At 45.0% G+C, this 576,716-nt stretch overlaps 2 protein-coding genes across 4 annotated transcripts in view; both read left to right on the top strand.

The window, feature by feature from the left end:
- The first annotated feature begins 146,326 nt into the window (after nucleotides 1-146,326).
- On the top strand, nucleotides 146,327-388,519 carry SHISA6 (shisa family member 6). 3 transcript variants are annotated; one of them, XM_065897714.1, is made up of 6 exons: nucleotides 146,327-146,970; nucleotides 169,291-169,451; nucleotides 263,586-263,681; nucleotides 382,355-382,411; nucleotides 386,161-386,313; nucleotides 387,969-388,519. In XM_065897714.1, the coding sequence occupies exons 1-6, from the start codon at nucleotides 146,327-146,329 to the stop codon at nucleotides 388,517-388,519; spliced, it is 1,662 nt and encodes a 553-aa protein (XP_065753786.1). The 3 variants fall into 3 exon arrangements, with proteins under 3 accessions (XP_065753786.1, XP_065753787.1, XP_065753788.1); XM_065897715.1 differs by lacking the exon at nucleotides 382,355-382,411; XM_065897716.1 differs by lacking the exons at nucleotides 263,586-263,681; nucleotides 382,355-382,411.
- A 25,606-nt stretch (nucleotides 388,520-414,125) lies between these two features.
- Nucleotides 414,126-576,716, top strand: part of DNAH9 (dynein axonemal heavy chain 9) — a 300,462-nt gene continuing 137,871 nt past the window's right edge. The window contains 38 exon segments of the mRNA XM_065896659.1: nucleotides 414,126-414,542; nucleotides 423,166-423,362; nucleotides 425,557-425,715; nucleotides 426,758-426,888; nucleotides 431,155-431,366; nucleotides 432,833-433,066; nucleotides 443,128-443,295; nucleotides 445,292-445,408; nucleotides 447,997-448,147; nucleotides 450,876-450,990; nucleotides 455,092-455,160; nucleotides 456,877-457,003; nucleotides 459,780-460,035; nucleotides 460,732-460,973; nucleotides 466,681-466,816; nucleotides 470,389-470,585; nucleotides 470,680-471,104; nucleotides 485,159-485,381; nucleotides 485,976-486,142; nucleotides 493,197-494,067; nucleotides 496,568-496,698; nucleotides 497,007-497,133; nucleotides 504,609-504,761; nucleotides 505,909-506,034; nucleotides 508,317-508,556; nucleotides 508,907-509,067; nucleotides 522,282-522,438; nucleotides 529,552-529,656; nucleotides 538,084-538,241; nucleotides 540,731-540,869; nucleotides 543,461-543,748; nucleotides 551,871-552,081; nucleotides 556,659-556,786; nucleotides 558,394-558,502; nucleotides 559,231-559,378; nucleotides 563,576-563,750; nucleotides 568,162-568,335; nucleotides 568,810-569,017. Coding sequence (XP_065752731.1) covers nucleotides 414,126-414,542; nucleotides 423,166-423,362; nucleotides 425,557-425,715; nucleotides 426,758-426,888; nucleotides 431,155-431,366; nucleotides 432,833-433,066; nucleotides 443,128-443,295; nucleotides 445,292-445,408; nucleotides 447,997-448,147; nucleotides 450,876-450,990; nucleotides 455,092-455,160; nucleotides 456,877-457,003; nucleotides 459,780-460,035; nucleotides 460,732-460,973; nucleotides 466,681-466,816; nucleotides 470,389-470,585; nucleotides 470,680-471,104; nucleotides 485,159-485,381; nucleotides 485,976-486,142; nucleotides 493,197-494,067; nucleotides 496,568-496,698; nucleotides 497,007-497,133; nucleotides 504,609-504,761; nucleotides 505,909-506,034; nucleotides 508,317-508,556; nucleotides 508,907-509,067; nucleotides 522,282-522,438; nucleotides 529,552-529,656; nucleotides 538,084-538,241; nucleotides 540,731-540,869; nucleotides 543,461-543,748; nucleotides 551,871-552,081; nucleotides 556,659-556,786; nucleotides 558,394-558,502; nucleotides 559,231-559,378; nucleotides 563,576-563,750; nucleotides 568,162-568,335; nucleotides 568,810-569,017 — 7,552 coding nt within the window.

Raw genomic sequence — 576,716 nt, forward strand, 5'->3', positions numbered from 1 at the left:
ATATGCTACTTGAAAAAGGGATTTTTGTCCTAGGGCCTTGTAGTCTGCTAACTGGCACTTCCCTTAGTCCAGGGCAGGTAGAATATTATAGGGATCCCTGAACAAAAAACAGCCTATCATAAATTCCCTGAAGCATAAAACTGAGAATCAGTAACAGGAGATGATCTCAATAGCCAAAAGAACATATTCAGAGACTGATGATTTTCTGATGTAACCAGGTCTTCAAATATACTCATTTGCCCTAAGGATTTTATTAAGTGGCTTCTAGGATGAGTTCTGTTTTGTATGTCTGAAATAGACTCATATGTCAGAATATTGTGGGGTTTTAAAAAAAATGTAATGGATAAATGACAAGCTACAGTTCTCAGTGTTAACAATTTCTCTGTAAAGCAACTGCTATTTTTAGACTGAAGTATAGACATGTTGATAAATGTAAATGATGAGTAAGTAATAAGCATGATTACCCCTAGTATTTGAAAAAGTAATTATTAAAGCAATGCTAACATACCAGAAAGTCTGTTATATTTAATGTGTGTAGATACAAATGAAAGTACCTGTAATAGTCAGTCGGTATGTATTTATTGAGTTAATGAATCTAATGCTGATAGATAAGTGGATTTTTAAAGTAAATAACTGTTAATACAGCAGACCCCAATCCCACAATACCATTTTTGTGTATATATATTCTTTTTCAGATTCTTTTCCATGATACTTTATTACAAGATGCTGAATATAGTTCCCTGTGCTCTACAGTAGGACCTTGTTGGTTATCTAGTTTATATATAGTAGTGTGTATCTGCTAATCCCATGCTCCTAATTTATCCCTGCCCCCTTCCCCTTTGGTAACCATAAGTTTGTTTTTGTCTCTCTATATCTTCTTGCATCAGACAAGATTAACCTGCCACCCTAAACCCCTTCTGAGAAGTCCTTTCCCATAGCTGCTTGTCGAGGCATATGGCTCCAGCAAGTTACTGGCAGGTGTCCACGTTCTCTACCACATGTGTCCAATTTGACCAGTACTGGAAACATGGTCAAAGTCTGATTGGTAACCGGTATCTGTCATCAAGGCTAATGAGGTTCACCTTTGTGAGGATTTCAGCTGGACGCGTAGGTAGGAAGTCATTCATTGCCGCGGGGAGCCAAAGTGAGAAAAAAAAAATGCAGAGAGAGAGGACAATACACAGCTTTCATGAGGCAGATGTGAGGACGCAGAAGCCATGCGTACGCTGAAATCGTGAGGGTGACGGGTAGTCAGCTGAAGCTCGGCGTCCCAGGGAAGGATCCAGAGGCAGAGGAGAGCTGAGTCAATTCACAGCCAAGCACTAGGGTGGAGATCAGAAAACATCCCCCCCGAAGGAGCTGCAAGGAAACTCGATCACTAAGCTGCTTTGTGCCCTGAAACACGTCTGCCTCCTGAGCCTGGGGAGTCCCAGGTCCCTGCAAGATTCCCGGTCCCATGTGAGCCCTGCCAGTAAGCAGGATGGGGCGTCCATTCCTTGGCACCGAAAGAGTAGAGCACACCCTCAATGGACAGAACATTCCAGCCTCACTCACGTGTTGAGTCTTCCCTTAACACCCTGCTGTTTCTCTGTTCAGGCTGATCGCTCCTCCCTTCCCCTCCTCCGTGCACCTGAATCTTATTCTTCAAGACCTCCCTTAAAGGGAATCTTCCCAACTAAGTGCTCCTTGATCCTCTTGCACTTCCTCCCTGCCTGGTTAATCCTTCTTTCCCCCAGAGCCAGCATCCTGTTACCAGCAGCCCTCTGCATTTCGTTCTGCCATTTTTAAAGTTACCCACTGCAGGTCTGCTCAAGCGACTTGAAGACTTGTGTCGTTGCCGTTTCCAGCTCAGGACTTGCACATGGTCAAGGTTTAACCAGAGTTGGGGGAGATCAGAGAAGGTCTGATCGTCCCTCTGTCTCTGGCATGACCTCTGCATCCTCAGCTCCCACAGCCAGAGGACCACAGTCCAGAGAAGTGACGAGATTTGACAACACTGACATGAACAGCACTTGAGGACAGGAAGGACCAGATGTCCCTGGTGGGTCCCCTTTCCAAACCCCGGTCTCCTTCACACTTCTAAATCCCTTCTCCACACTTCAGCTGAGGGGACTGAGGGGATTTCAAGGGCTTTCAATGACCATTTGCAATTAACCATATGGGAAATATCTCCAGTCAGCTAGTGCTGGCACGTTTCCAGGGCTGTCACCCACCTGCTCTGGAGCAATCGGGCTTAATTATCTTGTCTTTTCTTTCTTTTTTAAATGTTAATCTCATTTTCGAGGGTTTCCATAAACAAGTAGGTAAGCAGAGATTTCAGTTTGAATGTAGCAACTGTATTTTACAAACAACTCAAAGGTTTTAAAAACCTCAGCTGAGTCCCATAGTTAGTAGTTCGTATAGGTCCTGCATCTCCTTCTAAAATGACTAGAATCACTCCCAGGGAGCAGGCACGTGGATCACCAGAGAGGGAAGCTCACTTTTTCGCTTGTTTTGACCACCATGGAGCACAAAAGAGGAGCTGGGGAGGGGACAGTCGGTGTTTTGTTTGGGTTCAACCTCTCCAGACCCAACAATAAACTCACTGAACTAAACAGCCGTTTAATAGTAACTCAGGGCTGCTTAGGGAGGGAGCAAGATGCAGCACAGAGTTTCACAGTCTAGTTCTACGGATGGTTAGCAGGTGTTGGGAGTGAACGGCTGGTGTTTCTGCCTGCCTCCCCGTCTGTTTTCCCTCTGGGAATGGGCAGCCTTATTTTTTTCAGGAATCAGTCCTCTGCCATCCAGGGAGGCTGAGCCCTCAACACCCAGCTCCAGATTCAGGTGGCTGATCAACTGTCCTGCATTGTCTGACTACAGTTGTTGGCTTGGGATGGACAAAGGTCCAAGGCCGGGCCAAGGAGAGGCAACCATGCGATGTTTTCTGGAACCTTAGGCTAAGGGCAGCTCTCTCTCTGCGGCGGTGTTAGGTTCTAAGCATGAGTATCCTGTCCTGTCAGCAGCTCTGTTGTTGCTTCAAGAGAATGAAGGAAAAACAAAGGAAAGCAGAGGAGAGAGAGGGAGAGGTTGAGAGAGACAGAGAAGGGGAGAGAAATAGTCCTAATTGAGTTGATACCTTCATCAAGCTATGTCATTGACTTTTCAGTTATTTGGCCAGTAATTCACTTTTTCCCTCCCTGATCCTATTCAACTTATGTGTATCACAACTCAAAGAGTTCTATAATATAATACTGTATAAATATAGTATTACAGGTAAAGGTTTTCAAGGTCAAAACTTGGGACTTAACTATTTATTGTCAACCATATGTGGGCAGTCAAACCCCATTTCAATGGAAGCTCCCTTGAGAGCCTGAATGAGAAATCAAAATAGGATTAATCTTACGGAGGGAACAGCTTCATGTTACCTTTGTTCCTTCCCTGCCCTGGGGCACCTGTAACCTTTTTCTTCAGCATCCTCTAGAATTTGAGCAGGGACATATATAAACTAATATGTATAAAATAGAGAACTAATAAGAACCTGCTGTATAAAAATAAAATAAAATGCAAAAATTCAGTAAATAAATAAAATAAAAAGAATTTGAGCAGTGACCTCGGAGCTGCTAGCCTCTCAGGCACTTCCCTGAGCCCAGAGATGACGTGGCTGCATCTTGGCTGCCTGGGGTCCACAGCATCCCGCTCCCACTTGTCAGCAGTGCAAAGGGTGCTATTCTGCCCATATTCTGCCCATAACCGGCTGGCTGCGTGAACTTGGGAAAGGTACACTGCTACCCTCTATCTGCGCTTCCCCACTGCGAGGTGCAAGGCTGGCTTTGGTATGGTTCCTGGGGTCTGACCTGTGATGCCAGGTGATCTGTGTGTGACCCCTTTGGGTCCTTGTGTTGCTCTTGCCCGGTTCCAGCCTCTTTGCCCAGGGGCCTCACGCCGACTCACAAGAGATCTCAATTGCCCCTTCCCTCTCAGCTTTGGTTCTGCGGAGCTCCTGGTGCTTCCCTCCCCAAACCAGCCTGGCTTCAGGATTCCACACTCCACTGTACCTTTTTTTTTTTTTTTTTTTGCCGTACGCGGGCCTCTCACTGTTGTGGCCTCTCCCGCTGCAGAGCACAGGCTCTGGACGCGCAGGCTCAGCGGCCATGGCTCACGGGCCCAGCCGCTCTGCGGCATGTGGGATCCTCCAGGACCGGGGCACAAACCCGTGTCCCCTGCGTCGGCAGGCGGACTCTCAACCACTGCGCCACCAGGGAAGCCCCACTGTACCTATTTAACTTTTACGTTAAGGTTTGGGCTTCCTTCGGTCCTTGGCGCCACTTAGAAAGAAGAGAGAATTTGCTGGAAGTGAGATCCTGGTTTCCGGAGGTCAGGAGGAGCATGGAGGGAGACTGGGGTCAGCACGTGCTCCCAGCCTTGGGAAAGGGGCCGGGGAGGAGCTGGATAGAAGGCATTGCCCCTGTTACCACTGACATTATTGCACAATTGAAAAGTGAGCAAGAAAAGAAACGCTTGGTGTATATTTGAAGCAAGACAAGAGAAAAGCTCGTCACAGGACTCGTCTTTCCGGGCCGATGCAGCCTGGCCTTTATGCGGGGAGAACTGAACTTTAAGTCTTCACATGAGTCCGCAGGGGTGAGGAAGATGTTGTGCCCTTAGCGGGCTGGATTCTGGGGCATCTGTCCACCCCACGTGATACGGTGCAGCTGGCCATCCTGGCTGTGTGCTCGGTTCGGAGCGTCTCCTGGGTACTGTCCAGTGTGCTGTGGGATCGATAAACATTTAAATGTCATGTTTCAGGAGTGATCCGTCATAGTAAGTGTTGTTCAGTAAATGTCACCAGAGGGTAACAAAATCTTTCCTACAGAAGGCCCTCTGGCCACCACTTCCCCTCTTGACCGTCCCACTAGGATCATTACAGGGCCTCTCCTGGCTTCAAATTTAATAGCAAAAGATGAGCGCCTGCTTCTGGGCTTGGAACCAAGCAGGGTCTTTTTCCTGGAGTGCCAGCACCCAGAAGCTGGCTTCCTAATGCTGTGTACTTTGTGGTCACCATTAGTGCTGTTTGCCATTTCTGGTTCTTTACTTCCAGAGCTGGGTAGGACTGTATCTCCTGACCCCCTGTGATTGGATGCATCTAAGTAAATAATTCTGGCCAATGCACTGTGAACAGAAGTGACATGTGTCACTTTTAGACCAGAGCATTTAACTGCTGACACAAGACCCTCTCCAGATCTCTTTTCCTTCTGACATGATAAAGCAGGACGCTTAATATACTGGCTCCTCATTAGCCTGGTTCCTAAGTGACTCCAGTGAGCTGAGCCCTCTTCAGTGGACACACAGCGTGAACAAGCAATATATGTTATTGTTTGAACCTAATGAAATTTGAGGTGTTTTTGTTACTGCAGCATAACCTAACCTATTCCGACTGATAGAGGCTCCAAATTCCTGAGATATTTGAGAGAAAGGAGCAGTTGCCAACCTGATCCTTCCTCTTGCCTGCCCCAGGCATCTAAAAGGACTATATAAACTTTGCAGCAGGAATGAAATCTGCCCTTTTAGTCTAAAAATGGCTGTTTTTGCAGCACTGGAGAGATTTCTGGCATGTCTCCAGGAGAGTCCTAGCACACGGGGAAAGAAAGCACCTTCCTGGGTCCATCAGTTTTCATTCCCAAGCAGAGCTGGGGGGAAGCTTCTTCTCTTGGGCTGGAAAGTTGGACTGAGGAAGCTGTCAGTGTTGTCTCAGGACCCGAGTGGAGGTATGACTGCTCTTTCATTTGCTCTTCCTGGAAACGTGTCCAGAAAACGTGTCGGGCTTGGGAAAGTGACATATGGTAGGGTTGTGCCTGTAACGTTGGCCCAGAGAGTTTGAATGAGGACACGAGGTCACCCAGCGTTCCTCCAGAAGGCAGCTTCGGTCTCCAGGTCCCAGCCTCCGCTGGCAGCTAGGAGGCTGGGCCTGCCAGAGCTGCGGGGGGGATGTAGGCGTGTGCATCAGGATGTGGGAGGGGACGCTGAGGAGGCAGGCATCACCCCGTGTCGGGCCAGAGAGGCTTCCCCAGGGCGCTGTTTGCAAGATGCAAGGGGAAGGAAAATGCCGACTAAGGGCAGAGGCTGGGCCTTCTCTGGCTGTCCCAGCCCTGCTCCTAGGCAGGGAGTGTCCTCTGATGGGTAAAGGGTGGTCCCTTCCCTCCAGCATGGAGGGCACCAAGACTGGTACTTCTAGCTCAGCTCTGCCTCCAGATCACTGTAAAGATGCACAGGATGGACAAGGGATGGACGGTGGATGCTGGCATTGCAGGATTTCAGAGCTGGCCTCCAAGAGCCCTTCTGTGAAGTGCCTTCGCCGCTGCTACAAAGCCTTCGGCGACATTTCCAGCAGGGCTGCAGCCTGTGCCTTTCAGAGTTCAATGCCAAAACTTGAGGCAGAAGGCAGGAAGGACAGCTCTCTCCTAGTACCTAGGAGGAGGGCGTTCAGATGAAGGACGGAAGCCGTCCTTCTGGCAGGAGCTGTCACTGTCACCTGCTGGTCGCTCAGGAACACTGTCTGCCTGTTAGACACTGCCTGAGTCACATCCCTGAGTGCACCTGTCTGCATCTGTTTACCTGTGTGGTTCACAACCAGTACTGCCAAAGGGGTGCCTCTGCACAGGTGAGATGGCACAGAAGATGTATTGATATTTTAAGCTAGATTAGCTGTGAGCATTCTGAAGGGCCAAGCGTTCTCCAGGGGGCGTCTCTCTCTCTTCCTTGCCCACCTCCCACTAGCAGCAACTACATCGGAAAGTCATCACTGGCTACCTCACTTATCCAGCAACAGGAGTTCTGGGTTTGCTCGTGGCCCTGGATCCTGGGCTACTTGGAATTCGAAGCAGGCTCTCCCAAGCTAACTCTCACATCCTAGCAGTGTCGCTTTTTATTCTTTTCATGACAATACCTTTCATTTGCAGAACGCTTTATACTTTCACATCTGTTATTGCATTCACTTCTCACAGGCTTTTCAAAAATTGCAAGATGAATTTCCATAGTGTACATACATACAGTATTTGCAGTTCCTTTCCCACCACCAGGAAAACCAAAACCATTCACACAAGCATCCAGTTACAGATATCACGGCTCTTTGTAAACACAATAGAGTGATAGTTTTATTCTTTTCCATCTCCTCTTTCTTCCCCTGCTTTTCCATGATGTGTTTTACCCTTTTAAAATGTCCTCCTGATTATATTATATCCATTCCCACTTCTGGGTTCCTGTTGTCTCAAGAAGTATTTTAGCCCAATATCTTTATTCTTTGTTTTTGTTTTACCCTCTTTCCTTTCAACAGGGCACTGTAAACCCTTTTCTAAAAAATTGCAGCTTGCTTTTATTCTCCCCAGCCTGCCCTCCCCCCAATATTTCTCAACTTGTTCCAAAACTCATGTAACATTTTCAGATGGCCAGTGTTTTCCTGTGTACTCTCTTTGGGTCCCATGGGTTTTTCTTTCCTCAACCCTCTTAAAATAGAACTAGGCATTCATTCATTCAGTCAGTCAACTATTCAGCCAGTGTTTATTGAACATCTACTTTGTGCTAGACATGGTGCCAGGCACTGGGGATACAGCAGCGAGTGAGGCAGGCATAGTCGCTGCCCTCATGATGTCTTATTTTTATAGGAGAGACTAAAAAAGATTTAAATAACTGAAAATCATTATGTCAGATAGTGATATATGCTCTGAAGAAAAATAAAGCAGAGTAAGGTTATAAAGATTAATGGGGGCTGGGTATTTTTTTTTTTTTTTAACGGTTAAGGAGGCTGCTTTGAGGCAGTGAGGTTGAAGCAGAGACCTGAAGGAAGCAGTGGAAGGCCCTCCCTGCAGGTGGAAGAAGCACCATATGTGAAAGCCTGAAGGTGAGAGGGCGCAAGGAACACAGAGGAGGCCAGTATGGCAAGGAACACAGAGGAGCCCCGTGAGTGACGGGGAAGGGGGAGGAGGTAAGACTGGACAGGTGGGCTGAGGGACTTTTAGGTCACAGTCAGACTCTGGAGTTGATCTAAGTAGGTCGAGACTCACTGGATGGTGAAAAGCAAGGAGTGACATAGTCTGGTTCATGTTCTACGTGGATCACTCTGACTCCTGGGTGAAGAATTGAGAACATGCAGAATTGGAAACAGAGAGTTCAGGCAGGAGGCCATGGCAGAGGTCCAAGAAAGATAATGGTACACTGGACAGGATGGTACTGGTAGAGGTCTCTAGAGAAGTGATTGCATTCAAGCTGAACCTTGAAGGTAGAGCTGATGGTAATTGCTCACGGGCCACACTTAGATGATGAGGATGTTCTTGGTGTCAGTAAAACTGGATGAATGGCGTTACCGTGAACTGAGGTGAGGAGATCGGTGGAGGAAAAATGCATGGGGGACGACAGGAAATCAAAAATTCACGTTTAAACCTATTAGGCTTCATACAAAAATGGAGATGTGGGAAGAAGGCAACTGGATAACTAAGGGAGATATTGAGGCCAGGAATACGGACCAGGGGATCATCAGGTTATAAATAAAGTTTAAAGCCATAGGAGCAGATGGGATCACCAGGGAGTGGGATAAGTGAGGAGGGAGGAGAAGGGCGGTCCAAGGACTTAGCCTTAGGGAACTTCAAATCGTAAAGGTTAAGAAGAAAAATGGGAACCAGCAGAGAGGATATAAAAGTAGCCAGTGATGTGGGAGGAAAATCAGCAGAGTGACGGCTCCCAGAAGCCAAGTGAGAAAAATATTTCAAGAAGGAGGACATGATTAGTAGGGTCAACTATTTTGCACCTCATGACACCACAAATCTTCTCATCTGCATCACCAAGTTGAAGGGAGTCCTGGGAAATATTAGGGAGCACAGCAAACACAATTTCTTCTCCTCAGGGCTTGTATTTTTTTTTTTTTTTTTGATGTGGCCTTTTTTTTTTTAATTCTTTATTGCATTTACTACAATATTGCTTCTGTTTTTTATGTTTTGGCTCTTTGGCCATGGGGCATGTGGGATCTTAGCTCCCCGACCAGGGATTGAACCCACACTCCCTGCATTGGAAGGCGAAGTCTCAACCACTGGACCACCAGGGAAGTCCCAGGGCTTCTGTCTCTTGTAATAAGAAGCATCTTAACTAAAACTGGTGCATAGAGAATATTTTGGTCTTGCCCCTTCTCCACCATAACTTTGCTATTACTGTTGGCATTAATGTTTCAATGCGTAATTTTGAAGTTAGTGTGATTTTAGAAAATAGGAAGTTAGGTCACCTGTGACATCTATCTTTTTTCACCCTTAAGTTCACGATGCATCTGTATCTGGTGGGAACACTAATATCCATTGAAGCCTTCTGCTCTACAGCTCAGGTCTTCAGTTTAAGGAGATTTTTCTTTTATTTAATCATTGGTATTTGCTTCTGCTCTATTTGTCTTATTTCCTCCACTGAATACACCATTAACTGTATTTAGGATCTCTCTTTTATCTATTTGTAGCATCAACCCTTTTATAATTTTTATTTTTTCCTTTTCCTTTTGATTCTGAGTTCCTCAGAATTGTCCTCCACATTGCTAATGTGATTTTTTTTGCACTGAGTCTTTTTAAAAATTTTTATGCAATTACAAATATCTATTTTCACATGTCTAAAAGTTCTGTGCTTATCTCATCGAGTTCCCTTTTTATAACTCCCTCTTAGCAGCTGCCTTTTGATCTCACTGTGTTGTCTTTTGTTTTAACATTGTTGATAATACAAGATAAATGTTTAAAATTTACATCTGTTTCCTGCAGTAAATCTTTTTAAAAACTGTTCTTCTATTGCTTTGTAAGTATTATACTATCCATCTGGGTTTAGGATCTTTTCATAGGTCCCATATTATTTAGTTTCTATTTTTCATCTTTGAACAACAAAGCTTCTGTCTGTGTCTAGAACTTTTTTACCAAACTACATGAGTACTGAAATCATCTCATCTCAATGTCTTAAGCTTGAGGGTAGCCTGAGGACTTGACACCTGCAGCTATGGACAGTAGCAGAAGGGCAATTTCATGAATAGGCAGTGTCTTTTCTGGATAGAGCCACCGAGCTGCGTATTTAGTTGTCAGATGATCCCATTCCTGGTCCATCATGTCTGGATGAGCTGTATTGTTCTGTGGGGTAACGGGGTGTTTGTTGCAGTCTCCAGCCCACTGTTTGGTGTAACTGCCCACACCTTGGTCTATCCATGTGGCTGCCCTTGAAGTTCTCCATTGTTCTTTCAGGTACTGCTACCCTCCACATCAAGAAGAAACTTCTCACTCAGCAACACTGTGACCACTTGTGTTATATTCGACAAACAGAACTCCCTAGGGTTCATCACATTTTCATTTGTTTTGTGTTAACCCACACATAATACATACCTCACACATAAGCCTCCATATGTTAACTCAGTGCTCTTTCCTATGCTGGGAATATATCTTTTTTTTTTTAACATCTTTATTGGAGTATAATTGCTTTACAATGTTGTGCTAGTTTCTGCTGTATAACAAAGTGAATGAGCTATACATATACATATATCCCCATATCCCCTCCCTCTTGCGCCTCCCTCCCAGCCTCCCTATCCCACCTCTCTAGGTGGTCACAGAGCACCAAGCTGATCTCCCTGTGCTATGCAGCTGCTTCCCACTAATTATCTGTTTTACATTTGGTAGTGTATATATGTCAATGCTACTCTTTCACTTTGTCCCAGCTTACCCTTCCCCCTCCTTGTGTCCTCAATTCCATTCTCTACCTCTGCGTCTCTATGCCTGTCCTGCCCCTAGGTTCTTCAGAACCTTTTTTTTTTTTTTTAGATTCCTCATATATGTGTTAGCATATGGTATTTGTTTTTCTTTTTCTGACTTACTTCACTCTGTATGACCAACTCTAGGTCCATCCACCTCATTACAAATAACTCAATTTCGTTTCCTTTTATGGCTGAGTAATATTCCATTGTGTATACGTGCCACATCTTCTTTATCCATTCATCTGTTGATGGACACTTAGGTTGCTTCCGTGTCCTGACTATTACAAATAGAGCTGCAATGAACATTGTGGTACATATCCCTTTTTGAATTATGGTTTTCTCAGGATATATGCCCAGGAGTGGGATTGCTGGGTCATATGGTAGTTCTATTTGTAGTTTTTTAAGGAACCTCCGTAGTGTTCTCCATAGTGGCTGTATCAATTTACATTCCCACCAACAGTGCAAGAGGGTTCCCTTTTCTCCACACCCTCTTCAGCATTTATTGTTTGTAGATTTTTGATGATGGCCATTCTGACTGGTGTGAGGTGACACCTCATTGTACTTTTGATTTGCATTTCTCTAACGATTAATGATGTTGAGCATTCTTTCATGTGTTTGTTGGCAATCTATATATCTTCTTTGGAGAAATGTCTATTTAGGTCTTCTGCCCATTTTTGGATGGGGTTGTTTGTTTTTTTGATATTGAGCTGCATGAGCTGCTTGTAGATTTTGGAGATTAATCCTTTGTCAGTTGCTTCATTTGCAAATATTATCTCCCATTCTGAGGGTTTCTTTCCGTCTTGTTTATGGTTTCCTTTGCTGTGCAAAAGCTTTTAAGTTTCATTAAGTCCCATTTGTTTATTTTTGTTTTTATTTCCATTTCTCTAGGAGGTGGGTCAAAAAGGATCTGGATGTGATTTATGTCATGGAGTGTTCTGCCTAGGTTTTCCTCTAAGAGTTTTATAGTGTCTGGCCTTACATTTAGGTCTTTAATCCATTTTGAGTTTATTTTTGTGTACGGTGTTAGGGAGTATTCTAATTTCATTCTTTTACATGTAGCTGTCCAGTTTTCATTTTCATTCTTTTCTCCATTGTATATTCTTGCCTCCTTTGTCAAAGATAAGGTGACCATATGTGCGTGGGTTTATCTCTGGGCTTTCTATCCTGTTCCATTGATCTATATTTCTGTTTTTGTGCCTGTACCACACTGTCTTGATTACTGTAGCTTTGTAGTATAGTCTGAAGTCAGAGAACCTGATTCCTCCAGCTTCGTTTTACTTTCTCAAGATCGCTTTGGCTATTCGGGGTCGTTTGTGTCTCCATACAACTTGTAAAATTTTTTGTTCCAGTTCTGTGGAAAATGCCATTGGTAGCTTGATAGGGATTGCATTGAATCTGTAGATTGCTTTGGGTAGTATAGTCATTTTCACAATGTTGATTCTTCCAATCCAAGAACATGGTATGTCTCTCTATCTGTTTGTATCATCTCTAATTTCTTTCATCAGTATCTTATAGTTTTCTGCATACAGGAAGGTTTATTCCTAGGTATTTTATTTTTGTTGCAGTGGTAAATGGGAGTGTTTCCTTAAATTCTCTTTCAGATTTTTCATCTTTAGTGTATAGGAATGCAAGAGATTTCTGTGCATTAGTTTTGTATCCTGCTACTTTACCAAATTCATTGATTAGCTCTAGTAGTTTTCTGGTGGCATCTTTAGGATTCTCTATGTATAGTATCATGTCACCTGAAAACAGTGACAGTTTTACTTCTTCTTTTCTGATTTGGATTCATTTTATTTCTTTTTCTTCTCTGACTGCTGTGGCTAAAACTTCCAAAGCTATGTTGAATAATAGTGGTGTGAGTGGGCAACCTTGTCTTGTTCCTGATCTTAGAGGAAATGGTTTCAGTTTTTCACCATTGAGAACGATGTTGGCTGTGGGTCTGTCATATATGGCCTTTATTATGTTGAGGTAGGTTCCCTCTATGCCCACTTTCTGGAGAGTTTTTGTCATAAATGGGTGTTGAATTTTGTTGAAAGCTTCTTCTGCATCTGTTGAGATTATCATATGGTTTTTATCCTTCAGTTTGTTAATATGGTGTATCACATTGATTGACTTGTGTATATTGCAGAATCCTTGTATTCCTGGGATAAACCCCACTTGATCATGTTGTATGATCCTTTTAATGTGCTGTTGGATTCTGTTTCCTAGTATTGTGTTGAGGATTTTTGAATCTATGTTCATCAGTGATACTGGCCTGTAGTTTTCTTTTTTGTGTGACATCTTTGTGTGGTTTTGGTATCCGGGTGATGGTGGCCTGAAGGATTCCTCCAGCGATCTTGCATTTCACTACACTCCTGAGTGAATCTCAGTATATCTCACTAGGTAAGTACTGAATAAATAAATGAGGGAGTTCATGTTACGGAGCTTGCAACTTCCAGGTAAAATAATGCTAAAGTGTTGGGAGAAACTGAATGTCAAGGTGGTAAAGTTATAGAAAAATTCAACACATTCTGCAAGAGAGAAATAAAAGGTCAAGAAGGACAGTGTACAACATATTCATTTTTTCCCATGAGAATGTGAACCCCATGAAGATTGAGGCAGAGACTGTTTTTCTCATCTCTAGCTAAACCTTCCATAGTGCTTGGCATGTAGGAAGCACTCAGTAAATATTGTTGGATTGATGAAAAACTTAGCTTTAGTTTTAAGTTTATCCCCAAAGCCCTATGAGCTCAGGAACAGCTGAGGTGAAGTCCTATAGTCCCAGTTGAGATGAAGACATAACCAGAGGTGATAAACCTAGAAAAGAGACTGATGTGTCTGTGGGAGGACATGACAGCTGCTGTCGGTTATTGAAACAACTTCTAAGCAGCAGAGGGTAAAGACTTGATCCGTGATGTTGCAAAGGGGAGAACCAGGACCAATGGGGAGGTGGATTTGGGGTTCACTTTGGGAAAAGCTATTCAGCCATAGACTGGACTGTGAACTCTCCCTCAGTGTTTAAGCATGGTCTGAGTCAGATTCAAAATATTCAAAGGGAGAAAAGACAGTGGTTCAGTCCTAACTGAAGTTGACCCTTAAAACGAACAAGTCAGTGTTTAAAGCAATCTAGAAACCTTGTCAATTTTGGCTCAACTCAATAGGAAATTTTAGGAACCAAACCATGGAAAATAAACCTTTGTAGGAAATGTGCTAATAAAAATTACTCTTTATTATTCATATTCCAATGGGTGGTTCTTTATAAACCTTCCAAGGGTTTAAGGCCAGACTGTAAAAGCTAGAGTAGCAGCTGGAACGTTCATAATCTCAATTTGAGGCACTTGGGTACAGGTGTGGAGCCTCCTCTGAGCCTGGTGGTACTTAAAGTATGACCCCTGAACCAGCAGTATCGGCAATCATGTGGGAATTTGTTAGAATGAAAATTCTTGCGCTACTGCAGATCTACTTCGTCAGTAACTCAAGGGTAGGGCCCAGAGATCTGTGTTTTAGCAGGATGTCCAGGTGATTCTGATGCAGTCTAAAGTTTGAGAAGCACTGATTTAGACCATTTCTCTAATTCCCCTTCTAAATCTAAGAGCCTGTTTCATCAATACAAATTCCATGATCATAAGCTCCTTGCAGACAGAAACTATGCCTCATATTTTTCTTGGTTACTTACAAAGACCTACAGTTCTAGCACATATTAGATGAACAAGAAGAAACCAGATGTTGATGTAATTCCAGATGTTGGACCATCTCAAAAGACTTGAAATCCCATCTTCAAATTACAGAGACAGGCATCTCTTTTATATCTTGCCCTTCCTGGGCCTTCCTTGAGGTTCAAGAATTAATCAGATAGGATTTTACTCAGTTGTCCATCCAAAAGATCTTGCAAGATCTCCTAGTGGGGGGGCAGTCCTTAGAAGATCAGGTCCATGTGAAGAGTTAGTACTCTTATCACTTTAGGATTAGATTTACATATGACCAATTTGTTTTTATTTGATTTTCACATACTTCCTGGAAGGAACATATGTTATAAAACTTTAAGTTCTCATTTGATTGTCCTGTACCTGGATGGCAAATGCAATGATCAGCCAAGTTGGAAGATGTTACAAAGAGTCAGAAAGGACCCTGGATGTAATTTAGAGACCTTCCTTTCATAGATGTACCACCCGAAGCCCAGAGAAGGGGAATGCTTTGCCCAGGGTTGCACAGCTATTAATGGTACATCCAGGATTAGACCTGAGATCTTCTGAGTCCAGGTCAGAGCAGTTACCCTGACATTAGAAATTCCCATAGTAGGATAAGTGAGGTACATCTCCATTGAAAAATCCTAAATAAAAGTAAATGTAAAGTTGTTTTTTAGAGTTTAGCAACATTGGTATATGCAAATTGCATGCCTCTATTCAAAAGATACGGCATGTCTGGATTAATCTTCTCTATTGTTACTTTAAGTAGAAATGACTAGTCTTGTATTTCACTAACTGAAGCACACTGAATGGAAAATAAAATCACTGCCCCAGAGACCTTTCTGACACTAATGTATGCATGTTTATCTTTGCCTCCACATTCTACTAGACAGCTGTGTCTGTGGGGATGCTTCTAAAAGTGTTTTCAAAGAGGAGAAAGCCATGCTTATGGCTCTGGCTAGATCTGACTGGTAATTGTTTAATCATAGATGGGATTGAAAGGGCCCATGGTGATAGTTCATAAACTAGATTCTAGAGCCGCTGGTTTACCCACTGCCAGGACCAGGTTCTCTGGGCACCAAGGAGGTACTCGAGAAAGGAAATGACTTATTGACTTTGAAGCTCCTACCATTTCAGATGCTTTATTTATTTGAATTCATTCACTTAGTGAATTTTTATTAGAAAGGCCCTGTAGCCTAACGAGTGAGAACAGAAGTGCTGGAGTCAGACTGAATTCTAACCCTGGCTCCCCCTGTCACTTGCTTTGTGGTCCCACACAAGTTACTTATGCTCCCTGAGCCTGACTTTCCTCGTCTGTAAAATGGGGTCTATCAGTTAGTTAGGACTCAGAGAAGAAGAACCACTCTATCTATCATCTATCTATCTATTTATCTACCTACATACCTACCTATCTATCCAGGATTTGGTGTTTTCCATTGTGGGATCTGGCTAAACAGTTTCTGCAAAGTCCTTACCTTTTTTTCCAACGCTGGTACTTGAGATCTGCAGAGCAGGCAGACAGATGTAAGCAGAGAAGAACAGGGTCGAGTTGGAAGCCATGGACATGAAGAGGAACCCGCTAAAACCAACCTGAACCTGTGTTCGCGCTGCCTCCAACTTCAGTGAAGTGGGTGTCCTGCAAGAGAAGCTGTCCCCCTTCATCACACAGCTAAACACACACCTGACACCAGGAAATGCAGAGCCGAAGGAGGGTCCAGGGGAACGTGGAGCAGGTGCAAGACCCACAGCTGCCCCATGCCAACGTGCCATGTGAAAGAGTAAAAACAAAATGGCGGCCCCACTCGCACCCCCCTCCACCCCCCACCCGGTTCACTTCTGCCCTCAAATCCCATGGCCCATCCCAACCGGAAACACTCGGTGAGGGGACTCTGGGAAATGTAGTCCAGCCTGGCCAGGTGGGCGCTCACAGAACCACACGGTGGGGCTAAACACAGGACCACTCCGCAGGTTTGTTCCAAGGACTCACAAGTGTGGAACCTGGGCCAGTACAGTGTGATTATGATGATGACATGTGGTTCCCACTATGAATGACAGGCTATTTTAGGTATCAAAGATGCCAGAAATATATCCCCAGTCCCTGTTCTCAAGTTCCTTACGTTCTAACACGAGAGAGCATGTGCAGGTGAGACATTATTATTTTAACAGTCCTCCACAATTATGATGTCTCGGGAGCTGGTCCGTTCTGAATGGGCCAGTTTAGGGAGCTTGCCCTTCATGTCGAAACCCTTTCTTACTTCCGTCGTTTCCACTGAACATCCTCTACAAATGCATTTTACATTTTCTGACATCTTATGTAGAGTGAAGGGAACCATTTAAGCTTTCCTTTATGACTCAGAGTCATCACTGGGGTGTCAGTTATTCTGTTGTTTTATAATGGGACCGGTTGTATTTGGGGCATTTTGGGCTGACGCTAACTGGCCCCACGATTGATATTGTTCTTTCTTGCCTTCAGCAGGCATTTCTTACTGTTTTCACTCTTCTTGCCTATGGCGGTATTTCTCCCTTCTTTTAATTTGCTGCTTCCATTCTGCTATAGACTGAGAAGCCAACTAAGTTTGTTAAAACTGGGTGCCAAACACAATAAAATGAACCCTGATGAGGACCCAAGAAAAACTCATTTTGTTGCATTAGTTTTCCCTTTCTTAGGAAAAATGCAATTTCAGTGTCCGCATAAGTAGTGTTTCTTTCGTTGTGTAAGTTACTACATAAAGAACAAGGGTTTACTTCCATACAAAATGGAGGCACTCCCAGCAAGTGAGGCCATGTGGTGCCCTGGCTCTCTGTGTGAACAAAGGTTTTGCCAGAGCCCTAGGGCAGAAGGTGGGTGGGAGGACTGAGCAGTCACATAGCACAAGGTAGCCTAGGTGTGTGTGTTCAGAGGGCCCTTCCTGTGGCACTTGGGACCAGTGTCAAACTGGATATGGCAGTTTAGTTTCAGCAAGGCATCACCTTGCTGAAATGCTAAATGCTAAATGCCCATGGGCTAAATGCCCATGACATTTATGTAAGTAATTTGAGATCAATTCTTTATTTTGTTCTTATTTGATTTCTAAATTTTATCATTGTAAAAGGCTTATAAACCCGGAAACTTTATACGTACGTTTGTGTATTCTGTTTAATTGCAATAAGCATACGCAGGGCCAGAGGGAGGTATTTTCTTTTGACGAGCAAGAGTAACTTCTCACTAAGCTTCAGCCCTATCTGTCTAATTAGTATAATTTCGGTTTTCTGCTCGCATTAGGCGGAAATCTTTTCACTTCTGCCTGTCTGGGGGCTACTTTACTAAACTTCAGTCTTTCCATTTTCCATTTCCAGAAGTGTTGACTTTTGCTTTGTGATGCAGTGTAGCATTGTAACCAAGAAGTGGGCTCTTGGGGCCAGGCAGTGTGCACTTGAATCTCAGCTCTGCCCAATTGCTAGTTGTATGGCCTCGAGCAAGTTAACCCCTCTGTGCCTCAGTTTCCTCATCCATTAAACAGAGGTAATACAGTGTATAGCGCTAGGTTTATACTATACAGCAGTAAGGACTAGATGAAGCAATACATGAAAAGTGTTTAGAGCAGTGCCTGGCAGAAAATGAAGTGCTTCTTAAATATTGGCCATCGATATTCTGGCTTTTCTGTCACCTCAGGACTTCAAAGCATAATACAATGCTGAAATAAAAGGAAAGGGAAAAAAGCCAAACCATGAAAGTTGATCCTGGCATTAGAAGAAGCATTGCTACAAATAAAGTTTATTATAAGTGTTTTTAATTAATTTCAAAGGAGGAGGGCCATCCCCATCAGTGTCTGGCAGAATGCCTATGTTTGGTGATGAAGAAAACATAGGTGTGTGTGTGTGTAATGCTTTTATGATTAAAAAAAAAAAGTTCAGTCATCAATTTAAAATCCTGTTCACATTAAATTTTTCTTTCAATGACATTGACCACTCTGTTTCACCACCCAGTCACCTTTAGAAATTAAGACCCGGTGACACAAAACACAGTGCTGTGGTCAAGTTACTTAACCTCTCTGAACCTGCATTCTTACTGCCCCAGTCTCGTCTTTTCCAGGGTTATTAGGAAGATCAAAAGGGATGACACACAGGATCCTCCCAACACTGTGCCCGGCACGTGAAAAAGATGCTTAATAATTGCGAGTTCAGTCCCTGCCTTTCCTCTGGAGCCATGCTCGCCCTACTTTTTCCACACATGGATCCCAGAGAAATAACTCTATTATAGCACCTGGGATGAAGAGGTGAGGCTGTTCAAGCCAGAGTTGCCAATGGCCCCAGACTTCAGCTTGCCCATATACCTGCCACCACCTGAAGCCACAATGCACCTGCTCAGGGGTGGCTCCTTTGGGGAAGAGCGTGGTCTTCGAGGCAGGACTGCCTGCTTCCGAATCTTGAGTCTCAGCGGGTCCCTGCAGTGATCTCAAGGCAGGGTCCACATCAAAGCTAGGTGACAATCTCTGTGCTTGGCACAGCCCCAGGCACACAGCACTCTGTAAATATGAATGGTCATTATCTCTATTAGTACACTAATTTGAGCCAAGTTTTAGCTGGGAGTGGGATCAACGCAAATTTGTTTTTCTGTCCAATCACTTCCTTCAAAAAACTGTGCCAAATATCCCCTTTGTGTCCCTTACGAGCGTCTCTGTCAGATCCCTTAGTCTCTGGTCACTGTCTGATAGTAAAGAAGCACCAGGACTTCAATCTCATCCCAGCCTGTGCTCACCTCCTCTCTCCTCTGGAGCTGGTCAGGCTTCAGCCGGGGCCTCAATGTGGGCAGGGTCAGTAGACTTTTCTCTTCGTTCCTCTTCTTCCTCCCCTGGTGTGTTGAGATTTGCATGCAGGGTGAGAAGAGGAGGAAACACAATTTTTAAGGTGGTTGCTGCTGCGTAGCTGTATCTCAGCTGTCTCGGTGGCTCCTGGTGGCTCTCTCCTAGGTCTGGGAGAGGAGGGGGCTGGGGAGAGAGTTCTTTGAGAAGCCATGAGGCAGGGATTTTCTCTGGCTGACCATTTTGGGCTCCCTGAGCTTCTGCTCCTTTGGGGATATCTAAAAGTTTTTGTTTAGGTCAAGTAGCTGTCTGGGGCAGAGTAACAGTGTTACCAAATGCAAGTTCATGTGCCCCGTGCCAACAATACTGAAATGTCAGAGTTTGGAGCAGAGAAAGGTTTACGGCAGGGCCATGCAAGGAGACAGGTGGTTCATGCCCCCCAGACCCAGAACTCAAGTTTTTAAAAGCAAGGGGAGGGGAGGGGTGTGGTTGTTTGTGGCAGACTTTCTGGTGTAGAAATCCTTTGTTCTTGATGTTCCTGTAAACCTCCAGCAAGACAAATGTTATTCTCTGTTCTGCAACTTTTTATCTCTGTATGAATGGAAAACTGTGATACCCTTAGTCAGAGCCTTGAGATTTGTATATTTCAGACGCTAGGCAACATGCTTAACAGGAAGCAAAAGCAATAGGTTACAAAGCTTAAAATAAAGGAAACAGATCTAAGATGCAGGCAGATGTGTTCTTCCGTATCACAACAAGACCACTTAAGCCCAGGCGCTGGGAAACCAGCACTTTCTTGCCACCACCGATGGCTGAGTCGACCGCTCCACTGCTGACTGCTCTCTGCACCCCGCCATCCGCCGTTGAGCTCCAATTGTCTCCCCCCTCCCCAGTCCCACACCTTTTTTCATGGGAACAGAGCATATCTGTAATGAGATCTTAATCTTTATCTTACTATCTGTGAACACCTCAGTCTCTGCCAATAGTTCCTTTGGTGCAGTCCCTCTGCTGATTTAGGGTGAGGTGAAGCATGGCAGGGAGAGAGAGGAAAGTCATAGTATTCTTATCCCCAGCTTCCCCCCTGGATGCCTTCTGGCCTGTTGGTGGGTGATGATGGGCCAGGTCCAGCTCTTGAGAATCTCTTGAGGGAGCTTCTACCCAACTGGGATGTTCTCTCTAGAAGATGAGAACCTATCATTGCCAGCCTTGGAAATTTACTCACAGCTTTTCAACAACAGCAACTGTCCTACTCACTGAGATTCCTTGTGTACATTTCAGGAGATATGAGAGGCCCACGTGATGCCTATGACTGTCACAGGGGCACACACAGGTGCCCATGTCTTCTTCCTCTCACCCTCCAAGTCTTCCCACCTGTGCTCTTCTCATACCATCTGACTCCCTTCTTCCTCTTTCTCTGGAATAAGTAAAAAAGGTCACTTATGGATGCCTTAAGTAAATAAAGATTATAAGCCAGCAGGAGAAAATAAACAAAAGCAGGGACAGGGTAGAGGGGAAATGGGAACCAAAAAGCCACCAGAGAGAATAAGAAAGGAGGAGAGAGAGAAAGGGAAAGACATTCCTGCAGGGAAATCAGTGTGAGTTGTTCCAGAAGTGAAACGAAAGCTGATTAACACAAATGGTATAATATCATACTCTATCCTCTGATATTATCCACCCAGGTGATGTATTAGCTCAAGCTAGATGCTTTAACAACAGTGAGCCTTCCACTGTGAGAACACGGGATGTCTTTCCATTTGTCTGTGTCTTCTTTAATTTCTTGCATCAGTGTTACGTAGTTTTCAGGGTACATGTCTTTTGCCTCCTTGGTTAAGTTTATCCGTAAGCCTTTTATTCTTTTGAAGTTATTGCAAATGAGATTCTTTTCTTAATTTCCTTTTTTGATAATGTATTGTTAGTGTGTAGAAATGCAACTGATTTTTCTATGTTGAATTTTTATCCTGCCAATTTTAGTGAATTCATTGATTGGTTCTAACGGTTTGTGTGTGTGTGAACCACTGGGTTAAAGGAAGAAAAATAGTTCAGGTCGAAGTTGAGGGGATGGTTTTGCCACTGTGCCAAGCCTCCCTTCTCTTCTCACAGAGGAAGCAAGACTTTAGCACCCACTTCATACTTACCCTTCTGACAATCGCCTTTGTGGTTTTCCCCTCTACCTTCCATAGACCTTTCCTCACACACAGATGATAGCATCCCTAATCTGGTTGAACAACCCCTGGAGATACCTTTTGGTCCACAGATATTAGTGGGAATGGTCACTGTGTTAACATTCTTCATGCCTTCAAGGTCATTCTCTCCCTGCTCCCTCCCTCTGATGGATAAACAACCCACTGAAAGATCTGCCTTCATGGGGCAGACCTGTCTAGGTATCTCCCATTCTACTTCTCTGTGCCCAAACTTCATGAAGCATACCAATTAAATCAACCATGATTTCCCCCCAGTAAATTAAAGTACTACATTCATCACTATATATGTAAATATATATTACGTACATATAATTCAGTCTCAATTCTGTTTTGCTTACCTACTTGTATGTTTCTGTAAAAACCAATGTTGATTTGATTACATTGACTGTTAAGACAGCTCTCCTCACTAGGCTTCTTTTGCGTGTTTGTTGTCTGTTCTCGGGAATTTATTCTGCCGAATGAAAATTTAAAGTAGTTTATACAATTTAAAAATGCCTGTGGGGATCCTGATTAGATTACAGTAAATTTAAACATTAATTTAGAGAAAATGGACATTGGGTGACATTTAAGTATTCCCATCCAAAACCACGATAAGTAAAGCATTTACTATAATATTTGCCATATAAGTGTTGTATTAGTGCTAGTTGTTGTCATTATTATTATCATGGTTATTTCTATATATTTGGATCTTGTTTTATGTTTTTCAATAAGATTTGATAAATTTTAAGATGTAAGTTATGTGCCTTTCTTCTTAAATTTATTCCGAAGCATCTCATAGTGAATGGTGTTTTTTAGAAAAATTAATTCCTAGGTGTTTATTACCAGTGTTTTAAAGCAGTTCTTCTGGGACTTCCCTGGTGGTCCAGTGGTTAAGAATCCGCCTTCCAATGCAGGGGACGTGGGTTCGACCCCTGGTTGGAGAACTAAGATTCCACATGCCACGGAGCAACTAAGCCCACGTGCCTCAACTAGACAGAAGCCCAAGCACTGCAATGATTCCACAACTAAGACCTGATGCAGCCAAAAATAAAATAAATAAAGCAGTTCTTTTTATGTCCAATTGGACGTTTGCCACCACCAGGGAATCTGGATATATCCTTTTCTCAGGCCACTGCTCTCTGATGGCCTGGTGTACTGCTCTAAGCTCTGCCCCCCCGGGAGGTTTTTCCCCTACCAGTATTTTATAACCACCCCTGTGTTGGGTTTAGTGTGTCAACTCTCTAATTTCTGTCCACACCAACATCCCTTTATGCAATACGGTACAATACAATACGATATGATACAATACAGTACGATACCATACGATACGATACAGTACAATACGATACGATATGATAGCTACACACCAAGAGCCTCCCTTTGTGTAGGTCTGTTCCAGTAAGGATACAAAGCAGCTATAACTGGATCTACTGTTTAGTGAGTTATATTTATACAGGTTTACCTTCCTCCTTTATGATCCATCTGGTTTTTACAGAAGTCATACCAGAAAATCAAACAGAGATATGGGGACAACCACCTCTGCAACCTTTCAGTCTCTTAGTGTAGCCCTAGTTTCTGCCATTTCAGCTGGGATGAGTTATTGCTTCTAATTTACCATCTTGGCTGGAATGGTGAGCAGTTTCAGGGCATCCACTTGGCCCTTTCTACTGTAATAGCTTTCACTCTGCAGGTCAGGAACCAATGTGAGGGTTCTTCCAGCTGCTAAGTATATCCAACACAATTAAGCGCTCAGAACCCATAAATATTACCACAGTGTGGGTTGGCAAACTCGTTGGGCATTTATGGAGTGGACTTGGGCCAAGACTCCATTTATCACCTAGTTTTTACTCACCCACCCTTAACAAGGTCATCAAGATGGTGCTTTGGTTTCTCTGGTATTAGTGTCAGCTCAAACCCTGGATCCAAGAGCTCTTGAAATGTGTGGGTACACTGCAGTGTTTGCTGTATGGGTATTTCCCCTTTCTGCCGTGTAGATCCCTTTGGAGAAGGAGTGGGGCAATTAGTGCTATGTATACTTCCTGAGTCTTTGTAGGATTTTCTGCAAGAGAATCTAGTATCTCTCTCAATCACAGGATTCTGGATCTGAGAACTGGCTCAGATCTGGAAACTGGATGAGGGATTATTATATTTCACTGGGCAGCCAACTTCAGCCTTCAGATCATCTGCCCTTCGTCTAGTTTGGGTCTGTAAACCAAGCAATACCCTTGTTGGCCCCCCAGCAAGCTGCCCCTAGTAATACCACGGTCTATTACTCTCTGCCTCAGAGCCCTGCAGTCTGAGGCCTCCTAGTTGGTATTCCAGCATTAGTGTCCGTTATGATCACAAATCCACCATGCCTCTGATGGTTACAAGCCACGACCTTGCATCCGCTATGCTGGAATCCTGTCATTTCCATGGGTCCTAAGGAGCCTAGTTCTACAGCAGCACCTCCAACTATCAACCCTGGGCTATGCAGGAAGCTACCACTGAGCTCCTTACCAAGGATGGAGTCCCTTACGCTAGCACATTCCTTATTTCTTTACTGAAAGTCCTCTTCCTTGGATCCTCCCAGGGAATACAGTCAGCTGGTGAGTTGTCTGGTCTTCCTTAAAAATCCGTTCTAGCATGCGTGCCTCCAAGCCTATTGATATCTTCCTCAAAAATATGCCAAGGCAATTCCAGTATCTCTGCTTCATCTTCCGTAAAACATCACTGTTTCCAAACTTCAAGAAGGAGCCATTCCAACATTTTTTTCCCCAGTTCCTAGGATCATCACCAGAATGTTAAGTCTACAGTCAATGGAGAGTATATGTCTATATCAATAAACTTTCCACTCTTACCTTTAGATGGCAGCTTCTTTGGTCCAACACCCTCTGGAACCCACCTATGTTCCGTCAGATCATTCCAGTACACGTGAGCCATGCCCTGCAGCTCTTCTGGAAAACAGTCACTTCCTTCAAGCAGCAGGAAGAGCACTTTCTTGCTTGAGTCATGCTGAACCTTGATTCTTCTTATTGGGCTTGAAACAACGAGAGGAAGCAGAGGCAGATCTTGAGAAGGACAAGCTTACTCTTTTAAGGCATGTTCTTTATGAGTCCCCGTTGGTGATCTCCAGGTAATAAGGTCAATCACCTCTAGCAAGAGGAGAAGGCCACTTCTGTTGACCTATGGAATTCAGAGGACTACAGTGGTTCAGAGTTCTCAATAATCAGCACAGGAGACATCCCGGGTTGTGCATTCAGCCTCTTTATAATTTTGCCGCTCTTCTAATGAAGTCTTGGGTATGATTTTTAGCGTGGACTGCCCTCTGCTTGCAGGAGATGAGAGTCCCTTTACATATTGCTGTGGATAATTTCTGGCATTCCCCCCATGCTCTAAGTTGATAATTGTTTGACCTGATTCTGTTATTTTCTTCCCGTAGAGCTTCTATGGCAGTAAACGCCACCCAACTCTATAATCCTTATCATTACTACCGTGCCCATATTTTTCAAGCACCCCTTCCACCTATCATTCTATCCCAAAAAAGCATACCTGAGAATCTTAGTAAAGGTGATTCTACCGCGTGATGGTGCTTTTGACCATACCTCCTTAACATCAGAAGTAGAAATAGGACCCTTGTTATCGTATGGTTGGAGAGGGATCCAACCTCAGAAACCCATCCTGAGCGTCTGCTTCCTAGGACCACTTCTTTTATCCACCATTTTGGGCTGGGTTTCCCCTTGAAACAAATTCTGAGACAAAAATTTGAGTTCAAGTGGTTCATTGAGGAGACGATCTCAGAAAGTTCCCTCAGGGAGTGAGGACGGAGGCAGGGAAAGGAGAAAAGCCAATCGAAGTTATGTTAATGGACAAGTTGCTGCTGTAGGCAACTCAGACTCAATCCTCACAGGAATCTCAAGTTGCTTCCCCTCCAAAAGGCGAGGAACCTGGAGTGTTTATCCTCCAAATCCTCTGGATCATTGGATGGTGGTTGTGCCTGGTAGCATTAACCGACAGACACTTTGGCCTGCCCTACCTGCGGGGGCTGAACGAAGACCCTTACATCAGGGGTCAGCAAACTGCAGCCTACAGGTAAACTCCAGTCCACCCCTTTTTATTAGAACACAGCCAAGCCCATTCGTGTACGTTTCATCTGTGGCTGCCTTTACACTACAAGTGCAGAACGGAGTAGCTGTGAGAAAAACTGCCCTGCAGAGCCGAAAACATCTACTACCCGGCCTTCAACAGGAAAATTTTGCTTGACTCCTATCCGTTCGGGGTAGTTACTTAGACTGTTGCCCATTTTGCACTTCTGTAGGAAATCCTGCAAAAAATAATCTTAAACGTACATCTCTGCACACTCTTGTGCATATTTTTCCAGGTGTTTTTAGAACAGCTTTCTTAGGGTATAATTGATACACAAAAAAACTGCACGTATTTAATGGACACAATCTGGTTAATTTGGATATGTGCAGACACCCATGATACCATCACAAGAACCATGGTACTAAACATCTCTATCACCACCAAACGTTTTCTTGTCCCTTTGTTTTGTTTTTATTTGTGTGTGTGGTAAGAACACAACGCAAGATCTAACTTCTTAAGAAATTTTTGCTTGCATGGTACCATATTGGTGACTATAGGCATGATGTCATACAGCAGATCTCTAGAACTTACTCCTCTTGCGTAACAGTAACTCGATGCTCATTGAGCAACACCTCCCCTCCCCCAATCCCTTGGAAACCACCATTTTATTTTCTGCTTCAATAAGTTTATTTTTAAATTTTTAAAATTGAAGTATAGTTGACTCACAATACTGTATTAGTTTCTGGTGTACAGCATAGTGATTCAGTTATATATATTCCTTTTCATATTCTTTTCCATTATGGTTTATTACAGGATATTGAATACAGTTCCCTGTGCTATACAGTAGGACCTTGTTGTTCATCTGTTTTATATACAGTAGTTTGTACCTGCTAATCCCAAACTCCTAATTTATCCCTCCCCCACCCCCACTTTGATTACTTTAGTTGTGTCATGTAAATGGAATATTCTATAGAATAGATACCTGTAAGTGGAAAGTTAGGTTCAAATATTATGCCTAATTTTAGATTTGGTAGTATGGCCAGATTAACCTCCAAAATTATGCATGTTTACATTCCCTGTGTAAAAGGATTCCTGTGACATCATCGTTACTGGGTTTAACTTTTGCTCACAGGGTAGAAATTTGGGTATTTGAGTTTGTGGTTCAGGAGAGAAAGCTGGGCTAAAGACAGAAATTTGAAAGCTGTCAGCATACAGATGGTAAATAAAGTAATAGGAGTATTTGAGGCCATTCGGGGAAAAAAAATATGTAAATCGAGAAGTAAAATGTCCAGACAACATATGTAGGAGCATATGTTCGTTCCATGACCCTGTGCTCCTCCGTAGATCCTGCCTTAGTTCCCTGTGAGTCCCAGCATGGCCTTTGGGCCCATTGAAGCATCCTGAGGATGAAGAGCAGTGAGCACCACACTCCCTGGGCCCCAGGGAAACTGAGGGTGGGGGTGGCACTGTGTCAGGAGATGGAAGACACGACCACCTGCTTCCTTGATCAGGTGAAAACAAAGTCTGCATAGACCGCTCTGGATGTGGATATTCTAATCTCCCCACCTCCACCCTGCCCCCAGTATTTATTTACTCCCCTTGTATTACCAACCTTGCTTTTTCCTTGATGGGACTACAGCATCGATCCAGTTATGAGGTGGTCCCGCCAGACCTCGTGATGTCACTCCAGCCCCCTACAAACACTGCCTCTCTGTTGACCCCAGAAGCCCTCCTGGGGAGCTCCAAGGAGACCCTCACCCCCACCACAGCTCCTCCACCAATTCTGGCACGAGATGGACACCTCGATTTGTCTGAGCTCCGGTACAACTTGCAGAAGGCTGTGATTTTGTAGAAGTTGAGACTATGAGGCAGCCATTGTTTACTGGATTAGAGCCTTGACATTCCTAATCACACCCAGCATAAGGCTTCAGGAGCATGAAGAAACCCTGGTTACTAGCATTCAGTGGGCTTCTGGGTGTTATTTCAGATGTGGAATAATTAGCAATATGCCCAAGAAGCAGCAAAGCCTTGAACGGTATTTAGTGACAATTATTCAGCCAAACCATTGCTTACTATTATAGGGGCTTATTAGCACCAAATTGTTTCAATAGGAAGTGGCATCAGCAATAAAAATAATGGCTGCAGCTTGCTGTACAATCCCAGAGTCAGCAGAAAGGGGCTGGAATGTATGCACGTCTCTTACATCCCCCAGAAATTCGGGGGACCCTCTGGGATGTGTTGGCAGCAGCAGGAACTGACTCAGGTGGCTCAGGGTAGAGAGCAGGTGGGGCTGTTTGCTGCAAAATCACTCTCTCCTTTCTTAGTTATTCATGCATCGAAAAGGCTCCTTTGTACACCTTTGTCCTGCTCCCCTTTGGAACATGCTGGCATCTCCAATCCCATCTCTCTTTACATTTATACACCAGAAAGGGCTGGAAGGGACTTTGGAGCAAAGTTCTGCATTATACAGATCAAAATAATCCGTGCTCAGAGATATTGTATAAGTTACACAAGGTCACACAGCAGGGCTGAGATGAGAATCTGAGTAGGCTAGGTGTGTCTTTTTTCTACACCCTTCATGCAGCCTGGATCACACGTTATACTCTCCTTCACTACAACAGAGAACATATAGTCAGACGGGCAAGTCAGCTCTTTAGGCTGCAAATCAGTAGGTGAAGATATGCAGAACCAGGAACTTAGAAGTTTCTCAATGAACCTGGTTTATCCGATCTGTCTTATCCAATCTGCATTTCATCCCCCGTGTTTGGGCTGTTAGGCAAATTTTTGTTTTCCAGCCCAGTCTAAGACTGAGGCCCCTCCCTCAGCTCTCTAACTTACAAGACTCACCTTGGGAACAATGAAAAAGTTATAATAAAAAGATTTAAGATTTATGTAAATGAAAAGATTAAATAAGGGTAAGAAATGTAAAAAGAGATAAATATAAATCTTGCACATTTTAGTTTTTAAAATATCAGTGCAGAGAGAGAGAGAGAGAGAGAGAGAGAGGGAGAGAGAGAGAGAGAAAGGTGTCTTTCTCTTCTTATGAGGGCACTAATCCCACCATTAGGGCCCTACCTCCATGACCTCATCTAAACCTAATCATCTCCCAAAGGCTGCACATCCTAATACCCTCCCATTGGGGGTTAGGGCTTTAACATATGAATTTTGCAGAGACACAAACATTTATTCCATACAGTCGGCATTGTCATATAACGTTTTTAAAATGGCCCAACATAAGCTTTTGTTAAATTCAAATAATATGGTATAGAAAAAAAAGGAAGTGGTCAGCCCTCAACTTTTATGGTTCAGGTTATGATTGGACTCAATGGCTCCCTCATTTACAAAACCTTTGCTGAAATAATATTTGTGGTGCCGAACAGCCGCCCCCCCCCAAATTAATTACCCAAGTAAATTTATGTGGGATGTAATGAGTTTTAGGGAAAAAAAAACACATCATTTTTATTGAAGAGGAAAAATTTTGCATTAGAAAGTTAATGCTAAAGGAGATTCCAAATTTTATCCCAGACTAGTGATTTGTCTATGGAGGAGTAATAGTTTAACTCTGGAAGCTGCACCACGTTAAACCTCTGGTAGAGCAGACTCTGGGAAAACTCATGCGGGAAGCTATCCTTACAAAGCTACAATGACGACCCTTGACTTCAGATGCCGTGTGCATCCATCCAGGCCCTAAACCTGGAGACAGCTCAAGGAAAACTTAGATCATCTCCCTGGACCTGACAGCCAGGTTTCAATCAAACAGTACTTTTCAAATATTGAGTTGCCAAGACACAGTTACTATCTTGAATCAATTCAAGTTCTATTTCTATTTATTTAGCCTCCACCTTAACTTTCTTAGTTCTGCATGTTTTAAGTCACAATGGGAAGCATTTTCATGTTTCAACAGATTGATAATAAAGAGTTATCTTTATAGGAAAGAAGTTTTCCTTCTAAGAGAGAGTACAACTGACTGATAAGTTACCTAAATGGGCACCATGAACCCCTGGTGGCAGCTACCACCATCACAGGTCTGATGCCAAACTCAGCAAACAGACCTAGGACACACCTATCAACTTCACCCCACTGTTTCTTCCAAAGGACATTCATTTTCTTCCAGGGTAAAAGAGCAACATTATGGGGAAATTATAAATTCTATCTCCACCAAACAATACAATAGATAAAAAATTAAAATAAAAAACTTTCCCGTCAGCAATAAAAGGAAACTCTAAGCCATAAGGAAACTCTAAGCCACTGGCACTTTGAAAAGTGCCAGTCAGAGAACTAAGATGGAAGATCCCAAGATTCTGCATAGCTTGGTGCATTATGACGGGATTGGAACACCCTCCACTCATGTCCTTTTTTCCAGAAATACTACCTGAGGTTGGGAGGGGGCAAAAGAAAGGACAAATGAAACAATCCTACAAAATTTACTCATTGCCCTCAGTGTGGGGAGAGGCAGATTGAGAGCTATGCTGTCATTCCAGGGTGTAGGTGCGTAAGGATGGAGGTACAAGACTCCCCACCAGAGACTGGGAAGAAACAGACAGAACAGTGGAATGATGCTAATCGCTGGGACCTAATTATCCCCAGGAATGAGCAAGAATTTATAAAAACAGAAGACAAATACATAAGAGAAAGTACACATGCCAAGACCCTCTGAGAAAACTGGAGGATGTAAGGGAACAAAGGTACACGCAGGGACCATAGAAAGACTAATTATAAACCCTCTAAAACCAGAAGGATGGCACCCACCCTCGAAACAAAGAAACAAGAGCTTATGTAGGAAAACAGAAAAAAGAGTAGACTTTTTTTAAAAAATAAATTTATTTATTTATCGTTGCGTTGGATGTTCGTTGCTGCATGCGGGCTTTCTCTAGCTGCAGCGAGCGGGGGCTACTCTTTGTTGCGATGCGCGGGCTTCTCATTGTGGTGGCTTCTCTTGTTGCAGAGCACGGGCTCTAGGCACACAGGCTTCAGTTGTTGTGGCACATGGGCTCAGTAGTTGTGGCTCACAGGCTCTAGAGCGCAGGCTCAGTAGTTGTGGCGCACGGGCTTAGTTGCTCCGCGGCCTGTGGGATCTTCCTGGACCAGGGCTCAAACCTGTGTCCCCTGCACTGGCAGACAGATTCTTAACCACTGCACCACCAAGGGAAGTCCCGAAAAAAGAGAAGACTTTAAGGAAAAAAAAAAAAGTAACAAGGTAGAATTAAGATCCTATAAATCTTTTATATAAATAAAAGCTAATGGTATAAATTTATGTATTAAAATAAAAAATATTTAGATTGTGGGGATCCAAAACCCCAACGTGATGTAAGAAACTCATCTTAAAAATGTGAGTTTTCAATAAAGATCTAGAAGTGAAGGTGTAAGCCATTTGTACATGTGGGCAAAGGGCAGGGGTGGAGACTCTGAGACACCAGGCGGCCAGGTGTGTTCCGGAAATAGCCTGGAGGACACTGCTGCTGAATTGGAGTAAATGAGGGGGAAAATCGTGGGGGATGACCTCAGAGAGGTGATGGAGAGTTAAATCATCATACATCATACGTGCATAGTAAAGATTCAGGGTTTTATGATGACATGGCAAGCCCCTGGAGGCTTTTTGATGAAGAAATGCCACGCTATAATTGAATTTTGACAGCATCATGTTGTCTGCTGCATTGAGAATAAGCTCTGAGTGATAAGGAAGAAACCATGAACTGAAAGGGGGGAGTCTTGAAATAAACCATGATGGTGGCTTGGACCGGGATGGTAGCAGTGGGGGTGGTGAGAAGTAGTCAGATTCTAAATATATAGTGACATTAGCACCAACAGGATTTTCACAAGTGGAAGAGTTGGCCTTAGCTGATGAATAGATAGCTCATCCACAATAACTGGAGAAAAGGAGTCAAGGGCATAGGAACCCATAGGTATGTAGAAGTAATGTTGGGGGAAGCATATGAACATTCTATTGAGTGCTGCCCTTTTCTCAGTGAAACAGGAAACAAGATCACCAGCCAACAGTAAGATGAGGAAGGAGGTCTTAGAGGCTTGAGAAGGGAGGGAAATAGTTGAAATAGTCATCTAAGAGAATGGATGGACTAGAAAAATATGGTTTCTCAGCTGCTCACCCTATAGCAGCCTGCTCACTTACAAGCTTCACCCACTGCATACTCCCAGTTAGCCTTCCCATTCATGGAACAGACCCAGTGGGAAATTGTCCAATATAGATAGCAGCAATAGACAGCTCTTTAGAAACATTGACCCTGTCCCTCGTCTACTGAACATACGATCAAAACAGCGGCACTGAAGAGAAAGGCCAAAACGAGCAAATAGAACAGTCAGTGTCAAAAACAAGATAACTTAAAAAAAAAAAAGCTCCAATTAGTAACCTCATAGCCCTTTGGGAAGATACTGTAATTGTAAGACAACAAAAGTGTATCATAAAAAATAGTATTTTTAAAGATATGAAAGCTCTTGGAAAGTAAACACCTGGTGGCTAAAATTAAAAATCCAATAAAAGGCTGGAAGAAACTATTAATAATATCTCCCAGACCACAGAGCAAAACATCAAAGACATGGAAAATCTGAGTGAGAGGTTAAGGAGCATGAGAATAAAGTGGATTCAAGAGACACACCTTCCAAGCGGAGCTCCGGAAAGAACCTACGGAGAAAAGGAAGGAGGGCAAGGCAATAATATTGATACATAGAAGTAACAGCATTTCCAAGGCTATAAAGAGATGTGTTTGGGGATTCTAAGGGCCTTTCTAGTGCAGACTAGCCTAAATGAAGAAAGACCTAGGCTGTCACAAATCATGTAAAGTTCCAGAAAGAACCACACTGACACATCATGTTAATTTCCAGAAAGATCCATATCAACCCATGTGACATTCCAGAGAAACGAAGGTAAAGATGGGACTTCCCTGGTGGGTCCAGTGGTTAAGACTCCACGCTCCCATTGCAGGGTGCCCAGGTTAGATCCCTGGTCGGGGAACTAGATCCTGCATGCCGCAACTAAGACCCGATGCAGCCCAATAAATAAAAATAAATAAATAAATATTAAAAACGAAACAAAACATAACAAAAAGGTAAAGAGACAATTCTCAAAGACTTCAAAGAAAAAAAAAAAAGTCATAGGTAGAGACCAAAACTAGCCAGTCAGCAGACTTCTTAATGGCAACACTGAATGTTAGAAGGCAGAGGTTTTGGGAGAAATTATTTTGAACCTAAATTCTAGAATCAGTTATACTATCGGTCAAATGGAGATGGAGAGGAAAAGGCCTTCTGAAATGTTCTGAAACTTAAAATTTACCTCCTATGGTCCCTTTCTGAGGAGGCTGAGTATTTACTCCAGAAAAACTTGAGTAGAAGCCAAGAAAGAAGATGTAAGTAAGGAGAGCTGGAGAAATGTAAATAAAAGAAATTCCAGTGTGACAGCTGTGCAGCAGGCCAAAATTAAGCAGAAATATGCAAAAAACATCCAAAAAGAATGTCTTCATGAAAGAAAATGGAAATGCATCAAGCAATAGAATGATTAAGTGGCTGGATGATTATAACAACATGGTAAAGAAAGTATGTATTTCTTTTGTCAGCAAGAGAAAAGAAAGTCAATTAGAGACTTTAGGAAAAGCAAACATATTAAAAAAATCATAATCCAGATAGGAAGTAAAATAAAATGAAGCATAGATTTAAGCTATTGACGAAGTATAAGAAAAGAGAATCCACTTGATCTGGGTACTTGAAATAAGCCTATGTTGAGTGCTGTAAGATTTGTGACATTGGGCCTGTGTATCTGTCAGGGTTCAACGAGAGAAACAAAACCAGTAAGAGATATATATTAAGAGATTTTTTGCCAGGGATTGGGATATGCACGTATGGTGGCTAGCTAGGCAAGTCCAAAATCCAAAGGGCAAGCCATCAGGCAGGGTGGCTGGGCCCCCTGGCTGTGAACTGAAACTTCTGTCCACAGGTGGTATTTCTTCTTCAGGGAAGCTTCAGTTATGCTCTCGACCTTTCAATTGATTGATTCAGACCCACCCAGATTATCTACACAACCTCTACTTAAAGTCAACTGATTATGTACTTTAATCACATCTACAAAATACCTTCACAGTAACACCTAGATTTGTGTTTGATTGAATAACTGGGGGCGGGCTGTAGCCTAACCAAGGTGACACGTCAGACTGTCATCGTGTGTAAAGAAGGAACTATAACCCTAGACGGCTGTCTGGCTCTGCAGTAAACAAGACTTGCACAATAATAATGCTGTTACCTACGCTGGGTTGTTTTTCAGCTTCCAGAACAAGCTTTTAGACAAAAGATCGTTGATATTTTTGTAGGGCGTAATTTAAGCGTCATCAACATTGTCAATGCCAAGATATGGCTAGGGATACAAAAGGATATCAAGGTGCTTGGAGAAGGGTGGTTTTTGTAGAAGTCACTGGGGTGTTGGGGTGGAGCTGCCAGCAACCTAATCATTCAGTAGTTGAAGGCTGGTTAAATGAAGTGTGGAATATTCGTATCATGAAATACTTTGGTATGCATAGGCTGAACACATGATGTAGCTCTCTCTCACCTGGTATGAGAATTCCAAATTATACTATTAAGTGAAAAAGCAAAGTACAGATCAATGTATTTAGCCTGCTAAATGCATGTCTGTATATACTTTTTTCTAGACCATGCATATACTAAGAGTACACACTCACACACACATACAGATGGATGGATGTATGTTTATACGTGTATGCATGTATATACATTGTTTAGAAAGATATCCAAGAAAGGGAACTTTTATTTTTAGTCTGACTCCTTTATGGAAAGCAATTGGGGTTTATGGAGGAAGAGAAAATTTTATTTTCCATTTTGGGTACTATTTGGATTTTTAAAAATAATGTACATGTAATACCTTTATTATTATTTGAAGGTTACTAGTGTAATCTGAGTGATAGGATTAAGAATCATTTAAATTTTCTTCCTATTTTTCCAGGCTAAAAAGATACACACATAACCTAACAAATGTTACTTTATCTCTTTTTAATTTTTAAGTTTTATTTGTTTATTTTTCATTGAAGTAGAGTTGATTTACAATGTTGTGTTAGTTTCAGGTGTACCGCAAAGTGACTCAGTTATACATATATATGTATATATATATTCTTTTTCAAATTCTTTTCCCTTATAGGTTATTACAAGATACTGAGTATGGTTCCCTGTGCTATACAGTAGGTCCTTCTTGGTTATGTATTTTATATGTAGTAGTGTGTATATGTTAGTCTCAAGCTCCTAATTTATCTCTCCCCCTCTTTTCTCTTTGGTTTGTTTAGGTTTGTTTTCTATGTCTGTGAGTCTCTTTCTGTTTTGTAAATAAGTTCATTTGTATCATTGTTTTTAGATTCCATACATAAGCGATATCATATGGTATTTGTCTTTCTCTTTCTGGTTCATTTCACTTAGTATGGTAATCTCTAGGTCTATCCATGTTGCTGCAAGTGGCATTATTTCATTGATTTTTATGGATAATATTCCATTGTATATATATACAGCACATCTTCTTTATCCATTCATCTATCAGTGAACAATTAGGTTGCTTCCATGTCTTGGCTATTGTAAATAGTGCTGCAGTGAAACAAATGTTACTTTAAAATGTTTACTGAACACTTACTATATGCTTGGCAGTACAAAACCTGGTCATGCAAAGGTAATTAAGAGCATCTGCCCTGAAGGAGTAGGAGACACATGTATTCAACCAGAATATTACAGAATGTTGTGATGTAATGACAGAAATAAGCACAGGTATTATGGGAGCACTAAAGTACCAGAGTATGAAAAGCCCCAAATAGGCACCTGGAGAGTGGCAAGTGCTGTTGTCTCGGGTGGTCAGAGAGGATGTGAGTGTGCCATCTGGAGAGGGGGAAACAGGTGACTGGACTCTGCACTTCACTTTCTCATCTATGAAATAGTGACTAAACAGTTATCTCACAGATTTGCATCTAGATGAAATGAAATTGTATCTATAAAAACCTGGCACGTAGTGGCATTTAAATCTGAGGGATTTTCTCCTTCCTCTGACTCAGACTAGAAGCTGAGAAATTGCACCAGGTAGAGGTTTCCATTTTTTTCTACGTTAAAACACTAACAAAAACCCAGAGGTAAATGACTGGCTGGTTAGAGACAGAGGAAAGACGAGAGCACAGATCTCCTGACACCAGGAGATGACACGGTAGATGCTCCTACAAGCACAGAGGCATTTCATTATCTCCAGGTTTCCACATGTTGTGACGGGACAGTAAGAGGTGGAGCGGAGAGTAGGTGGTTCACAGAGCCCCAAAGCACAGGCTGTGTTAGGCTTCTTGAAGGTCAGCCTCCCTCTCTGCAATGAGCTGTCCACCTCTGTGACCCAAGAACCTTCGGGCTTTACTTACCTCTTCCGCACCTCCTGTCCCCCTCAGCATCACTGTAGTTAGTCAGTGGCGAGCGGAAGCCTCTGATCTTCACTTCTGGAGGAGCTACTTATGAATGTGTAGCATAATGTGTATTATCAGAACATGTGCATAAAACCAAGTGTGTTCGAATTGTGTATGTATCTTAGTGAGTTAAAATTGGATGGGATGGGGGCATTTGAGCAATATGGAGGGGGTCCTCAGATGCTCGGTTTGTAATAGAGATGAAGGTGGGAAGTCCACTTCTCCATGTTGTAGCACTAATCCACACAGAGCAGGTGAGGTGGGAGCTTCAGCAGCCAAACATATCTTAGGAGCCTTTAAATTCTTAAGGAATTCTGAGGGTAGGAGCTAATGAAATAATTAGCACCGCACTTCTGAAGGGCAGCCACAGACACACTGCATCTAGAAGCCAGCTGGGTATCTGCACAAGTTAAGTTGACAAAGGGGGTTCTTTAAACACTTCTTAGTAATCAGCTAAATTACAACTTACCCTGTAAAGTGGAGTTCCAAATGAATGCTGGTTAAGTGTTGTGGGGACTTCCCTGGTGGTACAGTGGTTAAGAACCCGCCTGCCAATGCCAGGAACAAGGGTTCGAGCCCTGGTCCGGGAAGATCCCACATGCCGCGGAGCAACTAAGCCTGTGCACCACAGCTACTGAGCCTGCGCTCTAGAGCCCGTGAGCCACAACTACTGCGCCCGCGTGCCACAACTACTGAAGCCCCCACGCCTAGAGCCCGTGCTCCACAACGAAAGAAGCCGCCGCAGTGAGAAGCCCATGCACCGCGATGAAGAGTAGCCCCCGCTCACCGCAGCTAGAGAAAGCCTGCGCGCAGCAATGAAGACCCAGTGCAAGCAAAAGTAAATAAATAAAAAGTAAATAAGTTATTTTAAAAAAACAGTATTTTTTAAAAAATGTGATTTCCGGTTTGCTCCGTATAGAAGCCTAGAGTTAAAATTTTAGCTATGCCCATTATTAAACCAAAACACTATCTTTTTTATTAAAAAGTGAGTGAAGATTTGTGGGGTATTTCTGCTCTCTACAGTTCTTTAATCCTAAAGGAAATTTAACTCCTTGGCTGGGCTGCCACAGACTTTTATCTGGTAGAATACATAGGGGATTAATTTACCATCACAGGGCTTCAGCTACACCTGTTATCTAAACAAGTACCCACTATACAAGTACATTAACAAGACAAAGAACAAAGAACAACTGAGCATTTTGCCTCTTACATTACATCTTCTCAGAGTTCCTTGGTCCAGGATCATTGGAACCCAGATTATTCCTGAATCAGCTAGTGGCAGGTCTTTTGTGATGAATGTTCCTTCTGTTGTAGACAAAATTTGCTATAAACAAGAGGTCAGTTTCTTAGTGTACTTCAAGAGCCAGGGCCATAAGCACAATAGGATCAGGAAATATTTATCATCAATAATAGTACTACTGTATATATACATATATCCCCATATCCCCTCCCTCCTGAGCCTCCCAGAAACTAACACAACATCATAAAGCAGTTATACTCCAATAACGATAAAAAAATAATAGTACTACTGCTTACTGAGCACTCCTGTGTGCAAGAGACTTTTGTAATTGTTATGCATGTAGTAGCTCATGGCATCCCCTTAACACACTGGAGTAAGTGCCACTATTATTCTTATTTTGCAAATAAGGAAATTAAGGCTTATAAACAACTCCCCCAAACTACCAACGTAAGTAGTTTGTTAACTATCTGTTATTCCAAAACAAATTATCCCAAAGCTTAGAGTTGTAAAATAATAATAAACATGTATCATCTGACACAATTCCTAGGTCAGGAATTCACGAGTAGCTTAATGGTTACTTCTGGCTCAGGACCTCTTACGAGGTCACAGTCAGGATGTCAGTTGGGGCTACATCATCTGAAGGTCTGACCGAGGCTGGAGGATTTGTGTCCAAGATGGCGCAGTCATATGGATGGCAGGCTAGTGCTGGCTTTTGGAAAGAGGCCTCAGTTTATCACTATGGGATCTTCTTCAGGGGATACTTTAATGTTTTACAACATTGCAGCTGATTTTCTCCAGAGTGAATAATCTAAGAGAGAGAGAGAAGATGGGGTCGTCACTGTCTTTATAATCTAGTCCCAGAAGTCACCCACTGGCACTCCTATTATCTTCTGTTGGACACATAAACCTGCCATGTTTCAGTGGAGGGAACCCCTATACAAGGGCATGACTACAAGGAGGAGAGAATCACTGGGGGACATCTCAGAGACTGTCAGAATTCTGATTGGAGCCTGGGGTCTCCTCTCTGCAAAGCTGTACTGTTGACCACTCTATAATACTGCCTTCCTTAAAAAATTGTCCCTGATGTGTTCAAGACATTTGGATATTCTTGAAAGGGTAACCAATGATAAAATTTAAAAAACTCTGTATTGAGTGTTTACTATGTCCCAGGCATTGTACGAAGTTATCTGCATCATTTCCTCATCAAACCTAAGGATGAGTCTCAGGATAGAAGTTCAAGGATTTGCCCAGAGCCTCAGAGGTGAAATAAAAATGGTCTTTATGAACATGAAGCCTGTGTGAGATCAGTGACCGAGTATGAATGGGGTCACTTATGTGAGGGGAAGAAGGAAGCCAACATAGCTTGAGTCTGTGATTGAGAGGACTGACAGCAGAAACCAGAGTTGAAGTTGAAAATTAGGCGGATGCAGGCAAAAGAATATCATCATTCAACTGGAACACAACTGAGCTAAACTGGGGGTAAAAAACCTAAGAAATAGGTACGGTAAGAATTCTCAGGGCACTAACTGTACATTGCAGTTAGTCAAAGATTATATCGATCTCAGAATCTAGCTCTGTTCAGCTGAATGGACTTACTTTATTCAGAGACGTCATTTTGTATTCTTAACGACAGGGCAACAAGAGATAAAGAAAACTTGGTTTCTGAACATCTTTCTAGACTAGATATATCCATGTGAGTAAGTAGGAAATTCCTTAAAGCCAAATTATTTCCCACCTTAAATTAGATTTTTCCCCATTATTATCCATTGGTTTAACTAATACACAACTTTACAAATCTAATCCATGAACTAGTCATAGAGTGTCAGTGGCCATTTGCTCAGAACTGTGCTAACTGGTAGGAGATATTTAGAAGTATTAAGCGATCATCCATGTCCTAGAGAAGCTTAGATTCATTTGGAGAGAAAATACCTATGTGGGCAACTCTACACAGTGACTGAGAGGTCAACTTTTTGAGTTATTTTATTGGAGTATAGTTGATTTACAATGTTGTGTTAATTTCACATGTACAGCAAAGTGATTCAGTTATACATACACATGGATTCGTTCTTTTTTAGATTCTTTTCTCATATAGACCATTACAGAGTACTGGGTAGAGTTCCCTGTGCTATAGATTAGGTCCTTGTTGGTTATCTATCTTATATATAGTAGCGTGTGTGTTCATCCCAAGCTCCTGATTTATGCCTCCCCCCCACATTTCCCCTTTGGTAACCGTAAGTTTGTTTTCGATAGCTGTAAGTCTGTTTCTTTTGTAAATAAGTTCATTTCTATCTTTTTTAAAAATTAGATTCCACATATGAGTGATATCATATGATATTTGTCTTTCTCTGACTTACTTCACTTAGTATGATAATCCCTAGGTCCATCCATGTTGCTGCAAATGGCATTATTTTGTTTTTTTTATGGCTGAGTAATATTCCATTGTATATATGTACCACATCTTCTTTATCCATTCCTCTGTCAAGGACATTTAGGTTGCTTCCATGTCTTAGCTATTGTAAATAGAGCTGCAATGAACATTGCATGTATGCTTTCGGATTATGGTTTTCTTCAGATATATGCCCAGGAGCGGGATTGCTGAATCACATGGTAGTTCTATTTTTAGTTTTTTAAGGAATGTCCATACTGTTCTCCATAGTGGCTGTACCAGTTTACATTCCCACCAACAGTGTAAGAGGGTTCCTTTTTCTCCACACTGAGAGGTCAACTGCTGTTCGTAGACACTAAGCTTAGAGGGAGGGCAGAGGGATGTTACCTGTGAAGACAAAGGTAGTAGGGGAAGAATGGGTGGAGGAGGAGAGATTTGAGTCCTGCTTTGATGATGGTCAGGTTTTGGTTGTATCTCCATGTATTTGTTTGGGTTTCTGCAAAAGCAAAGCCTGAGATAAAGACTTGGGTGCATGCAGGTAATGCCATGAAACAAGAGTAAGGTTGGGGGCTTCCCTGGTGGCGCAGTGGGTGAGAATCCACCTGCCGATGCAGAGGACACGGGTTTGTGCCCCAGTCCGGGAAGATCCCACATGCCGCGGAGCGGCTGGGCCCGTGAGCCATGGCCGCTGAGCCTGCGCGTCCGCAGCCTGTGCTCTGCAACGGGAGAGGCCACAGCAGTGAGAGGCCCGCGTACTGCAAAAAAAAGAGTAAGGTTGAGTATAGTAAGAGTGAGACAGGGAGGGAGGAGCCAGTAAAGGGTGCTCTACCGCTGTTAAGGAGCTCAGCTCCTTGGGGACGTGGGAAAAGCATACAGAATGCTTCCTAGACTTTTCTATCTGAAGGACAGGCGGCTGCGGCATCAATCCATGGGCTGCCATCCCTCATTGTTTGCGGGTTAACCCCAGAGGCATTAAGCTCCCTGATCTTCCTGCCTGTGCCAGGATGAGAGCTGAGTAGATGTCTGTGGCTTCAAAGAAATCCCTAAATCACAGAAATTAAGAAATGTCATAGCATGCCCTTGAGATGGCAGCGAGCCTGGAGCTGCCCATCGCAGCTGTGGCTGAAATCAGAGGTGGGTGGAGGAGATGTGGTGGAAGGCACAAAAATCATCTGCTACAATCAGGAAAGTAAAAGCCATTTTCCCATGTACCCTTTGATTGTCACCAGCCAGAAATGTGTCACATCGCCGCCCCTAGCTGGAAGGGAACGTGAGGGGTGAGCAGTCTTGGTGGAGCGGTCTGTGAGTAAGGGTAGAATGGGAATGGATATCGAGCAGGCAATCAGCACAGCCTGCGCAGTGTCAAGTCTACCAAAGTAGCCACTGTCTTCCCTTTCCCCATGTAGAGCTCCCCGCTCCCCCTAAATATCTATGAGTCATGCAACATGGGGGCAGTTATGTTGGGATCTACCAGCTAACTTCCCACCAGCAACTTGTCAACATTTCACTTTGGTGATTCCTATACCCTCGTGCCCCATGCAGCGTGTGGAAGCGGTAGCCGCCATATAATCTGCCCTTTAAATAAATGCTACCCACCCTCTTCCACAAATTTAGTTTCATGTGGTAATCCTTGAGAAGAGCACAAGGAATGGGATGGCCCGTCATGTTGGCAAGCCGTGGGCTAAGCTCTTGCCCTTCACTTTTGCTACTTGACCGCTTGACACGTGGCAATATTCCCGGGTCGAATTGCTCCAGGAAGATGAGAGTCTGTAAGAGTTTTCTTGGAACAAATGAAAACCAGAAGACAGACATGGCCTCCCTCCTGGCTTTCCGTTCTTTGCCTGGCTTTCCTCTGGGAAGGAATCCTCAAGACTCTCCCAACTTGATTTACTCCTTTCCAGAAACCTCCAACACAGGAAAAGGTTGTCAGTGGGAAATTCAGTCCGGTCTCTTACCATTTTCTCCTGTTCCTTTCTCTGTGGGGAAACAATCGTGCTGAGGCTGTAACCGCAGGTGGCCATGGAAACAGAATAATTGACATAACAGTGTGAAAGTCATAAACTTAATGAAACTATAGTTTTTATTGCACTCCACCCTCATCTCTGATTAAATCAGATCTGCATAATGTGAAGATATTAAATTTCCATGATTCTCATTTTCTCTCCCCTGCCAATAGGAAGAAGGCTCTGTTGTGAGGGAGCCCTGCCGGTGGGCTGGGAATATCATGGCTCTAGATTTTGCTGAAAAATGTTTTTTAATCATTGGTGCCGGCTGGCCCACAAAGCAAAGCCAACTTTTGAGAAGTGGTGGGATTCTGGCTCCAGGGACATACAGCTGCTTTCCTCTGGCAGATGGAGACTTTGTGAAGGTTTGGAGATACCAGACATCAGTGGGTCAGAGCATCAAGGAGACACATTGATTCAAGAACCAGGTCCAGAGCACTGCATCTGGGCCAGGACTGTGAGAGAGCCGGAGACTCAGAGAGGAAGGAGATAGAGCACCGCTTGCAACAAAAACCAACAAAAATGGGGACTGGGAATGGAATCCGTGCTGGCCAAACAGTAAACCACTGTGTGACTGCCTTTCAAGCACCGTGCTAGGTTCTCCAGAGATTTGAAGATTAATGATATTGATGATGATGCTATCAGAGCTTTCACTCCCACAAGTGCAATATGAAAGGTAATTTGACAAAAGGACAAAGTGCTCTAAAAATTTTCAGGAAGGAGTGCTTACTTCTAATAGGGGTCTTCAAGAAAACATCACAGAGGTGTTGCCTTTAGCCGGCGCTTATGTGTTAGATGTCCTGCAAAGTGCTTTACTGGCTGGAGACTTCAGCTTCTTGGATTTTAATCTAGCCCAGAAGAAAACAGAAAAAACAAAAAACAGAAATGAGAGTATAATAAGGCAGTGGTTCTCAACTGGACATGCTTTTGCCCCTCATCTCCTCCTCCCGGAGGTCATTTGACAATGTCTAGTGACATTTTTGGTTGTCACCACTCTGGGAGGTGCTAGTGGCACCTAGTGGGTAGAGGCCAGGGATGCCGCTAAACATCCGACAATGCACAAAATAGTCCCCCATAACAAAGAATTATGTGGTCCAAAACGTCAAGAGCTATGAGGTTGGGAAACCCTGGAATAAGGGGAAATGCAGTGCTATTAACATGCTACTGATGCCCTCAGACCAGGAGAGAGCCAGCTGGACAGATTCCTACACTAAGTCCTGCCCCTGCAGGACAGATGAGGGATGTTGGGGAAGTGACAGGTGAGGAGGACCAACCCTCTGTGTCCAAAGGTGTATCGTCCATGAGGCTGGAGCAGAAGGGGAGCTGGACAGAGCCACACCTGGGTTTGCTTTTGAGTCTCGCTAATTTTCCTTCCTTGACTTTGCTTACGTGCCAAGGGCCCTTGGGACCTTCCTTGTGTCCACCCCTTTTCTCTTGTTTTCCTCTTCCTCTCCTTGACAACTTTTCCCTATCCTCTGTTTTTCCATAGTTTAAGCAGCAGGTGGGTAAGGATGATGTGTTCAATGTCAGGGTTAAAGAGGTGAGATGGGGGAACAGGTTCAATTTCAGGGCCCCATTCCTCTCATTTTAAGACTTTCTAGAAAAGAAGACCTGACATTCACTTGCTCAAGTGAAAAGAAAATGGCCACAAACAAACAAACACCAAACAAAAATGACTAGCTATGAAGTTGCTTTAAATTCTTGGGCTTGGATCCTTGATTTTAATTTTCAGTAAATATTCGAGGTAGTTGCCACCCATTAATGGATGAAGAAACCATGCCTCAAAGACATTAAGGAAATCTTCCAAAGTTGACACAGCCAGGAAATGATCGTCTTGGCATTCTGTGATAATAAATCAGCCAAAGATGACCTCTGTCTATTGGTCGCTAGGTTATTTCTTCACTGTAGGCTGAGTTCCATTTGCTCAAAAGCCCACTGACACCAAACTCAAATTTTTACACATCCATTGTTTTTTTTTTTCTGTGTAAATGAAATTTAATAATAAATGAGATGTGCTCCCAGATAAAGAAGTTAATAACAGGCAGAGAAAGCAGAGGTTCAGATGACATAGGCGGGAAGGGGATTGCGGCCAACCTGGCATATTGGGAGACATGACCTGTGTTGAGAGGGGAAGACGGGCTCTGGGCAAGAGTAAAGTGAAGGCGACAGAGAAATAAGAAAGCAGACAGTGAACTGGATATGAGATTATGGGGTTGGTCTCAGGAGAGGCGATTACATATACTGTTGGGGGCAGTGTACCAGAAGGCTTCTGTGTGCGGAGAGAAAAATGTGGCCTAAGAAGAAGGACCCCACAGTGAAGCAGAGAAAGACTGCAAGATGGGAGACAGCATCCCTGTGAAAACTGCCCCACTGCAAGCTGCATAGGAAAGCAGGGGGCAGGCTCAGAGTCCGCTCTGCCCCAGCATGTTAGGGAAGAACCAAGGCAGCCCAGTGGTAGTACTGACTGGGCACCAGACTCCAGTGGTGGCCATGCCGTCACCTAAAGACACTGACAACGTGTGCACCCTACAGGCAACACAGCCAATTGTTTTAAAAGTAGCCCAGACAAGCAAATTTTTAGCCATTTAGAGCTTGCCTCTTTGCATACTCCAGGAAACCTCACCCCACATCTATTGGCAATTGACAAGATAAGCCCCCAGCCGTGAAGACCCCACGCTGCCCTGGCCCTTCAGAGCTCTCTGGCCCAGAGACTCCCCACTTTGCTGCTAGTGACAACCCTTAGATACAAGCCCCCTCTTTGACTGCCCCCTACCCTGGAGTTCCTTGCCCTCCTCCCCTTCTGGATGGCAGCCCCTGTCTCCTAAGCCTCTGAGCTCTCTCCCTATGAAAAGTTTCCCCTTCCTGCAACTGCCCAGTACAGCTTGTTGTATGTTACTGCCCCTTGTGTGTCACCTCCCCTTGATCTGCCCCAAATCCCTCAAACTCCCTACACATTCCAAGTCACCTTCAGGCTCTGAACCCAATGGTGTTTCCCTCTACCCCATAGCTTCCGACTTTTCAACAGATGTAATTATGCAAGAGGTATAGCTCTAAGCAGTATTCCCAGAGGAGGGCCTGGGGTTCCTCTGAAACCTAATACATTTTGCTCAGTACCCCCAAACCTGGGAAAAGCTAGTGTCACCTAGAGAGAGCAGAAAGTTCTCATGGAGATGCTTAATAATAATCACTATTACAATTTCCACATTCATCCTCTGAAGGGAATAGTACTCTAAGAGTTGATGATAATAATCACATAATTAATAACTTCCGTTTGTGGAGCATTTACTCTGTTACAGGCACTTACTGTCTCACCCATAGCTCTATGAGGTTAGTTGATGTAGCCAACATCTTCGACAGAACCATTCAGGGACAAGTTCACGTCTTCCAGTTCTTGGGCTGTGGAGTTATTTGTGTAGCTGGTAGGGACCCCCTCTCCTCCCCAGTTTCCACATGCATCTTGTCAATTTACCGCCTCGCTTAAAGTTCCGTAGAAACCTAACACAGGGGACTCACCCACCCAAAAGCATGTGTGCCACTCCTGACTCGGGGTTCTGTCCTGGTTCACCAGCTGCCTGGCCGCTGAGCTACTTCTGTTCTTTCTGGGACCATCCCAGCCATTCTGCAGCCAAAAGGGATCCCTACACTGAAGGGAAACAATGCCTTTTAGCTGGTAGAGACACAGGCATGAAAGCACGCCTGTGGATCCTGCAGTTACTGGGTACCCTGAGGGGAGTGCGGGAGAGCTGTTATTTCCCAAACTTCAGCTCTAATATATCTGTTACATCTTCCTAAAAAAACATGAAGGTGGCAAGTCCAGAGGCCGGGCATACAACTTCAGTGACATGAAAGAAAATGTAGGTCTCAACCTGGGGATCAATTTCAAAGTGGGAGGTGTGGGGAATATGGACAAACCACAGGTACCATTCATCAAAAGTCTGAGCTCAGCCTCAGAATTAGGGTCGATAACATGTAGGGAGACAGGGCATGTGGCAGGGGAGGTCCAGGATTGTCTAGTTGCAGGACGCAAAGAGCCAGTGGTGGGCATCTAAGCCAATGATGGGCATCTAGGTCCAATTACAAGAAACTCAGACCCTCCAAGTGGGTAACAGCCAGTGACTCCATCACAGGGAGAGAGGCAGGGCCTGGAGGGATAAGCAGATGTAACGTGGATGGGATTTAAAGAAATACTGATAAAGGAATTTCTCTATTTGGTCTCTTTAAGGATAAGGTTGATTCCAGAATCTATGGAGTGGAAGAAAGTACTTTCACAACAGATCACAGGGTAGAGGAGATTCTGGTTAGAAATTTAGAGATCTCTAAAAACACGGGCCAAACAATTTTCTGTCGTCTGCCTGTTAATCTCAAGACGCTGTCCCTGGCCTCCCTGCCAAAGGTTGATCACTACATCTTGCTCCCTGTTTGACCGTGGGAGATGTAAAGAGAAAGCTCCTCTGTGTTCTGTCTGCTCGCAGAAGACTCTCAATACCTCTGGTTACCAAAGGTGTGTAGGTTTTTCCCACGCTGGGCAGTTCTCCAATCCTCTGCCACCAATTTAACTCAATTCAGAAGCTGCCTATCTGGAGTTAGCACAGACCTCACAGGCTCAGTCCCAAAAGACTGCTCTTACTTCAGACGCCTTCGCAAGTCGAGGTTGTCACCAACTGGCTCTAAATCAGAGGTTTCCACAACCGTCTCCTAAAGCACCATCCTTGGCTAGAATGGCTCACAGATCTCAGGAAAACAGTTTGCCTACTAGATTACTGGTTTATTTCAAAGAATATAAGTCAGGAACAGCCAGATGGAAGAGATGCAGAGAGCAAGGTGTGTGGGAAGGGGCGTGGAGATTCCACACCCTCTCTGGGCTCGCCATCCTCCCCAGATCTCCACACCCTCATCAGCCTGGAAGCTCTTCAAACCCCTCAGTTTGGATTTTTTTATGGAGACTTCATTACACGGGGATGGTTGATTAAATCACTGGCTGTTTGGTGACTGGACTAAATCTCCAGCCCCTCTTCTCTCCCTGGAGGTCAAGATGGGGAAGGTACAGGAGGCTGAAAGTTCCAACCCTCTGATCATATGGTTGGTTCCCCTGGCAACCAGCCCCATCCCTAGGGGCTTACCCAAAAAGTCACCTCATTAACATAAACTCTGGTTTGGCTGAAAGGGGGCTTGTTATAAATAACAAAAGACACTTTTATGGCTCTTATCCCTTAGGAAATTCCAAGGGTATTATTAGGAGCCCTGTGCCAGGAATTCTTTGGGTGAAGACTAAAATATATGTTTCTTATTATAAATCACAATATCACAGGAGGCTGAGTGTGGGAAGGGTCTTTCCAGGCTGCATCCAGTGTGCGCTCACCCATGTGTCAAATCCCCACATGCCCCACTCCTTCCCTAACTCTGATGTCCTGCTTCTGTCTGGTCTGGATCATACCTTGAGGTCTACCTGATTCCAGGTCCAGGCCCAGCTCACTCAGATTGATTTGACAGCTGCCCGGAAGGACAGCATTCTCAATGCCAATGTCTTCATTTCTCCAAGTGCCATTCACGTGGCCCTGTTTTCCGACGTGAGCCTCTAGTATCAGGAATGATGGCCTCTGTAAAAGATGCCTCACAGCCTACGATGGTGACTCATCACAGTGACACAAGGAGACACTTTGCTCGTGAAATACAGCAAAGCCCTTTGGAGAGAAATGATCTTCCTGAAGCATATTCAAGAAAACCAACGAGACAGACGTTGCAATTCGCCCGGCCTCAGACACATCCTGAACCTGTCTCTTTCCGTGTTCTTGGGTTTGTTCCACGTGCCGCGTCTCACCAAGTACCTTCTGGTCTCCTCCACGTGTGGCGAGGGCTTCTCCCCGGGGAGCCCCAGCACACACTCTCAGAGCCCCAGGAGGACTCCGGTGTGTGTGCAAGGTCTAATGACGCCTCCTGTGCAGAACTGAGCACAAGGGCAGATTGTATGTGGGAGGAGATGTTCTCTTGGTGTCTGCTCTAAATGTTGTTGCTGAGTTCCTCTTTCCAACAGAGGGAAATGAATGGGGATTGCCTGAACTACACTTGAGCTGAAACAAATGAGATAACTGGGATTATGGGGACTCTGCAGAGAGACTTTTCCTTTTTCTCTTTTTATCCCTAACTAAGATCTATGAGTAAGTTAGTGGACAGTTTGCTGGCAGACCTTTTCCCACCCTTCCCTCTACTCTGCTTCTACTGGACGGCCCCCACTATGGCCCCAGCTTCTGAGCTCTGGAAACATCTTCTGTGGTCCCGCCCCTACAGTAGCGGTGACCTCCACTGTCACTAATCTTGACTTCCCATCTCTTCTAACACCTGTGTAACCAATTCCCTGAATACAAGTCCTTCTGTTTTAAAGACCTCTAGTTCTTCCTCTTTTTTGGCTGATCAAGTTCTTAAATAATAGCTAACACTTTTATGGCATTAGTGCATGCTTTAATTCATTTGATCCTCATAACTTTCCTCATGAAGTGGGTACTGTCATTCTCCTCATTTTACAGATGTGGAGACTAAGGAATAGACAGGTTCTATGGTAAATTAGTGGTGGAGCTGGGGTTCAAGATGGGTTCTGAAATCCATGCTCTAAAAACGCAACATGCAACACACACACACATACACACTCACAAATTATCTTCAATCACAGAATTTTTGAGCAAGGGCACATCAGGGCAATGGTTCTCAAAGTGCAGCTCCCAGACCAGCAGCCTCACCATCACCTAGGAACTTGTTAGAAATGCAGATCTTAGGCTCCACCTCTGACCTACCGAGCCAGAAATGGAGAGAGGGAGAAACACTCTGTGTTTTAACACGCCCTGCAGCTGATTTGGATGCTTGTAAAGTTTGAGAACCAGTGCTTTACAGCATGGTTCCATCCTTGGATGCTGAGGTCTTGGAACAGTTCCTGGGCCACTGTGATTCTCTCCCTGGAAACCAAGCAGCAGTTGATTCACCTCCCTCTCACCTCCCCTGCTTCCATCACTTCTTGTTCTGCTTGGCATGGCTCCTTTAAGTGGCTACACATATCCTTTCATCCTGGACAAGATACTGTGGTAGGCAGAATCATGGGCCCTCAAAGATGTCCACATCCTCGCAGTGGTTAAGAATCCACCTGCCAGTGCAGGTTTGAGCCCTGTTCCGGGAAGATCCCACATGCTGTGGAGCGACTAAGCCCATGCACCACAACTACTGAGCTTGCACTCTAGAGCCCGCGAGCCACAACTTCTGAAGCCGGTGCGCCTAGAGCCTGTGCTACGCGACAAGAGAAGCCGCCGCAATGAGAAGCCCGCGCGCTGCAATGAAGAGTAGCCCCCTCTTGCCACGACTAGAGAAAGCCCGCCTGCAGCAGTGAAGACCCAATGCAGCCAAAAATAAATAAATAATTTTTTAAAAAAGAGAGACATCTTTAAAAAAAAAAAAAGTTGTCCATCTGCTAGTCCTGGGGCCCTTTGAATATGTTATGTTCCAGACCAGGGGGACTTAAGATTGCTAATCAGATGACCTTAAAATAAAGAGATTATCCTGGATCATCAAGGTGGGTCCAGTGTAATTACAAGAGTCCTTAAAAGGAGAAGAGAGAGGCAGAAGAATCAGAACAGGAGAGATGGCTGATTTTGATGATGGAGGAAAAGGACGCAAGCCAAGGAATGCAAGCTGTGTCTAGAAGCTGGAAAAGGCATGAAAATGGATTGTCTCGTAAAGCTTCTAGAAGGAACTCAGTCCTGCTTACCCCTTGATTTTAGTTTATTGAAACCCATTTTGTACTTCTGACCTCCAGAACTATAAGGTAATAAATTGTGTTGATTTAATCTCTGAGTTTGTGGTAAATTGTTATAGCAGCAGTAGAAAACTAATAACGCTCCATAAAAGGCATTCTAGGGCGTATCTGACAGCTGTGGTCCTAACCACCCTTTTCAACTCATCTCTCACACCTCTTCCTTTCCCAGTCTTGTCCTAGCTTTTTGCACTTGCAAATCTAGGTCGATATTCCCCCCCTGTGCTTTGCCTAAATCCTGTCGCTGTGTCCTCTGGCACACCCACTCTAAGACCAGCTATCTCCCCTCTAACTTCAGTCTTCTCTTGAAACGTTCCTTATCTGGTGCTGGACACCCTCTGAAAGCCCTGGTGTCTCTGAAGGCCACGCTGGCAGGAGTTGAGTTTTCTTTCACAGCCTGAGACCTTCAGGGTCAGGAAGTAATTTCAGTGTCTTCCTAATTCGCCATTGCCACCTCCAGACCATTGGCTCTTCTCCCTCCTACAAAAACTCTTTCTTATTTCAAGTTCATGCTACACAGCTCTCTTACTCTCTCTCGCTTCTCATTCCTGCCATCTATTAGCCTGCCAGTCACTGCCCATCACCCACTGAAGATGTCAGGTCTTACGGTCTTCCTGTCCGCTCTACTCCTGCCAACATTCTTGATGAGAGGAACATCTATGGCCATGACCCAAACAGCACCCTGGCCTCTCAGTCCCTTGATTCATCACCTCCAAAGGTATCTTCTAACTGTACATCATCTGCTGTCTTCTGTGGTCACACCTAATCCTTCTCACCCCCCGTAACCGTATCTCCCTCAAAACTCGAACTTTGAGTTCAACCCTATAATCAACATTTCTGGGTCTTTTACTCTGGTTTCCCCCAATGCTACAATCCTTTGATTTCATGGGGACTTTCAAATCTTATCCTCACTTTTCTAATCGCCCAGCTACTAAACCATGGTTCATTAGTTTAATAATCACGTCTTTGCAAATATTCCCAGTCCCTTGACCTCTCCCCTCATCTCACTGTCCGGCTCACATGGTAAATTCCAGCCATGGTGGAACCCCACATTCCTGCCTTCTCCATGCCATCACGTGAGCAGCTGAGCTTTGTGTAGAAAATCACAGATCCGGGTTAACTTCTTTGCTTTAAAAATCACAGCTGTTATCCCCATGGCAGCCCTCCATTCTGCCTAATGCATGCCTTCACTGCTATATTCTCTTCTCCACACCCTGAGATGACTATTTCAATAGTTTCCTTTCTGCTCATACTTTCCCCACCTTCTCCTCTCCCACACACTCTTGGTGGGTGATCTCCCCTCATGCTTACTGAGAAAATGTAAGTCATCAGGCAAAAATGCTCTCAACTTCCCATCAGCAAATCTGTAAGTATTCATTTTTACCCACCTTCTCCTTTTCCCCTCCTTTTGTAATGAAGAAAGCATTTCACCACTAGCCCAAACTGCATCCTTCCACTGCTGTCCTGAGTGCCGGTCCCTTTTGCTCACCCAAGGAATTTACTACTTTGGCTTTCCTTTCTCTTTCTCTTATCATAGGCCTTTCTGGAAGGAAATCTATTGCTGTAAATGCTTATATTAGACACAAAGAAAGGTCTAAAATCAGTTGTCTGTGTCCACTTTCAGAAATTATATAAAGACTTGGAAAATAAACTGAAAATAAGTAGAAAGAAAGGAATAATTGAGATAAGAGCAGAAAACAATGAAATTGGAAAACAATCAACAAAGCCAAAAGTTAGTTCTTTTGATCAAAAGATTAGCAAAACTGATAAGCCCCAAACAAGACTGATTAAGGAAGAAAGGGAATGAACACAATTGATCGTCTCAGAAATGAAAGTGGGATTACTGTTACAGATTGTATAATTATCAAAAGGATTAAAAGGGGATGCTGTGAATAGCTTTATGTCAACAAAATTGACAGTGTAGATGAAATGGCCAGTTCCTTGAAAAACTCAAATTATCAAAATGGACACAAAACAGCCGTCTGATCTACCAAAAACACCTAATCTGGTTATGAAAAACCTCAACATGGAGACAACTCCAGTCCCAAGTGGTTTCACTACAGAATTTCGTCAAATATTTGAGGAAAGAATAAGACCAAGTTTACACAACCTATTTCAGAAAAGAGTGATGAACTAATTTTGGAGGCACCAAAGAAGCAAAAGAAGTCAGACACAAAAAAGTGTGGTTTTTATAATTTTATTTAGATGAAGTTCTAGAATAATTAAGACGAATTTATTGTGGAAAACTTCAAAACAGTGGTTTCCTCTGCTGGGGTAAGATTAACTAGAAGGGGATGCTAGGGAAATTTCTGGAATCATAGGAATGGCTTACGTGGATGTCAAAATCGTGCATTATGCATTTCAACATACGTAAATTGAACGAATAAATGCTCAAGAAGAGTGGAGAATAGGTGGAGACAGGGATGAAACAGACTGGCAGAAGTCGGTTGTTGAAGTTGGGTGGTGGGTGAATGGGGGTTTGTTACCTTATTCTGTTTGTGTTGTGTATGTTTTAGATTTTCCATAATAGTTTAAAATGGAGTAATCATGAAGTTTGATTTTGTAAAGTGAGATATTATATTTGTATATCACACCATTTCAAATCTGCATACTTCAGATTTATACAAAATAGAGTACATTTTTAATTTCCTTCCAGTCTTCTTTTGAGAATTGTTCTGACCAGCACTGAATGTAAAATTTTCCACCCACCTTTCCTCCTCACCTCATACTGTCAGCATCTTTGCAGTGTTACAGTCTTTGTGATCATCACTTTTAATGGCTAACCCTCTGACTTCTTAATGCTGAAACTCAAATTTTATCTCATTATTTTACTTACATTGAATGTTAGTGCTACCCAGAATAATATAGCTTGAGTACATCCCTCAGGAATACACATTTAACTATTTATGTTCTGTAGACACACCTTATAAAGAAAGATTGAAGGTAGCCTGAAATACAAGATAGAATACATTCAAAACAGAATACAAAAAGAAAGAGAAAGTCAAAGATGGAGTTGAATCAAGGATATTTAAGGAAGGACAAATCAGACACCCTCCTTTGCTAAAGTAACTCTCAACAAAACATCCCCAGAACATCTAACTTTGAGCAACGGTGTTTAGCGTGTGTATTGGTTGGGGTGGGGTTATAGAAGACCAACAAACTCTCTTAGAAGAGATAGTTATTTTGAACCATTAAGAAGTTAGGGAATATCTACACAATTGATAACTTTAGAATAGTTGAATAACTTGAGCTGTTGTTCAGAATAGCTTTTCATCTTAGAGTGGCTGAGAGGCAAGAGGCAGGAAGGGGTTCAGACTCCAGCTCCGTGGCTTTACAGCCGATTATCTTGAGAAAGTGACTTCATCTGTCTGATTCCTCAGATCTTTGTAAAACTGAGGGCAAAAAACTGCCACCTTCTAGTATTGTTGTGAAGACTTATCACAGATTCAACAAATATTTATTCAGACACAGTCGGTGGTGGGCAGCGTTCCTGTCCCATAAGAAGGAATGGCAATTAAGTCTCTGTCCTTCTGAAGCTTACCTTCTAGTGGGGTTGGAGACTTAGGACAAGGAAATGAGTGATGTCATTTCAGACAGTGACGCTTCTATTCAGGAAAAGAAAGCATGTGATGGGGCTACAGTAAGAGGGATGTGTGCCCTTTCTATGTTGATCAGGGAATTCCTCTTGAAAAGAGCCTATTCCTTTTTTTTTTTTTTTTTTTGGCGGTACGCGGGGCTCTCACTGTTGTGGCCTCTCCCGTTGCGGAGCACAGGCTCCGGACGTGCAGGCTCAGTGGCCATGGCTCACGGGCTCAGCCGCTCCGCAGCATATGGGATCTTCCCGGACCGGGGTACGAACCCATGTCCCTTGCATTGGCAGGTGGACTCTCAACTTCTGTGCCATCGGGAAAGCCCAAGAGCCTATTCTTAAAGGGATCTGAAAGATGAAAAGAAAGGTAACAGGGAAGAACCATCTAAGCAAATGAAACATTAGCAGTGAGCCTCGTGTTCTGAGACACAGGGAGAACCCGATGAGGCTGGTTGGAGGGGGTTTCCACGGAAAGAGATGAGGTTGCAGAAGGAGACAGGGCCAGAGCTCCTGGCACCAGGGGAAACGGCCTGGACTTTGTCTCAGGCGTAAAGGGAGGCCATCGGAGGATTTTAGCAGTGGAGTTACATGATCCGATTGATGTTTTAAAACCACTGTGTGGAGGATGGGTTGTAGAGGCCTGAGAGTGGAGGCAGGGAGGCCAGCGAAGAGGCTGTTACATAGGAGATGCTCAGCCCAGTGCCTGGCACATAACAAGCACTCACGAAATGTTAGCTAATTTTAATTGGAGTCTGTAGCCCTTCGTTTTTGAAAAAAGACATGAGCTGGAAGGGCCAATTATCTGATTAGAACATCCTCTACCTGCAAAAATCAGGTCTTCCCGTTCTCTGTCACAGAGATACGTCTCTGTAGCTCACGAAGCCTGGAGGCTCGGGGACGTGGCAGCTTGGTGAGGCTGCACGGTATTCCCCAGAACTCCTCTTCCCGGGTGTTTCTGAGGATGGGCTCACAGAGCCCACACAGGGCGGAGGAGGAACGGCAGCCACGTGGAGGCTCCCACCTGCTGTCGCTGCTCTGCCCTCTTGCCTCATCCGCGGGAGGCCACAGCTACTCCTCCCTCCCTGGCCCCTCCGGCAGCGTCTCCGGCTCCTGGGCTAAGGGTGGGTGCTCAGCCCCCTGATCTGGGTCCGGCTTCTGCAGACGCCCACCCCTCCCAGCTCAGAGGCCGCAAGAACTGCTGTGGGTTTCTGTTCATCCTCGTGGGCCCAACTCATGCTTGTATTTGACCAGATTCATGCCGTGCCTCTGGTGTGGGTATATCTATAGAGACAGACAGACCAGAGAGAGAGTTATGGAGTTATATAGAGAGAAAGCTATCTATCTTCTATATTCTATCTGTCTATCTACCTATCATCTATCTATACTAGTGTATTAGTGGTGATGCTTCTCCAAACAATCCCTCATTGATCCACCAAGAGTGGTATCAGATCAAAGAGAAAAAAAAATTTTTTAAAGACCCCCAAAATCCCCGAATTACACCTGAAAGTCTCCAGGTGTCCTTCAGAGGACCCTTTACAACCAGCAGAGCTCCGGGCACGAAACAGGCCTGTAATAAATATTCCCGAAAGAGGGGGGCGGTGGGAGAGGCGGGGTTCAGCTCTAATGCCCTTGGCAGGTTACAGTTCAGGTAGGGCTGAACTGTGGGATCTGATGCCATCTCCAGGTAGACAGTGTCAGAACTGGGCTGGATTGCAGAACACACAACTGGGGTTGGAGAACTGCTTGTTGCAGGAACCCCGCTTCCCGGCACACATACTGGCATTGGTGACCCGAATCTTAAGTGGCCTCGAGGGTTGCCTCAGGCACTGTTACCAGGAATCTAATAAGTCACTTAAAACTTGCCTGATCCACAGTCTATTGGAAGGTTGCTGAGACCAAGGAAGAAAGCTGTGGTCTTAATGGTTTGGGCAGTTATGCAAAATGTGGATTATCAGGCATTAGGGAACCAAGGGTGTCACATAGGCCAAGCAGCATCTCTGCTTAACTCTACTAACCAAAGTGTGTTTTGAAGACAGACTTCTCTATGGCAGCTTCCTCAATATAAGATGTGCAGGTGGTTTCATTGTGCAAAGACAGGCACCATGAAAAACAAATCAAAAAAATAAGGCGAACAGGGGGCTTCCCTGGTGGCACAGTGGTTGAGAATCCGCCTGCCAATGTAGGGGACATGGGTTCGAGCCCTGGTCTGGGAAGATCCCACATGCCGCAGAGCAACTGGGCCCGTGAGCCACAACTACTGAGCCTGTGCATCTGGAGTCTGTGCTCCGCAACAAGAGAGGCCGCGACAGTGAGAGGCCCGCGCACCGCTATGAGAGTGGCCCCCGCTCGCCGCAACTAGAGAAAGCCCTTGCACAGAAACAAAGACCCAACACAGCCAAAAATAAATAAATAAATAAAGTTTTAAAAAATAATTTTAAAAAATAAGGAGACAGGATTTGTGGGATACTTACAGATACTTTCGAGTTTCTGTAAAGTTTTATTTTTCAAACACCCAAAGTAAATGGCAAAATGTTAACATTTGTCATATCAGCAGTGAGTACATGGATGTATGTTATATTATTTTCTGCACTCTTCTCTGGATTTGAAATATTCTATAATAAATGATTTTTTTAAATCAAAAATTTAAAAAGTATGTGCCCCATGGAGTTAGTCTCGGCAGTTGAAATCGGCGGGATCATGTAATGACCACAGATGGAAACGACCTCCTCCCTCCTATTCAGAGTTTTAAATCTTTATTATGTCAGCTGTCAGAAAAACGAACCGTGGAACTTTTATTGCAAAGAGTTAGTATAAATTGGCAAGCCTTATCTTTGTCAACCTTGAGGGTTTACTTGGTTTGTATGATGTATTTTTTTCTTGTTTGGGTCTGTTCTGACTTAAGTTATATCCCACTTTTAAAGAATCATCTTTACATGTACATTCCCCTGCCAATGCACATGTGGTATGGCTGGACCTGTGATTTCATTTCATACCTTTAAACATTATGGATTCCAGTTATTCCATGGAAGAACTGATTATTTGTTGGGAACTGCTTGTTACATTAAGTAGCCTGTCTGATGATACCTTCCCTGGTATCACTATGGAGTGATTTCTTCCCAGTATGATAAATATGTGCAATTTGTACAGCAAATATCTTAATAAATGCATAGGTCAGATATAGAATATGAAATAGCCTTATTATTGACAAAAGAAAACAAACAACAAACAGCCTTGAGGAAGGAGTGAGTTAAGCTTTTAGATCTGGTGAGGTCAAATTCTGCACTGCAGTTACTTGAGGCATGGGTCTAGAAGTAAGGATAAGGGGGCTTTGTAAGCTAGGAGTAGTTTTGGCTGCAAGTAACAGGATGCCTGGTTTACAGAGGCTGATGCTTAAAACACTTGGTTATCTCACAGAGCACAGAGTCTACAGGTGGGAAGCCCAGGACTGGCTCAGCTGCTCAACCATCTTGACAAGGCCCAGGCTCTTTCCACCTTTCTGTTCTGCCAACCCCAGTATGTGGCTTGTTGTTTTTACGGTTGATGCAGCTACAAGCAGCAAGACTGCTTTAAAGGCAGGAGGCAGAGGCTGGGAGAAATGGAGAAAGCCAGGGTGGGAGAAAAACAAAGAAAACCTTTCCTCCAATGGTTCACTTCTTTTATCAACAAAGGAATAACTTTTACAAAGTCTTCCAAGCAGACCTGATCCATGATTTGCCTGGGCTTGGTATATTACAACCCTAAGAAAATCAGGGTTGTTTTAGCAAAAACTAACTGTAGAGGAAGAGCTATTAAATTGATAATAAAGCTTAATGCCTTAAATTTTGTATATCCCAGGTCAATTTTGGACTGGGGAATGGTAATAGCTCTCTAAAGTTGTTTTGAAACCTATGGTGAATAAAGCAAACAGCTTTTTTTTCTTTTCCCCTAACAAAGCTTATTTAAGGAACTCACAAAATAATCTTTGCAAATCTCTGCAAAAAAAACAATTTTTGCAGACTTATTAACCTTTACTGTTTTTTTTTTGCGGTATGTGGGCCTCTCACTGTTGTGGCCTTTCCCGTTGCGGAGCACAGGCTCCGGACGCGCAGGCTCAGCGGCCACGGCTCACGGGCCCAGCCACTCCGCGGCACGTGGGAGCTTCCTGGACCGGGGCACGAACCCACGTTCCCTTCATTGGCAGGCGAACCCTCAACCACTGCGCCACCAGGGAAGCCCCCTTTACTGGTTTTTTAAAACAGCAAATGAAGAGGCAAGGATTCCTCAGGTTAGGGTGACAAATTCACCCCAATTCACCCAGGACTTCCTCAGTGTTAGCACTGCCAGTCCGTCATCCTGGTAAACCCACCGGTCCTAAGAAAAGAGAATCTGAAGAAGTGATGAAAGGTGTTTGATAAAGAAACGGAATCTTGCGAAGGTTTTGCAAAACCCGGAGGTTCTAGACATTGCATAATGCGATGAAAGCATATGAATGGGGGGGGGGGCTTCAGCAATCGCGGGGAGGGTCACAGTCAGAGAGTTAATATTTAAGCAAGAACTAACGGATGACTTGAAGTTGTAAAAGCAAAGGCCAGGAGTGGGCCGTGGGAGGCCACCTTACAACATGCCTCCGAAAATTCACCATTCGGTATGTGCTCAACAGAAATGGGTAAGAAACAGAGCCCCGTGATATGTTCCTGGAGACTTTTGATATTGCTCCTTGACCAGCAGTGCATTTGGTTGAGTTTATCAGCCCCTGAAATCTAATCAAATCTACGCTACATCTTTTCCCGAGATAACAGATATTTGATCTTTTAGTTCCTTGATTTTCCAGACCAGGGATTCTACTCAAAGGAAAAGGAGGTTTGTGTTGCCTAATTCTAAAGGGATCCTATTCTGATTCTCAGTTATTTTCAATTTCTTTAACCGCAGCTCACAAATAATTGTAATGTAAGGAATGAATTACATGTAGATAATCCATTATGGGATTTTGTTGGGGAGCAGATGTCTATTTTAAAGATTTCAGTTTCTCCCATTTCCAAAAATCAACCAGGTCAGTGTTTACACATTCTCGGCATTCTGTCACCTACCTCATCCGTCATAATTGTTCAGAGAAAGTATTGATTCTTCGGTAACATCTGCACATGCCTTTGGTTTCGAGGCTGCAGTTTCTAAGGCGTGAGTCCCTTGGATCCATTGAGTCTGATGATGAGTCCTCTAGGTGGCTTTCTTCCTGTTTGGGACTTTAGCCATCTCATACTCATGGTTAGTCTAGCCTTCCTGATTTGAAGATAATTTCCCTAATGGAGAAGAGAAAAGAACAAAATAGAGGTTGAAGAGTCTTCTCCCCTGTCATCAGTTGATGTAATAGCATCCGTCCCCAAGTAGTCTGACTAAATGTAATGAAAATAAACTCTGGATTCATTTGAATGACTTTCATATCTTGGGCTATATGTTTTCATTTTTCAGCTCTTTTTAAATATAGGCTTAGATTTGCCCCAGAAACTGAGGACAGAGAAAAATGAAAATGTGTTAGTAAGGGAATAGAAGAAATACCTCATAAATTTTAAGGAAGTTGATTCTTTGTGGACGGATATTTATTGTGTATATATATAATCAAGCCAAACAAATGGTTTCAAGATGGGGAAATCAGTCAGTCAGCAGAATGCTCCTCCCCCCCCCCACCCCCGACATTCTGCATATCGGCGGGTCCAGGGACTGGTTGGCACGCAGGACAAACTGTCTGCTTTTATCAGTTGGCTGTAGATTTACCACCTTAACTAGCCAATTCTCCTGAGAGACCTCAGGGGCAATAATAGATCAAGTAGCCAAAAAAGTTATCACTGGAGAAGGCACTTCAAGTTTTTCCTGCTTCCATATACTTCTCGCCAATGCCTTCAGTCTTTCTCAATTAACTTAATTCAACTAACGATGTAGAACATTACATATTAATGAAGCCCTGTATTTGGTATTATGAGTGAACAGTGTTGAAGATTACAGAACTCCTACCTTGAAATACTTACATTCCTGAGCAAACTAGGACAGATTTGTGCACAGACAGCTTGAGATGTGGTAGAACGTGGGCAGTTCCGTAAGGCAAGGTTCTAGTGAAAGAAGGGATCAGTTAGCTTAGGGGGTCAGGGAGGCTTTATGGGCAAGTATGAATTGAATAGACCTTGCCCTGGGTCACTTGGTAGAATTCTGACAGTGGAGGCGGTACCCAGAAAGTCATTCCCAATAGGAGACCCAGTGTGACCCAAGGCGTAGAGGTAGGAAACTGCAGGGTGCGTCTGGGGACTCAAGAGAAGTCTAGTGCATCGAGCAGGGTTTGCAGAGATTGCGGGTGTGTGATCTCACTGTCGTCATCAGTGTCTTCCCACAAGTGTGGCTGCAGGTCAGCCACAGCAGCATCGCCTGAAGTTAGTTAGAAATGCAGAGTCTCAGGCCCTGCCCCAGACTTACTGAGTCAGAATCTGTGTTTAAAAAGATCCCAGGTGATTGGCATGCGCACTGCAGTTTGAACAAGGTGATCTTTAGAGAGCATCTCTGTTGTCTTTAATTTGCTGTCCTTCGCCTTATGTGGAAGCCATACTATTTCCTTCTACCAGTAGCCACTTCTAAGTCTTTTGAGAATCCCTTAAAACCTGGATTTCCTGAAGTTTCAACTTGAATAATGCAACAGTTACTACTGACTCCTTGTCAGAGAGGAATTTAGCCCCTTTCCTTTCTTTCGATCTCCTCCTGCCCACTGCCTCCTTCTTTTCTCACTCTTTTGTGTCTCCCAAGGCTACTCGCTAAAAAGCCTGCATACAACTCTCTGTCTCAGAGTCTCCATCCAGGAAACCCGATCTAAGACAAGAGGTAAATCTTCAGCAGAGGGAAGTTACTCTGCTTTAGGAAGGGCAATCGTGAGCCTCTGGGGAGAAATCGGGAGGAAGAAGTTATACAGAAGAAAGAAGATGAATGAGGGGCAGAATGTGGGCACAATGGGATGCTACTGCTTTCTGTGACTCCCTGAAACTTTAGTTGAGTCTGTAAGAATCATGGCATGTTAGGGCTGATGAAACTTCTTGTGGAAGCTGGTTAGGGTCTGATTTCTATACCCCGTTGACACAAGCAAGACAGACACCTCAGTCATTTGCTCAGGCAGGGCGTTCCCAGTCGGGATCTGAGTTCCATTTGGGGACACTCTTCTGAATAGCTCAGGTTAGGGTGCAACCTCCCAGTTCATCTCAGACTAAATCTTCACCTTAGAAGAGACCAGAACTGCATCATCGCCACGGATGTTAAACTTTTCGACACGTGGTAGAGGAAAATAAAGATGTGGCTTGAGAGGGGACTGGGGAGTCCATCTCAGATTCAAAAGGGAAATTATGAAGACCTCTCTGAGGCCAGTCCTTTTAGCCAAGAAATGATGCAAAACCGCCGAGGAATCGCCAAGTATGCATGTGTGTATTTTTAAGGGATTAGGACAAACCTTTATAGGTGGACGCCCAGAAGAAAGCATGTGAATCCCAACATGAGTTGGAGTACTAAGCCGTAGTTTCCACGCTGCCCAAGTTCAACAGGACGGGAAGCAGCACGGACTCTGCGGGTGACAAGCATGGTTCACTGTAACCGTACTCTGTCAGAGTCTCTGCAGGAAATCGAATTCACTGCAGATGGCTCAGATGAAGAGAAATACATGAAGAGGCCACTCCCAGAGAGCTAGCCTGGGTTTGGGAGACAAAAAGGGATGCGGAGATACGCAGACACCAGCAGCAGAGAGAAGCCGTGACCATCCCTGGGGCTGAAGCCAACATGGGGAGGAAGTTTGTTCACAGAGCCCATAGGAGTTGGAACAGTAGAGGAGGGACCACCTGGGGGGCTGCAGTCGTGGAGGGAAGCTGAAGTTGAAGTGCCCGAGATGGGAGGCTGAAGGGAAGAAGTATCCTGACCTCCCTTTCCTCTGGTTTCTAACCTCTTGCCCAAATTTCCTATCAGTTGAACCCAATCAGAAACCATATGGAAAGAGAGCCTGGGGTGATATGGGACACAGAGCAGAGCAGAGAAAGGTGAAGGGAGCCTGGGACGATATGTGATACAGAGCAGAGCAGAGGAAGATGGAGAAGAATCTGTTGGAGGTTGGTGGAGAAGAGTTGGCAGATGGAGAATAGTCGCATAGGGCTGCTGTCTGGTATGAAGTTCCGCTCTTAAAAAGAAAACAACTCAGTAGCCTCCAGCGTGTGGGTTTGGGACAAATTATTCCAGCAGGCACATGCTAGGAAAGACTGGTTGGCAGAAAATCACAGCTCAGACGGAGATCTGTGCAAGGTCCCGGGTCTGGCCCTGGAGAAGAATGGGCTTGTGTGATGGTTCTGGAGGAGGTGCCATGGTGGGCTTGCAGCCAGGCTTCTGATAGCACAGTGACCTGTCTGCATCTAACGTTTTGTCATCTCAAAGTTGGTCCACTGCTTTGCTTGGCAGGATGCTAAAGGATTCTCCTGGCATCCATCTCTCCCTGGCTTACTGCCCTCATTACTACGGTTGAGGAAAATTGGTGAGAACAAGGTTTACTGAATAGGTTTGGAAAACTCCACTTTCTGTCTCCTGCTGGAAAGCTCTTTTAATAGGTCATGGTCCTGAGGGGACCACACAGGCCTGTCCACATCATCAGAACCTAAGGAGAACCTATTCTCTGCTCATCTTATCTGCAGAGAGTAGACCTTAGTGCCCTGAGAAAGTTCTTAGAATTTGCAGAGGTAACTAAAGATCTAAAGCTATAATTCTCGTAAGCCAGAAAGAGAAAATAAATATCATATATTAATGCATATATGTGGAATCTAGAAAAATGGTATAGATGATCTTATTTGCAAAGCAGAAATAGAGACACAGACGTAGAGAACAAACATATGGACACCAAGGGGGGAAGGGGTGGTGGTGGGAGGAATGGTGAGATTGGGATTGACACATATACACTACTGTGTATAAAGTAGATAACTAATGAGAACCTATGATACAGCACAGGGAGCTCTACTCAGTGCTCTGTGGGTGACCTAACTGGGAAGGAAATCCAAAAAGGAGGGGATGTATGTGTACCTATAGCCGATTCACTTTGCTGTACAGTAGAAACTAACACAACATTGTAAAGCAACTATACTCCAATAAAAATTGTTTAAAAAATCTTGAAACAAAGATGTAATTTCACTAGCTAACCAGTCAAAAAATAAATAAATAAAGCTGTAATTCTCCATCTTCTGCATATCTCTCCAAGGGAGGCCAATGTGCTACTATTCGGAGGTTGGAATCCTTTCAAATGTTTTTCTGCACCTTGGAATTCCAGGATATGAAGTCATTTCTACCACTTTAATATATGTCTTTCTGTCCTCATTGCTGCCTTTATGTCTCCCCTGAAATACCATGGCCTTGTCACTGGTTTTGATGTCTCTGGTGTGGCCCTCTATCTCCACGCTGCAACTGGAGGGATCTTCCCAAAATGCAAGTTTCATTAAAGCATGTCCTTGCTTAAAATCCTTCAACAGTTCACCATTGAAGATTCTAGTAGATGCTTTACTGCCTGGCCACCGCCCACCCTCATTCTCACCTTTCCCCAACATCAGCTCTCCACCCAACACACACATGCACACACACACACACACACACACACTACCATCCGCCACACACCATTCATTACTATGTTCCAACTCCACTGGACATCGCTCATTCTGTTCTAAGATGTCAACATATGGTCTCTTGAATTTTCTGACTCAGGGTATCAAGATGTAGAGACCCATTTCACTCCCCTGGGTTTCTTTTATAAACATCTTGGAAGAAAACTGCCTGAAATGTTTGCTACAAATGAAGTGTGTGATCTTCTCATTAGTTTCTTTCTTTCTTTTAATCACCCTAAAAGGAGTCTCATAAGTCATGCTTAGGATTTACTGGGGATGCATAATAATGAAGGCAGTCTCCTGATTTAGCAACACTCCTGGGATTTCTCCATCTCCCACTGCAGGGCACAGATGCTGTGCCTGAGAACAGATCAAGGTAGAGGCTTGGAAACCAGGGCTGTCCTGTTGATGACTTCAAGTGGGAAGAACGAGCAAAGTGATGTACTCAGGGAGATTTTCCAACTATTAACAGAGAAAGGAGTTTAGAATGTCAGGACGCTGGGCTTAGACTGACATTTTGTATGATAATTATTGAATATGTAACCAGAAAGTAAAAGCTCTGCATTCAACAAAAAGAGGGAAAGCTTTTATTAATACTGATTCCTAGAGAAATTTACTTGGGAGCCTCAAATCTTTTCTTTCTTTCTTTTTAAATTTTATATTTATTTATTTATTTGGCCGTGCCACACGGCTTGCGGGATCTTAGTTCCCCAACCAGGGACTGAACCCGGGCTACAGCAGTGAAAGCGCCGATTCCTAACCACTGGACAACCAGGGAATTCCCTTTAGTTTTTAAAAAGATAATATAAAATCTTCAGGGACTAAGTAAGCACTATTCTAGGTGCTGGAGAATAGAGAAATAAACAGAAAAGACAATGTCTGTGCGCTCATGGGATAAGACTGGGAGAAAACAGACACATAGTTATACAGTGTCGGGTCAGATAATGATAAGAGCTGGGATGGAAGATAAAGCAGAAGTAAAATGATAGTGTAGGATGGGACAGGGTGACTATTTATAAGGGCTAATCAGGAAAAGCCTCTCTGGGGAAATGAAGTGTGTTCAGAGACCAGACTGAAGTGATGGAGGGGGCTCTGCAAATATCTAGGGAAACAGCGTGCCAGGAACGGGAACAGCAGGGGCCAAGGCCTTGATACGTTCAAGGAAGGACAAGGAGGCCAGTGTGGCCACACGCCATGAGCAGGAATGCTGAGAAACAAGACCAGACAAGCAGCCAGAGCTGAGATCCTGTAGGGCCTTGAGGGCCGTGGTAAGGATTTTGGATGCTCTTGGGCCAAGGGAAGCCATTGGAGGATTGAGAGCAGGGGGAATGTGGTTGGTCAGTGTTTTCAAAGGATTGCGCTGGCTTCTGTGTGGGGAGTTCTCCCCGTAGCGGGGGAAGAGAGGAGAGGAGCAGCAGGGACACCAGTAGGAGGATGTTACAGGTCTGTGTGGCATGTTAACATGGCATGCACTGAGATGCCAGTGGTGCAGAATGTGAGATGTGGTTGGATTCAGGATGTGTTTGAAGTAGGTTAGAAGGATTTTCTGTTGAATGGGATGAGGATCTGAGTAAAAGACAATCCAAGATATGTGTCCTGAGCAAATGGGTAAATGATGTTGCCCTTTACTGCGGGGGCGCCCAGCAGAATTGGGGCGAAAATTAAGAATATGCTTCGGATATCTCAGCTCTCAGCAGCTTATTAGGGGTGAAAGTAGAAGTGTTGTTCGGGTAGCTGTATATTCACATTTAGAATTTGGGGTGAAGATTGGGACTGGAGAGTTTGTCACGTAAATTCAGGATGTGTTCATAATTAAAATTATGGGTTTTAATTTATTTTATTGAAGTATAGTTGCTGTACAATATTACATAAGTTACAGGTGTACAATATAATGATTCACAACGCTTAAAGGTTATACTCCATTTATAGTTATTATAAAACATTGGCTGTATTCCCCATGTGGTGCAATATATCCTCGTAGCTTATTTTATACCTAATAGTTTGTACCTCTTACTTCCCTACCCCTATGTTGCCCCTCCCCCCTTCCCTCTCCCCACTGGTAACCACTAGTTTGTTCTCTAAACATGTGAGTCTGCTTCTTTTATATTATATTCACTAGTTTAGATTAGATTCCATATATAAGTGATACAGTATTTATGGGTTTTGATTTTTAAGATTCTTTAGGGTGTAAGGATGGAGCATAGAGGAAGTCTAAAGTGCTAGGTCAGGGGGAAGAGGGGAATACGTCCAAAGAGACTAAGAAGGATGGCCAGCAGGTAGTAAGAAATATAGCCGTTTGGACTTCTCAAAGCCACGTGAAAAAGTGTTCTAAAAAAGAGGGAGTCAAAAATAATGTTTTTAAAATCAGGTCCGTCAGGATGACCTGATTATTTAAAAAAGAGTGGAAAATAACAAGTGGTGAGGATGCTGCTGATGGGAATGTAAAATGATGTAGCTGCGATGGAAAACAATATAATGGTGCCTCAAAAACATAAAAATAGAATTACCAGATGATCTAACAATTTCGTTTCTGGGTATATACTCAAAAGAATTGAAAGCAGGGACTCAGGTATTTGTACACCTATGTTCATAGCAGCATTATTCACAATAACCTCAGATTGGAAGCAACCCAAGTGTCCATCAACAGATGAATAGATAAACAAAGTATGTGCTATACATACAATGAAATATTATTCAGCCATAAAAAGGAAGGAAATTCTGACACATGCTACCACATGGATGAACCTTGAAGATATTATGCTAAGTGAAACAAGTCAGTCGCAAAAGGACAAATATTGCATGGTCTCACTAATATGAGGTACCTATAATAGTCAAATTCATAGAGGCAGAAAGTAGAATGGTGGTTGCCAGGGGTTGGAGGAGAGGGGAAATGGGGAGTTATTGTTTTTAATGAGTACAGAGTTGCAGTTTTGGAGGATGAAAATAGCTCTGGAGGCGGATGGTGGTGATGGTTGCACAATGTGAATGCACTTTTTTTGTTTTTAATTTATTTTTTGGCTGCACTGTACAGCTTGTGGGATCTTAGTTCCCTGACCAGGGCTCAAACCCAGGCCCATGGCAGTGAAAGCACTGAGCCCTAACCACTGGGCCACCAGGGAACTCCCAGTGTGAATGCACTTAATGCCAATGAACCACGCTAAAAAAAAAAAAAAAAAGCTATACTAAAACTACACTAAGGAAATTTTGCACTCAAAATTTTAGCCAAAATTGTAAATTTTCTGCTATGTATATTTTACCCCAATGTTTTGTGTTTTCTTTTCGTTGTTTTTTTTTTTGCAGTACGCGGGCCTCTCACTGTTGTGGCCTCTCCCGTTGCGGAGCACAGGCTCCGGACGCGCAGGCTCAGCGGCCATGGCTCACAGGCCCAGCCGCTCCGCAGCATGTGGGATCTTCCCGGACCGGGGCACGAACCCGTGTCCCCTGCATCGGCAGGCGGACTCTCAACCACTGCGCCACCAGGGAAGCCCTGTGTTTTCTTTTTGAGGATGGTTTTTTCAATAAATATGTTGGGACAATTGGATATCAATATATTTTTTTAAAAGCTAAACTTAGATCCTTATCTCACATAATAAACAAAAATCAATTCAAAATGGATTATAATCTTACATTTAAGAGCTAAATCTATAAAAGCCTTTGAAGAAAAAACAGGAGAAATCATAACTTTGGTTAAGCAAAGATTTCTTAAATAGGACATCAAAAGCATAATTCATAAGATAAAAATTAATAAATTGGATTTCACTAAACATTAAAAAGTCTTCTCTGAAAAGACATTGTTTAGAAAGTTAGAAAAAATCACAGAATGAGAGAAAATATTGGCAAATTACATATCTGAAAAAATGGTTTATCTCCAGAATATAAAGAACTCCCATAATTCAATCAGGAGACAAACAACCCAATTAAAAATGGGTAATTAAATAGACAATTCATCAGAGGAACTATATGAATGGTTAATAAACACATGAAAGGTTGCTCGACACAATTAGTCATTAGGGAAATGCATATTAAAACTACAATGAGATACAACTATACACCTACTAAAATAGCTAAAATCCAAAAGACTGAACATACCAAGTGTTGGAGAGATTGTGGAGAAACTGAAATCTTAAAGCACTACTGGTGGGAATGCATAATGATATAACCACTTGGAAAGGAGTTCGGCAGTTTCTTTAAAAGTTAAATTTAAACTTCCTAAAAGATCTGTCAGTTCAGTTCCTAACTATCCACTCAAGAGAAACAAAACGATATATCTGTACAAAGACTTGTAAGCATATGTTCATAGAAGCATTACTCATAAAAGCCCCAAAGTAGAAACAGTCCAAATGTCCATCAGCTGGTGCATGGAGAAACACAATATTATGTCGTCATACACTGGAATACTATTTGGCAATCAAAAGGAAGAAACTACCGACACAAGTCACAACATGGCTGAACCTCAAAAGCACTATGGTAAGTGAAAGATGTCAGATACAAAGGACCACATATTGCATGATTCAGTTTACATGAAATACCCAGAAAAAGCAAATCTACATAGAATGAAGATCGATGATTACCTGGGCTGCGGTGGGAGTGAGGGTTGACTGCAAATGGGCAGGCAGGAACCTTTTCAGGTGATGGAAATGTTCTACATCTGAATTAGGTTATGGTTGCACAGCTTTATAAATGTGTTAAAAAGTGGCGACTTACAAGGGGCATATTTTATGGAGTGCAAATTATACCTCAATAAAGCTGCTAAAATTGTTTTACGGATTTTTTTTAAAAAGAGAGAGTACTGTGTACTAGTTGACACTAGTACTGTGTCAAGTTAGTGCCTTGACAAGGAAGGTCCATCCATTAACTTTAACAAATTAGCCTCTCCTCTTCCTATTTATACAAATAACACATGTTCATATCAGACAACTTAGAAAGTACAAAGAGAAAGAAAAAGGAAATCACCCATAATCCAAAGACAACCACCATTAACATTTTGGCCAGTGCAACTTTTGAAAACTTTTGACACGTTCTGGCTGACATTATTTCCAAACTTTCATGGAAAAAGGGAATTTCCTGGAGGTGGCGCCAGGAATGTGCATTTTTAACAAGCCTCTCCAGGCAATTCCAATGCATTTCAAGGTTTAAGGACAAGCGGCCTAAAAGCAGAACATGGCTACTCCAATGGAAATGCTCCTTTACATAAAAAGGAAAGAAGAACTATCACAGATTGGTCACCAATTTAGAACATGTACCACATACCGCAGGATGGAGAAAATAGTGAGGCAGAGACTGATGAGATGCTCACGAACCCACTTCTTCCTTCTGTCAATAAGTTAAATGATATTTCCCAGCCTTCCTGACAGTGGTCAGAGGACGCGCTATTGAGTTCTGCCCAGTGAAGTGTGGGCAGAAGGAGTACTGGCCACATCCGGGCTTGGCTCTAAATCTCCTGTGGGATCCTTCACTTTTATCCTCCTTGCTCTTCAGCCATCAGAACACAGAACATCCAGATGGGTTCTTAGGGTTAAGAGATGGTGGTATAATCAAATGGGAGAGGATTTTGAGTAACTGGGAAGAGAGAAAGCCCTGTTCGCAGAGAGCTCTGGCTTAGGAAAAGCAAGGGAAAGATGCTTCCAAAATGGGAAAACCACTGGAGATGTGCCTGGCCACACCCCTCTCTATTCTGCCAGTAGAGGCATCTGCCCCCTCCGGAAGTGTACTGGCTCAAGAGACTTGCATAGTAAATCAAACTGGGAAAATTATTATCAGGCAGACATGTCAGAGAAGGCAAGGACAACCATACAATAAATTCAAAGGGATAAAGGAGGGAAAAATTAAGAGAGACTATAACACCTCAAACAAAATGAAGTTTGGGGGAAATGCTCCTGGGAGAATTGTAGGAGGACTGTCTCTGGTACAGAAAAAGCTGATGTTCACCTACTATGCACAGGTCTGGCTGGTTAATTACACCTAGTTTCTAGACTGATGGATATTCCATCATTCATGGTGCCAATGACACAATTAAAGTTGATAAATATTTTGCACATCCCTTCTGGATGGGGGGAGAGGGCATGCAGAAAGAAGGCAGGCTCTCTGGAAGGCCTTTTCAAAGCTGCGAGCATTCAGAAGGCAGTGGAATAGCTGGAGGAGCCCCACGAGAGTCCTCAGACAGCATTAGAGGGCTTTATGATGGCTTGACAATAGACAGCTACCTTTGCTCAGTAATGTGGAATTCCCAACCTTCTCAGCCCATGCGCTGGCCCCCTCCAAACTCATGGTGGAAGACTCCAACGTGCCGTTCCATGCTATCAAATGCATGCAAGGCAATCACCTAAGAGGGGCAAAGTATGAAGGACCTCTTGGCTTTCAAAATAGCACAGCCATTTAAGTCACCAGAGGAAATCAAATGGCTTAATTCTGATTATTCTTTGGAATGCCTAGAAAGTACCCTATAGTGGCGTGCAGAAGACCAGGGAACGAGGACTCTTTGGGGAAAGCCCCAGTAGTCAAACCGCCTGCCAAGAATTGGCAGCAATAACTAAAAGACCAAAGTCATTAGTCTCTTTCTCTTTATTTCCAGATCATTTGCCAGTTTTCCCAGCACCATTTGTTGAATAATCTACCCCTTATTTACTGATCTGAAATGCCAACTTCATCATGAAACACATTCTCATGTGGTCGTGGATCCATCACTGAGGTTTGTATTTTGTTTCTTGTTATTCTCTGTGAAGTACAGAGTTTGAAACAGAACTTTTATTCATTTATTTATTTACTGTATAGCACAGGGAACTATATTCAATATCTTCCATTAACCTATAATTGAAAAGAATCTGAAAAATTATAGATACATATGTATAACTGAATCACCCTGCCGTACACCGGAAACTAACACAACATTGCAAATCAACCACACCTCAACAAAAAATAATTCATCAAGCTTAAGATTTTAAAATTGCACTGTGTGTAACTAATACCCCAATTTTTTAAAACACAGACTAATATATGTATACATACCATATGCACATTATATAAACACACATATATATGTATGCACTTTATATATATAATATATATGCCTGTAGGTAGATATTTTATAAATATATGCATTATATATTACATACATGTTACCATTTCCAAATCTAATCAAGAAATTATTCTTTTGGTTACTTTTTTTAAAGATATTTTTGATGTGGACCATTTTTAAAGTCTTTATTGAATTTGTTACAATATTGCTTCTATTTTATGTTTTGGTTTTTTTTTTTTTTTTGGCTGTGAGGCATGTGGGATCCTAGTTCCCCAACCAGGGATCGAACCCACACCCCCTGCATTGGAAGGTGAAGTCTTAAACACTGGACCACCAGGGAAGTCCCTTGGCTACTTTTCTTTTACTCCTGGCAGTTTTGATTTTTTTTTTCTACCATCTTTATTGGAGTATAATTGCTTCACAATGGTGTGTTAGCCTCTGTCCTACAACAAAGTGAATCAGCTATACACATACATACTTCCCCATATCTCCTCCCTCTTGCGTCTCCCTCCCGCCCTCCCTATCCCACTCCTCTAGGTGGTCACAAAGCACCGAGCTGATCTCCCTGTGCTATGCAGCTGCTTCCCACTAGCTATCTATTTTACGTTTGGTAGTGTATATATGTCCATGCCACTCTCTCACTTCGTCCCAGCTTACCCTTCCCCCTCCCTGTGTCCTCAAGTCCATTCCCTACCTCTGCGTCTTTATTCCTGTCCTGCCCCTAGGTTCTTCAGAACCATTTTTTTTTTTTTTAGATTCCATATATATGTGTTAGCATACGGTATTTGTTTTTCTCTTTCTGACTTACTTCACTCTGTACGACAGACTCTAGGTCCATCCACCTCACTACAAATAACTCAATTTCGTTTCTTTTTATGGCTGAGTAATGTTCCATTGTATATATGTGCCACATCTTCTTTATCCATTCATCTGTCGATGGACACTTAGGTTGCTTCCATGTCCTGGCTATTGTAAATAGAGCTGCAATGAACATTGTGGGTACATATCCCTTTTTGAATTATGGTTTTCTCAGGGTATATGCCCAGGAGTGGGATTGCTGGGTCATATGGTAGTTCTATTTGTAGTTTTTTAAGGAACCTCCATACTGTTCTCCATAGTGGCTGTATCAATTTACATTCCCACCAACAGTGTAGGAGGGTTCCCTTTGCTCCACACCCTCTCCAGCATTTATTGTTTGTAGATTTTTTGATGATGGCCATTCTGACTGGTGTGAGGTGAAACCTCATTGTAGTTTTGATTTGCATTTCTCTAATGATTAGTGATGTTGAGCATTCTTTCATGTGTTTGTTGGCGATCTGTATATCTTCTTTGGAGAAATGTCTGTTTAGGTCTTCTGCCCATTTTTGGATTGGGTTGTTTGTTTTTTGATATTGAGTTGCATGAGCTGCTTGTAAATTCTGCAGGTTAATCCTTTGTCAGTTGCTTCACTTGCAAATATTTTCTCCCATTCTGAGGGTTGTCTTTTTGTCTTGTTTATGATTTCCTTTGCTATGCAAAAGCTTTTAAGTTTCATTAGGTGCCACTTTTTATTTTTGTTTTTATTTCCATTTCTCTAGGAGGTGGGTCAAAAAGGACTTGCTGTGGTTTATGTCATAGAGTGTTCTGCCTATGTTTTCCTCTATGAGTGTTATAGTGTCTAGCCTTACATTTAGGTCTTTCATCCATTTTGAGCTTATTTTTGTGTATGGTGTTAGGGAGTGTTCTAATTTCATTCTTTTACAAGTAGCTCTCCAGTTTTCCCAGCACCACTTATTGAAGAGGCTGTCTTTTCTTGTCTCCTTTATCAAAGATAAGGTGACCATATGTGCGTGAGTTTATCTCTGGGCTTTCTACTCTGTTCCATTGATCTATATTTCTGTTTTTGTGCCAGTACCATAGCTTTAGCTTTTGTGCCAGTACCATAGCTGTAGCTTTGTAGTATAGTCTGAAGTGTGGGAGCCTGATTCCTCCAGCTCCGTTTTTCTTTCTCAAGATTGCTTTGGCTATTCAGGATCTTTCGTGAAACATATCTTTTAAATAAAATGAATTAATTACATTATTCAGATCTTCAACCTCCCTATTTTTGCCTTTTGATCTGCTGAAGATTTAAAGAAGTATAATACCTTCCTCACCACCATTCTAATTCTGTCAATTTCTCCATGAATAGCATATATTTTGTTTTTATGTATTTTGATGCAGCATTATTGCCCAGATAAAAGTTTGCTATCAGCGACACATTCTCTGTGAGTTGTAACTTTTGTCAAAACAAAATAAGGCTTCCAGTTTTAAAATCATAGAGAAAAGGTGGCTTCGTTTTCATTTCTTTTCAAAATCATTCCAAACAACAAGGAGAAACTGAAACCCAAACTCCATCTTTGATGAAAGCAGAAGACTTGTACAACCCCAAACAATATTGTTACATGAAAAGGGAGCATGAATGGATGACTTGTAAATGGCTTAGCAATGAGAGAAAGGTTTATCCCACTTATGGCAGAGGGGAAACTGGTGAGAAGCAGGAAATATTGCCTGGCTGAGAGCTGGAAAACCTTCGGAATTAGAGAAGGCAAGTACCAAAGAAACCAAGGGTGAGGTAGCATTGACAACCAGAGGGTTATTTGAAAGTCTTTACAAGAAGCAATTAGATCCAATGTCCCCTACCCTGCCTACCACTATCCTATATAGTCAGCAATTATCCCCAGTATAAAGCAAGAGAAAAATACTTTTTCAAAAATTGCACCTGAGAGCCTTTAAACTCAGATACATTGACCATAGAGTAGGGCCAGGTGAGATGGAGGTCCGAACATAGGGGAATAAGGTTTCAAAGTCTGTTCATAGAATGATGAGAACATTTCCTATCAGCCACAGAATTCTGGGAGGGAGGCTGGAGAAACCAAATCCTTCTACACACAGCCAAAGAAAAGACCTACCCACATTGACATTCGATTCCCAAAGGAAAAGCTAGGTGGCCACTTGTTTCCCATACAGTGAAATCAATAACTTCCATGGGTGTAGCTTTCAATTAGTTTTTCAGTGCTTCACTCTTAAATATGAACAGCAGAGAATCATGAGACCTCCGAAGACGGCTCCTGATACAAAAGAGAGGAATCAAAACAAAATCAGCAGAAGTGAAAATAATGCAGAGAGTTTTAAAGTTTAATTTCTTTAAACTTTAAAGAAACTGTAATTAGTATCCTCAGAAATAGTAAAATATTGTGCATCTATGAAACAAACCTGTTTATAAAGGGGACAGGGAGCAGCGATCAGCGAAGAAGCAGCCGCCTTTGGAAATTAAAAACGTGAAAACCATGATGAAAAGTTCAGTAGCGTTTGGAAAACAAAGCAGAAAATTCTTCAAGAACTTAGATTAAAATTATAAAGAAATAGACAAAAGGAAAGAATCCAATTCCTAATTTTGTCACAATTTCTGAAAACAAAAATCAAGAAAATGTAGGGGAAGATATTATTAAAGGAACAATAAAACTAACTGTCCCAGAACTGAAGGATAAACGGTTCCAGATTACTTCCTACCAGATGCTCAGCACAGTGGGTGATAAAATACATCAGTACACACAATAGTGAAATTTCAGAATACTGAGATAAAGAGAAGAACCTAAAAACATGAAAGGTGGGGTGGGAAACAGGGCACAAGCAAAAATCACTGATCAGAATGGCACTGGACTTCAAAAGAGCAATGCGGCAAAGACTTTAAAAATTGGATAGAAACGAAATCCAACCTAGAATTCTAGACTGGCAAGATTTGCAATTAAGTGTCAGGGTAGGAATGCAAAAGTCTAAAACAATATATATATATAAACTAGCATACGTCTTTTTCTCTTTTTTTCCTTCCAGAAAGCAACTAAGGGATATACTCCAACAAAATTAGATAGTAATACAAGAAAATGAAAGACCGAGGACTCAGAAAAGTGGGGAAAGGGGATGGAGGGATGTCCCAGCTGACAGTGTGGCTTCAAACCTAGAGATGGAGCAGAAGGATGGAGGTCTCAAGTAGTGATGTCTCCTGAAAGAGGTTCGAAATGATAGATTATCTGATGGCTGTAAGCACATGAAGATAATGTTGAGAGATATCTTACAGAGCTTTTGGTATTTATGGGAAAAGTTAGCCACAAGTTGAAGGGAAAAAAAAAAACCTTAAGCAAATGAAAAATAATGAGGCAAGCTCTGACTCCAGGCAAAACAAAAAGATGTACAAGAAAGAAAATACGACAATTACTGGTTAAACCGTTAGCACTATTTACATAGAGATAATAATAAAAACACCTGTGATGCACACTGTTGGTTACCTTGCCAGTGTCTACACTCCTTTCTTCCTTGATTCCAAACCTCAATTTTGTTCAGGCAGCAATGTGCCTATCTAAAAACTCTTGCAATGTTAGATTACCTGCAGTTGGAGGTGTGTGACACAGAGCCTGCTAATGAGACATGAGCTAAGTGTTCCTAGGAAACTTTTTCTTTTTTTTTCTCCTCTGGCTTCCCTTCTTCCTTCCTTTTTTTTTTCCCTCCCTGAAACATGGGTGCAACATTGGAGGTGTAGCAGCTGTCTTGTGACCATGAGGACAAAAACTATGAGCCTAAAACAGGAGAACAGAAAAATTTAAAAAGCCTGGGTCCCTAAGGACATCTTAAAACCACCACATCAGCTTTTGACTGTCTGAAAGCCATTGCTAGGTGTGTTTTCTGTTACTTGCAGCCAAGCACATTCCTAACTGATACAATAGTGGATATGGACAAACCTCCAAATTGTGATATAACTACAACAGAAGAATGAGAGCAGAGTAAAATGGGTATAAAAAAATCCTTTGCTGGCAATATAAGAAGCTAATATCATCGATCAACTGAGGTCTGTTTATGTCCATTAATTTTAACACGTTTCTTACATATAAGAAACAGCCAAAAGAACTGAAAAATGTTGCCTTTAGAATGTTGGATGGGGATGAGGGATAAGGACCTGACATATTTGTTATATCCTTTTAGAAGTAAAAAAAAAATTTTAGACTGTGCCCATGCTTAACTTTTTTTGATTAAAACATTAAATTAATTAAAAAGTAAAACAAAAAACTTTGTCTCCCATAATGTCTTTTACCTTAGATTTTTTTACTTTGTCTTCTATTAATATGGTAACTTCCATTTTCCATATTTTTCCTTTTTAATATTTCAGCCATGTCTTTTCCCATGCTTTTATCTTAGTCTGTTTGGATCACTTTATTTTAGGTGTGTAAATTGTAGACAGTACATACTCAGGTTTGGGGTTTTGACCCCATCGGTTTTGTCTTTTAATAGAAAGGCTTGATCCATTTGCTTTTATTGATACAACTCCTATGTTTGATCTTTGTTCTGTCATCTTTTTCTGTGCTTTCCACCTTTTTATGTTTTCTTTGCTTTCTGGCTTGACAAGTAGATTTAGCGTTTTGAAAGACATATTTCGTTTTAAGCTCTCCTGATTCTTATCTTTAAGGTTTTTCAAAAAGGCATTTCTTAAACTGTATTTCCTTAACAGTCTGAACCAGGACTGAAATGTTAATTCCTCCAATTATTATGTTTAAAACAGTACATAGAACTTTCCTGCCTACTTTCTTTTCTGCTTTGCTTTTCTTCTTTTTCTTTTCTTCTCCCTCATGATCCACATTCACCTTCTTTTCACAACATATTTTTGAGAGTTTTACATTCTGTCAACTATTTCATACTTTTATTCATGTAACAAACCGTGTTCCATATATTGTACTAGATAATAAGCTTAGAGAAAGGGACACAATTCTTGCCCCCCAGGCACTTGAAGGTGACTAGGAAAGCGAAGGTAGTCCAGGGAAGTGGCATAGCAGAGGTCTGCCTGTGATATGGGGGAGAAACTAGGAGAGGCATGAAACCTGGACTGGCTTCTCAGGGAAGACTTCCTGGTGGAGGGGGCACTTGAGCTGAATCTTAGAGCATGTAGTCCAAGAGTGGGGAGAAATCTTTCTATCAGAGGGAGCAGCATACGTAAGGACAAGGAAGTAAAATGCCTTGGGTTGTGATAACTACAAACAGCTCAGTGTTGCACGAACATGGTGCCTGGTGAGAAAGGAGAAGGTCAGGGGGGTGCAACGAGAGATCCACTCACTAGGTCATAGATGGCTTTGAATGTCCCTCTCAAGAAGAATGCTACTGAAGAATCCTAAGTAGGATGCAGATGGGACTGGGGGAGGGTAGCAACGAGGATGGAAGGTGGCAGGCCTTTTATGAGGACATTTATAATGAAGGTGATTAAAATAAAGAGAAAGTGATGGAACAGGAGAAATCAGTATAGTCAGCAGACCTCAAGCCTGTGACCTTGAAGTGACAGCAAGGAAGTTACCTCTCCACATGCTACTCCAAACTCTCTGGTCCAATTTTTCTCCAGCTCCAGACAAAGCTCCACTGGAAACGGGATATGACTTTCCAGTTGATACCATGAAGAAATATCAGCTCACCGGTCACAATCCAGTGACCAGTCCAGTCGCCTGGTCACAGTCCAGTGGTTTGAACGAGCTGCCTTTTGAGGAGTAGGAGATTCGGGCAGAAGATGGGAGAAGACGGAAGTCACTTCAAGCCCAGTTTAATGAGTCCAAAGAGGTGACCGAGAAACCAGGTAAGCCCCTTTCCGCTGCCTCAAATTCTCACACATCCCTCGGGAAGTCTTTCATTGTTTAAACAGAGATGATTTAATAAGGTATGGCAATGTTAGGAGTTACAAGCAAAAACATGGTTTCTTAGTTCAGCTCTGGGTTTTGCAGGGTAGAGTGACATGGCTATGTAAGTGATGTGGTTATGAATAGATGAGAGAGGAAGTCTTTAATTTGGTAATCCTAATACACGTACATAACACCTTCTGTTACTGTCCTACAGCCCTTCGGTATTTTGTTCTATCTTTTTCATTCTTTTTCCTCTTTGAACGTCAGTTTTTGAAGTTTCTATTGATGCCTTCAAGCTCATTGATTCTTTCCTCGGCTGAGTCCAGTTTATTGATGAGTCCATCAAAGGCGTTCTTCATTCCTGTCATGGTGTTTTGATCTCTAGCCTTTCCTTTTGATTCTTTCTTGGAGTTTCCATCTCACTGCTTCCATTCCCAATCTGCCAATCTGTTCTTGCATGTTGTCTACTTTTTCCATTAGAGCCCTTGGAATACTAATCATAGTGATTTTAAATTCCCAGTCTGCTAATTCCAACATCTCTGCCACATATGAGTTTGGTTCTGATGTTTGCCCTGTCTCTTCAACCCGTGTTATTTTTTGTTTTGTTCCATTTTTTGTCTCTTAGTATGCTTTGTCATTTTTTGTTGCAAGTTTGACATGATAAACTAGGTAAAAGGAACCCAGTACTGGTTCCTGCAGAGTTTTCGTCTCCTGATCTTCAGCTCCAGTAAAGTGTGATTCTTTGTCTACCTGTCTGTCTCTTCCATTTGGGGAGGAGGGGGGTAGCAGTTTGCCCTAGGATGTCAGTTTTCTGATTGATCTAAGAAGAGTTGTTGATTTTCAGTTTGTTCATATTTTCTCCTGTTGTGTGGGTGGAAGAATTGAAGTCCAAGTTCCTTATATGTTGGCCTGGAAACCAAAGAAGTCCTTAATTTGAAATTTTATTCATCAGGAGTTGATAAAGAATACTAAGGAAGCAGGTTTTAGAATTTTAGAAGGAGAGGTTTTCGGCATGACAGGAAAGAACGAGGCTTTTGCCTTCAAAGCAGGATGCTTAACTGTATCCGGTCTTTTTCTCAGAAACACAGAGAACTTTAGAGGACTCTCCCTCCCATTTTGCAGATAAGCACACAGAGGTTCAGAGAGGTGAAGTGATTTTCTCAAGATCACACAGCCAATGACAGATCTGGGGCTTGAGTCCAGGTCTCCTGATGATAATTTCAGTGTTTTTTCCGGGACCCGTAGGTCTCCCTGGTCTATGCTCCTGGGGGGTCCTTCAACCTTCATCCACAGAGATGATGGTCACGACAACAAGGAATCTGGAGGAAGGGGGTGTGTAGCCTCGTAGAAGGGTAGGCGAGGAGGAAATACTCGGATGATTCAGACCCGGAAAGAAACATCCTGAGTGTAGGAAGAGGTGTTTTGAAAAGGAGAGGGACTCGGTGGCTATGAGAATGTAAGAGTCACCTTCCCTCTTGTTCCGTGGAGCTCGGCACCCCTCCCAAACCTGACAATTGTCTGCACACTGGTGCCCTCTAGTGGCCTGAAGAAAGATAATTTCCCCCAAATTTGACTACATTGGAATCTTGAAGCTTGAGCCCCCGGCAGGGAAAGAAAAATGTCCCTCCTCCGTCCCTCACTTTGGTTCAGAGATTTGTCTAAGCAGGTGTTTACTCTTTTACCCTTTAACTTCTTTTTGTTAAACAATCCAAAGACATTTAAAAACATGTGTGAAGGAGAACATTACCCCATCTGGAGAACCATATGCACCCAAGTGTGAGGATGGGGGGAAGGAAGCCATAGGAATACACACAAACACAGCCAGGATGTGCAGACACAAATACACATTCCTGGCGTGGATGAAGGCGTCGTGGATCCTAAAAGTTATAGAATTTGGGAATCTCCCCTTGAAAATAAAAAGAATATAAAAGTACAAATTCAAAACTAAGCACAGAGCTTTGGAAGAGTCCATTCATCAGCTTCATGGTGAATAATTCCCGCACATACCCTTCTGTCCGTGCACACACAGAGAAGAAATGAAGGTATAAAGCAGAGCTATTTTGAATTTTCACTATTGTCCCCCAAATCCTGTATATGCTAAGAATGGTCCACCTCAGTGAAGTCACCTTGGAAGTCAGTACAGTTATTCTTACCATGTTACCGTTGTTCCAAAGGTGTGTGGAATTGTTCCTTTTAATTCAGATACTGCCTTCAGATCCTGTGGCATATTCCTTGGGATGTCGTTAATGATGACTTTTATCATTTAAGAGCAGATTCTTTGTGTGTGTGTGTGTGTGTGTGTGTGTGTGTGTGTGTGTGTGTAATAGCCAAATCCACACAGATAAGTACTAAGAGGGGTACTCTAGCTGGCCGATGCTGGTTTTGGTCAAGAGTAAAGGGTCTTTTTAAAAGCTATGAAACTCTCTGCCCTTTCATTGCTTCTATACTCTCCTGTGAAGACATCTCCCTGAAAAGGAGCTGCAAAATGATTTTAGCGATGGAACAATCATTGGACTAGGTGTCTGTATGGGGTGGCCATGAGGCTGCCTCCCAGGCTTCCACCTATAGGAAGGTCAATTGACAGGGGCCCAGCTGCAGAGCCGGGGAAGCCACCTGTGCACACGAAGGCCAGGGCTCCTGCCAGCTCAGACCGCATGCAGCCGGGGCACAAAGGCAGACCCCTTCCTGGCGTGGACTCCTGGGATGGCCGACCTCAGCACAGAAACATCCCCAGACTTTGCTGATCCTTTTGCAGATGACATGGCAGCCTAGGACATTTCCGTCAAAGCTTCTCTCTTTCTGTCCTTCACTCAAGGTCAGACTTCTGTGTCACAGTCTGCTGGCTCTTCCAGCTTGTCTGGTCTGCTCCCTGTTTTTTTCCCTGGCAGACATTTTTCCTAAAAACACTTGCACAGTTAATCCTGTCTTGGTTTCTGCTCCTTGGAGGACCAGACTAGCTTTCCGCAGCGATGACTTTGAAGAGCAGTACCGTCTGAGTTTTGTCTAATGTCTACGTAACTGTAAGAAAGAATCTGGCCCCATTCTTTTTAAACGTCTTTAATTGAAGTATAGTTGATGTACAATATTGTGTTAGTTGCAGGCGTACAGCAAAGTGATTCCGTTTTTGGTTTGTTTATTTTTTGGCCGCGCAGTGCATCTTGTGGGATCCTAGTTCCACGACCAGGTATTAAAGCTGGGCCCCCAGCATTGGAAGCTCAGAGTCTTAACCACTGGACCACCAGGGAATTCCCCCAAAGTGATTCATATATATTTGTGTGTGTATATATATATATATATATATATATATATATATATATAATTTTTCAGATTATTTTCTATTACAGTTTATTACAATATATTGAATATAGTTCCCTGTGCTATATAGTAGGTCCTTGTTGTTTATCTATTTTATATATAGTAGTGTGTATGTGTTAATCCCAAACTCCTAATTTATCCCTCCCCCCTTTTCTCTTTGGTAACCATAAGATTATTTTCTATGTCTGTGAGTCTGTTTCTGTTTTGTATATAAGTTCATTTGTATCATATTTTAGATTCCACATATAAGCGATATCATATGTTATTTGTCTTTCTCTGCCTGACTCACTTCACTTAGTAGGATAATCTCTAGGTCCACCCATGTTGCTGCAAATGGCAGTATTTCATTCTTTTTTTATGGCTGAGTAGTACTTCATTGTGGATATATACCACATCTTTATCCATTCATCTGTCGATGGACATTTAAGTCACTTCCATGTCTTGGCTATTGTAAATAGTGCTGCCACGAACATTGGGATGCATGTAGCTTTTCGAATTAGAGTTTTCTCTGGATGTATGCCCAGGAGTGGCATTGCTGAATCATATGGCAACTCTGTTTTTAGTTTTTTGAGGAACCTCCATACTGTTCTCCATAGTGGCTGCACCAATTTACATTCCCACCAGCAGTGGAGGAGGGTTCCCTTTTCTCCACACACTCTCTGGCATTTATTATTCATAGACTTTTTGATGATGGCCATTCTGACCAGAGTGAAGTGATCCCTCATTTCTCTAATAATTAGTGATGTTGAGCATCTTTTCACGTGCTTGTGGGCCCCATTTTTTATGTTCAACAACTGACAATTTTTAAGCTCCACCCCTCCCTCTACCCCTTGTACCCCACATCTGGGGAAACTGATAAGAAAGCCTCCTTGGTGCCAGCAGGAGAGTGAAACCCAGCTAGCCCCAGCCCCTGCCTGAGAACTCTCACCCTGGCCCCATTCCTTAACTGCCCTAAAAACCCAGGCCTGGCACCCTTCCTCCATCTCTGAAGTTATTTGGGGTCTACTTAAGAGTACCGCTCTGCTCTCCCCCAGAGACCTCAAATCCCTAAGTAATAAAACTTTTCATACCTTCTTGGTGAATGTGTGGCATCATCAGTTCTGACATCCGAACCAAATTGTGGGAGGGGATACGCGTATCTCTGAAGGGTGGTCATAACAGTGACACGGTGTTGTCAGTTGCCACCTATTGCAATTGGCTACTCAGGTCCACGGCTGAAAACAGCTGTTACGAGGTACCCCACCTTCTCACTTGCTAGGACCACCGGTTCTGTGTTCAGCCCCATTCCTTCAGGGCGTGTAGAAGGATGCCATTCAGTAAAGAGAGTACCACCCACCCACTCCTCACACACAACGGCAACAGGAAAGGAGGCGACAGGGAGAGAAGGTGGCATTTTGAAGGAGTGTCAGTTCGTGAAAACGGGCTCTAGCCTGTTCTCCACAACGCTAAGAGGGAGAACAACTAGGAGAGTCCAGGGGGTTCAGGGAAGTGCCTGAGCCTTCTTTCCCTCCACTAAGTTGGGGACTGGAGATCATCTTGGTCGAAAGGGGACAAGAAGATGCCTCCTGTCAGCGCTGTAGAGGGCAGAAGGGTATATGCCAGTAGGGAACCAGTGACCCTCCTCATTTCACGTGGCAAACCTGTGTGTTTCCTGACCAGGCGTGAAGGAGAGAGCTCCAGACAGCTTGAAACCTGGTATGGCGGCCCCATAGACAAGATGGGATGGCTAGACAGTCTGGAGTGGCTACTGGGGGGAAGATGAGGGACACATCACAACTAGGAGTTGAACCCAGGGAAACGTGCAGGGGGCGGGGCTGCCAAGGGCTCTCTGAAACACCAACAGGTACCCTCCCTCAAGTAACCAACATTCCTTTGGAAACTTGACACTCAGGCAGAACCAATGGCTTCTGGCTACTGAGTGTTAGAGAGGAAACAGCAGCCAACAGAAAGAAGCAACTTCCCCACTGGACAGCCAGGAAGGAGATGCTCCAACCCTCTCCCTCCCCAGGGCCCCAACAGCAGCTTGGTGTGTACCACCCTCCCTGTTCTAAGCCGCTGTTGTTGAGTTTGGCCCCTGTAGTTGGGGGAAGAGCTGGGGGATGGTGGAAGAGGACTTTGGAATGACCGTGAAATTAACAATTTCAAAAACAACACAGTCTGAGAAAGGAAACCAGACTGACAGAATAACCCAAAGGGACCAAAAAGTTATGGAATTCAACTATGATGTCCTGAAGGGAATCTACTATCAAGTGGGGCGGGGGGGAGGAGTTAACCCAAGTAGCAGCAGAAACTGGAAAAACAAATGGATTTTTGTGATTCTATTCCAGTGAGTTAATATCCTTCTCTAAATCAGCAGCATGTAATTTTTTAAAATACAAAATCAATCTTTAAAGGAAATAATTAAACATCACCTATAATCTGGTGCCTACTAGGTATACACCCACAGTTCATTGCTTTCACATTTCTAACCAATGTTCGTTTAAACAATAGGTTATGTGCATTATTTACAACCTCTGTGCTTACCATGTTCTTTCCACCTCGAATATCAGATATGCTCCAGCTCTCATCTCTCAGTGTAAAATCTTATGTTACTAGAAAAACAAAACCATCCTTTTTCTCTCCATTCAGAGTCTGGGGAAGAGAATGCTCTTGGCTGGCTAGGAATTTAATCTCGCCTTGTAATTAAGAACTAATTACAAAGCCCCTGTTAGGTCTTCGTGTAGTCATGAGGGCAGTTCTTAAGAGGCATAAAGCTGGAAAATGGGCCCACTTCTTATTTCCAGCAGGCTCTAGGGGGTCCTAGTTTGAAAGGGTGGGCGCGCTTACACTGTTCAAAAGTAAATGATACGAGGTGTTCATTACACATAGAGAGGAGGCTTTGAAAGCATTGGGGATGTAAGAAAAATACTTCTCTTCCACCTTCTGGGTTTAGAGTGTAATATCTCTGATAATTAATATTTATCCTTGGGAAAGGCAGATGTGCCCATTGTGGAGGCCGAATTGGAAAGAAACCCCATGGCTTTCCAATGAGTTATCAATAGAACAAAGAGGATGGTCAGCAACTCACTACATACAGAGGCCGCTAGGGGAAGAGGAGTGGCCCCTGGTGGTCCCATGGTTACGGCTTCTTGCTCCCAGTGAAGGGGAGCCGGGTTCAATCCCTGGTCAGTGGACTAGATCCCACATGCATGCCGCAACTAAAAAGGTCCTGCGTGCCGCAGCTAAGACCCGGTGCAGCCAAATAAATAAAATAAAATAAATATATTTTTAAAAATACTCATAGGAGGGAGAGTAGAAGAGGATCCACAATGAGGAACAGACCCCCAAACGGGAGAGCATGGCTAGGAGCTGGAGGAGCGCAGGAGGGCGTTCCCTGTGTGGGTTTCATTTGGTGAGCGTTTTTCCCTTGTACTAGGGTGAAAGGCATATTAAGGTTTTAAATATCTGTGCTCCTCTATTATGTAAATGTCCTTTGGGTACTGCAATCCTACGTAACAGTTGATATATATATACACACATACACACATATATATATGAAAGTAGTATATACATATATATGCTTATATATATGTAAAATAGTGGTGTTACGAAGAACAAAGAAACAGGCTAATGGAGAGAAGCAGGGCCTGCCCAGTCCCCCTGTGAGCATGGCCAGGCCCAGGGAGAAGTGTCCTAGCTGGGAGATGCTTTCCAGCAGCATGTTCCAGGAACAGCGGCAGGGCTGGGATCCGTGGGCAGGAGAGGAGGCTGGTGAGGCCTGCAGCCGAAGCCCCCCCACCTCCCTGCGTGTACGAGACGAAGGTGCCCTTTCAAAGTGGGAAAAGGCTGACATGCTGGTTACTCTAGTCACTTCCCAAGGCTGCCTTTCAAATGCCGCATCCTTTACTGAGGCCTCCCTGAGCTCATCCAAGCTAGAAAGAACCCCTCACGCCTCCGAAAGCTGAGAGCCCTTGATTTGGTGGCTCTTACCAGTATCTGCTTTCAGTGAGAGCCCTTTACAAAGTAAGTCCTTGCCCAGATACCTTCGTTCGCCTTCATGTTCCCTGGTGCCCGCCCCCCTCCCTCACTGTTCTCCATCCGGCTTCCTGTTGGGCTGAGCTGTAAGCCCAGCTTGTTCTCTGGCTTGTTCTCTGGCTTCTGTTGGCCCATGGGGGGCCCTTACCGTAGGTGGGAGGGAGGTGGGGGTAATTGCTCCGCTAGTTCTTTCCCTTGGAGGTCACCTCAGGGTGAACTCTCTCAACTGAAGCTCGCTCCCTTCAAGGTGGCTGCACTAGAAGACTCCATCCCCTTCCAGGTTCCAGTATCCACTCCACACCTTAGCTCTGTAGGTCCCACGGAGGATAACACCTTGGTGGCTACTAGCCCAGGCCACCACACTCTCCCTTATGCTCTCCCTATATTCGTTCCTTTGTAACTAGTTCTTCAACTTATCTTAATCTGTGCATACCAAGTGTTTCCAGTTGAGACCCTGCCTGATACACTCCCTTACTAAATACATGGGGGGCGTACCAATAGATGTTTGCATTACGCTTATTTCTGAACCAAGGCTAAAACAGAGTCTTGAATATTATAGGTGCCCAGTAAACTTTTGTTCAGTACTATGTGTCTAGAACTGAGTTTCTCAACCTTGGCACTATTGACACTTTAGGACAAATAACTCTTTGTCATGGGCAGGGGGCAGGGGGCTGCCCCGTGCACTGTAGGATATTTAGCAGCATCCCTGGCCTCTGTGTTCTAGATGCCAGGAGCACCCTAACCCCATTTTTGGCAGCCAGAAATGTCTGCGGACAGTACTAAATGCCCCTCCCACACGCACCAGGGAGCAGAATTGCCCGCTGTTGAGATTCACTGCCCTAGATGTTCGCTCCTTTTGTCGTTTCAGCATTCATATTACAAAAACCAATGTCATTACTTCATAGCAACAGTTCATAATGTACATGTATGTGTATACACACATACATGAATGAATGCACACATTGGGACCCACAAACACTTCAAAGTCACATAATCTGACATGTATAAACATACTTGCACACGTGAAAATGTATTTGGAAGGAATTCTCAAAGTTAGGATATCAAAGACATTTTTTCTTATTTTTAAAAACAAAATCTTTATTATCAAGTGGAAAAAAAATCACCCACAGCGTGGAGATAACATTAAATGAGATTTCTTTGAACATTACAGAGATTCATGAGCTTAGATCTTCAAAAGATCACAGGCGTAAGCATAAACGTGGTGTGCTAAACGGTACATGAAATAGAAAATGATAAAGAGGAACAAGGTGCTTCCAGGTACAATACTGAGAGCATGCGGGTCTCATGATCTTCCTCCCTCCCCGCCCACACCTAGATATTCGTTGAAAGGACCGCGGCTTGCAAGCCCGGAGACACACCTTACGAAGTCTTATTTTGCTGCTTGCAAGAGAAGTGTGTTAGGGCCCTCAAAACCCTTAAAGCTGCTGTGTTGGTCTCCGTGTATGATCTCAGGTTCCCCCGACCTTCCTTCTGTTATAACCACTTGCTTCCCTTCCAGTTCTTTCTCTCTCCCACCAGTGGATACTGTGTCAGTATCTCCATGTTGCACAAATCCAGGGGACGGTATTCTCTTTATTCGGGAGCCTTCCTATGCTAGCACACTCTCTCTTATTAATAACAACAACAATAATAGTACAGTATCTCCGCCTCCCCCTGTCAGAGGGGTGGAGGATAGTGTGGGGCTGTCTGGAGAAGTATTTCAAAGTCCTGGGTGGGTCCTGGATGCTGGAGGAAACTTTCCCAGAGTTTTGGTGCATGGAACTGAGCCACAATCCCTGGAAACTGTGTCCTAAGACTCAACTAGGCAGTTTAAAATAAGGCCACTGATTCAAACAGAGCTGGACAGAGAGGGAGAGTCAATGTATGAAGCCATTGAGATCAGCCATGATGGGAGCCAACAAAAGAAAGGTCTGGAGTCCGTAAGAAGAAGCCTAAGATCGTTCGTAAGCCCCGGGAAGTTCTAGAGGCAAGTGCAAGCCTCTGTGGTGGCTTTCTGTGTTGATCCCCAAGTAGCTGATAAGAATGTGCTGGATTTAAAGGGATAATGATGTAAAATCAACCATGATAACAGCAAGCAACTTAACTGAATTTCCACCAATCAGATGCACCCAAGTGACACTTTGATTTGAAACAAAGTTAAGAGGAAAGTGTGGATCATACATTTTACAGAGAAAAACAAAGGTAAACAGCTTTTGAAACATGGCAGAGGTAATTGCTTCTGCTCTGTTTCTCACCCATAATTGTTCCTGAACTTAACCTGAAGCCTGTTGTATCAGCCTTTCCAAAGATTTTCTAAGTTACTAAATACCATTTAATAAATTCCTCCCTACTTAAAGTAGCTAGAGAAGATGGTATGGTCTACAACTACAAGTGTAGCAATCCTTGGATTTTAATTCAAGCTGTGTGTGTGTGTGTCCTAAAATACCACATTAGACAATAACATGAATTTGGAAAAAACACGATTGGTGTTTGGCTTGTCTCATCCTCTGGCCAACCCCATTTGGAGAGGGATGGCTAACTTTATTACCTTTTATTGGAGGAAGGATACAGTAATAGGTGAAAGCCTTAATCATTTGGGACTTTCTTATTTCAGTGCACAATCAGTATTGTACAGTATATGACAAGACAGTATAGTGGCGATATAGATCGAAAAAAATACTGATTTCCATTAACCTACATTTTATGCCATTGAATTTTTGGTCCATATATATATATTTTTTTTTTTTTTTTTTTTTTTTTTTTCTTTTGGCCATACCACATGGCTTCTGGGATCTTAGTTCCCTGACCAAGGACTGAACCTGGGCCACTGCAATGAAAGTGCTGAGCCCTAACCACTGGACCACCAGGGAATTACTAGTCCCCTCTTATTGAATGATTCCCTTTATATTAAATATCCAGAATAGGCAAATCCATGCAGACAGAAAGCAGATCAGTGGTTACTAGGGACTGGGAGGAGAGGGGACTAGTCAGAGATTGTTTAATAAGTGCAGAGCTTTCTTTTGGGGTGATGAAAACATTCTGGAACTACATGATGATGAAGGATGTGCAACACTGTGAATGTACTAAATGTCACTAAAGGTAAATTTTATATTATGTGTATTTTACCACAAAACCCCAGAAAACTAGTGGGATGCATACATTTCAAGAAATTTGAAAAAAGAATAGGTTAAAAGCATATATGACATTTGCAGATAACATGATACTATACATAGAGAATCCTAAAGATGCTACCAGAAAACTACTAGAGCTAATCAATGAATTTGGTAAAGTAGCAGGATACAAAATTAATGCACAGAAATATCTCACATTCCTATACACTAATGATGAAAAATCTGAAAGAGAAATTAAGGAAATACTCTCATTTACCATTGCAACAAAAAGAATAAAATACCTAGGAATAAACCACCTAAGGAGACAAAAGACCTGTATGCAGAAAACTATAAGACACTGATGAGAGAAATTAAAGGTGATACAAACAGATGGAGAGATATACCATGTTCTTGGATTGCAAGAATGCACATTGTGAAAATGGCTATACTACCCAAAGCAATCTACAGATTCAGTGCAATCCCTATCAAACTACCAATGGCATTTTTCACAGAACTAGAACAAAAAATTTCACAATTTGTATGGAAACACAGAAGACCCCGAATAGCCAAAGAAATCTTGAGAAAGAAAAACGGAGCTGGAGGAATCAGGCTCCCTGACTTCAGACTATACTACAAAGCTACAGTAATCCGGACAGTATGGTACTGGCACAAAACCAAAAATATTGATCAATGGAACAGGATAGAAAGCCCAGAGATAAAACCATGCACATATGGTCACCTTATCTTTGATAAAGGAGGCAAGAATATACAGTGGAGAAAAGCCAGCCCTTCAGTAAGTGGAGCTGGGAAAACTGGACAGCTACATGTAAAAGAATGAAATTAGAACACTCCCTAACACCATACACAAAAATAAACTCAAAATGGATGAAATACCTACATGTAAGGCCAGACACTATAACACTCTTAGAGAAAAACATAGGCAGAATACTCTATGACATACATCACAGCAAGATCCTTTTTGATCCACCTCCTAGAGAAAGGGAAATAAAAACAAAAATAAACAAATGGCACCTAATTAAACTTAAAAGCTTTTGTACAGCAAAGGAAACCATAAACAAGACTAAAAGACACCCCTCAGAATGGGAGAAAATATTTGCAAATGAAGCAACTGACAAAGGATTAATCTCCAAAATCTACAAGCAGCTCATGCAACTCAATATCAAAAAAACAACCTAATCCAAAAATGGGCAGAAGACCTAAATAGACATTTCTCCAAAGAAGATGTACAGATTGCCAACAAACACATGAAAGAACGCTCAATATCACTAATCATTAGAGAAGTGCAAATCAAAACCACCATGAGGTATCACCTCACACTGGTCAGAATGGCCATCATCAAAAAAATCTACAAACAATAAATGCTGGAGAGGGTGTGGAGAAAAGGGGACCCTCTTGCACTGTTGCTGGGAATGTAAATTGATACAGCCACCATGGAGAACAGTATGGAGGTTCCTTAAAAAACTAAACTAGAACTACCATATGACCCAGCAATCTGGCTACTCGGCATATACCCTGAGAAAACCATAATTCAAAAAGAGTCATGTACCACAGTGTTCACTGCCGCACTATTTACAATAGCCAGGACATGGAAGCAACCTAAGTGTCCATCAACAGATGAATGGATAAAGAAGATGTAGCACATACACACAATGGAATATTACTCAGCCATAAAAAGAAACGAAATTGAGTTATTTGTAGTGAGGTGGGTGGACCTAGAGTCTGTCATACAGCGTGAAGTAAGTCAGAAAGAGAAAAACAGGTACCATGTGCTAACACATATACATGGAATCTAAAAAAAAAAAAAAAAGGTTCTGAAGAACCTAGGGGCAGGACAGGAATAAAGACGCAGACGTAGAGAATGGACTTGAGGACACAGGAAGGGGGAAGGGGAAGCTGGGACGAAGTGAGAGAGTGGCATGGACATATATACACTACCAAATGTAAAATAGATAGCTAATGGGAAGCAGCCGCATAGCACAGGGGGATCAGCTTTGTGACCACCTAGCTGGGTGGGATAGGGAGGGTGGGAGGGAGATGCAAGAGGGAGGGGATATGGGGATATATGTATACGTATAGCTGATTCACTTTGTTATACAGCAGCGACTAACACAACAATGTAAAGCAATTATACTCCAATAAAGATGTTTAAAAAAAAGCATATATGGCAAATGTTAAAGAAACGTAGAAGAAAGAAAAATAAATATAAAAGCAAAAATTTATGACAGAGATAGCCTACAAAAGAGGATCAGTAAAGCTATACTTTGGACAGAAAGGGGAGCCTAATAAAATTGACACATGTCTAGTAAGATTGATCACGAGAAAAAGAAGGAAGGCACGAATATCTAATGTCAGGAACAAAATAGGGCACATCACCAAAGATCATGCAGAGAAAGGAAATAAGAGAATATTATCAACAGCCTTATGTCAACACATACTAAGTTTTAGATGAGATGAATCCAGAAACATATAATTTATTAAAAGTGACCCAAGAGGCAGCACAGGGAACTATATTCAATATCTTGTAATTGCTGTATGTCTGAAACATTATAAGTCAACTGTACTTCAGTTTTAAAAATATAAGACAATAGAATGCAAAAAAGTGACACAGGAGGAAATAGAAAATCTGAATATTTTAGTAACTTAAAGAAAATGAAACCAGAATTTTAAATGTTCTACAAGTGCAATTGTAGGAGCAAATAGCTTTACTGGCAATGACAGTCTTGCACAAAGATTAAGAGAGACTACTCCCCAGTTTGTTTTATGATGTCAGAATACCTTAACAAATGCCTGACAAGGTCATTATGAGAAAAGAAAATACTCATTTGTGAGCAGAGAGGCAAAAATCCTAAAGAAAATGTTAGCAAGCTGAATCTGGCAATATATACATATATATGTATATATGTATATATATTTAGCATATATATGATAAGTATTTGAGTTTATTTCAGGAATACATGGTTTAAGTAAACATTTAAAAATCAACATAATATATCACATTAACAGAATAAAGGGAAAAATAACAGATGTAGAAATGTCATCTGGAAAATTTAAACATTTGTTCATTAAATTGAAAAAACAAAAATCTTAGTAAGCTAGGAGTGGAAAGAATTCTGTAAGCTGACTAAAGATATATAGATATAATCTTTTAAATTTATATATATTTATATTTAATGGCAAATTATTGTGAGTTTTCCCTCTGAAATTAGAAATAATACCTGCCATAAAATGAAAAAAAAAATTAAAATATACACCTTACATTAGCATGAAAAATATCAAATACCAAGGATTCAGTCTAACAAAAGTCATATAAAGACTTCATTGCAGAAAATACAAAAAGAGAAATTAAAGAAGACCCAAATAAATGAAGGGATTTGCCATGCAAATTTGAAACTCAGTATTTTTAAGATGTCAGTTCTTACTAGATCAATTGATAGATTCAATACAATCTCAAGGTTTTATTTTGGGGGGAAAATTGGGAACTGATCCTAAGCTTTACCTGGAAAAGCAAATGGCAAAGAAGGTTAAGACACTTTCAGAGATGAAGGGTGGGAGCCTGACTCTACTTGATATTAAGAATTATTATAAGAGGTTAATTAAGACAAGGATAGACAAATAGATCAATGGAATAATTAAGAGCCTAGAAATAGAATCATGCATGAATGGACAGATGACAGATGTGGCGCCACAAAGAAGGAAGCAAGGGTGGGCGTTTCAGCCAATTGTGCTGGAACAATTGGATATTCATGTGCAAATGTAAGGGAAAGGACAGAAAATTTTGGTGTTTACCACACATACCATACCCCAAACCAACTCCAGTTGGATTTAGGATATGTTAGGTGTTCAAAGTAAAACAATGGAACATCTAAAAGATGGCTCTTCATAATCTTGGGGTAGGTGACGTAAAACATCACACACACACACTGCTAACCAAAAGGAAAAGGTTAACCTGACTATCTTCAAAAATTAAGAACTTCTGGTCATTGAAAGATGCCAGTAAGAAAACAAATAAAAAGGCAACCCAAAGACTGGAAGAATATATTTGCTGCATAAAGTCAAAAAAGGGCTTCCATCCAGAATATTAAAAAAAAAAAAAAAAAAAAAACTATTATAAGTCAAAGAAAAGACAGACAGTCTAACAGAAAAATGGGCAAGAGACTTCAACATGCTCTTAACCAGGTACAAAAGAAGGTTTCCAAGTGGCCAATAAACACAGAATGCTCAGCCTCATTAGAAATCATAGAAATGTGAATTAGAGCAGCAGTGCAAAGCCGCTGCATACTTACGAGAACTGTGGCTGAAATTTGAAAGGCTGACGTTACCAAGTAGACGAGAACAGGGAGCAACTAGTTTCTAAATTTATAAGGGATATAAATCGGTACAACCACTTGTGAAACCTGGCATTTTCTGCTAAAGTTGAGGATTTGCATTCCCTGTAACTCAGCAATTCCATTTCTAACTATATACTTAACAGGAATGCAGCAGGAATCATGCACAGGAATGTTTGCTGCACCACTATTTGTAAGAGCCCCCAAACTGGAAACAACCCGACGTGCATCAACTGCAAAAACGGATAAACCACTTGCGGTATATCCATCTATTGAAATACCACCGAGCAATGAAAGGAAAGCAAAGCACCAGCTACGTGAATCTCTCAGTGAAAACACATTTCAAGCTATCTGACAACACACTGTTGAATAGCAAAAGGCAGACACAACAACAAAAACTGCATATTGTATAATTCATTTATACAAAGTTTAGGAAGTGGCTAAAACTAAAATGTAGAGTTTAGATAGACATATGTGATGTAAGAGACATATATATCATACATACACACACACACACACACACACACACACACACACACACACGGGATAACCGCAAACATCAGGAGAATGGTTCCCTTTCAGGAGGGAGGGGTGGGCACCACTTGGGCTTAGGCATGAATGGGGCTTCTAAGGTGCTAATGATGTGTTATTTTCTTACCTGGGTGTTGGGTCCACCGGTGTTTGGGTACCAGCTTTGTGATAAAATTTTGAGCTATCTTTTCTTTTTGCACAATTTTTCCTGTGTGCTATATATTTCATAGTTTAAAAAAGTTTTTAACACCTTCACTGCCTTCTCAAAGTCAGGGAAAAGAAACCAGATTTGTTGGGCCCCTACACGTATTAGGCTGTGTACCAGGCACCTGACGTGCTTTATCTTATTGAATTCTCATAAAGAGCCTACAACAGCAATATTATTCCTGTTTTACAGCTTAAGAAACAGAGGTGCAGAGAGGTGACTAAATACCAGACACTCGGGTAGCGAGTTGTAGAGCTGGAAAGCAATCTAAGCGTGTCTCACCCAGCCAGGTTGCATCAGAGAGTCTGTCTTGAAAGGACTGAGAGCAAAGGATACTGAGACCAGCGGTTCAGGGAGGAGCGTAGTGGGATTTAAGCCACGTCCTTTGGAGGACTTCTCACTTCTTGTTAGCAGTTCAGCAGTCTGGCCAATGGATAAGAGACTGCTGTTCACAGACCTTGAGTCCACACCCTGCAGCCAGTGCCGCTGGCCTCCATCTCTATCCACACACTCCCTGGGCTGCCCTTTGGTGACCTCAGTCTCCTTCAGGTCACCAGTGATGTTCTGTGATGGCTCAAGACTGTCTTTACTCTTTGGACCTCTGCCTTCTTATTAGCTTTGATCCCTTTGGGAACTTTTAGGCTATGGAACTAGGATACAAGGTTGTTCAACGGTTAACCATTATAATAAAACTGTATGACACCTTGTAGAAGCATGCGTTTTTATTCTAACCCTTTGGCATCTGGGGTCTTGCTGACAGCGGAGAGATTGCCCCTCCCAGGGCTGGCCAATTCCTAGCGATAGCAAACAACTCACCTGAGTGCACCTTTCATAGGCAAAGTAACCAATCCAGGGCCCATTCTCTCCAACCACCTCCTTTTTGGAGCTCTTAACACTCCAGACCACCATCCACCTACCCTAATCACCCCACTGGGGGGCCGGGTACCAGACAACTAGAACAGCCCCTATGCCCTAGAGTCCACGGAAATTATTCAAACCAGCCAATCCTTATACCCCACTAGGGGCTCAGGAAGCAAACTCAGAGTATCAGTGGGCTCAGACAAATATGAGATAAATTAACTGAATTGAATTTTGTTTTTTGTTAAGAAACAACTTTCAACTTCAGTAAAATGTAAAGATCTTATTGGCTTTATTCAGTGATTCATGAATCAGGCAGCATCCCATCTATCAGATAGGAAGGAGCTCTGAAGGGCTGCACAAGATGAGAGACTTTTATAGGCAGAGGGACGCAGGACAAGGAAGTTTCCAGCAAAGAGTGGATCGTATCAGGCAAGGTCACCTTCCTTTGGGGGAAGGTAGGGGTCCACCAGGCAGGTTACCTCACTAGTTCTGACCAGGTGATCCCAGACAGACTGGTTAAGATTACATTCCTCGGGGAAGCTGAAACTGCAACTACTTAGGTATTAAGTCTAGGTTTGGTGACATAGGCTTGGCACAAGAGACTTGATTTGGGGCCTGTGGTCTCTTTTTCACTAATGCTGAATGAGGCCAGAGCATGCGTTAGGGGTGTTACACTCTGTGGTACCCACGGGCGCACCTTGAAGAGGAGGGTAATGACGATTGGTTTGATGGTGATTGTGATGCAATGTCTTACATCTCATTCAGCACCTATATTTGGAGGAAGGACTGAGTTTAGAAAACTTGAAGGCATACAGAGGGGGATTACGGCTAAGAATCAAGCATTCTGGGTGTGGGGTGGGTGATATTTACACATCTTAGCATAAACTGCTTGGAAAGTGCCTTCGAGGCAAGAAGACCTTCTTGGGAGGGAAGGATGTGACAGAAAGTGTACTATGGACCTGTCCAGGAGTCTGTTCCCTCGCCCTGCTCCGTGATCCATGCCTAAGCCCCAAAAAAGAGATTGAAGGTGAAAATAGAGGCAGTTGCTCTTCTAGATTATTCCAGGCACACACAAGGCTGCTTGGAGGCTCAAATGACGAAGGAGAGCAGAGAGTTCGGTGGGCATGCTCCCCGCTTCTGTGCAGAAGCCAGCCGGGCTCTCATGCTGAGGGTCAGTGCAGTGGAGCAGGGGCTCGGAGCGGATGTACTCGCCTTGAGGGCCCCGCAGCTCTGCTGAGCCCGTGGGCAGCCTGCTGTGTAGGTCAGCAACACTCTGGAAATCCCTGGCAGCCTCAGCAGGCCCCTTGGTCATGATGTCAACAAGAAGCTCAGGGCGGAGGAACTTACGAAGGCTAATCATGAGCACCCCGGGGGACCTGGGCACTAACGGTGGGGCTTTGGGGAAGTTACGGGAAGCAGATGGAGAGCAGAAGCCAGCAACTTGGGGTGTCTAGTTCCCACGAATGCAGCGTCATGTCTAATCCCTGGTTGGGACGTCGGGGGACAGAAGCAAGGATCTGAGACCGCCCTGACAATTCTTCCTTTCAAGTTGTTCTTGGATTCGTGAGCCAGGAAAACGAAGGCAGCCCCAGTGCTTGAGACCACTTGAATTTCCATGTGCTTCCACCCTTCAGGACACCTTTCCCAGGTTGCTCTCTGTAAGAGAAATGAGAGTGCCTCACAGCCTGAGCTGGCCCATAATTCACTTGCAGATGAGCTGCTTGGATCTGGAGGGCGGCTGGGATACTGGGGCTCTTGCTGGATGCCATGGACCGGGGCATGGGATGTGAGAAGAGGGAAGCATCTCCACGCCCCTGTTGACCAGTTTGGGGCCAATTAGCGTAAAATGAAAACAGCTTAGTTGGTTGCTGGATAGGCAGCTCCCCACTCCCCAGTTTTTCTGGAAAAAAGTGGTGCAGGGTAAACGTTGCCGGACAAAGGGTGTGACTGCTGCTAAAACCGCCAGAGCAGAGATGGTTGACTCTGGTCACGTCCTCTCAGCCCCTCAAACACCCTCCCACCAAGGCTCACACACCAAACACCTTCCACTCGAGTCCCAAAGCCCCTCTTTCTCCTGCACCTCCCAGGTAGAAAGGACTTCCTAAGACTCTGGTGTCTCTTTCACTAAGTCAAGGAGCGAGTTGCTTGCCTGAGTTTGTGGCTGTCTGGCATATTCCATCAAAACAGTCCTGGTTTCTGGTCTAGTGGTGCTGTCTGAGCACAGCTGTTCAACAGACAAAAAACTCAACTGCAGAAACCCTAGCATACAAACAGACTGCCCTCACAGTCTCAAGTCTATGACAAGGTTGTTTTTCTGGCTAGGAACACTCATCTTCCCAGCCCCCATTGCTTTCCAAATGGTATTGTATTGATAACAAGAACAAAAAATCCCAAAGGAAATGGAAATGAAAAAGAAAATTCACCCCGTATTGCACCACAAAAAACACATCCTTTGTTTTTATCTTCCAGCTTTCTTTCCATCGCACACTCATAAGCGTGGAGTTTACCGAGTTGTGATCATAGCAGAAAGTTTGATTCTGCCGTGCTCACTTACTAGTATACCGTTTTTTCAAGTTCTTACACAGTTTTTCTAATTATAATGTTAATGATCCCGTAATATTCCATGGAGTTGATGTTCTATAATCCACTTCATATCTCCTAAATAAAATGGAGTCATTCTTCAAGGTGCATCTCCCACATCTTTGGGAAGCCGTACATGGACACCCCAGGCCTGGGAGACCGTTTCCCCCTCTGAACATGAGAGCATTCTCTCTGTTTTGCAGTTAAATTCCAGTTTGGTTCCCAAGTCCATAATGTTTATTTGTGGTCTGCAAAATCACCCTCATGCTTGCCCTATACAATGAAAGAGCAAAAGGTAGGTGAGGGCCCTTTCCTGGTGCTCGACCCTATAGTGTGCCCAGCACTAGGTCTTGGACAGGTCTCAGTCCTGCTCTGTAGGGTGATGGGAGAATGGGAGACCAATGAAGCTGCTGACCCTTTTGCCCTTGAATCTCAGCCTAGCATCTGAGAGCTGTGATTACAAGCACAGGCAGCCCAGAAGAATATGGCTGTTCCCATCAATAGCATAGAGACAAGAATAAGTATTGTAGTAAAAAAAAATCGGGGTGGAAAGACAAAACTCTATCTATAAAATGATTTGGTTTAGGTCTCAAACTCTCATCCCCCCTTGGTGGTAAAAAATGTAATCTTACTGATTTAAGGCAATTCATTCACTGCTGTTTAAAATTTAATCTCACTTACATAAATGCTCAGTTAATTTTAAGGTTATCCCTCATCCCTCCTTATCTTTCTGGACATGAGGGTGATTTCACGGGAGGGGACGGAGGGGATGGAGAATGGGGCATGTAACCTCCTGGTGTGAGCAGATGCCCACAGTAGGGGTGGCTGAGGTGTAGTTGGCAATCCCTAGCCTTGGACCTCCGCCCCTGACCCTCCGAAACTCAGCGCTGTAGCCTCCGGGTTATTGTCACTCCTCCCCAAGCCTTGTGCTGTGCAGACTTTTCTGCATCTAGGATGCTTGTACACTTCTGCCTCCTCTCCTGTAGCTCAGTTGCTCTCACTCCTTTTCGGGCAGGGTTTAGCGATTCTCCAGGCTCCTCTTTGTCATCTCTTGTTGATGAATAAAATTTGCCCTCTTTCTCCAGGCTTCACCTCTTGATCTTTCTAGAAACCAAGCTTTCTAGAATTCAAAACATCTTTTTTTTTTTCTTTTCAAGCACCCGGTTCTTGAAATAAAGATGTATGATACTCAAGGTTATTATATCTGCTATAGATTAATTAGAAGTTCCAAAGCCCTGAATTTGACTCTTCTGTTCACTTTGTACATCGCTACCCTACAAACAGTATATATGGAAAACTTTTTCTTCAGTGTGAAGAGAAAGGTAGAGGATAAGAGAAATCAAACTAAATCACACACATAAATATCAAAATATTACTCCCTGCAGATAAAATTACTTCTCCTCATACCTTCTGCCTGTAGCGCAGAGCTAGCCCAGAAACTAGCCCCTTGGGCATCCCCATGTACTTTGTGGATGTTTCGCTCAAAAAGCCAGGGACCAGATGAAAGTCACAGAGTGTCTAAAGTGGAATCTGGATGTGCATGAGAGGAGGAGAGGTTATCTGCCAGGCTTGTTTCTGATCTAAGATGATGGGCTAGGAATGCCTGTGATGGGAAAACAGAAGCCTTTGTTACCCAGGTAGGGCAAGAAGATGTGGATAAAGGATTAGGAAATCTTCCAAAAGTTAGAGGCCACTCTGCTGCACTTGGCTAATAGTAGACCTGCTCCCTTCTACGTCTGGCAAGAGGTTGGGGGATTAGAGTCTGCCAGACTCGAAACAGATGATCAAGTGAGTGGTGGCCTTGGACTCGGAAGGTGTTCATTTGAACTTCTCTTCCCAACTTTCCTTGTTGATCGTAAGAAACTCTGCTGCAGATATAGTGCCCCATGTTATTCGGGCAGAATCAAAATCAATAGGAAATTATTTTTTAAGCTTTATTATAAAGAATAATAAAAATTGCTCATGCAATTATGGAGGCTAAGTCCACAATCTGCAGAGCCGGTGTCCCAGTTCAACTCTGAAGGCCGTCAGGCTGCTGCAGGACCAGGAAGAGCAGATGACCCAGTTCAACGTATCAAGCAGGAGAATTCTCTCTCCCTCGGGGAAGGCTCAGCTTTTTGTTCTATTTAGACATTCAACTGATTGGACGAGGCCCACCAACATTAGGGAGGGCAATCTGCTTTATTCTGTCTACTTATTTAAATGTTAATTTCATCCAAAAACACCCTCACAGAAACACCCAGAATAAATTCGACCAAATGTCTGGTCACTCTGTGACCCAGTCAAGTTGACACATAAAATTAACCATTGCAGGTCTTTTCTTCCCAGTTATGTTGCCATGCCCAACACCGGCAGCTTCCTGCAATTCTCAGTGACCCCTAACTTACAGGCTCAAACCTTTTCTCTAAGTCAGGAGAATCGCTGTGTGCAGAGCCATTGTGCCATTTGAGCCTCTGTCAACTTTGCCCACCCTAAGTAGCACCCCACTCTCCACAACCCCAAACTTCTCTCCATCTCTCTTCCATCACAAAGTCTTCAGGAAACCAGTACACGAAAGTGTCAAGTTCAAGTGGAAAAGTCCTTGGGAAGGAGAATCTCCGGGGCTCTGTGGTAGAGCCACAGTTTGAAGACAGAGGTCCTGACTTCAAGTCCAGTGTCCTTTCTGTTTTGTCCGCCTATAGCTCCCAAGATTGAAATCTAGCCCATTGCCTCAGCCCCAAGAGCAACAAAGACAAAAGCCATCAGCTGGACCCTCTACTGGAGGCCCTGCAGCAATTGTGCTCACAGCCTTATAACAAGGAATTGGCAGTTATGCTGGGAGCAATTACCAGAGCTTGGTAACATCAGCTCAGATACAATTAGATTTGACCTGAGAGATTGTTCTAAACACCAACTCAACTGCCTTTGATGTTCTGAATCCCATCAAGTTGCACATAGTTCTCTCCTCCTGGCTTTAAAGTCAGTCTCTTCATCAGAGAAATGAAAAAGATCTGTTTTTTTGTGAAAACCTTTAAAGCTCTTTCCCTGGAGGTGTTGTAACAGGCTGGTAGATGTGGCATCTGCCAGTTGTATGAAATACCCCAGCACTGGAGGCGGGGATATTAGCTGACTTAGCCCAGAGACAGAGAATGGTGAAAAGGACAGTAGTTGCCCCTTAGAGATGGAGAGACGGAGAAGTCACGTGATCTGCCCAAGGTCAAAATACCAGCGCCAAGACCTCAGCCTAGATCTCCAGTCCTCTGCTTTCCTCCTCTTTTATGCTTTCCTAATGACTTCTTATACCTGGGGCAAGGTTTGACAGAGTGATTTCAAAACTGGGGGGAGAGAGCAATTACTAATCGGCACAGTCAGAATTTGAACTCTAAAACTTTGATTTCAGAATCTGTTGCCTTTTCTTACTACAATAAATAAAGGAAGCATGCAAGGGAGAAAGGCAGGTTAGGAGGGGGCAGGGAGGCAGTGAGGCAGGAGGGAGAAGGGAAAGAAATTCCCTGAGAACAGGGACACGTCTGTCATGTTTACTGCTTTTGCCCCAGCAGCACCTCCGTGTTGGACAGTTGATAGGTGCTCGGTAAATATTTGGGGAAGAAGGTGAGAGGAAAGAAGGAAGAAAAGGAAATAAATAAACTTGCCTGAAGTCACTCTCGCTCTGAGGTCTTGGGTTTTATGATTACTTCTTTGGGCTAAGATGGTTTTCCTTTAACTTCTATTTTGAGTTTTTTGTTTATTGGGTTTTGTTTTCATTTTGGGTTTTTGTCTTGTGTTGTCCACATTAAAGAGATTAGGGTGTCAGAAGTCTACCTTCCGGATAGGTGGAGCGTGGTGGTTTTCACTGAGTAATTTTTGTTGAGTAATTTCCCAAGCTCACACAATAAGAGCGAGAGTTAGAACTGAGGAAAACAGGTATGGCCTCTATCGAAGTACGCAGAGTCCCATTACAAGCCTCCTCCCTTCTGCGTCCTCTCATTCTTCCTGTCGTTTTCAGGGTCTCTTTTTGCTCCAGGTGAAATCTACCTGAGCTATAGATTGTTCCTTTTGGGTCCAGATTTGCAATTAGCAAATCCGACTAAAGGACCCAAGCTGATACCATTCATCCTCTCAGTCATCCAAAGCATATTTATTTGTGCCACGCACTTTGATAGGTGATTCTGAAGTGATTGGGACTCCATCCCTGACCTCAGGCACTCAAAATGAATATAGGAGACAAACATGTACACAACGAATAGGACGATCGAAGTGCCAGGGAGGAACTGATTTTTCTGGTGGGTATGGGACTTTCTAGAAAACATGACATTAGAACAGAGTTTGAAAGATGAAGAGGATCTCAGTACGTTCTCTTTCGAAAATGTGGTGCCAGGTGAGGAGAAATCAGTCCAGGCAGAGGTTAAAGCCTAATTAATTAGAATAAAATCCAAAGTTCTCAACGTGGCCTATGAATCATCATGATCTGGTTCCTGCCTCCTTGCCAGATCCCATCTCTTATCACTTCTACGCTTTCTCAGTATATGCCAGACACACAGGCCTTCCTTTAGTAACGAGAATCCTTTAAGCTTGTTTGTTTCCATCACAGGACATTTGTACTTGCTGTTCCCACTGACCAAATTGTTCCGTGCCGTCTCCATGTGGCTGCCTCCTGGGGAGCATTTAAGTCTCAACTCCGATGCATCATAGCAGAGGGATCCTATAAGAATCCCCATTTCACAAATCAGGACCCATTCTGTAATGGTTAAGTAACTGACCCAGGTCACCCAGCTAACAGGTGAACTTGCCAGGAATTGAACCTCAGCAGTCATAGCCTAGAGCCCCAGCTTGTATCCACGGCTCCACACCGCCCCTCTCACCATCCAAACTGATCTGAGTCATACACTGACATGTTTCATTCTCCTTGCTCTAGAATATATGGTCCATGAGAGCAGGGGCCCCGTCTGTCTTGGTCACCACCTTATCTTCAGCATCTGGCATATGGGATACACTCAGAAAATATATTTTGAATGACTAAATGATCAAGAGCTTGGGGAAAGAGAGAGAGTGCATAAAGGAAGAAGCTTAGAGGTACACTACTCCTAGATAAGGAAATAGCAAGGAAGCTAATTTAACTGTGACCTCTGAGAAGTAAGTCCCTATTTTTATCCTTTCACTCAAAGTAATGACAGACTTGTTGGAAATATAGAACAGGTAGGAGCAGGTACAGTGGCTAGATGGTAAGGAATTGGGGGAAATTAAAGGCTTTAAGGGGTGGGGAATTCTTGCAGTATACCCCAGACTGCAACACATAAATGACTGCCTCCTTCTAACCACGGAAGACAGTGGCTATCACTTCATGGAGGTCCTTTCCATAGAGCGGTGACCACTGTATAGCAGGAAAATAACTTTCTAAAAGGTCCCCGTGGTGTCAGTAACCTAGGAGTCCTCTCCAGCTGACCAAGAGGAGATGGCCATAGCAGATGGTGTTAACAAGCCTGAAATTATTCAGGCTATATTTCTGCAGTCTGCTGCCTGTCAGAAGCTCACTCCCAGCCGCAGGTCACTCATCTCTTCCCAGGGAAGTGCCAGGATGCTCACCGGCCTACGTCACCTCCTCTGTAGGCTTTCCAAGATGGCGGTGGTTCCAGCACAGCGGCTGCTTCTCCTGTCCAGAGCCACTTGGCCATGGCCCAGACTTGCTGTAATTTCCTCTAAAGAGAGGAGGCTGGACTTGCACTTTTAGATTTTGATTCACAGGGTAGTCTTCCAACTGCTCACCACACCTTCCTTCTTCCTAGCCTCTGCAAGGAAGTCCCGCCACCCAGTGGTTCATGGTTCTAGCTTTCCGGCCAGATAACCTTCACTGCTTCAGTTGGATAAACGATGATGGTTTAGGTTTTGAAAGTTATAGTGTGGCTCAACTCTCCAGAATTATAACCACCATATATTGATTATTTTTTCTGTGCTACAGACTTTTCTAAGCCCTTTACAGACACCATCTCATTGAATTTCAGAACAACTCTTTGTGATAGAAACTTTATCATCCCCATTGCACAAATGACAAAAACTGAGGGATAGAGAAGTTAATGAATTATTCAATGTCTTATAGGTAAAAAGTGTCAAACTTCAAAGTCAGAGTTCTTAATCACTTAACTATGTGCTGTGTTTCGTTTTCTCCACATATGCCCTAATCTGGGCGTTGAGGGCACATATCACTACCAATCACTACTGCTGTGTTTGGGGAGGATTTCTAAAGTTTGGTTTCTTCATTTAAAAAAGTAATTATGTTTCTTAACATGGAAACCTCAGTACCCGAAACCAAAGATACAGAGACATCTGTTGCTTCTAGCCTGGCCAGAGTTGATTTAGGAGCTAAGTATCAGAGCATAATCAGTAATGATCACGCGGCCCATTGATTCGATAGGCAGAGCGCCGTTAAATTTCAAACATATGCTCTTAAGCCCAACAAAAATATATTCTATCGAGGGTCATCTAAATCCACAGTTCCTTGGATTGGACGATCCAAGCGATATGAAGAAGTCCAAGAAGATGTGATGAGTATTTTATTCCTGGGAAGAGTAGGGATGAATCTTAGATTGGTCCAAATTCAGCCCCACTTTAACTAAGAATATAGGGTTTGGCTTCTAAACCACCATCATTCCTTTATTTGTCTAAACCACCATCATCTTCATCTTAAAGAGCTTCCAAGGGTCCTGGGTCATTCTAAGAGGACTGTCCACATAGCAAAGTGGAGGAAGACGGTACAGAGTGTCAGAATGCAGCCGGACATCACTCCTAGTCAGCAGGCAATGTTCTGGCAGCTGTCTGTGGAAATTACTCACAGGATGGCAAAGAGATGGAAATTGTCACAGTTCCGTGACACACGGGTGTTTGGTTCTCACAGGAATGGGAAGGGAAGATCTTCAGGTGATGACTCAGCTCTCACACGCCACTCTGGTACTGGGGACAGATGGGGCTCCCTCAGGCATAGGAGGGACAGTCCCTTCTGAGTGGCTCAGCTCCTGTCTGTTTGGTCCAGACCCATGGTATCTTTTTCTAGTCTGGGACTGGGAAACCTGTTTTGCATATTCTTCTAAGTCTATTGATCTTTTTACTTTTTAATATAAATTTATTTATTTTTATTTATGGCTATTTGGGGTCTTCGTTGCTGTGCACGGGCTTTCTCTAGTTGCGGCGAGTGGGGGCTACTCTTTGTTGCGGTGCGTGGGCTTCTCATTGTGGTGGCTTCTCTTGTTGCGGACCATGGGCTCAGTAGTTGTGGCGCACGGGCTTAGTTGCTCCGTGGCATGTGGGATCTTCCCGGATCAGGGCTCGAACCCACGTCCCCTGCGTTGGCAGGCAGATTCTTAACCACTGCGCCACCAGGGAAGCCCCAAGTCTATTGGTCTTATACCCTGAGTCCTGGCTTTAGAAATCCAAAAGTCAAAACTCTGTTTCCATTGTCTGTTTCTGTTTTGACCACCCCCACTTTAAGATAAGAGTACCCCAGTTGCCTGGGCTGGAAGGAAATGCTTCTATGTTTGTCTGCAATGGTCATCTTAATATGTCCCTCTTTATGGGATACAAGTGCCCCCAGTCACGGGCACAGATTTCCAACCACAGGCTCCCCACAGGACAGTGTCTCTTAAGCTTAAAGCATGGAAAGGCAGAGAATGTGTGTTCTGGCTGGCTGACCGACTCTCAGAGGAGCAGAGAGAAGGGACTGAGCTAAGCATGCTAGGGGTCTTCTTCCAAACTCACCAACCAGACAGTTATTCCTCTTCCTCTCACAATGAAGACCGACAGGGTGGAGAAGTGCTATAAGCATTCCTCCAGTCGGGGAGGGGATAATTTCCCCAGCGGCCAAAATTTTTGTTTTTAGTTTTGTCAGTTTTATTCATTATGAGGGAAATGTGAGTTGAAGCCACCCTGAGATACTACCACACACCCACCAGAATTGCTCCCATAAAAAAGACAAAACATACCAAGGCTTGGTGAAGGTGGGGAGCAACTGGAACTCTCCTACACGGCTGGTGGGAATGCAGTGCACCACTTTGGAAAATTCTTTGCCATTACCTCGTAAAGATGAATATGTGCGTAGTCTATGACCCAGTAATTCCACTTCTGTGCGTACATATTTTCATCAAAAGACATGTAGCAGAATGCTTATAGCAGCACTATTCATAATTGAAAAGTCACCAAATGCCCAACATCAATAGAATGGATAAATAGTAGCACATTCAAAAGACACAGACGTAGAGAATGGACTTGAGGACACAGGGAGGGGGAAGGGGAAGCTGGGACGAAGTGAGAGAGTGGCATGGACATATATACACTACCACATGTAAAATAGATAGCTAGTGGGAAGTAGCCACATAGCACGGGGAGATCAGCTCAGTGCTTTGTGACCACCTAGAGGGGTGGGATAGAGAGGGTGGCGGGGAGACGCAAGAGGGAGGGGATATGGGGATATACGTATGCATATAGCTGATTCACTTTGCTATACAGCAGAAACTAACACAACACTGTAAAGCAGTTATACTCTAATAAAAATGTTTAAAAAAAATAGTAGTAGTACATTCACACAATGGAATACTATACAGTGATAAGAATGCGCAAATTACCACTATGTGCACAATAGAGATGGATCTCACAGACTTAATGTTGAGTGAAAGCCAAACCTATATATAGAGATATATATAATTTTATTTATATGAAAGTCAAAAACAGGCAAAACACGTTAATGGTGTTAGCAGTCAGGAAGTGAGACTGCTGGGGTGCTGGTGATATTCTGTTTCCTGATTTGAGTGCTCACACATTGCTGTGTGAAGTTTGTGAAATTAATTGATCTCTATCGTTGTGTGCTTTTCTGAATATTTTTTATGCTTTAATTGCAAGTTCACACAGACACCTCCCTACATAGAAACATGGACACATAATGCAAGCTTCATTCTCCCCGCCTGTCAAAAAATTAAATGGCTCTGGGTGGCAGCCCTGAACAATCGCTCTAGCTTCCTCACTGAAATGCCTATGAAGACAGCAAAAAAAGCCGTCCAAGTTTGGCAGTCAACCCTGTTGACACCACAGGAGAAAACTTCCCTGTGCCTCAGGGCTTCTCGTAAGGGATTGCGAGTGTGATGCCGTGGCTGAGTCTGTCTACTTGAAAATAGTAGAAATGGCTTTCTTCCATCTTCAATATCTTTACTCTGGGTTAGAAACTCAAGTTCTGCATCTAAGGGAACACTGAGTTTTCGTCCTTGCCCCAGTGCGTGTGTGTGTGTGCGCGTGTGTGTGTGTGCGTGCACGCGTACCTAGGGGGTTAGGGTCTGTTCCTTCCCCCCACCGCTAATCCTGTTACAGTATAAAAGGGGCTTGAAAGTGTTTCCTTACTCAATCTAGTTCCTGAATTAGGAATTCGAGTCTTTACGTTCAGGTGAATTCTGAATCCTGTGGGGAAAATTTGTCTCTACAGAGCTTTCTTTAGAAAGTACTCTCATTCTTGGAGATGTACTTTTCCAGAAAGGATGTTTTCTCTTTTGCCATATTTTCCACCTCACAATTCTTGACAAGTCTGTGGATCATTTACAGTGGTATCTGGTATTGTTTTGTCATGCCATTCGTTCGTTAAATTATTTACTCATTTAGCACATCACGCCAGAACTACTAAATCAAAAATCTCTACTTTTCACTACCCAAAACCAAATTATCCGTAAAGCAATATGCTGATATTTTCATTGTCCAGGAACTTGAGTGGAAATTTTATGTTTATTTAAAACTTAATGTTGAGGTTGACATCTGTAGAGTGTTTGTACACGTAAATAAGACAACAGGAAACAGTACAAAAGAAAGTGGGAAAAGAGTAAGAATAGCAATTACAGAATAAGTGAAAATGACCATAAACATAAGATACGCTTCCTCACCAGTCATGAAATCAATGCAAATTAAAATAACACTAAGATTCTTCAGTGATCCTATTTTCAAATATTAAAAATACTTAAAAATATTCATTATTGTGCGAACAGGCAATCTCATACATTGTTGGTGAGAGTGGGGCTGGAACGCTCGCTTTGAAGGCAATATATTTGCAGATTACAAATGTACATTTTATCAACATTTAAAAATTGTGAGCCTTTTGACCTTATGGTTTCTACACAGGTACTTCAGCAAGTGTGAAAAGACACAGGTAAAACCTTGCAGGTTTGTTGGTAACAGAAATATGGGAAGAAACCTAAATATGAATCGATTGGAACAGGTCTTTGTAAAATAAATAATAGTATTGCCATATCATGGTGCTAAATACAAAGAGAAGATGGGAGAAGTGAATATATACTATAATCCAATTTTATAAAAAATTAGTAAAGAGGGCCTTCCCTGGTGGCGCAGTGGTTGAGAGTCCACCTGCCGATGCAGGGGACACGGGTTCGTGCCCCGGTCCGGGAAGATCCCACATGCCGCGGAGCGGCTGGGCCCGTGAGCCATGGCCACTGAGCCTGCGCGTCCGGAGCCTGTGCTCCGCAATGGGAGAGGCCACAACAGTGAGAGGCCCGTGTACCGCAAAAAAAAAAAAAAAAAAAAAAAAAAAAGTAAAGAAACATACACATATGTCTATGCTTAGGAAAAATTCCAGGAGAATAGACAGAAAACTTTTACCAGTGGTCATTCTGGGGAGGGTGTATAGCAAGGGACTTCACTTTCTACTTTATATATTTCTGTTGTTTGAATTGTTACAATATGATTATAAACCTGTTATGATCAAGAAAGACAATAAAGATTTTTAATGCTATAGGATATTCACCCAATGCTAGCAATGTTATGTGTAAGTGATGGACATTCAGATTGTTTTAAAATTTTCTTCATTGTATTTTTGTACTTTCCAAAACTGTCTACAGTGTGTATCTACTTTTCATTTCAGAAAACAGGGGGCATTTCAAATAATAAGTCTATACAATTTAAACTATAGCATATGATCAAAATCATGTTGAACATATGGACAGCATAAAGCTTCAAAGGACATACACTTGAAAGTTAATGGTAGTTAAATGGGTGGTAGGATTATAGCAGATTTTTTCCTTCCTTCTGCTCGTTTGCAAAATCAACAGCTGTGTGACGTGAAGATCAATAGTTGGAATGACAGTAAGTTTATCATTATTGTAATTGTGCTCATTAGTATCTGAGTTCTCTCTCCCCTGGTTTCCCACATGCTTGTTATTTCCACACAGCAATGTTAATTATGGTGATGTAACACTAGAATGAATGGCTAGAAGTGGATGCAGTGGCACTATGGAGACACAAGCTAATAGAACAGAGAGGGGTCTTTAGACTTCTCTCCAGGCTGCCTCCTACCTTAAGACAAGTAGATTTGTGAACCACTCCACACGTGGAGCTGTCAGTGCTTTTCCTAAAGATAGCCAGGGAGACGCATCATCAAGACACTGACATTCCAACAAATAATTACAAATCATTCAATCCTACAACTGGCCAAGTAACCCACGATGTTGTGGTTTTCTTCTCTTTTATAAACAGAACTGATCAATGGTTGTGGGTCCATACTTTCTAGAACAAGATCCAAAATTTCTAAGTTTCTTTTGGAAGGAAACACCCAAAGAGAGGAGGAGTAGTTGATCAAGGGCCCCAGCCCTGAGACCCCTCATTTTCAAGTATCTTTCATTCTAATTCCCCTAGTCACCACCCCTCCCATGCTGGTCCCCAAGAAAACACTGATTCTTTTTTAGTGGTCTGAGTAGAGACATAAGTCTTTATTTTTATCTCTTTCACATAATAGAATTTTCAAAAACTCTCTCAAAATGCTAATGTAGCCAAATAGGCTATGAAATGGACAAAGGCCAGAAGGATACACCAAAATGTTAACAATGGTTACATCTAAGAAGTTGGACTATATGTTATTATTTTGACTAATTATTTTTTCTGGGTATTTAAAACAAGACATAAACATTTTCACTGTGCAGTGAAGCTTTCACTATGTGTACACAGGTCTTTCTTCATCTCAAGAAGAGTTTCTTCTACTGTATCTTTAGTTATTGCTTCTAGTTAAATTGTACTATTTTCTACTTCAAGAATAATAATTATCTGTATGCTGATTTTACACCCTCCTTTCTCATTATTATCTCACTAATTGGAATTTCCCCCCAATTTCCTCTCCATTCTTGAGGAACTTCTCCATTGATCTCTAAGTCACTTAGATGATTTTCTGCAGGATCAGTTTACTTTTTTCTTTGACTGCTGTTAAAATATTACCTTCATTGCCATATTTGTCCATCTCCTTTTTCGTCTTATCCTGCTCTCTTTTCACTTAGTCCATTCTCTCCTTAAGGATATCTTAATTACGTGTCAGAGAAATCATGACTTCTTATACTCTATTGAAAATGCCTAATTATTTCTTAATAATTTGTCCTTGATTCTGAAATACATCATTTTCAGGTATAGGTTCTTATTTGTCTTTGGTTTGACATTCTCTTCTTCAGCAGTATTTTTCACAAATAGGGACTTAAATGTCCCTTGATGTGGCATCCTGTCCCCCTGGGGGGTGGCTAAGTCCCCTGCTCAGACCGATGGCTACAGCATGAGTTAACACGTGCAGCCACTAATCCAACCCTCGTTTGGATGAAATGAGGCAGTGGCGAGCAGAATCTGGTGGTTTGATGTTGAAAGAGAGAACGAAGACTCTGACCCTGGGAGATGAGAGGGGTCCAGACAGTGAGATAGGAGTGCATTTTAAGCAAACTTTATCTTCTTTCCAGATTAGCCACTGGGCCAGCCTTGGCCATTTCCCTTCCTGTAGGGTCTCAGTGTCTCCCATAAAGGGGTGACAAGGAAGAGTTTTGTGAGCTGTGAATAAGGGTGATGAGCAAAAAGAGGCTTCGGTGATCAAATATATTATGAAAACAGGATTAAATAAAGATTAAGAGATTTATTTACTGTGTCAGTACTCAGACACTCAAATAGGCTGGGGATATGGCAAATTTCCAGGAAGTGACTCTGGTAGGCTGCATTTCCCAGACATCATTGACAATGGTAACCATTTGATGGAGTCTCTTATTGGGCAAACATTTCCTGGAAGACACTTTTAGAAGCAATGTTCCAACTTTTGTACGATTCCCATTCTCACTCACTCCAGCCTTTCTTTGTCTGTACAGATAAGGTAAGGGGGTCAGAAGGGCAAGCTAGTTACAATACATCAACTCCATCAGGCTCCCTAGAAAAACCTGGAAGAGTCTGAGGGGTGGGTGAGGCAGGACCACCTGTGCATGGCAAACATGATGTAGGGTGTGAGCACTTCCTGTCCCCCATGGCAATGGATGAGGACTGAGGGAAGGAACACATCCAATTACAAAAAGTCAATGGCAAGGGCTTCCCTGGTGGCACAGTGGTTGAGAGTCCGCCTGCTGATGCAGGAGACACGGGTTCGTGCCCCGGTCCGGGAAGATCCCACATGCCGCGGAGCGGCTGGGCCCGTGAGCCATGGCCGCTGAGCCTGCGCGTCCGGAGCCTGTGGGGAGAGGCCACAACAGTGAGAGGCCCACGTACCGCAAAAAAAAAAAAAAAAAAAAAAAAAAAAGTCAATGGCAAGAACTCAGTCATAAGCAAGGCCCTGAGTTCTTCTTCCTTTTCACAGGAAGTGCAGTGCAGTCTAGAAGCAAAACGTATTACTGTTATGTCTGAGAAAGTGTATGGCATCCATTCTCTTGATCTAACATGGTCACAGCTTCATATAAAATTCAGAGTATTAGACTAGAAAAGAATAAGGAGCTCTTGGACTCCAACACCCTTGACTTACAAATGGATAAACTGTGGGCCTGGGAGGTGAAGAACCTTGTAAAACGCCCCCAAAACAGCATCTCGGCGTCTGTACCCTGATCTCCAGTGCCTTTTCCACTAAACTATGATGCCATGTATATAACTTGAAAAAATACGAGTGTAAAATTGAAGACCAAATAGCTAAATGAGGGCACTTTTTAAAGCATTTTATTCCTCATTCTAAAACAATTGCAAAATGTACAGTTTTCTCATCTTCCCATTTTGACAGATGAAAAATAAATTATTATTACTTCATTCATTCACTCATTTGTCTGTCCAATCATTCAAAAAGTGTTCACTGAGCACCTACTATATACCAGGCACTGTACCAGGGACTTGGAGTATAATGGTGAAAATATTTGACATCATCCCAACTTACATTTTGATGAGGGAGACAGACATTATCCAAGAAAAATCACATAAATAAATATTATTGGGTTGATTCTGATAAATTGTGCAAGTATTAGACCCGTGGAGACACAGAAAGCTGAAGAGCAATAATGACTGCAATAAACAAAGTTAACACTGAACCCAAAAGACAAAGAACCAAGAGACCTAAAAATAGGAACATTTTTATGACCAAGGAATCCCATTTGCTGGAGAGGCAGAGGCAGAAATGTAAATACCAACATTGTAATCCTCCTGTCTTTGAAAAGGGCTTTGGGGTAGACCCAACCCATATTGATGGTTCCAGACTAATTTCCTTTTCGGTAAACCCAACTGAATCTCTCACCATCTTTAGCAGCACAGCTTTGCTGGGGAAGCAACAAATAGGCATTTATAATTGTGATACGGAGTTGAATGACACCCCTGAGCTGGTGGGCACAGCTACAGGAATCTCAGGAAGTGTTGCCTGACAGTCCGTCTAAGGCTTGCGGTAAATACGCCTTCGTGGGCTGTGTGTGTGGAGGAGAATCAGAGCAAGAGAGCAGAAGCAGTTGCCAGGCAGGGCTGGGGTGGAGGTCATGTCCCACCTAGGGAAGGTCTTTCCTTCTCCTCCACCTCTATGTACTTGCAGATCTGCTGGAGGGCACTTTCAGGATTTCGCCAGGTTGTAGAACAAGGAACCAACGGGGGCTTTGGAGGGAGACCATGCAGCCTTCCTCCCACCGGCTCCTCTGCTTTACCCTGGGTAACATTGCTCAAGCCCTGCATCCTTGCAGAACACCAATGCCCTTCCTTCTTAAAAGCCCTCACTTGAAAATTAAATGAGATTACAAGTCTTAAGCCTGGCACATAGTAGGGGTTCAACGAATATAGTCCCCCCACTCCATGCTTTCCCCGCTTTCTACTTTGTCACTGAATGCGGGACCCTAATTTATCTAGGTCTCAGTTTCATCACCTGTGAAATAATAGGGCATGAGGTGATTGCTGGGCTTCCTTTTAATTCAGGCATTTTAGGAGTTTCTCATTGTACACCATACAGAGAAGGAACGGCAGAGGCTGGGACTTCTGTGACCCTGGTCTGTAGGGGTGAATTCCCAGGTTGCTCCCCAGCATCAACCATGACCTAGGCAAAGACAGGAAAAATAAATGACTAGGAAAGGGCCAACCTTGCAGCGTGCTTGCCTGCAAACAATTCACACGCAGTTGGGGGCCCTCAGCTGGAAACCAGCGTTTCATCAGCAGCTATTTGCAATAATGTCAGTGGCTGACGGTTGGGATTCAGTGGCTCCTGGCCTGAGCCATCACCGAGCAACCAATTTTCACTTTGCAAGTCAGAATGACCCCTCCAGGGCTCTGTGCCAGAGAGGAAGGGAGGCGTGGGTCTCTGTTGGGACACGTTTGAGCACGGAGCCCATAGATGGCTGTTTCTGGCCTACGGTTCTTGCCCCTTACAAGCCCTTCTCACTACAAACACATAGCTTTTCTTGTTCTGGGAGCTCTCAGGGGCTTACCCATCTTTCTTAGAGTCAGAAAGAGGAGGGAGGAAAGCAGGCAATGAGAAAAAAGGCAAACAGGAAGATGCAGCTGTTTGAAGCAGCAAATAGAATATCGGTTGTGGCCCCAGGACTGCTGGGTATAATGCTTGGATCTGACACAAGCCAGCCGCCTGGCCACAGCTGTCGCCTCCTGTCTCTGGATGCAGTTTGCTCAGGTGTAAAGGCTCGAGGTTTGACGAGGGGGTCTTGGTTCGACTTCCCGTTGTCCCTAATGTCCTGTGACTCATTCTAAACAGGGAAGGGCGGAGAAAAGGAGGAAATGGAAGAAGAGAAGGAGAAGGTGGAAAGCAGGTGGGTGAGGCTTCTTCAAAAAGAAGAGAGGAAAACGAGGAAGGCTGCCACAATAAAGAGGAAAACAACACAGATTTGCCGAAAGTATTCCTCGCAGAGCTGTAAGTAATCTCTACGGTAATCACGATGACAATTATTAGCATAAACAGCCGAAGTCCTAATAAATTTCCTAAAGGGCAGCATCCTGCAGGTGACTCAGGGATGCTCTCCCCACCAACGCCCCCCCAATAAAAAAAAAAAAGCCCATGAGGATCCCTCTTTCCTGAGTCCATAGTTCTGGGAGCCAAAGGGGAGGACGAGGGAAACATCTGGGCTCTGAATCTGGCCAACTGGTGTTGAGTCACCCAGGACAGCCCAAGAACACCCGGCCAAGGTTGTTCTGCAGAGACAGGGTCCCAACACCCACGTGCTCTGAGCCTGCACCAGTAGCAGCAGGATCCCAGTCACCCTGTACCGTCGAGGGCTTCCCAGCTACTTCCTAAAGGGGACCCATAGGCCAAAGGCTTCTTATCCACAGAAGGACTGCTTGTGACTCTCCTGGCTACCTGGATCTGTTCTCATTCTCCCTGGCTTTGCTTTACTTCTGCTAACAGCCATCATCAGCTCAGCCCTGCCTCTCCTGGTCCCCAGCGTGTGGCAGGTCCCTGATCCTGTATCCCCCTCCCTCCACTTGCCTCAGAACTGACCCAGCTCCTTTCCTTCCCTAGCTCTGATCTTCAGAGCTCTTTGGATCTACCTCTGAGTCTCCTAACACCCTGTGTCAGGAAATGCTTGTATACACAGCCCCGCGCTCTTACCAAACTGCGAGGAATCCACTCTAAATCTTAAGGGCTTCACTGCTGTATCCAGGTTATGTTTACAAGATTAAGACTGGTGGGAGGTGGGCAGCAAGTAATCCATTCAAAGACACTTTCTGGAAAGAAATCGGACTCAAACCTGTTCAGGGAATTAACAGCACTTAAAAAAATTTTATGTGAGGCAAGCTATTATAATGTCTCACAAAAGGCCTGCCTGCAAGTGATTTGGGATTGGTTTGTAACCTGTTACAGAAAAACCCAAATTCAGAATAAGATAATCCTAAGAATGGTAATCAATGAGGTCATATTGGTTTGTGATATCTTGACTCTGTCCAAAGGACAGGGGGTGCATATGAATCAGAGAACAATGATCAAGAAAAGCCAGTATTAACCCAAAAGCTAAGGTGAGAATTGGGGAAGCTATTCTAAAAAAAGGGCAACTGGAGAGGTTTTTAAAGCACTCACAGCGATTACAGAAAGCACAAGTACACCCCAAGAAAGTCTGTGTTATTGGAAAGGGATTTACTGTAGATTCCTAATTTAGGACTAGGAATGGTTTCCTTAGGCAGGAATAGAGCACAGTTGCATTAGTAAGAGCATAACATTTGGTTTAGGTTTTTACATTTTGCAATATTTCACCAAAGCTATTTTAAAATTTACATGTCAATACAGTCATTTTTTATCTCAATATATCTATTGTTATATTAAAATCTTGTTTTTATGGATTTAGGAGCCCCGGCATTTCAGCTTCTTGTATCTCTATATTTTCTATTCTTGGGGAGAGCACAACAGTGAACTGGCTTGTGCATTTAAATCCAGCTGTCGAGAGGCTTTCGACAGGCCCTGTGTAGAGTTGTTAGGCAGTGGGGCTGTGGATCTTAGCATCAGAAACACCTGAAATGCTTGTTAAGAATATGCACTCCCAGGATGCCCAAAAGGTTTTCCTGTCTTGCACTGAGATGCACAAATCAGAATCTCTTGGAGTAAGACCCAAGAATCAGGCTTTGAATTGGAATCTGTGGCAAACTCTATTTTCCCAAAATAGCTGTGACACAGTATCTCTCATCCCGTATCCTCCTCTGTAATATAATCCTGCCTCCATGCCTTCAAGAGGTGGGGTCTGTGTCCCCTCCCTCCTTCAGCCTGGACAGGCTTAGGGCTGCTTTGCAGTGCGAGTACAGTGAAGTCAACATTGTGTGCCTTTATACTGGGACATAAAGGGCGATGCAGTTTCTAGCTTGTTCTCTGGAGCACTCGCATTTGGCGTCCTAGGCTGCCTTCTAAGTCCAGCTAAGCTAAGGCAGCCCTGGTGTGTGGAAGCCAAGTCACCTGGAGAGGCCCATGCAGGTGTTCTGGTGGCAGCACTGCTCCGCAAGTCATCCCAGCCCAGACGTTTGAGTGAAGGAGCCTCCAGATGATTCTGCCCTAGAAGACAGACATCCCAGATTTCGTACTATCCGGAGGACAAATGAGAATACGTGAGTTGTAATTGACATTACAGTTGGCTTTAATGTCACGACTGATGCTCGTCTATGTATTCATCCGTTCAATGAAACATGTATTGATTGTCCGCTATCGCCAGATGGTTCTAAAATCTGGAGACACAGCAAAGTCCAAGAAACATCCCCCAGTGTCAAGGACCACACATTCTAAGGATGATAGAGCACAGTGTGGCTGGGTGGGAGGAATAGACAAAAACAAATAAATAAATACGTTAACAAGATAGCTTAAGGCAATGTTAAATGTTGTGGAAACAGTTAAGCAAAGGAATGTGATGGGGGCAGGCACTATTTTATACTGCGTGGTCAACCTCTCCCAGGAGTTGTAGTTTGAATTGAGACTTGTATTTGTTTCCTGGAGCTGCCGTGACAAAGTACCACAGACTGGGTGTGAGGGTTAAATAACAGAAATGTATCGTCTCACAGTTCTGGGGGCCAGAAGTCCAAGATCAAGAAGTTGGCAGAGTTGTTTCCCTCTGGGCGCTGTGGAGGAGAATCTGGTCCGTGCCCCTCTCCTAGCTTCTGGTGGTTTGCTAGCCAGCTTTGCCATTCTTTGGTTTGAAGAGGTGTCACCCCGACCTCTGTCTTCATCTTCACATGGCGTTCTCCCCGTGTGCACATCTATCTCCCAATTTCCCCTTTTTATAAGGACACCAGTCACATTGCATTAGGGGCCCACCCTAACCCAGTATGGCCTCATCCTAATTTAATTAACTGCGTCTGCAATGACGCTGTTTCCCAATAAGGTCACATTCTGATGCAGTAGGTGTCAGGACTTCAACTTATGAATTTTGGGAGAACACAGTCTGGCCTTTAACAGTACCTGAAGGATGAGGACCCCGCTCTATAATAATGTGGAGCTGAGCATGCCAGGTAGAGGGCAAAGCAGAAGCAGAAACAAGTTTGATGTTCAAAAGTCAGACCAGCAGTCAGTGCTGGAACACAGAGAGGAAGGGGGTTCGGCCTCATTATCACATGGATTGACATGTACAGTGAACATTCCTTTAAACATTGCATCATGGGTGCTGTCACCGAAAGTCTGAGCTGCCCAGTGATCATATGCAATCGTCAGGGGTCCTATCAGTTCTACTTTGGACACATGGCTCAGAACCCGGCCCTCCTCTGCATCCCCACCAGCAGGCTTTGGTGAGGCATTTATTTCTCTCTTCTACTATTTCAGTTGCTGGTTCATTGATCTTCCTGCCTTCTCCACCCTCCCATCCATCCTTTGGAATACCAACAGAATCATTTTTTAAAACAGAAATCCAATCTCACTCATTCTAAAAAATATTCCTCCACTGCCTCTCCATTATTCACCAAAATAAAGTACAAAATCACCCGCGTGGTGCCAAAAGTCATACAAATCCAGCTTAGCTCCAGCCGAGTCTCCAGCCTTTCTGTCAACTGGACTCACTTCCCATTTCCCAGACTCCCTGTGTTAGGACTCTATTTTTGTTCATGCTTTCCCACTCTTCCCAGTTTTTTCTTTGTGTAAGTTAAAAAAAAATTTTTGCCATGCTGGCTGGCTTGCAGGATCTTAGTTCCTCAACCAGGGATGGAACCTGTGCCCTTGGCAATGAAAGCATGGAGTTCTAACCGCTGGACTGCCAGGGAATTCCCATCCCACTTTTTCTTGATGAATACCTTATCTTTTAGAAACAGTTTGGTATTCATCTCCACTGGAAAAAAAAAAAAAAAAAAGCACTTCTTCTCCATTCTTTCCTGAAAGCCTCCCCACCCTCCTTTGCCTGTGGTGGAATTAATTGCTCTTTATCTTTGTTCCTATGGCAGCTTGTTTATCATGTATCACCTTGGCTTGTATGTACCTGTTTGAATACTGGTCATTTGCTTCCCTTGTTGAAACCATGAATTCTTTGTCGGTGACAGTGCCTAGGATGGTACATGTTCAATGAATGTTCGCCAGACCAAATTTAGTGGAATACTAGTCATGAAATGAGTGCCGGCCTTCAGATTAGGTCACCACTGTTGACCTGAAACAAAGAGACAGCCAGATAGTTCTCTAGCAAAGGTGGGTTTATTCAGGGTCAGCAGAAAACTGCAGTTCGGGGTCTGCAACCACGGCAAGCCGCCTGTAAGGACCTGTACAGCAAGGAGAGGAGAACGCTTTTATAGAAGGGAAAGGAAGTTGGGAGGGTGATAGTAAACAAAGAGTTTTTCAAGGCTTGTCATTGTCTGAGTCCTGGCCAGGAGAGAAGACGAGTCTTTCTTCTTCCTATTGGGCTCTGCTGTCCTCACAGGGCTTGAGAGCGCCCCCTTCTGGTCTCCCAACTCTATTTAATTGAAGTTTCTGCTCCTTAATTCTTTTCTAAAATATTTATTTATTTGGCTGCGCCGGGTCTTAGTTGCTGCATGTGGGATCTTCATTGCCACTTGCAGACTCTTTTAGTTGTGGCATGCACGTGGGATCTAGTTCCCTGACCAGGGATCGAACCCAGGCCCCCTGCTTTGGGAGCGTGGAGTCTGAACCACTGGACCACCAGGGAAGTCCCTGATCATTAATTTTTTACACGACTGTTTTGGTTATTGACATCCGTGGACCAGTTTCAGAGCTAATGTTCTTATCCCTGTCAATGTCTGTATCAATATAACTTAGTAGATTTGACATCTAGGCATGAATTCAAGTCCATTAAGATTAGGTACCATCCTACCTAGAGACTGTCATACTGAGTGAAGTAAGTCAGACGGAGAAAGAGAAATATCGTATGATATCACTTGTATGCAGAATCTAAAAAGAAATGATACAACTGAACGTATTTACAAAACAGAAACGGACTCACAGACTTAAAGAATGAATTTATGGTTACCGGCGGGGAAGGGTGCGGGGAAGGGATAGTTAGGGAGTTTGGGATTGACATGTACACACTGCTATATTTAAAAAGGATAACCAACAAGGACCACCTGTATAGCACAGAGAACTCTGCTCAGTGTTATGTGGCAGCCTGGATGGGAGGGGAGTCTGGGGGAGAATGGATATGTATGGCCGAGTCGCTTTGCTGTGCCCCTGAAACTATCACAGCATCGTTAATAGGCTCTACTCCAGTACAAAATAAAAGGTTAAAAGAAAAAAGATTAGGTGCCATCTTAACCTCTTGGGCCTCAGGTTCTTTATCTGTAAAATGAGACATTTGGACCAAATAAACTATAAACCTTTTGCTTGCTAAAGATGTAGCATTAGCCCCATCTTTCCTGCTGGAGTCAGAATTTACATAATCATTATATCACCATCACTGCTGACATCGATCTTACTCTCCTTTTGTTTAGGTATGGGTCCTGCTTCACGGTGCTCCCGTTTTATTGTTGTTGTTGTTTTTGTGGGGGCCGGGGGCTGGCAATAGCTCTTTTTCTTTTTAATTTGATTAATTAATTAACTTATTTATTTTTGTCTGTGTTGGGTCTTCATTGCTGCACGCGGGCTTTCTCTAGTTGCGGTGAGCAGGGGCTACTCTTCATTGCGATGCAAGGGCTTCTCATTGCAGTGGCTTCTCTTGTTGCGCAGCACGGGCTCTAGGCATGCGGGCGTCAGTAGTTGTGGCTCACGGGCTCTAGAGCGCAGGCTCAGTAGTTGTGGCGCACGGGCTTAGTTGCTCCGCGGCATGTGGGATCTTCGCGGACCAAGGCTCAAACCCGTGTCCCCTGCGTTGGCAGGCGGATTCTTAACCACTGCACCACCAGGGAAGTCCCAGCAATAGCTCTTTTGAAACTGACCTTGTCTTTAGCATTTTTTAGGATTGTGTGTTAGGAGAAGGGTACGATTAAGGGTGTAGCTTTGCACATGTTTTGTTTTCCTGTTTTTTGTTTTTACTTATAAGCTCCTGGGTCATGGTAAATTAGAGCAGCTTTTCTGAAAATTTACCACACAGGAAGCTGTCCTGAACTTCTCCTGTGGCCTCCTAGACCCTCTCCCATTAATTTCCTCTAATTCTCATTAGCATGTTTCTACCGCAGGCTCGGAAGCAGAGAGAAATTCTTGTGCAGCTAATTTAACACCTGCAGGTTTTGAGAGCTGGTGGAGAAACTACATCAATAAAATAATCACTCACTTTCTCAGAGATTTTAAATTTGAACCCTTTAAAGGTTAGACTTTTGTTTTGATTTTTCTATTTGTGTTTTTCCATCGAGTCATATGTTAATTAATGCTCTTGTCTTTTCAAGCCTCTCATGTAAAGAGAGGCTAAAACAAAATCTGAATGAAACCGTTTTCAGCGTATGAATGGCCGTAGTCAAGAAAGTATTCCGACATTTCAGAGGCGGGTGTGGCTTTTCTCTTCTGCATCACCACAGCCTGCTTTAGAAATCCCTGGCAAAACCGGTGGGTAGCTGCGAGGTGGGACTGGCAGATGGGACCCAGCCTGGGAGCTGGGTGATGTCCTGTGGTTTGAAGAGTCATCCGGCAAAGCTGGAAGCTCTCATGCACTGAAGTGTGTGAGCGGGAGGTGTAGCAAAAAGGGATGGGCAGGAAAATGGTCAGTTTTGAAGTTGTGTCTGTGTAGGAGGTGCGGGGTGGGGGGGCGTTACTTCTTCTCATGGGGGCAGGGAGCTTATTCCCTCCCTACTCGTAGAAACCAAAAAACCCATTGAGAGGCTGGGAAGAGGGCTCCAAAAGCATCACTAGGAGAGATCGCCAGTCCCAGCAGGAAGGAGAGCCAGGCGTGCCACTCCCGGGCTGGATGCCACCCTCGGAGCAGGGCACCATGAGACGATTCTTGGGAGAAGGTGACCGTGTCCCTGGGAGTGATATGAGCTCAGTGACAGACACCCCCTTCTATGGGCATTTCTAAAGGCAGGAAGCTTGTGGGAGAAGCCCTCAGCAGACGGGCAGTGGGGACTGTGGCCTAGTGTGCCTACCAGAGGATGGAGGGGCTGCAGCCCGGAACTCCAGGGACCTCCGAGAACGAGAAGAGGCACTTAGCCATCCCAGGGCATCACACAGAGGACTGCCTAAGTTAGCAGAGTAGGCAAGCCCTGAGGACTGCTCAGAGCTCAACCAGGCAAGCTCAGCGATACCCATCAGTAAGGCAGGAGATAGATGGGCCCCAGGCTGAGCAGCAGTTCGTCCCCTGTGGGCAGATACTGCGAAATAGCAGGACGGAGGAGAAGCTGAACCCTGTCCAGATAAGAGATGAAAGACCACATATTCCTCATTCTCGAAGTCAAGGAGACCTTCCCGAGTACACATGTGCAGAAAGGTTGCTTGGAGGTCAAAAAAGGAGGGGGCGCCACCCCATAGTAAGTGATGTCAACTTACCCATAGGCCTCTTCTCTAGAATCCATCTTGGCTAAGAGATGTGCCTACACACATGGGAGGACCCTGAGATATACTAAATACGGACTCAAAACCAGGCAAAGGAAGATGATTGGCCAAAGGAAACCCGGAAAAAATGAGCCATAAGTTATTCAAACCACCACAAGGGCGCGACTCTCTCTCCCTGAGTCTGCCCGTGTGTCTATCCACACGTACTCTTTTTCCTCCTAATAAACACTTGTTTACTATTTTCCATCTTTGTGGGAATTCATTTCTGCAAAGCCGTACAGGCCAGGGCCTTGTCACTGGCCATTGGTCTAGTGGCTAGGATTCAGCGCTCTCACTGCCGTGGCCTGACTTCAGTCTCTGGGAACTGAAATCCTGCTTCAGGCCGAGGCCACCCGAGATCATCAGGAAAGAGGCTGAGGGTGTGGACCACTGGCAGGTGCAAAGGGAAACAAGGAAGAGGTGGGTGACTGCAGAGGCTGTGATGTAGTTGGGCACCATCCCAAGAAAACCTCACCTGCATCTACACAGATGCCAGCACAATCCTGGAGACCAAAAAACACCAGATAGAATGAGGTGGATTCACAGTTAGGTAAAGTCAACTCCAATGTCCCTCTCCTTCCTCTCTGTCTTCCTAGAGGAATGAAGCCCGGAAACGTAGTGGGGAGAAGAGAACCCAGAAGGAGACCATGGCCCTACCCTGCACTGCAAGACAAGAGTGAAAGAGTAGACCCCTTCCCACTAACCACGATGAGGACCCAAAGCTGATTATGAATTTAAAATAGGAGATTTGAGTACAGCTTTAAACCAGATGGAATTTTGATAACCCAAAGCAACCAGAAAATGATACAATTGGCCCACGTGTGGCTGAGGGAAGGGGCAGAGTGTGGTTGGAGCACAAATGGGAGAAATAAAGCTGATTGCTATTCAGAACTCACCAGTGTCCTACTGCTAAGCAAGCTGTCTTTTTCAGGAGGTCATTATGAGGAATAAACGCGATAATTATTAAACACATACGTACTTAGCAGAATAAACTCCCGAAAAATTTCCCTTAGCCTAACTTCTCTTTCTCCGAAGTTTCACACATGGTAACTGTTTAAAAAAAAAAAAAAAGTACCCTGCCCTCTACCTGTAAACACGGTCTCCCTTGAAAAGTCAACACTCCCCCCCCCCTCCCCGCACCCCGGTACTCCTGACCCACGCATCTACGTGAGCCCTGGGGAGTGAGTGGAATCATTCTTTTCAGGCCAAATTTCTAGGGAGGAGCAGCCCTGTGGGAAATCCAGAGACTGTCACTGTCTTAGTCTGTTTGGGCTGCTAAACAAAAATACCATCGACTGGGTGGCTTGAACAACAAATGTATTTTCTCACAGTTCTGGAGACCAAGAAATCTAAGATCAAGGTGCTGGCGGATTCCGTGTCTGGTGAGAGCCGGCTTCCTGGTTTATGCATGGCTGTCTTCTCACTGTGTCCTCACTAGTGAAGAAGTGGGAGAGAGCTCTCTGAGGTCTCCTTTTTTTTAATAATAACTTTTTAAATCAAAATATAGTTGATTTATAATGTTGTGTTGGTTTCAAGTACATACCAAAGTGATTCATTCATATATATATATATATATATATATACACTTTTTCAGATCCTTTCCCTTATAGCTTATCACAAAATACTAAGTATAATTCCCTGTGCTATACAGTAGGTCCTTGTTGGTGGAGTCTCCTTTTTAAGGATGCAGATCCCATCATGGGTGTCCACCTTCCTGACTTCATTACCTCCCAAAGGCCCCACGTTTTAATTCCATCACGTTGGGGGTTAGGATTTCAATACGTGTATTTCGGGGGGGGAACTCAAACATTCACTACATCCCAGTCACCTTTTATCTGGTTTCATTTCTTTCTTTCCTTTGTGACTTGCCCATTCATGATATTTGCCCATTTTTCTATTTCTATCCCATTTTTAAAATTGTCTTAAAAAGCACTTTCCATACTAAGAGCATTAGTCCTTTGTTATATGTGGTGCAAATATTTTTCTGGTTTGCTACGTATATTTCAAACCTATTTTCGTTTTTTTAAACTTTTAAAAGTTTGGGTAATCATATTTACCCATCTTTTCTGTATAATTCCCAAGCACTCCAGTCCAATGTACTGTCTGTTAATGTCTTTCTTGCTTCATTTACTTCTGAATGATGCTCAGCTGCATCTACAATGTATGTTTCATGCTGGCCTTCCTCCCATAGTTGCTCTGCATTTTGTAGGAGGACTTTGGTAAGCCATCTCTTCACATATTAGAAATACACGTGATACACTTGCTGCATCCTTGTTTGGCCATAAACATCTTCTTTTCTTTTCTAATCTCTGCATTTTATTGATAGCTTAACTGGGTATAGAATTCCAGATCCAATATAGTTTCTTCTTAGAAATTTGAATATATTGCTCCTCTAACATAACTCAGTGTTGCTGCTCAGAAGTGCATATTAATATGTTCATCTTTCCCTGGGCGTGACCCCTCTTTTCTCTCTGGAAGCTTTAAGGACATTCACTTAATGCTTTGAGTTAGGAAATTTCAGCATGATACATCTATATGTGAGTTATTTTCTCATTTATCCTTCTCCATACTCAGGAGATGCTCAGTATTAAGAGTCACGACTACTCTCAGTTCAGGGAGTTTTATTTTTTTCTTTAATGTCTGTACTTATGTTTTATCTTCTTATGCTTCTGTTCTCTCCTTCTAAGAAATCTACTAGATTGCTGTCAGGCCTCCTAGATTTGACATTTGTGTTTCCTAACTTTTCCCATATATTTTATTTATCTTTTTGCTCCCAGTTCTGAGAGATTCCTTTGATTTTACTTCCCAGATCAAAAACCTAATCTTAATCTTTGTCCAATTTATTATTCAACCTATCTAGTGAAATCTTTACTTTTGCAGTAATATCTTCATTTTGAAACATTTTTTCTTACTCTCTGATTGGTACCTTTGCAAAAGAGACTGCCCTTAATTTGTGGTTACAGTATCTGCCTAAACCTGTAGGCAGAAATCAATGTTTTTAAATAGTTCTCATCTTTTTCCTGAATGATCTCTTTTTTCCCTCCTCTGGGATTATTTAGTTTGTGTTTAATGATCCTTCTCTTTCTCTTTCATGCTTCTGCGTTTTTTTAATACCTTGCAGTCTTTGTTTGCAAGAGCTTTTTTTGGTTTCTTTTTAATGACAGGCTACTCTGACATGTGCAGACAATTGGTGTGCCTTTCCTCAGCAGTTGTATATGTCTCTTTCATAACAGGCCTTTTTCTTAAACAGAAGGACCAAATGTGAGGTTTCAGTCAGCAAGCATAATTATAGGCAGGCTCTCTTCTCATGTTTGGGGACCAGGAATAGGAAAGCAGGGTAGGGACCCCCATAACTGTCAGTGCAAAGCCCTCTGAGCATGGAGCCTTTGAGTGCTTCAATTTTGCTGTTTCTCTGGCAGTCTCCAACACCCTTGCCAGGAACTCTTCCAGGGTAGGATGGATGTAAGTCATTTGTTCACTTCTCCCCCTGAAAGGTGCAGTTGGATCCCCACTTTCCTTGAGTCTGTAGGGATCTATGATGACGTCGATCCATAGATTATTAACTGAAGGGACGTAATCAGTTCTGGGCCTGGGCCAGCTGTCACTTCCTGTTTTTTAGAGCATGAGCTCTGAGGAAAGTCAGATGTGGCATGTAAGAAGTCCAGCTCCCGGAAGACGACCATGCTGTGAGGAAGCCAGCACTAGCCACGTGGAGAGGTTGTTTGGAGAGACAGACACAGGGCCAGGCCCCAGATACCCAAGCCACTCGGATGGCTTGTGCCAGGCGCGAGACACGAATGAGGAAACCTTCAGATGGCTCCATCTCCCTGCTCACCCACGAGAGACAGACCGTCGAACCGAGCCCAGTCAACCCACAGGAAGATGAGAGATGATAATACATAATGCTTTTTAACTGTTAAATTTCAGAGTGGTTTGTTGCGAAGCAATGATAATAGATCACCCATTTCTTGTGGTAACAGATCAAATACTTTCTCTAGAAAGCAGTTTCCAGGCTTTGGCCTGAATGTAAAAGCCGTGGCTGCCAGCAACTCTGTTGAAGAGAAAAGGACCTACTGCCATAGGCTTTAAAATGCAGTTCTTCAATAAAAACCTTGAAGATGACCTCTGGCCCACACCTGCACCTGGGGACGCTAACGTGGGCCTTCTCTGGACTCCTCTGAGAAGACCGACGTTTAACTCTGGTGCCTCGGGCTGTGGTTTCTTCTCATTTTTCTCTGTGAATCAGGTGAAGACTATATTGTATCCTCCAGACAGTCCCCAAAATTTAAGAGTTACTGATGGTATCTATTTCTTTTTCCCCCGCTCTGTTATAGGGTGTGTGTGTGTGTGTGTGTGTGTGTGTGTGTGTGTGTGTAATTTCAATGTAAACTTGAAAGAATATGGAAGTAGCAACACATGCTTAGGCTTCCATCTTGAAACAGAAACTTAGTAAATTCCTAAATAGAACTCAGTGATAAGAGCTCATGTATTTTAGATAGTTTAGCGGTACTGGGCAAGTGAAGAATGCACCATCTGCTAATATCTCATAAAAATAATTAGGTGGGGGAAATTCATGCAAAAACACAGTTAAATGAATATTCCCAAAGGAGAGTACTGTATTTCCCCACGTTGTCACAGGCTGGCCTCGCCTCTCACACATGCACTGAAGCAGCATAAAGGGCCGCATCAGACAACAGGGAAAAAAATGACACAGGATTTTGTGGCCTGAAAACCATGGAGGTAAGTATTCAATATTTCTGTGAATTTGAAGAATTTATATTTTATGTTGTCCTCTTTGGTGGAGGAGGGCAGGGCAGCAGAAAATAACTGACTTCTTGATTGACTAGGTGGAGGAGAGGAGATATATCTTTCCAAGTGGAGGGACATCAGACAAGTTCACTATGGGTTGTATGCTGGGTTCAAAGGCCGCCGTGAGGCACCGGTAAATGTACTAGGGAACTGCCTGGGATGACTTCTGTGTGAAGCCAGAAGACTTCTATTACCTCTGGTTGCTTGTTAAGCTCGGCAGAAGTTTCCTCAGAGATGCAAATTTTAATGCACGAATCCTGTGGTCTCTAAAGTCTGAGGGGCTGACTTTGGAGAGAAGGGGATGGGGACCTGGGAGAAAAATTCCCAAGGATTAAAATGGAAAATGAAAGAATTGGACAGTTTTGACCAGCCACCTGAAATAGACAGGTTTCCTGGGAGGGTTACAAGTGGGGTACCTCTTAAATCTGTTATAATTTGAGTATCTGTTGGTCCATTTATTTATAGACATGATTGATTATATAGGTGGTGAAGCAGGGGTGCAAGGCCACAGGCTGGGCCCTCACCTGTGCTCTCATCCAGACCATTCAGCTCTGGCCCAAACCTCAGATATTCCATGCAGCCTTACAGTTTACCACACTCAACTTCCTTGGAAGGCCAGGGACTATTATTATCATCATCATCATCATTATCATTATCGTTGTTATTTTTATTAGTATTTGGACAAGCTTCTTGGAATTTTGCTCCCAAAGCAACTCATCCGAATATTCCTTCCAGCTTACGTGCAGTTGAGTTGTAAATACGGTATTCTCCGCTTACTGTCAGTGACGTTTTAGTGACAGTCTTAGACTGATGTCCCATACAGGTGTTGCATGGACCTGCCTCTTAATCTGGCTATGTTCTAGTCTGACTTTCAGGGCAGAATCACAAGAAATGAGTCAGTAAAAGCTTAAGAAGGATCAGACATAGCTCCACCTAAAAATCAATAGAGCTCAGGAGATACCAATGTTAAAAACTTTTAAGACTCTTTCCATCTAGATAAGCTTACCACGATTTCTCCCCAACCCAACCCCCTGTCTGGTTCCCATAGCAGTTATTTTCAAACTTTAACGGGCCTAAGAGTCACCTCGGGAATTGGCTAGAAAAATCAGGTCACTAGAAATTCTGCCTTGTTGGCTTTGGAGTGAGGTTCAGAAATACCATTTCTAATAAGAAACCCACCCTAGTAAATTTTGATTCAGGTGGAGCATTGACTTCACACTAAGAAACAATAGGTACAAATTACACAAAGTAAACCTTACTTGACCTGAAAAGCTGGGTGTATTTATTTAAGATGAGGAGGGGACTTTTATTTATTTATTTATTTATTTTTTTTTCGGTACGTGGGGTTCTCACTGTCATGGTCTCTCCTGTTGCGGAGCATAGGCTCCAGACGCGCAGGCTCAGCGGCCATGGCTCACGGGCCCAGCCGCTCCACGGCATGTGGGATCTTCCCGGACCGGGGCATGAACCCATGTCCCCTGCATCGGCAGGCGGACCCTCAACCACTGCACCACCAGGGAAGCCCAAGGAGGGAACTTTTAAAAAGGGGTATTATGCAGCTTCATCCTTTTCTGTACTTCAGTGCAGAGAGAAGAACCCCAAAGAAAGGAGTGTATGGCAGTTACCAATAAAGAAAAAATAAATAAAGGCAAATCAATCAATCACTGACAGTTACAGATTATAAAATAAGGAGGGATCTGGGGATGATTGGGTATGCTTTAAAATAATCCTTGGGGAAATGCTCCTGTAAGAGGTACCTGAGAACAATGAGGAGAGAAGGCTTACGTCAGGGAGAAGAGGACTCATAGGTCCCTCAATTCAGCCGAGGGAATAAATGAGCCCCCAAATGGATCACCTCCATAGGAGAAACATCACAGAAAATGAAAATGGGAAAGGATCAGGCTAAAATTTGTTATGTCAAGCAGGTTTTATCTCTATTTCCAAGTCTGATCAATTGGTAGTGGCTCCCTGGAGCACTTTGTCAAGAGAGATTGCGAAGCCATTTCTAAGCTTAGAGGGGATGTGCGTGATTGATTAGTTATGTCTGCCGTGGGCGGAGGAGGAGGAGGAGGAGGAGGGAGAGAATCAGATGCATCCTTGCAATTTCTGCTTAGTCAGTGATTGTGAAGTTATACAAGTTCCACTGCAGTAGAAAGACTTGGTCATTCCCGCTAAGTATCATCTCTTTCCTGCTATTTCCAATCAGGAAAGGGTTTTCCATGTGAACAATAATTTAAACTCATTGAGATATTATGTTTACGCTGCTAAAGATGGTTGCTATGCCAGAACATCTCAAATACTTCCCTGGTGGAAATCCAGACCTGCTGTCCTTGTGCATTCTGCATCACAGACTTTCTTAGCTGGGTCTTCCATACTCCTTGCTTTGCCCAATTTTACAAGAGAGAAGGAAGGGCAGTAAGCAGCTGTGCCTCTTTCCTGTTCCACTCAAGGCCTCAACTGCCAGGCATTTCCATTCCTGCTGCAGCAATCTCAAGTTTTCAAACACAAAACAATGAGCTGTACTTCATAAAACGTCTGGTGGGCCGGCCTTCAAAGAACAAACTCTATATAAGTACCAAATTAAAAAACAAAAGATTGGTGTGCTTATATGTAATTGAGAGGCTCATTGCCAATCAGCCATGTCTGTTCATTCAAGTGAGTGCCTGTCAACACTTTGTTGGCCTCATTTGACTTACTGCATGTATGTGAAAGAAAGAAATTGCACTACAGAATACTTTTAAAGAAATTCAGATTTTTCTCCAGTTTAGATTTCCCATTCTTTAGTAAATTTTTTTTTGGTAGCTTCCTTGTCTACCTCACCACCACCACCCCCTTACTTCTTTCTTTCTAACAGCTCCCAATTTTGGTTGGGGATGCATGTTGTTCTAGGGAAGCTGATTTTACCCCAGTTATATAGAGAAAGCATATGACTGACCAATCAGAGCATTTGTTCTGCCTGACCACAGTGATTGGCTCAATGTTGGGCATGTGACTGTAGCCATCCAATTAGAGTGATACCTAGGACTTTTGCTGGGAATAAAGACGGCATCTCTTTTATTGGTGGGAGCTGTGTAGCTCTTGAAAGTGATCCTAGAGTGAAGAAGAGAGCCAGCCTTAGGAGAAGACAACTCTGAAGAGAACATTGTGAAAAACAAAAAAAGCCCTTGGTGACATTATTCAGCTGCTCTACCTGTGGATTTTTCAGGCAAATGAATCAGTGTATCTTCTCTGTTGTTAAAGCCAGTGTTAATTAGCGTTTTGCTTCTCTGGTCCTTGTAATGCTAGCTGATACACCCAGTCAATCTGAATCAGGAGAATCCATTTCATCGGCACTCTCTTTGTTTTTTATGACTCAACTTTTCCTTTTCTAATTTTTTTTGTGACCGAGATTTGGGAAGCTGGGTAATAAACAGCTGATAACGATTGGGATGAAAATCTCAGTCATGTTCCAAGGGGTGCTTTGGAAAAGAATATGCATCTTCTGAATAAATACCATTTACATGACGCTAACAGGAAGGGAACGAGAAATAGGCTGGTTTTGTTGTAGAGGAAAATGCCTGTGTACTATGGGGAGGAATTAATTATGCAAAATAGTGAAATATGTGCAGACAAATGCTAATTTGTCAACCTGTAAACTGAGCTTCCTAAATCTTAGTTTGCAATAAATTGAGTCATTTTCAAATATATTAGGCAAATGAGCTGAAACCCTAATATAATATATGTATTTAATCCTGATGCCCATGCACGTACTACTTTCCATGGGATACGAACCGTCTGACCTCCGGGGCCAGATTTTATTACATCTTCTGTAAATACATCAGTGAATATTTCAGTTTCTTGTTTCTGCCACAGTAACAGCATAGCTGCTCAGAGACTAAAACGGGATAATGAAACTGAATCACAGATTTACACATGTGAGGGGGATGCAGAGAAAAGTCTATCCAGCTAGCTTTCCAGGCAGCCCTGGAAGTGGGCACAGTGACCTTTGATCTAATACGCCTTTAGGAATTTCCCTTGCAGATCAGAGCAGAAAATATAGCAAGCTCCCTGAAGACAGTTTAAGAAGGAGTAACTAGAGACAAACTACTCCTGGGCAAATAGCTTCAGAGTCTCGTACAAAAGTGAAAGATGCAGGAGAGGAATGGATAGAGACTACGACAGGAAGCTGTTGGTTTGGAATTGCCTTTGTTCATCTCAGTATGCAGTTAGCCATGTCTGGATGTCATGGCCTAGACCCAGATGCTGGGCAAGGGTTGGGACTCTAACACTTCTTGCTTCCAGCCTCAGGAGAGCTACAGAGCCCGCCGTGGAATTGGGTTAGCCCTGCAGGAAGGACAAAGCAGCCCTGGAAGTTTGAGTGTTCCTCTTGGAGCCTTCCCTGGTTGTTTAGACACTCCAGTGGTAAAGGAGAAATTAACAGATATCTCAGAAATACCATTGGAGGACATCATGGAGAAGACGTGATCGCTGGTGAACCTGCAAGCTGGACCCTGGCAATCAGAGGCTCCTTGCCCCTCCTGTCCCTGGAATGTACGTTCTGACCACCGTTCCCACAGCGGGAGCCATATTCAAGGACTCAGCCTTGAGAGAGTCATGTGTTGCCAAGACCATCTGGACGGCGTACGTGACTGAACCCAGTTAAGGCCTCTACATAAACGTTTAAGATTCTGGCGGGCAGGTGCAGAGGCCTGCTCGTCCCAGACAAGCCTTGTATGTAAGTTTCCTTGCTTATTCAACCTGCCATTAACCAGTGTGGAGCAGTCTGCCTCTTTCTTGGGTCTCTCCTTGCCCTCTGTGTATGGGGGTAGTTTGGGATTTCAACAGGGGGAACTCCTGAGTTTGCAGAGCAACAAATGTACTTGATGAAGTGATCTCGGGTAGGAGTAATTTCAGTGTTAAAAATGAAACAGGAGGAAGAAATACAGCAAGGGCTCTTAACTCCTCTCTGTTCCCTTGCCAACATGGTTCTGGGAACAGGTCTGGTGAGAGAAGTCACTGGACACTAGGTGTCCTAATTGCATTACTTTAGGTGAAAAGACCTTTTTCCTCTTTCAGATGCAGCTCCGCCTGATGCCACAGTCACCAACTCACTCACAGTCACCAACTCACTCCCTACCACACCCCCACACACACCCTGCCGCCAACAAAGGCTCCCATCTCCCCCTTCCTGTGCAGACAGTATGAGTGCAGTGCCCATCACCTAGGAAAGCCATGCAGGGGCAGGAAGAAACTTGCAGGGGGTGTGAAGGCCCCTTGGACCTCGAAAAACTCTGGTCATCATTTATATTTAGAAAAGGATATTTTTCAGAGCTTCTCTTTTCAAAAAATATATTTTATTTTTGAATCAGCAATTAATGCACATGGTTTAACCTCCAAGTTTTGAAATGATGCACAAAGAAAAAAAAAAAGTCTCCCTTCCACCCCTGATCCTCAGCAAAAACCTTCCCTTTCCAGAGGCAACCCAATGTTATTGGTCTTTTCTGTAGTCTTCCTGTAGAATTTTAAGCATTTGCCATCAGTGACAAGCATATATGTAGTCCCATTGTTATAGAAATGGCAACATGTTGCACATATTCTTCTGCATTGCTTTTTTCATTTCCTGTTCATGAAGGTAATTTCACATCAGTATATAAAGCACTTCCTTATACTTTTTCATGGCTGAATACTATTCCACTCTATGAATGTACTATAATTTCTTTAACAACTTGCCAACAAATTGGCATGTAGGTTGCTTCCATTGTTTTGCCGTTCAAGCAAAAATGCTGTATCAGTGGAATAATGCAGTACGTAACCTTTTGAGATAGGCTTTTTATATGCAGTGTAATTCCCTTGAGATTCATCCAGCTTGTTGCATATCTATAATTAGCTCCTTTTTATTGGTGACCAGTAGTTCATGATATGGATGTGTACCATCACTTAAATATTTATCATTGAAGGACATTTGGTTTTTTAAATTTGGGGTTTACGAGTAAGTTACGAGTAAGTTATTACTCATAATAAGTAATATGAGTAAGTAACTTACGAGCAAGTTACGAGTAAGTTACTATGAACATTCATGTACAGGTGTTCGTGTGAACATAGGTTCTCATTTCTCTGGGATAAATGCCTAAGAGTGCATTTCTGGGTCATTTGTAATCGTATGTTTACTTTTTAAAGAAACCGCCAACCTTTTCCAGAGTGGCTGCACCATTTTATATTCCAGCCAGCAGTGGATGCGTGGCCCAGTTTCTCTGCATCGTCTTCAGCATTTGGTGTGGTTACCATTCTTAATTTTAACTATTCTGATATGAATATAGTGGTATCTCACGGTGGTTTTAATTCGTGTTTCCCTAATGGCTAATGACGCTGAACACCTTTTAATGTGTTCATTTACCTTCTGGAGATCCTCTTCAGTGAAACGCCTGTTCATGTATTTTGCCCATTTTCAAATTGGATTTTTTGCTTTTTGCTGTTGAGTTTTGAGTTTCTCTGTATATTCTAGATACCACTCCTTTGTCAGATATGTGCTTTGCACATATTTTCTTCCAGTCTTTAGCTTGTCATTTTATTTTCTTACGAGTGGCTTTCACAGAGCAGAAGTTAATTTTTATAAGATCCAACTGATCCGTTGTGGGTTTTTTTAATTTAGAAAAAAAATCAAGAAATGTGACATGTATACTACCCCAATGTGATGGTTGAAAAGTGCACATTCTGTAGGAAAGTGTCAATAGAAATTGAGAACTGTAAGTGCCGTGATAGTGGAATGGAAACAGGCCTGAGATGGCTCACCAGGGCCATATAGTTCTTCCCATTTTACAGATTAAGGACACTGTACCTTGCCTTCACTTTTAGTTCAAAGACCTCTTCATGATCCCACAGTGAACAAATTTCTGTGTGTATTTAGGCAGCATGATATAATCGGTCACATAATTATTCTGGTTGTTTTTACCATTTAGAAGACATGTGAAACCTTACCAATTCTCCAAGCCAATGGCATCTTTCCTTCTTTTGAACTCACTTCCAACCTGCTTTTTAAGAAAATAGCACCTAACATTTTCCCATTAAAATTATTTATGATGTGATGTGATAAGTAAGTATGGACTCCAAAGGCACCCCAGCTGTCCTATCCCAGCCTCAGCAACTGTGGATACACGAAGGTTTCAAGATACACAAATTGAGCACATGGAATTTTTAAAAGATGAAAGGCCTTACAGAGATATTAACATATAATGGCATTTGATTATATGTCGAGAGAAAGGCCTTTCTTGAAGAGAGAATGTTATATGGAATCAGGATGGTCTTGGATCATTCAAGGTCACTAGAGCCCCCAGCCTGAGGTCTGAGCCTGTCTCTTGTTCTACAGGAAAAGTGGGTACCTGCAATCCAAGCCGGCAGTGCTCGTTTTGTTTCTAGACTGGCCTCTGTTGGTTCTTGCTTTGGCAAAAAGCTGAGCCTTTGGTGCACCTTCTTCTCCATGCCCAGGGTCTGGGAAGGCTCTGGAGGAAGCCACCTCTAAGAGTGGAGCTCTCCCCCATCATGCTGTGTGATTATCAACTTAGCTCAGGCAGAAGCATCCTGCCTACTTGGCAAATCCTGAAAGGATGGCTGGGAGGGTACAGTGCCCCTGGTGAGCCGTCTCAAGCCTGTTTCCATTCCACTATCATGGCAGCTCTGCGGGAGCCTTGTTAAGAAGCAGAGATGTGCACTCTGTCCTGGCCCTGCAATGCCACCAGGAGACTTTGAGTGCCAAGGCTGCTGGCAGAGCTGTCCTACAGAGTGGGGTCGCCCAGACCAAGAACCCTTAGACTGGGGAGAGGCCACCAAAGACTGAGCTGTCCAAAATGCCTGTCCCAGGGAAGGCGTTAGGAGAGGTTGCTGGGGAAACACCTGGGGAAAGAGCCAGAGGTCTCTGCACCTCTTATTCCAGGAAGAGGACATCTCTGAGGACAGAATTGGATGGGCCCAGCCCACCCCGCAAGGCTGCCATGATTTGTGGCCCAGGACACACAACAGAAGGTCAGCAATCACCCCTCCCCACTTTTGTGATAAAGGGAAGGATCCATGACTTGGATGCACTCCCATGTGCCCCAAGGAACCCACAGCACGTTGCTGGCACGATCCCATCTCCGGAAGCCCTGCAGGTGTTCGATGCTGATGCCTGTGGCTGAAACTCAGGGTCTTTTCTTTCCTGGCCGGGCTGGGACCCAGGCCCATCACCACTGCCTTGGCCTCCTCTCCACTCCTGCTGACGCTGCATTCCTCCCTGTGTCTTTGCTGCATCTGCCACCTGGCCTGGCTCCTGGCCGAGCCTGTCCAGCTTCACCGTCTGCCATGTGGGCACCTCACCCTCCTCCCAGCAGGCCGTGTGTCTCCGGAGACAGTGTCCAAACCCCAGGGGGTCAAGGGCACTTCAGGGAAGCAAGCCAGCCCTGCTGGCAGCCCAACCAGTGCCTCCACCTTCCTAGCTGGGCAGCGATGCCTTGTGTTGCCTTAATTCTGTGTATTATAATTATAGAGAGACGGTCTAGAAGGGGAAATCAAGCTGCTTGTTTAACAGTCTCTGTCCCCATCCTGTTTCCTCTTTTCTCTCTGCTTCAAGTCCCCATAGTCATTCATGTCAGAAAGAGGGAGTTTTTCTTTCACTTCTTTCCTACCTGCCCAGACTTCCTTTACTTAAAGCTCTCGGAGCTGGCTGGCTGTGTTAAGTGAGAACTAGGGAATTTAGAACATCAGTCCTTTCCCAGAAGTGCCCCTCTCTCAACCCTGCGTATACTTCGCTCAGCTCTCTATTTTGAAGCTCAGAAGCTTTCTCTTTGCCTCCCTCCCCAAACAGTCCCTATGCCTTTCCTCCCCATGGGACCAGCCCCCTCTCTTCCCCAGGTGGGTTAATGCCTTGAGCCTATCAGGGAACAGGTCATGGACGCAGACGGACAAAAGGGAAAAGCACATTAATATTTTAAAATCTTGTCATTATTACACGAGAAAAAGAGACTCTCTTCCACCAGCACACACACACACACACACACACACACACACACACACACACGCCTCCCTGTTCTCTGTCTTGCTGAACCCTCTGGGGCCTTTAGAGATCAGGATGAAAAAACCTCGAATAGGGTTGCCAAGGAAAACCTCAGGTCCTTTAATTGGGACAAGGAGGGGGGTGTCTATGCTCCTGGGGATGTTGTGTTTCTCAATCTAGGTTCTACTAATAAAAAGTATAGACGGGTGTCCATGGCAGGAAGTCTTGGTCAGGGCAGACCGCTCCCCTGGGACTATGCAGACACGTGCCTGTAACCAGGATCTGCTCAAAGACTATGGCTTTGCCTGCAGGGGCCTGCTTCTCCCATCCCTCCTGGACCTGAGGACCCTGGTCATCTTTCTCCACAACTCCCTCACCCGGGATCCTTCCTCCAGTTTTGCACTCCCCACCGCCTCCTGCTTCTCTTGGTGATGGCTGTCCCTTGTTCATTTCCCTGGTCCAGCCTGGATCCATCAGTGAGGACATCTGCGTGCTTTCCCCAGGCCCAGCCTTTCTCTTGCGTTCTGATTATTCCATTTTGACAAGAGCCATCTTGGCCCGTCCACATTCCAAGCATTGCCTGGAATTTTATCACCAGCCCAGGCTAAGTGACAGGTGGAAAAGAACGGGAGGAGACGGGGAGCCACGCGGCAGTCAGTGATTGTCAGCCGTACCGTTTTGAATAAGACTGTCCTGAATTTCAGTATCTTTTTAAAAACGTACCTGTTCTCTGGGAAAATAGGCAGCAAACCCCAAACAGCGTTTGCCTTCGTATTTGGGAAGGAGGAGGTATAGGTGGGTCTGGGGAGGAGGTGGTATGCTTGTTACAGACCTTTAGCCTCATCTGTAATGTTTTAGTTTTTCTTAAAGAAGAATGTATTAACACATTATTTGGGAAATTTAAAGATAACAATAAATTTGGTAATTAAAAAACATTTTTTTATTGAAGTATAATATAGTTGATTTACCATGTCATGTTAGTTTCAGGTGTACAGCACAGTGATTCATTTATATATATATATATATACCTTTTCAGATTCTTTTCCCTTATAGGTTATTACAAAATATTCAGTATAATTCCCTGTGCTATACAGTAGGTCCCTTGTTGGTTATCTATTGTATATATAGTGGTGTTTATATGTTAATCCCAACCTCCTAATTTATCCCTCCCCCACCCCCTTTCCCCTTTGGTAACCATAAATTTGTTTTCCATTTGTCTCAGTTGTTTAGATTCCACATATAAGTGACATCATATGATATTGGTCTTTCTCTGTCTGACTTACTTCACTTAGTATGGCAATCTCTGGGTCCATCCATGTTGCTGCAAATGGCATTATTTCATTCTTTTTATGGCTGAGTAATATTCCATTGTATATATGTACCACATGTTCTTTATCCATTCATCTGTTGATGGACATTTAAGTTGCTTCCATGTCTTGGCCATTGTGAATAGTGCTGCAATGAATATTGGGGTGCATGTATCTTTTCAAATTATGGTTTTCTCCAGATATATGCCCAGGAGAAATTTAAAGATAAAAAACAATAAGCTTAGTAATTTTTTGGAAAATTTAAAAAAATGGATAACAGGCACAGAATCTATGTATATAACGTAATATGTGGATGTTGGTGTATATACTAAAGATAATGCACTGTCTGATGTGATCTGTTCACAGGCTAATCTTGCCTGCACTGGACCGGGACCATATCCTGAATCCCTTTGCATCTCTAGCATGAACCACGGACACTGGGCTGCATTGGCCCTCAAGAACAGTTTGTTGAGCCACAGGTAAAGGAAATCATCAGCTTTCTTAGGGGTGGTGATCTGAAGAGTGGGAGCAAGGAAGGGACGACTGGGCTGAAGTGAAGACAGAGGACCCGGCTCTCGCTGTGATCCCTGTGTTTCCTGGACGTGAATGGCAAGGTGTTTGGGTGCTAATTTCTTGCCCCCTATGCTCCCTGTAAGCTGGCCCCCCGTGTGACTGCAGGGAACACCTTGGCAAAGAGCCTTCTTCAAAGTATCTCAGCATGATGGGGAGCGGGCACCGCTGCCAGTCACGGAGGACATGTGTTTTCCGGAACCACCGAGTTCCAACCAGTAGCCTCGCCGAGTTCTGGCAATCTGCGTGTGAACTGTGCCCTACTCCAAAGTGTACCCAGATTGGGGGCGGGGGGCGGTCACCCCCTCCTTTGAAACTGCTGTTCCTCTCCATTTGCCGCTGCAGATGCCAACACAATTCTTGTTGCATTAACTTGGCTGGGAGAGTGAGGAAATGGCAGCAGCATTAATTAAAAATAATGTGCCACCCAGGAGGTAGCTTGAGCTCACTCCCTCTCTTCGTATTCCTCTCGATTCCTTTCCTTCCAGCTTGTGGCTGACGCGCTATAGGTGCCAGGGAGGGGAACCCGCGATGTTCAGTAGAGAGATGACAGAAGAGTGAGAGATTGTAGAGAGAGGGGCTCCAAATGTGATGAAAATGTTCAGTCTTAGAGGTATCTGTAAGGCAGATTTTTGAAGGCGCTAAAAAGAATAGTAAAAAAATCAGGGGGAAAGAATTGGATTCCTGAAGTTAGGGGGACAAGGGAAGGATTGGCAGAAAGTGGTACAAGCGGGTGCTTTTCAAAAACAATAAAGAGAAGAAATACCATTCTACAGGAAAAAGGACCAGGTCTCTGGAGAAATGGCTGAGCCGGTGGTTGGGGCAGGAGGTGTGTAACTCTGTAAGAAGTTCTTATAGCGCTGAAAAGTAAAGCAGTGTTCAAAGACAAATAACCTAAAGCCCCAACGGCGGTGTGTTTGCCAAATGGACACAAGAACCAACTGAAAGAGCTCGTGACGGGCAAAGCTGGGGCAACTTGAACAAGAAAATGAATGATAACAGTGTCGGATGATAGCCCAAAGTATAAGTATCTGTGAGTCCATACTGATGGAAATGAATGATTGAATATGCAGAAGAATTCCGAATAATTGAGGTTTGTGCACCCGTTTCATGGAGGTGGAGAGTAAATCCCCACTCCTTACCTGTGACCTGTGCTTGGTGACTTCCTTCCAAAGAGTACTGTATGCATAACTTTATAGCGGAGAAGTCTGACAAAACACTGCCTCGGCAGCAGTTGTCGAGGTCAACGTCAGTATGGTTAAATCACATTAATAGCTTGTATCCTTGATGTGATGAGACTGGTCCCTCACCTCGGGGGCCTTCCTGCCCCAAACCCATAACTCCAGTCTACCCATGAGAAATACCATCAGAGAAACCCAAGTGGAAGGGCATTCTACAGAATACCTTGGCCCATAATCCCCCAATCTGTCAAAGTCATCAAGAACAAGAAATGTCTGGGAACGTGTCACAGACCAGAGGGGCCTAAGGAGACGTGATGGCTAAACGTAACGTGATATCCTAGGTGCGGTCCTGGAACAGAAAAAAGGACATCAGGGAGAAAACTAAAGATATCTCAATAGAGGTTGGACCTTTGTTAACAATAAAGTATTCGTATCGCTGCTTGGAACCATCAGCGTCCACTACGGTGTGAAAGTGGGTCCAGACTGAAAAGAAAAACCCTTACAATTGCCATCCCAGCCCAGAAGCTTCGCAATCACCTTCACAGCCATGCTTACGTTGTAAAAAATTATGGCTGTTGCAAGCTGTGGTTTTTCAATTTAACGCTCTTCTAAATGCCTGTAATTTCAGGTAGTCTCCTCTGGAAGTGAAAGCAATATTTTCAGCCTTCCAATGTGTTTGTTCTAGGCTTGTGGACAGAGTAGGATGAGTGAGCCGTAGAAGGAAAGAAGCAAATTTGGGGAAGGATCCATGGAGTTGACATATGCATTATTCAAAATTAAACAATCCTCATAAACCCATGTGTCCCCCCTGCTGCCCCCTACAAAGTGTGTTATTTCTTTTCCTGAATAACATGTTCCTCTTAATGCTGAATTAATAAAGTTATTTTCATTTCATTATGCCTGGCTTTCAGGGTACTTTCTAATAAATTCAGTCTTTATCAGATAGAAGCCTCCTTCTGTTTCACATTTTGTCTCCTGCGTGGCCTTTTGTTTCCTAATCAATATCACAACTTCTAAATGAAGCGAGGAAAGGATTTTGTTGTCTCAAACCCCACTCGGCGTGTGAGCGAATCAGAAGCGAGCTGGGGCTGCCACCTCTTCCTTTGTTGTGTTCACCAATTAAAAGGTGTTACTCTCTTGGTAATAAAGTGTCACCTTGTCCCTCCAGGTCCTCACTGCGGCCTCTTTTGATCTCATTCCTTGTTTAATTTGCCAGCTGGCATCCCTGTGGTCTCAGATTCCAAAATTGTCCAGGGCCCCCACTTAGGTCAAAGCCCTTCTCTGTTGGAGGGAAAACGTTGAGCCCTTCCATCCTTTACTCCTAGCTGGCTGTCGCTGGAGCTGATCACACAGTCAACTGCCACACAGAGCTAACTTCAGAAACTTCTTAAAAGAGTTGTTCTGTACGGGCAGCTGTCCGCACAGGGGCCGTGTCCTCAGGCATGTTTATACCCCAAAAGGGAGAGTAGGGTCCAGAAACAAATAGCGTAGCAAGAATATGTAATCACATTAGTTCAAATACCCAGATAATTGATTGAATAAACTGGATAACTGCCACGATGCTTCTCTTCCCCATGCAACCACGCACAAAGCTAGTGAGGAATTCGGGAAGACTGAAATATCATTAGAGGACAGGGGTGTGCTTTGAAAACAGCACGTTCCTCGCTGCCAGAACTGGTTGGGTTTGACTTTTGATCCAGCCCTTATGTTTTTGCATAACTGGGAGATTTGGCAGCATGAGAAAAATGAACGCTTTTATTGAACTTCCGAGTTTCCGATACTTTACCATCCATGGTCTCATTTGATCCTGTGTTGTATGAAAGGCCAGAATTACCTTCTCTATTTTACAGCAAAAGAAACTCTGCCCCAGGAGGTCACATACTAGTCACCGAACTAGTAAAAAGTAACCCAAGGACTGGAATTTAGGTCTTCTGAACTCAGTTCTTCGAGTTTTCGTCCTTTCGTAATGGTTTCATATTTTCTTCTGGGGTCTGAATTCATTTGATTGTCTGATGAAATGTCTCCTAAAAATAGCATGCATGCACGCAGGCATACACAATTTTGCTATAATTTCAAGAGGTTCCCCATCACCCCCAGGTTGAGAACCACTGTCCTACGGTGTGCGATCTCTATAAAGGTGGTAGAGTAAAAAACCAGGAAATTCTGAGATAGGACAATAAGCAATTTGAAGATGAGAATCAAGACCAAGTTCTTTGCCAAGTATTCTTTCTTCTCCTGGAATATATTATCTCTCAGAGGGACTGGCATATCCTGAAATTAAATGTGTTCAAAATTACCTTGGGGGGGTTATAGGCAGAAATGGGAACGTATTGATGGAAAATAAAAACCTGAGAAGATACTGAACTGAAAGAACAAGAAGCAGGGTAAAATGAAAAGGGATGAACATAATGGCCAATTAGATATTTCACGAGCATTGTGCAACCAGCACGTTGTGCATATTTATGAAGTCCGTTGCTGGGAGAGGGGCTGTGGTGGAAGTGATGCAGGAAATTGAGCGTGGTTACCTAAACGGGATCATGGAGGCCAAGTGGGCACAGCCTGCGGTCACCCTTGGCCTGGTGGGATCCATCCCACGCATCACTTTCATCTCTAGCTATTTCCCCCCGCAAGCCCCGGCGAGCCCGTTCTTCGGAGTCGATAGTTGCTCTTGCTGAAAGCTTGTAAGCCACTTCTTGGCTAGGGCACCCGTCACTGTGATTAGACCCGGTGGCCATGTCTTGCCCTTCCTGTCGGTTCTCATGCACGTCCTTCTTCCTGACTGCTAGATGGATCCCGACTCATCACGCTTCCTGCTCTGAGGTCTTCCAGGTCTGCTGGGTTTAATTCACTGCCCTGCGGTGACCTCCCTTTCTGGTGTAACCTCTCTGGACCGACTGGCTGGTTCTAAATGAACCCTCTGCTTCCCTCCTCCCGTGTGATTCCACTGAGCTTGTGGCCGTTCTGAAAGGCCTGAACACAACTCCAATGTTGTCTGTCTCAGGATAACCCTGGCCCCGGTTTCTCTCTTTTGATCTGTAGTGTCTACAACCCAGGAGCTATCTCTACCACCACACCAGTGCCACCATGACCTTGTCCTTCAGCACCTGGTGACTCCTCGGATAGAAAGATCTGGAAGGAGTTCATCTCCACTCCCCAAGCTTGGGCTTCTAGGAGAGAGAGTTGGGATATGAGGGTAAAATTGAACAGGCACCATCAGGTACTGAGCCAGGACTTGAAAAATAAGTTGGAAAATCAGACCCTCAAGCCAAGGTCAAGAAATAGTTCTCAGGCACTCTGGCCAACCATCTCCAGAAATTCCTTCGCCAAGCATCTTCAGGCCAGCCCTCCCTCCTTTAATTGCTTCCTGGCTCCTGCAGGACCTATCTGCACACTGGTTATGTCTGAAGATGGGGTTATTCAATGTCTTGATCAAGACTGAGCATGTCAGAATGGACCTCTGTCCACAGAAGTCATTCCAGGATCAAATTAGTAATTTTGAAAATTGATGGGAGTTAACGACAACAAAATTGGTCCTTTCAGCCCAGTTACCTCAGTTATTTTAATGATGGCATCCGTCTATTCAGTGATTCACCCTTAGCTTGGCACTCACCCAACAGATGGTCCATCCAGATAGTGTCTACATTCTGAAACAGAATCAAGAATTGCTGTTTATTCATTTGCCTGTATTAATGACCGATTTGTGCCCAGTCAATTGGATTAGATCAGTGGGTTAGATCCAATTAGTTAATTCAATTTTTTTTTCCCTTTAAAGGAAAAAGCTACACCAACCACTTTTAGCGGGTTGTTTTAAATCGCATGTACCTATTCTACTGAAGGCACTACTGCCTATGGCAGGTTTAACTTCCTGGAAGTCGGAAACAGAATTCAAGGTAACCCATGTGACACAACAGACACAAAAGGCATGATCTAAAAGGTAGGACGCAGAAGTATGAAAAACAGTTTGTACTGACACAGAACACAGGTTGATACGAACCCTATGCCATCTATGTCTAATGCGCTCGTAACAGGCTTCCTAGTTTTATAGGGAAATATATTTTTGTATGTTAATCCCTGGTGGTTTGGAATAAAATATCAATAAATTACAACCGAAGAGAAAATGGAATAGCAATGCACAGAATCTGCACATGAATATCTGAGAGAGGCTGTATGATGATTATCTTTGGCATTCGTTTGGCAAACACTTCATTATCGCTTTTCTCGGGAAGTGCTAACCCCGGTGTGCATTTCTTCTAGCTGTAAATCAGTGACGTCTTTCAGTAAAAAGCACATAATGACCAATGACGTTGGTGTCCCTCACACTCTCACCCCCTTCCTTTCATAAATGTTTCCGTTTGGGGCAATAACGCTGTATAATTGGAACAGAATTCTAAAACCACATCTACATAAAGTAATAGAACTATGCTTGAACCACTATGACTGTCGCCTCTCACTGAGCTGTTAGGCAAATACGATTTACTTCTCGTACTAATTCCAGCTATAGTTAATCTCTGCTGGCTATTTGGATCTTTGTGTGTGGAAGGGCTTTCTGAGGCTATGCCTGGTCTCAGCAGGAAAGGGTTCGTTAATTGATTAGTGATGTCTGCTCTGGGCACAGGGGGAGGGCATCATAGCAGAGAACACTGTTACAGCCTGTCCTACCATAAGGAGTGACTGGATGCAATGCTATGTAGATAAATCACATTCCATAGATCCAGCTAAACGTGTCCTTTGAAAATGATTCGGTACAAGTTTACCCAGGAAACACACAACTAAAATGAGCTACTCTGTGACTCAATACATGCTTGGGGATACAGAAGAGCTTTACCTACATTAAAAGGGGGGAAAGCCCCAAACTCTCAATCATTTAGTGTTGTAATGTGACCTTAAGACAGTCACAATAGCTAGACCAATTCTAACAGTAGGGTTCTACGTCTTGGGCTTAAAAGTATAAAAGTGCATGCATCTTCACCTGTCTTTGCTAATAATGTCACAACAAACGTGGAGAAAACCACATTTGATAGCCGTAGATGATCACAGTAGGAAAGCAGCCCCTTAAGGAGAGCTTCTCAAGAAGCTGTTAAGATGTTGAGCTCACATGTGGCCCACACATTAGGCTCTTCAGTTGTGTTTCCAGCACGTCTCTGAGGTGCTTTGAATCTGCTACGGCATCCTCCTGGTAGTGTAGCTCACGACCTAACTAAAAGGGTCTGTGTCCTAGGCAACTGCTGGACACTCAGCTCGGGGGAAAAACATTTCTGAAGTCTTCTCAAACCTTTTTATTTTTGCCTCTCAATCTCTGGTGCCCTAGCTCCAGCTGCCATGACAAGATACCGAAAACTGGGCGGCTGAAACAATAGGAATTTATTTCTCCCCTTTCGGGAGAGTGGAGATCCAAATCAAGGTGCCAGCAGAGTTGGTGTCTGGTGAGGGCTCTCTCCTTGGGTTGCAGACAGCTGCCTTCCTGCTGTGTCCTCACACGGCATGGGGATGGTGTTAGAGCTTCAACATATGAATTCTGGGGGCACACATTTAGTCGATCACATCTGGTATGTGGTAGAGGGAAGGCACTTCTATGAGGCCCTATGTAGGATTCCAGATGTCAAGTCAGAAAGCATAATTTATTTGTTTGTATTTTGGACTAGCACATAGTGGGTGCTCGTTAAATATTTATTGAAGGGCTAATTGGTAGAATAAATGATAAAGAATGAATAAGTGAATGCAGAAGTGAGTTAACCTTGGGCCAGGTTACAAGTAGAACATCATGTGTACATAATGACAGCCATCTACAAGCCAAGGAGAGACACTTAGAAAAGATCCTATACTCAGAAGGAATCAACCCTGCCAACACCTTGATTTCAGACTTCCAGCTTCCAGAATTGCGAGACAATCATTTTCTATTCTGCAAGCCACCTGGTTTGTGGTACTTTGTGATGGCAGCCCTAGCAAATTCATACAGCAGCTCATGAAAACTAGCTTCGGACATCTAGTGGCTGGAAGTTGCACCTAATTCATTTCTGCTCAGCGTCTGTGCTGTGATCTGTGGATGGACTTAGCTGTCTGTTGTGTTGTAGTAAGCCATCGCAATACTTAATGGTTTCAAACACCTACGACACCATCAGTCTGTCACTTCTCATGATTCTGTGGGTTGTCCGGGGCTGAGATGGATGGTTCCTCTTCTGGCCTCACTTGGGTCCCATCCTTTGCTGCGTTCCGCTGGGAGCTCAACTGGGAATCAAATGCCAAAGGTGGCATCTTGTCTCCCAGGGTCTTTCTCCATGTCGTGGTGGTCTCACTCCTCCTCACAGAGTATAACAGGCAGCCCACGCCTCTTCCATGGCAGCTCGATCTCAAGAATGCAAAGAGAGACAGCGCCAGGCCTCTTAATGGCTAGACTCAGACTGGCTGAGCGTTACTTCTGCCGTGTGCCATCAGGCAAAGCAAGTCAAAAGGCTGGCCTAGCCTTAAAGGGAAGACAAACAGAGGCCACCCCTGGTGAAAAGGAGTGGCCGTCCCTTGTCTACCATAGCTCGGTGGAAACCCTAAGTCAGAATGGAGACAGAAAATACATGCTATAGCCATAGGATGCCTTTGGCTGCACGTAAGGAAAGCTCTGGATTCAAAGAGGCTTTGACATAAGAAACTTAATTCTCTTACGTTATTGGAAGATCGGAGCTGTGAGAGCCTAGGGCAAAGTTCCCTGAATGGCTTCACGATGTTTCTTCTGTCATCCTCAGTGTATCAGGACAGGTTAAGATACTCTGCAACGATAGACCCCATTCCAGTGGCTTTAAGAAGAGTTCAGTCTTACTCAGGCTACATGTCCACGGTGGGGCCTCCTCACTGACATCGCTTCCAGGGTGACAAAGCCACTCCCACCCGGAGCATCGCCGGTCACCATGGCAGGAGAAAACGAGAGCTCTCCCATGTCTTAAAGCGGCAACTGGATGCTCTGGTTCAGAAATGACATGCACCATTTTTGCTCATGACTTTTGACCAGTAGTACAAAGTCACTCTCCCCTCCCGCTCACTAATGGGCCAGGAATTGCAATTCTACAGTCTGCCTGGAAGGGCAGAGGTATTTCTTGTGCAGCACTGATGACCATCAAACTGAATATCAGTTTCGACTAGTGACTGGTTTCTGTCCCCCCTGCCCCACCCCCTCAGCCCCCCATGGTCATAACCTCCACGGAAACAACACTGAAAAAAGTAGAGCAAGGAAAATTTCCCCAGAATCTCCCAACAGTTGCCGCGCTTAGCATTGGCCAGAGCTGGATCACATATCCATTCTTAACTGATCTGGCGAGGGCAATGGGATTATTATGATTGGCTCAGCGCAACTGGGATCCGTCTTCTAGAGCCAGGGATTGGGTCACTGTCTCCTGAGCCTACGAGCGCTCTGAAGTTGTATGTATAGGTGTCGAAAAAGATGATTCTTGGGCACTTTTTAATAAGTCACATCCGCAACAGAAAGATGCTTCCATACTGTCAACAATTCAGGTACTGAAACTAGAAGGAGAAAGTAGGGGAATGAATGTTGGTGGGCAACCAGCCTGGTCAACTACAAAGGGCAAAGTGTCAATAAGATGTATAGTGTTTTGCATTCAATAAGAGTTAGAATAGATAACCCCTAACATCCTGTTCAGTTCTGAGATCTACTATTTTCTGTGAGTTTGTTGATGCTACCATCTGTGAGCACAGAGGTTCAGAACGTATTTGTGAGGGTGGTCTGAGGAACCAAAGCAATTTCCCTTACTTAGTGCCACTGATCAAATCCTGTTAGAGTCCCACGCAAAGAAGGCATGTTTCTACCCATTGCTAGGAAGCTCCCAATTTTGGAATAATGATGGGGAGGTGAAAGCTCAGGGAAGAGAAAAGGAAGGGATTGGCTTTAAAATTGCACATAGTCTGAAGGTAAAAAACTTATGATTCCCAAATGTATACGTGTGTTATGATATGTACTTTTATCTGCTCTCCTGAGCTTCACGCTTGTGCTGAATTGTACCACTTAGAGCTCTAAAAGGCATTTCCACATGACCATCACGAATGCTGTCCTGAACCTGCCCTTTGACCACCAACTGCCAGAAACCTACTTCACCCCTTCATCTTCTTTTACCTGGATTATCCGAAAGGCTTCCATATCTTTCTCCCATCCAGTGTTCCTCACTCCAGTTGACTTAGAGATCCAGTGAACATGTAAATCTGACTGACTTCCCTTTGAGTAAAACCCACCAATAGTTCTCCATCAGCTGCAGAATAAATTCAAGTTCTTTGGCAAGGGATACAGCCCTCTTCTGCCAGCTCTATTTGGAAGACTCCCTCCAAGTTTATGCTCAGCTGCTGTCTCCCCAGCTCGCATACCCCACTGCCTCCTGTCCTCTGGATTTCGTTAATGATGCTCCCTCTGCTGGGAGTGTCCTTCCCCTCTTGTTTGCTGTATTAACTTCGAGATTCTGCTCCTTATCTCGTTGAGAAAACTGCCTTCGATTCCACCTTTCCCCTCCCAGGCTAGCTTGGGTGCCTGTCATCTGGGTGCCTCTCAGAGCACACTCTGTGCCCACCTTTGTCATGGGACATAACCATGGATAAGTTCATCATTTGTTGTCTGCCTCCCCAGTGGTTTACCAGCTCCCCTTCCTTGAGGAAAGGGACTGTCTTATTTAGCTTTTATCTCAGCACTTAGCACAGTGCTGGGTGGAGAGTAGGCACTAACTAAAATAAATGCTTGTTGAACAGAATCATGAAGAAGAGGGTGGCAGCTGAGTAGAGAGAATTGGGGGAGTGGGAGAGGGTGCAGGGGAAGAGGCAGGAAATGGAGAGAGAGAAGCAAGTGGGGAGCTGCCAGGGGAGTTTGTGAACCTCCCATCCTAGGATCGAGATCTCCCTCGGGGGCCTTGGAATCTGGGTTTCAGCTCCAATCGATCCATTCCGGATTCTGAGAAGAGGCGTTCTGCCTCTCCTGCATGGGGGATCCTTGATTTGGGTCACACGTGAGGCTGAATGGACAGCTCTGGGGACAATCTCTACTGCCCACACACTGATGAACTGTCCCCTGCCTTCAACCTAAGTACCTGGACACTTGCTCAAAGGGCCAGGACTGTTGGCAGAATTTTGGACGTCGCTTTTTGTTCTCATTTTCCTGCCCCCAGCTCCACCCCCTCAGGTCAAAGATGAGGATTGTAACTCCCCCTTGGGTGGCCTCATGGCTTTGAAAGTTAGACTCAGGCCTCCTTTCCTAGACCCAAGCAGTAAGCACGCAGGAACGCCCCTTTTCCCCCTCCCCACCCCGCCCCCGCCCCCACCAGCTAAAGCGGAGGAATTTCAGAGCTGAGGCTCAGGGTCTAGGACAGCTTCCCTAACTCTTCCCGAACGCTCTGGGCCAAGTCCCCGGAAAGAGGCAATGAGATGCGCTCCGCGCTGGGGCCGCCTGTGTGCTGGGTGCGCAGCAGAGTGCCCAAGGGGAGGAGCGCGCAGGCCCTGCTCGCTGGTGGCCCAGTAACTTCAGAGGAGCGACTTGACCCCTGGTCTCAGTTTAGGAACCTGTAGCAATGGGCCTGACCGCTTCCCTCCGCTGCGAGCGTCGCCACTAGGGAGAGGCAAAGGCTCGCAGACACCCCAACTCCCGCTCGGGCCGCGCACGCACGGACTGGGGTGGGGCGGGAGCGGCCGCGAGGGCTGGACCGGGCCCGGGCAGGGGGGCCTGGCCCCGCCAAGGGCCGGCTCCCGGGCCCCTGTTGGCCGCGTTGATGAACCGGTGTCCTGGGCTTTGGTGACGCGGAGCGGCGAAGAGGAGCCCCCCCTCCCCCGGGCGCCCGGGCGTGGAGACGTGGGCGGCGGTGAGCGGCGCCCCCCTCCGCTCGCCTCCCCTCCCCCGCCGCCCCCGCCGGCCCCGGCCGGCCCCTCCCCGCGCGGCGCTCCCGCGTGTGCGGGTGTCTCCCTCGCTCCTCTCGCACACTCTCCGGCACTCGTGCAGGCGGCTCCCGGCTTGGCCGCTCTCTCCGGTCGCCGCGCCGCCGCCTCTGCAGTCGCAGCCGGGCATGGTGAGTGAGTGAGGTCGGGCGCCGCGCGCTCCCCAGCTCGCCGCCCGACCCCAGGCGCCGCCCGCTCCGTCCCGGGGAGCTGGCGGCGGCGGCGCGGGCGCGCCGCGGGGCTGGCGGCCGGGGAGCGGGCGGCCCGTGCGCCCGGGGCCTCGGGGCCGCGGGGCCCCGTCTCGGGAGCTGGCTCCGCGCCCCTCCCGGCCCCAGCCTCGCTCCTCGAGGGCTGCGCGTTCCCTCCCCTCCCGCCGCCCGCCTCCCAGTCGCCCCACCCCGTGACCAGCTCCCCGTCTTGTCCCGCAGGACCCGCCCGGACGGGACCACGCCGCAGCCGCCGCCGGGAGCCGCGCTTCGGGTCCCGCCTGAGCCGAGCCGCGCGCGGGGCCGCCGCCGCCGCCGGCGGGGGATGGGGCTGCCCGGGAGGCGCGCCGAGCCCGCGGGGGGAGCGCGGAGCCGGCGCGCAGCCTGAGTCCCGGCCGCCCGCGCCGGGCTGGTCCGTGCGCACCGCGCGCCGCCGCCGCCGCCGCCGCCCCACGCGCCCCGATGGCGCCATCGCCCCGGCGCCGCTGACCGCCACGCGCCGCCAGCCCGGCCCGCGCGGCCCCCTCGGAGCCCGGCCGGCACGGGGAGCGGCCTGCCGCGGAAGCCTCCCCGCGCCCTCCCGCCCGGCCCCGCCATGGCGCTGCGGCGCCTCCTGCTGCTGCTGCTGCCGCTGCTCTCGCTCCAGCCCCTGGACCTGCTGCCCGGCGCCTGGGGCGCCCGCGGCCGCGCCGCCAACCGGACCCTGAGCGCCGGCGCCGCGGCCGTCGGGGGCCGGCGGCCCGGGGGCGCCTTGGCCCGGGGCGGCCGCGAGCTGAACGGCACCGTCCGGGCGCCCGGTGGCCCGGAGGCGGGGAGCCGGCGGGGGCAGCCCGCGGCGGCGGTGGCGGCGGCGGCCAGCGCGCCCGTCACCTACGAGACGTGCTGGGGCTACTACGACGTGAGCGGCCAGTACGACAAGGAGTTCGAGTGCAACAACAGCGAGAGCGGCTACCTGTACTGCTGCGGCACCTGCTACTACCGCTTCTGCTGCAAGAAGCGCCACGAGAAGCTGGACCAGCGCCAGTGCACCAACTACCAGAGTCCGGTGTGGGTGCAGACGCCCAGCACCAAGGTGGTGTCGCCGGGGCCCGAGAACAAGTACGACCCGGAGAAGGACAAGACCAACTTCACCGTCTACATCACCTGCGGGGTGATCGCCTTCGTCATCGTGGCCGGCGTCTTCGCCAAGGTCTCGTACGACAAGGCCCACCGCCCTCCTCGGGAGATGAACATCCACAGGTGAGCGCGGCCGCCCGGGGCCTGCCCCCAGACTCCCGGCGGCCTCACCCCTCTTTCCAGGCTTCCCTGTCCTCTTGGCATCCCCCCCTCTCCTCGGGTCTCTGTGTCTCTGTCTCTCTCTCGACTCTTTTAAGTCAACTGAGCACCCCTTGCCTCTTTGACAGGCAATAAATCGGAGCCTCTGTTCCCTCTTCTCCATTTCCTCAGAACCGGGAACACATGCTTTGGTTGGTAGGGGGATTTACAGGGCAAAGTAGGGAGTGGTGGAGTCTGTGAGTTTGAGTCTAAGAATTGTACACATTCCGTAAGCCTGGGTAGGGGTCCAGGGTGTAGTTTTCGAGGCAGGTGGGCGCCTCGGTGCAGGTTCTTACTGCATTCGGTTTTCTGAGTGAAACCAGAGCATCATCTTGGATGTAGAAGATTGAACGATGTTGGAACCTTACTGAAAAGAGTGTGAACTGGGTGTTCCTGTGTGTTGGAGATGCGGGTGATATGGAAAAGAAGCCTCCTGGGGTGAGAAGGAATGCAGATCTAACCATTCCATCTTGACCAAGGGCATATGGTGTCTATTCATTGCATCCTGCCGAGTGGGATGCTTCGCTTTCCCGCTGAGACTGGAGGACTTGTTCTTTTAAACCCTGTGGGCAGAACTCTCTGAGTTAACACTTCCTGCTGTGTTCAACCCGGTGGGCATCTTTCACTGTTTCCATAGGGAGGCAGTGGGAGCTGCCTCCCACCGAAACTTATGCCAAGAGCTTGAAATATGGTTGTGCAGGGTTCCACCCTGACTGCCTCCCTCCCACCCCGCCCTCCAGCTCCCTGAGCGCCCCTTGGGAACGGGAAACCAGCTTCTCTTTACAACTCTGTTAATGATGTGCCCAGTGGGTGCAGACTCAGCTCTGCTTCCAGTCCCCTCGTGCTGATGAACGGCTGGACGTGGTTCAACAGTCTTTCAAGGAACAAACCCTGCCCCGGGAACATGCCTCCATCCCTGGCACATGGTGTGGGCACTGCCCTAGTAATCGGGACCACCCCACACCGCCCAGACCAGTTTCTCTGAGTTTGCCCGGCAGGCCCGCACCCAAGCCCTACAGCTGTAGCTCATCTCCGCACTCTGCCTGTTATCCTTTCGACCTGAAAACCTTCCCCCGCTGCTGCGGACATTAGTCACCTGTACCTTGTTGAAGAGAGAGGAAGGCAGATAGAAATTTCTGGGCGTGATTTCTTTCCCCCCCTGGATACTGTGGGTGTTGAGAAAAGATGATACTCGCTGGCGGGTTTTGAGTCAAATCCACAAAGTGTGGGTACTTTTCATCTTGACAAATTCGGGTGTTGGGATCGGGTGCTTCTGAGAGGAGGTGGGTTTCTCAGCCTCACTCGTTAACCCTGAAGTAAGTAAGTCTGTGGCTGGTTGGTCCTGGAAAATGATGGAAGAATCGCGGCACATGGTCTGTGGTCAGTGCTGGCTCTTAAAAGCAGAGGGTCGGTGGGATGGAGACAGCAAAATCAGGACAAGACGCTCCCTCCTTTGGGTTTTGTCTGGCAAAGAATTCCCTCTCTTGGATCCCCTTCCTGAAGCAGATGTGCCTGGTTCTTCTGCCTCTGCCTCTGGTCCCCTTGGTTGTTCACCTTCCCCTTCTTCTATGCTTCTGGCCTCTCATCACACTTTCCATTCTGGCCGGGACCTCCTGCCAGTGGATTCCCACGAAGCTTTCTTTGGGTTTCTCTCTTCCCCGAGCCGTTCTCCTCTGCACCCTTGGGGAGACCTGCCACCTGCCCTGCCCTCCACCTCCTGCTGAGTTTATTCCTCATCACCTGGGAGGATGCTTGATGGCCTTTCGATGCTGGCGTTGGCCTGCGTTCTACGGGCTTTGACCTTGGAGATGTCACTGTCCCCCCACCGTGCTGACTCCCCAACCCACTCCAAACTAGGGCGACTCGTGTGTGTTCAGGTGTGCGGCTCAGTGGTGATGCCGTGGGGGCAGTTTCTCGCCGAGGTTGGGAAAGAGAGGCAGCCAAGGGAAGGGCGATGCATCTCAGCCCTCAGACCATTATGTAAATGTGGGCCGCTTCTCCCGCAAATTCACCTCCTGATTTTATTCAGCTCACAGCACCTCTTCCAGCAGCTGCCGTCTCGCCTGTTCAGTGCTTAGGAAGCCATCGTGTTGATGCTTGTTAGGTAGGGGACAGAGCCTGTCTTCGTGTTTGGGAGTGGCGTGGGAGAGAGGACAGAGCACGGGCGGTCCGTCTGGGACGCTCCCTGAATGACCTTGGGCAGGTCGGGGAAACATCTTTCCATTCTGGATAACTCAGACACAGCGGCATCCCACCCCAACCTCTCCCTTCCCAGGCGTGTCGGGGTGACTGTGCATACTTGCAGGAGCAGCCCCCCGCCTCCCAGGCGTGCACGAGTGGTACCACACGCTCCCACTTTGCTCACGCCTCAGAGGTCGTGGCTTGCTGTTTCAGGGAGTTTGGGGTCCAGATTGCCTTGTTGGGGACCTGGGGTCGGGAAAAGGAGAGAACGATGGAGAAGGAGACAAATATTCACACCATAATGGGTCCTCCCTGGGGAAAGTGAAGGAGAAGGAATGTATACTCTTCAGAGGTCCACAGAAGAGGTGGGATGTGCGCTCGGTTCTGTACTCCTTGAACTAGTTCAGCAAAGCCATTTCCTTTCTGGAAAGGCAAAGATTATTTTACTGATTGTAGCGTGTGAGCCTCTGCGAAGATGGTGGTTGGGCAAATGGGCTGAGCGGGGGGGATGTTTGTGGGAGTGTTAGAAGGGTGAAAAGGAAGATGCTGCCTTAGGACGAGCCATCTGCCTCCTCTGTCCCCCTTAGGGCGGGCTTTCTTCTTCCCTCTCCAGCCCCCACAGGGAGGAAGATTTAGTCTTTTCCAGAAGTGATTAGACCTTGCCATCTGTGTGAGAAGTCCCACCCCCCGACCCCCCCCCCCCACCCGCTGTGTCTGTGGGGCAATCATCGCCTCTCACACCAGAGCACGTGAGCACAGACTCTCAGCTGGACTTCAGGGAGGGGAAAGAGGAGGCTGCAGGGACCAAAGGCACAGCCGAGTTCTGGATCTGGAGAGCCCTGGACATCGGGTGCCCACCTTTCCCACCCAGAACCCCATTTCCCACCAGGATCCCGGCCTCACCTAGCCCTTCTTTCCACCTGCCCGGGCTGAGGCTCAAGCTGCCGGCCCGCAGGCGTCCGCCCATCTCAGTGTTTCAGGAGTGGCTTCTGCGATGCTTCCTTGGGGCTGCCTCTTCAGTGAGGGGCTGCCATGGCCTCCAAGGGCAGGGGTCTGCCCAGGACACGGCCTCAGAGGCGGGCTCCCTGTTGACATTGGGCTCCAAACCAGCCATCCCACATTCCAACCCGTTCCTTCCTCCTCGCCTTGTGTTCATTGGTTAGAGTCTTGGAGATGAGAATCGTTCTGAGCGAGGATCTGTGTGGCTTTTTAAAAAGATGGCTAATTAACAGATAAGTCAGGAAGCTACTAGGATGCCGTGGGTGCAGTTGGTGGGGCCAGAGGTGCCCGGGGTCCTCCCACTGCCTGCACAGGGATGAAGGATGGAGGAATTTAAGGCGGGGATTGGTGTGGAGAAGTACTCAGGGCTGAGGAATGAAAAACCTGGATGACCGATGTTGTAAGGGAAAAGGAAGCATATTAGGAGGCGACCCTGGTAGCCATCAAAAGGGACCTTCATCTTCGGGTTCCTCTGCTTGTTTCTAGAAGCATCAAGGGAACACTGTTTCGTACCTTCTCTTCCTCCAGAAATTAATTACAAACCCCAAGAGCTCTGTTTTGTCCTCACAGACCACATAATTGCAGTAGCGGGACCCCTCTGCCGGCTGATTTAGTGAGCTCTCTTCCTAGGTTCCTGGGCAATGAATTGTCAAATCACGCCAAACACTCCAGTTTTTGAAGCACATTGGGCTCACTGTAATGAATTGATCTAAACTGAGAGTCAACTTGTTTTTGTTTTTGTTTTAACTTCAAAGATAGCAGTTGGGAAAGAAAAAGAAAGCGTCTTGCCTTGGACTGAAGGTCTTAGCCTTGCATGTTTTCCATTTTCTTTGAGTAAAAAAAAAAAAAAAAAAATGCACAAAGGGAACGCAGTGAAATTGTGGAAGAATTTAAGAAGGCTTATGGAGGAAGGGATTAGGGGAAGGATACCAGGAAGACAGAAAGAAACAAAAATAGTAAAGGGAGGAAGGGAATCAGGTGAGAGAGGTGGGTGGCGTTGCCCAGATCTGTGCTTGGCTTCCTCCTGACCCCTGCAGCTACGTGCATATGTATTCATTCAACAGATGAGCCCTGCCCACCCGCTGTGGGCAAGGAACAGTTCAGATTATAAAATGTAAGCCTGTCGAGTGTATGTTACCTTTGACCCACGAGGCAAAGCAGAGTTCATTCTCCATTGAGCAGGTCAGCCATGCAAAAAGCCCTGCCCTTGGACAGCCCTCCCTGGCACGTTGCTTGCTGTCTTCCTGGCCTCTCCCACCTCACCCCAGCCCCAGAAGGCATGCACGTCGGTCCCTTTTCCCTGCCCGCAACCCTGTCCCACGGCCAGAGCACATTCGTTCGGAGGAATCTGCTGCTGAGTTACTAAGACTTGACCCACAGTTCTCTCGGCTGCCACAACACAGGAGGAGAAAAAGTCCAGCGCACTGTTTCCAACCTGTTTTAATGAGAGATCAAGCGAGCATGCAGTCGATTTCAGATCAGTTGTGCAGGAAGTCGTGATGAGGAGCTGAAAAAGTGAGCTGACCGAAAGAGGTGATCCCAGACAGACGTGCCCTGGGATCCAGAAGAGAAGGGAACTACGCAGAAAGAAGCTTCATCCTCCCAGCTCCCCTGCAGGATTTTCCGGGGCCTGCCAGGATGGCCCCAAGATCTTCACTCTCTGGCTCGTCGCCGTAGTCAGCCAGAGTCCCCACTGCGTGTTAGAAGTTACACCCGACCCCTGGCTGCTGGGTGTCACCACTGGCCTTCTCTGCCACCCGTCACCCGCCCCCCCACCATCACCAAAGTCCTGCACAGTCTATGTTTGACATGCGGGTGAATTTAAGTGCATTTTGTCTTACCATTCTCGGTGCCTCCCTTGACAGTATATATTCCGTGGAGCCACACTACTGTGGTTTGAACTCCCTTGTGTATAGACCATCTCAGATTGGTGGCAGGGGAGGGAGCTCTGACGGACTGTATGAGGGCCTAGGTTAAGTTGATTTTAAAAATACTGTCCGCTGTGATTTTTCTCCCCTCTTTTCTCTACCTTAGGAAACTCCTACCTGTTATTTTTCCCTGAGTCGCATTTATGACCCCCCCACTTCCAGCATCTTCGTTCTTGAATGTTGCAGACGGGGAAGAGGGGTTGGCCGGGGGGTTTATCAGCAACCCTTCAGAGGGTCTCAGACCCTTGGCCTTGAGCAGGCTTATTTTACACCCATTCAGGACAGATTGCTAACCTCGTCTTTTTTTTTTTTTTTAATCTCTAGAAGTAAAACCAGAATGTTCTGGAAAAGCATCGTAGTGCTTTCTATTATTTAGTCATCCATTACAGAACCACAGAATTTTTATTGTGGGCAGGTCATTGAACTTAACTCTCTAATTTTGTAAGCCAAGCAGCTGAAGCGAGGGAGGCCAGGTGACAATGCCAAGGGTCCTCAGGGAGGGGGCGAGTGATCTTGAACTATAGGAGCCGGGGTGCGGGTATCCTGGGCCACAGCCTCGTCTTCTTGCCCAGTGGAAGTCTATTCTGTTTTACTTTACGTACAAATAACTTTCAGATATTTAGAGATGTGAGTGCCAGCCTTCTGCCTTCTCTCGCCTCCCTACATTTTTTCAGCCCCTTCTCATTCAATTTTTCCATCCACTACAATGATTTCCGTTCATCTTCCCTGGTCCGTGACACTTTCTCCGAATTCCTTTGTAAAGGGCAATACCCTGATCTAAGTTTATTATTATTATCCTTTCATAACATTTGAGTCACGCAGCCCATTTGAAGAAGGAAAGTATAGCACAAGCCAAAGAGTTGTGAACCAGAGCAATGGGTCACTGGATAAAACTATGGGCAGACACCTGTAATGAAAAAGACGGGCCGTGAATGCTTTCTGTCTGTCCCAGAGATGGGTGGGGATGCTGAAACCGACCAGGTGCGACCTGGTCCGACCGACCCGAGACCAGAGCTCCCCCCAGGCATCCCGTGGTCTTGAGAGGGAGTGATTTCAGCTTTGTCCTCCAGGATGGCTCCCTACGTATAAGACAGCTCTGTGACCCACAGACGTACATTAACTGGTGCTTTGTCCTGCCCTTTCTCAGCTCTGGACTGAGAGACCGCAGGGCCAGGGTGAATGCAAGGTGAGGGCTTCAGAGAAGCTTTGGGGAGGATGGCTAACGAAGCTGGACATTTGGGTCCCATCATTATGAGAAATTAACGTCTGTGACATGCAGTTCGGGGCTTTTGCCTGCGTTGTGCCCAAGTCCTCCTTGGAAAGAACCGGGACATACCTAGCCTAATGTGTCATCCTTCTGAGCAGTCACTTGGGGAGGCCGCACGCTGATTCTTCTCGGGGAAATATTGCCACGGTTCCTCTCTTGCAAGTGCCCCCAGAGCCCATGCATGCTGTTTGGACTTTTCATGACGGTAGCGTATTTTTATCCTCCTAGGGTAGATGTGATTCTTGTAAGCAGCGGTGTCATGGGGCTGAGGCGGATGGATGAAATAGGTGCTTGGCTGGTTATTGATCAGAAGTGAAGGGTGGTGCCTCCAGTAAGGAGACCTGCTGGCCCAGGGGCCGTGTCAGCTGCCTCCAAAGGCAGGTGCCCGGAGGAGGCGTCCCGGTATTGAACGGCAGCCCGGCATCAGAGCCCCGTGCTCGTGAGGACCACTAGGAGGGAGCCCCTCCCCTCGCTGAGGGATAATTACCGACCTTAAGAAAATCAGCTTCATGCTCTCTCAGTGTGTCTGGGCAGACAGTGGAGGAGCTGGGAGAGAGGGGCAGAGAATGGGGTTCAATATGCAGAAAATGGCTCCAATTACTGTCCAGAAAGGGTTAAAAAATGGTCCCACACTTCTGCATGAGAAATGCAACTTGGATTCTTAACTTGATTCTGAGGGTAAAGGGACCCAGTTTCTTTGGGATGCGTGCAGCCAGGCTTGGGGTCAGAGCCAGGTGCCGGCTGTGCCCTGCCCTCCCTCCTCTCCACCCGAATGCCAGCCCCTCTGCAGTTTGGCATCCGGACGAGGTCACCGCTTGGACCACAGAGCCATCGACGAGGCAGAAGCGTTTACAAGCACAGGAAGATAGGGTTTCCAGCGAGCGTTGCCACTGGAGTCCTAATGTGTGTTTCCTGCGCCTCCCCAGACCCCCCAAAAGTGTGTTCATTCCACGAGGTTGATCACAGAAATGGAGCGAGGGTCGGGCAGGCCGAGTTTAAGGGCTGGTGACAAGGGGCCACCAGGTGCAGCAGTTGTGGCCAATTCTTATTCCGCTTTGGTGCTGGGGAAGCAGCGGCTGTGCTGCTGTAGCTGGGGCGGGATTCCTTCTTCCCAGTAAGAGTCAGTGGGTGGCGAGGGGCTGGGGCGGAGCCTGTGACCCTGCCCGCCCCCTAAGAGTCACTCTCGAGCACTCTGGGAGGAGTCCTGCTCTGCGGCTGGGCCCCCGCCTCCTCTGCTCAGGTGTCAGGAAGGGGGGAACTCTGTCTCCCAGGAGCTTGCAGGGCGCCGTCACCCATCACTCCAGGAAGCTGGTGTTGAGGACCTGAGATCTCAGTCAGATGAGGACTCAAGGTCACATAGGTGAAGCAGGGCGGGGAACAGGAAACCCTCAGAAGAGCCCCCCTTCTCCGGGGCTCCCTCTGTACCTGGCATCCTGCGTTATCCCACTGCATCCTTCCACCACCCTGGGTCTGGTGGCCATTTAACAGATGACAAAATCAACTCAAAGAGGCTTAGGAACTTGCCCAGGGTCACACAGCTAGTCCATGGTTGGTCTCTATCTTCTTTGGGGGGCCGACAAGGCAGTTGGCTCTCACCTTCCTGAAGGTAAACGCGTCAGTGATACTCAGACTACTTGAGAAAGCAGAGACCTACACGCTCGTGCCCTGGGACGAGTTATCGCTGAAAGGGACTGGGGGGTGAGTGACCTACAGACCAGGGTACCTCAGTGCCAGGCTGGTGGCCTCACTTGCATTGCACGCAGGGCACGGAGGTGCCCAGGGCAGTGAAAGGGCTCCTCTTCAAGAGCGGATTATGTTGGTGGAGGGCTGTGAAGACAATACAAAGAAGACATAAAGAATAAAAACAAACGAACCAAACCACCTGGGTTTTAACTGAAAAAAAAAACCCTTAAAACAACTCCCCCGCCCCCCGGCAAACCTTTACAGTATTGCAGGGACCCCAGGGCAATTCTGCGGGAGTCCTGGCTCCTGAGAGTAACGGGACACTAGAGAAAAGAAGTGATTTGGGGGCGAGGAGATGGACCTCGGGCCATTCCCAGTTTTAATTATGGAGAGACGGATGGCTCACAACAGCCCCGTTTATCACAGCTCCCCTCCCTGCCCCATTTATAACCTCAAGCACAGGGCACGCAAGACCCAGGATTCCGGCCGGCTCACTCCTGCTTCTCTGCCCCACTTCTGCTCTTTGCCGTCTGGTCTTAATTCTCCGCGCCCTGCCTCCTCATTCCTCAATCTTTCCCCGCGTTTCTCTGCTTTTCGGGCCCTGAAGCCCTCTGTCTTGAAAAGCCTGTGAAAGGGAAGGAGGCCTGGGTTTTGCTCTCCAGCTCCAGCTGTTGCAGCTGGTGGCGGTGGTCACGTGTGGTCACGGCCACGGTGGTGGTCCCTGGCGGGGCTCACACCCTGGGGTCTGCAGCTCCAGTGCAGGGGTCTCTGACCGTCGGATCGAGGTGGGTGTGGGGACGTGGAGGTCCTGAGCATTGTTTTCAGCCCCACCCTGGTCGGAGGGGCAGGAGAACCCTTGGTCCTACTTGTCCAGAGCCGCTGTCCCCTTCTCGGGACCTGTGGAGCCTGGGTTCCAGCCGGGCTCTGGGTGGCTACGAGCTTGGCCCTGTCCCCTAGTGTTTGGGAGAGGAGTCGCTGCTTTCTGCAGGCTTCACGAACACTCTCGTTCTTCCTCGCTTTTTTGGCCTGTGGTCTCGTGTACTGTTCCCATTAGCTCCGGCATTAAAGTCTCATTACTTAGGACATCTGTCCTCTGGACAGAGTCGCAGTTCCCTTAGCCAAATGTCCTCTTCTGGGAAGGATGCTTCACACCCAGACAGGCAACTCTTCCCTCTACCTTCCATCCTGCTGCTCCAGCGAGGAGGGATTTGAACCCTGAGAACGTGTGCCGGAGCAGGGAGGTGCAGGAGTATGTCCTGAATCCATCCATCCCCCCGCTTCTGAGGTCCTGGGATACAGACGCCTGCCGTCATCCAGGGGCACGGAGGGGGCTGACCCCCTAATAAGCAAAGAAGTTGTTGCCAGGAGAGCTTTTCTCCTCCAGCCCTCGGATCGGCCTCGGATCCTATTAGTAGGGACTCTGGCCTCAGTCACCCCGATGTCTGGGCAGCTGAGGGTGGGCTCGTGTTAACTCACCTCCTGAAATGACCAGGCAGGAGGCCCAGCCCAAGTGCTGAGGCTGCTCCAGACCTTTCAGAAGAATCTGATTTCCAGCCTCCCTCTTGGACCCCCCCTCTGACTTTTTACTGCATCCTGAGAAATTTGCCTCAGCTTTGCCAGCAATGCTATCCCGGTGGCTCCGAAGGCTCTTCGTGCTGTGAGAAATCACGCAGCTTTTCTGTTCTCAGGTCCCCAGCAGCCAGCTTCTTACCCTCTCTGAGCATTTGCGAAGAGAACCTGGCTTTTAGCAGAGGATCTGTGGCTTCTCTGTCCCTCTCTTTAGTCACATCATTACAATGTTTCTTTTTGTTCCTTTCGGTGTATTTGTCCACCGCTGCTGCTTTCTCCATCTGTCCTTCTTGTGATTCCTCTTCTGTTGACTTTTTTCCTTTCCCGGCTCCCTCCCTTTCTCCTTCTTGAACTTGTCCTGCTGTAACTTCCTTAAACTGCATCAGTTCAGACTCTGCTAATTCAAAATTTATCCAAATTGGACCTCGGCAAAGTTGCTTTTCTTTTCTCTCTCTGATAAAAAGCTGTGATGAACAGATTAATAGCTCAGACAAGACTGCAGAGATGGTGCGGGGCGCATCCGCCAGGCAGAAAGACAGACTGTTTTCAAGCAGGCTCTTCTGCAGACAATCGGCATGCTAATTACAAATCATTCTTATCTGTTCAATAAAGTAGCTCTCCAAAGATCAATGTTTTTTTTTTTTAGCCCAGTTTGCAATCCTGCGGTGGCCCAGGAAGCAGTAAAAATGCATTTCCTTTAAAGCATTTTATAATTTCCTTGTCTGTTTTATCGACTGGGATTAGCCTGCCCCCGTTGCTGCTGAATTGGTGATACTTGACTGTTAGGCTGCTTCAAATTCCCTCTCGAATTCCCTCTGGGGGCTCCTGCTTATTTCCCCTCTTCTTGTTTCTTGTTTATTTTTTTGTATTTCCCCGAATTTCTAGAATCCAGAAACTCCCTCGCTTTTGGCTTTGAGAATTCTGTGATGGATGATGCCACCGCCCAGGGCGCCCCTCATTCCATCTTGCCACAGGGTGACCAGATGGGCACAAGAGGTTAGGGTCCTGAAAGCAGACTTAGCACGGCCAGCCCTGTCTCTGGGGGATAAGAGGACAGAGATCTCTGTCTTTCCTCCCTCCATTCTTTCCCTATTGCCTGTTCCTGCGTCGCTGTCCCAACACCACGGTAGGACAAGATAGGATGTGCCTTGATGCACCCTTATGGAAGAGGACACGGACCTCCCTTGCTTTGCTTGCTTTTGAGGCTCTTGAGGGACCCCTAGCAAAGCCGTCTTTCCCTCACTCTTGGAGGTCGTCATCCATCTTTCCCTGCCTTAGAGCACTTCCTGAGATAGAAGGCAGGCTAATGGCAACTTCTGTCACTTCTTGTGCCCGTGACCTTGGGTGAGCCCCTCGGCCCCCTCTGGCCTGTTGGCCCTGCTGTGGGTTGAGGGCTATTGAGTTGTGGAGGTGTGTTCATCTCCGGCCCATTCTGATCTCCCGCACACCTGGGAAATTCAGGAACGCAGAGTCTGTCCTTTCAGATGCAACAGCCCTGTGGTGTAGAAGAAAATGCATTCTCCTCCAACATTCCGTTCACATAAGAATGCTGTCTTCACGTGGCCTCACGGGAATGCTTGTCTCCAGCATCTTAAACTCATAGACTCTCTTGGGTGAAAGGGGCTGACGAGGTGCTTTCATGCCTCTCCCGCTGGGCGCGCCAGCTGCATCTAGAGCTGGGGCTCCCCCTCCCCCTGGAGGTGGTCCATTCTATTGTTAGGACACAATTCCAGTTAATTCTCATGGAAAGCCAACATTGACTTCCCTGGCATGAGGTCTGTCCACCTGGGCAACCCCACCCTTGTGTACCCCACCCTTTCAATAGTGGCATTGATGGTAAGGTACTTGAACTTGGAAATGACAATGATGTTTATAATTTTTTTTATAGAAGGAAGAAAAAAATTGAAGAAAGAAAAGAAGGAAAAAGGGAGGTAGGAAGAAGGAAGAAAAAAAATAACTGAGTCTTTTGCAGAAAATGCTGCCCCGGCCCATTTGACCCATTTGCCCTTTTAATACCCCAACAGGGTCCTGATTCGTTTTGCCCATGATGTGAATCCCTTTGGTTTTTATCTCGAAGTTTCCTTGCCTGGTCGCGGAAACACGATTTGTGATGGCCTCGCGGAAAAAAAACAAATAGACACTCTCTTTGCACTTGGCTTGCAGAGTCCAGGTTCAGGGTTTAGCAAAAGCTGGTGTGTGACCAGATGCATTTCTGGCCTTAGGCCTGAGTGGAAAGTATGGGATGTAGGTGGTCCCTTCCAGGATGACCCGTAGCCACAGCCGTGCCATGTGGCTCCCTTGCCACACCAGGAGTTTTGCCATCTGGCATTGTTGAGTCAGCCCGCCGAGACTCCCCTTTTGCACCTGTACGCATGGACTTCCGTTGTGGTTCTGTTGGCTGAGCCTCTAGACACGGGGAGGCTGTATTTGGATTGATGTATTAATCCAATGTTTAGTGCTTACGAGGTGCCAGGCTCTGTTCTAAGTGCTCTACAAATATGAACTCGTTTAATCCTCATAATAACCCTAAGAGGTAGACGTTATTTTTGGCCTTATTATTTTGGCCTTATTTTTTTCAACAAGGTCACAGAACCACAGGGCATGTAAGTAGCTGCCTAAAGATCACCAGTATCCTGAGTGGCCGGAATTCTGAATCAGGTACTCTGGCTCCAGAATCCCTGTGTTTAGCCAGTGGGCAATACCGCCTTCATTTTGCGTCTCCTGTAGATTTACGTCTGTGTTTATAGCAAGTCAGGAAAATGACACCAAGGGTAGCAACAGTAAGAGCAGCAGTAGGTGCATTTATTAACTCATCTATCACCTGGCTGCCCAAGCGACCCTGCTAACAAGTCTTGGTAGCAGTTTTGTTTTCCCAGGTCCAAACGGTAGCTGACCTTGACACGTCCAGATCTTTGATTCAGGCTCAAACAGTCCACATATCTCTGAAGAAGTCTAGGCTTGGTGTAGATGCCCCGCATTTCCCAGGCCTGGGTAAATTTTCGCATGATTCATGAGGCAAGGGATGGCGTGTGTGGAGGAGATGCCGTTAGGGATGAATTGGGGTCCCGGGGGATGCACGTCGACCCTGTACCTAGCTGCGGCTCGTCATCGAGGGACAGCTCCAGGTCAGGCGTTCATTGGGATGCAGTGACTTGTCTTGCTGGCCTGGAAAACAGAACAGGCAGGCCGAGCTTTCCCTTGCTAAGTTCGGCTGTGTTTGTTGGCCATGATGAATTCCGATTGTGCCGGGGACAACTCAGACCTGCAGAACGGCTGGGTGTCAATGCACAGACGTTGTTATCACAACAAAGGAGCTTCTCCCCATCCGTTCGGAGCTTCTGTGTGTGTGGAGAGCGGTCTTGCGCACACACAAAGCCGGCAGCTGTGTTTTTCAAGTGGACTTTGAGAGAACCAGAAAAAAGGAGAACTAAATTAAGCCATTCTCCTCGGTCCATGTTTATTAAAAATATATTCACTTCAATTGTCCGGAGTGCGTGTTTCAGAGAATAACAGCACCCCGACCGCCCAGTAGATAAGGATGAGGCTGAGGGTAGAGGACTCTAGCTGTTCCCAGAGTGGCAGAGTCGAATAAAAGCTCAGTCATCCTGGACTCACATAACCAGAATATTTTATTTAACCGGAGTAGAATGTCTACACTCTACTTCTGGGCGAAGTACCACAGAAGTAGCTATCAGAATCGTCCGTGGTTCATTCTCCAGTTTTTATAGGATTCCATTTCCTAGATTGTCTATATTTTATTGAGTTTTCTCTGTGAAGAGAAGTAAAGATTAGATTGGTGGCCCTCTCATGGAAGAACTTTGCTTTTTTTTTTTTTTAAAGTAATTATATTCAGTATATGCTACTTAATTAGGCAGGAATGCTATTAGAAAATTCTTCAAAAACAAGAGTGTTCTCATTAGTCCATTAAGCAGAATAGTTTATTCATGGAATAGTTCATCTGTTCGGCCTTTTCTCATACCCATCCAACAGCATAAATTTGTTCCTGCTGCTCCCAAAAAGAGAAAGGTCCTGACTAGGGGGTCTTAACTATGCAGGTTGCCTTGCTCTTGGCACGGAAAAACTTACCGAACACCAGCTGAACTGATTTCCTCCCTTCCGTGGCATTTATGTGGCTCTCAGATCCAGAGACATGGCAGAGGCAGAAGGCTGGTTTCCATTTGTTCCACTTCAGTGAGCAGAGATATTCATGGTGTCTTCATGGACAGCATGTTAATTGAGCTCAAAAAGACTTATCAATAAACTAGGGTTCCTAGCTTCCCCACTTAATTTGGGGGGAACCTAAGTTTTACCCCCGGCTCCATGAATGAAGATTGGGACAAAACAATTCCAAGTTTTTATCTGGCACTTTTTGGCCACATTTGTTTTCAAACTTGGAAGCTCCCTGAAGCCCAGGCGCTGCTGAATGGAGGGTAAGAACTTGGTAGAGTAGGGCTCTGGCTCTTATTCTGGCCTCGTGCAGAGCAGGAGTCTAATGAAGTATATTGGTGTTCGACTCAGAATTTCATTTGATAGAAGGTTGCCTGCTAAGACAATGTAAAAACGTTCATAGCTGTTAATGGTCATGACTCACTAAGGTGACTAGAAATGGGCAGTTGGGTGACCACTGAGTTCTGTCTGGGTAGATTTTTCTACTAAAGGTTGAACACGCTCTATATCTCCTGTTCAGAGACCACTGCAGGAACACAGTAGGTGAAAAAATAAATGCGATTAAGTGGATGGAGGATTGGAAGGAAAGATGGATGGATGGATGGTTGGATGGATGGATGGATGGATGGGGTGTTGGATAGATGGATGGATTAATGGATGGATGGATGGATGGATGGGGTGTTGGATAGATGGATGGATTGATGGATGGATGGATGGGTGGACAAATGGGTGAACGGAAAATTCAGTGGTATAAGGTCAGCCTCTGTAGTGTAACAGAGGCTACTTATGTTTGAAATCTGGATTTACCGCTTACCAGCTCTGTGACCTCAGACAAGATATCTAACCTCTCAAAGTCTTAGTTTTCTCATCAGCAAAATATGGCTACTGATGGCACCTACTGTGTAGGATCATTCTGAGGATTGTATAAGGTCATGCATAAAAGAGTTGAGCACTCTGTCTGGCACATAGTAATGGCTCAATAAATTACTGCCCTTAATTTCCCAAGCTGGCAAGACTATGAAGCAAAGTTATAACCAAGGTTCTGTTTATTTTTCTCATGTTAAGGGAATCATTTGCCATTTTAAGAAAGATTTCATGTCTTGAATACAGGGGGCAACACATCAAAATGTTGACCAGGCTTGGTCCCTACAGGAATTGCAATAACTCAACACTTGGGGAAATTCAAACACACTTTCATTCCTTGGGACCACCGACAACATTAACCAAGGTGTTAAGCGAATAAATAATTGGTCTTGACCTGAACCACTCATTGACTAATTGTTTCTCCACGCCCTAATATTAACTGGCATTTGCTAAATTAGCAGACCCAGCTGGAGAGACTGGGAGGACTCATTCAAGCTGACAGTCCCTAGGAAAGTGAGATGTATATAATAGGCAGTCCCACTGAGCAGAGGGACATCAGGGCTCCAGCCAGAAGCCCTGGGTTGAAATTTCGGTTCCATCACGATCTCATCCTAGAATCAGTCTGAGCCTCAGTTTCGTGTTTAAAATTGGGGTGACCGTAGCTGTAAAGGTCCCAGGTTTAGCACGGCCGCCACGCCGGACAAGGCAGGTAAAGCCCTCAGAACCTGTTCGGTGCCATCCACACGTAAGATGGGATCTCAGTCTTGCAGAGGGTTAATATACAAGCAGCGAGTCCTGAAGAACGCAGAAATTTCCTGGCTTGAGTGATCAGAATGACTGTTTCCCCTGTTCAGATTTGCTGCCCATTTAATTAACTCTCCCCTGCTCGCCACACACCCACGAAAGCCAAGGAATCCGTGTGCAGTGAACCAAGGCCATTAGGTAGATAATTCAGGCAAAAAGCATTCCTTTGTTTCCTATATCCAGGTATTGCAGCAAAGTGGCTCTGGGGGAGGGGGCGATTGGGGGATTGGGATGAGCAGGACAAAGAACCAGATTCTTCAGGGTCTTAAATTAGACCTCTGTAGTGGGCGCGGGGCGCGGGGCTGCCCTTGGCTGGGAACCAGCCTCACTCCTCCCTGGCCCGTCTCTGTCTCTCACCCCCAGATGCTCTTTCCCTGGGGAGGTCTCTCTCTGATCCCATCTCCCTATCTCTCACCTTCTGAATCTCATTCTTTCTCTGAGTTTCTCTGTGTCCCATTTTCTCTCTGGCTCTGTCTGCCTGTCTATCTGTGACCCTCTGATTCTGTCTCCCGCCCCACCCCGACTCTTTCGCATTGTCTGTTATCTCTCTCTACTCTGTCGTCTCTGCACCTCTTCCGCAGCCTCTCTCTGGCTCTGAGTCTCTGACTCCCTTCCCATCTGTTTGGCTCCCTTTCTGTCCATCTCTTCCCTCCCTTTGTTTCCTTTCCCTCTCCTTCTGTCTCCACCTCTGTCCCTCTGTCGCTCCCTTTCTCTCAGTTTGTCACCGTCTGTCCCTCTCTCTCCCCCCAACGTCCGACCCCAAAGGGGTCTCTGTCCCTTTCTTTGGCCCTGAGAGCTGCAGCCACTCTCTCACAAAATCTGCTTCCCATTTCCTCAATGACCAATTTTCTTTCCTACGGTGAGAAAGTAGCTCAGGCCTTAACCCATTTCCTCCGGCGTCTCCAAATTAATTAGGTGAGATTGGGATCGCACATTTCAGAATTAGAATAATACCTATCCAGCACCCTAGAGAGAAGGGGATGGAAGGTGGAGAGGAATGGGGGTGAGGAGGGGAGGTCGCTGAGCTGAAGAGCTGAGGGAAGGGTGTGTGAGCTGAGAGAGGGGGACCCAGCACCATCTGGGAACGAGGCCCGCCTTTCTGGCTGCCGGAGGGCACTGGGAAAAGGGGGCTCTCAGAGCACGGTGCTCAGGCGGTCAGGATCACATCCCTGGCTACTGTCCTCCTCGTTGGGACCACACAGGGCAGGGTCCCTGCCCCCAGCTAGCCTGAATCTTCAGCACATCCATCCCCTTTGGCTGTGCAGCCCGTCTCAGCCCTGCCAACAGGGCACTTGGAGAGGGTACCACGCAAGTCATTACCTTTAGGAGGAGACAGCTTGGCTGTAACCCAGTTAAAACTCATTCACCAGCAGCAAGCCAGAGGCAAGCAGAGATGCTCTGGGGAGCCTGATGGTCTCCAAAGAGGTGTCTTCCCTCTTACATCTCATCTCTCAGGGCCTGCATCCTGCAGGGCTTCTCAGGAGATGGGCCCTGAGAGTCCCCTTCTCCCAGGCCCACCCCCACCCATCCTGGGAGTGCTGATCTCAGTTTGAAAATCTCTTCTCTGCTAGGTCCTCCTTGGCCAATAAGCCTGGAGCGAATCTGCTGTGAGTTTGCCATTTACACTGTCCATGTGGACAAAAGGGACGAAAGCCCTGCAAGGATAGAAATCTTCACTCCTTTCTCTCTTTGTTTTTTTCTTTCTTTTAAACTAATTTTTATTGAAGTATAGTTGATTTACAATGTTGTGTTAGTTTCTTCTGTACGACAAAGTGAATCAGCTATATGTATACATATATCCCCTCTTCTCCTTCCCATTTAGGTCACCACAGAGCATAAGAGTTCCCTGTGCTATACAGAGGTTCTCATTAGTTATCTCATTTTACTCATAGCATCAGTAGTGTATATGTGTCAATCCCGGTCTCCCAATTCCTCCCACCACCACTTCCCCCTTGGTATCCATACGTTTGATCTCCACGTCTGTGTCTCTATTTCTGCTCTGCAAATAAGATCATCTATACCATTTTCTAGATTCCACATATATGTGTTAATATATGATATTTGCTTTTCTCTTTCTGACTTACTTCACTGTGTATGGTAGTCTCTAGGTCCATCCGCATCCCTACAAATGATCCATTTTCGTTCCTTTCTATGGCTGAGTAATACTCCATTGTATATCTGTACCACATCTTCTTTATCCATTCCTCTGTTGATGGACATTCAGGTTGCTTCCATGTCCTGGCTATTGTAAATAGTCCTGCAATGAACATTGGGGTGCATGTGTCTTTCTGAATTATATTTTTCTCTGAGTATGTGCTTGGGAGTGGGATTGCTGGATCATGTGGTAGTTCTATTTTTAGTTTTTTAAGGAACCTCCATACTGTTCTCCATAGTGGCTGCACCAATTTACGTTCCCACCAACAGTGCAAGAGGGTTCCCTTTTCTCCACACCCTCTCCAGCATTTATTGTTTGTGGATTTTTTGACCCTGGCCATTCTGACCAGTGTGAGGTCATACCTCATTGTAGTTTTGAATTGCATTTCTCTAATAATTAGTGATGTTGAGCATCTTTTCACGTGTTTGTTGGCCATCCTTTCTCTCTTTGAATAATGGCTGAGCAATGTGCCAAGACCCAGGGATACACTGACGGCCCAGACACCCAAGATCCCCTGACTTCAAATGTTCACCTCAGGGTCTCCAGCCCTAGTTGTCCCAGAGCCCAGCCTAGTGTCCAACCTTGGTACACATCTCTGGAACTAGACCAGCATTAATCAAAGACCCACTTCACGTAGTGCTATGTAGACGCAGATCTGAGTTTCTCAGCCTTGCCACTGTCGGCGTTTTGGGTGGGATAATTCTTTGCCGTAGGGGGCTGTCCTGTGCATTGTAGGATGTTTAGCAGCACCCCTGGCCTCTACCCACCAGTTGCCAATAGCACTTCCTCCCCCAGTTGTGTGACAACGAAAAATGTCCCCAGCCATTGCCAACTGTCCCCTGAGGGGCAAAATCATCGTCGTTGATGTAGATTTAGTACTGACCTTCCGAAAGTGTGGTCTTAACCACATGACTCCGTTTTCTTTCGTAGATACCTGAGAGGTCTTTGTAAGAACGTGAGAGGCAAGAAAAAGAATATAAGCTTTCTTTTTGTAATAGCAGCTTTATCGGGCTATGATTCATCTACCATAAAATTCATCCTTACGTTTTAAATCGTCCAATTCAGTGATTTTTATACATTCACAGAGTTGTCCAACTATCACCGCTAGCTGATTTTAGAACATTTTCATCATCCCCAAGAGAAAACGTGTACCTATTAGCAATCCTTCTTCATTTGCCCCTCCCCCAGCCCCTGGTAACCACCAATCTACTTTCTGTAGCTGTGGATCTGCCTAATATGCATATTTTATATACACAGAATCATAACACGTGGTCTTTCATGACTGGATTCTTTCACTTAGCATGTTTTCAAGGTCCGTTCATGTTGTAGCACATATCAGAACATCATTGCTCTTTTAAGGCTAAATAATAATACATTGTGCGAATACGCTACATTTTGTTTATCCATTCTTCAGTTGATGGACATTTGGGTTACTTCCATGGAGAATTCCCTGGCAGTCCAGTGGTTAGGACTCAGCGCTTTCACTGCTTGGGCTCCGGGTTCAATCCCTGGTCGGCAACCTAGGATCCTGCAAGCCATGCAGTGTGCGCAAAAAATAAAATAAAAAATAGAAATAAAACGTTTCACTGATGTATTATAATAAATAAAATAAAATATGCACAAACCAACTTGAATGGGCCTCTGTAAAAAAAAAATGCTGCTATGAACTTTCATATACAAGTTTTGTGTAGGCATATGTTTTCATTCCTGTTGGGCATATACCTAGGAGTATTTTAATTGCTAGGCCATATAGTAACTCTATTTAATATTTTGAGGAACTGCCAGACTGTTTACCAAAGGGTCTGCACCGTTTCACATTCCCACCAGTAGTTTATAAAGGCTCCAGTTTCTCCACGTCCTTGCCAACATTTGGTATCTTCTTTTTGGTTATAGCTATCCTGGTGGGTGTAAAGGGTTATCTCATTGTGTTTTCGATTTGTATTTTCCTGATGATTAGTGATGTTGAGCTACTTTTCATGTGTACCTTTTCTGGAGAAATGTCTGATTATATCTTGCCCGTTTTAAAATTGGGTTGTTTGGTTTTTATTGTTGAATTTTAAGAGTTCTTTATATATTCTGGATGCAAATCTCTTAGCAGAAATATGATTTGCAAATATTTTCTCCCATTCTGTGGGTGTCTTTCATTTTCTTCAAGCTGCTCTGATGCAGAAACGTTTTTAGTTTTGATGAAGCCTAGTTTACCTGTTTTTTTCTTTCTTTCCTTGTGCTTTTGGCGTCATATCTAAGAAACCATTGCCAAATCCGAGGTCACAAAGATTTACTTCTCAGTTTTTTTCTAAGAGTTTATAGTTTTAGCTCTAAATATTTAGGTCTATGATCCATTTTGAGAATCCAACTTATTCTTTTGCATGTGAATATCCATTTGTTGAAGGAACTTCTTTCCCCGTGATCATGACACCCTTGTTAAAAATCAGTTGAACGTAGACGTATGGGTTTATTTCTGGACTCTTCAATTTGATTCCATTGGTCTGTATTTCTGTTATAACTTTATTTTTATTTTTGGCCGCGTTGGGTCTTTGTTGTGGTGTGCGGGCTTCTCACTGCGGTGGATTCTCTTGTTGCAGAGCATGGGCTCTAGGCGCGTAGTTGTGGCTTGCGTGCTCTAGAGCGCAGGCTCAGTAGTTGTGGCACATGGGCTTCGTTGTTCCGCGGCATGTGAGATCTTCCCGAACCAGGGCTCGAACCCATGTACCCTGCGTCAGCAGGCGGATTCTTAACCACTGTGCCCCCAGGGAAGCCCTCTGTTATAACTTTTAAGTCACTGTTTCGTCACCATAGAAAGATGGTAGGAAAGTGCTGCTGTGCCACCAGGGAAGCCCTCTGTTATAACTTTTAAGTCACTGTTTCCTTACCATAGAAAGATGGTAGGAAAGTGCCTTTGATAAACAGAAGGGTGAAGGAATCAAGGTAACGTGCGTGGATGTGTGGTTAAAAAGTATATAAAATATTGATCACATTTTGGAATTAAAAGGGATCTTAGAGGTCATGTTAGTTTAAACCCTTTGTTTTGCTGATGGGGGATAAAAAGATTAAAATTTCGACTTCAGAGGTTAACAAATCTGCCCAAAGATTTACAACTCATCACGGGCAGAGCTGGGATTAGAACCCAAATCTCTTGATTTGGTAGGGCATTGTTTTTTCTTATTCCAGGCCCCAGGTCTGCCTGGACTTCCTTTACCAAACTAGTGAGGTTCTGTCTTCCCCTCCCTCACTTCTTGGTCCACAGAAGTGAATGGGGTGGTGACGTGTGTCTGCTTTTTCCCTTAGAGCCTGAGAAAAAAGAAGGCCAGTGCGAGGAAAGCATTTGGAAAATCTGAAAGTGCTATATAAATGCCACTAAATGATAAGATTACCAGTTTGATGGTCCTCTCCGAGGAAGGTTCAGCATGTCAGGGGCGGAATAATGAAGGGAAATTCTCCACTCCCAGGCACGTTTTAAACTGCCGCGGTTGGTTGTTACTTTTCGCCAGAGGCAGGGTGTGGGGAGCTGGAATTCCAGGGGACTGAAGCCTCAGAGTGGGCTGGGTGTAGCCAGGTCTCAGGTGGGCTGGGCTGGCGGGGGGAGGCCTGGGGCGTGGTGCCTCGCCCACCCCTCAGGGACCCAGGTAGATGGAAGAGTTCCTCCTGGCTCGTGCACTCAGAATGGGGCGCCTGGCCCTGAAATGACAGTGTCCGATGGCGGTCCCTTGTGGCTCCTCAGAACATACCTGCATGTCTGTTTCCCACTGACAGTGGTATCACCTGTCCCACCCACAGAGGGAGTCCTGTTCCAAACCAGGTCGGGGAGCGATTTCCCCTAAATGCTGAGCCCCTAGAGGGCAGGAATTGTGTTCTCTTTACCTCTGTCTCTGCTGTGACTAATGCATGCTGAGTCCTCAGTAAACATATGTTTGGCTGTTGAAGAGAGGCGTTGGGTGAATAGAAGCTGCTCTCAGGGTACATGGGTCCCTTGCAGAGGGCATGGACCTCTCCAGCTACAGCAGCATCTCTGTGCATCTCTCTTTCCTCCCTGTGTCTGTGATTGCTTCTTCCTCTAAGCTTCAGCTGCATTCACTGTCTGCACCATCCGTGTGTTCTGATATTTATCATTTTATCTGTATGTCCTGTCTTTGCAGCTAAATCACACCTTTCTTTGACAAGGGGAGCTCTGTTTTGTACTTACTTGGGTCACCCGTGGAGAGTACATGCTCCTCAGTGTGTGTCTTTCCATGGGGAAGTTGGTCCCCCCTGATATTAGTCACCTGCCACTGAACTTGAGGCCAGTGGTGGCTGCCCTTCACTGAATTGGCATTCCACGGGCCAGTTGCTATCGTATCTGTGTGGCATACGGGCTTATTTGGGGAGTCAGCGTTTTGAAAGGGCTCAGAGTTGATTGGTGTGAAATGAATGAAAGAAGGAAACCTTAATCACAGCCTTTTAGTGCCTGTACCCCAGGCATGGAAGCCTCTCCCCTGTATCCCCACTGAGACCAGCACCAGATGATGCTGTGACTGTAACTGAACACTGGGTCTCCGTCCATCAAAGGGCCGATGATAGTAGCCCAGCTTCCTTTGTGGTTGCACTCACCAGCTCGGTGGATCTCACTGTGTGGTCTCCTCCTCTTTCAGGGCTCTGGCCGACATCTTAAGACAACAGGGACCAATCCCCATAGCACACTGTGAAAGAGAAACTATCTCGGCTATCGATAGCTCTCCCAAAGAGAACACGCCGGTCAGATCATCCTCGAAAAACCACTACACTCCCGTGCGCACGGCCAAGCAGACTCCAGGTAAGTGAGAGCTGATCACCTTGCATCTTTGCTGAGGCTGGTGAGAAGTTTCGGTGGTATTTCTGCTTCAGCTGGGCAGGAGCCGGTCCTGGAGCCCTGGGCAGGTGGCTTGTGGAAGAGTCTGGGGACTGTTCCCCTGCAGAGAGAGTGGCGTGGGAGACTGCCGCCGGTGAGTGTCCAGGCTGGAGCAGAGCTGTTGGTTTAGGGCGTCTGTGATTTAGTGAATGTCTGCGTAATCCTCTTCCCTGAAAGGAGCTTGCAGTAGCCTTGGTGGTGGAGTATGGTCACCCTCTTGCTCACATGGTGGGAAGGTAGATATCTGACAAGAAGTGGCTGCACTCAGACGTAGAGACGGATGAACTGTCGGAATCTCAAAGGGACTTCCTGAGAGTAAGGATTATGTTCAAAGGGCACTTCCTGAAAGTAAGGATTATGTCTGTGTTGTAGGGTTACTCTTTTCTGTGCTCTGTGGATTCTCTGGATATATGATGAGTTGCCATGTGATTGTAATATACCTTTTGCTCTTTACTTGGTCTTTATTGTAACCCATGTGGAACAATAAACAAAGCAAGGAAATAATGATAAATGATATAACCTCAGATTTATTGGGATCTTGTGCTGTGCCAAGGGTTATGCTGAACATTTTACGTGTATTGTCTTACTTATTTTTCACAGCAATCTTAGAAGTGCCTGTATTATCTTCTTTTTATATGTGGAACAGAAAGGCTCAGTAATTTTCCCAAGCACATACAGTTGGTAAGAAAGCAAACTGGCAGTCAAACTGAGGCATGTAGGTAACAACGGTCAGGTCTAGAAACCCTAGTGTCCTAATCCAGTTTGGGACATGAATCCAAAGTATCTCGGTGGATGGTCTCCTTATAAGTGCAGGTGGGGAGCTCATCTCTTACTGTGAGCATTACCAGTCTACTACTGACTCCAGTCTCAGACACAGCTTCTGCTTTGATACTTGGATTTGGAATCTTCACATATGTCACCCTATAGCTTTTCAAAGGATGGGCTATATGGTCTGAACTAAACCTGCAATAAAGATATGCAGCCACTAGGTGGCAATAGAAGTGTCCCAAATTCAAACTGGCAGATGTGCTGTTGAAACCAAATTGGTTTTCCATTCATTCTTTAATTTTCTTAAATTTATTAAATCAGAAATCACATACTTGCCTTTAAGGTAATAAGAGTTAAGTCATTTGAGACTCTGATAAAAGTTAAGGACGTTTGCCTCCCCCAAATATATACATATGAATATATATATCCATCCAGCATTTTGCATAGGATTTAAGGGGATTCATAGACCCTTCTGAAGTTAAAAATCCCTGACTTAAAAGTAAGGATGAGAGATCCACCTTTTCAAAAAGTCTAAGATGCATTTTTAGCCTGAATATCATAGATGTTTAAAATGTAAGCAATAGAAGAAGTGGGCAAAAACCCTGAGACCAGTAGTTGTCTCCCTCACTGCATAGTAGAATCACCTGGGGAAGCTCTTAAAAATGCTGATGATGCTGGTGCCTGGGCCTCACAAATTAACCAGAATTTCTAGGGATGCTGCTGGCAGCAGTATTTTAAAAAATCACTTGGAAGTGATTCTAACGTGCAAGACAGAATAAAGAACCACTCGTCCAGATGGATTCCTTTATTTTATGAAGGAAGACACTGAAAGGTTTTGCCAGTAGTTCTCAAACTCGGCCGCACATTGGAATCACCTGGGGAGCTTTAAAAATTAAGGGGACCTGGGCCCCACCCCCAGAGATCATAGTTTAATTGATGTGGGGGCGTGGCCTGAGCAGGAGGTGATTTTAATAGGGAGCAGAGTTTGGGAATCACTGGGCTGTGGACATTGCAGAGAGGTTCCATTCTAACTAATGTTTTGAAGTCAGGCTCCTCCAGAACGTTGTCTGTGATTCTGGTACTTCAGGTCACTCTGGTACCCAAAGTACCCCTGGGAGCTTACCTTCATCCCTCTCTCTTCCAATTTTCTCTGTCTTATTCACAAACCAGCCAGTTCCCAGCCACTGAGTCCAGACTGATTAAGTGGATGGTCTAGATTTGCCCTTAAATGCCTTTCACAGGGAGGGAAGATTTGTCATTTCTTCTGGTTCCTATATACATCCTCTCCTCTGTTAATCTGAGAAGAGAAGCTTAAAGTTAAATGATTCACTCCTATGTTTTGAGAAATCCCTCCTATGTATTTCTCAAATTGGAACTCTTTACTTGGCTTTTAGAGATGGGAATTGTTCCCTGGCCCAGAAAGCATTCTCAGTGGTGATGCTTATATTTAAAAGTAATTTCATAACTGTCTGTAACATCTACAGCTTGTAATGGACACAGCTGCTTTTCCGAATAGCTGATCCTTTGTCACAGAAGACTGCATTTTGAGCAGACGTCTAAACAGAACTTTGTACAGGTGTTCAAGGTGGTGATTTACTGTGATTTTTGCCACTGGTCAAATCCACAGATCACCGATCGTAGGAGGATGGTGGCAAGAGTCTTGTAGAGGGATCTTGAGGACAGAAATCCCAGGAGGCATCATAGCATATGAGTAGTTTTGCTACTCAAAATACTGGTCCAAGGACCAGCCACATCAGCCGTTTGTGAGAAATGCAGAATCTCAGGCTCCATCTCACCGATGGAGAACCTGCGTTTTCATGAGATCCCATAGCAAGTAAAATTTGAGAAGCCGTGGAAAAACATGGGCTCTGACATATGCATCTCAGTTTATTTTCTGACCCTGTCACATGCTATGTATGTGACCTGGACAAGTTTCTTTGTCTTTCTAAGTTTCCTCATCTGCCCTTGAGACTAAAAGTACCTGCTGTGTGGAGTTGTTTAATAAGTTAAACCAAGGAGAGCACTTAAAATAGGTCCTTAATGTAACAAACCTCAATTTTAGCCATGGCCGCTGGGTTATGGAGTTTTGCCCAACTCAAGGCAAACAAATCCAATTAATGAGAGAAATAAAGGCACTGGTATCCTTAGACCAGGCAGGGTCCATGAGGTCGTGTCTGGGATGAAAGCCCCCGGCCCCAAGCCTTCTGTGCTTGGCCCCTGCCTGCAGCACATCCTTTGAGGATGAAAGGGCTTGTAGGGCTTTACGGGGCTCTTGCAAGTCAAAAGCATACCATACCAAAACCAACCAAACGAAAATATATATATATATATTTTTTTTTGTTTGGTTTAGGGAATGGAGTGAGGGTCCTGTCTTAATAAAAACAATGGTATCATGAATATATGGTACCCACTATGTGCTGGGTAGCCTGTTAGGTACTTTCTTTACAATACACAGTGGATCCTGTAGCATTTCTTAGCTATAGGAGCTCCTGTTTCCACATTAGCAGAAAATTCCTCTTTCCTTCTATAAGAGCCCTTTACCCTAACCTAACTCTTTCAGAAATCCCTTTCCAACTTTAAAAGGAGCTTCAATACTGGACATTTACTTTGCACCCAGAAAATCGGTGAAGCCCATTTCCATCTCCCACCCCGCAAATCTGGCTGCCTCTAGACCCTCACTACTCAAAGTGTGGTCTACGGACCAGTGGTGACTGCATGCCATGAGAGCTGGTTAGAAATGCAGACTCTTGGGCCCTTCCCCAGACCTATTGGTTCAGAATCTGCATTTTAACAAGATCTTTAGGTGATCTGTACACACGTTAAAGTTGAAGAAGATCCCTTTCACACAGCGAGCCTCAGCCCTGACTGTGCATTGGAATGATGTAGGATATTCTGAAAATACTAATGCTAATGTCCCAAAGATTCTGATTTAATTGGTCTGGGCTAGAACCTAGGCATTAGCATTTTTCAAAAACTTCCCACACGGTTCCACTGTTCACAAACTGAGAACCAGAGCTAGAGGGAGATTATCAAATAAGGCAAACATCCTCGAGGACTGTGGAGTTTGAGTTCACATCAAGACTCGAGTTCACATCAAGATAGAGCTTGGCTGGTCCTTCTTACTGGGCTGCAGGGTTGAGTCCTCTCCATGGCAGGTGGGCAGGACGGAGCAGAGGGCCTGGGCTCATCTGAGAGAGGGATGGGGTCAGTCTGCAACTATGAATGGGGACACCTGGGCAGAAGCAGGCGCAAGCAGACATATGGTTGGCCCTCCATCCACGGATTCAACCACCCTGGATCCTTTACTGTGTTTACTGTCTGCAGGTGGTTGAATCCTCGGATGTGGTATCCGTGGCAGTTCTAGAACCAATCCGGTGGATACCAAGTGCCGACTGTCAGAATTGATTAGCAGGCCAAGCAGAGCCAGGCATCAGGAAACGTATCACGTCTGCAGTTGCAGGTCCCCCGAGCCCAGGATCTCAGAGGCTCGCGTTGGGCTTCATAGATGGGAAGGAGTGGGGACCTCGCGTGTCCACCTGGCCTGACTCACTCTTAAAGAGCCTGTCTTGGGGCAGCTGGGGGGAGAGTGGTGTACCCATCCCTTGCTGTAGCAATGACTTCGTGTATTAAGTTTCCAGAGCCTTGATACCCAACTTCCCATGATCAAGAGTGGCGTCTGCTGGAGGAAGTAAGTACTTATGCCCCAGCTACACACCACTGTGAGTTGTGTACCCGGGCCGTCAGTCATCTGCCCGCTGTCAAAGCCGCGTGCGTTAGCAGCAGACCGAGGGAGCCGAGGGGCACGATTCCAAGGTTCGCGGAGACCAAGAATGAAGGCTGGACAGTTGACGGAGGGGCTCTCAGTCACGGCGCTGCATGGCCCGGCCCCTCGCTGCTCTCTTGAGCTCAGCTCCTATTACCTTCTGCCTTTCTCTCCGGGATCCAGATGCCAGACCCTCCTCATGCCGCGCGTGTTCTCGCCTCGGGGTATCCCCCCCCCCCCCGTTTTGTGGCCGGAAACTTTCCAGCACCAGATATTTGTGCTGTGAAAGTTGATGCTCAGGTGGTACCACCTTTCCTAACCTCCTCATCTGTTCCTGTCCCCTGCTTTATTTTCATCCGAGCCCCTACGCCATCTGACGTCATATATTGGTAAGTTCACTGGTTTATTGTCTCTGTCCCTACCGGAATGTAAGCTCGATGTAGGCAAGGGTTTTGTCCTTTTTCGCTGTGGCATCTCAGATCCAAGAACATTGCCTGGAAGATCATTGTAATTGCTCAGTGACTATTTGCAGGGAATGACAAGATGGTCCTTCCCTTGGATGGATGTAGGAGCCAGCCTGTAGGTGTGCGTTGCCTACCTGAGCGCTGTAGAGCTCTCATCAAGGCTGTGCCCCTCTGCTGCCCTGTCTGCAGAATTAGCAAGGGGTTGGTCACGTTGACAGCCTCGTGGGCTGTTCATCCAGTGGAGAGCTGAGCTGGGAGGCCCTGGTTTCCAGTGCCCATGCTTCTCCCCAAGCCCCACGGCTTCGCTCCTCCCATCTGGGGCCAACCCAGGACTCCAAGCCTCAGTGTGGCCAGAGGCTGGGAGCTTTGCTTCCCTGGCTGGGCTCAAGAGAGACTGACACCCGGGGGCCCTGCCCATTCTGTTCACTCTGCCAAGAAAGTCTTCTTTACAGAGGTCTTAGAAGCTCAGGTAGCTCTGAGTTCATCTTCCCAGGAACAGGTTTAAGGCTGCAGGTAAAGCCGGACAGCCTGGACCATGCACCTGAACTCTGGGAAACTTCTGGTCAACCTCAGCCCCTAATGGGCAATGGGACTTTTCTTTGCTCAGTCATCCCCAGGGGAACAGGACTGTCTTATCCTAGAAGAGGCTGAGCTGATTGCCCCATGAGACTTCAGAGCTCTAAGGGGATGGTGAGCTCAGCTGACCGAGCCTGCCCTTGGCCTCGGAGGAAGCTGAGGCACACAGAGGTCACCCAGGTGGGAGGTGGTCGTGCCAGGCCTCCACACCCGGGCTCCAGCGTTGGAGATGGAATGTGGTGTGCAGTGACTCTTGGCTCTGGGACGTGAGAATGGCTAGCACCTTCCTTACGGGGCCATTGAAGAAGTTGGATGGAAGGGCCCCCGTGTTTTAAGTGCTCGGCCCCGGCTTGGCTCCGAGCCCGGGCTTGGTAGCCGTCTTCATCTCCATCATCACCATGACCATCCTCTCTGTCCTCAGCTGCCTCTTCTCCATCTCTCTTGGCCATCCTCCGTCACTCCTGAGTTTTCTCTTGGCAGTAATTTCTTCCCCAAACTGTACCTGTTGTTTGGACACTGTCCCCGTGGACTGCTATTGGCCTTTTCCAAGTGTAGTCTCCTTATTCTCTGCCCAGATGTTACATCACCTCCCTTCCCTCTACCCCATGCCCTGTTCCTGCAGCCATTGGTCCCAGCAGATCTCTGCCCAGGGATGATGTAGGGTGGATGGAAGGCTGACCACAGCAACCATGTGGGGCAGTCGCTATTACTATCGCCTCCTTGCAGGGTCCGGAAAACCCAGGAAGTTCACTGAGTCAAGGCTGGTAGGAGAGAAGAGCCATCACTAATGCCTGATAACAGAGTAACACTGATTGGTGCTTATAATATAGTTAATATGAAGTACCATTGTATGTGTGTTACTGACATTGCATCGTTGAATCAGCACAGCTCTGTGAAGTGCTATCGTTGTTACTCCCATTTTACAGATGGGAAGATGGAGGACAGGGGGATAGGAGAACTTGCCCAAGGTCACATCCATAGTCATTGGTAGGGGGAGGATTAGAACCCAAGCCTGGGCTTCAGGCTGTATGCTGTGGGGCCTCTTCTGTTACTGGATTCATCCATGGCTTCAGCCAAGAAAGAAGCAATTTAGGTGGTGGATAAAAGCAGACAGTGTGGAACCAGACTGTCTGGTTTGAATCCAGACTCTGCCTTTATTTGCCCATCTGTAAAATGGGGTTAATAATTGTGTTTCCCTCCTAGGGCTGCTGTGGGGATTAAGTGGGTATTAATGCAAAGTGATCAGGTAGCATTTGACAGAGGAAAACACTGTTTTAAGACTGCACTCTCTCCTCTGTTGGGCACCAGGCCACATGTGGCTGTTGAGTGCTTGAAATGTGTCTCAGAGCCTCACAAGATTTCAGAGTTGGTGTGAAAAAAAGAATGTAAAATACCTCCATAATTTTTTATATTGATTACATTTGAAATGATAATGTTTTGGATTTATCAGGTTAAATAGAATCTATTATTAAATTAATTTCATCTGTTTCTTCTCATTTTTTTTTTTTAACCTGACGACTAAGGAGTGTGAAATTACCTATGTGGGTCACAGCTGTGCTTTGCATCCCGTTGACTTGGGTCAGGGCTGGTTTAACTGTTAAGGGTGTGGAGTGTCTACTTGAGTTCAAGTTTCAGTCTTGAGCAAAAATCCTCACCGTTTGGGGAGATTACATTGTAACGGAGGAGACATAAAAGTAAACAAGTACATAACTTCAGAGGGTGCGAAGTGCTCAGGACACAGGCGGGTAGCTGATGTGCCAGAGGAAGGCTGGGAGAGGAAGGCACTTTTTAAAACAGGTTTTTATTTGATTGAAGTACAGTTGATTTCCAGTGCTGTGATGACTTCCGCTGTCCAGCAAAGTGCTTCAGTTTTACACACACATACATTCTTTTTCATCTTCTTTTCCATTATGGTTTATCCCAGGATATGGAATCGAGTTCCCTGTGCTCTACAGTAGGACCTTGTGGTTTATCCGTCCTATATATGATAGTTTGCATCTGCTAACCCCAACTTCCCACTCCATCCCTCCACCACCCCCTGCCCTGGGCACTTCTGATAGTCTGGTCCTACGAGGGGGCATTTGAGCTGGTACCCAGCTGACGAGGAGGAGCCAGCCTTGGAGAGAGCTGGAGGAGGAACATTCTAGGTAGAGGGACCAGCACGTGCAAAGGCCCTGAGGCGTGAGCAAACCTGGCCTGTTCAAGGAACAGAAAGCAGACACAGGTAGAGTGGCAGGTGTGTGATGAGAACAGAGGGGTAGACACAGGCCAGTCGCGCAGGGTTTTGGAGGCCAGGGTAGAGTGTGGATGTTGTCTATGCTGATCTGATGTCTGGTTTAATAAGACAACCTTGGTTGCCGAGTAGTGGACGTGGGCTCTGTTGAGAAGCAGGATAGATAACCAGTTAGCATTTCTAATATCAAGGTGGGTTAATGGGAGAACTTTGTCGAATTTCTTCTTCCACAAGAAGACACCCTCCTGATAAAGAAGGCAAGATGCAGCAGCAGTAGCCTGTGCGTTTCAGAGTCAGACAAGCCAAGGCCCACATCCCACCTGAGCTTGGACAAGCTGACAGACCTTAGTCCAGGGCTCTTCAGCAGGGCTTGGCGAACTTTTTCTGAAAAGGGCCAGATTGTAAATGTTTTAGACTCTGCGGCCGTAAGATCTCCGTTGCAACTACTCGATTGTGCCACAGTGATACGTAAAAGAGTGGGCACCGCTGTGTTCCCATAAAACGCTGTTTACAGTAATAGATGGTGGGCCGGATCGGGCCCGTGGCTGTCGTGTGTCGACCCCAGTTCTTCATTGCTCTCTGCAAGCCACAGGCGCCTTCCAGGGGACCTCTGCTTCCATGTGACATGTGAATAGGGACACATGCCTCACCAGGATGCCGTGGGGGAGTCAGTGGCCCTAAAGAGGGTTGATGAATTACCATGTCCTGGCGGAGACCAGGGTCCTCAGCTTGACCTTCTTGGTGGTTTTATCTGCCACCCAGGTGATGATGTAGAAAGCGTGCTTTCTGTATTACAAGTGATGCATTGCTAGGAGGGGTGGCCAGCACCCCCAAAATGACAAACTCAGGGTTCTAAATGTCTCCCTGGGTGTGGACACCCCCAGGTTACGTCTGCTGATGGCATCTCCTCCTTCCACTGTGTCTCAGATCCCGTTTACTTCTGGTCCTCAGACGACCTGCTCCCTTGATCCACGACCCCCCCGCCCCCCATCTCTACCAGCTCAGTTCCTCTAGGTGTCAGTGTGCTCCCCCCACCTTAACGCAGGCGGGGAGCCCTCTTTCCGTTTCACACCCTCCCACCTGCTGCTTCTCTCCTTGACAGCTGAGCTTTTGCAAAACAGTTGTCTACACCCGCTGCCTCTGCTTCCGCTTCTCCCGCCCACCCCTCGGCCCCAGCACTCCGACTTCCATCCCCTTCCCCGCAGCTCGGCGGGCAGCCCTGGGGGTCCGGGGAGCAGGCTCTGCTGGGCTCTGCTGCTAGAATGGGCCTCTCACCCCTCTTCCACCAAAGCCAAAGCTCTGGCCACCCAGACCCACTCGGTTCCTAGGGGGCGAGTTCTCTCTGCTTCCCAGGCTACACACGATGCTCTGCTCTTCGCTCTGTCTGGAACATTCTTTCTGTCCACTCTCAGCCTCCCTATTCCTCCTTCTCTCCCAGGTCTTGGCTTCCCTTTCATGGCCCCTGACTCCTGGCTGGGTCAGCACCCCCGACCCGCCCCCGGCGCCCATCACTGCAGAGTTGGGGGAGTGGGTGCAGGGCGTCGGCCCTGGTTTGGACCTCTGTGCTATGCGGTCCCCCTAGGACACGTCCACCGTCAGCCCATCTCAGGACCTGGCACACGCAAGCTGTGAACCGCGCGTTAGAAATCTTGTGTTTGGGTCAGAAGGACCAATATGTCCCACGTGGGGAACAGCAGGTCATGTGAGAGAGTCATGCGGGTGTAGTTGACCCTCTGTTTGGTCTGAACAAACAGAGCAAATCAGTCGGTATCTCTGGAAACGGCAGTTTTACAATTGCATTGAAAAAAAATCCTCGGATCCGGGTCCAGGGGGGTGACCGGCTTGTGTCCTTAGTGTGTCCTACTGTAGACACCCGTGCCCTGTGCGTTCCAGGGGAGGATTGCGGCTGCCAGGAAGCCGGAGAACCCTGGTCTTTAAAGATATTCACAACGGACAGTGCTTTTTAAAGAACCTTCCACGCGGTGACTTATTTAAGTCTTGTAGTGACCCAAGCAGGCCGCCTATGGTCAGGCCCCCTTTTTTGCGGACAGGGAGACTGAGGGTCGGGGGCTTCAGAAGCCTGTCCAGAGTCACACGACCAGGAGGGGCTGCTCTGGGCTCTGAAGGTGGGCAGTCTGACCCCAGAGCCCATGCCCTGAGGTCCAGCTGACTGGAGGTGCAGACAGGGCCCTGGGAGCCCCTGCAGCTCCGTGGAGCCTGTCCCCTGGCCGTGGGTCCGCGCCCGGCCCTGGCTGCCTGGTGCGTGGACTTGGGCTGGCAGGGAGGGCACCGGAGGAGGCCGTGTGTGCTCAGCCCCGGGGCAGATGTTCTCATGACGCCAGCCCCTCAGCTCCAGGACAGACCACCTTTTGCCACAAACGGGGCACTCACCCCAGGAGGCTTTAAGCAGTGGGGCGGGGGGAGCCATTGGGCATTTTCAGCTGGGGGCTGGGGGTGCTGGCCTAGCAACTTCTAAGGTTTTCCCTTTCTGAGAATGTACTGGGGAGAGTAGCTGGCATTTGAGGGCTGACCCTGTGGGTCCTCCCACGCCCCAGCAGATGGGGGCTGCAGGGCTGGGAGCCGTGAGGCAGCCGGTACCTGGGGCCCGGCTTGTCAGCGGCAGATGTGGATCTGACCCAGGCGGCCCGGTCCTGAGCTCACTTGGTTAGTGGCTACACTGACTCGTCTTCCTCTTTGGATACTGTGACCCCCGGGGTCAGAGCCCAGATGCGGCCAAATCACCATTCCATCTTCAGTGCCAGGCTGGTCATGAGTGGAAGGTTTCCTTCCTACTTCAGAGTTTAAAGCCATTTAGAGAGTGAGTCCCGAGCTGTGTTCCAGTCCTGGGTGGGATGCTGGGTGATGGCTCTTCCCAGCACAGGGTTGCCTTGAGAAGCAGAGCCTGCAGGAGTCCGAGGAACTGCCCTTGCCCTGGCCAGCCAGCCGTGCCCAACACATCCTTTGGGCCCCCAGGGCCTGGTCCTGCCTGGGAGCTACACGAGCTCGGGCAGCCTGGCCGGGGAGGCAGCCTGCATGGGGGCCAGACGGAGCCCGATCTCACCATGTGGCCGGGGAGTGGGCAGGGCCGCTGGCTGAGCTGGCCCTCTAATTACTCACCACGCCCAGGAAGCAGGAGGATTTAGAATATGTTCTGGCGGTTATCAAAGTGCAGGGAAGAAGGAAGGCCGTAGCACTGCAGACAGGGTTAGAATTCACAGTGACCTCGGCGAGTTGGCAAAACCGAGGACCGACAGAGCACAGCGCAAGAGGGCACTGGGCCGGCAGGACCAGTGACCGAAGGACCGGAGGCAGTGGGTGCACGGCCGGGCACTGGGGTTGCAAAGGGTGAGAGCTCCCAGGGCAAGGGGAACCAAGCCTCTATCCAAGCGGGCATTAGGGGTCTTTTTCCCCAGGGAGCCCCAAGTCCATCCCACACAGTAAAGGATATTTAGGACCAATGATGGAAGAGGAGGTAGCATCCAGCCACCCATCACTAGATGTGATGCACCCACTATGTGCTGAGCCAGGAGATGGATAAGACACAGACCCCGCCTTGGGAGCTTAAATTCGGGAGCAGAAAGACCAGCCTATACAGTAAAAAGATAACCAGCCATACAGATGCCTCACCAGAACTAGCCACGTGTTCAGAAGGTTCGCAGGCCTGGTTAGGGCGAGTGCCTTGAAGGATGGTAGGAGTAAACAGGAGGGTGTCCCTGGCCGGTGACCTGGGAGCCGCAAGAGCCTGGAAGGCAGGGATGCTTAAGGGTCCTCAGTTCCTTTGGAGTTGTTGGTTGTGGCTTTTCTGTAAACAGGCAGTGGTGATGAAAGAACTGGGGCAAAGGCCAGAAGGAGCTGGAACTCCGTGTCCTGTTGGAGAAGGCTGCTCCGAGCAGGAGACTTTTCTCTTTCCTTCTCTAAACATAAGGGCTGTGTCCCTGGGAGGGGCGGGAGTTCCGTGGGAAGGGGCGGGAGTGCCTGCTGGGGAGGTGCCATATGGCTTATTGGGGATGATGATGGGGGTTAGGGGTGGGATGAGGTTGCACCCTGCAAGGGGGCTCGCAGAGGAGGCCTGTGAGGGTCTAAGGTGAGAGGTGCAGAGAGGCGGAGGCACAAGGAACACAGCCCCTGGCAGCAACTTGGGAGGAAGGAAAGGGGGAGGTCAGGGTGGGACTCAAGGTACACTGATCCCTTCGTTCATACAAAAACAATTTTGGTCCTTTACTGGGTGTCAGGCACCGGGGATGTGGGAGGGGACAAAGCCAAGTCCCTAGTCTCAGCACTTACATTCAGATGGAGGAGATAGAAAAGAAACTCATAAACGCACAGCACAAAATCAGGTAATGGGAAGCGCTTTGAGAGAAGTAGGGCAGGAAAGGGGAGTAGCCAGGGATGGGGATTGGGGGGAAGAAGCCTGATTTGAAGAAGAGACCCCATTACTGGTCGAATTACTGAAGCAGGGACCTGAATGACAGAGAACAGACCACGTGTGACCAGGTGCTGGGTGGAGGTGAGTGCTGCCAGGTGTGTTTGGGGAACGGAAAGACCAGAGTGGCTGGAGCGGAGAGAACCAGGGTGGAGACACAGTAGTGGAGGAGGTCCGAGAGGTGGGGCTTCACGGGTCATGTGAGGGTCTTGGGTTTCATTCTGGGTGTGATATGGAGTGTTGTAGGGCTTGCAGCCGAGCAGTGATGTGACTTGTCCTGTGTTTTACATAATCACTCTGTTCCTCACTGTGGTTCAGCACAGATCCTGGACAGGCAAAGATGGAGGGAACGAGATGCTAGGAGGAGGTGGAAGCTATTGCACCAACCAGGAGATGGGAAAGAGATGGAGGCTTGGACCCAGGATGCAGGACCTAAGAAAGGCTCAGCTTCAGGGCTTATTTATTTATTCTTAATATCTTGTACTGAATAATTTTAAACCAGTGGAATATTTTCAAGCGACTGAATGATGCAGTGGACACGTGTATGCCCTTCACCATTGGTTAACATTTGCCTCAGCAATCAGCGTCATCAGAACTGAACCATGTGAGAGTAAGTTGCAGATATATCATGATTCTTCACTCCCCACTCCTCTAATCGTGTATCATCTAAATTCAAGGACGTTCTCCTACATCACCGTGAAACAATGACTAGATTTATGAAATTCATCTTCGTTGCAATACTAGTATCTAATGAGGAGTGCATTTGAAGGTAGAAGTGACAGCATTTGCTAATCGATTATATGGAGGGTATGACAGCAAGACAGGAGTCACAGATGACTTCAGAGATTTTGGCCAGAGCAAATGGTTGATGAGAATGGCTAGGCCAGTGCAAGGACCTGGAACGAATAGCTGAGAACTCTTAGCCAAAAGAAAATTAGGAAGGGTCTGAGTGTTGGCAGATGAGCTGAGCTGGGCTGGGCTGTCCAGTGGCTGTTGCCACAGCAATTATAAGGGAAGTCAAAGAATCTGGCTTGCTCTCTCTACACGCACACACACCCCATAGGGTACATATACATATACATGCATGTACAGACTTTCTTCCCCCAGGGATCTAGACCTGAATTTAGCCGTGGATTTATCTCTCCATAACTAAGCAGCGTCAGTAATGACCCATTAGACTCTAAGTGCGTCAGGGACAGGAACATGTCTGCTTTGCTTACTGTATTCATGGTGCACATATCTTGGCCCTTAGAAGTCATGCAATAACTACATCTTGAATAAATGAACGACAGAATGAATGCTCTTACCTAATACACCAGACAGGAGGCAGCAATTGTAAGTATATATCTGCAAACGACAGAATACCTAAAATAACAGCTGCTGATACAAAAGAGAAGGTTCTCTTTCTCCTGTAGAAGAAGTCAGTCCAGGCATGGTCTGACTCTACAGTATAAGGGAGCTTCTTATATCTGGCTGCTCTGGCTTCCTAAGCGTGTGGCTTCCACGTCGTAGCCCAAGATGGCTGCTCCAGCTCATGCCGTCACGCCTGCATTCCAGGCATCAGGAGGGAGGAAAGGCCAAGAAGATTATACTGCATTTCTTTAAGAATACTTGTTTGAAGTTGCCATACCGTTCCCACTTATATCACGTTAGCCAGCGTAGTCTTTATTTTGGGTGACCACGTGACCAGTTAAAACATGGGAATTCTTCTACTAGAGAAGAATGGCTCGTGGGGGACCATTAGCGATCCGTGTCCTTGCGTGGCCTGGAAGGTGGCTGGGGCTGTGTGATGCCTTCAACCACAAACCCTCCGTATAAAAAGCCATTTTGAGTGGTGAATCACTGTGGTTGCCATCCATACTTTACACAGTGACATCAATTAGTTGCATCCATAAGTGGACTGTAGATGCACAGGACAGGTGAGGCCACTGGGGCACCCCTGTAGAAGTGTCTCAAAGTGCTGAAGGAGTTGTGTTTCCCTACTTTGGATTCGGGTAGGGAGGGCTCAGAACTTTACCTCGATAGCAAAGCCAACACATTTTGGGAAACCTCTGTGGAGAGTCTCTGACTCTGTGTCCCCGGCTGTGTGAGCTCCCTGCAATCCGAAGCAGTGTCCTATCCACCTTTGGGTCCCCGCACCTTCACTGCCGGGAACTCTGGGTTCTCCTGCACCCTGCATCCTTTCCTGTGCCTGCTGAATGAAGAGACAGCAATCAGTTGAGATGATTCAGGAGTTTTACAAGATGCAACAAAGCCAGTTTTTCCTAAATAGAACATTTGTGGAGACTTTGCCAGAACTCTCTAGAAAGTACGTCGATGTGGCCAGTGCCTCAGCCCAACCACCTACCCCTGCAAGGAGGCAGGAACAGTGTCTTCTGGATGAAGAGCCCTGAGTAGGAGAGGGAGACAGCCAGCAGCGGGGCCACAGTTCACACTTACCCCTCCCTGGCTTCTCAATTCTGATCTGCATTCAAGCTTTCTATTTCCCTTTGTGTGTGTTTAGCTTAGGGATTTATCACTGCAGCTTAGATCTGTGATGAAATAGATAAGCCTGTACTTTAATGAATATGGCATTTCTTTCCCCGTAAGAATTAGATTAAAGGAGATGGGGCCTCAGAGGAGGCCGGGCAGGGCAGGCAGGTGGAGCTGGGGGGCCGGGGCGGTGGAGAAGGCACTGCTGGCCAAGTGGCTTCAGGATGGGGGATGCTGGGGCACAGTTTGGGGTCGTTTTACAGGGAGGTGGTAGGGCATCCCCATGGCAGAGGATCAGCCCTGTGTCTTCCATGGAAAGAAGCTGAAGCAGCAACGTCTGAGGCTTGCGGTGGGAATCCTTCCTTGAGTGAGCGGTTTGGGTCCCCAACTTGTCTCCTCCTTCTGGTGCAGCTGCAAAGGCATGTCCTGTAACCCTTTGGAAAGGACGTGGGTGTGAGGTCAGGGGCAGCAGGACTCCACCCGGCCGCGGTCTCGGCTCCAGGGCAACCAGAGGAGCACCTCTGTAGTGGGAAGGGTGGGTGAGCTGTGCGACCTTGAACAAAGAGTTGCTTAACTTCTCTGGACCTTTATTTGCTTTTCTCTCCATGAGAATATCTACTGGTACGATCCTTGTGGAGACAAGAGGCAATGAATATAAGGCCACCTGCACAGTCCAGGCACATGGTTGGTGAGCAGTACATCGTGAGCCCTGGTATTATTTATTGTGGCTCTGTGTCGCATGATAACCTTGGACTTTTTCTTCCATGGCTTTCAGGACAGGCAACTCTTTGGTTTCCTTTGGGCCCTGTGAACCCACTTTCCTAAGAGGCAACAGGATAGGAATCCTTTGAAGTCATTAATATGCTTATTGTCACCTGCAGATGACAGGATTGAAGTTCAGAAAGGCTGACCGACTTGCTCAAGGTCACACAGCTTGGATGTGACCGTGCAGTGCCAGGAGTGGTTCCAAGAGCTCGTAAAGACAGGTTTCCCCAGCCCTCCCGGGCGAGCATTGTTTCCAGCCCCGGTAGTAGTTTTCATTCATAGCCCTAAGGTCATGGAGACCAAGAACAGCAGAGAACCGAGAGAAAGAGACAAGGCTAGGGCAGTGACCTGTATTTTCAGCTTTCATGAGCAGGCTCACGCTCTCAGGGCTGCTGGGCAAACACCTGGCTCCTTAGATTTTCCTGTAAAGGAAGCTCACGGTGACCTTCAGAGCCGTGAAGGTTTGGCTGAGGCTGGCCCGCAGCCTCCGGCCTGCGGGCTCACGTGAGTCAGAAGGGCTGGGTGAGCGCACTGAGCCTTGTTCTCTAAGAAGGAGCGAGATGTTCTCCTATATAAACATTCTTAAATAGGAGCCACTGAAGAAAGCAGCCTTGGTAGCATTTCTCTTTATGTTGTTGCTGCATAAAGGTTTGCTCAAGCACCTTGCGGCTCTGTTTTTTGAAACTTCCTCTGGGATATATGATTGCTATGATGGAAATGTATTCCAAGTATATTGAGATTCATTAATCTACTTATTCGTATTATTAATTGAGTCCTGACCCAAGTCCAGGCATTGTGGATCAAATGATGGGGTTCTACGCCCGGGGAGAATTTACAGTCTGAGTAAATAAGATGTGTACGGAAGAAGAGTTACATAGCAGTACGAGAGTGAAAAATCTGCGCAAAACTATGATGAAAGAAATGTTCACTTACCATCCTTAGGAATAAGGTGCTGCCCTTAGGCCTGTAGAGCGAGAGATTGAAATACAGCATACGAAGCAGTGTGATTCAAGGAGTACACGTGAGTCGGGTATGGGTGTTCATAGAAACAGGAGCAGGCTACAAGTTCATTCATTCTGTTAGGCTTTGGTGCATACCTACTGCATACCAGGCACTGTACCAAAGACTGAAATGGTCTAAGGAGGCAGCATGAAGGTGTTGGGTATTGAATATGTCCTTGGAAGGTGGATAAGGCTTGGATGGTTGGGAGTCTGGGGAGGGATTGGCCACAGTAGGAATGGGGTGGATTAAGGAAAACCATCAGGGTGAAAGAGTGGGCTTCATAGGACAGAGATTAGGCCTGCCGTGCTCATGGTGGCGGGGCGGGGGGGGTGAATGAATAGTAAGAGAGCAGGTTAGAGAAGGGTGTTGGAAACAGAATGTGGAGACCTTGAATGCCAGGATTTGTTCCCGGGGAATGCCTGAAGGGAACACCATACTGATAGTGGTGTCTGCATTCACATTTATACTCACATTCTAAAAAAAACCATACTGACAGTGGTGTCTGCATTCACATTTATACTCACATTCTAAAAAAAACTCACATTCTAAAAGAAAACCATTTCAATTTTTGATTATTTGTGGCTATTATAAAATACAGTTGATTTTTATATAATGACCTTGTATCCTGCAGACTTGCAAATTCCCCTGTTAGTTTTATTAGCTTTTTCATAGAGTCTTTTTTTCTGCATAGGCAACTATATGATCTGCAATAAGGGTAGTTTTACTTCTTCCTTTTTTACTGCATGCATTTTATTTCTTTTCTTGCCTTATTGCACTGGCTAGGACCTCCTTCACAGTTTTGAATCAGAGTGGTGAAACTTTGTTCCTGGTCGTAAGGAGAAAACATTCAGCCTTTTTCAATGTGATGTGCGTGCTGCATTTTTCAGAGATGCCCTTTATCAAGTTGAGAAAGTTTCCTTTTGTTGCTAGGTTGTGGAGAGGTTTTATCAGGAATGGAAACTGGATTGTGTTTCTTTCTTTATCTTTTCCTGTATCTGTTGAGAAGATCATACAGCTTTTCTCTTTAGTCTGTTAATACGGTGAATTACATTGATGGTTTTTCAGATGTTCAAAAAACCTTGCATTCCCGGCATAAATCCTACTTGGTCATGATTTCTTATCATTTTTATATATTATTGGATTTGATTTGCTAAAATTTGGGTAAGAACCTTTTGTGTCATTGTTCAGGAAAGATATTGATCTGTAGTTTTATTTTCGTGTCGTTTTGGTTTGGTATCAGTGTTAATTCTCATCCCATAGAATGTATTAGGAAGTTTTCCCTCCTTGAATTTTGTGGAAGAATTTTTGTAGAATTCACTTGTGAGGTCATCTGAACCTGGAGTTTTATTTATTTTTTACAGGAAGACTTTAAAAGTTCAATTTCTTCAATAGATATAGGGCGATTATTTCTTTTTGAAACAACCAAGCATGACTAAAAAATGCTTTAAAACTTTGCTGAAGGCTGTGATCCCAGGACATCCTCAAAGTGTAACTCATAAAAAGCCAGGGTGACCAGCCAGCTGTCTTGGCATGGTGTTATATTCCAAGAAGCAACAGTCAGTACCCAAACATAATTAAAAAGCAATTTGAACCTTTACCTGGTATTTTGGAAGAAAAAACCAAAGGGATCTATGAAACGTTTGTGGTGTACAACAAATTTTAGAAATTAAAATTAAATTAAAAATTTAAAAACTTTTTTTCATCTTCCTCACTCTCAGTGCCTTATGTATTGTCAGAAGCTGCTTCCCCAAACACTCTCCTTTCTCGCAAAACTCCCCCAAACTCAGCCCACTGGCCTCTGCAGGTCTCCCCCGTCATGACTGTAAATCAGCTTACACTGTCTCGTTCTTTGGAATTCTCTTGGCTCATTGAGGTAGAAAGTAGAAGGGAGGAAGGGACAGGCGGGCAAATGGTTTGGACTAAACATATTCTTGTTTATTTCCTATCACACCGCATATTCACCCTTGTAACCTAAAGACATAAATGGATGGGCATCTCCCCAGCCACCCCTCAAGCTGAGGGGACACCTGACAAGCCCCAGGTGCAAGGAGACGGCGCCTCACTCAGACTCCGAGTCTGCAAACTGGAGTTTAGGTGGCGGCATTCTCTCTGATTTCCCCCAAAGCCCCATTCCACATTCAGGTTTGTAGAGTGGAGAGCTCAACACAGCTTTTCATTAAAAAGCAGTCCTGCTGTTTGTATATGATTTGTTCCAGGACAGTTTAATTGATCTAGTGGAGCGCAAAAATCATTGAACTTGAAGCAGAAGATCCTGGGTGTTTTTATCGACCAAATCTTCAGATTTTTCATCTGATAAAACTTTCTACTTCTCAGGGGTATTGAACTCTGTAAGGTGTCCACACAAAAATGTTAACCGTTATGGGACTCCCCTGGTGGTCCAGTGATTAAAACTTCACGTTTCCAATGCAGGGAGCGTGGGTTCCATCCGTGGTAAGGGAACTAAGATCCCACCTGCTGTTAAAAAAAAAAAATTAACCGTCACTTACTGTCCTTTTAGACAATATATGTAATAAAAATTCATTGCATTCCGGTAGCACTCTACAAAAGCAAATATATATGTATGTATATATAGGTTCATCATCCCGTGGGTCTTTTGAGGAAGAAATAATTCTTTTCATTTAACAGGTGATTCTGTCCAGAGAGTCAGAAGGTTTAATGAATGTGTCCATCATCACACAGCCTATAGGTATTAAAACCCAAACTTGAACTCAGGTCCTCTGATTCAAGGTCTGTTTTTCTTTCTACTTCTCCATTCTGCCCCGATTACAGCTTAGCCACTCGTTTGTCTACTACAGAATTAAAATTAAGTAGGTCTGAAGCCTCACGCTGGATAAACTCAGGCACGTGCTTTTTTTTTTTTTCCTGTTCTTTGGAATCGGAATGAAGGAAAACAAGCTAGTCACTTTCAAATGGTGTCAGCAGGTACTGCACAAAGCACATAACCCTAGCACCACGCTTGGAGAACTCAAACTATTCATCGCATGCAAAAATACCATGTTAATAATGCAGGTACTCAACACCTATACTCTGTTGGAATAGGGGAGGGGCATATAACGGCAGTGGGGTACAGTTTTGGATTTCAGTAGTATAAAACTCTAGTGGCTAATAAGGAATTTCCGATTTTGTCCTTCCCTGTGGGAGGACTTATCTCATGTTTCTGTCGCTCTTAGGAAAGGATAGTGGAAAATAATCTATGGAATTCTTTAGCCTGAGCTTTATGGGAGGTTTGCACTTTAGGCTTGATGGGTTTTTTGGTGGGCAGTTGTCCCCCACTTCCTCTTTAGTTCTCCTAAGCTTTCCTCACTCAGAAATTCTTGTACTTCTGCACAGAAAATCTTCCATTAGAAAACTGTGGCTCCCGTATCATCACCTCAAAACAACACACACACACACACACACACACACACACACACACACACCCTTACCTAGTGTAAAGAGTGGGAGAAGTGATTTGTATCGTTTGGGATTATGTTCAACTTCAAGTAACAGAAAACTGATCAACTGTGGCTGAAACAAAGGCTGATTTTCCTTCCTAGTCAGAAGTCCAGAGGTAGGCCATTTCTGGAGTCGGTTCAGCTGTTCAGCAGTGCCTCCTGAGAACCAGACTTTTCCCATATTTTCCTTCCCACCTTTTCTCTTCACCTTGTGCTTATGACCTCGTGACTGCAGGATGGCTGCCATAGCTCCAGGCTATACATTTACATTCCAGGAACGGGAAAGGGCAATGCCAGTGATCTTTATTTAGCTGGACATACTGCTGCCCTAAATAATGTGTGTTTTGTTACAAGGAAGAAGAGAGACAAATGGACTCTTGAGTGGATAACTCCCAGTGCTTGCCCTGTCTTTTGGGTATGCTTTCTTCCTTCTTCTTACAGGCTCAGAAAGGACTTCCTCATTGAGGAGTGGCTTCTGGTCCTGTGCTCACTTTAACAAATCTCTCTATAATAAAATAATTGACATCCCTTGGAATTCATTCTGGTTTTTTTTAATGACTCCATTAATGCAGTATTATACTTCTCTAGCACTTTACATTTTCACTGCCATGGTCCCATTTAAACTCGACAATGGTCATGAGATAGAATATCACCTCCATCCTTCAGGAGAGGAAACTGAGACCTCAGAAGTTTAGTGATCTGTTCAGCCCTGGTCTTCCTCATCTGGGGCTCCGTCCCACTCCCCCACCCCTGTTTCTCCTAACCAGAGTTGGTGTGGCTCTGAGCAGATGCTACCCCAGGAAGACCCTTCTGGCCCGATGGCTTGCCACTCAGCTCAGGACACCGAACTTGGTGCCGTTTTGCAAACACATGTGGCATTTTGACGACGTGAAATTGACAAGGAAAAATATCCTGGAAAGTACTCCCCAAGTTTCAGGTTTCACTGATACACACACACTCACATCCATACAGGCACCTTAGCAGTAAATCTTCACAGATGAGGCGCTGCGGTTGGGGCATCTGCTCATTACGGTTGGATCTGAGGAGCTTCAGATGTGTTGCTGGAAGTCTGTGCTGGGATAAGGTTTGCACATCCCGTTTGGTGTGTCAGACAGATGGGGCTAGATTCCTCATCCTGAGGCTGGGAGGCAGAGCGTGATGTTTGCACGAGTCGCTGTTGTTTTCTCCCTTCCCGTCAGCCTTGCAAGTGACGCTTTGGGGGGATAAGGATGCGGGGCTTTACGTACCCAACCACCCTCTATCTATGCCCTGAGAAGAGCAGTTCTTCCCTTGCAGTTGGGAAAGCGTGTATCTTAAGGAGAGAGGGGGGGATCATTTCTTTGTTTGAAATGATGTGGATGCCTTTGAAAAAATAAATCCAACTGGCAGCTCAGGGGCCTTTCATTGGGGAACTAATTCGGTTTGATAAATACATATTTAATGAGAGCTTATCAGAGCAATGCGCCGATGGGCCAGGAAGCTCCCTTTCCTTTGCGGGGTGCGTGCAGCCCATGTGCCCAGGCTTGCGTGGGTCTGTCTTTACTATTAAAAAAAAAATTGTGGCCAAGATGGAGATGAGGGTGGCTGGGAAGTGGCCCTTTGGCACTTTGTGGAAGCTAGCGGCTGCGGTGACAACAGTCAGAGTGAGAGGGCGGGTGGTACACCGCGACCGTGTGTGTATCTCTTTGTCAGGTTGAGGTGAGGTCCCAGCTGGGAGATGTATCCTTGAACTTGAGTTGTGCCACACATGGCCTCAGCGGGAACAAATGTGCCTCAAACAAGGGAGGTTCAGGTCCCTGGTGGTCACCTCCCACCACGCCCCTCACCACCTGCCCACCCCACAGACCAGGCCTTGTCGCTGACAAGGGGACAAGGGCACGTGTGTGCATCCTTTTCTACTGAAGATTCAGGAACAGGTACAAAAGGTCACACATCCCTGCGTCCTGAGCTTACACAGATCTGTACCTTTGTTTTTGCTATTCTCTGTGCTAGGAAGTCCCTTCTCCCACTTACACACCTGTGGAATCCTTGTCATCCCCTAAGCCTTACTTGAAATGTCACTTCCTCTGGGAAGCCCTCTAGGATACACCTCCTCCCTTTACCCACACCCAGATCATCCCCTCCCACTCCTCGATAGCTTTTGGCTTGTACCTCTAGTTAGCACTCCCATCATCCTGCCCTTTATCAAAGTCTCAAAGTCATGTGTCTAGATGTTGCTAGAATGTATGCAAGGAAAATCATATCTGTCGATGGGAAAGAAATATCACTGGTGAGGCAGAGAAGGATTTTCCTCCACGAAAGTGAGGACTAACATCAGTTTCCCTTCAAAGGAACCAGAATCCAGTCTAGGAACAGGCTCTTTCATTAGGTGAAATGTCCATTCAAATCCCGTAGGACCTCAGGACATTGTGTCCAGAATTTTATAATTCGTTTACTTAAATGACATGAATTGGGAACCTCTCAGACGTAGAACACGGCACCTACGTTGGAAGCAGGATTCGAGAGAAAGAATTTCAAAGTGTTTATTGGAATGATGGAAAAGAAGAGATGATATCCTGAATGCCTAGTATAAATATTTTGGCTTACGTTTACTGACGTGAGAAAGGAATCATCTCAGCTACGAGACATGACTGTCCTGTTCTCTTGATGGATATGGCTTCTGTTGCATTTTTCCCCTTTTCTTTTGCTTTAATAGTTTCTATTACTCGAGTAAAACATTTTCATTACAGAAAAATGTGAAAATGCAGTGAATAAAAGGAAAAATAATGTTACTCATAGTCAGTGGTTTACATTTTGGTCTTTATTTGCATACATATCTGAATTTTTAAAATGAAACTCTACAGAGTGTTTTAAAACCTGTTCTTTTTGCTTCACCGTATATCATAAACATCTTTACATATTAATAAGTACACATGTAGAGCATCTTTTTTAACAGCTTTTCTTTTGCTATGGAAAATTTCAAACACATGTAAATGTATAGTCATCCCTCGTACCCACTGGTGATTGGTTCTAGGACCCCTACAGAGACCAAAATCTGAGGATGCTCAAGTCCCTTTTATAAAATAGTGTAGTATTTGCATATAACCTATGCACATCCTCTTGTACACTTCATTTTTTTTTAAGTATTTTTATTTATTTATTTATTTTATTTTTGGCTATGACGGGTCTTCATTTTTGTATGCGGGTTTTCTCTAGTTGCGGCCAGTGGGGGCTACTCTTCGTTGGCAGTGCGCGGGCTTCTCACTGTGGTGGCTCGTCTTGTTGTGGAGCATGGGCTCTAGGCGCGCAGGCTTCAGTGATTATGGCATGTGGGCTCAGTAGTTGTGGCTTGCAGGCTCTAGAGCGCAGGCTCAGTAGTTGTGGCGCACGGGCTTAGTTGCACCATGGCATGTGGGATCTTCCCGGACCAGGGCTTGAACCTGTATCCCCTGCATTGGCAGGTGGATTCTTAACCACTGCGCCACCAGGGAAGTCCCCTCTCGTACACTTTAAGTCATCTCTACATTACTTATAATACCTAATAAAATGTAAATGCTATATAAATAGTTGCCTGCACATGGCAAATTCAAGTTTTGCTTTCTGGAACTTTCTGGAAATTAAAAAAAATTCTTTCAATCCACGGTTGATTGAATCAACAGATGCCAAACTTGCAGATAGAGGCCTGACTGTACAGAGAACAGTATATACCCCCATGTACCATCACCCAGCTCTAAAAATTGTCAACTCACTGCCAATCCCATTCATCCATGGCTTCTCCACTACCCACCACCCCAACACACACACACACACACACACACACACACACACACACACACAAAACCGCTGTTATTCATATTATTATGAAGCAAATTCCAGATATAACATTATTTCATTTGTGAATATTTAAGACTGTCTCTAGAAGAAAAGGACTCTGAAAAAACATGCACATCCGCAATACCATTACCTCACTTAAAGAAGTTAGCAGGACTCCCTTAATATCACCAAACACCCAGCCAGTTACGAAATCTCCTTTTGTAGCTGCATAGGCCCTTTTCATAGAGCTGCAGCATCATTTATCCACCTAGTGCCCTGGTGTTGACCTTAGAAGATAGGACTCTTGTTTTTCACTATTACAAATAATGCTGCAGTGAATAACTTTAACAACAATTTTTGTGTAACTTTCTAATTATTTTCTTAGGATAAATTGCTAAAAGTGGCATTGCTGAGTCAAAGGCTGTATAGGTTTTTAAAGACTTTTATTCTAAAATGCCAAATTTCCTTCCAGTTCATAATACTCATTTACACAATCCATGAGGAGTACAGGAGACTGTCTAATTATTCTTGCAGTTTTATATTTATTCTTCTGTATAAACGTTAGAATTATTTTGTCAAAATATAAATACAATAGAGCTTGTTTTTATTTTTGACTGCATTTTTTTTTTTTTTGTTTTGTTTTTTTGCGGTACGCAGGCCTCTCACTGTTGTGGCCTCTCCCGTTGCGGAGCACAGGCTCCGGACGCGCAGGCTCAGCGGCCATGGCTCACGGGCGCAGCCGCTCCGCGGCATGTGGGATCTTCCCGGACCAGGGCACGAACCCGTGTCCCCTGCATCGGCAGGCGGACTCCCAACCACTGCGCCGCCAGGGAAGCCCTTGACTGCATTTTTATAATAGATTTTTAAAGATTAATTTGTATTATAATACGAAGAATTCCTGTCCAAGAACAAGCATTTTATGTCCTTCAGGAAACATTTTTATTCATCTGCATTCCCCACACTTCTTTTAAAAGACTACGTATTTTTTTTTTTTTTTTTTGCGGTACGCGAGCCTCTCACTGTTGTGGCCTCTCCCATTGCAGAGCACAGGCTCCGGACGCGCAGGCCCAGCGGCCATGGCTCACGGGCCCAGCCGCTCTGCGGCATGTGGGATCCTCCCGGACCGGGGCACGAACCCACGTCCCCTTCATCGGCAGGCGGACTCTCAACCACTGCGCCACCAGGGAAGCCCAAGACTACGTATTTTATATAATTTTCCATAATTGTGAATAAGATTACTTTTTTTGTGGGGGGGCTGTGTTGGGTCTTCGTTGCTATGCACAGGATTTCTCTAGTTAACGGCGAGCGGGGGCTACTCTTCATTGTGGTGCGCGGGCTTCTCATTGCCATGTCTTCTCTTGTTGGGGAGAACAGGCTCTAGGTGCACGGGCTTCAGTAGTTGTGGTACGTGGGCTCAGTAGTTGTGGCTCGTGGGCTCTAGAGCACAGGCTCAGTAGTTGTGGCATGCGGGCTTAGTTGCTCCGCAGCATGTGGGATCTTCCCGGACCAGGGCTTGAACCCACGTCCCCTGCATTGGCAAGCAGATTCTTAACCGCTGCACCACCAGGGAAGTCCTGGATTCCTTTTTCTTCTCTCCTTCTCTTCTCTCTTTTTCTCCCTGACCCTCCCCAACTAATTACTGCTGGTAGAAATTACAGAATAAATACCATACATTTATTCTGTAATTGTCAACCTTACTGAAATTTCTTATCAGTTTCAGTGAGGTTTTTTCCCAATTAATTTTCTTGGATTTTCTAGATCTATATTCATATCATCTGTTTTTTTGACTCTTTCTTTTAAATATTCTTACCTTTTATTTCTATTTCTTGTGTAATTGCACTGGCTAGCACAAATAAGACTAAATGATGACAAAGATAGTTGGCATCAGTGTTTCACTTCTAACTTGAGTGGAAATGGCTCTGCTCATGGTTAATTTCTGCTTGATGGTGGCTATTGGTGTGTAATTGAGCTCAACTGAAGATTTTTTTAAAATATTGTAAAACATTTAAAATAGTAAACATATAACAGGTGTTTTTGTTATTATTATATTTTTATCATGAAAAGAGGTACATCTTAATTTCCTTTCATTGAGATTTTAAAATTAAGAATGGATGTTGAATTTTACCTATTGCCTTTGGGGGGCATTTATTTAAATAATTATATTTTTCTCTAATTTGTTAACATGATGATATATTGTTGATATATTCTTCGTTCTTAGCATATAAAACCCATTTGGTCAAAAGTATGTTATCCGTTTAAAATAATGCTGGATTCTAGTTTCCTTTTTTTATATTTTTTAGTTTATTTTTATTGAAGTATAGTTGATTTACAACGTTTCAGATGTACAGCAAAGTGATTCGGTTATTTATATAAATATACATATACACATATATATATATTCTTTTTCTTCTTTTTCATTATGGTTATTATAAGATAGTGAATGTAGTTCCCTGTGCTATACAGTAGGTCCTTGTTGTTTATGGATTATGGTTTCTAATACTTTATTTAGAGTATATGCATCGAATTTCATGAGTTAAACTGTCATTATTTTTCAGAGGTATCTTTGTTCAGGTTTGAGATCAAGATTATACTAGCTTTGAATTGGGACTTTTTCTTTCCATCCTTCCTCCCCCCTCTCCTCCCCCCCTCCCCTATACATTCTGTTCTGGGAAAGTTTGAAGGAACTTACCTGTGAAATTACCCTGGGCAAGAACCTTAAAAAAGTATACACACACATATACTTGCATTTAATAAATACAAATTTTAATTAAATCTATATATATTTTAAACAATATTTTTATTTTCTTTCATGACTATTGCAACTCTTAGTTTTTCTACTTGTTCTGAATTACTATTGGCAATTTATACTTTCAAAGAAAATCATTCTGATTTTGTTAAGTTTATTGGCATAGAGCTGCAGACAGCCTTTTATTAGTTAAAAATAGCTCTTCTGGATCAGCAGTTGTATACCTTTTCTCTTTTATATCACCGGACACTTGTGCCCTCTCGCTTCTGACTGGGGTTGCCGGAGATTGAATTAGTTGTTTCATGGAAGAAGTTATGGCACGTATTAGTGGTGACTTCCTAGTCCTTTAAATTTTATTGTTTCCCCTTAAATCTAAGAGAACTTAAAGCTGTAAGTTCTTCTGTAAGGGTAGATTCTTTTATAAGTGAATCCCCAAAGTTATTATATGTAATATTTTTCCTACTGGTATGTTCTAAATAACTGTGGTTACTGTTTTGAATTATACTTTTACTCAAAGATTACTTTTACCAACAAGTTAATCTTTAAGACTTTAAAGATTAAGAATTTGAAAAGACTTTGTTTCTTAAATTTCAATTTGTTTGCCTTTTTGTTCGTTCATATTTTGTTAATATTTAATTTTATTGCATTTTAGATAGAATGTGTGACCAATATTATTCCCAATTTTGAAAATTTTCTACTTTTTTTTGTGTGTGGTATATGATGTGAGCAATTTTCATTACTATTATGTGGGCATTTAAAAGAATATCTGTTTACAGGGCAGAATTAATATATAATTAAAGTCTATTAATCATGTTAAAATCTATTCTTATTTCTATTCACTTGATCAAAGTTGGTAGAGATACATTAACTTCTGTGATTGCGTTTTATTTCTTCTTGTATTATGTGAAATTTCTGGTTTTAATAGGTTAGGACAATTAAATATTGGCAATTTCCTATAGTTTAACCTATACTTGTAATATTTTAAATATATCCATATTTAAAAATATATATTTTATGTTGGGTACATGAGGGTTCATTGGACTTATGTATTGACAGTGGGTTATACCCTACCTTATCTCTGATTCTCTTTGCCTTGAATGCCACCCTCTATAACATTGCTGTCGCCAGCCCTGACTCTTTGCTTGTTTGCATTTTCCTTATATGCCTTTGCTCATCCCTTTTAATCTTTTCATATGATTTTATTTTAGGTACATCTCTTTTACGCAGTTTATCTTAAGATTTTGTTTCGCGTCTCTATGTGAGAAGCTTTTTGTTATAACAGAGGTGTTAAGCCTATGTGCATTCATTTGATAACCAATATACTTAGTTCTTGTATTTTTAAATTTCATTTGTTTGCTTTCCATTTTTAAGAATCCATCCTCACTGTTCCCCTTCAATTCTTTTCCTATTTTTGCCTCTTTTATTCTCCAGTGATTTGGAAGAAATCCAGCTTATTTTTATTCTCCTGGTGCCTCCCCTTCACTTCCTCCCTTCCTCTTCCTTCTTCAGCTTTATTTAGAATAAATGAGAGTGTGAAGTCATGTATTCATTCATCCAGTAGATATTTATTGAGGGACTTCCGTGTGCTGTGCACTGTAGTAGGCAGTGCAAGTCAGTGGTGACCGGAGCCCTGCTCTTACAGCGTTATAGTTTAATGAGGAGGGAGAGAGAGAATAAATGCGCAAACAGGGAAGTGATCCGAGTGATACCTGTGCACATAATTAGAGTAAAATTATGTGGTAGAAAGTTACTAGTGGCTTCTTAGGCTGGGTGCCCAGGGAACACCTCCATATGAGTTTGCTAGGACTGCCATAACAAAATGGCACAGACCAGGTAGTTTAAACAACAGAAATTAATTTTCTCATGGTTCTTGCGGCTGGAAGTCCGAGATCAAGGTGTCAGCTGGGTTGGTTTCCTCTGAGGCTTTTCTCCTTGGCTTACAGATGGTCATTTTCTCCCTCTGTCGTCTTCACCTGGCCTTCCCTCTGTGTGCACGCTTGTCTGATGTCTATAAATTTCCTCTTATAAGGATACCAGTCATATTGGATGAGGGCCCACCCTTAGGACCTCATTTTAACTTGTCTTTAATGACTCTATCTCCCAATACAGTCACATTCTTACGTACAGGGTGTTAGGGTTTCAACATATGAATTTATTGGCGGGGAGGGACAAAATTCAGCCCATAACAGCCTGTCTCAGGAGATAGCATTTACACTGAGATCGTTTTGGATGTGCTCTATTTGAAACATTCCAATGAGCTGTCCTGTATGCAGTATGGTCAGTACCTGTGGTGCCCAGAGCAGCCTGCATTGAAATAGAAATGTGAGTTATCTACATCTGTGGAGTAATGGGAGTGATGGGGTAGAGTCTTCTAGGAAGAGAATGTTGAGCCAGTACAGAAGAGGGCTGACAGCTAAGCGCTGAGGCACTCAACACTTCGAGGCTGGTTAGAAAGAAAGCATCTTGGACAGAATCACGTGAAGGAGGCAGAAAGAAAAGCCAGAGAGTTTGGTCTTCTGGAGGCGAGAGAGGAGAGTGATTCCACCCTGTCCAGAGCCATGGAAAAGTCAAGTAAGATGAAAACAGAAAGACACCCATTGGCCTATAACTTGGAAGTCACGGGCATCCTCTGAAGAGTAATCTCAGTGGGACTATAGGGACTCAAGCCAAGTTGGGTTGATCGGCTGGACGTGGTGGATGAGGGGAAGTGGAAACTATATAGATGATAAATAGTTCAGGAAGGTTTCCTTGGAAGGAGATTGAAGACATGGTGTTGGAGGGGATGCAGAGTCAAGAATGAGTCTTCTCTTGAGGCGGAGACAAGGTGGCAGAGTAATAAGACCTTGAGCTCACCTCCTCTCACGAGCACACCAAAATCACAACCATTGATAAAAGAGACTGGAAGAATAAGTCTTGTGCAGATGGAAGATACCAGAGCATGTACGGATGCCAGCATGCTCCATCCGTCAGAAAATGGGAGATTGAGGGTGGAGAAAGGACCAATAGATGAGTGAAATCCAGGAGAAGTTGAGAGTATTAATTAGAATATGTCAGACTCTGAATGCTAGTAGCTTTAATAAGATGGAAGGTTTGATCCTTTCACGTACCCCCAAATAAGCTCTCAGGCTAGAATGGTGGTTCTGTTGCACAGATTGTTCAAGGAGCCAGCTCCTTGCCTCTCTTGTTCTGCCATCTTTGTTCTCAGGATCCAGATTAACCCATCACTCCGTCGACATTCCAAGCATCAGGATGGAAGCAGGGACAGTAAAGGAGCCAGCTGCAGCCCAGAGGTTGCCCACATCATCTGCCCTCATGTCACATTAGCCAGAACCTGGTCACATGTCCCTGCCTAGTTACGAAGGAAACTAGGAAGTACAGTATTTTTTCTTGGTATCCAAGTAGTCAGCTGAAAATTTAAGTTTCTCTTACTGTAGAAGATGGAAGGGGCAGCTATCAGGGGTCTGCCTGTATCAAAGACTAGATTACCCAGCAGGCTCAGTTACAGTCAAATAGGAATAGAATCCCCAGGTAAAGTGGTGGGATCGGCCTTCAGCAAAAGAGCGTACAATTCCTTCATGTCAGCAGGAAGAGAGAGAAAGTGGATGGTGATGCTGGAGGGTTTGTGAATCTGGTGCCTAGAGGACAAGAAAGTTCCAACCTTTTTTATTTTTCTTAAAAATTTTTTTTAATTGAAGGAGAGTTGATTTACAATGTTGTGTTAGTTTCAGGTGAACAGCAAAGTGATTCAGTTATACATATACATATGTGTATATATATATTCTTTTTCAGATGTTTTTCCATTATGGGTTATTACAAGGTATTGAATATAGTTCCCTGGGCTATACAGTAGGTCCTTGTTGTTTATTTTATATATAGTAATGTATATATGTTCATCCCAAACTCCTAATTTATCCCTCCCCCCACCTTTCCCCTTTTGTAACCATAGGTTTGTTTTCTTTGTCTGTGAATCTGTTTCTGTTTTGTAAACAAGTTCATTTGTATCATTTTTTTAAGATTCCACATATAAGTGATATCATATGGTATTTGTCTTTTTCTTTCTGATTTACTTCACTTAGTATGATAATCTCTAGGTCCCTCCATGTTGCTGCAGGTGGCATTATTTTATTCTTTTTTATGGCTGACTAGTATTCCATTGTATATATGTACCACATCTTCTTCAACCATTCATCTGTTGATGGACATTTAGGCTGCTTCCACGTCTTGGCTATTGTAAATAGTGCCACAGTGAACATTGCGGTGCGTCTGTCCTTTTGAGAAGTTCCCATCTTTTGAGGGGAGGTCGATCTGAATTTTCAAGCACGGTGAAACCTTTATGCCATTCTCAGCTTTGATCTCATCTGGATCTGACATCCTAGACTTCTGTGGTTCTAGTGGCAGTTAGAGAGTTCCTTGTAGCAAGACTGTGAGCCCTTCTTGGGAGAGAATTCCTTTTTCTGCAAGTTCAAAGGCCACTTTTTGTTAACGCACCAACTGTGGGTGTGAACGTGAACTTCTGAAGAGAAGATGATTGTAGGAAAAGCAGTCTTCTTATCCTGAGTCCCTGACCTGCTGGCCAAGAATCACAGCTCTCCCTGAAATGTTTGTTGGTAATTTCAGAGTTTGGGCCATGGGGGAGGGAGGAGGAGGCCACGGGGAGAACAGGGCTCCACCCTCTCAGGCCATCTGCCCCTCCTTCGAGAACATACTGTAATTGCTGAGCCCTGCCTGAGGAAGAAAGAGAAAATCACAACACGTTCATCCAGAAGAGAAAACGAACAGCCTTTGGTATCAGGCGGGGGAAACGATTTTAAAGGGTATTTGCAAGGCCTGAAGCCAGAGGAAGTCCCCAGCAGAGCCTCCTGGAGTCCATCCTTGGCCTCAGCTCGGGCCTTCCTGTTTCTGGGTATCAGAGCCCCCATGCCGGTGACAGGTTCTCTTCCTAAGAGCCGCACATCAGACCCGAAAATGCATGGGAGGGGGGGACCCTCCCTAGGGCTCTTGTTCCTCTGCAGCCTGTAACGTCTGGCGGGTGCTGGGGTCGGGCCGCGAACAGTGGATTCTGAAATGGATGCTGCACGGTCCATCCCTGGGATGCGCTGTGAGCTCCAGGACCATTAAGCACACACTCCGCAGAGCATCAGATTCCCCAGGTGGACAGAAAATCCCATCTCAGAAAGAAGGGGATGCTACATTGACCTTTATTTGTCTTTCCAATTTTCCACTTCTTTGGGAGCCCCCAGGCTTTGCCACGGCCTACTGTGCTGATCCAAACGATTGCAGCACTTGGGGGTCAGCATCTCCTTAATTCACTCCTTTGCAGGAGTCAAGAATGGCCAGAGGACTGCAGTGCCGGCTTGCCACCCTCAGGTCACACCAGGCGTGAATTAGCCTTTCTCCTCTTAAGAGCATCCTTAGTCTGCCCTCACTGCGGTTCCCCTCCTTCCCGCCTCCCCCCAGTCAGGGGTGGCTTCCAGAAAAGTCCCCTGTGTCTTCATGGGCCTGGGGGCCTCCTAGTGAGGGACCTCTAACCTTCATGACCCCCATGAAGGTTCCTGCAGTCTAGATGCATCCTTGTGGGTCCCCAGGTCAAGGTCACGCATGGAGAAAGGATGGCAATGCAGGTGTGGCATTTTCGAGGAAAGCTGTCCCACAGGGAAGGCTGTGAGCTGTAGGGAGGGTCCCCGCCCTTTGCATGCACCCGGCTTTGGGGGCCTAGAGCGGAACCTGAGGATTCTGGTTGGTGTTTTCTGGAAGAATTCCCATTTTTTGTCAGGCTCAGTTTCCTGCCAGCAAAATTTAAGAAGTGGCAGGGAGTGAAATAGATCACAGAGCATTGTGCTGGGAGATACTTCCCAAGCTCGTCCAGTATAAACCCCTAATTTTACAGATGAAGAATTTGCCCAGAGGCCAACAGCCAGCGAGTGGCAGACCCGTGGCCAGAATCCACATCGCAGGATGCCCAGATCTTTGCTCTGCTCGCTTTTCCACATGGGCACCTATGCGTCTGCCTCTGTATACAGAAGTGCCTGGAACAGGCAAGCGTTTCCTTGCCAGGCATGTGCTTTTGAAAGGGGAGAGAGAGAGAGCGTGAGAAGGAGAGAAGCAGATGCTGAGGAGCGAGCCTGAGCGGGTTGAGGGTCTCTAGAACATCTGGACTGGTCCAAGCCCTGTTTGGCTTCCAACATTCATGGCAATGCTCGAGTCCTAGAGCAGGTCCTAGAGCATATGTACCTGGCTCGTAACCCGGCTGTTATATAGATAGAAGGCAGCCCCCAGGGGTCAGAGCTCTCAGCAGCAGCAGCAGTACCTGGGGGCTGGAGGTTGCTGTGGAAACGATGGGGGGAGGGGAGAAGCAGAGATTGATCCAGGGAGAGGGTTGACCTTAGAGGTTTCTTGATGGAAACTGGAACTTTCCAGAAGCTCTGCTGGAGTTTAGTTGAAGGCTGGAGACTCTGTCATTTTTCAGCAAGGCGGGCTCCAGCATGGGTCTGGGGGCCTCCAGGGAAAGGACATCTGGCTGAGGTGGTGAGCCAGTCCCCATCCCAGAACAGCGCTGTGATCTGCCTACATACTTGTGTGATCGTGTGTGTGTGTGATTGTGTGTGTTGTGTGGGTGTGTATAATCGTGTGTAATTGTGCGTGCACATAATTATGTGTGTGGTTATATGTGCGTGTGAGCGTGTTACTGTGTGTGACGATGTATGATTGTGTGTGTGTGTGAGTGTGCTGTCATCTTATCCCAACAGGGGGTAGTCAGAAAACTCCACCTGTGGGAGCCCCAGGGGGCCAGATCCAGAGGCCGTGCCCGGGGACATCACCTCTGGGACTCGGAGGACAAAGGTGGTCGTGGTCAAATCCATGTTGACCTTCCATCTCCTCAAGAAGACCCTCCTCTCCCCTCAAGCACCTGCAGAGCTGAAGGGTGGATACAGAGCTCATGGGTGGGCCTCCCATCAGAGGCGCGTGCTGGGTCAGGCCCCAGAGACTCGGGGATAGAAGTGGGGACGGGAAGAAGTGTTAGGGTGACAAGCTCACCCATCTGTCTGTTGCATTCAGTCGGGTTTCCGGGAGAGGGAAGTGGACGCAGAGGCAGAGGGCAGGAAGCTGCTCAAGCCTCCAGCAGGCCTGGGAAGGGCTCTCTGTAAGCAACCGGATGAATGAATTCCTCAGACCTTCTTGTTTCTAGAAAGGAGATTGGAAAGCATTCAGGAATCAGATGCCTCCTTGGGGATGGAACCCTCCCCTGGCAACCCCCCAGGTGGTTTGCTTTTTCCTTGGGGGGGGTATGGGGTCCTGAGAGGGCAGCAGAGACCTGACTGGTGACAGACCCCTTCCTTCGCTCTGGGTTTCAGCCTTGTGGGGATTTGCCCAGCTTGCCCTGCAGATGTGGCCCTGCCCCCAGGGTAGGGCCTCAGGAGATGGAAGTGCCCAGAGCTGGATGAAAGCTATGGGGGGAGGGCAGAGGGGAGGCAGGTGACGTCAGGGAAGCCAGAAGGAGATGTGGGCTCAGTGAGGACAGAGAGGAGGATCTGGTGAAAAAGCCGCATGGTGGCATCTGAGGTCTTGGGTTCGAGACCAACTTCTCCTCATAGGGATTAGATCCTGACATCTGCAGTCAGAGGAAGGGCTGTTAGTCCCCCTCAGGCTCCCACCTTGGGGTTTGGTGAGGTGGATACAACAGATGCACAGGGATCCCTGTCACTGGGATGCTACGGGGGAAGCCGGCAGCGGAAGCAAGGGGCTTGCACGTGCTGGGATGGATGAGGTCGGCATCTTGAACCAACTGGAGAGGAAGTGAGTAGGGGATGCTGGAGGGCGGGAGATGGGGGTGTCAGAGGAGGAGAGTAAGGCCTGAAGCCGGCACACAGCTCCCACGGTTAGCCCTGCCCTTGAGGGCTGCGCTGCAGTGACGATGCGGGGGAAGGAGGCCAGCGACATGTGGAGCAAAGGAGAGAAAAACTCACGATGACTCTGGGAACCTGCCAGGGACACTCAGGGCTGAGTGCAGGGGAACTCGGGTCCTGGGACCTGCTGCCCCTGCTGCTGGCTGGGGTCGGGGTGAGGGCAGTGCCAAGCTGGTGTCTCAGCCCTTGGCCACTAGCAAGGGACCCATCCTTCCTGCTTGGCTGCAGGGTGACCAGGTGGTTAAAGACCAAAGGGAACCAGGTAGCGCTGCCAGACAGGAGCGTTCTCAGACCACGTGTTTCCATGGACAGCTTTGCTGTTCAGATTTTACGTGGTTCAAAGAGACGTCACCTTGGCCAGCAGTGATGGGGTTTTCGAGGGGTTTCCATGTACATCACATCTCATCCCTGGTTAAGCAAAGCACTTGCTGGCGGTGTGACCTTGGGCAAGTTCTTGAATATCTTCTGTACCTCAGTTTTCTCCTGTGGAAAATAGGACTCCCAAGATCCCCCTCACTGGGGGTGTATGGTTTGCATTGCGTAAGCAAGCGTTTATCAAGCACTTAGCACGCAGCTGGCATTCAGTAAAACTAGCTATTTTAAGAATCTCTGTACAATCCTATTAACCATGAATGCATATAAGTACCACATGCCAATTGGTGGTGCCACTGGAGCTCCTGGAAATCCAGGTGAGGAAACCCAAGATTTCAGGGGGTGTAAATAAATTTCCAAGATCAGTAGGCAATGCACAGGAAGAGGAAGAACAAAGCTAAATAAACCCCAACCAAAAAGCAGTTGTGGTGGGGAGCCCTTGGCGTGGGGACAGGTTTCAAGGTCTAGGTCACCTCACAGACTTGGCACAGCAAGCTGGGATTGGCTGGTGGAGCCCCCTTGGGATGGCACGCTCAACTGCTTTAACAGACCCCCAGAGCATCCAAAAATGGAAGTTGCTTCCTCTCTTCTGTAACAGTCCGAGTGTGGGCTCGGTAGAGGCTCTGCCATTCCCTCATCCACAGAGCATCTTCTCTGTGGTCGAAGCCAGGTCACAGCCCTCTGTGCTCTGGTCCTCGGAATGAGCAAGTGGAGAAGGCTGGTCCATGTTTCAGGCTTCAGACCAGAAGTGGCACATGGTCGTCTTGTCACCTTCCTTAGGGGAGATCATGGGCACATGGCCACACCTAATGGCAAGGGAGGCTGGGGAGTGGCGTGCACCCCTGCAGGGTGGGCCTGCAGGTCTCCCCTCATGGAAGATGGGGAGGATGGATTGTGATGGACAGCCAGCAGTCTCCATCATGTAGGACATTTGTTTGTTTGTTTGTTGTTTGTTTTTGCGGTACGCGGGCCTCTCACTGTTGCGGCCTCTCCCGTTGCGGAGCACAGTCTCCGGACGCGCAGGCTCAGCGGCCATGGCTCACGGGCCCAGCCCCTCCGCGGCACGTGGGATCTTCCCAGACGGGGGCACGAACCCATGTCCCCTGCATCGGCAGGTGGACTCTCAACCACTGCGCCACCAGGGAAGCCCACGTAGGACATTTGCAAAGCGTCTGTGCCCTCATGAAATTTACGTTGACTTGAGGAGTTGAATAAATATGCAGATTCTCAATATAACCTCACATAATGGTACATAGTCTGAAGAAAGAAAGATAATGTGGGTGAGGGGTGTGGAATGGCCAGAATTGTTACTTAGATTGGGCTAGAGGACCCCTAGAAACCTGGTCCATCCCCTCCTTCAACAGATGAGAATATTTAAGGTAAAATCACTATACAATTTTTTATTATCAATGAGCAAATGAGTGTCCTTGAAAAAGGGCAGTTTTTTTTTCTGGTGCCTTCAGGTAATGCACAGAGTTTGATGTCTGACAGCCATCAGTCTCGACAGCCCACCTTGGGGTGGGGGAAGAACATGCTCAGGTTCCTAAAGTTTTACCATGGGATCTGGCGGGGTTAAAGCAACTCTCAGAAAGCCTGGTCCAACCTCTGGTTTACAGAGGAGAAACCTAAAGTCCAGAGGGAGGAATCGTCTGCCCTGAATTCCGCCCAGCGTTGTGGCTTTTTCCCAGTTCCTGTGCGAGAGGATGGATGGCCACGCAGAGGGCAGAGATGCCGGGTGGAAAAGGCACAGCTAGAGGGACGGATCTGCCGGAATTCCATCAGCGTGATCCCTCCACTCCCAAGCACGGAGACCCCTGCTGTGCCCAGCACTTTCTCCCATCTCTAGATATGTACACTCAGGGCAACAAAATGACATTTCCTGAAAATGGCAGAAGCGGGCTTTTCTCCTTTCCACACCCAAGGGCACTGTGGGCGCTCTCTCCCTTTCCCTCGTACCTAAGGCCAAACATCTTAGGCTTCCCAAGTCTCATTTCCAGGGTGTTTCGTTAAATAACTCACTAAACACCCCAGATACTGTGTGTGCCCGTGTTTGCTAAGCCCCCTCATTTCACAGGCTGATCCAAAAAGCAATCAGGTTTGTCCAGCGTGATTTGTTCTTTAATAAAGAAACTCTGCGATCTCACAGCTAATCTTTGCCCAGGGCTCAGGCTGCAGCCAGTACTGGAGTTCTGTTTGGTAAGTGTCCACTGGGGAGCCTCTCCCCGCCTGGTGGCTGCATCGCCGGCAACAGCTCTAAAGAGAACGTGCGTTATGGAAAGAGGAGACGACTCTTCAGAGTGGGACCGGATGGCACCGTGACCAATGAGTATTTGGGATACCTGCGTCATACTTTCACTGGATATTAAACTCCCAGATATTGGGCGCTGCCGGTGAAGCCAGGTCATCCACGTGGGCATCCTTAAAGCAAGCATTTGATTGCAGACTGCATTTCTGGCTTTCATCCTTTAGGGTGAATAAGATGCTAGTTGGATCCAACTGCACGTTGCTTTCCGCAGTGGTGTCAGTTGAGTCGTTGTATTGTTTCTCACCCTGACCCTGTGTCTGTTCTGCCTGGTTCCCATTTATAAGTGGTCTCTCTGCTGTGTTTCTTCTTTAAAGGCAGGAGGACACCTGTGTGGCCAGGTGGGGTCATTCCCTAGTGGCCCTCATCTTTGGCTGTTGTTGTGGTTCTCCCTCTATGATGCCTTGATGTCATAACTTCTGATGCTAAACTTTTACCCCCTTGTGAGTGATCACTGGCTTCTGTTAAGTGGCCGTGCTCTAAAGCGTCATCAGTAATCTACAGAGTGGTTTGTCAGTAACTTTCGTCCGGGGTATAGATGTTCCCCCCGCAAGCATTTGCTCTGTCCTGGATTTGCGTGATGACTCCCTGAATTCACTCTACAAACAGTGCTTCTTTTTCTTCTACGATTCTTCCCGTGCAGAGAGATTCCTGTGGTTTGTCTTGGTTTTGGATTTCCTTTCCCCATTTCCAAATCTGGATCAGAAATGTCAGGAAAAGGGATTCATTCATTGGTTCGCTCAGACGTATCGAGCCACTGTCTTCATCTGCATGGCCAAAGCTGGGCTCCGGCATCAGAGTGGTCCAGCGTATAGGAAGGAGATAGTAAGGGGGAGGAGGCTGGTCCACCGTCTTTCAGGCTTTGGACCAGAAGAGGAACATGACGGTCTTCTCACCTTCCTTAGGTGAGATCATGGGTGCATTCCACACCTAACGGCAAGGGAGGCTGGAGAATGGAGTGCATCTTCCCACCTGTGTGTTGGACTGCAGGTCTCCCTCCGTGGAAGGTGGGGAGAATGGATTGTAGTGGGCAGCCAGCCGTCTATTTGTGATGGGCATCATGCAGGCTACTTGCAAAAAGTCTGTACCCTGATGAAGTTTACCTTGACCTAAGGAGGCCTGGGAATGGACTGCAGTTGGGTCCAGGGAACAAAAAGCAATTCTGGATGGCTAGAGCACGGGGAGAGGGGAAGAGTAGGAGTCAAAGAGGTCACTAGAACCCTTCATGAAGGGCCTTGTGGGCCAGGGAAAGGCTCTAGATTTATCCTAAGTAAGATGGGAAGCTCTTGGAGGGTCAAGAGCAAGGGAGAGACATGCCCTTATTTATGCTTTAAAAAGATCCCTTCTGGGGCCTCCCTGGTGGCGCAGTGGTTAAGAATCCGCCTGCCAATGCAGGGGACATGGGTTCGAGCCCTGGTCTGGGAAGATCCCACATGCTGCGGAGCAGCTAAGCCCGTGCACCACAACTACTGAGCCTGTGTGCCGCAACTACTGAAGCCTGCACTCTAGAGCCTGTGAGCCACAACTGCTGAGCCCATGAGCCACAACTACTGAAGCCTGCACTCTAGAGCCTGTGAGCCACAACTACTGAGCCCATGAGCCACAACTACTGAGCCTGCACTCTAGAGCCTGTGAGCCACAACTACTGAGCCCTCGCACCTAGAGCCCGTGCTCCACAACAAGAGAAGCTACTGCAATGAGAAGCCTGTGCACCGCAACGAAGAGTAACCCTCGCTCTCCACAACTAGAGAAAAGTCCATGCACAGCAATGAAGACACAACACAGCCAAAAATAAAATTTTAAAAAAAAGGATCCCTTCTGGCTGCTACGTGGAGAGGCAACTAAAAAGTATTTTCTTTGGATCTTTGCATTTATATGTATATGGGATTTGCTCCCTGGTTTTCTTGTTAGTATGTGATAGTGTCAGGATTTGGAGTCATGGCTCTCCTAGTAAAAGGCATCTTAATACAGTGTGTTACAAATCCATTGTCGTATGATACTAGTCAGATGTATCAGGATACTTAAACTCTCTTTTTCTATTGTGAGAATAATTTAAATAGCATAAGTATGATGCCTTCATTTAAGTTTCAAGACCTCATTTTAGGGGGAACAAAGTTGGAAGATCCTTTTAGTAGGCAGTAGGCTGTTTGTTGTGTTTTCTTTTCTTTTCTTTTTTTGTGGTACGTGGGCCTTTCACTGTTGTGGCCTCTCCCATTGCGGAGCACAGGCTCCGGACGCGCAGGCTCAGTGGCCATGGCTTATGGGCCAAGTCGCTCCGCGGCACGTGAGATCTTCTCGGACCGGGGCACAAACCCGTGTCCCCTGCATCGGCAGGCGGACTCTCAACCACTGCGCCACCAGGGAAGCCCCCTATTTTCTTTTTAAAATTAACATTAAAATTTAAAAATAGCCCATCCATTTTATTGGCTCTCAGGTTTCAAGTGTATCACTCTCATGAATTTTAATCTTCACATTTTTACTTATGTCCTCTTTCTCATGGGTTTATATATATACATTTCTTTTGTTGATGAATGTGCCAGTTTTACTGATTGTTTTTGTATAGAATTAGGACTTATTTATTATTTATACTTTTTACCATTTCTAAGTTTATTAATTGCTGCTTTTATCTATGAATCATTTTCTCTTGATTTCCCTGAGTTTTATTTTCTAACGTATTAAGTTGAGAGCTTAATTAATTTATTAACTTTTTGTTTAATGATGAAATTATACAAAGCTATGAAGTTCCTTCTTATTATAGCTTTTGCCACATTCCATAATTTTTGCTATGTATTATTTTCACTGTCATGATTTTTAAATAGTCTGTAATTACAATTTGATTATCTCTTTAATCCAAAAGTTATTTAAGATTATTTTTTCTGAAAATAATATCTGCTGCTGTTTTGAAAGTGCACACAATTTATAAATGGATAAGTTAAAAAGCAAAACCCACCCCACACTCCTTTCCCATCCCTGTATCAGTCCTAAGGGATAACTACTTTTAACAGTTTGGCACGCATCCAGATAGATCTTGTCCAAACACATGGAAAACAATATACTATAGGCATATACAGTTTGTTAAAATGAGATAGTATACATGTCCTCTGAATTTCTTTATTTATTCAACATAAACTCTGGCAATATCTGTATCTCATTCTTTTTAAATGGCTATTTTATAGTATGGGATCAATTTATTTAATCATTCCCTTACTAATGAGCATGTAAGTGTTTAGATTGTCTGTTTTTAAAGTTTTTTTTTCCTTGTGCCATTGCACAATAATTTCTTCAGGAATTCTAGATCAAAATTATGCCCATTTTCCCTTTTTATATATAAAGGCATTGGTGTGCTCAAAACTGGCTGTCCAAAAAACAAACATGCCAACAAAAGAAACTGACTTAGAGCATTTGCTGATATCCATGGTGTAAACTCTGCCACCATGGCTGACTTCAGGCTAGCAGCTGCTCTCCAAAAAGCCCTTGAATATTTAACTATGGACTCTTGTGAGCTGGTATAAGCCAGTTCAAACTGGTTCCAACATACTACTGGGAAAAGCCAAATTGCCTCCAAAATTATTGGGTTAATTTACAGTCATGCAATGTGTGGTTCTTCTCCCTATAACTTTAATAACCCTGAATATTAAGAATTTTCCTATTTTTTCCAATCTGATAGATTAAAAATTACATTTTACTCTTGTTTAGTTTGCATTTCTTTTCATGTGTTAAATATTTTTATTTCTTCTCTGAACTGCCTGTTCATATTATTTACCTTGTTCTTTTTTCATTCAAAAACATTTTAATTGAACACCTTCTCTATACTATGCATTCCTCCAGCTGCTAGGGATATAACAGTGAACAAGGCAGATTCTGTTCTCTCCACTAGCCAAGTTTATTTTCTAGGGAACAGAACAGATAAAATTATTGCAAGTTGAAAACAAACTATGAAATTAACAACCTGGGAGTCAGGCTAGAAAATAAAAGAAGTATCTCCTTAGATAGAACCTTTGGGGAAGGCTCTCTGGGGTGATAGCTTTTATATCAAGGCCTAAGGGTGTGAAGGAGCCAGCCAGGCAAACAGTGTGGGTTAAGGTTGGAGGTTAGAGGTGGCATTGATGAGCTACAGCAGCAGCGTGTGCAAAATCCCTGGGGATGCAGGGAGAGTTGGGAAGATCCGAGAAGCCGGAACGTAGTGGTGAAGGAGATGAAGTGGGTGAAATAGAGAAGGAACAGGCCAGGAAGGACCCTGCAGACCACAGAGAGGGATAGGATTTTATTCTAAATGAGTGGTCAGCTACTGAAGTGTTTTGAGAGTTGATGCAATCCTATTGAAAATAAAAATATAAAAATCTCTTTTACTGCTCTACAGAGAAAGGATTATAGGGAGGCAAGAGAAGAATCTGGGAGCCAGTTAAAAGGCTGTTTGTTGTACTAATCCTGGTGAAAAGTAACAATGTTCTAGACCAGGGTCATCATGCTGGACAACAGTAGGAGGCGCTGTTCCAATTGCATTCTGTGCTCTGCTGTAACTGACAGCCCTGCAGATGGAAACAACCAGTTGCTTTTCCCTTACTGATTTTTAGCTATCTTTTAAATAATAGATACACTTTGGTTGCTATATATGTTGCAAATATTTCTTTCACAGTTGGTAATAACCTATTTCCTGATTCAAAGTATCAAAGTTCTCAATTTTTATGAAGTCAGATTTATTGATCTTTTCCTTTATTGCTTCATAGTTTCCTTGTTGCATTTAAGAAGATCTTCCCTTTTGCAATTTTGTAAAACATGCTTTTCCTGTTTTCTGTCAGTATTTATATTGGGAAAAAGGCATAGATTTTAAAATGGTAATTTCTTTGGTATATACATACAGTAGGAAACTTTTATTGTGTGTATTTTTTCTGGGTACCCTTATATCATTCCATGCTGCTTTTTAAATTGGGGTTCTGTAGTACATTTTTGATGTCTGGAGGTACAAATATCCTCTCATATTCTTTTACAGAATGCTACTGGCTGTTCGTATGCATTCACTTATCTGTATGACTTTTAGAATCAGGTTCTATTTTTAAAGAATGAGATTTTAGGCTTGAATGGAATTCATGTTTTAATTTGGGGGGAATTAACATTTTAAATGACTTAAGCTTTCCTATCTAGTAATATGGTATATCTTCTTAGTTATCCAGACTTTCCTTCTATTTCCTTGAGCAGAGTTTTCATAGTTTTTATTATAGAGTTGTGATAGTTCTCTTGTGTTTATATTACTGTCGACTTAAAAAAAATTTCACAATGTGAGAGTTGAGAGTTAAGTTTTATTTGGGGCAAAATGAGGACTGCAGCCCGGGAGACAGCATCCCAGATAGCTCTGAGAAACTGCTCCATAGAGGCAGGGGGGAAGGTCAGTATATATGTGATTTTGGTGAAGGGGGAATACATGCAATGAAGCACATATTTTTTACAGAAGGTTTCCGCTAGTCTCGTGCAGGTTACAGCTCGTCACGAGGAACAGACATCACCATGAAGGATTTTAGTGCTTTTCTAGATATGAGGAGATACAGGAATTGGGCTCATAAAATCGGCACCTGAAAATATCTAACAATCTGAAGACCTGTTCTGCCAGTTTTTCCCAGAGCCTCAGTGTCTCGTGTCTGCTCTCCACCCTGAACTCCTTTCAGGGGGGTGTTGAAAGTCAGCAACTACAGCAGCAGTTGACTTAATCCTTGTAGAGGTAGATGGCAAGTGCCAATGGAAAATGCCAATTTGTAGTTGGCATTACAATGCATTTTATTATTTTTATCATTAAATAGATGCAATTCATTTTCATTTGACTCGCCAGTGTATTGGAAAGCTATTTATTTTTGTGTGCTTTTCTTTTATCTGGTCACTTTATTGAATTTTCTCACTAACTTTAATAGTGGTTCAGTTAATTGCTTTAAATTTTATAAGTAAACAATTACATCATTTACAAATAATGACAGTTATAACTCTTCCAATTCAGTATTTGTTTCTCTTACCTCTTTTTTTCCGTTAGTACATTGATTATAACCTCTTTAAAAAGATGAATAATTACAGTGGTAACAGGCAGTCTGTATAGAAATGTCTTTTGGGATTCATCAATAAGTTAAACCTTTGCTTTTCAGGTTACCAAAAAGTGACTTTTTAAAAAACAGATTTTTAAAAAATGACTTTTTCTGCACTCAGGTTGGCAATCATGTGCTTTTTCTTTCTTATAATGTTGGAAATTTTATAACTTACTTACATTTTACATTGTTGCACTTTCCCTGTATTCCTGGAATAAATTCACCTTGGCCATGATGCTTTATTATATTATTACACTGAGATTTAGTTTGCTAACATTTTATTTCGATTTTTTGCATCAAAATTTATAAATAAGATTGGTGTAGAACTTTCATTTTTCCTAATATCTGTATTGGGGTTTGGTGTAAGAAACCAGAGTCTGGCACTTCCCTTGTACTTATTACAAGGCATTTATCATTTAGACACAAACAATTCCTGAAAAAAAATTTTAGTCTCTTTCTCTGCCCTGACGGGGTTTAAATAACAAGGAAGTTATGTCTTATTTAAAAGTTTCCAAACTTGGTCATAAAATGATCTGGGCATGGTGAATTTTGAGGCAACTATCTCTTTGGCTGTCTGTTCAATATCTTCTATAGTTATTGACGGATTCGTTTTTATTATATCTGGAGCCAATTGTGTCTATTTGTCTAATTTTTCAAACCTGTTGGTATAAAGTTGAACGTAGTATGTTTAAAAATCAATTGTAAAGTTTTCACAGTAGCTTTTGTTACTTCTCCTTTGGCATTCTTGATGCTATATGGATTTGTGTGGGTCTGCTCTCTCCAAGTAAGGCCAGATTTTGGAACATTTTGTTTATTGGGCTTTTCAATAAACTAGGTTTGGGTTTATCAGGTCTCCTTTTTTCTATTCAGTTAGTTTCTCCTTGTGTTTGTATTAACTCCATCCTTTTCTTTAGGCTTATTCAGTTTTGTTAATTCTTGTTTTCTTACAAATGCACTTAAAGGTATCACTTTTCCTCTGAGTGAGACTTTGACCACATCTGATATTTTAAAAAAATATCATAGTTTTAAAAGTTATTTCCTAAAGAAAGTGTACTTTTAGTCTGAATTTCTTTTTTAGAGCAAAAGTTATTGATAAGAGTTTTCATGTTTGCATTTAAAATCTTCCAGATATAGTTTTGGCCATTGCTCACTTGTTAATACATAATTCTGATTTGAGGACAAGCCTCTCTTATGATTTTTACTTTAAGAGGTTGATTGAGCTTTTCTTTGTGGCTCAGTGACTGAATTTTCTAAATACTTTATGGGTATTTGGGAAAAATATATTTTATGTTTGTTTGGCTAGCCATCCATATTTGTAAGTCTTGTTATAGATAATGCAAATATCCAGTATGCTTTTTTCTGCCTCATATTTTAAAAACCCTAATGAATTAGTTATATCTTTCACCGGGATTGTGGTTTTGTCAAACTCTTTTATTTTTTCGAATTTTGCTTTAAATGTCTCTCTACTATATTTTCTTTTATTAAAGAAAAAGTCATGCTTACTCTTATTTCTTTGGTCCGTAGTTTTTACCAAAGCCCAGTATTCCTTTTTATCCTTTTTTTGCTCTGTATTATCTGTTATCTGATATAATATTTCTAGTCCTGATTCCTTATTAATAATAAGTATATTATTTAATTTTGTTCAGTTCTTTATTTTCTGCCTTTCTGTATCATTTTGTTTATAGAATATATATGTGTGTGTATGTATATATACACATATACATACACACACATATATATATAGAGAGAGAGAGAGTTTGTTTTTACATCTTAGAAATCTTTGAAAAAAATTGAATGAATTTAACGACCACAATATAAATAATTATTTAGATTTTCTTTTATTTTTACTTGTCTCTTTGCTAGCATATCTTCCTTTCTTCCTTTGTTTTTGTTTTGGTAGCGTCTCCCTGCCTTGTAAAAAATAGATCGAGTGTTTGGGCGGTAAACCTATGAGTGTTTGTATTTCTGAAGAAGTCTTTATTTTACTACCCTAGGTTTTAATTAATTTTAGTTAAAAATTTTGTTTTTACTTTTTGTGGTAGAAAATTTCAAACATATACAGATGGATAGAGAACAGTATGGTGAACTCTTTGTATATGTATCCCAGCTTCTCTTGTTTTATCTCACCTGCCCCCACTCCTTCTACTTACACTCCGCTCTGGATTATTTTGAAGGAAGTCCCAAAGAGCATATCATTTCATCCACAAATAGTAAACATTTTAGTATGTATTTCTGAAAGGTGATAAGATAATGACACTCTTGGAAACAACCATAATGACATTATCATACTAAAAAATTTAACATTGCTCCCTTAACGCATTCAATTTAGGTTCAAATTATTTGAATTTAACACTTTGAAGTCATTGCTCCATTGTTTACTCACACCTTGTTTTGCAGGGGAGAAGTATAATACTAAGTGTTCTTTGTCAACAAACTTGACTTTTGCTTTGTGGAAACTTGTATTATTTGATTTTTATTCTTGGGATTCGCATACTTCACGCCTGTCCTTATTTTCTGAGCTCTGACCACACTGACCTTCTTTTAGTTTCTTAATGTGCCCTGTCACAGGGCCTTTGTACAAGCTGTTCCCTCTAACTAGAATGCTGTTCTCCACCTACTCCAACCTGCCACTCCGTACTTCATCGTGTAGCCCAGGACTAGATAATGTGGCCACTCCTAGCTGCAACTGAGGCTGGGAATGTGAATGCTTAGCTTTCCCAGCTTCTTTAGGACAGGCAGGAAAATGAGAAAGGGAATGAGAATGAGTTCTGGGTTGGTAACCATGAAGATTGGTAGGGATTTGATATTTTGCATGGTGGATCTTTCTCCATCCTTTAACTTTCAGCCTAGCTATGATTTTACCTTTAAATGGCATCCAGTACAAACAGCATAAGATGGGTCTTGTCTTTGTAGCTAGTCTGACAGTCTCTGACTTTTGATTGCAGTGTTTACTCAACTTATATTTAGTGTAATTATTTATATAGTTAAGTTTAAATATTCTATCTTGCTGATTGTTTTCTATCTGGCCCCTCTGGTTTGTTGTTGTTCCTCCTTTCCTGTCTCTTTTTAGGTTAATCAAGTTTTTGTTGTTGTTTTGCTCTTTGCAAGGGTTCCATTTCTTCTATAGGCTTTTCAGATATACGTCTTCAAATAACTTTTTGTGTGTGTGGTTGCTCTAGGGATAATAGTATGTCTCTTTAACTTAGCATCCACCATTACCAAGAACTAGTATTATATCCTTCATATATAATGTAATATCTTTACAGTAGTATAATCTCATTTATACCACTCTCATCCTTTGTCTATTAGTGGCATGACTTTTACATATATTCGGAACTCCATTCTACATTGTTTTATTTTTACTTTACATTGTTTTATTTTTACTTCAATTAAAAAATATAACAGAAAAGAGTCTTTTGTATTTATCTATTTACTTACTTTTTTGGAGAATTGTTCTGCCTGCCTAGAGATGCAAATTTGTTTTTAGTACTATTTTTTTACTTTAGTAGCATGGGAGATTTGTCCATTCTCTTTTATTTATTTATATCAATATTGACTTATGGGTGTTTATTTTCTACTTTGCATTATAAGTCAATACTATCTTATTATATCGGCCAAATTGTTCCAAGTTTTCACCTTCATTTTTGAAAGATATTTTTATTGTTTATAGAATTCTAGGTTGACTTTTTTTTTCCTTTGAGCATTTTAGAGATGTTGTTCCATTGTCTGTGGCCTCCATTGTTTTTCAGTAAAGTCAGTAGTAATCTTCTCTTTGTTCTTTTATATAAGATACTTCATTGTTTCCCCTTTGATGGTTTTTAAGTTTTTTTTAAAGTTAGTTTGTTTGTTGTACAGTTTCCATGTCTCTTCTGAAACTGGCCATCTGTTCACTCATTATATCCAACTTGTCCTGAAGATTCTTTAATACATTTTAAAGTCCTCTTTTCGTTATTCCAAAATCCAGGTCATTTATGGATTTGCTTCCATTTACTGATTTTTCTCTTAAATATTGGTCACATATCCTTTGCATGTATGGTGATTTCTTTTTTTAATTTTTATCGTACCCTGGATATTGTTGGTCACGCATTGTAGAGACTCTGGATTCCATTATCATTTTCTAAAGAGTCATGTGTCTTGTTCCAGCAACTAGTTAGATTACTGGTGGATTGTGAACTTGGGGAAGCTTGGTTTTACACTTTGTTAGGCAGGTCTCTTTTGGTTTTTCCCTTAGTACTAAGTGCACATCCTTTAGTCCTAGGATGTAGTCTTCACCCCTAAAGCATGGCCTTTCTGGGATTATGTTTAAAAAATGTGAGATGTTTACCAAGTTTCTCTAACTCAGGAGGATTCGAACTCTAAATATGATCTCCCCTGAGATGGGCAGCTGCTGATGTCTACTCAACTCTTAAACTTTGCAGCTCTTGTTTTCCTCTTTGGCCCGTTTACAGTCTTGTCTGAACATCCACCATTCAGGGGTCAAACAAAGACTTGAGGGGAGTTTATATGCAGATTTTAGGGGTCCCACCTTTTGTGGCTTCCTTATTTCCGGGGTCTCCCCCCTTTAATTTCCAGCACCTCTGGGAGTCCCAGACTCTGTCCTCTGACTCAGGCCAGTAATACACTGGCTTCCTGCTTGAATTATACGTGTTTTCTGCCATGTGGGCTGGGAAGTTCCAGCAGGACAAAAGGAGTATAAACATACATCTCACCAGACATGATTTTCTTCTTCCAAAGGTCAAATCGCCTCTGGTTTCTGCCTTCCTTTCATCTTTCTTTGGTACCTTCAAATAGTTGGGTTTATTTTATTTTTTTCTATTTTGGCCCAGAATTATAAAGCAGTCTAGTACAAGCCATATCAGAACTGGAGCTCAGGACTTAAGATACTGGAATACAGTTCCTTTTTAGTTTTACTAGAATTGAAAACCCAACTTTTATTAATTAATTTGCAATAAGTCATTCTCTTCTTGGAGATACTAGTCTGGTATATATGATCCACTTGGGGAGAATTTACTGTATTTATAAATGGGCTGATTCAAGTGTAAAATGATGGGTTTCTATTAGAATGCTTTCATCAAGTATCTTGCCTAAAGATTTTCAGCCTCTTAATAAAAATGTGGAATTACATTCATTTTTTAACAGGCAAATTGGGCAGGGGGGTGGTATCAGTAGGATGCTTATTTTAGAGAGTAAAGTTGAGGTTGATCTTTAGATTTTCAGAACATTTGAAGGTTTGAGGGAGAAAGAGTTAGACAAGAAGAGAGGAATGACTCACCGATATTATCGTTTTTGAAAAAACATTTTCAGGTCAGGTTAACCAGTCTTCCGACCCTATGCCTACAGGAGCGAGTGTTTCACAAGTCCTTTATCAAGAAGGTTCACAAAGGAGCTTAGAATTCCAATCTGTTCCTTAATCTGTCACTGAGAACAGGGTGAGTTCTTTAAAACTCACGCAATTCTAATTTTATCTAAACTTCATTAGCTTGTCTTAAAATAATTCCCAAGCCAAAGAATAATAGAAAACTGGCACTCATCACATCCAACCACCTTTATTTTACTAATGAGGAACCTGAGACTTTAGAAAGGATTCTCAAGGTCATTGTACTCATTAGCGGCCGAGCTGGGACTTGAACTTGTAGTCTTTGCTCTCCCCCATCCAGCATGTCATGTGCTGCAGACACCAAACATCTCTCTCCTTAGGTCTTTCCTTTCCTTCCCTTATGCTGCAGAGGCTTCAGCATGGATTGAGTTCCCTGATGCAGTCCTGGCTTTACCTGGGCTTCACCTAACGTTTTTAAACAGCTTTACTGAGATATAATTTACATACTATACAATGCACCCATTTTTCATTTCTCTTTTGTCACTGCCTGAAATCTAGATCTCAGATCTCAGAACATCAAATAGAGAAAGAAGGCTATTGCAAGTAAGACAACTGAGGGGTGCCCTTGACACTTCAAGGTGTATACCCAGAAGTAGATGCACTCCTATTTCCCAGAAATGACAACCCCAGAGACCCGTATTTCTAAGTTTCTGGCTCCAGATCTCTTGGAAATCTTCCCCTACCCATCTGTAGCTCTTCTCAGCTTTGGTGCTGGGTTTTTCATCTTATCTAAGATTTGTGTAAGTGTGTCAGACTGGCACACGTAGGCTGTTGAGTCTGATGCCTGTATACAAAGGAAGACTTTCCAGTCCACTTCCAGAATTCCTTTTCTGTCTCTGACACCCTTCCTTTCCCCTGTAACACAGCACTTAGAAGGAAAATTATCTGAGTTGTCTTTGGCATAAAAAGCAAATGAAAGAACTCACGTTAATTTGTTCATCCAGTAACTATGCCTGAGCACCACCTGTGCTGGGCGCAGGGGATGCAGTGAGTGAAAACAGACTGAAGAAGCTCTGCCTTCACGGAGCTCCTAGGAAATTAGGTGTCCAGCTTTCTGGTGGGTAGAGGTCTTTTTACTTGAAATCCATAAATGCCCGTGGGTGGCGGGGATGGGGGGGGAGTAGAGGCAAGAGGCTCCTTACAAATGAGGAAGTTTACAAATGAGAAAATTGAAACTCGGAGAGGTGACGGGAGTTACCCGAAGTGCCATGGCCAACTAGTAGCCTGGCCAGAATAGGAACTCCAGTCTCCCATCTCCCTGATCCCACGTGCTGTAGCCCACTCCCCTGGTTCCGCCCCAAACGTCCCCATTTACCACCAGTTTTGCTCCACACAGCCAAGCAGACTGACCAACGCAGGCATAAGCCCTGAAGTCCTAGCTACCGGCTCTCCAGCTCCTAACCCAATAGGGTCCGAAGGTCCCTGAAAATATTTCTGAGAGACGTGCCATCATTATCAGATGGCAACCTTGACATGTCAGGATACCCTGGATCCAAGCTAGGATCACCCCAGCGCTGAATTGAAGACTTACGGGCATATCAAGACAGGCTGGAATGTGGAGTCTGGGGCTCTGGACTCTTGTGTTTCAGCTGATCAGGCTGAAGGGGCAGCGGGGCTTTGCCAGGTTTAACTGCACGAGCTGTAGAAACAGGACAATGGCAATACTTTTCTAGGACTGCATCAGATAAACTGGGACAGCTGCAATATTTCCTAAACAAACTAGGTTACCCTCCCGCTGCTGCTGCCACCCGAGGGCATTGGGCAGCTGGGTGACCCAGAAATGGTCATCTCCTTGTCCGTCTCCATCTGGAATTCCAGCCCCTAATTCCAGGGCACTGACAAAAGACAGGCTCTTTAGGTGGAAGCGAGCTTTACAACACCAAAGGGAATCGAGCCCATTCTTGTTAGAGGAACCTTGTCCCAAACAATAAGGGAAAGAGGTGTTTTGACTGTCTTAAAACAAGACAGAATTAGGAAGTGAAATGACAATAAATCTTTCCCATCTACTTTTATGTTTTGTAGTCTGGAGAAGCAAAAATAATTATAGGAAAGTGTACCATGTCAGGGGGAAAAAGAATAAGCTTGATGTCAAGAGACATTGATTTGAGTCGCTAAACCTGGAAATATTATTTCCTCTGAGAGCCTAACTTTTTCAGTGGCACAGTGAGAGGGTTGGCTTAGATAATCTCTAGGGGTCTTTCCTGCTCCGAGAGTCTGTGACTGTACGTTACCTCTAGTTAACAGTAAAGGGTTTCTACTGCCCACTAACTGACGACCTTGGGCCGGTCATTTCCCTGCCCTGAGGATCAGTTTCCCCATCAGAAAGGAGAGGGTGGTTATTCTCCAGTGCTCTAGCTTCGAGAGGCTCCAGGACTCCAAGGGTAGGAGAGAGAAGCCCTGTCTACCTTACTGGTGAAATGTGTCAGCCGTGGCAGCAGTAAATCCAATATAAATCCAGTGATGCTAAAGTGAAGAGATACCAGCGTGTGAGAAAAGACAAATGTTGAAGCTCTTCAATCCAGACTTCCTCTAGAAGCATCACACATGCACACACATATGTTTTAATACACTTAAAAGCATCTTTTTTTAATAATTAAAAAGTGTTTTTTTGGCTGTACCTCGCGGCACGTGGGTTCTTAGTTCCCCAACCCGGGATCGAATCTGCGCCCCCCGCAGTAGAAGCGCAGAGTCCTAACCACTGGACCGCCAGGGAAGTCCTAAAAGCATCTTTTTTAATAAATGAAAGGCTCTTCCACTTTTCTTGGTGCGACTTATAGTTTATTTTAAAATTACTTTGTCAACTACTAGTTCTGCAACCTTGACACAGTCTTCTAAGTGCTCTAAGCCTCAATTTCTTCATCTATCAAGTGGAGATGATAGAAACTGTGTCAAGGGGTTGATGCGGGCAGCAAATGAAGTACATAAAGTACAACAGGTTGGTCTGGAAATTGGGTTCCGGGCGGCCTGTGGGGAGCGCAGATTCTCCATGGCGTGACCTGAGGGCGGTGCCCTCACCTCTGTGGGCTCGGGTCTCACCATTGGTAAAGAGTGACAATAATAGATAATAATAATAGACCCTAGAGGATCATTTTGCATGGGGTGAGGCAATTCAGAGCACAGCTCTGGAGCCACATTTGCAAGGGTTCAAAGCCCTGCTCTGACATTTACTGGTTGCATAACCTCAGGCAATTTCGTGAACCTTTCTGTGCCTTGGTTTCTCCATCTGAAAATGGGAGGGATCGTGGCACCCATCTTACAGGATTTTCTTGAGGATTGAGTTAATACATGTAAAGTGCTAGAACAGTAGCTGGTACTTAGGTAACAATAAATAAGTTGTGTGTTTTGTAACGTATAAAACAGTCAACAAGAGTAATTTAACAAAAAATTCAACCAAAAGTACAAGTCATAAAACAGTCTTTCTCTCATGGAGAGACACAGACAGTACAGAAATAAATAAATAAATAAATAAGGCATATCTTGCTTTATTGCATTTTTTTTTTTTTTTACAAATTACAGATTTGTGGCAACCCTCCATCAAGTGAGTCCATCAACACCATTTTTCCAATGGCATTTGCTCACTTCGTGTTTCTGTGTCACATTTTGGTAATTCTCGCAATGTTTCAGATGTTTTCATTATTATTATAGGTACTAGGGTGATCTGTGATTGGTGATCTTTGATGTTACTCTTGCAAAAAGATTGACTCACTGAAGACTCTGATGATGGTCAGCATCTTTAGCGATAAAGTTTTTTTTTTTTTTTTTGCGGTACGCGGGCCTCTCATTGTTGCGGCCTCTCCCGTTGCGGAGCACAGGCTCCGGACGCGCAGGCTCAGCGGCCATGGCTCATGGGCCCAGCCGCTCCGCGGCATGTGGGATCCTCCCGGACCGGAGCACGAACCCGTGTGCCCTGCATCGGCAGGCGGACTCTTAACGACTGCGCCACCAGGGAAACCCCAGCAATAAAGTTTTTTTTTTTTTTTTTTTTTTCGGTACACGGGCCTCTCACTGCTGTGGCCTCTCCCGTTGCGGAGCACAGGCTCCGGACGCGCAGGCTCAGCGGCCATGGTTCATGGGCTCAGCCACTCCGCGGCATGTGGGATCTTCCCGGACCGGGGCACGAACCCCCATCCCCTGCATCGGCAGGCGGACTCTCAACCACTGTGCCACCAGGGAAGCCCCAATAAAGTATTTTTAAATTGATGTATGTACATTGGTTTTTTTAGACATAATGCTATTGCACACGTAACAGACTGCAGAATAGCGTAAACATAACTTATATGCACTGGGAAAACAAAAAATTCATGTGACTCGCTTTATTGCAATATTTGCTTTATTGTGGTGGTCTGGAAGTGAGCCCACAGCATCTCCGAGGTATGCATGCATTAAGTCCGGTGGAGATAAATACGATGGAGCAGAATTACATGCAGCAGGGGAAGGAGTGATGGAGAGGGGGTCTCATTGGATTGCCATCCCGGAGGAGGTGACATTTTCAATAAAGAGCTGAACGGAATGGCGGAGTGTGCCTGAGGCCATGTGGGACCCAGGGTTCCTGGTGGAGAGAGCAGTGAACGTAAAGGTCCTGATGCTGTGGGCTTCCCTGGTGGCGCAGTGGTTGAGAATCTGCCTGCTAATGCAGGGGACACAGGTTTGAGCCCTGGTCTGGGAGGATCCCACATGCCATGGAACAACTAGGCCCGTGAGCCACAACTACTGAGCCTGCGCGTCTGGAGCCTGTGCTCCGTGACGAGAGGCTGCGATAGTGAGAGGCCCGCGCACCGCGATGAAGAGTGGCCCCCGCTCGCCGCAACTAGAGAAAGCCCTCGCACAGAAACGAAGGCCCAACACAGCCAAAAATAAATAAATTAATTAATAAACTCCTACCCCCAACATCTTCTTTAAAAAAATTAAAAAAAAAATGTCCTGATGCTGAAATGTGATTCCGCAGCTAATAATAATGGTCATAACAGTACATAAAACAATGCTCTTGTAACGAGTGTGCCGAAGATGTTCAAGACCTCTCTCGGCACATTTGCCCCTCCTAGTCCTCTAAGTTATTATCACCCGCGTGTGCTTTAAAATGGCTGTTGACTGTCTTCAAAGAGGGAATAAAGAAAAGATGGCAGGGCTTCCAGCTTTAAATGCTGTCTGGTTAACGGCTCCTGGTGTAGCCTCTTCCAACTTCCCATCAAGCGGCCTATGAAGACACAAGGAAGTACAACCACGTGTGGACGGCTGGTTGAGTCCACCTGCTGTGGACTCAACTGTGAGTCAGCCTGCTGTCAGAATCTTGGAGGAATTTCCACTAATTACAAAGTTGTTGGAACGGGATTAACAATGTAACTTGGCATCAAATGTGCAGAAGGAATGTATGCAGGATTAGCATTCACTGTTATTTCAGTGGCTGCCCACTGATTGAGGAATCATAGTTTCCAGACAAACTGGGCATCCATCTTCTCTCCAAGTGACAAGTCTTTGGCCCTTCCCTTCCTGACTCTTCCGTGCAGACTCTAGAAAACAGGGAAGGGGGCAAAGACATGGGCGATGATGGCACAGCACATCTTAGAATCTGTGATGTCCATGAGGAAATAGTTTTAGATAAGCGTGGAGTTAGGAAGAGCCTTGGGAACAAATACGCTGGTTGTTACAGCTTTTTTAAATATACTGTTTTCATTAAGGAAGTCTTCGAGAACCAGTCAGTGGGTACAGGAGAAAATCCCATCACAGTCCGGCAGAATCAGCTGTTCTGGTCTGGACTCTTAGTGGTTGTCGGGTAGGAAAAACCAACCTAAAATAGGAATGTATTGGCTCATCGTGTGTAATGAGTCAGGCACACCTGGATCAAGGTGGTGGAATGATGTTTTCGGTTCTCAGTTCCGCAACCCCCCCCCCCCAATTTTCTTGACTTCATTCTTGGGCAAGCTGTTGCCATATCAGGGGAAAATGGCCCCCAAAACTCCCAACTTGCATAATCCTTACAGCTTTGTATCCCAGAGGAAAGTGAGTCCTTTCCTTATCTTTCCAGCAAATGTTCCCAGGTTCTGGTTAAAATCCCTGTTGACCTGTCTTGGTTTGGCCCATATCTAAACCAACTTCAGGGGGCTGGGGGTCCTCTGATTGCTCAGACTAATCATGCAGTTGCGACTCAGGGGAGGAGGGACCACCCATCTGAGCCGCCAGGGTGATGGGGAGTTGCCGTGGAGAGAGGCTGACATGGTTGCCTAAGGTTAGGGATTCTAGGCAGATGAAAACTCACACCCATTCCACCTGTGCTAGATGATGCCGGAGCAAGTAGAAGTAAAAACCTACATCCAGAAGAATCTAGTTAGTAATGAGGATGGTAAATTGAGAATTTTCCCACATATTCTGAGAATCATGCTAGAAACAAGAGAGGGAGAATGAGAGATGAGAGATCGAAAAGACAGAAGAGTGGCTACAATTCGAGCTGTTCTTAAAGAAATTCCACAACAATCTTAGAGGCTTGAGAATCGAGGATATGAACAGATCACTTTCCCAGAGCTTCCCTGGAGTCCTTGTTAAAAGAATACGCGTTACAGGCAAACATCAAGGGGAAAGACCCGTGCCTAGAGCACCTTGCCAGATGACTGGAGTATACCAACAAGGTTAAAAAATTCAGGAAGCACCAGTTATTTAAGGTGATGTTAAAATGATTGTATATTCAAAGTAATAAAACTCAGGCTGGCCTTTGCCTTTTGTCTGATATCAAAGGCCAGAAGACAAAAGAGGAGTGTCCCGTTGTTGTGATTTTGTGAGCCGGGAACTTTCCACCCAGACAAAACATCTTTCACCTCCAGAGACAAGTGAAGTCGTTCTTGCGTGTGCATGGTCTTGGGAAATAATAGATCTGAAGTTCTAGCCAACCAAGAGATCACCGAAGTCGGGAACACAGGCTGGCAGTCCTTGCAGTGGAGGCGATGGGCCCCCATCCAGAGGTCCGGAGGGGTAGCCCCTGCGCGGGACCCCTCACCTGGGCTGAATGAGCCACTCACGGGGACTGTCACCCAGTCCCAGTGTCATCTGGATGAAGCTTCAGAGGCAGGGATTTCCTAATTTATTATTACCCTTCTCGATTTGGTCAGCTCTGTCAAGGCACATCAGAAATTCCTTGAGAAAAGCTTCCTCCTCAGGAAAGCACAGGCCAAAAAAGACAACGTAAACTAAGCACAGCATTTACTGCATGCCTGCTCTCAGCTGGGCCCTTTGCAAAACGCTTAATGTAAGTTATTTCAGGTGAATTTCACCACTGAATTCAGAAGTCCAATTAAATAGGGTTTACAACTGCACTTGAGAAAAAAATGCGAAGGCTACATCTTTTGTTCTGGGTGATTTTTTTTCTTGCCTTCAGTGTTCTCTCTCTCTCTCTCTCTCTCTCTCTCTCTCTCTCTCTCTCTCTCTCTATATATATATATATATATATATATATATATATATATTCCTATCTCTAATGACTCTGTATTACTTTTTAAATGAAAATAAACAATATACACTTAAAATAGAAAAGACAGCATGCATTAAACCAAATGCATGGGCCGAAGCACACAGCCATACGTGAACTCACACTTAAACACAACACACCAGCCTGCTCTCTGCTTCACGTACAAGCTTCCTTTATTTCTTTTCTTCCTGCATCTGTATTTTTCTTACACAGCTCATATACACACAGTTCATTCTCTCTCTCTTAAACACGCACACACGCGCACACACACAGACTTTGGTCACTTCCTTATTTCCGTCTTCCTCTCCGTCCAGCTGTCTCTCACACACCAATCTCCAGTCTCATGGTCATCTCTCTCCCTCCTCCCTCCGACCCTCTGGGCTCTGCACACAAACACAAGCCTTCAGTAGCAGCTTCTCCCTTTCTGTGTCTCTTTCATTCACAGACACACGCGCGGCCAGGCGACCTCAGCCCCTTCCTTTCTTCTCTTTGTGCCTGAGCTCCCATCCATCTCATTCGCCTCCCTTCCTCCCTCCTTGCCCTCCCCACCCCCCATGCACACACCCTCTCCTTGATTAGTCGTATGCACTTACAGCCGCAGGAGTTGTGGATTCAAGTATCCAAACACCACAGTCCTCCCCCCACTGCTTCTCTTTCAGGCAAGCATCCTAATTAAAACGTTACCGGTCTCATTGACACCAGTAGACACAAGCGCCAGGGTTGAAAAAAAAAAAAGGAAAGATAATAACGTGTTTACCTTCCTCTAGCTGGATGAGTCGTCTGTGGGCTTTCTCTGGTTTTCCACCAGCTCTTTGCCACTCTGGGCACCGTAGACTGGGGACAGCTTGCTTTTTGTCCATCCCTCTGGGTAAGATGATGAATTCTTTATCTAGACCCTTAGGAATAAACATGCACTGTGATCACAGCTTGGCTCAGCTCCGTGGACCCCAGAAACTTTTGAAAAAGCTCCCTTGTTCCTTGTCATTTGTAAACGAGACCCAGCTCTGGCCCTTCCCGCCTCCCATGATGCAGGGTGGACACAGGCCATGTTTGATGGAAGGGGGTGAGCCCCTTGCTCCAGCTCACGTTTCACGTTCGCTCTCCATTGCCTTTGCCACTTTCCCCTTTCCTGCAGACCAGGCTCCGTGGAATTCCTCTGGGATCCACCTCCTCCAGGTTTAGAGCGCTTTAAACCAAAGCGGATGAATCACGTCCATGCAGCGCTTTGTGACAGTATAGGATCAGTGGTTAAGGCACTTCTGTTGCTTTAGAAAAATCACGGCCCTGAAGCCTGCAGGAGTGTTTTGGTGCCATTGCCTCCCGGGTGGTGGTGGACGCCTGTATTGCCAGCACAGTGCCCAGGAGCCGTCTTTGTAATGAGGTGGTGAGAGCAGGAACCTTCTGATGAACTTCAGAGGGAGGCATGTGTGCAGCGGCTGCCAGTGGGTGGCTTGCTTCTTGGTGTGATGGGAACCCACGAGTCATGGCTCCCTCCTGGTGTTGCTTCAGGACTTGGATAGGTCTTGCATCATAGGGAATATTTATGCCCTGTCCCGTGATGCTCAAGGATGGGTGGGTTCCTCTGGTCCACATGAAGAGGGGATCCATGACAGCCAAAGGGTTGAAGAGAGTGGCCTGATAAGAGCTGTGTATTTGGTCTATCCCCAGCTCCTGAAGCAGAGCTGCTAAAACTTTTGTGATTTCCTAAGGGTGAGGGATGATAGGAACATCTTTTATTTTAATGAAGAGACTCTTGGTGGGACCCTAGGTAGCTTAGGATGGGAACTGGTCACCGAAAAGACCAAGCCATGACTAGAAGCTTGGAACTTTTGCTATTCTCACACCCCCTGCCCTGCCCTCCAGAGAGGGGAGAAGGGCAGGGGATTGAGTTCGGTCAGCAATGGCCAGTGATTTCATCCGTCGTTCCTATGTGATGAAAGCTCCACAAAACCCCTAAACAGTGGTGTTCAGAGAGCTTCTGGGTTGGTGAACCCTCTGATGTGCTTTGAGGGTGTGCGTCCGGAGGGGTCATGGAAGCTCTGTGCATCTCTGCCCTCCCTTCCCTCGACCTGTAGATGTCTTCCATCTGGCTGTCCCTGAGTTGCATCCTTTATAATGAACTGGTGACAACAGCTAAAGCATGTTCCTGAGTTCTGTGAGCTGTTCTAGCAAATTATCAAACTGAGAAGGGGATCATGGGAACCCTGGGTTTATAGCCAGTTCGTCAGAAGTAGGGGTGGCCCAGGAGTGGGACTTGCCATTGGAGTCTGCAGTGGGGGCGGCCCTTAACTTGTGCGATCTGACACTGACTCCAGGTGGATAGCGTCATTGTTGAATTGAACTGAGGGCACCCAGCTGGTGTCGTCCCCAGAGAACGGGAGAACTGCTTGGTGTGGAAACCCATGCATTCGGTGGTAGAAGTGTTGTGAGTAAAAACAGCTCATTGAGAGCACATGAGAACCACTCCCCGGAGGCTGAAAGCCGTTGTCTGCATCAGACCCACAGGGTGGCCATCCCCCCTGGGCACAGCCACATGAGGAACAGCATCCCCGAGAGGATTCCGGTGACTACCACACAGCTGGCCCCCTCTGCCCCCGAGGACAGCACGGAACGTGTACATCTAGGTTTGATATCGGAGCCGAGCTGGAGTCCTGGCCAGGACTGGTTCTCCCTGCAGGTGTGGGGGGGCCTGTCCGAGGGCGGGGAGGGGAGAGCTGCACGGTGCCACTATCCCTTGCCCAGGAGCCTTAAGAGGCTTCCCGAAAGCCCAGCCCTCAGCTCCAGCAGCATCATTTCGGCCCCCGGTGCTCTGAGCCAGCGCGGGTGGAACCCTGGCCTGGGCAGGACTTGCTGGAGGATGTTTAAACCTCTCGTGGGTGCTGCCAGGTGCCTCTTCAAGATCTTCCCTCAGGCTGCAGAGAGAGCGTGGTCCGTGCTTCTCAGAAACAGTGACAGTCTTGGAACCAGGGGATGCAGGCGCGAGTGCAGGACTTTCCCCTCCATCACAGAGCCCCGTCCTCCGCTGGCCTTGCAGGCTGGTTCTCGTGTGGCAGAATACCCATCCTGGTGGCAGGTGTCTGTTTGGATACTTGCTTCTCCCTGGGGAATGTACTCCAGAGCCTCAAGAAGTGCCAGCCACAGGGGGACAGTGACAGACAGGTGTTGGGTGAACAAGGGAACAGAAGAGAAGAGGTGTGGAAAGCTCCTTCTCTGTGCTTGACGGTAGGGGCCCGTGGGCAGCGGAGCAGTGGACCTGGTGCAGCGGGGCCAGCGAAGGCCAGTGAGGGGTGAGGCTGCAGAGACACCCAATGCATGCTTCCTTCTTCCCTTGTCTCCCTGAGCCGGCTCTGTAGAAAAGTTCTTGAGGCAGAGAGTCTCAACGAACTTCCTGCCCAAGGAAAATGGGATTTCCCCCGGAAGTTGTCAGGTGCCTAAGGTTCCAATGAGTGCAGAGGAAAGAGGGTAGACTCGGTTCCTTTCCAGCCACCCAGCATTGGCTGGGCGACTTTGAGTAGGTCAGGGAACCTCTCTGAGCTTCCTATTCTGCATTTGTAGAATGGGGGTCACGATAGTGTTTATGACACAGCATCACTTGGAGGTCCAAATGAGCCCTGCGTGTGGTACCCTGTAAACCCGTGGAGTGTTATGCAGGGATGGCTAACTCTGTACGTTTCTCTGTTTTATGGCTGTGGTCCTTACATACCTGTTTTTCCTAAATAGCCTTATGTGGGCATGGGGAGGCGAGGCATATTGAGAACTAAAGGGGCAGTGAAGAAAGCCGTTGGAGGGGAGAGGGAGAGGAGAGGGTGGACCCCCGAGGGACCCCGATATTGAGCTCACGAGGCATGTCCTGCAGCTGTCAGCCCGGGATGTCCATGCTCACCCTGACCCCGTGACGAAGCTTCTCCACGTCCCACAGCCGGGGCTTGAGAAGGCCAATGTGGGGGGGGGGTGCGAGAAGCTCCCCCCACCCTCCATTCTGTCAGGGATGAGACAGGAGCCAAGCCACGAGCAAGCCTTTGCCCGACCATCTCCGAGGAACATCCTGCAATTAAAGGCCTGACAGGTGCCATCTGTCCTCCTCTTCTCCAGTCGCCCAGGGCGCAGGGGTTCAGAGCTGGCACACTGTGCCACTCTGCAGTGATCGTGTCACCTCTGACTCCTTCCAGAAAGTCATTAAACAGACCCATGTGGGAGCTGCTCCAGCGTCTGCAAACTTCCTCCAGGGCAGGCAGTGCAGAGGTGTTAAGAACACACTAGGGTTCCTCAAGTTCAAGGGAGCCTGTGTGAGGCGAGGTGGGAGGAGTATGGCGTCAGACAGGGATGAGCCAGACTTGAAGCTCGCGTGGACTGGCCTTGTCTTTCCTCCGTGGATCCCTCCATCTAAGACTGAGCCCCGGATCTTCTTTAGGACCCCCCCAAATCGCAGAGAGGATTAGAGTGTGTCTTAGTTTAGGTGTTCCCCAAAGCAGAGTCTGAAGCCAGAACTTGGCCATCGGTCATCTGTTTGGGAGGGGGTCCAGGGGGCAGGAGCGAGGAGTGGGCACAGTGCCACGGGCACAGGATGTGGGAGTGAGCGGGTTATCCTGTGGGAAACTGGAATCCAGCCCCCGGGGGACCCTCCGGGGCACCACGCGGCACGCGCCCGCAGACTGCTGCCCTGGGAGGTGCAGGGAGGGGCTACCATTTGGCCACCTGTTCCCAGCACCTGCTGCGTTAGTTCCCGGCACTTCTGGGTTGCATTTGAACGTGACTGGGCAAAACCCTGAGGCAGTAAGGCAGGCAGGCAGACTCCTGGCACATTTGACGTGGGAGGCTGGCAGCTCCGAGATCTGTCCGTCAGGGGCCTGGACATGCGGTGGGGTGGGTGAATCGCATGGGCGAAAAGAAGCCAGTTCTTCCTGGGAAGTGTGGCTTTTCCATCCAGGCACAGGAAGGCGGGGACGGCGACTGCTTTGTCCTTCCGACAGACTCTCCCTTCTCCTTTGAGAATCAGCTCATGGATTCTGGGCTTCAGGTTGGCTCTGCTTGGCCAGGTGCAGGGAGATGCCTCTGAACGCCTTCTCGTGGCATTCCTACCTGGCTCTTGGACAGCTGTGTCCCACTGCTGTCCTACTGCTGCTCTGCCCGTCTTTTTTCTTTTCTTTTCTTTTTTTTTTTTTTTTTGGCCACACTGCACGGCCTGTGGGATCTTAGTTCCTGACCAGGGATTGATCCCGGGCCCTCGTCAGCGAAAGCGCAGAGTCCTGACCACTGGACCTACCAGGGAATGATTCCCTGCCTGTCTGTCTTACACGTGGCTTCCTGGGGGACGAGGAGCCATCACTGCTTCACCTTTGTTCCCTGAGCCCCTGGCAAACTAGCTGACCTATAGTAATTGTTGGTTCGCTGTTTCTTTCTTCATTCACGCATCCAACAGTGCCCAGTACACAAAGTGCTTTTACTCATGACCATGGATTGAGCAGGGGAGTAGCAAGGTCTGAGCTTTAGGGAGCCTTGGAAGATAAGTGGTGAGAGCACAGGTGTCCATCGGCGACCATTGCAATGACCCAAGAAGAGGTGATTGAGACCTGGCACCAGGGTGCAGGTAGGAACGATGTAGAGAGTTTCATGGTTGAGGGAGGTGTTTCTGGACTCAGCATCTGCCTTGGGTAAGGGCTTTGGCAGTGGGTGGAGCACACGAAGATACGGTCCTCAGCAGCTGTACGCAGACTAGGTAGGGGCATGGCATCCATCCGCTACTGAGGATGCTGGGGCACCACCATCTCCCCCCTCCTCCCAGCTCCATAATCGTTGGGGCCTCTTGCCCCAGAGTGATGGGCCAGGAAGCAGTTACTCGCGGAAAAGCAACCTAGACCCCGTATCCTAGAGCCACAGCCGCTCAGCAAGTCCCCTTCATCCCAGAAGGCTTTTTTTTTTTTTTTTAAGCTCTGATGAGTTTTATTCTTTCGACATTAGGAGATATGAATTTTTTGTTGTTGGATTATAGTTGTTTTACAATGTTGTGTTAGTTTCTACTCTACAGCCACCAGAAGGCTTTTAACGAAAGGTTTATCAGTCTTTTAATTGGCTGTTCTGTGATTTGTGGTTCAAGGTGACGTTGAATTTTAGCAAATAGGGCCAGCCTTGTTCCCTTACAGATTACTGTGGAAACTGCAGAGATACGTGAAAAAGATGTTGAGCTGTTTAAATTATTGAAAAACTGGGCATAACCTAAATGTACAATGACAGGGATTAGTGAATTAATTGAATGATGTGCATAAAACTACAATCATCCATGTGTATTACCAACAATAATGTTTAAAATAGGGGCAATATGGATACCCAGCAATAAGGGATTCACTCAAACAAACAGGCACCCGGTTGTGTGTGGTCCATCCAGACAGTAGAAAGTAACCAGGCACTAAATTGCCCCCCATCCCATTAACTATGTTGCCAGTGGGCATGTGTTGACATGAAGGTCTGTTCATAATATACTGAATGAAGTGAGCAAATCAAGAATTAGTATACTCACCATGATCAAATTGTTTTCACTATAATTATTTCAATGTGAGTGAAAAGATCTGGAATAATCATCTCCAAATGTTGACTGGAGTTATTTCAACAGGATTATGAGCGATTCACCCCCTTTTGGGGGGTGCCTGTGGTTTCTATTTTTTCTCCAAAAATTGTTTCATTTGTGTGTGTAGTAATTTTGAAAAATAGTTTTTGGGGGGCTAAGTGTGAAAATTAGCAGCCCTCTCAATGTTTACACAGTTTGATGTAGTTATATTCTGCTCACCACGCAATAAGATAAAAAAGCCCAGCAGCTGACTGCACAGGCCACAGTGAGACAGATTTTCTGCGAGGATTCCGTTCCAGCCCTCTTCTCCCCAGCACTGCCGGAGAGTGGGGCTGCAGGGATTAAGCGTGCGGGTGGAAGTGGGCTGAGGCCCAAGGATTTGGCCGGCGGGAGCCCAGGGGAGATTTTCCCTCTTTGTATTTGGTGGCCATGGAGAGGGAGCAGTTCTGACTTAGAGGCATGGACCTGTGACCTGGGTTCAAAGTCCTTTGCGAGTTAAGGAAATGGAGAAAGACATTCGAATTGGAGCTCAGGTAGAAGGTAAGGACATGCCAGAAAAGTCAGGAAAGTTCTAGAATTGCTCGTAAAGAGGGCCCAGGAGAGAGACAAAGGGACACCCTGGTAGGAGCTAATTACTATTCTAATTGTGTCAAGCTAATTAAGTAATGAAACTAGGTACCTGCGCTTTGCCTGCCTGTGTATATTGTTCCCTTTGTCATTTTAAACCTTGAGAGCGTGTGAATTCTCAGTGACTCTGTAGGCATGAGGATGTAAGCTTGAGCACAAACGGACTGGGAATGGGCAGTGGTTTGGGGATTTGTGAAGTGTATCAGTTATCTATTGCCGTGTAACAAACTATCCCAAGACCTAGTGAATTAAAACAACAACACGTTATTATTTCTTGCAGTTCTGAGGGTTGGCTGGATGGTTTTTGCCTGGGGTCACCCCTGTGGTTGCATCGGCTGGTGGGGCGGTTGGGGGTTAGGTTCATCTAGGCCCCAAAGTCTGGGCTTCTCTCTTCTGTGATCCCATCAATCAGTAGTCTAGGCCAGGCTTCCTTACGTGGTGGCTAAAGAGTTCTGAGAAGGCTAAAGCTGAAGTTTCCAAGCCACTCTAGGCCTAGACCGAGACCCGTCAAAGCGTTGCTTCTGCTTCAGAGTGTTGGCCAAAGCATTTTACAAGGCCAGCTCAGATTCAGGGGGAGGGAAGGCAGACACTTCCTCTAGATGGAGTCGACACTGCAGGTATAGGAATGGGAGGAATTGTTGGCGATCATCTTTGTGGACAATGCAGCACAGAAAAGAAGTCTCCCAAGATCATCTCCACTCCAAAGAGGTGACACCCCCGTTACATAAGGCCCCCGTAACAAGGCTGGGATCACAGAGTGTTTTGGGGGTGCCCAACTAGAATAGTGGACATGCAGTGACCATCTCTCCCAGCTAGTCCCCAGGGAGACAAAAAGGAAAAAAATGGGGGGGGGGGTTTATAAAGGCTGTGGCCCCTGGAGCTCAGCTGGTCAGCTGGGCTGGTCCAGGGCTGGCTCTCAGCCGGGCACGATGCTGCCCTAAGAGTCCTCTGGGGCTTCCCTGGTGGCGCAGTGGTTAAGAATCTGCCTGCCAATGCAGGGGACACGGGTTCGAGCCCTGGTCCGGGAAGATCCCACATGCCGCGGAACAGCTAAGCCCGTGTGCCACAACTACTGAGCTTGCGCTCTAGAGCCCGCAAGCCACAACTACTGAAGCCCGCGTGCCACAACTACTGAAGCCTGCGCACCTACAGCCCATGCTCCACAACAAGAGAAGCCACCGCAACGAGAAGCCTGCGCACCGCAACGAAGAGTAGCCCCTGCTCGTCACAACCAGAGAAAAGCCCGCGTGGAGCAACGAAGACCTAAAAGCAGCCAAAAATAAATAAATAAACAAACAAACAAATTTTTTTAAAAAAAAGAGTCCTCTGAAGTCTCTCCTGTGGACGATAATTGGTGAATGGCAGCAAGAATCCTGCCCCACCTCCTGAAGGACAGCCGTGTCAGTCAGGCCTCTGGCTGAGATGCGCTCCCTCACAGATACTGGGAACAGGGATGGGGCGGTGTTTGGGGGACTGAGGGCTGAGTTTGTCTCAGGGCCCGTGACCCCAGCGTTCTACAGTGTTATTGTAATAACAGCAATGATGATGGTGGTGGTGGCGGCAGCAAACACTGGCAGCCTTCATATGTCTTGAGTCTTTGAATCCTCAAAACAACCCTATAAAGAAGATGCTCTTATTAGGCCCATTTTACAAATGACACAACAGAGGCACAGAGCGGTTAATTAACCTGTGCAAGGTGGAGCTACGTTTTGAACCCCAACCGCCTGGCTCCAGAGTCTGTGCCCCACTAACAGTCAAGCTCTGTTCTCCCCTATTTTGTGGTCCTAGTGCCCATAAGGTGCACTTGGCGATCTCACTTACAGCACACTGTCACGGGGAAGACTAGCGATGTCGCTGTTGATTACGCGGTAGTCTTCCAAAATGAATTGGATGCGTCCTCTGGGGGTGGTATTATTGGCGCCCTGTCCCTATTGAGTCTAGAGTAAAGGGAAAGGGATTCAAGGGCAGCAGCACGCTGAACCCCAAACCTGCCCATGCGGAAGTGAGAACAGTGGGACCGGGTGCAGGTTACTGCGGATTCATACCTGAGGACAAACCAGTGGACTGTGTTCTATTAGCCTGGCTGGGCCTAAAGCCGTAGGGGTGGGTGAGGTCACTTCCACAGTCTCCCCCCGCCAGCAGCCCACGTTCCACCAGGTGCAGTGTTTCTGGGGGCAGGCAGTGGACACCACCCCAAGGGGCTCTGCCGCCTCCCCCAGCTGCCTGGCCCAGCCATAGAGAAGAGCCCTGGGAGTCCTGAGCCAACCTGAGCAGCAGGGGAAGGGCAGGGGCTGGGGGGCAGCCTGGAGGTGGGAGCCTCCTGCAGCCCACCTGCTGTGCCCCCTCCCATCCTCCCCCAGAGCCTCTCAAGAGGCCACTGTGCATCCCCAGGCTGTCCCGTCTCTCTGGCTAATTTTCATCCAGCTCTTGAATGACCTCCGTGCTGATGTCACTGCTGGAGTGGGGTGGGGTGATGGGGAGATGCTCCCCTCCCCACACACCCCCCCCCCCCCCCGCCGCTTTATTCTTTACTTGCCAACCCCAGAGCCTCCAGAAGTACTGCAGCCGCTCCAGGGCGCAGAAAGGCAGAGGTGTCTACCAGAAAGCTGGATTCACAGAGCTGCAGCCTTTAGCCATATAAATACTAAATCACTGAAGAGCCAAAATCCTCTGGGAGGGGCTGTCTCTGAGGGGAGGGGGAGCCATCCCTCATGAGGATGCTTAGACCTGTGGGGAGGAGAGGGCAGAGGGAGGGAGGGGGGAGGGAGGGATGAAGATGTCCAAGACCTGGGCAGCTCTCAGCCGATGTGACGGCCAGGCCTGGCTGGAATATTAGAGGTTCAGGGAGAAAGAAGGACTTGGAGTTGACTGTCAGTATCCAGGGTATCATCCCTGACGATAAAGACAGAGGAGAAGGATGCTCCCAAAGACACAGAGGATGTTTCAAATCCTCGTTTCCCATCAGCAGAGCAGTAACATCTCTGTACTAGTGAGTACAGGTTACGGGGTCCCCCCAAAAGAAACAGCCAATCCCCCCCACCTCTTAGAGTATAAGACAGACCTGGATTCTCATAGAAATTTTGTAGATGTTCTTTTTCTCATGGGAAGAGACACATTTCACGGCACACATACTTATAGAAGGGCTGTTCTGTGCAGGAGCCGGCCACAGGTGCTGGCCGTGAGTACCACAGGCAAGGTCCTGGTTCTGGAAAGTTCAGCTTGTTGGGGTGGGGTGGGAGCAGAGCAAGCCCCTATCTGATGTGGGTTTTGAGGATACACCTCTCCCCATTTCCAATGTGTTTTTCAGGCTGTGTGATTTGCACATCTCTCCAGAAACGGAACCAGGGGCAGCCGGGGCTGGGTGAGACCTTGAGGCTTCCCGTCCAAGCCTCTCACTTTACAGACCAGCAGAATGAGGGTGTGCAACAAGGGACAGAACCCACGGGGGCTGACTTTCGGCCTGCTTGCGGAAAGCGTGCCCAGACTCACACAGCTGGAACTCTTGACTCTCATTCAGATTCCTCTATTTCCCCCTATATCTTGTCTGTGATTCTAGCTTGGAGACAAAGTAATAATTTATTTAGGAGAGTAACTGAAAATTATGTGTCATCCCGAATTAGCATCCGGAAGAGGGAAAGAGGAACTCTCCCCTCCTCAAGCCAGGCTAAGTTTCCCAATCAATTTCCTGATCCTCTTTAGGAGGCAGGAAACTGACATGATTGGTCCGAGCACTTGGCATTTTTATCCCACGTTCAGAAGGCTCTGTGACTTAGCCTGGGTCCCCCAGAAAGCAGAGCCTGAAACAAGGGCTTACGCGGGTAGTTCATTTGGGGACACGATCCCAAGGAGTGGAGGATTGAGAAAGTAAACAAGGAAAGGGAGAAAGCTAATCCAGGGGTTAATGAGCTGGTGATAACTGTGGATAATAGGAACTCAGTCCTGCTGAGCACACGGGAAGGGAAACTGAAATTGCCGGCCTGCAGTGCTGAACTGGGGTGCATTTATCTCCTGGATCCCATACCCAGAGGTGGTGAAATCCCCTCACTCCAGATGTGCACACGTGATAGAATGGCTGAGCGGGCTCCCACAGCCACTCGAAAAGCCCCAGGGGGGAATTCCGCAAGAGGTGCAGCTGCAGTGAGGGACTCTCCAGACTCACCTGTATGCAGCCAGCCAGCTGCCATCGTAACGGCCAGAGCAGAAATGAAGGACAAGAGAAAGTGGGGTGGGGCATAAGAAATAGTTGGTATACTCGTGTAGGTCCCTCCTATAGCAGGGACCTGGCCAGGGTTTGTGAGATCATGAGACGGGGGTCCCCTAGGCTTTAGGCTAAATCAGTGGTTCTCAAACTTGAGCTGTATCAGAATCCCTTGGAAGGCTTGTTAAAACATGTATTACTGGGCTCCATCCCAGAGTTTCTCATTCCTTAAGTCTTGGTGGGCCGGAGAATTTGCATGTCTACCATGTTCCCAAGTGATACTGGTGCCGCTGGTCTGAGAACCACAGTTGCAGAGCCACTGGGCTGAGTGGTAAGTCTCAGCCGTGCTTAGTAAAGCGTTCTAAAATGAGGTTTCTGGCACAAGCCCACTTAATAAAGCAGCGCCTTTTCTCCACGTGCCTTTGCCCATCATTAACCACCCTCATATGGAATCGAAGGGTGGATGGGATGGGGCAGGATTTCAGCAGTCCCAGCCATGATACCGCCAATTACTGTCCCAAACTTCAGTTTTAACCCCCCCCCCGCCCCCATAATATCAAAAATGGCATCTCTCGGTGTCCTCCATCACATCTATTTGGCAATGGATGCTGGATTTGATGTGACAGGTAAATAGGATCTCCAGTGTTTTTTAAAAACAGCTTTATCAAGGTACAGTTTATATGTCATTCATTTCAGTAACTGAAAGTGTATAATTCAGTGGTTTTTAATATTCAGAGTTGTACAACTGTCACCACAATCAACTTTAGAACAATTTCATTACTCCCCAAAGAAACCCCATTTCCATTAGCAATCTCTCCCTCCATTTCCCCCAATTTCCCCTACCCCCAGCCCTAGGATTTCTGTCTTTATAGATTTGCCCATTCTGGACATTTCCGATGAATGGATTCAAGCAACCCACAGTCTTTTGTGAGTGGCTTCTTTCACTTTGCATAATGTTTTCAAAGTTCATCTGAATAATATTCCATTGTAGGAATACATCACTCTTTATTTATTCATCAATTGATGGACATTTGGGTTGTTTCTGCTTTGGGGCTAGTATCAGTAATGCTGTTATGAACATTTGCCTACAGGTTTTTGTATGAACATTTGTTTTCCATTCTCGTATGTAGAGAAGTGGGAGTGGAATTTCTGGGTCCTTTGGTAACTCTGTGGTTGACATTTTTAGGAACAGCTCAACTGTTCTCCAGGGTGGCTTCATCCCCAGCAGTGAGTGAGATTTCCAGTTTCTCCACATCGTCTTTAATATTTGCTATTAATCTGTCTTTTTGATCATAGCATCATGGTGGGTGGAAGTAGTGTCTCATTTTGGCTTCAATTTGCATTTTCCAATGGCTTATGACATTGAGCATCTCTTCATATGCTTATTAGCCATTTGTATGTCTTATTTGGAAACACGTCTCTTTAAATCCTTTGTCTGTTTTTTAATTGGGTTATTTGTCATTTTATTTCTGAGTTGAAAGTGTTTTTATGTAACTGGATACAAGTCCCTTATCAGATGTAGGATTTGCCAATATCTTCTCCCACTTGTGGGTCGTCTTTTAACTTTTCTGAGGCTATCTTTTGAAATACAAAAGTTTCTAAACATGATGAAATACATTTTATCTCTTTTTCCTTTTGTCGCTTGTGCTTTTGGTCTCGTATCTTAGAAGCCTTTGCCTAATCCAAGCTCATTAAGCTTTACTCCTATATTTTCTTCTAAGAGTTTTAGAGTTTAGCTCTTACATTTAGGTTTCTGAGCCAACCTCATTCTTTTGCATGTGAATATCCGGAGGTACCAGCATTATTTGTTGAAAAGTCTATTTTTCCCTCATATAATTTTCTTGACACCTTGTTGGACATCAATTGACAATGTAAAGGTTTATTTCTGGACTCTTTTCCAGTATCACACTGTCTTATTTACTGTAGCTCTGTAATAAGATTTGAAACTGGGAAGTCTGAGTCCTCCAACTTTGGGGTTTTTTTTTGTTTTGTTTTGTTTGTTTTTTTAATTCAGGGTTGGGTTAGCTGTTCTGGCTTACTTGCATTTCCACATGCATTTTAAAGAATCAGATGGTCAATTTTTTAAAAAAAAAAAGCTGGTTGGAATTTTGATAGGAATTACACTGAAGCTGTAAATCAGTTTGGGAAAATACAGCCATCTTAAGTCTCTGGTCCCTAAACGTGGGACGTCTTTCCACTTATTTAGGTCTTCCTTAATTTCTCTCTACAATGTTTGTAGTTTTCAGGGTAAAAGTCATGCGTTTCTTTTTTTTTTTTTTTTTTTTTTTTTTTTTGCGGTACGCGGGCCTTTCACTGTCGTGGCCTCTCCCGTTGCGGAGCCCAGGCTCTGGATGCGCAGGCTCAGCGGCCATGGCTCACGGGCCCAGCCGCTCCGCGGCATGTGGGATCTTCCCGGACCGGGGCACGAACCCGCGTCCCCTGCATCGTCAGGCGGACTCTCAACCACTGCGCCACCAGGGAAGCCCGCGTTTCTTTTTTAAATTTGTTATTTTTGATGTTGTAAACAGAATTGATCTTTTCATTTCATTTTCAGATTGTTTGAGGAAACAGTGGCTCAGAAATGTTAAGTAGCTTGCCTAAAGGTCAGAGTTGCTAGTGTATAGAAATACAATTGATTTTTGTACGTTGATCTTATATCCCGCATCCTTGCTGAACTTATTTATCAGTTCTAGTAGTGTTTTTAGCAGATTGCTTGGGATTTTATGTATACAAGATCATGTCGTCTGGAAATAGAGATAGTTTAATTTCCTTCTTTCCAATCTGGGTGCCTCTTGTTGCTTTTTCTTGTCTAATTGTCATGGCTAGAACCTCCAGTACAATAGAAATTATGGGTGGACATTGTATCTTACTTCTGATCCTGGTTTGGGTCGGGGTAAAAGACTGAAGCATTCAGTCTTTTACCATTAAGTGTAATGTTAGCTGTGGGTTTTTAAAAAATGTTCTTTATCGGATGAGCGTGTTCCCTTCTATCCCTAGCTGGTGAAGTGTTTTTACCATGAAAGGGTGTTGGATTTTGTCAAATGTTTTTTCTATATCTATTAGATGATCATGTGGGGAGTTTTTTGGTCTTTTTTCTCTACTGATGTGACATATCACATTAATTGATTTTCAGATTTGACACCAACCTTGCATTTCTGGGATACATTTTACTTGGTCATTGTGTGTATAATCCTTTTTATATGTTGCTGGATTTGGTTTGCTAGTATTTTATGAAGGCTTTTTACATCTATATTCAGAAGTATCTAAGAAGTTTTACCTCTCTGAAATCATTCTGAGCTCTGAAGAACCATTTAGAACAAGCTCTCAGAGATTCAAAGCTAGATGATTGCTTGAAGTATGAGTTTTACTTTGAAAACGTGGATCTGTTTGAGAGTCCTGGAAATTCTAAACTAGTAAAGTAACATGCCAGTTTATCCTGAGATGGAATCATCTGAGGTAATCCAGTAACTCGGTATTTCTGGAGATAGAGAAAACTGAAAATAATATCCCCCAATAATATACCATCCTATGCTAGTCTTTTGTAGCCTAGAATAATATTTTTGTTATGATGGAATAATTGCCCCTTATGCCCGTAAGACTTTATCGTTTGATATAACGAGTAGGAATGTTTACTTGAGTCTCACTGATCTACTCTATATGCCGCTGCTGATATAGTCACGAATGCTCACATGACATATATCATTTTATGTAACGAATTGATATACTCATTCGCAGATGAGGAAACAGTAGCTTGGAAATCTTAAGTGAAACTGTCTTCAGGTCAAAAAGAAAGTCAGTTCTGAGCTGAAATTCAAACCCAATCTGATTCTAAAGGAGAAGGCAGGTGCTAAAGAAAATCAAAGCAGTGCGGGGACACACGGGAGGGGTCCAGCACCTATCAGCAAAGATGGGAGGGGATTCAGAGAAGAGAGAGCTGTGCCCAAGGGGGGACGTGGACCCCTTTCCTTGAGAGCCCTGATTGGGTGGCAGTAGAGGACTCTCAACGCTGCATCTGGCCTGGCGCTCAGGGGGTTTGTCCCCCATCACTCACTCCACCCCTCTTTCATGAACTGACTGGACCTAGAAGGAGAGATCCATGGGGTCGTATAAAACCAAAACACAGAGCTAAGTTCTGAGAGTGAACAGGATTTTTTTCAGCCTGGCAGAGCTAGTTGGTGACCCATAACAGGGTATAAAATTCTTTTCGTTTGCAGAATAGGGTGGTTACATAACGCATAATAGCACCATAGGAGATGTGTCCCAGCTGAGGTAACCAGCCCCTCTTTCCCCCACACATTGGGTTGATGAAACAGCATTTAATTGGGCTCCATCGCTTTGACTTTTATGAAGTTCTGGACAAGAACTAGGCTGAAGCTTTGCTCTATTAATGGGACCGGAAAAGCATTTGTAAAGTGATTTGTTTATATAAACAGGGATGGGGGTTTATAGCTCCTTAAGAGAACATAAATGATGCTTAGGAACTTAATAATAACCATGCACCTACAAGATCAGGGATATGCCAACTATAAATATCATTTTTTCTGTAATTTAAGCGGGTCTCCCAAAGCCACCTTCCTGACAATTCTTGGTTAGTTAATGACACTTCTCACCGTCTGTGTTAAAAGCAAATAATTATTTAATCCAGTCAGTTAATTAAATAAATATATAATCATATAATTTCTTTTCACATAGTGTATGATCCCCGTGGGCCAGCTCACCATTGGTCTGAATCGGTGAATGAAGTTTTATTCCTTTTATCCTCTTGATATTCAGCAACATCTGATCAAGCTTTCTTTCCCCCATTGTTTTTTTTTTTTTCCTTTTAAAGAAACAGTTCCTTTGGGGGCCTGTATTTAGCAGTCTACCCAGTCTGTATATTTTAACACTCAAGATCCTAAGTAGTAAAATAGAATATATATTTCATGTGTGTATCCAGAGTGCTCATTTCCAAACCACATAATTACCGTCTTCTTCACACTGATGAAAAGAGTTGAGCAAACACAGAAATAAATATCAGAACTGAAATCAGGAAAACTTGGCCATCCTTTTTTGTCTCCTCCCACTTAGCTGGCTCTGCTTTCACTATTAGGGGTACCAGGGGCAAGTATTAGGTGTACTGATCCCCAGAGTAGCTCCTACGGGCTTTGAGATGTTGCCAAGAAAGGGGCTCTAGACCATGATACGAGATGAGCTGAAGGCCATGTGTGGCCTGGGATTGATGCCGAAAGCTCAGCTTCTCTGTACACCGGTGCCAAATCGCATCTCGGAGACAGAGTTTTGGACAAAGTAGAAAAGGAGAGCTTTATCACTTTGCCAGGCAAAGGGGGCCACAGCGGGCTCCTGCCTCGAAAAACTCTGTGTCCCCACTTGGGGAGGATAGTGAGAAGTTTTACAATAATGGTTCAAAGAGGGCATGATCAACTCGTGGACATTCTTCTGATGGGTTGCTGGTGAGGTAAGTAGGCGTCAGCATCATCAACCTTCTGGTTCCAACTGGTCTCGGGTCTCCCTGCTTGTGGGTAGCATACCAACCTTAATCATTAACTTCTCCCACCTGGAGGGGTTTCAGTATTTGCAAAACAGCTCAAACATATCCTGTGTATCTGTTGATGGGGAACCAGGACCTTGCCCCAAGGCTGCACTGTTGTATCTCTTGACTGTTTCTCCCTGGTCTCACATTCCCTCCCATCCCTAATTAACAACTGTTTGAATCTGCCCCTTGGAACTCAGGGAAGGCCATGGAGGCTGAATGAAAGCTACTTCCTCTAATCAAAGAAATGGGGGACACAGAAAAGCTTTGTGCCCGGGAGCCCCATAGGGCCCTGCTTGGTATCAGGATCCTTTGGTTAAGTTTCATGCCACTGGAGAAACACACCATCGGGTAGATGCATTTGTGTTGCTTGTGCTTTGCAAAGATGTATAAAACCTTAGCTGGCCGTGATAATTTTGCTATAGCAGTACCACCCCATACTTGTACCATTCCATTCCCCCATGACTTCTCTCCATCACGGATCATCAACAGAACCGTGCCTATGGTGATCATCCATCGGCATTATTTTGTTCAAGCTGTAGCTCTGATTGGCTCAGAAGGAAACTTTATCAGCTTGGGGCTTAGACCTTGTAGCCTATCAGGTTAACACTTCTCAGATTCCTTGTTTTGGAGTAAATACACCAGTACAGGATTATTTGGCATTGTTGCTGGCACAAAGTCCTTTGAGTAGGGCTTTTGTCACCCACCTCCATGTTAACAATACAAGCTATTTCTGGTACAGATTTTATTGGGCAACACTTTGGAAGGAAGTGACTATAAATGCCAGTGACTGCCTCCCTGGGCTTGAGTCCCGTAAGTAAGCAGCCTTGGATGGATGCTCAGGTCTTGATGCTAAAGGCAACTGCTTTGTTTACAAAGATCCAGTGCTTTCCAAACGTCTGTGCTGGTCTCAGTGGCGTTCTGCCTGTCAGTCAACTTCAATTGTCTGCTAAGTCGGATAACCGATGGGAAAGAAGTAATAGAATGATGTTTTTTTAAAAAAAGTGATTATTCAAATTAAAAGTTTCAAGCAGATGAAAAGGAAGCGTGTGGAGGCAGAATCATGGGAATTGCCTGGCGGTCCAGTGGTTAGCATTCGGCGCTCTCACTGCCGTGGGCCTGGGTTCAATCCCTGGTCAGGGAACTAAGATCCCCGCAAGCCGCACGGTGCGACCAAAACAAACAGACAGGAAAAACAACCCACCCAAAGGAAGCATGTGGAGAGCCAATATGAACAAGCATGGAAGCTGGATGGACCCAGTGTTAAAATACCCTGCACTGGCCTTCTCTTAATAGATATGAATGGAGCCCTGGAAGAGTCAAGAAGGGCTGAAAGGAGAGTCGAAACATACTTGGCTTATCTAATGAAATGTTTTTGACATTCCCTTTGCTACCCAACCTGGTAATGAATGGCTTACTGAAAACCGTGGAAAACCATGTTCCTTTTTTATGACAGTTTTCACTGGCAGCTGAGAAGCTCTGTGTGGCTCTGGTTACCGCCGGTCAAGAAGGAGGAACGTGAAAATAATGGGTGGAATGGAGGTTGGGGGCTGTCCTGTGGAAACAAACATGAGGTTAGTGCCCTTCCATTTGGGAAAGGCAAAGGTCAGGGCAGGACATGATCAGAATCTGAAAATCGTGAGAGTGTGGATCACGTGGGTGAGAGCTGTTCACTTCTCTAAACGTCGGTGTTTATGAAAAAGGAAACATATGGGCTTCCCTGGTGGCGCAGTGGTTAAGAACCCGCCTGCCAACGCAGGGGACACGGGTTCGAGCCCTGGCGGGGGAAGATCCCACGTGCCGCGGAGCGACTAAGCCTGTGTGCCACACACAGATAAGGGCTTACTGAAGCCCACATACCTGGAGCCCGTACTCCACAACAAGAGAAGCCACCACAATGAGAAGCCTGTGCACCACAACGAAGAGTAGGCCCCGCTCGCTGCAACCAGAGAAAAGCCCGTGCGCAGCGACGAAGACCAAATGCAGCCAAAAATAAAATAAAAGAAACAAAATGTTTTTAAAAAAGGAAATATAACATCACCAACAGATCAAAACAGACACGTGAAATTTGTTGTCCCCGAAAATAGTTGGTACTGGTTGGTAGGAGGGAAACTGGATCAGAATGGCTCTTTAAAAAAAGACCACTCTGCTTGCAACGGTGGAAGTGGCCGCAGGACATGTTTAAGAAATGATGAAAGGGCGGAATTGTATCTGCCAGAAGGATTAGGGTAGGTTTCACAGAGGAGGTGTTGCTTGACTTAAAACATGAAGGATGAGTAGAATTCTACTGCGTAGGCAGTAAAATCTGAAACAGCAGGCACAATATTTTAATGGTGCAGTAAGAGAGGATTGACAGTGGGCTTGGCGGGTTAGGTGGGGGGGCGGGCATAGAACTGAGATATAAGAAGGAAGAATCAACAAGACTTGATGACTAATTGGATACCTGGTGAGGATCTTGGCTTGGTTCCTTCAGAATCTGACCTTGAAAAGGGTCCTTACCATCTGGAACAGAAAACTGGCTTCATGGCTTAAGCCATCGTTGGTGACTCCAACTAACAAGTAAGGTGTGGGCCCAGACTGAGGTGATACAGAAACTGGGTTCAACCTACTCGACCTCCAGGTCTAGGAAAAACCATGCAGCGGGTCTGCCTACAGCCACAGGGGCCCTCACGTCGTCATGGGGGTACTCAGAGGGCACCATGATAAACACAAGGAAAAGACAGATGCTTTGAGGAAGGGAGGGAAGATAACTTACCTGTTCATAATTTAGATTTTAATGTTGCTTTGAAATGGAAGACAGCCCTCCTGTCTTCTGGGACCAGATGCTGGAAAGAGACATCTGGTTATAGAGTTGTCCTGGGCATGTTGGGTAAATTCACGTTTAAACAACGATTTCAAGTGAACTGAGGAAGACAGAGAACAGATGCCAGTGTGTTTTTCCCTTTTCCTAAGGAAACTCTCGAACCCAGGGATTTCTCACCCTCAGCACTCCTGACATTTTGGACTGGATAATTCTTTGTTGTTAGGGTGCTGTTTTTATGTGTTGCCAGATATTTGTCAATATCTCTGGCCTCTACCCCGAGCAGCCCAGCCCCAGCTGTGGTGACCAAGGATGTCTCCAGGCATTGACAGGTGTCTCTAGAAATTGACAAATGTCACCTGGAGGGGCAAAAAAAGAACCACGGCTCTACACGAATGGTTCTTGAATTTTCAGGTGCATAAGGCTCACCTGGGGACCGAGTTCAAATGCGCATTCCAACTCAGTAGGTCTGGGGTGGAGACTCTGCATTTCCAGCAAACTCCCAGGTGATGCTGATGCTGGCGCTCCAAGGACCTCACTTTGAGTAGCAAGGTCTTCACACTGCCCAACTTTTCTCCTGCACAGGCTCCCACTGCACAGGGTGGAGCCTGGGTGGCAGCAGGGACCCCCCACACACACACCCCAGGACCCCCTTCTTGTCATCTCAGCAAGGACGTCCACCAAACAGGGGGCCTGCTATTCCATGTCCCGTTCTCCACATTCTCGGTTGGGGAGGCATGGAGTAAATTAACGAGGCACAACTCAACTATATTGTTATGCCTCCAATGTCCCACCGGAAGCCTTGGAGAGGCCCGGAGTTGCTCACACGTCAGCCAAGGCAGCTGTGTCTCAGTCCACGGGGCGCAGGTCAGAGGGCACAGCAGCTAAGGGGACCAGATGGTCTGTGCCGTGTTTGTGGGCACGTGCATCCCACACTCACACAACGATTTCCACATTTGTTCCTTCCCTCCGGAAACGGAATGGCCATTTTTAAATGCAATAGCACTGAAGGCTCTTTTTCTTTCCAGTCTGTGCGCCATTGAGCCTTCAGATGTGAATATGTTTAATCACGGAACTTTCTTTAAAAGTCCGAGCAGCCGGCTTTATTTGGAAGCCAAGGAGGGTCATGATTTGGAGCAAAATGAAAAGATATCTACGCCCACTTTCACCCACCCTCTAAAAAGGGATTCCTAGCCAAGCCATTGTTTCCCATTAAATGCAGATAATTACAGGGGGTGTCATGTATTAAGCACTGAACTATTAACACATTAGGGTTAAAACACAGAGAGGCTGGTTGAGAGCCTTTATTCCAGGCCCCTGCACCCAGAGCTTAGGGAGCGGCAGACTCCCAGGGCCCTTTGCAGGCCCATCTGTTCTCAAGCCCTGAAGGCCCTGAGACGGGCTTGTTTGTTATCCTGAGAAGTCCTTCCACCAAATCGAGGTCCTGCTAAGCCGTAAACCCAGGTGTGTAGTCTTCTCTTTGCTGATATATGCTATTTTTATTCCAAAACAGACCCATTTTTTTTTTTCAACATTGAAAATGAGGCTGGTAACACGCCCCACCCCATCCCCTTGTTGGTCTCCCTAAGCCACAGGGAGCCCCTGAGCAATTACGGTTTCCACACCACAGCTTTGCCTCATTCCCGGGCAGACACATTTGACACAGCCTGGAACCTACATCTCTGTCTAAGGCTCAAGACGATCTTCAAACCTGCGCTTTCACCCTGCGTCGCCTTTAAATTCCAGAACAAACTCGTGACCATGACCAGCCCCTGCACGAATGTTCGGGTCGTGGATCTGAAGCCCTGCTTTTCAGTGGCTGGGTAACCTTGGGTGATTTGCTTAACCTCTCTGAATCGGATTTCTCCCTGGGCAGATGGGTGTGATGACGCTTCCCTTTCAAGGTTATTGTGGGCCATCGGGAAGGGGTGAGGGTCAGAGGGGTGCCTCTTCGCCAGGTGTGGACCCCACCCAGCAGGATTTCAGGCTGATGAGATTTGGGGGAGCTGAACTGGCCACAGTTACGCTCCCACCCCTGACCCTAACCCTTCCCCAACCCTGTCCTTTCCCTCGCTTTTCTTCGGGTGGAATGGCTCTCACAGAATCACACATCAGGAGCACCCTCCCCGCCCCGCCATCTGCCCCGCACCTGTGAACAAGTAGCTCTGATGAGGTACTGAATCCATTTCTGCTGACCAAGCGGTTTCACCAAACTGCAGCCATTCATGGCCAGGGCGGGGAGTTCAGATGCCACATCCCTTTCTGGGGCTGTGAGCGAGGTTGGGGAGGGGAAAGAGGAGACTCAGCCCAGCTGGGTCCACACACTACAAGACTGGCTTCATGAGCAGACCTGCACCAGTTCCCCGTTTTTTCTGTTGGTGTAAACCCTGCCCTCGGGACTCTCAGAGACTCAGGCACCATCCGGGCAAGTCCACATCACATGAGTTAGAAGCCGCGCGCAAGGGATGCCCGAACCCCCGCTCCGTCAGCTGGCGTGAAGGCAGCTGCCTCCGGTCAGCCTCCTCCAGACTCTCCTCCTTGGTCTGTCTCACTTGCGTGAAGCCAGCTCCCAGAGCTGCCGTTGAGCAGATGCAAACATCCGACGCGGCTGTTCTCTCCCCGGTCACAGCAAAACAGTCTCCCTCTACCCACTTCAGCTGGAACATCTTATTTAAAGTTCACACCCGAGGAGACGAGGGTGTTGATGGCCAATTGCCTCTAAATGAGCAGAAAATTGCGAGGCCTCCTCCCTTTGGATAACAGCTGTGGGGTCTGTGTCCGTCTGTCTGGCCTCTGCCAGCCCTGATGCTGCCTCTGGGTAGAGGACCACCTCGGGCGAGCCACCGACCGCCAGCTACTGCCTCCTGTACCCAAGGAGAGCGGCACACCAGCTACTGCCTCCTGTACCCAAGCCCCCGTGGTGTCCCTTTGAAGATGCACAGAGAAGTAAGTCCCTGCTGGGCGAGGGTGGGGCTCATGTCAGTCATCTTCCGTTCCTTTAAATGCCACTCAAGGGAAGCAATCTGAGCTGTAGGAGAAGAAGGGCCTTCCTGGCTTTTCCGGGCTTAGGGACGTGAGGGCTGGAGAGAGACCTGGCTGGGGCAGGGTTTTTTCCCTCCCAGTCTGCTGGGCTGCGAGCAGGGATGAGAGCAAGGAGCAAGGATGCTGAACAGATTCCAAGGCCTGCGGTGCTGAGATGAGGCTGTAGGGGACCCCGTCTTTCTTGCATTGTGACTTATTTTGCTCCATTTCTTAGTAACCCCCTCCCATCCGAACGCACCCTATTTCTAATATATATAGAATATTTCGGATTATAAAAGGAACACCTACCCTTTAAAGAAAGTTTGGAAAACGCAGAAGGGTATTAAAAATTACTCAGAATCCCAGTAAACCCTTTGAGAGCAACTGATGTAGCCTCTCCCACTGTACGTATCCCCCCGCCCCCGCTTTTTTTTTTTACAAAGATGTAATCACATTATATATTAATTATAAATCTCTTGTTCCCTTAATGTTGTTTTGTGAGAATTTTCCACAGCATTAAAATATTCTTCGAAAGATCACATAGAATGACTGCAGGGCATCCAGCCTTGGGAGGTGACATGATTTATTCAACCCACCCCCCGTCGATTCCATTTAGCTTGGTTCTCATTTTATACTATTATAAACAATACTGTGATGATAATCGTTATACATAAATCTCTGCTGTCTGTAATTATTTCCCTTAGATAGATTGCTATGATTAAGCAATGACTAAGTCCAAAGAGGTGCATGTTTTAAGACTCTTACTATATCTTAAGTCAATTACATCACTGATTGCCCTAAAGAGACACTGTCCCATTTTATTTCTTCTTTTCTGTGTTGCCTGTTCATGTCCACAGCCTCTTTTTTTTTCCCCTGAGGAAGTTCATCTCTTCTTTATTTGCAAGAGCTTTTTTATATACCTTAAAACTACTGTTTTTTTTATAAAGTGTTAATTATGGGCGAACGCACAACATAAAAGTCACCATCTTAACCATTCTTAAGTGTACAGATCAGAAACGTTAAGTATACTGACCCTGTTGTGCAAATTGGCGCCGCCATCCATCTCCAGAACTTACTCATTTTGAAAAATGAAAACTCTGTCCCCACTGAACAAGTCCCCATTCCCCCACCCCCAGCCCCTGGCACCCATCATTCTGCTTTGTGTCTCTATGAATCTGACCCCTCTAGACACCTCCTGTACGTGGAATCATACAGTATTTGTCTTTTAGTGACCGGTTTATTTCACTCAGCGTAATGTCCTCAAGGTTTATCCATGTTGTAGTATGTGTCACAGTTTCCTTCTTTTTTAAGGCTGAATAATTTTCCATTGTATATGTGGACCACATTTTGTCAATCTGCTCATTCCTTGATTGTCACTTAGGTTGCTTCTACCTTTTGGCCATTGTGAATTAACTCTGCTACGAACATAGGTGTACATTTATGGTGGGTTTTGACATACGCGATTCTAAACATTTTTATAAAATCTGCTCCATTCATCTTTCCTTTCTTTGTGCTTCCTCTCTGCCCTCATGTGTAGACATGTCTCGATCAGCCAAGGTTGGGAAGATCTTCACCAACAGTTTCTTCTACTTCTTTTACTAACTCATTTTTTCCTATTAAATTCTGGACTCCGACTGGAACATGTTTTGATGAATGGCGTATGTTCTGCTCAGAATATGTTTGTCTGCAAGAAACACAAACCCACTCAACATACCTCGAATAAAAAGAAGCTTATTCAACAACACAGGGGTGTCTGGGGGCTGCAGAAACTCCTGGGCCTCCTGGGAACGGGGCCAAGAGTCTCTCTCTGGGGCCTTTCTCTTTGCAACAACGTTCCTCTTTCTGGACCAGGTGTTTCTGCTCCCACTTGGTTTGGGAATGCACAGAATCTCGGGGTGTCTTGACACCAGCATCAACTCTGTATGACTTTACACGTCCAAATACTCTGACTGGGAATGCTTCAGACTCTTAATTTATATTCTTGAGAGCAAAACAGCGACTGGTTCAGCACAGTTCATGGGTTGGTTTGCCTGTGCCTGTTTCTCATTTCTGGCTCAATCAGCTCCAGCCAGGAAAGGGGAGACGGTCGTCTGATACAAAATAACCAAGGTTTCCCTCTTTATTAGGAAATTAGTGTGGGCCTTCCAAAAGGATGTATGTCTGGGCAAGCATCCCAGTACGTCTGTTTGAGGAGAACCTGTAGACATGAGTCCAGTTTTCCCCACCTAGATAACCAATACCTTTATTTCTTCCTTTCTTTTCTCACCAGTAGCAATAATGGAAGTGAAGGGCATCAGTGCCATAAGGAACAGGGCAAGTGCTGTAGGTACTCAGAGTTGGGACCAGGTCATGGCCCCCTGGGTTCAGGGGACTTTCACCTTTTCCGTGTCATGGGGAGAACAGGCTACATGCCATAGCTGATTTCACCTGCAGGACTTGCCAAAGGGTTGCTTGGGCCCAGGATATTGGACACAATATTCTTTTTCACTTCTTGCCATTGAGCTGAAATCCTTGATCCCATATTCCTGGGCCCAGTTCTTTGGAACATGACCTCCACTGACCTTCTTTCTGATGCTTTCCCCAATTTCCCTTTCTTGCCATTTAATATGTCTTTATTTCTCATGGCAGCCTGAAGCTGATGAAGGGCTACAGGCCAGGGGTAAAACAATGTTCTTCTCAAATCTTGCCTACCTACATGACTAGCTGTGCAGTTTGGGACAAATTATTTAAAACAGGGAAGATTTTATTTTGTTTATGTGCCATATGGAACTATTGAGGTGTAGAGCAGGAATATGTTATCTTCAGTAGAACTCCCCAAATTTTTTTCAAAGTGGTTCCCCCCAGCAGTGAATGAGAGTTCTGCCTGCTTCACATCCCTCACCAACATGTGGTATTGCCGGTCTTTTTAATTTTAGCCATTCTGGTGGGTGTGTAATGGTATCTCATTGTAGTTATAAACAGCAGTTTTTTAAGCCTTAAAACCTTGCTCTTAAGCCTTAGGTCATCCACCAATGAGATATGTGAATAGGAGCAAGATACCGAAACACTTGGAGATTCAATTTCCTCAACTACAAAGTAGGGGATACTCTTGTCCACCTCCAGAGGTTTTATGAACATTGAATGAGATAATGATTACAAAGCAGAGGGTCTGGCTCATAAAAACCCTCAGTATTAAATAATAACTATTGTGGCTATAGTTGTTATTATTATTGCTATTATTAATATTATTATTACTGCAATTGATATAATCCAGGTCAAGAAATCCCCTATTTGGTTAAGGTTGTCCTGCATATAAAGACATTATTGGTTGAAATTGTCAAATATACATATATATATAAACATATATATACACACATACACATTTTTTTAATGGTTTAATGTTCTCTAAGGCAGTTGGCATTGATTAAAGAAGAATTATGAAGAAGAAATTCATTTAATCCATCAACAACTATCCAGTGGGTACAACCTACGTGCCCAGCACTATTCTAGATACTCGGCTTCCCTTCTTGTGGAAGGTAAGCTCTGGGTTTAAGAAGAGGAATAGACAATAAACAATAACCAAAGAGGTGAACAAGATAGTTTTACATAAGGCTCCATGGATATGATGAAAGTAAAATGATGTGATAGAGAATGTCAGGGAGCCTACGGTAGATGGGGTGATTAGAGAAGGTCTCTCCCAGGAGGTAACATTTGCAATCAGACCTGAATGATTAAGAAGGATCTGGGCTCGCACAGATCCGAGGCCTGGGTATTCCAAGGTTGAGGGAATGGCAAGTGCAAGGCTGTAAGGCAGGCATGAGCTGGGCACATTGGAATAACAGAAGATCCACCGTGGCTGTAGTGGGATGGGGAGGGGGAAGCTGGCAGGGCCGTGGCATGCAGGGTCTTGCAGAGTATTTTACATTTTTCTTAAGTGTATTATGAAGCCATGCAAGATATTTAGAAGAGGCATAGTGGGATCCGATGTCTCTTTTTAGGAGATTACTTTTAAGTGTGCTCTGTAGAGAATAGATAGCTGTGGGTAGAGAGGTAGGTCGGAAGGCTGGTCCTACTGTCGCAGGAGGTCAGATGAGAGGTAGTGGTGGCTTTGAACTAGTAGGCGGCAGGAGAGACGGAGAGCAGTGGGTGGGTATCAGATGCATTTTGCAGATGGTCCTCAGAGAGCTCGCTGATGATGGGAGGATGAGATAAAGAGAGGAATCAAGGCTCTAGGACTGGGTAGGTGATGGTGAGGAAGAGTAGGTAGAAATGGTTTTGGGGGCTGTAGAAGCAAAGTTTTCTTCTGATCGTTGTTATGGGTTGAATCGTGTCCTTCAAAAAGATCTGCTGAAGTCTGAATCCTTGTGAACGTGGCCTTATTTGGAAATAGGATTTTTGCAGATGTAAGCAAACGAAGATGACGTCACGGTGAAGGAAGGGTGGATGCGTCCCCTGCATCGGCAGGCGGACTCTCAACCACTGCGCCACCAGGGAAGCCCCTCCCTGGAGCTTTGAATAATTGTGAACCTAAGACTCTTCCTTTCCTTTCTCCTTGGAGTATTTTGAAATAGTATACTAGAGGAGGTTTGCCCCTCTAGTAATAATCATTGTTATAGTAACAATTTATTGAAGAAGTGTAAAATGCTCTGTGCTTCACATGCATTCTTGCATCTAATTTCATACTTGTCACATCCTCATGAGGCAGGCAGCATTCCCATTTTATGGATGAGAATAACTGAGGCTAAGGACGGGTAAACGGTTTGTCCAGAGCCACATGGCTGGTGTCAGAGCCAAGTTGATTTGTTGGAACCCTGTGCTCTTACCTCCTGTCTATTACTGAGACATGTCTGGGTCATTTGAATATGAATCTTCTCTCATGGATAACTTCTCAGATATATGTAATAGCCCACACATTAAATTGTCTTCCCATTGGGATATAGTCAGAAAAAAATTATAGCCCCCCAAATTCTCTCCTCTCCAGTTACTTCTTCTGCTCTCTCTCAGGCAGAAGGGTCTCTCTTGTGTGTTTTGGAAGAGATGGGGTCCCTTGAGTGGTGGCTAGAATCATGGCTTTCCCAGAAGCATGATGGAATGAATGGAACCCCAAGAATATGTAGTGACATAGGATTTAGGTTCTGTCCTAAATCACAGGTTAGTCATACTGGGACTTTGTATCATTATTGAACCTCTCTGAGACTGTTTATTCATCTGCAAAATGGAGATAATATTGTCTTCAAATACTTTCCCTAGATAGTAACAGGCATTCGTTGGCAATGTCTCCATGTAAGGGCACGTGATAAAACTCCGTAAGATGGTAGAGTTTTTCAGCATCATTCCATTGACCCCCCCCCCACACACACACACACTAATTTGGACGCACTCAAAGGAAGCTCAGTGTTTTCTGCAGAGTAGGAGAAGAGGACAGAGGGGAAAGCAGGCCCCAGTCACCCCATGGCTAAGCCACTCCCTATAGATCTGCATTGCGATAACAAGAGAGAGTCTGAGTAATTCACAGATGTCCTGATTGACCCCTGTATCTACCCTAATCTCCTAAAAGGTTTGGGGCAAGGAAGGATTCTTCCCTCCCAGCATCCTTTGCCTCTTCTACCCAGACCTTCTTCAGGCCTCCTCTTGGCCGGTGTCCTGCTCTCAATGAGACACAACTGAATTGGTGTCATAGGCAGAGACGGGAATTTGGTTAGATGCTGGGCATCTTTCCAAGAGGATTACAGCCAGCACATCTAAAGAGAAAATAAATGGCACACCGGGGGCCCCTGAAATAGAAATCAACCTCTGCACTCTTTCCTCCAGTACAGAGGAGGCCGTGGGCTGCGTGGGCACTGGGGAGAGCTCTGATCTGGGAAGATGCGGATTTTTGTCACAGCCAGCAGTGATCTTGGACTGTTCGTTCTCCCTTCCGAGCCCCAGTTTCCTCATCTGTAAGACTTGAGGCTAGAAAAGGTGACCTTGAATGCTCCTTCAGTTGTAGCATTCTTTGATTCTATCCCAGTGGCTGGTGGAGGAGGGCTTCGTCCTTCTAAAATCCCTGAAGATTAATGCCGTCACCAATAAGGCTCGCCCTCATCCCCTTGGTAAATAATTAGGATGCACTAGAGATGTGGTTTTCAAACTTTTATTTTTGAGTCACATAATGCTTCCTTTTTAAAAAAAAATCTTACCCCAAAGCATATGTAACATAGAAGAGACCACAGCAGAGCCCCCTACTGCAGTGGATGAAGTTGACCTGGAGTTTGCCCTTGGCCACAGCTGGAGACCTCTACAGAGTACATATTGATGTTTTTGTTTGTCTGTTTGTTTGGTTTGGTTTCAGGCACAAAGTACCAGTTTTCTTAAATCCAAATTAGCCAAACTGGTGATTCAGAGGACATTAATTTGAATTGAAAGGGGTTCTTTTATGAATCACTTTCTGGAGGATTTGTTCCCTAGTGCAGTCAGTGGTTACCAAGCTGTATTCTAGGTTCTGCCCCTCCTCCACCCTGCTCGAAATCCTCATTCTTCTGTATCTGATGAGATGCCCCTACTTTCCTAGGGCACAACGATAATAGGATGAAAAGCACCAAATTGAAAGTCAAGATCGGGGGTGGGGTGGGCCAGTTTCCAAAACTGTCTCCCAGTGTGACCTTGACAATGCCTCGCCTCCCCCTCTCTGGGTTTACGTTTCCTCCTTTGTCAAATGAGAATATCGGGCAAGGTGGTTCCCATACTGTTCTGGCGATCTGGGATTGCTTGCCTGGTCCCTCAGAGCCATGGACACCTGGCCTTCACCAGGTGGGCCGCACACCTGGCCCCCATCCCCAGGTCTCCCGGCTATGGGGTCAGCAGAGGGAAGACGCCAGAGGGGAGATCTTTGGGGTTGCCCAAAGTATTTGCCAACAGCTCTGCTGACTGCACAGACTCTGGAGGAAACTGTCCCCCTGTGCTTGTGCGAGCAAGCACTAGAATTGTCACATAAAGCATTCCCAGCGGCTGCTCTCTAGAGATTTTTAAACTAGTCGTTGTCAGTGCAATCTGCAGTTCGACCTGGCCTGCCCCCAGTTTACCTTGGTAGAGCTAGCTCAGAGCTGCTTTATTCACTCAACCAAAGATGTCTGCATGGAGGAATGCGGGCCTCCTGGCTCCCAGCCCCAGATCCCTCGTGGAGCCATACGTGTGTGCTCTTGGGAACTAGAAGGAACCCTAGGGTTTCCTGGGGGAAGAGCTCTCAGGCCAGATAGCAAAGCCCAAGCTCTCTGCAGCTCCTGCTCGTGACTCTCTCTGGCCTGAGGTCAGCTGAGGGCGCACACAGAATAAGAAGACCCCAGGGAGTTCCCTGTATGGGAAAGAGGAAAGACCGTGGTCTCGATGTGAATAGGAGCTCCCATTTATTGAGGTTTATTGGTGCGGAGTATTAGACAAAACGATTTATACACAGGATCTCGTTCAATCCTTACCACCATCCCGCCAGGTGGGTATTAGGATCTGCGTTAGATAAATGCCGTGTCATTTACACAAGGAGAAGTGTCCCCTCTCACTTCCTGGCCCCTATACTTCTTTTTACAAAATGACAGTTATTAGAGGGGTTTTTTTTTTTCATATTAGGAAGTACAAAGAGAAAAACAAAGAATGGCCCATGATCCCACTCCCTTATCCCCAATAAACTCTGTCAACAGTACAAAAAGAAAAATAACACATATACGCATTTAGGAAATTCAAACAGTACAGGAAGTAATAAAACTCAAAGGTAAACACATCCTTTCCTTCCAGACCCTCTCCCCAGAGGAAAGATAGTTTTGGTATTTCGTTTAGAAGATTATTTGCAGAAAAAAAAAGTTTTGTATAAACCAGTCTACCTGCAACGGGTCTCTATGTAGTCTCTCTGTGTATATTATTTTCATTTTTACTTTACACGAAAGGCATAATACTGAAACACTGCCCTACACTCTGCTTTCTTTTCCACTTTCTGTACCTTAGAGCTCTTCCCACATCGGCACACACAGCCCTGCCTCGTTCTTTTTTAACAGCTGTGTAGTATTCCATTGTTTGGACAGATTCCAGTTGACTTAGCCCCCCATTGACAGAAAGTATTGCAGTCAAGGCTGCACTGTCTAGCCTGGTTCATATCTTATGGAAAAACTTGAGAGCATATATGTAGGGAAAATTCCTAGTAGTGAGATACTTAAGTCAATGGCCTGTCCTTCAAAGAGGCACCACTAATTTATACTCCCACCAGCAACAATGAGAAAGCCCGTTCCCCTGGCACTGGGTCTCATCAGATGCTTCAGTTTTGCCAAATCGATTCATCTTTTGAAAAAGATAGCTCATGTTTTGATTTGCATTTTCTTAATTATGAGTTAAGGTTAAGCACATTTTTATATCTCCATTGACTTTAAAATTTTTTTCTTTCTTTTTTTGGGGGGCGGGGAGAGTAATTCCCTATTCATATTCCTTGTGCATTTTTTTCTAGTATATTATTATTATTGTTGTTGGCTATTGCTATTGAAATGATGGAGCTTTTTGTAAACAAAGGGAAACCCCCTTCTCACGTAAAACCCCAGGGTTTTACATATGTTTTGATGTTGGTCTGTGGCCTGTTTTCCCGTGAAGAAGGTCAACAGTGAAGTGGCTGCAGAGCAGGGCCCTGGCCAGCACCGTCGAGCTCCCTGCCAGCTTCCCAGAGGCCAGCTCCCTGTCTGTTCTGAGCACATGCAGTGCACTGCAGGCAGGCTGTAAAGATGGAGCACCGTTCCCCCTATCGCGGAAGCTACTTCTGGTTTTATTTCATCACAATAATATATTTTTATTGCCCTATTTGCATACCAGATTTTCCAGGGCAACTCCAGTATCACTCAAATTTATTTAGGTCAATAAAGACAATTTGTTAAATGTTATGTACAATCTAATTTACCAATCTTTTCTTAATGAAGTTTTGGATCTCTGAACTGTAAAGATTACAAATCAGTATATCCATGATTTTAGAAATTCTGTACTTTTACTCGTTGCTTGACAGATTTCATCATTGGGCAGCTTTTTCTTCTCCCAGTGAGGACTTGAGGATATTTTAGTCTCTGAGTTCTTAAAAACTGGAAACTCTCTGTTTCCTTTATTGTTGGAGAATAATTTGGAAGTGAGTAAAATACTTGGGTAACCTTTCCATCTGTGTGTCTATCGATCATCTATTTAATCTATGTATTCATCCATCATCTATCAATGAATCTATCTGTAGCTATCTTAGAAACAAAATAAGATAATTATTTAGGAGTCAGACATGTCCCCGGAAGTATCTGTTTTCCTGAAGTCAGTATTTATCACATCCATGAATTTCTTTGTACTTGTATAGCACTGCATTTGTACATATTTAAATAATACAGTGGTGTGTTGCATGTTTTTAAACTCTCTGTGATGTCATCCTCTTTGCCTTCAGCTAGTTTAGTGTGGCTCTCAACATAACTAAGAATCGTCCCTGTTGATACTTACAGCTCTGATTCATTTTATCTGCCCCATTGTATAGGATTACATTGTCAGAATATACCGCGATTTATCCCTTTTCTTCTGGTAGGGAATACAGGGTTTTTTCCCCAGTTTGTCTTTTTTAGAAACAATGTTGTCCATGAACATGCTTGTGTGTATCTCCCTATGCGCACGCGTGAGGATTTATCTCGGGCATAGACCTGAAGGTGAAATTGTCGGTTCAGTGGTGCATCTGTTGTCAAGTTTGTTAGCCGTCACCAAAGTTCCTTCCAAAGCAGTTGTACCAATTTGCACTCCCGCCAGAAGTGTGCAAGAGTTCTTGTTTCTGCTTATCCGTGTCCAGAGTCCCAGGCATTTTCATTTTTGCCAGTCTACTGGGTGCGAAATGATGTCTCATTATGGTTTTAATTTGAATTTCCCTGATTACCTGTGAGATGGAACACCACTTTATGTGTATTGGCTCTTCCGGTTTTCACTTCTATAACTTGCTTTTTCATCTCTTTTGCCTGTTCTTTCTATCGGGTTGTTTTACTTTCTTATTAATTTGAAGTTATTTGTGTGTTCTTGATATTAATACAAATGTATGTTTCTATCCGTTGACTTAGAGTTTCATGATTGCCTTTGCTGTATCAGAGTTTAATTTTTTTCTGCTTTATTAATGAGCACGGACTTTATTTACATTACTGGTTGATATAGAAGTCTCAGATTGTTAAAGTTCGACAAAAAGAAGTATACTTTTGCTTTTAGAAGGTGCTTTTACCAGAAACAGATACAAACCAACCAACCAAACTCAGCAAAACAAGAAGAAACACTTCTTGGATTCTTTTTTTTTATTGAAGCATAATTGATACACAATATTATATTAGTGTTTGACATTTATATACATTGCAAGATGATCGTCATAGTAAGCCTAGTTACCATCTGTCACCGTGCAGACTTAATACAATATTATTGACTATATTCCCCTTGCTGGACTTGATACCCCCATGACTTATTTATAACCGAAGTTTGTACTTCTCCATCCCCTTCAGCCATTTTGTCTCAACCCCATCCCCTCCCCTCTACCGAAATAAAAGTCTCAAAAGTCTTTAAAAGATCGCTTCACTTTCCGTAGATTTAGTGTTTTATGAAGTTGGCTTGTGTTTTCCCCTTTTTTTCCTAAATGGCATTTCACCAGCATATATATATATATATATATATATATATATATATTTAGATCTCTGTCCTTCAAATATATAGTCTGATATTTGACTCAAGACTAAAGTCTTCTACCTGCTCAAAAGAAAATCTGTTAACTTTTAATTATTGTTTCTGAATTATCCCTTCTGTTTCTCTCCTGGGCATCTTATTTTCAATAGATAGTGACTTCTAGAGTTGTCCTTTCTGTCTCTTCCTTCCTGCCATCCTTCTCGTCTCTTCATTCTTCCCTACTGAGTACCCAGTGCATCTCTCTCGTTGGAATTGCCTTCACCTACTTCTTCACTATCCACCCTGCTGTCCATATTTGCAGCTCAGGCAAACTGTCCTGATCAGTTTGTTCCCCGACCCTCCTCCATGGCTGCTGATTGAATTTCACGGATGCGAAATTCTCTTACATCTTATTGAGGTCACCATTCAGATATTACCTTATTTTTTATCCTCCTGTTTCTTGCAGCAAATCTCTTTTATAGAGAAACTTTCTATTTACTCAAGGTCGCTTTCTCATCAGAGCCACCAGCATCAGACAACGCCAGCAGCCCAGCCCCAGGCCTCTCTTTAGCTTTCATCTGCCTCCCACCTGGGGACCATTGTCCCCTCGGTGCTGTTCCTGTGACTGCTGACTTCTGAAGGATGGTGATGGTGAGAGGGCAGGGGCAGATCTGGAGGGAGCCACGTCATCCAGATGCTGCTTTGCAAGTTTGGTCCAGCAGGTGGGGGCGGGCACACTCTCTCTGCAACCTGAGACCACCCTTGTTCCTGATCGGGGGCTGTGTGTTTGTGACGTTGCCACGTGGGTGTGTATTCCTGCTACTTACGTGTGCTCACAGAGCTCCCGCTTACCTCTGCCTGGAGCCCTGCTGGATATAGGGCCATTTCTCTGGAACTGCGATTTGGGCAAAATTTGTACTCCTTTAGCCTCCTGCCTCGATGGCCAGCAGGAGGGCATGGACTTGGGGTCATAGCTGCAGAAAAGAGAAGGGGGCGGCTCTTTGTGTTATGGCTAAAGAATTCTGTGATACCCATTCATAACCATTCACATCATTGACCCTTGAACTCTGCACATCCCCAAGGCAAAGAAGGGGCATTGCCTCTCCTCACATCTGACCGTCCACTTGCATAGGGCTTCAATTTACCAGCCATTCTCTTCACACTGCCCTTGAAGGAAGTGATTGTTCCTTTGGAGGGTACAGAGAACGTAAATCATTCTAGACCTTGACCTCTTCGCATTGGCCTAGATCTGGCTGAAGACTGACCTGCCCATGGTTCTCTGAAACACAGTGGTTCGTAAAGTCTGGCCCCTGGACTTGTGACCATCATCAGCGTCACCTGGGAACTCGTTAGAAACAAAAATGATCCGACCCACTGAATCAGGAATTCCGGGGCTGGGGCTGGGCAATCTGTGCCGTCCAGGTGAGTCTGATGAACTCAAGTTTGAGGACCACGGCTCGAACTAAAGCTGAAACTGCCACCATGCCCTTTCCAGCTGTCCCGAGAGATGCTGTTGAAAAATAGAAAGGCTCCCTGGAGACCTGGGTACCCAGTGACAGGTGTCTAGACTTGGTTTTTGTATTTACTTTTCATCTGAACTCAGTATTCTCCATACCTGTTTGACCATAGAATATTCCGTATTCCTGTTCTGTGCTCCTGGTCCTGCCTCATTCCCCTCCAAACCTTAGTATGTGAAACTCCACACGTCTGAGATCCAACGTCTGTGAACTTGGGAATCATCACGTGGGCTTCTCCTGGCTTAGCGTTGCCCCGGGGTCCTGGCTAAAGCCTCAGAGAAGAATCACAGCTGCACTTGTTCGGACTGAGGGGTGAGCTGGCTAGGGAGAGGGTTGTAGAAAGAGTGTGGATTTAGAGGCGGGTAGACCTGGTCGGGATCCAGGGTCCACCACTGACTAGCTCCATGAACTTGGGAAAGTGACCTTTTTCCACAGGGCTCTTGTGAGGAGTAAACGAAGCCAGGTGCACAGGATGGAACTGACATGGGGTTTGCAGACAGAAGACCAGGGTGCTAGTGATGGTTCAGTCATCTTCCGACTTGACGCCTCTGGCCTCAGTTTTTCCATCAATAAAATGGGGGAATAATAATAATAGACAACTTATCACGTGGTAGTGATGAAAATTTTAAGGAAATAACATATATGAATGATCTTTGTAAACTGCATAATGCTACAGAATGTTCGGCTTCTATGTCAGATTAAACCGTATTTTCAGAGGCTCTGTCCCTTTGTCTGGCACATAGTAGGTGATCGGGTGATTTAGTTGGCTTTCAGTCAAGCACAACCCCAAAGCAGTAGCGCAGTGCTTAACCCTGAGGGACCTTGTTCCAGCTGACAGATAAGAATGAACTGAAGTAGCAAAGGCACTGTTTTATGTGCCATCTTTCTCAGGATTGATTTGTTTATCAAAAATTTTATTTATATGGAGCACAAAAATAAACCAGCCCAAACTCTGCAGGATGTCACAGAGGTTCTGAATTAATGGGGCCCAAATTTATGAGCGTTCAGAATTGTTACTTCCTTTTCTTAACTCTTCTGTTGTCGGGAGGGGCCGTGGGGGGGAAATGACCCGTCCACACGCCGCTTGTCCCCCTCTCCTTCATCCCCTGATGAAGTTGCATTTTTCCAGGACTAGAGTTGGATTTCCTGTGACATGGCTTGGGATATGGGCAGAAGCCTCTTAGTTCAGCTCCAATAATTCTTTTCTATAAAATTCTGGGTTGTGACTACATTATTTTACAGCAAGGGAGTTCCTTGTGAAAAGCTGTGTGCCCTGAGGAAGGAGGTATTTATTCCAGAGTGGAGGGCGTGAGGGAAACAATGGCAAAATTCTCTTATAGTCTTCATGCACTAGGACCACGGTTCTCAGTGTTTGGCCCCTAGGCTCGGCAGCATCAGAATCACCAGGCTACTTGATAGAAATGCAAAACCCTGAGCCCCATCCCAGATCTACTGACTCAGAAACTCTGGGGGCGGGGCCCAGCAGGTGGAACCTGCCCTTCTGGTTTTTCTGATGCACACTCAGGGTTGAGAACCTTTGATCTGGGAGAAGAAGGAAGGAACAGGGCCAGCCAGACGTCACTCTTCAGAGGAAGGATGCTGGATTCCGGAACCTAAATAGTGGGTGGTGCTGGGCCCCCACGAGGACCCCAGCAAATGTCCATTGCACCCACCTGAACAAACTGAAATTCAGTTGTTTATCCATTTACTCTAGGGCAATGGTTCTTCTTCCCTGTGGCACATTAGAACCACCTAGAGACCTCGTTAAAAATACCCTGACCAGCTGAACCAGAATCCCTGGAGTAGTGTCGGGACATCTGTACTTTTAAAAGTTTCCAGGTGATTCTGACACGCGCCCATTTTTGAGATCTAATGCAGAGGGTGCCTCGCTAAGAAAAAATGTGATTTAGGTTGTCTTTACATTTATCATAGATTTTTCTGTTGGAAATGTATTTTACCTATTTGTATTATAAAAATTACATACTCATTATAGAAAAAAAACTTGGAAAATACAGAAAAGTTGAAAGGAGAAAAGCAATAAGACTCATGTTCCAACTATCTAAAGGTGGTAGTCAGTATCAGGTGTGTTTTCTTTCAATCTGTTTGTTTAATACACTGGTTTGCATTTTTTTACAGTGTTGTGATCATACTTAATATAGCATTTTCTTCCACTTTTTTACTTAACATTACATCTTAGGTAGTCTACTGTACATTGTTATAATTGTAAGTACAGTTTTTAATATGCTTTTGTGGCAACATGACAAAAATACAGCTTTCCTCCATTTTCACATGTGCATAGTTCAAGATGGTGTTTAGAGAGCACTTCTTTTCTTTATAATGCCTATATTTCAAGCATATTGTGAAATCCTACTTTGAATATCAGAAACAGAATATTAACTCTTTCTCTTCTCTTTCAATGTCTTCTCCCAGGGTCCTAATCTGTCCTCGGACTTTTCCTCACCCCAACCCCACAGGTAGATGGATAGATGAGGCTGATGAGGGATAAAAATCTTACTACAGAAAGTCAAGAGAGAAAAACACATATTCTCCCAATGTTTTAGAGCCACCACCCTACCTGTCAGCCTCAGCGGATGTTGGATTTCTCCTAAGCCACAAGGCTATAATTCATAGGATGAGGTATGATTCATAAACATACACACACACATAGAGCATTCTGATCAGACCCGCACTTCTATGCTTTGGAAAGAAAGAAGCCAACGGAATAAGACAAGAAAAAGAAAGAAGGAAGCTGGGACAAAGGAAAGGATGGTAGGACAAACAGACTGAAGTTCTGATGTGCTCAGTCAGAAATGCCAAAGTCAAGCCCTTTTTCCCACCTCTCCTTTTAACATAAGCTTCCCAGAACTTTCTTCTTTGTTGCACAGTTATATGTGCGTGTATGTGTGTGTGTGTGTGTGTGTATATATATATATATATATATATATATACACACACACATAAATGTGTATGTATTTAAATTGGTAATATATATAAAGTATGTAATACTTATATATTACATACTTCATATATATACTTTATATGTTTATAATATATATTATATATAAATTTATAAAATAATATATATATATATAATTTTTTTTTTTTCCTTGATTGCTTCTACCTTCTGCTGATTTGAAGTTAAGCTCACCATCATTGTTGGGTGAGCTGGAGCAGCAATGTTTGTCTTCTTGTTGGTGTCCTGGATGCGCCAGGTAATTCTGCCCCATCTTCTTGCAGGACATTATGGAAAGGATGCTTACCGAAGTGGAGGACCTGATCTCCATAACTTCATCTCATCTGGATTTGTCACGTTAGGAAGAGGACACACGAAGGGTACAGTGGAAACCATTTTTTACTAAAATACAGAGGTTGCCTAGGGAACCCCGATCTGAAATGTAAAGATGGTGTGGAGGCCAGAGGCTGGTCCAGGACAGGATAAGTTGGGTGGTTTCCATGGTTGCTTATCCTGGTGACATGCGTGGCTTCTGACAGGAGTGACCAGGAGGTCACAGGTGTAACTCTAGAAGGCAATAATAGACTTCCAAGAGGTATGCGTCCTGCCCCGCCCACGGCGTGGAGCAGGACACAGATACCAGTGGCTCCCCGTGGGAGGGGACCACGGGCGGCATGGTGGGAAACACTGCCGATGGATGTGGCAGCATCTGCAAAGTGTTCGTTCTCCTCTTGGCTATTATTCCTTTCCATTTGAAAGCCACATTTTATAAACTGATGTCAATGTTCTGTACTGTGGGTCTCGAAGCCAGCACGCATGTCGAGAGTTTTGGCGTCCTAAGTGTGTCTATGTAAACTCTCCATGATGGGCATACAAAGGTAGAGGTTACACACACCTTCAAGCCACAAGCTGAAAGTTAACGTGGCATTTCTGTTGAGCTGCTTTATGACCTAGCCGACAGCTTGCAGAGCATCTGTGCAGGGGGTGTGACATCTTCGATTCTGTCTTTTGTTTAAACAGAGTTCTACTAGTGTTGTGAGCATTCTGTCATATCAAGAGTAACTGGATCCCTAACTCCTTTGATTACCTTCCTAACACCTGTGTACTGTTATAGTCAACTGTGAATTCTGTTGTAGGGATGGTATATCCCTGTCTTCCCCTGAAATACGTGTTTGTTTTAAGTGTGAGTGAACAAGGAACTTTGCAATTTTTTCTTACATTCCATGCATCCAATTTTTAAATTCCCTATGTGATGTTTGTTCATCCTATAGAGAAAAAAAAAATCTGTATCTGTGTATGTATTTTCTGTTGTGTCTCTTTGTGTCTAAATAAAGTTTATTGAGGATACAGGTGGCATTTGTGGCTACTAAGAGTTGCAGAATCAAATTGGGACCAGATGGCTTGGGAAGGGGAAATGGGCCTCCCAGTTAACTGGTAAAGGACACAATCCTTGACGTACTCATATCAACTCAAGCCTGGGATCTATGACTCCCGTGTCATCTGCTTTTTGATAATTATCTATCACTGTGAAACCAGTTACTCTAAAATGTAGCATTTTCAACCAGTAATAAACATTTCTTATCTCACATAGTTTGTGTGGGTCAGGAATTTGGGAGCAGCTGAGTTGGGTGCTTCTGGCTTGGGGGGTCTCTCATGAGGTTACAGCCAAGGTATCAGCACGGGTTGCATCAGCTGAATCGGGCTTGACCGGGGCTGGAGGACTTGCTTCCAAGGTGGCGCACTTATACGGTGCTGGCTGTTGGCAGGAGGCCTCAGTTCCTCCCCATGCCATTCTGTCCAAGATTACTTGAGTGTCCTCACAGCATGGTGGCTGGGCTTCCCCAGAATGGGTGATCCAAGAAGGAAAAAGACAGATGCCACCATGTCTTCTATGACCAAGGCCATGGGTGACACATCATCATTTTCACAATATTTTATTGTTTACACAAGTCAGCCCTATTCAGGATGGGGGACTGCACAAGGCTGTGAATGTCGGGTGCCTAGGATCACTGAGGGCCACTTTGGAGGCTGGTTACCACACCCCCATGACCCTCAGAGCAGAGCTACAAATCGGGATCTTTCCAACAGAACGTGGCCTTCTCAACTGCAGGTGCTTTCTACCCTCACTTATTACTAAGGCTTCTCAATGGCAGTGGCTTCCCACCCTTACCCTGTCCCTTATAGCTGGTGCAACCTGAAACACCCAACAGTTCAATCAATAGAACTCTTTATATGTATATTATAAATGTTATGGCTTTGGGTACACACATTCGTTTGACAAATATTTCATGAGGCCTGGCATGCACTAAGCAATATTCAGAAGTAAAACAAAGTAGAATCCAGCCTTGTGGAACTCATATTCCATTGGGGGAAGCAGACAAAATAAACCCTTGATGCTAAGTGCAGGGAGAAAACCTAAAGCACGTAAAGGGGGCGGGGAGCTACTGTTGTCAAGGAAGACCTCTGGGATGAGGGGGTAATTGAAAAGAGACTCGCATCCCAGGCAGGGGCATCAGGAAGGCCCTGAAGTAGGTTCTTGTAGATCAAGAAATAGGAAGAAGGCCTGTGAGTGAAGCAGGCTAGAAGGAGATGAGATCAGAGCCACAGGGGAGCCCGATCATGTATTTATGGGTGTGGCTGTGAGGCTGCTTTCAAATTAGCTAGACCTCCATCGGAGCACATACAGGTGATTCTCTATCCTTATCTGTCCTTCCAGTCACTGTCACCTGGGCACCCGGGAGACTCTACCCCGCCCATGCGTGTGGCGGCTTTGCCGTGGCCTCTGCTTATTATTTCCCCATGTTGTCTTCTTCTGTGGTCTCATCCAGCCCTCCTGTGTGTGCATGGCCTGTCCTCCTGGTCTGTCACCCTTACCAGATCCTCTTCTCCATTCCCTTCCGCTCAAGAAGGCCTCTGAAACCTCCTCTTTCCGGGAATGTACCTTGCGTGTATTTTCCTATTTAGATGATAAGAGATTGGGGTGGGAGTGGGGATTTGGAAATGGGGATTCCCTTCCAATATCAAGACCCCTTATCCCTGCACAGCCTAGATCTCTGGAAAAGGGCCAAGCTCTATCTTCGCTTCCTTCAGAACAAACCAAGTTCAGCTCTGAATGGTACTTCTGAGTAAAGCAGCCCCCTGTAAATGCCCCACGGGAAGGGGACCACTCAGAGACATCTAACCTGGGGCTGTCCCCCCATCATGTGTGTTTGGTTCTCTTTCTTTTCTTATTTATTTACTTTTGCTTCAACTCCAATTACTGCCTTTCTGGTCCCTCCCCCTTTATTCCTTTTTTTGTTCCAGCTTCTTACGTGTGCCTTAGGCCTTCTGGTGGCACCTGCCCACAGCATGGCCCCACTATGACTCTCGGAACTTGTGGTGTAGCTAGCACCTGTTTTAGAAGGTGATAGCATTGACCTACCGACCACATCACTGAGTTGAACATGGATTTCTATCAGACTCTGATTATCGGAGACCGAGCGTGGATGGTCTTTGTTCTGAATGGCACTGGGAACCTTCACTGGAGGCTGGGATGCTCCCAGCCCCGTGCTCCGTTTTATGGGTCCCCGAGGCATTACAGAGAGATGTGCGCTCCAGCTCCGGTGGGGCTCCCCCAAATTCAGACAGTGGGGTTGAGGATGCATATATGTCTTCCTGCTTTATAACAAGATTCATAGGTACATGGATAATTAAATTCTTTGGATGAGGCCTAACTAAGTAGATATTCTTTTGTTAATGGGCTGGAGAAGGTGAGACATTAGAAGAAATAGAATTCTGACCCTAGGGGCTTCCTAACCACCACGGCCCCCTGCTCCATCTCTATCCTGTTGGGAGACCCCACATTTTAGCCTAGGGGGCCACACAGTCATTGGCCAGCCTCCTAGGTGGCATAGCACTGCCTTAGGCTCACAGGCATCAGAATTTGTACTTACGCCCCTTTTCAGGACTTTCTAACTGAATGATGTGATCTCACCTTTTCCTATAATTCTTACTTTTCCTTTTATTTTCTCCTTCTCCTAGGGAACTAATTCTGCATGTCTCCCTGCTCTGATTTCTTCTTTGACCTCCTGTTTGCTCATTCCTTCGGGTAAATGGGAGTCAAGTCTCAGGAAGATACTGATCAGAGTGGCCATGAGTTTAGACCAAGTTTCCCCTATAACTTTTCCTCTGTTGATTAGACAAGAGCCCCCAGACTCTCCCGCGGGAACCCAGGGCAGTCTTTAAGGGCACAGAGGGTCTACTCAGGCTGCCACGATGAAAACCCAAGGATAAAGGCTTCTCTTTACCAAGCAGTTACTATGTGCCGGCACTGTCGTATTTGCACCTTTCCAGTAACCCCGCGGGAGAGCTCTTGTCCCCATTTTCACTGGTGAAAAACTGAAGCTGGAGTAGTTGAGTGGCCTGCCCAGGTCAACTCCGACAGTTAGCACTGTTTCATCCCATCCAGACCTGCTTCCAGAGTAGGTACTCCAGCCCCACACATCCTGTCTCTTGAAGACAGAAGGGCCGAGGTGGGCCGGGCGGTGGGTCAGCGGGACCCACATGTCGTGAGCATTCAGTGACTGACGGCTGTTTTATCAGAGGACACACTTTATAAGACAGGAAGTCACAAAAAAAGACGGGCTGGAAACTAGCACCACCTTGTAAATCAACTAAACTTCAATTAAAAAAAAAAAAAAAAAAAGACAGATCAGGAGTCAGAGCATTTACACCAGATGAGCAGGGTCTGTCCTTCCAGAAGGGAAACTCAGTCTCCTCAGATAATTATTCAGGGTCTGTCTCAATGAACACGCCTACGGACACCCTCTGCTGTCCAGGTGGTTTGGTTAAAAATCTCAGACAGGCGGGCTGCTTTTGAGTCCGGATGAAAAAGCCTGAAGACGCTTTCCAGAAACTCCCATGAGACCTACTGTTAATTCCCTTGATTTCCACCCGTGTAGCCCAGGCCACACCAGGCCCAAGTCCTTCCAGGTGGTGGTGTCAGCAAATGCATCTGATCTGTGCTGACCGGCACTGTTCCTCGGGTCCTTTCCACCCGTGTGTGTGTGTGTGTGTGTGTGTGTGTGTGTGTGTAAGAGACAGACAGAGAAATCCCTGAAGCCTTTGCTGAATGGTAGGAGCCCCAGAGTGACTCCCGTTCGGAGGAGGTAGGCACTGCTGCCCACCTGGCCATTCATCCCTCCACGTCAGCTCACATGCAGAGCATCTGCTCTGTGCCCCACACTCTTCTAGGCCCTGAGGATGCAGCAGACAAACTTCACATGCCAGAGAGAGGTGACAGACCTACTGAAAGAAAGAAGTAAATCTCTGAAGTATGTCAAAAAGGAGTTAAAAGCTATGGAGCAAAATGAGGCAGAGAATGAAGGAAGGAGTTGCAGTTTTCAAAAAGAGCATCCAGAAAGCTTCAGGAAAAAACTGGCATTTGAGCAAAGGCTGAAGGAGGTGAAGGGTCAAGTCGCCTGCAAAGGGGGGTGGGAGCGTTTCCCAGGCCAAGGGAACAGCCACCCACTGCCCACCTGGCTGGCACAGGGACAGCCGTGAGGCTGGAGCAGATGGGGCCTGGGTGTGGGCAGTAGGGGGCAGGGTCAGAGCGGGGCTGGACCCCCCAGGGCCTGGGGGTCACTTGAGGATCTGGTTGCCACTCTGGGCAGAGCGAAAAACAAGATGCTTTTGGCCTGAGGTATTAGGAAGAGGGACGTCTGTGGGAGGGCCAGGGTTTCGGCAGAGGCTGGGGGTGAGGTGAATTCAGTCTGACTTCATGTTAAGTTTTAGATGCGTCTTAATCAACCATGTGGAAATGTCAAGTTCAGGGGAGTTGTCCTGGCTGGGGATGTAAACGGGGGAGTTTCCAGTACCTGAGGCCGGATGCTGGGTGAGGGCAGTAGCTGGAAGGCAGTGTGATGTAAAGAGAGGTTTGTCTTTTTTAAGATGGGAGAAATCACAGTATATTTGATATTTGTATGCTGGTAGGAAGGATCCAGTAAAGAAGGGGAAATTGATTACGCAGGAGTGGGGGAAGGTATATTTCAGAAGTGACATCCTCCATAGGCGAGAGATTCCTTGATGGAATCTGTCACCCGGGGGGGCTGGCCTTGTCTAAGGGTGAAATCCATCCAGAGTCGCAAGCAGGGTATTCGGCCCCAGGTGCATGCAGGTGGGCATGTGGGAATCCCTGCTCAGTGATTCGGGAAGCAGGGTCATCCACTGTAAGCATTAGGGTGACCGACCATCCCAGTTTGCCCAGGACTGTTCCAGTTTTAGCCCAGAAAGGCCTGCGTCCTAAGAAACCCCTCAGTCCTGGGCGAATGAGGTCATTTGGTCACCTTAGTGAGGACGTGTGAGCAGGCCCAGCCTGTCTGGTTTCAGAGCATCTTCCACACGCATCTCTAGAGCCCAGAGAAGTGGAGTGAGGATGCTGCTGCCTGGAGCTGGCACCTGCGCAGCCTCAGAGGCCTTGGGACTCCCCTGAGATGGAGATAAGGCCAGAGCCCCAGAAGCTGCTGCCCTGTGGGGAGCAATCCCAGACCCCACAGAAGGACCCTGGATGGATCGCTTCATTCTGTCTAGATGATGCTCCCTAGGGCTAGGCTGGAAATAGCCATTCCTGCTGCCCAGCAGACTCTCCACGGGGTGCGTGCTCACCCCTCCCTCCAGCGCATTTGTCTGGGCGCTGCCATGGCCGCGTGTGATACAGGGTTTGAAATTAGATCTGCTCTTCTAGAAAAGACAGAACAGGTGCATGGGCCTCTGTGGAACTGCAGGCTGCCTCCCTGCACCAGGATCTGAGCAAGGGCTTTCAGACCATCCTGTGGACGGAGACCCTGTGCTGTTTGGCTCCAGAAATCCAGCTTAGACATTTTCACACTCTGGGGAGCCAGGGGAGCAAGTGGGCTTGACTCTACCAAGGTGTTCGGAAGCTGGACTCCAAGTAAACCGCAGCGCTCAGAAGGTGTCCGGTCTCCATGGCAGCAGTGAGCTGGGAAATAGAGCAAGAGGGAGGGAAGGCTGGGCCTAGCTTGCCTGAGATCAGCCTCTGAGAAGCCAGCACCTCCTGGGAACATTGTTGCCTGTGCCTCTCTGTAGGCCGGGGGCACCAGGAAGCAGTGGGAACAGGCCAGAGGACCTCTGCGGTTGTGGGCTGAGGGCACCAAAGCTCTAAGCTGCCTACTGATTGTTCTGATCTGCTCTCTCGGTTTCCTCTGCCTGCTGACTCCTGATTAATGGCTGAATACCGAGAGCCAGGTACTTTGTGCGCCCCGTGCCAGCACATATAGGCTGCCTCGAAGCCTTACACTTAGGAAAATCTGTGGCATCAGTGTGATTCCATATTTTGTTAGAATTGAGTCAACCTTGCCTGGTGGCTAATTGGTTACAATCGGTTGCCTCAGAAGCAGAGATGGATCCACATGAATGTGGAGCTCCACACTCACCAAGCGAATCCCTTTCTCAATGTAACCGCTGTTCAAACAAAATAAGAGGAAATAAGGCAAAGCAAAGCTCAGGGCAATACCTTTGAGAGTTTTTCACTTGAGCACTTCCACTTACAAACTTAGCCATTTTGCCTGAAGGCAGCTTTTCTACAAAACCCTCTTTCCCATGTTGGTCCTGCTGACAAGTACACCCATGACCCTCCAGGAAGCATGCTATGTCCCTCCTCAATGTGGCCCAGGACTCCCTTTCCACTGAGATTAGTTTGGGCAGTAGTTAAATGCTTGCAGCTCCATCTGAAGAGCACGGAGCCCTGGGCCCACTTCCTGAGCTGCCCAAGAGTTCACCTCTAAGGTAGGACCACCCAGTTTGCCACTGGGAGACTCATTCAAGGTACCAAGAAGTCAATCCACAAGTTTTCCATCCTTCTTGGGCTCGTCTTGTTCTAAGGGCAGTGCTGGGGTTGAAAGTATCACCAATTTAAACTACCTTGGTAAATGGTGGCTCAGAGAAAAATTCCCATCCGTCAGTCCATCGGCTGAGTCCTGGACCATACGTGTCTCTGTTGAATGTTTGTTTGTGGGCCTGCTGCCACTGGCTTACGTAGGATGCCAGTCCAGTCTGCTGGGACAATTTGCTGGGCTGGTGTAAGAAGAGGGGAGATATTATAGAACAAAAGAGAAGGAGGCGCTGTAAATCTCCTTGCCTTGGGAAGTTTCACCTCACCTATAGGGTACATATATGTTCTCCTCAAAGGAGAAGTAACCCGGGTACAGCTAGATCTCCTATAGTCTCTGCCAGTGGGGCAAGAGAGAAGTCTCTTTGGTGTCTTGGGGTCAGGGAAGCATCCCTCACTCCTTATCTTCTGCCAGCCTGACTCTCCTTTTCTGCTCAAACAGGAGGAGGAGGTATACAGGATCCCTTTAGCACCCTGAATCTTGGTGGTCTCTTGAAATCCCACTGGGAGAAGGTAGAGGATGGAGTTCTTCTGTGTTCCCAGAGGCTGACTTGCCCAGCCAGAAGTCTAGCAGCTCTGGGCTGGATGTCCTTATTTTCCAGTCTCTTGCTGGTGCCAGGTCCAAGCTTTCTCCTGCCATGACCCATGGCTCAACTTGACTCCAGGGGCAGGTTGGTGGCCAGTACAGTCTCTTCCTGGCACTGGTCATGGCATTGACCCGTCATCCAAGTTAGGAATCTCCCCTTCCCAGAAGCCAGCCCTTGGCATTGCCTTCCTCATTCTCTGCTGCTCATTGACAAGAGTCTCATGAACCCTGACAGCTAAGCCATGGGGCTGTCCGGTCCCGGAAAGGTGGTGGCAATGCCATTTTCTGCTAGCTGGAATCTGTGGCCAGGAGAGGATAGCCTCTCAATCAACAGCTTCCAGCACTTCATGGTGGCTCCGAAGCGGGACAGAATACTGTTCTCAGGTTCTCAGCACCGCACTCTTGGGGACAGAGCCATATAACTCTGTGACTCTGCTTTATGCAGATGATGTCCGTGGCAGAACAAAGGAGTCCCAGCCCTGCCTGCCTGGAGTCATGGCCTCAGTCTCAGTCTTACTCCCCTCCCAGTAGTGAGGTAAACTTCCCTCCTTAGATGGTTGTGGAAGAAGAAAAATGGTGAGAAAAAGGGGGTCACTGGAGCCAGACATACTGGTTCAGTGTCAGCTCCACCACTTGCTAGCCATGTGACCGTGACCTCCGTTACATTCATCTATAAAGTAAGGTGTTGGTACCACCTACCCCACAGGGCTGTTGCGGAGATCGTATGAGATAACGCACGCACCAGGGCACCAAGCTCTCAAGCGATGGTAGTTTTTCTTATTGTCTTAGCTTAAGAGTGCTGAGATGATGCTTCTCAGGGAATAACTCTAGGGCCAGCAGCATGGGCCTCCCCTGGGAGCTATTTATAAATGCAGACCCTTGGGCCCTCACCTCCTGATCAGAATCTGCGTTTTAGCAAGATCTCCAGGTGACTCGTACGCACATTCAAGTTTGAGAAGCACTGCCATAGAATTTTTGCTTTAAGCGTGGTCCCCTTGCTGGTCTTCAAGGTCACTTCCATTTCTGAGATTTCATTTGCCATGAAGTCTCATCTGATACCCTGCACACTGGAAGGCAGGTTGTCCCACAGCTGGGGAGGGAAGGAATTTGAGGAGGAATACCTGAGCTCCGAGGGTTGAGGCAGGGGGACCTCCTAAGACTCCAGTGACCTGCCCAGATGTCGGAGGCATGGGGATTTACCGCTTCAATGAAACTTAAGTATTTGTTGGGCAGAGATGAGTAAAATAGCACCTGCCTTCAAGAAACCATTCCTGCCAAGCAAATAAGAGGTGCCACGAAGCAGGTCCTGAGAAGAACAGAGGGGGTCTAAAAGAGGAAAGCATCGCCTCTGAATGGAGGAGTCCTAAAAGGCCTCCTATGGGAGACAGGAGTTAAGATGGTCCTTGCGGGGCAGGAAGAATGGGAGGCAGGACTGGGGCAGGGTGGGCACGTCAGGTGTGGGCGCCTCTGGAACAAGGGCACGGAAGTGGAAATGTCAGTGTGACCATGGTATATGACACCCATAGTGGGCTGCAGGAAGGTTCTGGGACCATAGCTCACGGCAGGGGAGCGCAGGAAAGTGATGGGGCCACAGCACACCTGTAGGGATGGCAGGAAATGAAACTAGAAAGGTAGGTGTGTTGGAGGCAGCGTCCTGAATTCTCCCAGGCACACGATGCAGGCTGAGTTCGAACTTCTAATTGATGATCACTACGCATCCCCTCCTCCTTTCTCCTCTCCTGTCTTTAAGAATGGTGGATATTTGCCAATGAATAAGTGAATGGATGAATGAATGGACTGAAACAACACTAAACTGGGAGTCGGGAGACCTGAGATGTTGTTGAAGGTGAATGTGGTCTTGGGAAAAATTGCTTTGCCTCTCTGAGTCTGTGTCTCCCCACCTGTAAACTTTCCTGCAAGATGCCTCCTGGTCCTGTTGCTCTGGAACTTGCGTATGTTCTGAAACAGCAGGTCAGGGATGGTGGAAGCAGTTTCCCATGTCCTTTCTTCAGTCTGCTCTATAGCTGTGCTTCACCCCCTTACACCTTCTGAGAATTGGTACCCACATTCCCCTTTATATACCCTTTACAACTCCCATCATATGCATTTTAAACACAAAAAGAATATGATATATTCCCCATCCTGCATCTTGCTTTTCAAATTAAATAGAGCTTGGAGATCACTGGATATCTGCACACAGAGATCTACCTCTTTTTCCCCAAAATGGCTGCTTCATGGTCCACGCTATTACTATGCTGTCATTTATGTAACCAGTATTAGTGGTGTAACCCGCCACTTACTTTAAACTGAATTTTTATTTTTTGATGTTTTTATTTAGAAATAATTTTACAAAAAGGTTACAAAAATAGTGCAAAACGTTCCCATGTGCCCTTCACATGTTCCAAATTTTAATATTTTAGCACATTTGCCTTATCATTCTCTGTCTCTCCTTATCTCTCTATTTCTGTCTCTGTTTTTCTGACTCTGTCTCTCTGTCTCTCTATATATACATGTATATGTATATATATACAAACATACACATATTATATATATGTTTATTTTCTAAAAGTATATAAATACATACTTTTTTTAGTATTTGAGAGTAAGTTGCAGATATGATGGCCCTTTACCCCTACATACTTAAGTGTGTATTTCCTAAAATCACGTGCATTCTCTTACATACCCACAGTATTGATGAGCAAAATCAGAAGATCAATATTGGTAAAATACCATTACCTAATCCACAGCTTGTATTCAGATATACCGCTAATGTTCTTTGTAGCAAAAAAAGAAAAAGTTTTTCTTTGTCCAGGGTCACATGTTGGTAGGTTTATTTCTAAGTATTTGATCATCCTGGTTTTCTTTGGGGTGCACCGCACAGCTTGTGGGATCTTAGTTCCCCGACCAGGGATTGAAGCCCGGCCCTGCGCAGAGTCCTAACCACTGGACCACCAGGGAATTCCCTTGGTTGCTATTGGTAACTGGAGTTCCTCTACCATTATGACCTGTAACTGGTTGTTTTTGTATATATGAAGGCCGTTGGTTTCTGTGTGTTAATTATATATCCTGCAATCTTAGTGATTTATTTTATTGTTTGAGTTATTTTTATCATTGGCCTCCAGGTACTCTATCATGTCACATGCAGATAAAGGTAGTTTTACATCTTCTTTACCCTTATGCTATTAATTGATTTCTCTTATCTGATGGCATTGGCTTAAAACCACTAGTACACGGCTTCCCTGGTGGCGCAGCGGTTGAGAGTCCGCCTGCCGATGCAGGGGACACGGGTTCGTGCCCCGGTCCGGGAAGATCCCACATGCCGCGGAGTGGCTGGGCCCGTGAGCCATGGCCGCTGAGCCTGCACGTCCGGAGCCTGTGCTCCGCAATGGGAGAGGCCGCAACAGTGAGAGGCCCGTGTACCACAAAAAAAAAAAAAAAAGCATCCCTCAAATTCCTTAGGTATTGAATTTTGTCAAAAGCTTTTTCATCGTCTATGGAGAGATAATTTATGATTTTTCTCTTAGATTTCTTAATATCTTAAAATCCACTGTGTGTAATATCAGTGGATTTCCTAACTCAATATTGCATTCCTGGAATAAATCTCACTTGGTCGTATTGTATTTTTTTCTTAATACAATATTTTGGATTCTGTTTCTTAATATTTCATTTAGTATTTGTATCAGTATTCATGAATGATACTGGTCTGTCCTTTTCTTTCTGGTACCATCTGTATCATGTTTAGTATCAACATTTTACTTGCTTTATTAAAGGAATTGGGAATTTTCTTTCATTTTCAATGGTCTGAAACCATGTGTTTAACATTGGGACTATCTGGTCTTTGAAGATTTGAAATAATACTTCCATAAAACCATCACTGTCTAGTGCTTTGGGGTAATTTATTAATAACTTTCTCTACAAAAATGTATATATGTTTGCTATTTAAATTATTTTTAAAATTTTGGTATTTAAGTTGGTTTCTATGGCTTTTTCTAGTAGTCACCTTTATACTTAATGTTTACTGCTCCTTAGTCCCAAGTGTTAATATTTAACTTTTTTCGTCTGGTTTATCATTTTTTCTTAAAAAAAAATCCTTTTGCCTACACAGCAATCAGCATATTTATTCTATTTTATCCTCCCACTTTTTACGTTATTTCTACTTTGTCACATAAAATATCTCACATTAATCACCTACCCTCTTACTCACTTGTGTTTTAGTCTTTGAGATCTGTATCTGTACTCATATCTATATGTCTGTATGCTCATCATTGTTATTTTTCTTCTGAAATTTGCCCAGTCATCTCTTGGTTGGATGAAGTTCATCGTCCAAAAGATTGCTCAAGAAAGGCTTATGGATATGGAATTCCCTAAGTTCTTATATCTTGAAATTGTTGTTCTATAGCCTTGACACTTAAAGGAAAATTTGCCTGGTTATAAAATTCTAGGTTCACCCTTTCTTTCCTTGAGATTTTGGAAAATGCTGCTCCAGTGTTGCCTTGCTCTGTTTGCTATTTTTTGAGAAGTCTGATTTTTTTTTTGAAGTCTATTGACAGTTTATTCTTCTGACTTTGTAAGTGATTTTCTTTTTGCTTGAAAGCCTCGAGAATTTTTATTTTTGAAGTCTGCAAGTTCTACTAGGACATCCGAGATGATCATTCTGAGTACATTTTCCAGGTACCTGTTGGGCTTTCTTGATTGGTACCATCGGATCTTCTTTTAATTTAAAGAAAGTTTTGTTGAATTATATACATTTTTTTTCATAGTTTAATTGGCAGCGTTTTTGTTCTTTTTTTAAATTTTTATTTATTTATTTTGGGCTGTGTTGGGTCTTCGATGCTGCGTGCGGGCTTTCTCTAGTTGCGGCGAGCGGGGGCTACTCTTTGTTGCCGTGTGTGGGCTTCTCATCGCGGTGGCTTCTCTTGTTGCGGAGCACCGGCTCTAGGCGCACAGGCTTCAGTAGTTGTAGCACGCGGGCTCAGTAGTTGTGGCTCGCGGGCTCTAAAGTGCAGGCGCAGTAGTTGTGGCACGTGGGTTTAGTTGCTCCGTGGCATGTGGGATCTTCCTGGACCAGGGCTCAAACCCATTCTCAACCACTGAGCCACCAGGGAAGTCCTGAATTATGTTTTCGTATATTAGTTATCGTCCACGGTTTTGTTTTTCTTCTTGTAGACTCCAATTATAGGGATGCTGTTTTTTCTTTCCTGTCTTTCAGTGCATCCACACTGTATATAATTTGTTTTGCTTTTATTAGTTCATTGTCATTCTCTTGTTTGCCTCTTGCCTTTTCATCAGTGCGTTTAAATAAGTTTTATTTTGACTCTCTTCTTTCCTAGGCACCTTGTACTTTAGTCTTCATTTTGTCTCTTTCACATCTTTCCTGTGTTCGGTGAATTCTCATAAAATTTCTATCTCTTTTTCTGCCACTTGTTTTTAGGTTTTGAATTTCTGTTTCTAGGTGTTTTCTTTTAACAACTACAAATGTGTTTTTAAGTCTAACTCACTTCAGAGTGTTGTGTTTCGTTTTCCTTTGCTTCGTGGTTATTTTTGTGTGGGATTGGAAGAAAATTATTACTAGTAGAGGTGTTTGGATTCCCAGCTTATGTTTTTTAACAGTAGATTCGTATGTGTTTACTCCTATTTCTTCTATCTCTTTTCTGATTGGAGGAGGTTATCAGATTCCTATTTTAATGGTATTGTTTCTACTAGTATAGAAAATACAATTTATCTAATGGGTATTATTATTATCATTATTACTATTTGGAAGGAGATGTGCATCTCTGTCATTTTTGTTCTCTTATAGCAGTGGTCCCCAATTTTTTTTGGCACCAGGGACCAGTTTCGTGGAAGACAATTTTTCCACGGACCGGGGTGGGGGAGGGGGGATGGTTCAGGTGGTAATGTGAATGACGGGGAGCGGCAGATGAAGCTTTGCTCGCCCATCACTCACCTCCTGCTGTGCGGCCCGGTTCCTAACAGGCTGCGGACAGGTACCAGTCTGCATCCCGGGAGCTGGGGACCCCTGTCTTATAGGGCTCCATTCCCCCCTGCTTCTTTTCCCCTTTACCAGCCAGTCTCCAAAGATTCTCCCTTCCTTTTTACCTTCTTCTCAATATCTTAGAGGATGGTTGCTTTGAATTGCATGTAGCCAGTACTCTGACCTACCAGATGACTTTCTCTGTGTTTTCATACTTAGGGTGAACAGTCTCATTTTGACAGCAGTTTTAGGTCACTCTTAGGCCTGCTGCTGTCTCCTCCTCTTCTCGCATATAGTTTTTTATTTCCAGGCTGACCTTGTTCACCCCAAGGCTTGTAGCAGGACTAGAAAGATGATTTGCTGAGATATCTTTTTTGTTTTTTTTTTCTTTTAAATGTAATTTAAAATCTGGGCATGTTCTGGTTATGTTAAGCACACAGCTAGAAATAACAGAGGTAGAATTAAGGCCAGGACTGTCTGATTATATTTGATTATATTCTACAACAGAGAGATAGATTGGGGTTGCGGAATATACTGGTAAATGGATAAAGCTGCACATGTGAAGAAAGTCTTACCTGATCAACTATAGTGTATGGCTTTATGTGTAATGCAGTAGTGACTTCCTGCTTTTGCCACTGACTGTGGAAAACCTAACTGGTGATCACCAGTTCTACTGATTGGATATAGGACTAAATATTATGTCATTGACAACCGTAGAATTCTGTCATCACCCTGTTCTCCATTTCCCTAGAGTGGCAGATGCAGGAGGACAGGAATCAGAACAATTTTTATGGAAATGTTGGGCCATGCAGAAGGTGAGGAATTTTTTTTTTCCGGGGGCGGGGGCTGTGTTAGGTCTTCGTTGCTGCGCGTGGGCTTTCTCTAGATGCAGCGAGCGGGGGCTACTCTTCATTGAGGTGCGCAGGCTTCTCATTGCGGTGGCTTCTCTTGTTGCGGAGCGTGGGCTCTAGGCACGTGGGCTTCAGTAGTTGTGGCACGCGGGCTCAGTAGTTGTGGCTTGCGGGCTCTAGAGCGCAGGCTCAGTAGCTTGGCACACGGGCTTAGTTGCTCCGTGGCATGTGGGATCTTCCCGGACCAGGGATCAAACCCATGTCCCCTGCATTGGCAGGTGGATTCTTAACCACTGCGCCACCAGGGAAGCCCCAGAAGGTGAGGAATTTTAGCAAATGATGGTGCAACTCTTCAGACAAAGAACTAGACTAAACTCCACTGCCAGAGGCCCCTGGTAAAAATTAATATCCAGATCTAAGGATTTGTCTTAGTCTTCATTCTTCATGTTTTGCTTTTCCTCCAGAATTTGATGTTGTGAACTTCCCATTCTGACTCGGAATTAATTTCTTGTGATGGTAGACTACAGTTCTCTTTGACCATGCCTTCTGTGTCTCCTTTTTTGGGGATCATTTCTTCCCATCACACCATAAATATGCACATTTTCCAAGCTCTGTGTGAACCCTCTGCTCTTTTCTTTCTTAAAATGTTCCCTTAGAGAATGTACTGATGTGCGTCCCCATGTCAGGTCTGTAGGGGGCTCTTCTTCATCCCTCTGGAGAGCTGTAAATTAAAAAGACATGTTTCCTTCCACACACACCTGATGTGATCGCATATTGACAGGGATTGCAGGACAAGCCACCCGCCCATTCAGAAAGGGGAAGAAAAGGAGGCCCTCAGCAGACACTGATCCATAGCAATTTTGAAACTCTCTGAGCAGACATTCCAAGGGGCTCCTGATCTGGATGTGTGTGGGAGGCCGCTTCTTGATTGGGCTGAAGTTCTGCTCTCTGGAGGGGCTTCCTCATCCAGTGTTTCCCATGGCTCCTGGCTCTGCTCTCTAGATTTTCCTCATTTCCTATTATCTTCCTTGGCCGTATCTGAAATAGGTGTTGGGGACTATTTCTTAGGAATGACATAGCCTTCTGAGTCCACCCGTTTCCCACAGAGAGTCAGAGGTCTCAAGATTGTTGAAAGAATCAGGCTCCCTGGTCCTCTGGCAGTTCAACTCTGTTAAAACAGGAGGTTTCTTACCTGTTTGATTCCGTTCAACTCCAAGCGCTTGTAAACGTACATCGTTCTTGAGATACAGTCCTCAGAACTGCTATTTCCTTTGCCCCAGGCCTCTTTCCCCCACTTAATGGGAGGTATTCTGAGCCCTGCAGATTTCAGAGGAGATACACCCTTAGGTTCTTTACTCTTAGTCACTTTATACAGTTAAAATACTGACCTCCTCAGCTAATGTGGGAGGGGAAGAGGAGCAGGGAAAGTAGCACAGCGGCGCTTAAATGCTCCCACTTCGATGTGATGCGTGGGACCTCCACTCACGTCACTGGCCAGAGTTAGGCACGAGGACATGCCAAACTTTGAGATGGCAAAGAAGTGTATTCTTCTTGCACTGGGAGGGAAGGAGTGGCAAATAGTGACTAGTCTGCAGCGTGTCACTGCTCGGTGGAAGCTGTAGGCTGGACAGTTGAGACAGGCCCCCAGTAAGGCAACGAGAAGGGGTGTTGTTCAGAAGATGGCAGAAGGTGCAGGTCCTTCCTTTGGGTCACCGTCGAACAAATACCTGATGCTGGTAACTGCACTTGGTACAGAGAATTGTGCTCTTCCTGGACTGGCTGCCTCAGAGCCTCCTATCCTTGGTCCTTGGTACCCCAAAGAGTCTCCCTCATGAAGAGGGAGGGTTGAAAGAGAACTCGTCCTGTGTGGCTCGGGATCCCAGAGATTCAGTGGCCCTGAGACGCCATGCTTCTTGGAGGTTATGCTAATACAACTGATGCTTCATCTAAAGCATCCTAACCAAAACTCACAGTCCCTGGAATCGCTCGATTTGTTAGAGAGCCACCAACTCCCAAGACTCAGCTTTGATTGGAGAAAGTCCGAAAGCCGTCAGGGAACAGAATAGAATCTGAGCAGGTCTTTGCAGCCTTCTTGATGCAAATACATCCTAGGAGCCACTATGATGCCAGAAGGGCTAAGAATCTGTTTGTTTGTTTCACTTTGTAACTGACAGGTTCACAGTCCCATTCTGGAAGTTTTACCAGGGGAATACAACAAAACTGCTGACCCCATTATTGATGAGATGGATTCTTGGGGGAGCGGTCAAAGACCCAGTGCCCTCACCTCAGCACAGCACGGGCTCTGGGAATGCCCAGGCGGAGTGGGGCTTGCCTGAGAGTCGAAGCTGTCATTCGGGCGGGTGGAGGCATGAGCGGCTCACAAGGTGCCGAGGCTCAGGAGCCTCTTCTCTGTTTTTGATTAACTGGTTTCTCTTTTATTTTATGGGACTTGACAGCACTGGTTGTGGCTTTTCGTGGTTGACTACCCCCGGAGTACCTAATTACAGAGGAGATTTTTAAAAGCAACAAGGAACACATTTTCTAAATATGTCCTCAGTCCGCTCCCCTCCCTGGGTAATTGGAGGCAGAGGAAAAGAAGGGCTGGAGGTACTCCAGGTACTCCCAGAGGGCTCCTGTCAGTCAGTCCCAGGCAGGTCCCACTGGGGCCACTCAGGGGCACTGTCGCCGGGGAAATCACAAGGCAGGGACAGCAGGGGGCGTGCCCGGCCGCCCCGAGGCCACACCCCGGGCACAGGAAGCTCTCACACCTGCTTTCTTACTCCTGCAGGTGAGGGCTGAGGCACCACTCAGGAGCTAGGTAGGCAATTATACACTTCAGCCAAAGAAGCGATGTGTTCTGTCAAAAGGGAGAGAAAAATATTAGAAGATTCTAGGGAGATCAAAGCCAGACTCAGTGAAGGCTCCCGGCGCAGGTGATTTTGAGACTCCTCTTCTTTGTTCGTTTGAATGAGTCGTTGCGATAGAAATCACATAGTTTTCGTGCACTCGTCTACTAATTCGTTCATTCATCCACCCACTCATTTCATTTGTTCATTCATTCACTCAATGCGTTTGACCCTAGGCTAGACACTGGAAGATCTATTGGCAAGAATCTCACTGAGCAGGGAATGGCATCCAGGCCTCAGTCTGCACTGAAGACCAGAATGAGGGTGGAGTTTGTGCCTCTGTGTCCCAACGTCCTGCTGACCCAGACACCAAATCGCTTCCCACTTCCCCCTAATGGAAGAAGAGGGGAGAAAATGCCTATGATTAAGTCACATTTTTATTTCTTTATGTCTGGCTGGCCACCTTCACCAGCCCTTCCACTTCCTCGAAGGGCCTCTAACTCTCTACCAATTACAGGCTGCGGGGCTGACGGTTAGTGTGAGGCAGGAATCACAGGGACTCCTCGGCTGGAGAGACTTCCTTAAAAGAACTAAGGATGTCAGGGACACATGCCAAGGATGCACTACGCACACGTGCACACGCACGCACACTGATGTGCACGAGGAGGCGTAAAATCTTTGCCCCATGGCTTTCCTGTCTGGAGAGTCACGCTGAAGTTGAATCGTTTTACAGCACAACAAGGATGTAAACCTTTGGGCCTGTCTATTATCTCTGTCTCTTCTCTCTGCAGCTACAAGGGGTGGGCAGCCCTTGCACAGGATCCCTGAGTCACGACTGCTCCCCTTCTCAATGTGGGCTCCCTTTATGGGAGAACGGGAAGCATTCACCTCCCCCCTCCCCGCTTTCTGCATAAGAGCAATTTCCCCCAAATCCCTCCATCGTGGGCCCTTGTTCAACTCTGTACAGTAGGACAGCGGTTTTCACCTCCACTTACTATCAGACTCACCAAAACTAAAGAAAGAGATGCAGGGACTTCCCTGGTGGCGCGGTGGTTAAGAATCTGCCTGCCAATGCAGGGGACATGGGTTCGAGCCCTGGTCCAGGAAGATCCCACATGCCGTGGAGCAACTAAGCCCGTGCGCCACAACTACTGAGCCTGTGCTCTAGAGCCCACGAGCCACAACTACTGAAGCCCGTGTGCCACAACAAGAGAAGCCACCACAATGAGAAGCCTGTGCACCGCAACAAAGAGTAGCCCCCGCTCACCGCAACTAGAGAAAGCCCGCACGCAGCATCAAAGACCCAACACAGCCCAAAATAAATAAATAAATATTTTAAAAAAGAACAAAAACACTGCCAATTGAAGTACGAACAGCAACAAACACCCAATGCAGCCAAAAGTAAATAAATAAATAATTTTTAAAAAAGAAGAAAGAAAGAGATGCAGATGGAAGTCTCCATCCAAGACCTCTTGAATCTGTGCAAATCTGTGACTCTGAGAAGCTTCCAAGGTGATTCTGATACCCAGCTGTGGTCTGTGCAACTCAACTCCCATTTTGAATCACCCAGGGGATGTTGTTAAAATGCAGATTCTGACCCAGTAGGTCTGGGGTGGGTTTGCGATGCAGCCTTTCCAACAAGCCCCCTGGGGTTCCTGCCGGTCCAGGAGCAAACTTTGGGTAACAAAGGTAGAGAGTTATGGTTCCCAAACTTGGGTACACATTAGAATTCTCCGGGGAGCTTCTAAATATCCTTATTGTCCAAGCTGAACCCCCAACCAACTAAGTCATAGTTTCTGGGGCTGGGACCCAGACATTAGTAATTTCTACTGCTTCCCAGGTGATAACTTAGCGTGGCCGCAGCTGAGAACTGCTGGTCCGGGAGCTGTTTCCTACCAGCGTGGGTCTGTGATTCTGCTTCTTATTTCCCATCCCAATCACTCTCCAAAATCCATTTCCAACCAGCTGGGCACTGCATTTTTTTTCCCAGACAGCTAGACAATACGTATTATCATCACAGAAGAGCTCGTTGAAACATATCCATTTCTAAGATAACGGCAACATTAGCAAAGCCGGCACATTCAGTATACTCCCTTCACACAGAAAATTAATTCTCAATTGTTGGCTAATGGTTCCTTGGCTTCTCCCGGAGCAATCTGTGTTGTACATTTACACAACCACATAGGCACATTGGTCCAGAGACGCACCACACCCATGGGGTGAATCAATCACTGTCCCTCCATCTTTGAATTCCTGTCACTTTCCACCCCCTGTCCTTCCTTAAGAGCCCTAAAGAACTAGTGTCTTGCTTCCCTACCTCTTCCACCTTCTTCAAAGTCATCTGTACCTCTGGGCTTTTGCACACAGCGTGGCTCAGAATGTCCTTCCCACCTTGTTGTTATGGCTGGCTCCCACTTGGCTTTCAGCTCTTTCTTTCTTGATCTTGGAAGGATCTCACCTCCCCAGACCAAGATAGGCATTGCAGTTCTAAGCAAGTCCTCTGTGCTCCTCCAGCAGCCCATGGGAGTGTTTATTATCATCCTTAGTCTCTTGTGCAGTATTTGTTGAGTTTTTAATCTGTTTCACCCACTGGACAGCGAGCTCCTTGAGAATAGGTGGGAGTAGCTTGCCCACCTCTCAATCCACAGCATCTTGCACGATGCTCAGAACACAGCAGAAAAAAAAAAAAAGAATGCAGAAGATTTAAGGGGGAAAAAAACCCACAGAAGAAGCTCCAACAACATTTATTGAATGAATCAGTCGTTCCTCTCCTTCTGTCTTTTTTTTCTGGTGTCTCTGTTGGGTTGTATAAAATGTACAGAAGTGGATCTGTTTTAGCATGACTGACATATTTGCTCAAGCTGGTTCATACCCAGTGAGAGTCTAATTGGACTACCCAGTCCTTCCAAAACCCTGCCAATCATTCTGCTGTGTAAATAGGCACAGGTGACTGGTTCTAATCAAAGTCATTAGGGTGGTTCTGGAATGATCCTGTTGCCATATGTAGATAATTATGGCAGAAGTCTCGATTTTGGATGTTAGCCGATCTAAGTAGCATGAGCGTGAGGAATTATCATAGAACAAAAGAAGGATGGCACGCTATTTGGACATAAATAATAACAGCTAGTGCTTTTAGAACATTCTCTATGTGCCTGGCACTCCTCTAAGTAGTTTACATATATTAATTCATTTACTTAACATAACAGCGCTAGGGGGGAAGTACTATCAGTATCTAAATTTCGTAGGTGAGGCACAGAAAGATTAGGAAACTTGGCCAAGATTATCCAACTAGTAAGTGGTGGAGTCTCTACCGGGACCAGGTTGACTAGCTGCAGGCCTGTGTTATTCATGGCTCTAGTGGGCTTCTTCTAAGATACAGCATGAGCCACATTTCTCAGTATGACTCTGTTAACATTCCCCACATCACTCATGTGTTAGTAAGAAATCTCAGTTGCCCCCTCAAAGCAGAATGAATCATCAGGACTCTCTGTCTTATTAGAGTAGCAGTCCTCAAGTTTTAGGGATATCCAATTTATTTTTTTCTCTCTCAAATACACACACACACACACACACACACACACACACACAAACACATACATACACAGACCCATCTCTCAGGAGATAGAGACTTAGGAACCTTCTATAAACTTGAAATAAAATTATTCAGAATGAGGACAGTGTTGTTGCTGCCTAGAATTGTGTTTGCATTTGGATGTAAGTAGGACTGGGGTGATAGGATCAGGAGTTTTGCTGATGGTTTCTGAGTCTGAAGTACTCCTGGGGATGATAGCACTCTCTGTCCTTCCTTGATGGCTTTTCGGGGGTGGGGGCGGAACCAGGAACCTAAGGTCCCCTCCTGTGCTCTCTGGGGTGTGTCCAGTCCCCTGCCTCCATGAGGAAAATGAAAGTGAGGGGGTACTTTTCACACATTCAAGGACCTTCCTGTGAAATGAATCAGCCCTCATTCCTGAGTTTTTCACCTTGTGTGTGAACCATTTCGTTGGTGACCTCACATTTGAAAAACCAAGATTTGGAATCAATATTTCTGCATGGTCATTTCTTTTAAGACGCAGTCTCCCTGACATCTATAAACAAGTAGGACCTGCTGTGCCCAGATCAGGTAGACACACTGCCCCTTCCCACCTCTGAAGTCAATGGGAGAATCGGGGAGCTGACGTTTTCAACCAAGTTCTCTACGGCAGACTCTTCTTCTGCCAAAGAAAATATCCAGAAAGGTAAGAACTTCACAGCACATATTCTCAGTCCTCTTTGTGCCACATGGGAAACCATTAGAACTTAATTTTAAAAAATTAAAGCAGTATTAGTATCTCTAAAACAGTGGTTCTCAAAGTGTGGCCCACATACCAGCAGCCTCAGCATCACCTGGGAACTTGTTAGAAATGCAATTCTTGGGCTCTCCCTCACTGAAAGAGAAACCCTGGGAGTGGGGATCAACAATGCATGTTCTAATAAGCCCTCGGGTAATTCTGATGCATACTAAAGTTTGAGAACCACGGTCATAAAGAATTAAGATATATAACATTAAAACCTGCTTAATATTTGACCTCACCCAAATAGATGGATGCCAAGAATACATCATTTTAAGTATCAAGTCCTTAGAGGATATCTGAGCTGATGAGATACCTAGAAAGGGAGTTCTGCGCCAGGCACGAAGCTTCAGTTAAATTGTAAGGGGCTAGATATTAACTGCTGGGAAATTGAAGCCATCCATTCATTACTGACCCTGGAAAAATACCTCCCCAGTGTACAAACCATTGTTTGCCCATTGATCAAGGCAGGTGGGATGTGGTTGGAGGTTGATGATTAATTCAGATGGTTCTTACTTGGAAGAGCTCAGCTGTCTTCCTCGCTCACAGCTGCCTTATTGAAGCTGTGATATTAAAACTGTGAAAATTCTGAAAGCTAATTCAACCAACTTTAATCACCCAGGGTGATAGGACACGCTGAGAAACCATAAAGACTGGGGCTTTGGTCAAATTCAAATGTTATTGCTTTTGACTGGGGCCGTTACAAGACTCACGGGAGCAAATGAACAGGCACAGTGTGACCTTTAAAATTAGTTACAAAGATCAAAACGTAAAAAAGCTGGAGCGATTTTTTCTAAGCATAAAAATTTATCCTTTCAGAAATCATTCATTTGATAAAATTACTCATTAGACCCATGTATCACTGTGTCATTGTAACAGCCGTGTCTAAAATAACTTTTGCTTTTCTTTTGGAAGAAGCCAGCACAGATTCTAAAAGTTACCCACCTAATTAGGTCAGACACTAACTGACTTGCCCTTCCAATACAGTTCTATGGAGAATACTAGTTATAATTACCCTCTCTAAAAAGAAAAAAAGGAAACTGGACATGGGTTCAAATGCAAGATTAAAGACAAAATAGAAGGTCATGAGACTCAGGGATCCATAGTTCCAGGTTCATGGGACTATTGTCCAGCGTTGTCTTTGTAAGCAACTGACATGTCACGTGTCTGTTTGAGAAAGTTAGGAGCTTGGGGGATATCACCCCAACCATATATGGGTAACGTCATAAAGGATCAGAGTTCCAAGGCCCCCTTGGGTAACACCACCATAATTTACCTGGGTAGACCACTGGTGTGATTTAACGTGCTGCTTCTGATACACACAGATTTGATCATTTTCCTTTCCCTGAGTCTGGAGGCACCAAAATGAAAGGTTTCTATGGCAGTGGAAGCAAAGTGGTAAAAATTCTTAAGGCTCACAGAATTCCCTTTGTTGGTGGAGGAGTTCAGCTCTCCACCAACCCTTCCACTGGCAGCAGACACAGCTGTGGGTTAAGACCCAGATGCCTTTCAGTGTTCCAAGAGTCTAAGAACTATCCCTGATTCTTGGACCCCTCTTTAAATCAGCCTTGATGCCCTTAAGGCACAGTCTATAGGGCCAGGCTCTAGCAAGGAGGAGTAACTCAAGTTGGCTCAAACCTCATCTTTCCAGTGTTAATACCCCCCCAGTTGACAACCTGCAGAGGAAGTCGGATGAGTTTGTCCAAGGCCCCGAGACAACATCAATTCTTGAGCATCACTGTGTGTCAGCAGGTTCTTCACCTATATCTTCTTTTGTTCTTATAACAGATCCACAAGTTAGGTGCTATGATTTCCCTGGTGCAGATGAGGAAAAGGAAACTTAAGGAGATTAAGGGCTTTGCCCAACTTTGCCCAGCTATTAAGCGGCAGAGCTAGTATTTGAGTTCACAGTTAGGTTAGTAAGGTCTAACTCTCAAGTCCAACTTCTTCCCTGGCTCTTGTTATGAAAGTGGGTCACCCCAGTGAACTGCCCTCCGATAACCTGGCTGAGTGATAACATGGAAGTTTTGCAGGTGGATGCTAACCTGCTAGCATCTTCTCCGGCCCATCCCTTAGGTCCAGGATGCCCCGGGCATGCACTGCTCCAGTCTGGTTGGCTCCAGGAATAGTTTAGGAGGGAGTGGTTGTCAAAGTGTGGCCTCTGGACCTGTAGCATCAGTGCCACCTACGAACAGGTTACATGTATATGTATAGCTGAATCACTTTGCTGTACACCTGAAACGAACACAACATTGTTAATCCACTGTACTCCAATATAAAATAAGAAGTAAAAAATAAATAAATGAAGGCAAAACGATCAGGCCCACCCCAGAGCTACTGAATCAGAAACTCTGGGGGGTGGTGCCCAGTGGGCTGGGGTTTTTTGTTTGTTTGTTTTTTAGATTTTTATTTATTTATTTAGTGAGTTTTGGCTGTGTTGGGTCTTCTTGCTGCACACGGGCTTTCTGTAGTTTCAGTGAGCGGGCGCTACTCTGCGTTGCGGTGCGCAGGCTTCTCATTGCGGTGGCTTCTCTTGTTGCGGAGCACGGGCTCTAGAGCGCAGGCTCAGTAGTTGTAGCACACGGACTTAGTTGCTCTGTGGCACGTGGGATCTTCCCGGACCAGGGCTCGAACCCGTGTCCCCTGCATTGGCAGGCGGATGCTTAACCACTGCGCCACCAGGGAAGGGGGCTGGGTTTTAACACCTCCTCCAGGGGCTTCTCCTGCATCAAGCAAGGTCTGAGAACTACTGGTTTAACACAGTGGTCCCCAGCCTTTTCGGCACCGGGGGCTGGTTTCGAGGAAGACAGTTTTTCTACAGACCGTTGGCGCTTGGCGCGGGGTGGGAGATGGTTCAGGCGGTGATGTGAGCCACGCGGAGCCCCAGCTGAAGCTTCGCCCACCCGCCGCTTCCCTCCTGCTGTGTGGCCCGCTTCCTAACAGGCCACGGAACAGTACCCATCCGCGGCCCTGGGGTTGGGGACCCCTGGTCTAACGTATCCCTTCGTAGGCTAAAACAGAGACTAAAGTTGGTCTACTTGGTCTCTCCTGTTTGCTCCCTCACTAATTTTCTGTCTTTCGTGTATTTAAAAAATTTCTTAGATTGGCTTTGAAACCCCCCCTTGTTGGTTTTTGTTTTGCCGAAATTCACTTCTAATTCACTAAGGCTACCATAGACCCTCCCAACCCCGACATGGAGAACCTCTCCATCTTGGGGGATAACATCTGTTTCCCCACCTTGTCAGGTGACTAGGATGTTCTTCTAGGTACCTGCCATTTTATTCCTCACACACATGCACCCAGGATTCCAATGCGTGTGTTCAGATGGTCCCCAGGCTTTCTGGGATACAGTGACTTGAAAAAGACAAAACAAACAAAAAAAGAATTCTGTCTCTCCCTTCTGTTTTCTCTAATTAATGAGTGTCTAGCATTTTACAATCCCTTTTTGAAACGGGAATGTGATTTTCTTTTAGTTACCTTTTCCCTCCAAGGATATTTGGAGAAGCTAAGAAAAAGGTTACCTCTGAATATGTGAGGCTGTTGCTTATTTGAAAGATGTAGTAGAAAAGATGAGTTTTTTGGAGCTCCACGGAACTGGGTTGAAATATCATTTCCACTTTGCCAGCTTTGAGGCCTTAGGGGAAAAATAATCAGTTAAAATCTCTGAACGTTCATTTTATTGTTAACATGGAGAAAATAATACCACATACAGCTGTGTGAGAATTATGAGGTATGAGAGTGAAGTAGCTGGCATATCACAGGTGTTAAATAAATAACAACTATGACTCATCGTGGAGAATGAAATGGTTTTATTTCCTCGGGAGTAGAGGTAAGGACGCCACCTAATAAATGTGACATATGTTCCTTAAGGACCAAATTGATTTCATGGGAAGAAATATAAATGCGATTTCTATATTAAAACTATATTAAAATTAACATTCTCTCCTACGTGCTTCTGAATTTTCAAGGTAAAGTGTGATTTCGAAGGAAATTTAGACTTTGATAAACGTGCTTCATTGTTTTGTATTCTGGATGGCCCACCAGCCCCATCCCCGTGGATTTTATCTGTTCCCTTTACCCTTAGCTGTAGTTCATAGGAATAAGCCGGAAAGTACTGAGAAGCAAGACTGTGCCAGTGGGTGAAAGTAACAAGTAGGCAGATTACGGTTTAAGTGGATGTCGCTTTGTGACGATTAGAGGAAGGCCGCGTGGTCATGAGAAGCCTGCCAGAGATGTTGTGCAGGGGGTTATTGGGGGAATGTAGGACTTGCTTACTTCTCATATCCTTCCCAACCATGAGAACCTGGGGGTATGATTCGCTCCACTCACCGGTCCACAGAGAGGCACTAGTGCCAATTTAAATGACTGAGTGAAAGAAAGAATGAATGAATGAACGCGCGTGGGTTCTACATGCCTGAGGCCACCACCTCCTTCAGCATGCCATGCTGTAACCTGCCATCACTGATCGCCCTAGCTCCAGCCAGGCTTCCAATAACACCCCTTTTCAGCTGGGATTGTGTTGAGCTACAAGTAACTGAAAACTTGGCCTAAACCAAGGAGGAGGAGATTGTTGACCTCACAAGCCAAGAAGTTTGTTCTTTCCCTCATGATTACTCAGGGGCTGGAAAATTCCAGCTGTCACATCATCCAGTTATTCAAGGACAGGAGAGCAAAGGCAGAGGGAGAGAAGTACCACCAGATGCCCACCTCTGCCTCTGTATCACTTCTCTCCCGCAGCTAAGAAACCTCCCAAACGGGGCATGGACAACAGCCGTGTATGTAACGAGCATCCACGCGGGAGGCATGTGGGGCGGCTTAGCTGGACAGTTTGTTTGTCGGTGGGGTTTTCCTGTGTGTCTGTGGTTGGCTGTGGTCAACGGGGTGAATCAGCTTCTGTGGATGGGGCGTCTGCCCAAGTGTCTGCCATCATCCTGCAGGCTCACGTGGGCTTGTTCTGGCCTGCCCGGCAGTAGAGGTGTGCATACAGGGAGGGCTGGAGAACGGAGGCCATGGTCTACCACAGACTCATTAGCCAAACTGAAACTGGCAAAGTCAGGGCCTGGCCTTGCCTTCCTGCCTTCCTTCTTTCCTTCCTTCCTTCCTTCCTTCTTTCCTTCCTCCTCCTCTGTCTTCTCTTTCTTTTTCTGTAAGCTTTACCAGACCCTATAATAAAAGACAGGCCAGGGAAAAGTTTGCAGGGAAAGGGTGTTGGGATAAACGACTTTGCAGTACCCACCATATCATTTAACCTTCATCCTTGACTTTGCTAATAAAGTTCTTGGACCAGCATCCCTATTAGACTGTCAGAAACTTTAGCCCTGATGCACTCCTGTTGGCATATCACTAGACGCACTCATTTTCACCCAGGCAACCCTCAAAATGGCATTGGATTTCTGTTGAGGTGTTAAAGGAGGGTGAGCGATACAGAAAATAGGCCTCTTTTCTTTCCCTTCTCCTCCCTCCCATTGAAACGTCAGTCAGCGCAAACTCTTGCAAAGCAACTGAGCACAGAAGGGCCACCCTGATTCCCTGCCGGTTTCCTTGCTTAGAAACACACTCTCTGAGAAAGTATGAAAATAGACCTTCAGATATCTGCATATAATAATAATGCTCCCTGCGGATTTTTATTTGAAAGCCAAATGATCTGTAAATGGCATGTAGGTAAACACCAGCCTGGATGCAGAAACTTGCTGGCTACATTGGTGTTCCAGTGGCTACATATATATACCCAAAAGATAAAGAAGGTTATTATTCACAAAAGAGAATAAAACAATGAATAAACTCAGGATCTGAGGTCCATAAACTAATAGTGAGCATTTATTGAGCACTTACTATGTGTGTCTGGTAATGTGCAAAGCAGGTTATGTAATCTCATTTAATCCTCAAACCATCTAACAAGTAGGAAAAAGCCCCATTCTACATACAGTGAAACTGAGGCACAGAGAGTTTAGGTGTCTTCTCTAAGATCACGATTGTAGAATCAGGATTCAGATTCACCTCCACCTGACCTCAAGCCCTGGCTCCTGACTGTTAGAACAACCTGTGTTGTGTTTTTTTATAATCCATGGTGCAAAAGTAATTATAGTAAACCTCGAAAATAATTTATGCCTTGTAAGTTTCAGCTGACAGTCTTGACTGACCGAGAACCAAAGCGATTAAAACTCAAATGAACGTGCAGTTACTCGGGGGCTCTAATGACCATGGTGTCGTTGAATGAAGTAGAATCTATTATTTAAGCCAGAGGATTATTGATAATTTTAAAAGATGTGAACAAGATCTTTCTTACTGAAGTTGTTCACTAGCTGTGTCATTTATGTACATTAAGCTACACTGACAGGCCTGGAGTTCATTGTGGGCTTTGTGATCTTTCTTACTGAAGTTGTTCACTAGCTGTGTCATTTATGTACATTACACTGACAGGCCTGGAGTTTATTGTGGGCTTTGTGATTGTTGTTTGGTGTTTGATTTTTGGTTTTTGTGCTATAAGATTTTGGTATGATCCAACAGATCTGTGTTTCCCAAACTATGTCCCACAGAATATTAGCTCTCTTGTATGTTTTTAGGGGTCACATGGTCAAATACATTTGTAAAATGTAGGATTCATTAACATTTAGTTTGTTTGGGTACTGCAAGACTTATTATATGGAGTCTTTTGCATATTGTCATCTGCAGGAGGGCAGTACAGTCTGCTTTGTCGGCCTTACTGGATGATGAGAAATCCTGACTATTTTAATTGCTGGTCAACCTGATCTCATTGTGGACGGTCAGAGTTCATAAACGTCAGTACAACTATATAGATTCCCCAGTTCCTCTCGTGAATATTATAACGTTTCATGTGTTTTGAAATTATTTGCTTCCTGTTCTCCTAAAAATGATATTCATTTTGAATGAACATTACTTTGCTTTTAAAGACTTAGGACTTCCCCTGTTTATTTACCTAAAGACAAATAGAAATGCAATGTATGTGTTGGCTTTTGAAGATCAAAGAATATTCATTACGTTCTTTATGTTTATCGATTATGTACAAATGTGTGATGTACGCTCACTTGGATATTACTTTGTATTTCTGGTGCCAAATTCAAGAAAGATATAAGAAAACTGAATTGAGTGAGGAAAGTAACATTTTTGGAGTGTTTATCTTGTGCTAGTCACTTTTATGTCTGACTTAATCCTTTCAAAACTCTTTGAGGGTTTCAAACGCCAAATCTGCATCTCACATAGATCAAACTATTTAAGTTTACAGTTAGTAAGCGAAAGAGTTAGGGTTTGAATCCAAATCTGTCTGACTTTAAAATTTACTTTCTATTTATTATGAAAAACAAACCAAAAGGAGAATTAAGATAAAATGATAGAGAAGCTACCATTTGAAAAGAGATCTGATTGGCAAACTAATAATAATAGTAACGACAGTTGTACTACTTCCTTGTGACAGAATAGGCTAAAAGCGGCATAATCAATATCTGATTAAACTATAAAGAGTGACGACGAAATCAGTCTAGTCTGTTCACTAGATTCTAAAATTAGAGAATTGTCCTGAAAGCTTGATGAGGGTTATTTTCAGAAAGGTCAAACTACTAATTCACAAAATAGGTAATAAAATTATTAACTATATTACCACCAAGAGACAGTTTATTCTAAGAACACAGATTGAAGAAGTAAATGGATACATTATTGAGTCATTTCTGTTTGGAACTTTTGATTGCAACATCATGTAAGACAACGATGCTCATTCAAAACATGCCCTTGGGTACCACCTACTGACCAGCTAGACAGTCTGTTCAGTAAAATGGCACTTTGTAGATTCACTGTGGGAGGTTGACAAAAATGGTTGAGACTCTCTTTTATAGACTAGGGGCCAGTTTGGAGAATAACCTTCATTCCCATTAGGGCTTAGCTAAGATATTTCAGATCCTCTTCTAAGCAAAGTCGCTGCCAGCATTTTGGTTATGGTAGGAACAGCACTTCTGGAAATTGAGAGCTAGAGTCTGGGCCTTTAAGAACCAAAATGATGAACAGATCAGAGGTCAGGATGTCTGTTTCCATCCAAATAAATTCAGCCTCTGTTATTATCAGGGAAGAGATCTGGAAATTAGCTTGGTCAGTTTTAAGGAAAGGGCAACAAAGAGATATATTCAAGAAGCATACCTTAGCCTATCTTGTAAGCCGGGGTACATGTGGAATATGGGCCATGTGTGCCCCTTTTTAATCCTCAAACTTCAAAACAAATGCCTTCTGAGTGTTAAAAATAGGACCAAATACGTCCAGAGTATCACCCCAAAAATGTGAAATGTGAGTCACGGTCCCCCATGCTCTGTGACAGTACATTTTTTTTCTTTTAAGTCGTTATTGATAGAGGACATTTTTTTTTTTTAATCTGTCAATATCCTGGTGTCCACGTAATGATAGTACATCACTCGTATTATTTCTACTTCTCTACTTGGCTGGGATTTTCTCTCTCGGTTTCATCAGACATTTTATCATGGTGGGTATTTATTTAATCCCTATTATTCTTCTTAGTTCTGTCTTGTTGTATGAGAGACCTCTCTCTATCCCACATTTTCTCCCACCTACCCTTCTCAACCATCTCCTCTTATTTCTTTGTTCTTTTTTCATCTCCCTCCTCCTCTAAAATACACACACACACACACACACACACACACACTTCGGCTTGATCTCTGGCTTCACCAGCTAATGGCTATACGATGCTTGGCAAGTCTCTTAACTTCTCGGAGGCTATTTCCTTGTATATAAAAGAGACGTAATAACTGCTCTACTCACGTCGCTTTGCGCCCTGTAAAGTGCTGTCTAAATATAAGCTTGTTGCTGTGATTGTTATTATCCTTCCCCACCTTCTCCAGTGTAGCATAAGTGTCCCAGTGGACGCTGTCAGTCATTTCGCTTATTGAAAAGGTTGATGGGAAAAGGAGCCCCTCTCCCCCCCACCTCACCCACCTACTGTCACCATCACATTTTGGGTTTATGATGGATTTGTTCATTTCCCTTTGGACAATTTGGACGGCATTGGGATCATTCCAGAGCTGATCCTCCATTGTTATCATACATTTACCTAAGAGGTGCAATGAAATCCTTGTTATAGTTAGATGACCTTGCGTGAAAACCATTAGGGATTCAGGTGGTGTGGAGACATTGTTATGTGGCTTTTGAAAACACCATGCAACGATTTCTTAAATTCTTTGAACGCAGCCAAGAGGTTTTCTTATTTCTATGCCAAAACCACCTGTAAAAAAAAATAAGTACCCCCCAAAAGTAACCTATAAATGTAATTAAAAGCATCCCTTTGAAGGAAGAGTAATGAAAATAGTACTAGGCTCGAGCTCTGATCTGCCTTTACCTTCCATTCCTGCCACCTTCTTCCTAGGTAATTAATCAGAAATAATAATTGTACAGCGCTCTTCAAGGTTAGAACCACCTTCATGTGCACCATCTCATTTGAACCTCACCACGGTTCCACTGGTGATATATAACAAGCACAAAGAATTCAACTGGGGGCAAGTCCTCCCCTTCAGGACTGATTGTGTCACTTTGAGCAAACCATTGACCCTTGGGATCTTCATCTGTTCCCATGCATGGAATACGGATAATAAAGCATTCCCATGTGGTCATTTTGAGGATGAAATAAGACAAGGTGTATATAAGTGCTTTGCATATATGTACCACATCTTCTTTATCCATTTCTCTGTTGATGGACATTTAGGTTGCTTCCATGTCCTGGCTATTGTAAATAGTGTGGCAGTGAACACTGGGGTGCAAGTATCTTTTCGAATTATGGTTTTCTCCAGATATATGCCCAGGAGTGGGATTGCCACATTTGCAGCAATATGGATGGACCTAGAGATTGTCATACTGAGTGAAGTAAGTCAGACAGAGAAAGACAAATATCATACGATATCGCTTATATGTGGAATCTAAAAAAAGGCTACAAATGAACTTATCTACAAAACAGAAATAGAGTCACAGATGTAGAAAATAAACTTATGGTTACCAGAGGGTAAGGGGCGGGGGAGGGATAAATTGGAAGATTTGGATTGACACATACACACTACTATATGTAAAATAGATAGCTAATAAGGACCTACTGTACAGCACAGGGAACTCTACTCAGTGCTCTGTAATGGCTTATATGGGGAAAGAATCTAAAAAAGAGTGGATATATGTGTATGTAAAGCAGATTCACTTTGCTGTACACCTGAAACTAACACAAAATTGTAAATCAACTATACCACAATAAAAAATTGTTTTAAAAGCACTTTGCAACATCCAAAGCATCACACAACAGTTTGTGGGATGTTTGGAACAAGGGAAGAATTTCAGACCTTCCACTTGTAGTGGAAGCCAAACATCAATTTCTTAGGATGTTTTGGTTGCAGAAACTAAGTCTCTAAGTGCATTGGAGCAACGTCACATAGTTCATCGGCTCAGTAGCAAAGCTGAAAGTCCAGGCTCAGACACTATCCAGGAATCAGTGAAAGACCGGGGGACAGAACTGCAGTTGTAAGAGGACACAAGAAGTGTGTGGTTGGACACTGCTATTGCCACAGCTGGTCCCATTGCTGCTGCCACAGAAAGGGATGACACAGCCACCACCCAAATGAATTCTAAATAGTAACTTGCCTTAGAGCATCATTTGCTGTAGACGTGGTTTGACCAGTCAGTTGGCTAAAATCAGATTTCCTGGTTGCATTCTGGTTGCCAGGATGCTGAGAGATGGAATATCTAACCCTCCTATACTTGCCTTCCATACCGGGACGCAAGATTCTGTCTCTCACCTCTCCTGGGATTTCTCCCCACCTAGGAAGGGTGTTCAGAAGTCAGTTGGCCCCTTTGGGTTAAACGACCTACTCGAGGGCCACAAATTATTGGACTAAATCCCATCTCTCGTCATCCCCAGTCTCCTAGACCTTTTCACCATTTTACATTTCCTCGTATCAATGTGCTCAGTCGTTTAACAAACATTGAATCTCTCCCACAGACAATGCATTGCAGTGGGGTTTCTCTAGCTCTCCTGTTTTGAGATTTTATGATGAAATGTTTCCATGTAGCATTTCCCTTGGTGATAAAGCACTGTGTTAAGAACATTGTTTTCATGATGAAATTTTAGAGAGCCTCAAATTTAAAATGAACGTTACTATCAGAAGGACCCTGCGGATTCGGCAGAGAGGCGTGGCTGGGAAAGGTAATTTGCTCAACCAAAAGAAAGAGGAAATAACAGCACCAGGGGGATTTCTCAGGCCCCCATCAATGTCCACCGTTAAACTTTATTCTATGAATCAAAAAAAGAGGTCACACAAGTCAAGGACTCACAGCCCATAACAAGAACCTAGAAGTTGGTTTTCTTCCGCATTGCCTACATCTTACACTGCAAGCAGTTTCCATACACTGTCCCCACTTAGCCTATATCCAGCACCAAGATACCGTATGCCCGTGAGGTAGAAAGAATGGGAGCTTTGAGAGTCAGTTCAAGGCTGATATCCATAAACAAATAAACAGTGGATGGAACGTACCTTTTTCTCAAGAGGCTTTCTGCCTTCCCCTAGCTGTTGCTGGATTAGAAAGAAAGAGAGGGGCTGCAGAGTCCTGTATGATGGCAAATAAGTTATCTTAGCCTGAGTTGCCTAGAAAATGGAGCTTGGGGCAAATTCCTACGTGTTTGGTATAGGAGGATGTACGACTCCAGGGAGCGAAAAAGAGAGTGTGGAAAAAAAACAGGAGAAAGGCAGGAGGGCAAATTTAAGTGATGATATTACGGCTTTTATAACAAGCGTAGTTGATTGCTCAATTTCTTAGGATGTATTAGGAGAGGTCTCCTGAAACCACCGCAGGTTTTTTAATTTTGTTTTTGTTCGTTTTTTAATTGAAGCGTAGTTGATTTACAATGTTCCATTAGTTTCTGGTGTACAGCAGAGTGATTCAGTTTTATATTCCCTGTGCTCTACAGTAGGACTTTGTTGTTTATCTGTTTTATGTATAGTAGTATGTATCTGCTAATCCCAAACTCCTAATTTATCCCTGCCCCACACTGCGTGTTTTAATAGTCCATCTTGGAGGAAGAAGGGAGAAGAATTTCTATGCTCGCTTTTGTATCTCTTTGGTGAAAGCTGTCCCATGTGACATCAGATCTCCTGCACTTCTGGGTTTACCTCCTAGGCCCGTGAGTAGCCACCTAGGAAGCCAGATCCTTGGCACCTAGGAAGGCAGCATCCGAGGCACAAGCCACAGTCCTCAGGCTGAGCCCATGATGGAAGTGAGCAAGGGGTACTCCCCATCTCTCCACCTGCAGCCTCGTGAGGCCAGCTGGGCAAGACATTGCATGTGTCACAAAGGCCCAAACTATCTCATGCCTCAGTACCAACAGGAATGCCCAGAAATGAGAAGCAAGAGTCGTGTACATCAGGGAACAAGACATGCCTGTGAGTGATGTGAGGGACCTAGAGCAGCCACTGCAGAGAACCCTGTCAACTAAGCAAGTGGAACACGATGAAGGAGGCACAGAGATGACAGTCCTTCTGTACCTACAAGAATGCATTTGGGCCAGGAGGCTTCCCCAGTACCGTCAACAGAAAAACGTGGCCAAGGGTATCTGGAGAGGTAGATAAATTGGGTTCCGTACACTAAGACAACTTGAAAACCCTTCCACTATGCATACCAAAAATTGCTGGACAGAACACAAATAAATTAAAATGCATGGTTGGACTCGAAAGAAGGGAAACATTATTGTCCCAGAAAAAAAAGAGGAAATTGAAACAAGATTAGTCAATGTATGGACTGGTTTTGTTATTACTTTTAGAGGGTGGGAAAGAGTGATTTTTGATACCAGTAACCTATGGGATTGGATTTTTTAATCCCATATGGAGAAAGGACACAAAACCTTAGGCCTGAGCAAAGTGAGAAGCATAGAATCAGGACCCTCAAAGACCTCATTCCTAGAACAACTAGAAAACATACATTCTCATCAGTACGAGGCAACGAAAAGGAAGCTCTTCTCTCTCTGCCTGCATTTGGCAAAAAAAGTTTCTTCTGAACAATCAAATCCAGGACTATATTTCTTAGAGGCTTGAGGTCTGATTTCACATTGCTGAAAGGTACAGGGAACCACGAAGGTGAAAATATATCATAAAGCATAAAAATTGATCCTGGGACAGTGATACTCCTAGGGTACTCAGCAGAAGCACAAACAGGAATAGAGTGGAAAGGCAAACCACAGGATTTTGGAAGGTAAAAAGGACATCTTGCAAGAGATCAGGTCACCATACAGCCACACAAACTATCTGATAACTAGACTTCTTGAACTTGAACAGAAAAATCTGAAAAAGAATATAGCAAGTGTACTTAAAATTATTGAAAATATAAAGAAAAGGATCTACCCCACAAATAAAAGATGAAGATCTTATGAAAAAAGAACAGGCAACTTTGAAGAAGAACCACATACAACTTTTAGACATGGAGAAAAGTAGTAACTAAAATTTAAAACCAAGCAGAGAGGCTAAATAATGGCTTAATAAACACCACCAAGGAGGGAATTAGTAGTTTGGAGGTAATTTTGAGGAAATTATACAGAAAGCCAAGTAAAGAGAAAGTATAAAAAGGAAGAATTAGGTTAAATAGTTTAATGTAGATCCCACATATAACTAATATATGTTCCAAAGGAAAAGATAGAGAGAGAATATGGGAGAAACAGTGTTTGGATAGATAATGGTAAAGTGTTTTTCCAACATTGATGAATGACCCTAAGCCATGATTTCAAGAAACACAGTGACCTTCTAGCAGGTAAAATAATCAAAATCCAAAAATCACAGGTAACACTGTAAAGCAGATAGAAGTTAATGACAGATTCTTTACTCAGGAACAAATTTGAACTGGCAGAAGACTTCTGAACAAACACACGTGTGCCAAATAATGTGTGATGAAGCAAAATCACCGTCAACTTAAGGGTCTATAACCAGCTAAACTATCATTCCAGAAGTAAGACAAAATGAATACATTTCTGCACAAATAAAGGCTAAGAAATCTACCTCTCTCAACATAAATATTATAAATCTCAAAATACAATACCGAGTGAGAAAAGCAAGCTCCAATAGGATATGTACAATATCACTGCCATAGAATTATAAAGGCCAGCCCTGAAGTATCCACGGTTCTTTATTTAAAGTACAAAGCAATATGGAGAAACATACAAGCACATATAGTATAGCAGTTACTGCTGGGTAGGGTACACGGGAAGCAGAAGGCGTGGAGGAGGCAGTGGGACTTCAGCTATAATGCAATGCCTTCCGTCTTGTTTAATAAGAGAAAAACCTGCAGGAAAACTGGCAAAATACTTACATCTTTTCAAACTAGATGGAGTGCCACAGTGTCTGTTTGACTTCTGTACTTCCTGTGTGCTTGAAATGTTTCCAAATAGAATGTTTTAAAGAAATAAATCTACATCAAGGAGGAAGGAGAAGGAAGGGAGAGGTGGCCCATTGTGGTCAGCTCTTGAAGTGATTGCAAACAAACCAGAAACGACAGTCACTTGTAGAAAATGAGAGTCCGTCCCAAGTTGAGTGGGAAGAGGTGAGAGAGAGAGTTGCACGTCAAGTCTAGGTCATGTTCCCACTTCTGCAGCTAAGCACATGTACGGACATCCCCTCCCTAACTCTCAGTTTCCCCATCTTTTGATGAATCGGGTTGCAGCTAATGGACAAGATCCTTTCCATTTCCAGCACCCTTCTATTCCACTCTCTTCGTTTTTTCAGATGGCCACGAGTTTCCAGGAGGCCATGTTCTCAGGCACAAAAACATCTTTCAGTAATGTAACTGTATTAGTAAAGACTCCTTTAGCTTCAAGTGACAGGAAAGTCAGCCCAAACTGGCTTAAGGAAAGTGCAAATGTATTGGTTTATATAAGATGAAACATTCAGGGCTAGGTCTAGCTTGGGGCACAGCTAGATTTGGGGCTCAAAAATACTATCCTTTGCCCCATGTATTTTTTTAAAATCACCTATAGTGCGTCTTTAGTTACACTGGCTTCCTTTACAGCCATCATGTGATGGCCAGATGGTGGTGATAACCAGATGGTGATGCAGATCCAGCCCTTAAATCCTCTAAGTTTTCTGTACTGCAAGAAAAGCAAAATCTCTTTCCCTGAAATCCCAGGGGAACCCTCATTTTGTCTCATTAGCTTTGATATAGTTCTAAACGCAGCACTGAACCAGTGGTTGTAGGTGCGGGAGGACCATGCGCTGATCACCTTGAGCTCTGAACATGCTCCCACTATGGGATGGGCGTAGCTTCACTGCAGCCATATAGGCTAAGAGCGGAGGAAGGTGTCATTTCCCAGAGGGAAACCAGGATTGGTTATCAGGAAGGGAAAGAATGGATTTGGGATGACAAAAATAAATGTCTACTACAACCAGCAAAGTACAGGGGTGATTTCCCAATAAGGACAGTCTAAGAATTGAAGTCTCCTTTTATATGGAAGGACAGAAGGTAAGAGGGAAGTCTTAAAAGTAAGGAGGATTTTAAGCATAAAAAGGGGCCGTGCAGGGACAAACACACCTTGGCTTCCAAATTCCAATATTCGTGAATGAGGCAGAGACTTATTTGCTTGAAATATGTAGTTTTAGGATCAGTCAAATGAGTTCTAACTAGAATACAGTAATCATGTAATACAGTAATACAATAATCATGAATATTACGGGCAATGTTCCCCAATAGCAAAAATGAAATGTAAGTGTTTGAAGAGGGGGTTATGCAGATTTGTAGAAGACAGCACGTGCCGTCTAACCCCGAGTTGACTGGGGCACGGTGTATACCTCCGGGAATTAGGACCGGGTAAGCAAGTAACAACATTGCCCCAGTACCTCCGTCAGGTATAGAATATGAGGTTCTGTAAACCATTTATCTTCAAAGCAGTGCAGGAAAATAATACATTTATTTTTGGACCATTCTCACAACTTAATACATCAAAATAGATAAATAATTTAAAATAAAAATAGTTACGTTTATACAGAATAGGTGCACCATAAGAATTTGTTGGATGTGATTTCCCTGAAGCTCAATAATTCTTGAAGTGGGGGAGAGTAAACTAGGGGGACACAGTGGAGGGTGGAGGAAGCATTTTTCTATCCTTCTCTCCTTATCTGTTGACCCAGATATTCTAGCTCTATATCCACCTTCATCTTCTTACCTACTCCGTCTTCCTTTCCCACACTCCTTCTGTCCAGAAAACAACAACCAAAACCATATTGCAGACCTTGTGCAAGCCCTTCTAGCCCTCTGGATGTTCCCAGAGGCAACCTGGTGTTACGTCTTATGAATTAGAGACGTGTTCAAGACCCCTGAGAGTGCAAAAGTTTTCTAAGGCTCTCATGGTTGCCTTTCGGTCCAAACACCAGAAGAACCATCTCTCATCTCCTTCTGTCTCTGCTTTTCTACTCTTCCTGCCCTCCAGGCCCACGCTTTATTCTGCCAGCTACCATCCCGACCCAAGCCAGTCCCATGACACCCCCTTAACGCTGCGTTGGCGAGTCCTGTTCCACTCCAGGCCCTCACTGTTCAGACTGAAACATTTTCTAGTTAGTTAACTAGTTAGTTAATTGATCAACTAATTGTCAAGACAGTGTGTCTACAACTTGCCTCTCATGGGTTGTGTTCATGGTATCACTTGTGTGAATTATGATGCTAAAGGACAGTAAACAGTATAAGGACTAATAGGTGAAGAGAACAGAAAACTCCAGTCTACCACTTAAATGAAGCAAGATAAAACCCCTCATATGAAGTCTCCTAGCATGTATTCCTGGTGCCCTGTTCTTGAGTGGGGGAGAGGGAGAAGCACATTAATATAGTTGAATTGAATTGAGTTGTGACCATACATGGCCTGCTGTCCCTAGTTTACTGATCTAGATTGAGTGTAATTGCTGAGTCTAGATTAGCACTGAGAGTCCAGATACTCACCAAATACAAACACTCTACCATAAAGTGAGGCATGAAGTCTGGGATTAATTATAGCTAACATCTACCAAGGACTTATCCATTCCCCAACCACTAGGCTATTCATTTTATGTGTAATACTTCATTTTACCCCCTGACGCCCCCAGGTGTTATTTTACCCCCCATTTACATAAGAACACTGGAGCACAGAGAGGTGAAATAACATTCCCAAAGGCGCACAGTTAATAAGTGATGGGATCAAGCTTGACTCCCAGGTAATCTGGCTCCACATTAGGACTTTGACCCTTGTACCAAACTGTCTTCTGATAAAAGAACTGGATCGGGTAGGAAATGGATGTGTCTTTTAAAACAGCGAAGGTAAAGTTAGTGAAGCTTGAGGAGGATTGATGTCAAGGGAGGCATGTGTGTATTCTGAAACAGCCTGTTCCGAGCATGGCCAGGCTGGACGTAATGCGAATGTTGTCCCTGCTGAAAAGACTGGAGCTAAGTGGGCGGACAGGGTCCTGGCAGCAAGATCATCTCTTTAGAGAAGGGAGATGTTCTACCTGTCTGTGGCTTCTGCATCTAGTAGACTGCTTGGCATATAGCTAGTGTTTGTATCAGTTATTTATGGCTGTGTAACAAATTATCCCAAAACTTGGTGCCTTAAAATGACACATATTTATTATCTTGTAATTTCTGTGGGTCAGGAATCCAGGCATGGCTTACCTGTGTGCCTCTGGCTAAATGTTTCTCACAAGGTTGAAATCCCAAGGGTGGCTGAACTACAGTAACCTCCAGGCTCAACTGGGGAAGGACCCACTTCCAAGGCCACTCCATCTGTGTTGGAAGGATCCAGCTCCTTGTGGGCTGTTGGACTGAGAGTCTCAGTGACTTCTGGCTGTTGCCTGGATGCCATCCTCTGTTCCTTGACACATGGGCCTCTCCTTGCTTCATCAGTGAAGAGAGAGGACCAGGGAGAGAAAACAACAGCAAAACAAAAGCACAGTCTTATCACCTAACCTCAGAAGTGACACCCACCGCTTCTGTAAGTCACTAAGTCAGTTTGTCAGTGCCCGATTTTATGTGCTGAACACTAGTGGACATCCCCAGGGAGGTATGATCTCCTCACTTTCCAGATGAGGACACCAAGACTCACAGAGTTAGAGAATCTGCTAAAGGTCACACGGCCAGGAAGGGACAGGGTTAAGACTGCAGCTCAGGTCTTCTTGGCCTTAAAAGCACATTCTTTCCCCTTAGCTCCGTCACGTGCTGTTTGTCCAATAGTTTCTGTTCTGCCCACAGGATGACAGTACTTTCTGGCCTTCTTGTGATTGGGTGGGGCCAGGAGACCAGTTCTGGCCCGTGTATTGTGCGTAGGAGTGAAGAGCCTTGCTTCTAGACCCAAGCATTTAATTTTGAGACCCTTTGGAGGCCTTTTTTCCCTCTGCCATCAGCCAAGTTGGAGTCCCCGAGTGACTGTGATGAATGGACCCTCTCATCCCACCTCCCTCCCCACCACCCCACAGTGGGCACGTGGCATGAACAAGAAATCAACTTTTGTTGTTTTCAGCCACTAAGGCTTGAAGGGGGCAGATTCAAAGTCTCCTGACTGAGGTGCCACTAAAGAGGAGAGGAAGGAACAGAGTAAGGGGGTGTGAGGCTGCCCCAAGAGGGGCTCAGTTCTGTCTTAGAGCCGGCAGGAGAGCGTGGCAGGCACACACCTTTGCCTCGGTTACCTGGGTTCCGTGCTGCCTGCATACTGGATGCAGTATCTATTTCTGGATACGACTGGCTAGAATAAGGACCAGAGGGCCTGCCAGCATCACTCAGAGGCAGGCTGAGAACCCCGCTGCCTCGTTCAGTCTGAACACTCTTGCCTTTAGACCAGCAAAGAGCACGAACAGCGGGAGCATGTTATCCTTTCCCGAGCCTGTTCAGACACGCACAGCACAGCAAGAGGCTTTTGAAGGAGGCTCAAGTGAAGCAGCACCCTCAACACAGCAGCTTGTCGCCAAGGAGCCTGGGTGGCTGGAATATGGGCATCCGCTGAACGAGCCTCCCTTCAGCTGGGCTGGGGGCTGGTTCACACAGGGCTTTGGGGTGTCGAAATCGGAGAGAGTCGGGGGAGGGACGGAAGCATAGATCATTGTGTATCCCGAGCGTCAGCCTCCCGAACATTCTTCCTCTGGGGAGGTGATTCTCTTCTCCTGTCCCGCCTGAGTCATCAGCCCTGCAGTTTGTTCCCCTCGGGCCGTGTGCTCCTCGCTCCTCTCTGCTGTCCTGGGTACCACCGAGGAACTGCACTGTCCTGCAACTGCTCGCCATGCACAACTCCTGGATGGATGCACTTCTCTTGGTAGGCGGTTGCATCCTCCATACAGGCAATAGCAGAGATGTACCTCCCCCTTTATGACTCTGTCCATTTAGTCCATACTGCCCTCGCCCCACCTCACAGGGTCATACAGCTGCGTCAGACTTGCCCCAAGTATCAACTGAGTTAAAGAAGGATCATTTTCAACTACATACGAGATCTAGTCTTTCCCGTGGTCTAAGGAAAAAAGCCCCCTTCCTGAGGGAGTGACGTCATGGACAACCCCAGCTCCAAATTTTATTTCTTCGTCCTCAAATCCAAGATTGCTTTCCTTGTGATTCCATCTGCAAATTCCATCATGTGAGTTTGTACCCACCCTTCAGAAACGCAAGAGCTATACGTTCTCTGGGTGTGGGGCACCGTATTCCAAAGTAGATTTAGGTACTTTAAGTGGAAAACAAATACAGACCAGCTCTTCCTCGACCTCATCCGTGTTTTCAGTTTCCGCCTGGGATAGCATTTGAATAATTGCTTCTGTTGCTACATCAAGTTGAAACATGACTGACCTGTTCAATCACCCCTGCCGGTCCTTTAAAGCCCTGGTATTTAGCAGTGGAGAACCACACACTTCGTGAGTAGACACTTCAAAAACTAGAGGCCTCTTATTAGACACTTGAAAAATAAACTGTGTGGACTGGAGTCCCACGTATCCGAGTTGAAACCTGGATCCACCACTTACTAAACTGTGTAACTTTAGCAAGTGATGCCAACTGCTCGAGTTGAGCAAACAGGCCCGACTAATCTTGATGTCATCTGTAAGATGGGACAGCACAAATGCTGCTGGGAAATGACATCACACTTGGGAACACTTAAGAAACATTAGTTTTTCCTTCTACCCTCATCTCCCCTTGGTTCTGAGTAATGGCATGCCTGCTTCCTGAATCATCTGGTCTCTGTTTTGGTCTAAAGATTTTTAGCAATTTGGGGAGAGAGGGTTTTATGGTCTGACAACCATGCTTTCTGGTCCTTCATGGAGAAGAGAGGAGATTCACCCTTTTTTTTTATGATTCAAAACATACTGAGGGGATGGAACCCTAATTGTATTGACCCTAATACTTTGGTGGAGAAAAGGGGAAGACAACCCAGGTGGGGCATAGCAGGGTGCGTCCCAAACAAACACGAGGCAGCCTAAGGGACCTCAGTGTGCTGGCATGGAGAATTCATTCATTCATTCCACATACACCTAGTACTTTCTCAGCGTTGAGCATTCTACCAGGAAATCCACCCTATAAGAAGCTTCTCTACTTTAGGAGCCATAGAAAAGAGAAAAGAAGTGTAGAAATAGGATACTGGTGGGAACCCAAAAGTATTTGGTGCTTCGTCATTTGCCCTAAACTCTAGCCAACAACTCCTGCCATCCAGTGACTTTCATGAGTTTCTTTCAGAAGAGAGGGGATATGGAAGCAGGATTGGGAAAAATCCAGTTTGTAACAAGAGAACCTGCTAGTCCTTGATTCCCAGCTTCCCCTTTCCCCTTACTCCTCCGTGCATTCCCGCCAGATCTGGACTTTACTCCAGGAGTGAATGAAGAAGCAGGACAGCATGGTAGGAAGGACACAGACTTTAGAATTGGATCTAAGCAGCCTTAAGGCTATTTATTTACATGTTAATATATTATTTACCTCTCTGTGGGTTTGGATAAGCCATAGTTTCTCCAAGCATCAGTTTGCTTATCTATATTGGGTGTAAGAATCAGGGATAATGTAGAGCATGTGCTTGTAATATACTAGTAGCCCCTTAACAGATGGAGGCTCTTTTGCTATTCTTACTGCAGCTGCCTCTACTACTCCTGGCCTGCAGCCAATACCCAAATGTAGCTAATAACCAGAGGTTTGGGTTTGGTCCTTTCCCACTCTAGACACTCCCAGGCATGCTCACCTTACAGCTCCACGGAGAAATAGGAAATGGGGCAGGATAAAGATATCCTGAGTACAGAGAGAAATGGCCAATCAGGAGGCAGGGAGAGAAGAGAAAGACTTGAGAAAGTAGAGAGGACAACACTGGAAAATGAGAAAAGAGGAAGGAGCAGAGGAGAAGTTGAGCCCCTCACCGCCATCTTCCCAAAAAGCTTCAGCCTCTTCTGATGAATGAAGAAGCTCCTCCCTCTGGAAGTCCAACTCCAGACCCATCTTGGACCCTTCCCAGTTCCTCTGCTGTCAGGACACCAGGCTAGAGGCACTGACAGAGCAGCCCAAAGGCTGCCTTCCCTAAAACAGCCAACTTAAGGTACATTCAGGAGAGCAAACAGAAAAGATTTCAAACTACTGCCATGGGGAAGGGTTGAAAAGAGAAGACTATGGGGATAGACATGTGATGATCTTTCATTTGGATGAGAAATTCAATATTCTAAAACAAAAATGCCACATCTTAAAAAAAAAAAAAGAACCCATCAGGGACAGGAACATATCTGGATTCTTTCACCTAGGGAAGGTGTGAAGACATCTAAACCACAGGAGTGAAACACTTATCAGCAGACATGCTAGAGCATAAGCTTGGTGAGATTCCCATGAGCAACAGCATTAAAGATTTTCTAAGAGTCGCTTCTGATTTGAGGGAAAAAAACAAAAACAGACGAGCGTTGCTCTCCAAAATGTTCTCTGTGGTGTTATGTATATGGCAAGGAGTGGGCAGGAAAGCATCATTATAGACTCAAGATTCAAACCCAAAATATATTCATCCCCACGATGAATCTCACAGTGTTAGACATTTTCACCTATATCGCACTGACATATATTCAGCGTCCTGCCACTTCTTCACACTAACCTCTTTTGGGTGGGACTGTGACCTATGTCTGGTCCCAGGATGAACGCCATGGACTCAGCACCGGGGGACCATGTATTAGAAACATCCAAGAGAGCCTTCTGTGAGCAGAGAGCAGCTCCATGGACACCTCACCTTTACTAAAAGAGAGAACACTGCAGGCTTTCTGTTCCTAACAAGTACCTGCCCAGAGCAACTCCTCAGAGCAGACCAGGGGCAAAGCCAAGCAGGAAATCTATCACTGCGCCCATCTGCCTCTTGTGGTACCCTCTCTTCCTCCATCATCCCCTTTCTGGGCATATAGTGCCTTCTTCATGGCCATCGGCACCCTCACAACCCTGGTAACCATGCTTTGGGGTTACTTATCAACATGTTGGCATCTGAAGCTTGGCATACTATTATGTTTCAGTATTGTTGTCCCTATTTTATAGCTAAAGAAATGGAGCCTCAGACTCGAGGTCATGGGGATGGTACGTGAACACTGGCCAGCCAACGGGAAATCGTCCAGCCGGGGTCACCCTGAACCTGATCCGCTCTGATCCGCCCACCAGCAGAGCCTCCCAAGTTTCCGGCCTTTTCCTCTCCCATACATCCCCATCTTCCCACCACCAAAGCCTACCTATCCTTTTTGTCATTCTATCATAGCCTTGCTCTTGAGAGAATAGCAGAGAGAAGACTGTGCCATGAAGAGCAGAGTCAGTGGGTCCAGGTGGACCTGAGTCCCAGTCCCGGCTCAGCCTTCACTGGCTGTGTGACCTTAGACAAAGTCCTTAACCTCTCGAAGCCTCGGTTTCCTCACCTGCGGATGTGACTAATAAGAGTACCTCCCTCAGAAGGCTGTTGTGAGGATTAAATAAAATCACACATACAAAATACTTAGCCCAGTGCCTGACACACACTGAAGATTCAGTACCACTCGTTGGTACTGTCTCTGCTAGTAGAGTCCAGTGATTCAGGTTTGCCCCTGGACTGGATGTTCCTATAGACAGCGCCGTCCCCACGTGTGGGTGTGCTGGGAGGGGGGCCCTGGGTGCAGCAGGGTGGCATGGGGTCCCAGGCACCAGTGAGCGTCCGGTCTGACGATGCCTCACTTGCCATCCGCCGTCTTCCTTTTAGCTGAGCCACTGCTCGTTAGCACCTCAGGCAAGGAAGGGGGAAGAGGTCCGGCCAAATCCTGTCCATCTCAGCGCTTTTTAGCGGAAAGAGAAAACTAAGAACTAGGTCAAAGTTGGGTTGAAGTGGCAGAGCCCTCGACTGAACGGAAGTCTGCCACGCGGTCCCCCGTAGTCTTGGGTATTTGAGTGGAGGCTGCGTTTGACAGTTTTGACACACGTGCTTGATCTGACCTGAGAAGTCTTGTCTCTCAGAGTCTTGGAGGATGACAGCCTGGGATTTGAAGAGTTTCTTTTTTTTAGCAGCTCCCTGAGCCCTCAGACAAAGGCTGTGTGTCTTGGGATAAAGCAGTGGCCAGGAATATGCACACCTGGCTTCTGGCTTCAGCTCCATCCTTTGTTATATCTGCTTCCCCATCCCCGTCTCAGAAATGGGCAGCATGGTGTCCCTCATAAGGAGAGGGATAGCATATTGGTGTATGTTCATCACCCAGCATTTATTTTACAAATACTTATTGAGCTTTAAGCTGTGTATTAGGCAGTGCTGAACACTAGGCATATTAGAACTAACGGCCCTACTGCTCATCCCAATAATAATAATAGTTAACATGAACTAGCATTAACTGAGCGATTACTCTGTGTGCCAGGCCTTATTTGGCTTATCTCCTTTAATCCTCACATCTACCCTCTACGGAAGATGCTATTATTATGTCTATGTTTCAGATAAAGAAACTGAAGCACAAAAAGTACGTGTAACTTGCCTAAACCCATGCCCATGGAATACAAAGAAAATGGGGCCCATCACTCGTTTTCAAGAAGCTCAGAGTCTAAGGTGATTATTCTTAACCATCAGAATCTCAACATTATATCATCTGTGCTGTAACAGAAACAGTAACAGGATAAAATTGTTCTGAGAAGAAAAAGAATGGAGTGTCCATTTTGCCTATTGCCGTGAGTGGGGGAGAGCAAGGTCAGGAAAGATTCAAAGGGTCTGAGACGTTTGAGCTGGATGTAGAGGTACTTTTTCCTACTGTAAAGAATTTGGTGACGACTTACTATGAATGGCAAGTTTAAAATAAAGTTAGGGGAATAATAGAGGAATAGAAAAATCAAGACGAAGAAAGAAAGAAGTTGTATGTCAATTGTACTTCAATTAAAATTTTTTAAAAAAAGAAATATCAGGCAAATCCAAATTGAGGGACATTTTACAAAACAACTGGACCATAATCTTTAAAAATGTCAAGTGTCAGGGGCTTCCCTGATGGCGCAGTGGTTAAGAATCTGCCTGCCAATGCAGGGGACACAGGCTCGAGCCCTGGTCCGGGAAGATCCCACATGCCGCGGAGCAACTAAGCCCGTGCGCCACAGCTGCTGAGCCCGCGCTCTAGAGCCCGCGAGCCACAACTACTGAGCACATGTGCCACAACTATTGAAGCCCGCATGCCTAGAGCCCATGCTCCGCAACAAGAGAAGCCACCGCAATGAGAAGCCCGCGCACCGCAACGAAGAGTAGCCCCCACTCGCCGCAACTAGAGAAAGCCTGTGCGTGGCAACAAAGGCCCAGTGCAGCCAAAAATAAATAAATTAATTAATTAAAAATAAAATGTCAAGTGTCAGGAAGGACAAAGAGAGCCTGAGACATTCTTCCAGATCTTAAAAGAGTAAAGAGTTATGACAACGAAATACAATATGGGATCCTAGCTTGGATCCTGGTGTGGGGAAAAAGAAAAAGCTACAAAGGATACCACGGGGAATAATTGGCATAATTCAAATACAGACCGTAGAGTAGATAATAGTATTGAACTAACACAAACTTTCCTGAATTTACTATTGAGCTAACATGAACTTTCCTGAATTTACTAAGTGTATTACGGTTATGGAAGAGAATGTCTAGTTTGCAGGAAACAGGTTTGAAGTATATAGGAGTGAGGATGCATAATGCAGCAACTTTCTCTGAAATAGTTCCACACACACACAAAGCATAATAACAATACAAATAATAATAGAGGAGGTAAAGGAAAGCACATGTAGGCAGTGAAGGAGCTTCCGGGTTGATGAACATGTGGGCCCTTGGGGAGAGTGGTGTATGCTTGGAGAGGGCATGGAGGCTCCTTGCCTTTTCCCCACACCCCGCCCTTTGCATCTCTTCCAACTGGCTCTTTCTGAGTTATGTGCTTTTATAACCAAGCGGTAACCCAATATGTTTTAACATTTTCCTGAGCCACCCTTTCCCTCTGTTTCTATCTATTTCTATCCCTCTATTCTATCAGTCTGACCTGATATTTGAGAAGAGCTCAACTCTGGAATGAAAAAGCAGAATGCATGTCATCCGGATCTCAGTTCTCTTCTCAGGTGCTCATAAGGGAAGAGAAGACAACCTCTAGTTAGTGGCCATTAACAAGAACGCCCAACAGGGCCATTGTATTTCCCAAAAGTCAAGAACAAAAAGACTTCTGAGAACTATGGAGCTTTTACGATGTATCCAGATGCCATACTGAAAATGTAATTCCATCGTCCACCTATTATTTGCTTAGGTATATAACGAGGGGACATTTAAAAAAAAATAGGTAGCAAAGCCATATGAAGAATCTGTGCGTGTTCATTGTATTGTTTTTGCAACTTTTCTGTGTTTTAGTACAGAACACACTTCTGTACTAAACTGTACTGTACACTTTTCTGTTTGGCACCACGGACCAGCTTCGTGGAAGACAAATTTTTCCACGGATGGGGTAATGGGGATGGCTCAGGTGGTAATGTGACCAGTACTGGTTGGCAGCCTGGGGGTCGGGGCCCCCTGTTTCTGTATGTTTTCAAAACATACTAAAAAATAGAAAGGAGAAAATTCAGTTTTTGTTACTATATTCCATGAAAACCACCACAAGGAATTTTCACACAGGTGATACAGATGATACCCCTTTTGAGGGATTTGCAGGAAAGTTCAGTGAGACCAGTGGTCCAGCAGAGCATTCCAAACTGAGGCCCTCAAGAGGTCACTTACTACCTGTCAGCCAGGAAGAAGGGGCTATGTGGATTCAAATGCTCTGAACCAAAACAAAACGAAACGAAAATAACAATGACAAAAAAAAAGCCTGAGCCCAAAAATCTAAAGTCACTAATAGAGAAGCTTCTAGCTGCAGGCATAGAGCTGAATGGAGCTTCTTCTCCAACAGACAACCCCACGTGACTTACACCATGGAAAGAAGCAACAGAGATTTATTTATTTAACAATAGTTTATAATTCTCCCAAGAAATACCAGAAAGTCAGAAAGCAGTTAACGTAATGATTGAGAATCAGTAAACAAAAGTCAGATGCGACTCTGAGCTTCCTGGCAACCATGTCAAGAAGGAAAAGATGATCAGTTATATACATTTGGTTATTAGAAAGATGGAGGCTTGCCAGTTTCCCAGAGGAGACCGTGAATTTCTTGGTGTCAAATTCTGAAATAACTTTAGCATATGGTGCAGATAAGTTACGTAGAAGGCAGTGAGTAACAGTTTTATAGAAAACGCAGGTGTAGAGAGGTGGTTTTAATATGACTTTTTCAAAATGGCCTTGGGTGAAGCCGGAGGTGTAACACTAAAACAAAACTCAGCGGAAGTATTTAGGAGAAGATCTGCATAGCACTTAATCCTCCTGAAAGAAGAGGCGTAATTGCATGCAGAGTGCCACTGTACTTACTCACACATGTATCCTTGCAAAATAACTCAGATGAATTAAATATTAATGTGTTTTAGCGATGCACATATGCCGGTATTAGTCAAATATATTAAATCCCAATTACATGACAGTTTTGCTTGTGTATGGTTTTGCCCTCTGCCATGGGACATTTATCCTTCTTAAAGTTCAATTACATTCAGCAAACAGTGAGCCCCTACTATGTGTCAGGCTATATACTAAGTCCTGGTGATGCAGAGGTGTAAGAGACACTGCCCTTGACCTCTAAGAGTGCAAAGGCTGGGAGAGGAGATGATGACAGTAGACAAGGAGAGCTGTAGTCAGGGAAGCAGTGGAAGCCCTGGGGTCCCAGGGAAGGAAACCAGATCTCTTATACACAAGTCAATGAAAGAGCGGAGAAAGTTTTTTAAAGGAGATGACCTGTGGGCTGAGTCTTGAAAAATGGGCAGGGGTTGGCCAAACTGAGGAATAGCAAGTGAGGAAGGATGCTGTATGCAGAGGGGACAGCATGGACCAAAGCGGTGTGGTTGGATGGATCTGTGCGTCTTTTGATTGTGGGAGAGGTCCCATGAATCTATGTGTGATTAAAACATACAGACCTACACACACACACACACACACACATTGGGCTTTCATCTGCGGTGGGTCCTTTTCCAAAGACAAACACTCAGAGCCTTACGAACTACGAACTATGGAAACTCAACTCAACCACTCTCTGTCCTTGTTGCTGCCTCTGTTCAAGTCTGTTGTGCTAATTACTGAGGATGTAACATTCCTAATCCAATTCCTCAACCCTCACCCCAGAAAGGCAGCAGTCAGCAGAACACTCTTAGACAAATATTGAATGAAAGGAAACTGCAGCAGACAGATAAAAATGAAATCCACATGTGGGCAGATGCAGGAGTCAATGTGGTTTCCTGCTGTGTCCAGTCCAGGAGATACATCCTTGTTCTCCTCTCTGGACATCTCTGACCCGCCACCTGACACAGCTTCCACACATGGAGTTCACGAGATTTGCATCTTGTGTTTGCCTTTGTGCAAGACACTTCAATTCTGAGCTGCAGATTCCTTGTCTGAAAACAGGAATAACTGTGCCTGCTCCCCTCCCACAAATGTGAGAGGAGCCAGGGAGATGTGGCTTCCAGAACCTTCTACGTTTTTCAGTCTGAGCACCCGAATGGGCAGGCACGGTCTCATCCCCAACATTTTCCTCCTTCAAAACCTTCACCCTGTGATCTTGCTCCTGTCCAGACTCTTGGAGTCCCAGCTGAGGCTTCTCCTCTGAGACTGGGTGCCATCTTGCTTCTTCCAGAGGCAGCAGAGGGCCATGGCCTTTGCCTCAATAACAATGAACTGCCTTCTGGTGTAAATAAAGCCACAGGCATGAAAAACAAGTAATATACTTCTCAGCACAAGAAATGGTGTCAAGGTGACATTCAGAACCAGAGTCACCTACAGCATTCAGTTTTCTGGGGAGGGAAGGAAATTAAGGAGAAGGAAGGATCTCTGAATTGAGGACGACATCCTCGGAAATTTAGGGCTGGACTAACTCACCCGACGTGGGGCTATTGTCTCATTCCTAAGATACTCTGAGGATAGTGGTGTAATCTGTGGAAATAATGAGCAACTGAGTATTTCAGCTTAACTGTGCTGACCTTAGAGAAGACGCCCCTGCAGCTCCCCGGAACAGGCTGAATCAAACCTGGGAAAAAGCCACCTCCTTCCTGTTAACACAGATCTCTTAACGCCAGACTCATTAGCAGTTCACCCCACTCCAGCCTCCACAGGGTTTTTTTGGTTTTTTTTTTCTAACTAAACCTTTTCAGAGAGAAGGCAGGCATTTCATTTGTCTCCATATATAGTACCCTTACTGATTTGACAGGTTCCTCCTTGGTCCTCTGTGATGGATTCACGGGAGAGCTGCCTTGTTAAGTCCCGATCACAAGCTATGCCATTATCTCTTCGAAGAATCGTTCTTCTGCCCATTATCTTCCACTCTAAACCCAAGTGTTCCACGGCTGGCATGTTCCGTGACTGATGGAAATACATACTCTTTTTCAGATTCTTTTCCATTATAGGTTATTACAAGATATTGAATATAGTTCCCTGTTCCATACAGTAGGTCCTTATTGTTTATCTATTTTACATATAGTAGTGTGTATCCGTTAATCCCAAACTCCTAATTTGTCCCTCCCTCCTTCCCCTTTGGTAACCATAAGCTTGTTTTCTATGTCTGTGAGTCTGTTTCTGTTTTGTAAATAAGTTCATCTGTAACACTTTTTTAGATTCCACATATAAGTGGTATCATATGACATTTGTCTTTCTCTGTCTGACTTGCTTCACTTAGTATGACCATCTCTAGGTCCATCCATGTTGCTGCAGATGGCAATATTTCATTCTTTTTTATGGCTGAGTAATAGTCCATTGTATGTATGTACCACATCTTTATCCATTCCTCTGTCAGTGGACACTTAGGTTGCTTTCATGTCTTGGCTATTGTGAATAGTGCTGTTGTGAACACTAGGGTATAACTGCCTCATTTATTACCTCCCTGGGAGAGGAAGGAAAAAAAGCACCAAAGCTGACAACTAACATTTATGGAATATCTCCTAAGCACCAGGAACTTTGCCCACATCATTTTACTTAGTTCTCAAAAATACTCTTGCATAAGCGTATTAAAACGATAAGAAGGGAGGGTTCCTAAGATTCAAGTCATCTCAAGCCAAGCCAGTGCCTCCATGGAATTGCACTCAACATGAATCGTGCCACATAGTAACACACTGGCTTTCTCATGACAGTCTTAACTCCGTGATTTAAGTTTCTATTTTGGGTCCCACTGGGCTTTTTGCTTTGGGGGAAAGCATGCAAATGTAAAAAAGCCATTCCTTCTAATACAGAGTTTACGGTCTCTTTGGAAGAGAAAGAAAATACGGGAAGGGAAAAAGAGCGAAGACGCATCGCCGGCTCCTAGAACGTCAGGCACTCTTCCTACGTTATTTTGTTCAAATGGTCAATGATCCGCTGCAGTAGGCATTAGCGTCCCATTTTATTGATGGGGAAACTGAAGCTTGGACAGGTTAACTTCCCAGATTTTTGTATAGCTATACTAACTGGCTGCATTGGAATTTGCTTCTTGTTAAACTGTGATGCCCAAGAATGGTAGGATAAATTTAACCAAGTGCTAAAGCCCCCTAAGGCGAAGATCAGTGAGGTGGAAAGACAGTGGTTGAGACCCCTTGGAAGGGTGGCGTTGAGATCTCCTTGGAGATAAGATGTGAGCTGGAGGGGAGGGAGAAATCTCCTGGCATTTCAGGTGTCAGAAAAGCAAGTGTAAAGGCCTGTGCAAATTACACGCTAATTCCCGTAAGCGTTCCATCTCTATAAGGACACACAAGACCCAAATAGTTTATATATACAGAACATTTTTTATTATAGGATAAGATTATAGCACAGCAATAGCAGAAGGATATGCAGTGAAAGGGGTCTGGCGATCTCAGGCGCGGGCTGACACACGGGACACGTGCTGTCCCCAGGTCTTGAACCACCACCAGCATACGTGCCAAGCATTTTGGTGCCAGGACGCCCCAAGTCTGTTCATGCCGGGGGTCTCTTACCTACGTGACCAGCTTCCCCATCACCACGTAGAATTGGCTTATATAAACCAATAAGCCAAACTACTTTACCAAGTGGCTGTGTTTTGAAATCGTTCTTCATCATTCTCTTTCCATAACTCCCCACATTCAATTTATCAGCAAGTCTTCAAGGTTTGACCTCCACATTGTAGCTTCAAACAGTCCATTTTGGTCCATCCTCACTGCCACCACCTCGATGTAAGTCACCATTATGTCTGGGCTGGGCTACACATCTCCCACACCCTCTCTGCTCTCCATGCTCCAAAGAGAAGCCAGAGTGATCCTTTTAAGACACTGATTGGATCAGGTAACTTCCACTTCAAGCCCCCCATCAGTGCTCCATTGCACTTGGCCTTGAGAGCACCTGGTGGTCTGGGCCCTACCTACAGCTCAGGCATCTGTCCACTCCCTTCTGCGCTCTTTCGGCCGTGATCAGCTGACCTTCTTTAAGTTCCATGAGCTGTGTTCTCCTCCACCTCAGGGCTGCCCCCTCTGTGGAATGCTCTTCTCTGGGCTCCGCATGTGTTGGCTTCTCTGCACCCTAGTTTAAACGTCACCTTCTCAGAGGAGGCCCTTTATATCTATTGTGGCACTTATCTGAACCGTTTGTTTATTTTTGATGTGGACCATTTTCAAAGTCTCTATTGAACTTGTTACAATAGTACCTCTGTTCTATGTCTTTTGGTTTCTTGGCCATGAGGCATGTGGGACCCCAGCCCCCCAAACAGGGATCAAACCTGCACCCCCTGCATTGGAAGGTGAAGTCCCAACCACTGGACTGCCAGGGAAGTCCCCCGAACTGTTTATTTTTATATTAATTTGTTCACCCTTTTGTTATCTACATCTTCCCAACTAAAGCTGCAGCGACTTTAAAGCAGGGATCTCATCCAGGCTGTGTCTAGTACTTGGGACAGTTGCTGGCACATAGGTGTTTTAAGAATATTCAAAGAATGAATGAATGTACAAACAGAAGCATTGCACCAAATGACGTTCTTTATGAGAACAGCACACAGGCCTCCATAGTTTGCCCCCAGAAGAGCCCAGAACTGACGGTTCTCATCCCACCGTAGAGTTCTGTCTCCCTGACATTCCCAACCACCCTGCACAGAAACCACGGGAGGGGCTTGCATACCATTTTTGAAGGGTCTACCCCTCCCCCCTGTCAGGGCAGTGCATTGGGAGCTGTTTGAGTCTGTGGCGATGGACCACTTCCAGACCCTTCTTGTCATCAGAAAGTTCTTAGGAGTCTCCCTGCCCTCAAAACCATAAGCATCATTTGAAGATATTCTCCAAATCACTGCTGTTCAGAGCTAACCCATTTTCTCCCACTGAGCATGAAGCATTGCAGTTTGACAGCAAAAATCCAAAGAAGGAGGAGTCCACGTTGTCTTAAAAGCACCTTCACCCTGACTCACTTCTTCTAAGTATCACAGTCTCTGCCAGTCTCTTACCCTCACCTTAGCAAGTTAAAGTTGTCATGGTTGGAAAAGCCCTTTGTCAGTATAAACTCATCCCTTTACCTTTCCAGTGGAGTTTTGTACCAGAAGAGTCAGGAATGTGTCACTGTGCATACAGGAGACATTTACTAAATGCACAGTTTTAAAAAGTGAGTGACTGGGAGATGGAAGACTGGAGGGAGGAAGGAGCCTACGTCAATGGCACCCTGGCCCCCACCAGACCCACTTCTTTTTTTAAATAATTAATTAACTTATTTATTTATTTATTTTGGCTGCGTTGAGTCTTTGTTGCCGCGCGGGCTTTCTCTAGTTGCGGTGAGCAGGGGCTACTCTTCGTTGCAGTGCGCGGGCTTCTCGTCGCGGTGGCTTCTGCTGCGCAGCACAGGCTCTAGGCGCACGGGCTTCAGTAGTTGCGGCATGTGGGCTCAGTAGTTGTGGCACGTGGGCTCAGTAGTTGCGGCATGTGGGCTCAGTAGTTGTGGCACGTGGGCTCAGTAGTTGCGGCATGTGGGCTCAGTAGTTGTGGCTCGTGGGCTCTAGAGCGCAGGCTCAGTAGTTGTGGCGCACGGGCTTAGTTGCTCCGTGACATGTGGGATCTTCCTGGACCAGGGCTTCAACCTGTGTCCCCTGCACTGGCAGGCGGATTCTTAACCACTGCGCCACCAGGGAAGCCCCAGACCCACTTCTCATTTGTCATCACACAGGGTGCTACTGGCTGTGCTCTACCCAGAGGCACCTGGCAGAAGGGCTTTTTGCTCGCTGGGGCTGTGACCACCCAGGGGCACCCCCCTTTTCCTAATTCATCCAAAGGCACCAGGTGAGCTGGCGGCGGCCCCATGAACATCCTCTTTTGCAGACAGAGCAAAAAGAGCAGAAACTGGACTAGAGTGAATGGAGCTATGTCTCAGCCTGGATTCTGTCACTGAAGCAAGACTTTTGCCTTCTCTGGCTCCTGGCATCCACCTCCGTAAAATGATACCTGGGGATGCGAGAGCAGTTTTTCACAAATTTCATTTTGTAGCTACAGAGCCATGTCCTCTGATGAAATTGTTCTCAGAAGCCAGTAAGTAAAGGGTATAATCTTGAGGATATCCTTCTGGAGGTAGGCAGGGGCCTGCCCCCTTGGTCCCCACCAACGGCCCTGCCGGCCCCTTACATGGTTAAAGATGACAGGAGTCGGTGTCTGTCTTTAATTTTCTCTTTAGAGCTGTGTTTCTGTGATTTTATAAGAACCTGCCAAGCAGGAAGATGTCCCGTTAGACGTGGTAGACAGTTGCACACAAATGAAAATAATAAGACCCACAGTCCTACTGTGTGGCCTGGCTGTTCAACTGAGCGAGGCTTTCCAAGTCCTTCTAGCAGACCCTTAGCCCCTGCCAGCTGTCACTCACCTACCTCTCTTCGCTGAAGCTCCTAGCCCTTTGCCTCCACCTATGACCCGGTCCAGTTCTGTGCTGTTGGCATATGCTCCCCGATATTGGGAGACTCTTGAAAAAAGTCAGTCCCCCTGTCAGTTCCAGCTCCCTCAAGGGTCCACCCCTGCAGTCTCTGCCCAGTTGAATATTCATGGTGACCAACTGAATATTTATTATGCCAGAAAAGCTCCATAGGCCCTGTCTTCTCCCTTATATACATGTGGTCTTTCTAATGCATGCAGCTTTCCCTGGGCTGTGGCCCATGTCCCTTTCCCTTGCCCCCCCAGTGCTGTCCCTGTCACTCATCTCTCTGCCATTGTCCTGAATCCCAACCCATCAATCCTTTATGCCTTAACCTGCCTCTACTCTTCCAGACGAGCGTTTTCTGAATTACACTCCCACCTGCACAGACCACAGTTACAACCCAGGTTAACCCCCACAACCCTTGCAGAATAGAAGCTCTCCGTGAATTTAGTGGAGATCCTGGTTTTCCACTGCCATCCATAAAGATAGAGGAGATACGGATGCTTCACAAAAGCTGTATCATCAACGCAACAACCAGCATTTACTGAGCACTGACCATGTGTTAAGTAAGACTTGTCATAAATTCTTGACAAAGCTTATCCTTCTTAAGTCGAACGAGTGAGAATCTCTTGGGTAATAATAGAACTTTCTCGGGCTTCCCTTTTCTCATCTGTAAGGTGGAGACAGTGTCTGCCCATTGTGATGTTACGTGGGTGAAATGGGGAAGCTTTGCAGGGCCAGTCGGTGAACACTGCCCTCATCACCTGTCCGTCTCTCTCCCTCCTCTGGGTTTGTTGTCGGGGAATAGAGAAGGTTATGTGAGCCAAGGACTGAGCTCTGAGCCCTCTGGAAGCAGGCACTGAAGAAGGAGCAGCTGTTTCTGTGGACGCCCTGTTGAGCGTGGCCGACCATGAGCTAATGAGGATGGATGAGGCCGTGTGGCAGGGAGGATCTATAGTCCCGGAGGAGAAGCACCATGGATGCAGACAGTCGTAACAGCCGGGATGAGAAGGCCCTCTGCAAACTTGTAAGCTGGACCAGGCCCCCTTGTTAAGGGCTAAAACCACCTTTGTGCCCTTGTACCAATTGGGCGTCCACTGGAGAACCGGCCCCAGGTGCAGTGCCTTTTCCTGGCCCACCCTCCTCTCCTGAGGAGCAAGATGATACGACACTGCTCCCAGACTTAGGCTCCCTGCACACCTGCCACCTTCCCTCTGGTGGCCTTCGGTTGATCACCCAACCTCTCTGAACACTGATATCCCACTTGACAAATGGGCGTAACCCCTGCCCGCATCATTGGGTTGATGTGAAAACTAAATGCAGTCATATGCGAAAGACGCTGTGAATACAAGACCAATGCCAAATGCTCCGTCCGCCAATGAGGCCTTCCCTTCCTCCACGGAAAGAATCTTGTACTCCTCTGGACTGCCTCCTGAATATTAATAACCTGCCCCGATAACGCATTTCTCACTGCCTGCCCTTGATAGTAAAGAGTTCTTTGCTTGTATCTATCTGTCTGTCTACCAGACCCCAGTGTCGATGGGGGCAGGTGGGCGGGATCTAGATCTTATTCATCCTTCATCTTTACTTTGCCATGTGGAGCACAATGCCTGGCACGTGATAGATGCTCGATAAATGTCTAATGAATGAAAAAGGAAGGCCCTTTTCTACCTGGACTCAGCCCGTGTGTTATCTTTTACGTGCTCTTCAGTGTCTGGAGGAGGAAGGAGATGTGTGATACGGTCCACACTCCGGAGCCCCAGTCAAGCCAGCCGGCGATGTGAGTGGGAAATAATAGGAACGGTGCAGAGTCTGAAACACGGAGCCCGGCTCCTTCCTCCCTCATCTTCCTGCGTGCAGAGCACTTTGAGGGAACAGGATGGAGCCTTAAAGCAATTGCTTCTTGTCTCTGAAATTGCTTCCTTGTCTTCTGGGCAAGTCCCTGAAATGGCTGCAGAGAGCCCCCAGCTGTTTAATATCCAGCCTGCCGGTAGGAGCGATAGCTTATCAAACCCCAGAACCCAGACGAGCTCAGGAGGGCCCGTGGACGGCCTCGGCCGCAGAGGTCTCAGACAATCAGCTGCCCAGTGGATCGGCCCACATTAAGCAACAAACATGATTAAAGGCCAGAAAATAGGACCTGTGAGGAAAAGATGAAGCCATCTGTTTGATTTATTGTGGAGGAGAACAAATAACAATGTGCAAGTCGGTGGAAATTTTCTGCAAGAAGGATGGTGATGCCCAGCACGATGAGGCCAGAACAGGAAGAGAAGGGCATGGCCGGCCACAAGGGGGGGGCTGTCCGGACGTAGGAAGGAAGAACTTTTCCACTGCCTGGCAATCGGCAGGGTTAGGCGCCAGGACAGCCTCCAAGAAAATCTGATTTCCTTGGTAAACGTGATGGACCCAAGTCTAGCAGCGAAACCCAGCAATGTTTGCATCTGGGGCTGAAAAATAAAAAGAGTGATGAGCTTTTATACTTCTCCCTTCTGAGCAGATCCAGGACTTGGATAATCCACCAGACCGGCTATGAGGGGAAGAGGGTCCCGAGAGAACACCAGACATCTAGTGTTTGAGGCGGCAAAGCCCACCCCTTGCTCCTGGCCCCAGGGCATGGTTGAGCCTACAGAGAGGTGACAGGTCTCTATGTCTTAATCAGTTAATGACGGACAGAAAGCCAAAATCAATGGATTGTGACCGGGATAACAAGTGTGCTTGCAACATAGAGGCATTGTTTTTTCCAGTATCAGTCTTATCAGTTAATTCGTGAATCAATATCTCAAGGTTTCTGTCTTCATCAGGAACTGTTGGTATATCCAAAGAGTGTGTGTTGCATCTGTTAAAAATAATTGAAGCTCTTAAAAATGAAAACATGTACGATAGATATAAAAAGCATCTCTTGATACACAGCTTAATAGAAAACACTCTTATTTTAATATTTACTTAGGCTTTGTTTTATATATAGTAAGGTATAGTAAGACATGGGGACATGGAAATGGCTGTCATGAAGGAAGAAGTTTTGATAGTCTCAGATCCCTAGGTAGTCTCAGATTCCCCTTACCGCAAGAAAGGCCGTAAGGGGAAATACCAGGGTCCGTGGGGAGGCAGGGGGTATGATGGAGAAGCATGGTTGAGAGCCTTTATTGTGATTTCTGCAGGAAAGACAAAGCAGGGCAGCATAAACAGGTTTGAATAATTTCAGTGGGCTTTGAGGCATAGGGGCCATCCCTAGTTGTCTGGTACCTGGCCCTCCAGTGATTAAGGCAGGTGGATAGTGGTCTAGAGTGTAAGAGACCACAGAGGAGAAGGGGGAACGGGGATGTGGGCTCTGAATTGGCTAATTTGCATATGAAATGTGTGCCCACAGGCGAGTCACTCACTATTGCTAAGAATTAGCAAACCCCAGAGGGGCAGTACCTTCCCCTGCTCAGCATGGCATCAGATCCCAGAGCATCGAGAATACGGAAAATAAGAAAATGTAGTTAACGCAACTCTACATCCAAAAGTGTCAATACAGACGCAATTCACAGTTGCGTTGATGTTGGCGGACAACTGGAAATGAGCGAACTTTAGAGAAATAGAACAATTATTTCAGGCAAAGCCATACAAAAGGGAAAGAGATACCAGCAAGTTTAGAGAAATGGGACAAGGGGACAGAGAACAGGGATTAAAGCTCATTCCTCCCCTCCCCTCCTTCTTTCTGCTTCCCGCTGAGTAGAAGAAGGCAACGTCACCGTGAATCTATGATGTGTAAGGCATGCCCTGGAGGAAGAATGGCGTATCCAGCAAGGATGCATGCTAGCTAAGGATGCCACCAGGAAGGGTTTCTCCCCACGGGGGGCCAAGAGGTGTTCCAAGATCACAGATTCTCGTCTTAACCCAGCTGTCTACCAAGTGGCCCCTGGAAGTGGATCAGACGACCTCTGAACCTCCCACCGCTCCACCTGGACCGAGGATGGAGAGCCATCTGACTGCCGATGGGTGACGTTATCATCAGGATCTCCTCTGTAGCCTCCACCAGCATCACTGCCGACGGTTACACAACCCTCCATGAGAGCTCCCTTTGACTTCCCTCCTTCTGGAGATAATAAATACGACTGACAGTGTTTTGTCAACTGTAACACCCTATGTCATTTTCGGAGCCAGCTCATTCATTTGACATTGAATTTGTTGAACACCTGCTAGATCTCAGCATTGTGCTAGGTGCTGGGGACACAGCAATGAATATGAGAAACAGGGGTCATGCCCTTGTTTAGTAGAGGGAGAAGGATGATAAGTAAACAAAATAATTAGTTTAGTTAATTACACATTGTGTAAATTCAGTGACAGAAATCAACAGGGATGTATGGAGGAGAATAATAAGGTGGGCCTATTTGGAGAGATCAGGTTTGGCCTTTCCGAGGGGAAGTCATTTAAACTGAGATGCAGTAGCCCAGAGAAAGCCAGCCTATGCAAGGCAAAGAAAGTGCTCTCTGCACAGATGAGCTGAAAGCATACAGGCCCCAAGGCGGGGAGTGCGTGACTTGTTCTAGGAACTGAACTCCGAGGGGCATCAAGGAATTTGGATTTTATTCCAAGGGCAGTGGGAGGATTTGAAGCAGGGGCATGACGCGATTAAATTAATGTTTTTTGTTTGTTTTGGCCACTCTGCACGGCTTGCAGGATCTTAGCTCCCCGACCAGGGATTGAACCCAGGCCCTTGACAGTGAAAGCATGGAGTCCTAACCACTGGACTGCCAGGGCATTATCTAAATTAATGTTTTTTAAAAGATCAGTTCGGCAGCTCTGTGGAGACTGAATTTCAGGGAGGAAGATGGGGAACAGAACCACCTAGGAGGCCATGCAGTCGAGAGAGGAATGCGCCATGGGCAGCAGGTGGACTCAGGGTGGATTGGTGGTACCAGACCAGGAGTGGCCTATGTGGCCACCACACCACAAATGAAATGCTGGCTCCACCACATGCTGACGTGGGACCTCCAACGAGGTTTTTAACCTCTGTGAGCCTGTTTCCTCTTCCGTAAAATAGAGATAATAATGGTATCTACTTCCAAAGGGGGCTGAATCTACAAGACAATGTTGTAAAGCTCCTGACATAGGGCTTGGCAGACAGCAAGCACTCCACAAGTAATAGCTGTTACTGTTCTTCACTTTATGAAATGACTCCTTTAAATAGGGAAAACCCTTCATGAATCTTTTAAAAGGTTTTTACTTTTAAAAAACACAGAAGAACAAGAAGAAAATAAAAAGTTGCCTCAAATCCCACCCTTTATCATGATGAAAGGACGAAGTGGAAATTGCACCCTTTTCTCTTCCAGTCCTGCCCTCCATTACTTGAATGCCTTTAACAGAATCTTTTGAGATATTTTGCTCTGCTTTAGTGCATATCTATGTGTCTATATACACACATTTTTATATGAAAGCAAAATCATGCTATCCATGTTGGTCTGGAAGGTTTCATTGGACGGTATGTCATGGAGCATGTCCCTGGTCACCTCATTTGGTTCTATCATGTTCTTGTTTTAATGGCTACATAGTACTTCAAAGTATAAATGTGCCATCAGTTCTTTAGCCAGCCCCTTATTGATGGACATGTAGGTCGTAAGCCTCATAGATCTCAAGTGTGATGTGATGAGAAAAATCGTTTGCTTATGCATTTTGTAAATACATGCCAAGCACCTATAAGGCATTTGGGAAAGAGCTATTGCATTAAAGATGGTTCAGAGGGTTTTGTTTAAATTTACAAGGTACCATAAGCCATAGGATCAGTAGATTTTGTGGGGTTTTCCTCCTATTTGCATGAACTGTCATTGTTAGCATCAGTTAGCTCAATCCCCATAATTCGCTCAATCACCTGGGCCCTGGACCCATCGCTCAAAGGAAAACGTGCTTCTCATAGATTTAGGGGGTTAAGGGAGGGGAAACTCCATTTTCCTGAGTGATCTTCAAGTCTTATAGAACGAGGTAGAACTGGCCCCCTCCCCCTGGTAACAGCTTTCCTTGGCACGCAGGCCCCTATCACATCACATGCTCACTTCTTTGAAATGAATGTGTTGTGTCCCCTGGAAAAGACAGCCAGAAAGCTCAGAGTCCCATAGTGGGGAAAGACCCCATCCTGCCCCCAGGCAAAGAAAACAAGCCAAAGAGGAAATTCCTTTTTATAAGGTTCAGGCTGTTTGTTGAAGGAATCCCAAAGTCAGCACTTTGGTCCTGTTTTCAGTTTTCTCACATACTTTCTGTTGCTGCCCTCTGCCCCATTACTCCCCGAAAGAGTCAGCGACTCAGACCAGCACGCACTGTCCTCAACCACTCGACCTCCCCCAGCTGCTCCCACTTCATCAGCCACAGGATCTGGCTTACGGATTCACTCCCCATCTTCCCGACACATTGGGTCCTTTCCTGCTTCCCACTTTGCTCTCTGCTCCTTCTGCCTTTCCATCTCCAGCTGACTGAATCCCACAAGGCATTCGGAACTTAATACAGAGGCCACCACCCCAGGAAGCCTTGGCTATAACAATTGTGTCTGCTTTTTAAACAATCTGAATATTCACGATGCCTCTCACATTCAGCCTTGCACTGCTACTCTTGGCATATGGTATATGGCTGAGGTCCTACATTAAATGATCAGGTCCTGGAGGACAGGGATTGAGCCACATAAAGCATTTCTTACTATCTCCTGTCCCCTGCGCATAATAAACACTTACTGCATATTTTAAAACATCTTACTGGGTTAAGAACATGACTTACAGCCACCATTGCTAACTTTTCGAGGCGTGTTTTCTGGTTTCCCCAAATCAGAATCTAGTTGACGGGCTCTCTGTCTTGGGCAGAGGCGATAAGAGCTGGTAGGCTTCCTAAAATCACATCGGTAAGTCTTCTCAGCCTTCAGTAAGGGGGGCGCTGGTGTTGATGGGGGCGGGGGAGAGTAAGTCTGGTCCTCAGCTAAAGGGAGGGAAGAGGCATTTGGGAGAGCCTGGAAGTTAACACATGGGAGGGAACTCAGAAAGAAGTCACTTAGACCAGCTAGGCTATTTCCTTAGCTCCTCTAGTCAAGCGGTCCTTGCTGCCGGCCCCCAGGAGAAATGAAAGTGTCTATCCAATGCAGGAGCCACATTGCACCCTCCACCACGTCCTGGCTGTCTCCATGTGACCCGCCCCCCTTCCCACTACTCCTGCCCTGGCTCCCCTTCCTTAAGCCCCATCACCCGGAAGCCAGCATGTTCTCCCTCCTCTGCCCAAGTCCTGCGCTTTGTGGAGGAGCCCCAGGGGTTACATTGCTCCAAAGCCGAGCTTCCCACCTGGCCATGCCCTTCAGAAGGGCAGCCTGACCTCACTGCACTTCACACGACTGCCTGTGTGCTGGGGGCCCTTGGAAGCTTGGCCTCCGACTCCAGAAGAAACACGCTTTGAGGAGAGAGAGCTTATAAACAGTCCTGTTGCCTCCATTGCTCCCAACTCAACCCTGCTAATAACGGAAACATCCGCTCTGCCGCCACCCTAAACCCAACGCTGAAAAAACTCAAGTCAAGGAAGGTTCTCATAAGACGGAGTCCTGGGGAAGGCACTGTGGGTGGGGGAGAGCAGTGGGGCTGCGTTCACCCGCCTCCAGGCCGAGGGTGGGCTGCAGCCACCTGTGCTCACACCATCCACAGGCCTGTGCTGGGAGCTGGGCCAGGGTGTGGGGCTCTCAGCACTCAGGCCCCCCAGCACAGTACCCGCCTACAGGGGCTGACCAGTTGTGCTTGCCCAACACATGGACTTATGAATGCAAACATCCAGAGAATAAAAGAACGTGCCCGTCATCAAGTCAAGAATGCCAACATAGAGCCTGGGATTGCTTAGAATCCACCAACCAGTGAAGTCCTTATCCACGGATGCTGGACAGGGAAAGAAGCCGAGGATGATGTGGCCCTGTAGTCACAGATAACCACCTGGGCGCTCCAGACTGGCTCACTCACCTGTGCACTTCAGCAGAACGTCGCCTTCAGGTGAGAGGTCAGACAGCCTGTACCAGGGCACAGTCCTGGGCAAGGGCATTTCTAGAGCTTAGAAGTGGGCAGCCTGAGGTTCTGATTCCGCTTCTGCTCTGTACTTGCCGTTGGAACTTGGACAAGTCGCTAATTTGGACCTCAGGTCCTCATCTGTGATGAGGCAAGATTGGATGTAGGTCCCACCCAGCTCAGCAACTTTAGGACCTGCCTTTCTGCTCAATGGTCTACTCATTGGACTTGCCAATCAGTCCTTTCCTACCTGGGATACTGGTGGAGGATGGCTGATGGAGAGGTTAGAGGCTGTGTGTTGTGAATGACAGTACCCATCTCCGTCAGCCCCCAAACCCTAGCCTCAGCCCCCAAGCCCTAGCTTTTTCATGGGTCTCTGGTGTGTAGAATTAAGATGGGGGAAAGGAAGCCACATTGAACTACCTACTGCTGAACCAGAATGTTCAGGTGATCAGAACTTACCACCCCTTCCCCATATATTCATCTGAACCCTGCCATCTGCCTCCCGTCTCTGAAGGGTGAGCTTTTCCTAGCTCTCTGTGGAAAAATATGGTATTAGTTTCCTATAGCTGCTGTAACAAATTGCAAACTTAGTGGCTTGAAACAACTCACGTTGATCTTATAGTTCTTGTGGTCTGAAGTCCAAAATAGGTGTTACTGGGCTAAAATCAAGGTGTTATGGGGCTGGGTTCCTTCTGGAGGCTTTAGGGGAGAATTCTCACCTTTGCCAGCTTCTAGAGGCTGACTGCATCCCTTGGCTTGTGACCACATGACTCCAAGCTCTGTTTCCATCATCACATCCCCTTCTCTGACTCTAACCTTCCTGTGTCCCTCTTAAAAGTACCCCGTGATTACATTGGGCCTACCCAGATAGCCCAGAGCAATCTCCCCATCTCGGGATCCTTATTTACAATGGCCAAGATATGGAAGCAACCTAAGTATCTATCAGCAGATGAAAGGGCAAAGAAGATGTGGTAGGTATATATATACAATGGAATATTACTCAGTCATAAAAAGAATGAAATTCTGCTGTTTGCAACAACATGAATGGACCTGGAGGGTATTATGCTGAATGAAATAAGTCAGACAGAAAAAGACAAATACTGTATGTTTTCACTTATATGCAGAATCTAAAAATATAAAACAAAAGAGTATAACAAAACAGAAACAGACTTATGGCTATAGAGAACGAACTAGTAGTTCCCAGCGGGGAGAGGGGCAAGATAGGTGAAGGGGATTAAGAGGTACAAACTACTAGGTAAAAAATAAATAAGATACAAGGATGCAATGTACAGCAGAGGAAATATAGCCAAATTTTTATAATAACTTTTTATGGAGTATAATCTATAAAAATATTGAATCATTATGTTGTACGTCAACTAATATAACATTGAAAGTCAACTATACTTCAATTAAAAAAAAAAAGATCCTTAATCACATTTGCAAAGTCCCTTTTTGTCATACAAGGTAAACTTTTCACAGGTTTTGGGGACATGTTTAGGGACCCACTATTCAGTCAGCCGGCGGGTTTGTTTGCACCCCACCCACGTCCATTCCGGAGTCACACTACAGTTTACATGTCCACGTGTCTGTCCAGAATCAGTCTTCCCTCCTGTCAGACATCCTCTTTCTCTAGACCATGCACCCCAGACCCCATCCATCCTTCCCTTCTGTTTATCCTCCAAAGCATCCTCTTACACACAAAGTTTTATAAACACTTCTTCTGAAAATGTGGGGTTAGGAGGGTAAAATAAAAGCTGAGAGCAGGAAAGAATTTCTAAACTGATGTCAGGTGTCATTGAATCTAGAAATGTACTGAGCCCTGCCCTGCACAGGGATCTTCTCCCAGCCCACACTTCCCCTGAGCTGGCTTCCTGCACCCTGGCCTGTCCTTCTTCCACCTTCTGCTCATTTATGACTTAGTTATGCAGATTTGGCTCTTCACCCCCTTCTCTCCCTTCTACGCCTACCTATTGCATTTCCCAAATATCGCGAAATGCCTTCTAAACAAAGAAACACGTCTCTGGGTCTTCCCTCACAGCATCCGCAAGGAAACCCCAGAACTTGGAAAAATTACAGGTTTTTCTTTAACATGGACTCTACCTCAGGCTAGTTTCAGTGGTCTCATGGGAAACATTACCGAGATGTATGTGCAAGCCAGTCAAAGTTACTTCCTATGGATAGGAAGAGTTTTTTCCCCTCCTATTTCATTCATTCATTCATTCATTCAGTGAGTATTCACTGGGCATCTACTATGTCCAGGTACTGCTCTTGGCCTCAGGGTTATATTGATGAACAAGCTAGAGATGATCTCTGCCCTCAGAGGGTTTATGGACTAGCAGGGTGTGCATGTACGCGCGCGCGCACACACACACACACACACACACACACATACACACATTTAACTTCGAGTAGAGACCACCCTTTCCCCAATTTATGAATTATAAGATCATCTCTAATTTTTGTCACCTTGACCACATTATGACAATGATCTCAAAGACTCCCCAGTCTCTTTGGGTTTTTTTTTTTTTGCGGTACGCGGGCCTCTCACTGCTGTGGCCTCTCCCGTTGTGGGACATTTTCAAAATGTGATCATATATTGAGCTCTAAAGCAAAGGTTAGTGCATTTGCTGAATAAAAATGAATGAAAGCAAATGAACTACCCATTCATCTCAGAATGTAGAAAGATACAATTAAATAATCCTTGGAAACTTGCAGGGCATAACTGATAAAGATAAAAGCAGAAATTAATAAATTACAAAGCAGAATGGATTGGTCGATCCAAGAATTGTGGCTGAAACAAAATACAAATAAAATGCACGAAGAAAGTGTCCAGTAATGAGAAAGAGCTAGAGAGAGGGATATGAAGACACAAAATAAGGACCAAGATAGGGGAAGAAACCACAGACACAGAAAGTTTTTTAAAAATATATTTATAAAAAGAGCAATTTTCTAGGAAACTTTAAGTTATAAAAATTGACTTTTTAAAAACTTAGAGGCTTGAATAGGTGAAAAATCATGGAAGAAACTGAAAAATTTGTCAGTGAACTGCCCCTGGAAAAGAAACTGAGCAGAGATAAATTGGCAGGCAGCATTAGAGCCTTATGCTACCTAATATCACAGAGGTGAATCTATTATGATGTTACTTCTCCAACTGAAAAAGAGTTTGTTCTTTTACCCTCACAATAGCAGCCTCCTCGCCCATCAGACAGCTTTAAAATTAGCATACCTTTGGTTTCTTCAGCCTCGTTCTATCCAATATGTTCCTGATTTTTGAAAAGGACAAACTGTTTTCCCTGACATGTAATCAGTGGGACAAAATTTTTGCCCACTCCCCGCATTTTTAAAACAGAGCTAGAATCTCTTTTTTATCAGGATAGATTTGTAAGAAGGGAAAGATACGTCGGGGAGGAGACCATCTTTCCCAAAGAAGTAGAGGCAGGACTGGAGAAGCTGGGCAGAAGAGGGTAAGGGGTCCAGAGCCACCACAAGTGGAGGCAGTTAATACAGACGGTGTTCTACTGTACTTCGCAGACACTGCTTTTTTTTTTACAAATTGAAGGTTTGTAGCAACCCTGCTTTGAGCAAGTCTATCAGTGCCATTTTTCCAAGAGCATTTGCTCACTTCGTGTCTCGGTGTCACATTTTGGTAATTCTCACCATATTTCAAACTTTTTCATTATTACTATATCTGTTACGGTGATCTGTGATCAGCGATCTTTGATGTTACTATGGCAAAAAGATTACGACTCACTGAAGGCTCAAAGGATGGTGAACATTTTTTAGCAATAAAGTATTTTTAAATTAAGGTATTACACCTTTTTTTAGACATAACGCTATTGCACACTTAATAGACTACACTATAATGTAACTTTTACAGACACTGGCAAACCAAAGAATTTGTGTGACTTTATCGCAGTGGTCTGGAACCCAACCTGCAATCTCGGAGGTCTGCCTGTATGCTTATTTAATACACTCAGCGGGATGGGGAGGACCTTTCTGCCAAGAAGCCAAGAGTAGTCTGATGGGCAGTGACACTGGGGAAGGCTCTGTGCACATGCACCGGGCACTCGGAGCATCCAGGCCCCGGGTGGGCGATGCCCTCTCTCGTCAATTACCCACAAGTCCTGTCTGCCAGACCCAAGACACAGGGTCCCGGGAAGTATTCAGAATCTAGGGAAACACTGGTGGCCGGAGCGCTGGTCCAAGCTCGCAAGGCCTTGTGCGCTGGGTGAGACATCCCCCGTGAAATGAGATACAGGGGGTGTCTTCACACAATTATTACAGCAATTGTAATAACGACCTATGAGGATGAGGGGATTCAAGCTGGCCCCATTCCTAAGGCAGGACCCAGAAGACAGGAAGAGGGAGAGAAGGGAGAGAAAGACAGGGAGGAGAGATGCTTCACCAGCACTTTTTGAAAAACACTCCTTCTAAATGGCTCTGGATCTGTGTTTTTCATTCAGGCTGGATGTGCTGAGGCGTTTTCATTCAGCTCCCTCCCACCCTACCTTCCCAGCAGATTCCTTCCCAGCGCTGTTGATTTCTGTCTTGTGACCATTATGGAAATCTGGCTTCATTTCTCCTCCTAATTTATGATCTTGTTAACATGCCCGCATGCCAGATGGTCCTGTTCTTCAGGTTGGGAGATAATGAGATAAACAAAAACTGCTGTAAGAAGCAAATAGGGGAAGTTTCTTCCTTGAATGGACTGCTCTTCCTTCCTACAAATGGGCTCGGGAGGTCTCTGCCTCAGCGCTCTGGGATTCTAAGCAGGTGAAGGGCGCAGTGGTCCTCAGGTGGCCCCCAAGAGGGGAGTTCTTTCTTCCATGAGGCTCTCTGTGCCCTGGAATTCGGCCTCAGATAGAGATAGGATATCACCCCACCCTCCTCTGTGATAGCCCTGGAACTAACTCATCCTTCCACTCTACTGTTTGCTTACTGCTCTCACCACGCTTAGCAAGTTGGACTGGAATTGTTTATTTCTCTTTTTCCCTACTACTCTGTGAGCTCCCTGAGGCCGGGGACCATGTCTTTTTCCTCTGAACCCACAATGTCTTGCACAAGGCCTGACATGTAGTTGGCAAGTAGTCAACACACCTCCACTAAGTCCTGCTACAGAGAAGAACAAGGAGTTGAATGAATCAATATACACTATAAAGTGGCACAGCCAACAGAATCCTAAAGACGGGCTGCAAAGGCCCCAGCCCTGGGTGGGCTCTGTGCCCCCTTATCTTTGAGGACCCTTCCCAGGCCAGTAGAGACACCACCCAAGGCCAGACCATAAATAGACACATTGAGAAAGTGATTTCTCTTATTCTTGATCCAGCCTGAACCTTGGCATGTGGGTACTAGGAGGAATCTCAAGGGGCCATCTGGTCTACCCTGCTTGCCTTCCTCGCCATCCTTGTAATTGACCCAGGAAGATGGCTCTCCAACACCCACCACAGAAGGGGCGCAGAGAAGTAGGCAGACTGTTGTTACTAAGTTCACACTAGGAAACCACGTCACTAGTGCAGTTGGTGGCTAGCCCGGGGGTCAGACAACCAGGCCTGCATGCCATATCTGGTGCCATCTGCTTTCACAAATAAAGTTTTATTAGAACATAATCACGCCATTTGTAACCTATTGTCTATGGTTGCTTTCAAGCCACGATGGAAAATTTGAATAGTTGAGACAGAGAACACACAGCCTACACAGCCTAAAATAGTAACTCTCTAGCCCTTCACAGAAAAAGTTTACTGGCCCCTGATCTCAGAAATACACAGCAGCCTTGTATGTGCACGTGCCTGGGTTCGCCTGCGCACAGGTGGGTCATCACCACGCCCACCATCAGGAGGCACCAAGGGCCACAGCAATGACTGAATGAACAAGTGAATGAATGAATGAGTGAATGAAGCTCCCAGTTTTAGCAGAGTTCTCTCTTCCTCTCTTGGGCATCCAGAGGATATGACAAATCACTGTGCCAATTAAAGCCCACAAGTTAGGGCGAAAAGTCAACTTCCTTTTTTGTTTTTCACTGTTTGCAAAATAAACTTACTAGCTTATCACTCTTAACCATGAACAGTGTTCCCAGGGAATGTTGTGGAATTTCGTTGGGAGGAGAATGGGGGCAAGGGAAGGGCCAGCTGCAGTCTTGTCCTAGTCCAGCTATGTACGCAGGAAATATCATTAAAGCAAAGAGAGCAGGAAAGAAAAGCAGCCCCCGCAGTAATCCACCCCCGAGATTAGGCTCCATCCAGAAGCCCGTGCTGATAGAGTTCAAAATAATAGGATTAGCCTCAGCCAGAGTGTCCTCATGCCCCTGACTCTTTCTAAGACTGGAAACGTTTCAATTTAGCAATTTGCTAATGCCAAGACCCTTTTGTAAATATCCTCTCTGGTCTGCCTGTCTCTTTTGAATTCCAGCTTGGAATGAAATTAGCTTGCACTGCCCCCTCCTGAGAACCTGGGGTCTAGTCTGGGGATGTGCCCCTTCTTGATAGCAAGTCACTGGTGACAATTCACCTTCTGGCCAGCTGCCCTGAGGTCCATAAAGTGCCTCTCGGCAAAGATTATTAGGAGCCCGAACAAATGTTTGCCCAAGTTGCTTCATTTTTAAATTTTTTAAAAAATAATTTTATTTATTTTATTTATTTATTTTTGGCTGCATTGGGTCTTCATTGCTGTGCGAGGGCTTTCTCCAGCTGAAGTGAGCGGGGGCTACTCTTCGTTGCTGTGCACGGGCTTCTCATTGCGGTGGCTTCTCTTGTTGCGGCGCACGGGCTCTAGGCGCGCGGGCTTCACTTGTGGTACTGGGCTTAGTGGTTGTGGCTCGTGGGCTCTAGGGCGCAGGCTCAGTAGTCGTGGCGCCCGAGCTTAGCTGCTTCGCGGCATGTGGGATCTTCCCGGACCAGGGCTTCAACCTGTGTCCTCTGCATTGGCAGGCGGATTCTTAACCACTGTGCCACCAGGGAATCCCCTGCCCAAGTTGCTTTAAAAGGCAAAAACTTGTTCAAATCTCATTCAGACTAAAGGGCAAAAAAGTCTATCATCAGGTCAGTTTTTGTTTTGGTGGAAGGCACTGGGACTAAAGAACCTAGAGTTTTGTGATACTGGAGGAGGAGGGGTAACTTGCCTGACTTACAGTTTTATCCACTGCCAGCCCTGTGAGCTCTCAGTCAACTGGACAAACGGATAACTAGAAGCTGCACGTAGTAGCTAAACTGTGTCCAGTAACTGGCCCTGAGGAAGTTGTAGTGCTCATTATTTATAGGCAGTAATTATTGGTATTAGACTGGTCAGAATCATCACATTTCCTAGTGGGGAGGGTCCTTTATTTTACTGAAAAATGCCTGGGATGCTGGAGTTCAGGCATGGCTTGATCCAGGTGAACAGATGGTGTCATCAGTCATCTATCTCTGTCTGTCTGTCTTCTGCTTTGCTCCGTGTCGGCTTCTTCCTCAGGCAGGCTCCTTTACATCCTTCCAGGTTGGCAGCCTCAGCAGAAAGAGAGCGCATCCTTTCCAGCAATGTAGGTTGATGCTCACTGGCCCTGACCAGCCTCACTTGATGATTTGCCCATCCCTAACTCTGTCTCTGAAGCTGTCTTATTCTCTACCATGGGATCGGTCAGTCCTTCTGCCTTGGATCCTTCTCATGCAGGCTCTCCTACTTACTCACTCTCCTATTCTCTATCATGGGATGGGTCAGTCCTTCTGCCTTGGACCCTTCTCATGCAGGCTCTCCTACTTACTCCTCTCCTTGGCTAGCTGTCAAGTTTCTAAGTCCTCGCCCGAGCGTAACCACATGCTCCCTTCAACCCTAAGCTACACATCCCTCCCTTGATTCCCCAAGTCAGTGCCCCTGTTTACCCCAGGCCAACTGTTACCTCTTAGCCATTATGCTTTTCAGGGCCCCAGTTTTTATGGAAATCTTTCTCATCATACCTGCTTCCACATTTTTCTCCTTCTCCCATCCTGCTGAGTCCCTTCCTCCCTTTAAACTATTTTCACAAATCTCATGACCTGACCAAACTGGGTTTGTGAGAGAAAAACAAATACCATATGCTAACACATATATATGGAATCTAAAAAAAAAAAAAAAAAAATGGTTCTGATGAACCTAGGGGCAGGACAGGAATAAAGAGGCAGACTAGAGAATGTGGACTTGAGGACACGAGGAGGGAGAAGGGTAAGCTGGGACAAAGTGAGAGAGTAGCATGGACATATATACACTACTGTAATAGAGAGCTAGTGGGAAGCAGCTGCATAGCACAGGGAGATCAGCTCGGTGCTGTGGGACCACCTAGAGGGGTGGGATAGGGAGGGTGGGAGGGAGGGAGACGCAAGAGGGAGGAGATATGGGGATATATGTATACATATAGCTGATTCACTTTGTTATAAAGCAGAAACTAACACAACACTGTAAATATATTATACTCCAATAAAGATGTTAAAAAAAAAAACCCACAAAAACTGGGTTTCTGGAGTGCCCTTATCCATCATCACTTAAAATTAACTCTCCCTTGAGTATACTGACTTAGTTTTATTTGTGTACAATAATAAGAGAGAGTAATGCTTCAATATATTTCCTGGAATATGATGTGGCTCTTTATAGTTTGTATCTCATGTGTTCTTTGCATTAATCGGCAAAGTAGGCAGTGGCCCCGTTTGTCAAATGAAAAAAAAAACAACTCAGATTGCTCCAGGATGCTCAAGGGTAGATTCTAGGAGGCAAGATGGCAGCTGGGGAGTGGCAGGTCCAGGACACAAACACCAAGGCCACATGGATACCTAAATGAGAAGCCAGGCTTAGACAGTGGTTCGCAAGCCAGGACAGTTTTGCTACCCGGGGACAACCCGACTGGCAGGAGGATGCCAGTTTATTGGCACCTATCGAGTAAAACCCAGAGATGCTGCTAAACAGCCTACGATGCACAGGACGGTCCCCACTCCCAACTCTCCCACCCCCTGACACAACAAAGAATTATCTGGCCTCCAAATGTGAATATCATTGAGGTTGAGAAACCCTGACTTAGGAGTATCCAGAGATAAGGGTTTCCATCCACAGCTCCTTAGGGCTTTCCCTTCTGTTCTCAGCCACATACAAACTAAATCAGCCATTACCGTTCTTTCCTCTTTATCAGAAGGGGGTTGGAAATATACAGGCCGGGTACAAGGAGCCGGGCTGAAGGACACCTCTGCCCGCCATCCGCTCTGGTTTTCACAGGACCAGCTTGTGCCGAGGCTTTGGCCTGCGCTCCTAGTTACTAAGCAGAGAAGCGGAGTAGATGCTTAGCTAAGGGCTGTGGGACACCTGAGGGAATGGAGGCAGAAGGAGACGGAAGAGAGAGTGGTGAGTAATCTTCACCATGGAGCAGACACTGAGCGGGGGAAGAGCCCAGGAAGGATGAAGAGGGAGGGGACAGTGGGAAGGATGTGTGGATGTGTGAACTTGGGCGGAAGCAGACACGGGCATCCTGGGTTACAGAGGAGGGAAGGATGGGGCCTCCGTGCTGCCTCTGGAAGCTTCAGGGAGTGAGATTTCAATGTGATTTCAATGTGAATTACGGTTCCTGGAAGGAAATAAAGCAAATGCTACTACTTGCGTGGCACCACACACACGCACGCGCACACACACACACACACACACACACATTCATTCTCTCTCCCTCTCTCTCTCTTTCTCCACCTGCCGAAACCCCCCTGGTTCAAGTCAAGCCACAGGTGCTTCACCTCTGACCCATCAGCAGGGGGCCAGGCGCAGGGGTGCCATATGGCCGGGTCCCCGAAGCAGGAGAGCCATGTTTGGGTCACAGATTCCCAGCCTCACCAACCTCACATACCCCGTCTCCTCCCCATAGCCCAAGACACCTGCCAAATCCAGGAGCCCCTCAGAGACCCTGGCCTTGGGGCTCCTGGCAGATGGACAGCAATGAATAGGAAATACCTACACACATACACAAAGTCATGTTTTCTGTACTGAATTCTGTTCTCCCTTGTACTTATTTTTCTACTTGTTCTTTTTTTAATACTAAATTTCTCATTCGAGTCAAAAATTATTTCCCCAGAGAGGTGCTGATTAAATCTAAGAATTAGGAGAAATACCAATTAAGTCAGACTGCACAAGCAGGAGACAGACCTCGCTCACGGAGTTACTGGAGACTGGGGCTCGGCTAGGGGCTCCTGTCCACCCTGCGCCCAGGATCACATCCATGTGCTGAACAGATGAGGGGCTTTATCCCCCGCAGAGCCAAAGGGGAGGGGCCGTGGCAGGAGCAGAGACTTTCTCTCCCCACCCCCCCTAGCAACTCCCTCATCCCTCCCTCACCCTATTTCGTCAGAATCTCCAACCCAGAATTAAAGTCCCTGCCACCCAGACCCCCGCCACTGTGGCTTGCTGCCCATACCTTCCCGGCCATCCCCTGTCTCTGTTTCCTAAATTACTAGTTACTTATCAGCTAGGGCGCCTGTAGGCATAAATGCACCACTTTTGCACCCACACAGAACATTCAGTGGACAGGGGCCTTCAGAAGATGGCAGTGAAAACGGAGTTTCTCCAAGTGTGGTCTTCGGACCCCTTACATCAGGATTTCCCGGGGTAACTGCTTAAGTTAACGGGGCACTTAGCTACAATAAAGCAAAAACCGAAGAGCACTGATGAAGGATGGGGCTAGAAAGTTAGGTTACAGCCACTCCGGGAAGCTCTTGGATACCAGGCTGAGGAGTTCACGCTTGTTTTGGTAGGAAATAGGGACTCGTTGGAGGGTAATATCTGACATCCAAATTCCACGTGTGAGTTTTCTTCTACACCAAGCCAGTCTCTGACACCAGCTGGGTGTCCTACAATTCAACTCAATTCTGACACCATCTACTCAGAGATAGCGGATAATGTCAGATCCCACAGCTAAAGGGCTCAGTCCTACAAGGCTGCCCTTCCCCTCCCCACCTCAGACCTACTCACAAGTCGAGGTTGTCACCTGCTGTGCTATAGATGGGAGGTTCCTATCATCCCCTCCTTGGGTTCAATGAATTTGCTACAGGGGCTCACAGAACTCAGAGAAACATTTTACTTACTAGAGTATCAGGTTATTATAAAAGGATATCACTCAGGAACAGCCAGATGGAAGAGGTGCACAGTGCACGGTGTGTGGGAAGGGGCGTGGAGCTTCCATGCCCAGCACCTCCACACGTTCACAGAACACTCAGAACCCAGCCTTTTGGGTTTTTATGGAGGCTTCACTACGTAGGTATGATTGATTAAAGAATTGGCTGTTGGCGACTGGTTCAACCTCCAGCCCCTTTCTCCACCCTGGAGGTCTGGGAGTGGGACTGAAAGTTCCAACCCCCTAATGACAAGAGCAGTTTCCCTGGTAACCAGCCCCCAGCCGGGAGTAGGGTCCAAACATCGCCTCATTAGCATAACAAAAGACACCCTGATTGCTCTCCTCACTTAGGAATTCCAAGGGTTTTAGGAATTCTGTGCCAGAAATGAGGAAATGATCAAATGTATATTTCTTATTATAAATCACAGTATCACAGAGGGATACAGACGAAGCTGAGCTGGTGATGGATTAACCTGGCAACGGAATCAGGCCAGATTCCTCAGGCTAAGCCGGTGGTTCTCCACCGCGGCTGTGCATTAGGATCACCTGGGAAGCTTTGAAAACTCTCCGTTCTCAGGCTGACGTCTACACCAATTAAATCAAAATGTCTGGAGTCGGCAGTCAGTCATTAATACTGTTCAAAGCATTCAGTATGCAGCCAGATTGAGGCCGACAGGGCCGAGGATGACCTACCTTCTGATGAGGGTGACCAACCATTCTTAGTTTTCTCAGGAATGAGGGATTCCCTGGGACGTGAGAAATTCAGGGCTGAAACCAGGAAAGTTCTGGGCAAGTGGGACAAGCGGCTGGCTCTGCCCTGGGCGACTTCACAGAGCTCTACCTGCCCGAAACCCAAGCCCCAGGGTGGAAGCGTCTGGTCCACCAACAAGCCTGTTCCGGGTATTAATCACACAGCATGAGACATGGAGTTCACCACTTAGGAGCCCTGTGACCTTGGGGGGGCTGACTTTTCCTCAAGCACTTCACCACCTGGTGTCTCCCTACAGGTCATAGATAGAGCTGCACTGGGTGGGCTGTGTTCTCCACACCTGGGGAAACAAGTTCCACAGGGGCCCAGAGAACTGGGGACACTGGACAGGTTGCCAGGGCAGGGGAGGGCTGGGGGAGGGGAGGGGGAAGGGGAGGGAAGGTGCCAGCCTGGGTGTGTGCCCCAACACGCGTGCTTGTCCTCCGGCTCTTTCCGATGCTGGTCAGCAGAATTTACCAAAGAGAAGTCCTGTGTCCAGGATCTTCCTTGGGGCAGCTAATACCTCTCTGTGCCGTGGCTATGCCCCTGGCCTGGCTGTGTCCTAAGAGGACTGCCAGACCGCAAGGACTCTATGAGCCGCCTTCCACTGTTCCTGGCATGGCCAGGGCCACCGCTCCATCCCTCCAAGAACTAAGTGGGTAAGTTGGCTCATGTATGTTTTAGGCTGACATTCTTTCAGTCTGTTTAGTTTTGAGTCATCAGGGTGTTGATTTATCTATGAAATGGCTGACAGTTGTGGTGTTTTAGCTGCAGGCCAGACTTTTAAATCACACAATTGGAAACTGAGGGGAAGAAGTGTCAATTATTAGGGGAGACTGCATCTGGAGCATCCCCAGAGACCTCTCCCAGGGCACTACTTTCATGCTTGGCCTGTGCCCCCACTCAACCAGAACAAGGCCTGAAGCTGCGACTGAAAATCCATCCATCCATTCATCCGTCCATCTGTCTGTCCATCCATCTCTCCATCTGTCTGTCCATTTTTCCATCCATCCATCTGTACATCCATTCATCCATCCATTTATCCATCCATCCATCTATCCATCCATCCATCGATCCCACAACTATTTACTGATGACTACTATGTACCAGAAACAATCTGGTGTCTGCTCTCCTGGGGCTTACAGTCTAACTGTGACAAGATTTAAGATTCTTCAGGTGTAATCTCCTGGGAACCAAGTGGGCTTTCCCACTTGCCAAATAAGACTGTCCAATCTGGTGAGATTTCCAGATCCACAGGAGGGTGCCCCTTCTCTTACTACTGTTTTTCTTCCAGCCAATCTTCTGCCACCTGAAATTCCTTTAATACCCTCAGTCCATCACAGGTGAGACAGACACACGCTCTCCAAGAGTTACTGTCTAGATTTGCATTCACTGTAGAATAAAATGACCAAGAAATTGCCCTTGTGCGGGGGTTGTAAACTCAAATGACTACAAGAGCTAAGCACAGAATGAGATGAAGTGGGGTATGGGAAATAATAAGGAATGGTGAGGACTGTGGAAAACTGGAAAGCATAGTCTTATTTAAAGGATCCAGCCAATTACTGAGCTTTCTCTGATCATCTCCACGTGGGAATGCAGATCCTGTGTGACTGTATCTTCTCCTTTTTCAAAGGAAGTCAGGAGTCAAGATTTTGTATATAATTTCCTAATTTTTAAACAATGAGGGCCAAAGAAATACCCATGGAGGCCAGCTTCAGCTCGCATGCCTCTTCCAGTAAGTATGTACACTGAGCCACAGACTCTCCTAGGGAGGAGTTCCAGGGCCCCTGGCCTAGGCCAGACCCCTTTAGATTCTTTCCTCAGGGCCACCTCTGATAGGGGAGGCCCTGAGGCCTTGACCTGGGCAAAGGAGAAGAGAAGGGCAAGAGAAATGGATGAAGAATGGGGAACCTGCAGTCATAGGAGACCAGCCTGGCTCACGTTGTGAGATTGGTCCTAGAAATTCTTGTGTTTCAACTGTCATTTTCTTTCTTTTTTTTTTTTTAAGAATCTTTTTTGATTTGGACCATTTTTTTTTTTAAGTCTTTACTGAATTTGTTGCAATATTGCTTCTATTTTGTGGTTTGTTTTTTTGGCCACGAGGCATATGGGATCTTAGCTCCCCAACCAGGGATCAAACCCGCACCCCCTGCACTGGAAAGCAAAGTCTTAACCACTGTATCGCCAGGGAAGTCCCTCAACTGTCATTTTCAAGTGCCCTTATTTTCATCAAGCCTGGGTGGGCAGGAGGGAAGTGATCTGATTTATAGGTTAAAATAATCACTCTGGCTGTGGTGAGGAGAAAGGGGGGCTGTGTCCGGGTCCAAGTGAAACAGGATGCCTTCCGAATCGCTGTGGCGATGGTACATCAGTGAAGCAGGCTGGGACCACGGTGTGGACCGGGAAGGCTTCCCCAGCCTCGTCGGGCTGCTGGCCTTGAATACAGCCGTGGGCTTTGTCAAACCAGGACACGTCACTTCAGGAGCCCATCACACCTTATCAAACATTGGTCCTAAATCTTTCCCTTGATCCCAAAGCTGGCTGCAGATTGTCACCAGTCACCATCTTGTCTCCACAGCCTTGGACTCTGAAGCCCATCAAACTTCTCACATCTTGTAAGATCTTCCCAGCAGCCAACTCATTTTCTATTTCCTTCTTTCTGTAAGGCCCTCCTCTCTCTCTCTCTGTCTCTCTCTGTCTCTCTGTCTCTCTCTCTCCCTCTCTTTCTCTCTCTCTCTCCTTCCCATGTCTACTTCTCAATACCGGGCTCACACACCTCCCACCCTCTAGGTCCACATAGCACTACATCTCAGTGCTGTCAAAACCCATTTCTCCTTTGCCGACTTATCCCATTGGGTATACCTGCTCCCAGCCTGGATTCTGAGGCCTTGGGAGCAGGTATCGGACTTTATTTCTTCATATATTATCCCTCGGCTCCCAGTAAGTGCTTAATAAGCACAGTGTTTGTAGAAGGAAGAGAAGGACGGAGTGTGGCCCCTTACTAGTCCCAGCCTTTTCCTACACAATGCGGTCCACAGGTGGGACGTCCTGAGGAAGCTGGGGGCTCCCGACTACGCAGGGCAGTGTCTCCCAGGACCAGGGCTCAACCCAAGGGGCGCATCTTCCCGTAGAGCCTTCCCTGATGGCTCATCCTCCCGCTGCCCACCCCCCATCTCCTTCATGAGCCCACGTCCCATCCTTCCTCACCCTCCATCAGAATCATCTGTGTGAGTGTCTGTCTCCCTGGGGGCAGGGCCTGTGTGTCTCTTCCACTAGAGAGAGAGAAGAAAGGGAAGGAGCAATGAATAAGGGAAAGAAAAAGAGGAAAATAAGGAGGAGGAAGGGAGGGGGAGAAGGGAGGAGCCTGGACTGTGGGGCTAGGCAGACCTGGGTTGGAATTCCCGCTGAACCCCATAATAAAATATGCTACTTTGGAGGATTTACTTAGCCTCTCTGAGCCTGAATCCCTACATCTGTAGAAGGTTGGCTTGAGGATTCGGTGAAGCGAGGGATTTGAAGTACTTCGCACAGAGCCTGGCAGAGCCCCTCAATAAATGCTTGTTAGTTTCACTTCACTGTCATCATTACTATTACTAAGGGGGAAAAGGGGCACGGGATGGATGTGGCAGTCACACTCTCCTGCTGTCACAAGCGTGTCCTGTGGGCCTCCAGGGCTTTGGCTGGCAACAGCTGGGGCTGCACCCCTGAGCTGCAGTGACACGTGGCTGGCTTCCTAAGGATGCGTAATTAACATCCAGCCAACTGAAGCTTCTCTTCCGAAAAGAAGGGCGGGGGTACAAACCCAAGGGTCCACCCTGGAGCGGGAGTTCCACAGGGCCTAGAATTCGTTGCGTCGCTGAATTGGGAGATAATGGAGTGCGCTGACAGGAGGTGGGGGGGGGGCAGCCGGCCAAGGTAGGGAGTGAACACCGGCAAAGGGGCTGCCCAGGAAGTGGGCTCGGAGCACCACTGTCCCCCCTTTCAGGACCTGTTCATCCCCCGTAAAGTGCTGCTGCATGTACCCCCAATGCCCCCCACAGCTTCACTCTCCCACCACATCCTACCTAGGTCTGCCTTCTCTAGGTAGCGACAGGCTCCAGATAGCCCTCTGCCTTAGTGACACAGCTGTCAGCTACTTAGCCCTTTAGAATGGGCTCCTTTGTGCCATGGTGTTAACGTCCACTAAGGCTGCATGTCTGCTAGCAATTAAATTGCCACTATTTGTAGTGGCGCTATTAAACAGTGGCTACGAACATTCGCAATATGTCTGTGGAGGCTGAGACCGAGGCAGGGAGTTGAGTCATTGGCCCAGGCAGTACTGACAGAGGGAATCTGAACGAACACCAGAGGCAGGCACTCTTCCCCTCCTGCCCTCAATCCCCACCCCTTCCCACATTGCATTCTGAAGTGACCTGAAAGCTCCTTGCTGGAGGTCTCCGAAGAGGCCATCTGGAAAACCCACCTTGTCAAGCCCCAGCATATTTAAGGATAGAAGCAAGAATGTGAGGTTGCATAACTCCGGGGGACACCCTTCCTACTGCTGCCTCATGCATGGCACTGCCTGTCTGCAGTAGTGCTGTGCACAGCTCGTGTGCCCATATACAGCAGCTCTGGATGGAAGGGGTCTTAGAACACTGGAACTACCCAACTTTATAGCTGAGGAAACTGAGGCACAAAGCTGAAATGACCTGCCCAAGGTTCCCTGGTAGCGTCAAGGGGAGACCCCCAGCCCAGGACACGTTTTATACCACACTTTCCCTGGTTTCTCAAAAGACGAGCCCTTCCCTTGTGCACAGCAAAGATATATCCATAGGTAGCCACTGGCTCGGATATGTCTATATATATAGATATATAGACATATATCTAGAGTATATTCAATATGGTAGCCGTGAAGCACATGTGGTAATTTAAATTTAAATTAATTCAAAGGAAATAAAAGAAAAATTTCATTTTATGGTGCATATGAGTTGTACCAGTCACGTTTGAAGTATTCAGTAGCTACATGTGGCTCGTGGCTACCATATCGGAATTTCCACGATCTCAGAAAGTTCTCCTGGGTGGACTACAGATCACACTGGGGTCTACAGAGAGATTGGGAGGCAAGGCAGAGAGAGTGGTGTTTTTGTTCTGGTTTGGTTTGGTTTTTGTCCAGTGTGCCAAGCACGGTGGTAGCACTTCGCATGCCTGACCTCATTCAGTCTTCACAAGTGCTGGGATGTAGGTGTTCTCCCAAGCCCCTTTTTACAGATGAACTCAACAAGGTTAAGTAACTTGCCGTGATCACACAGCCTGTAAATGATGAGCAAAGGCTCCGACTCAGGTCTGTTTGATTTCAGAGGCCAGGTACTTAAATACTAATCTCTACCGTTTCCAGTGGATAGAAAAAGATATAGACCCAAGTGCTGCTATAGAGACAAGCCAACAGATGCTGTTTTCAAGGTGGCAAAGACAAGGAAGGGGCTCAGAACCAATTACAGGAATTAATGAGGCTTGTTTGGTCCTAGAAGAGAAGACCAAAGGGTGATGTCATCCTGTCTCCAGGAATAGGAGACGGCCCTGCAGGCAGCAGTCCTCCGTGGGTACCAAAGGCCAGAGAAGAGGAAAGACAGGGAGCAAAGAGAATTCAGGTGGTCCCAAGCAGGTGCTTCTTGAGCACTGAGCAATGGAGAAAACAGAGAGAGATGACAACGGCCCCCTAGAGACATTCAGAGAACAGAGCCTCCTGTCTCACACCTTCATAGTCCCAGTGGTGCCTTGCAGACAGGGGACAAGAACATGAGGGGTCCTGTTCCATCTCCTGATGGTGGAAAAGGAGGGAGGAAGAGAGGGAAAGGGAGACAGAGATGGTGGAGGAATTGCCGTGTGCTCCAGCCACTGCTTTGCCAGGAAGTGGACAGTCCCTTGATACCCATCACTTTGCTTTTCCCAATTTCCACTTTGGTGGTTTTGAGGTCCCTCTACTTGAGCCTTAGGAACAAAGGCAGAGGCTGAAATGTTTGGGACTGGAACCCTGCAGAAATTCTGTCCGACTGCTCTGACATACGGATGCAGAAGGCTGAGGCCAAAAGCATCTCCTACTTGCTGTGCGCCGGGCTGGGCGGTTGGGATTTACAAAGCAACCACGATTTGAGGAGTATGCACTAGTGACTCCTAATCCTGAGAAGTCTGCCCTGACCTTCTTGGGATGGCTTCGGGCACAGAGCCGGCTCTCCAGGTGTCTCGGTTGCTGGCTTTGGGTCTGGTATCTGGGAGTGACTGGGGAATGTGGGTAGGATGGGTGTCTGGGAAACTGGATTACCATTGTTCAGTCATTTCCTTTCTGTTTTATTTCTTTAGAAAAAAAGGTGCTGTTAAAACTCCCCCTAATTTCCCTCTATAAGAGCTGGATGGGGTCTAGAGGGCATCTAGCCAGCATTCTCATACGACGGATGAAGAAACTGAGACTCAGAGAGGTTAAGCGACTTGCCCAGATTACCCAGCTAGTTGGTGGCAGAGCCAGGGCTAGACCCCAAGGGTGACAGACGGAGGTTTTGATGGCAGTTCTCACCACGCAGGGGTGATGCCCTTTGCCTTGTATCCGGCGCTGGGAACTTAGTCACCAAATGTACCTTGAACAAAAGCAATAAACAGGCTCCTGTGGGCTCGTTTTCAATCTCTGGAGAGTGGAGATGGGGCTGGGGCTGTGGATCTAGACGGAGGAGGGCCTTTGATCTTCTTGATGTCACCGAGGTTCTTGAAGAATGTGGCTCCATTGTCCCCGCTGACCCGCCTCCACGGCTCCCGTTGCTCAGCCGGACGGCCCGTTCTCCTCCCCTCATTATCTCTGTGGTCGCCACCGGTTTCTTTCCTCCCCTCGGAGCCTGGCCTCTGAGATGCTTCTGAAAAGCTCTTTGAGGTTCCCTAGACCTTTTGCCCTTAAAGATGTAATAAGGCTTTGTGTACTGCTGTCGTTGTCAACTGTAACACAAATGGCTGGATTTTAATTGATGATGTTTATCAACTGACATCTGCTCTCTGTACCCCCTGCTCTGCCTTGTGTACGAATGTATCCCGGATGTAGCCAGCATTCCGGTGGCTGGGATCTGTATTCTCCGTGTATTTGTGTGCTCTGTCAGTCTCTCTGTACTCCCTCTCTGTGTACAAGTATGTTAATGTGTATGCTCTCTGCAGCCTTCTGATGTCTGTCTCTGTGTGTATTTAACCTTGTACTAATGTTCACAATGTAATAAAAACAGAACCAAAAGTACACAACGCCTTCTGGCGATTTTTAAACCTAAGGGAGATGCTCACTTCTCTGGGATGGAGGCGTGAGCTATTGCCGAAAGGCAGCGGGGTGGATAAAACTTCTCCTTGACTTTGGAAGGGTCCGTGAGCCTTGCAACCCTCTGCCGAAGGCTGGCAGGTGAGAAGGGGCTCACCTATAAGGAGGAAGGGTGGAAGGCTGACCTCACCAGCCTTGCAGGTGAATCGTTCCAATCTGGAGCGTTCTTTCTGAAATCTCACAGTGCAGAGCAGGAATGAGGCGGCTGTGAGCAGCCTGTCTCCTGGTATCCGTGGAAGCTCCCTGGCCCCCAGACTTGGGTAGAATTTTTAAACCACCCTACAGAATATCACCTTGAGATTTTAAACCACCCTACAGAATTTCACCTTGAGAAATGCCCTTCCAAATGTCATGAGGAGGCTGTCCATCCCTCCTCCCCTGTCCTCTCCATCCTGATCACAGAAGCCCAGGGAACTTGGTCCATTTAGGAGACTTGTCCTGAGGTTTTGATGTGGTCTGTTGTAAAGGAGTGAAGCCAGCATCCCTGGACTTGGTCCGCCGGGGTTGAGCCAGGCCCTGTGGGCATCCCTATGTGCACCCTGCCACGGCTTCTCGGTCATAGGCCCACAGGTGGTGCTCACAGGTGGGCGCCATGTACGAGATGACAGCACAGCATCCTTGTCTGCTTCCTCCTTGGCTGTGCGATCTTGTGGCTTCCTTTACGTTCACCCAGCAAGTATTTATTGAGTTACCTACTACGGACCAGGCACTCTTTTAGGTACTGATGATACAAACATGAACAAGCCAAAACGGTCACCTTCTCTCAAAAGTTTGTATCTAGCAGGGGAGAGAGCCAATGACCAAGCACGTAAATACGACAGATGCGAGTTGTAATAAGGGTCATAAGGTAATAGGATACAAGAGAGTGACAGGGCACACACTTTAGATAGGGGGTCATAGAAACCGAGGAAGAAACACGTGAGCTTAGAATGACAGAAAAGAGTCAGCTTTGAGAATGCCAGGCAGAGGACCACCATGGACAGACACTTTGAGGTGGGAATGAACTTGCTGGGGCAACAAAAATGGGCCTTTCTGGGCTGGAGACATGTCTGAGAGAGAAAGGAGGGAGCTGGGTGCGAAAAGGAAGGCAGAGCCCCAAAGAGACAGGATGTTGTAACCGTGGTAAAGAGTCCAGGGTGGTGTTCTGGGCACAAGAAGCCACGGGAGGATGCGGACCCTCCCCCAAGTGGGCTGTGTTTTACGCTGAGAGCCGACAATTTGTTTGAAAAATTGGATGTGAGGGGTGAAGGAAGGAGAAGAATCTAGGGTGACTCCAAGATTTTGGTCTGGGCAACTGGATGAAAAATGGAGGCTCTTAAGCTAATTCCATCCTCTTACCTCTCTAACTCAGGGTATTTCAGACACCACGTGACCACTCCATCCTTCCCGGTCCCCTACTGTCCTCTCCCCATCTGTCACACACACCCAAGTGGGAGGGAGGGAAGGAGGGACAGAGGGAGGGCGGGGGGAGAAACTGGGGCCTTTCCCACAAGCCTTGCGGAGGCTTTGTCTCCTACAACCTGTCTGGCTTCTTGCCTCTCAGGAGGGAATTTCCTTTCCAGGTGATCATATTAAGTTTCAACGAAGCAATCATTTGTCTGAGTATTACATTAAAAGAGTGTAAATTAATCATCCTCATTTATAGGAATAATGAGCTGTGGCGACAAGATTTTATACCTGAATGGGATAATAATGCCATCTTAAAACGCTCCCAGGAAGGTTTGCCGGTGTAAAGCATGGACTGACTCTCAAAGGATGGGCAGGCGGAGGGGATGCAGACTCCACGCCTACACAACCCCAGCCCCTCAGATCATCCAGCTCCAAGTGGGGTGTGAAGACCCAATCCTCTAGATGGAGGGTCATACAGACCCTGGGCGTCGGCAGAAGAAGTTGCTCAGACATTGTTAGGAGAGCCGCCCCTCGGACTTCACCCCAAGCCCACTAGCAATCCTGGGTGGGGAAGCCAGCCTGAGGGGATGCTCTCAAAAAGCCACACCCACGGTCAGCCACAGCACTGCGCACACGGTCCATACCTGCCAGGGCTTTACCATCTACAAAGCACTTTCAGCCTCCCCCATCATCTCAAATCAGTGAGGCAGACAGGACATGTAGCCTCGGAGAAATGCCCAAGGCTCCCTTGCTTCCTGGGGATGTATCCAGAAGGAGCATCTTCCCAGAACTTCGGGGAGCTGTTTACTGGATAGCAGAGAATTCTCACTCTCGTCCTTGGCAGCTCTGCCTGGCCTGGAAACTCCCTCCCCTTAAGGCCCTCCAAGCTCTAAGAGAGACCAGAGCAAGTGCATGAACGCCTACGATGAGAAGCTCAGGGCAGACTTTCCCCAGATGGAACAGGGTGAATTGGTCGAGGGTGTCCCACTCTGGGGTAGAAGAGAGAAAGCTAAGGTGGCAGAGGACAGACGGCGGGATGAGGGGAGGGCACAAAGCTTCCTGACACTCCACGTGGGAGGGATGCTCTGTGTGCACTGACCTGGGTGGAGGAAAGTGTGGCATTTAGTTTACCACTTACACCTTGGGGAGAGGAGCTTTGAAAGCAGAGTCCGTGAAGGAAGTGGCAGACTTGATGTGGGAGATGGCGGGGAGAGAAGGGGAACATGGGAGTAGCAAAAGGCACATACCGGGGAAACTGGGGAGGGAAGTGCACCCTGCCTGTCTACAGCTTTGCACAGAGCCGAGCCCTCAAGGGATAGTACTGACTTGGCATCTTCCCAGTCTGGGGAGCCCTGTCCCTCACCATATCACTCACTGCCCCCTTCCCAAAGCTCATGCCTCTGATTCTTCCTTGATATGACAAGTTAGATGTTACCTTCTCCAGGAAGCCTTCCCTGATACCTACTCCCCTCCAAAGTTCCCCCACCAGGACACTGCAGAACAACTTGTCCATCCAATAAATTGAGTGCCCAAGTGCTCAGTGAGTCCTGGGTGGGGAAGAAAAGAATCAGTTTCTATTCTTGCTTCAATTGAAGGGCTTTCTGGGTTGGGCAAGAATTTTCCCAGGCTTCAAAATGCAGAAACAGCCACCCAATCGACCTTGCCTAGTAATGGGGTTGGCCCACGGTGAGGAACGTTTTCCCATATCCTGTGACTGTCTTGGTAATGTTTCAGCCACAAATCCCAGGATCCATCCACAAGGTGAGTTAAATCCTTGTTCGGCCTGGTTCGCGTGCACGGGTTCAGAATGTGTCCTATAGTGGGGCCTTTTTTGCTGTGTTAGACATAGTAGAATACAGTGTAGACATTTAAGAGATGTGGGTTTCCATCCAAATCTCACCACTTGCCAGCTGTCTTGGATTGGGGTAAATAACTTGTATCTGTCTCCGAATCAAATGCAGAGCACATCGTATGTTAGAGGTCACCGTGCTCAGTGCCTGGGCCACAAACGCGTCTCACCAGATGATAGGCGTTATCATTCTGTTTATTCTGGAGAGTCAGTGCAGTTGGTAACTGAGGATGGGACTCTGGAATATTCTGCCTGGGTTCATGCCCCAATTCTGTCATCTTCTAGACAGATTGCCTCAGACAAGTTGATCTGCTCTGTGCCTCAGTGTTCTTACCTGTTAAATGCAGGTAGGAAGAACATTCCCCCCCCCGCCCCGCCCACAGTGTTGTGAACATAAAATGAGAGGATGTATGAACAGGGTTTAGAAGTGTGCCTGGTGCTTAGCAAGAACTCAGTAAACGTGCAGTTGTTACTGCCGTGCTTGTTATTATCAACCATTAATGTTACCTAAACGTTCAAAGCTATGTCCAATCAGATTATAAAAAAGCAAAATTATATTACAACCCTCTCATCTTGTGTATGATCTCCTCATTGACTGCAAGTCAGTAAGCCCATCCCAGTGCCCTCTCTGTGCAGAGCCCTATGAAGGTGGTGCTAGGGACAGAAGAGATTTCTGCCTTGGAGAGGATCCTAATCCAGAGGGTGGGTCAGACACAGTCAAACACAACTGACCCATGGCTGGTAACAGTCCGTCCAGTCCCAAATGAACAGACAGACCAGAGGCATGGAGGATGGAGACTTTGGGGTGTGGTGCAAAGAACCCTGAGCCAGGAATCAAGAGATACGGATTCTAGTCCCACTTCTGCTCACTGAGCAAATTACTTCACCACTCTGACCCTCAGTTTCTTCATCTGTAAAAGAGTTTGATACCCTGAGCTTACTCCCATTCAGTTTGAACACTCAGTGATTTCAAAGTTCAATTTAACGTTACACTCTGTTTTTAAAGAAAATTCTATTCAAAAATCACCTCCTTGGGCTTCCCCCGGTGGTGCAGTGGTTAAGAATCCACCTGCCAATGCAGGGCACACAGGTTTGAGCCCTGGTCCGGGAAGATCCCACATGTCACAGAGCAACTAAGCCTGTGCACCACAACTACTGAGCCTGCGCTCTAGAGCCCTTGAGCCACAACTACGGAAGCCTGCGCGCCTAGAGCCCGTGCTTCTCAACAAGAGAAGCCACCTCAGTGAGAAGCCTGCACACGGCAACAAAGAGTAGCCTTAGCTTACTGCAACTAGAGAGAGCCCTCGCACAGCAGTGAAGACCCAGCGCAGCCATAAATAAATAAATAATCACCTCCTTGAAGGAGGTTTTGATGATCTACATAATAAAGAATCACCGCATTATCTGCGTCCTTCAAAGTAATACATCCTGTGTCATTTTTGTGCCTTGAGGAAGGTACCCTTCAGGTGAATCAGTTTGCCTTCCCTTGCAGGCAGATAAAAAGTCTCACCTTCTGCGCTCTTTTTTTGCCCTCGCTACCAGGACACTCATAGATAAATAAATGCAGCAGCCAGTTATGGGAATCAGCTCACTTGCACAACCACTAAGGGTTCCTTCTTCCACTTCTTGTAGCAAATTCTGTTCTCTGTTAACATTACTCGTATAACTTTGTAACCATACGCTTACACCTCATAAGTCAAATTAAGTCCATGTGGAAACTGACGAAATTTAATTCACTTTAATTTTTAACTCTAAGTAATTTTTTAGTATTCTAACAATCTAAGCAGATTGTAGAAACATGAGGGACTTAACGCACCTGGAGTTGACTGTCAGCCAGTGGGGGATGAGAAACAGCACACACGTGCTCCAGCCGCCCTTCCCCCAGGGGGCAGTGCCAGGAGGACCATTTCTCAGGAGGCCCCTACGTGAAGTACATGTCCTATTGCACACAGCAGTAGGCTCGATTACACATCCTCAAACATAAGGCTTGTTTTCCTTCCTTGCCTCAATTCCAGAGGTCACCATCCCCCAAAGGAACAGCAAGAACCCATATCCCGGGCTCTGCTTGTGCTTTTGAGGGGCTGGAGCCCGGGAGAACTGATCTTACTTGGAGTACAGGGTGCTGCAAACATAGCATGTGGAGGCCCTGTGGACCTCCTTTAAAGACCCCAGCAGGTGATGACATCACTGCCAGGGACTCCCAGGAAGAGCCAGGATTCCCTGCGATCCTCCTACCAGCACATCATGGAGAGAGGGAGCGACATTACCAGGAGAACCCTTAGAAGAGGCCCCAAATAACCACTAAGACTTTGTGTATTTCTTGGATGCCTAGAATAGAAGGATTTCCCATCTCAGGTTGGGATCCTCAGGAGCTGATGCTGAGCTGGGATTCTTGGGCAAGTGTTTTATGGAGGGAGTTTTCTCAGGAGAAGGAGGGTGAGGGAAGGAGGAGAGGGCAGGGGAAGAAAGCCAAGCAAGGATGTGGGCTCAGCTGGACCCTGGCCCACAGAGCCCCTGGAACATGAAGCTCAGAGTGTGGGTCACACCTCGAGGAAAAAGGACGGCTCAGACGCTGGCTGGAGGCTGCCCCTACCCCGACACTTCCCTAGAACCTAGCATGGTGGCTGATTGGGAAACTGTCCCAGGAGCTGGGGGCAGACGCACCAGCTCAACAAAGGGGCCCCGGCTGGACACGGGCATCGTCCACTGCATCTCCCCGAGTGATGCGTTCGTGATCCATGAGGGAAACCATTTCCCCGTCCTGATGCAGAGACCTCTGCTCTGGCTGTGTGCTCTGAAACGTTCCTTGCCCAGAGCTCCCTGTTTAGTCTTAGGAGCCTCTCTGTCTCTCTCATCTTCTCCAAAAGAAAGTTCCCACTGAGAGAGTTCAGTGCAGTGCCAGGGATTCTCTCCAAATGCAGATGTGACCTCATCCCAAGTCATCTGCATGAAAATGCTCCCCAGTCTTCCCTCCAGGAAATCCTTCCCTCCAGGGTTGCACGGGGATAACTGGGGATCACTGTACAAACTGAACACCAGAGCCCTTCCTCCAAAGCCACACCACCTTGGAAGGACAAGCCTTACCTCTACTGCAAGGGGATCCAAAACAACAACTCATAGTGAAACCTCAGGGTCTCATTCCACACTGTCTTCAGACCTTCAATTTAAGACTCTAGATTCCAATTCCAGTTCTGCTACTCTCCTCCTCCCCAGAGGGTTTATCACAGCATTTCTTCCAACCCGGTGAAGTGTCCCCCCAACAATTGTCATTGTCTCTGTTTCATGTTGTAGGAAGGGCAGGGCTGGAACTCCATATTTTCCATCATGCACACAGAGGTGGTGTGGTGCCGTGGTTAAGGGCACAGACTCTCGGTCTAAGTTTCCTGGTCTCAGGTCCCACCATTATCACACATTTAATTAACTATGTCAATACTGGCAGCTGCCCCATTTTATTTTTGTGCCTCGTTTGCTTCTTTGTAAAATGGAGATACTGGTATTGTGAGGACTGAAGGATGCTTCGAACTGTGCTTGGCACGTGGTGACAGTAGCTGTTCCCATTACTGATAGGAATCAGTGATGTGAAATCGATGCACTCTTAAATGTGTGAGTTTAAAAAGAAAAAAAAGGCAGTTGAGGATTTGCTGGAGTTTCACATGTTGAGCTGGACACACACACACACACACACACACACACGCACACCCTGTAAACCATACAGGCTCATCTCACTTGAAATTTATGATTACAAATATCAAATTAGGGTCTGACACTCCCAGTAATCCTATTATTTTTCTCCGAAACAGTCATTCTCAGCCCAGACAGCACATGGGAATTATCTAGGGAGTTTCAGCAATAACTAACTTTAAAGTAAGTCATACTAACTTTATCAGTTAAAACTATGTTGTTTTTAACTAAACTATAGTTAAAACTATAGATGCCCAGGACCCACCCAAGACCAATTAATCACAATCAGAATAGTGCAGAGGGAGCAGGCATGAGAATATTTGGAAAGTTCTGCAGGTGATTCTAAGGTACAGCCGAGATGGAGAAACGTTCCTTGAAGGAGATCGCTTCAGAACTTCTCTCTCCTCTAAATCTCTCACCCCCTGCCTCCTCCTTTCAACGCCCAGCTGATAAACTTGCTTCATCCTTCACGGAGAAAACTGAAGCTATTAGCAGGAAACGTCCTCACCCTCCCATGGCCAAAGCCACTGAAGCACCTTTCTATGAAGCCAAGTCTTCTCCCTTCTCGACAGTTCCCTCCTTTAGTCGCCCCCGGGCTCTGCTCAGCGTTTGCCTCTTCTCCACTGTCAAAGGCGTACAACATCCCCTGGTTTCTCTTGGCTTAGGGAATAACAACACACAATCAAAAACAAGCCCTCTCCTTGACTCTGCCCCGCCTCCAGCTCCCACCCCCTCGTTCCTCCATCTGAAGAGCCATGTGTATGCACCCATGTTCACAGAGCACGATTTACAGTAGCCAAGGGGTGGAAACAACTCAAGTGTCCATCAACGGAAGAACGGATAAAGAAAATGTACAATTTTGACACGTGCTAATTTGACATGGGTTATGACCTGGATGAAACTTGGAGGGCGATACACCAAGTGAAATAGGCCAATCCCAAAAGGCCAAATAATGGATGAATTCCACTCAAATTCACAGAATCAGAAAGCAGAAAGATGATTGCCTGGGGCTGGGTGGAGGAAGGAGGGGAGAGGTATGGCTTAATTGGTACAGAATTTCAGTTTGGGAAGATGAAACAGAGTTCTGTGGATGGATAGTGGTGACGATTGCACAACAGGGTAGATGGACTTAATGCCAGTGAACTGTACACTTAAAAAATGGTTAAGGGCTTCCCTGGTGGCGCAGTGGTTGAGAGTCTGCCTGCCGATGCAGGGGACACGGGTTCGTGCCCCGGTCCGGGAAGATCCCACATGCCGCAGAGCGGGTGGGCCCGTGAGCCATGGCCGCTGAGCCTGCGCGTCCGGAGCCTGTGCTCCGCAACGGGAGAGGCCACAGCAGTGAGAGGCCCGCGTACCGCAAAAAAAAAAAAGAAAGAAAGAAAAAAAAATGGTTAAGATGGCAAATTTTACATCACGAGTATTCACCACAATTAATAAGAATAATAGTTGTGTACACCTGCTCTCCTCACTCACCTCCATGTGCTCCTCAACGCACAAGCACTCCGGGTTCTGCTTCCCCCACTCCACCAATCCTGCTCTGGCCAAGGTCACCTTGACATGTATGTTCACAAAGCCAGTAACCACCTTCCCCTGCTCCCCTCGCTTCACCTTGCTGAAGCACCCAGCTGTTTTCCTGAGATGCTCCAGTCTCCTGGTTTCCATGACAACATGTGCTCTCGTCTTCTCCTCCTAAGTGCCCACCCCCACCCCCACCCCAAGCCCAAGGCTTAGGTCACAGAATTAAGGGTTTCCTCCGTTCTCTCCTGGACCTTCTCTCTCCAATCTGTTCTTTTTCCGGGGAAAGTCGTCTCCTCTCATTATTTTAAATATCTTTAAAGAGGTTGATGACTCTCACAGTTACATCTCCAGCCCCAACTTTTTCTCTGAACTCCAGACTCTTAAACGCCACTGCTCGCTTGACATCCCGTTTCAATGTGCACTTAATGTGTTCAAAATAAAACTCTTGATTGTACCTCCTCCTCCCAAATGGTGCATCCAACGTTCTTCCCCATCTCAGCAAAGGCTGGGCTCTTCACGTTTGACAAGCATCCCTCATTTCTCTCCTTTCTTGGTCGCCCATCTCTAAGGCATTAGCAAATCCTGACAATTCTCCCTTCGAAATATGTCTGGGATCTGCCCACTTCTCTACGTGCCCATCACCTCTTTAGGCCCAGTCACCTTCTCTTCTTGGCTTGACTGTTGCAGTAGCTTCTTTACTGGTCCAGAGTCCTGACTGATTCTTCTCCTTCAAGCTGATCTCAACCCTCTCTGCTCTTTGCCCTCACCCACACTGGTCACTTCAGTTTCCCCATCAGGCTTATGCTTAACCTAGCTTAACTCTTTCCTACCCAGTGCCTTTGCACACACAGTACACACGCGCACACACACACACTCTTCCATCCCTTACACTCCTCCTAACCCCCTGTCCATTCACATGGCAGGCCCCTCTCACCCTTAAGATCTCTGCACAGATGTCGCTTCTACAGAGAAGCATGCCTTCTTTGGTCAAGCTCACTCAACAGGCATCACCTTATATTATCATCCATCCCTTACGTCCAGTTGTTACCTCCTTGGACTTTATCACCATTAGCAATGATGCCTATTTGTTAACTCTTTATTGCCTACCTCTGCTAATAAATCCTGGACTCCATAAGCACTGCGCTCTGTGTCTGTTGGATTCACCACTGTGTTTCTAGAGACCCTCTGATACTGTCCTCCTGGGACATGCACAGTACATTTGATAAGTCCTCGTCTGACAGATTATGGTGCAGGGTCATCATGGGACATGATGATGCCTTATACTTGGGTTCAGCTTGGGTTCAGATTAAGGTCGACTTTTCTGGTTATGTTCCAGAAGTTTATAATCCTGAATTTTCCCTATTCATTTATTTATTTATTTATTTATTTGCTGTGCTGTGTGGCTTGCGGGATCTTAGTTCCCTGACCGGGGATCCACCCCCGGCCCTCAGCAGTGAAAGTGTGGAGTCCTAACCACTGGACTGCCAGGGAATTCCTGATTGACTAATAAAAATTTAATGCTTTATTAAGACAGCTGATCTCAAACAATGTGAACCAGTGGACTATATTACTCTTTAAAGCAAGTTTTTGAGGATAATAATTAAATATATGTTTCATACTTAAAGCAAGATTTTTTAAATTGAAGCATATTTGGTTTACAATGTGTTAATTTCAGGTGTACAGCAAGTGATTCAGTTATTTATATATGTCTGAATCTTTTTCAGATTCTTTTCCCTTATAGGTTATCATAAAATATTATTATAAAATATTGAGTATAGCTCCCTGTGTGTCCCTTGTTGGTAAAGCAAGATTTTTGTAAAAATAAGAATTTATTTGGTATCAGTTTCAGAAATCCCTAATATCAACTTATCCTCATTCCTAGCGTCAGGCAAACCCTCTTGGGACTTGAGGCTTCAGATCAGCCCAACTTCAACAATATTTGCAGCTCGTAGGAGGGTTTCTGGCTATGAACTTTTAGAGGTTCTTTCTTGCAATGGCTGCCTTTCAAAAGTAGTTGTGAAGACACCAGCTAGACCTTAGCTCTTCTCCCCCAGCTTATCTTTTCTCTCTTTGAAGAGACAGAAGAGGAAGCGTGAAAAGGGAAAACCTACTTAGAAAGAGATGTACTTTTCACATTGAGTGTTTAAAATAAATCCAAGGATCATAACCAAGACCTGTCTCATTAACAGATGACACAGTTCACATTGTTTGGATTGTGCTTTTGTTCTCTATTCCATTGAAGTCTTTCCAATAAGGACCTCTTTCTACTGAGTCGCATGCAATAATGCTTTACAAGTAGGCTTTTAGAAGCTTCTTGGCCTTATCGAGTTCCCAGACAGGCCATGAGATCACAGATTGCCTCAGATTTCCTGTCTCCAGAGCCGTTTTCCTAAACAACTTGTATCCTTTGCTTGAACAGAATTTTTCAAAGAATATTTTAAACAGTCTCTCAACAGATGCTTGCACTGGATTCACCTCAGATATTGGTGCTGAGCACTCCCTGAGCCTCTAAATACCAAACCAAACAAACAAAACAAAACCCGATGGTAAGTTTTCTAAGAGCCACCAAGCAGGCGTGTTAGAGAACCAGCAGGGACAGTGTGTACAGACATGCTCTAGAGCAGAGCAGAGAAGTCAGAGAGATTAAAAAAGAAGAGGAAAGAAAAGAGAGAAGCAGCATCCTGTTTGCTCTGGTTGGATTTGCAGCCGCTGCTCAAGGGCTGCCGCTCCCCCGTTTTCATTTCTGAAAATTTATTCCTGCCGTTGTCTCCGGGAGGATTCGAGTCTGCAAAGAGAATCTGACAAAACATCGAAAAGTGTAGCTGGATAAAAATGCTGAAAGATCACTGCAGAGGCAGGCAGATGTCTCTTGTGTGGGCCAGGGATATAGATGGGCCTGAAAGAGGAAAGAGAGTGTCTTCTCAGTGCTTGAGCAAGACGTCGAAGTCTAACCTGGGGCCTGGCCACCAACTAAGAGTCAAGCCGATGCTAATTACATGAACTAGGATGTTCTAATGTGGTGTGTGCGCCTGCTTGGAACACGGGATGCTTTGATATTCGCTTACAACGTGCTTCTGTGGATCTGCTTTAATTCTCCATACGGTTACTTACTGGTTGGAGAGCTGTAAAGAGCTACAATCTTGAAGTATTTGAAAAGAATCTGCATGCTTTTCAGCCTGAACCATATGATGAGGTCACACTTGTGCCATCTGGTCACAGGGCCCCGAAACTCCTAAACAAGAGACTGGACCCTACTTCTTGGGTTATGAAACCAGCAGCCATTAAAATCATGTGATAGCAACTTGTGGCAGAGCGGGGCAGAAAAATCACTATCTGAGAAAAACTAGTTGTTTTTCTTTTTTCCCTCTATAGATTAATATGGTCCAGAATTATAAAGAAAGTGTTCTGGAGGAGGCTGGCTGAACTCACAGATTACAGATGAGATCTATCTGTGTCTTTTAGAAACAAGACAGTTAGTTCTCTTGGTAGTGGGCTTGTAGGTAGTTTTATTTGAGCTTAGCTGTTTTTCTGTAATTTCTGACGTTTTGCACAACATCAATTACTGCTGTAATCTGAAGTTTTTAATCTCCTTTTTCAGAGAAAAGAGGTTAGGAATGGTTTGGCTCTCTGGCTTTTAGATCACCACACTGAAAAGTAACTCCTACACGTTCCAAAACCCTGGAACAGAGGTGGAGGGTCCCCTCATGTCTAACACACACAGGAGCAGCGGGGTTTAGTCGCTGCTGTCTTATTTGACTTTTGTTGTTCATCTATCTTTCACCTTGTCTCAGAAGGAACTAAAGGAGCCTTGCCAAGGAAAAAGAGGACTTTTTAAAAGACGAGAAAGTAATACGAAAGTAGAGACAAAGCAAAGCAGGAATTAAGCTAAACTGCCACACCATCATTTACTCGCCTGCGTATTTGATACGGCCGTTCTAAGAGCCAGCCAGAGAAATGGAATCTTTTCGGGTATACAATTCATAGTGTCTAAAAGAAGAAAACAGCTCATCAGCTGAAAGCTGTCTACATCTTCGTATGAAGATCAGCCATCTTTGTCCCAGTGGTTTTCTTAAAGGGGATGATGTAACCAACCAGGTTATCCTGAACAATGAGGTTCACAGGGCTGGTTCACAAACCAGCCCTCAACAGACTTCAGAGTGAATGTCAGCGAAAAATGGTGACAACGGTACACGGTGCTGTGAGCTCCCTGCTCTCTGCTGATTTGATTGGCCCCGATATGGTTCACGTATCAGGTTGAGTCAGTGGCCTATATTTCCTGCTTACAATTCTCCCTGGCTACTGTCTCTTTCAACCAAACTATTGATAAATGTTGCATGGTAGAGCTGGAGACTGTGCTCTTGGGCAAAGCAAACACCCTGCATTGTGTAACAGATGATGAATCTGAGAGCAGTTCCCATCTGCTTGTGAAAATGAAGAAGCCTGGCAAGAATGCCTGCCTGCTTGTCAGAAAGACTTGAGTCAAAGATGCGTGCAGACTATCCCCATGGACACCACTCTTTTCCACCTGCTCCACGTGAGTACAGGTGAGCGACCAGAGCATCACACCTGCACCCCACAGAGCAGGGACAAAACCACTTTGGTTTTTGGAGCATGTTTGGCCGTATGCCCACCCCAGGCAAATAAAACTCTCAACACAGACTTTCTAGTTTGAACACTGCCACATCATGACACCTTCAGGGATAAACTGCATGCAAAATGAATAAGGTAACTTGTATGAGATTTTGTGCAAACTGGATAAAAGTTAGGGACTACCTACCCAAAATAATAACTTCGGCTGTCTAAAAGTTGAGCTATGTCAAGGATTGACAAACATTTTTTTCTGTAAAGGGCCAAAGAGTAAATATTTCAGGCTTTGCAGGATATACGGTCTCTCTCTTAACTACTCAAGTCTACTGTTCTAGCATGAAAGAGTCATAGGTGCTATGTAAACAAGTGGTGCAGCTGGGTTCCAATAAAACTTTGTTTCCAACACTGGTGGAAGGTCGGATTTGGCCCACAAACCATAGTTTGCTAACCTTGGGTCTATGTCATTCTTTCTAGCAGTAATTACCCAGAAAGACCAATTTTCTCATCAGGTTATTCCTAATTTAATAATCTAATAAAACGAACAATATAAAAAAATTCATTCAGTAGGAAAAGAATGACTATCCTTCTCATCTCAATATGTGTAAAAATGCATGTGTACAAGTCATCCAACTATAGACCCAGAGCAATAACAAACAAGACAGAATTCAAACCAACTGACTCAGCCGGAGAGTCTCCCCAGCTCCTACAGTAATACTGCAGTGCAGATTTTTTGTGGAACTCCTACAGCGTAACCCTTACCTGATACCTGCCCATGTGCCCGTCAAATCCATATGGGGTCTATTAGTTTGGGGTATGGATTTCCTCACAGAACCGGAAGACACATTCCAGAGGTCTTTATGGAATAGCCAAGACTAACATCCACCATCTTGCATATGAAAGCTTGGCCTGGGGAAACCCAAACCCATGGTTGATCAAGTGAGAAGCGAATTCTTTGGGCAAAATGCCCAGGAGACAAATACGTCTGTAACGTGGGGTGGTAAAGGGTTGCCCTTTTGGAAGACGGGATTCACTTTCCACCTGAGATCCAGGCAGGTAGCATCTCACCTAGAGAGCTTGTTAAGGTCAAGAAGCTAGTGAGGAGTGAATCCCATCATGTAAGATGGTCCTGGAGCAGCCCTGGAGGTACGCACCTTTCTGGAAGGCTCCAGTCTAGCTTGTTTTTAAAACTTAGCTGTATAATGAGGAATTGTTGCTGGACTCTACATAAAAAGGAGCCTGAGGTACATACGGCATCAGGGCAGTTGCCTGGATTTAGAGATGCAGGTGGGCGCCCCCTGGTGTCATTTGGAATGTGAGAGTCCACAGGTTACCTTAAACACCCCTGAATCAGACCACTTTGTCTGATCCGGTTGCCAAATCTATAGGCAAGCCCCGTCCCTGTAGGTTTATTTGCAACTATGTGTTTGCTGGTTCATCAGTTTTCTTTTCAAAGATGAAGAACTTTAACACAAACTTTAAGTATTATAAAGTCCCAGGGAGATACTTCCAAATTTTGGTTTTTTGGTAAGTTACAACCTCCCTAAGTTGTTTTTGGCTATTTGACAGTATTTACCAATCTAGGCACTTATAGCCACCGTACCTTGAAAAATATGAAATAATTACAAATAAATGTTATTATTTTAAAATTTACATAAACAATAACGTCCTACTGTATAGCACAGGGAACTATATTCAATATCCCGTGATACACCATAATGGAAAAGAATATGAAAAAGAATATATATATATATATATATATACAGACATATATATATATATATATAACTGAATCACTTTGTCGCACAGCAGAAATCAACACAACATTGTAAATCAACTATACGTCAATAAAATTTTAAAAATTAATAAAAATAAAATTTATAGGATCTATATAAAGAAGACAACATATATTTACTTAGGTACATAATAAAGGATTTAAATAAGTGGGGGATATATACCGTGTCCCTAAATGGGAAAAATTTCAGTTATCTTCAAATTAATCTATAAATGTCATATAATTCCAAACAAAAATCTAAATTTGTTAATTTCACAACATAATAGTAAAATACCTCTGGAAGCATAAGTGCTTGAGACTGATATGTACATACACACATGAAAAATACAGGTGGATAGTTGCACTGTTAGATGTTTAGATGTTTAAAGGTAACATGAAAACTCAATGATTAGAACAGTGTGAAAGTGGTAGCAAAAAGACAGAATAAGCAGCATGGAATTTCATGTGTAATGGATTGTGATCAACATGGAAAGCACTGGGCTTCCCTGGTGGCGCAGTGGTTGAGAGTCCGCCTGCTAATGCAGGGGACGTGGGTTCGTGCCCCGGTCTGGGAAGATCCCACATGCCGCAGAGCTGCTGGGCCCGTGAGCCATGGCCACTGAGCCTGCGCGTCCGGAGCCTGTGCTCCGCAACGGGAGAGGCCACAACAGTGAGAGGCCCGCCTACCGCAAAAAAAACAAAAAAAAAAAACATGGAAACACAGACATTTGGAGGAAATTAGTGCTCACTCAATAATAAAGACCATGCAGCCTGCAGGAGGCCAGCTTCACCCGATGACCTAGCCTAGCTCTCCATTTTCTTTTATTTTTTATAAATTTATTTATTTTTGGCTGCATTGGGTCTTTGTTGCTACACACGGGCTTTCTCTAGTTGTGGCAAGCAGGGGCTACTCTTCGTTGCGGTACACAGGCTTCTCATTGCGGTGGCTTCTCTTGTTGCGGACCACAGGCTCTAGGTGTGGGGGCTTCAGTAGTTGTGGCATGTGGGCTCAGTAGTTGTGAAACGCAGGCTTAGTTGCTCCATGGCATGTGGGATCTTCCTGGACCAGGGCTCGAACCTGTGTACCCTGCATTGGCAGGCGGATTCTTAACCACTGTGCCACCAGGGAAGTCCCACCATTTTTTTTTCTTTTATGTTCAACTGCTGCTTAATATTTTACAAGATAGATTCCTAGTCAAACTCTTGATTTCCCTAGTTGCTCCGCTATTATCAAAATAGCCTCAAAACTATTGAATGTTTTCTGGATGTAAGTTTGCAGAGAGTTGGCCCTGCAGACCTCTCACTGGGCAACCCTTCCTTACTATTGTTCATCTAAATAGCCTGTGCGCTCACCCACCAAATATGCGGGTTTCCTCAATGGATAATTATTTGGTATAGGATTAAGATGGATTTGCATAAAAGTGAAGAAAGGCTGCGTTGGACTTAATAGTTAACCACTCTAAATTAAATTCTTATCTCGTGACCTAACACAATAAATTCCATGTATATTGAAGACTAAAATACCACAAGTGAAACCATAAAAGAATAAAAAAACAGTATTTGTGCCATCTGGGAATGGGAATGGTCTCTTTGAACAGATCCCCACGCTAGGCCCAGGGTCTGTGCCCCAGAATTGCCTTTTGAATTATAAATTAATAAATTGCCAAAGAGACAAAACATAGAGGAAAATACAGATAAGTCTGACTACATTTGACTTTAAGATATGTATAAGTCAAAAAATTAAAAGACAAATGATTTTGAAAAATTGGGGAAAATGTTTTGATGTGAGAGCAACATACTGTCTATGTAGAATTCTTTAAGAACATTTTTAAAGAATAAAAATAAGGTGATCAGGCACTTCCCTGGTGGTCCAGTGGTTAAGACTCTGTGCTTCCAATGCAGGGGGCATAGGTTCGATTCCTGGTGGGGGAATTAAGATCCCACATGCCACGTGGCAAGACAAAAAAAAAAAAAAAGATCATCACCCCAATGGGTGAGAAATGAGCAAAAGAAACTATTAAACATAGTCGAACATATATCAAAGGTATTTCCACTATGAAACATAGGGGAAATTTAAAAACTGGTTAATTTCACTACCTTTCAACTTGACAGTGACTATTCTCCCCAAATAGAAAAAGATAATACCCATGATATACAGAGTGAGGGGAAACTGGCAAGCAAAAGACGTATGACTCAGCACAACATATCTGACAAGAAATTAAACCAAAATCTTTAAAATTACATTCCCTCTAACCTAGAAATTCTGATTCTAGAAATTTTTCCTAAGGAAAACAATTAAGACCTGCACAGAGTTGTGTAGAGATATAAAGTATTGTTTATAACACCATTGAAATGGAAACAACTGAAATATATAACAATAGGAAACTGGTGAAACAAACAAACCACCACCACCTATCAGATTATGATGCTTGTCTATATGGCTGAATACTAAGGTACTATTTACAATCAAGGTAGAGGAGTTCATTATTGACTTTGAAAAATACCCACAGCGTTTTGTCACTGAAAAGTCACATCACAAAACAGTTTGTTCAGCATTATCCCTTTTTAGGTGGAAAAAAGTAGACATCTTTTTTTAGTTCATTGTGATTTTCTAGTTTTTCAACAATAACATGTGTTAATTATATAGTTTTTAAAAATTAAAGCCAGTAACAGCTAGAGTTGTTTTCGGAGGGGAGATAGAGATATTCCCAGAGTCTTCCAGGAGCCCAGGAAAGGGGCACAAAAGTGGGATGCTTCCTCCATGGCTCCTGTGCTTTATCACACCTGATGGAAGGTCCCAGAATGCCACTGTATCAAGTAGCATCACTGGTGTGTCTGTTGTCAAGGCTAGTCATTTATTTAAGATGTTCTTCACAGAAGACTCTCCCTACTCATAAAGAAAAGGAGCAGTGTGCGCATTTTTCACAAACAAAGCAAGGAAATGTTTCCTAGCAAGGGAGCTGACCTCTGTGATGACGGTAGACATCTCTCAACCTAACAGGCAAACTTGCCTCACAGTGGAATTGTACAGCAAATGGCGAATTTATTAATCGTCCTTTCTTCCCCACTGGGGAATATCAGCAGATGTTTGTTATGTTACTGTACTATTCATGTGGCCAGGAGACCAATAAGGTCTGCTCAGGTGTGTTAGTAACTGATCTGAGTAGGATGTGCCTGTGACAGGATCCGCTGTGATGTATCGGGAGCAAAGCAGCAGCTCAGACCCGGTTCATGAGGGTTGAGATTTATCAGATTCAGCAGATTCGTCTGGGTTCATCAGCCTGTGCCCTGACCAACAGCCATGGCCTATTGGTCATGTGACTGGCAAGTTACCGCTCTGTGCCTCGATTTTCTCATCTATAAAATGGGCATAATACAAATTCTTACCTCCTAGGAGTTGCAGTAGAGATTAAATAGAGTAATATAGGTAAAGAACCTAGACAGTCCCTACAGTTTACTGAGTCCTTTACATTTATGACATTGGCACTCATCCATGGCTCCAGACATCCGTGCCCTTCCCCATCCTAGCAAGGCTTTTTTTTTTTTTTTTTTTTTTCATTTTATTCCAGCCTCTGGAGTCTTTCCCCCCCCAGCCCCACATGTATCCCAATTCTCAGCACAGAATGATTTCCAAGGTCTCCCCTGAGTATTATCCAAGGGAGCTCCATGTCCTTCTCCACTGGGTGCACAGATATCTGAAAATAGTTGTGTTGGTACCAGTGAAGGTGGTCTTTCTGGAGGAGGTGGGAACAGGACACAGCATCTCTCCACCTCTCCCCATCCTCACATTTTATTTAGAGCCCCAAACAGAGACCTCCTCAGGGATCTAAGACTGTGGGTAGGGACAGTGGCTTGGGTTGTGGTCGTCATCAAAGTTGAGCTCTGCCTGTTAGCCCGTCTGCCTGAGACAAGTGCTGAAGCCAACAACAAGCAGGAACAAGTCCTCCAAGGAAGAGATGTAATGGAGTATTTATTACCAGCTCTCTTTACATCTTCTGCCTGGCCCTTTGCTCATTAAAGACCATACACCATAGAGACCTCAATCTGGAAGTAACCTCGGGTTGATTCAGCTCCCATTAGCTCCCACTTGAATTTCTGCAGTCTTAGTCCCTTGGCTACAACAAATTACCATTGACTGAGTGGCTTATAAACAACAGAGATTTATTTCTCACAGTTCCGGAGGCTGGGAGTCTGACATCAGGGTGCCAGCATAGTCGGGTTCTGGGGAGAGCCCTCTTCTGGGTTGAAGCCTGCCAACTTCCTTTTGTGCCCTCATCTGGCTGAAAAAGGGCTGGAGAGCTCTGTGGGGTCGCTTCAACAAGGACACTAATCCCATTCATGAGGGCCCCACCCTCATGACCTAATTACCTTTCAAAGGCCCTGCCTCTAAACACCATCACACTGGGGGTTAGGATTTCAACACATGCATTTTGAGGGGATGCAAACATTCAGTCCATAACACCTACAAACTAATTTCCCTTCCCCATTTTAGTCCTTCCCATTTATCAATCCTTAGGAAATAGGCCTTTGTTATATCACCCTCCTGTTTGGGGACCATCAGGATAAAGTCAGTCTTCAACCTGCCATTAAAAACTTCCATAATCTAGCTTCATCCTACCTACCTTTATTGCTACCTTCCCCACACACACCCTCTAGCTAATCCTAACCCTCTCTCCTGCAAGCTCCACCCTCACTCTTTATTCTTGGCTTTCCTTTGCAGGAAAGAAGTGCCTTCCTCTGGTTTCCCATCCCCCAGTCAAAAATCAAGTCTCTTTTGTAGGCTCGCTCAAGATTTACCTTCTTTATGAAGGCTTCCCTCTACAAAAATTTTCAAAATATTTTTTGTACCCTCCACAATTATATATTCATGTATTTGTTATTTCATTCAAAAATATTTCTTGAACACCTGTTGTGTGCAAGTAGGATTGTGTCAGATCCACCCTCCTATCTCCCCAAGTGCCCAGCATAATGGACTTATTTATTCATCCAGTAGATGCTTATTGAGTGAAAGCACTATGTTAAACAACTTGGGAAATACAAAGATGAATCCTCTATCACTCCCCATCAAGGCACTTACAATGTGATAGAAGAGACAAGGTATGCACCCATGTGATTATAACACGAAGTAGAAAGTGGCAAGTGCCCCCAAGAAATTATAAACCACAAGGGAGTTCCCAGTGAGGAGAGATCACCTGAAGCTGAAAGACTGGAGAAGGCTGCAGTGGAAGAAGTGGTCTTTTTGCTGGCCTTGAAGGATGGATAAGAAGTGAGCCAGTAGCCAAGGGGGTAGAGACGTTCCAGGAATGCAGGAAATCATTCTGTTGCATGTAGATGGAACTCCATGGAGAGGCCAGCAAGATGCTATATGCCGGGACTATTCTAAGAAGGTCATGGGCAGGGAAGCAGGCCTGGAAGGGCAGGGGACCTCCAGCATGCTCGCTACTCCAGATCCTATTATCAGTGCTCTGCACGTCGGTCCCCAAAAGGAGAGCATTCACTGCCTGAACTCCTGGCCACCTATGTCCTTAGCAGTCTGGCCACCTTCTGCTAAGCTGAGTGCACTGACTGGATGATGGTTTTTAGGTGAAGGAACAGAAGGGCTGCAATGAGAAGCCAGAAGATTGTCATCAATGGGGAAGTGCAAGGATGATGATGCAAGCCCATTGCTCTGGGCTGAGTTGGGGACCGCTTCATAGAGCTGCGCGGGGTGGGTGTAAGAACGGGTCCTGTAGGTTAGAAATTATATGAGACGTTCTCCAAGTAGCAGCCACTTATTACCAGTTTGCAAAGAAGAGACCCTGGATCCCCCTAGAAACTCTGTCCAGCTCTGCAGTTGATGCTACAGATGAGTCTCTATTTGCACATTCTAGCAAGATAGCAGCACCGTGGAGAGTTCAAGAGCACTGTGTTTGGATTCTGTAGATGTGAGTTTGAATCTGGGTTCAGCCACTTACATTCTGTGTGACCTTGGGCAACTCAGTGCCATTGATGAAATGTGAACGACCTGATGGAATTACTGTGAGGTTTCAATGACATGATACTTGTCAATTACTTAGCACAGTAAGTGCCTGACACGACAAATAGTGTCAGGAACTGATAGGAAAAAAGATGATTGTCTTTGCCCAATACAGTAAGACTCCATTTATACTGGCAGTTATAACAATGCATCTGGTTTCTTGGTCCAGGCATGAGGCTTAGAAGGTCCTCCAGTTGGTATTGTCACGTAAAGAACAGATGTGCAGATTAACAATGGACCCAGATAACAAAAAAATTGCACTTCTTAAAGGGAAATACAGTACTATGTCAGGTACGCTCACAGCTCATAAGAGTTACAGGATAGCTGCAGGCCCTCTGGTGGCCGACTTTTATTCGGGATATTTCAGGGTTTCCCCACCGACTACATGCCCTCTAAATATTAATCATCCCTCTGTTCTAGTTCCTTCAACTGGAGTTGCTTTTTGCAATATTGAGCTACTTTGTGTCACCCAGTAGATGTGCTGGATGCCTAGATCCAGCTCAGGAAATTGTAGGATGGGACGCCTATGGGTGGGGGTGAGAAGAATCTGGAATTTGCCATCGAGTCTCACAATAATCACACTGCTGAGGGATTATCACATGCCTTAAACCCCCTGAGGGAGCCCACCTGACGGGCCAGTTTGGCCCAGTGTCAGAGGCCAATACCATCCCACTCTCTCCCAAAGCCACAGCATCACGTACCTGGGACTCGTCCCCTACCCCGCTCCAGGTAATCCCAGGGCATTCCAAGGCTGACTTTCCATGGGTATGATTTAAACAGCTCTCAGGAATATGCTCAAGTCAGTATTACCCGGTGGATGACTAGTCCCCTGGAGTCGAGGGGACGGTAAATACTCCTGTGGTGATGACAAGAGCTGCGAGCAGAGCAAACGCTGCTCAGGTGCCTCCAGGCCCAGAGGAGCCAAAGCTCTCCTGGAGAAGCAGATCCCAGCGGGTGGCAAGCAGCTCTCCCAGGGAACCCTAAGTTTGTCTTTTTAAGTGAATCTGGCGGAAGACACATTGTTTTCCTCTGCGGGACTGACAACCCATGTGAGGCCGTTTTCTTCAGGTAGCATTGAAAATGACAATCCTTGCCAGAAGTGGGGAAGCAGAGCAGGCCCACTAGGGAGGGGCTGACATGAAGCCAGACTCTCAGGGGTGGGACCCCGGGGACCTGTCGTCAAAGCCTCTGAAGAGGAGACCAAGGCAGAGGAGAGAGAATGGCCGGAAGCACAGAGATGGGTGACCTCACAGTGTCATTGGCAACCAACCAGTCATCTTGGGAGGAATCCCACCTTCCGACACCATGACTCACAGGCCTGCCTCTCTGCATCGACCTTTTCAAGCCCCGAAGATGAAAGGCATTGTGCTGGCATGCATTAGAATGGCAATCAATCCTCAAGAAGAAGTGTGAAATGTGGGTTGGATTTGAGGTGGGGAAGGAGGGGGGCCTTATACCTCCACACACACTCATACTCAGACACATGTGAAATATTACAACCCACACACTTGGCTACAGGCCCAGAAAAATCTGCCACTCTGAGCTGAAGAAGAGGGAGGGAACGAGTAGAGAAAAAGGAGGATGGGCAATTGAATGTCATTGCCATGGCCTCTTGCCCATCCTCCACTGCCTCAAGAGTTGATTCATTGACTCATTCATTCATCAACAAATTGTACAAGTGCCCTGAGGGGCCCAGCCCAGGGAGGATGGTGTTAAGGTAAACACAGAAGAAGTACAATCATTCTCCACCTCCAGCAATGTTCAATGTATTCATAGCTGGGGAGAAGTGCCCTGCATGCCGAAGTATTTAATCACATTGGAAAGAGTGAATGAATGAGACAAAGACGTAAAAAAGCAAAATGATATACAGGTAGGCACCAAAAGCAAATGGGGGCAGACATAAAGGCTCCAGTTATCAGAAGGGCAGGGAACATCACTGTGCATTGGAGGACCTGAGGATGACTTCGTGGAGATGAAACTGGAGTATTATCACCAAAAACTGGAAGGGTTTGGAGGAAGAGAGGAGGGAAGGAGTGGTTTAGGTGGAAGATGTTTTTGAGCAAAGCACTGAGGTGGTGATGGGGGTTGGGAACAGCGGAGGGAAAACCAGTCGTTAGAAGTCACTGTTGTGTTGAGGGAGATGAAATAGGCCTAAATCATACGAAAATGCAGTGACATCTGCCACATTTCTCAAAGTGTGGTCCAGATTCCAGCTGCAGATGTATCACCCTGGACGCTTTCAAAAATACTAATTCCTGGGCTTCCCCGGTGGCACAGTAGTTGAGAGTCCGCCTGCCGATGCAGGGGACACGGGTTCGTGCCCCGGTCTGGGAGGATCCCACATGCTGCGGAGTGGCTGGGCCCGTGAGCCATGGCCGCTGAGCCTGCGCGTCCGGAGGCTGTGCTCCGCAACGGGAGAGGCCACAACAGTGAGAGGCCGGCGTACCGCAAAAAAAAAAAAAAAAAAAAAAAAAAAAAAACTAATTCCTGGGGCCTGTCTAGGGTCACCTAACACATAATTCATGGGATGGGGGAAGGGCTCAATTTTTTTAAATGAATTCCTCAGGTCATTCTTAGGTATAGTAGTTCAAAAGTCTTTGGTGTTAGGCATCTAAGCTTTAACCTATTGGTAGTTTGTAATACTTACAGGCTAAACGCCAGGGTGAAATTGGTGTTTAAGAAAGACTATTCTATACTACTCAGCCATAAAAAAGAAGAAAATTTTGCCATTTGCAGCAATATGGATGGACTCGGAGGGCATTATGCTATGTGACATAAGTCAGACAGAGAAAGATAAATACTGTATGATATCACTTATACGTGGAACCTAAAAAATACAACAAACTAGTGAAGATAACATAAAAGAAGCAGACTCACAGATATAGAGAACAAGCTAGTTTTCTTTGCTCCACAGAGAAAACTAGCCACTTCCCTTAGCAGTTAAACCAGGTTACCAGTGGGGAGGTGGGGAGGGGCAAGATAGGGGTGAGGGAGTGGGGGGTACAAACTATTGGGTGTAAGATAGACTCAAGGCTGCATTGCACAACACGGGGGATATGGCCAATATGTTGTAATAACTGTAAATGGAAAGTAACCTTTAAAAATTGTGTAAAAGTAATTCTTTAAAGACTATTATAGCAGGAGTGCACAAGGTAGACCCAAAGGGGCAAAGACTAGAGGCAGGGAGGAAATTCAGAGGCTATCATAGCAATTCCAGTGTGTGCTGTGAGACCAGAGACTTGAGAATCTATAACCAATATGCAGACTACCTCTTTGTTTTGTACTCTCAGGAACCCATTAATCGCATCATTGTTGATGTCTTTGGGTATTATTTGTTCCCTGTAACCTTCCTCTGACTCACTCAACGGAAACTGCTTTTGCTACATCTATCACTGAATTCACACCAGGAATGTCCACCACCAACCAAATCACTCTTTCTCTTTCACCCTCTCCCCCTTCCAACCATGCACATAAGCAAACACACAGACACAGAACTGCATGCACACACATGTAAGCACACAGTTTATTTGCTCCACAGAGAAAACTAGCCACTTCCCTTAGCAGTTAAACCAGACACCAATATGAGGAAACTCACTGCCGGATCCAACAATGTCCACAGCTGCAGAGGCCGGGGGGTGGGGGGCTGCAGAATCTTCCAATTCTAAGAGACCTGCTCACCACGGATGGTCTACACAGATGCTCTAGGTGTGTGGGCCCCACCTTACTTCTCTGCTTCCTTCAAGCAGCCTTGGAGCTCCGATGGAGATTGTTTTGTCACTTTATAGTCTTGTCAGCATATCGATCCATGAATCCTGAGTGCTAATTAATTATGTTATCCAGCTCAATCCATCAGGAGGCTGATGGCCCTGACTGGGCACTGTGCCAAGGCCCAGGACTCCCTGAAGGAAAGGGGTAGGGAAGAGTGGGAATTGAGGGAGTGGAGATGTGATCCACTGATTAGTCCGAGGAGAGACCAAATCCAACACACTGTATGCACATCACGGTAGAGAGGAGCTCCAGGGGAATTCCTGGAATTGTTAGCCTCCCTACTCTTTGTAGGGCACAGATTCTGCTTTTGACTCTCCCACATCAATACCTAGCTGCTGGGCTTCCCTGGTGGCGCAGTGGTTAAGAATCCACCTGCCAATGCAGGGGACACGGGTTTGAGCCCTGGTCTGGGAAGATCCCACATGCCGCGGAGCAACTAGGCCCGTGCGCCACAACTACTGAGCCCACGTCCCCCAACTACTGAAGCCCGCGCACCTACAGCCCATGCTCCGCAACAAGAGAAGCCACGGCCATGAGAAGCCTGTGCACCACAACAAAGAGTAGCCCCTGCTCGCTGCAACTAGAAAAAGCTCGCACACAGCAACAGCGAAGACGCAACGCAGCCAAAACCAAACAAACAAACAAAAAAAACCTAGCTGCTCACTCACCCCAAAACTCCATTACCTAGAACACCATCTGCCCAAACCCCCATAGACCATCTTCGGGATGTAGTAGAGTAGCATTTGTCAGGAAGAGTTAGCATGTCTGCGTTGGATGGTTTTTCCATTTGATCCTCCGTATTGACTCCCCACCCGACTCAGTCTCCTAGGTGCTGACCTTAATGGACTGCTTCGTTGGAATAGTTTGTTCTATGGATATTAGTTGGGTTTGGTAAACAGCGAATCCTGGCAAGAGATCAAAGGGATGGAGGAGAGTGAAGTTGGGAGACTTATTTCCTAGGCTACCTCCTGGTACATTCGTGGGGGACTGGCTTTGTCCCTCATCTAAAGGTCAGGGGGCCCTGTCTACACAGCTCTCTCCCACGTTGGGCTGCAGAAGCCACTCCCTTCCTTTACCAGTCAGGGCAGGTTTGAATGAAGCCCCCAACTCTTACTAGTCCCAGGGTACTGTTCTACCCTTTATGGATTTCCTAAATCCTGCTCACACCTTTGAAAATAGTTCCTTTATTAGAGTCCCCTTAAAATACCCAATTGGATGTATATCTGTTTCCTGTCTGCACCCTGACCGTTAGGTTTTAAAAAATGGTCAAATAACTAATTAAATGGGTTATTCATGGCTAGACTTCTTGGAGCTTTTAACATGCATGGTGAATATCCACGAGGAAGGATAAGATCCAACACTTATTTGACCCAGTACCACCCCCCATTCTCCCTCCACCCCCAGAATTCAAAGCATTTCAGGGAAGCCAGGTGTACGCTACAGCCACATGCAGCTAGCAAAGAGGGGCAGAGCCACCAGAAAATGCACGGTTCTTTGGAACCCCTGCTGGAGAACACAAGGGAGTCTTTGTAAATAGCACACAAGCTCTGGCCCATGATGCACCATGAAAGAATACGAGTAAGACCTAGTCCTTTTTCTGCCACCAACTCTGTGATCTTGGGCAGGTCACTTCACTTCTTAGGGCCTCTTTTCTCACCTTTAAGATGAGATACTGAGCTTGATCTGTTGATTTTAAACTTGCAAACACTGGAACTGCCTCTCCAAATGAAATCTTACATAGAAGCCCAATACAGAAGACAGATGGAAACCAAGCTGCTCTGCGTGAGGCCAGGGTCGGGGCAACAAGTGTAAAACATCACCCACCAGACTCTATCTCTTATACAGTAGCCCTTGAGGCAATTCCAAGGAACCTTCAAGGCTGCATGGAGCCAGTCTTAGAAACACTGTTCTAGAGGGACCCACAAGTACCTGCTTTGATGTGAGCCCCAGGTGGTCTTCACATGGAATCAGTGTTGCCCCTCGCAACCAAGAAGAAATAGAGGGGACCATTGAGCCCCCACTTACAGCAAAGCCAGCAAAAAGCCTCATGTGGAATTTTCTCTTTATTTCTGAAAATATGTCAGGTTTTAGCAAGAAGTAATTCCCTTTAACTCAGGGTAGAGGGATTTTGGAACCTATTATGCCCTCCTACGAAGTGTCTTCAATACCAAATTACTTTTCCCAGCCAATATTCTAACTATTAAAATGTGTGAATGAGTCTGGACACAGAACTCATTCTCTCTGGATACAAAATGCTCAGCCTAAAATGTATTGGGGATTTTGCTGATACCAAAAGGCTTGAAAACACCTTTGAGCCACCTTGAGTCTGAGGACCCAGCCAGAGCTCCCCTTTCTTCCCTGCCTCCCCCCCAACATCTCTTTGGCTGAGCAACAAGGTCTCCAGGCTGCGAGGGAGACTCCACCAGCCTGGTGGAGAAACAGGAGCAAGGGTGTGATCAGGGAAAGTATCCTAAAACCTGGAGGAGGTAAGCCAAAGCCCAGTGAGAAGGTGAGCAAATCCTCTCCCCATCAAACAGCTGCTAAACTGGACAAAATTGATACAAACAGCCATTTCAGTGCTCTAAAAATTGATCAAAAAGTACCCAACCATCTGAGAAGTGTTTGTGTGTGAAAAACTGCTGAACTTCAGGTAGGAATAGAGAGAGTTTATGACATTCTTGCCTAGGACTTCTCCCAGCCTCCCCACAGATCAGTCATCACAGAGGTTCTGCCAGGATGGGGCAGGCTATGAGTACTGGCAACTGTGCTACTGTTAGGTCAGGAGGGACCCACTCGATTTGGAGTGTTGGGTGACACCCTTGCCCTCTCACCACATTAGAGGAGCATCAATACGATTAATGGCTAACTTCTCATCTGAAGCCATGGAGGCCAGAGACAGTTGGAAATACCTATTTGAAGTGATAAGAGAAAAACTGTCAGCCGAGAATTCTATATCCAGCAAGATTAACCTTCCAAAGCAAAGGTGAAATAAAGACATCCTCAGATAAACAAAGACTGAGAAAATTCTCTGATAGCAGACCTGACTTATAAGAAATACTAAAGAAACTTCATGGGCTGAAAGGAAATGGACACCGGGCAGTAATTCAAATTCACAGGAAGAAATGTAAAACACCAGAAACAATACATATGTGGTTAATGTGAGAGACTCAGCACACATATTTTTCTCATGTCTTAACTTTTTGAAAAGACTTAAAATTTTGTAAATAATTTTAATACTGTAGTATTGGGTATACATATACATAGGTAGATAGAAAGATAGATAGATAGATAGATAGATAGATAGATAGATAATATATATGACAATTATAGTACAATAGGGGAGGACTCATTGGAGCAACATTGGGGAAAGTTTCCATGTTCTACTGGAAATAAGTTAGTTCTAAAGAATGTAATGAGTGAAGATGCATATTGTAATCCCTAGAGCAATCACTAAGAAAATAACTTTTATTTATATTTATTTATTTTAAAAAATTTGTTTATTTTATTTATTATTTATTTTTGGCTGCACTGGGTCTTCGTTGCTGCGTGTGGGCTTTCTCTAGTTGTGGCGAGCGGGGTCTACTCTTCATTGCGGTGTGCATGCTTCTCATTGTGGTGGCTTCTCTTGTTGCAGAGCACAGGCCCTAGGGCGTGTGGGCTTCAGTAGTTGTGGCTTGCGGGCTCCAGAGCGCAGGCTCAGTAGTTGTGCGGGCTTAGTGGCTCCATGGCGTGTGGGATCCTCCCGGACCAGGGCTCGAACCCGTGTCCCCTGCATTGGTAGGCAGATTCTTAACCATTGTTGCACCAGGGAAGCCCCAAGAAAATAACTTTTAGATATAATAAAAATGTCAAAGGGGGCTTCCCTGGTGGCACAGTGGTTGAGAGTCCGCCTGCCGATGCAGGGGACATGGGTTCGTGCCCTGGTCCGGGAGGATCCCACATGTCGCGGAGCGGCTGGGCCCGTGAGCCATGGCCGCTCAGCCTGTGCCTCTGGAGCCTGTGCTCCACAATGGGAGAGGCCACAACAGTGAGAGGCCCACGTACCGCAAAAAAAAAAAAGTCAAAGGAATTCAAATGGTACAATAGAGACATATCATGCTCATGGGATGAAAGAATCAATGGAGTAAACATGACAATTTTCCCCAAATAATATACAGATTTAACAGAATTCCTATCAACATCTTCTCAAGATTTTTTAAGATACAGACAATATTCTAAAATTTATGTGGAAAGGGAAAAAAAACACCTAGAATAGCTAAAATAACTTTTAAAAGGAAAAATAAAGTGGGAGCGATCAGTCTACACAATTTCAAGAAATATCATGTACCCACAATGATCAAGACTGTCTGGTATTGGCAGAGGCATAGACATGTAGATCAATGGAACAGAATAGAAAACCCAGAAATAGACCCACAGAAATATGTTTGACTGACTTTTTGACAAATGTGCAAAAGCAATTAAGTAGAGGAAAGAGAGCCTTTTAAAAAGGCTCTAAAGCAACTGAACATCAGATCTGCAGGCAAAAAACAAACAACAACAATAAAAAACCCACAACCTAAGTCTCATGCCTTAAACAGAAATTAACTCCAAATGGATCATGGACTTAAATGTAAACATAAAACTATAACACATGTCGAAAGAAAGGAGAAAATCTTTGGGACCTAGGGCCAGGAAATGAGTTTTTAGACTTGACAGCAAAAGCACAATCCATAAAGGAAAAAAAAACAAAAAACCTGGGAAATTAGACTTCATCAGAACTTAAAGTTTTGTTCTGCAAAATACCACGTTAAAAGGATGACAAGATAGGCTTCAGCCTGGGAGAAAACATTTACAAATCATGTATCCTACAAATAACTATTATCTGGCAGATAAAAAGAATTCTCAAAAATTAACAGGAAAAATGTAAACAATCTGATTAGAAAGTAAGCAAAAGTAATCAAGAGACATTTCACTGAAGAAGATAAACAGATGAAAATTAAGCCCATGAAAACACGTTTAACAACGTCAGCCATTAGGGAAATGCAAACAAAAACTACAAAGAATATCACTCCATAGCTATCAAGGCTAAAAGTGGCTAAAATAAAAAATATTGACAACACCAAATGCTGGCAAGGATGTGGAGAAACTGGATCACTCATTCATTGCTGGTGGGAATGTAAAATGGTACAGCCACTCTGGTAAACAGTTGGGCAGATTCTTTAAATAAATAAATAAACATGTAGCTACTAAACGATCCAGCAACTGTACTCCTAAGCATTTATCCCAGATGAGGGAAGACTTATCTGGACACAAAAAAGTTCGCATGAATGTTTATAGCAGCTCTATTCATAATATCATAAAACTGAAAACAACCCAGATGTCCTTCAACAGATGAATAGTTCAACTGTGGTATATCCACACCACAGAATATTTGCTACTCTGAAATAAAATGGAATGAACTATTGCTGCATTCCTGGATGATTCTGCAGAGAATTATGCTTGATGAAAAAAATCCAGTCTCAAAATTATATACTGTATGAGTCCATTCATATAACACTCTTGAAATGACAAAATTATAGAAATGATGGATAGGTTAATGGTGACCAGGGGTCAGTAAGGGGGTGGATGGAGAAAGGAAGTGGGTGTGGCTGTAAAAAGGCAACATGAGGAATCATTTCCGCCTCCTGATGGAAATGTTCCATACCTTGACTGTATCGATGTCAATATTCTGGTTTTGATATAGTGCTATAGTTTTGCAAAATGTTACTACTGGGGAAACTGGCTAAAGGATACACAAGATATCTGTATTGTTTCTTACAGTTGCATGTGAATCTACAATGATCTCAAATTTAAAATTTTAATTTTAGAAAACAGTACAATAAAAGCAACACTTATTTTGCTCACACATCTCTGATTTGGGCAGGGTTCAGTGGGTATAGCTCGTCTCTGATCCACTTGTGTTAGCTTGGACATCTACAAGGCTGGGGGTTGGAATCATCTGAAGTCTTTCTCACTCATACATCTGTTGACAGTTGATGCAGTCAAAGGCAGTTGACACTGGCTGTTGATGGATACCTGAGCTGGAGCTGTCAGCCCTTATAGGCAGCCTTTGCACATGGCCTGGACTTGCTTACCGTATGGTGGCTGGGATCCAAGACTGAGTGTGTCAAAAGAGAAAGAGCTGTGGAAGGCATGCAGTGTTACTTCTGCTGCACGATGCTCTTTGAGGCAGTCAGGAAGGCCCTCCCGTTTCATGGAGAAGAGACCATATCTCATGGGGGAGTGGGAAGGTTTTGGGAGAGCGTGTGGGACTAGAAATATAACTGTCACCATTTTTCGTAAAATATGATGTGCCATAGTCTCTAAAGACTGACTTTCTCTCTTCCAAATCTACAAGACTGGCCATAGCTACCTAGTTTACATGTCATAGGTCCAGCCATGCAGAGAGACCAAATCTCTCTCTTTTAATGGTTCCTAATTTCTAGAGAAGGAGCTCCAATTGGCCCATAGGTAAATTTTCGTAAAATTGTACACTCTTGTCAAGAGATAAGCATAAAACAACATGACACAGAAAGGTTACATACAAAAGGATAGGCAAAGTTTATCAGGAGAAGGCAAACAAAGAGAGAGCTGGGTTGGCAATATAAATATCAGATCAAGCCGACTTAAAGGCAAAAAAAAAGGCCTGAAATAGGACAGAAAGTGTTATTTAATGTTGAAAAAGGGTACAAGCCACGAAGAATACATAAGCACCATGAGCTTTTTTTGTGCTGAACAATGTAACTATGAAATACGTAAAACCAATTCTATAACGAATACAAAGAGAAAGTGACAGGAACCCAACAGTGGTGGGAGAGCTGGAGACACCTCCCTCAGTCTTTGACAGATTAAGTAGGCAAAGAATGAGTTAGGATAGAGAGGAACTGAATAATATATTTCATGTATCTGATTTAATAGATATATGTCAACTTATACGCTATGAGAAGAAAATAATACCTTTTCTCTAATAACTCATGAACCATTCACAAAAAGTTGATCATATATTGGCCCCAAAAGAAAACCTCAATAAATTCCTCAAAGCAGAAATTGTACAGGCCCTGTTTTCTCACCGCAATACGATAAAATGGCAAAAGTTCAAACCGACAAACCCAAACACTTTGAAAGTTAACAACGCTCTTCTACAGAAGTCTTGGGTCAGAGAGAAAATTAAGGCTGTAATTACAGATCATTTAGGACTTAACAGCAATAAGAACATTGCATATTGATGCTCATGGGATTGTGCCAGAGACAAATTCAGAGCTAAAGACCCGATATTGTGGACAGAAAAGAGTAAAAATAAATTAGAAAAGTAAAACAAACCGAACCAAAGAAAATTAGGAGGCAGGAATTAACAAATCTGAAAGCATAAAATCATGATTTGAAGAGGAAAAAAAAACCCTGATGTGTAAAGAGGCAGTTGTTTGAAAAAGAAGACTAACGGGAATAAATTGCTAATCCAGAAAATACTAACACAAGACTGAGAAAAGGAATATAATTTCCTATATAGAGGCTTTTTGAGGGTATGTTACAGTTTTAAGCTAATAAAGTTTCAAATGTTTAATGGATTTAAGAAAAATAGAAATTACACACTGAAGGTAGAATTAGAAAATGTGGATGAATCAATATGCAGGGAAAATGTTGCCAAGTATGACAGGCAGGATACATAAGGATGTGGGCTCTAGTGCCAGCCTGCCTGGATTTGTATCCCAGCTTCACCTGTTGGGCAAATTATTCAACCTCTCCAAATCTCAGTTTCCTTAATGCCAAATTGGTGATGCTAACAGCATCCGTCTCCCGAAGTTGTTGTACAGTCAGTGAAATAACAAGCCAACCCCCTACCGCCCTGCAAACCAAAGGACTCCCCAAAAGATACCAGGCATTTTTATTATTGCCTTCCTTCAAACTTTCAAAGAACAGATCTTTCATTGCTCTATTAATAGTTTCAAGGCATACAGAAGGATAAACACTATGCCCTTGATTCTACAAAATCATTATCTTGATACAAAAACCTGCCGTGTTAGCACCAACAATGCAGATTTTCTTTATGAATACATAGGAATTAAATAAGATATATGCAAATGGGATCCAGTGTTGTAATGAAAGAATAAGACATAAAAATCAAGTAAGGTATTTCCTACGAATAGATGAATAGTTCAATATGAGGAAATCCATTAACCCACCTCATCACATCAGGCAATTGGCAGTGTGCTCACCAAGAAATGCTGCTTTCAGTTATTTGCTTAAAGAAATAAGACATGGACAAAGAGCTGTGTTCAAGGTTGTTTGGTGTACATTTCTTGAACTTTTAATCCAAATACACATTAATACACATTAATAGGTTAATAGGGAAATGTATATATATATATATATATATATATACACACAATGGACTATTCTATAGAAAAGACTACTGTGAAATCATATAAAAGACTATTTCAAAACATGAAAGTATATTCAAGACATGTTGTCCATTAAGTATACAGGAAACAGATTAAAAGCAGTACATGCTTATTTACATATGTGGAAACTACACCTTTATCTGTGTGTGTGTATGTACATACAGGTATGAACATTTAGGTTGTTTCTTTTGCTACTATAAAAATGCTACAATGAATAACCTTATGCATTTGTTATTTCGTACATGTGTGAGGATCAAATCACCATATTTTTCTCCATTTTGAGCATTGTACTCTGATTCTCACTTGTGCAAAGTGAAAAATGCAAATGGTTATTCATTGCAATATTAAGTGTGAGTGTGTGTGTGTATGTAAACATACACACAGTAATGTATAGGGGGAGGGAAACAAAAGAAAATATAACAAAATGCCACAATGGTTATTTTAAGATGGCTTAATTTTTCACCTCTATACTTTAAATTTTTTTCCTCAATGCCAGTATATGAAAAAAATAAAATGTTAGCAAAATATTTGAAGTAAGTTTCAAACAAAAGGAAAAGCCCTGCACTTGTAAACAAAATATCTAAGTTCAAGACATTTATCCTGTTTGTAAACTCAGCTGTCAACAAAATTATAAGAATTACTTCAAATAAGATATTTAAGGAGTTTTTTGCAGTGTCTGGAAATCGGTAGGTCAATAATATAAATTCAAATGAAAATCATTGCAAAGACTAGTTTAAAAAATGTATGTGAGGGACTTCCCTGGTGGCGCAGTGGTTAAAAATCTGCCTGCCAATGCAAAGGACACGGGTTCGAGCCCTGGTCCACATGCCGTGGAGCAACTAAGCCTGTGCACCACAACTACTGAGCCTGTGCTCTAGAGCCCGTGAGCCACAACTACTGAGCCCATGTGCCACAACGACTGAAGCCCACGTGCCTAGAGCCCGTGATCTGCAACAAGAGAAGCCACCACAATGAGAAGCCCACACACTGCAACAAAGAGTAGCTCCCACTTGCCGCAACTATAGAAAGCCCACGCGCAGCAATGAAGACCCAACACAGTCAAAAAATAAGATTAAATAAATAAGAAAGTGTTTAGTACAGAGCCTGGGCCATAGCTGGTTACCAGGGATTATTAAATGAACCTGAATCATCTCCCTTTCCTGGTGACACCTAGATTCTGAAAAGGAAGATTAGAAGTATTTCTAACTGCCACCATTTAACTTGGGTTCTCTCATTTCTTACAACTGTTTATTTGATGCTGCCATATTGTTTAAAAACAAACAAAAAATAACAATAACAACAAAGAACAATGACACTGGTTTTCTCTTTGCCTCTGGAGGACAAGCCGAACAAATCTATCCTTTATCTCCCTTCCTGGATTCTCTCTTCTTGCTTAAATCCAGATCCAGGGTAGAACTGATTCAGCATTTGGCAAATAGTTTTTCCCTGGATATAACTTAATATTCTGTTTTGGGAAGGGAGAATATCTTCATGTGAGAAATGCTGGCTTACCGCCCAAACCTATACCCCACTGGATAGAGTCCATGACTACTTAAAGACCCTGGTCTGAACCAAAGGAATGATATAAATGATTCCATTGGTATGGGAAATTTTGTCTGGTAGGAGCACACAGGATGATTTGTCTTGGAAATGGCCAGAGACTAGAACTAAGAGAAATGTGAACAAAAAAATACATTGTGGGCCTGGATTTAGGATATGGTCATAGGAAGAGGATTTGGGGATTCACTGGATGGATACGGAGGATGAAGGGAGGGAAATGGTGAATGAGGACTGAAGTTTCGCTTTCCAAGCCCATGGAGCGTCAGTACCATGGACAGCGCTTGAGCATTGGGAGAATAAAATGATGAGCTCACTTTGGGACGTGATGGTTTGGGCTAAGAGCAGGAATTTCACAGGGATGGCCATAAGCAGTTTAAAATCTAACCCTGCAGACCAGATGGACCTCAGGCTAGAGGTGTAGACTTGAGACCTATCAATCTGGGCAAGAAGGTGGAGCCTAAGTCTTCATGAAGACACCTGAGCCTTATGGAGCACTAGTATTTAGAGAATAAAACAGAAAAAGGGATCTAGTGAAGGAGCTTAAGAATGAGTAGCCAGAAGGTATAATGCCAAAGGTAGGAAAGATGGTTTCATCCAGGAAATGGAAGCAGACCTAGACCTAAGAGGATGGCAGAGCTGTGACCCACGGTTTAAAACTAAAGCTCAGACCTCATGCCTCCTCTTTCCCTTGCTTTAGTTGAAATTAGATGCATGCACCAACAAAACCCAAAAATACAATGTCAAGTTGAAGCCATAATACAATGTTGAATTGTGCTTTAGTGGTAAGCCAAACGATTCAGTTTTAGAAGCCCTCAGAATACCTTGAACTCCTGGCTTTAGCAACTATGGCTCTATTAATTTTGTGGCTTGTTCAATCAATGTGGACTTTTGCATTATTAATTAAAACCAATGCTTTTGAAATATCAGGCTGTGTTACTTATAGGCAGGGCAGAACCTAGAACCCAGGACTCTGGATCCCAGGCAGTGGGCAGTTCACGTCAGCTTGCCACATCTCAGGATGCATCCAGATACCTGTGTATAAAGACCTGGGACAAATCAAAGTCCCATAAAGTGTAAGCACTTTAAGTTACGGCATCCTCTTCCTGGCTAACCATACCTGAACACCCTCCTCCCCAAAAAAGGATCTATTTCCTCTGCCCAGTTCTCTATCTCACATATGTGTACTTGCCAAATGTCCCCTAGTCTCCATCCTTCTCCTCCTCCACCCCAACAAAGCCTCTATTGCTGGTCAGCCAGATCCACAGATGTGGGTGGGTCATCATGGTGACAGAGGAAGCCCTAATGCAGAAGGAGAGAGACAAAAACAGCAGAGGAAGGACCCTGCCCCATTTCTGGGGTAGCCAAAGGTCTGAGCTTTTAAGAAGTGCTTCCTTTGACTCAGAGAAGCAGAGTAGAAGTCAAGAGAGGTGCTTCTGTGTTGGAGAGACCACGGAATTCCTGAACTCTTCTTTAAAAAAATTTTTTTCTGTGATTTTCAGGTGATCATCAGTATAACCATCCGATTTTAAGCAGCGCTACCCAGACCCCTACACATGGTGAGAGATGATTGAGAGTGTTCTGCGTTCCATCCTCATTCCAAGTGGCTCCATCCTAACTACTGATGCCTATTATGGCATCAAACATGGTCACTGGCTCATTGAAGCTAAGGTGCAAGGAGCCAGGTACCCGCCCTCCTCCAGGGCCACAATGCCTCACTCTCACTTTTAGACAATTGTCCCCCTAGTGTCTGTCTCCGATATCAGAGCAATCTTCTGCCATGAAAGGGAAAGAGTAAGCCCCTTTCTTAACGCATTTCACTTGCAATCTTGATCACTTCTTGCAGCCATCAGTTCCATGTGTCCACAGCAAGGAGTGAACACTCTCCTTTGCCCAAGGCTACTTGTGGTACCATTTAGTAATGACATGAGATGTGAAAAATTCTATTGATGCTCCCCAAACTAATTAAGATTTAATGAAACTCAAAATCCAACTGGATGACCTAAGCTTTAGCTTCCCAGCAGTGGAAGAACCTGAAAGTTGCAGAGCACAGGCATGGCAACAAATTGCCAAAGGGTTACAAACCCATGTTTCCCTCTTAGGTTTCAATGTCCTCCCACCAGATCACAACTTACCATTTGGAACTGCAGTGAACAACTATTTTTTCGTACATGCTCAAAACTTGATAGAAAGTGACAGCCACGTAAATTGTGAGCTATCATTATTCTTCTGTCTTTGCTATGAAATAATGAAAACACCATTAAATTTTAGTGAGAGAGAAACTCAAAACAAAGATAAATTCTGCAGCTCACCTGGCAGAGAGACCTACCCCTCTTATCTGCTCTATTTCTGCATTATAATTTGGAGAACAAAAGTGGACTATTTTGATGTCCCCCTCCAGTGCTCAGCTCCTAGTGGAAATATATGATGAAAGCAATAGTTTAATAAGGTGTTTCAGGTTTCAGGCCTAGGAGAAATTAGAACTGGAAGAAATCAGAGAGATCAGTTAAAAGAAGCTGGTATCAGTGGTGATGTGGACAGTGGGGAGAGAAAGAAGGGTTCAGATATGAAAGAAATTGTAGAAAGAATTGGGAAAACTTAGTTACTAACTGAATATGGCTGATGAGAGTCAATTATGAGTACAATGCAAAGCCACGATCAATGAGAAGAATGGAGGGTCTTATTAACACAATCTAAGGAATCAGGAAAGCAACCAGTGTACTGAGGATGGAGCTGTTGATGGTGAGCCTGGATCTGGACATCGAGAGCCAGATATGACTGTAGGATTTGCAAGAAAAACCACTCAACAGGCAGTTAGAAATGCAGACATGAAGTCTGGAGGGAGATGACAGCTGAAGATGTTTTGGAGTTATGCTTTGGAAGCGGTAACAGAAGCCTTGGGAGTAGGGGCAATCTGTGCAAGAAGGCTGAAAGAGAAAAGCAGAAGGCAGGAGCAGAAAGCCTGGGGGATGCCCATTGATGATGAAGCAGCAGCAGGGAGAGGAGCCAGAAAAGGCAAACGAGGATGCTCTGCTAGCTCAGTATCATTCTGAAAGAGTAACTATGAGCTGGTTTTCCCCGGAGGAAGCCAACAAAAGCACAGCCCCTGAATACAAAAGGAGGAACCATTCTTCCCTCCTCTTCTTCCTGTCTTCTTTTTCTACCTGGTGCGAGGAGATGTGGGTAGATGAGACCCGATCCCTGTCCTTGAACAGCTCACAGCCTAGTGGAAGCAGGGTTTTCTCTGCATTCCTCCCTTAGATGTTACACTTTTCCCAGGAGCTGGCAGAGCAGCTCTCAAGAGAAGAGGCAGCCTGTGTCTATTTGATTAGCAAATGAGTATTAATTAGATCCTTATTTTGGGCCAAGCACTATGAAGGCATCAGAAAAATTGGAAAGCAAGACTTCTGCTATCAAGGAGATTGCAATCTTTGGAGATCAGCAAGACCAGCTCAAGTCAAATGATTAGAGACCACATAGACACTAAACTGGGTGGTATTGACCAGAAGAGCAATAGGGGCTTTAAAGATGTGATGTTGTCATAGTGAAGAGTCTTGGGGGAAGGGAGAATTTGCATAGAGGAAGAATAAGGAAGGGCATAGCAATAGGAGAGAGAGCATGAACAAGGGGGCAGGGGCGATCATGGTGGAGGGAAAAAGCAAGGAAGGTCTGGCTTTGGCTCAGTGGAAGGTTTTGGAGAACAGTGAGGGGTAAGAGCATCCAGAAATGTTGCATTTGGAAGTGGGTGAGCTGAGTGATGCGCTCAGTGGGAGTATGATGCCAACAGGCAGAGGGAAGTTCGTTCTTCTCCAGCATGGCCAAAAGTGAAGAAACCAGAGCTAAGGGGCTGTGGCTATTACCCAGCTCTGGGTAGCAGTGCTCCCGGCTTCCTACCCACTCCACTTCCTGGTATCTGTCCCGATCTGTGTCAGGGAGGCTCCTTCAGTACAGCATGTTCTGATCACTCAGGGATGTAGAGCATCCCCCACCCCCTCACATATGTACTGAGCTGGCACGAACAGCAGCTCATTGGCTGGGCTCCCCTGGCTCCATCCCCAGTGTTGAGGGTACCAGTGAAGGCAGGAAGGGATACAGAAGCCAGGAGTTCCCTGTACTGAGGTTGCCCTTGGATCAAGCCTAGGAGTCCTCTTTGTCCCACGGTTCACAGCACCCTCTTTGCCAAGAGGCATAGGGAGACACAGACCACTGATACATTTGTCCAAAGTTAGAGCCTGCCCTTTCTTGGATGTCCCAAACCAAGAGGATGGAGGGATGATGCAAGAGCCACCCAGCTGCCTCATTTCTGGGAATAGTACCACTGTTTCCCCAGCAATACCTGTTAACTTCTTGCCGTGCTTCAAGTCAGTCAAGCACCAAGGCATGCTTGTCTTCCTGCCTTGGATCTCTATTCCTTTTTGTACCCCATCTTCATGGCCACTCAGCACCCATACCTGCATCTCCTCTTCCCCCGACTCCTGTGTTATTCCTAATCTGGCCCCCAGAGCCCAGCCCAACTCATTCACCTCATTAGTCATTCGCCTCACTTCTCTTTGTTCTTCCCTTCCATGTCTTCCCCACTTCTTTTCTCCAGGTCTGGCACTGAACAACTCTCCCTTCTCTCTCTTAGACTTTGTAATCTCAAGGGATGGAGGGAGAAAAACAGAATGATGTACTAGGCATTTTGCCCACGTTCTTTCCTCCAGCAGCTTAGAGATGGCTAAGGGGGCTTCAGAGAAAGGAGCAGGAACAAGAGGAAATGGCTTTGTAGCTCACAGCGGCTTGTCAGTTGCAGGGCTTGGAGAAGCCAAAGGTGGAAGAGGTGGTGTGAGAGGTGAAATTACCTCGCGCACAGTGTGGGTTGTAGTCTCGGTGGAGCTGGGTCCTGGACGCAGTCCTATGGGTATGCAGACAAGATGGGTCACTCTACCTCCTTCAAACTCAGATATTTTCTGAGCCTGAGAGCTAGTATGCCTAATGCTATTGGGGAAAGGATAGAACCTTCACACCAAAATAGATGATTTTATGACACCCCTCACCCAGCTCCATCAGGCTTACGTTTTCATCAGACAGCCCAGTGATATACCGGCAGAAAGAGTTTGCCATTCAAGGAAGGGTAACCTGCCATCATGGCCTGTTGGCAACTGAAGCTGAGCACTGAGGGAGGCTGAGTCACCAGCATCACCTGTGTCCTAGCACATGGGGCCAGGAAAGCAGGACGGGGATGAGAGGTGGAACCTGAATGCTTCCTTCCTGCCTACCCCCCAACCTTTGTCCCCACTAACGCCATGACCCCTGCCTTCTTTTGCAGAGAAGCCTCGGATGAACAACATCCTGACATCGGCCACCGAGCCCTATGACCTCTCCTTCTCCCGCTCCTTCCAGAACTTGGCCCACCTGCCCCCATCCTACGAGTCTGCAGTGAAGACCCATCCCAGCAAGTACTCATCCCTGAAGAGGCTAAGTAAGTGGGGTTTTCCTGGGGCTGGGGTCTGCCTCTGGGGCCTCCACAACATCTTCCTGTGTCTCACTCTCTTGCTGTGCACCTGAGGGCATGGGAGTGGGGAGTCCCAAGAACAAAGAGCAAGGTGTAGCACAGTAGAAGAGAACAGACAAGTCCCTTGTTTTTGTTCTTTAGAGCGTGAGTCCATCTTCTCCCTCAGTAGAATGGAGGCCATGGGGTCCTCAGAGCCACATTCCCATGGGAAGCAGTGCTTCAACGCATGTACCAGGTTAACTACAAGAGAAAGCCTTTCCCCAGCCTCACTCCACACCTGCCTTCTTCAAACCCTGGGCCTGCCTTGCTCTCTATCTGTCTTGGAGTAAAGGCTCTCAATGCCAGAGCTTTCTCTGAGACTCTCCCAGATACTGGCTGTGGAAGGGCCCATAAACCAGCTCCCTCCCTAACCCCGTTAACACTGTCTTGGGAACCTGAGACTCCCCACTCCACGCACAGACCCCATTTCATGAGTTGAGCCCAGTACATCCCATGGTCCCAGCTCTGCCATTTGAGTCTGGGGAGCTCTAGGGATTGATGGGTTTCAGATGTTACAAAGTCAAGAAGGTATATGGCAGGAGAGGTCTTCTCTTCCAGTTTTCCAACCCCTGGACCTTCTGCCTCCATTTCCCAAAGAGTCTATTTCGATGACCACCCGCTACAGGGCCGAGCCTGTGCTTGACAGTACAGGGTAACCTATTGTGATAGAAGTTCAGCCCATGAGTCCATATCAGCCAACGCCAAGGTGGAACAGTGAGTTTCTATGGCTAAAAATGGGAATCCCACATTCTGCAGAGATCTGGAAGACTGTCTGTAGGAAGCCTCATTCCTGAAATGTGGGGCAAAGAAGGCTTGTGCGTGTCCTGGGTGAGTTCAAGGGTGAGCCTGGGGGGCCTCGTGGACAGAGAGATGGGCGGAGCATCTGAACGAGGTGCACACATGGGATTGTCCGGGCCTGCTCGTGCTGTGGGCACAGGCGAAGCACACGTAGATTTGATTCTGTGCTTGTGTGGAGGCTGGATGCCCATGTGTTGGCTTCCTAGGCATAGGCTGTTACTCCAGAGAAGGTGTTACTATGTTTCTAAGTTACCAGTAAGCATTTTCACAAGCGCCTCCTGGATGGAGCATTCTGCTTTATTCTAGCAGGAGTCTTGTTCTTCAGCCCAACTTCCTTGGAGAGAGCTTCTGAGCCTTATCAGAAAGCTATCGGCTGCTCCTTGGGTGTTTCAGCAAGACCCAGGGAGCTGTTCTGTTTCGGGACCATGGCGTGGCAGGAGCAGTACTGGAGCAGGAGTTCAGGGTCATGGGCTTGCCATCTATTCGGCCATGAACTCCCTGGATACCTCGAGGGAGTCCATTAACGCCGGATACTCAAGGTGGTCCAGGGACGAGGGGCACCAGAATTGCCTGGGAGCTCCTTAGAGATGTGGACTCTCAGACCCACCCCAGAGCTAGGTCAGAATCAGACTCTACATTGAACAAGGCCCCTGGGGTCTGGAGAAGCACAGCCTCTACCTGTGTGGGCTGCAGGATCCTAGTTGGATCCTAGCTGCACTGTCACAGTGTTGCCCCAGCTCACTCCTCTCTCTCTCTCTTTCTTTCTCGAACTCTCTCCCCTACAGCTGACAAGGAGGCAGACGAGTATTACATGAGAAGGCGGCACCTGCCCGACCTGGCCGCCCGTGGCACCCTCCCCCTCAACGTCATCCAGATGTCCCAACAGAAGCCGCTGCCGCGAGAGCGGCCCCGCCGGCCCCTCCGGGCCATGTCTCAGGACAGGGTCCTGTCCCTGGAGCGGGGCCTGCCGGATGAGTTCGGCATGCCCTATGACCGCATCCTGTCGGAAGAGCAGCTGCTCTCCACGGAGCGCCTGCACTCCCAGGACCCGCTGCTGTCCCCGGAGCGGACGGCCTTCCCCGAGCAGTCCCTGTCACGGGCCATCTCGCACACGGATGTCTTTGTGTCCACGCCCGTACTGGACCGCTACCGCATGACCAAGATGCACTCCCATCCCAGTGCGTCCAGTAACTCCTGCGCCACCCTGGGCCACAGCCAGACGGCAGCCAAGCGCCAGGCCTTTGCCTCACGCAGACACAACACCGTGGAACAGCTGCACTACATCCCAGGCCACCACACCTGCTACACAGCCAGCAAGACAGAAGTGACCGTGTGACCGGCAGGGCAGGCAGGCCAGGGGTCGAGAGGGGCCTGGAGCAGAGCTTCCAGCTCTGGATGGCTCCCTTCCCTCGACCCCTCTGTAGGAGCTGGGGGTGCACCGCCTTTGCCCGGAAAGCCATACTCCTGGGACACGGCTGGTGGTCTGGCACAGCGCTCGGACCTGGGATCTAGAGCGATCACCCTCACTCTTCCAGAAGAATCAAAGGGGAGGGAAGAGCGGGGCTAGGCCCCAGTCTCGCCCCCCCCTCCCCCCCGCCGACTGTCACCAACTCCCTTTCAGTCCCACATCCCCTCTCCCCATCCTGGGGGCTCAGAGACCCTGGCCTGACCCTGGCCCGAAGCTGCCTGGGTTTGAATTGGCCAGTGGATGCAGTCAAGGGGCTCACCCTGACCGAATAGGCTACTCGGTCTCATTCATTTACTTAAAACCGCATCACAGAAATCTAGTGCCTAAAATCTGCCCGCTCGCTCTCTCAGAGCCAGGGAGCTGCTGTGTCCATAAGCACAATAATGATTCTCTTCTGCCTGCTGGAACTCTCTGGTCCCCACTGGGTGGCCCTTCCTCCGCCGACCCCCTGGGGCCCTGTGCCCCTCCCCTAAGCCCCGGGACAAGGAGGGGTTCCCTTCCTTCAGCTGCCTCTCCACGGGTGGGAACCCCGCCCCATTCCAGCTGGCTACCCCGCCCACAAGTCTCTGCCCCTCCCCCAGCCTTAGATTCCACCCCTGGGTTCGCTGGGGCTTTGCTGGGGCTTTGCTCTAGTCCTTCCAGAAGAGAGCAGGGACGGGGTGCAGGGACTTTTGCGGTGCCCCCCCCCAGCAACCTGGTGATCTCCACACTTCCTCCAGGCCTCTAGGTCTAAACTGTGACCTGCCACTCTAGCCTGCCTTCCCCTCCCCTGCTTTTCTCCCAAGAGGCGTCTGCCCCTGGCCAGAGAGTGGAGGTGGAGAGGCGACTGTGACGCCCTGGGCCTCAGGGGCTCGCCATTCCCATCGCCCAGGGCTTCCACCACGCATGTCAGGCAGGACAGAGGCTCTGGCTTCTATAGAGGGGCAGCTCAGCCCCAGCCAAGGAGGACCCCAGGTGGCTGTCCTGTACCTTGCCTGCTCCTCTCTCCCCATCACTGCCCCCCTGCTTGGCCCCTTCTCTGTTTAGAACTTGCTCTCTCTGCCTGTTTCCCCACCCCTCCCACACCTCCCATTCTCCTGCAGCTCCATGACTCTCTCCTGGCTGCTGCTTCCACAAACCAGTGCCTCCTTTGGATCTAAGGGACAGAGACCCATTAGCAGACGCAAATAGTGGTACTCCAGGCTAGTGGTCTGGGAGTTAACTGAGTAGCTCCCCAGTCGCTCCCCCAAAGGGGGCATTGGGTGCCAGGCAGATCCATGACCTCAGCTCTATTGGGGGGCTGCCCCTGCCAGCCCATCTCTTCTCTGCCTCCAGCCTGGGGGGTGGGCAGGATGTGACAGCCACCTGGAGAGCAGACAGTGAACGACGCAGCATCCACTCCCTGGAGACTAGAGCCTGGGGTGGGAGAGAGAAGGGGCTCCCCCATTCTCAGGGCCAGGGTACCTCCCTGGGCTGGAGCTGGGGGAATCGGCTTCAGACTATTGGGTGAAGGTATGATACTAAAAATGTGACTGCCGCCACGGTCAGACTCCAAAAGCAAAAACCTTAAACTGGGCTTTTAGATTCCCCAGTTCCGCATACAATATGTATGGCCCTTTAAATAGGGGGGCGGGGCAGGGAGAACTCCCCAGTGTCGGCCCTGGGAATTTTTAATCTAATCCACAGAGAAATCAATTGACTGATTCCTCTTACTTATTCAAGAATTCCAAAGCTCTTGTTCTCCCCCCTCCCCTCAAGGCTCACCATCACATGAATCAGAAGGGGATTGAGCTGGGGGTGAGGGACACAGCCCTGAAGTCCCCAATGGGGTGGTGCCACTGGGTCCGTGAGGCTGTGAGGCCAGAGATAACTCTGCTTTCCTTCCTTACAAACACATAAACCTTCTCAAGGGCTGGTCCCTAAGGGTTTATGAGATTTTGGTCCAGAAGGTGAGGCTAAGAGGGTTGGGCTGGAGGCAATGAACGATTCCTGGAAACGAACGTGTGTCTGTCACAGCTGGTCCTCTCTGCCCACTGCTCTCTAATCCAGCCCTCGGCCAGTCCCCTTGAAGGCTGCCTGCTGGTGCAGAGGGGAAAGGACGTGAGTGGGTGAGAATCCCCTCCCCAGGTGTCTGCACACACATATATCTGAACCAGAAACCAGATCTCATTCTGTGTCTGAAGCATCATCTCAGCACTAAGTCCTCCAGCCCTCAGAACGTTGCTCCTCCCAGCCCTGTGTGTCTGTCTCAGGGGTTGTTTGATAGACTGATCCCGAAACATTTCTCATCCCGGCATTCCTGCTGCCCAGTGTAAAACCTCTGGTATCACTCGGATCAAAAACTTCTACCTGAACCATTACTTCTTTTAAATGATTCTTCTGTTTCACCCTTGGGTTTGGAAGGAGTGAGGGAGGGAAGGAAGGAAGGAAATAAGAGAAAGAAGTCTACAGACTTGCTCCAGTTCAGTCCCTCATTTCAAAATCCACACAGTGATGTCTTAACTGGGACACAGCAGTATCTCATTTATCGGTCGTGCCATCCATGTCTGCAGAATAAGCAAAGCTGAGTTACCAGACAAGTTCTTGTAGCAGATAAGAGAGGGTTCTGGGGCTGGAACCCAGATGTCCTGACTTCCAGCCTCACCAGGCTGGTGGCCACTACCACACTTGGAAGGGCTGGCCCTTCCCCGACAATGGAAGCCTGCCTCCCCCAGCAAGGGAAGCCCAAAGCCCAAAGTTTCCCTCTGCTTGTCCGGCTCTCTGTGTGAGTTTCCATTGCTCTGCTGGTAATGCACTGCGGTCTGCATGGGTTCTCTCCTGCCCTGAAGGTTCTTGCTCATCTGCTTGGCCTTTGATGACAGCGAAGCTCTCACAATCTATCATGTCCTTCCACCTTTCCTGCCTCACTTCCTCCAGTGAAATCCTGGCTCCGTGAGCTCATAAGTCACAAAGGCTTTCCCATAAATTCCTTGAACCCCCTAAATGGGCTTCTGCACTCACAGCTCCCCAGTGTCTTGGGTGATGGGTCTGCCTTCTAGAAAGTTCCAACCCTTCTCTTCATTCAAACGTCTTCTCCCCTCTTTCCACTCTCCCACCTGGAAACTGACTTCAGGCTTCTATGCCCATTCAGTCCTTCCTCCCTCTCATCTCCACCGCCTTGCCCTTTTCTTCCATTTACCTCTCTCCATCCATACTTTCTTTTCCCTGGTCCTGCTGTACTTTCTGGCTCTGAAATGTAGAGCTCTCAATGAAAACAGTCTCAGAATGAGACACTCTTCAGGTCTCTGTTGGCCTCATTGGTTTATTCTTCACCTCCTGCCCCTACGAGATAAAGGATGGGAGCTGCTCTGTCAGAGGCCTCATGGGTCAAAGATCAGCTTTGGTTCCTACAGCTGACATGTCCCTGAAGCCTCTGCCCCAGCCTGTTGCTAGCCCAGAGGCTCCTGCTCTGGCCAAAGATTCATATCCTTTTTGAGGGCTCTTGGCCACTGTTCCATCTCACTTGTGCCTGTCCTGCTTGTGTGCATCACAGATCCCTCTTTGCCCCTAAAGACTGGAGAGCCTCATGACTCTCCAAGCATGGGGAAATATCCGTTCCAATAACCCTGCCACCAAACAATCCATTTTCTTCAGAGATATCTTGTCTGCCACCAGCCTTCTGGCCTCAAGATTCCATTCACAGGCAACTGTGGACCTGACCCAAGGTAATCTGCAAGGGTTGTCAATGATCTGGGTCCTAGGAAGCACCTGCTCTGTTCCCCCCACATACCTTCCTCCACCACCCTCCCCAAACCTGGGAAACTTGCCTCTGGAGTATTTTCAAGGAAGCTCATTGTGTTTCAATGAAGTGTTTTTCAGGGTTCCTATTTTTTATACATATACATATATATATATATATAATATATATATATGTGTAAGTGCAGCATTTTAGTGACAGATTCTATATGAAAGCTATGTCTTCCTAGGCTCTATATTTGATTTCAGAAGGCAGCGTCCCACAGCAGGAAAAAAGCACAGGGCTGAGGCTCTTGGATACGTGGCTCCGGCCCCGGCTTTGTCTCCGTCTTGCCATGTGACCAAGGACAAGCCACATTTTCACTCAGCACCTCCGTTTCCCATCTGTAAAGTGAGGGGCTTTGACCAAAGGAGTTCTGAAGTTTCACCCCGCTCTTACATGTAGGGCTCCCATTTCCCACTGGCACCCGCTCCTCTCCTCAACTGGGCTGTACACATCCCATTCCACCCGCCCCACGGCGGCATCCTCACATGCCCTAGGCAGCCACCAGACTCCTCTCCAGAACCTGGGGAGGGCCCTGTGGTCGCAGCCACCCAGGGGTGCTCTCCTGTCTGACGGTGTAACAGCCTACCCATTCAGTGGTTTACCAATCGTGTGTCATGGAATCCCCCCCACCCCCCCGCATCTAGACACACCTAAATCATCTTAGGTGTCTGTGTCGTTGGGGAATTCTGAAGTTTTCATTTTGATGCAGTCCTTAAAGCTGGAGGGAGCTGGTTCTGATTTCAGAGAGGGGACAGGCTAGAGGAGAAAGGTCCAGAGGTTGGCCCACAATGGCACGAAGTTTGTATTTGAGGGCAGCTTGGAAACGCATTCCAAGCCACAGAGGGGAATGCACAGCAGAGCCCCTGTGGGGCAGTGGATGTTATATCCCCCTCCAGAACCTGTGTCCTGAAGACCGAGTCCAGACACTGGGCTCCGTTCACCTGGAGGAGGAGGAGACATCCCCCCTGGGCAGCTAAGAGGTGGGCACCCACCCCATCCCAGTATCTTTCTAGCCCCTCCTTGTAACACTGTCATCCTCCCGGTGAAAGCTTGTGAAGAAGCAAGAATTGAGAGTCCAATTCAGTATCATTGAACCCATCTTGTAAATCGACAAACACATCAACCATCCATCAGTCAGAGAAATGACGTCATATGTTTTCTTAATACCGTCCCTCCTGAGGGAGAGGAAGACCCCTGCTCAACTCTGCTGTCCACTCCTGCTGTGACCCTTGAATGCCACTGCCCGGGAGGACTCATTCATTTGCTTCGTAGTGGCAATATTCCTCTAGTTCTATAACTCAACTAGACATTTTGTAGTAAAGAATTATTGAAATTCTCTAATAAAAAAAAAGCAATTCTTACTGTAATGTTTTTAGTTTGGGGACACAATTTCCTAAGGGGAGATTAATGAACATTTTTACGCATTAGCCCAATTTATGGATTCCATGTTTATTACATATGATAGTACTGATGAAAAGTACCTTTCTATCTGTACCTTTGCACAGTTTCTTCATTCCTCGTAAGTAAGCTTCACGATGAGCAGTGCTCCTGTAACTGCTGCTTCTGTACAAATCTCATCGTTCTACTTACCTGTCAAAGCACATTCTGTATGTACTGTAAACAGATATCACTTTAGTAAGATTTAGTCTTAAGGATTTTTCCACTTTTGTCAGTAACAGATATTTATGGGTTAAAAAAATAATAAAGCCGTTTCAACATAACCTATGTCTCTTAAAATAGCCACATGCTTGCTTCTACAAACACAGAGCCAAAACTAAAGGTAACTCAAAATCACAAAATGATGTAGCAGATCACTGGAGGTGGGAGCAGAGACAGAGATTGACTGCAAATGGGAATGAGGAAGATTTTAGGGTGATGGAAGCATTGTAAAAGTGGATTATGGTGATGCCCACAATGGCATAAATTTACTAAAAATCATCAAATTGTATATTACAATGGGTGAATTGTATGATATGCAAATTAGATTTTTTAAATGGTGAACAAAAGGAATGTAGGAAGGTAGGCTTAGAACAAGTGCCAATGGATAAGGTGTACCAAGTCAAAGCGGAATCAGAAGTTACAACCTTGTATCCATATTCATCTACTCCAGCATTATTATTCTGGGACATGAGGCCTCAGTTTGGTTTTAGAGTTAGTGCTTGCAGTTGCCATGGGTGACCAGAGTACAGGTGGTTAAATAGCCATGACATTTTAACCAGAGAATGAGGTTGTACCATGAAAACTGATTTAGATTCGGAGTCTTGCTCAAGACCTCTTTCTCTGGACTTGTTTTTTTATATTATTTCCTTTGGCCCATATTTACTTTTGCTGCTCAGGTCATCTGTTGTTCTGTGTTTCTGAATTTTCCCCATAACCTAGATACTGGTGGGCTCTGCTTCAGCAAACAAAGTATTGCCAAACAGGACATGGCCTTCTGCCAGCTTCAGCACCTCCGTAGTTCCTAGAATCCACACTCAGTTATACTCTCTTACCAACTGCCCAGCTCCTTTGTAATTAAAACCCTTCTCCTTGGCTGAGTTGAGCTAATATTCAAAAATCCTGGACTTCCCTGGTGGCGCAGCGGTTGAGAGTCCGCCTGCCGATGCAGGGGATGCAGGTTCGTGCCCCGGTCCGGGAAGATCCCACATGCCTCGGAGCGGCTGTGCCCGTGAGCCATGGCCGCTGAGCCTGCGCGTCCGGAGCCTGCGCTCCGCAACGGGAGGGGCCAAAACAGTGAGAGGCCCGCGTACCGAAAAAAAACAAACAAACAAAAAAAAAAAAACAACAAAAAAAATCCTTTTATTATCTCTTACCAATGGCATTCTTTACCTAGGACAAAGTTATAAACCTGTTTACTATTCTAATACATAATAACACATAACCACACATATCCTGAAACCTGTTTTGCTCACTACAACAACCACTATTACAGTGGATTACCTCTAGGTCGTGGTGTCGCTAATCCATGATGACACACAGCAAGCGCACACACATTACAAGTATAGCAAAGCTTCATTAATGTATATCCATTACTGGAAGGAAACCCAAAGGAAGACAAAATTCTGAGTTGGCAAAACAAATTATTTTTAGAGAAGTGCAGTTTAACTACAATGCTTACACATACACGGAATGGCTCGATTAGACTCGCAATATGTTTCCTCATAGAAAATCACAGGAGACCTTCCTTACCGAACAGGTAAGACTAATGCGTAATTGATATAAAAACGGTCAAGAGGTTTGAGTCAAGGAATTCTGAACATGCTTAACATGGTTCTTAAATTGGCTAAACATCCACTTTTTAAAAAAATGTATTGAAGTACAGCGGATTTACAATGTGTTAATTTCTGCTGTACAGCAAAGTACTTCAGTTATACATATATATACATTATTTTTCATATTCTTTTCTATTATGGTTTATCACAGGATATCGAATATAGTTCCCTGTGCTCCACAGTAGGACCTTGTTGTTTATCCATCCTATATACGATAGTTTGCATCTGCTAATCCCAACCTCCCAGTTCTTCCCTCCCCCACCCCTCCTCTCCCTTGGCAACCGTACATCTGTTCTCTATAAACATTCACTTTTAAATATCATTAACTCAAATAATTTGTTCAAATTTTCCTCTTTGATTCTCAAAGTTAAACCTCAATTTGGCCCCTGTCGCAGTTGTCACTAATTCTAAATTGGTGAGATCTATAAAACTGAGGTCTTAATATACCATCATTAATAAGCCAAGGCCAGAGAAAACTCAATGTTGGAAGCATTGAGATGCCAGGGGTCTTGGACAGCCTTTCACCTTCCACGTCGCTTTGGACACTGAAGTTTCTCCTCTCTGGCTGAGCATGAAGGAAGTACAAAACCTCTAGGGAGGAGTAAGAAAGATTTCCCTTCAAGATTCTAAGAAGAAAACCAAGGACACTCACTCTCTGTGCCGCAAATGTGTCAGGAGTGGGAAAATCAGAAAGAGCAGAGGTTCAAAGGAATACTTGGAAAGTTCCAGAATAAGTGAATCAGTAACTTTTATACCAGGGATGTGTTGGCCAATGTCATCCCTGGGCCTCTGTGTCCTCATCTGTAAAGGCTGGGATATTAGACAAATAAAACAAAATGAAACAAAACCCACGTCTGATATATTTTATCACTGAATTATCACAACACAGTACTCAAATTTTATCTGGGCTTCTAGGTAGCTGAATGAACTTGCGAAAAACCCATCCTGCTTTGCCTTGCCCATCTCAACTTTCCCATCCCATGAGAATAGGATGCAGTCAAAGACTACTGGACCAGGTATCAGAAGATCTTGTTCATTGCACTGGCTCTGCCAGCATTTTGCTGTGTGACCTTGAAAGACATATTTCTCCTCTTCAAATTTCAATTTTTCTCATTTAAAACAAAAACAGTGGGCCAGGGACTTCCCTGGAGGTCCAGTGGTTGGGACTTCGCCTTCTAGTGTGGGGGGTGCAGGTTCGATCCCTGGTAGAGGAGCTGGGATCCCACATGCCTCGTGGCCAAAAAACCAAAACATAGAAAGAAGCGATATTGTAACAGATTCAATAAAGACTTTTAAAATGGTCCACATCAAAAAAAAAAAAAAGGGGGGGGCCAGACCCCTCTAAATCTCTAAAATCCTTCCCATCTTTTTCAGTCTGCTTCTGTCATTTTGTCAAGACTTTGCAGGGAGCTGGTAAGCTCAGCTAGTACTAGTCCTGGAAGAAGGGTAGAGTGGGAGGGCAGAGTGATGGGAAGGTAGGAGAAAACCCTTGGCAGGAGCCATCGCTTATCAGATAGCATTTTCCCAGTGACAAGCATGGCTACCCTGTGTCAACAAGAGATGGCCACGGAGGAAGGAAAAGTATTAAGCTAGAGGAGGAATGAGGTCCCTAGAAAGCAGCCTCTTATGTTAACTTAACGTTTTGTGATTTCCCAGGATCAACAACTTCTCTGTTAAAAAAACCCCAAAGAATGCATTTCCACAGAAAGTTATCAACAGTTCATTATTTTTCTGTGTTTGCCCATAGATATAGAGCTCAGATGTGTGTTTCAGGACCAGGCCTCTCTCCACGAAGAGAAGTTGCTTTGCCTCCAGCTTCAATCTTAACCCCAAGTCCAAGTTCTGGAGACATGTATCAAGTGTAGAATACTGGGACCATTGCCGTCATCCCCAATTGTGTGTACCCTAATAGTTCTTTCTTGGACCATTTATAACATCTACTCCTGCTGGTTCACCAGGGCAACCACGGAGACCTCCCCTGCTACCTAAAGGATATTCGTTCATACATCCGTCTTCATTTCAGACTTGGAGAAAACAAAACACTGTCATCTAACCCAGTGTGCCCACAAAGCAGCAACACCAGTATCCCTGGGAGCTGATTGCAATGCACGTTGCCAGTCCTACCCTAGACTTACTGAATCAGAATCTGTACGGGTGAGCCCCCAGAATTTGCCTTTCCAGCAGATCCCTAGGTGACTCTATGAACGTTAAAGTTTGAGAAGTACATCCTCCTGCATTTTTTTTCAGTTTTGAAATACTATAATCCTATGATAATAAAGATTTGGAATTCGGAGGATCAGAGCAGCCTTGATCTATGTAGCCAAACAATTTCAGGCAACCAGCTTCAGTGAAGAGATTAGAACGAAAATGAATTTACACAAGGATTTACTGTAGAGCACAGGAAACCGTATTCAGTACCTTGTAATAACCTATAATGGAAAAGAATCTGAAAAAATATATATATATATATAACTGAATCATTTTGCTGTACACCTGAAACTAACACAATATTGCAAATTAACTCTACTTCAATTTTTTTAAAAATGAGTTTACAGAGGATTAAGTATTTGGGAAACGGGAAAGCTGAGGCAGGGTGTATAAACTGTCTGTAGGAAAGTTTCATAGAAGGGAAGGTATGTGACTATTGGAAGGCTGGATGAGAATTTTTAAAGATTGCACAAACCTGAGCATGTTAAAATTTGAAGAGAAAGGACAATCAGGTAAGGACGGGGACCCAGAACCAGATCCACTCCCTCGGGTGTAGGAGGAGCACAGGAGGAGGAAGAGGAGCTCCTAGGAAACTTCTAGGGAAAGCAAGATGGCGGCCACTGTGAAATAAGGGGAAAGGGCTGCTCGGGGAGGTTTCCCTGGAGGGTCCCAGTCTCTTGGTGATGGATGATGCAGAGTCATCGAATCTGGCAGGATAGGCTGGATTCTGCCATGGTGATAAACAACTCTCAAATCTCCTTAAAACATCAAGGAGGACTTTCCTGGTGGCGCAGTGGTTGCGAGTCCGCCTGCCGATGCAGGGGACACGGGTTCGTGCCCCTGTCCGGGAAGATCCCACATGCCGCGGAGCGGCTGGGCCCGTGAGCCACAACTACTGAGCCTGCGCGTCTGCAGCCCGTGCTCCGCAACAAGAGAGGCCGCGACAGTGAGAGGTCCGCGCTCCGCGATGAAGGGTGGCCCCCACTTGCCACAACTAGAGAAAGTCCTCGAACAGAAAGGAAGACCCAACACAGCAAAAATAAATTAATTAATTAATAAACTCCTAGCCCCAACATAAAAAAAAAACAAAAACGTACTGAAATTAGTTGAAGCAGAAGATGAGAATACTATTTATAATAATAGCAATATTTAATTTAATAATGATTATTTATTAAATTAAATTAAAATAAATGTAATAATTATTATCATTGTTAGATATAAAAACTTCTCCCAGGATCTAAGTCCTGAATGTATAACCGGGCCTCTCCAAAGCTAAGAAGTTGAAAGTCATCCAAAACCCTGGCAACACTCTCTCCCTGTCTCACGTCCTTCTCTCTGAAAATATCCATTCCTCTGGGATGTGTTTCGTTTCACACATGGTTGAACCTAAGATGACACCTTCAGCAATTGTGTCTGCATAATCTCCCAGGTCTAACCCCTGTGGTTAGCTGACACAGTCTCTCTGTGCCTCAATTCCAAAAGTCCTGGGAGAAAATCCGAAAATCTCTATAAATGACTCTCCTTGTATATCGGGTATCTACTGCTGAGTGATAAAGCTCCCCAAATTTAACAGCACAAACAGCAAGTATTTACTGTTGTCATCACTCATGATTCTGGGGGTTGTCTGGGCTCAGTGACACAATGCTCACTAAGCCTCCCTTACGCGGTTGCTGTCAGGTGGTCGCTGGGACTGGAGTCACCTCCAAGGTTTCCTCACTCACAAGTCTGGCTGTTAATGCTAGTTGCTGGTCGGGACCTCAACAGGGGCTACCCACTGGAACCCTTAGATGCATCCCCTCCACGTGGCCTGGGCTTCCTTACCACATGGCAGCTGGGTTCCCAGAGCAAGTATCTGGAGATAGGAAGAGAGAGAGAGGGAGTGGGCAAAGGGGAGATGTGGAGTGAGTGAGCCAGGTAAAAGCTATATCATCACCTCATGTGATATAGCCTCAGAAGTCACACAGTACACACTCTGAGTCACCAAGTTCTGCCCAGGTTCAAGGGGAGGGGACACGGACTCCACTGTCTGAAGAGAGTGTAGCAAGGTTTCATTGTAAGAAAAGCATGTTGATGGAAGAGACTGCTATGACCATCCTTGGAAAATACAATCTGCCACACTTTGGGTCAAGGGTCTATTCCTGGTCCCATTGCTGCGGTCAGGGAGCCTTGGATCACATACTCCAAAAGGGCTGCAATCGTCCTCCCCTGGAGTTGTAGGCAGTTTTCTGAAAATGAAGCGCAGGATGAGCTCATGCGCTGAGCAGCCTCTTTACAGTGGGACATCCCTGATGTACTGAGAAAGCAACCCATGAACACGGCATCTACTCCTGAATTCCAACCTCAGGACTCCAGAGAAGACAGTGAACAGGACATGGTAACAGTGGATTCTGTGAAATCGCATTAAAATATTTCCCGACAACAGGGTGATGATTTTAAACTGGTGGGTTTTTTCCCCTTTCCTTCTACCCCTACTCTTTTCCCCACCAGTCCAAACAATAATATTAACGCTCCGTCTCTCTGCTCTTAGGGAAAAGGTAGAGACCAGAGGAAGAAGTCTTTGTTCAACCTTGACTTTCAAAATTGACTTTTGTCAAGCTCACAGGAGCAAAACTTGTTATGTAATTGCAAGAGCCACAGAGTGGAAAGAGAAATTGTTTCCTATGATATTGAAAGCTGACCTTTAAGTATCAATGAGCCCAGCTTGATAAGAAAACAAAGTAAATTGCATATAGAATGTGATGGAAGAGCCCTTCCCTGCTGTACAGGACAGAGAGAAATGCCTTCCTTCATCAAGAGAAGAAATTCAGGGCGAATCAGAGAAGAGAGCAAGAGAGAAAGTCACATGTATCTCTGATCATCACCATGGGGTGGGCTCATCGGGATGGGGGAGGGGGGGTAACAACAAAATCCTCCTGACAGATTGGAGGATCTGAGGGCAGAATGGGCTTCTTTCTGCTCAGCTTCCTGCCTAGAACTCTGGGAGGAAAATTCCTGATGAATGTTCCATGCCCACATATGACAGGTATGGCGGCACGGAAACGATAGCAAGACAGATCTCTCCAGAGCAAGCCCCCCCCCAACCGTGAACACCAGGCTCCCGGCCCCTCAGAGGTACTCAGGTGACAGTGAATGCCCTGGCTAGGAACCTGAAGGATATGTCTGAAGACTGGGAATCTCAGGGCTCCCAACAGCACAGGGCCACCATAACAGAGAAAGGAAGAAAATACCTGCATATCTGAGTTATGGCCATAAATTTTAAAGCTGGGACACCCCTATCCTGAGACCCAACGTCTTTCAAGAGCGGTTCTCAAGCTTTATAGTATCAGTACCCCTCCTCATACTCTTAAGAAGTATTGAGAGCAGAAATTAACACAACATTGTAAATCAACTGTACTTCTATAAAATTTAAAAAAATGTATAGACGACCCCAAAAAACTTTTGCTTGGATGGGACATATCTATACACATTTATTATACTATAAATCAAAATGAAGACCACGTAAAAGTTATTTATTAAACCATTTAAAAATAAAAACAATAAATCCATGATGTGTCAACATAAATAACACATTGCTATGAGAAATAACTGTTATTTTCCAAAAATATAGTAAGAAGAGTAGAATTATTTCCCTTTTTTGCAAATTTCTTTAGTGTCTGGCTTTAGAAGATATCTAGATTTTGATATCTGCTTCTGCAGTTAGTCTATTGAGATATCACACTTTGCACACCTCCCCCCCAGAGGCAGGGGAGGAGGAGAGGAAGCACCCACAGAGGAATCGGGGTAGGGGGTGTAAAACCCCCCTTTTCCACTGCCACTGGTCAGCCCGTCCCTTATCAGAGGGACACTGACAAACCCCAGGAAAGCTGAGCTTAGGCCAGGAAGACGCTTTAGTTTCACATTAATTTGGAATTGTTAATATTCTAATGAACTGGACATATTAATTATTAAGCTGTGAAGTTACCAAATGACTTCTTATTTTCTAAGAATAACCTGGAAAGTAGGGGATGGGAGGAAGGAATAAAGCTGTTTCTGATGACATGACAGGACTTATTTGCTTGATATTAGAGTGATTATATAGATAAACACGTCTTGCGTGGGACCTTTACGCAATGCCCCAGATTAAGGAAAAGGAAATTTCATTCATGTTAAAAACTCAAAAGAGGATCATAAAACCGGAAGAATGAGACTCTGGATGACATCCTTGATAGGTTACACGAAGACAAGGCTTATACACACTATTATATATAAAACAGATAATCAACAAGGACCAACTGTAGAGCACAGGGAACTCTACTCAATATTCTGTAATAACCTATGGGAAAAGATCTGAGAAAGAATGGATACATGTATATGTATGACTGAATCACTTTGCTGTACACCTGAGACTAACACAACATTGTAAATCACTATACTCCAATATAAAATAAAAATTAAATTAAAAAATAAAGACAAGGCTTTAATATATCAGGAGAAGAAAATCCTAAGGAGAGATAGGATGGGAAGGGAGAAGGTAGTGCAGGGACATGTGATTCTTTGTCCTACATGATCCTGGCCACCATGTGGTACCCCACACACCTCTGGGTAACAGACTCCACCATACGCCAGCAACCAGTGTAGGCACATGGCACAGACCAGACCAATTAAAGTACATTTCTTTAATTTCTAAACTGAGACTTAAAGAGAGAAAATTCCCTCCTTCTCAAGGAATGGACCTTAATGATATGAATCTGGGACTACCAGTAGCCTTGTCCCACACAATATGGAGAAAGAATACAGGCAGTAGAAAAGAAGAATAATGACCGCTAGCATTAATTCAAGGCATTATTCCAAAGCACTTTACATGTATTAACTCATTTAATCCTCATGTTGTCTCTTCCTGAGCAGGGACTACTGTATGTACCATCGTTAAGGAGTTTGGCCCTATCCTAAGACAGAAAAGGGAAAAAAAAAAAAAAAAAAGGCATTGAGGCCCCAAGGAAGCATGGTGGCAACTTCAGAGGAATCACTGGAACTCTACTGCCGGGAGGGGACCGGTGAAATTCATTCTGAAGGCTGGGAGACCAGGGAGAAGCATAGTGACATTGTGTCTGGAGATTTACCAAATCAGAATTTTTGTCCTATGCTCAAAACTTCAACTGCATAGGGCAACACAGTGGTCCCTTGAGGATTTTGAGTCATTTTCTAATTATTAAAAAACCATATTGAATAATCCACATCATTAATGTTTTAAAAACTATGTAGGCTAATAACTATCTTTCATCTAGCACTGTGATTATGCTGCCTACATTATGTTTTAAAAAAATCAGAATCGTGTGCATATAAAGTGTGTAGCTAAAACAGTAAGTCAATAATAGCAACAAATCAATTATGTTATCACTAAGTGGTGGGACTCTATTTGATTTACAGTTATTTCTTTATATTTCTTTAAATTGTTGATAATTTCTAGTTTTCTATAATGAGCATATATTACTTTTATATTCAGAGCACAGTCCACATAGGCAATGTTATAAATATCATGAGCTCATTTTACATATAAATGTATCTATGTGTGTATCTATGTGTGTGTGTGTGTGTGTGTGTGTGTGTGTGTGTAGCAAAATTAGTGGAAGAAAGTCACCCTTAATTATTAACAGTGGTAGTGAGTCTAAGTAATTTTTAAATTTCCTTTTACCTTTATGCGTTTTCCAGATTTTCTATTATGAGCATGCATTCCTTTCATAATGGAAAAAATAAAATTTATTCTTTTAAATTTTAAAAGAAGTGGGGCTGGAGGACTCACTTGGAACAAAGAAGCTGCACAGTCCTGAAAACAAAGCAGCAAATATTACCATCCTCCAGCAGAACCTCCTCTATAAAGGTGCCCCATTACTCATACAGGGGTTGGCTTACATGTGGTAGATTCAAGTACCAATGGGAAGAGTTCTACTGGGCACACACCTTAAGGGGAAGAGTCAGCCATCATCTGCTGTGACCTTTGCTCCCTTTTTCCTTCTTTGCCTGGACTGTGCTTTGATGGCTCTCCGATAGGCAGAGTGCATTAGTCCCGCTTGTAATTGGGGAATTGGTAAATCGGGGGTTGTGACAGGGGTCTGGTGGGCAGAGTGAGTGGCAGCTGTTCCCCTTGGAAAGGGCACACACTCTCTGGAGTCCCCCTCACTCCCTGTTTTATCCCTTCTAAGGCAATCACTACTGCCTTTGAGAAGACACAATTTCTAGGCTATCTTTAATGTTAGCCTAGTATAGATGTGTTAGATCCATTAGGAGGTAGTGAGGATTATGAAATCAGAGAGCACAAGCCCATCTAAAGGGGACTACACCTCTCACCTCCAGCCAATCACAACAATGGCCATTCTTTAATATGCTAAAGGATGAAAATACACTGATTTTTAAATATGGCAATTCATTTAAAATGAAAACACTCTCTGGGCCAATGAGTTCTTGGCTAAACACAACATGTCTGTGAACCATAGTTTGGTTGGTCAACTAAAAATACAGAAGCTCCAAGTCAAATAGTCAGAGCTGGGGTTCCTTACTCTCATACGTCCATAGCAGCTCTTAACCACTGATACTGAGTATTAGGGATGGAACCTGAATTCTGACAAATAGTCTTGGCACCAATAAGCAAGTAATGCCTTGAACCAGGGCATGTTAAGAACCCACAGGATCATGAACACGAACTCCTGGATATAAACATCTCCCTTGGAAACTGAAAATTGGGGATGTAATCCCTCTTCCTGGTGGGTTAGGGGATGTAGGTTTTTATAGTAAAAGGTGTGGGCTACATAAGGAGTTATTGAACCCTATGAGCAGAGAGCAATCTATATAAACCTCTGACAAAGTTTACTTCCTAGAGCTGGCCTTGAAATATCATTGTGCTTATTTCCAGGATGCCCTTCTCACAGGCCAGTAAAGACTCCAAAGATTCTGAGCTGGACTGGTCTTTGTTCTCACCGTGTAGCTCTGAGACCCCTGGGAAGCCGTGTCACCAAGAGAAAGTCAGTGTAGCAGTAAATTGAAATCCTGTCAAAATTCAGCAGAAAGAGGAAGATGAAATACCAAATCCCAAGCATCTAAATCTCTCCCTCCAACTGTTACTTCTTACCACAAAATCTCAGAGAGAAATACATGCAACAAGAAGAGAGCAAAGAATCATTTATGATTGTCTAGGGCCATGGAGAATTTTAGTGGACTCAGCTGGAACTCATGGAGGACTCCATTTTCTCTAGTTAAGAGTTAGAGGCAGAATAAGAAAGAGGGGGAGATTCTTCTTAAGTCTAGGGCAGAGTTGGTTTAATCAGAATGCCCAGGTCTTATGAGACCTAGGTGACTCCATTTGAAGGTATACCCCAGGTCAGCTTACAGTAACCACTGGGGAGAAAGATCTCAAAGGACTTAAGGCCAAATGGAGGGAAAAGATGGCCTCTCATTCTTTTAGAAAAAGAACAACCACAGGGCCCACATCACAAAGGGGATGAGGCACCCAGCAGGAACCACCTCACACCAGAGGGCCCACATCACAAAGAGGATGAGGAAACCAGAAGGAACCACCTCACACCAGAGGGCCCACATCACAAAGGGTATGAATAACACAGCAGGAACCACCTCACACAAGAGGGTCCACATCACAAAAAGGTGAGGACCTACAAGGGACCACCTCACACCAGAGGGCCCATATCACAAAGGGGATGGAAACCCAGCAGGAACCACCTCACACCAAAGGGCCCACAAAAAAAAAAAAAAGAAAAGAACAGCTCCAGCCTCGTCTTGTTTATCTAACCCAGTGAGTGACCATGACTCACAAGTGTGTAGGTTGGGCATTGGGGGTGGAGGGAAGATAGGAGAGTGCTGTGTAGACAGCCAAGGTGAAACTGAGTTGCTTGGCCCCTCTCCCCTGGGAGAAATCCCTGCCCTTGCGATTTCTCTGGATGTGTGAAGAAAGGGAGACCCTGGGGTTCACTTTGGACTGGGGCCAAAAGGGAATTTGGTCAGTCCAGACCAAAGGTCCTCCTCTTTGGATTTTGGATGGGCATAGAGGATGAGAGTTAGTCTAGGAAGTTTCTGTGAGGGTCCATTCCTTCGGAGACCAGATATTCTCCTGTCTTTCTGTTAACTTCAGAACTCAACTCAAGCCTTTGGTCTTGACGTGGGCACTGGTGTCCTTTCCTTGGGAGGACAGCAATCCAGTGTGAGAGAATTCCCATGGGTTCTGTCTACACCCTCGTGGGCTGCCTCACTGGCCTGCCAAATCGCTTCTGACCCCCATGAGGACCAGTGAGGTGAGCAGTTCACCCCTCGCAACTATTGTGATTGTCTCTTTGATTTTGCTTTGCTTTCAGAATCTGATGACACAGGTCAGGCCCACACAGTGAAGATTAGGTTTACCCACCAGGCCAACCATCATCCTGTCTTCTATTTCTCCACAGACATTCAGCTTAGCTCTAACTCCAAATAAGCTCCTCAGATAGGGCTGCACAATATGTACCAGGAAACAATCTGGCCCAAAGAAAGAAGCAACTCCAATTCAGAATGCTCGAATTTGTTGCCACCCTATGAGGTTTCACGTGATGAACCTTGTTCCCATTAAAAGAGACAAAACCTTCCTGCTTTCGTATTTGCCAGGGTGCTCGTTGCCATATTTCCCAGGCACACTCATTTCTAACCCCTTGGAAAGGTCCTCTTGGTGGACTATGTCTGTTATACCCTAGAAGTAACTTGGCCCATCTGGCTCTGCGTCTCCTGTTGGGAGGAGGGTTGTCACCTAGAGTAAGAGAGTAGAAAAGAACTGAGATCCTCCTCTACCCTGGAGGCAAACGAGAAAAATCAGGAGAGTTACCTTTGCATATGAGAGCAAATAACAGTGAGATAAAGAATCAAGGATCTTTTCTCTTCTCCTTAATTCCAGGTACCATGAAGTACAGACTTCATCTTGAAATCCCAACTCTTTCCCAGGCCCCTCTTCATCCTACACCCACCTACATGACCAGCTCAGTGGTGAACAGAATTTTCCAGATGTTTGACAATACATGTCCTACTTCATTCCATCATGCAGTCACGACTGAATATATATTTAGAAAGTTTTGTAATCCCATCCCACCAGAAGGGTCAGCACCCCAGGCCTCTTAGATGTAAGATTTCCTCTGAAATCAAGAGGACCATATCGGAGAACTAAAGTGAATGCCAAGCCCCAAGAATTCCTGCAATCACAAAAAAAGGAAAGAGCTGAGAAGGTGTGTTTCTGCAGCTTTCCTTGTTCTGCCCACCCGTTTCCTGGGGTGGAAAATGTACAGTTACACTTTATAGGTTATTATAATTAAGCGATGTGCAGAATTCTTTTTTTTAAAAAAAAAGCTTCATCGAGTCTTCACGGCGTGTTTTTGTAAGACAAGTCCACGTGAAAAGCAAGTGAGGATGGTTATTGTTTAGCATGTTTAATTAAGTATTTCTTTCACCCTTCTGGGAATTAAATATTGAATGGTGAATAAACACAGGAAAATGTGTGCATGTTAATTTCTGGTTCGCTGCCTTGATTCAAAAGCAGTGTGAAAAGCAAGAGCTGAGTCTGTGATCTGGAGTCTTTATATAACAAAGCGATTGAAGGGTCACCCCTCTCGTGTCCTATAGGAATTGTTCCAGGAAGAATCTCTTTCGTGTTTTCTCTCCTCAAGTGTCTCCCTGATGGATTCCTTCCCTGTTACCAGTTTACATCTTCATCTCAAAGAAATGTTTCTTTCCCTGCCAGCTGCATCAGTTGTGACTCATATGTAAGAGGGACAGAAAGCACAACTCAGACTGGCTGCCTGGGGAGAGCATGTCTTTGCTCACATCAGTGAAGAGTCCAGTGTAGGGGCTGCAGCTCAAACAGTGTCATCAGCAACTGCTTTCTCTTCTCCATTTCTTGCTCCATTTTCAGATGACCCTTCTCCTCATGGTGCCAAGGTGGCCCCATTAGCCCTGTCCTACATCCTCCTAGGTTCAAGTCCATGAGAAACTAGAATGGCATTATTTACCCCAACAGTCACACCAAAGCCTTGGGTCTGACTCTGCTGTTCTGATGGGATCACATGTCCATCATCAGATCGTTGACTGCCGATGGGGAATGGAATAATCCAATTAGCTTAGGCCAAGTCACACGCTTCAGCCCTAGAGCTGGGAATTAAGCCCTACCCGAAGTACCTGGGCTAGGGGTAGGAGGGTAGAAGGTGGTTCAGGGGGTAGGGGTAGTTCCCCAAAGAAAAAGTGGTGAACCAGAAGAAGGGTGAACAGATGCCGGGGGGAAAACACAAACAAATAGATAAACAAAACCGATGTCCGTTAAATCACCTTTCTGCTGGGGGAGCTGTTGTTGTTGTTTTTCTAAATCTAAAAGCTAAGATTGCCTCATGATATCTTATTCCAAATCGTTTGTTATCAATCTGGCACCGCTGTCCTTTACAAGGCAGGAAACTACATTTGTCAAAATCTCCTTCACTACATGTTTCTTTCTTAGAGTTTGCCTCGGGATGGAATTCACACGAGATTTGGAAGGTGGGGATGAGAGGGATGCTGTTACACTTGGGTAGAGTTGCCAGATTTCACAAATAAAAATACAAGATACCCAGGTGAATTTCAGATAAATAATTTTGAGGTATAAGTATGTCTCGTTTCCCCATGCAGCCTTATATGCACCATTTGGGACATACTGATACTAAAAGCTTATTCATTATTTATCTGAAATTCAAATTTAACCAGCATCCTGTGTTTTGTCCGGCAATCTTATGTATCCTGGAGGATATGGTTGCCAGGCTTGGTGCCTTTGCTGACCCTCCAAGAACCCCCTTTTTGTGGTTGTGCAGACATATGCTTTTGGAGATCTCTCCACGGGCTCCTGCTTTGCAGGTTCTGACACATGAATGCTATGACTTCTTACACGTTGCCATGAACTGATCCACCCCTATATCCAGGCAGCAGATGAAAACAGCATTTTGCCATTTCTAGGTAACTCAGTCACTTCTGATGTCTGTGTAGTCTTCAGGTTTCTTTCCTTTTACTCTTCTCCAGAGGGTTGGAAGTTCCTGAGGGCCTATATACCTTCCAGCCATCAGGAGAGGGTGGACATCTGTCCTTTGTACCATACACTGTCATCCACCAAGGCCTTTAGGCAATACAGGTACCTATTCTGTTTTCTGCCTCAGCCTGACCTCAAAGCTGGCCCTCTAAGCATTTCTGTTCTCCTCCTCCCAACCATTCTACAACGATCTTGGAAACAGTCAGTTCCTATCCCTGAACCTGCTAGGTCAAGGCAGCATTGAAAGGCTGCCCTCTAGTTACTCTCCTTCAAACCTGCCCTCATCCACTGCTGCTCTAACTCCAGGCACTAGGTTGGATAAGGGCTTCTCCACGTGTGTGCAGTTTCCCGTGTCTTCTCTGGGGAGCCAGGTTCAAGTGTCCCTTCTCCTGGACACCCAAGTATGTCTGTAGTAGCTGTCATGTCATCCCCTACCCTGAACTGTCCTGAAATTGTCAAGAATTGTCAAGCCAAGTGGTCCTCTACTTTGCCTCCCCAGCCTCGTCCTCCCCATCCTAGAAAGAGCTCTTATTCTTCCTTTTAAGGAAATCTGCTTATCAGATCGCCAATCGCTCTGATCCACCTACAGCCCTAGCATTTACATTCTAACCTCTTCATCCTCCAGACTCTGCCCTCTATATTCAAAGCCAAGCTCTTGGAATTAAACCAAACAAGCAACACAACATAAGCCTTTTCTCCCTCTTAAGTGCTTGGCTCTTACAAGAAAAGAAAAGAAATAGCTTGGTTTTCACCGCTATTGTCTCTGTTCTGTATTTAAAAACTGTTGAGAAATTCAATGGACTGTTTCAGGCTGCAGCCACACTCCCAAGGCATTTCATGTCAATAAGCCACCGAGTTAAGAGCCACAGGACAACATCCAAACATATAGGAATGGAAAACCTCAATCAGTATTTCAAAATGCATCCCCTACTTGTAATTGTTAGCACACTCGATCAGTTTACATTACCAGAAAACCAGACCAGAGAGTGCAAATGGAAGATAAGTAACAGTCAAAGATGCCATAGAACAATCTGCCCTGCTGTGAAGAGACACGTCATTATGAGAACCAAATGGGCTCTCATAATTTCAGGCAAAAATCAATTTAATGGGACATTACCTATTATCCTAAAACATTTTTTTAAATCACAAAAATAAAAAGGGAGGAAAAAATTCCTTAAACAATCATGTGGTTTAAAAAGTTACCAACAAAGGAACAAAAGTCAAGCTCGCTTCACACTTCTCGCCAACACTGCATTTCAGAAAACAGTGGAACAGTTTTTACAGACCTTTGAGAAGGACACAGGTATCATCCTAAAATGTTATATCTCCCTAGCTCTGGGCTGGAGATATGGGTTTGAGGGCCATTAGTATAAAGGAAAGAATTGTTGCCTTGGATGGGTGAGTTCATCCAAGGAGAGATTTTAAAGTGAGAGGACCAGAAGCTCCGAGAGGTGTCCAAGCAACACTTATATGGAAAGGATGGGCAAAAAGGGAGTAGTCGGAGAATGACAGGAAGTGCCCGAGAGGAGATACATATGTACAGTTTAAGATGAATGATAAAATGAAAATAACCTGGCTTATGCCAGGTTATTTCTTAACCCCATAACCTGGCATAAGCCAGGTTAAGAAATAAAACATTACCAGGGGCTCCCGTGTGCCCCTCACCATCCCATGCCTCTCTGTCCCCAACAAGAAGGGATCAAAATCTGAATTTCGTGATAATCACCCACTTACTTTTCTCTAGATGACTACGTATGTATATCTGCCTGAAAAAAATATTCTTTGTTTCATTTGGTTTGAAACTTCTAATAAATGTACTCTAATGTACTCATCTGTAACTTGCCTTTTTTGTACATTATGCTTTTGAGATTCATTCTGTTGATGCATACAACTACAGTCCTTTCATTTTCACTGCTGTATAGTATTGTATTCTATGAATAGTATATACCGTAATTTATTTATCCATTCTATCATGGATGAACACTTGGTTTGTTTCCCATAATTTTGCTATTATGCAAAATGTAACAATCAATATTCTTACGTGTATCTCCGGGATGGAGTCCCAAGTAGCCTGGACTCTCCTTCTACACGTGTATCCAATATATCTGCCCATGAGTGTCTGACATCATCACTTAGGGCATTCAGGGTGGCTGAGAGGAGACCATTCTAACAATGCATGCATGTTCTTTGAATTAAAAGTTCATCATTATTTTCAAATATTTGATACAGAAAGGTTGATTTAGATTCAATATCCATTAGCAGCATCCCAAGAAATCTCAACATAACGTTTGTCAAGGAAGAAAAGAAGAGCTGTTAAGATTCTGTAAATATAATGCCAACTGTTCACCTTTGAATAATTGTAAAAGGCTTTGAATTTTGCACTACCTGCTCGTGTGAACACAACTTGTCAATGATGACTATCCAGAATTTAAAGAGATCATTATTTAAAAGTGTTGAACAGGAATTATGCCTAGTCATTTCAAGCAAAAAATCTGATATACAAAAATGCAATGCTCATGGAAGCAAGTTCAAGTTTCTAATTTAAAAAATGGCAACAATTACACAAATTTCCTATCTTCCTTAACACCTCTTGCAGTAGCCAGCCTCTCAGAGAGCACCCAAGGATTCTTCTTCCCTGGTATTCACATCCTGGGGTAGTTCTCTTTCACCATGAATAAGGTGAACGTCTGTAACTAATGGGATTTTTGCAGAAATGACAGTGTGACCTCCAAGGCTAGGTCATAACAGACATTGGGGCTTGTCTTGCTCTCAGATCACTTGGTCTAGGGGAAGGCAGCCAGGGTGTTATGAAGACATTTAAGCACCCAATGGAGAGCTCCACATGCTGAGAAACTGAAGCCTCCTGCTGACAGTCAGCACTGACTTGCCAGCCATATTAATGAGCTACGTTGGAAGTGGTTCCTCCAATCCCAGTCAAGCTTTCAGATGATGTAGCCCCTGATAACATCTTGTCTGAAACATTATGAGACATCATGAGCCAGAACCACCCAGCTAAACTGCTCCCATCTTCCTGACCCACCATAAACTATGTGAGATAATAAATGTCCATTGCTATTTTAAGCTGCTACCTTTTGGGGTAATTTGTTACACAGCAATAGATAACTAATACACTTGTAACTTTTATTTTTCATACCATAATTACACAATAGAAAGACAATGTCAGCTGTTTTCAATAAGTCCCATATAGATGCCTCCCAAATCTCTTTCTACAATGGAGATTAAGGTGTGGTGCTGGAGAAAAAAAAGCAAAAGCTGACATTGCCAGTGTCCAGTAGCCTTCACTCTCAGACACCTTCAAGTCAACTCCACAGGCTCCTGTGTTTCTATGTTGGGGCAAAGGGACAAAGAGGATGTAGGGCAAGTAGGTCATGGTGGGGCTGGCAGAAACTGTATTTGAAGAGTTTACAGGAACTTAATGGCCCTGAATTCACTCTATACACAAAATACGAGCAGGATTGACACATCTGGAATCCCCAAGCACTAAAACGATAAGGATGCCTTCCTATATGCAAAATAAAAACTCTGCAAAACTAGGATATGTGTAAGAAGCCCCCAACATTTCTATTTTTCCCTGATGCTTTTTTGAAATGTCAACTATCAAATCCATCTTAAAAATTGTTTTAGTGCCTCTGCGTTGTCCCTTTACTCATAGTTGGTCTGCCTACTGTTTAATCCAGAACTGACAAAACACTCTCTACAAACATAAAGATTCATGTTGTAAGGTGGACACTCTTCATCACAGCACCTCCTGTGCCCCAGTTATTATTAAATCAATCATTTTACCTTCTAGCTACTGGCTTTTCCTGAGGGGCTCTTATTAGCTAAGCTGCCTTTAATAAGTGCTTATTCTGTTAATATTCCTTTGAAGCCCATTCTAAATGTTCTTTTTACCCAGAAACTCTGCAGTCTCTGATTGGTGACTAAAATCAGGGTGGTAGGGCAGAGAGGAGCTCATTTCAGAACTGCAGGCCTCCTGCTGCCCGAATTGTCCCTTTCCTTGTCCCATTCTCACCTTACATGCATGCAAAGGGCCAAGCTATTTATATCCTGAGCATGGAGAAGGACTCAGCAGGTGACAAATGCTAATTTCTGAGGTCAGGAAAGGTGCTTCACATTATCCCTTTTTGAAGACAAGATGCAGACAAAGGGCAGGACAGGGAGCCTCTGAACATCCTACATATCGAATAGTGCTTTGCTGCATTTAAGAACTCATTGCTGCCATACTCATGGAAATCAGTGATCTCATAGTTTTAGCCCCCATTTTTCAGATTAAGCACACACTCAAGGCATGGACAAAGCGGGCCAGTAAAACTATTTTATTTTCTTATAATTGATATTAAAATTATGAAGCTAAGCTGTCTAATATGACAGCTACTAGCCACATGTGACTATTTAATTTTAAATTAATTAAAATGAAAGTGAAAAATCCTGTTCCCTAGTAGCACAGCACATTCTAAATGCTCAGTAGCCACTGTTATAAAATATTTCAGTTACCATGAAAAAGAAATAAAAATTTGATTGGGGGGCTTCCCTGGTGGCGCAGTGGTTGAAAGTCCGCCTGCCGATACAGGGGACGTGGGTTCGTGCCCCGGTCCGGGAGGATCCCACAGGCCGCGGAGCAGCTGGGCTCGTGAGCCATGGCCACTGGGCCTGCGCATCCGGAGCCTGTGCTCCGCAACGGGAGAGGCCGCAACAGTGAGAGGCCCGCGTACCGCAAAAAAAAAAAAAAAAAAATTTGACTGATTTCCCTTACATGTGATTTGACATTGTTTTTAACTTTGAATTACACATTTTGGGAGTAGGTGGGAGAACCATAATACTTTCAGTGTCTGGACACCTCTAAAGAATTTAATGTGACCTTAGCCAGCACGCTCCTTAGCAGCATTTATATCCTTGATCTCCCCTCCATGCGCCTCATCCATAAGCATGGCCCCGAACAGTCACCACGAGCACCCCTAATCCACGAGTTCAGACGCGAAACCTGAGCCTCTGCTGGTTTCCTAGCAACAGCGACGCGACCCCGCCCCTTACCCCGCCTTGCCTCTCCTACCTTATTGGACCGGAGTGGGCGGGAACAGTAGTCAAGTGTCCAGTAGGAGGGGAGCGGAGGCGGGAGTCCTGGCCGCGTCCCGGTCGCCCGGGAAACCTCTGCAGGCAGGTTCGCGCGCGATGCCGAGCGCCGAGGAGCTTCCCGCGCTGGCTGAGGAGAACGCTGACTGGGAGCCCGGCGCCGACCCGCGGCTGCGACTCCTGGGGGCCTACGTGGCCCGGAGCCTGCGGCCGGCAGCGGGCGCATGGGAGCGCTGTGCGGGCTCGGCCGAGGCGAGGCAACTGCTGCACGCCTTCCTGGGCCGCGGGGCCGCGGAGGGGCCGCGGCCGCTGCTGGTGGTGCGGCCCGGGCCCGGGGGCCTGGCGGTGCGCGCGGGGCTGGACGCGGGACCCGAGGCCGGCGCGCCTCGTGCTAAGGGGCTTTTTTGCCTGCGCACCAGGCCCGAGCCGCCGGGGCCCGACAGCCTCCGCGGAGCAGTGCTGTGCGGGGACCTGCCCGCCAAGCCGTTGGAGCATCTGGCCGCGCTCTTCTCCGAGGTGAGGGTGGGTCAGTGGCCCCGCACTGGCTGCGCTGGAGGAGGAGGCGGGGCCGGCGGGGCGGGGCCACGGGAGAGGAGACTGGAGCTGAGCTCAAGGAGTTAAGAATAAAGTGGGATGGGCTGGCGGGAAACTAGGACCCTGGGCTGCCCCCTGAGATGTGGAGGCGAGCCGTGAAATGGCAGCTGCGGGAAATCTGAGCAGGGGCTGGGTGCGAGTCAGGCCTTCGCGGGGGACTTGCTTCATTCCTGGTCTGCGTTCAGGCCAAAGTCAAGGCGAGGCTAGATTCTTAAGAGGGCCTGGGTCCTGACCTCTTTTTGAGGCGCCGTTTCTGAATCCCCCCTGTAAGTTGGCATTGCAAAAGCCCGGGCGTGGGGGCTTGCCTGGTGGCGCAGTGGTTGAGAGTCTGCCTGCCAGTGCAGGGGACACGGGTTCGAGCCCCGGTCCGGGTAGATCCCACATGCCGCGGAGCAACTAGGCCCGTGAGCCATGGCCGCTGAGCCTGCGCGTCCGGAGCCTGTGCTCCACAACAAGAGAGGCCGCAACAGTGAGAGGCCCGCGCACCGCGATGAAGAGTGGCACCCGCTTGCCGCAACTAGAGAAAGCCCTCGCACAGAAACGAAGACCCAACACAGCCAAATAAATTAACTTATTTTTTAAAAAGCCCGGGAGTGGTGGACCCGGGGGCATTTCCTATGGGTCAGTGAGGTGAAGGAGGTGAAAGGCTCTCCACGCTCTTTACTTCTGGAGAAGAGTTAGAAAGGAGAGGTGGCTTGGTTTTGATTTTCGTGTCCTTCATGAACCAGAGGTCACCCCTGTGCCCAGGTAAGAAGTTGAGGCATCCAGTTGGAAATGTCCCGCGGGCGTTTGGAGGGGCCGGCCTGGAGCGCAGGAAGGAAGGTCTCCCCGGATGTGGATTATGGAGTGCTTTGGTGGCACCGCAGCAGAAGCCTCCGGAGTGCAGGGGTGCCCGGGAGAGATTCTTGGGACACTTAGACCTTTCTGGAATCGGAGTGAACGCCCCTGGAAGTTGGGTGTGTGTGCTTCTGGAGGCTTGATGCCCTGCTGTGTCCTGTCACAGGTGCTGTGGGGAACACCAGAGAAATAAAGACAAGATCCCACCTGTGAAATTCACTATATATATATATATATATATATATATGGCATATATATATATATATAGCATATATATATATATATATACAGCATCTTCAAAGCTAGTGTGACTGAGGTGGAGACGGACCTTACCTAAAGTTGGCACCGGTGCTAGCATTGGGTCCTGGAGGCTCCCTGCTGCATCAGGTGTTTGGCCTTTGGTTGCTTCATGAGGAGGCTTTGGGGAGGGGGAGTTCCAGAGAAGGGTCTGGGGTGACAGAGGAGCTCTAGGGAACCCAGGGAAGCTAGGTTTCTCAGTAGATATGGAAGTATTTCAGTATTTTAATAACCGAATGGCTTTACTGCTGTGTGTTGTCTGAACACCATCCCTGCAGGAATCCAAGCTTGGATCAAATTCCCTCATGAAAGGTGACGATAGGAAGAAGTGCTTGAAAACAAACTTATGGTTACCAAAGGGGAAAGGGGGGGAGGGATAAATTGGGAGATTGGGGTTCACAGATACACACCACTCTGTATAAAATAGATAACCAACAAGGACCTACTGTGTAGCACAGGAAACTCTACTCAATATCTTGTAATAACCTATAATGGAGAAGAATATATATATAACTGAATCACTTTGCTGTACACCCGAAATTAACACACTGTAAAGCAACTATATCTTAACAAAAATTTTTTTAAAACTTTAAAAAATTTTTAAAAAGAAAATAAGATAAACAAAATGCAAAATAGGTGAATAGATTTTAATTTACAGAATAAAGACAATGTTTATTGATATGGAAAACAAAAAGTGCTGTTGGGTTCAGAGGAGAGACATATGCGTGTGGTCTGAGAGCCCTGCTTCACCTCCAGCTCTGAACCGGCTCCTGAACAAGGAGAAGGATTAGAATAAATAGAGAGCAGGGTAACTTTCAAGGTCTGGGAGCAGACTGAACAAAGGTTCCAAGATGGAGCTACACCTAGTGTACGTAGAGGGCAGTGGGTCCATCTCAGAGTGGCGTCAATGGCCAAGGAAAGGCAGTTCAGCGAGTGAAAGTAAATTTAAAACACCTCAGACTCTTAAATGTTCAAGAATTTTTATGGGTGCATTGAAAGAGGCTGGAAACAAACTGAATGTTCATCTGTAGGGGACTGGGTGAACGAATTAAGGTCCGTCTATAATTAAAAGTAATGATTGATAATGGGACCGTTCTTAAGATAATTTTATTTTTATGGTGGCATAAAAAACCCACATAAAATTCACTCTCCCAGCAATTTCCAAGCGTACAGCACAACACTGTCAACCTCAGGCACATCATTGCGTGGCAGATCCCCAGAACCGTCCCCCCATCCTGCACGGTTGAAACTCTACACTCACTGAACAACTCCCACCTGTCCCCGCTCAGCCCCTGGCAGCCACATTCTACTTTCTGTGTCTGTGAATTTGACCACTCTTGGTACCTCATGTAAGTGGAATCATGACGTATTTGTCTTTTTGTGACTGGCTTACTTCACTCAGCATAATGTCCTCAAAGAGGTTCATTCTCAAGGTAGCATGTGACAGAATTTCCTTCCTTTTTAAGACTGAATAGTATCCCATTGTATGTATATATACCACATTTTCTTTATCCCATTCATCTGTGGATGGACATTTAGGTTCCTTTCACCTCTTGGCTATTGTGGATAATGCTGCAATTTAAGATAATTTTTCTTAAAGGTTTAGAACTGTACGTATAGTATGCTACCTTTTCTGCTAAAAAAGAGAAAGGAGGGAGGGAGGAAAAACATTCATTTACAGAGTAATCCACAGGCCCAAGGAACTGGGCGACTCAGGGAGGTACAGGGATAGGTAGCTTTTTACTGTCATGCTTTTGTACTTTAAAAATTTGCACCACGTAAATGTGTTATCTGTTTTTAAAACCTAATAATAAAATAAGTAAATATAATAAATATAATAAATAAAAATAAAACAATTTATTTTTAAAATACCTCGAGGCCTTTACTTGCGTTTCTCAAAAGCTCTAACAGCAGTTCTTGGGCCATGCAACCACTGCCGTCCCATCCGCTTTTTTCACACACCCTGAAGCTGATCCAGAGCCACTTCAGGGCCCTGCACCCCTCCCACTCATGGATCAGCCCCTGGCTGCGTGCTACCCTGGTCCTAACACCTCCCGGTAAAGCGGCACTAAAGCCAAACTATCCCACCTGGATGAGAAAAGTATTCCTTGTTGGCGGGGGTGGGGTGTGGGAGGGTGATATTAACGAAGGAACGAAGCTAGAAATTTTAACTTTTCTGTCCCATTACTCTAGCACAAGGTAAAAAGCAAATGCATCCAGGAAATGTTTCCAAGGGAGAATTGCCAGAATTTAGAAACCAGCCCTCCTGCTCCCTTTCTTCCTCCTCCCAGTCCCTTCATTCACTGCTGCCAGGTTCCTTTTCCTAGCGCTCTGGAACTTGGATGCTGTTTTGAAGTTTGGGGTTTTGGAGAGGGAGTGTCACCCACCCTTTCTAATCAGGTGTCCAGTCGGGTGGACCCCCAACTGGGTCCTTCCGTTGCCCAGTGCCAGCTAGTGCCAAATGAAGGAAACCAGGTCCAGCAGAGCAGAAACTTTATTCTTTAATCAAGGAATGGAGAAGGGGGAAGCTCCTGCTCTGAAAACGCCACCTTCTCCCCGGGTGAGGAGAGGGGTGCTTTGTACAGAGCCCGGTGAACAGCAAGGGCGGGGCGGGGCAGGAGGAGCGGGCATGCGCAGAACCTCCGTGCGTGCGTCGGGAGCGCCTCTCCTCGAGCGTCGCGACGCCTCTGCGTGTGCATGCCCCGTCGCCATCTTGGACCATTCGGCTGCCGTCAGGTACTGCGGTTTTCCTTCCTTGCCGTTTCCATATCTCCCTTAGTGTCCCTTAAGCCAGTGCAGCGGTGGGCGTAGGTAGATGGGTTGTTGAGGGCAGAAGAAGGGAGGCTGTAGGTTTGTTTCCGGTAAAAGTGTGGGTCCTTTTCCCCGTGAGAGGAGCATGGGATTTGGAGTCTGGGGGACCCGGGTTCCAGAGCTGGTTCTGTCGCGTTCGGTGGGGATGGTGTGAGCGCGCTAGCTCGCCTCTGTCAGGATCGAAGCGCCTTGTAGGCTTGTCGTGAAATTTAAAATAACCGATCAGGACGCTTGTTATAGAGTGTGTTAGCATCACTGAGTGCAAGCCTGTAGTGCTTGTCGCACGGCAGGCTGGTAAATCAAGAGAGGAGGTGTTGGGGCAAAGAATAGTGGCTTTAATCGGAATGCCAGCAGCCCAAGAAGATGGTGGGCTGGTAGAACCATCTTCCCTGAGGTAGAATTCAAGCTTCTTTTGTACTAAAGGCGGGGAGGAGGTGTGGCTGGTATTACAAACTTCTTGCAGCTGTTCACAAAGGTCTGGTCACAGTGTAAGCCTCCAACAGGACAGTTGTTATTCTCTGTTCTGCAATTTTTTGTTGACACCTTTAAAGGTCAGGCCTGGGAGGCAAAACCTTGGGAATAGGCTGTCATGTGTGTTTCAGGCTCTAGGCAACATCCTTTTACAGAGATGCAGAGCCAGCTTGATTAAGACAGGAAACAAAGCACAACGGTTAGAGCTAAAGGAATAGATACAACGTGGAGTCAGGTTGGTTCTCTGTTAACATTAGTTGTAGGTTTTCCCTAAAGGACAAGAATTACCGTGACTCTACATCCCCCTTAAAAGCTTCCTCACTTCCTGTCACCCACTCTTGTCACTTTGCTCTAACCCAAACTCACCTCTCCCCCAAAGACTCAGCCTTTCTGCTTCTGAGGTGAGACAGGCATCCTTGCTTCTCTTTGCTCCTTCTCGATTCAAGTGGAAAACAGTCCAGTTTGAATCTGATGCCTTTAGACAAAGCCGCCATCTCCCCCCATTGCTGTGTCATAAATTGATAGCACTGCCCTCATTTCCCCACGGTTGGGTTCCTGCTCACTGTGACTGTCCCCCAGCGTTGCTCCCGTCTTAACACGTGGCTCTTTCAATAGACACGTAAGTGATCCTTCATTAACCCGGCCTCTGGGCCCCTTGAACCTTCCTCCTCCGCTGACCTTGTCGCCCTTCCTATCTTAACCACCCCTTCCCGTGCCGTTCCCAGTCCTTGCATTACCAGACCACGCCCTGGTGATCCAATTCCAGGCACCTCTTTCTCTGACCCTACTCCTGTCTTTCCGGCTCACTCTCCCCAGCAGCTCCCTGCCACAAGCCTGTGACCCTGCTGGGACCTGCAGTCCGTTGATCCTGCCGCCTGCCCTCTGTCCATCCTCCACACCCACGTCCTTCCCCCCTTACCCAGCTCAAGTGCTCCATCATTATCATCACGGCCTCTGTCTCACTTTGTCGTACGTCTTTGGCAAAACCATAAATCTGGTGAACTCCAACTCCCTGCCTACCGTATACCCGCCCTCGTGAAGCTGAGCAGAAATGTCTAGACTGCGTGTCTAGTCTTGCTATGTCCTATCCTTTTCTTCACTCGTCAGGCTCCTACCCCCACATTGCATGGAAAAGAAAGAGTTGTCAACGTCGCCAGTGACCTCTACTTGTCTGAATCACATGGCCATGTTTCAGTCTTTTTCCTGCTTGACCTGTGAGCAGCCTTTGGCACAGCTCGTGGTGACCCTGTCCTCCTGGAAGCACTTTCTTCACTTGGCTTTCAGGTCACCAGTCTTCTGGTTTCCTCCTCTCACCATCACCATTTCTTCTGTTTCCTCTGTTGGTACCACCCCAGCTTCTTGCTAACTTGCTAACATTGGAGAGCCCTTGGGCTCATTCCTTGGGCATCTTCTCTGTATATACTCAGTTCCTTGGGGGGCACTCATTCCCTTTCAGAATCTTATGAATCATCTCATCTACCTCTACCAGATTTGTTATCTCCAGACTTTTCTTCTCTGAGCTCCCAACTGCCAAATCCGACGCCTATTCAGCGTCCCCACTTAGAAGTTCAGTAGATTTATCAAATTCTAACGTGTCCAAGAACCTACTCCCAATTCTTCCCACAAGAACTTAACTCCACCGTTATTCTTCCCCACGTCAGCTATGGCGGTTCCCTTCTTCCTGTTGCCCAAGTCCCAAACCTTGGAATCATCCTGACTCCTTTTTACTCACACGACTAATCCATTAAGAAATCATTTTGGCTGAGCCTTCAAAATTTATGTAGAATTGGACCATTTCTTACTATCCCCTCTACTCTGCCCTGTGCCAAGCCACTCTCTTCTGTATTATAGCAATAACTTGCTAGCCAATCTCTTTTTCCACTTTTGCCCCCAAGAGTCTATTCTCAACTCAGTAGCTGGAACGATCCTATTAAAAAAGATGTCAGACCATGTTGGTCCTTTGCTCACAACCCTTCAATGATTTACATTCCTCAGAGTAAAAATCAAAATCCCACAGGCAGGGCTGCATGTGATCTGACCCCTTTTACTCACCCCTACTCTTCTTGCCAATCCTGTCCCAGTTTCACTGACCTCCACACTGCTTGATCACACTAGGCATGCTCCCACCTCAGGGCCTTTGCACTGGCTGTTCCTTCTTCCCTCAATATACTTCCCCCAAGGGTCTGCACAACACTCTCCCTGTCCTCCCCAGTCTTTGTTCAAATGTTACCTTCTCATGAGATCTGCACCAATCACTCTATTTACCATTACATCACTTCCAGCCCACCTGTTTCATTTTTTTTCACAGAACTTATGGTTTACTGACTGTCTCTTCCCTAGAATATAAACTTCATTGAGTCAGGAATCTTCATCTGTTTTGGTCACTGATGTGCCTTCCAAGCACCTAGAACAGTGCTAGCATGTGGTAGACTCTTGACAGATATTCATGGAGAATATTCATTTCATAGAAAGTTCATATTCACTATTTTTCTATCACTGAAAGCCCTCCAAAATGCACCCAAGCCCACCTGCCACTTTTCCTTCAGAGAGCATATATTTCAGTTATCCTCTGAACCTCTACTGAGTGCTTCCTGTATGCCAGACCCTAGGGAGGACTGTGAGTATAAGACACAGTCCCTGCCTTTCAGATCCTAGAAGAATTCTTGTTCATCCCCTCTGCCCTGTTAGGCCTCCTGCCATGGGTCCAAGGGGTCCTTTCTTAACATGAATGTGAGTAGAGCTCAATTTGTGACATTTTATCTCTCGGCACCCCCTGTTCACCTGCTGTTGTAAGTTCTCAGTTTAGTGATTGCTTCCAGACAGACCAGGCAAGGACCATTCTCTTGGCTTCATAGGCTGGGTCCAGGCCTTCTATCTCAGAGCCACATGGACTCACTGGTCGTATATGGAAACCAACCAACCATTTAAGTCCGTGTTTTCATTTCAGTCTTTGCTAGGCAGCTCCTTATCACATTTCCTGATCATCTGTTTTTCTTTCTAGTATTCCCTTTCTTTTGGTTGTGAACTTTTGACAGGCAGAGGTTCCTAGTGAGTTGCACGAATCACAACTTTTTAAGTTGCTAATGGTAGAAACCTGAATTTAAATCAGCTCAGAAAGTTGAAGAGCAGCCTGATGCAGGAGCTCAAATGATGTCATAGGACTTGGTTTCTCCTCCATCTATAAACTCTCTCTTCCCCATATTGACCATATTTGAAGGCTCCATATGGTAGCAAGTTGGCCACCAATTGTTCCAGACTCGTAGAGAGAGAAAGCTTCTCTTCCTCAAGATGTCCAGATAGAAGACTTTGGCCTGACTCTTATTGGCTCAGATTTGTTCTCATATCTACCTCTGGATCTGGAGATGAATACTAAGGGAAGAGGGGCTATGTTCAGTGGCCAAAACCAACTCAGGTTCACCCTACAGATAGATTCAAGATCCTCAACTTGGCTTGCTTCTTTAAAATGCCCTCTCAGGCCACCTGTAGACAGAGGGTCATGCTTACCTGCATCTGTCCTGTTTTTTGCCTCTTGGCCTTTGTGACAGTTTCACCCGTTGATGAGGAAGGGATTCCTGCCCTAGGGTTGGGGGGTGGCCGTACACGTAACACTGGACAGATGAGACGGCCCGCAGGTTATTAGCACAGATACTCACAGTCCAGAGGAGGGAGATGCTGTGCCAGGCAGGGCCACATGGGGGCTTGCACATGGGAACAGAGCAAATGAACAGGGGCTGTGGGAGGCAAGCTTTGTACTATCGAGTGGGTGTGGTGCCCACTGGTTCCTGTGGGGGGATGGGATCGGCTTGCGTGAATATTCCACTGGCTGGAACTGAAGCCCACTCCTCAGGGATGGGCAGCGGCCATGCCTGGTCCCCTTGATAAGCAGGGCTGCTGGACTAGGGGCCTTAGCGGCAGGAGCAGAGTGGGCAGGGAAACTGTGGATAGGCTATTCGAGGCCCTCCCGATTTTACCAGATGCCAAGGCAATACATAATGTTGGTTATTAATAATTAGGTCTTACAGAACAGGGACCTGCAAAAGGTGGTATGTAGCTCTCTCGACCTTTCTCAGAATAGTCTTTAGGGTTTCAGAAGTTGCCTGCCTTTTTTTTCTGTGCACGTCTGTCCCAGGTTGTCATCCCCATCCTGGCCAATGAGAAGAATCACCTAGGCTGGCCCCACGTGGTTTGCCAAGATGTCCAGCGACACGCCCACAGCCTCCAATGTGACCTCTTGGTTCTCCTTGCGCAAGCGAAGGGGAAAACTTTGCTGCCTCTTCCAGTCGGCTCAGAAAAAATGGGGTTTGTGGATTCTGAAAGTGAGACCGCGTAAGTACCACCAGGCTGGCCATATGGGCCTCAGAGATGTGGGAGATGCTGGTTTATCTGAGTGTTTTCTTTACGACTTTTCTGTTCCTGACTCTGCATATCTCTTTGTTCTGCACACAAACCCACTGTTTGCCAGCATGCTCAGACTATGTTTTGTGCTGATGACTACCCTCGCCCCAGTCCGTCTGCCGGACGTCTTTTAAGGCTGTCACGCAACATGGCCTTTTTTCTGCTCAGAACTATTTCAGGGCTGAGAGTAGCCACGCTGATTTCAGTATTTCGCTTATCAGGACAGTGTCTCGCTTATCAGGACAATGTCTCATCATTGGCAAAGACCCAGGTCCGGTCTGGGAGACAGCACGCCTCTTCCCAGCATTTACCCAGCACACACTGTCACTGTCCAGACCCTCCTCCCCCAGGAGCTGGAGACTTTTTTCAGGTCCTGGGGATTTTTTTCCAAATAGAAACAAATCTGGCTTTGTTGAGGCTTGAGGTCCATGCCTCCTGTGCCTGGGAAGACATTAAAGCCTCATCCTCTTCTCCATGTAAGAGTGATTCCAACTATCAGCTTCCACTTACTATTCCAGGTTTGCTTCTGTCCTGTGGGGATTCTTTTCTTTTTCATTCGAGCCAGGCTATATATCTAAATGCTATTTTTTAATCATCTTCTATCCAGCATTTCTATACGTTTGTGGCAACAGGCCATCTTCCTACATGTGCTTGGTCTGCCATATTGCCGGGAGTCTCCAAATGTATTATGTCATCATTGTGTATTCAGGGCCCATGATTTTATCTGAAGAATAAGTAATGCACGGGATAGCAATGTACTTTATAATGAGTTTTTGCTGTTGGAAGTAATTTGCTACATATATAATTTGAAGCAATTTCCCGGTTAACTGTAAAACTTACTGTGGTTTAATAAAAATACACAATTTCCAAAATCAATAAATTCAAATTACCCTTTTCCTATTCCTTTTCTCTTTTAACATAATAATATTCACTGTGTGTGTGTATATAATCATTGCTGAGTTTGTCTCCCTTTGTTCAAATTTGATAATTTCCCAAAAGGTTGGATCATATTTCAGGGAGGTGAGTATCTTCTCCCTTTAATACCGTCCATAATCACTTGTGCCATATCATTGCTCAGCAAATATGAATTTAATTAAATTAAGTGAAGGTAGGTTTCTGGCATGAAAATGCAAATGACAGATTCTCTTTCTTTGTCACCCATGTCCTGGGTTCTTGGCATGAACTATTGTCAGTTCAGACTTGGTGAAAAGGCAACCAAAATGTATTTTTGATTTTTAATCCCTTCCAAACATCCTTAGTTAGTTAGTTTATTTAGAAGGTGTATGGGGGGAATGCATGGGAATTGCATTCTTCATTAGAAAAGTGAGAACAAAGGATAGTAGTGTTTGGATGTCTGATAGCTTGCCATGTGGAGGAGAAAGTAACCTATTTCCTCTTACTGCAGAGGTCAGAACTAAGACCGAATGAGGGACTGGCAGGGTGATAGATGTGGTTCAAAGTAGAGACAAACTGTCTCCCAGGGAGAGCTGATCTGAGGAATGTGCTGCCTTGTCAAGTAGGGAGCTGGCTGGCATTGGTGGGACTCAAGCAAGGGTTGGGTGACCATTTGGATGTTTTCTGTCCAGTGTATTCCTGCACTGACAGAAAGACTTGATAGGATTTGGAGTTCTTAAACTAGCCTTCAGAATATTGGCGAACCTCTGAATCTTGAATAATTGTGTATGAGTAACTGTATACACACATGCATAAGCAGCTTGTCTGAGGAGAAGATCTGTACTTTTCACTGACTACTCGGTAGAGCCTGTTATCCAACAAAAGTTAAGAGTGCTTGGACTGGGGTTCCCTGGTGGTACAGTGGTTGAGAGTCCGCCTGCCGATGCAGGGGACACGGGTTTGTGCCCCGGTCCGGGAGGATCCGGCATGCCGCGGAGAGGCTGGGCCCATGAGCCATGGCCACTGAGTCTGCGTGTCCGGAGCCTGTGCTCCGCAGCGGGAGAGGCCACAACAGTGAGAGGCCCGCGTACCACAAAAAAAAAAAAAAAAAAAGTGCTTGGACTAAGTGGAATTTCCCACCTGTTTTTAAAAGTTTTGGGATTCTGTTTTGGGGGACACCCAGAGTTAAGCTATTTCCAGTGTCCCAGGAGATTTGTTGTATCTTTCACAGCTTGGATTCTATGGATAAGTCAGTCATGTATGCCATTGAGTCTGCAGTGATCCAGTGGAGCCATCAAGTCCAGGTGGTGCTCAAGAGGGAGTCTTCCCAGCCTCTCCTACAGGGGGAGAATCCCACCCCACAGGTGGAGTTGGAGTTCTGGAAGAGCAGGTAGGCACAGGCTCAAACCCTGGGGAGCGGATGTCTCTCAGAGGGTAATGGGCTGGGGGAGGCAGCCATTGAGTCTGGTCCCACCCCCAGGCATCTCTCATCACCCCTGGAGCAGACAGCTCGGTGTCTCTCATCACCCCTGGAGCAGACAGCTTGATGTCATTTGGGTCAATGCAGTTCTTCTTTGCACTGGGAGTTGACACTTTCCCCAAGGTTCAATAGTCATGCCTCGTTTCTTGAGCTACCGTCAGTGTATCTTCTGGCATTTCTTCAAAGGCTCTTTCAATTACATGTAAAATTAATTAACTCTCTTTCATATTTTCTACTGTCTACTCCCTTCTCCTTGGACAGTCAGTATGCACACACTTTTTGTAGGATCTGGAGAAAGAGACGGGTTTTGGCAGTTCACCACTGAACGGCGTCTCCTAGGTTCCAGGCAGTCATTAGTCCGTTGTCCACTGTGTCTTAGCCCCACAGGTTCCCGAAAGACCTAATTATTGCTCTTGCTCATTCCCCCTCTTCCTCTCCATTTCCGTGCTCCTATTTATCATTGTGCTGATTAATCTTTTACTCAACAGGAGACAGACAGATGTTTGAGGCAGGTGTCCCTGTCCTTGCATGTCATGTGACCAGGCATGCCTGTAGGGCTCCAGTCCCACTTGCACCCCGTGCTGAGATGCCCCATCCTCTTGCCTGGTTTCTGATCATTCTGCTGACCTACTGCGGGGCCCTCCTCCAGCAGCCTTACCCTGACACCTCTCTCACCCCACCCCAAACCTGCCTGCAAGAGCCAGTGACCTCCAGCTACCAAGCTTTTGAGCCACCAGATGGTCACAGCAGTGTTCCCTGCTGCTACCTCCTCTAGCTGCCCCTCTGAACCTGTGTTCCACACTCAGGCTTTGGTCCTCACTGTTCTGAGAACAGAGGCCTCTGCGGAAGCACCCTGAGGCAGGCTTCCTCTCTCTATCTGAGGGTGGGTCATCGCAGCGTGACTTGTGTTTCCTGATGTTCACCTGGGTTCACTCTTCTCCTGGTGCTGCAGGTCTGAGGATCTGGAATACATTTATAATCAACTGAGAACGATAAAGGTGAGGGGCATGGCAGGGCTTCTGGACAAGCTTCAGAGCAGCTACTTCCCAGCTTTCCAAGCCATGTTCAGAGATGTTGTAGCAGGTGAGGACCCGCAAGTATTTTCATAAATTGACTCAAATTTCGTATTTATGCTGAATTATCTTCCTCTCTGATCTCAGCAGCTTCCAGTCCTTATAGACTCCAACCTGAGACAGTCTAGCACAGAGGCAAGAAGGCCAAATGCAGAGGCAGGGAAGCAGCTGCCCTGTGCTCTGTCTGCATTTCCAGCGCTTTGTGCCCTTGACAGAGTCGCCTCACCTCTCTGAGCTTTCGAGTGTGCCATGGAACAGCGCACACACTTCCCACCTGCTTCCCTGGGCTGCTGTAAGGTGGGGTAGGCGGAAGTTCCTTACTGACTCTACCACACTGGCAAATGCGCTTTGTGATCCCCCATCTCTGCAATTTACCTCCTTCCACCCCCTGGCTCTTCGGGAAGTCTCTGTTCCATTTCTAGCTCCATTCTGCCTTTTTTGCGCCTGTCAGATGGGACTGCAATATCCTGGCCATCTGAGCACCAGACAAGATCGGCCCTTGTCAAAACTGCAAATCTAGCAAAGTCTATAATTAGAAAGAGGTAAAATTTTTAGGGCTCCCTCTCTCCTCATCAGTGCACTTTGCTTCTTTCCTTTCTCCTATCACAACTCCTCCCAGCTCTTCAGTATTGTAGGTCAGAATGTGCTTTTAAAGGTGTTTGCAATTTCATATGATTTAAGCTTAACCCAAGCAGTGATTTTCAAACACTTTTTCTCTATCAGAACTTTCCTTCAATGCAATCTCCTGTGTGAGTCCAAAATTTAAAACTTGCCAAGGTGTATTTGCTCTGCTAAAGAGGGAGTGTCCTGTGTCCAGAGCCCATTGATGGATCCCCTGTCCCACCTTCTCCCATAGGGTTTGGAAACCACTCAGATAAAGGAATGAAAGTTCCAGTGGTGGAGTTTCTTACATGTGCTTTATAACAAAGAAGAACTGGCTTAAGTAGCTGGTCTTTGAGGTCCTTCCAGGCCCTAAAATCTCATCCCGGAGGCTGCTCTGCCAGCATCTAGAGCTGGCTTGGAATGGGGTCCCTGTTGGGGTCTCAGTTTATTGCTTCTGTGAGAGATTTTGTGTGCCAGAGGAATCAACTGTTATTCCCAATTTATACTCCAATTCAAATGAGATAGTGTCCCCAAAAGTGATATGTGTACCAGTGCTGGTGTGAGAGATGGTTGTGGGAGATGTATGGACAGGTGTATTTTAAAATGTGCTAACGGGTAACTTTTTTTGGCACATGATACAAGTTTTCCATTTATAGTAGAGATTTAAAGAGATTTTCATTTTATATGATTTTATTTAGGCTAAAATGAGAGTCAATTTAGAGAAAAGTATGAAGTAATACTACAGGTTGTAGGCAGTCATGACAAATATCATAAAGGAGGTATGCAAAGGACTGAAATTTGAGGCTCTGAAATAAAACATAAAGTATATTTATGAGTTGGTTATTTAGAGCCCCAAATATATTTTTCACATTAATAGGTTAATAGAGTATAATCATTCACATTGATTAATAGTTATAAAAGATTCGGTTCCCCAGGCCAGCTTCTAAAAGTTGTTTGCAGCAGAGTATAGGACAGCAATGAAAAGAAGTTAGAAACAACAATATCATCATAGTAGTCCCAGAGAAACACCACTGTAAAAATAGAAATCCTTGAAATATATAACTCAATCCCGATGATGGAAGAAAAGAAATTTTGATTAGAGTTGCCAGGTAGAGACTTGGTCAGAAATATTGGTGGGGTCTATGGAGAATAAAAATACTTTAGAAGCTTGCAACTGATTTTCTCATTTCAGAGCATCTGTCTTTATTCTGCACAGATATACTATGTGCATTGTTCTTATCAGCCACAATCAGGGTAGTTCTTTGGCTTACAGATGGATGGAAGAGAAGGAGAGGAAAAGAGATAGTCCTGGATTAGTGGGCACGTGGGACGTAAAGAAGGAGGTTAAAAGGATGTAGGCAAATGTGTGGGAGCAAGATTGTCTGAAGTGGAATTGACTGGGCAACGAAGAACCTTGGAAACCGGAAGTAAAGATACGCTGGAGGGGAAAGGACCAGGGCAGTAAAGACTAAGTGGGGAGTTCTCGCCTCTGGCCACTAGGGAACAGGGTCGGCACAGGACGGCCCAGTTGCCAGTCCAGGATATTTGTAGGCGGATGTGTGTGGAGAGAAGTAAAGGCCAGGGGTTCTCTGGAGCTGATGTGGACTGGCTCACAGTTTCTCAAGAGAGCCCACTGTACACAACCCTTTTCAAAGCGCCCTCCCTAGCACTCAATGACTGCAGGTTAGTAGCTTGAGATCAGACATGGTGGGAAGATTGGGAGTATTTACACCCCAGAAACTGGCAAATGCTAAAGGCTTTTGAGATCAAGGCTTTTGTCCCGGAAGGGCTTGTTGTTAAAGATTTATCAGCAAACCACACATATCCCTGTGCAGCTGGGGTTTATGTTTGAATTTTGTTTTGTTTTGTTTTGTTCTGGTCGTGCTGTGCAGCTTGTGGGATCTTAGGTCCCCAGCCAGGGATTGAACCCAGGCCCCCTGCAATGGAAGCATGGAGTCCTAACCACTGGACCTCGGGGGAAGTCCCTATATTTGCATTTTTTAAAAGCTGTGCGCCTAACTCTGTTCATCTCTGACTTCATTTGGCTTGTGAGCCAAGGTGATTACACCCTGGAATAGATGAGCTGGCCCTCAAACGTTGAGCTCTTAAAAATCAGGGGCATGCCTATTTGTATGATTAAAGGAGATTTTGCTTATTAAAAAATATAACATAAAAAGGAAGCTCCTCTGGCACAATGGTCTCAGTTTCTCTTCCCTCGAGGCCCATGTGAAAGCCCGAGCGTGTGCTCATTGGAGTGGCTGTTGGATTCTGACACTCCCCACCCCACAGTGGTTCTGATACTTCCATCAGCTCCCCCATTTAAGAATCGCTGCTCTAATCAATTTACCATGACTTCTGACTTTCAAATATTGGATTCACATAGTCCTTCCCACAAGTCCATTTGGGATATAAAGTACACCTCTCAAACTCCTGTGTGTAGTGAGCCCCACAGCCATCAAGCCAGGGCTTCAACACGATAAGCTTGGGGTATAATCTTCCTTTTACTCAGCTGAGGAGGGGTGGTCGATTCACAGTCTAGGCAAGTTATTTAGATCTTAATGTCTTTCCTTATAAAGTGGAGTAGTAAATCTACCTCACAGGGTTTTCTATGAGTTGGTATATGTCTCGTGAGTTGGACAGTGCCTGGCATATGGAAACTGCTTACTAAATACAGTAATATATATATTTTGAGTTTCCTTTAGGATGAATGCAGAGCTTCATCCACATAATATAACCCAAGACCATCTGCTGTCACATGACAGTGCCTGGTTATCTGCCCAGGAGAGAACCAGCCTTTATAAACCCTCCCTTCCCGTTCAGTTTGTTCAGTGGACTTTTGCATTCCCTGTAAGTGGCTCTGCAGAATTAGTGCCCAGAGTTACTGGTTTTCCCAGTTTCCCCTCTCAGCCGCCGCAGGATGGCTGGTGGAAGCCGCTCTTTCCTTGCCTGCACTCAAAGGAAATGGCAGGAGATTTCCCGGCTTTGAATACCAGCAGAACCTTTCCATAATCAGCCTGGGCTATTTCTGTATTCCCTGTGACTTCTCCTCTGTAAGAGCTTCATGAGATTCTTTATTAGCAAATACTTATCAGAGACATTACCATGTATGGAACGCCTGCTTTGGTCCAGGCACTGAGCTAGCTGTATATGAAGATTCTGTGTGTGCTGCCCTCAGACCTTCATGAGAAACCTTTAAATTAGTTACTGTTCAGCCTGTTGTTGAGGTTCAGAGAGGTTAAACATGCCCAAGGTCATACATTTGATGTATCGGCATTTGAAGGCAGATCTCTCTGACTCTAAAACCTGTCCTCTGTCATCTGTCTTGTATTGCCTTGGAGTTAACAGCAGCAAAGGAAACAGCAAACAGTTACTGAGCGTCTTCTACACGCAGAGCACCAGACTGGGGCTGGGAGGACCAGGAAGAGGTCCAGATACAGGACTTCTATAAGAGAGCCTCCTCAGACCACTATTCCAGCTGCCCAGGTTCTTCTGTTTTCAGTGTTTCCTCATAAGAGCTAGAAAGTTTTCAGGGACCAGCCCTCTCTGCTCCCTTAGTGCAGGAAGAGATCACAACCATTGCTTTCCAGATCCTTCACTCCCAGGCCCCAGGGCTTCGCTCCGTGGGTGTGAGCCTCAAGCCAGGAAGGTGACCATCGTCTCCAATTCCTTCCAGCTCTGATGGAAGCACGGGACATCCACACGCACCTGGTGCCGCTGCACCGCCACCTGGAAACGCTCGAGAGCCTGGAGTTTCCTGAGGTGAAGCCACGGCTGTGGCCTCTGCTGCACGTGGTCTGCCTGATCTGGGCCACGTGTGAGCTGTACCGCTGCCCTGGGCGCCTGATGGTGCTGCTGCAGGAGATCTGCAACCTTCTGGTCCAGCAGGTTTGCGCCCAGGATTCCCCAACCTCTTGCTGGATGGCTCCGAGTCATGAGAAGAGTAAAGTGTCCATTGTTCTCAGGGCAGGGAAATAATTAGGGTCCAAAGGGCTCTCAGACTTGAATTGTTTTATCATCACAGCCAGTAACTCACAAAGGTGTTCTCAGTCCTGCTGGGATCCTTGGGAGGACCCGGGTCAGGCGCAGGGTCGGGGTGGTAAATTTCAACCTCCTTAAGGATCTTAATGGCCTGGTATTAGGTCAGTAGCAAAGCCCAGCAGCTAAGAATGCTGCTTCTGGAGTCAGGTGTCCCTGTGCCACATCCCGCATCACTACTTGTCAGCTGTATGTGCCTGGGTGAGTCTCTCACCTGCCCTGTGCCTCGCTCTCCCTCTGTGCAAGGGTGGGAAGAAGAGGACCTGCCTCGGAGAGTTGCTGGGTGGCTGTGAGGCTCCAGTGTGATCCCGTATGGCAAGGCTCACATCATGCCCCCACGTGCTAAGAACTCACTGCCCGTGAGCTATGTAGAAACAGCTTCTTGGCTCACACGCTCTGTGCTCCTTAGGGACCCATGTAGCACCAACCAGGGCAGCGTAAACCTTGAGGAGGGCACCTGTAAACAGAATGAGGCCTTTAACAAGGTTTGGGTGATCAGCCCCCCAGATTGGCTCACATCTGTGGAGCACTTGAAGGCTACAAAGTGCTGTGACATCCCCGTCATTTGTGCATGAACCCTGCAAGGTGGGCAGGGAGAACCTTGTTAATTTACTATTATTATTTAACGATGAGGGCTACAGCTCAGGGAGTTTAACTGAGTCACCAAAGGTCACCCAACCCAGGACCGGAAGCTAATTGTTTGACTCCTAGACCAGCGATGTTCTATCACTGCATGTTTGTCAACCAGGACTCTTAACGATTGAAAGTCTAAGAAAACCCCACCCAAACGAGCATCAACAAAAAGATAACTTATTGGCTCATTTATCTCAGAAGTCCAAGGAAAGGTTGGCTTCAGCCCTGGGTTTCAATGAGGCCTGGATGAGGTCACCAGGACCCAGTTATTTTGGCCCCTCCCTGTGGTGGTGAAGATAGCTGTCCAGTGGATTCAGACTCACAGCTTTCCAGGTTCAAGCCTCTGATTCAAAGAATTTGTGCACTCGAATTATTTCCTATAGAAAGCCAATGAGTCACAACGAAACACCTGGAAAGGACACCTGCCCAGCCCCAGCTAGCCCAAGGAAAGTCTCACTGTGTTTCCTTGTCTCTGGTTGGTCACTTGCAATCACTGACTATGGCTTGAACCCAGGTTCCAGTCTACCTGTGGAACTGAGGATGGGGTCCGACGTTTCCTATATTAGACTTCTGAAAAACGTTGGTTGGGCAGTTACTCAGTTGAGAGCTGTGGGCTGGGCAGAGTTGTGGGCCGTCCTGTACCTGTAGCCAGGCTTAGTGCCACTAACCTGTCTGCCCTCCAGGCCTCTAATTATCTCAGCCCAGAAGACCTCCTGAGAAGTGAGGTGGAAGAAAGTCAGAGAAAACTGCAAGTGGTCGTGGACACCTTGAGCTTCTTCAAGCTGGTGTTTCAGGACAGAAGGGAGAATCTCCATTCTTACTTCAAAGAGAACCAGGAAGTCCGGGAGTGGGATTTCCAGTCCTCTGTGGTCTTCGTGCGATTGGATGGCTTCCTGGGGCGACTGGGCATGGTGCAGGTAAGTGTTCTCATTCCTGTCAGGCCCCCGGCTCCATGCAGGAGGGAGCCGTCCAGGGATCCAAAAAGTAACAGCCTTAACAAAGAATGAAGTCATGCCATTCGCAGCAACATGCAGGGACCTAGAGGTTATCATAGGAAGTGAAGTAAATCAGACAGAGAAAGACAAATATGTGATATCATTTACATGTGGAATCTAAAAGAAATGGTACAAATGAACTTATTTACACAACAGAAATAGACCCAGGGACATAGAAAACAAACTCGTGGTTAACAAAGGGTGGGGGAGGGATAAATTAGGAGTTTGGGATGAACATACATACACTACTATATATAAAATAGATGATCAACAAGGACCTACTGTACAGCACAGGGAACTCTGCTCAATATGTTGTAATAACCTATATGGAAAAAAATCTGAAAAAGAATGGATATATGTATAACAATCACTTTGCTGTACACCTGAAACTAACACAACATTGTAAATCAGCTGTACTTCAATTTTTTTAAAAAGTGTAGTATTTAAGATTTCAAAAAAAAAAGTGAGGAAGAAACCTGAACATTTATCAAATGAATTAATTTTTAAAAATTTTTTTAATTTATTTATTTGGTTGCACCAGGTCTTAGTTGTGGCAGGTGGGCTTCTTAGTTGTGGCATGTGAACTCTTAGTTGCATGATGCATGTGGGATCTAGTTCCCTGACCAGGGAACGAGCCTGGGCCCCCAGCATTGGGAGTGTGGAGTCTTATCCACTGCATCACCAGAGAAGTCCCCAAATGAATGAATTTTTAAAACTAGCTGTTTTTCAAGATGTAAGTGGAAATCCTATTTTATTCTCTAATGGCAATTAAGTTTTCTTTTATCTCCTTTTCATTACATTTTGTGTATGGAGAATGCACTAAGAGAATTATAATGTATCTGCAATTCCCATGCTGTATTATTAGATCAAAATTTGGCCTTCCTTTTCTTTATTCCATGTTTGTGTCTGCCTATAGGATGACCAAATAAAAACTGAAAAAGTAAAAAACAAAAAACAGAGTAAGAAAAGGTCCAAGACAACATGGTGGTTGCCCCACCCCCCACTCCCCATTGGCTGGAAAAACCCATGATTCAACAACTATTTTGATTGGTCATCATGTAATGGTAGTTTTACCGTACTAGAAGTTTAGGAAATTCTGATCATAGACTCAGAAAGAAGGCCGAAGGAATCAATCGACAAATACAGTTGTTTTTCAAATTACCCATAATCTTCTTGCTAGAAATCTCATGCAAAATACCAGCGAGCTGACTGGATGCAGCTGGCCATTCCCACAAAGCCACTGCTTTGAACTCTACTCTCCCACCCTCAAGGTTGCTCTGAAAACTACAAGACTAGCGTGAATCCCTGTGCAAAAGAAATACGACTTTTGCTCAAAGCTGTGGCTCCCCTCCAGCAGTTGTTTAAAAGTTAATATGAATGTTAGTTTAAGGACCAAGGTGAGAAAGCATAAGGCTTTCTCTTTTGATTGTTTTAGAGTTTAGTGTGGTTAATAGGTGTTTTCACACTTTGCAACTCTGTGTTTACTGATTGAACTTTGCAGGGAGAGTAGTGGGCATAATAAAACAAAATAAATACTTGTCCTAAAACTAATTTGGGAAATTCAGGGTCAAGTTCAAGATTAAGACAATAGCAGTCAGGACTGAGAAGGAATCAGAATCATGTTTCTAGCCATGATCAGCAGAGATTTGGGGAAAAGAGAGGGGCTGTATTAGGGGAGGCTGTGATAAGTGGCACAAACCATGGGATTGTGAGGATAGGAGAGAGTGAAATTGAATCTGTTCATTCCAGCTCAAAAAGCATCGGTCCAGCACTGCCATGCACTAGGCACCATGCTCCAGGCACTGAGCTGGGACCTGGAGGTAGGATGGTGGCTGGGGTACAGCTTTGCTTGTAAGAAGCTCATGGACCAGTAGCCATGGCCCAGGAGAAGATAGAGGCAGATGGAGGAGATCCAGGGATGCAAAGACACAGAATCAGGAAGTTTCACTGAGGCATATTAAGTGCCATGAAAAAACAAAATTGGCATGTTATTGGGAGCAAGAAGGAGGGGTCTCTAACCTAGAGAAGGTCTGAGAGGGTGGGAGCACAAGAGGAAATAAATTTCAAAACTGCAGTAGGAATTCTCCAGGGAACGAAGACGGGAGAGGGAATAGAAACAGACAAAATGTATAAGCGAGAAAGCGAGACGAAAGGCTCACCTTAAATCCTTCACCGGGATCACAGAGAGTATAAATAATTGATATCTAGCTTTATCCTAAATGGGTCCTTTTTCCGCAGCCTTTTCTACCGTGGCTCTTGACAAGCAGCCTCCCCTCTCCTCCCCCTCCACTCCGTCCCTTCCTCTCCGGCACCAGCCAGAGGTGACAGTCACTCTCCTGCTGCACTCTGCCCCTGGCCGCCAGGGTGAACGTGGCAGACAACTGCCTTTACTGTGTGCGGGCTGTCCAGCCTTGAGAGTGGTCCTCACCCGGAGGCCAGGAAGCAACGCTCAGTTCTGCAAGGCTGTTGGGCTGCGCTCGGCGCTGCACACATGCTAATGATGGGACTTTGCATATAGACAGCTATCCTAACGCTGGGGCGCCTAATCTGCTGGGTTTATTCAGTAAAAATAAGCAGCCTAGGCCACCAGTCTCCCTGGAGTCATTGCTCTCACAATAGCCTGCTCTCAGGCTGCTTTTTCTTTCTGAGTCAAGGGCACAGGTGCATAAAAAGAAGTTGCCCCAGTTTAATTAGAAGATGAGTTGAGTGTCACCTGCTCTGTCTTCCTGCTCCTTCCCCTCTTCCATTTTCGGTCCCTGGCTCTGCTTCACTTCTCTCCTTCTTTTCTCCACCGATTTCCCCTCTGCCTCCCTTTTCCCTCTTCCTTCCCTTTCTGCTGGTCTCCCTTCCCCTTCCCTGTTTTCCTCTCTCTCTCTTTCAGTTTCTCTTGGCTCTTTGTACACCCTACATTTACCTGATTCTCCCTTTTCCCATGGCTGCTCCTTTCCCTTGACCTGGTGTTTCTCCCCTTTCATCTTTCATCTCCCAGACACTTGCTCAGACTCACCCCCTGGCCCCCGGCTCCCTCGTCTCTTCCCCACTCAGCTCAGTGCAGTGGGACACAGACTTATCGATCTGCTCCAGGCATATTTCATGTTTCCCTTTAGTTAACATTCTTTGTATCTCTGTGATGGATGCCTGTTTGAAATGAGATTAATCTACTTCTCTCCAGCAAGAATTAGCATGAACCCGGCCTTATACATCGTGCCGTTCTGTACACTTTGTGGCCCCCGAGATGTTAATAAAATGACATCAGCGCGTTTCCCTCTCTGCCTGCTCGTGTCCAGGGTTAAGTTGTTTAGGGCTAGTTTTTAGTCTTCATCGCTCTCTCTCATTTTTTTCTCTCTGATTTGTGTGGCTTTTTTCCTTTTGCTCTTTTGCTCTTGCTCTTTGAAACAAGAAAGTTTTATTGTGCCGATTGATGCTTCCCCTCTGGGCACCTGCTAAGTGAAGGTGGGGGCAGGGCCTGCTTGGCTGGAGGTGCTGTCCGCCTGCAGGTCTGTCTGCAGCGGTGCGGAGTAATTGCCTTCACCGCAAACCGCGGTCCTCCTCCTCCTCCTCTTCCTGCTCCTCTCCATCCCCATGACGCAGCTCGTCTCTTAGCATGCCAGCCCTTGGGAGGGAAAGGAAGGATAGACCAAGAAAGAACTAACAACTTTCAATAGCCTGTCTCGTGCCAGAACTGCAGCCTTAAAACCTTCGTAAGAGCTGGATATAAGAACCTTTACTTTAACAAATGAGCACCATTAAGTTTGACACATAAATGAACTTGCCCAAAGTCACAGGCTCAGCGAGGTTTACCTGGGATTGGTACCCGGTACCCAGGGGAACAGGGTTCCCAAGTACTGTCTTTCCACCAAACTCAGCCATCTCCCAGCGATTCTAAAGGTCTCTTCCCCTCCCTCCCTCCTCCCTCCTCCCTCCCTTTTGAGGGTCCCACACTGGTTTTGTGGTTTTCATCTGTCCTGACACACTCTATCCTGCATTTGCACACACTATTTTTACCACATGATTTCTAGGTCTTTTTTTCTGAATAAGTCATTTGGGTAAAATTATAATTCCCATTCCATGAAAGGGCCTTACTAAGGAAATCCCAAAAGTATATAAAATCTTTGCAATTTGAAGCAACAGTCAAAAATCAAAGGGGAAGAGAGTCTTCAGCTGCCTCTTGATTCCTACCCTCACCCTGCCTTCCTGCTCCATGCTTCAGTGCGCATGCACTCACACACACACATTAAACACACACACATTATACACACCACACAGAGACGCACACAGCGCTACACATACACACACACATTAAACACACACACCACACAGAGACGCACACAGTGCTACACATACACACATTATACACCACACACATTATACACACCACACAGAGACGCACACAGCGCTACACATACACACACACATTAAACACACACACATTAAACACACACACATTATACACACCACACAGACGCACACAGCGCTACACATACACACACACATTAAACACACACACATTATACACACCACACAGAGACGCACACAGCGCTACACATACACACACACATTAAACACACATACACACCACACAGAGACGCACACAGTGCTACACATACACACATTATACACCACACACATTATACACACCACACAGAGACGCACAAAGCGCTACACATACACACATTATACACACCACACAGAGACGCACACAGTGCTACACATACACACACATATTATACACACCACACAGAGACGCACACAGCGCTACACATATACACACACATTAAACACACATTATACACACCACACAGAGACGCACACAGCGCTACACATATATACACACATCATACACACCACACAGAGACGCATACAGCGCTACACATACACACATTATACACAGCACACAGACGCACACAGCGCTACACATACACACATTAAACACACATTATACACACCACACAGAGACGCACACAGCGCTACACATACATATACACATTATACACACACACATACACACCACACAGAGATGCACACAGCGCTACACATACATACACACATTATACACCACACACATTATACACACCACACAGAGACGCACACAGCGCTACACATATACACACACATTAAACACACATTATACACACCACACAGAGACGCACACAGCACTACACATACACACACACATTATACACGACACACATTATACACACCACACAGAGACGCACACAGCGCTACACATACACACACACATTATACACACTACACAGAGACGCACACAGCGCTACACATATATACACACATCATACACACCACACAGACGCACACAGCGCTACACATACACACATTATACACACCACACAGAGACGCACACAGCGCTACACATACATATACACATTATACACACACACATACACACCACACAGAGACGCACACAGCGCTACACATACACACATTATACACACACACATTATACACACCACACAGAGACGCACACAGCGCTACACATACATACACATTAAACACACACACATTATACACACCACACAGAGACACCCACAGCGCTACACATACACGCATTATACACACATTATACACACCACACAGAGACGCACACAGCGCTACACATATATACACACATCATACACACCACACAGAGACGCACACAGCGCTACACATACACACATTATACACACCACACAGAGACGCACACAGCGCTACACATACACACATTATACACACACGCATTATACACACCACACAGAGACGCACACAGTGCTACACATACACATTAAACACACACACATTATACACACCACACAGAGACGCACACAGCGCTACACATACACACATTAAACACACACACATTATACACACCACACAGAGATGCACACAGCGCTACACATACACACACCACACTCACACATACCACACATATTGTGCATACACAGACGCAGTCACACACTGCACCCACGGACATACGTACACTGTGCACACACCGCATATGACACGTGGACACGTCACACACACAGTTCATTTCTGTGTCATAGTATTGCAGATTATGCAGGTGCCCTGTTTATGTTTCTCCCCGAAGCCTCTTCCCTCAAACAATGTAGTAAGTAAGCAGCTTGGAGAGAACCCCCATTTCTTTCATTGTCAAATTGCCATAAAGCTGTGATTCACTTGGAGACAAGATGATTTCCTGCTGAGGCTTCATGCGCGGTGATTAGCGGGCAGATACGTAATAAACTGACCGAATCTACAGCGCTTTTCCTTTGCTCTTTCCTCAGTCTCCAGCCCTTTCACTGCCTCTTTTCATTCTGGCCTAATTGGGCCGCTTCCGTTTTAGCCGGGCCTGAGCCCTCGGTCACGTAGGACATTAGCCGCATGAGGTCGGCCTCCCTCAGAAGGTGAAGAAAACTGTTTCCCAATGACCTTTGAGATTTTCATCTATGAATGTCTGCTTTGTGCTCGCCCTTAATGAATTCTGAAGGCATTTCTTTTAAGATGTGCGGCCTCTCCCGAGAAGAGGCTTGCTGTTTGTGGGGTCACGGCACAGATGGAACCCACCCTCACCACCCTAGTAAAGGCTGCACAGTTTTTCGTTAGAATAGTAGCTGGCTGGTCCAGCCAGCTGCCTAGGACCCCATGCTCTATGTAGCTTCCGTCTCTAAAAGGAGTGTCTGTGTGTTAGCTATTATACATCTCTCAGCCACCAACCTGATCTAATGACACCGGGGTAATGAAGATTAATTACTGCACCTACCGTTTATTGAAGTTGTACAAAAGCACTTCCGTTGTAACTCTAGCCCATTTGCAGGTTAGGAAAAGGAAGCTTAGAAAAATCAAATGTCTTGCTTTAAGTCTCACAGCTGGTTAATGGCAGACCAGGGCTGTGTGAACCCAGGGATCTGTGCCGTATCCTACACTCTTTCCACGATGCCTTCTGTCCTACCACTGAACTTGCCATTTTCAGCCTGTATATAGCGTAATGAATTTCGTGTGTCTACAAAGATGACGGTTAAAAATGGATATTTTAAAAATATAATTTAAACCTCTTATTGGTTTAATGGCCTTTTTTTTTGTGAGGACTTCTAAATAAACAAGAAAAGAGCTTACATTTAAATATTTTAAGAATCAAAGATATAGTCACCGTGATTACTATAAATCTGTTACTACGGTGGTAAGACAACTTCCCACCTGATGCACTAATCTTCTTCACAATACCTCTGTAATGTCAAACTTCTAAAATCTACCCAGAGATGGAGAGCTCACTACCTCTCTTAGCAGCCCAGTCTATGGTTGGGCCTTTCAGGCATGAGATGGTTCTGTTTTATGGAGTTGAACCACATGAAATTGCTATTTCTTGTAGGTTAGAATGGTCAAGTATAAGAAATTTTATAAGTTCAACCTACAACTCGACACCAAATCTCCTGGGTCCCATTTACTCATTTGCCTTAGTTTTGCCCTCAGAGCAGGACCATGCAAGGTTCTGCCTTGCATTTGACCAAAGCCCTTCAAACATTTAAAGACACAGTTTGGCCTTGCTTTCTAATTCTCTGCTCTTGTCTAATTCTCCTTATTTTCTCCAATTGCTCTGAGTCCAATGTTCCTAGAGTCTCTACCACCCTGTCACCTTCTCCTGGAGGTGCTGTCGCTAAGTCAAAGGTCAAAGATCACGTCTTCATTCATTCAGTAAATATTTCTTCAGCATCTGGGAGTCTTCCAGGGACTGAAAATACAGTGGGACCTCTGGGGTGTTTACAACCTACTGAGAAAGATGGATAGAAAATAATGTAATATAATCCCAAATAGTGTATTATAATGCCAGAGTATTATAAGAGTTCTAAAGAAAGCTTACGCAGGGGAAGGGCATAGAGAGTGCAGGAGAAAAGTGGGGTGGGAGGTTCTTTTTATTGGGGACGGGGTAAGGAAAGGTTTAAGACCTGGAGTTGAACTCTAAGTAAATGTATTGCCCATCGTGTGTTTGTTAAGTAAAGCAATGTAAATATCCATTGTTTTGGGTGACCAGAGTTTCTCCAAAAATAGAATGATTATGTAAGAATTCTTCTAATACCTATGATTTGCCTGTTAAATTGGAGATAAAATACCTTGCAGTGACCACCCAGGACCATGCTTCAAGAATTCTTGAGAAATAAAATAGTATAACAAAATCATCATCTAGTTTTCCGATGTAATCAAATGCATCGAGATGCATCTGCCTTAATTTTACAGTGGTTAGAAGGGAGGGGATATGGGGATATATGTATGCATATAGGTGGTTCACTTTGTTATACAGCAGAAACTAACACAACATTGTAAAGCAATTATACTTCAATAAAGATGTTAAAAAATAAATAAAATGGTTAGAGGGTATTTCCTAAAAATTGAAATTGACATCCACAGAATTATGAAAAATGGGTACCCAGGTGACATTCCACTGCACAAATATGTTTCTCCTATCACACTGACAGCAACTGAGCACTTATTGAATGACTTGAATTACTATTTAAGTCTATTTCATTTAAATCAAATTGACTGCTGTTTTCAAAGTTGAACGTGTGTTTAAATAAAGACTGCCCCATTTCCCCAGCGTTGGCAAGATCTCCTGGTTTGGGTGTATGTCTTCCTTCCCTTGGCTGGTTCTTCCTCCTCCTCTCCTCTCCCACTTCAGCCACCTGCTCACAGCCATGCCTGAACACAGCTGAGCAAAAAGCATTCTTAGATGGCTGCCCAAGGCTGCATGGATGGGCACCCACCTGGCAACACGGGGAAAGTCAGCCACTTCTCAGCACTTCCCAGTGTCTCTGTCTCTGCTGCTGGACTTGGTGTCCCAGCGACAGGAAGGAGATAGGCAGCCCTCTGCTAGCCTAATGGGTCAGCCCATAGCGGTGGCCAGTGGCAGTGGGAATTCCCTGAAATGGTGCCAGGGCCTGCTGGGTTTCCAGCCTCATGTCAGTGTTCCCTTTTCTTTACTTTCAAACCTCCTCTGGATAGAGAGCCGGCTCCCAGGGGTCCACACTACATGTTTGCGAAAATGACACAAAGGTACCTTAATTTCCCTCTTTCCTGTTGAAGAGATAAGCACACAGATTGGAAGGGATAACAGGGAGAATGTCTTGGTTTGGAGGTTTTGTGATTTTCGATGGGTTCTAATGAGAGGTAAGTACAGTCTGTCACATTAGACGTGTCCTGAAGGCTTCCATCCTATCTGAGGTGAAGCATCTTCGATAGACTTGGACAGGATCCTGTCCTCCCCAGGGCTCTAGGTTGTATTGTCACCTGTCACTTAATCCTGAGCACAGCTGGGCCACTGCCACATCAACAGTTACAGTAATGCACACTCGCTGCCTATTTACTGTGTGCCTGGCACTGGCCTACATCCTAAGCCCGCATTGACTTGATTCACTCTCACTATTACTGTCCCAACACAGAGCTGTCATTGCCCACCACCACCTAGCCGGCCACAGGGTCTACCGCAGCATGTACGCCCGGCAAGGGCGCCCCGCAGATGTCTTTCCTTAGCAGAAGTCATTGGTGAGAATGTTGGTGCCACCTCTGAGCTTGTCCTCCGGACTGTTTGGAGGATCCACTTTCCTGTCAATATCCTCCAAAATACCTGTCATTCTAGAACCACATAACATGGTTCGTTTGAAATTAATTTTTTAAATAGGTATAAAGCCACCAGCCATGTAGATAATGTTATTATTATATTTTATTTATTAGAGAACACGGAAAGAGGCTGAAGCATAAATTTGTGTGTGTATGTTAATTTTATTTATCGGAATTTTCTCTTCGTTGTCAAATCTCACCAAGAGTTATTTATACCAACCCAATCTAATGGTAAGGTTACAAAACTAATCAGGCTTCACATTTTCCTAAGCAGCCACCCACCCCCATATAATTTCCAGCCCTTCCCATACTAATTTGAGTGTCATCTGATGTTGTTATCATCATCATTATTATTTTAACTCTATTGCAAATTGTCTTTATAGGATCTTCTGAAGACAGCTTTGGATTTCCACAAATTGGGAACGCTTGAGTTTAGTGGCATCAGAGGGAGTGCTCTGAGCCAGGAGGCCCAGCGGATGTACAACGAGTTTCAAGAGATGTACAGGGTCTTCTCAGAGTCTTCCTATGACTGCTTGGACCCTCAAAGCATGGTAGAGCTTGGAAGAGCTAACTTGCAAGTTTGTCTCTTTCTCAGATGCCTGTAGCCTGTAGGGTCTGGGTATTTACTTGCATTTTCCCTGTGCATTTTCTTTGGCTCTGTGGTCCCCATGGTTTTATCGGCAGAGACCACTCTTAATTATTCTTTGTGTCAGGAGAAAGATCAGGGGAGGGCCTCTTCCAACTGCTGACTTCTCCAAGCAGATGATATGCAGGGTTTCAGAGATGCTGAGGTGGGGATGGGATGATGGTGGAGGCTGTGGCTGCCCTGCAGCTCCCAAAGCTTTAAGCTTTGAGCAGTGACTGCTAGGTGAAGGCCAGGCACACTTGGGCAGAATTTCATTAGTGGTCTGGGGAGGTGTGAGTGACGCAGTAGCTTAGTTTTCCATTCAGACCCTGGTTCCCAAGGAAATACTTAGGATGAGGAAAGGGCTAGAGCTGCATTTTCCAGGATCGGAACACAGGAGCCCATTTCTAACCTGCAGCTCAGGAGAGCTGAGACCTGTGAGTCCAAGCCTGCAGGAAACAGAAGCAAAAGAGTCAGTACAGAAGTAGGGAATGGAGTTCCCTGAGAAGGGAGTGGCTGAATTGCTGGAGAAGGAATTTTGAGAGTATTTGAGGGAAAAGGAGAGAGAAATCAGCAAGAATCTGCTCTGAGCATCTTCCAATGTCTAGGGGGATCTTAGTTGGCCAAACCCAGGAAATGTCACTTTCTAAAAATTCCATTAGTCTAAAGTAAAAAAGAAAGAGTTGGAGTACAAAGCAAGATATATACCATATGTTTGCTACCATGTGATAAAACAAAGCAAAACAAAATCTTATGCACAGGGAAACATATTACAGTGCTAATATGGTTGGGTTTGGGAAGTAGAAAAATACTACTACATTTTCCTACTTTTCTTTGTCTTTTCATAAAAATATGCATAGCTACTGTAAGGCAATAATAAGAAATAGCCATTCCACAAATTAGAGATTTGAGTTAACAAAGTTTCTCTGAAAATTGCTACATTCGAAGAAAGGGCGCACTTTGGGTTGCCAGATAAAATACAATAATTGGGACATGCTTATTAAAAAATTCACTGTTGATCTGAAATTATATTTAACTGGGTGTCTTGTATTTTTATTTGCTGAATTTGGCAAACTTAGGAACAATAGCTAGCTGCTGTCTTAAGCAATTAAAGTGTAGTTAGAAGAAATAGTGCGGACTTGAGGATATGGGGAGGGGGAAGGGTGAGTTTTGACAGGGCGAGAGAGAGTCATGGACATATACACACTAACAAACGTAGTAAGGTAGATAGCTGGGGGGAAGCAGCCGCAAGGCACAGGGATATTAGCTCGGTGCTTTGTGACAGCCTGGAAGTGTGGGATGGGGAGAGTGGGAGGGAGGGAGACGCAAGAGGGAAGACATATGGGAACATATGTATATGTATAGCTGATTCACTTTGTTATAAAGCAGAAACTAACACACCATTGTAAAGCAATTATACCCCAATAAAGATGTTTAAAAAAAAAAAAAAAGAAAAAAGAAATAGTGTATACTAGTTTAATTAGCTTACTTTCCTCCTAATGGCCAGATCAGTTTGTTTGCACTGAAAAAAACAGGATTTTCACTTGGTGGGGGGAAGGGAAGTAGGGGGTAATGATGGAATAGCCCCATTGCTGAGGCGGCTTGTGGAGTGGCCTGAGGTGGCGGGTGAGAGAAGGGGCTTCAGGGTCTGGAAGGTGGGGCCCAGACAGGAGGGACAGCGTAGCAACCTCACATCCAGCTCTCTGCACCATTTTGCCTAGAGTGTCTAGGGAAAGAAATGCTGCAGTAACAGGGTAGCTATCTACGTGGATAAACACTAAGGCACGCCATGGTGAACTGCGGAAAGTTAAAATAAGTCCGTGGTATAACCGATTTGAGTACACATTGTTCATAGTAAAGAGCACAGCAGGATGGGCCTTCAGGATATCATGTTTTCTTACGTCTACATGATGTCTCTTCAGGAATTTGAAAATGATGTCTCTGAGTTTAATCAGAGAGTAGAAGACCTTGACCGGAGACTGGGGACTGTCTTTATTCAGGCCTTTGATGATGCCCCTGGTTTGGAGCACGCCTTCAAGGTTTGTAAAGTAGGGGGAGCCACCCCGATGCTTTATTCCCCCCGCCCTCTTCCAACTGTTTTGTTCCTGTAGAGAGGAATTGTTCCTGTTAGAGCAGTATTGTGGGTGTCCCAGGGCAAGGGAGTGTGCAGAACTGGGCTTCTCAAGTTGACAGCTAATGCTTTTCTGCAAACAGGATGATGTAAAAATGCTTTGTAAGTGAGTTTCTTCTGGAATGCTTTCTTTGGGCTTTATCAGTAGAGTACCCATTGAAAGTGAAGAAGCCTGCTGTGGTCACCATCCTAAGTCCATGGCTCTGCAACACCGTGGCTGTTTAACCGCTGCCGTCGGTTGGTTCAGGCTGGAGCAAACCACTCAAGCACAAGTAACTGGAGTAAGAAGACGCCAGCCCTAGCCCTGTGCTGCCGAGATCAGACGGTAGGCAAATGCGCAGGAGGAGGAGGTTTAGGACGATGAGTAGGTAAACGTCTACAGAAATGGGAGATCTGGGTTGTGAGACCTGAAGACTTAGTGGAACAGAACAGACCTTCCATAAACTGAGACGACACTTATTCTGTAGAGCCTGAAGGTGTAGAAACAGGACTAACCAGGTTGCAAGGAGGCAGAGTTTAGCCAAGTAGAGGAAAGAGGTTTCTGTTAATGCTATTTAAAGATGGAATAAACTTCCTTGAGATGTAGGTAAGTTTCCAGGAACTGAACATGTCCAAACGTAGACTGGGTGATTGGTGGGACAATTGCAGAAGAGGCTTAAACCCAGGATGTGTGAAACCATGCTGTTCTAGAACACTGGGCATATATATATATTTAACTCATTCAAGAATATACATATGTATTCTTTAATAAATACCTACTACTGTGTAACTCAGGAAGAGTTTTAGAATTTCTCTCTCCAAGTATTTAATTCCAAGAGAAGGGCTTATATGTGTCTATAAAATAATCCCTTTTGCCATTAACTGTCACGGCTAATTGGGATGTTACCACTCATAACTGGTGAAGCTGGAACCCCATTTCTGCCTTGAGGATGTCCAGCCCTATCCCTCCCATAAATCCCTGTGCACCATGGATTTCAAGGCGTCTTCAAGTGTCTCACATATACTCTGAAGTTGCTCTGTCTTTGACATCATGGTGTCTTTGCTCCTTGTCTACAGTCTCCCTTAAAAATGTCATCTGCCCAGGAAGGTGCTTTTGGGGGTCTTATTATTGCTCTTCTGATGATCCCCACCATGACAGCATCTACATGTATGCCAAGGGCATATCTGTCTGGGTTCCAAACACCCCAATCTTTGCATTTTGTGGTGGAGGAGGGTTCTGAGCAGAAGCAGCGAGAGACCTTTCCAGCTTTGCACACCCTTTGCTACCAAGTCCTGAAGCAACACTGCTCATACCCGGAGTCTCAAAGGGCTCTCACAGAGCAGACTCTTCTTCTTTGGGCTCCAACACCTCTTCTCAACAAGGCTGCCCACCCAGTCTGTGTAACCTTGTAGGAAAACCATAACCATTCGGTCCCTTCTGCCTCCTTGGTTTTCTCTTTTTGGTCATCCCACCAACAAGAAATCAAAGCCCTTCCCTCCTCCTTCAGCCAAAACAAAAGCTTCCAATGTATATAATTTCATGCAAAGAAGTGCCTTTTCAGGCTGGGGAAGTAGGGACCCCTGAGTCCAGGTACCCCTGTTACTGCTGTAAGACCATTCAACCACTAGGTGTGCCTCAGTGGACATGGACAGAAGGGGTATGTCCAGGTCAGAGAACCTGAGTCCGAGGGTGTGGGCTGGCTGCAGAGGTCCCTCAGCCCACCCCTCTGTACCTCTCAGCAGGATGTGTGAACGTGAACTCGGTGGAGACCTGCTCTCTTGTGCCTCCATGGAGGGAGAGCTACTTCCTGCTGTCTCCAGAGATCTTGGTGATTTTGGGTTGGAGGACTGGGTGGTCCTAGAAGTCATGTATTGTTATATCCTAAATATAACTGGAGTTTTCCACGACCTTGTCTCAGGGTAGCATGAGGATCAGAGAAACAGTCCAGCAACCAGGAGGTGATTAAAAGCATTTCACGTTCTGACCCCACTGCTCCCACCAAGGGGTTAGGGCAGTTGTGATGCCCAAGAAGCATCTGCAAAGTATCCTTGCAATCACTGCCTTCTGGGGGCAACTGCTCCCTGAAACTCTCTTCTTGGTCCCCACTCTCAAATTTTAGCCCTCCTGATTCTCCCCAGCACCCAGCCTATTAGCTTCATTTTTCTTCTCCGTCATCACCCTCCATATCTGCCTTAGGTCTTTATGATGTACATCCGCTTACCCTCTCTGACATCTTTCATTTTCTCTTTGTTTTGCCCTCTACCCAGGTTCTTACAACACGGCAGGGTCTGGTATGTCATTCAGCACACAGGAATCCCTCCTTCAGAAACAAAGACCAGAGGGACAGACCAGGAATATTCTGCCGATTCATAGTTATCCATCCAGTTGCACAGTAACGGTTTTTTGACCCTCTTACATTTGTGGACAGACATATTAAGGAAAAACCAGGATACAAGATTAATGTAACCTTGGAAAAGTTGAATCTGTGACTTTTCCCTTCTTTTCTGCCTCTGTAGCTGTTAGACATAGCAGGAAACCTCCTGGAGAGACCACTGGTAGCAGAGGACACATCGGATAAATACCTGGTGCTCATCCGCATGTTCAGCGAGGACCTGGATGCTGTGAGGATGATCTACAGTCAGCATGTCCGGGACGAGGTGGAGCACGGTAAGCTTGTTGTCACATTTGAATGGGGGACGTCTGTTACCAGAAAGGGTGCCACTCTTCTGTATTTGTTACACGTCTGCTGTGAATCCAGGGCATTCTCCAAGAGCACAACCTTCTTGCTTGAAATTCTAGACTTGGGTGATTGAAGAGTTCACTGAACTGTGCATTTCCCTGTGTCTAGGGCAGGACTGGCAGACTGACCCAGAGCAGTGAAGTCCTGACCACTGCCTCGGGTCAGTTTAGACCTCAGCGCAATGTGTGAGTTGACCCTCAATCAATGTCGCCACACTGATTAATCTTTAACATACCTCAATTCCACAGTAGATTTGTACATGCCTGAGAAAAGGTTCTTATCCCTTCCAGTGCCTTATCAACCATGCTTTTGGAAGGAGGAACCAGCAGGAGCCTGACAAAGGGCAGTAACACACTGAGGTTATTGTAATTCTTAGATGCCCTATCTTGTCTGTTTGAAAGTCAAACACAAGTTCAGTTCAGCTTTGCAAATGTTTCTTGAGGCCTTGCTACATGCAAGGTAAATTTGTGGGCACCGCATGCAGAGGCAGGTCAGGGTAAGGGAGAGAATAATTAATCCTAACAGGTGGTTCTTCAAGGAACGTGATTGGCATGAACAGAGTTATAAAGAACTGTAGCAAAACAAGATGAATTGGGCTGGGAGGTGGGAGGAAGAGTTTATGGAGATGGTGGCCTTGAGCTTGACCCTGAAAGATGGGGAGATGGACAGCCAGGGAGAAGAGGCAATGGTCTTGGATGCAAAGGCAGGAAAGGGTGTGGAAGGTGACCAGTCGGACCTGCCTGAGCCAAACAAGGTATATAAAGGGAGATCAGGTCAGCCATGGAGTTTGGAGCCAGGTCACGAAGTGCTCTGAGTGCCCTGTTAGGGAATCTGGAATTCATCATAAAGGCAACAGGAAATTTTCAAAAGTTTTTAAGTAATGGCATAACAGGACCACTATTTCTATAAACAGGTTTCACAGTGAGGTCATTAAGAATGGCTTCCACTTAGGAAGTCATCCCAGAAAAATCTGTTGGCCTCAGCTTTATGAGGGACCATCCTCCTCTGACTTCTCACAGTGGGATGCAGAGTTTGAAAACTCAAACACCTTCAGATGCATATTGAATTTCTGTTGTGCATAACAAATTATCACAACCTTAGTGGATGAAAACAACATCCATCTTTGAGCTCACGGTTGTGTAGGTCTGCAGCCCAGTTTGGTGTGCCTGCATTCTTCACTCAGAATCTCAAAGCTGAAATCAATCAACTGGGCCAAGTTCTCATCTGGGGTCTCTGGGGGAAAAATCTACTTCCCAGCTCATTTTTGTTGGTAGAATCCAGTTCCTTGTGACTGCAGAACTGAGGTCTCTGTGTCTTTGTTGGCTGTCAGCCAGGGCCTGCTCTCAGAGATTAGAAGCCCTCCCGTCCCTAACCACATAGCCGCCCCATCTTCGAGCCAGTAATGGCATGTTGAATCCTTCTCATGCTTCAGATCCCTGACTTCCCCTTCTGCCAATAACCAGAGAAAACTCTTCTCTTCAAGGCCTCACCTGATTAAGTCAGGCCCACCCAGGGTCATCTCCCATTTGCCATATAATGTAACGTCATCACAGGAGTGATATCTCATCACATTCGGTTTCCACCTATACTTAAAGAGGAGAGACTCATGCAAGGGTGAGGGTCATTGGGTGTCATCGTAGAATTTTGCCTACCACGGAAGCCAAGTAGAAAATGACAGTGTTGGACCTGGGCTGAGTGTAAGGCATCAGGGAGTGGTGGGGTCCATGGTCAACTAAAGGACAAGACCACTATTCAGCTCCTACAGTTAGTTAGAACAGGGGCTGATGGTTGCCAGATTTCCCAGTTTTATCAGAGAAGCTGGAAACTGAGTTTTTTTTTAATGAAATCTTACAATTGTTAATTTTGACAACTGATTATAAGCAAACAAACCCACTGAATGGACTGAAGTAAGAGGATCCAGGCTGTGCTAACTCTGGTCAAGGGCTTCGTAATCCACATGGCCTGTCTCATACATAATCTTACTGAATTCTCACAGAAACCCTGGAAGTTAAGTGAGGAAGATATTTTCCCCATTTTATATATGAAAAACCTAAGGGCCTGAGAGATTAAGTTGTCTGTTTAAGGCAGTGTGTCTTTTTTTTTTTAAACATCTTTATTGGAGTATAATTGCTTTACAATTGTGTGTTAGTTTCTGCTTTATAACAAAGTGAATCAGTTATATATATACATATGTTCCAAGGCAGTGTCTTAACCCTGACTGTACAATTAGAATTACCCTGAGTGATTTCTAAAAGTACTGATGACAAGGCCCCACGCAGACCAATCAAATCAGAATGGCTTGGATGGGGCCCAGGCATCAGTGTTTCTAGAAGAGCCCCAGGTGACGCTGATGTGCAGCTGGGTTGAAAGTCACAGGTGTGCTGTCAGAAAGCCAGTGAGCGGCAGAGCTGGGCTGGGAATGGCTGTCCTCTGTTGCTGTTTAGCGTTCTTCCCAAGGGCACTCTTCCTTCCCCCTTAGCAGAACTCGGTGATGTTCCAGGAACTTCCATCTCAGTGTAAGCCCAGGGTGACTTTAGCAGGTGGAGGTGGATGAGGCAAAAAGTGCAGTAAGTGGTGGGAGGTGGGGGAGTATTCGTGGGTAGAGTGGGGCTCAGGCCTGGAGCCTCGCTTCAGTCTGCTGTGCCCTGTCCCCAGGCTTCTCCTCCGTGCATAAGAACATGCCCGCTGTGGCTGGGAGGCTCCGCTGGGCGCAGGAGCTGAGGCAGCGCATCCAGGGTCCCTTCGACAACTTCAGACGCATGACACACCCGTGAGTACCTCGTTGCTGAAAGGCAGGTTTGTTTCAGCCTTCTGCTCCCGCTCTGGACTTCAAGTATTGTAGCAATGCAACTCAGTTACTTGAGGCACAAAAATCATCTTCTTTTCTTTCCACTTCCAGCAATCAGCCAGTATCTTAGTCCGTTCAGGCTGCCGTAACAGAGTACTATAGACGGGGTGACTTAAGAATATCAGAAATCTCTCTCTCACAGTTCTGGAGGCTGGGAAGTCCAAGGTCAAGGTGCTGGCAGATTTGGTGTCTGTTGAAGAGGACCTGCTTCCTGACTTACAGCTGGCTGTCTTCCCACTGTGTCCTCAGATGCGGCAGGAGGGACTCAGCAGCTGTCTGGGGTCTCTTTTATATGGGCACTCATCCCATTCATGAGTACTCCACCCTCATGACCTAATCACCTCCCAAGGCGCCACCTTAGGCTTCAACATATGGATTTGGGGAGGACACAGACATTCAGTTCATAGCAACCACGTACTACTGGCCAAGCATTAACGAGATTGATACATTTGGATTGAAGAGTGGGTCCCTTGGTGTCAGGTGAGGCTTACTGGACACAGGCTGGCTCCTTTTGCTTCAGCAGAGTCCTTGTTTCCAGGGAAAAATGAGTCAGGGTTTTCAAGCTCTTTGGATTCCTCCACACATCTCCTCTGACACGATGGCTCTTTACTACCAAGGCTGCTGGAGAATAACGAAGCCCAGCGTTTCCTGAAACGTGGTGTGAGGGCCTCATGTATTAGAAACCCCAGGTGCTTGCTAATGGTGCAGATTACCAGCCCTCACCCCCCACCTACTAAATCCAGATCTCAGGGCAGGGTGGTGCCTGGGATCTGCTTCCTTGGCACACTCTCCCCATGATCCAACGGTGACCAGGTTTGGAAACTATTGGCCTGCCTCACAGCTGAGTCTGGAAGCCAAGCTAGTTAGAAGCATCTGGGCTGCTAGAGCGAGAGAAGAGCTGTTGCAATACCTTGTTGAGGGTGCTGCCTGGGGAAGGGCAGGCTTTCTCTGACCCCTCTTTCTAAAGACTCCATCTTGTTGAAAACACCCAGCTTTGGCAAACACAGCATGTTCACAGCAGCATTATTTACAGTGGCCAAGACATGGAAACAACCTAAGCGTCCATTGATGGATGAATGGATGAAGATGTGAGATTATATATATATATATATATATATATATATATATATATATATATCTCACATATGTAATGGAATATTATTCAGCTATAAAAAAGAAGGAAATCCTGCCATTTGCAACATGGATGGACCTTGAGGGCATTATGCTAAGTGAAATAAGGCAGAGAGAGAAAGACAAATACTATATGGTCTCACTTATATCTGGAATCTGGAAATAAGAAATAAAGCCAAACTCATAGTAAAAGAGATCAGATTTGTGGTTATCTGGTTATGGGGGGTGAGGTTTGAGGAGGAGGGTGGGGGAAATGGATGAAGGTCAGAATTTACCAACTTCCAGTTAAAAGATAAATACTGAGGATGTCAAGTACCATGATGGCTGTAGTTAGCACGGCTGCATGGTATATATAAAAGTTGTTAAGTGAGTAGATCCTAAAAGTTCTCATCACAAGAAAAAAGAAACAATTTTTTCATTTTTTCTTGTATCTATATGAGATGATGGATGTTAACTAAACACGTGGTGGTGATCATTTTATAGTATATGTAAGTCAAGTCATGTTCTACATCTTAAATTTACACAGTGCTGTACGTCAATTACTTCTCAATAAAACTGGAAACAATTTTTTTAAAAAAGACTAACCAGTTTCAAAGGCCAGAAAGACAATGAAAGATAGCCAGGTTGTGGTCTGAAGGGAACCTCCACCACATCACCCCGTGTTGCCAAGAGGAAGAATGACTCAATGGGAGAAATCTCCCTACTGTTGGAGAGAAGCCGAAAATCTAGATTTACTTTAAAACCAGCAAGTATTCCTCTTTGCCTCAAACTCCGTACAAATCAAACAAACGTGCCTGTGAGTCAGACCTGCCCAGTGGGAGATTCGTCTGCAGTGTCTGCTCTGTCTGAGCGAGCTCTTCGTTGTGCAGGTGAAGAAACTGAGGCAGATAGAAATGAGGTGACCTGCCTGGAGTCCAAAGATAGCAAGGACAGAACTGGAACAGGCATCTGGGTCTCAGGGGTCCTCACCCAGAACTCTGCCAGGGGACCCCTCCCGCCCCAGCCATAGGAAGCTTGGCCGGGAGTCCAGCTGAGCCCCCATCTTCTCAAACATGCCTCCCAGGGAGGGAGGGAGAAGATATGAGAATGGGCGGGGAGGGTGGCAGGGCTGCTGCTAGGAATGTGGCCTGCGGGAGCTGTCCTGGTCCAGCTCCCTGGAGCAGAGCTGAGGCAGCCTGCAGGAATTTACAGGGATGCTCTTGGGACCCGCGCCTGTGAGGGATGGGGGAGGGATCGGGCAGAGGAGAAGCTGAGCTGCAGCACAGTTGCAAGTAGGCTTCAGCTCATCCGATGGGGAAGTCTGACCCTTTAGGGTTGCCTGGCCTTTGTACCCCACGTCAGCTCGTTGGTGGAAGTGGGCTGTGGGACAGGGAGGGGCTTGACCGTGGGTGAGGAGGCAGCTCTGTCTGTTTGGCTGAGGCTGTTCTCAAAGAGGGAGGCAGCTACACTTCATCAGCCTTCCTGGTGAGGGAGATTGGGGGTGGGGGTGGTCCCGAGAGGGTGTCTGAATGGCACCCCACCATGTCCTCCACAGTTCCCATGGAAGTTCCTGTTTGTTCTAAAAATGAATTCACATTCTCGTGTATACTCTGTAATATATTTATGAATTGGTTAGTGAAATGGGTTTGATTCCTCGCCATGAAGTGAAGTAGAACCTGCAGGGAGTTTGACGCACTTATTCCTGTGACTTCTCAAGCCTCCCAGACAAGTCCCAGGGCCCGAGGTGCAGAAGTCACTCTCTCCTCTAGCCTCGTTCTCTTCCAGATAGAAACAGATCTGGGGTCAGGGCTTGTCCTCGCTGTCCTGCAGACACCTCTGCTCCTTCACGAGGAAAGGGGACCGAGCGACTGGGAAAAACTCCAGGAAATCCAGTGCTTTCTCTGCAGGTGTGAGGGCTTAAATCAAAGCTCGAAGCTCGGGGGGAGCCTGTGAAGATTTAAAGAGCAAATGGATTTTAAAGAATCTTTGCAATAAGCTGCCTCGTTTTGCTAGCAGAACAAACAAGATCCTCCAACACAGTTAGTGTGAAGGTTTCTGAAAATTACAGATACTTCACCAACTTTCCCAGGAGCTGGACTCTTCATTTTGTGCTGTAAAGAAGTGTCAAAACCGGGGAGCAGGTGTGGGCAACGATGCCTCCGTGGTCCTCAGTGGACCCAGGGAAGCCTCCGAGCGTGTGTCTGCGCATGTGAGCATACAAGTGTGTGCATGTGTGTCTGTGTGCATGTATGTGCGTTTTGTGTGCTCAAGTTTGGGGATGTAAGAGGTGGGAGGGAACCTCATGTAAATGTGGCAATGAGTAATGAGGCAGAATATTTCTCATCACGTGCCCTAGATGGATTTCAGAGAAGGGGAATATATACATACATATTGTTACGTATATGACAATGTTTGTATATGTGTGTGGGATGTATATATATATATATATATTGCTATTTTTTATATGCACTGTTATATACATATATACACATATATGTTATATAGTTTTTGTTATAATGTATAACGTTACATACAGTTTCGTTCTTGAATACAGAAAACTGCAACACCTAGAATTTTTCTTGCATGTCTCAATTTCCCTCCTGGTTTTTGAAGGACTTCATTTTACACGCGCAAGACTGGCTCAGCCAGGGTGAGGGGGTTGGCGGAGCCCTGGCGGGGAGAGGCTGTCCTCCTGTCACGTGGGCGCTGACTGCATTTGGGAAAGTGCAGATGCCCTCTAGTGGCCGGTGGCAGATGTTCAGGAAGAAGAGTGCAGGCTCATTTAGGGGCCTTTGGAAACTTGCCTGCGAAGCTATTGAGCCTCCTCTTTATAAGCTGCAGTTTGTTACTCAGATCATTATTTTCACTTCTTCTAATTCGATGTCATTTTTTCCCTCTCTTTTGTATGGGTAGTTGCATGGAATCTGCCAAAGGAAAGCGCGTGATACAAAAATATGAAGAAATGCTCTCATTGTTGGAAAAGTAAGCAGTTTCCGGGCCTGGATCGTTCTGCAGACGCAGAGCGCCCACCATGCCCTCTGCAGTTCTGAGTTCGTGCACATTTCTCGGTGGCAGTGAAGTGTCGCTCTGTGTTTTATGTGGGTGCAGTGCTTCAGGGCTGCAAACAGCAGGCCTCCGGGGAATGCAGCTCTAGTCTGGAAATGAGCACTTTTCCAGTGCCGTTTTGTTGGGGACGTGAACTCGGCAGAGCTAGAAGTGGGGCGCTCCTCATGGCACCCCGAGATCGGTGTCATGGAAAACCTCAGCAGCTGCTCGCTAAGCGGAAATTGACAGTTGGTGCCGCACAAAGAGACAATAAGTTTAGAAAGTACTTCCTGCATCCGTTAACAGAGAAAGCGTAAGAACGAAGATTTTACATGGGGTTGTTCCTTCTTTAAAGCTGCAGTCAGTCTTCTGGGGGAGCAGGGTCCAGACACAGTCTGTGTCTTGCCTTGTAATCTTCTCCTGGTTCAGAAGAGGAGCACCGTACACATTATGATTATAGTTACGATCACACTTAGCATTGTGGAGACATCTTAGCTGGCAGCACCTCCACCTGCCAGGTCACCCAAGTTCTACCCTTTTGACTTCCCAAATATGAGCTTCAAATCTGTCCCCTCCTCTCTGCACCCACCACCCACATTTCACCAGAGATCAGAGCCTCTCGGGCCTGAACTGCTGCAGTGGCTTCCTAAGAGCCTCTCTGCTCTGGACCTGTGCCCCTCAGCGCCCACACTGTCACCAAATCCCCTCTCCTCACATCCCCTGTCGGGGAGGCCTCTCAGTGTCTCCCACCAGCTCCTTTTTACCGTGACCCGAAACGTGCTCCCTGATGCCTGGGCCCTTGCCCTCTCCTCCCTCAGGTGCTCTGTCTACTCACTCTCCCCAGCGCACCGTCTGCTGCTCCCTGCCTCAACCTTCGTCTGCGCTGCTGCTCCTACCCGGAACACTCACTCCCCCGCACTGCCCAGCTGCTGCTCATCCTGAGACTCAGTCAAGCATCGCTTCCGCCCCTCCTCCGTGAGACCCTCCCTGGCATCCTCCTCATCACCCCCACCCACCCGCCTACCTCTGCCATTCAAAGCCTAATGCCCAGTACATCTGCCTGGGGTTGTACTTGCTGCATCCTCTGTTGACCCGTGGTTGCACCACTAGCTGCGTTTACCATGGGATGTTTATTCATCGTTTTATCTCCCAAGCCCAACACATCAATGTGTAATGACTGAACAGTGAATGTCCGTGAGCCACGTGAAGATTAGCGTGAGAACAAATCTTACCCGATAAATGCTTCCAACATTTACTGAGACTAATCACCACTTCCCTTATCCTCCCAGAAGATCGCATGGAGTCTCTCTTTCTGCTCTCCTCTGATTTAAGCTTTGCCACCTTTAGGAAATGAGGGGTTACCTGCAGGAGCTGACTTGCCCAGCTGAGTCATGACTCTGACTTAAGAATGTATTCAGGTATTTCACTAATAGCATCTTCAATTCCTGAGATATACATATTAAAGGTAGATAGATGGATGGATGGTTGGATTAGATAGATAGGTAGCTATAGAGATGTTATATATATACACATATAGCTATGTCATTTATGTTATATATATCTATATAGAGATGTATCTTCAGTTAATCATTGCCAGGCATTGGGGAGCTGGGAGGGTGCTCATGAGGTGACCGTCATCTCTGATCCTCACAGGTATGAGACAAGACTCTACGAGGACTGGTGTCAGACAGTATCAGAGAAGTCGCAGTACAACCTTTCCCGGCCACTTCTGAAGCGTGATCCAGAGACAAAGCAGATCACTGTCAACTTTAGCCCACAGGTAAGTCCAAAGGCAGTAACTTCCTCTTGGTTTCTGAAGAGTTTCATTTGACTCTGCTGATTTCAAAGGCAAAAAGTCTTTGTATAAGAATATGCAAAAGCTGCTCAAAAGAACTTGCACCCTGGATTTCTTTTTTGGGATAAATCTTAGGGTGTAGTGTTTTCTTAAGTTGTCCACTGTTCACATTTTTCTCCAGGGTCAGCCAGTATATTTGCTTTGATTTTGCACAACAGAAAATATTGCAAAATATCACTTGGTACCATAGTGATACCGTTTGGTACCATAGTTAACCGGGCCTACCTTGAATACACACTGCGGGTGAGGGCTGTTGACTAGATGCTAGAGGGCCAACCAAGTGTAAGACCTGGTTCCTGACTTCCAAGAGCCCACAAGCTAGTTAGAAGCCAGAATCTCAACATGCAAAAGTCTAGTTTCGTTAGGTAGCATATGATAAATCTCCAAGGAGTAGCTTTGGAAATGAGACTAGATTATTGGTTCTCAACCAAAGCAATTTTGTCCCCAAAATGGAGACATTTTTGCTTGTCAAACTTGAAGGGGGTGCCAGTAGCACATGGTGTAAGTAGATACAAACTTCCTACAATGAACAGGACAGCACCCCACAGCAAAGAGTTTTTTGTCCAAAACTGTCAATGGTTCTGAGGTTGAGAAACCCTGCTTTAAATAGAAAGGGTAGAAGACCAGTGGGCTGTAGCAGCCATGGAAAGCTTAATGCTGGAGAAAACTATAACCAAAAGCAAGCCCACATCAGGATGTACATCATTCAGCTTAAAAACTGATGAAAGGTATTGGCCACACCGAGCTAAAGGCAGTCTCCTAGTTCTGTCTTGATGGCATGTTCCATAGGAATGTAGCATAGAAAGAGCTGAAAGCTAAGCTGACAGAATATTGGTTTCTTTTGAGATAATTCCAGTTTAAGTAGAACATCAATTCCCCCTAGAATAAAAGTCAACAAAGGGAGTTGGAGGGTTCGTTTCTTCACTTTGGCAAGACATGAGTCTGAGGTTGAACTCATTAAATCCTTGGAGTAATTTTATCAGCATTCGCTTTGAGCAGTATTGAATATTAAATGCCCAAAGAGTTGAGTACCTGGATTACCAACTAGGCTGCAGTCCAGATGGTATGATTGTAGTAATTAAGTCCTTGGTGTAAGACAGTATTGAAGATGGGCCCTCGTCTATATGCTCCGAAGACAAGGACTCTGTCTGCTTCCATGTGCAGCACATGGTGGGTGCTTTACAGGTGTTTGTAGGTGATAGAAGGGAAAGGAGGGAGAGGAAAGGGGTGAGAAAAGAAAAGGGGAGGGAGATACATACCTAAATTATAATGTGAGTCGGGGGAGACGACTACAAACACGACAAGTCAGAGAAGGGCTACGAATATCCCTTGGCTTTCAACCTCAAGCAAAGTGGCAACAGCTATGCTATGAAGAATGAACAGTAACACATTTGTCATTCTAGAGAGACATGATCAAAGCTTTGACCAGGATAAGAATTGTATGGGTTAAAAACATATATATATATTTAGTAATTTGTTATATATTAAATAATTTATTTTAATTATTTAAAATTTTCTGTTGTTGGGCATTTAAATATTTTCTCGTTTTATCAATCTGTATTTCATTGATTCTAGGACACACACGGGTTTTTTATATCTTAATATCTCTGAAAATAGCATGTGTTTATAGATAAATAAACCACATTTTTTTCTTCCTTAGGTGAAATACTAAAATATTTCTGAATCTGACATAAAATACTACTGATATAAAATACTACTGACATAAAATTTATGACATAAAATACTACTGAATCTTACCATTAATGGCATCTTATATTTGGATAAAATATGTTATAAATAATGCTACAGTAAGCATCTTTAGTTATTATTGCACCGTATTTCTTTGGGATAAATGCCTAGAAAGGGGATCGCTGGGCTAAAGGGTGCTCACATTTTGAGAGTTTTAGCGTATTTTATCAATTTGCTCTTCAGAAAGATGTAACTCAGGCATTCTCCTGCCAGCAAGATATCATTCATTTCTTCAAATCACTTCTAACCTGTTGAACCAAAAACTATGTAATATCTCAATGTTGTTTTAATTTGCATTTATTTGACCACTAGTAAAGTAGAAAGTTTTTCATGTGTTCATTGGACATTTATCTTTCTTCTCCTGTGAATTGCTTATTCATGTCCGTTGCCCACTTTTGGGTGAAAGTGCTCTCTTTTCCTGTGAGTTTGTCAGACTATTTGTGAAATATCTGTCAGATATTAAGAAATCTGCTGCAAGTATTTTTATCTGTTGAAGTGTGGCATTTTATTATGTGTATGATATTTTATGCATATAAATTTTATCTTTTATTTTCTGGTTGTACATTTGGAATGATCTTCTCTACTTCAATATTATATAAATCGTCCACATTTTTTTCATTTTTTACATTAAAATTTTTAATATCTATTTTGCGCTTATTTCAGTATAAACTCGGAGGCTAAGGTCATTTCCCTGCTAAAGGATTAGCATTTGTCTTAACCCTGAGTAGGGTTATCCGGGCAGGAACGAAGAGCTGGCCCAGAGCCACTGGAAGGAGAGTTGGGAGCCCAGTTGTCTTTTCCTTCTCAGAGAAGATTTAAGGAACCAGTAGGAGCAGAAGTTGAGAAAGGACCCAGAAGGCCCTTGGGCCCCTGGGGTTTCCCAGTCCCGATCGATACGGCTGCTATTCGCTGCCACTGAACTACAGCCACTTATGTTGATTCTTTTCTCCAGCTGATTTCCGTGCTGAAAGAAACGAGGTATCTTCAACCCCAGCAGATGATGCACATCCCTGAGACAGCAGCAGCCATGTTCTCCTCCAGGGGATTCTATCGGCAGCTTGTGGCTAAATTGGAGTTGATGGCAAATTGGTACAACAAGGTTATGAAAACTCTGCTAGAGGTGGAATTTCCATTAGTGCAGGAAGAGCTGCAAAATATCGATCTCTGCCTGAGAGCTGCAGAGGAGACTCTGAGCTGGAAAACAGAAGGTAACAGGAGACCACCTGGGGTCTGGTGAAAGGTTGGAAGTCAAGATTCTAATCAAGTTGGTAGAACCTCACTTCATTCCCCGGTTAATCTGATCTGGGTTTGAAGCACGAGTCTGTCCTCTCAGATATGTGCCCAACATAGAGAAGACGAGGAGGAACGGCGTCCCTCTTCCGCCTCCTCTGCGTGCCTGGGAGGTTTAGACAGCTTTGCTGCCATGCTCTGGGGAATTTTCATGAACTCTCCCGCAGTCTCCAGCGTATACTGGGCACTCCATGGAGGAGGATTTTTACTACATTATCATTGTTCCTTACTTTTCTTAACTGGACCATAAACATCTTAAATGAGGGAACTATACATTTACTTTTCTTGTATCCTCCAGCGCAATTCAATAAACTTTCATTGACTGATTAACATGTACAGGGCACCATGTGCAGGACGGTGAGGAGAATATGAAATACAGGGGATGTGACCCCTACCTTCAAAGAGCTCATAACCGAGGCCATAACCAGGGTCATGGTAAGGGGTGGCTTTTTGTTGCAACTAGGAAGGAAAAGGCTCTGATGATTACAAACTAACCTGTGCAGAAAAGTCTTATAAAACCCACAGGTATTAAATCCCTATGTTTCATAGCAACCAGACCTTTCGCTCTACCACTGTAAGCTATGTCAATTAATTCTATCTCTTTTGGGGAACAGGCATTTGGGATTATGTCATTCAGATCACCAGTAGTATTCACGATCTTGAACAAAGAGTTCAGAAAACGAAAGACAACGTGGAAGAGATTCAAAACATCATGAAAACATGGGCGTCGCCAATATTTAAGAGAAAAGATGGGAAAAAGGAATGCCTTCTCTCTATGGATGATCAGCATGATCGAATGGAAGAATATTACAGTCTTATCAAAGAATCTGGCTTTAAGATTCACGCCCTTGTGCAGGTAATAACCAGCCTCTCAGACACACATACCACCAGTACAGGGAAAGCATCATGAAGTGTGTTTGGGTGCTAGAAGTGATTTGGAAATTAGAACAATCAGTAGATGCTGTGTCTTCTGCAGTCAGGGATAGAAGTTAAAACTGATGGCAAAAGAGCTAAAAACTAAATGGATGGGGAGCATGTCAAGTCTCATTCTGGTATCAGTGTGTCAAAGTTAATACGATCTTAATAGTGACACCACTTAGTCGTCACACGACTTAACATCCCGCACCAAACCCCTAGGGGGTAGAAGGAGATGCCAAGGACAGAATCCTAATTTATCCACTGCACTAACCACCCCGAACTCGTCCACACAACCTAGTGTGGCCCTGAAGCATCATCCTCATAACCCAGCTCTGCAGAGCCTGGAGATATGCAAGACGACTGTGGTGTCCCTGATGCACTGGGTAGAGAAGGAAAGATGCAGAGTGCTGCCCTTCATGCAGGAAGGCTCTGCCCCGCGTTGTGATCAGGGCAAACCTTGTGTCTCATCATCCAAGACTGGACGAGGGAAAAGAGCTATAAATGGCCACCAGCTCCCGCCCTACTGAAGTAGCCGTGGGGTAGTTCTCCTGGGTTGATCTCATGCACAGAGTCAGTAATGAATCACAGTTGTTATCTTTGGGTTTTCTGTGGGTTGAAACACAATAAAATGTTGTACTTTTGACCTTTTAAATTTTCTTTATCTGTTTTCTAGCTTATCAATTTCTGTTATTTATCATTTCTTTCTTTCTGGTTAATTTGGGGTTAGTTTGCTTCTTCTCCTTTTTGTCTAGCCTATAAGGGTTGAAACTTAGAGTTGATTTCAAGCCTTTCTTCCTTTCTACTGCAAGCATTTGATGATATAAATTTCCCTCTTAGCAGTGCTTCAGTTGCAGTCACAAATTTGGTCTGCCTCATTTTCATTATCATTCAGTTTTAATTATTTTTCTCTTGTGATTTGTTCTTCAACTCAGTGGTCATTTAGAAGTATGTTGTTTAATTTCCACAGATTTAGGTCGTCTCTGGATAGCTTAATGAAATTGTTATCTAGTTTAATTCCATTATGGGCAGAGAAAATACTCTGTAAGATTTCATTTGTTTAGAATTCATCAAATCTTGTTCTATGATGTAGAATGTGGTCTATGTTATTGGATGTTCCTTGTGCAATTGACAATGTTTATTCTTCCATTGTTGGGTGTGACGTTCTATAAAATATCAATTAGTTCAAAGTGGTTGATAGTATTGTTCAGATGGTCTATATGATTTCGCAGTTTTTTTGTCTATTTGTTCTACCAGTTACTGAAGCTTAGAATGTTAAAATCTCCACCTATGATTTTGGATTTGTCTGTTTTATCCTTTAGTTCTTTCAGATTTTTCATCAAGTATTTGAAGCTCTGTTAGTAGGTGCAAACACATTTATAATTACTGTAACTTCCTGATGAATTGGCCATTTTATCACTATGAAATTATTTTTATTTCTAATAATACTCCCTTGTCCTGAAGTCTTTTTTTCTGATAATTCTATTGCCTTTCTTCCAGATTCACTATTCCTACTTTTTGCATTGTCCGTCTTTTTCCACCCTTTCACATCCAACCTATTTGCTTCTTTGGATTCAAATTTCTTCTCTTATAGACAGCATATAGTAGAAACTTACTTTTCTACATCTAACAACTTTGCCTGTTAATTGAAATTTTTAGGTCATTACACTTAATTGATATGGTTGGATTTAGCACCACTGTTTTGCTATTTGTTTTCCATTGGCTTCATCTCTTTTTTGTTCCTCTGCTCTTCCTTTCCCATCTTCGTGTTATTAATTGTATATTTTCTAGTATTGTATTTTCTTCTCTCAATTGCCATTTCAGCCTTTACCTTGTTGCATCACACTTGCAGTGGTTGTTCTAAGTTTTAGTAGGTCTCTTGAACTAATCACAATCTACTTAGAGTTTTCCCATGAAATATAGGAACCTAGCAACAATTCAAACCGCCCAGGCATCTTTTATAGTGTTGGTGTGTGTGCATGTGTGTGTTTGTGGGTGTGTATAATATACCCCACAACAGAGTATTACAATTTTTTATTTTAAAAGCTTTGGGGAAGATATTTATAGAGTTTTGTATTTACCCACATAGTCACCATTTCCAGATTTGTTTTTCCTTTCTGTAGAACTAAGTTACCATCTATGGTCATTTCTCTTCAGCCAGAAGAGCTTCCTCTAGTATGTCTTGCAGTTTAGGTCTGCTGATGACACGGTCTCTCAGTTTTTGTTTATCTGAAAATGTCCTTATTTCACCTTTGTTTTTGAAGAAGAGTTTCACAGAATATAAAATTCAGTGTAGACAGTTCTATTTTCCTTTCAGGAGTCATTTCATTGTCTTCTACCCTCTAAGGTTTCTGATGAGAAGCCAGTGTACTGTGTATCTTTGGTCCCCTTTTTTCTCAGGCTCCTTTTAATAGATTCTTTTAAAATAAATTCTTTGTATTCTTTTCCATTCAACTACGATGTGCCTAAATACGTTTTCTTTATATTCAGCCTGCTTGGAGTTTGTGAGGTTTTAAATCTGTTTTTCACCAAATTGGGGGGTGGTGGTGGCGGTTAATCAAATTACAACATTCTTGTCTAATAATTCCAACATCTGTTTTATTTTCTGAGTCCTTTTTTTAATGTGAAGGAGGTTTATTTTTGTGTCACATAAGTCGAAGGAATAGGCATTCCAGGATTGGCGTGGCAGCTATTTTCTGAGTCTGTTCTTAGTGATTATTTTCTCTCTTGGTTAAATGTCACATTTTCCTGCTTCTTCGCATGTCTAGTAATTTTTTATTATATTCTAGTCATGTTGGATGCCACTTTAGAATCTGGATGTTATTTCCCTTTTAAAGAGTTTGTGGTTTTGTTTCGGCAGGCAGTTACCTCACTGGTGGGTCAGCTTGACCCTGTTGGGGCTTTATGTTAAGCTTCCTTAGGGAGAGTCTAAAGAGGCCTTGCTCTAGAATAGAGCTCTAATCCTAAAGCACTGCATTTCTGGAGTCTCAAGTGAAGTCCTGGGTTATCTGTGAAGTCTTTTCATTATTTCTGATAGAACACAAACATCTTCCAGCACTATATGACCTTCACAAGCTCCATTCAGCTTAGAGCCCCCGGTAACTGTTCTCTGCCAGGCCTTGCAGAATCTTGCCCTAAATATGCACAGCTTAATCCTCAGTCAGAGATTCAAAAGGGCTCAGCAACCTCAGCAGTCCCAAACCCCCGTTTCTGTCTTTTCTGCCCAGCAGGAACGATGCTCTAATTGAGGTCCACTTTCCTATGCCATGATTTGGAAAGTGCCTCTAGGTAGAAAGCCAGGTAGTTGTGAAGCTCACCTTGAATATTTCCCTTCTCTTAGGGATCACATCCAGTTACCCAAAATAATTATTTCTTATATCCCGTTCTGTAGCTGTTTGTAGCAAAAGGGAAAGTCCAATCTCATTCCTCTGTCTTGGCTAGGATCAGAAACTTGAGCTATTTCTTGTTAGTTTACAGAAAATTCTGACACGTTTGCTCCTTGTACCATAGTAGATTTGAGGTGAAAGGTATAGATAACTATGTTGATAGGGTGACAGTAGGAAAGAGATAAAACAACTCTACAAGGCAGTCATAAAAACTAAACTGTAGAAGCAAACAGACATAACATTTTAGTAACACCTAAGAGAAACTCTGGATTGTCACTGTGTTATGATTTGCATGACGACGGACTCTCATTAAATCTTTAATCTACTTAGGAAGGAAAGGTATAGGTAATACACTTTAGAAATTTTAGAGTTTTGACATTTAAAAGCAGAATCATGAGATTTACAATATGGCAGTGTTTCCTAAAGGGGTAAGCGTGAGTCACCTAGAACATTTACTTTTGCAAAGTGGTAACCACGTTCTTTGAAGATGTAAGATAAATGGAAAGTTGCTGTAAAAAGGCTGAATGATGAGTAAATGGGACATCTGTACTTGCCATACCACCAGGTCGGTGACTGTATCATGTAAAAGGAGGGAGAGAAAGCCTGTGCATTCCTTTCTGTGTGTACATTTTCTAATTCACTCAGTATGATAAAGGTTTTTAGTTAATATTAAATGCCAACAACAAAACACTCCAGCTCATTTCTTTTTTTAAATTTATTTTATAGAAGTACAGTTGATTTACAATGTTGTATTAATTTCTGCTGGACAGCAAAGTGATTCTGTTATATATATTAATATATATATTCTTTTTCATATTCTTTTCCATTATGGTTTATTACAGGATATTGTAGTTCCCTGTGCTATACAGTAGGACCTTGCTGTTCATCCATCCCATATAGAATAGCTTGCATCTGTTTATCCCAAACTCCCAATCTATCCCTCTGCCACCCCCTTCCCTCTTGGCAGCCACAAGTCTGTTCTCTATGTCTGTGAGTCTCTTCCTGTTTCATAGATATAATCATTTGTGTCATATTTTAGATTCCACATATAAGTGATATCATATGGTATTTGTCTTTCTCTTTCTGACTGACTTCGCTTAGTATGACAATCTCTAGGTCCATCCATGTTGCTGCAGATGGCATTATTTCATTCCTTTTTATGGCTGAGTAATATTCCATTGTATATATGTACCACATCTTCTTTATCCATTCATCTGTCGACAGACATTTAGATTGTTTCCATGCGTTGGATATTGTAAATAGTGCTGCTATGGACATAGGGGTGCAGGTATCTTTTCGAATTAGAGTTTTGTCCAGATATAGGCCCAGGAGTGGGATCCACTCCAGTTCATTTCTAAGGATTATCCAGGAAATGCTTTACTTGCTTGAACCCCAGATTTCTTATGTGTTGAATTATAATGCCCTCTACCATTAGTGTTCCTTCTTCTGCCCACCTGACTTCTGCTCTGATGCAGCTTCCTCCACAGCCATCAGTCAGCATCTATGAAGCACACATTGCATCCATCAGCGTCCCTCCTGAGAAGGTGACCTGACCCCATCCTCCTTTCTCAGGGAGAGGATGAGGCACCACACTTCCTTCATGGGTTAACTTTGTGTTCCTTTCAAGCGAGGGTTATACCCATTAGACAGAATGGGTTTGTTACACACGTACAGGCATACCTCATTTTAATGTGCTCTGCTTTACTGTGCATTCACAGGTATCGCATTGTTCTGTTTTTTTTTCTTTAATTGAACCCTGCATCACAAGTCTATTCATGCCATTTTTCTTTTTGTCACCTTTTGGTAACTCTCACAGTATTTCAAACTCTTTCATTCTTGTTATACTTTTACGGTGACCTATGATCAGTGATCTTTGATACTATTGTGAAACATTATGACTTGCTGAAGGCTCAGATGATGGTTAGCATTTTTTAGCGATAAAGTATTTTTAAATTAAGGTATGAACATTCTTTTTTTAGACATGGTGCTGCACACTTAATAGACTAAAGTACAGTGTAAGCATAACTTGTATATGCACTGGGAAACCAAAAACTTTGTGTGACTGACTTTATTGCAATATTGGCTTTATTGCAGTGGTCTGGAACCAAACCCACAGTATCTCCACGGTCTGACTGTAACAGAAAATTCTTCATAACAGTGCAATTTTTCTCCATGTGTTCTTTTCATTCCCATTAATGATAATAAGACCAGTCCTCCCATATTATTAAACATGGTTTATATCCATTTTTCTTTATTTTGTAGGAAAACCTGGGTCTTTTCTCAGCAGACCCAACCTCCAGTATTTGGAAGACTTATGTTAACTACATTGATGATATGTTGGTGGATGGATTCTTTCTTGCCATTGAGTGCTCCCTCAAGTATCTCCTGGAAAATACTGGTATTTACTGGCTTATGGATGTGGTTTATTACTGGGAAGGTAACATTAATAGCATCTGTTGAGTTACAGTGAAGTGCAATTGAGTGCTCTGTGACTTTTCGCAAAGTGTAGTGAACATTTTGTGAATTATAACAAAGGCATTGCATTTCTAAATTGTCCAACGACAAAAGACGTCTCTCTCTTCAAAACTCAGATGATAAATCAGGCTTTAAGATAGTGAAGCCCATAGCAAAAGCAAAAATATAAAAGCCAATTCAGTCCAAATGAAGCTCCAGTGAGGAGGAGTGAGTAAGCTGGAGCAGCTCCACCTGGACTTGACTCATAGCAGTGGGAGGGGACATTCCCTGCCTTCAAGCTGAATGTACTGTATCTCTGTGGCCTTTTGAGAACACAGGGAGGTTGTAGTAGCCAGCTTACATGGAAGAATCAAGTTTTTCTATGTAAAAAAAGTCAGACAAGAAGCTGGGGGAGAGGTAGCTTTTAGAAGGAAAGGGAATGTCAAGGAGGCAATGGGCATTCTTTGAAGCTGTTAAAAGATAGCCAAGGGCTTTGAATTTATGGTCCATACACAGAGTCAAAGATTGTATAGTAAAGGCTAACCTTGGTTTGTAAGGGATGGGATGGAAAGGGCAGAAGAGTTCAGGAATCAAGTTGAGTTACACCTTTCGCATTCTGGTAGATTCTGAGGAGCTCAGCGAGGGTGAAGGATGAGGTGAGGATGAAGGTGAGATAAGAACTTAGTCCATTGAGCCCAACCCAAGGAAAGAAATCAGATACAGAGTTAAAATAGGTGGGCTGAGACCCATGTCCAGATATCCAGCCCATGCAAGAGGTTGACAGCGCAGAGAGGAGCAAGGCCAGCGCTGGGTGTAGCTCAGATGGGCAACACCCACCCTCACCCCCACCCCGTGGTCCTGGTAGGTGGAGTGACTGAGGTCAGAGGCAAGGTCTTTGCTTTCATGGTGCAGGGTGCTCCAAATTAAGGAGATACAGAAGCAGGAAATGGGCTCTGACATAGTCAACAAGGCAGGGAGGTCACCTTCTAGAACCTGGGGCATCGAACACAGGCACCAAGACTGGAAAACTGGTTCCTAGGGACCAGCGCCAACGGTGCTCATCTTAGTGAACTGACCAAACCTCCTCTGATACTGGAGGTTGGGGGTCCCGTCACTTAGCCCTCCTCTAGATTTAGGAAGATACCCCAGCCACACTTGAGTGCAGGCACTGCATAAGGGACTCACCCTAGGCCAGTGTCTATCCAGCCCTCCTGATCTGGGCTGTCCGATGTGTCACTTGTCCTCCTCTCATGAGGAGAAGAGCGTGGGAGCAAGAGGATGGGGACAGGGGATGGTAGCCAAAGTCACCTTCCCTCCATGGAAACGGGGGGAAAGGGAACACATTTCCTTCACAAAATAGAATGGGCAGGAGCTGGACCTAGTGGCTGCCTGAGCAGAGGAGCTGTAGATAACATTAAAAGGCGCTGGTTACCAAGGCAAGGTGAAGGAGCCTGAAGAGAGTGGCCTCTAAGAGGAAAATCACCGTGACCCTTTGCCATAGCCCAGGTGGACAACTTTATTCCCCTGGTCCACCTTACCATTTCCACTTCTCGTGTTTGGTCAAACCAATACTATTCCCATGGCTTGGGCTGGCCTCCCAGCCATCTCTCAGAATCCACACCCTGCCTGGGTTAAATGCTACCCACTCTATCCGGAAGCACTCTTCCTCTTCTCAATTCTTAAAGCGATTTGCTTGTACCAGGGGCGTGGAACCACCAGGACCCTCCGACTTGTACAGTAATTATGTTGCCATTGCATCTAACATAGGGATTCGGTTCGTATGTCGGCACATAGGGCAAAATCTCATATAGTAACATGTTCTTGAAAGTCTTTTAAATCCTTTAAACTATATGCAACCCAACCTATTAAATTATAAATACCTAATGCCTGTAGGAATACAGAATATATCATGAGTACATATACAAAGCATAATTTTACTGATTTTTAAAAAAATTACTCTATAATAATAGTATAGGGCTTCCCTGATGGTGCAGTGGTTGAGAGTCCGCCTGCCGATGCAGGGGACGCGGGTTCGTGCCCCGGTCCAGGAGGATCCCACATGCCGCGGAGCGGCTGTGCCCGTGAGCCATGGCCGCTGAGCCTGCATGTCCGGAGCCTGCGCTCTGCAACGGAAGAGGCCACAGCAGTGAGAGGCCCGCGTACCACAAAAATAATAATAGTAATAATAATAGTATAATTACTGTGATATTGGTAAACTTGCACTTCCTTAAGTCAAATGTGCACTGGATGGGACACTCCTGAGTCCAGTAATGCAGATTTATCATCCTTACAGTTTTGAAGGCAAAGCCTTAGTCTTACATATCTTTGAGAGTCCCACAGTTTTTTAGTTAGGGAGAATGGCTAAGCAGTGGTAAGAAGGACGCCATCAATAATGTGGCTTAAAGGACATGGAAGTCTGTCCCCCAGGTTCTAGTCCAAAGCGAGCACTCCAGGTTAGTTGCAAGTTCCTTCCGTCCTGTGGTTCCACCGCTTTCTAGGGCCTGGTCTTCATTTCCATGGTTGAGCCGGGTCACTGTTGCATGCTGGCCCCAGCCTGTGGGAGGGCAAAGAGAGCACAGAGGAGACCCTCTGCTGCCTCGTGGACCGCAGCCCAGAAGTGGCACCTCTTCCCACATACCACTGGTGAGGGAATCACATTGCCCTACCTAACTGCAAGCCTGCCCACTTATACCTCTATTTCCAGGGAAGAAAGGATAATGGATTTCCATGAGTAGTCTCCACTGCCCGTGATGTCCAGCACGCAGCAGTCTCCTAAATACTTTTACAATCAAAAAAATGTATGAAAATAAGTGGTTATTAATAAGAGTCTAAGCATTTATCTTGTACTTGGGACATCTTGTTCCATATTATATTTTGATTTAAATTTAGCAAGACAAGTTAGTCTAGCAAGTAATCAGGGTTTGTTAATCATTTATACTGTTTTTAAAAATCTTATCACTGCAGGACTACAGAATTAAAATAAGTTCTGTTTTTACAGAAAAGGAGCAGAAGGGATAGGATTGTGACTTTTTTTTTCACGCCTACACGACGTTGGACAAGCACACCCTTGTTCCCCTAGTGGCTGCCAATGGGGAATGGCCTGGTTTGTGCACAGGAAGAAATCAGCTGCTTCCGAGAAACTGGCTTTGCAAAATCAACCTCTTCTCAGTCAGAGGCTGTACTGCCTCCCAGGAGATGTTTGGGAATGCGGAAGGGGACTGGCTTGGGTTGATCAGTCACTAGGACGTGCTCTCTGAGGACAAAGGAGAGTAAATGTCCTGCAATGCCCAGGATAGCCCTGCACAAGAATTAGCCTGTTCCAAATGTCAGTGGTTCCCCTGTCAATAAACACTGCAGGACTGCCACCCTCACCTTTTCTGGGGTGTTAACAAATTTTACATTTCCATTTTCTTATACCCAAACAGCTTATCTAAAGGAAAGAAATGCTCTGAGTGCTTTTAAAACAGTATTGCATTTTGCCTACGTTATCCATTCTCTGTTTTCTTTGTTTTTCAGAATGTAAGGCAGGACTCACCCCGATATTTGAAGCACAACTGAGCTTAACCATCCCAGAATTGGTTTTCTGTCCGTCTCTGGAGCCTGGAGTGAAGGGTGGCTTCTACGACATTGTTGAGGGTCTCATCACCAGCATTTTTAGGATATCGTCCTTGGTTCCACGGCTTTCCCCTCAAAACGGCTCTCCCCATTATCAGGTACTGGATCTGCAAGCATCCTGCCCTCCCATCAGATCTGGAGCCCCCTGTGAAGTGCTGGTGTCACCTGCCTGGTTTTGTCTTGCTCCCCTAGGTTGACTTGGAGGCCATGCCTGATCTGGCAGGCATGCGGGGCGAGCTGATGGGGCGGGTGCAGGGCATGATGACCCTCTGCCGCGGCTATCGGAGCACCCTCAGCCAGTATTCCTACCTCTACGTGGAGGACCGGAAGGAGGCTCTGGGTCAGTTTCTGCTATATGGGCACATGCTCACAGCAGAGGAGATGGAAGCCCATGCTGAGGACGGCATTCCAGAGAACCCGCCCCTGCTCCATCAGTTCAAAGCGCAGATTGACTGCTACGAAAAGCTCCATGAAGACGTGAGCAGGCTGGAGCCCATCCAGGTGTTTGACAGCTGGATGAAGATTGATGCGCGGCCCTTTAAAACGTCTCTGCTGAATATAATTAAGAAGTGGAGCCTCACGTTCAAACAGCACCTTGTGGACTACGTCACTCACAGGTAACACGGTCCTCCTAGCTTCCCGGGCTGTCAGGAACACCATGTATTTAATCTTCTTCACATTTTTCTCCATAGGTTCTTGGTTAAATTAAAAATTAAAACAGCGGGTTGGAGGTTCCAGGCTTTTGGACACCAGCAGTAACGTTAGTCCTGCCCTCTCATTTGTTCATCAGACCTGGCCTCTTTCTGTTTCGTTTTCCATTTGGTGCCCAGTGTGCGGAAGGCACTCAGTAAGTGGTAAATAATGTTAGAGACAATAATAGCAGATCTAACATCCCTTCACAGCTCTGACTGTGAAATCTCTTTAAGCCTGAGAAGCAGAGGGGGTCTAATGGGCCTCTTAGATTTTATTTCTCCCACTTACTCCTTGTCTCAGATTATCCAGCTGTGAAGCACGGAAGCCCCTAAATCTACACACCCCTGATGCCTGCCAGTGCCACTCTAGCTGTGTGACAGATTGGATATGAAACTCTGTCTGTTCCACCATAGACCTAGACCACCCAGCCCAGCACCAGGCTCTCTAAGCCAGAGCACCAACCTCTAGATAAATAATCAAGTTGGTTAATAGTCTCTCTGTTACTTCACCTTAGCCTTGTCCTCACAGGTCTGCCACAGGCAGAATCTCAGCTCCCAGCCCCTCCCCACAGAATCCTATGGAGTGCCATGGTCCCTCTGTTCAGTGATGGGCCTTTGGTGTATTAGCTGATGCTGCAGGGGAGCCCTCTCCAGAGTTTAGTGCTGGTCTTGCTTGCTGCTCAGTGATGTGGAAGGGAGACAGCCAAGTCGAGAATGCATCTATCTACAAACAAATTCTGAGAGACTTTGCAAGGGTGATGGTTCTCCACTCTAGAAAAGCCTCAGAAAATCATTTTGGGATGTTTCAAACAGGGCTTTCCAAGTGTTGTTTAAGAAGCAGCAGCCAGTTTCCCACACTTGAGAGTCAAGGAAGGGAAGCAATGGTGGCAGTTGGGGAGGTGGCAGTGTTGCCCCTGAATGGAGTACAGTTGAGGGGACAGCTCTGTGCTCTGTGGTCCCTCTCCATTAGCAGGTCTGGTGACCCAAGGACATGGGGACATGTTTCAGATGCAGATTTTATTATTATTTAGGTATGGCAAGGCCACAAGATCGGGAGATGACTGCTATTGAAAAGATAGTCTGTTAGATCCCAAGAGGAGGGGGGCACAGCACACCATGCAGGGCCAAATGGGGGGCACCAGTGTTAATCAGGAAGCAGAGGGAGTGAGGGGAAACATGGGCAAGAGCTTTTATTACGGCTTCCATGGAGAAGAATGGGCAAGACATTCTTCTCCAGGTTTAGGAGCAGGTTTAGGATTGTCTAGTTTTTTAAATAATTTTAACAGGCTCTGGGATGTAGGGGCTGTCTTTTGTTGTCTGGTACCTGGCTGTGGGATTATAGGGCAGGTGAACTGTGGCCTGGAGAATGAGAGCCAGATGGAGGAGGTGGTTGGGGATATGGACTTTGGATTGATTGGCTTGCATTTGAAAGGCACAGTCAAAAGCAGGTTGTTTACTATCTCTAGGAACTGGCTAACCCTGGGAGGGTCAGTCCCTCCAGGGCCTACAAGGCCCCAAATGTCAGAGCATCCAAAACACAGGGTTGATACAGGGCATAGTTACAGCAGCTTCCATGTGTCCCTACCAGGTGAGACTTCACAGGATGTAACAGTTGTTTTAACAGGAAAACACATGTTAGAGCACTGAGAAGGCCTGAGTCCTCCTTGAACCCATTTCCTTGTCTCTGAAAGAAGACAGTTTGACTGGATTCCTGTAAGGTGCCTTCCAGTTTTAATAGTTGGTGATCCATAAACTGACTACTTTGCTACACTTTGGGAGAATGTCTCATTGTGTTCTCAAAGATTAGATAAAAGAAAAGAAATAATAAGAACAATAAAAAACATTTATTATTGAGTGTCTACTTTGTACCTTGTAATTCTGTGATTTCCACCTTCTCTTAGTAGGTGTCAGGATTAATCCCACCTTGCCTTACATAAGTACTTTATTTACTGACAGAAATCCAATCCTTCATTATCATCTGTCTTATTCAGCTTGGACTGTTAAGATATTGTGTTTTGTAATAAGACATATATATTGGATTGACCAAAAAGTTCATTCGGGTTTTTCCATAAGATGCATGGGAAAACCCGAATGAACTTTTTGGCCAACCCAATATTTGGTCTTCATCCCTGTTTCTGGCAAAAGCTCCTATAACTCTTGTATTTCCTAAGTGGTGAGAGCCGTAAAGTTATCTTTTGTTCTGTTAATGGTAACTTTTGGACCTCACCTGTGGATGGGAGGTGGTTGTCAAAACAACCAACCATGTGATTAGAGGTTGAAACTTTTAGTCTTATTCCCCAGAACTCCAGGGAGGAGAGAGGGGCTGAGGATTGAATCAGTCTCCAATGGCTGATGGTATAATCAATCATACCTGTGTAATAAAGTCTCCATAAAACCCAATAAGATAGGGTTTCAAGAGCTCCCAGTTTGTGAATGTGTGGAGATTCGGAGGAGTGGTGCATTCAGAGAGGGTACAGAAGCTCCACATCCTTTCCCATACCTTGTCCTGTGCATCTCTTCCATCTGGCTGCTCCTGAGTTATATCCTTTTATAATAAACCAGTAATCTAATGAGTAAACAGGTTCTCTGAGTTCTGTGAGCCACTCCAGCAAACTAATCAAATGCAAGGAGGAGGTCATTGGAACCTCTGTCCTATAGCTGGTCAGTCAGAGGCAAGGTGACAACCTGGACTAGTGTTTGGGTCTGAAGGGGGTGAGGCAGTCTTGTAGGACTGAGCCCTTAACCTATGGAATCTCCAGGTAAATAGTGTCAGAATTGAGTCAAGTTGTAGGACAGGCAGTTGGTGTTGGAGAATTGCTTGGTGGTGTGGGGTGCCCCCCTACCCACCCATAGGCATTGGAATTGGTATTAGGATCCTTGTAGCTGCCATAACAAAATACCACTGACTGAGTGACCTGAACAACACAAATTTATTTCTCACAATTCAAGAGGCTAAGAGGTCTAAGATCAAGATGCCAGTCAATTTGATTCCTGGTGAGAGCTCTCATCCTAGCTTGCAGACAGCCATCTTCTCACTGTGTCCTCACATGGCCTTTACTCAGTTCTTGTGCACAGATAGAAAAAGAGAGATCTCCCTCTTCCTTTTCTTATAAGGCCACTAATCCCTCATGGGGGCCCCACCCTGATGACCTCATCTAACCATAATTATCTCCCCAAAGGCCTCAGCTCCAAATACCATCACAAATGGGGAGTTGGGGCTTCAACATACGAATTTGTGGGAGACACAGACATTTAGTCCATAGCATCATCTTAATTCTCATCCCCATTCAGCTGCTTATGCCCTGATCTTACTCAGTCCCACCCTTGCCCTTGCAAAGCCCTCCCCTGTGCTCTTCCCCTGGACCTCAGGATCTTGCATCAGCAAAGTCCACTGTCACTTCGTCTTCTCTCATCCTTTTTTTGCTCTAACTGAAGCCCAGCTCTCTCCCAAGGATACTGCTTTCCTGCAGCCCTCCCAAGTAGGGCTGATTTTTCTCCTATATCCTTCTTACCACTGGGCCTAGAGGTAGATGAGATATTCTTGCTCTTCATTGCAGCTTCCAAACCATTCCACCTGGTCCTCCCTCAAAATCTCTGGCTCCACTGGAGTGAATTCTATCAGACAGTAAAACCTGCCACTTGTCCCACAGTCACCTGCCAAGCCCTTAGCCATTCCTCCCCTTCGTTGCAGGTCATGTCATCTGGCTCAGTCTCCCTTTCCCATCCTTCTGCTGATAATCATCCTCAGTGACTCAGCGTCCACATGGAGCCTTCATTATACCTGCCTCTCATTTTCTTGACCTCTCCCTCCATTGCCATTTCCTTCCGCCGTACCTCTGCTATCTAATTCTGTGTTGTGCCCTCAGTGGCATGGAAGGAAAGATGAGCAAGTACTTGCTTCCCCTTCAAAATCTCAGGTTAAAGCATTCCATTCTCTGACCACCACTTGGTATCTTTCCAGCTCACTTACTTGGCAACGGTGCCATGCAAAGTTCTTCAGACTCATCAGGATTTCCAATCCATTGGTCGCAATGCTTTATCGGGATAGCTCAGTGTTTATCACCCTTGCTCCCCATTCCCGTTCCCACCTCATAAAACCCTGACTGTTTAAACTCAGTGCCCCACGCCTGCACCTGAGCAATTCATCCTTGATGAAGGAAAAACAAACCAGTCTTCTGACCAATCTCATATTAAATTTATGAACATAAATTCTTTTATGAACATTTTCATAGATTCTTCCCAACTCCCATAGACTCTTCTTTTCCTCTCTCCTTAAACCTCAAATATCCTCTCTGCCCTTATAGCCTTGCCTCTCATTTCACTGAAAAATTAGAACCAATCACAAGAGATCTAACTCACCTTTCACCAACAAATCTACCAACCTACCTGCATTTGAAGCCATACATTCAACTACCTCTCCTGTTACAGTGAATAAGCTGATTTTCTAAGTCCAGCCTCTTTCTTCTCATCTACTCGAGAACTTACTTCCTTAAATATTCCCTATCAACAACACCATCTATTTTCATACATTTTCCACAGCATGCAAATATATTGTCACATCTGGCATCTTAAAAAAAAAGAAAGGAACACGGTCCCAGGAGTCCTTCCAGCTACAGCATCATTTCTGTGTGCCCTCCTTCATAGCAAAATTCCTCAAAAGATGTGTCTATACTTGATCCCTTTACTACTTCATCTTCCATTCTGTCTCTACAAGAAATTTTATTATATAATGTAGCATAGGGGCTTCCCTGGTGGCGCAGTGGTTAAGAATCCACCTGCCAACACAGGGGACATGGGTTCGAGCCCTGGTCCTGGAAAATCCCTCGTGCCGAGGAACAACTAAGCCCGTGCGCCACAACTACTGAGCCTGCGCTCTAGAGCTCACGAGCCACAACTACTGAAGCCTGCGTGCCTAGAGCCAGTGCTCCACAGCAAGAGAAGCCACCATAATGAGAGACCCGCACACTGCAACAAAGAGTAGCCCTGCTCACCACAACTAGAGAAAACCCGCCCACAGCAATGAAGACCCAATGCAGTCAACAATAAATAAAATAAAATAAATTAAGAAAAAAGAAAAATTTTAAATGTAGCATACGTATGATTTAGAGAAAAATATTAAAACGAATATGTCATTTACTTTATCCAGCGAAGAAACAGAACATTAGCTACATTTTAAAATTCCCTTATGTACTCTTCCCTGATTAAATCCCTCTTCCTCCCTACCAGATGTCACCCCTGCCCTAAATGTGAAATAATCCTTCCCATACTTTTCTTCATGGCTTAGTGTATACATACATATATATATATATATATATATATATATATATATATATATATATATACACACACACACACACAGATATACATATATTGAGATTTCCATTTTAAAGCTATAAAAATGAAACAGTGTTGCATACTATATATCCCTCTGTCCTGTTTCTTTTATTCAGCATTATATTTGAGACCCATCCACGCTGAGAATATAGCAGTAGTTCATTCATTTCCACTGCTGTAGGGTATCCCACCATCTGAATATGCCACAATCTATCTATCCATTCTGTGGTTAATATGGTTGTTTCAGATGGTTTCACTAATATCAGCAAGGTTGCTATGCATTCTCTTATACAGCTATCACGGTATCCATGAGCAAACATGGCTCTAGGGTATATAGCTAGGAGTGGAATTGCTGGGTCAGTGCAGGTAATGACAACTCTTGCCAAGGTGGATCGGCCATTTGTGAAGATTCCAGTAGCCCCACGTCCCCAACAGCTCTTGCTGCTGACAAACTATTTACTGCTGGCCATTCTGCTGGGAGCTTAGTGGTATCTCGCTGTGATAGACATTTTACATTACTCTCACTATGAATAAAGTGGCTCATCTTTTTGTGTTTTTGGATGAGTCATTATGCTTCCTATTCTGTGCTGCTTCATAGCTCTTGCCCATTTTTTGTTGGACTTTATCTTCTCCCTTTTTATACTTAGAAGTGATTTATATATTGTATATCTAATCCTTTGCTGAGGTACATATTACAGATTTAGTCTCCCGTTTTGTGGCCCGTCTTCCCACTCCATTTATGGTATATTTTGATGACAAGTTCATTTTTATGTAGCCAAATGTGTCCATCTTTCCCTTGTGTTGTCTTCTTTTCTCTTTTTAAATAAATCCTTTCTTGTCCTGAGATCCTGGTGATACTCTCCTACAAGTTTTATCTTTTGCATTAAATAGCTCTTTGTCGGTCACTGCATTAATATGATACAGTCCTAATTACTATAGCTCTGTAATAAATCTTGATATCTGGCAGAGCGAGTCCCTACCTTGTTCACTTTCATTAAGAATGTCTCAGTCATTCTCGGCCCTTCCTTACTATTTTACATACATTTTAAAATCAGTTTGTAGAAGAAAAAATCCATTGGGATTTTGATTATACTTGCAGTGACTATAGATCAATTTGAGGAGAATTGTCATCTTTGTAGTAATAGGTATTCCTAAGAACATGTTATCTCTCCATTTATCTTCCTTAATATCCTTCAATGAAATTTTGTAATCGTTTCCTTTAAAATGATTTTCACGTCTTTCTTAAGATTTATTCCTTAATATTTTATTTTTTGTTTCCTAGTGTAAATGATATTTTAAAATCATATTTTCCACGGAAATGAATTGACATTTGTATGTTGATTTTGTATCAAGCAACTCTACTAAATAAGTTGTTAATTCATCTGTGTACTCTCTGGGGTTTGCTATGTGCATAGTCATCATCTACAAATTTATGATAATTTTATTCCTTCCTCCTCAGTCTTTTTTTTTAAATGCGTTTTATCGCTATTTCTTATCTGACCACACTGACTAGGACTGTCAGTATAACATCGAATAAAGTGGTGATGGTAAGTATCCTTGTCTTGTCCCCGATCTTAAAGGAGATACTTTCAACATTTCATTACTTAGTATAATACTCTGTGAGTTTTTTATGGCATCTCTTTATCTGATTAAAGAAGTTCTCTTCTAGTCCTAATTTGTTAAGAGGATTTAGCGAAAATGGATATAACATTTTATCAATCGCTTTTTCTAACTCCATTAAGATAATTCTGTTTTTTTCCCCTCAATATGTTAAAGGTGTGACTATATTATTTGGTTTCTAATACTGAACCAACCTAGCATTATTGAGTTAAGCCCAACATGAAATATTGTCTTTTTCAATATATTCATTGCTTGATTTTGTTTGCAGATATTTTAGTTAGCACTGATGTGTCTGTTTTTGATGAAACTGGCTTTCAGTTTTTCCTTTCTGTAACATCTTTGTCTGATCTTGCTCTGTGGTTTTCTAGCTTCATAAAATGGGTTAGGAAGTAACCTTGTTTTTTCTCTGTAAGAGTTGGTGTAAGATTGAAATTCTCTAATCCTTGAAAGTTTAAATCTCCTATTGAAACATCTGGCTTGGTATTTTGCTTGTGGCAAGATTTTTACCTGTAATTTCTCTAATGTTTACAGGAATATTAAGGTTTTCTATTCCTTAGTAAGTCATATTTTTCTAGGGATGTATCCATTTCATGTAAATCTTCAACTTATTGTCATGAAATTTATATTATACTCTTACCTGTTTAATCTCTACAGAATCTATGGATATGTTCCTTTTTAGATTTCTATTCATTTCTGTTGTGCTTTCTGGCTTCTTTACTTAATTAATCTTCCAAGAGATTTACAAAGAACAGTCTTATGAACCCATTAATCCTCTTTATTATAATTTGATTTCTATTTTGATAATTTATTCTTTTATGTTTATTATTTCCTTCTATTTTCTTTGGGTTTATTTTCTGTCCTTTGGCTAAGTTAAGATGTGTGCTTTGCTATTCACCTTGAGCCCTCTGTCTTTTTTAATGTAACACTTAAATTTATAAGTTCCCTTCTAAGTACAATTTTACCTACATCTCACGAGTCTTAGTAATAATTAAGCTCTAAATATTTTTAACATTCATTATGATGTACTTATATATTTTTTTAATCTTAAAACATGGGTTCTTCTAGTTGCATTTCTGTCATTAATTTCTAACAATTGTATTGTGGTCAGAGAATGTAACATATGTAATAACAAGCTTCTGAAATTTGTTGAATTTGGTCAGTTTTTATAAATGTTCTGTGCATATTTGAAAAGAATGTGTACTCTATAAATGTTGGGTATAATGTTCTGTGCATGCCTATTTGATCAAACTTGTTTTCTTCAAATCCACTATAACCTCGCTGCCTTTTTTTTTTGTCTGCTTAATTTATCAATTACTGAGATAACTGTGTTAAAAATCTTCCACTTTGATGGATTCCACAATTTCTCCTTGTAATTCTGTCACTTTTTGTTTCATATTTTTTAAGGTTATGCTATGTGAGCATATAGCATTTGACTTTTTATATATTCCTGGAAAATTGAATCTTTTAGCCACACGTTAGAAATCTTTTATCACTAGCTATATTTCTTGTGTTAAAGTATGTTTTGTTGTATATTAGTATAACAAAACCAATTTCCTTTGTATGACATTTGCCTGGTGTCTCTTATTTTATCCTCTGGCTTTCAATATTTCTGTGCCTTTATATTAGAAGAGATCTTTATAATTGATATAGAACTGAATGTTTTATCTACCTTAATATCTTTCTTTTAACTGGAGCATTTTGTTCATTAATGTCTGTTGTGCTATATTTGAATTCATTTGTACCATTTTATTGTGTCCTCTCTATTTGTTCTTTTCTTTGTTTTCTTTCTTGCCTGCTTTGGGTTGCATTTTTTAAAATATTTTCTTTTATTTTTCCTTTTTCTTATTCCATTTTTTCCCTTCTGCTAATTTGGATGTTGTGCTATCTAAGTCTTCTTTTCTAATAGTTAACCATAGCTATTTTAAAAAACATTCTTAAAAGGAGTAAACTAATCAGTACTGTTACTCTTTTCACAGCCAATACAAGGATTTTAGTTTGATCTCAACCGTTCATACATCAAATTATATTCTATAATTCCAAGTAATTTTATTTGTTCTCTGCTATTTATCTAAACTCCACAAATCATACTTTATTTTTATACACTCACTGTTTATTTAAATTTATCTGCATATTTACCAATATCTTTGCTCATTCCATCTTCCTACATTACAGACATGCTATCTGAATTGTAGTCAGTAGAAGGTCCGTTAATAAGGTTCTTTTGGTAAAACTCTCATTCTTTTTCTCTCCAAATGCATGTATTTTGCCCTTGTTCTTGAAAAAATTGATATGTGGAAGAGAGAATTCTAGGATAACATATTTTCTGTAAGCCTATTGAAAATATTATTCCATTGTGTCCTGGCTTCTTTTTTTCTTTTTTTTTTTTGCGGTACGTGGGCCTCTCACTGCTGTGGCCTCTCCCGCTGCGGAGCACAGGCTCCGGACGCGCAGGCTCAGCGGCCATGGCTCACGGGCCCAGCCGCACTGCGGCATGTGGGATCTTCCCGGACCGGGGCACGAACCCGCGTCCCCTGCACCGGCAGGCGGACTCTCAACCACTGCGCCACCAGGGAAGCCCCCTCCTGGCTTCATTTTTGGTGTTGCATCGTCAGCCATCAACTTAGGGTTTTTTTAATTAATAGAAATCCGTCTTTTCCCTGCAGCTAATTTTAAGATTATTTTTCACTTTTGGTAATCTGCAGTTTCATACTGAAGTACTTATGTGAGGGTTTCTTTATATTAATTTCACCTTGAACTTGTTAGGCTTCCTTGATCTTACATTTGGTGTCTTTCATTAATTCAAGAAAATTCTCAGCCAAGATAACCTCATAGATTGCTTCCTGCCCATTCTCTCTATCACCTCCTTCTGGACCTCTTATTACACTTGTTACACTAACACACTTTTAAATATCACCCATGTATTTGAATAATTTTCAGTTTTCAGTTGTTTGTCTTTCTTTACTGCAGTTGAATAATTTCTCCACTTTTATCAAAGAGCAGCCTAATTCTCTCTTTTAGTGTTGTCTAAATCTCTTGTTTAATCCATTCATTGAGCTTTAAATTTTAATTATACCTTCTATTTTTAGATCTTCTATTTGGTTATTTTACAGTTTTGCTTACTCATTTTTATACCCTCCCATTCTTTGCTCAAATTCCTTCTTTTTTATTTATTCATTTTTCAAGTTTTAGAATACATTTACTCGAGGATAATCTCAAGATAACTTTTGATTTGTCAGCCTAAAAATGGTTTGTTTCTTCTTGCCATAGATCAAAGTTAACATAAAGGCCTATGGAAAATTATTAGCTTCTTTCTACTGGAATTGCCCGCTAACATAGCACAGTATGATCATTTTTGCATTGCTAGAACACATATTAAAAGTTTCTTTTCGGGCTTCCCTGGTGGCACAGTGGTTGAGAGTCCGCCTGCCAATTCAGGGGACACGGGTTCGTGCCCCTGTCCGGGAAGATCCCACATGCCACGGAGCGGCTGGGCCCATGAGCCATGGCCGCTGAGCCTGCGCGTCCAGAGCCTGTACTCCGCAACAGGAGAGACCACAACAGTGAGAGGCCTGCGTACTGCAAAAAAAAAAAAATTTCTTTTCACAAAATAATGCCATCACAGGCCATAATTTTCATATTATCCACTTCAATTAGTTTTGTCACTTCTTGAATCCATCATTCGATACAAAGGTCCACACGCTATCACAGATTCTGGGCATATTTGGAAAGCCGCTGAAATCACCTCTATTCCTGATTATGAGACAATGCTGAATTTATGCTTGAACGTAAAGGCAGTTGGGGCCAGGATAAGGCATGGTGACCTGTTGAGAATGTAAGAGTTTATCTAGGCTTCTGAAGGGTGATTCCTAAAGAAAGCATTTCTGTACGAGCAGATATATCATACTTAAAAGGATGAAGTTGTTTTTCTTAGTAAATCTTGAATAGATGCCTGGGAAACTGCAGGGAAAGCGTTTGCTCCTGGTATGTGGGTCAGAAATAGTAAAGCAAAGCACCTAAACAAGAGCTCTTTTGTCTTTTGACATATTAAATATTGCTATTTTATGTGCTGCACCTGAATTCCAGTGTCTAAAACATTCACAGGTTTAATTTAGCTGTTTCTGCTGGCTCCCACTCACGGTGACTTCTTTCCTTATGTATTTTGTGACTTTTGATTATAAAATCATGTTCCTTGAAGAGTAATCCTTTGAGGATTGGATTCTTGTTGCATTCCTCCAGAAAGGATTTTCATTTGTTTCTGCCGGTCATCAAGGGACTCTTCCAACCCCAGACCACTTATACCTCAACTTACAGTAGTCCATCTAGTGTCTTGGTTAATTCGGGCGAGTTTCCATGCTGCCCCATACCATGCAGCCTGTTTATTTCTTGTTCACCCTTAACGGCGTTGCAACTTCACACGCAACTTCCTATTAGCTTCCTCACCTTGAGTGGGCCCTAGGCTTAATCACCTGTTCCCCAGTTCTCATAAAGAATCAAAGTAGAAGCTCAAGATCTCCGGGGTTCAATAGAAACTATCCTGTGAAAGCCAGCTTTGAACCTTGCTTACCTCCCACGGTCCTTGTTTTCACTACATTTTCAGCTTCTGGAGATGCCTTAATTTCATGCCACCTTAGTGATGCATTTTTAAATGATTTTGAAATATGTGCTTAAGTATTTCTGTTGTCTTAGCAGAAGGGTCTTTCATATTATCGTGTACACCATACAGCTAGAAACAGAAATCCACGCTCTCCAACTTATCCTCCAGTCAGGCCTTTATTAGACTGCTCAACTGAAACCAGTCTTGCCAAGAGCACCGATGATTTTCATGTGGCCACATCCAATGGTGATGATCAGTCATCGTCTTACTTGTACCTCTCTGCAGTATTTGGTACAGCTGATCACTCCCTCCTTCCCAAACGGTTTCTTCAGAAGACCTCACTTTCTTGATTTCCTTCTTCGAGGTCTCCTTGACTGGGCTCATCTCCTCCAGGACTCAAAATATTAGAACTCCTGAAACTTCAATCCTGGAATTTCATTTCTAGCCACAGCCATATTCCAGGTGATATTTAATCTAATACTCTGAATAATCTGTGTGCTGATAACTACCAAATTTATATTTTTAGCCCTGTCTCTTAAGAACTCTAGACTTAAGTTCAACTGCCTAATAAGTATGTCCGTTAGATGTTTGGGAGGCATGTCAAACCTAACACATTTCTTTATTTTGACCGGGCCAGGTGGCTTTCAGGATCTTAGTTCCCTGACCAGGGATCGAACCTGGGCCCCGGCGGTGAACATGCCAAGTCCTAACCACTGGACCACCAGGTGGTCCAGTAGCCTAATGGCATTAGACATTAGGCATTTCAGTAGCCTAATGGCAGTAGACCTTAGGTTTAGGGAATTCCCTAAACCTAACATGTGTAAAACTTATCTCCTTCCCTCTTCTCCCTCCAAAAAACCCCCAGTCTTCCCCAATTCTTCCCCATCTCTTTAAATGGCATCATCATTCACCCCATTGCCAGGAGTCCTTATTGATTTCTTCATTCCCTCACACCCCTCCCCCAACCCATTAGTGGGTTGTATTAGCTCTGCATGCAAAGCTGCCTTGAATCTGACCACTCCTCATGTCCACCATCCGGGTCAAAGCCAGTATCTTCTGTCACCCAGACAACCACAATAGTCCCTAAATGCCCCCCTGGCTTCTGTTCTGTCTCCCCACCCATGTCACCATCACCATCATCATCACCACCTCCAGCTGAAATCTGTTCTCCTCCATCTATAGTTCTTTTTGAAAATCAGTCAAATTATGCCCCTCTCCTACTCAGAATTCTCACACTTAGAATAAAATCTGAGCTGCTTACCATGGCCAATAAGGCCTCCCAGTGTCTGGCCCTTTCTCTGACCTCTTCTCCCTCGGTGCTCACTAATGTTCTCCTTATGCTTCTGCTACCCTGACTTTCCCCTTTTCCTCAAGAGAATCAAACTGAATCCAGCTTCAGTGCCTTTACTCATGCTGCCCCCTCTCCCTGGAAAGCTCTTTTCCTGTTTCTTTCTTGGCTGACTCCTTCATATTGTTTACATTTCTGCTCAACCATCACCTCCATAGAAAGGCCTTTACTGACCACTCCATATAAAATAGTTCTGACCTTAGTCTCTATGCTCTTATTTCATGGCACTCATCACCATGTGAAACTGTACCATTTATCTCATTGATCTGTGTCACATTTATTTTTCCCACTAGAATGTAAGTTTCATAAGGACAGAGACTTTATCTTATTTATTATACTATTCTCAGAACCTGGAAGCAGGCTAGGCCTCATAATAGTTGCCCAATAAACATTTTTGAATTCAAGAATGAATCTCATTTAACTCTCACAATAACCAGTGAGAAAGAAATGATTTTTCCAATCTTGTAGATGAGGAAACTGAGGCTCAGAGATGTTAAGTGACTTGGCCATGGTTACACATCTAGTAAGTGTCAAAATTAAACCCAAGTGTGTATGACCTTTGAGGCCATAGTATTTATTTTCAGTTTTTTAAAAAATAATTTGAGATTCACAACATAATTTGTAATATATTTACTTTGAAATAACTTCAGACTTACAAAAAAAGTTGTAAAAATAGTACAAAGAATTCTCTTTTACCTTTACTCACCTTTCCCAAATAACATCTTAGATAACCAACCATGGTACAGTTATCAACACAAGGAAGTTAGTATTGATGTGGAAGTAGTAACTTACATAGTACAGACTTATTCACATTTCACCAGTTGTCCCAGTAATGCACCCTCCATCATGGAGGGCTAAGTCTTTGTCCTTTGCGACGTTGACACTTCTGAAGAGGGTCGTATCTTACCATCAGGATATGGAGAGTTTTCCATGATAATACCATCAGGATATGCAGAGTTTTCCATAATAATACCAGGAGGATGGAGAGTTTTCCATAATAATAGCTATTAATGTTGGGGAACTAAATAAATCTTCAAGGAGTGAAAGGAGAATGGCTCCTCACATTCTGTTTGTTTTGCTCAGCTTGGCTGACCTTGAAGCATTTATAAAAAACAGCGAGAATGGCTTGCTCAAGAAAGTCAGAAAAGGAGATTTCCAAGGATTAGTTGAAATTATGGGACACCTTATGGCTCTTAAAGAACGACAGAGCAGCACTGATGAGATGTTTGAGCCTTTAAAGCAGACTATTGAATTGCTGAAGACCTATGGACAAGAATTGCCGGAAACACTGTTCAGGCAGCTGGAGGTCAGTGCAAAGTTTATGTTTTCTTAATAAAAGAAATAGAGGGAAAGTTTGGGGATTTCAGAGTGGGATGAGGTGGGTTGAAGTAAATGAAAAACAGAGCTTGGTGATTACTCAAGGCCCATGCTTTGGAGCTAAATGTGTCGCACGTGTATAATGTGTACCACTTTCTTGAAACTCAATAAATATGAAACACTGTAACGCTGGACATACATGGGAGAACTGATGTGGATGATGTGTTTGGGTTCTTTTTCCAGGATTATGGATGAGCTGAATTTTTCATTCGGAGAAAAAAAAGCAGGTCTGAAGAATGTTATGATGGTCTAAGAGATTTGGGGCATAAAAGGAAATAACTAGGCACTCTTAGAAAATGTAGAAAAGGGCCAGGGTTACTGGCTTAGAAGTTGAGGGCAAGAAGGATAGTGTTGAATCAGAAGTAGGTGGTCGTCGGGAGAGTGGGCATCCAGGGAGCCAAGTCAAGGAAGGGTCGAACGATGCCATCAGAGCCTGGCATCGGGGCAGAGATGAAGACATCCGGGTGCATCCAGCCTCAGGACTGTGGGGGAGGGTCTGACCACACTGAGGTCTCCTTTGCAGGAGCTGCCTGAGAAATGGAACAGCATTAAAAAGATGGCTGTTACCGTGAGGCAGCAGGTGGCCCCCCTGCAGGCGAATGAAGTGACCCTCCTCCGCCAGAGGTGCACGGCCTTCGAGGCAGAGCAGCAGCGGTTCTGGGAGCGATTCCGCAGAGAAGCCCCCTTCAGGTATGCACCCAAGCTGCCACCACTGCTTCCTGGCCTTTAAGCACGGCAGCATCTTAAGTCACGGCGATCTCTCCGTGGAGTTCGCATATTCTTTTAACAAGTGAAGACTAGTTACTAGTCTTCCCTCCCATTTAGGTCCACTGGTTAGAACCTGGTGCTCATGTTCACAGAGTACCACTGCGGCCCGTGTGGGATGAACAAAGACTGTACAAATACTTAAAAAAAGTCTAGAAGCTTCTGTGTCTCCAGGTCTATAAAGGGAGTGTGTGTGGTAAGATTACTAGGTTTTTACTAAACTGTTAGTATTCTAAATTCTCCCAGACTCCTGTTCTTTTGGTTTAAAATAGTGGCTGATAGAATTTTAAAATAATTTTGGAAGGCATTTCAGTAGCCTAATGGCAGGATTTGAAGTGATGGATTTACTTCAAGGTGTACTTTCTCTGCTTAGTAGTTAGTTCTCAGACTCCTCCCTACTTGTGGTCAGGGGTCTTTACACGAACAAAACAACTGTGGGATGGGCAACACCCATCCACACGTGCACACACACACAATTCCTTTTCTCAGGGGCTCACTGCCTTGGTGGAGAAATCTACAGGGTCTGCTCTGGTCTGCTTCTCAGCATCGGGGGCTCCAGCCAGGGGTACCAGCCGGCTCTGTGTCTGCTGACATGCCAACTGAAGTGGACACTCTCCCCTCAGGCCAGCTCCGGGGTTTGCTTCTGTTTCCCTAGCGGGCTTCCTGCTGGGTCTCTTCTGTAGTTTTGGAGGTCTCTAGACTGAAAAATGCCCTATGTAAGGAGCAAGGAAGCTTTTTATTTTCAAGGGTTACTTACACACAGAAATCTGACATTGAGAGATACACACTAAAGCAACAAACAAAATGGAAAAAGAAAATCACAGCTTTATTGGGAGGAAAGACAACATAATGATTAAGTACATGGACTCTGGATTTAACAAGACCGGTGTCTAATCTCAGGTTCACTGCTCACTGCCTAAGTCAGGGCAGTCACTTAATATCTCTTTGCTTCAGTTGCCTCATCTGTAAAGCGGGGTTAATAATAGTATCCACCTCATAAGGTTGTTGATAGGATTAAATAACGAATCTTTGCAAGTTTTAGGCATAGGACCTGGCACTAGGATAACCAGCCATCCTGGTTTACCTGGGACAGTTTTGGGGATTTTTTTCTTTTCTTTTCTTTTTTTTATTAAAGCATAGTTGATTTACAGTGCTGTGCTAATTGGGATGGTTGTGGTTTTAACACTGAAAGTCATACATCCAGGGAAGCCCCTCTATTTCAGGCAAACTGAGACTTAGTCACCTCACCTGGCACACAGTAAGGGCCTACCTATTCTATTATTCATTCATCAAACATTTATTAAGCAGCTACTGTCTCCCAAGCATTATACTTGGGGCTAGAGAGAACGAGATGAGTATGTCAAGAGGCAGGGGAGGACAGATGTGTAAACTGTGCTTACGATAAATGTACAACATGGAGCTCTAAAGCATTAAAATCACCTGGGGTCCAGTCTGTCCCACAGACCAACTAAATCAGACTCTCTGGGGACGAGACCGGGCATCAGTAGTTTGTAATGCTCCCCAGGTGACTCCAATGTGTAGCCAAGGTAGAGACTGCCTCCCTAAGGGAAGTAACTGGTTCCCTTTTAAGCAATCATTCCAGGGCATATAACTCCAAATGAGTCTGTGTCCCTTTAGAATAAGTGCCTTAGGAGCTATGCCCTTGTTCCAAAGAAGCATCTATTGCTCAAAACATTTGTGGAACTTCTTTTGGGACTATTCCTTCAGAGTCTGAAGCACATTCTTTTGATTCTCCTTTGGGCATACAGTTGAATTTCTGAAATTCGACACTGATCACACAGGGCCAAAGCTGGTGAGGCAGGCGGGCAATTAAGCTGGGTATTTCTGCTCAGTGCTAACAATATCCACACCTAAGGCAACAGCCACAAAGGTAATGACACTGATATCTTTACATCATCTGTCCCTTTTTAAAAAAATTTCTAAAAAGGAATTCAAAGATGTCTGGTGAAATATCTTCCCAAACAGACTCCCGAGACTGCCTGAATGGAACAGCCCTCGTTTGCTGGTGTGTTTCTGTGTGTCTACTGGAAATCTGGCGTCCCTCCTTCCTGGTTACATCACGTGTGTATATTGATCAGCTCTTGTTGTTTTTTAATTTGATAGCTGCATTGGCTTTTCTTTCTTAGCACTTTTATTGATATCTATCTGCTGGCTGTAAGGATATTGCTACCCTTAACTTGCAAATTCACATCTGTCAATTTAACATGCAGATGAATCTTTGCAAGAGACTTTGAAAAGAACTGCTCACAGCAGTGTGGAAAGCCAAACATTACTGCAATTTTGATGTTTTTCTCTTCTCGTCAAGAAAACGATCAAGACTAGAGCAGCATCATGGATTTAGGGCTGAAGGGAATCTTCATGGGTGTCAACGCATGAGTTTGTTTCTTAGTTTCATGTGCATGAATGTGTGTGTTTAAAATGTTTAGACACCGTGCGTGGCAAATGAGTTGAATTCTGGTTCCTCCACTTTCAGATCAATTTCTAAAATGCATCTCTGTGAAGGCAAGTTTCTGTTCCCGATTAGATGATAGGTGAAGATCACGCTGATCTTGTCTTTGGGAGGAAAAGGAAAGTGTGTGTCTCATCTGGCCCTTGCAGTCTGACAGGTGCAGGATGAATCAGGTCATTGGGGGAGGTTCTTTCTTCATGTTCAAGTTGAGTTTTTCTTCTTCCTTCTATTCTTAACTCGAAGCTGTATCAGCACATTCCTAGCTGAGCTCTCTCACTTCTCAGTAATCGGCTAAACCATCATAGCCAGATTCAAGCCCTTCTCACACCTCTCGAAATTGGAGACTCATTCTCCCCTTTGAGTGACAGGGATGCACCAAACTTCTAGCGGCTCTCTTGTTCAGTTCCTGCCCTTGAGCACAGGCTTCCTGGCTTTAAGGAATGAATGCCATGTTATCCAGTCTCCTTACCCACATCAAGATCAGGATAATCCAGGGGTTTCTGGGTCAAAGCATTTGATCCCTAAAGCTCCAGTTCAATGGAGACCATCAGTGTTTCCAGCTGGCCAGCCACCAGATTCTGTGAACGGTGGGGAGAACCCTCCTAAAGACCTCCTCCCATTGGGTGCTGTCCTGCAGGACAACCAGCAAAGCAAGGCTTTCCAAATAGCCCAGTGCAGCAAACGTGAGGAAGGAAGGGCCTTCATCTTGCTTGTGCAGGGTCTCTGGTCCCTTCAAAAGTTGGAGAAAAGAGTAGTATTAGTCATGAAATCTCTCAGGGACATATCAGTATCCTCAGACATGTCATTAGTTCAACTTGACCCTGTTCTTGCAGTTAATCTGACTCACTCACATGACTCAGGCTTCCGTAGAGCAAAAGCAGTTGTGTTCTCAACAGTGGAGTCAGCAAAAAATGATTTAAGTGCTAGGATCTTCAGATAATACAGATTCCCTGACCTCAAGGACTTAACAGCCTCAGGGTCAATTTCAAAAATGAGTAACCAGACATGTCCATGGGGGCCAACTTTAACGCCCACTGGGGAGGCAGTTCACAGCCCTTGCAGAAGCTGTGCTTCAGCCAATGGGCAAATGAGACTTAGCCATTTGGAAAAAAGAGGGGTGGACAGCAAAGATATTCCAGGCAAAGGAAGCAGAACATAGAGACACACAGGGGGATGAAAACGTAACAACCAGCTGGAGGACTGCACGTATGTGTGGCTGGGATGCAGGATGTGGGAGATGAGGATGGAGAGGTCCAGGTGACCAGGCCTTGACCATGAATGAGCACTGAGGAGTACAAGCATGAGAACAGCACACATCATGGAAACACCAGTCTTGTGGCTGCAGAGAGCAGAGTGGAGCGAGGTGGACTCAAGGTGGGGCCTCCATGGGGTGATGAGTGATTGCAACAGCTGGGTGCGAAGCAGGAGGACTGAACTGAAGCCGTGGCAGTGAGCATGGAGGAGGAGGATGGACGTGAGGGAGACTTAGGAGGGAGAATCAGCAGGATTGAGTGAATACGGGAGATGAGCAGGGAGAGAGCCTGGTGTAATTCTCCATCTTCCATCTGGACCAGTAAGCTGGAAGGGGTGTGTTCCGCTGCTCCTGAGATGGGGCCACAGGATGGGAAGAGCCGAAAGGTCACCAGGTCAGAGGGAGCGTGCTGAGTTTTATGGTACCTGTGGGGTATCAAGCACAGGTGTGTCACTGTTCCTTGTATGTGCAGGTACAGAACTGAGGTTGACATTTACCAGCTGCTCACTTCCCAAGAATTCATTTAAGTCACTTAGTCCTCTCTTTCTCTTTGTGCCTATGTCTAGGGCAGGCCTGAATCTGTACTTTCCCCAAGATCATACAGATGAGCACTGTATTTCCATTTCTCTTAATTATAGTTTTATTCATCCAGATTTTCCAGGCATTTCTGTTTTAGATTAAAATACTTTTGCATTATTATTTGAATTTCAAAGACTAACTACACCCTTTTCCCACCTATTACTTTCTTGTTCTCACACTGTATTGTTCCGCCAGGCTTTGGAGAACTGCTTCAGGTTTATTAGGCGCATTAATCAGGTCTGTGAATATCCTGACAGTTTGCACTAGAGCTTTGAAATGGGAAGAGGGTTACCTGCTCCCCTGTCTAGAGGTTCCTTTCACTACTTAGGTCAAATTAACTTTTATGTGTGCTCAGCTACAGGAAATGAAAACCCACAGATTTAAACCATAAACAAAAATTATGCCACGGGGCAGATGACGTTTGGAATAGGTTTGACAAATGATCACCTCCTACAAATATTTGAGGAACCAATATTGATTCAAGGATGTTCATGTGCACTGAGGAAAGAAGAGTTAGGGAGATCATTCATTGTCTTCTGTGTCCACAGACCCCCAACACTCTGATAGCACCTATCCTATCGAATATGCCTGAATTTTATTCCATTAATAAATTAAACAGAATGTGGGCTTTTAGAATTTGTCTGATTTAAACTGACACCAAGTAGCTAAATTCACTTTCCAAGTTCACTCTAATGAAGTTAAAAAGTAGAACCAACACACTACGCACTCCAACAATTAGTCTTTGGAGAGAATATGCAGAAGGAACCTTCATGCTTGGTAATCTTTCCTGCTGACCCACTTGCCACGAAGGTGTTACATTTCTTTCCTTCCAGTTCTTTCTCTACTGCTCTCATAGAAGAGAAAGCTACTTGCCTATGTAGACAGAGGGCCCTCTTCAACCCTGAGAACTCCAACCCATTCTGAAACACCTGGGGACTGGACAACAGTGAAGACACACATTCAGTCTCATTCTCTTAAGATGAAAATACACAACCAGGGCACATGAGCCGAAACTATTTAGATGGAACAGGCGGGAATCAAACATAGCAAGCGTCAAAGTTAATCTGACACTAGTTTAATGGTATGCGTAACTGTTACTGTGTTGCATGGTAATTAGGCTTAAGTGGCAAGCAGTTCAGGTAAATGACTTTAATTCGGATTACTTTCCATCCGTCAAGTCAAATATTTCCAGAGACAACTGAGAGGAGAGACAGTTCAAGAAAAGGAGTTTGTATGTCATCTTCTTCCTTTTTCCCTCCCCTCTGTACCCCACCAACCAACACACGCACACGCGCGCGCGCACACACACACACACACACACACACACACGCACACACACACACGGGATCAGAGGAAATGGCCAATTCTCTAATCACTCCTTTCCCCTCAACTTTCCCTTTATGTTGGACCCCGTGATACCCTATTCTGATTTTAGAGAAAGATGGTATTCACACTTAAGTCACGGTATCCCTGCTATCTAGCCTTCCATGCACACAGAAACAAGAAGATCTGAGACTGGTGATGGGAAGAAAGGATAAAGGGAGGCTGGGGGAGGAAAATGAGAGGCTCCTTGAACATTGTTCTGGGTGCTCCTGACCCATGTGGGTCCCTGTGCACGTGCAGCTCTTATGTTGGAGGAGAGGCTCTGCCGGGAACACAGGTTGGAGGGGCCGCAGGGTAAAGGAGGCTCACGGCCATGAGGACCAGGAGGAACGGTGGGGGCAGTGAGCACCCACTGGGGAGAAGAGGGGGAGGAAACGTGGGCTCGAGCTGTAAAGCGCGATGGAGTGCTTATACGCGTGCGGCGCAGAACCAGAGGCTGCCGCGGGATGCGGGAGGAGATCAGGGGAGGCTTGAAGGAGGTACTTCGGAGATGTGGAGCCTGACAGGAGGCCTGCAGCGCGGGAAAGCCAAGCAGTGCAGGCCCGCGGTGAGGGCTTTGTGTGCACACTGCAAAGTCCCTATCAGTGGTTCTCACATCTGGAGACACTGTTTCCTGAAGGTGATGCAGGCTGTTAGCATGAGCCTCACCACAGAGAAGGACGCCGACCTGGCACATCGGAATCACCTGGGGAGTTTGTAAAATGCTGTTGCCTGGGTCCCGCCCCCAAAGATTCTGATTGAATGAGACCAGGGAGCAGCCTGACCATGGAGATCACTGAAAGCTTCCAGGAGGCTCTAACATGCAGCCAAGACCGAGAGCCACTGCCCTAGAGGGACCGATGCCAGAGTAGGTCAGGATTGGTCTCTGTCACTTACAGACCACCCACCACAAGTAGCTTGGCGGGAGCTTTGCCTGTACAGCCTCTGCAGTAACAGGACAATGCTCTTTTGTGTCAAGTGAGCTGGACGCCAGCAAGTGGAAGCAGAGTCTAAAGGGGGCTTGAACAAAGGAGTATTTCGCACTGCACCTGGGTGGGGGAGGTGGGGAGTATTTTTATTACCCTCTCAGATGTGAAGAACAGATCCAGACAAGGTGTTCCTCTTGAATCGCTAACTGGTTATGTTCGTCCCACTCCAACCTACCCCGATGTCTTTTCTTCCCAGGCTTTGGTGAAAGTCCCTGCCCTTTGCTAAAATACTAAGGATTTAAGGATTCGAGCTGTCATTACTCTGGTGATTCTAGGAGATGGCGCTTGTGTGCTCTACTTATAAAGGGAAAACATTGTGTTTTGTAGGTTTGATAGCACTGACCCTCATCAGATGCTGGATGCCAGGCACATGGAGATCCAGCAGATGGAATCCACCATGGCCTCCATTTCTGAGTCTGCTAGCTTGTTTGAGGTCACCATCCCTGACTATAAGCAACTGAGGCAGTGCAGGAAGGAGGCGTGCCAGCTGAAGGAGCTCTGGGACACAATTGGGATGGTGACCTCCAGTATCCATGCCTGGGAGACCACCACGTGGATGGATATCAATGTGGAGGCCATGGACTTGGAGTGCCAGTGGTTTGCCAGGCACATCCGGAACCTCGACAAGGAGGTCAGGGCCTGGGATGCCTTCACAGGCCTGGAAAGCACCATTTTGAACACCCTGACCTCCCTGAGGGCTGTGGCCGAACTGCAGAACCCGGCCATGCGGGAGCGGCACTGGAGGCAGCTGATGCAGGCCACGGGCGTGACCTTCACCATGGATGAGGGCACCACCCTGGCACACCTCCTACAGCTTCAGCTCCACCACTTTGAGGACGAGGTCCGGGGCATTGTAGACAGAGCTGTGAAAGAGATGGGCATGGAGAAGGTCTTGAAGGAGCTGCAGACCACCTGGGTCCGCATGGAGTTCCAGTTCGAGCCCCACCCGCAGACCCACGTGCCTCTGCTGCGGTCCGACGAGGACCTCATTGAGGTTCTGGAGGATAACCAAGTCCAGCTTCAGAACCTGATGATGTCCAGGTACATTACCTTCTTCCTGGAGGAAGTATCGGGCTGGCAGAAGAAGCTGTCCACTGCTGACACCGTCATCTCCCTCTGGTTTGATGTGCAGCGCACATGGTCTCATCTAGGAAGTATATTCATCGGATCTGAAGATACCCGGGCTCAGCTGCCCCAGGTACCTGCTGTGGAAATCCTGCTCCCTCTGTTGCCATCCCTGAGTCAAGGGACGATCCCCCAGTTCCTGTATCCTCTAGACCTTTCCTTCTCTGCCTCCCTGCCTTGGCTTCACCCAGGGGTACCTCCAATAGACATTGACCTTCCAAGCCACCAAAAGTCAGACAGAGGGAAAGAGAGAAAGTGACATGTATGCCCGCGAGTTTGTTCCTAATGTGTAGGAAAAAGAAAGGAGAACTGGTTTTAAAAACAAAACCAAAAAAAGTGTACAGGAGAAAGGAGGTCAAAAATATGAGCTGCTCTTGGGGTGCTCCACACATAATTACAATGCGGGTATTGATTGGAAGTGAGTGTCTTTTCCAGGCAAACTCAAGTTCCTTCTCTGCAGCGAGCTGTTCTGTAAAACTCGGGCCTGTGCCAGCAGGCTAAATACCAGTCTTCAGCTAAATACTAAATGAGGAATTTCTCTAAATATGCATTCTTCTCATTACTACCTTTCCTGTAGTTGCTTGCCCCTTGTAATTTGTCCTAATTAATGTGCATTAATGTACTTCGCCCCACCAGTGGACTCTAATTCATTTAAAAAGAGATTTTCCAGACTTCTTCTGTGTCCCTCAGCACAGCAGCACAGCAGCACAGCGAGTTCTCTGCTTACAAATTAGTTTGCTTCCAAAATGTCATATGTTGTCCAGATCTTGTTTCAGAGTTAAAGCATTCCATCAAAACATGATATTTTTCCAGCTCATCCCACAAATGCATATTTAGTGTAATAATGCAGATTAAAGATTGTACGTTTGCAATGAAAAATAACAGAAAATAATCCTGCTATAGCTATTGTCATTAAGCGAAATTGAATACGCCAGATTTTATTAATCTCCAACGCTAATGATTGAAGAAGGGCAGGTTTAATGAGAAGGGGGTGTAGGTGGAGACTTTTGTACACATTTTAAAGGAGACATTTGAGAACTTTCAATCCAACATAGTAAAGAATTCATATCATTAACTTTTCAGGTTTGTGTGTAAAACATATAAATACATTTATTTTCTTTGCATTAACAATATGGTAACAAAGACAACTCTGAAATGTAATAAATCAGTCATCATCTTACACCCTACCTAGTAAATATTTTCACTCATTATGAATATTTCCCAACTTTTTTGCACATACATACATGTTTTTACACAACTGCTCTCAGTGTAATTACAATTTTCTATTCGGCTCTTTTCATTTGAACATTTATGTCAGATATTTCCGATACTTCTATAACCTTGATACTTTTTCATTTTTAATTGGCATAAGATATCTCACTGAGGAATCGTAATTTACTTCACCTCACCCTCTTGTTTTTAAATCTTCTTGGGAGAGAGGCCCAGATCACAGAGGTCCCAGCAGACTGGAGCCAGTGGCCCGGGTTTGAGTTGCAGGACCTTAGGGAAGTTACTTAAGCTCTCAGCGTCTTGGTTTTCTCATCTGTAAATTGGGTCTAATACTAGTCCCTACTTCAAGAAGTTAAAGTAGCGCACACAGCACATACCATTATGATTGTTGTTAATGTAATAATAGCCACACAAGCTCTCATCAGGTGCCAGGTGTTGGCCTAAAGTGCTTTGCATTTATTATTGTCTCAGTCATTTCAACAACACTGTGAGGGTGTGTGCGTTTGGGGGGAATGATAATATCTAACTAACTTTGACATCATAGTAGCACATTTGCTGTGGAAACACTTACTTCGGTTATATAAACTTTTGCTTGGACCCAGAAAGAACATTGGATCCACCATCTCCCTGACAGGAATTATGTATTTTATGCCAACAGTTCTCAAAGTGTGGTCTGGTGACCCCTGGAGGTGGTCCCTGAGACCTTTCCAGGGGATCCTCAAGGTCAAAATTATCTTTATATTAATACTGATGGTATTTGCCTTTTTAACTCATTCTTCCATGAGCGTACAGTGGAGTTTTCCAGAGGCTACATGATGTGATATCACAACAGACTGAATGCAGAAACAGAGAAGAGAATCTTGCCATCTTCTAAGTTAGACATTAAAGATATTTGCCAAAAAAAAAAAAAAAAAAAAAAGCATGAAATGATGCCACTTTTTCTCTAAGATATATTGTTTTGGAGAATATAATTATTTTGGATAAAAATATGTTATCATGTTAACATAATGGGCTTCTTATTGTTATTTTTTAAATGAATTAATAAATATTTTTTAGAATTTCTCAACTTTAGCTTCTAATATAGAATATACATTGATAGATATAATATTACCTACATAAACAAAAGCTCTTTCCACTCCTCAGTAATTTTTACAAACATAAAGGGACTTCAAGACCAAAATGTTTGCAGACCACTGTTTCAAGCTAAAGGCATTTCCTCCTTTGAGACTAATCTCTGTATTAGACAACTAGGAGCAGTTTTCAAAAGCAGACTTAGTACATGAAGGTAGCTTCTTAAAGTTGAGGGGGTGTTAGTTAATTTTTTTCCACATTTTTATTTGCAGGATTCTAAAAGATTTGAAGGCATCGATATTGACTTTAAAGAGTTAGCTTATGATGTTCACAAAACTCCAAACGTAGTGGAAGCCACCAACAAATCAGGTCTTTATGAAAAGTTGGAAGATATTCAGAGCAGGTGATGGTCGGTTTGCAGCCCCTTTTGTAATGTGTTTCCTTTCCCCACTCTGTCTCTGAGATCCTTACCTTATTTAACTGCCCGAGTGAGAGAGTATGTCTGGTTGTGTACCTTGATTTGCCTGTGTGGTCGGGTAATATGGGGTATTATTAGAGGTGTTTATTGTGATGTTTGCAAATACCCATACATGTTCCACGCATACATGATTTCTGCGTGTAATCCATAGGTCGCACTTGTTTTCATTTAGGTAACATCTATGTGCCTATGGATCTAGGCAAACCTAATTAGGAAATTCTTTGTGCCCACAGACTGTACCTGTGTGAGAAGGCCCTGGCGGAGTACCTGGACACCAAAAGGCTTGCCTTCCCTAGGTTTTACTTTCTCTCCTCTTCGGACCTGTTAGACATCCTTTCCAACAGCACAGCCCCACAACAGGTAAGCTGGGGAAGTGCCTGTAGAAACATTCAGAAGGACCAGGATGCTCCACCAGGAGTTTCAGGTTCCCCGTTACGCCCCCTTAGGCGGTGTATGTATTTCAGACCTGTGTTGCGAGCCTCATCATACCTAACCTCAGAGCTTTCTTCATTTCCACCATTACTGCTTCTCAGGATGCCCATCCCCCCAGCCCATCAGTGGCTTTTTGTTTTTTTTAACAGCTTTATTGGAGTATAATTGCTTTACATTGTTGTGTTAGTTGCTGCTGTATAACCGAGTGAATCAGCTATACATATACAAATATCCCCATATCCCCTCCCTCTTGCGTCTCCCTCCCACCCTCCCTATCCCACCCCTCTCAGTGGTCACAAATCACCGAGCTGATCTCCCTGTGCTATGCGGCTGCTTCCCACTAGCTATCTATTTTACATTTGGTAGTGTATATATGCCTATGCCACTCTCTCACTTCATCCCAGCTTACCATTCCCCCTCCCTGTGTACTCAAGTCCATTCTCTACATCTGCGTCTTTATTCCTGTTTTGCCCCTAGGTTCTTCAGAACTTTTTTTTTTTTTTTTTTTTTAGATTCCACATATATGTGTTAATATACGGTATTTGTTTGTCTCTTTCTGACTTACTTCACTCTGTATGACAGACTCTGAGTTCATGCACCTCACTACAAATAACTCAGTTTTGTTAATTTTTATGACTGAGTAGTATTCCACTGTATATATGTGCCACATCTTTTTTACCATTCATCTGCTGATGGACACTTAGGTTGCTTCCACGTCCTGCCTATTGTAAATAGAGCTGCAATGAACATTGTGGTACACGACTTTTTTTGAATTATGGTTTTCTCAGCATATACGCCCAGTAGTGGGATTGCTGGGTCATATAGTAGTTCTATTTTTAGTTTTTTAAGGAACCTCCATACTGTTCTCCATAGTGGCTGTATCAATTTACATTCCCACCAACAGTGCAAGAGGGTTCCCTTTTCTCCACACCCTCTCCAGCATTTATTGTTTCTAGATTTTTTGATGATGGCCATTCTGACTGGTGTGAGATGATATCTCATTGTAGTTTTGATTTGCATTTCTCTAATGATTAGTGATGTTGAGCATCCTTTCATGTGTTTGTTGGCAATCTGTATATCTTCCTTGGAGAAATGTCTATTTAGGTCTTCTGCCCATTTTTGGATTGGGTTGTTTGTTTTTTTGTTATTGAGCTGCATGAGCTGCTTGTAAATTTTGGAGATTAATCCTTTGTCAGTTGCTTCATTGGCAAATAGTTTCTCCCATTCTGAAGGTTGTCTTTTCATCTTGTTTATGGTTTCCATAGCTGTGCAAAAGCTTTTAAGTTTCATTAGGTCCCATTTGTTTATTTTGTTTTTATTTCCCTTTCTCTAGGAGGTGGGTCAAAAAGGATCTTGCTGTGATTTATGTCACAGAGTGTTCTGCCTATGTTTTCCTCTAAGAGTTTTACGGTGTCTGGCCTTACATTTAGGTCTTTAATCCATTTTGAGTTTATTTTTCTGTATGGTGTTAGGGAGTGTTCTAATTTCATTCTTTTACATGTAGCTGTCCAGTTTTCCCAGCACCAGTTATTGAAGAGACTGTCTTTTCTCCATTGTATATCCTTGCCTCCTTTATCAAAGATAAGGTGACCATATGTGCGTAGGTTTATCTCTGGGCTTGCTGTACTGTTCCATTGACCTATATTTCTGTTTTTGTGCCACTACCGTACTGTCTTGATTACTGTAGCTTTGTAGTATAGTCTGAAGTCAGAGAGCCTGATTCCTCCAGCTCCATTTTTCTTTCTCAAGATTGCTTTGGGTATTCAGGGTCTTTTGTGTTTCCATACAGATTGTGAAATTTTTTGTTCTAGTTCTGTGAAAACTGCCATTGGTAATTTGATAGGGATTACATTGAATCTGTAGATTGCTTTGGATAGTATAGTCATTTTCACAATGTTGATTCTTCCTATCCAAAAACATGGTCTATTTCTCCAACTGTTTGTATCATTTTAATTTCTTTCATCAGTCTCTTATAGTTTTCTGCATACAGGTTTTTTGTCTCCTTAGGTAGGTTTATTCCTAGGTATTTTATTCTTTTTGTTGCAATGGTAAATGAGAGTGTTTTCTTAATTTCTGTTCCAGATAGTTAATCATTAGTGTATAGGAGTGCAAGAGATTTCTGTGCATTAATTTTGTATCCTGCTACTTTACCAAATTCATTGATTAGCTCTAGTAGTTTTCTGGTAGCATCTTTAGGATTCTCTATGTATAATATGTCATGTGCAAACAGTGACAATTTTACTTCTTCTTTTCTGATTTGGATTTCTTTTCTTTCTTTTTCTTCTCTGATTGCTGTGGCTAAAACTTCCAAAACTATGTTGAATAATAGTGGTGAGAGTGGACAGCCTTGTCTTGTTCCTGATCTTAGAGGAAATGGTTTCAGTTTTTCACCACTGAGAATGATGTTGGCTGTGGATTTTGTCATATATGGCCTTTATTATGTTGAGGTAGGTTCCCTCTATGCCTACTTTCTGGAGTATTTTTATCATAAATGGGTGATGAATTTTGTCAAAAGCTTCTTCTGCATCTGTTGAGATGATGATTTGGATTTTATCCTTCAGTTTGTTAATATGGGTATTACATTGATTGATTTGCGTTTATTGAAGAATCCTTGCATTCCTGGAATAAACCCCACTTGATCATGGTGTATGATCCTTTAATGTGCTGCTGGATTCTGTTTGCTAGTATTTTGTTGAGGATTTTTGCATCTATGTTCATCAGTGATATTGGCCTGTAGTTTTCTTTTTTTGTAACATCTGTGTCTGGTTTTGGTATCAGGGTGATGATGGCCTCATAGAATGGGTTTGGGAGTGTTCCTCCCTCTGCTATATTTTGGAAGAGTTTGAGAAGGATAGATGTTAGCTGTTCTCTAAATGTTTGATAGAATTCTCCTGTGAAGCCATCTGGTCTTGGGCTTTTGTTTGTTGGAAGATTTTTAATCACAGTTTCAATTTCAGTGCTTGTGATTGGTCTCTTTATATTTTCTATGTCTTCCTGGTTCAGTCTCCGAAGGTTGTGCTTTTCTAAGAATTTGTCCATTTCTTCCAGGTTGTCCATTTTATTGGTATATAGTTGCTTGTAGTAATCTCTCATGATCCTTTGTATTTCTGCAGAGTCAGTTGTTACTTCTCCTTTTTCATTTCTAATTCTGTTGATTTGAGTCTTCTTCCTTTTCTTCTTGATGAGTCTGGCTAATGGTTTATCAATTCTTTTTATCTTCTCAAAGAACCAGCTTTTAGGTTTATTGATCTTTGCTATCATTTCCTTCATTTCTTTTTCATTTATTTCTGATCTGATCTTTATGATTTCTGTCCTTCTGCTAACTTTGGGGTCTTTTTGTTCTTCTTTCTCTAATTGCTTTAGGTCTAAGGTTAGGTTGTTTATTTGAGATTTCTCTTGTTTCTTCAGGTAGGATTGTATTGCTATAAACTTCCCTCTTAGAACTGCTTTTGCTGCATCCCATAGGTGTTGGGCCATCGTGTTTTCATTGTCATTTCTTTCTAGGTATTTTTTGATTTCCTCTTTGATTTCTTCAGTGATCTCTTGGTTATTTAGTAGTGTATTCTTTAGCCTCCATGTGTTTGTATTTTTTACAGTTTTTTTCCTGTAATTGCTATCAGTCTCATAGCATTGTGGTCGGAAAAGATACTTGATACCATTTCAATTTTCTTAAATTTACCAAGGCTTGATTTGTGACCCAAGATATGATCCTGGAGAATATTCCATGAGCACTTGAGAAGAAAGTGTATTCTGTTGTTTTTGGAATGGGATGTCCTGTAAATATCAATTAAGTCCATCTTGTTTAATGAATCATTTAAAGCTTATGTTTCCTTATTTATTTTCATTTTGGATAATCAGTCCATTTGTGAAAGTGGGGTGTTAAAGTCCCCTACTATTATTGTGTTACTGTCGATTTCCCCTTTTATGGCTGTTAGCATTTGCCTTATGTATTGAGGTGCTCCTATGTTGGATGCATAAATATTTACTATTTTTATATCTTCTTCTTAGATTGATCCCTTGATCATTATGTAGTGTCCTTCTTTGTCTCTTGTAATAGTCTTTATTTTAAAGTCATTGTGTCTGATGTGAGAATTGCTACTCCAGCTTTCTTTTGATTTCCATTTTAATGGAATATCTTTTTCCATCCCCTCACTTTCAGTCTGTATGTGTCCCCAGATCTGAAGTGGGTCTCTTGTAGACAGCATATATACGGGTCTTGTTTTTATATCCATTCAGCAAGTCTATGTCTTTTGGTTGGGGCATTTAATTCATTCACATTTAAGATAATTATTGATATGTATGTTCCTATTACCATTTTCTTAATTGTTTTGGGTTTGTTATTGTAGATCTTTTCCTACTCTTGTGTTGCCTGCCTAGAGAAGTTCCTTTAGCATTTGTTTTAAAGCTGGTTTTGTGGTGCTGAATTCTCTTAGCTTCTGCTTGTCTGTAAAGTTTTTCATTTCTCCGTTGAACCTGAATGAGATCCTTGCTGGGTAGAGTAATCTTGGTTGTAGGTTTTTCCGTTTCATCACTTTAAATATGTCCTGCCACTCCCTTCTGGCTTGCAGAGTTTCTGCTGAAAGATCAGCTATTAACCTTATGAGGATTCCCGTATTTGTTGCTTTTCCCTTGCTGTTTTTAATATTTTTTCTTTGTATTTAATTTTTGATAGTTTGGTTAATATGTGTCTTGGCATGTTTCTCCTTGGATTTATCCCGTATGGGACTCTCTGTGCTTCCTGGACTTGATTGACTATTTCCTTTCCGATATTAAGGAAGTTTTCAGCTGTAATCTCTTCAACTATTTTCTCAGACCCTTTCTTTTTCTCTTCTTCTTTTGGGACCCCAATAATTCGAATGTTGGTGCATTTAATGTTGTCCCAGAGGTCTTTGAGGCTGTCCTCAATTCTTTTCATTCTTTTTTCTTTATTCTGCTCTGCAGTAGTTATTTCCACTATTTATCTTCCTGGTCACTTATCCGTTCTTCTGCCTCAGTTATTCTGCTATTGATTCCTTCTAGAGAATTTTTAATTTCATTTATTGTGTTGTTCATCCTTGTTTGTTTGCTCTTTAGTTCTTCTAGGTCCTAGTTAAATGTTTCTTGTATTTTCTCCATTCTGTTTCTAAGATTTTTGATCATCTTTACTATCATTACTCTGAATTCTTTTTCAGGTAGACTGCCTATTTCCTCCTCATTTGTTTGGTCTGGTGGGTTTTTACCTTGCTCCTTCATCTGCTGCATATTTCTCTGTCTTCTCATTTTGCTTAACTTACTGTGTTTGGGGTCTCCTTTTTGCAGGCTGCAGGTTCATAGTTCCTATTGTCTTTGGTGTCTGCCCCCAGTGCCTAAGGTTGGTTCCGTGGGTTGTGTAGGATTTCTGGTAGAGGGGACTGGTGCCTGTGTTCTGGTGGATGAGGCTGTATCTTGTCTTTCTGGTGGGCAGGACTGCATCCGGTCGTGTGTTTTGGAGTGTCTGTGAACTTAGTATGATTTTAGGCAGCCTCTCTGCTAATGGGTGGGATTGTGTTACTGTCTTGATAGTTGTTTGGCATGGGGTGTCCAGCACTGGAGCTTGCTGGTCGTTAAGTGGAGCTGGGTCTTAGTTTTGAGATGGAGATCTCTGGGAGAGCTCTCACCAATTGATATTACGTGGTGCTGGGAGGTCTCTGGTGGTCCAGTGTTCTGAACTTGGCTCTCCCACCTCGGAATCTGAGGCCTGCCACCTGACTGGAGCACCAAGACCCTGTCAGCCACCCAGTCATGCATAAGCAAGGCAAGGGAGATCCTGGGCGAGGGGTCCCACCAGGTCATGTAGACTCCTGGACTCTTTGATGTCCTCTTATTCCTTTGCACTTAGTCTAGTTTCACTTGCTCGTAGGGAGCCGCGTGAAAAGGCCTCTCAGCTGCTCCTTCAGACCAGAGTTCCCAAACTTTAGGCTTGATTTGTTTATTTAATTCGAGTGTCCATCCTTGACTCGGTTTCCATATGGAATGGATCTTGATCTTACATATCCTTTTCTTAATCCTCCTTGGAAACAGTGAAAAGAGAGTAATGTATCACTTCATTTCCAGCATAGAGTTCACTGTCGAAAATCAGCATTTCACACATCAGAAATCTCACCTTGCCAAAACCTTTGTGCAGTTTACCACAGAGTCCCATCAGTGGCTTTTACTCTCTAGAGTTGGGGAAGCTTTGAGGATGGCAAAATGGAAGGGGCTAAGCTTTAAAGAGAATGCCTTTGATGTGCTTCCGAGGAGAGATGCAGTAAATAGTGGTCAAAAGTAATAGCTAAGACTTCCATGGAGGGATAAGATTGGGAGTTGTATTAATGGGACATTGGGGTGGTTTATGTGAGTGTATATAAGGAACCCAAAATTTGGGTTCTAGCCCTTGATTCTAGGCACTAATTAGCCATCTGCTCTTGAGTATATCACTTCTTTGTGACAAACCGGACTCATATGTAAAATAGAAGCCTACTGTGTTACAATTTTTGAAAATATTAAAGTACCTGTCTTTGTCTGTCTGACTTATCTCACATGGCAGTATACCCTTCAGGTCCGTCCACGTTCTTGAAAATGGCAAGATTTCATTCTTCTTTATGGCTGAGTAATATTACATTGTAGATGTATACCACATCTTCTTTATCCATTCATCTGTTTTTATTTATATGTGGAATCTAAAAAACCAAACAAATGAACAAATATATAACAAACTAAAAACAGACTCACAGATACAAGGAACAAACTAGTGGTTGCCAGAGGAGGGAGGGGGTAGGGGGATGGGTGAAATAGATGAAGGGGATGAAGAGGTACAAAATACCAGTTACAGAATAAATAAGTCACAGGGGTATAATGTACAGCACAGGGAATATAGTCAGTAATATTAAAATAACTTTGTATGGTGCATTATCCATAAACATATGGAATCACTATGTTGTACATCTGAAACTGATACAATATTGTAAGTCAATTTTATGTCAATAAACAAGAAAAAAGAAGTAAATTATATACATACATACGTGTGTGTGTGTGTGTGTGTGTGTGTATCCTAATGGATACACTGTTGACATTTTGAGCTGTAGACAGTGGTTCTCCAACTTGAAAGTGCATCAGAATCACCCAGAGGGCTTATTAAAATACTGATTCCTAGACCCCATCCCCAGAGTCTCTGACTCGTAGGTCTGGCTGGGGCCGGACAATTTGCGTTTCCAAGGATTTCTTCCCAAGTGTTGCTGCTGGTCTGAGGACCACACTTTGAGAACCACTGCTAGAGAACAGAGTCTGAGTCTCAGAATGATGAGACCCAACACTCTAGTGGTTGTCACGTGGTTGTCACATAAGCAATACTGATAAGTAACTTCCCAGACATGCTCTCCACTCTGTTGGCATGGTTTCCTTCATAGGTTCAACGACACCTTTCCAAACTCTTTGACAATATGGCCAAGATGCAGTTCCAGCTGGACGCCAGTGAGAAACCTACCAAGATCAGTCTTGGCATGTACAGCAAGGAAGAAGAGTATGTGGCCTTCAGCGAGCCCTGTGACTGCAGTGGGCAGGTAACGTATGCCTTTCTCTCTCAGGTGTCTGCATTCAGGCATCAGCCTTTGTGACCCTGGGCCGGCACTGCTGTCAGTGCCCTGGGACTGCCAGTTCCCTTGACTTGAACCAATGTTGGAGTAGCTTCCAGTGCCCACTTTCCTCTCTCTGGGAAGGACACATGTCAATATCCATATATCTTCCTTAACCAAAGACCTGTGCAGAGAGGAATAAAATGCACATAAACAATTACCTGAGTCAAAGAGAGAAGGATTTTAAAATGATTAGCAGCACCAGGAAACTTTAACATGACAAGCCCACAGGGGAATGTAGGACACTGACACCTTCCCCGGGAGAACATGCCCTTTGAAATCAACCATATTCCTGAACGGTCACTTCTCTGTACAATACACCTCTCACAGCTCTACCCTGTGGAGAGCCCACCACCGCCCTTCTCCAGAAACTACCACCTCCAAATCTCCCGGGTACAATTCCAGAAACACAAAACATGAGACCATTCTCTCCTTAAACCTCCTTCCATCTTTCACCATCACCGCTAAAGGATAAGCGCTACTTTGTTCACTATCCTAAATGATCCAGCAAAGCATTGTCCCTGGGGTTCTAATCCAGTCCAGAGTAACACCTGGAGAAAATACCTTTTCAGAGTTCTACCTTCATCCACATGTATCTTGGAAAGCAATTCTCGTACTTGAAAATAGTCACACATTCTCAGTTTTATGAAATGGACCTTGGGGTTTGATTCAAACCTTGGCTGTTCTTTTTGTAGACCCAGAAAGCATTTAGTTGGAAAATATAATCCTGGCCTTTGGCTTCATACTCAGTGTGGACAAGGTCACGAGAGTCCACTGACTTATTTACACCCAGCTCAACCCAGATTAAGATTTCCTCATGAGAACTCTGGGCGGCAGCCCCACATCCCCTGAACCTACTCCTCCGCCCAGTGGGCTCCAGTGGGCACATCCCCCCTGTTGTTACTTGAGCCCCGTCCTGCGTTACACAAACGAACTGTCTCCCTGTGCCTTCTGGCGGCTGTTTGGGGTTGTCCATCGTGCCTGGGCTCATTTTCTTCACTCCCTCAGGCTGAGTGAAGTGTATCACTGAGCACATCTTAGGAACCCAGCGTCTAACCCCGAGTTCTTCTTCCAGGTAGAAATATGGCTGAGCCATGTGCTTGCTCACATGAAGGCCACCGTGAGGCACGAGATGACAGAAGGCATAACTGCCTATGAAGAGAAGCCAAGGGAGCAGTGGCTCTTTGACTACCCAGCTCAGGTATTCTCCGAAGCAGGACCTCTGTGGGCCCCCATCCTCTGCTTGCTCTCTTCCTCGATGACCTCCATCAGCCTCCTGGGGCTGCCAGACTCACTCATGCTTCAGGGTCAGGAGAGGCTGGTCTGGAAGGGGTCAGCAGGAGGGACCAGGGGAACTGTCAACCGTGACGCAATCCAACCCCTACCTTGGAGAACTAAGGGTCGTCCGTTTTTACTCCATTGGCTACAGTAGGGAGAAAATGTAAGCAGTTCAGCTCACTGAGCCAGCCCACTTTGTGTGTGCCAAGCTGTTTGCTGAGTGCAGGAGACACCAGCCAGAGGCATGACGATGTAACCCTGCCCTGCTGGGGCTTACAGACTGGCGTGGAAGTCAGTCACCTACAAGTGGGACCTGGTGTGACAATAAAGGAGGCTCAGGGTCCTCTGGGAGCCTGTAGCTGGTTAGCGGGGTCTGGGGATCACCCTCCTGAGGATATGATGCCTAAGCCGAGGTTTGAAACACATGAAAGGTGGAGGGAAGGATCAACGAAGCATGGGTAAGAGTACAGGCAAAGGCTCAGAAGCAAGTGAGAGTGCGCTGTGTTTGAAGCCTGAGTGTGGTGGAAGCAGGAGTGAGGGGAAGAGGGAACAAGAGGTGGCAGGTGGGTCTGGAGAGGAAACTGGAGGACAGCACTCGCGGACCACGCTTGGGAGTCTCGTCTCATTCCAGGATATCGGAATCCTTCACCGGGCTCTCAGGAGGGTAACAAGAGAAAGAGGAGAGTTAATGAGGCTATTTTTAATGACTCTGGCTGCAATACACCACTCCTGCCTCCCCTGTTAATGGCTAGTATTAGTGTTGGTTTGGTTTATTTGGGGTTACAGATATTTGGTGGTAACTGAAGCCCAAGGAGTAGATAAGATTGCCCTGGAAAATATGCAGACTGAGATGAGGGTGCAGAACAAACTCTTGAGCATCATTCAAAGGCTGTGTAGGCAAGGAGAAGCCAGTAGAGCAGAATGAGAAACAACATTTTCTGATGGAAGGAACACCAAGGAATGGTAGTCATGGAAACCAAAAGAGGGAGTGTTGATGGCGGATAAGAGGTCAGTTACACCACACACGTCTAAGAGATCAAGCAAAATGAAGAGGCTAACGTACGTCCATGGACTTGGTGAGGCCATTTCAGTGGAGTGGTAGGGAAGAGACCACACTGCAGGAGGTTGAGAAGTGAGAAAAAGGTGGGAAAATGTTGACAGCGAGTGTAGACAGAGAAGAGAAATAAGCCAGTGCTGCAGAAGGAAAAGGTATTGTTTTAACAGTATAGTTGGCACATCGCGTTCAAACCATCCCAACAAGATCACACAGCAGGAGGAACTTCTTTAACAAAAACCAATATGTCTAAATCCAAAGGCAAAAACCAATAAATTAGGTAATGGTACTTGTTACTACAACGGGATTCTCTACTTCACAAAGGGAATCATTCCCACCAGGATTCCTTGTTTACTTGAATCAGCGTTTTGTGGCAGGAGAATGTGTTGCCTCCTGCTATTGTGACAGACGTCATCTAGAGCAGTGTCTCCCGAACCAAGTGGGACCACGTCTCCACCATGGATAATCAAAATCACGCGTTTTCCTTATTAAGTTTCTCAGCAAAGAAATGTGCATTTAAATCGCTTTTTTTCATTTATTTATTTTGAATCTCTGAAGACTACAAATCATATTGACCATGTTGAATTTCAGTGGAATTCACCCTGACCTTCAAGAGTAGGCCTTTCAAAGTTATAGTTTTAAAGAGATACCGAAAAATGTAGTGAAAGTATTACGGGCAAGAAAAACTATGCCACACATGATCAGCAATGGCTCACTAAACTAGAATACTCCAACCATGAGAGGTTCCGGAAGAACAGAGCAAAGACTGAGTATCGTTGAGATGTTCAATCAACACTTTGTTATCCTCCCAGGCACGGGAAAGACGCTGTGGCCTGAGGAGCAAAAGCAGAAAGATCAGTGTACCAATTTCTAAAAGCCACTGACATTGACCAGCATGAGCCTTCGGTTGTTCTCAACCAAATGACATGTTTTTCAAGAGCAGAAAGCACTTTCCCCACTTGTGTTGTGCCCACTTCACACCTCCAAGGCCTTAGAGGCATATGCTCAATGAGACAGTGCTGGTGGAAGAGGGAGGGAAGGGGTATCTGTCCCCCACACAATGGCATTCTCAGCCCGTGCTGTGTGGGGACTGGGCTGGTTTGGGAGACAGTCCTGGTAATGGGTTTATTAAGTGACTCTTGGTGCCACAGGTGGCCCTGACCTGCACTCAGATCTGGTGGACCACAGAGGTGGGCATGGCATTTGCCAGGCTGGAGGAAGGCTATGAGAATGCCATGAAGGACTATTACAAGAAACAAGTGGCCCAGCTCAAAACCCTCATCACCATGCTGATCGGCCAGCTCTCCACGGGAGACCGGCAGAAGGTCATGACCATATGCACCATCGATGTCCATGCCCGGGATGTGGTGGCCAAGATGATTGCTCAGAAGGTGAGTTCCAGACTCACAGGAGTGTCGCTCTTTCTGGGCACCTACACTGTGAATATTGAGGTTAGGGAGAAGCTCATATATGGCTAAAACACAGGGGCTGCAAACTCTGCACCAGCCAGGGAACTGGGAGAGGATCACGGTGGCTGTTCATGCCTTTAGAACCCCAGCAGAACAGCATCATCTGAGCGGCTCGTGCTTCCTGTGCTGTGGGCAGCATACTGCTCTCCTGACCGGTACGCAGCACCCAACACCCAGGGCATCCAGACCCTTGTGGATCCTGTGGCCACGAGGCCGCCTGCTACCTATTGCACCCTGTGATTCACCCACCTCCTCTGCCATGCCCTCTGTAGGTGGACAATGCCCAGGCTTTCCTCTGGCTGTCCCAGCTGCGGCATCGCTGGGATGACGAGGCCAAACACTGCTTTGCCAACATCTGTGATGCTCAGTTTCTATACTCCTATGAGTACCTGGGAAATACACCTCGCCTGGTGATCACGCCTTTGACAGACAGGTGAGCACTGGAGTCAGCCACTGACAGAGAACCCTCCTGCTGTTTGGCTCACACCATCCAATGACCACCCAGTGTCACTTGCTATTGCCCACAGAGCTGCAGGGCGAGGGCCAGACGCAACCCAACAGAGGTAAAATAAAACTGAAAGGGTGTGGAGCAGAGCCCGTATCAGAGCAAACCCCGGAGCAAATCGATGAGCCATGGCTTTTTGAGGAATGACTAGGCAGTCCTACACACCTGGATTCTCATTCCAGCTGTGACACATACCAGCTGTTGTTTGACCATGAAAACCTTGACATGATTCTTGGTTTATTCATCCATGAAATGGAGGTAGTAACTCCCACTTGACGTGAATTTTGTAAGGATAAAAAACAGGAATGCTTGTTAAGGAGTTCAGGGCATAATAAGTGCTCAGTAAATAATTCCTATGACTATTTTCTTATCAATCAACTGGCACATTTATTTAGCACCTCTCACTTTGGGAATACAAAGATGAGAGCAAGGTCCCTACCATTCAGGAGCTTACAATTTCTTTTACCATACTCTCTGTCATTCATATTCATTATAAATGAATCCATGCCAGACCCTGAACTAGTCACTGGGAATACAAAGATGACTAAAAGTTAAACTCCACTTCTATTGAGGGAAATATGACATACGTAGAAAAAAATTTACAAACATACACCACACACACGGCAATAACCCTATGCATCGCTCCGTTTATCCTCTTCCTTACATTTCCCACATTCTGAAATGAACTTGCCTTCTTGCTTATTGGCGGCAGTCCCCTTTGGAATGTAAACTTTTTTGCTCTCAGGGACCTTTGTCTGTCTTGTTTGTTGCTATTATCACCAGTACCTAGTAGACGTTGAATTATTATCCATTGATGAATGAAGGGTAGTTGATTATTGTAAGAATGACAGAATCAGGAAGGGGAGGTCGGTTCAGAGGAGGGATCCACACAGGACTCCACCTGTGCCTTGGCTCCCAGAGAAGCAGCAGCAGCCGCTTCACTGTCTCCTGTTCTCGCTGGGCACCACCCTGCTCGCTGTCCCAGCTGAGGACGAAAGGCAGACAGCGTAGGTTCAGAGGGATGCAGGTCCCTCTGCAGCTGGAACAGTAAAGGCTGCAGCACCTCTGGGGCTTTGGGCATCTCGGGCTTTTACCCGGGCTTTCCTGGGTCATGATCAGTTGGAGGGGCTCATTCACTGTGGGTTCAGGGAAAAGTTTTCCCACCTCAAGCTTCATTCACAGGGGACCCTCTCATATGCTCTTTGTCTTTATGATGATTCTCAGCAGCACACCAGTCCTAAACAGGAAGGGCTTTGGGAAGAGTGTTCTCTTTGGCAGTGAGCTTTTCTGCCTGCCTTGGACTTGGAGCTAATAGTTTTGGAATTTATATCGCTCGGAACAGAATAATGAAGCCATTATATATTTGAGCAACTTGGTTAATGTCTGTCTCTCACTGTGACTGTATGTTCCACAAAAACATTGGCTTTGATTTGCTCACTGCTCTGCCCCAGGACCCAGCACCGTGTCCAGCAAATAATAGGCATTCACGAAGTACTCCTTGTGTAAAGGCAGGGAAATGACTTCTGAGGTTCGGAGTAGTATGCCCAGCTTCCCATACCATGCAAAATATTTCCTTCCTGCCCACAGGCACACCAGACATTATCATTCCAAGTGATAAAAAACACAGCACTGTCTTTTCCCTGAGTCTTCCTACCTGCGCAGGAGTTGAAGAAGATAATTACCTCTTTTGGGTTTAGAGGTCTCTAGTACTCTAATGCCGAATACCTCATAGAGGGAAAGGGTAAAGTTTTGACAGTGAATTATTTCTAAAATAGGCGTTTATCACCTCTCATATGAAAGGATGCAAATAGGAACTTGCAAGAAAAATTTGCTGCAAAGAATGGCAAATACTATGCAGACCTTGACCTTGTTTTGCACATGAGATACTTTTCTGACAAAGTAGTATATAGTGAATATTTATATGGTGAATTCCATTTTCTCATTGACTTCCATTATTATCTCAAGAAATGTTTTGCCCAGAAAGAAATTGGCCTCAACACAGAAAATCACATTTTAAAGAGCATTCAGCTTTTGCTAGTGTGTAGCTTAAGTACGTTTAATTCTCTCCTGCCAGAGGAATTAATCAAATGGACAATTTATCCATACAACCTCTGCACATTCATTAAAAGCACAACCACATTACAGTACGTCCGACTGATTATGCCTGTTTCTTTGGAATTTCCCGTTGCCTGGATGGGACCTGAATGTATAAGTAGGTACAATGGCTCAGCCATTGTCACAGGACTTTGGCACACTGCTAAGTTGAAGGACTAAACGGAGATACTTTTTCAGGCTGAACAAAAGCCATTCTCCTAAGTTGTTTCTTAACCTATGGATGATCTCCTCCCCCTTTACCCCCCTTCCCTCATGTTTGCACACAAACACCCCTTTCAGCCCCGTACCGGAAGTACTGTTTTAATCAACAGCTTATCAATTTTGAGTACCTCTTAATTTCTCAGGCACTACTGCAAGTGGGTGAGATATAATTGATGCAAGAGTCTTTGAGGGTGATTTGCTGGGTAGGACGCAACTAGCAAAGTCTTACACTTTCTTTTTAAGTTTTTTTAATTGAAATATAGTTGACCTACAGCGCTATATTAGTTTCGGGTATACAGGATAGTGATTCAATGTTTTTATACATTATACTCCATTTAAAGTTATTATAAAATATTGGTTGTATTTCCTGTGCTGTACATTACATCCTTGTATCTTATTTATTTTATGCATAATAGTTCATACTTCTTAATCCCCTTCCCCTATCTTATCCCTCTCTCCAGTCCTCTCCCCAATGGTAACCACTAGTTTGTTCTCTGTATCTGTGAGTCTGTTTTGTTATATTCATTCATTTTATTTTCTGGATTCCACATATAAGTGAAAACATACAGTATTTGTCTTTCTCAGTTTGACTTAACTTCACTAAGCATAATACCCTCCAAGACCATCCATATTGTTGCAAATGGCAAAATCTCATTCTTTTAAAAGCTTTTGCACAGTGAAGGAAACCATCAACAAAACAAAAAGACAACCTGCTGAATGGGAGAAGATATTTACAAATGGTATGTCTGAGAAGGGGTTAATATCCAAAATATATAAAAGAGCTCATACAACTCCATCAAAAAAACAATCTGATTTTAAAATGTGCAGGAAACCTGAACAGACATTTCTCCAAAGAAGACATACACATGGCCAGCAGGCACATGAAAAGATGCTCAACATCACTAATCATTAGGGAAATGCAAATCAAAACCACAGTGAGATATCACTTCACACCTGTTGGAATAACTATCATAAAAAGACAACAAATAATAAATGTTGGTGGGGATGTGGAGAAAAGGGAACCCTAGTTCACTGTTGGTGGGAATGTAAATTGGTGCAGCCACTATGGAAAACAGTATGGAGGTTCCTCAGAGAATTAAAAATAGGACTACCATATGATCCAGCAATTCTTTTTAAGTTTTTATCTGATATTATTTTTGAAAAACTTAGTAATCTGTAAACAAAGAAAATAAAAGTTACCAGGAATAACCGTTGTTAATATTCAGTCTGTTTCCTTCTCATGTAGATTTTGAAAAAATGAAATTGCAACCATATGCTGTATATAAAATATCATAGACTTTTTCATGTAACAATATATCATGTATATACTCTCTAAATATTCTTCTAAACCCCTCTTATAGCTGGATTATCTTCTATTTACAAGTATCCCATAGTTTATGTAACATAACCACATTATGGGCCATTTAAGTTGTATCTAAGCTCTTACTGCTAAAAATAAAGCTGCTGTGAACTCACTTATATATAAATTTTTACTGTATTTCCCATTATTTCCCCAGGAGGGATTCCAAGAAGCAGGATAATTAGATGATACATACTTTCAAGTTATTCTTTAAAAAGATATTGTTCCCACTGTCACTAGCAGTTTATGAGGTGGTCATCTCACAGTATCCTTACCAGCATTAAGTATTATTGTTTAAAATATTATTAACTTTATAAGTCAAAATGGTATCTCATTTGGATCTTGATGTTCTTAATTACTCACAGGCTTGAGCATTTTATGTGTTTATTGGCTGTTAGATTTCCTTCTCCTGTGAATTTGTTGTTATTATCATTGCTCATTTTATTACTTTTACACTTAGCAAGTTCCTGCCCATTTTAAGATCAGTTTAATATTCACCTGTATTGTATTATGGTTTATGTTATTTTACTTTTTCCTTTAACCTTTTTTAATTCCTTGGTAAATTTTTTGACTACTGAGTAAAGTGAATGTTTTCATCAAAACATTTTTGTAAAAAAAAACCAAAAAAACCCCCCACATTTTTGGTTACAAGTGATAGAAGTCTAACTTAACTTGAACTAACTCAAACTAACTTAAACAGAAAGAGGACTTGTTAAGTCAGACTTCTGGGGTAGGAGTCCAGCTTGCTGCAGTGTAACCAGCTTTCGGGCCTGAACAGGGAGCTATCAGGGCTTTACTGTCTCTCTCTTATCATGGCTTTGCTCTCTTCTGAGAGCTGATTCCTTTCTTGCATTGTTTTTCTTTGGCTGGAAAGATGGCCCACGCCGGATCCAGGAGGAAGAGAGACCCTCTCTTTCCCAGCACCATATGTCAGATTCCTTAAAGGGACCCTGATTGGTCCTGTTTGGATCATGTGCCCGTCTCTGAGCCAGTTACTGCAAACGATGAGATGGAGTATTTTGCTCAGGCCGAGCCTTGTGCCCACCCCTTGTGGGACAGCTTTTTTTTAATAAATTAATTTTACTTATTTATTTTTGGCTGTGTTGGGTCTTTGTTGCTTGTGAGGGCTTTCTCTAGTTGTGGTGAGCGCGGGCTACTCTTCCTTGTGGTGGGCGGGCTTCTCATTGCAGTGGCTTCTCTTGTTGCGGAGCACAGGCTCTAGGTACGCGGGCTTCAGTAGTTGTGTCTCACAGGCTCAGTAGTTGCGGCTCATGGGCTCTAGAGAGCAGGCTCAGTAGTTGTGGTACAGGGGCTTAGTTGCTCCATGGCATGTTGGATCTTCCCAGACCAGGGCTCAAACCCGTGTCCCCTGCATTGGCAGGCAGCTTCTGGCAAGGTGGGAAATACTTTGATTGACAGCCCCATGTGAATACTCCATGTAGAGGAGAGATGGCTTTCCAAAGTGTGGAGTCCTGGGAAAGGAAAACCCATAGAAACTATGTTAGGGAGCATATAATTAAATGTTTTGTTGTTGTTGTTTCTAAGTAGTCAGTAGGCCCAGCACATGAGTTATGGGTCCTTTCCCTCACTGGTTTGTGATGTTTGCTCAACCATATTCAGTTTTGAGTCTATCAAACTGCTTCAAAGTATCTATTCTTATTCTGTTTCATCAGTATGTCAATCCATCTATATGCAATGCTCTTTAAGGATTGTAACTTTATTGTGAGTGGTAATATTTTTATAGTAAAGGTCTGTATCATTCATTTTCATTTTCCTTTCCTTTTTCTTAAAGTTCTTCTGTTCTTTCAAATGAGCTTTCATCATTTTGTCAAGTTCTAAAATATAAATTATTAGGGTTTTGATTGGTGAGCCTTAAAACCTTCAAATTGATTTTGAAAGAATGGCCAGGCAATCTTTATAATATGTGATTTGCTTTTCTTTGTTCATACCTTCAATTATGTTTCTCAGAAAAGTTTATAAGTATCTTCATACAGGTTTTGAGTGTTTCTTATTGTTATCTCTATGTAGTTTTTAATTTTTTTGGTCCTATATAAGATTGTTTCTTCACTTTATATATATATTTTGTTTTGTTTTGTTTTGTTTTTTTGTGGGGTTTTTTTTGACCGTGCCACACAGCGTGCAGGATCTTAGTTCCCTGACCAGTGATTGAACCTGTGCCCCCTGCAGTGGAAGCACAGAGTCTTAACCACTGGACTGCCAGGGAAGTCCCTATATATATATATTTTAAAACAACTTTATTGAGCTTTATTTTATGTCAAAAATTTCGCCCATTCCAAGTGTTAGTAACTTTATCAAGTAGTGTAACCATCACCGTAAATCAATTTTGCAACATGTTTATGCCCCTCAGTAAGAGCCCTCATACCCATTTGTAGTTGATCCTCACTCCCACCCCCAGCCCTGGTCAACCACTAATCTACTTTCTGTCTGTATAAACTTGCCTATTCCGGACATTTCTTATAAATGGAACAATACAACATGTGGTCTCTTGTGTCTGACTTGTTTCATTTTGCATAATGTTTTGGGGTTCATCCATGATAGAACATGTGTCAGTAGTTTGTTACTTATTATTTCTGAATAATATTCCATTTTACAGATAAGACACATTTTGTCTATATAGTCATCTTAGGTAATTTTCAGTTTGGGGCTATTATAAACAATGCTGCTGTGAACATTTGCTTGCAAGTCTTTGCGTGGATGTATGTTTTCATTTCTCTTGGGTGTATACCTAGGGGAGGAATTGCTGGGTAGTACAGCAGTTTTATGTTTAACTTTTTGATAAACTGCCAAATTATTTTCCAAAGTGGCTGGATCGTCTTATATTCCCACCAGCAATGTATGAGGCTTCTCATTTCTCCACATCCTTGACATTTATTATTATCTGTCTTATTTATTGTAGCCATTCTAGTGGATGTGAAGTAGCATCTCATTTGAGTTTTAATTTGCATTTCTGTAATAATGTTATTGAGCATATTTTCATGTGCTTGTTGGCCATTTATACATCTTCTTTGGCATCATTTCTGTTCATATCGTTTATCTATTTTTTGATTGATCTGTTTGTACTCTTTTTTGAGTTCTAAGACTTCTTTGTATATTCCGGACATACTGCATATATGTTTGCAAATATTTTATCCCAGCCTGTTGTTTATCTTTTCACTTTCTTCATGGCATCTTTTGAAGTGCAAAAGTTTTTAATGTTGATGAGGTCCAGGTTGTCAGATTTTTCTTTTATGGACTGTGCTTTTGGTGTTGTAACTAAGAAATTTTTGCTTAATTTCATTATATCTTTAACTTTCTGTTCATTTACATATAGGAGAAAATTGTTTTTTTGTAAATTTATCTCCTATTCTTCCCATCTACTGCCCCATATTAAAAATTCTAAGAATTATGCTCTTGATTCTCCTTTTTCTAAGTCACTTCTAGAATTTGTAGTTATATTTGAACCATACACATAATATGAAGCATAATTAAACTATTCAAGTTTAGTTACTAAGTGTGTGTTATTCTTGGTAGATCATATGTCACTCATTGCTCTCAGTTGTTCCTGTCACGTTTTGAGAAAGACATTTACCAACTAGTGTAGGCAAACGAAGATGAGCACTAGATGATGAAGGACCTCATAACCACATGGCATAAGGAATGGATCTTAGAATTGGAGGTATTTATGCTGAGGACAAACAATTTTCAAATTTTAAATATTAAAATATTATAAGATGGACAGATTTGTTTTCGGTTGTTGCTAAGGACATTCTTCTATTAGTGCTATTTCTTATGTTGAGTTGGGAACCTATCGCAATCCCTGGGTCTTTTTCCTGTGACTTGCCATCTAACCACATTGCCCCCATTCCATGTACATGCAAGTGCTTGGAAGATTAATTTGCATTTGTTCTTCTTAAGTTTCACTTTGTTGGGTCTACCACATCATTTTCAATTGCTAAAATTATTTACAATTTTGGTCTACCTTCTATCTAATCAATTATTTCTTAACTCAAGTTATCTATGAATATATTGAACATCAGGAGTCTGTGTCCTGGTAATGCCACTAGAGGGCTCCCTCCAGGTAGATATTGTTGCATCCACGTTCATTCCTCAGTTATGATTATTGAACCATGTGGTAGGTGGAATTCTAGGAATGATCCCCAGCGACATTTTCCCTTGTATCATCTCCTCTTCTTTGAGCGTGGGTGAAAACTATAAATAGGATGATATCATTCTCATGATTATATTTTGCTTTACTGCAAAAAGGAAATTATTCAGGTGAACCAATATAATTTTATGAGACCTTAAAAGTAGAGCCTTCTCCTGGCTGAGGGCAGAGGGAAGGTCAGAGAGGCTTGAAGCATGAGAAGAATTTTTCATGCCATTGCTGATTTTGAGGATGGAGCGAGCCCTGTGCAAGGATGGTACAGTGGCCTCTAGAAGCTGAGAGATCCCCCAGCCTCAGCACTTGCTTAGGACCTCAGTACTACAACTGGTAGAATTTGATTCGGCCAAGAATTCAAATGAGCTTGGAAGCAGGTTCTTCCCCAGAGTGTCCAGATAAGGGTCCAGCCAAACTGATACCTTGATTTTGGCCCTGTGAGACCCTCAGTAGAGGAGCCACCTGACTTCTGACATACAGAAGTGAGATAATAAATGGGTGTTGTTTTAAGCCCTTATTGTGTGGTAGCAATAGGAAATGAATACAAATCAAGTGATTTCACCAACTCTAAGATTAGCCAGACCACACGTCTGGGATAGCCAGTCTATACATACCTGAAATCAAGATACAACACCTTTGATATTTTCATTAATCTGCCAGTTGTTGGTCTAAAAAAAGGAAAGCTACATTTCATATATTTATTACCTTAAGAAATAATACCTTGAAAGTGGATCAGCTTTCTGTTTTCCAAGGCACTTTCATATCTCTTGTCTCGTCTTGTCCTCACAAGAGCCTGGCGGGTCAAATAAGAACAAAGCCTGTAGACACCATTTGCCCAAAGAAAGCAAAACCAGCTTCAGCTCGATATTAGGAAGGCCTTTCAAACAATTAGAACTGACCCACAGTGGAAGGAGCTGGCTTCTAAAATAATAAACATGGCTTACTGGAAGAAAAGGCTATGTGATTGTATTTGAAGGATTTAATGGGAGAAGCCTGGCATGGTTAAAGAGACAAGCCTCTGAGGCCTCTTCCAGCACTAAAGGCCTGTCTTCCCAATAAGCAATCAGACTAAATTGATCCATATTCATGTTGTGGTTAGTTGGTTAAGGCAACAGCTCTTCTTAAAGGATTCCTTCCCATTTTCACAACTGCAGTTTTTTCTGAGGCAGCAGATTTATCTAAATTCCTTTGTACAAAGAAAATACTGTGTGATGGACCCCAGTGACACATGTTTTTAAGACACCAAAGTTTAATAACCTGGCCGAGTTTCACAAACACTTTGCAGTAGAGGCAAGATTTGAACTCAGTGTGTCTGACTCCTGAGTCCTTGCCTTAAACCACAATAGCATGATCTGCCCCCCTCACTAGGAAACAGGAGCAGATTGAAGGAGCCGGCTTAGATGTTTAAAGAGATGGATCTAACAATCTAACTAAAGACCACGGACAGAATCTTAGAGGAGGAGCGTGTGTCCCAAAGAACTAGGACATCCTACTGGCTCAGTGGCCCCCCACACAGAAGAAGGGAATACTCTTTCTTTCTTTTCTTTGTGTTTTCCTCATGGCCCACACTAAAGCCCCACTGTCCCTGCCTTGGTTATTAGAACTCCTTAGACAGCCAGCCCACTTCCCCTCCCTGAACATCAGTCAATCCATCTGTAATTTAAGGGGATTAGATTAGTTGATCTCAGAAATGCCTTCCAGCTCTAGAGTTCTATTATTATGGGCAAATGTATATGTATTTTGACATTTCCCCCCACGTGCTTCTTCTGGCGATAATCAGAAGCTCAGTAGTTGCTCAAAAAGAGATTGACACCCAGTTCTAAGGATTTCTTTTGGGAGATTCTTGAGTTTTCTATGAGAATTCTATTTTTGTGGAACCTTGTGCTTCTAGACTCTCAGATTCCTTGAGAGCCCTGCTGCTGCAGAGAGAAGAAGTCTGAATTGCCCTCTGGCTGACAGAGAAGGCAGCCATGGGACAGAAAGGGGGTGGGAAAGAGAGTGGGGAGGAGAGTTGGCTGGGGGCCAGGATTCCACCCATCCAGGCAGCTGCCTTTCCTCCTGGGGGGTTACAGGGCTGCAGCAGGCCCTCCAGGTTCTGGAAGGAACCTGAGGCTGGCAGAGGTAGAAGGCCTTGGGGCCAGTCTGGAGCCAGAACTCAGCCTAGGAGAGCAGGTACAGTTAAGGCTGCACATGGAACTCTGAAGATCTAGCTACCAGTGTTGGAGAGAAGCATTGCCAAATGGTAACAGTGACCGAGCAAGGTGAGATGGGACCTAGCTTTTCACCTTAACCCTGACTCACCTCACTTCGTGGCCCACCTAAGAGATCAACAACTCTGATGTGAGCTTAATCCACAGGGAAAAGTGAGGCAGCTGCATGAGCCCAGCTCACCAGGAATTAAATGCAGCCAGCCCCCCATTACACAGGAAAACTCCAAGTAGAATCATAATTCTGCATACTCTCCTCTCCACCTGGAGAAACTACCTTCCTGGGTTTCATTTTCAAAGGCTGAGGTAGCTATGGGAATTTCACACTTAATTAAAGGAGAACTCAGGAACTCCAAGTCTTTTCAAAACAATTTTGGTTGCAGTGAGGATGCAGTCACCATCTGGCAAGAAAGGTGTTAGCTCAGAGTTTCTGGTCAACTCTAGCATCAGATTCAGAACCAAACAGAGTGCATTTCAGAGGACCCCTCAGATGTCCCCTCCCCATCTAGCCTGCAAGTTGAAAGCCTCTGTACTGATTTTCTAAGTATTAAAAAGTTAGGTCAATGGCACTGTTTTAAAAGCTTTATTGAGATATAATTTACATGTCTTAAAGTTCACCCATTACAAATGTACAAATCGATGATTTTTAGTAAATTCTTAGACTTGTGCAGCCATTACCACAATCTAGTTTTACAACATTGCTGTCACCCTGTTTTCAGTCCAAACTCATCCTCACCTCCCTTCCTAGGCAGCCACTGATCTTCTGTCTATCTCTGTGTTTTCCAGACATTTCATAAATGAAATAGTATGAGATCTTTTGTATCTGACTTCCTTCACTTAGCATAATGTTTTTCAGGTTCATCCATGTTGTAATATGTATCAGTACTTCATTCCATTATATTGCTAAATTGTATTCCATTGCATGGATGTATCACATTTTGTTATTCCATTCACAGTTGATAGACATTTGGGTTGTTTCCAGTTTCTTAGTGTTATGGATGTTGCTGCTTTGAACATTCCTGCATAAGTCTTTGTGTGAACATACGTTCATATTATCCTTGGGTAATTCCTAGAAGGGGAATTGATGAATCATATGGTAAACTTTACTTTTTAAGAAACTGTCAAGCTGTCTTCCTAAGTAGCTGTACCATTTAACATTCCCACCAGCAATGTATGAGGTTTCCAGTTTTCTCACATCCTCACCGGCACTTGTTATTGTCTGTCTTTTTGATTGTAGCCCTCCTAGTGGGTGTGTCATGGTATCTCACTGTGGGTTTAATTTGCATTTCCCTAATGATCAATGATTTTGAGCATCTTTTCATGGGCTTATTATCCAAAGGCACATTTTGTCATCTTCTTATGAGGATATATGTGGAAGAGGTGTATGACATATATAGTTGGGAGTCACAGTGGAGCACAGTGGAGTGGGAGCTCAGCTGAGCTACTCTGCTCGCTCACCCCATTGTTTGAGGGCTCAGGGAATACTTGCGGGTGAAGTCATGGCAAAAATGAGTCCCAGGGGGCTAGGAACCTTCAGCTAAGCGGAACCTGATCCAGGTAGACTCTAGGAAGGGTCAGGAGCTGGATGGGGGAGGAGAGAGGGACAAGCACAGTCCTACTGTGTCTGGCATCTTAGTCTGTTCAGTCAGCTATAACAAAATACCAAACACTAGGTGGCTTATAAACAACAGAAATTTATTTCTCACGGTGTAACTGGACAAGGCCGGTACGGAACCCAAGTTCAGCTGCTCGCCGCTCGACAGGCCAATTCGAGAGACAAGTGTTGGTGGAAAAGGAAAAGTTGCTTTATTCAGGAGCCCAGCAACGTGGGAAGATGGTGGACTAGTGTCCTAAGACCATCTCCAAGTTGCCGGTTCGGAGACAAAGGTTTTAAAGGCAGCGTGAGAGTGAGGGAGGGGGCTGCAGGGAGCCTGGTTGGCTTGTCCTATTCGTGAATTGGTTGGCATCAATGTGAAGTTTCGAGTATCACCAATCATCTGGTTTCAACCGGTCTGGGCTCTAAGTGCTGGCGGTTGGCAATTTTCACCTGGTGGGGTCTGCTTCCGGTAAGAACAGCTTGGGGGGGGTTGTGTCGGGCCTGTATCTGTAGCTTTCAGGGGCCTGGGTGTTCGGGACCTGCTGTGGGGCTCGTCTAGAGTCTAAACTGTACCAGTTTCCCGGTCCAACAGGTATTCTTTGTTTCTCCATCTTCACATTTCCTAATCATTAACTCTTGAGCCAGCCTTTGGAGACTCAGGGGAGGCCTGGGAGACTAAAGCAAAAGGCTGTTATCTTAAAGGACAGGGACACAGGGGCTTGTATGCAGTTTCAGTCCCCCCTTTGATGCCCCTCAATCTTGAAGGGAACAGGTGTTGGACGAGAAAAGGAATAATGTTTTGGGTACAGAGGTTAATCATTAACTCGGTAGAGGAACTCAGTTTTCGGGGGACTTGACCTCAACAGTTTTGGACGCTGGGAAGTCCAAGATCAAGGTGCCAGCATAGTCGTGCTCTTGTGAGGGCCCTTTTTCTGGCTCACAGCTGGTGCCTTCTCACGGTGTTTTCACATGGTAGAAGGGGCAAGGACCGCTCTACCTTAATAAGGCACTAAGCCCAGTCATGAGGGCTCCACCTTCATGACCTCGTCACCTCCCAAAGGCCCCACCTCCTAACACCACAGTCTTTGGGGGTTAGGATTTCAACATATGAATTTAGTGGGGACACAAACATTCAGACCATAGCACTGGACAAGTGAAAATAGCTCTTCATGAATGGACTTAAACATAGTGGGGCTGGGGGGAAGGAACCAATGAGAAATGAGCTAGAGAAGTAAGCAGGGGCAAGGTCAGGAAGGGCCGGGCTGAGAGCCCCTGGTGCCCTTTAGGGAGGGAGCATCATGACCAGATGATCCTTTAGAAGGTTCCACCCCCAGCGCAGAGGGGAACAGAGCTGGGGGCTCTGGGCTTTCCTTCAAGAAGCTGTGCCAAGTCTCTCACGGCCTTGAACCTCAGTTCTATCTCCCTAGGACCCAGCAGGGCCAGAGCTATTTGTGGGGCCACCTGTGGCACTGAGAGTGACCTCCACCCTCCTGTGTTCGGCAGGTGCTACATCACCCTCACCCAGTCTCTGCACCTGACCATGAGCGGGGCTCCAGCAGGACCTGCAGGCACAGGCAAGACAGAGACCACCAAGGACCTGGGCCGAGCGCTGGGCATCATGGTCTACGTGTTTAACTGCTCCGAGCAGATGGACTATAAGGTACAGGCCCAGCGTTGGGGGGACTAGGAGCTGGGCCGCAGCTTCATCCTCGCCACCCTGGTCCAGCTCAGAGGCCCAGACAGGGACGTCCCTGCTCCTTCACAGGAGGCCTGAGGACCCTTGCCCTCAGGAGCTTGTGGACCTCCCTGTAAACTTTAGCACCGTGGAATCCACTTCCACTGATAAGCTTGGCAACCACAGAGAGATGACTTCACCTCTGGGGTCTTCCTTTCATCATCTATAAAATGGAGAAGCTGAACATGTATCCAAAGGCCTAAATTCATTATTTGACCCAGAACCACAGAAAGGCTCATAAGTGGCTGATATAAAAATCTTCACATAAAAGTCATAGATGTGCTCTTGTGGAAAAGTGGGCATTTCCCCAGAATTTCTACAAGGGCAAAATATTCTAGGTTTGGCTTCCAAAGACATACTAGAGTAACCTCTATTCTTAGCAAGAGGTACACAAAGACAAGTGCAAGGGTAATGTTCTTCATCCAGGCACTCATCATTTTTACATTTTTTAATGTATTCCAGGCTCTGTGTCATAGAGAAATGAAAAAGAAACAAGAGGCCCATTAGGTCACTTCTGTGCTAGCGACGTTCTGCTCACAACTAGACCTTATTCAGATTCTTTTTTTTGAAAAATGCATAATAACAGATTGTCTCACTGTCTCATTTCTGTTTTGTTTTATTGTATATATTTTTGTAAACTGCCCTTAAGTTTCCTTTTGAAAATAGGATAGCAGGTAAATAAATTTAGAGTGGAAAAAGAAAACATTTGCACTAAATAGATCAAATATTTATATATATATGATGTGATATATTGCCTGTAAAATAAATTTTATTAAAAAATAAATTTAGGGGCTTCCCTGGTGGCGCAGTGGTTGAGAGTCCGCCTGCCGATGCAGGGGATGCGGGTCCGTGCCCCGGTCCGGGAAGATCCCACATGCCGTGGAGCGGCTGGTCCCGTGAGCCATGGCTGCTGAGCCTGTGCGCCTGGAGCCTGTGCTCCGCAACAGGAGAGGCCACAACAGTGAGAGGCCCGCGTACCACAAAAATAAATAAATAAATTTAGAGACTGCAAGATAATACTTTCAGTTACCACGTATAGAACTCTGTAAATGAGACTGATCTGCTATAACTTTAATAATTTCTCTTGTATATAAAATTCTGCTGTGCAGAGTTACAGAATCCTATAGCATCATGTTTTCTCATATAAAGCAAACAAAATGAGGATTCAGACCCAAAATAGCTGTCTTCTCATAGTTACACACTAAATTTTAATATGGTTGCCTTTATTGATCAACACATAAAGATACTGTTTCTCTTTAAGCAGGCTGGAAGAAAAACGATTTTCTTCCCCTCTAAAGGAACAAGCTAAACTTTAAGGATTACTTTAAGTTTCTAGATTCTTCTAGAGTTGATCAATGGCAACACTGCTGAGTTAAATATACTCTTCCACCCAACATTCTGGAGGACACACTCATTTAGATGTGGAAGACCTGGGGTACTGATTGAAGAAAATCAGCCAGATTTCTTCTAAGTAATGCTTAACATGGGAAATAGCAAGAGATGAGTTGGCCCCGTGGCCAGAGGTCACTAAGGTCATTTTACCCAGTCCTCTCAAAAATGTATTACTGGGCTTCCCTGGTGGCGCAGTGGTTGAGAGTCCGCCTGCCGATGCAGGGGACACGGGTTCATGCCCCGGTCCAGGATGATCTCACATGCCGCAGAGTGGCTGAGCCTGTGAGCCATGGCCGCTGAGCCTGCACATTTGAGCCTATGCTCCGCAATGGGTGAGGCCACAATAGTGAGAGGCCGGCGTACCACAAAAAAAAAAAACACAACTTATTACTGAACCCTGACCCCACCAATTCCTCTAAGAGTACAGGGTGAAAGGAGGAGTCTGCCCTTAATTTGTTTGAACTGTGCAAAGCTTCAGTCATGTGCGTCTAGTACAGACACAGATCAGAGCAAGAACAGTAGGTATAGCCGTAGTGAGATACAGCAAAGGTAAGGTGATCCCTTCCTAGACACCAAACATCCTTTGTAACCAAACAGCCTCAATAAGTAAGCAGTTTGCAAACCTCCTCTTCCCTTTGTTGTCCAGCTATTTGGAATTATTTTTATCTCAGAGTACATACCAGCAATCAATTTATTGAGTATCACCATTGCTCAGCATCTGTTGGGAATCATGGGAGGATATCAGAGATAGATAGGTAGGTAGATAGATAGATGATAAAGAAAGAGAGAGAAAGAAAGAAAAAGAAAGGAAGAAAGAAGGAAGGAGAAAAGGAAAGAAAAACATAGGCAGGTCAACAAATGACAGAGATGAGAGAGATAATAGATGAATGATAGATATAAATAGATAAAAGATAGATGATAGATAGATAGACATATAAGAGATAGATGGGTAGGAAGGAAGGAAGGAAGGAAAGGAGGAAGGAGCAAAGAAAGGAAATAAAGATACGTAGGTAGATAGATGACAGAGATGAGAGAGATAATAGATGAATGGCAGATAGATAGATAGATAGATAGATAGAGTAAGCATAACCCAGTCCATTAGGAGAGACAGGAACGATATATGAAATAATTAGGGGAGATAGCAGACAGCATTACCCTGAGTGCTAATGCGTGTTCTACGAACTCTAATCCCTGGAATGCTCCAGAGCTATGGGAGAGCCACCAAGTGTGCTGGTCAGAAAAGACATCGTGGAGGAGGTAAGAGCTGAGGTTGTTTAAGGTTGTTAAGGTTTGGATGAGCACCAAACAGGGCGTGCGACATTTTAACTCAACCCCACCCACTAAAACATCAGCTTCAAAAACAGGACCGAGTTCTTTGTGCAGTTGCTGTCCTTCCCCTGCTCCCTGTGCTGACTTCACCCTGAGCTCTCTTCACAGGGTTTGTCTGGGGCGAGGAGAGGAAAGGAGTGAAGGTCAGAAAGAACCTTCACCAGCGTCACTCACAGCAGCCCATTCTGTTTCAGTATCTCCAGAGAACAAGCTAGAAACAAACATGGAACCACGGTGGAGTCCATTCGAGTGGCTTGGGGAACAGGGGAGGCTGGGAGATGGGGTTGAGCAGGGAGAGGAGGAACACAAGACCACTGGGAAGCTCTGACCTTGAGGTGTCAGGCCCCAGAAACGCTGCAGGCTGCAGGACTGAAGCAGGAGCGTGATGAAGACAAACGGTCTTTAGGGAAGACTCCCTAGGCAGCCAGATGAAGGGAGACAGGAAGAGACTGGAAGTGGGGGGAGGAACATTTTTAGGAAGAACATTGCAGTCGTTCAAACCAGAGAAGCAGAGAAGCCGGATGATGGGGTAGCAGAAACGGAAAAGAAAGATTGAGAGGCTTGAAAAAATTAAATGATACTTAGTGAACATGGGGAGGGTGTGGGTCGGTGGTGAAACAGAGGAGGAGGAAAGAGGAGAGTTTGGGCTTTGTCAAGGACCCTCACAATCCCCTCTGCCTCAGGAATTCTGTAGGGAGGCGTTGGGTAATGGGGTGGACTCAAGAACTGTGTGGAGGCTTGGGGGAAAGGGTTAGGGTTAGGGTTTGCTTTACTCTACTAGTGCTGGTTGGAAAACCCGTAAAACTAGCCACTTTCTCTGGAAATAGTTGCTGTTTTAGTGCTAAGACATTCTTCATATTATAGCAGCAATACTTTCCCCCTGGACCTCAATCTGGAGAGGCTATTGCTGAAACATCAAATGACTTTGAATCTGAAAGTATCTGGAATTCTGTGACTTCTCCATGGCATCAATACTATAGAACTCCCACTCCTTGAGAAACCCTGCTCTCTACGCTTCTGAAACATTATCCTTCCACAATTCTATCTGATCTTGCCTTCTTGATCTCATTTTTGACCCCCTTTCATCACTTCAAGTTTTACTTTTATACGGATGACTCCTGAATCTGTTTTCCAGCTTAACCCAAGTTCTGGTAGTGTCTTTAACTAGGCAGTAGAGGCCTCCGTTTGGATGCCCTTCTCTCATATTCGGTCAATACTCTTCTCAGACAGTTCCTGCTGACTCCCTGTTTCCTTCCGGCCAGGTTCCTCATCGCATCAATACTAATCATCTTATTTTTCCCCGTAGGCCAGGGTGGACATCTTAAGACATCTTAATTGTTTCCTGTCCTTCCTTCCATCATTCCAATCAGTCAGCAATGTTTATACTTCCTTCAGCAATGCTCTCGCCTCCAGGCCTTCAACCTTATTCTGAGAGCCCTTATGCTGTCCCAGAAACTCACCATCTTATGGCAAGGCAACAGCCCAGCCCAGCCCAGCTAACGGTACCGTTGTGCTGTTGTGGTGACATCTTAATTGTTTCCTGTCAAAAAACGGGGCCACATGGAGTTCTGGGTTCTGCTTAGGCCCTTGGGGGTAAAGTGTGGGGTGACGATTATCCCACTATGGAAACTCTACTTTCTTCTGTTTTATGTATTGGATTTCCATTTGATGAAAGGTATCCACAGCTTTAAAATGTTTTAAAACCACTGTTAGCTGGAGAAGCATGGATTTTGATTCTCAAAACTCTGACTTAGTGTTTATAACCTTTGACAGGTGGCGATATATATATAATGTGTGTATGTGATATACATATATGTAATGTGTGTATATGTGATAGTTGACAGGTTGTTTCTTGTTTGTTTGTTTGTTTGTTTTTCCTTTTGCGGTACGCGGGCCTCTCACTGTTGTGGCCTCTCCTGTTGCGGAGCACAGGCTCCGGACGCACAGGCTCAGCGGCCATGGCTCATGGGCCCAGCCGCTCCGTGGCATGTGGGATCCTCCCGGACTGGGGCACGAACCCGTGTCCCCTGCATCAGCAGGCAGACTCTCAACCACTGCGCCACCAGGGAAGCCCCAGACAGGTTGTTTTATTATTTTACATATATATATATATATATATATATATATATATATATGTGTGTGTGTGTGTGTGTGTGTGTGTGTGGCAACCTGTCAAATGTCATGTATATATGGCAACCTGTCAAATGTCACAAATACTAAGCAGAAGTTCGGGAATATAAGTATGTCATATAAATGAAATATAAAATATATATTATGTTTTATTATATATACGTGTATATATACATATGTATACACACACACACACACTCATGAATATAATACGAGCAATATCCACCTGCAGAATTTTTTGAGCACACAAACACAATGCCTAGAACTCATGTCACCTCCTCAGGGAGACTGACTTCTCAATCTGAAATAGCTACATGTCCATTACATCTCAATAAAACAATGAATAAATAAATAGCCACATTACCCTCATGTTAAGACTCCATTGGGACTTATCACTACTGATAGTTTAGTGTTCGTTTTCTGTTTTCCCCGTTAGGATCCAAAACCCTGAGGATCGGGTCAATTCTCCCTTGTTCAGGGCTGAATCCTCATGACCTAGGACAACCCCTAGCACATAGCACAGACTCAGAGTAGATTTGTTGCATGAATAGAGAAATCACTTAATTCAAGGAGCTTAGTAAAAGGTGGGGTTGCTTCTTCCCTCTGTTTTCAAAGTCTGCCCTGCATCTAACCTAGCTTATGTGATGTTAGACTGGGTCTCCTAAAATACTGATTTAATCACGTTTTTCTCTGCTCCAAACCTCCAAAGATCTCTTATAATAATTCAAGCCTTTTCAGAACCATGACCCTCTTTATTAAATCAACTTTCATGCCAAAATGACACCTTTATTTTTCTCTGTACATACCATGACTTTGCTCATCCTTTGTCCATAATCCTTCCTCCTCCTGGAAAGCCCTTATCCTTCTGCTATGCCTGCACAGATACTGTTATCTTATTAAGCCATGATTCCAATGTATGTTCTGAAGATACCATGTACTTCTGTGAGATATCAATACTCCAGATCTTCTGGTTCTGTTCTTGTGTTCCTTCCACTACGCTAATGTTTGCCAGAATGCGTTCTGAAAATCAGGGGTCACATGAGAGAAAAAAAAAATCCTAGCCATATAACAAAGTTGAACTAATTTAATTTTGCCTGACTTCTCAGGGCCCTTAAAATGCCCTTATACATTGTAAATTGACCAAAGTGGGTTATAGAAAGCAGTGTTTTCCAAACTTGATTTACCAGAGAATCTTGTCTTCAAGGAGCATCTCCCAGCTTTGGCATTCCATGAAATAAACTTTGGAAAGTGCTGTTGTAGTACTATGTGAAATTCACTTCTTTGGCAAAATGGATCCATCTAGAGCACTTTGACCCACCCCTCTCTGAACTGCATAACATTTGTGATCTATATTATCCATTGGAACCACTGCTCATGTAGCAATTTTCCTGTTTTATTTGTATGCCTTATCTCCACAACCTAACTAGAAGCTCTTAGAGGGACTGAGCCTCTCTGGGTCTAGCACGTGTGCTATGCATGGAGCAGATAGTCAAAAACTGCCCACTGAGTAAATGAATGGACTTTTCGACTATTTGCATGTTCTGAGCACATCAGTGATGTTTCCTTGCCAATGGCCTTGAGTGTCTCCCAGCTGTCTCTCCCTGTATATGGCTCCATGGTTTACTAGTTCACACTGAATGGCCAGAGTGGTTTTCACTTTTAGGACAGATATACCATCTCCCATCTGAAATTATCCCCTTACTCTCATTTAAAAAGATTTACCTGTAGTTTATTTCCAAAAGAAGTTATCCCTTCCCACCCACATCTCCAGCTTCCCATCACTCTGGGAAACCTGGGTATTTTGCATGAATTCAAAGAGACAGACGTAAACTTTTTCATCAGCACATGCCGAAGGCTGAGTGGAAGGATTTTTGTCTGTATGGTGCAAGAAATGTAATATTTTATTCGTTTCCTGGGATTTTGAAAGCTACAGAATCAATACAAGCCTGATGACATTTTAAAGGGATTTTGGTCGAAGTGTCTTGAAAAGGTTCTGTTTGATCCCATGACTTATGTTGGCACCCAAAGCCATCAAAATTTTAATTGTCCTTGAAATTTTAATACGAGTTTCTAACCAGTGGTCTTTAGGGAACTGGAAGTTCTACAATAAAGGGGATGAAAAATTACTTAGATGCGTAACAGTAAGCCCAGCAGATAGTAATTTAATCTTTGTACATTTTGTTGCAGTCTTGCGGCAACATCTACAAAGGCCTTGCTCAGACTGGTGCCTGGGGCTGTTTTGATGAGTTTAATCGAATCTCCGTGGAGGTCTTGTCAGTGGTGGCTGTGCAGGTATGGGGGCCAGAACTTGATGGGAGCGCTGTGATCTTCGTGCCAAGCACTGAGGACTTGTACATCCTCTTGCTTTTACCCTCTCCTCATCCACTTGCCTCTACCCTTTCCCCTGTTGCATTTCCTGACCTTTCTTCCACCTGCTAAAATCAGGCCTGGGTACAGGATATGGGTATTGTGCTGGTCCCTACCAAGATGGATCCATTTACTGGCCATGATTTTCCATTTCCTCCTCTGTAAAACAGGAAGAAAGAACATCCATGCACCTGCTTCGTAGGGGTAAGAAAGGATCCAAAAAGATGGCAGAGCCCAGCTCCTTAGAAGAGGCACAGACTTGGGAAGTTGTCAGACCAGGACTTGAAATTCAGCTCATCCGTTTCCTTGCTGAGCATCCTAGCCAGGCGCCCCACCTCCCTCAGCCTCGCTCACCTAATTATGTACAAAGTGAGGGGGCAGCATGAGTGTTGTTGGATGAAGAAAATCAGTTTTTGGTTAGATTTCCCCTAAGCATGGCACTTGTCTTTCAGGTCATCCAGGAAGCGCTTACTAAACACCTACAGCGTAGTCAGTGCTGTGCTCAAGGCCAGTGTGAAGGGTCCCCAGTTGAATAGGACACTATTCCTAACTTCAAAAATCTTGAGTTCTTGAGACACTCTTCAATGTTCTAGATGTGATTTGATTTCTGTTATCTTGAAGCCAGGCCTTGAAAAGATGGAGAGGATTTGTATTTGGGTAAGGATCCCATAGACAGTGGGAGCAGCAGAAAGAGCGGGGGTAGAAAAAAGTGAACAAACCTTTGCTGAAAGTCTGCTTTGTACCAACTTGCTGATGCTTGTCTGCATTGTTTCTTGGTGAAGCTCCTGAAAGTTGCAGAAATGTAGTTTCTTCTCTTGTTCCCAGGGGTGATACGGGGCCTTCCCTTTCCTTAGGGTTGTTTGATTCAGTAGGAGTAGGTAGAAGAAGTAAGTCACAGAGCTGCCTGAACACCCTGTCAGCTGAAAACCCTTGACTGGCTTGGTTCACAAGAGCTGATTGTGCCGTCACATTGGCAGCCTGACGTTGGCTACCACGGAAATGGGCAAATCCTACAGGGGCATTTTTTTTTCCTGGAGAGCTGGTTGTTACACGTTTACCAGCACGCCTCTGCCTCGTGAGAATATGAGGCCGGTGTTGCCAGATCTTTTACATTTTAAGGAGAAGCTGAGAGTCCAGATTTTTATTAAAAATCTCTAGATTTCTAAAAGTTGGCAATTTATTTAATCAAAAACAAAACCTGAGCTGAACAAACAAAACACGTCCACTAACTGCATTCACCTGCAAGTAGTCACCTCACAACTTGGAACCAGGAATGATGCTTCTGTAAAGACTGTTTGAGTTTTGTGATATAAGATGTAGAGTAAAAGAAAATGAACCTTTCTTGAAGTACTAATTCTAGGCCTAGAACGGTTCTGAAAATCAAGAGAGAAACATAAGCTTCTTGCCACAGTGTCTATTGGGATCGATAACCCATAATTATTTCTACCCATCTTTATGTCCACCTCTTTCGTCTTTGCTTTTATGATTTTCTGCCCCCTTTCCTGGCTGCTTGCCACAGCTTCTGGAGAGCACTTCTTGTTCTCATCAGCTAGGCTGTGCTGCTGTTACTGCCTCACTTAAACCCAGGACCATTCATCATGAATAGTCACACCTGTGGTGTCCCGATATAGCACCCAGTGCCTGGGGTTGCTGACGGGCTGTCTCCATGTGTCCCCACAAGGAGCCCAGGGGAAGAGCAAAAGGTGGGAGCCACAGCAAGGTCAGCAGAGACCTCTTCTTGGGCTCCAGAGGTATAAACAAGTTCCACATGGAATTCGGCTTTTAAAAGAAGCAGGTTCTTGTAGAGTGGAGTTAGCCAGACAAGGCAGGGGAGAAGTGGTTGTGTGTGTAAGCTCTGAAACCACACTGCCAGTGTTCAGTTCTGGTTCTGCCACTTTACTAGCTGTGTGACCTTGGGCAAGTCCATGTCTCAAGTTCCACATTTGTAAAGGGAGTTAATAATATTAGTACCTACTAGATGCAGTTGTAATAATTATTGAGTTAACATATGTAAAGCACTTAAAACAAAGCCCTACACATAGTAGGCACACAATAAATGTTAGTCTCTGTTATGATGGTGATGGTGATGGTGGTGGTAATGGTGGTGGTGATGTTGATGGTGGTGGTGATGGTGATATGATAATGGTGATGACCATGGTGATGGTGGTAATGGTGGTGGTGATGATGATGGTGATGACCTCGATGATGATGATGGTGGGGGTGGGGGTGATGTTCATCATTACTATCATTATTACCTGAACCCTGCAGGAAATGGGTTGAAGAAAAGTAGAAGGCTGGAACACAGCACAGGGAAGAAGGGTCTACTCCCTGGTCTCAGCAGTCTCCCCTGCACTGTTCACTCCTTCTCAGCCGGCCAGGCTCTGGCTATCTTAACAAACTTAACAGTGTCCTAACCGATGAGGCAGTGCCCAACAGCCACTGTCCCCAGTGCATAGTAGACAGATGCTGTGGATTTGCCTTACAGTATTTTGAAATTGCCAAACACAAGGTCAGTGATGAGTTCAAGATTAATTCCCTTTTGCTTCTGGAATTAAATGAAATAAATTCAATCTGGAATTCCCTGATGCTTCCACACTCTCGTCTAGGAATACATCATAGGAAACATTCTCAAGAAAGTGGTCTGACAACAACCTGGGCAAAATCTGAGCTAGTACCATTTAAAATCATAGACCCATCCAAGGAGAAAATTGCACTAACTTCACGCTGCAATCCAGGCTGGCATATTGGTGCAGAAGCTGCACCAGCTGTGACAGTTCTACCTGCCTTACCCCTCCTCTCCTGCCTCTCCTCCTTTCCTCTCCTCACATGTCTGTGCCCCTCTTCCCAGTAACTTCTACAAAAGTGAGCATGCCTCGGTATTCTTGGAGGTAGAAATTTTCACGTCTCTGTCAGATTGGTCAAGCAGAATTGCATATCCAATTGGGAAAACTGTGGCAATTCCAAGAACAATTACTCTGTTATTTTTAAAACGTATAAGTTACTACATACTTTTTGGGGGAATTTTGCCACTACTATTGCAATCAGCTCCCTAGGCCTTGGGTTATCTGGGCCAGGGGACATGTGCCACTACTCTGTACCTCCAGCCCCTGGTCCCCCTCCACACTGCCTGGTCAGGCATCCCTGCCACTTTGTCCCTTCCACAGGTACGAGCCCTGGCAGTGGGCTGGGCTGGGGCAGCAAGTGGCTAGAAGCAGCAGAGCAGCTAGCAGGAACCCGGGAGCCCATCATAGCAGTGTTCCAAGTACTCAAGGAGCTGAACAAATGCTAGCCTCTCAGAGCCAAGGGCACTCCCATGTAACACCCTTTATATAGGAGTTTAAGGCCTAAGGTAAAAACATAGAAATATTTTTTTAAATGTTAAAAGTGATGAGTGGTTTGTACTTCCTGAAGGCAGCAGACTCTGATCTGCCACTGCAGAGAGAAGCATGGAGTGAGCCAGGCAGGATTTTAATAATGCATGGCATTTGGGGGCAAAGGCTGGAGAAGAGAATGACCCCAGGGGACCACAGAATGAATGGGCCTCTTCCCTAGAATGTAGGGGGGCAACGTAGAGGGGTGTGGAGAAAAAGCTGAGAGGAGGAGCATAGCCTAGGGCTAGCCGATGACCTCCTTAAAATTTATCACCTGCGGGTAAGATAGGATGACTTTGATTCTTCACCAGTGTGTCTGATGCAAGGCCCTAGCTGGGTGGGAGGGTATAGCGGCAGAACCGTCTGTGATCACCAACTTCCAGTCTTTGGAGGGAAAGATGTCATTCTTAAGATATCCAGTCAAGCCACTGTGGTCAGACAAGCACACATGGCTTGTGTAGATAGCAGAACTGATCATTTGATGTCAGAGCTGGGCTGCAATATAGAGAAGTAAGACCTACACATGCATCTAAAATATAAGGCAGGAAGGAAGTTCCATTCAAGAGGTGCAGTTAAAGCCTGTAGAAACTGAAAGAAAGTGAGCCCATCTAGTCAAGAGGCAGTGGAGGGTCATGAATTGGAATGGGGCATTGTGGTCCCGGGGCAAGGCCACTCCTGAGAATGGACAGTGGAGGTTGCCGGGTCGGGTGGTGGCAGCTAGCCCCGTGCTGCTCCAGCGGCGGACCAGCAGCATCAGCATCCCCTGGGCACCTGTTAGAAACGCAGACTCTCAAACCCACCACAGACCTGCTGTAACAGAATCTGCATTTTCACAAGACGCCCGGTGGGTCATAGGCACCATGAAGTTGGAGACAAGCTGCCCTGGGTGCGGTATTCTCCACCCTGGTTGCACGTTAGAATTGCCTGGCAATTCTGAAAAATAGCAGTGCACAAGTTCACAGTCTCCACCCCAAAGATTTTGATTTCATTGGTCTGGGGCAGGACCTAGGCATCAAAGTTCAAAAAAAACCTTCCTGCGTGGTTCTCATGTTCAGCAAACATTGAGAACCAGAGTTGAGAGGGAGACTGTGAAGTAAAGAGAAAATGCTTGAGGACCGTGGAGCTTGGGTTCACACCAAGACCCACAGGATCAAGCCTGGCTGGTCCAGGCGAGTGGGCTGCAGGGACATGTCCTCTCCATGGCAGGTGGGGCAGAAGGATCGGAAGACTCAGGCTCCTTGAGAGGTGGAGGGGGGGTCAGTCTGCAGGTGTGAATGGAGACACCTGGGCAGAAGCAAGTACGAGTAGAAATCAAAGAACTGACTGGACTGCAGTGGTTCTTGGACTTCAGCATGCATCAGAATCACCCGGAGGGCTTATTAAAAGATGCTTTGTTGGACCACACCACCAGAATTTCTGATTTGGTCAGTCTGGGCTGGGGCCAAGAATGTGCATGCGAATCTGGTAGGACCCAGGGACACAGGTGTGGAATGGTGGACAAGTCACTTATATCTTCTTGGCCTCAGTTTCCTCATTGGTAAAATGTTTGGTCCAGATCATGGTTTTCTCAACTTAGGCACTAAGGCTGTCTTGGGCCTGAAAATTCTTTGTTGCAAGGATCTGTCTTGTGCGTTTCAGGATGTTTAGCTACATCCCTGGCCTCTACCCACTAGATGCAAGCAGCAACCTCCCCCCTAGTTGTGACAACAAACATGTCTCCATATGTGGCCAAATGTCCCCTGGGGAGGGCAGGTGCAAAATCACCCCCAGTAGAGGACGCTGGTTTCTACATAGCTCTCCATTTTTGCTTGTTTTCTTAAGGGGTGGAGAAAGCACCTTTTTTATTTCATGGAAACCTATGTCTCTAAATTGTAACAAACACGATTATTTTCAGAGCAAAACAAAGTTCTCTGAAATGATATATATTAGATGAGGAGCTGTGTGTGGCTGGCAGTGTTCCTACTGGTAGAAGGCCTTGTGGGGAAGTGGCTAAAAGTATATGCTTTGGCCCCAGACTGCCCGATTTTAACGCAGGTTGCCCCACTTACCAACTGTTGGACATCTGGCAAGTTTCATTTTTCTTTTAACTTTTTATTTTGAATTTATTTTAGAATTGTAGGAAATCATAGAAAACCAATTACAGAAAAGTTGCAAAATAGTATAGAGTTCCCTCATGCCTCCCCTAACGCCTGCATCTTCCAGGACTGTAGCACAGTCTTCACTGCCTTCAGCCTCAGTTTCCCCATCTATGAAATGAGGATCCACCTGTCTCATACAGCTGTTGAAAGGACTGAATGGGTTAATTCATATAAAATTCTCAGAAGAGCGCCTGGTACATACTAAGTGCTCAGTAAATGGCAGTTATTATTCCGCTATTGTTCCCCGTGGCCAAAGTGATGAGTCTCTAGTGGGGAAACGGACCCCCACGAGTGAGGAGTGTACCTGGCACCTTAGACACAGTCCGTACCTACTTGTGTGTGCACCTCCACCTGGCTGGGCTGCAGTTTAATCCGTATGATCCTGGTTCACCAGCTTCTACCCACCCCCCACCCCACTGCCTCCTGAAGGACCTCTGGACTTTACCAGGCCCCCTGGACCCTGGGCACTGTTACAGTCCAGTGGCTTGTTCTGTGGACCTCAGCTGCTTTTAAGGCAGCAAGGAAATGCCAGGCAGACGGCCTCCTGTCCTGCGTGAGCCGGGCCATCAGAGGCTGCTCTCAGCAGTGAGGCTCCAGCCTTAACTGCCTCCTCGAGTCTGTCCAACACTCTCCCTCAAGAGCCCCCGCAGAATTTTACACAAAAGCACAGATGCTGCAAGTCCTACAGTGCCTCACAGATTCTCACTGAGCGTGAGGTGTCTGGGCCTCGGGGTGCAGGAGAGAGTGCTGAGTCAGAGCGAGTGGCAGAAAGGGTCCCGGGCTCTGGCCTTAGCCCAAAGGTGTCAGAGCCATTTGCAAGTAGTAATGAAAGTCCCTTCCCTACTCCACCACAAGGAGAGAGCTCTGTATATTTTACAGGTGGCAGGACCGGGGCGGAAGGAGAGACCCCAGCCTTCCCCACTCGCAGGCCTCGCGGGGTGATGAGGGTGGCGAGAGGCCCCATGGCCCAGCAGTGCTACGAGTGCCATGGGAACCAGCAGAGCCCAAGCTGTTTGGCCAACGTGCTGGGTGCTGGAGGCTGCCTCTGCCAGGACGCACTGACATGCTGTGCGCGGAAAAGACGTTTCAGCTTCCAGCTAACTGCTGTGAGCTCAGGCGCGTTCTGTCATCAGAGCTTCACTTGGGAAAGCAGCGGAATCCCAGCTGTGGACCCGCCGGGCACTCTGGCAGATACCGCCCTTCTGGGCACTGGAGAGAGCCTCGCCCGCGGTGGATGGCCCAGTGGCCTTCAGGCTCTCTTCCTCTCTCTCTCCTTCTCTCTCTCTGTCTCTGTCTGGCTGTGTGGCTGTCTCTCTGGTCCAGCTGTCTCTCTGTTTCTGTCTCTCTCTTTTATAAGTGTTCCAGCTTTAATTCTCTCTGTCTCTGTCTGTCTCTCTCTTTCTTTTGTTTATGGTCCAGCTCTCTCTCTCTCCCTCCCTCTCCTTCTCTGTATCTCTGTCTCTCTCTGTCTCTATCTCTCTCTGGTACGTGGTCCAGCTGGCTCTCTGTCTCTCTTGTTTAAGATCCAACTGTTCCTCTCTCCTTCTCTCTTACATACACTCCAGCTGTTTTTCTCTGTGCTTCTCTCTCTCTCTCTCTCTCTCTCTCTCTCTCTCTCTCTCTGCCTTTCTGTCTCTGTCTCTGTCCCTCTCACTCACACACACACACACACACACACACACACACACATATCCCTGCAGCCCAACTCCACGGAACCCCTGACTATTCTAAACACCCTGATCACAGCTGATATGCATGGAGCCTCATTCAAACCTTTGCCCTGGCCCCAGCTTCCTGGCTTTGCTCTCAAGAGCCCTGAGAGGCTAGAAATACTTAGAGACATTCCAGGCCTGGCTGGACAAGTGAGCCCCTTTTGTCTTCCCTTCTTCTTTTGCTGATCATTATCACACACGCTTTTCCAAAGCACCAGATGTTCATTTCTGTCTCTCCTTCCACTGCTATAAGTATGATCTAGAATCTAGATCTAACTAGTCCACCTTCAGCTTATTAAATCCCCTCCGGCTCCAGACCACGTTTAAGGAAAAGTCTAATCTCTTCAGAAAGGCACGCATAGCCCCTGGGGATCTGGCCCAGCCTCCCTTTGCTTTGTCCCCCGCTCCTCACCATACCCTCCATCCCTATCGGAGTCGCCTGTGTTTTCCAGGTTCATTCCAGAGATGCAGATGGAGGGGTAGCCGAGAGGGTTAGATCCAGATGAGGACACACTGCAGTGATGGCGGCGGTCACATCAAGAGTGCCCATGTTAGCTGCTATTTTTGAGCGTTTTCTGTGTGCTAAACTCCTTGCGGACTTTATTTCATTTACTCCTAGAACAAGCCTAGGGGGTAGGTCCTAGCGTTCTCTCCACCATGTAGCAGCTAAGAGCCCAGGCTCCAGAATCCACATGCCTGGATTCAGATGCAGACGCCAGCACTTAGCAGCTGTGTAGGGCTCAGCAAACTACTCTACCTCTTGGGATGATGGTACTAAAGAGCCCCGGCTCAGAGCATCCTGGTGAGGATCACATGACATAATACAGAACAATGCTCAAGACAGCGGTCAGTGTGGACAGGACTGGCGGTCAGGGTTGTTTGCTGTTCACCCCCAACCTCTTAGGCACCATGTGATAAGTGTGGATATGGGGATACGGGTGGCCAGATTTCTTTTGGACATGCACCCAGTGCCCATCGGTAAAGAGCCCAGGGCTCAGTCACCAGTCCTGTCCTTCCATGAAGGGGGGCCCAGAACAAGTGTTTGTGTTGTGTGACCACAGCGTCCCAGCCTTAGCTACCGCTCCGCCGCTGGTACGCAGAGGGAGCATTTTCCGATGACTTGTTCACCAGGTAAAAAGCATTCAAGATGCAATTCGAGATAAGAAGCAGCGGTTCAACTTCCTTGGAGAGGAGATTAGCCTGAACCCTTCTGTGGGCATCTTCATCACCATGAACCCAGGCTACGCCGGCCGCACGGAGCTGCCAGAAAACCTCAAGGCTCTGTTCAGGTGAGCGTCTGCTCTGCCCCATGCAAGGGCCCCAGAGAGAAGCTTCTTTTATTTTTTCCACTGAAAATGTATGACATATGCATTAAAAGAAATGTGGAACATATAAAAAGGTAGATTTTACAAAACCACGTTTAATGCCATCACCAGTAAAATTATTTTTTGCTTAATTGTGTTCTTTTCTTTACAGGCATATAAAGTCATGCATTTGTAGTCTACGTGTGTGGTCTACACACAGTTTTGTATTTTCATTTCATAGTCTATCATAATCCTATCATAAATGGTTTCTTCTTCTGTTAGGTATTCTTAAGAAATCTCATTTCATGACTGCATTTTATTCTATCAAATGCATGGTCCACAATGTAGTTAACTAGTCCACAGTAGTTAAATGTAACAGTTAAAATAAATTTATTCATCATGGTATAATATACATAAGTATTTTTTTTGTATGCATGATTGTTTTCTTTGGCTAGCTTCCCAGGAATGGAATCGCTGGATTAACAGGGAGGAACTTCTTTAAGGCTCTTGATACACATTACCGAATTGCTTTCTACAGAGAGCTGTGCTGAATGACCGCCTCACGGGGGACACATGACAGCACCTCTTTTATTTCACCTTGGCCACCAGTGGATATTGCCACGCTTTTAAATCTTCTTGATTGAGATAAGAAAGCACAAAAGCATTTCCTAGCAGGGGCTGGAGTCTTCGTTCTTTTTTCAGAAAAGAGAAGTCAGCCCAACAAAGAGAAAGCTGAAAGATCCTTCATGGCTTCTGATTGTCTGTCTACTGAACTGGTACCTGAGTGGGAGGCTGTGAGAGCGAAAACAAAAGCTGTCTGTCTCGTCTTTGGACTGAGACCCAGCGCTCTCTGTTGCAGACACAGAGGCCCAGGAGGCCACTGGAAAGCTCCCTGTGTCCTTCAGTCCCTCACTTTCACTGCTCCAGGGGTGGGGCGGTACCTCCTCCTTCAGGCAGGTCCCCACCTTAACCAAGAATGTCAGCAGGCTGTGGGAACTGGTGTCACAGAGTACTATACTGATCACTATTTGCTTATGCAAAGTATTTATTAAGTAAACTGTGTGCTATGAACAATACTGGACAGGGGTTATCACCCTGATAAGAATTATTCCTCACATTTTTTCCCCTGAATTTAAAGGGAACATATACCCATAGAAGAAAATTTGGGGGAAAAACAGAAAAGTACTTGTAAAAATAATAAGTACAAACATCTACTTTCACATTTAACTCTCACAAAAACCCTATGAGGTAGATACTATTAGGATCCCCCTTTGAACTGTGAGAAAACAGATTCAGCAGATTTCCCAGGGTGGTAACCGTAGTTACTAAGGTTAGCTAGTAACCCAATTAGTAAGCAGCAGAACTAGAGTTTGAACCTAGGCAGTCTGATGCCAGACTCTGCTCTGCCCACCCCAGTCCTATCATCCAGAGAAAGTCAGTGTGACCCCTTGCCACCTGCCTTCCAGTATTGTGGGGGCAGAGTATTTCTTTTCCAAACTTGGGATCAGACTCTATAGAGTTTCGTACCCTGCCTTCATTAATTAATGTTTTCCTGTGTCATTAAATAGTTTTTCTTCTACAGCATTATTTTTCACAGCTGCATTGCACTCTGTTGTACGGATGCATATTTAACCTTATTTTAGGTTACAAATTAATTTTGAGAATCTAAGTATTTCCTTGCTCCTTTGAATTTGAATCTAATTTAATATAATATAAGGGGAAAATGTACTTGAATGATATGTTTTTGAAAATTTTATATCAGTGTAGGGAAAATGCAATTAAAGAAACGTAACAACTTTAGTCTCCTATCACATACCTAATGAATTAATTTTAAAATTAACTAATTTTAAAATAAAATGTTTCTAGACCTAGAGGGGAAAAAATCACAATAAATCCTTATATATAGACAAAAATCCCCTTCTATAGTCTCATATTTGCCATTTTGTGGCAAAGTGGGGTTCATAGGTGCCTACTTCAGACCTCAGAATTACGTACTGACATTTGTATGCAAATAAGCATAGAATAAGTTTGATCATCTAGACTTGGAGGAGACAAGTTTTGAGGAGGAGAAATAGATTCTCATTTTCTTGCAGGTAACAAGAGAGACTCTATTCCTCAACCTTAGCCCCTGATCTATGATAGAAGATCACTAATTGGTAATCTGCTAATTACTGAGGCTTTACTAATCTGTGCCTTGTATAAGGCACACTGGACCCAAGTTATAAGACTTGCATTGTAGCCCCACCTCTGTCCCCATCTGCTCACATCATCCATCACCTTGAGCAAGAGAGTTTACTCCCTTTATCCTTACTAACTCATCTTAACATTGAAAGTCTTCAGTGAAATAATTGCTAAGGTCTCAGTTTTCACACTCACACATGCCTCCGTCCGTGATCTCAGCCAGTGTCTCTTGTCTTACAAGCTCCCCTCCACTGTGGTTGGGACTGTCTCAGCCCTCTGTCTTCCTTACACAGGCCTTGCGCGATGGTTGTTCCAGACTTTGAGTTGATCTGTGAAATCATGCTTGTGGCAGAAGGATTCATTGAAGCACGGTTACTAGCCAGGAAGTTCATCACCCTTTACAAGTTGTGCAAAGAGCTTCTCTCTAAACAGGTACAATCCCTGGTTAGACCAGGCGACCAGTTGTGTGTGATTGTCCCATCTCCGGACGGGTTCTGGAACCAGTGTGTTAGGGAAACATTAGAACCTTCTCATAGAGAGTCACTGTGCCCATAAGCATATTACATGCTCTAGAAACATCTATAATAAAGATTCATGTTCATTTTCTTAGCCCAGCATTAAAAAAAAACACAACGATTTGGGCACAGAACTCCCTTTTCAGTAGAATACTTAGCAGCACCTCATAGATCACCAGTGTCCCATGAGAAACATTGCAGTGGTGAATGAAAGCCCTTGGAGGGAGTGGTCTGTACCTGAAGGAACGAGAGATGGGAGGAGGGTGGGGGAGAGAGAGTCAGGCATTAAGCAGCACCGTGCTGCTCATTGCTGCTGCTCCTTAAGTGTGGCTTCTGCCCAGGGCCGGCCCCCTTCCAGAAGAGACCTTACAACATGACCCAGAGCCTCCAAGGTTTATGCCTTAGATGGAGAATTTCTTGGTGTCACGGACAGCCAATCAAGCTTCCTGGGCGTTCCCAATGAGCTTCTCTTTCCTTTCGGGTGTTTACTTGGGTCACCTTTGCTGCCACAAAGTGAGCTCTCTCAGTCCTGTGAAATCTGTCCAAAATGGATTTAGGAAAAAAAAAAAAAAAAAGAAGCCACCTCCCCTGTTTTCTCAACACTTCCCAGGCCCTGGCTCACTGCATCCTCTCTGTCGGTTCTCAGCCAGCAGTGGCTTCAGCCCAGTGACTCACGTTCCCGTCTCGATCCCAGACTTCTCTGTTGAACTCAAAGCCTGTATATTCAGTGGTATGCCACAGGTCCCCTGGTTGTCTAAAATACACCTCCAGCTCAGTATCTAAAGCCAGTGGTCCTGCCAGCTCCACCGCAGGCCCACTGCTGCATTCAGGGCTTCAGGAGAACAATCGCTTACTCACTTGCTGATTCTGGAAGCCTGGAGTTATCCTTGACACCTTCCTCTTCCTCAGCCCCACATTTAATCATGAATGAACGGCTGTTCTTTCTACCCTGTGGATATTTCTCAAATACTTCTTTCTTTCTACCACTTTTGTTGCAAGCACCCATGTCTCTTAGTTGGAAGTTCCTCTCTGCTAGTTTCTCTACCTCTACTCTAGTCCTTCATGTCTATTCTTTAGCCACCAGCTGGAGGGGTCATTTAAAAATGGTACTCATTGTACTTAGGATAAAGACCAGCGTCCTTATCACTGTCTGCAAAAGACCACGTGCGGCCCTGTCTCCTGCCTCTTCCGAGGCGCCAGGTCACAGCCCTCCCCGGGGTGTGCTCCTGCACCTGCGCTGCTCTTTCAGTTCAGTGTACGATGAAGGCGAAGGACACGGTGGCTGCGCCTGGACTAAGGATCAGACTTCCCTGAAGAAACAATATCAAGGAAGGCCTGAGGGGACTTCCCTGGTGGCACAGTGGTTAAGAATCTGCCTGCCAATGCAGGGGACACGGGTTCAAGCCCTGGTCCGAGAAGATCCCACATGCCATGAAGCAGCTAAGCCTGTGCGCCACAACTGCTGAGCCTGCACTCTAGAGCCCGTGAGCCTCAACTACTGAGCCTGTGCTCTAGAGCCCCAGAGCCACAACTACTGAGCCCACGTGCCACAACTACTGAAGCCTGCGCGCCTAGAGCCCGTGCCCTGCAACAAGAGAAGCCACCACAATGAGAAGCCCGCGCACTGCAACGAAGAGTAGCCCCTGCTCGCCGCAACTAGAGAAAGCCCGAGTGCAGCAACGAAGACCCAACACAGCCAAAAATAAATAAATAAATAAACAAAAAGTTGAAAGAAAAGGAAGACCTGGGATCCAGTCAAGCCCAGATGAGGAGGAAGTGCAGTCAAGGCCGGAAGGAACGGGTTGTCCCCAGCCTCAGGAGTGGGGTCCTGAGTCAGTTTTATGTTTCTGCGTTCCTTGCACACTGAATTGTCTTCTGTAGCAAGCATCACAGCTCTAATTAAATAACGACCTGCTGTGAAGCAAGTAGCAGAGCTGGGACTTGAACGGAGGTCTGTCTGGAGCGCACGCTCCACCCCCTCCTCACCACTCCACTCCCAGCCCTGGTGTCAGCAGTGTGCTCCACCATCCCACGAGCCTACACTCAGAACCTGTGACCTCTGGGTGCCTCCTTTGACAAAAATTTTAAGGAACTTTTTTTTTTCTCCTTTTCTCAGAGTTTGAAGGCCTCTTTGAGGCAAGTACGCTCACCTTCGGCCACCTCTGAGAACTAACACATCTCCCTCCTTGACAACCCTTCCACCCTCTGAATGTTCAAGGAGTAGCCAGATAGGTTTGGAAGCAGTCTGTTTAACCTCCCTGACCCCCAGCCCCCCATGTGCTCTGTGTCTGCTCTGTCGTCATAACAGCCAGAAAAGTGACTAATGTCAGACCAGGAACTAGGATTCTGGATCATGATCTACTATGTCGTTAATCTTTTCCTTTGCCTCTGCCTTGGCCTCAAAAGTGACCTAGTACTCGTGTGCTATCTAATCCTGCGGACACTAGCCCGAGCCCTTGGGGTTGTGCATCCCAGCAGCTCTCATCTAACCCTGCTGCCTTCCCGCAGGATCACTATGACTGGGGCCTGAGGGCCATCAAGTCCGTGCTGGTGGTGGCGGGATCCCTGAAGCGAGGAGATCCTGACCGGCCCGAGGACCAGGTCCTGATGCGCTCCCTGCGAGACTTCAACATCCCCAAGATTGTGACAGATGACATACCCGTGTTCATGGGCCTGATCGGGGACCTGTTTCCTGCCCTGAATGTCCCTCGGAGGAGAGACCTCAACTTCGAAGCTTTGGTTAGGAAGGCTGTGGTGGAGCTGAAGCTGCAGGCTGAGGACAACTTTGTGCTCAAGGTACAGGGTTTTCCCTCCCAACATTTTTTTGTCTCTTAATTCTTTTCTTGGACAGTGGATTATACTTCATCCTTAATCCAAAGTGTAGCTTTAGAGGTACAGATACTTATCGACTTTGCAATAACTCAGTTCATCTCAGTAGCTCTTTATTGGCACATCCACAGTGTGGAATGTGCGGTGAGGAATGCAAAAGAAGGACAAAGCCCCTACCGTCAGGGGCTTCACATTCTCATGGGAGGAATGAGACACAGGCTTTGCTATAGCACGTGTTCCTTTCATGTGAATTACTTCATGCACCACTATACAGGAATGACAGTCAGGTAAAGTGGAAGCTGTGTTGGTTCTTATGCATTTTTCTGATCTTGAAAATGCTTTGAAGTGATCAGGGACAGGCTTTACACAATTAAAGAAAAACCTGAGGGTGGTAGATAGAATAATTCCTCCCCCTACCCCGCCAAAGATGTCCACAACCTAATCCCCAGAATTTGTGAACGTGTTACATTACGTGGCAAGGGGGGATTAAGGTCACAGAGGGCGTTAAGGTTGCTAATCAGCTGACCAGGCTGTGGGGAGATGATCCGGGTTTATCCAGGTGGCCCAGTATAATCACGACGGTCTTTCTAAGTGAAAGAGGGAGACAGAGAGTGTCAGTGACCCCACGGAGTAAGACTCAACCAGCCACTGCTGGTTTTCAGGGTGGAGGACGGGGCCATGAGCCAGGGAGTGTGGGCAGTCCCTAGACGCTAGAAAAGGCAAGAGAACCAACCCCCACCAACACACACACACAGCTTTCAGAAGGAATCAGCCCTCAACACCTTGATTTGAGCACAGTTAAGACTTCTGACAACCCAAACTGTAAGCTAATAAATTTCTGTCATTTTAAGGCATAAAGTCTGCAGTAATTTGTTACAGCCATAGAAAATGAATACATTTAGCAATAGACATAGACTTTAAGAAAGAAAACCTGAAACTTTAGTGCAAGTATAGCTAGTCTCATGGCTGTAGGAACCATGGAGGTTCGTGCTGTTTTCTGGGGAGGCTTAGGGTGGGTGAAGTCACTTCCTCATGTATTAAAACAGTGGATTAGTGAAGAAGGCTCCATCTACATCCGATCTTTAGTTCTTTATTAGAAATTCATACACCTATGATCTACCTCTTGAAAAAAGAAGCACAGGCCCCCAGATTTAAGGTTTCAGAGGACAAACGGACATGAGGTAGGTTGCAAATGCTCTCTAGTGACTTCACTGCGCTAGTGTTTTTATTGGGATTAGGATGCATTGTTGAGCTTTGAGGGCTTTGGATACAACATTCTGTACATTTTGAGTGGTCTGCGCAATCTTGTTTTTCCATGAGTCTGTTTGCAGAAGGTAACATTTTTAGGATGTATCGATGTTGTTACAGTAGAAGTGCCTGCACACAAATAACTAAACCTGGAGGGAGGATGTGACAGGTGCCACAAGAGAGGGTCCTGGAATACAGGGATAAGGGCAGAATTTTTTTTTCCTGTATTGTTACCTCTCCAGGATATGCCACCAAGCTGCTTCACAGGAGAGAAAGTGCTCCCCCTTGAGGAACTTACAGACTGGGTGCTGGTTCCTTCTCCATTCCAGGTGGGGTTTCTAGCACACAGTACTTGCATTGGTTGAGATTAAGCTCTGGCTACAGATAAACAGAACTGGTGTCTGCTTTCATTTCTGAGATTACCTTTTACAGAAGAGAGCAAAGCATCACCTGGTCCTTTGCAGCTGTGATTGGTTTTGCCCGTGGAGCAATCCCCACTCCCAACCTCTCTCCTCTTAAGTTTGGTAGATAGACTTTTTGAAGGTAGAGATGGGCAGGAAGCCCTCCCAGATAGAGGGAAGAGGGTCAGCCGAGGGTAGATGGGGAGAAATAGAGATTGTACAAGCCACAGCAAGAAGTCCAGTGTGGCTAGAGAAAAAGGTATTGGGGTGGGGGAGGGGGAGGGAGCAATAGGACCTGAGAGATAATAGGTGGCCGTGTTGTAGAGGGCTTTGGATGCCAGATGAGGGGTTTCCTCTGAAAGGCTCTGATCCTGAGGGGCACCCTCACCCCAGAGATGAGTTAATCCGATGAGGCTCCTAGGATGCAGGCACTGAGGCTGACATCTTAGAATCAGGACAGTCCACATCTTCCCAGCCTCTCTGAGAGTCTGCTAAGGCAAACGACCCTCCTTCCCCATTTTCTGCACTTTTTTCTGCTCAGAATCTCACTCTTTCTATTTATTTGTCAGTTGCCCCACATTGTTTCCTTCTTTTTCTTCCCTTCTTTTCATAACCACTTTCTGCTCCTCTGATAAGACAGATGCCATCTACTAAAGGTTCTTGCAGGAGATGATGTTTTCTACTGACTTTTCATTTACACTGTCCACTTGAACTGTTTTCTTTGAAATATAGTTGATTTACAATATTGTCTAATTTCTGCTGTATAGCACAGTACACTTGAACTTTTTAAAGTTACTTCATCAAAAACCTCTAGGGAAGCTCTGGTTTGAGAAGGCATCCTGCAATCTTTTAAAAGTGATAATATAACTTAAAAAAAAAAAAGGAATAAGCCCATAGAAGTGTGAAAACTGGGAAGGGGATATAAGAATAGATTTCTGGAAAGATGGGAAGAGGATGAAAGCAGGTTGACAGATCAAACAGAGCAGGGGGGCTGCAGGCTCAAATATGCTTAGAAAGGGCTTCAGGGGAAGAGGAGCCAGGAGGCGGCCAGTCTGCCAAGCAGAACCCTGGAGAAGCTCAGGGCTTGGGCTAGGCAGTGAAGGAGGGCAGGAGTGGGGAAGAGGACTGAGAACACGGGGAGGGGGGGTGCCTTAAGCCGGTGGGGGAGGGCATTAAGTCTGTTTACCCAATCATTGTACCACTTAGCTCCCCACACTCTCCCCCAGCTCCCCCTTCTAGGCCCAGGTTCCCAAGAATGCGGACCATGCACAGCCAAGCATGTAACTGCAGCCGAAAAGAAAGGTCTAAGGGAATTTAATAAACTCTTTAGGAGGGAAACTATGACTGCTCTGAGAGTTTGAAGCCCATACATTCTGTTTGGGCTCCTCGGCCTGAAGGCCAGCACCTGCTCACTCACCCACAAGTAGAAGAATAAAGACAAAGGCCAAGATCTGACTGGGAGCACAGACCTCCCTCTCAGTCCTCCCTGCCTGGAAGGAGACCCGCATATCAAGCCGCAGACAGCACCCACCCCAGCCTCCTAGAAAACACAGTGCAGCTCTCCGTTTAAACCTGAGGCTCACCAGATACTGGAGGCAATCAACAACGCAGGAGACAGACAGACCGACAGACACCCACACACAAACGCACATACACACGCAGCAACTGACTCCAGGGGAAGTTAGGAAGAGAACGTTTTAAAGTCCTAATTAGTATCCTTAACGAAAATAAAGAAAACGAGATCCATAAAACAAGAATGAGATGCTATCAAAGTATTAAAAGAACTATTGGAGAATTGCAAAGAGCTCTTTGAAATGTAAAATTGAATCACTGATAACACACACAATTCAATGCGAGGATTGGAAGGTAAAGCCAAGGAAATCTCCCAGGATGAAACTATATATATATGTGTGTGTATGTGTATAACAAAGTATAATATATATAATACACACACAAAGAGAGACAGATAGTGTGAGAGTCAAGGTGACACATAGAGGATTATCTAGGTTACGTAACGTGTTGCCAATGGGAATTCTAGAAAGAGAGCACTTGAAGAACTGGACAAACGTGTCCAGATTACATGGGCTCAGTCAGTACTGAACAGAGTAGATTTCAATGGACTTATACCAAGAGGCGTCATAATGGAATTTCAGAAGTCAAGGGTCACCAGAAAAAGATAAAAGTTTCCTGGCAGGGTGACGGATTGAGAAGGTGGTACAGGTGACCCAGGAAGGAATGAAATTCAGGATGACATCAGAACCTCTCATCAGCAATATCAGATAGTAGAGGACAAGGAAACCATTCCCTCAAAGCTCTGAGGGGAAATGATCTCAAAACTAATTACGTACCAAATTATCATTCAGGATATTTTCAAAGAGTTACAAATTTTACTATGTATGCATCCTATTTGATTAAGTTACTTGAGGACATACTATAGCAAAACCAGGATGAAAAACAAGAAAAATATCATGGGATTCAAAAATTTCAGAATCAAATAAAGGAAGTCCTTAAATTATAGCTGTTAGCAGACCTAGAAAGCAATCAATCCAAATCGAGTCAGGAAGTCCATGGTCTCTAAGGAAAAGGTCTCTACTGAAAAGTAGATATATTCAAAGGAAGAATAGATAAACAAGATGAAATGTCTCATGTGTTTTATTGAAATTCTCAGTTATGAGAACTAAGGCATATGTCTGTCTTAACAAAGAAAAAAAATTAAAAACACTAATAGAAAAAGGATTTTTTTAAAGTAAGTGTGAACCTGATATTGATCAATATATAGAGTGTAAGAAAAGAGTACCTATTTGACCTTGAATTGATGTTCAGAACATCCTCTGTCAAGTCATGACATGAGGTCCACAGAGAACGTGATGTATTCCAGGCAACTGCTTCCTTCTGTAGTGAAAAATATCTACAATTGTAAAAATCTAAGCCGCTGTTTGTCTTCAACTCTTAGAATCATGGAAAATAGAGAAGGTCTAAATCTAAGTATGAAACAATGTAAATATTATCAAACATGGCAATGTAAGAGTATAATGTGTCTGGCAGAAGATAGGAGATGGAAACGAGAAGAAAAGGTAAAAGGAAGGATAGAGATACATATATATTTACCTTACAAAAGATACTGTCAAAAGTTGATGGATTAATCACAGTCAAAGTAGAAGTAACCCACTCATCAGTTGATAAATGGACAAACAAAATGTGGTATACCTATGTAATGGAATTTCATTCAGCTGTAAGGAGGAATGAAGTACTGGTACATGCTACAGCATAGATGAGCCTTGAAAACATTGTAAGTGAAAGAGGTCATTTCATTTTCTGAAATGCCCAGAATAGTCAAATTTATAGAGGCAGAATGTGTATCAGGGGCTACACAGGGATGAATTAGGGGTAGGGATGGGGAGTGACTACTGATGGGTCTGATTTTTCCTTTTGGGTTGATGAAAATGTTCTAAAATTGGATAGTGGTGATGGTTGTGTAATCCTGTGACTATGCTAAAAGCCCCTGGAAAAAGGTGAATTTTATGGTATGTGAATTATGTCTCAATACAGCCGTTGAACAAAAAGAAGTTGATGGAACTAGAAAGCAATTTTAAGTCTTTCTGATATCAGGGAATCAGTCAGTAGTAGTTCACGGAAAAAAAAAACAAACAACCTAGGTTTATAATACAGTCTCCATTCAGTAGCCAGAACACCATCCACTGCCACCACCTCTCCGGTTCTCTGCCCCCCACCCCACCCCACCCCGCCCTCCTCCATTTTAATGCAATACCCTCAGGTCAGTTTCATGCTTAAAATCTTCCAAATGCTTTCTGTTGTACTCAGAATAAAATTCCAAGTATCAATTTCTGCATATCTGCCCCCTGCTTACCTCTCTTACCTCATCTTATACTGCTCCCTCTTCCTTTTTTAATTTTTTATTTTTCTGTTCTCTGAGCCCTCCAAGCTTGCTGCTGAACTTAAGGCTTTTGCACTCACTGTCACTCTACCTGGAATGCTCTACCACTGGTCTTCGCATGGCTGACTCTTTTTCATTCATATGTTAGCTTAGATGTCAGCTTCTCAGAGACCCTTCCTGATCACTTCCCTCAGTTTTATCTGGGAAGATCCTGCACTGAGTCCCTGAAAGCTGAAAACAAGAGCCAGGATTGAGAATCTCTTTTGGGTGATTTTGGGGTTTGAATCAGAGGAACAGCAATAGCTTGGGATGGAGGAGAAAAAGATATTGATGCTATGGAAAGCAAAACTCAGGATCCCAATAAATTATCCTTCCACAATGGAAGCTAACTGTCTTTTTCCCCAAAGAGCCATTTATCAGCTACCTTTATATTACTCTCTTCGTATAAGTGGTACCACTCTCCTAATTCCCTTGTTGTACAATTCTAGAATTCTTTTTAACACTCCTATCAATTAAATTTTTTAAAATATAGGAGTCATTTTAAACTAATTAATTTGCTTTACTTTTTTTTATTTTATTGAAATATAGTTGATTTACAATGTCATGTTAGTTTCAGGTGTACAGCAAGTGATTCAGATACATATATCTGAATATATATATATATACTTTCTCAGATTCTTTTCCCTTATAAGTGGTTATAAAATACTGAGTTTAGTTCCCTGTGCTATACAGTAGATCCTTGTTGGTTATCTGTTTTATATATAGTAGTGTAATTTTTTTAATGTAGAATAAATAAAATGTTTGGGAAAAAAACTTTCTGTTGTCCCACAGAAATGTTCTGTCAACATTTTAGCACATTTCCTCTTCAGTTTACTTTCCTCAGCTATTAAGGATTTATAGTATAAAGTATGAGGAAACCTGATCTACAATAAAGTTCAAATGTTTTAGCTCATGACATGCAAGACCTTTCCTGATAGGGGTCATCCAACCTTTCCAGCCATCCTTCACATTAAAAAAAAAAATTATTTATTTATTTGTTTGTTTGTCTGTTTGCTTGGTTTTGGCTGCGTTGGGTCTTCATTGCTGTGCTGGGCCTTCTCTAGTTGCAGCGAGCAGGGGCTACTCTTCGTTGTGGTGCACAGGCTTCTCATTGCAGTGGCTTCTCTTGTGGAACATGGGCTCTAGGCACGCGGGCTCAGTAATTGTGGCTCTCGGGCTCTAGAGTGCAGGCTCAGTAGTTGTGGCACATGGGCTTAGTTGTTCCGTGGCATGTGGGATCTTCCTGGACCAGGGCTCGAACCTGTGTCCCCTGCATTGGCAGGCAGATTCTTAACCACTGTGTCACCAGGGAAGTCCCCATCCTTCACACTTCCAGCAAATGCTTCTTCAGCACTTGGTCTCTGCCAGATTCTCTGCTAGACACTGAAAATAGAGAAATATCTATAAAAGTCCTGTCCTGCCTGCCTTCGAGTAGCTGATAATCTAATAGGCAGACAGAAAAGTAACCATTGCAATATTGGTAAGTGCTAGGATTCAGGATGTAGGTATGGGACACCTACCCCAGGCTGCAGGGTGTGTAGGGGCTGGCCAGAAGAAGGCAGGAGACGGGATCACTTCTGAACAGAAGGCACGGTGTGTTAAAGGCCCAGGCACAGGAAAGAGAATCATTAAAGAGCTCCAAGAAATTGTCTACCTGGTATGTGTGTGCTGAGGGATGAGAGATAAAACACTGGAAGCTGTTTTGGGCCAAGCTGCAAAAGGGCCTTGTAAACCAGTGTAGGGATTTGGGATTTCATCACTAAAACTATGGAGAACCACTGAAGGGACAACGTGATGGCAGTGACTTGATCAGATTTTCATTCCAGTAAGTGTACAACAGTGTAGAAAGGTGAGCCTGGAGGCAAACTAGAACAAGAGTGATGATACCGTCAATTGTATCATTGTCCTCAAGGAGCTCCTTGACTCCAGCCTCATCAAACTATCTGGCCAACCGTGTCATGCTCTGTCACACCACAAGCCTTTGTTTGTGCTGTTTCCTCTGCCTGGAATATCCTTCCTGTTCATCTTCTTGGCAAACTCCTACTCATACCTGAAGCCCCAGTTCAAATGCCCCTTCTCTGTGAAGCCTTTCATGTTCCATTTATCTGTACAAAATCAATTGTTCTTCCAGTCTTCTCAGATAGCTCTTAATAAATACATCAGCTATAGCAATTATCACCTTACATGATAATAATTTGTCAACATGACTTGCTTCTCCATCAGACTGTGAGATGATGGAGGGCGGAGAGTCATCTCTGAATCTCCCTCACCAGGCACACTCCCTAGCACTTTGTTGTGACTAATAATTATAGGATGGAATGATGAATAAGTGAGTAAATGAATCATGTTGCCCCTACATTTACGACCCCATCACATCTTGGGGGGAGTAACCCTTCCTGTGTTGACCTCAGGTCTCACTTCAGACACCAGTCTGGCTCACAGAAGAGCAGTTGGGACGTGGGTGAGTGACAGGCTGGTCACTCTGGCTGAATTCCATGTCTTCCAGGTGGTCCAGCTGGAGGAGCTTCTGGCTGTGCGGCACTCCGTGTTCGTGGTGGGCAGCGCGGGAACTGGAAAGTCGCAGGTGCTGAGGTCCTTGCACAAGACCTACCAGATCATGAAACGCCGCCCCGTCTGGACTGACCTCAACCCCAAAGCAGTCACCAGCGATGAACTCTTTGGCGTCATCAATCCGGCCACACGAGAATGGAAGGATGGTGAGAGTGGGATATGACTAAATCAGCCCCTTAGGCAGAAGAGAATGCAGTAGGGTGAATGCAGAGGAGGGGACATTGGGCTGATCTGTATCGGGTTAGAAAAGAAGGTGGTAAGAATCAAAGAAATGAAACCGATTTGGGCTTGGAGGGGAACCTCAGCCCTTGGGATAGTCTCTTTCCTTGGGGACTCTTCAGCTGCCTCTTGAGAGAGGGCACCTTAAAGAGGATAAAGCAAGGCAGGCATTCTCAGATACAGTTTCGTGATTCTGGATCGCAAGTCATGGAGTCTCTACGTTGCCTGGCAGAGGGTCTAAGACGTGGGTAGGATAGGGAAGCCCACCACTCATTCTGAAAGGAGCAGTTCAGTCTATCATCCCTCAGAGGGTACCTCCCTATCAGCACCACCCCAGGAGTGATAGGGAAGGTGCTACAGAAAACTCATCTCAGAAGGATCCTAGAACCACAGTCCCTTCCACAGAAAACCCATGCTCACTTGGTGCTGACCTCAGTCTCACCTTCAAAGAATTAAAAATCACTGGTAGATGTTGGAAAGTGTCTCCTGTCACTGGGAGAGAGCAGAAGAGAAAATGGAGAAAACTCTCTATGAGCTGATAGGACCTCTTTCTAAAACAAATGTGGCTTCTGGAATGAGGAAATCTCAGCTCCATCCTAACACCCCAATGTTAGTAGTCGTCCCAGTCAGGGTCAAACTGCCTGGATTCCTCTAATTTAGGACCTTCCATCAGAGGCCTAGAACAGTGGGATTTAATGAGCAGCCTCTCTAATTTTTATTTCACTATTAATGAGGCTTAATATACTTTCCTTCTTATTGGTCTTAGTAATTGGCTTTTTTGTAATTTTATTCCTCCTTATTATTTTCTTATCAATTTGTAAGAACTTTTTTATATACCAAAGACATTAACCCTGTATCTGTTATATTCACCACTAATGGTTTTTCGCTGTCTGCCATTTGTCTACAGACACTTCGTGACATGTTTACCATGCACTTTTTAAGAAGTTATTTGGTTTATAACTTATAAACCACTATTTGGTTTATAACTTTTTCTAACTTTAAGCTATATAGTATCATAAATTTGGTCTAAAAGGTTCTTTTCACATTAACATTTTTTATTCATCTAGAATTTATTTTGGGGCTTAGTATGAGGTAAGGTAGAGAATCAACTTTATTTCCTTCCAGTTGGATAATTGATTGTGACAGCACCATTTATTAAGTAAATTGTCCTTTCCCTCTTAATTTAAATTCCAACTTGTCATATATGCAGTTGTCCCTTGGTATCCATGAGGGATTGGTTCCAGGAACTCCTATGGATACCAAAATCCATGGCTGCTCAAGACCTCATATAAAATGGCATTGTATTTGCATTATCCTATGCACATCCTCCCATACACTTTAAATCATCTCTAGATTACTAATAACACCTAGCACAATGTAAATGTTGTATAAATAGTTGTAAGTACAGTGTAAATGCTATATAAACAGTTGCTAGTGTGTGGCAAATTCAAGTTTTGTTTTTTGGAACTTTCTAGAATTGTTTTTTTCTGAATATTTTCGATCCATGGCTGGTTGAATCCACGGATGCGAAACTCGCAGATACAGAGGGCCAATTGTATTGACATCTGATTCTGGGTTTTCTGTTTTGTTCCACTCACCTGTTTATCTAATCCTATACTAATGTCATTCTATCTAGGTTATAATCATTTTATATCATTTTCATGTCTGATGAAGTAAATCCCTCCTCAATATTTTTCTGTAATTTCTCGGCTAGTCTTAGGCACTTCTTATTCCATATTAAATTTAAGCTCACATAATATAATTCAAATTTTAAACAGTGTTTAAATTAGCGTTTTATTAAATATACACATTAAATATGGAGAAATCGAAAAAGATTTATAATAATCATAAATCTGTATCACTAAATGAGAACTTTCAAGTAAGTGGAATATAACTTTTTTTTTTTTTTTTTTTTTGCGGTACGCGGGCCTCTCACTGTTGTGGCCTCTCCCGTTGTGGAGCACAGGCTCCGGACGTGCAGGCTCAGCGGCCATGGCTCACGGGCCCAGCCGCTCCGCGGCATGTGGGATCTTGCCGGACCAGGGCACGAACCCATGTCCCCTGCATCGGCAGGTGGACTCTCAACCACTGCGCCACCAGGGAAGCCCGAATATAACTTTTTAAAACATTTTAAGAGAACTTGATAAAAGTAGACATATAGTGGATTATATTAATACACCTTTTTCAAAATTAGAAAGATTCAGTAGACAGAAAAATAAGTATAGACATAGAAGAATTAGGAAATACATCCATCAAACTCAGTGTAACACACTGATATAGAACTTTGCATCTTGTAAATAGAAAATATTCCTTTCTTGGTAGGCTCATGGAACATTTCCAAAAAATTAAAGTTTAGTTGGGCACAGAAGAAATTGTAATGAATTCAAAAGTATCAATTTTCACACCACATTGCTTGATACTAATACAATAGAATTAGAAACAAATAGCAAGAAAATGACCAAAAATAATTTTACTATTTGCAATCAAGAAACAGTAAGCCCTGGATTAAAGGGAAAATTAAATTGCAACCCCTCTTGGAAGCAATATAAAGAAGAATACTTCATACAGAAACCTCTGGGACACATCTAAAGCCAATAAGAAAAAACTCAACTCTAAATAATTACAGAAGGTAGGCTAGAAATAAAGGAAATCAGTATCCATCCTAAGAAATTATTCAAAGAGTAATAAACTAAACCTGAAGAAAACTGGGAAGAAACCAATAGAGATAAAAGCTGAAATTAGTGGGAAGGAACAAAAAAATATAGGGAGGATAAATAAATATAAATACTGGTTCTTTGTAAAGACCAGTAAGTCCATTGTGAGCATGATTAATGGGGGAGAGAGTAAAAGTATGTAAGATTAGGAATTAGAAAGAAGATATAACAGTAGATATAGACAAGATTAAAATGAAAGAGACACAATTAGATGATACATATTCGAAAAACTAGAAGAAATAGATGATCCACTAGCAAAATATAATTTTAACAAAATTTACTCAATAAGAACTAACACAGCATTGTAAAGCAACTATACTCTGATAAAAACTTATTGAAAAAAAGAATTAAAAAATTTACTCAATAAGAAGTAGAAAAAGTAATGAAAAGGAAAATTTTAAAATAATAGCTGAATAAAAGAAAGATAATTCCAAAATCATCAAAGGACACCTCTTAATTCATTTTATGAAGCCAAAATAATCTTGATATCAACCTTTGTGCAGAATCAAAAACAATAGCCCAATTTCACTTATTAATACAGATTTAGAAATTCTCAATAAAATATCAGTAACTAAAATCTATCAGGATCTCAAAAGAATAATACATTCTGACCAAGTAGCATCTGTTCTAGGAATGTCAGGATAAGTCAGTTACTTTTAAAGTAGCAACATAAAGCATTGACAAATTAAAGGATAAAAGAATTTGATCAATAACTAGGTGCTAAAAACTCAGTAGCCATTCCTAATTTTAAAAATTCTAAGTAAAATAGGAATAGAAGGAAATCTCTTAAGTACAATTAACACTCTTTACCTAAAGCCAAAAGGAAAAAAAGAGCATTCTGAATGATGAGAAAATAAAGCCAATTCCATTAAAACCAGAAATAAGCCAAGGAGACCTATTACCAACATTATTATTCAGATTTGCTTGGTGGGATTCTGGAAAATGCAGTAAGACAGGAAAATGGAATACATCTTATAAATTGGAGGAAAGGAGATAATTATTATTTTGGTGATTATACCACTTTATACCTATAAAACTCTAGAGACAGTATTGAAAAATCACTAGAATTAATAAGCATATGTATTAAAGGTAACTAAGTATAAAATAAAATACACAAAATTTGAAAGCTTTTTTCTATACTAGCAGTTGTCAACTAAAACTGAAAGTCAGGAAAAAGAATTCCATTCACAATAACAATAAGAACTGAAATGTTTAGGGATACATTTAGCCAAAGAGATACATTGAAAATGCTGTAAAAATTTATTAAGGAACATAAAACAATATTTGAATAAAAGAAAAGACATACCATATTATTGATTGGGAAAGCTTAGTATTATAAAAAATCAATTCTATCCAAATTAAGAGATAAATTTCATGTAACGCCAACTAGAATCACATAGGGCCTTCTCTCAAAGCCTGCGTTTGGCAGGATTTTCCCAGGCCGCAGTTCCAAAGGATGAAAACCTTACCTAAGAAGGTTTTATGTAATTCCATCACGTAATAGTTGCCTGTTGAAATGGTTCACTGGGTCCCTTGTCAGTTAAAAAGTAGTACCATCAGGTTTCCTTCTTGTTTTGCTGTTGCTGCTGTTCTTAAAAAAGCTGGGCCAGAGCACAGAGAGAGTGGAACCTTGGGAGTGGTCAGATTCTTAATAGCGTAAGTTACAAAGCCACTTCTGACCTGCCTATGTACACCTCCTTCTGAGTGTTGTAGCTGATAGGAAAAGGCTGTTTTAAGAGGAAGAAGCTTGATGGTGACCTGGAAATTAAGATATCCATGGTTCCTCTTAGGATTGTTCTCTTCCGTCATGCGGGAGCTTTCCAACATCACCCACGATGGGCCCAAGTGGATTCTACTTGATGGTGACATAGATCCAATGTGGATCGAGTCTCTGAACACTGTCATGGATGATAACAAGGTACCAAGGGGGAAGGGGACCCCACGTCATCCCTAATCATCAATGAAACCAGTCCCTAGGCACATCTGGAAACCTTGATTCCACACAGGACTGGCCCCGAGCAAGGAATCATTACTGCTGTCTTTATTTTTTCCTGCTTTATTGAGATATAACTGACATATAACATTGTCAATATATAATTGATATATAACACTGTAAGTGTGAGGTGTACAACGTGATGATTTGAAATATATATTGCAAAATGATTACCACAAGGTTAGTTAATACCTCCATTACCTCACATAATTACGTGTGTGTGTGTGTGTGTGGTGAGAACTTCTAAGATCTACTCTTAGCAACTTTCAAGTACACAATACAGTGTTATTAACTCTAGTCACCATGCTGTACATGACGTTAGTCATCTTGTAACTGGAAGTTTGTACCCTTTGAACACCTTCATGCATTTCCTCTGCCCGCCCCACACCCCCATCCCTGGAAACCACCAACCTACCCTCTGTTTCTATGAGTTTATTTTTTTAAGATTCCATATATAAGGAGATCATATAGCATTTGTCTTTCTCTGTCTGACATTTCACATACCATAACACTCTCCAAGTCCATCCATGTTGTCATGGATGAACCTGGAGAAGGATTTCCTTCTTTTTATGGCTGAATAATACTCCACTGTGTGTGTGTGTGTGTGTGTGTGTGTGTGTGTGTGTGTGTATATCACATTTTCTTTATCCATTCCTCCATCAACAGACACTTAGGTTGTTTCTACATCTTGGCTATTGTAAATAATGCTCCAGTGAACATGGAGTGCAGATAGCAGATAACTCTTCAAGATCCTGATTTCACTCACCGGTATCTTCAGTAGACGTCTTAGAACTGATTCATCCCATAGAGCAACTTTCACTTCGTTCAGTGGCACTGCCATCACTCACATGTTTTTAGTATTGTTGTAATTTCCTTCAGAATCTTCTGCGTGCAGGTTAATTCAATATTTAGAGCTGAAAAGAATCTGAAATCATTTATTCAAATCTTTAAAACATTTTTCTTCTTTGTTTATAAATAAGGAAACTGAGATCAGAAACATTCTGAGCCTGTCATGCATCCTCAATGGTGACCAATCTTTATCCATGGAGAATATGTTTTATTTTTTATAAACAATGAAAACTGAATGCCAATAAAGTGGCTGTTAAGCTGGGAACTGTTTCTAAACTTGTTCGTAAAGCACATCTAGGCTAGACGTTTTAAGATGGTTTCAACGTTTACAGAATCATTACAATAAGTGTGTGCTCTTCCAAAAGAAACAGGAGTTGTATGAAACCTGAGCTCTTCTCCTTTAATTATCCTACTTTTTCATTATGGTCTAGTTCATTCAAATCATTGACATCCACTTAAACTTTTTAGATAGCTTTTTTCCTGATTCAATACACACAACAGGGATGGAGGTAAAGGGGCTACAGAAGGAGAGAGGATTGTTGCAGAAAATTTAGAAAATACTTATAATCACAAAGAAGAAAATAATCATCCTAATTCCTATCAGGAATAATAGCCTAACTCTCCCTAGCTGGCCATGTGACCTAACTCCTCCCCACCTGCCGTGTCCATCCTCCTGTGTCCAGGTGCTGACCCTGGCGAGCAACGAGAGGATCCCTCTGAATCCCACGATGAGGCTCCTCTTTGAGATCAGCCACCTGCGCATGGCCACGCCAGCCACTGTCTCCAGAGCAGGTATGGCCCACGAAAGGAAAAACCACAACTGCTCAGTTGAAAATGTGTGCCTCTAGTGATACATATGACATTGCTGACTCTGAAGGAAGCTCCAAACGGGAGCCAGACATTGATCATCCAAAACCCTGGCCTGATTCTCAGCCCTAATCCACACCCATGAAGGTGAGCCAGTGCTCTACAGCCAGGACCATGTGAGCGTCTCAATTCAGAAATGTTACGGTAATGGGAAGGGATTGGCCCCTGAGCTGAACAACAGTCCTCTGCACATAAGTGCCTCAAATTAGACTCCTTTCAGGCCAGTTCTAACCTCCATGAAGGCTAATGAAGATGATTGAGCATTGCAATTTCTCACCACATCCTGGTGGAAAATAACTTTATACGTCAACTTTCCTGGGTGGGACACGGTTCCATCCTTTTAGGGGCCACCATGTGATCTGCACCCTTCCTCACCATGACAAGTATTGCTGATCAATCACAGCCTGCTTTCCTCCGGAGCCTAGACTTGGCCTCAGGATCCTTCTCAACACTGCTTTCCATCAGCTATTATCAGTCAGTCAGAGTTGATCCCAATAGCAAACCCATTTGCCCTCTCAGACCTCGACCAGATCTCTGTTCTTTTCAAGCCCAGCCTTCAGTACATTTTCTAAACAGAGAAAATAACTCTCTGGGATGAAGAATATCCTGAGATCTATGGAAATGTCACTAAGCTGTATCCTCTATGCTCCCAGGGATCCTGTACATCAACCCTGCAGACCTGGGGTGGAACCCTCCTGTGAGCAGCTGGATCGACAAGAGGGAGACCCAGACTGAGAGAGCCAACCTAACCCTTCTGTTTGACAAGTATCTTCCAGCCTGCTTAGACACACTCAGAACCAGGTAGGCCAAGAGGTGAGGAAGGTAACAAGCAATAAAGAGCCTGTTGGCTCTTACCTGATGTCCCGCTGATGTTCTGTCCTGTCCCCAAAGTCAGATGTCCCTAGGCATTCCACCCCGGGTGTGGCAGATGGCAGAGGGGAACACACGTTAGGACGGCGATGGGATGCCTGTTGTCAGTTCAGGCAGGAAGCGAGGTGAGTGAAGAGGAGAGAGATGTAAAGGACCTTTTGGAGGGCTGCAAGGGTGTGTCTGGAGGAGGCCGCGGGTTTTGGTAGCAGGGACAGCAATCCTGAGACCCTCTGCTTCGCAGGGCACGGAGCTGGCCCTCCTATACATGATACAGGCCAGATCAACAGGCCCAGAGGTGAGGATGACACCTGTCAGCAACACAAGGGGCCCACTTCCTGTTCCTGGCTGTGGGCGTCCATGGCCTAGGTGATACAGGATTGGGTATAATGCATCATTTGACCAGTCCTGCCCCTCTGGGCCCTAAGATTTCACTCTTCCTCCAATGGGTTTGCAAAAGTAAAAGCAACAAGCCCTGACCACTTACCACATAAACAAAGTAGTAATTGCTCTTAACCAAAAGGATACTTATTATAGCAAGAATATTATACGTGTCTGCAGAGAAGGGTTCCAGTGTTTGGAACCTGCTTTTGTTTTACATTCTCTTTCTTTGCCATTTGACGCATCATTCAACGAATCAGGTACTCAGCCTCAGCCCAGTTGCACCATCAGAAGCTGGTGCTGTGAAGGCAATGTGACTCAGAGATCCTCAGTTCCTGAATGTTCAACAAACAGAGTCAGGTTGATGTTTCCTGGAAATAAAGTCTATCACTTAAAATGATTCCCAACTCCTTATTCATTGGCCTGAGAAACACAGGATGGCAGATGCTTGCAAGTGTGGAGCAGAGATGAAGGGAGAGCTCCCAGGGCAAAATGACCCGAGGCACTCTTTCTTCATGTGCCCCGCCCTCCCCCATCAAAATCTACCATGTTAAGAACAAATTTTATGTAAGTAAAAACTGAGTCACAGTTGAATAGTTGACATAGTGATATGTTTTCAGATATTAAACATTTATTAGTTTTGATTTTGTAAGTTTTATACTTCAGGGTTAATAATTATTTTTCCAAACTTCAGGGTTTTCATAAAGCCTTTAAAAAGCCTTTAACCGCTTGTGGCTTGTGAGCTCTGTGGCCCTGGGATCTAATGAGATAAAGCAGCCGTGGCAGCAAGAGTCTGGAAGTAGGCAGTCATGGTTAGTGTCTCAGATAGACAAGGGCTGCAAAGAGTTAAAGTGGCAACAAAGGGGGAGGTTTTAGGAAAATAGCATCCCCTATTCTTTAAGGTTTGCTGAGACACTTGTACAATTTATCCTTAACTAAAAATTAGGCCATTTCCCACTCTGGGCATTTAGAACAAGAGACACCAAACTCGTGTGTGTGTGTGTGTGTGTGTGTGTGTGTACACGTGTGTGCTTGTGTGTAAGCACAGCCTCTGAAACAAACTTTAAAGACTGTATTAAGTCCATCCAGAGAAACATCCCCCCGCCACCAGTCTCTGAGCCCCGTGGTTAATAAGGAAAAACCCACAGCTGTGGTTGAGGGTGCCCAGTCTGGGTTTCCTTCATGTAATTCTCACAATATCCTTATGAGGGCCGACCATCCTGCAGATGTGGGAGCCAAGGTCCCATGGTGCTCACTCAGTGCCTCAGCTGGTAGTGACAAGATACTCACTGCAAAGTCCTACTTCTATTTTATTCATCACCGTATTGTAATGCCAGCTTTCTGTGGCCCTGTCACGACAAAGCAATGCCAACACACAGTAATTTTTATATTGAACAAGCAGGGCTCGTAAGGGGTGATTATAACTTTATTTTGTCTCCCACTGTTCCTTCAAAAACATTTTATGTTCTCCTTCTGCCCCTGGATGAAATCTAGGTCAACATTGCTGATTTTACTGGTCCTTCTTCAGTAATAAAAATGCATCTCATCACTTCTATTCACACAATCTCACACACATACACGTGCACATGCACGTGCGAAAAATTTAAAAAGAGGCAGTGAAAATTGAAAAAACATACAAACTCTCCCACTGCCCACATAGCCCTCCACCTACAGTGAGAAAGGACAGTGTTCTTCACTTCTGTCCTTATTCTACCAGTTGCCCCCTTACCAGCTGTAGCTTCTCACCCCTCAAGGTTGAAGGGGTGGGACACAGGGAAGAGAGTGTTGGGCAGGAAAGGCCTTAATGATGGACCTGGTGTGACCTCATTTACCCCAGCTGTGGCAGGTTTGGAAATGACTCTTTGGAAGGCTTTGTGGGTCGCTTGGACCCCTCCCATCCCTGGAGATCCCCAATATGCCTTCCCTTGAAGCAAGTAAATGCCTCTCCATCAGCTAGTCGAGTACAGCTCCTCACACAAACCCTCCAGGTTGGACCCCTTCACCAGTATCTAAACAAGCCCACACGCTCACGGCCATACCTGGACCCCAGGGTTAGTGCTCCAGCGAGCACCCTCTGACCCTGCACTGCAAGGTTAGAAGGTCTCCCCAGGGATTTCCAAGCCTGGGTCCTAGGGGAGCCCCTTTCTGAGGGTCTCTGTTCAGGATGAGCACCTGCCTTCCCTGTAGGAGGGACACTCGTTGCACACCCAGAGCCCTCCCCAAAGTCCTGTGTGCTCATTTCTAGCCCCTTCAGCATCTACCACTTTGATCCTATAAACTAGGAGTCCCCAACCCCCAGGCCACAGACCGCTACCGGTCCGCAGCCTATTAGGAACTGGGCCGCACAGCAGGAGGTGAGTGGCAGATAAGCCAGCGAAGCTTCATCTGCGCTCCCCATCTCTCCCCATCACCCGCATTACTGCCTGAGCCATCCCCTGCTCCCATCTGGGGAAAAATTGTCTTCCATAAAACCAGTCCCTGGTGCCAAAAAGGTTTGGGACCATGGCTATAAATCCTTGAGAGCACCAGAGGCCAGGTTGTCTGGAATCTCAGTTTGGAATTGGAAGAGTAGTTGGCCTGTATTGTGTCAGCACCTCATCCAAAACTGAGCCTGGGGCAGTTCCATTCTGACATTCTGTTACAAATATGCGTTGAAGAAATGAAGGAAAGCCTCCCAAGCACTCGGTGTCTTCGTTACTCATGGACGTAATGCCTAGACTCGTAGACCACTTCACAGCATTGTGGTAAGGACTGCAGCCAGACTCAGAACCAGCACAACACAGAACACTGAAGAGGATGGGACGCCATGCAACTCCGAGGCCCAGTGCTGGCACGTGACTTCTAAGATGGCTGTTGATGGTGCTGTTCATCTTATAACAGTGGAGCCTGCCTCTGTGTGGCCTGTGAGCTCATCCTCCCCGGGAGGTGATGATGAGGGCAGGAGGGGTTGAGTATGTGGGTCCATGGTGCACTCCATGTGTACGCCTGGTGGGATGAGAGTGCCGTGTGCGTGTGTCTGTGTGTCTGTCTGTGTGTTCCTGCTCCCTTGGGTGTAGGTGCACCTTTGTGTATCTCTGGATACCTGCCTTTCAGCCAAGACCTCTAAACCAAGATGGAAAGTACAAGTTCAGGTCAAGACATAGTCACAGAGCTATATTTATGAAAGAGAGAACTTAGTCATGTAAATCACCTCTGTCCTGGCCCACTCTGCCTCCCCCAGACAAGACTCTAGCCCCAGAGAAAACGTTTTCAATGTGTTTGAATTGAGGGCACTCCTCTGAGCTGGAGGAGTGGAGGAACAGCCTCAGAATTGCACCCACCTTGGCTCTGTAGGTGATTTTTGCCAATTGAAACAGTGGCACTGTGAGATATTTACTCGTTTAGTTGCAGCTTCCTACATTCCTCAAGGACTGGAGCGGGGGTCGCGGCAGGGGGGCGTCCTCAATGTTCAGAGAAGGGAAGTGGGGGGAGGGCATCAGAGGAAAGGAAGATGAGAAAAGGGATCATCTCAGGAGGGCTCCGGTCCCTTCCTTCTTTGCAAAGGGAGCAGACCCCCAAACAGCTGATGAAAACAAAGGCTTAAGTAGCACCATGGGCCTCTATAATACCAAAGTTTTTGCTGCTGCAAAACTGCATGAACTTGTCAAATCGTGAGTCCACAGACACCAACAGGGTTCCACAGCTGTCCAACAATGCCTCTAGGATGGAAAAATCCAGTGTTTTAGAGCATAGCTGTGTCTCTCTCTGCAGATTTAAGAAGATAATTCCAATCCCAGAGCAGAGCATGGTTCAGATGCTGTGCCACCTTCTCGAGTGTCTGCTGACCGATGAGGACATCCCTGCAGACTGCCCCAAGGAAACCTACGAGCTTTATTTTGTGTTTGCTGCCATCTGGGCTTTTGGCGGAGCAATAGTCCAAGATCAGGTAAGAGGGTGTGCTGAGGCTAACACCCACGCTAACCAGCAAAGATTTGGAAGACAGAACAGCTAAAGTCAGAATTAACACAGAAGCATCAAACTACTTAGTTATCTCTCCCTTGTTCTGCTAAAGGCGTCAGTCCCCTTAGGAGGGCTTCAGGTAGTGAGACACGTGAGATTGGGCTATGTTTTGAGCTGTTGTTTTTTGAGTTAGTGAATGTATCCCTAATTTCTTGGACAGTTGCTGATTGAGTTTGAAAAACTGGAGGTATAAGTACCTTATTTTGCAAGGTGATGTGTGTTTTGTAGGTGGAGTGATGCTGTGCTGTAGAAGCTTGAGTAGGGGGAATCCCTTTAGGCTTCTTAAGAACTTTCCAGAACAGGCATGTACCACTCTGTAGCAACCATCACATCTTCATACCCCTGAAACGCAGAGCTGTCCATAGAAGGTTAGACCAAGGGCTAATTGACATCTGGGGATAGGAAACCGAAGTCGTATTCATCTCATGGTGTTGGCTGCTGTAGCTTCATGCTGTTTGGGGGTGTCTTGGCATCCTATTCTCTAAGGCTTGTGTATTCCCAACCTTTTCTTTACTTAGTTTCCTCCAAATAAAAGGTACTTTACCTAGAAACAACATAGTTGAGGTTAGGCAGACCAGTCTTTTAGAACTGACTAGCTATCAGGCAGTGTCATATAGAGGCTGAGAACATGGACTCTGGACTTGAATTCTAACTCTGCCACTTATTAGCTGGGGACCCTGGACAAGTAATTTAACCTCTCTCCGCCTTACTCTCCCCGTGTGTGCAAAGGAGATGAGAGTGATGATAGTGGTACCCAGTTCCTAGGATGTTTGTAAGCATTAAATGAAGGGATACTGTTCTAATTGCCCACGTGTAAAGCTCTTAGAATAGTGTTTATTATTAAGGTTCTCCTACCACAGATATTCAGTTTCATAGCAAATATCTGGTGCCTTTCTCACAACAGGGGATTAAACGAAGCTTCAAGTGTTGGAGAGTTATCATTTACTCTTTCTGGTCTGGGTTGATTATGGGCTTTTCCAAATAAAATGGTAAAAATTTCAGCCTCCCAGGGCAAACCATGTTCTAAGAATCCAAAATGAAGGTGAGCTGGAAGAATTAACAATTAACTTAGAATTAACAATCAGTTTATTCTGTGTTTTCACGGGCTCTGATTATAACATTCATCCTACCTCCCATTACCCCCTACATGTTCTTGGTGCTCACAATTCAGAAAGCAGCTCTCAGAAGCCCCTGGAGGTGTGCCTTTCTCCATCTTCCTCTCCAGAGCTAGACGCTGGCGGGGAAGGGGGATGCTCCAAGGGCAGGAGGATGCCTGGACTGGGAGTTTGACAGCTGAGAATTTCATGCAGTCTGTTCTGCGGCCCTTGGAGCTTCTCCATGGACTGCTTTCCCAGCTCCACATTCCCCCTTTGAGGCAAGGAGCCAATGCATCCACCAGGATGGACGAGAGCCTCGATGAATGCGCAGAGATCCGGAACGCAGAGGTTGTGGCTTTCCCTCAAATGCAGTCCCTGACCTTTCGCCTGCTGAAATGTCAGACAGCAACCACCGCTGGGCTTCTCTCTCACGCTGGTGCTGAGCAGGCAGTGGGGTATCAGGATAAAGACTCGTGGTCAATTTTTCTATCTCCGTGTAGAAAAATTTAAATCCACTCAATTCTTTTTAAAAGCCCGGGAGAAAGCGTCCCTCCAGGCGCCGCGGGCTCTGGAGCACATGGAGCTGTTGGCGGCTGTGCTGGCACGTGAGGAGAGAACACGGGAGAAAGCTTTTAGCAGCAGGGACTGTCCAAGCCCCCCACACAGCCTGCATTCAAGCCCAACACAAAATAGTGCTGTAAATCAAAAAGTATGAAGTTGGCCAAAATATTTGCATCAGGAACACCAATGGTGCTTATGTTTAAAAAGCTGTTATTAAAGCGAAGCAGAATATAATACAAAATACAGCCCATACTTGGGTAGAAGTTCTAATAAAAAAGGGAGGGGTGGATCCTGGCTAAATACTTTGCAGCAATCCCAGGGAATTATCTCTCAGAAGTAAATGATCTCTCAAGAGAGCACCAGATTGGGCAACTGAGAACCTGGGTTCAACTCCCAATTCTGCCATTTGCTGCCAGAGGTGCAACCTTTGAGCTTTTGTGTTTTCATACATAAACTAGGAGTAATTTTCAGTAGCCAGGATGACTTAGAGCATTGTGAAGACCAAATGAGGTGATATTGTGTTCCAAACTCTGCTACGTTGTACCACACTGTGTGCCAGTACAGACTTAGTGCAGGAAAGGGACCAGAGAATTGTCACAACCTTAAGGAGATGGGGTTCAGAAGGGGCCTCTTCATTGAGGTCATTGCTGACGAGTCACTCAAAGAGTCAAACTGAGAAAAGGCCATGGGATGACTCAGCAGAGGTGACCTTGTCTTTCCAGTGTCCAAGTACAGTAGACGGTGAGGTCAAGCACCAGATTGCAGGAAGCCAGACAGTGTTGGTGTAGCCCAGCTAATGGCTTGGTTGAGAAACTGACGGGGTAGCTCAAGGTGGAACTGGGAGTGAGGAAAGAAGGTGCACCCAACCTCCTTCTTTCTAGAGATGGTCTTTGTCTTGGATTCTCCATATAAACTTAAAAGATGGTTTTCATTAGGAAGTTAAAAGTCTTCAAGAATTTTATCCAAAGGTAGACAGCTAATATGTTTTCATAAGTAAATATTGTCAGCCAGAAAACAATTGGTGTCAGGTAATACATATACGTTAAGCTTTGTTTTTTCATTTAGTTTTCAATAGCACTCTTAGTTCTGCCGTGGTGTTTTGGGGAGGGAAGCGCTCTTTTCCATAGTGTAATTCCATTTAAGAGCTTATCTAAAAGTTAGTCTTTTTAATTCATAGGAAGATTTTAATATCTGAGAGTACTCAAATTAAGGGTATAAACTTCCCACACCTTCCTGTTATGACCGATAAAAGCACAGAAAGGACAACCCTTGAAGTCATGTAATGCTGGTCATTTTAATTTTTTGTACCTATTTTAAATTCTGTTAGTATATTTACTTCATTGTAAATATTTTTTAGGGTACCTTTGTATTTTGCTTTGACCTTGGTTCTGTGATTTGGATGTCAACAACTTCCCCCAAAAGCACCAGAATGTTAAATTCTAATGTCATGATCCCAGTCTGGGTTATTCAGCTTTAATCCTGCTTTCAGTTTCCATGTGCACAGCAGTATTTTTAATAAAGAATTACACAGAGGAAAAAAAAAGAATTTTATCCATGAGTCAAAAATGGAGATTTTTTTTCCTAAGGCTTCTGATTGCAGAGAACAAATATTGAGAAGATAGTGTCCTCTTAATCTGAATTCAGATCAGAATAAGAACAGCAAACAAATCTGTCATTAAGGCCTATTTCCATTCTCTTTTTAAGGCAAAAGAATTCAATCCTATTTACCTAATAGACAGCGAAATGAGTGCCATTTCTTCCAAGTCCAGATTCATTGCCATGCGCCCAGCTCCGTGGTCTGTCCTCCTCCCCAGGAACATTTCCTAAAATGCCCAATCTGGACCTCTTCCCTTTTTAGGATTTTTCCTAGGTCTGTGTGCTCAAAGAGTGGGTTTGCTCCCCTAGAGAGTTGCCAGTAGCAGCAGGTATGCTTGGGATGTTTTTTTGTGTGTTGTGTTTCAGTTTGGACTCACTGGCTTGAGTACACGGGTGCACAGCCCTATCCTTAGGGGCTCATGATCTAACATGTATGCATATATAGTGCTACCTATTCCTTCCGTCAGAAAGACGTGTATACCTTTGTCTCTGCTTCTCCTAGATTTTTAGAATTTTAGCTCTTGAAAGAAATTTAGAAATACCCTTTCCTAGAATCAGATGAGAAAACTGAGGCATGGAAAGATGTGATTTGTCAGTGGTTATGTGCACGACTCCCCAGCTGAGGCTCTTCTCACCGCACCATCCTGTGCGCCCACGTGTCAACAGCCACCATTTTATTCCTTCCATCCATGACTGCTGTCCTGGACGTTGCTCAGAGCCTTGGGAGTCTAGGGGGACCGGGGTGGATCTGTCTCTTCAGGAGATCTTGGCTGTACTTGCCCATCTTGGGGCCATAGGCTCCTACTCTCCTCTGTGTTCTTACACCTCCCTCCCTCACCCTCCACCTGCCAGTGCTCTGAGATGCATAATGCCAGGGCGACCCAGCCACCTGGTCAAGCAGGGGCACATGTACATGCTCAAGGGAAGCCCCTGCTTAGCTGGGCCTTGTCGGGGTCGATCCTCGGGGGATAAGCAGGAGCCCTCTTTGCTCCCGGTCCTGACCTTCTGCCTGATGCAGGGCAGCCTCTCCAGGCTTCTTGTGCTCTGCAGAGCCTTGACTCCTGACCTGCTTTGTTTTGGCAGCTCGTGGACGACCGGGCAGAGTTCAGCAAATGGTGGCTGACCGAGTTCAAAACAGTCAAGTTTCCCTCCCAAGGAACCATCTTTGACTATTACATAGACCCAGAGACCAAGAAATTCGAGCCTTGGTCCAAGCTCATCCCCCAGTTTGAATTTGACCCTGAGATGCCTTTGCAGGTGAGTGTGGCTGAGTGACCAAGGACGTGCAGTGTCCCCAGGATCTGCAGTGGCTCTAGCGGCAGCCCCTTATGGATGTCCGAAAGGTTTAACCTCACTAGGAATTAGTCATCCCCAGCTACTTGTCTTTTCAGAGGAAATTATAGGTGCAATGAAGTCACAAGATCTCCCAAAGTCTAGATAACTTAATTACCAGACCCCCACATCCTTGGAGAAGAAGGATGGCCAGGGCAGAAGATTCTAAAAGAGAGGCCACAGGGAGGCAGACAGCGCTGGCAGAGGGGGAAGGGCCTGCTCTCTACCCAGAGCATGAGTTAGTAGGAGGGTCTCACTGGGTATTAGGGGGGCCCTCCTCCCCGGGGTAGTGAGCTCCCCGACCCCAGAGGATTCCCTCCCCTGAAATGCTCCAGAACACTCTGCCAGCATCTGTTTCTCCCATGAGCCCCCGGCACACTCATCCTGTTCCCACTCCAGGCCTGCTTGGTGCACACGAGCGAGACCATCCGAGTGTGCTACTTCCTGGAGCGGCTCCTGGCTCGGCGACGGCCGGTCATGCTGGTAGGGACCGCGGGCACCGGCAAGTCGGTGCTGGTGGGAGCGAGGCTGGCCAGCCTGGACGCCGAGGAATACCTGGTGAAAAACGTGCTGTTCAACTACTACACCACGTCGGCGATGCTGCAGGGTCAGTGTTACAGAATACATCAATAAATCGTGTGAATCGGTCCCGCTGCTCACTGCTCACAAAATCAATTACATACTTGCAAATGGTGTCAACAGAAGAAGAAGGTGGCTTTAATCAGAATGCTGGCAATCTGAGGAGATGGTGGCCTCAGCGCCCTCCAAAACCATCTCCCAAGAGTCTGCTCAGCCGTGAAACTTTTTAGAGAGGCAGAGAGAAGTCATCTCAGTTAATCACTGAGATGGGGGTCAGAGTCCTCGCCATGCCCCACCGTGTGCAGGCTTGTCAGCGCCTTGTGATCTTCCTCTAGATGTTATCTGTTCACACAGTTTGGTCACACAGTTTACTTGCGAGATGACTGAAGGGGAAGCCAGGGAAGAGATCTGGTCATCTGTTAATTACTTATTCTCCATTTCTACTTCTTTGATCTAAGGGAAGAACTGAGGGGTTAGGCAAGGCATTGTATGATTAAAAGATTTGAAAGCTGTTCTTGGGTCACAGGTGAGCAGAGCATGTGGGTGCCTGGTTTAGAAGTTAGTTGCAATTGATTTGCTCAAGTGACAAGAAAAGGGGCTTCTTGCTGAGAGCGGTTTCCTGCAAGGAGCTGCTTACATAAGGGGCCCAGGGGGTGTGGAGGAGGGGGTGGGGTGTCTGAGTGTCCACTCCTTCTACGGGAGCTGGAACTGGAGCAGAAGTCAGGCACCTCCCAGGCTTGACTCCTAGTGGCAGCACTGTTCCTTCCCCTCCCACTCCCCTTCTCTCCTCTCCCCTCCCTTCTGTGTCCCACTTTCCAGCACCCTTAGCAAGGTCCCCTTTCCCATCCTTTCTCCCTAAGTGCCTCCCTGGCCTGCTAAATTCCCCCAGGGTGGGATTTCAACGTAGTATAGGTCAGCACCTTGATAACAAAGAAAACAGAAAACCCATTGGAAGATTTCCATGGGCTTGTAGACTTCTGGCAGCGGATGTTCCTCTAGAGATCATTTTATTCACCCCTCATACCTCATAGATGGGGAAACTGAGGCTCAGGAAAAAGTATGTAGTTGCCCAAGGTCACCATCAAGTGGCAAGGCTGGTGTGGCACACCCAGTCTGCTGGCCACATGGAGCATGCATTTCACTGGGAGTTTACACGTTGGGCTCCCGAGGGGACACGTGTCCTCAGGGTGTGGCTTAAGGGTCCAGGGCTCACTGCATAAGATGTTTCCCCCTCGCCACCCACTTTCTCCTTGACCTTCACCTACTGTCAGTTCTCCTTTTATATAGAAACACTCATCACATTAACCCTAGAAACAGCCTCCTTTTGAAGAAGTGCCCAAGCCAACCTCCCAACAAAAGGAGGGGAGTGACAGGGCTGGGGAGGAGCCCTGCTCTCACCCCTCACAGTGTAACAGCCTTGCCCCACTCTCTGTCCCTCCGCCCGGGCTTTCCCACGTGAGACCACGTGCATCCCCACCCCTAGAACGCACAGTCCACTAAAAACGAGGCGCTCGGCCTATGGGCTGTTTGCAGATTGGAAAGTTATAAGCCAAGCTTATACATGAAAGTGAACCTGGTCTGGTCCTTCTGTGGCCCCTGCTCAGTGTGAACCACAGAGAGTCAACGTGTGGTGCTGCCAGCACTGTGCTTTCCCCAGTTCCCATGTGAGACAACAGCTCACTCCCCACCTTCTTTCTGCACCACCTTGCCAGCTCTTCCAGGGTTGGGATCCAGCCAGCTCCTCATGCTAGTGGGGGCTGCACTGTCTCTACCTCTCACAGCAGGTTAGCGCCTGAAGCTTGTGGATGGAAGTTAAGGTCATCCCTCATCCCCCCCTCAGCGACAGGGAGACTTCACCTCTTTGTCAAATCAGCCTCTGGGCTTCATCCCCTGCTGGGCTGGTAAAAGTTTCACACCTTCGGTTCCAATCTAGCAATTGACTGTCATTCCCGCCTAGATAACAAGACAAACTGAAGTGATGGAGACTTGTATTAGAACAAGTAGTTTGTCAGTGATGTGAGCATCTTCTATTTGAGAAAGAACACTCCGATTTTCTTCTGCTCTTCACAATGTGAGCAGTTATAGACACGATACACTTTTAAATTTAATTGTTTTCTTAAGTCTACACAATCAGCGAAACAAATCAAGCCCTGGTGTGTGTGTTTACCAGTTTCTGACGTGTAATTACTCCCACCATGATCAATTTCAGGCGACCCCCACCATGTCCGTGAACATGGAGTTGGGAAGAGAAGCACAGCAGAGCACCATGCATCCTATTTCTGCTCTGCAGATTCAGTAGGTGAACATAACCTCAAGAGCACAGATAATGGTAAAATGTAGTCACATAATTTTCACATGATGAGTTTTGAATATTCATTACCTTTGTTTTTAATATAATTTACTTGTAAGTTTATCTAATTTATGTTTTTAAATAATGGCTGTGTTGAACCACCAGCTTACTAAGTTCCCTGTTTTTTTGGGTTTTTTTTTAGATGTTGGGAGTAGGAGTTTTATTAATTATTTTTTTTTCAGTGTTGGGTCTTTGTTTCTGTGCGAGGGCTTTCTCTAGTTGTGGCGAGCAGGGGCCCCTCTTTATCGCGGTGCGCGGGCCTGTCACTATCGCGGCCTCTCTTGTTGCGGAGCACAGGCTCCGGACGCGCAGGCTCAGTAGTTGTGGCTCACGGGCCCAGTTGCTCCGCGGCATGTGGGATCCTCCCAGACCAGGGCTCGAACCCATGTCCCCTGCATTAGCAGGCAGATTCTCAACCACTGTGCCACCAGGGAAGCCCCTTAAGTTCCCTGTTTTAACAGTCAGCTCTCAAGAGGCAACTCCAGCAAACCACTAACTTCATCTTGACTCCATGACACCTCAGCCACCATCAAGCCACACAGTGTCATAACCTGGCACTGTCATGGCCTGGCACCGTCACGTTCACAGCCGGCAGCGGTCATAAGCAGACTTCACATGCCTGGCTGGTTCACATCCTAACACTGTTTTGCTACTGAACATATCTACCTCTACACTTACTTGCAAGCCTTGAGTCCAGTGACTGATCAGATTATCAGGTTTGCCCACTTTACTACTACTATAACTATACTGATAATAGTAATAATAATAACTGATATTATCAAACATTCACCAGGGATGTGTCAGGCGCTAACCTGAGATTAGACTTTTACACGTTTTTAAATGATTTAATCTTGTACAACCTTGGAAAGTATTTGTATAACCCCCATGTTATAGATGAGAAAACCAAGGCACAGAGAAGTTAAATAAGCTACTTGAGGCTACACAGCAAGTGTGGTGGACCAGGGTTTGAACCCAGACAGTCCGACTTCAGATCCTGTGCTCTTAAACATTAGGCTATACTACCTCCCTGATAAGAAACACTTTGGAAACTGAAATAAATATTTGATAATATTACTCTTATTATTAGTGGTACTATTTGAGTAGTCTAGAGAAATTGTTTTCTAGAGTCCTGTTATAATGATTTTATAATGTAAAAAAATACTTTAACCAGAGAGTGAAAATTCATAGCCAAGGAAGAGGAGAGGAGTATCATACTCTTGACTCTGAAAGATACTGGATGCCCTTACTTGGAACCTCCCGTCCATTACTTTAGTCACAGTCCAGACAAGTTTTCTTATTTGGCTTCTTAGCTGAAAACATTTTGGAAGCAACAAAACGGCAGGGAAAAGGGTGCTACCAACAATTAGAAAAGTGGGAGCAAAGAGCCTGGTATCCAACAGGAAATAGAAAACATAAAAAGGAGGTGCAAGAACCCAAAGGGTAGCTGCTCTGGCATCAGAAAGGTGGCACACTGTCCCACCCACGTCAGGAGCCCATCACTCTTTTGAAGCCCAACATTTTCATTGCTGTTTGTACTTAAGACCCTTGGAATTAAGAGAAGATTCAATGTGATGTGGTGTAGGCTGCTTTAAAGGCCAGATAGTACACCCAGACAGATGTGCAAAAGGTGTGTTTATAATGTGTCTGTAATGTAAAAGATGGGAAATAGCCTAATTATCCATATGATGGAATGCTAAGCATTGTTACAAAGAATGAGGAAAGTCTGTATGAATTGAGTTGGAACCATTTCCATGCTCTTTATTGAGTGAGAAAAGCAAGATACAGAACAGTGTATATAGTATGCTCCAAAGTATATATCTTGTTTAAAAAGAGATAGATAAAAATTTGCATATATACACACACACACACACACACACACACACACACACACACAGAGTCATACATCTATGCTTGTATGTACTAAGAATATTTCCAGGAGGACACACAAGAAACAGCAGTTGCCCCTGGCAAGGGGAACTGGATGCTAAGAGTGGGATGGAGAATGACTTAAACTTTTTAAAAATTATGAAATATTTCAAGCATGCAGAAAAGTACAGAAAATAGTGTAACAGATGCCCATGTACCCACAACCCAGATTTCACAGATGTTAACATTTTGTCATTTTGCTATGGATCTTAGCATTTTAAGTACAGCCAACATACCACCCCCATCCCTTCCTCTGTCTTGCCCCTCATTAACCGGACTAGGACCACTAGAGTTGATGTGCATTACTCCAAATTTACGCTTTTCATACATATATGTACCCATAAAATACACCATGTTGTTGTGTGTACTTAAATTTTAAATATGTATCATACTGTAACTTCTTTGGTAACTTGCTTTTTTCATCACTGTCTGTTTTAATGCATGCAGAACGTTTTCATTGGTTTTTCACTGCTGCATAGAATTCCCTTGTGTGAATAAATCACAGCTCTTTTATCCATTTTCCTACTAAAAGGCAGGATAATTTTTTAACAATTTCCTTTTTTTTTTTTTTTTTTTTTTGCGGTATGCAGGCCTCTCACTGTTGTGGCCTTTCCCATTGCGGAGCACAGGCTCCCGATGCACAGGCCCAGCAACCATGGCTCACGGGCCCAGCCACTCCACGGCATGTGGGATCTTCCCGGACCGGGGCACGAATCCACGTCTCCTGCATTAGCAAGCGGACTCTCAACCACTGCGCCACCAGGGAAGCCCCAACATTTTCCTTTTTAAAAAACATTTTTTGAGTTATAATTGACATACAATACATGGCACACATTAAAGTATACAATCTGATACATTTTGAAATATTTACCCATCATGAAACCATCACTACAATCGAAATAATGAATACATCCGTCACCTCTGTGAGTCCCTCACCTCCCTTAGTAATCCCTCCCTCCCTCCCAACCCCCCCCACCCTGTCCTGTGCCTAAGGCAACCACTGTTCTGTTTCTATCACAATAGGTTAGTTTGCATTTTCTAGAATTTTATACAATGTATAAAATTTTATACAATTTTATATAATTATATAATGGAATCATCATACAATAGGCCCTCTTTTTTGTCTGGGTCCTTTCACTCAGCATGATTTTGAGATTTATCCATGTTGTTGAGGGTGCAATAGTTCATTCTTTTCATTCCTGAATAGCAAGATAAAATATGTAAAACACTCAAAATGATTCCTAGCATACAATAAGTGCTCAGTAGATGGAAGCTGTTATTCTAACAATATTAAAATCCTTCTCAAATTTAAAAATCTATAAATATTATGCAATAATCTCTAAGCCCCAACTGCCAGGAACACAAAAAGGAACACAAGCAAACCCCTTTTCCTTGAAAAAGGCATTTAACATAAACTATGCTAAAACAAAAATAATGTTTTTGGAAAAAATGTTCCAGCTTTCAAATGGGCAGTAACTTCATCCCAGCATGTCAATTCACTGAGGTCTCCAGGGGGATGTTTTGCAGTTCACTCATCCTGCTAGTCCATTGAATGCCATTTTTCTCAAAATCAGATGTTCTTTTATAGAGAAGGCAGCTGCTTGATATTCCCTGCATCTCTCCTCTCTTATTGCATCCAGCTCTGGGGTCTCCATTGAGTACTTTTCTAAACTCAGATTCAAAATTCCTTTAAATGCAAATGCGGGTTGTGTTTCAAGGCATTCACACTGCTCACCAGTGTGGATAGCACTTGCTTTATTTGAAGTTTATACTCTGCCAAACCACTGTATTATCAGTAATGCTTTTGACTGCAAGCCGCAGAAAATCTGATGATAGTGACATAAACAGATATTCTTTTTTCATGCAACAAGAAGTCTTGAGGTAGGCAGTTGCTAATGCTAAATCAGTGGTTCAATGATATTGAGGCTATAGTAACTATTAGTCTCTTAGATGGTACCTCAGGGTAGCAGAGTGGCTGCTGCTCCGGCCATCACATCTGCATTCCAAATGGAAAAAAAAAAAGCTAAAGGGAAGAGTTAGTGCCCATGTCAGGAAATGATAGCTCTCCAGGAACCCCACTGACTTATGTGTGTGTGTTACTGTTCAGAACTGTGTCACGTGGCCGCCCCAGCTGGAAAGTAACTAAGGAGAAGGAAATAGGAAATGGTGTCCATCACGGATCTGATGATCTTTATTTTTACAAGATGAGAAAATGAGGCTTTAGAGGTGTTAAGGGACTTCCCTCAAAGTCACACAGTGAGTTAATAGCCAGGCTGTCTTATTTCACTGAGCTACAGTGTCCATCCACTTTGATAAGACAGTAAGTCATGCATCTAAATTTCCATAATAGAATGCCAACTTGGCTTCCGTTCATCTGATATCTGGAGCACATGGATGTCTCTGCCTTTGACAATAAATAAAATAGGGCCTTCACGTGGTCATTGAAACTCTCAGACTTCACTTGATCATTCACCAGCAGCTGCAAAAAATCACAGATTAATAACACTGACACCTTGGCTGAGAGAGGCAGATCTCCGTTCCTCCAGCTGCTCTAAATGCCACAGACGCAGTTGCACTGCTTTCTTTCCCTTTGCTGAGTTACCATTTAATGATCCACCCTTTGGTGTTGATTGAAAGTTAGGACGATAAAAGATAATTTTCAGGTTTTTTTTTAACATCTCCATGCCCATTTTGCAGCATGATACACCTTTTGTAAGTTTCCACGATATATGCCTTTTAGAACTGAGTGCCTGAAAAGTTTTTTCATACAAAAGTAGAGATGGGTTTATACCAGTGATCTGGGGTGACATGGTTACTGTAATTAAACGCAGATTTAGTTCTGAGCTTTCAAGGAGGCAGTTCATAAAGATCAATGTGACCATTTTTATTTGGTTACAGTAACTACGTCATCCCTGATTACTGGTACAAATAAGTTTCTTCTATATTGTTTTGGAATCCCTTTTTAGCCTTTATTTTAATTGGTCTATTTTATGTCTGTTGAAATAACGTAAGCCTTTTCTCATTCATTTTGAAAATATAAGGAATTTTTAAAACTAAAAGAATTTGCAATGACCCATAGACAGGACAGTTTAGAAAGGGAAAAGGAGAGGTAAAGAACTGGGTCACAGCATCACTGGGCATATATTTGCAGTGTGAAGCGAGTGAGCCAAAACGATGCTCGTCACTGTCCTGAATTCTGCCATCCAACTGCGATTTGAAGTATTAGTTCAACAAATATTTGAGTGCGTAATTACGCTAATTAGATAGGAGCTCAGGGGTCTGAGTCCTTGTGTAAAACAAATCTCCATCACCTGTTCATTAAAAGTTTAAGGTTGGACAGGACCTTAAAAAAGATCTGATCAAACTCTTGACTTCAAAGGAGCATTACGTTATCACAAATAGACAACTCTCGCCACTTGCCTGAATATCTTCCAAAAAGGAGATGACACAA

The sequence above is a fragment of the Phocoena phocoena genome, chromosome 19 (assembly GCF_963924675.1).
Source record: "Phocoena phocoena chromosome 19, mPhoPho1.1, whole genome shotgun sequence".
Lineage (NCBI taxonomy): Eukaryota > Metazoa > Chordata > Mammalia > Artiodactyla > Phocoenidae > Phocoena > Phocoena phocoena.

What these genes read in the sequence shown, in the direction of transcription:
- SHISA6 (XM_065897714.1), top strand. Translation starts at nt 146,327, where the DNA reads ATGGCGCTGCGGCGCCTCCTGCTGCTGCTGCTGCCGCTGCTCTCGCTC. An exon ending in CACGGCCAAGCAGACTCCAG is followed by an intron (nt 169,452 to 263,585) that starts GTAAGTGAGAGC and finishes ATCTTCTTGCAG; the next exon opens with GACATTATGGAAAGGATGCT. An exon ending in AGGAAGAGGACACACGAAGG is followed by an intron (nt 263,682 to 382,354) that starts GTACAGTGGAAA and finishes TGTGATTTTCAG; the next exon opens with GTGATCATCAGTATAACCAT.